The sequence below is a fragment of the Podarcis liolepis genome, assembly GCF_965112155.1.
Source record: "Podarcis liolepis genome assembly, chromosome: 6".
NCBI classification, from domain to species: Eukaryota; Metazoa; Chordata; class Lepidosauria; order Squamata; family Lacertidae; genus Podarcis; species Podarcis liolepis.
In genome coordinates, this window is record NC_139559.1 from 34,126,783 (window position 1) to 34,701,263 (window position 574,481).

General features: G+C 42.5%; 13 protein-coding genes and 4 long non-coding RNA genes across 71 annotated transcripts; 12 read left to right on the forward strand and 5 right to left on the reverse strand.

Annotated features, from left to right (window-relative positions):
* The first annotated feature begins 87,204 nt into the window (after positions 1 to 87,204).
* Positions 87,205 to 154,471, forward strand: TSPAN2 (tetraspanin 2). Its single transcript, XM_083508623.1, has 8 exons — positions 87,205 to 87,564; positions 113,999 to 114,101; positions 142,136 to 142,233; positions 142,777 to 142,851; positions 143,709 to 143,807; positions 144,999 to 145,073; positions 146,710 to 146,793; positions 148,221 to 154,471. Exons 1-8 carry the CDS (start codon positions 87,496 to 87,498, stop codon positions 148,284 to 148,286), a joined length of 669 nt encoding a protein of 222 aa, XP_083364749.1. The 5' UTR covers positions 87,205 to 87,495; the 3' UTR covers positions 148,287 to 154,471.
* Positions 152,968 to 164,843, reverse strand: LOC310709253. Of its 4 annotated transcripts, none has more exons than XR_014527421.1 (3): positions 164,071 to 164,843; positions 156,604 to 156,658; positions 152,968 to 156,477 (listed from the first exon to the last, which is right to left on the reverse strand). It is a non-coding gene; the product is annotated as an uncharacterized lncRNA (long non-coding RNA). The 4 variants fall into 4 exon arrangements; XR_014527422.1 differs by lacking the exon at positions 164,071 to 164,843 and adding an exon at positions 159,030 to 159,118; XR_014527423.1 differs by lacking the exon at positions 164,071 to 164,843 and adding an exon at positions 158,807 to 158,963.
* Positions 159,085 to 171,457, forward strand: LOC310709238 (mitochondrial glutamate carrier 1-like). Of its 6 annotated transcripts, none has more exons than XM_083508604.1 (10): positions 159,085 to 159,172; positions 163,516 to 163,647; positions 164,851 to 164,976; positions 165,407 to 165,462; positions 165,955 to 166,045; positions 166,880 to 166,998; positions 168,893 to 169,094; positions 169,184 to 169,338; positions 169,633 to 169,708; positions 170,365 to 171,457. In XM_083508604.1, the coding sequence occupies exons 2-10, from the start codon at positions 163,628 to 163,630 to the stop codon at positions 170,522 to 170,524; spliced, it is 1,005 nt and encodes a 334-aa protein (XP_083364730.1). In that variant the 5' UTR covers positions 159,085 to 159,172; positions 163,516 to 163,627; the 3' UTR covers positions 170,525 to 171,457. The 6 variants fall into 6 exon arrangements, with proteins under 6 accessions (XP_083364730.1, XP_083364727.1, XP_083364725.1 ...); XM_083508601.1 differs by having other exon boundaries at positions 159,088 to 159,172; positions 163,477 to 163,647; XM_083508599.1 differs by lacking the exon at positions 159,085 to 159,172 and adding an exon at positions 159,199 to 159,357 and having other exon boundaries at positions 163,477 to 163,647.
* Positions 171,458 to 172,438: 981 nt separating this feature from the next.
* On the reverse strand, positions 172,439 to 183,827 carry TSHB (thyroid stimulating hormone subunit beta). Of its 4 annotated transcripts, XM_083508637.1 has the most exons (5): positions 182,961 to 183,827; positions 182,370 to 182,515; positions 178,952 to 179,099; positions 174,038 to 174,206; positions 172,439 to 172,783 (listed from the first exon to the last, which is right to left on the reverse strand). In XM_083508637.1, exons 3-5 carry the CDS (start codon positions 178,984 to 178,986, stop codon positions 172,541 to 172,543), a joined length of 447 nt encoding a protein of 148 aa, XP_083364763.1. In that variant the 5' UTR covers positions 178,987 to 179,099; positions 182,370 to 182,515; positions 182,961 to 183,827; the 3' UTR covers positions 172,439 to 172,540. The 4 variants fall into 4 exon arrangements, with proteins under 4 accessions (XP_083364763.1, XP_083364764.1, XP_083364762.1 ...); XM_083508638.1 differs by lacking the exon at positions 182,370 to 182,515; XM_083508636.1 differs by having other exon boundaries at positions 182,370 to 183,827.
* LOC310709242 (uncharacterized protein) lies at positions 180,552 to 186,754 on the forward strand. Of its 2 annotated transcripts, none has more exons than XM_083508613.1 (5): positions 180,552 to 180,661; positions 181,564 to 181,697; positions 183,834 to 184,332; positions 185,434 to 185,598; positions 186,401 to 186,754. In XM_083508613.1, exons 3-5 carry the CDS (start codon positions 183,876 to 183,878, stop codon positions 186,640 to 186,642), a joined length of 864 nt encoding a protein of 287 aa, XP_083364739.1. In that variant the 5' UTR covers positions 180,552 to 180,661; positions 181,564 to 181,697; positions 183,834 to 183,875; the 3' UTR covers positions 186,643 to 186,754. The 2 variants fall into 2 exon arrangements, with proteins under 2 accessions (XP_083364739.1, XP_083364738.1); XM_083508612.1 differs by having other exon boundaries at positions 180,553 to 180,875.
* On the reverse strand, positions 186,722 to 231,906 carry SYCP1 (synaptonemal complex protein 1). Of its 10 annotated transcripts, none has more exons than XM_083508551.1 (32): positions 231,777 to 231,906; positions 229,349 to 229,463; positions 228,535 to 228,613; positions 228,106 to 228,140; positions 227,010 to 227,174; positions 225,260 to 225,327; positions 223,371 to 223,444; positions 222,865 to 222,923; positions 221,474 to 221,543; positions 219,163 to 219,236; positions 217,457 to 217,565; positions 215,822 to 215,916; positions 215,538 to 215,722; positions 213,165 to 213,232; positions 211,138 to 211,199; positions 210,695 to 210,811; positions 209,780 to 209,883; positions 208,426 to 208,543; positions 204,935 to 205,005; positions 202,871 to 202,952; positions 202,359 to 202,421; positions 201,685 to 201,747; positions 201,235 to 201,297; positions 199,682 to 199,798; positions 198,740 to 198,850; positions 196,972 to 197,064; positions 196,362 to 196,436; positions 193,077 to 193,136; positions 192,739 to 192,888; positions 189,056 to 189,196; positions 187,609 to 187,695; positions 186,722 to 187,525 (listed from the first exon to the last, which is right to left on the reverse strand). In XM_083508551.1, exons 2-32 carry the CDS (start codon positions 229,454 to 229,456, stop codon positions 187,382 to 187,384), a joined length of 2,910 nt encoding a protein of 969 aa, XP_083364677.1. In that variant the 5' UTR covers positions 229,457 to 229,463; positions 231,777 to 231,906; the 3' UTR covers positions 186,722 to 187,381. The 10 variants fall into 10 exon arrangements, with proteins under 10 accessions (XP_083364677.1, XP_083364673.1, XP_083364678.1 ...); XM_083508547.1 differs by having other exon boundaries at positions 229,349 to 229,459; positions 231,777 to 231,889; XM_083508552.1 differs by having other exon boundaries at positions 231,750 to 231,844.
* Positions 231,907 to 232,022: 116 nt separating this feature from the next.
* Positions 232,023 to 236,656, forward strand: LOC310709254. The gene is made up of 2 exons (XR_014527425.1): positions 232,023 to 232,130; positions 232,699 to 236,656. It is a non-coding gene; the product is annotated as an uncharacterized lncRNA (long non-coding RNA).
* On the reverse strand, positions 235,077 to 254,028 carry LOC310709229 (bile acid receptor-like). The gene is made up of 11 exons (XM_083508570.1): positions 253,722 to 254,028; positions 245,846 to 246,023; positions 243,698 to 244,060; positions 242,728 to 242,868; positions 241,367 to 241,494; positions 241,179 to 241,283; positions 240,029 to 240,128; positions 238,507 to 238,635; positions 238,141 to 238,242; positions 237,588 to 237,701; positions 235,077 to 237,028 (listed from the first exon to the last, which is right to left on the reverse strand). Exons 2-11 carry the CDS (start codon positions 245,934 to 245,936, stop codon positions 236,790 to 236,792), a joined length of 1,512 nt encoding a protein of 503 aa, XP_083364696.1. The 5' UTR covers positions 245,937 to 246,023; positions 253,722 to 254,028; the 3' UTR covers positions 235,077 to 236,789.
* A 15,469-nt stretch (positions 254,029 to 269,497) lies between these two features.
* SIKE1 (suppressor of IKBKE 1) lies at positions 269,498 to 282,792 on the forward strand. Of its 2 annotated transcripts, none has more exons than XM_083510736.1 (6): positions 269,498 to 272,173; positions 274,501 to 274,669; positions 274,783 to 274,888; positions 276,146 to 276,288; positions 277,111 to 277,224; positions 280,641 to 282,792. In XM_083510736.1, the coding sequence occupies exons 2-6, from the start codon at positions 274,511 to 274,513 to the stop codon at positions 280,758 to 280,760; spliced, it is 642 nt and encodes a 213-aa protein (XP_083366862.1). In that variant the 5' UTR covers positions 269,498 to 272,173; positions 274,501 to 274,510; the 3' UTR covers positions 280,761 to 282,792. The 2 variants fall into 2 exon arrangements, with proteins under 2 accessions (XP_083366862.1, XP_083366861.1); XM_083510735.1 differs by lacking the exon at positions 269,498 to 272,173 and adding an exon at positions 272,481 to 272,575.
* A 4,202-nt stretch (positions 282,793 to 286,994) lies between these two features.
* On the forward strand, positions 286,995 to 315,670 carry CSDE1 (cold shock domain containing E1). Of its 20 annotated transcripts, none has more exons than XM_083508706.1 (22): positions 286,995 to 287,193; positions 291,352 to 291,743; positions 292,389 to 292,548; positions 294,603 to 294,752; positions 296,390 to 296,588; positions 298,360 to 298,469; positions 298,821 to 298,913; positions 299,331 to 299,428; positions 300,264 to 300,345; positions 300,706 to 300,834; positions 300,993 to 301,118; positions 301,363 to 301,575; positions 303,292 to 303,432; positions 303,685 to 303,843; positions 304,661 to 304,768; positions 305,745 to 305,920; positions 307,928 to 308,040; positions 309,311 to 309,430; positions 309,621 to 309,799; positions 310,349 to 310,512; positions 312,990 to 313,122; positions 314,358 to 315,670. In XM_083508706.1, the coding sequence occupies exons 3-22, from the start codon at positions 292,423 to 292,425 to the stop codon at positions 314,403 to 314,405; spliced, it is 2,667 nt and encodes an 888-aa protein (XP_083364832.1). In that variant the 5' UTR covers positions 286,995 to 287,193; positions 291,352 to 291,743; positions 292,389 to 292,422; the 3' UTR covers positions 314,406 to 315,670. The 20 variants fall into 20 exon arrangements, with proteins under 20 accessions (XP_083364832.1, XP_083364834.1, XP_083364847.1 ...); XM_083508709.1 differs by having other exon boundaries at positions 287,076 to 287,193; positions 294,661 to 294,752; XM_083508719.1 differs by having other exon boundaries at positions 287,076 to 287,193; positions 294,726 to 294,752.
* LOC310709329 lies at positions 311,295 to 311,643 on the forward strand. Its single transcript, XR_014527467.1, has 2 exons — positions 311,295 to 311,433; positions 311,468 to 311,643. It is a non-coding gene; the product is annotated as an uncharacterized lncRNA (long non-coding RNA).
* A 3,767-nt stretch (positions 315,671 to 319,437) lies between the features above and the next one.
* On the forward strand, positions 319,438 to 329,177 carry NRAS (NRAS proto-oncogene, GTPase). The gene is made up of 6 exons (XM_083508743.1): positions 319,438 to 319,550; positions 321,638 to 321,764; positions 322,601 to 322,779; positions 323,701 to 323,860; positions 325,201 to 325,324; positions 325,935 to 329,177. Exons 2-5 carry the CDS (start codon positions 321,654 to 321,656, stop codon positions 325,318 to 325,320), a joined length of 570 nt encoding a protein of 189 aa, XP_083364869.1. The 5' UTR covers positions 319,438 to 319,550; positions 321,638 to 321,653; the 3' UTR covers positions 325,321 to 325,324; positions 325,935 to 329,177.
* Positions 329,178 to 333,194: 4,017 nt separating this feature from the next.
* On the forward strand, positions 333,195 to 351,477 carry AMPD1 (adenosine monophosphate deaminase 1). Of its 10 annotated transcripts, XM_083508735.1 has the most exons (16): positions 333,261 to 333,348; positions 335,567 to 335,578; positions 338,899 to 339,076; positions 340,725 to 340,890; positions 342,925 to 343,090; positions 344,850 to 345,069; positions 345,515 to 345,644; positions 346,456 to 346,650; positions 346,838 to 346,969; positions 347,079 to 347,242; positions 347,903 to 348,029; positions 348,434 to 348,597; positions 349,822 to 349,942; positions 350,035 to 350,208; positions 350,321 to 350,431; positions 351,192 to 351,477. In XM_083508735.1, the coding sequence occupies exons 1-16, from the start codon at positions 333,327 to 333,329 to the stop codon at positions 351,348 to 351,350; spliced, it is 2,241 nt and encodes a 746-aa protein (XP_083364861.1). In that variant the 5' UTR covers positions 333,261 to 333,326; the 3' UTR covers positions 351,351 to 351,477. The 10 variants fall into 10 exon arrangements, with proteins under 10 accessions (XP_083364864.1, XP_083364862.1, XP_083364860.1 ...); XM_083508738.1 differs by lacking the exon at positions 335,567 to 335,578 and having other exon boundaries at positions 333,195 to 333,352; XM_083508736.1 differs by lacking the exon at positions 335,567 to 335,578 and having other exon boundaries at positions 333,195 to 333,348.
* Positions 351,478 to 358,733: 7,256 nt separating this feature from the next.
* On the forward strand, positions 358,734 to 416,655 carry DENND2C (DENN domain containing 2C). Its single transcript, XM_083508731.1, has 19 exons — positions 358,734 to 358,841; positions 388,158 to 389,110; positions 390,155 to 390,303; positions 391,360 to 391,466; positions 392,687 to 392,857; positions 395,869 to 395,965; positions 396,560 to 396,604; positions 398,624 to 398,811; positions 400,778 to 400,887; positions 402,165 to 402,234; positions 402,553 to 402,630; positions 404,957 to 405,097; positions 405,819 to 405,967; positions 406,864 to 407,041; positions 407,823 to 407,864; positions 410,882 to 410,987; positions 412,025 to 412,264; positions 413,269 to 413,355; positions 414,026 to 416,655. The coding sequence occupies exons 2-19, from the start codon at positions 388,317 to 388,319 to the stop codon at positions 414,055 to 414,057; spliced, it is 2,784 nt and encodes a 927-aa protein (XP_083364857.1). The 5' UTR covers positions 358,734 to 358,841; positions 388,158 to 388,316; the 3' UTR covers positions 414,058 to 416,655.
* A 2,295-nt stretch (positions 416,656 to 418,950) lies between these two features.
* BCAS2 (BCAS2 pre-mRNA processing factor) lies at positions 418,951 to 425,988 on the forward strand. The gene is made up of 7 exons (XM_083508742.1): positions 418,951 to 419,134; positions 419,236 to 419,328; positions 421,659 to 421,729; positions 422,242 to 422,403; positions 423,881 to 423,931; positions 425,345 to 425,425; positions 425,623 to 425,988. The coding sequence occupies exons 1-7, from the start codon at positions 419,042 to 419,044 to the stop codon at positions 425,747 to 425,749; spliced, it is 678 nt and encodes a 225-aa protein (XP_083364868.1). The 5' UTR covers positions 418,951 to 419,041; the 3' UTR covers positions 425,750 to 425,988.
* On the reverse strand, positions 422,410 to 434,564 carry LOC310709335. Its single transcript, XR_014527468.1, has 4 exons — positions 434,063 to 434,564; positions 428,905 to 429,024; positions 423,120 to 423,249; positions 422,410 to 422,598 (listed from the first exon to the last, which is right to left on the reverse strand). It is a non-coding gene; the product is annotated as an uncharacterized lncRNA (long non-coding RNA).
* Positions 434,565 to 434,727: 163 nt separating this feature from the next.
* On the forward strand, positions 434,728 to 490,761 carry TRIM33 (tripartite motif containing 33). 5 transcript variants are annotated; one of them, XM_083508726.1, is made up of 21 exons: positions 434,728 to 435,340; positions 454,117 to 454,235; positions 454,372 to 454,519; positions 456,133 to 456,265; positions 459,190 to 459,306; positions 460,210 to 460,324; positions 463,477 to 463,623; positions 466,329 to 466,446; positions 467,988 to 468,167; positions 470,663 to 470,910; positions 471,115 to 471,282; positions 471,863 to 472,063; positions 473,493 to 473,625; positions 475,021 to 475,084; positions 477,122 to 477,281; positions 478,729 to 479,075; positions 479,863 to 479,986; positions 482,229 to 482,303; positions 482,664 to 482,816; positions 485,522 to 485,572; positions 485,655 to 490,761. In XM_083508726.1, exons 1-21 carry the CDS (start codon positions 434,818 to 434,820, stop codon positions 485,865 to 485,867), a joined length of 3,537 nt encoding a protein of 1,178 aa, XP_083364852.1. In that variant the 5' UTR covers positions 434,728 to 434,817; the 3' UTR covers positions 485,868 to 490,761. The 5 variants fall into 5 exon arrangements, with proteins under 5 accessions (XP_083364852.1, XP_083364853.1, XP_083364854.1 ...); XM_083508727.1 differs by having other exon boundaries at positions 434,734 to 435,340; positions 471,115 to 471,273; XM_083508728.1 differs by lacking the exon at positions 467,988 to 468,167 and having other exon boundaries at positions 434,745 to 435,340.
* The last annotated feature ends 83,720 nt before the right edge of the window (positions 490,762 to 574,481 follow it).

Here is a 574,481-nt window from a genome sequence, read left to right on the forward strand (position 1 = left end):
GTGGAACGTTGGAGAAGGGGGTCAAAGCTGCTTACATGTTTTGCCATGTCTAGGCTCCTGTGTGGGGGAGAGTTTAGCTTTGCTTTTTAAACTTGGTTCACATGAACACTCCCATTAGTTGTTACCCCCCCCAAAAAAAGACAATTTCATTACCCAGTAGTATCCATGTTGTGTAGATGCTGCATTTACCACATGGCAGGAGCAGTAGAATGAAAGACTCATGTGTGAATTGGAAAGACTGGCTTTCTTTAAAAAATAAAAAATTTTTAAAACCCAGAACTAAATGGTGGTGTTATTATTGCTTTAAACACAAACAGCTTTTTTGCTTCCCAAATGTTACATTTGACAGCCTGTTTAAATTTCCAAAACATCTGTGCCGTTAACTCTTGGAAAACACTCCCTTCCAGATCCTGGCTAATTCTGTTGGCCTGCTCAACACTGGCAGCAGCAACAGAAAGGGGAAAAAATGTTTGTAATGAGTGTTCCATTTCCACAGCATTGTACACATTGAGAGCTTGATTATCCTGTTACAGTTGTTCTCATCATCTGACCGTGCCTCGGATGCATCTATTGTGAGAACCCAACATGTTTGCTTCCCTCAAACCGATGGCTGTTGCTTATTTTGAAGCTATCCAGAGGCCTTCGTACTTTGGAGCTTCCAACACTCATTGCCTTTTACCATCAATAAACTGGCTTTCAGAAGATACAATTGAGGAGTCTGCTACCTAAAAGGCAGCAACTGAGAAACAAATCAAGCTGACATAATCTAAACTATTTCTGACCCCAGGTCCCCCAAATCCACATTTTGCACTTTGCAGGAGGCCTGGGACAAACAACAACACACCCAGGAGTAAATAATATGTGTTTTCTGACACATTTGTTGCAGGGGGTGTTTTAGGAATGATAAAAATGTCAAAAATAAAATAAAATGGAAGTACTGTATTCTGCAGCTGAAGCATCCACCTACTAAAATGGCTGGAGCTGGGCTTTTAAAAAATAAACATTTTAAAGGTTTTACTTCTGAGACTGTCAAAAGCCTTGAATTATGTGTTGTCTTCCAGGGAAATCTTTTTTTTAAAAATTGTCAACAATACACAGGGCAATATTCAACTAAATAATTTCACAAGTGGAACAACAACTGCTTGTTCCACAATATAAAGTGATGGAGAAAGTGTGGCTTGGATTTGATGGATATACCTGGTATCTTCAAGTTAGCCTTTAATTCCAGCGTACAGGTAACAGTCATATATATCCATGAAGAGGTTAAAAGAACTGCTCATTTTCACTCACTCCCTATTCGAATCTTGAATCACTGCAAGTAGCCCATTGCAACAAACTCTCTTTTCTACCTGTTGACTCCTCAAGTCTTTTTCTTTTCAGGAAAAGACATTCTGCAGAGAAGGATAATCTCTGGCTGTTTTGCCTGCCAAAGGGAAATCCTCTGAAAATAAGTCCATAGCCAAATCCTGGTGGCATTTTCTGTGACAAAAGAGCAGAACGAATTTGGTGTGTGGCAGGGGGAACCTTTCCAGGCTTCTGGGCTCTGAGAACACCAGCTCTTTGGTTATTACATTGTGGGCCACATTCAGCCATCTCCTGCTGTACTAATTACACAAACTTTGGGCCAAGTGGAGATCAAGGCGCCCTGCAGAGAGCTAGAAGCTGATACTTGTTAAAATTCCTCTCTCCATCCTACACGCCTCTCTGTTCTATGCTGCTCATAAAAGACAATTAGGTGACCAGGAGGTGACTTCAATAGGTTTACAGATCTCCCAGGAGGCAACTTCAATGGTTTTACAGATCTCCCAAGAGTCCCTTTTCACTCTGCACAGACAATCACCACTTGTTCTCATCTGGGAATCCTTGCTCACACTAAGCTCTTAGCTACTGATCCTCATGCTCATTCACCAGTGGCTTAAGCTTCCCTTTGCTGTGCAAATAAAAAAAATATATATCTAAGGACAACCTTGGCTGTTTTCCACCCTTGCAAGCATGTTAAGTTTTAAGAATAAAGCAGAAATTCACATTGGGCATTTAATAGTTCCCTCCCTCTCGTCTCCTTGCCTGCTACATAGATTGTAGCCCTGTCCAGGCCTGCCTAGAGCTGGGAACAATTTGCTTGTAATTTCACATATCAAAGGGGCTCCACATGCAGTTAGTCATTGCAGTGCCTTTTTGCAATATATATATTTCATTCATGAATTACTTCCTAATGATTCATCCCAAAGCAATTTCACAAAACAATAAAGACATAGATAAAACTATTGCATATATAAAAACTATATATATTTATGAGTTAGTTCTCAAAACGATGTACCATCTATCATCTCTGCCCTTGAAGCAACCCTGTCATATAAGCAACCATAAGTCCCATTTATAGATGGCACACTGAGGCCAGGAGGTTCAAGAGTTAACCATTATAGGGTCCTTTCCTTTGGAAGCAGAAAACAGTATAGATTCATGAGAGGTTGTTTTTTAATTCACATCTACATAAGTTGAGCAGAGGGGCCATCAGTTATTTAGCCATACAGTGCTGCTCTTTAAAGCAGCACCAGTTTCTGACACACAAAATCAGTGGTATTCCCCCAACTCCAAAACCTGCTTGCAAAACTCAGGTATCCGCCTCTGTTGGTTGCATTCAAACTGCCAGACAATTTCCTCTCAGTCCCCATGCAATCATATGGGGTTTGTGGTGTCACTGGCAGTTTTACCTGCCATCACTGCTTAGTTAAGTGAGCATTTGACAACCAACAGTGTCCTCTGCAGCAATGTTGTTAACTTTATCGGACGCAATAAATATAGCATCCCCACAGCACTGGACTAATAAGGCACTAGAGGCACCAAGGTAAGTTTAGCAAGTTTTCAGCAATCCACACACTTTATGAACTCTTCATATAGCTGGTGTTTGCTCCTGGCCACATGCATGAAGATGAGGGTTTTCCTTCCCTTGTTGACGCAAGATTTCACATAGCCAGGACAAACAACTGGAATGTTTCAAAGTCTATGGAGATGATTTAAACAGCTGAAGAAAGGAAAGAATGCATCCAGTCCCTCAAACCCAAAGCCCTTGTAAGGGAAGACCCACTAGCCAATAAATATAAGGATGTTCATTATTGGCTCTGATTGTGACAGGAGAAGTATTAAATAGGAATTTAACTATGCACTAACCCAAATTTAGAGGACCTCAAAGGAAAGCAATTATTCACCACCACATTCTAATCACAATGTTTAACTCAGACAATCTTGAAAGGGACCCCCAATTTAGAATCCAGAAAAGGGGCAGCACAATTCAAGAATAGCCAGGCATGTGCTTGAGAGGGTACCCCCCCCATCCCAACCACGGCTGGAGCTACATAGTGAACTGAGATGCCCATTTGCTAAGGGTTTGCTTATTCAGCAACACTGTGGTGTACCTGCAGCAACACAACCAGACACCATCATCTCCAACAAGTCTCGCCCTCATTGGTCTCTACAGCCACAGCAGGCACTGTAACTCCCCAACACCTCCAGAGGTTCACTCCTCCATTGTCTCCTGAGTCAGACAGATACTAACAACCAACTCAGGGTGCACTTAACCATGCGGTGAACCACTTGTTTTCTTGGATTTCTCATCTGGTGCCATAGGTGCCAACTCCTAGGAGTGGAGGTCCTTTTGGGGGCTCCTAAAATATTTGAGGGAGCCCCCAAGTTCATATGACCAATAGCCAGAGATTATAGTTCAGCAACATCTGGAGGGTTACAGGCTCCTCAGCCCTACATTATATTTTTGTGGTAAACCATTCAGACTAGTACACCACCCCAGGAATATCACATGGAAGTTTCTCTACCCTTAGTAGGCAACGATCGAACCAAAGATATGCTTTGTGGTTATGCTCTGCTACGTGTGATGTCCAGTTCAAAGTGAGATGCCCCCCAAAGGAAGCTGCCTTGTGTCAAATCAGGCCATTGTTTCATCTAGCTCTGTATTGACTTCACTTACATGAAGCAACTCTTCAGGGACTGAACCTGGGACCTTCTGCAAGGAAATCATGGAGCTTTGGCCCTTCTCCTGGTTTTCATATAGATCTGAGCTGGACTAGGCAATTGAGGTACACAATGCAAAATGTTCTTGTGTCAGAGGAGCAGTGGGACTGAATAAATGTATTCACCTTACTACTTTCAATTTTCAGAAAAGCGAAAGATGTTAAAGTACCAGTGAATCAGCCCAGCTGCAATTATTATGCTGTGCGTTCAACTCATTTCCTATTCTTTCTTTTTTTTTAAGAATAATCTTTATTAGTTTCCCACATAAATATATATACATAGATAACAAGTCATACAAAGCAAAAACAAACAAAGGAAGGAAGAGAAGAGAAGAAAAAAAGGAAAGGAAAATACAGTATATTACAATTAAATAAAAAATTATGAATGTAAAACTTCCAACCATTCTCGTTATACTGCTTATATTGTCTATGTTTTCTTGCACAGGTTTATATTATTTCATATTATTTTTATATAATCCGATAAAATATCTAACACACTTTTTGCTTACAAGTATCAATCTAGTTCTGCAAGTATATTGTTGTTTGTACAATACAATTTTAGATATTCTTTAAATATTTTCCATTCTCCATATACTTTCTGGTTTGAAACTCCTCTGACTTTTCCCGTCAGTTTTGCTAGTTGCAGGTACTCTATCATAAGGGTCTGCCACTCTGTTATTGTTGGTAGTGTTTCATTTCTCCAGTTTCTAGCTGCCATGATTGCATACATAAACAATGACCTTATACCTTTTTGAAATTCTTTGATAGTATACCTAATAGGAAGATCTCTGCTCTTTTTTTAAATGTAAATTTAAATAATTTTTGGAGTTCACTGTAGATGTTGTTCCAAAATTCAGGGATAACTACACAGTTCCACCACATATGAAAGTATGACCCTATGTCCTTTTTGCATCTCCAGCATGTTGGCGACTTGCCTTTATACATTTTAGCAAGTTTTAAAGGTGTATGATGCCATCTGTATAACATCTTCATAGTGTTTTCCCTGAGGTTGTAATCATGCCATGAATTTAATATCATTTCCTATTCTATAAGGTTTGGGCATGCCTCCTCAGGTAAGAACTTAGATAGAATTCCTGAGGACCTGAGATTATAAGGAAATGTAAAGGAAACGTCTGCTTGTAATTCATTGCTCATTGAGTGGCTTCCTTTAGTGTCTTCCCTGCCATAGCAAAGGGCTCAGGCAACACTAATGAAAACTCCGGCACCCCTTGCCCTCATCCGCAGCTATGTCTGAAAATAAAAAACACAACTAATTGCTGAACAGTCTGTCTCAAACAACCACTGAGTGTGTTAAAAACACCATGGTTTCCTTTCCAGCTAGAATATACCGTATAGAGTCAGTTTGCCAGAATGTTTCTGCAACTCTTTCAGCTGGGGCAACTAGCCAGGAAATATTTTAGCTAATTAGACATGAATGATCTATTAAACAAAGTGGATCTTCATTAGAATCATTTTTTCAGTAAGTGGCAAGGTGTGTGATGGTTGGGGATTCTAATCAAAGAAAGAAAATTGAAGGAAAGAAACCAAGATTCTCCAGACAGAAAGAAGAGAAGGTACCATCAACTTTAAATCAAACATTGTTGACTGGTGTTGTTGAACCATCAGTATGTGGGGAAGCCAGCAGAGTCCATGGAAAAACTTTCTTCTGGAGTGTGATGTTTATTGACTTTATGGCAACAAGCTTTCATTCTTTGAGCTGATGAAGACTGAAGTTTACCCCAGTTCACTCAAAGCAAAAAGTCTGGAGCCAAATACAACAAACCCCAGAGGGATTACTCTGTTTCTTTAAAGGTAGCAATCAAACAGCCAACTGTTCTTTGATAACTGATTGCACCAGTTCACAGAAATAGAAATCTAGAAGGAATCAAGAGCAGATTCACTTCCACTTTTGTAAATAAAACTCGCCACACGCCCAGAAACGGATAAGTAGGTGCCAATAACCTTGGAAGAAACCTTGTATCAGTTGAAATACTGATGAGCTAAACACACAGCCAAGCTCAATTCAATTGGCTCAAATCCAAAGTCCTGTCTGAATTTGTAATCACTGCAAGTATATTTATCATGAGCTGAACAAAATGTCTGCATATTACTATCACAGGTCAGTTCCATTACCATTTTGAGCTTACAAACGGCTTTTCCAGTTTGCTTCTGAGTTGCAACCAAACTAGCAGATTTCATGTGTTTGTTTCCATTTTACAGATGAACTTAGCCTGGGAGAAAGTGACTGGCCGAAGCCACCCCAGATACATTGAAGACTACATTGACATTTGGTATTTGTGACACCCTGATTCAGGATTAACCATTTATATTTTGCATCACAGCATCGTGAATCCAGGTGAAATGGCTAAACCTTACCAAATGAAATATTAACATTTGAGAGAAAGCCCCATGGAGTCCTGCTGGATCAGACCAGTGGCTCATATGGTCCAGTATCCTGTTCTCACACTACTAATCCCATGTCTGTTCCTCAGCAACTGGTGTTCAGAACTATACACATAACCGTGATACTGGTATGATTGTTTGTCTTGGGGCATGTTGTCCACTGAAACAGCTTCTGGACCTACAGTTAGTTGACCAACTGTAATCAAACAGAAGTTATTGGATGTTTCTGTAGTGAGAGGATAATTAACATTTCTGCTTTTACCTGCTTTCTATATTTCTTGATATGATCATCCTTTTCTTTTGGCTGCTTAGAATTGCATATCACATCAAGCTTTTTTTTAATGCAGATGTTGTCTAAATGTTTTAAATATCAGTCGGTGAATCAAAACTGGGGAAGAACTTAATGAATCACAGAGACGTGCAATCCAAGCAACACATTATATCGTAGGATTGCACACTACTCTGTGCAATCTTAGTGAAGGCAGCAATTGCACAAAACTGGACGAAAGGTTAGATGATTCAGAGAATGGAGCAGTCAGCTTATTGGAGAGGAAAGGGAAAGGGAAAGAAGTCATTTTGCTTATTCAGATTCTCCAGGATGGCTGCATGAATGCAACGGATGAGCTGTGAGTCATTTCAACACACACACACACACACACACGCCTTAGGAGTTGTACATACAGAGTGCACATGTCATCATTTTGCAAATATGGATGCTTATTGTCCTCAGTGTCCAGATGAAGAATGCATAAGAAGCAGAGCACACACTTTGTGGTTTCCAAACATCAGTTCAGTCACAGACCTGGGAACAAAACCCAAGGTTTCCAGATTCCACTCCAGCCGAAAAAACCACAAAGTTGTCTGTTTCAAAATGTCCTTTATTTTAAAAATAAAACCCATTTTGTCTTCAAAGTTCATTGAGGCTCAGCCTCTGGCTTTTAGCCTGTCCTTGTTTTCCCCGAGGCATTCAGCTCGCCTGCATCCAAGCTGTATGTCTGGAAGAAAGTGCTTCCATGCCCAGGTCACAGAGTATGTTGTCTCAGCAACCATCTGATTTTATTTATTATCAGTTCTGTCTGTGAGTTCCAGGGCCAAGCTAGACAATGTGTATGTGTGTGCGGTTGCATTTAATGTGTCTGTTTTTTTCCTTTATTCTAAATAGCAACCACCAGCAGGAGGAGGACAGGACATGGGGTATGAGGGGGGTTAATTATTTCCTTTCCCCCACCTCCACCAGGGTGCTGTCAAAAATTGCCCCCTTCTCTTGAAGCTGCTCATCATGGGGGCAGGGCAACTGCCTTTGATCACTTTGCCATTTGTTAGTCCATACTGAGGGAGAGGAGTAAGCCCTTTTCCATTTGCAGTGGTCCTCATGCTCCCCCCGGCATATGGCTGATATTTAAAAGAAAATAATTGGACATGTTAAAGGCAATCTAGTATTTAATGTCTTCTCTTGCTTATTTCCTAATTAAAGAGAAGAAACTTTCACAAAAGCTGGTCTGTAGAAGGCCAGGATTTCCCTTTTCCTCCATCTTTCCACATGTTTAGTGAACCTAATATAGCTGAAGGCAGGAAGAGATGTAGAACTCTTCATACAGAATGAGTGGATGGTGCGTCCCATTCACTGCTTAGTCAACTAAAGCTACATATGTGACCCATGATGAATAAATGCATATGCTGCTAAAAACAACAACAGGAGACAGCCTTGCATTGGGTCAAACCCAGGACCAATCCTATCACCTTATCAAATGACATTGCAGCACAACTGACCATTGATCAAAGGTGTTGGGTGCTTGAAGCAAAGTAGCACCCCGGCAGAAACGTTTAAAGTAAGCAGTGCATTATGTTGGCAGAGAAGGAAAAGCTTCATTGGTTCTTCCACACCTCAGAAGATTTAAATAAAAACCAACAATTCTTGGGAGTTATGGTGAATAAAAGAGTGCTGAGCATGAATTATGGGTGGCTGCAAATAACTCATTGTGAGGAATTCTTTTGCTTTATAAGACTCCCACAGTAAGAGAGACGTTGAATTGACTCTCACTCCAATTCTACTTGAAACTATCTCTTAATGGGAGACTTTTTGCCCAGCCAGGCATCAGAGCTTAGTCCTAATAAAAAGCTCATCTAATGCTAATCCGGACCAAAAAACATGCAGTGTTTCTCCTACATTATTTTTCTGAAAGGCTGAATTGGTCACAGTTCTAACAATTCCAGAACACAGTTCTTCTGTTTGCTACTCCATGTACTAAAAGTTATGGTGTGAAAAATGAGAGTGTCTTGTGTTCTTCTATAGACATCAGTAATTAGAAGCTCACATTAAGCATTGCCTGAAATAATCAGGAAATTGCAAATCTGACAACAAATATTCCTGCTCTCAATTTTCTTTTAGCAAACTGTATGAGAAACCAAGAGTCTCAATTTGGGGGGTTTCTAGGTAGTGATTTTTCCAGCAGCTTTCTAGTGGCATTCGAAGCAGGGTTTCCTCAGCAAGCATATTAGTTTTGTGGTCTGCATCACTGCATATGGAATACAGAATCTCTATCACTCTGATTTTGTATTTTTCACTCTGATTTTGTATCCTGAAACTGACTAAAGGAAGCAATAACCCAACATTGCCAGATTAGCTTTGTTTGCATGCAACCAACCAATAGAGGAAGACACAGATTTCCCTGGAGTCTTCTGCTTGGTTCTCATGACAGAGCCAATCACAAATTGGATCTGCTCCAGTATCATAGCGGGAAGTTTTTAGACAATGACTTGTAGAAATGAGTACTTTTGGTTCCAGGACAAAGTTTTATTTGAGTAATGAAAGGATATACAGCCAAAGCACAGCATATATTTGTGAAAGACAGATGAGGCAATGCAGTAAAGAGACATATCCAACACTCATCACGAACAGGTGATGTTGGGACACTATGTAGGATCCATGTAAGACCAAAGGACAAATGGAGGATATGAATTCACTGAGCATTAAGTAGAAGAAGCAGTACTAGATAGACAGACAGACAGACATGATAGTGAAATATACTCGGAGTCAAGAGTGGATTTCATAGATAGATAGATAGATAGATAGATATAGATAGATGATAGATCAGAATAATACACATGTAAAAACAGGCTCCCAAATGGCTTATACATGAAGATGTTGGAGAAGAATCTTCTTCTCATCTTCTGTAGGAGGAGATTGAGCATACAGTTTGTGAAATAACCCCCATGGTGTGTTGGGCATCCATAGCAAGCCCAGTTACATCTTATGCCCTTCCCTCAAAGCCAAGTCAAACTCTCAGTTTTGCAGGCACAACAGATGAACACAGGAAGTGATATTGCCAAGGCATAACTTGCTGACTTCTGATCATTAAATCCTTTCAGGCTATTATGTTCCCCATTCTATCTGTGCATTTGCTGATTTGGAAAAGGCCTGGGGGCAATAAGGAAAAGTGCAGCTTGATCCTCTGTAGCATTTTTGCAAGTCTTACATCACCCATCCATTTCCATCATTGGCTTTCCATACACAGACTGATCAAAAGGATATGTAATAAATAGGATTCTGAGCTGCCGGCTTATTTTTGTTTTTCTTTTAAACCAACATGTCGGCGTCACTGAATGAGTGCACATATGTTGTGAACATGTAGAAGCGCTCCAAAACGTTTAAATCCTCACATGGAAGGGATTGACTGTTCATTTCTATTGATACGTGTAATTGTACATGATGTATTTATTGCCCTTTGTTTGTATGTTCGAAGCCAGTCCTTGTATTGTTATTTAAAGGCACAGCAACGCTGAATAGTTCTTCGCTGATGTGCTTTGCTGTTTATGTGGCCACATCACAAGCTTTTATAACATTCCATGCTTTCTTTTATGAGTTTGCAGATGTTTCTACATAGAAAGCTTTTTTAGAAAAGTTTTTAAGGGGACATAACAGCAGCTACAGCACACACACAAAAGGTATTACTAGAACATTCACAAATAATTTTTATTTCTAAAAAATAGAATTTGAAAATTTTATAAACAAAGAAATTGTTAGGTTAAAATTTGAGGTTTATAATAATCCAATATATACAGTATTTTGTGTATGGTGCAGTGGTTATTGTTATGAGACAGAGACTGGGAAGAATCTTCAGTCAGCCATGAAGCCAACCTCTCTTGGGCTAAACTACCTCACAGGGGTGTTGTGGGAATAGAACACAGAGGGAGGCCATCTATGTTTTTTTGAATTATTGGAGGGAAAGTCAGAAATAAATAAACAAAGCTATTATCCTCTACAACATTATCTATCTACCTTCCTGGTACAGGAGGGGATACAGAAGTTGTATACACACATTTTATCCCATAATCAATGGCTACAGAGTAGTTGTTTCTTCTGTGTACTCCACACACAGTCTTGATCAATTGCATATTTCTTGCCCGTGAAAAGTGCTATTGAGAAATTAGTTTCGTTCCAAAAATAAAAGATCACTGCAGATTCATTCAGTATTGCCTCACAATGTGTCCCTTTGGAAACAGAGGAAGGCGGTCTCAGCAATAGAGGGTGTGGATACACTTGCCCAATGATGCTGTGGGTGAGCATCTACCAAGACTGCAATCACCCCTTTTTTCTTCATTCGCCTGGGGCATGTACAGGGAGGAAAAGGCATGGATAATATAATCAAGGGGAGAGCTTTCAAAAGTGTACCAAGTAACCACACTTACCCCTTGTGGACAGCAGGATCAGCATGTTGGGGATGAGCATGAACAATCCTAGTTTAAGGGAAAATACAAGTGGGTTAGTGTATACACAGCCTCTGGCATCAACTGTTTAGACAGAAACAATATGTAATTTCCAAACTGGAGTCTTTTTCATGGAACATTTGCTTTTCTCCTGTTTGGAACAAGCCTCTTTGGTTTGTTCTTTTTCACCCACACTTAAATCCTATTTCTGTCTCCTCACTCATTAAGCACGAATGCCCTTAAAATATTATTTACCAAACAATTGGTTTTTTTAAAAAAGCGTATTTCTTTAAGAATGTTTATTTATCATCATCATCATCATCATCATCATCATCATCATGGCTTTCTCCCTGCATGAAACCAGCTGTGGAAGACTTTTACTGGCCTTCTCTCATCTGCTTAATATGCCAGCCACTCATGTGTCCATTCCAGGGGTCAGCAAAAATTTTCAGTAGGGGGCTGGTCCACTGTCCCTCAGACTTTGTGGGGGGCCGGACTATTTTTTTGGGGGGGGGGAATGAACGAATTCCTATGCCCCACAAATAACCCGGAGATGCAATTCAAATAAAAGCACACATTCTACACATGTAAAAACGCACTGATTCACAGACCATCCGCGGGCCGGATTGAGAAGGCTATTGGGCCGGATCTGGCCCCCGGACCTTAGTTTGCCTACCCATGGTCCAGTCAATGCGTCAAAATCGGCTTCTCAGCAGTGAGAACTGGCTTTATTTGTAAGACTGCCATTGCACATGTACTTATTTGTAACTAAATTTACGTGGCAAACGAGTGTAAATCACTAGTTTGCTTTGAGTGCCAATTTTTACAAAGTGTGAATATCTATATGAAACACAGATGGTGAAAACACAGGGATGAGTGTACATTTTGCCGCACACCGACCTTACAGTTTTACAGTACCTGTATTAAAAAGGTAATTTGTACGTAGTCCACAGAAAGCTCAAGTTACCATAATGCCTGTTATTTATTGCACTTTAAAAGTTCAAGTACAGTCGTACCTTCCAAGGTGCGGCTTCCGATTCGCTGTAGGAAACTCCTGCAGCCAATCCGAAGCTGCGCCAGACGTTCAGCTTCCAAAGAGCATTTGCAAACCAGAACACTCACTTCCGAGTTTGCGGAATTCAGGAGCCAAAACGTACGAGTGCCAAGGCGCTTGGCTTCCAAGGTACGACTGTATCATATAAGGGGTTATCCAATTTTATTCTGACTCTGTGAGGTTAGGCTGAGAATGACTCCCCCCCAGTAATCATCCAACACTCTACAGTGGTACCTCAGGTTACATATGCTTCAGGTTACAGACTCTGCTAACCCAGAAATAGTACCTTGGGTTAAGAACTTTGCTTCAGGATGAGAACAGAAATCATGCTCCGGCGGCACAGCGGCAGCAGGAGGCCCCATTACCTAAAGTGTTGCTTCAGGTTAAGAACAGTTTCAGGTTAAGTACGGACCTCCGGAACAAATTAATTACTTATCCCGAGGTACCACTGTACTCACTATAACATACTGCCTCTACTTTATCACTGTTTCGTGGCCAAACATTCAAATGGAAAGCAAACCAGACAGTTTCATCATATAGTAGTTCACACATTAAATGACTGATTTTCGATGTGTTATCTCTTTGTAATATATTCATCCCTTCACACCTTTCCACTCCCTACAATATAATTTGATAGGGTTTTGATGAACAGCTGCACTGCATTTATAGCGCCACACACTTCAACACGTTTTCTTCTCTATGTCTACTTTTGTTCCTCTTGGCCTGAAATAGGCTGTGTATTTCTACTCTGTAATACGATTGCAAATGGCATTATTAAAACTGGTGTGGTGTTCCTTAGACCTTTAGAACATGGTGACTCCCTCTATGCCAGCACTTAGAATATTTATCTGCCTTGCTCCTCTTACAAGTATACATATGTATGCACTCCTCCTGATTTTCTGCTGGGCTGATGCTATAATTCGAAAATTCATTTAAGTGATAAAATCTTCAGATCCAGTAGCACCAAGAAAAAAACGTGTTTTCAAGAAATTTGATTCTTAAAAGCTAAATCCCACGCTGAAGTATTTCAAGTTGTTTGATATTTCATATTTGTTCAGTTAGAATTTTAATTACATGTTAGTTTACCAAAATGGTTTAAGATAACAATTTTGTAGCATGGGATAGTCTTCAACCCTGTGATGCACAGCTTAAGAGAAAACATGTTAAAATTGCCTTTTAAAAACTGCCCTTCCCTTGCAAATGTATATTTGTGCAAATTTTAGATCAGGGCTATGCTAAAAGGAAAAAATACTTTTGCAATGAAATTGCAGGGGTGCCATGGGGAGATCAAAACTCTGTTGGGCAGAGCCATCCTGTATAATTGCTCTAATACTAAAATTATTTCTATTCATATCTTTGCTATGAAAAAGAATAAGGGGCCCCTCATAAGCTACAGAGCCCAATCAATAGCAAAATGCATAAATAGACAGAGGTGTCAGGGAGGATCATGGCTGCCTAAATGGCTGTGGCCTCCTCATTGTTTATTCTCCAGTGTTTAAATTCACTTCATTTCTGAGTCAAAGGTCAATCTGAAACTCCTTGTATTTATTTTCCCAGTGAATTGGAGTAATCTAAATGCCCTGGTATTTCAAAGTGATGAATTATGTTAATGCACATTTGCAAACAATGTTTTAGACCTTATCAGAGGTGAACTTTGAAGGAATATCCATGTAAAGGTGAGAATATTCTTCCTATAAGGATTAGGATACAGTGGCTGCCATTGAATATTCAGAATCTGAACCATGAAAAAGGGGGAAAGTCGTATGCAAATCCTTCCTAGTTGACCCAGGGATAGGACCAGCTAATGCCATTTTGACACCCTAGGTGCAGTTTATATATATTTAAAAATATCTGCTTCCCTCCTTAGCATTGTCATATCTGGGCACATAGCATGTGCTGTCACAGCCTCCCACATATCATAATCCAGTCCAAGCCACAAGTGTAGTTTGTAATCAGAGAATGGGAAATAACCTCCAAGCACAGCAATCAGCTCTAGAGAGTGAGCCAAGCCACAGATCACTGGAGAAGTCACAGATAATGCAATTCCCATCACTACTGGCCATTGTACATTCTGACTGGATATTGACTCAAGCAACATCTGGAGGGCACCAGGTTGGGGACAGCTGCTTTAAAAAGACTGGCCAAAAGCTTTTTTGAAGCCTGCCTCTAAAAGGATGTTGTCACATAGTAGCTTCTCCTTATTGTGTGTGGTGCTGTCATCTAAACTATTCAAAATCTGATCCTGCCAACGACGCAGGGAAGCTGGGCTATCGGTTTCAGCAAATCCCATCACTCCACCAAGCTCTTTCTCTTCTTGTTTTGCATTTCCTTGGCATTGAAGCTGATTTTATTATTATTATTATTATTATTATTATTATTATTATTATTAAAATTTATATATCACTCTACACCCAGAGGTCTGCTGGGGCATCAGTGCAAAGGCTACTTCCCCACCCCTCCAGTCCAGACATCTTTGTAGCCAAATAATGTGTGCTTTAAATTAAATACGTTTGCGTTGCACCCATCTGTAGAAATGTTGATCCAGACAGAGCTTTGGGTTTTAGCCTCCCATATGAGCTGGGGGGGGCGGGCAGGGGGCTGTGTAGACTAGGGCCTCCACGTTATATAAATAGGAAGTGCCACGGAACAAGTTTATGCCAATCATTTGGAGAGGATTCATAAATATAGAGCCCTTTTTCTGTGATAAATATAAGCACTCTCAGTTAAACAATTACCCAAGTGTCAGGCAAAAATGAGTAAATTGTCGATCAGTCTTCTTAGAAGCCCTCATCCCTCTGGGCACAAAGGCGGGGGGGGAGCCAAAATTGTCTGCGAGGGGCTCCCAGCTAAATATGCCACATTCCACTAACTTTTATGTTCTACAAATAACGTGTCAAAAACAGCTCAGGGACCAAACGAGAGCAGGAGACAGCAGAGGAAGGAGACCACAAATGTTAGAACTTGGTGACAGCCCAAAACTGAAGCCAAGTATAGGTCTGTTAACTGCTGCAGCCCTCTCAAACACAGGGCCCTGGGGGTGTATTACAAGGCGCGGGTCTCCCTTTATGTGGCTGGAGCGACAGTTAGGTTTCTGGCACTGACTTCAAGTCAAAGAGCATCAGCCTGTTATTACATGAGCAGTAAGGTAAGCTATGACTCAAGTGTCTGGACCAACAGGTATTAATCATCTGCATTACACATGGTGAGTAACTGACTCAGCGACACAACCTGGCCGGGGTGGGGGTGGGGAATAAAGCTGCAGGAAACCTCACTGGGTCTGGATTCCCAAAGTGGAAACATCTTTTTATGTCTCCTGAAGAAGTTGTTAAATATTGTGCCTGAAGGAAAATTTGCAAAAGAAAGAAAGATCAACTGGATGTGTTCTATATGATAATGGGGGTGAATGCAAAGGTGACCCCGTGGTTTAACTGTTCGCAGTGGACACGCCGCTGTGTCAGGAGCTGGTTGTTGGAAGTTCCTGCAGAGAATTTTGTCACACATCTGAGCAGAATCTAGAGAAGCAGAGGATTGCTCTCCCACCCTTGTCTACACTGCCTGGTTCTCCAGGGTTGAAGCACCAACCCATTTTTCCCAGCCCTGCTTGGAGATGGTGGGGATTGAACATTGCATCTTCAGCAGATGCTCTACCACTGAGCTACAGTTCTGTTGTAAGCACTGTTCCTGGGACAATCTGTCTCAATGTGGTTCCCTACAGATGTTACTGGACTACAGCTCCCTTCATCCCTGACCATTGGATGTGTTTGCTGAGGCAGATAGGACTGGTAGCTCTACACTGGCTATCTCTGATCTACGTGAAGCAAGCACTGAACACCCAGAATGTGCCATGCCAATTCAAATAATTTCCCCCTCTTCCACAGTGTAGTGATAGAGTAACATGGGAGTAAGGTTAGTAACATATTGAAATGGTCCAGGTGCCCAAGTTCTGTTCAAAGGCACGACTTCTCTGGCACAATGCTCAGAGCTCACCTTACCACTTTCATCATGGATGTGATGATTCATATCTGATTCATCCAGGGTGGGGCACAACTAATTAACATTTGTAAAATACCTTGTGGAAAAGGTGCTATAGATGAGCACACTGTTATTATTTCATTAGTCAGAGCTTTGTCATTTGGCTCCTCCTAGGCAGCCCTGAGACAATTTCATTCCCCACATATCTTCTTCATTTGTATCCGGAGACACCTCTTTGGCCTCTGAGGTTTCTCAGTGAGCCTCTAACTCTACTGCTTCTGCTTGCAGTCTTGCCTTGTGGTGCAGCAGCAGCAGCAGCAGCAGCAACAGCAAGGGATATTAATAGAATCCTGAAGATTCTTAGTGGTAGAACGGCCAACATTCGCTTTGGCATCATTACAAGTCTCACTTATTTTTCTTAAATAATCAGACCATGGCTTTTCCATGGCTTCATTTTTCTACTTGCATATTCCCCAAAGAAGGAAAGAGGAGGATTCCAGAGCTCTGAATAAGGATGCATCATTAGGACAGGAAAATATTTAACCGTTTATGAATTTTCTGCTCCCCTCTATGGATGTTGAGCTATGCACACCGTGTGGTACAGCTGGATATTGAGCTATGCACACCATGTGGTATACATACAGTAGTTCAACAAAACAGAAATGTACTGTTGGCTCGCAAGTGGTCATTCTTCAATCACATTTTGTCTAAATGCCGGAACGAAGGGCTGCTGGTGGCATCTTCCTTTGCTTAGCCCTTGATCCTGGTTTGGTTTGGGTGACTAGTTTATGCTGCAAACCTTGCAGTACATAGGAGGGCCTCTGTCCCAAGTGTCAGTGAGATTATGTGCACAAGGTGTGTAGTGTGGTGGTGGTGGGGGGTTATTTCCAGTGTGCAAGAGTCAGTTCCAAGAGTCATAGGAACATAGGAGTCTGTCTTATACTGAGTCAAATCACTGATTCATCTAGTTCAATATTATCTACACTGACTGGTAGCTGCTCTCCAGAGTTTCAGCCAGGAACCTGCGCCAGCTCTGCCTGTAGCTTCCAGCAGCTGAACTTGAGACCTTCTGCAGGCACAGCAGATACCCTACCGCCGAACTATTCGTCAGCTGAGACACTCATCTTGAAGGGATATAATTAACCCAGAAGGTTCAGCCATTATTGCCTTTATTGTCAACTGAAGTGATTAATACCAGAAGATAGTGGATATGCCAGAGTGCTGGTGGATAGTAGCAGAGGTTCCAAGTCATTTCAACGATACCATGAACCTGACCCCGATGTCCTATGTCATACTTCATTTTCAGAAAGCAATAATAGCATTCCTTGGAAATGTGTCAAGTACTTTTTTACTGGCCAAGTGATCCAGCTAGCTGACTGTCATGGTTGCCAACAAACCAACAAACAAATTTACTTCTACAGATATATTTTTTTTTGGGGGGGGGGTGTCCGGGACACTACTTGCTAGACAGGAGAAATGAAAGCTAGTTCCCTGACCTCTGCCCAGTTTTCCTGCCCCCAAATATATATTTATTTTTGCACATGCTCACTAACTTGGCCTGTGTAGCCTGTGGCTTGGTTTGGCTCACATTCTTGAATGATCTTCAGATGGCCTTTGGGATTGGGTTCAGTGTCAGCTTTCTCCATCTGTAAAACATAGGCAAAATTTTGGGCCATGTCTTCTTTGAATTTAATCTTCATAAAGAAGAACATAATGGATGAGTTTGTCCCCTTGTGAGGAAACACCCTGAAAGGACATGGGAATGGTACCTAGAATATTCTTGTCTGATACAAACAAGTTAATAACAGACTTACTGGCCATATTCCTCTTCTCTGTTTTGCAAGATGGCACTCCCATTTTAATGCTAATTTATATTTTAAGTTTCGTCATCTTTTGCAGCATATGGTATTTTTACCTTGTATGTTTCTGTATTATATTAAAAGCCCTAAACAGCTTCGGCCCTGTATACTTGAAGGAGCGTCTCCACCCCCATCGTTCAGCCTGGACACTGAGGTCCAGAGCTGAGGGCCTTCTCGGTAGTGGCGCCTGCCCCGTGGAACGCCCTCCCATCAGATGTCAAGGAAATAAATAACTATCTGACTTTTAGAAGACGTCTGAAGGCAGCCCTGTTTAGGGTAGTTTTTAATGTTTGAAATCTTATTCTGCTTTTTGGTCCTCCGTTGGGAGCCACCCAGAGTAGTAGTAGTAGTAGTATTATTATTATTATTATTATTATTATTATTATTATTATTATTATTATTTGTTTCAATGCACATGCTTTTATTCTTCATATGCTTTGCTTTGGTGGGTCTGTGAACATATAATAAATGGTGATGATGAACAGGCCAATGTCTTCTAAATGTTTCATCTTTTAGTAAAACGCTGCAAAATGTGTGCAATTTGTGGGTGTGATTTAATGTGCCTGGACTAATCCACTTGAGTTATCTGCTCTTTACATACTCCTACCCCTTGCTTTGTGCTTAGAATGATTGCAGGCTGGGTTGCATAGAATTCTTTTGGCCTGGTACCATGTCTGGATGGTATTGCTTAGTGTCTGGGAGCTTGTAAACACATGCAGTCAATGTGCGTCTTAAGATGACTAGAACATTTTCTGTGGGCTCTGCCCTTCATTGCTGGGCCCTACCCTGGACCTGACCCATTTACTTATAGGTCACCTCCCTTTGCTCTACTGGTTTCCACCCCCTTGCCCTACCAGCCTATTGGCTATTGTTAACCTTACACATGGCCATCAGGTAGCTCTTTTATTTAAAACAACGAGATATCAAAATGCCCTCATTTGCATTCATCATACATATTTGCTGTTTGAATTCTGAGCCTTTCAGAGGTCTGTTGCTGGGTTTGTCAAAGTCCACACATGCACAGATGCTTGTGACATCCAGAAATAACCTTTAAAAAATAGACGTGGGCCATCTCTAGTTCCTAAATGAAGAACTCATGAACACGTGGATCAGACCACAGACTCTCCAAGTGTCCCTATTTTCCAGGGATGTCCCTGATTTAGAGAAGCAGTCCCGGTTTCTCATTTGATCCCGGAACGTCCTACTTAGGATGTTCCTATTTATATTGTAGAAATGTTGGGGGGTGGGGTGAAGTTATTCGAACCCTGAGCCATCTGAAGGAAATCCTGTATAGGGTGGTTTTTTATATTTAATGTTTTATTATTAGGTTTTATATATGTTGGAAGCTGCCCAGAGTGGCTGGGGCAACCCATTAAGATGCATGGGGTATAAATAGTAAAATTATTGTTATGGAATGGGACGTCCCTATTTTCATCGGAGAAATGTTGGAGGGTATGAGACCAAAGGCCCATCTCAACCAGGATTCCTTTTGCACAGTGGCTAGGAGGATACAAATGCAATAAAGGTACCCCTGCCCTACGGGCCAGTCGTGTCTGACTCTAGGGTTGTGCGCTCATCTCACTCCGGGAGCCAGCGCTGTCCGGAGACACTTCCGGGTCATGTGGCCAGCGTGACGAAGCTGCTCTAGCAAGCCAACACCAGCGCAGCACACGGAAACGCTGTTTACCTTCCCGCTGTAAAGCAGTACCTATTTATCTACTTGCACTTAAGGGTGCTTTCGAACTGCTAGGTGGGCAGGAGCTGGGACCGAAAGACAGGAGCTCACCCCACCGCGGGGATTTGAACCGCCGACCATGCGATCGGCAAGTCCTAGGCGCTGAGGTTTTACCCACAGCACCACCCGTGTCCCTACAAATGCAATAGCATCCACCAAATACACACTAAAGTACCCTTCTCTTACTACATTCAGCTGAGCAGCAGAATGTCATCCTTACTTGGGCCTAGTGAAAGATATATAGAGATTTCCCATCCAAACATTGCCTTTTCTGCTGCATAGGACTAGGAAATGTCCCAGGGACATACGCCTATGCCATGCCCAGGGGGTTCCAAGTAATTTACCAGAAGAAGAAGAAGAAGAAGAAGAAGGAGGAGGAGGAGGAGGAGGAGGAGGAGGAGGAGGAGGAGGAGGAGGAGGAGGAAATCTGTTGCCTATGACCCTTTTGCAAATTAGGTCCCTTTCTGGCCTAATTTAATCTCTCACTTTAAGATGAGAAAAGGGAAGATTAACACTGTGACCCTACTACTGTGATAGTGCTGTCCCACCCAGCAGAGCTTAATTCATTGTCACCTGTGTGAGACACACACACACACACACACACACACAGAGAGAGAGAGAGAGAGAGAGAGAGAGAGAGAGAGAAGTGGGGGCTCATACTGGCTCTTGGTTTTACATAAATCTGCCGCTAGAAGGATGCTGTGCTCAATTGAAAACATTTTCATTTTTTTCCTTTCATTTGATCTTTCTGCAACATACTTTTCATATTAATCTTGGCATTTCTCTCCCATCTGGTTTCAACTTTTGATTAGAAACTTGAAGTTCAACTTTAGCACTTTGAGACAGAGAAATGGGGATCCTAAAACAATTAACCCCTTCAGCAGTTTATTCAACAGTGTTCCCAAAATATTTGACAGGAATATGTGACCATCACATGTGTATGTGTGTGCAAAGCCAACTGAAAGGAATAAATAAAAAATTCCTTCCAGTAGCACCTTAAAGACCAACTAAGTTATTTCTTGGTATGAGCTTTCGTGTGCATGCATACCAAGCTCATATCAAGAAATAACTTAGTTGGTCTTTAAGGTGCTACTGGAAGGAATTTTTAATTTTGACTATGGCAGACCAACACGGCTACCTATCTGTAACTGAAAAGAATAATTTATTGAACACAGGGAAGGCGGGGGTGATGGTATTACAAACTGATTGACCCCATTGCTGAGGACAGGAACAAAAATAATTGGACAATAATAATTGTGCAACACTATTGCCAGGAAAGAATGTACAGAAAAGTGGCAAAAGCAAGTGACATGCCTAGCGTGGCTGCCAGATTTTGACAAAAGTGGCATTTGGGGGTCACTTCCAGATTGGCTGTTTATAAAGCACAAAATGTGGGTGTTATTCTGCACTTTCCAGTGCTATTATCCTGCCACTTTTCTAACCGCAAGAAGTCTGATAAGAAAAGCGATGGAAAATTACCCTGAAAATATGTGATAACAATCACTCGCTGGCAATGTCAAACACATCAGATTGAATGCTCAGTAAACAGGCAACATTGTATAACTTCCATGCACATGTTCTGTGAGTGTATCAGCACAAATGCTCACAGCCAATCTTGGAAGTAACTTGAGGTGAGTTTGAGGGTCTTGATGAGCAAATCAGCTTAAGAATTTTAAACAAAGATAAAGGAATTGACTAAGTTTAGAGGTCAGGAATAGGCCAAGATGTTTTCTGGCCTGAAGTGGAGTATCAAATGCTTCTCACCAACACCCACTCCAAGATCAAGGCTGGCCCAATTATTTTGACACCTGATGCAGAAAATCCCTACAAGTAAAAGTACAATTTTTAGAAAAACAGTTAAAGGTTTAGCAATTTGCTGCCTTTCACAACACACAGAATCAGCTGCTTGAGGCACCAACCTCACTCTGCCTAACAGTAGGGGCAGCCCTGTTAATGATATTGTGGAAGAGGTGGGTCACATAGATCCAGAGTTTGCTGCTGAATTTCACCTACAGTGAAATTTTACATTTCGGGGATACCCGAAGGAACTTTCAATAGGAATTAAAGGATTTTCAGTGCAAGTAGTGAAATTTCTTAATGGGCTTTTGAACATCTCTGGCATAACACACAAGATGCCATGCTGAAACAAGATGTGCTCTAATAGAAGAGGAGCAGGGAAGAGATATGAGCGCACAAGTCACGTTTGATTACCAGGGTACCATTAATGCTGCTTAACAATGACAGAGGGCCTTCTCGGTAGTGGCGCCCACCCTATGTAACGCCCTTCCATCAGATGTCAAGGAAATAAACAACTATCTGACTTACAGAAGACATCTGAAGGCTTTCAGGGAGGTTTTCAATGTCTGATGTTGTATTGCTTTTTTTATTAGTATTATAATTAATTCTGTTGGGAGTCACCCAGAGTGACTGGGGAAACCCAGCTAGTTGGGCGGGGTATAAATAATAAATTATTGTATCATCAGCATTTTAGGAGTTGGGGATGCTAGAAACGAAAGCCTACAGCTCTGTGCTCTGGCTGATGGAAAGTTCTCAAAGGAAACCTACAGAATGGGTGGTGGCAGTAGCATATGTCCAGACTGCCATCTGTAGAGGCCCACCATGGTTTCCCAGAACCACCCTAAGAATAATGCTATGTGGGGCTATCGTGGCAAAATGGATGAGCAATGTTGATGCCCTGTATAGCTACCCTCCCCGTAGGGATAGGCCTTCAGTGTTAGAGCACCCACATCATCCCTAGGAAGGGCTAGGACAGGAGAAAGCAAACTAAGGGCCGTGGGCAGGATGTGGCCCAATCGCCTTCTCAATCCAGCCCACGGACGGTCTGGAAATCAGCGTGCTTTTACATGAGTAGAATGTGTCCTTTTATTTAAAATGCATCTCTGGGTTATTTGTGGGGCATAGGAATTCATTCATAATTTTTTTCCAAAATATAGTCCGTTCCACCACATGGTCTGAGGGACAGTGGACCAGCCCACGGCTGAAAAAGGTTGCTGACCCCTGGGCTAGGAAAACACAGCTGGAAACCCTGGTAGCCACTGTCCTTCCCTATAGACAATGCTGAGGTAGATGGGCCAACAGCCTCAGCAATAGGCAGCTTCTTTTTATGCCCTTCACATCTGAAAAGCCACCCAAATGCCTCTCCTTATTTGGCTTTGCCCTACCGTTAACAGTGACCGCATGTGGTGAGCCGCCAAAATGGCATTTGGGGGTAGCAAACAGCACTACATAGCTCCACACATCCAGGCTTGTCATAAGTTCATCTAGCAGGAAGTTCCATCTATTTGGGGTTTCATGTTCAGGTTGGGACTTTGCCTGGGCAACAATTGTATTCCTGGCTCTGGTACTTTCTGGCTCCCTCCAGCCTTGGTTGTTACTTCTAGCTTGACCCCAGTGCAATTCCTGGCTCCCAGCACCTGGCTCCAACATTGACAGCTGCTTACAGCTCTCCCCTGGCAGCCTTTTCAATCAACATAAATATGAACCGGGGTTCTAGAAACTAAACTGTTGCTCCAGATGACTCCCAAACTACAGGAGCCAGAAATCCATTGATTGTTTAGGTTTGAGATCAAGTGGGCAGATTCCCCAGGGGCCAAATCCAAGCCTTCCAACAGCAGAAGGTGTCCCAAGGTGAAACATATCAAGCATAACGATGCTGCAAGCAGAAGGCTGCAAGCAAACGAAAAGTATGCTTGAATACTTCCATGTGCACAGACGCAAGCCCCAGCACAAAATGTGTGCCCAATTAGCTTCCCTATGCAAAAGAGATTTTGTGGATGTAGCTTGATTTGTGAGGGGGCAGGAGCTCTGCTTATATGGAAGAGACTCTCCATATATGGCTCAAATAATCAGGTGCCCTGAAGGAAAGATTGTTGACAAGAGAAAAAGGCTATAAGCATTAGTTAAGCAAACAAGAAAACAAACACAATAAGCCAAAAAGAGACATCCAGGGTGCTTCCAGACTGTCACTATTTTCAGACGGAATTAAATCACATTCCAGCAAATTCAGGTTGCATAATTTGTGCTGATATGGGGGTCTTGTGCAACAAACCTACTTCCTCCCTGAAACCAGACTTCTTTCCATAAGGAAAGTGACTGGAAAGTGTGGGATAACACTTGTTTGGTGTAATTATGCCCTCATCTGCACCATACATTTAAAGTACAGTGGTACCCAGAGCTTTTTTTCTTTAAAAAAATGTTTAGGGGTACTCGCATTTTTGAAATACTGCCCATCAATGAGGCCAAACTTAGATTCATAAAATGTTTAGGGGTATGCGTCCCCCCAGAAAAAAAGCACTGGTGGTACCTTGGTTTTCCAATGTAATCCATTCTGGAAGACTGTTCAAGTTCTGAAACATTCGAAAACCGAAAACTCAACAGCCGACAGCTGTTCTTGCCTCAGGATCTTGCACTCAGCAGAAACCACGTGGCATGTTCAACTTCTGAGGTGTGTTCCAAAACGGAAGCATTTACTTCCAGGTTTATGGTGCTTGAAAACCAAAATGTTTGTTAATGGAGATGTTCAAAAATCGAGGTACTACAGTACTGCTATACTACTTTTACTGTCATGGGTTCTCCCAAATAATTATGGGAACTGTAGTTTGTTAAGAGGGCAAAGAATTGTTAGGAGACCCATGTTCCTCTCACAAAGCTACAATTTCCCGAGTGGTTTAACAATCAATCCCTCTTCCCAGAGGATTCTGGGAATTGTAGTCCTGTGAGGTGAACAGCGGTGTCCTAACAACTCTCAACACCCTTAAACTATAGTTCCCAGGATTCTCCAAGAGAAGCCATGGCAGTAATAGTGGTATAATAGTGCTTTACATGTATGGTGCAGATGTGGCCATCGTTTGACCTCCCTGCAGACAAATCAGAAAGGATGCTCAATATACAGCCAACATCATCTAACCATCATCTGCAAACTTGTAAAACAAATCGGGATAACTGCTCAATACGCAGGTTATGTGGAAGAGGGACCCAGTTTCCACATTATGGTAGGGTACAGTACAGTACTGAAAGAGGGAACCACCCTGATACAACCATTAGCACAAATAAACACAAACGCACAATTTAAAAGGATGTCTGTAGTGACACTTAATCCCACTGAATCTGGTTGGATTTTCTTCTGAATGAACTTTCATTGGACCGAACTGGACGTCTCACTGATTTCTGTAGGATTTTGTTGGAATCTGGTTTTGTTTTGTTTTTGCATCGACATGGGGACTTGTCCCTTCGTAGGTCCAAGTGACCCTTTGCTTTCCCCCTCTGTATACATTCTTGTCTGGGTCAGCTGAGTGACGCTTTCTTCAATACGGCTCTTTGAAACTTGTGTTTACTTGCGGCGCTCGCAACATAAAGAACGGAGACACATGTAGGACACATGCGGGAAGTATGCGGCAATAATCTCATGTTTATAATCTTGAGTGAAGGATGGCAAAGCTGAAAGCTGGTTTGATCCAGTTCCAAATCCATTTCCTGCACTCACATTTAAACTAAAGGCAAGGAGGAAAAGGCTTTGGCAGTCTGGGTACTTCCAGAAAAAGCAGGAAATTCTCAATTGTGTGTGTGTTTATAGTAAAATAAATTTAAAAAGTAGAGTTTTTATCCATGCAACATCTCTGGAGGAAGTTTTTTTTTTATCATTGAGCACATTCAGTTATGATCTCCCCACCTTTAACCCTTTATTTTTAGCTCCCACTTCCACAGCATAAGCATCATGCTCAGGATATCTCTGATAATAAATGTCACCAACAGGTCCCCCTTTGCCTTCCCATGAAGTTTTGCAAAAATAAAATCTATTTTAAAACTTTTCTATGGGGTGGCAGTTCAGTTAAAACTTTTCTATGGGGTGACAGTAACAAGCAAGAGAGCACTAACATTCCCCTTAAAACAGCTGGGGGAAGGATGACAGACAAAAACCTTCCCCTTCTCCTATTTCATGGACCTTAATTCACTTGCTTTCTTTGGCTTGATTCAGTCTTTCAATGTTCCCTTATCATGACTAGTGGGGTGCTCTTCAGATATTTTTGGACTACCATTCCCACCATCCCTGACCACCAGCTGTGCTGGCTGGGGCTGATGAGAATTATAGTCCAAAACCTCTGGGAAGGCATCAGTTTCAAGAAGATTGTTCTAAAGGTAGCCAAAAATCACCACTACCTAGGAGCTGCTGTTTGGTCAGGGGGACACAAGGGAATAATGTCATGTTGATTTGGTAGTAAATTGTAGGCAGAAGCTTAGGTATTGCAAGTGTGAAATAGCTGTATACCGGCATGTGTGTAGGTGCACTGCAATTTCAGTCTAAACCAATTCAGACTCGATTTTCAAAGAGGTTAAAATTGTTCAAGGTGTTAAAATCCTTTTTGTCAAGTCTGGCACTAATGCACAGCTTCCTGTCTCAGCTGAATACCATCTGCTTGTCGGAGGCCTCTGGTGACAATGAATACAAAATGCTGGGCTTGCCCACATTATGAGTTTGCCATGGGTCAGTGCTGAGCCGAGGCCGATTTAACTAGCAGCTGACCTGTGCCATCAATATTGAAAACATCTGGGAATCAGTGGAGTAGTCCTGGAAGGTTGTGGGTCAGTCTGTATCCTTTGAATAGGAATCAAATGTTCCTACTATAAACTTCATAGAAGTTTGTGGAGTCCTGCACATGAATTAGCCCCATGTCTGGATGGTTGCACTGTAAAGGTATACAGGTCTTTCCTCTGAGGCCTTTCAGGATCCTGCCTCCTGCTATTTGTAAAGCTTATAACACCCTAGTGTTTTCTACACAACTTCGATCTAGGTTCTGATATTGGAGTTCTTCATATTCATGGGTTTCCCCTCCCCCTTGCATTTCCTCCCTGCCTCAATATGTCTCCCTTTAAATGGCACTTGCCATGGTCTGATTGGAATCAACCGTGCTCTCCCCTTCACCTCCTGAATACTAAGCTGCTTCCCTCCAAGGTCAGCCTCAGCAGTTAGGAGGCCTCCATCTGACTTGCAAACACTGCTTTCTCTGGGTTTCATTTTCCTCCCAAGACTTGCAGATTGACTCAGAAGTCAATCCCACTATTTCAATGGAGCTTATGGTGCAGACCATTCTAACTTTAGCATCAACATGCTCTAACTTTAGCATCAACATGCTCTAACTTTAGCATCAACATGCTCCTGGGGGTAATCGCAATGGCCTCCCCTGACTTTTCCCAGAGCTTATCCAACATGGCAGCTTTGTATGTCTCCTGCTCTCCTTCCCTTGACCCCAATTTATGGCTTCTCTGGTTACAATTTTTTTGAGAAGGTTCTAAGGTGGCCATGTGGCCTCATTTTCAGAGGGCTGTCCTCTATTTGAAGGGTTGTAATGCTGCACAGAGCTAAATTTCACACCAGTGAAATGTAAGCAGCCCAACTTGTGCAATGGGACTTCCAGATTCTCTTCTTCCCCTTCCAGCTCCTCCGTGCGAGGAGGAGCTGCCGTGGGAGACAAAGCCTTATGCAAGAAAAGACACACACACCCCGCCCCCCTTCATGCTATAATGCACCTCCTCCATAATCTTACAACCCTTGTTGGAAACAAATCCTTCACATGATACCCACCGCCTGTGGAAGAGAGTGCCCAATCCCGTAGACATAGTATTGAGTGTTTAAAGAAAATGTAGTAAGTGAGTGTATTGCTCAAAGGTGTTATTTTCAGAGCAAAAGAGTTTGGTCAAGAAGTGGGTCTTTCCACACAGCTTCAGATTTACGGCCCGATCCTATGTTGGTTGGTAACTCGGTGCTCATCCAGACTTGTCCTTGCCCCACCACTTCCCCCCAGGGAAACCCAATCATTACCCCTGAATCAGAGAAAACATTATTCGAGTTTTCTCCAGATTGACATTTGATCCAATTTATTGCTAACAGCAGGTTTTCCTGGGAGGAGTGGAGAGCAAAACTGCTCAGACCTGTGCCTAGAAATAGCAGGACAAGTGGGAAGCCCCTCAGACCCAGGCTTTCCAGGCACAGGACAAACAGAAGGGTGTAAGCTTCCCAGAGTTCAATAAGAGTTGTTCCAAGGTTAGTTTGCAGAGCATCACAGCAAAGATCTTTGTAAAGGGAGCCTGCAACACACAAATATTATTCAGTGGGACACCTCTTGGAGGGAATTCTTATGGTATTGCTTCTGCCTGAAGCAAAGAGGCTTATGGTTCCTCTGACCTTTCCAACTGGATGCAACAGAATCCAGAAGAAAGCATCAGCAATGTGTCCGTAAAAATGAGAGAGAGCCTCTCAAACGCAGCAGAAGAGGCTTCTTACTCTAAGGGTCTGCTAATATATGAGAAGCCATGTAGCAGAATTATTTAATCACATCGACAGAGGAAATGCATATAGAAAAGCATAGCCTGCGGCTCTCTGTCAACGGTTAAAAGTCAGAAGCTGTTAGAGCAAAATCAAACAGTAAATCCTCAGTTAGTTTAGAATAATTATTTTTACCCTGTGCAATGGAATGCTGAGGATTAAGTTAATTGCTTTGACTGCTAATGACAAGAAGCCAAAGGGAGGCCTGCAAAGGCTCTCTACTTGGGAACTGGCATCTAGGGATAGAATTCTCTGAAAAATTTCAATGTTGAGCTCATCTGCATGGATTTTTCCCCTAATTCCCATCTCAGTGGTAAGTGAGAGCCCCCACCCCAACCAGTTCCACTAAAAATAAACTTTTTATATATATTCTATGCATTATTGTGCCTATTAGATGCACATACACTCCCAATTTCTGAAAGTATCCAGTACATAAACACCCAACAATACAACAAAGGATATGTGTATAAAAACATGCATGTATTGATGTACTTATATATAGTTATGCTTCAGGAACAGAGCACAGAATGGCACTTGAATCATTTAAGCATATTATACATATAGTTTTTTCAAAGAACCCTCCATATAATGAGTTGGGTGTTTGTTTTTTAAAAAAAGGAAAAACAGATAATGCACATGTGTTGTTTACAAAAGCAGGTGCTCAGTACAAGAGACGACTGACGGGGAGCACAGCTCAGTTGGGTCAGAACTGCCAAATCTGTGTATAAATCCATTTAAAATGGTTTCCTCCTCCATCCCTGCTTGGCACAGCAAGAGTATATTCACAATCATTTATCCACAGACTTTGTCTATCTTATCGTTTCTCTTTCTTTGCCCCTCACTAAGAAGGCAGCCCCTTCTGGACCTTTTCACATGATATTCACCCATCTTGCAACTTTTTGTCTGGAGCTGGGGGCTGGGGAAGCCCACAGTTCTTGCCTAGACAGTCCAGTTCCAGGGATCTACTTGAGCATTTTGAATCCATGATGCATGGACAACTTCATTATTTCTTTATTTATTATTAAATGCATATTACATCTTAGTTGCCATACAATTTCAGCACTATACATAACATATATTATATTATATATACGGATTCCCCACATCTAACCCTATACCCAACTCACCATTTACCCACTTCCTTCACCTACACGCATAATATCCTTCTCGTTACCTTAAAACTCTAACATTGTGTTCATAATTGTTCATCACATTGATCAATCCTCTGTTTTAAAATCATTGCATCTTAGCTTAATGAACTCAATCAGTACTTATCCAGAAATTTCTATTGAAGTAATTTTGTACAATATATTCTTCAACAGACTTCCATTCCTTTCTTAATTTTTGTTTTCATTGCGTTCTAATTGATGCTGTCACCTTGGCTAATTCAATATATTCACAAAATTTAATTTGCCCCTCTGACATTGAGAGAGTCTCCTCACTCTTCCAATTTTTGGCCACCAGTACTCTAGCTGCCACAGATGCATGGACAACTTCACTTGCCCTCAGCTGATAGGGAGAAGAACAGAAGCTGTACAGGATTTGCCTTTCCCTTGGGCATTTCCCACATGCCTAGCTATGTGCTGCTGCAATGCTGGATGGTGAAGCTGAAAGTATATTTGTATGAAAGAGCTCTGCAACTCAAACCAAGCCTCTGGTGCAGGCAGGCAATCGTTCATTTGGCCAGAATGTGACCTCAGTACTTCTGGCTTCCCTTAACCTCCCCATCTGCCAGAACAGGCCTGGAAAGCCAATGTCCTGCAGAACTGTTAATGTAAAGTGCCACTTCCATTAGCAGGAATCACAGGTTTATTCAACATGACTGCTACAACAAGTGCAGGATCAGCCTCCTCCAAATCTGCTTCAACATAACCAAAGGGTCCCTACAACACACAACACCTGTTTATCTGCCCAGTGCACTTGTAGCATTTCCAGTTGTTGCTTTTCCAGGAATAGTTTGACAATTTTTTTCCTTTTCAAAGCTCCTCTTGACTCAGATGGGCTGCTTTATGTCATGAGGAGACAGATTCTCCCTCTCATTTGCATGAAGAGGCCTAGCAATTGAACCTCCTACGCTCTTCTTTCTCCTCTGTCTTCTCTGTTACTCCTAGGGCTAGATTAGCAAGTATGTGAGTTAAGTTCCAGAGCAGGATTTCAGCCAAATGGGGCCCATTCAGTGATCTAGCAGTTTCCTAGCATGGGCCTATCTTGCTCTTTGTTCAAAGCTCCTTTAAAGACTGGGAACATAGTGGACACCTCATCATAGCACAGGGGACCTGCTGCAACAACAAAACTTTGAACACTGGTTCCTTGCCTAACGCATCAAGCCAGAAGATTAAAAAGGCAGGAAATGATTTGGCAGTGGGTATGCATAGCTGCATTAGTATGGGAATATGTCAAAAGACAAAAACTGTGGGTTTTGTGGTTCAGAAACTTGCGAGGGGCCCTGGAATATGGTTTCATTTAGCCCCTTGTCCCATGACCTGTCTTCTGGCCCTGGTTATATTCAAAACAGGTCACACATTTCCTTTGCCTGGCCAAAGGGGGTCATCATCTGCTCTCAGTTTAGCACGTTGCTGCATTGTGTATCATTAGTCAGATTGTGTTTTTTCCCAGGTCTCTGACACTTACGAAACTGCACGATATTTTCTGGCTTACTCTCATAAAGTCCAGCAGTTTGGACTTCCCCTGGAAAATAGCCAAAGGCAATGGAAATCCTGCGAAGTGCAATCTTAGAAATGCAGAAGGGCTGAAGGAACAGCAAGATCGCAGAAGACCAGAGCTGCTACTCACTCATCAAAGATCCCACTTTCCACAGCAACCTTTCCCAACCTGGTGCCCACCACCAATGTTTTAGACTAGAACTCCCATCAGACCCATTCAGCTTGTGAATGAAAACATGTCCAGGGCACCTGGTTGAGGAAGCCTAGACCACACTCCTTTCAGTGTCACGAGACTTTCTGCTGTTTCCTTATAAAAATTGCATACACTAATATACAGGCAAATTTAGAAATAACGGCTGTAATTGAACTTAAAATGCAATGAATCTCACTATATTTGAAAGGCTGAGACCAGGTGCTCTGTGCTTCTGCTTAGTTTGCTGTGACATTTACAATAGAAAGGGGCTGGTGGGTGAGTGGCAGACTCTTGCAGTGGGAAAGTCTGCTACAGCTTGCACCCCAAGGTTTTGTTGGAATAAGCAACCATCTTTTATTAAGACTTGCTGAGCTGAAAGAGAAGACAAAGCTGTTAAAGCATTAACATATATAGGAACAGAAAGCTAAGTGGTCTTCCTTAGTTGTGAGTCCTTGCTTCAACTGCCATGAGCAATGGTTGGTATTTCTAGGGCCACACTCACACCATATATTTAAAGCACTATGATACCACTCTAAACAGTCTTCACTTCTTCCAAAGTGTTGTTAAGGGCATAATGAGCTGTTAAAAGAACCCCTATGCCACTCCCAAAGCTACAAATACCTGAATGGTTTAGCAATCAATCCCTTTTCACAGGGAACCCTGGAAACTGTAGCTCTGAGAGAGGGACAAGTGTCTCCTAACAACTATCAGGACCCTTAAAAAGCTCCAACTCCCATAATTCTTTGGGGGATTCATGACCGCTTTAAGTTGTATCATAGTGCTTTAAATATATGGTGAGATTGTGGCCTAAGTAAAGGTCCAGTTCAATCTTTGCATCTGTGTCTGTCTTCCTCGAGATGAAACAAAGAACCTACTCAGCAACAGGTTTCTCATTCTAAACAAAAGGCACCGCCATTCATAGTGAATGGACTCCATCTGTGAGCAGGACTCTCCTATAAATGGGACAGAAACCTAGGAGCTGAGCTTGTTTGTTTTATAGAGAGCACATAAGAATGAATGTTTCCCCACACCTGGGTTCCAGCATTGTCCCAAGGTGGACAGATTCAGAAAACTCACAGGTCTCTCCACTGGGGTGGAGGGAGCCCTCAGCACCCCCTTCTCCACATCCCAGCCTGAGGACATGGCTCTCTTGCCATCATCAGGCTCTAGCATTGATTCTCCAGCAGCTTATCCTCCGCCACAACACAGAAGAGCATGTGAGCATTACAAGCTTGTGGGGCCTTTAAAGAATGCAGACAGTTTACCAGAGAGGTGCTGCCAATGGAAGGGATGGCCCTGCCAGCCTTAAGCCTTCTGATCCTTTGCTGAGATAGCATCTTCCATAGTGGGGCTTTGGCCTGACTCAACCTGACTGAAGCAGCTCCACTTATTGCTTCCGCTTCCTCTACAGGCCCCAGCAGAGGTTCTGACATTCCCATCTCATTGGCAGTTGCCAGAAGTGTTTAACTAGAAGGACACGAAGCCTAAGCCTGCTCTTGGTTTCATGTGATGTATGTTACTTTGAACTGTTTTGAAGAAGTGGTGTAGAAGAATTGTAAAACAAGTAGAGTCCACAGCCTTTGTCCACTAGTAGGTGGATGTGGGTGGCGCTGTGGGTTAAACCACAGAGCCTAGGACTTGCCGATCAGAAGGTTGGCAGTTCGAATCCCCGTGACGGGGTGAGCTCCCGCTGTTCAGTCCCTGCTCCTGCCAACCTAGCAGTTCGAAAGCACGTCAAAGTGCAAGTGCAAACAGGGGACACAGAAAGGGCTGAACTCCTCAATGCCTTCTTTGCCTCAGTCTTCTCCAATAAAGAAAATGCCCGACCTGAAGAATTTGGAGCAAATGATTCAGCAAAGGAAACACAGCCCAGAATAACTAAGGAGATAGTACAAGAATACTTGGCTAGTTTAGATGTATTCAAGTCTCCAGGGCCAGATGAACTGCATCCAAGAGTACTAAAAGAACTGGCAGATGTGATCTCAGAACCACTGGCAGTCATCTTTGAGAATTCCTGGAGAACAGGCGAAGTCCCGGCAGACTGGAGGAGGGCAAATGTTGTCCCTATTTTCAAAAAGGGGAAAAGAGAGGACCCAAATAATTACCACCCAGTCAGTCTGACATCAATACCAGGGAAGATTCTGGAGCAGATCATTAAGAAAACAGTCTGTGAGCACCTAGAAAGGAATGCTGTGATCACCAATAGTCAGCATGGATTTCTGAAAAATAAGTCATGTCAGACTAACCTGATCTCATTTTTTGACAGAATTACAAGCCTGGTAGATGAAGGGAACGCAGTGGATGTAGCCTACCTTGATTTCAGCAAGGCATTTGACAAGGTGCCCCATGATATTCTTGTAAGGAAGCTGGTAAAATGCGGTCTTGACTATGCTACCACTCAGTGGATTTGTAACTGGCTGACTGACCGAACCCAAAGGGTGCTCATCAATGGTTCCTCTTCATCCTGGAGAAGAGTGACTAGTGGGGTGCCACAGGGTTCTGTCTTGGGCCCGGTCTTATTCAACATCTTTATCAGCGACTTGGATGATGGACTCAAGGGCATCCTGATCAAATTTGCAGATGACACCAAACTGGGAGGGGTGGCTAACACCCCAGAGGACAGGATCACACTTCAAAACGATCTTGACAGATTAGAGAACTGGGCCAAAACAAACAAGATGAATTTTAACAGGGAGAAATGTAAAGTATTGCACTTGGGCAAAAAAAATGAGAGGCACAAATACAAGATGGGTGACACCTGGCTTGAGAGCAGTACATGTGAAAAGGATCTAGGAGTCTTGGTTGACCACAAACTTGACATGAGCCAACAGTGTGACACGGCAGCTAAAAAAGCCAATGCAATTCTGGGCTGCATCAATAGGAGTATAGCATCTAGATCAAGGGAAGTAATAGTGCCACAGTATTCTGCTCTGGTCAGACCTCACCTGGAGTACTGTGTCCAGTTCTGGGCACCACAGTTCAAGAAGGACACTGACAAACTGGAACGTGTCCAGAGGAGGGCAACCAAAATGGTCAAAGGCCTGGAAACGATGCCTTATGAGGAACGGCTAAGGGAGCTGGGCATGTTTAGCCTGGAGAAGAGGAGGTTAAGGGGTGATATGATAGCCATGTTCAAATATATAAAAGGATGTCACATAGAGGAGGGAGAAAGGTTGTTTTCTGCTGCTCCAGAGAAGCGGACACGGAGCAATGGATCCAAACTACAAGAAAGAAGATTCCACCTAAACATTAGGAAGAACTTCCTGACAGTAAGAGCTGTTCGACAGTGGAATTTGCTGCCAAGGAGTGTGGTGGAGTCTCCTTCTTTGGAGGTCTTTAAGCAGAGGCTTGACCACCATATGTCAGGAGTGCTCTGATGGTGTTTCCAGCTTGGCAGGGGGTTGGACTCGATGGCCCTTGTGGTCTCTTCCAGCTCTATGATTCTATGATTCTAATAGGAGTATAGCATGTAGATCAAGGGAAGTAATAGTGCCACTGTATTCTGCTCTGGTCAGACCTCACCTGGAGTACTGTGTCCAGTTCTGGGCACCACAGTTCAAGAAGGACACTGACAAACTGGAACGTGTCCAGAGGAGGGCAACCAAAATGGTCAAAGGTCTGGAAACGATGCCTTATGAGGAACGGCTAAGGGAGCTGGGCATGTTTAGCCTGGAGAAGAGGAGGTTAAGGGGTGATATGATAGCCATGTTCAAATATATAAAAGGATGTCATATAGAGGAGGGGGATGGACTCGATGGCCCTTGTGGTCTCTTCCAACTCTATGATTCTATGATTCTAAGTAGATAAATAGGTACCGCTTCGGCGGGAAGGTAAATGGCATTTCCATGCACTGCTCTGGTTCGCCAGAAGTGGCTTAGTCATGCTGGCCACATGACCCGGAAGCTGTATGCCAGTTCTCTCGGCCAATAAAGCGAGATGAGTGCCGCAGCCCCAGAGTTGGTCACAACTGGACCTAATGGTCAGGGGTCCTTTTACCTTTAGGTGGCATCCTACAAATGGCTATGACTCACTAGGTTGCTTTTGTCTTGATTTAGCTGAATGGTGGGGTTTTAAGAATACATCGCTTGATGTCCTGGTAGGAATACCTGCTCATAGGCGCCAACTTTTCTGCCGCAGCAGCTTGCCAGGCGCCTCCCTGAAGCTTCTTGTACTTTCACCTCGGTGGTGTAGAGAGTCTGCCACAATGAGCTCCCACTTGTCATTTCCTCTCTGTGGTCAGTGCCAGCTCAGTGCTCTGCCTGAGTCTTCCCTGCTGCACAGCCTGGCTGTGGCTTCTGGGGGTGATTGCTAGCATTCAATTTTACATTCCATCGGCACAATAATGGATTTCACTGCAAGAACTCGCATGACCTGATGAGTTCATCAACCTCTGTGGCCTACAGGGCTTTCCCCTGCTGTTTCCAGATTTACACATCGTGAAAACATAATACTCTTTGCTGCCTTCTCAGGAGAGGATCCTGCAACTGGAAGCATGAATCATTTTTATTTTATTGTATTGCAACATTATCATTCCTCAGACTTTACCTTTTTTCCCCCCTAATGAAAGGGAAATTTGGCCAAGTCGGATAATAATTCCAATGGGCTGCATAAATTGTCCCTGATCATGCCAATTCTGTTTTCTTTATTTCGTGTATCATATTATCTGCCCCCTTAAGATGTTCTATTGATGTCCTAAGTATTTTAAGCAGCGACATACTGTGTTTTATTGGTGAACAGAATTTCTCAGCATTGCAAGGAATTGGGATTTACTAACAATTGCTTGAAATCTAAAAACATCTGATCTGACATTAATGGAACACTGACCTCAAGTTGGTGCAGCTGCTCTGCGGTGCCCTGTCCCAACACCTTAATAAGATTTTTATTAGAGCAGTAAATTTTAAGCAGCTGCACCAAATTCCACAATCCTCACTTGTAGGAGTGCCATTTTCTGATGAGATAGGAATCTGAAGCCCACAAGGCTAATGGTTCACGAGTCCAAAGTACAGCCTGTATCTTTTCTTTTCTTAAATGTGGGTAGTTTGTTGCCTAAAGACTTCTGTATTTTGGACAGCTTCAGAAGTGGCTCCAGTCCTTCCTGGAACTTGCACAAAGAAAGCGACCTCAAATGAGCATGTTCTGAGTTTGATCTCTAAGGGCAAGGCCCTGAGCAGGGTAGAGAGTTCACCTGCTGCTGTTGCTGCATTCCTCAAACTAGAACTCATCATGCAAGGAAATGCCCAAGTTGCTGGCTGTTCTTGCCTTTCTGCAGAACAGAATCCAAGACTGCAAGTCATAACTGGTGAAATATCAGAGGAAGATGGGCTCTGCCAAGGAGCAAACTACTCTGGCCCTTCTTCCAGTTGCCTGTGTTTATCCAGCCCCTCCTAACAGCATGGTGTTTCATGAATCTGTATGAGTGTCTCCTGTCCTTTCCTTGCCCTAAAGTTCTAAAGTGGCCAGTTTACTTCCCAAAACATGTACAAGCAGGAAAATAGACACCAATACATTCTTCACATATGACAGTTGTACATAGTTTGTACGCCATTTCCAATACAAAAAAAACAACCCTGCATGAAGCTATCCTCTAAAGAACCTGCCCACTCCCTGTGAGAGATGGACCTGAGTGCACTGGCAGAGCAAATGTTGTGTTCAGAATCTCCCAGATTTGATCCTTGGCATCTCCAGTCAATAGGGTCAAACAGCAGGTGAGGGGAAAGTCCTCTGTCTAGGACCCTGGAGAGCTACTGCCAGGAAGTTGGGCTTCCACTCTCATCACCCCTGGCCATTGACCGTGCTGGATGGGGCTGATGGGATTTGTAGTTCAAAACATCTGGAGGGACCAAGTTGGGGACGCTAGAGTAGATTATGCTGAGCTAGACGGACAAGTATTCTGAGCTAGTATAAGGCAGCTTCCTATATCTGAGTCCTAGGAGGCACCTATGGCAGTAGCCGGAAAGGCTGAACCAAGGAGTGTTTTCCTAGAGCACGGGTCCTGGAAACCTAAAATGCTAACGTGAAAGCCTTATGTCTCATTGTCCAACTGGCAAGCAAAACGGGCAATGAATTAGAAACAGTTGCAGAACACAGGTTTATGTCTGCCATCACGGGAAGGAACATATTATTGGAAAAGAAGCCAGTCCCATGATGCTGTCTGGCTGTAATTTGGGTCCATTCTTCTCTGAAGCTTGCTTTAGTGATGTATTAATATCATCTGTTTGAAATGAATCTTGAATTGTGCTGCATGGTTCCATTTGGCTTCAGCCACTCCTTAACATCATTCTGCAACAACAAAAAAGCCGGGCGCAGGAATGCCAAACAGACACTTCACCGCTGAAGTCCACTCCAAGATTCCAGTGCCTGGGGATAAGGCCCCAGTGCCAACTTTATTCTGAACCCTAAAGGTGCACCAGGCTCAGCCTTCAACTGCAGAAAGATGAGGTCCAGGCCACCAGAAGTTCCATTCAGTCTACCAGATAGCATCTCAAGCTCTGCAAAACCTGTTCCTGCCTTCAGCAGATGAGGGATAATGGCCTATGGGCTCTTTCAAAGAAAAACAGCTACCTAAACAAGAAGAATATAATCACAGAGCTAGATGGGACCACAAAGTGCATCCAATCCAACCCCCTGCCAATGCAGCAAATTTACTGCTTACACAGCATCCCTGTTAGATGTTTTTAAGCAGAGGACAGATGGCCACCTAACAAAGAAGAGCCCACCACTTTCGGGGACAGTTTATTCTAACACAGCTTGTACCACCAGAGAATTTTTGGTCATCTTTCTTGTCATTTGAACCCACTGGTTGCCCTCAGGAGCAACTGAGAACAAATCTTTTCCAATATGGTAGCCCTCTAGATATTTGGAGGTGAGCGACATATTTCCTCTTAATTGTCTTTTCTCCAAACTGAAGATCCAACTCCTTCAGCCTTTCCAGTCAGTATTTTGCAGGAGAGATTCAAGCGCTTTGTGCCCCAGTACAACACTTTAAAAAAAAAGAGCTTTCACCAGTTAGGAAGGTGACAGGGAAATACGCTGAAAAGTGCGGAATGAATGATCAATGGGAAGATATATAAATACCCTGCAAGCAAATCAGAATGAATGCCAACTAAATGCTTCTTGCCCTGCAAACAAATCAGAATGAATGCTCAATATTCACAAAAAGTGGTTTTGTTTTATAATATATGTGGCTAACAAAGATCATGATTGAAATACCTCCCCTACCCAATCTATGTTCTCTATGGGAGGATATGTTATGATAATTTGTAATCATTTTATTGTACTGGAAGCCCAAACTATATTTTACAACCTGGTTACTATTTTAAATTGTGTGATGCAACACTTAGAGATGTATAAATCTCATTATCTTCTGATCAGGGCAATGTACCTTTTTTGGAAATACCTGTATTACTTTACTAGTCAATCACTAATGTTTGTACATTCTTTTCATTTAAATTTATATATTGTATACAATTTAATGTATGTTATTTCTTCTTATATATTACAAAAAATAATAATAAAATTTTTAAGTAAAAGAATGAATACTCAACATATATTACCTAGCATCCGTGTAAGTTTTGTACAAGCAAATAAGGATAAATGCTCAAACAGTTCCTCAGGAGTTCTTAATACCACATATCATGTCTCTGAGCAAGATGAAAAGTTCCTTTAGGTAGTACTCATGACATCATTAAAGGTCATTGGATGTTTGCAGAAATGTTTAAACAAACAAATCCATGCCCAAACAGAAACCTTATGTATAAGCAGTGAGAATGAAATACCCGCAAAGCATAGAAGCCAATACTACCCACTTATTTTAATTTTTCGGGGGGAAACTGAAGTGGGACGTTTCTCAGCTTTCATTCTCTCCAACTTTAGCTTAGTCAGTCAAGACAGAATGGTTTGTCCTCCCAATCATTGGGTTAGCAACAACATTTGGATGGTGAACATTTGAGAGAATTGCCAGTTTCTTGATTTGATGGGTGTCTCTAAAACTGCAATCCTATACAACTTTACCAGGGAGAAAGTTTGATTCAATGGGACTTACGCTCAGTAGACATGTATAGGATTGCACCATGAGGGAATTTTGCCAAACTGGGAGGAGGATCCTAATTTGGATGCTGAACTCACAATAGGTACTGAATGAAATGTAAATAGCTATTCTTTAAAAAGATAGAATAGAGAGATCCACAGCTAGGGCACAGTATTAGACATGGAATGTAGCACAGCCTCTAAACTTGCTCAGGGTTTTAGTTACAGTTGCTGCAGATTTTCACCTAAAGGGAAACATCACAACCAAGTGAGGAGTCTAATGAGAAAAGCTAAAAGTATTTGCAAATGTTTGCAAATATGACTGAATGTCAAATATCTGCTGAATATTCTGCATGTATATGAATGTCCACAGAACATCTGGTGAATATTTGACATCTAGTTTCACAGGGTAGGTTTGTAAAGAGCCAGCCTTCAAGAGTCTCCTCCAATGCCTCTTATCTGAACACAGCTCAAGTGCCCTCTAGTGGGATTTATCTAAGCATCATTTGCTCATCTTTTTAGAGAGGCAATTGAAATGAGTTTGTGCATTTCTGGAAAATGAGCTAGGCAAATAAAATTAATGTGCCCCAAACCCTCCACAAGAGGATTTCAGAGGAGAGAAAGCACTTGGCAAACCGATCAAACTGTTTATTCTCTGTCCAAGGACCTTACAGCTTAAACATACCTATATTATATAGTTTAGGACAAGGGTGTGCAGAAGGTAGTTTGGAATCTACTGGCGAATCGCTAGGTGATCTGCCATAGATTGGCAAGGGCTTCTGTCTCCCAGTTATTTAAGAACAGCAACAACAAAATAACCCACCCCATCTAACTCAGCTGCTGAAATGAAGAATGCTTACACACGCACAGTTACTTTGCTTCATACAGATTCAAGCTATGCAGGATAAAATTAAAGTGTCCAACTGCCATGTGAATCAATTCAAAGATCAAAAGATAGCAAGCTTCTGTCTATCTAAACACTGGCATACATTAAATAGCTATTGAGTAGCATCTCCCATTCTCCCCTCCCTGGAAGACAGATACCTGTACATTTTGACATGCAGATTAAAGCATCTCAGACTTAAAATGAAAATTTGGCCACTTCATCCCCTTTTATGGCATCTCTCACCGCTTGCCTCTTCCTTCAACCTTGTGATAAATTAGTTTCTCTCTCCCCTCCCTCCGCGTCTCATACAGTCATGCAGAACGTGCTGGTAGCTTTGTACAGCCAGTTTTTGTACCTGGAGCTCAACGGCAGACGATCGGCCAGGAAAAATTGAAATTGACCTAGGAATAAAAACTATACATGTCTGCTGACTCTTTAAGAACAAAGGCAAAACTATGTGGCTTTAAAAATAATCAATATATTTCATGTTTAGATGAATATGACCCCTCATATTACAAGGACTCCAAATGGTGTGCCCTCTATTACTGATGGCAGAGGGGAAGATCCTTGCCCCCTCCTGTATCTCTATTGCCTATGCTTTGGGGGGGTGTCAGGGGTGGGGGGTGGTCTTCCTTCAATTCCAGCCTAAGAGCTTTCACAGGCAGTTCCCTTTCCCAACATTCTGAGTATTGTTCATGCAGTACAAATCTTGGATTTTGAGCTGGAAGGCCTCTATTCAAATTCTGATGGAAACGTAAATTTGTTTCCATCAAATCGTTCCATCTCACCCCATTTCTTCCTCTGCAAGTAGCGATGACCTACTGCACTGGGCTGTTATGAAGACGAATGCACCAGTGTGGTTTTTTCCTGTGGTTACAAATGTTCCAGAATCAATCAATTAAACTGAAAATTATTTTTATGCTAGTAACAGTGTTACGTGATACAACTGGGACCTTCCAAAAAATGTTATGGTGTGGAGAGCTCCTGTTCAGGATGCCAGCCAGCCATGCCCCTTTCCAAAATACTCCATCCCTTTCCTACCTCCCAGTTTTCTGATCTCCACCCCTGGCAGTCAGTCCATATTCAGTGCCCAGTGAGTTAGCTCACTCATCACCAAGCTGTTACCTCACCCGCTTTTAGGGTTCCCCCCACCCAATAGTTTTTCCAAACCTTCACATTTCTCCAAGTCTGCTGATATCTCCTTCTTGAGCATGGATGGGGCACTTTTAAGCTTCTTAAGGAGCCACACTTGTAAAATATGTGTCCTATTTGTACATCACCACCACCAATTATTTATATGCTGCCCATCTGACTGGGTTCCCCAAGCAACTTTGGGTGCCTTCCAACAAATTAAAACACAATATGACAACATAAAAAACTTCCCTGAAGAGGGCTGCCTTTAGATGTCTTCTATAAGTCAGATAATTGCATATTTCCTTGACATCTGATGGGAGGGTGCTCCACAGGGTGGGCGCCACTACTGACAAGGCCCTCTGCCTGGTTCCCTGTAACCTCACACCTTTCAGTGAAGGAACTGCCAGAAGGCCCTCAGAGCTAGATCTCAGTGTCCGGGCTGAATAATGGGGGTAGAGATGCTCCTTCATGTATACAGGGCCAAATAGGATTTGTTTTGTGTTTCTGTTGCTAAAGTTTATCTTATTCAATAAATAATAATATTAATGTGAGGAAGGGAGAGTTGTTGGTTTGTTTTTGCCTTACGTATTTTGTACTGTCATTTTGTATTATTCTGTTATGTACCACACTGGGATCTTTGGGTGAAGGGCAGTATCCAAATTTAGAAGATGATGAAGAAGAAGAAGAAGAAGAAGAAGAAGAAGAAGAAGAAGAAGAAGAAGAAGAAGAAGAAACCACCCTTCTGCCTTGAAGTCTTCTTTGGGATGCCTTATAAATGCCTTCTTTTGAAAGCCACAATGTTCAGCTTAATGGCTGATACATTAGAATACTCTTTGCCAATCTGTTGCCTTCCGGAGGTTTTAGGCTACAACTCCTATAAGCTCCAGCTAGGCATGAGGGAGAAATTGAAATTAGTTCACATTTAATCTTACCTAATTCAAACTTTCCAACACAATATGTGAAATAACCCACCATTTGTCAAAACTGGTCTGTAGAAAGGACTCATGTATTGAAAACAGAGACACTGTATGTACTTTTGCTACCCAAGAAAATCTTTTAATAACATTTTTTAAAAAAAATCTGCACTTCTTACTTCTGCAGTGCAGTTCTCCAGCCAAATGATGTGTAGAAAAATGCATATATTGGGATTGTGAAAATAGCATACAAAAAGCAAAAATCCCAGACCAAAATGTACATACAGTATTAGGAGAAATTCACGCTAAAATGCCAATGAGTTTTCTTGAGGACTTTCTTTGAAAAAGTAATCGTTTCAAAGTGAAAGGGAGAACTGAAGAGTGGGAAAATAAGAAGCCAAGTCAAAAACTGTCCAAAACTGACAGATGCAACTATCCCTAGCCCCAGGCAGTGCAGCTGTATGTGCTCATGGAAACTGTAGTCCAAAACATTTTGAGGGCCCCAGGATGTCTAAAGTTGCACTAGAAGTCTTTTAATTTTCCGTTGATGCAGTCCTAGATGATACCTTAGGTGCCTCACCTCTTTGGTCTCTTGCTGAAAATGAGACTATTGTGGAATGGCAACAATAATCTTCTGCTCCCACCCCAACTGCATTGCTGTCCCTGCCATCTATGGACTTCCCTTACAATGTGAAGCAGCTCCAAAACATCTCAAAGAACACAGGCTGAGTGCAGCACATGTGTTTCTCTTCTAAAACATTTGCATCCAAAAACCCACTTCCCTGAAAACAGTTTTAGTGCAAGTTATTTTTGTGAGGCAAAAGAGTACCTTAAGTATTTCAAGAATTACTTCAAAAGATGCTCGGGCTGGGGTGGGTGAGATTCCAGAACTTTACTATCTTAGATACTCTCTTGCGCCTGAATTTAAATTTCTTTCTTTGCATTAAAAAATGTACACCCCAGCTTTCTTGGGCTCACGAACCACCCCAGGTGACTGACAACAATTTAAAGTGCAGGCTACAAAAAATGCCCATAAAACAAAACTAAATACAATAAAAAATACATAAGACACAGAACATTAAGAAAGCAATAGAGATAAAAATGACATTCACAGCTGAAACATAGCAGACAAAAGTCTTTGCCAGCAGCATGTTGTTGTTTAGTTGTTTAGTTGTGTCCGACTCTTCGTGACCCCATGGACCAGAGCATGCCAGGCACTTCTGTCTTCCACTCCCTCCCGTAGTTTGGTCAAACTCATGTTTGTAGCTTCAAGAACACTGTCCAACCATCTCGTCCTCTGTTGTCCCCTTCTCCTTGTGCCCTCCATCTTTCCCAACATCAGGGTCTTTTCTAGGGAGTCTTCTCTTCTCATGAGGTGGCCAAAGTATTGGTGCCTCGGCTTCAGGATCTGTCCTTCCAGTGAGCACTCAGGCCTGATTTCCTTCAGAATGGAGAGGTTTGATCTTCTTGCAGTCCATGGGACTCTCAAGAGTCTCCTCCAGCACCATAATAATCAAATACAAAGCAGGATTGGCCTGTGCAACATGGTCTGTCTTCAGTTGCATATACATGTACAGAGATATGCAGCAACCTTCCCCAAAGTCAGGGCCGGCCCATCAAAGGTAGCCTCACATAGAGCACATTCCTGTAATCCAAGTGGGCGATAACCAGAGGATAAAGTGGCACCTAAAGTAGTTTGTTTCACCCTGTTGCAAGACAGGACTGATTTTGCATTTCCCATGGGAATGAATGCTCAATATTTACAGGGGCAGTGAGGCTCATGCTCGGAACATTGATGGCCCCTGTGAGAACAGGAAGCTCTACTAGATGGGCTACCCTTCTTATGGCCGTGAAGACCAGGAAACAAAACCAGCCAGGAAAGGTATTTATTGCAGCTACAGCTTTGCCCCAAAGTTTTCAGGAAGTTTGCCAACTAGGTCTCATTGGCAAAGGATTTCCTTATTTTCAAACCCCATGCCCTCTTCCAGAACATTACTCTATAAAACCATTTTTTTTCCTCCCCAGAACCTGCACAACACTTATTTCCAAAACTAATCTACCATCCACCAAGAGGAAGCTTCTTTACCAGCCCCACATATATATATATATATATATATATATATATATATATATATATATATATATTTGCTTTCGTAGATTTTCACGGGTACAGGAATGCAGGTTTTGGTGTCTTCGGGTGTCTTCCCGTGTAAGAGTTGGGGTGTCTAGGCGACGTTTCGACGAGGTCTCACTCGTCATCTTCAGGCTGGTGCTTTCGGCTTCTTGTTACTGTTCCAGTAACAAGAAGCCGAAAGCACCAGCCTGAAGATGACGAGTGAGACCTCGTCGAAACGTCGCCTAGACACCCCAACTCTTACACGGGAAGACACCCGAAGACACCAAAACCTGCATATATATATATTGTATATATATTGTCCAGTCCAGACTATCAAACAAGCTTATAGAAACAGGAACTTGGTACACTATATCCCTGACCAAATTTAACTTACATGTCCCTCCTTTGGCAATCTCTACAATACTTTAGTTTATGGTTGCCATCAATTTTGATTTTAATTAATTCTTATGATGTTTTTATAATGTTGCACTATTTTAGTGCTGTTAGCCGCCCTGAGCCCAGCTTCGGCTGGGGAGGGCGGGATATAAATAAAATTTATTATTATTATTATTATTATTATTATTGTAAGCAAGGCAAATGCATGCCATTACAGAGAGTTCCCATGCAAAAGGAAGTCGGTCTCTAAATCACCGACATTAGACTTTCATCTGAAGTCACATTAAGAGTGCAATTGCTTTACACGTTGCCAAAAATACTTGGTTTTGTTGTAGAGTGAGGTCCTTCCAGGGGAAACAGAACAGACATCTTGAACTTCTACAATAACCCACCAAAAGCTGGAGACCATATGCATGTGGGATGAGGAGCGTTTGGGCTGCATCTGGGTTTTTTATGTGCATTTCTCTTTCTTGCCAGTGCCTCTACTTAACAAGGCATATGCCATGGATGACACCATTCCTTTGGAGGGAGGTAGTGTGGTATAGTGGTTAGAGCATTGGACTAGGACCTGGGAGACCAGAGGTCAGAACCCCACTGGGTGACCTTGGGTCAGTCACTGCCTCTCAGCCTAACCTACCTCACAGGGTTGTTGTGGGGGTTAAATGAGGAAGGGAGAAAGCCATGTAGGCTCATTGGAGGAAAAAGTATGATGTAAATGCAATAAATAAATAATAGTTGCTATTTAAAAAGTTCTGCCTCCAGTTAATATTCCGCCTCCACTGACATCATGCATCTGAATACCAGTTGCTGGGAATCACAGTAAGCAGAGCAAGTCGAGTGTTGTTGTGCTCATGTCCTGCTTGCGGCTTTCAGACACCACCACCTGGTTGGCCAATGCTAGACTAAGTGGGCCATTGGCCTAATCCCAGCAGGCTTCTGACTGAGAAATCACCAAAGATCTTTGGACACTGTTATGTACTGAGTTGAACAGGATCCAAAATGCAGCAGTCTTATTGGTCCTAGAACAACAGGATTCAGAATGCAGGTGGAAGTAAATCCACAACCTGATTGGCCTACAGGAGAATCCTAGAATTAGCCAGTCATGTGTGGTCCATTGTGTAAATAATGTATATAAAGCAGATATTTTGGGGGAACGTTCATTCCTCCTCACCACTATGAGCTGAATAAGAGCATGAAATCCACTCTCGACTCCAAGTATATTTCAGACACCAAGCTGAAGGTTAAGAAATATCCTTCTTAAACCTGAGAAATAGCTCAGTCAATAGAGCATGAGACTTAATTTCAGAGCCGGGGGTTTGAGCCCCATGTTGGGTGAAAGATTCCTGCATTGCAGGGGGATAGACGAGACAATCCTCATGGTCCCTTCCAACTCTAAGATTCTATATATTGTTAGGTGTGTATAAGAATCTATTTTGGCTCACATGTATCTCTTTGATTTGATCAAAGTCAACTAGATGCATATCAGCAAAAATGTGGGAGTTGACCTAGTTTTTTGGAGAGTGAAGGATTCCATAGGCATCCTCCTCCTGTCATTAATTCCTGTAAAGCTTGTATTCATGCGTTTTATAAATTCATATATCACTCTCCAGTAACTGATTATCTGGGTAGTTCATAAAATAAAAATAATATAACAAAGCCATCAGTAAAACAGCAAGAGAAAATAGTAGCCATAAAAAATAATAAAACTCCTCAGATGTTAAAAAGCCAGGCAGAATAAAATGGTCCCACTGAGGCAGCTTTCCCCATCTTGGTGTCCTCCAGATGTTTTGAACTATAGTTCATATCATAACTGACCACTGGTCACACTGGCTGCAGCTTCACTCCAGCTACATCTGGAGGGCATCAGGTTCAGGAAAGCTGCAAGAGACATTGGCATAGGTGCCAAGTGAGTCTCTCTATTTACTATCAGAGTTACAATGCATCAGTATGGCAGGGGGGTGGGGGAGAGAGAGAAATGGAATCTGTTTGGTCTGAAACAGAGGAAATCTGGAAAGGGATTCAAACATTAGGTTCTGGTCTACCCATGCCTTGTCTATAGTTTCCAGATCTCCCTGCATGCAGCCTTCCAGGCAATTCCTTCTGCAGCCTTCGTCTAGGGATCGGCCTTAGTAATGAAAGTGCTCAGTGGCACTGAGTCAGACTCTCCACAGTGGAGCAGTTTGTGATGATCCAGGATGACAACACTTGACTTACCAGAACAAGAAGTTTCCCAGAAAATGGGGAAAAATGAGGAATTTACTGTAAGCTCATGAAACTAGGCTATTTGAAAAAATAATATTGGCTTTCACTTTCTCATACACACCTCACTGCTCAGTCTCTCTTTTTTTTATTAACCCACGTGTTTGTGATTTGGCAGGTATATTTACCTGTCAAATCAGGTTAGCCATATATTTGATGAAATGGATTGTAGTCCACTAAAGCTTATGCCATTGTAAATTTCTTAGCTGCCTCAAGACTCCCTGTAAGAGAACCTTGACCAACCATTCCCAAATAGAACCCCTCTCACATTCTTCCCCAAAGCACACAGATTCATAAGAGAATGGAAACAGATGAAGAGAACAATGGTGCTAGAATGGAATCAAATTGTGTCAGGATGGTGGAGGCAAGGGCCTGCCTTTGTCTGGAACCCCAAAACGGCCTGTTCTATCATGATTAATGGATGTGGATTTTCAGCTCAAATATCTCTTTCTTCTCACAAATGCAGTCTTTATTTTCTTTTCTTTTTTGCCAATAATTTTTATTAATTTTCCAATACAAATTTATAGTCTTTATTTTCTAAGGGTGCAACAGTTGTCCTTGGGATGCCCTTGCCATGTACCCTTAATCATTTTAGCAAGGGCTCATCAATTGACCTTTAAAGAGACCAGTCTTACTGAAGCACAGGGAGTTGACACAGAGGAAATACAGAAGACATCTAGGAAGGACGAATGACTATGGATCAAGGGATAGACTAAAGGGAGATACAGTGGTGCCCCGCAAGACGAATGCCTCGCAAGACGAAAAACTCGCTAGACAAAAGGGTTTTCCATTTTTGCATTGCTTCGCTAGACGAATTTCCCTATGGGCTTGCTTCGCAAGACGAAAATGTCTTGCGCTTTTTTTTTAAAGCCGCTTGAAGAGGCACATTTGCGACGGACCGTGCTTCACAAGACAAAAAACATCGCAAGACGAAAAGACTCGCGGAACGAATTATTTTCGTCTTGCGAGGCACCACTGTAGTTCAAATTTGAAGTTGTCAAACAATAGTCAAGGCTACAACCTCACTTTAGGTGTTCCACCATACTTTTAAATACAGAAGCAGAATGAACACTGAACTTGATCAAGGCTAAAGTTGACAAACATTACACGTTGGTCACAAAACAGACACACCCGTCGCATTATTAAAATCTGAGTTACGTATGTTGACCAGCCCTCACAATTTTCAAGTCTACAGGGGGGAAAGTTTGAGAATGGCTGATGGGCTTCTGTGTTTTTTCCTTTTTTGCCATTGGGCACCATGAAGCACGGAACATTTCCTTGACACTATTAAACAAAAGAATGTTTCAGCTAGTTCATACTAGCAGTAGCCTCTGTTGGAAAGGAAGCTGATGATGAATACAAGAAACATGTAACTACAGAAGATGATGGTCATGAACAAGATGCAAAGATATACTGTATTTTTCCATGTATAAGACTAGGGTTGTTTCTTTACCAAAAAAATAGGCTTAAAATTGTGGCTCGTTTTATACATGGGTAGTGCTGAAGGGTGTTTTCATTTGGAGTCCCCAAAAATAGGGGGCATCTTATACATAGGGGCATCTTATACACGGAAAAATACATAAAAATTTCAGCTCAAATTTCAGCCCTATTTTTACTGAGTTTTAAGGTAGGTTAGACCCAAAGCAGAGCCCTCAAGAACTGTAATCCCTGCATGCAGGCCTATGCAGAGCTTGTCTGAAGCCCAGGGTGGGAGTCTTGTTAAAATGAGTTATAAACTGAAACCAAAAAAGAAGCTGGTCCCTGGAGGGGGTGGTCAGCTTAGCCCTCTGAGGCCCAGGGCAAGGGTACCAGGCTGTCCCCCACCCTGCACAGGCCTGCATGTATGAGTTACCTTAGGACCTAAACCAAGGGATGGGAAACCGGTTGCCCTTCAGATGTTGATGGATCTAAACTCCCATTGGTCCCAGGTGGCATGAGCAATGGTCAGGGATGATGAGGTTTGTAGTTCAGCAACATCTGGAGGGCCACAGGTTACTCAGACTGCATATGTTTAATACTACCAACACTACTGCAACTAATCCAGGCACCATGTTCCTTGGCCAAAATGGTCAGCAGTGGATGGTACAAAGACTGTCTCTTTGATAAGGGGTTGTTGTTGTTTAGTTGTTTAGTCGTGTCTGACTCTTCGTGACCCCATGGACCAGAGCACGCCAGGCACTCCTGTCTTCCACTGCCTCCCACAGTTTGATCAAATTCATGCTGGTAGCTTCGAGAACACTGTCCAACCATCTCATCCTTTGTCGTCCCCTTCTCCTTGTGCCCTCCATCTTTCCCAGCATCAGGGCCTTTTCCAGGGAGTTTTCTCTTCTCATGAGTTGATAAGGGGTAGCCAAGCCAATAGCTAGACTCTGCTGGACCATTAACCTGTAACTTTCCTTCATACCACTTCTCAGCCTCTCTCCTGCCTTCTTTTTCAACCCTCCTAAAACTTCTCTCTGCATTTGTAAACCTCCCTGTCTTGGACAAACTCCCTGAAACTCAACCCTGTCCTGAACCCTATAAATAAATAACACTGCTGAGTTGTACAGACTGACACCACCTCTCTAATCAAAGCCATTTCTTGAAGCAATCAACCCCCATGACATTAAAAACCATTTCTGAACACACCTGCACTAAGCACCACACACACACACTTCTGATGAAGTAAACAAGAAATGGTTACTAGTAGCAATGCTCCCCCTCCTTGATCAGGAAATTAAAGACATTCCTTGTACACCTGGCATACCCAGCTGTCCTTCAACCAGGGCCAGCCTGAGGTAGGACTTTGTAGCAAACACACACTGCCCAGCCCAAAATGTAGCAAGTAGGAAAGTCCTCCTAACCCAAACAATGGCTTGATAGGCACACTTTTGTGCCTCAGAAGCAGGAAACAGTGGAGGAAGAACATCCAGTTTGATGCTTTGGAAGGGCAAGGAATGGCCAAACAAGCAAGGAGGATCAGTGGCAGAAGAAAGTGGCAAAGAGATGCCCAAGGACATTCAGGGATGGGTTTATGGCATGGTTAACTGAGCACAGAGCTAGACTAGATGACTCTAGGAGTCATTTCCAACTCTCTGATTCTATGTTTCTAAGGAGGTGTCACTGAGTTACCAGGGCTAGTTGCTCAGCAAGGCCACACCTCCGAGCAATCAGGGTTCAGGGTTGTTGGTCCAAGAGGACAAAGCAGGCAATGTGCTCCTTGCACAGTGGCAGGGCCTCACTGAATTCCAGCTGAGAAGTGACAACAGCAGGAGAGGGCAATCCACATCTCATTTGCAGCTTTTCTTGAAGCACCTGATAGGTGTATGTGTGAGCACAATAGACGTTTGCTTAGATCAAACAGAACTGCCTTTAACTTCTATTACAGCAAGCAATTAGGCAACGGGACTACAATATTGTGTGCATTGGACTGGACCAATCCAATCCAGTGTGTTTGTTCTCCCTCACAGGAAGGCTTCAAGCAGCAGTTGGACAGTCATCTCTTTCCTGTTTTGAGCAGGGGAGTTGGACTAGATGGCACCCTCCAACTCTTAAGTATTGCAAGGGATTCTGGGAAGGAGGTCTTAGCAAGCCACAACACAGCCAAGGAAATGGATGGGTGGAAGAGCAATGAGATGCAACAGCCCCAGAATCCATTGAATTGATGGGCGGATTGGCAATGACCAACGCCAAGATCCAGTGAATGGGCACAACTTAACAATTTTGGTAACGTTGGCGAAAAAAATTCAGAGTGTTGGAGGACAAGCCATCTCTCTGTTCAATTGTTTTGCAAAAGATGTGCACCCAATAAAACCTGAGGCCCAAGCTTTGAGCCCATGGTTGGGTGTCACAATCTGTAGTTTTTGCCCAAGAGAGCAGATCTCCAGTGGAATTACTCCTCACCACATCACACGTCACCACAGTCTGTTATGTAAATAAAGTGAAAGAAGGGAAAGTATGCCATCCCTTTCCCTGCTGGGTTCTCCCATTACACATTCCAACCTCAGAGCATTTTTTAAGGACCACAGAAATGCATACTTTAAAACCTGTCTAGTAAACTTCCTTGACACTGAGGCATACACTTTGGATTTAGTCACTTTCTCCCTCACACTGCCCCTTGGAAGAATTTCTACTCTGGAGAGTACCTCTAGCCTAGACAACGGGTGATTCAAGGTCTTCTGGGGTTGCTATGCTGACAGGATGAAACGAACCCGAACTGGTCACAGGAATAACCTGTTTGGACTTAAGGAAATGCCTTGGGAGGTATCCAGCAGCAGATGGTTCTGCTGTTGAGTAATAAGACTATAATTCTCAACAGATTTGTAGTAAAGGTGCAAATGTGTCCATGACACTAGCTAGTAACCATTAGTGTCTGCTTTTCCACTCATAAATCTCTTAATTGCTGTGTGGAAGTCATAGCTGTTCACTGGCTTCCAAAAAGGGAAGGACAGATTCTGAATAGTGATTGTTACAAGGCTAGACATAAAGTAGTCAAAGAGCAATCACAGAACACGCAGAGAACCTGGTGTCCTCCAGATGTTGTTGGACTCTAACTCCCATCAGCCTCAGCCAGCATGGCCAATGTTCAGGAGTGATGGCAGTTGTAGTCCAAAGCATCCAAAGACATGGGATTGGGAACGCCAATTTATAGCTTAGAGTGAGGATGGGCACAATATAGATTGGGATCTACTGGTGGATTTCTGGACAATCAGCAGTAGATCTGCAAGGGTTTGTGGCTCCTAATGGTTTAAACCAGTGGTTCTCAAAGGGTGTGGTGTGCCACACCAGTGTGGCAGGAAAGGATGGCAAGCATGGAGGGACATTTCAGTGTAGCGTAGCATAGCATATGCCTATACATATACACATACAGAGAGAGAGAGAGAACCAGAAGCAGAATCCACACCTCTCTTCAAGAGCATTGGCTATTCTTCTACAGCTCTCCATAACATTGTTGTGAATTGGGATTTTCAACTCACACAAATATGTAAGATCAGAAAAGAGAAAGGATTATTTGTGCTGGTGAGGAGATGGGAGTTTGTCTCAAATTAGACCTAATAGGTATGAATTATCCAGCAAAAGCAAGCTCACGCATCTCATTGAGTTTGTATACGTACTTAAGGTACATATGTAAGAGGCTCATTTACAATTCCATTTAGGGAATTATTCATGTTTTTATGTAGCTGCATTGCTACATAAATGACTATATTATAAAGTAGTGGTTTCTATGTTATAAATCAAGCACTGCTAGGAGTTGTTTCTTTTTGTGTTCCAGTGTATTTCTTATCAATTAAAAATTCAGTGTTACACGAACAAATTTTTATTCTCCCAGAGAACAGAAGTTTGAGAACCACAGCTTTAAACAGCAGCAACTCATTTTCTTTCTAAATAAGGCCTCTCAAAAATTTAATTAAGGAAGCTTGGAGGTGAAAACCTGGAGTGCGTTTTTGTAAGAAAACTGACTTTTTGTACTAAAAATAATTCCTGTACTGGACATGTGCTCAGAGGTATTCTGTTCTGTAATTATCTGTGTTCCAAATCTACTATTTGACACCCACTGGCCTAGCTATTATTTTTTCATTTCTATACTACTTTATATTTATGGACAAAATCTTGAGTGGCTTACAGCACACTGAAACATCAAATAAAACAATCCAGAATGAAACATTACTAAACAAAGCCAAATATAAAGTATACATTCTAAGCAACACCATTAACAGGAAATTAAAATATTATCTTGAGCATTTCAAAACAAAACATTACTAAAGGAAGTCAAATATAAAATGCCCATTTCAAACAGCACAATTGTCAGGAGAATAAAATATCTGCTGCTGCTTCTGCCAACCCTGCTCATGGTGGACAATGGTTGTGGAAGCTGAGACTCAATGACCTGGGTCTGCACTTTTGCATGACCTTTTTTAATTGGCAGGTTCTTCTACCAGGGCTGCTGGATTTTATGGTTCAAGTAACAGAAAAAATAGATCCTGGAAGCCTGAAGTCTGCCCTCCGCTGGCCTAGAGGTAATTCCATCCTTTCAATATTGTCATTGCTTTCAAGATGCAACAGGCTCCTTACAGAGGTCTTGTTTGCCTTGTGACGCAGCAGTGGTGAATCAGCTCATAACAGTCGAGAAGATGACAAACATGTTGTCCTCGTTGTTCCATTGCCCTTTAATGATGGCTAAAATATGATGTTGGCTTGCCACTAAGGACAGTCCAGGCTATTCATGAGTTCCCACAAAGGGAAAAGCTTGCCATTTCTAGCTTCTGTGTGATCTTGATGGCTAACACTTTGACTAATCACAGTCTGAGTTAATTTTCTTGGCTGAAAATAAAATATGTGGTAAAAAACCTGTACAATCATACATTTCGCCAGAGAAGCCTTCCCCAACCGGGTGACCTCTAGATGCTTTGGACTATATGGTGCTGTGCTGGCTGGGGCTGATAGAAATTATAATCCAAAACATCTGGAGGTTGGGGAAGACTGCTCTAGTGAAAACACATTAGAGAAAAGGGCAAAGGTTCTTGGGCATGTTCTAGCATGTGTTATCTGGACCTGATGGCAGTATCTACTGTATCTTTTGGGAAATCGATTGTGCTTCTGTGTGTTTGTTCTCTATGTGTTCAGATGCCTATTGAGATACCATCACCAAACTCAGCAGAAGGGTTCCCAAGGTGAGGACAGTGGTATTCATAGATGTTTGGATGCTGGATGCCATTTTGAATCGAGATGAAGGACTGAAAAATCACTTTGGCATGACTTCGCCCATTTTCTGACAGGTTCGGCTTGTTTTTTGAAATATCATTGCTAAATTGGGCACGAGGGTTCCTGAGGTGGTGGTCTAGGTCAACATTTGGGTTATAGGTTCCATGATGTACATTAGCTATAGTAACTAGGTGGAACTTCTGGGGGAGGGAATTCAACGTTGCACTATCATGATCATTCCATGAGTACAAACATTTCTGCCTGCCAGATGAAATAATCTCCCAATGAAGGCGAGCCTCTTGCAGAAGTCTGTTCCACTGCTGGAAAGCTCTTGCTATCAAGAAGCTTCTAGTGTTTCTCCACCAAAAGCTGCTTCTTTACAATTCCCACCCATTGGTGCTGGTACTTTACTGTGGAGAAACAGAAAACTTCAGCTCTAAGTTCAGAATTTTAGCAAAAGAGTAGCCCTTCACTATAAGCTGAACTTGGTTATCCAAGGTCCTGAGTTTGTTGTAACATCACTGAGAAAAGCTATCTTGTTCCCTCTTGCTGCTGAGAATTGGCTCAGGAATAAATATTTCTAAACAATGGCTTTGATAACTGCTTTTTTGAGCATTTGCCAGATTCTGCATCTTTGAGGCTCAAATAATCCCATACAAATAAATAAATGAAACAAATAAACAATTCCATGAGGACTTCTGTTTTGTGACCTATTTGGAGCCTTGTACCCTGGTGTTGCATGACAATGCTAAGAGAGAGAAAAAAATCAGTGCAATTTTGAAATCAGTGGTTACAATCAGTGCAGTTTCCAATGGTTCAGTCCACCATCTTGATTCAAAAGCACATACAATTTTATCCAAACAGACAGAAACCTGCTCCTTGATCTCAGGAACCAACATGCAAATTCTGGTCACGATACCTTAACAGACATCTAAATACATAACAACCAAGCAAGCTATTAAAATATATAGCAAATAGTTCTGCTGGCCTGAGAAACCAGAATGCATTGGCTCCTGAAGTGATTCATCTTCAAGACTAGTCTGGCCCCTGCTACCTTGCTAGCCAATGGTACTTTGTGCCCATTGTTAGAGAAGGCTAATGCCCCTCCTGGCATCTTCACTGAGGCTATTCCAAGTCTGTCATTTCTATCCTATAGGAAACCCCATCAACCTGGTGCCCTTCATGTGTTTTGGATTACATCTCCCAGCAGTCCTGGGCAGTGCTTAATGAGAGTTGTAGTCCAAAGCACCCAGAGAGCACCAGGTTGAGAAAGGCTGCTGTATACTAATAGTGAACTCACTCTCTGGGTGCAGATTCTTATATAGCCCAAACTGCACCACCCACACAGGAAAAGGAAAAGCTCAAGGAATCGCCAATATTTGCAGATATAACAACAAAGCTTTAAGGGAGAAATGAGGACTATGTATCCCCAGTGGGTCCATAATAGTGATTCTTGGATGGCTGGATTGATAGAGATGGAATGGACTATCCTACAAGTGGGACTGGAAGCCTCAACAAGAGGTAAAGGTAAGGTAAAGGACCCCTGGACGGTTAAGTCCAGTCAAAGGTGACTATGGGGTTGCAGCACTCATCTCGCTTTCAGGCCGAGGGAACCAGTGTTTGTCCACAGACAGTTTTCCGGGTCATGTGGCCAGCATAACTAAACCGCTACTGGCGCACAGAGGACCGTGACAAGTGCCAGAGCTCACGGAAACACCGTTAACCTTCCCGCCACAGCAGTACCTATTTATCTACTTGCACTGGCATGCTTTCAAACTGCTAGGTTGGCAGAAGCTGGGACAGAGCAACGGGATCTCACCCCGTTGCAGGGATTCAAGCCGCCAACCTTCTGATCAGTAAGCCTGAGAGGCTCAGAGGTTTAGACCACAGCACCACCCGCCACAACAGGAATACTTTGCACAGCAGCACTTTGCTCCAGTTTCAGCTTGTTTTACAATCCAAAATCATTTTAAGTTGGCCTGTGGGGGGCCCTGCTGGTTGAGCCAGCCTCCTGCTAGTCATCAACAGAGTAACACAAGCTGGCGGTGGTGCTGCAAATGGTAGGAGGTCCGCAGGTGGCAACGCTACCAATGGAGCCCAGCAGAAAGCCTCTAAATGGTGCACTCTGAGGATGCGGAGGCAGCAGCCAGTCTCACAGCAATTGGCGGCCAGCATTAGGCTCAATCTGGACCCAATCAGCCTGATTTCCCTGCCATCCCATGCCGTCACCAAGAACAGCTGGGCTGCAGATGCAGCAATGGCTCCACCACTCTGCAGAGCCATGGTGGCAGTGGGAAGTTTGGAGTGCACCCTTGATCTCCAAAAACTGTTGAGAAAATGTCACTCAGTGGTGTAACACATTCTTTGCATGCAAATGATGCAAGCTTCAACCCTCAGCATTGCCAGAAAGGTCTTGGAAAGACTGGGCTTCATGGGCCAGTGGTCTGACTCAGTATAACAATTCCCCATGTTCCTAAGAAATACAAGGAAGTGTGGAATAACAGAAGGAAAATGGCCCATCTTGCTGGCTCCCTTCAGAACTCAACCAGAGCTCCATATCTCTCAAATCCATCAGTTAACAGAGAAGGTCGAGATAATGGGATTCAGGGTTGACTCATTTGAACATAATCAAGCAGCTTCCAACTGAGTCAGACCAATTTTTTCCATTTAGCCCACCATTCATTTTCTATTCTTCTGCATGCAAGGCATGTGGCACCTCCTCAGGCCCGTTGATTGATTGGGGAAGGGTGTGACTCTGAACCAAAATAGGAAAAGGGAGCTGAACTTTCTTCTGCCCTTAGTGTTCTTCCTCTGCAGTCTGTTCCCGCAGCCAAATTCTAATACCAGAAACGGGCTCCGAAAGACTTAGCATGCTTGCCGGCAGAGGCATCGCTAGGGGTTGATCCAGGGGGCCTCAGCCCCAGGTCTCCTGCCCCTTCCCTTTCAAAAAGGTTTGTTAACATGGTGGCTTGGTGCATTGCCATCTGAAGTCCTGAAGAGCTCCTGCCAGTCTGAGCAGACAATATGGAGATAGATCAGGCATCCCCAAAGTTGGCCCTCCAGCTGTTTTGGGACTACAATTCCCATCATCCCTGACCACTGGTCCTGTTAGCTAGGGATGATGGGAGTTGTAGTCCCAAAACAGCTCGAGGGCCAAGTTTGGGGGTGCCTGAGATAGATGAACCAATGTTCTAATAAGGCAGCTTCCTATGTTCCTAATTTGTCCAGAGGCACTTTACCCACTTGTACAACTTGGTGCTCCTGTTCACATGGAGAGGCACTATGGGAAGGTAACAGGTAGGTTTGGCTTCTCTCACCAACATGCCCTTTTGCTCTAAAAATTCCTTTGCTTCTCCCCTTTTATATATACATTGGGGCAGAGCCCAGTTTAAACAAATGAAGGGTCCATAGATAGCTCAGGGGGGAGACTCCATGCCTGGTATCAATTGCTGGTATCAGTCCTTTGCCAGATTTCCAAAGAGCAGGGATTGGAAATACCTCTGCTGGAAACCAAGGAGAGCTGCTGCCAGTACTGGGTTAGATCAGGTGTGGGTCACCTATTCCAGCTCCAGGTCAACCTTCCAAGGACCACATACCCTTGGGGCAATAGGCAAAAGTTGATGGAGCAAAAAACCATTGTACAATAGACTAGTTTCTACGGTACACACACACCATCCTCCATCAAGGCAATTCAAAGACACATTCAAGCCAGGCAAAAACACTTGGGATACAAAGTAGGGGCCATTAGGTGTATTGCCGGGGGTGAGTTCTAAGGACCAGTAAGAGAGGCACCCTATGCTTGAGATTCCCCAACCCAAAGCCTACAGGGCATCTTTGGAGGGTATTTGAGGGCTGGTGCAATAGGCTAATACTGAGTACTCTGCCGCCGCCTCTTCCACTGCTGCTACCTGGCTTAGCCACTCCCTCCAAGTGTGTAAGCACAGGAACAGAATAAAGGAGCAGAAGGAACAGCCTCCACTTGCCTTGAGGTTTTTTCCTGGACAGTGGCTTTGATTAGGCCCAGAGGGAAAGGGCATGGAAATGGGCAGTGGCAAAGAGAGGGTCCCAAATCTAAAGCCAAAACTGTGCAATATTCAACAGGGAAGTGGTAAAAGGGAATGGGGTAAACTCTCCTCCGATCCAGATTCTCACCTCCTTTACTCTTGCTGATATGAGAGAGAGAGAGAGAGAGAGAGAGAGAGAGAGAGAGAGAGAATCCAAACACAAGATTAAAATAAATGTGAGACTACACCACTAAGATTTTGCCAACTTCCAAGGGCAGCCAACGTGGTGCCCTCTAGATGTTAGACTACAGCCCCCACCACTATGGTCAACGGTCAAGGATGAGGAGAATTTTGGTCCAACAACATTTGGCCAGCACCAGACAGGGAATGCTGATTTAAAGAGAAGAAAGATGATCGGGAACCTGGATTCTGGGTGCCAGTTCTATACAGTGGTACCTGGGGTTACGAACATCTTGGGTTACAAACACTTCAGCTTACAAACTCTGCTAACCCAGAAGTAGTACCTCAGGTTAAGAACTTTGCCCCAGGATGAGAACAGAAATCACGCAGCGGCGCAGGGGCAGGAGGCCCCATTAGCTGAAGTGGTACCTCAGGTTAAGAATGATTTCAGGTTAAGAATGGACCTCCGGAATGAATTAACTTCATAACCAGAGGTACCGCTATGTGCATTTGTGTAATGTCATCATGGCATTGTGAAATCCACAGAGCCCTGGATACAGTGGCAATACACTCTTATATAAGATGATCACCCTACGTGATATAGCAAAGAATCATTCATAACCCATATGATTCCCCCCCCCCCAGCAGCTACTGAACAAACATCATGGTCATATAAAAGACATATCTGTCTAAACCAGCCAACAACACAAATCAGAGCAACATAGCAAAACTCTGCTACTACCTATGGAATCTTTTGATGGAAACCTTATATAATGGACAAACACAAAGCACAATGAGCTATATCATCTATGTTTTGACTATGGACACAAAGACATCGTTCTGGTGGCATACCTGCCATCTACAGATGCTGTCAGCATTGTCTGGAACCACCTTTGGAAAGTATGAAAGGCAAGCTCTGGAAAAAAAACATTGTGGGCCAGTATCAGAATTCTCAGATACCCTGTTGTTGTTAAATGCTCTCTTGGCCAGAAAAGGCCCACCCAGTGGAACGAAACTGCCATGCTAACTTCCTGGCAGCAGAGTCTCTTCTGTTTACCAAAGAGAAGGGGAAGATGTTGGGGAGGGAGGTGCAACAATGGAGTCAATCTGGTGTTCCCACCCGCACCAACTTCCGCATCACCTCATCCCTTCCACTCCTAGTAAGCAATAGCACCACACCTTCACACCAGACATGGGTGTTTGCAGAAATAATTCTACCAGGGGAAGGCAAGGTCTATAACTTGTAGCTAAGGGCTCTTGACTTACAACTGAACCCCACACACTGTTACATGATGCTGAAGAGAAACAAAGAAATTATGGCAATTTACTGTATTGCATGGGATTATAGATTTCAGAGCTAACTTCTAACAAATTGCTTTATTTGTCCATTTAACAGCAACAGAGTAAAGCACTAGAAAAACAGACAACTTATTTGTCCACTGAACAACAATACTGTCAGACTCTTAAGCCAAATTAAAAAACCCCAAAGCTGAATTTCACACTTTTTTTACGCAACATCAGCCTTGGCAAAGTCTGAAACCAGACTTTTGTTAATGCTTGTCTGTCCATAATATAAGGGGAAAATATAATACAAAGCAGACTTCTTTTTAAGCAAAAACTGGATTCTTCCATGGTCTTGGCCATAACTTCTTCTATAAACTTCTCCATGAGATAGGTCTTCAGCATTTCTCTATGGACACAACACACACAAGCCAGAAGGGGACCTAAATGCAGAAATATCTGGTGGCAAACAGGGAAAACTTTGGAAACAAAAACCTCTAAAATTGGTTTCAGCAGCCACAAGAGAAAATATGCTGAAAATCATTTTTAGATGCCGTTTCACACAAATCACACTGAGCGATATGAAGAAATCTCTGAGCAAAACATGGAATCGGTTTACACCTTTGGTGGCATTGTCCTACTATCCAAAAAACCTAGATCAGTCTTTGTCCTGAACCCATGGCCTACCTGGCAGCAAGTCAGTATGTCAAGTCCCCAGTCCAGGGTCAATCCATGTGTCCAAAGTCCAAAGCAAGCATAGTCCCACAAGGATCCTGAAGCATCTAGCCTGAGTTGCATCGACATAGGCACTTGAGCAGACCCAGCACCTCAGCTCTGCTTTCCTTTTGTACTTTGCATGCTGATTGCAGCATCTGGGCTTGATGAGGCAGGTGACCTTCACCTGTACTAAGCCTATTCACACCTCCTCACAGAGCTAGCAGGCCTCACCTGGTCAGCTGAGAGTTGGGCTGTGGGCCTTGCCTGTCTCAGCCTCCTAAAGCACCCCTCCTGCTTCTCCCTATGCCTCAGATCCTACCAGTGGCGTAGCGTGGGGGGTGCAGGGGGGGCCGGCCGCACCGGGCGCAACATCTGGGGGTTAGGGTTAGGGGGCGCAAATCCACGGGTTAGGGGGCGCAAATCCACGGGTTAGGGGGCGCAAATTACTTGCCTTGCCCCGGGTGCTGACAACCCACGCTACGCCACTAGATCCTACTGTGTTCATGGAGACTCCTCTGGCTCTGGGTCCTACTGCTCTGGTTCCTGTGTTCTGACCCCCCCCCCAATCACCTTATCATCCTCCATCACCCTGTGAGTACTTCCTTCCCCACCCCCTGCTCGCCCCGGTGTGTCCCACTCCTGGCTACGCCCCTCGCCGGGATCCTCTTTCTTCTCTCTGTTGCCCTGCCAGTTCATGACGTCTTGCCCACACAGACTAGCAGGAGCTATCCAATGTTTCAGGCAGGGATCTCCCCCAGATCTACCTGGATATGTCCTGGATTGACCCTGGAACCTTCTGCACGCTAAGCAAATGCTCTCCCAATGAGTCACAGCCCTTCCCCATATCCCCTGACCACTGGTCATCCTGACTGGGCTTCTTAGACTCAAGGAACATCCGGATTGCCCCAGGTTTCTTACTCCTGGGCTAAGGTAGAAGCAGCCTGTGTACGGGAGCAGAACATCCCACCACGAGATGCAGCAACCCAAAATGGAAGAGAAAACTGGGGATTTTCTAACCAGAAATTACAAGGCAGTTGTCAGCTTATGTTTCATTAAAAAAAGCATTTGGGGGAACAGGGGCAACCCAACTTCTGAACTTCTAACCTTCCAGGAATTTCCCTGGGAACAGCCTGCTTAAAATCTTGCGGCAGTGTGCAGCATGCCTATGGGGCATTGTTGATGCTCTCCCTATTATGGCACCTGTTAACATGAGGCGAGGGGGGCAAGGAGGGGGGAAGTTGTCGCTCTGGGATTCACTGTGACATGGCAAAGCTTTTGATGGTACCACAATTGCATTTGCTTTGGACAAGCCTGGCTTTGTGCTAATTAGGACCCTCTGGGGGATTTCCGGCCCTGCAGGGTGACAGTTTTGTTGCTGCTACCATAACAGAGATCCCAAACCGCAACACTCTAAGGTACTGAGCACGCCAACATGTTTTACCACCATCCCCTCAAATGGGGGGGGGGGGCTTGAAATAGTGAGATCATGGTAAACTGAGCTCTTGTGGTTGCTTTGAAGTTTTTTTCTTTCCTACGAAAGGCATGTCTTTAAACTGACTTGTCAAAGTCTCTGTCATCTTGCAACTTTAAAAATTACTCTATGGTGGCAATTACAAGAATTTGTATGTGTTACTGGCCAGGTCAGTAGGTGGCGCCAGCATGTGTGTACAAGACGGATCTAGACACATCAAATAAGCATTTTGGTTTAAAGCGTTGTAAATTTAAACAGGGAAAACAGGTAGAGAAAAACAGGACTCCACATCGCCATCTGGTGGCACAATGTTATACAATGGTACCTCAGGTTACAAAGCCACTTCCGAGCTCGAGAGGAGGGGGGGTTGCGGGCCACCCCCTCCCACACACGCGGGGGCTGGTTTTAGCCCCCACGAGAAGAGGGAATCCCCGGGCGTGTCAGCGACCCGGCCGCCAATTGGCAAGCAGGGGAGGCGTGGCCTAGCCCATTTAAGGCCAGGGCGCCCGGGGACCGCCCTCTTTGCCCCGTTCCAGCTGCCCGGTTTTCCCATCCCTCCCACCCTTTAGGCTTAGCTAGCTTTGACCTTGCTATGGACTTCGGTTGGTCGCCGCAAGGGGCCTGGTAGGAATTTTTCCAACTTGGCGCATTTCCAGCCTTTTGGTTTTTTCGCCTACCTCGTAGCAAACGTCACAACTTCTTCGGTATTGGTGGTTAGGCATTGGCAGGGGTAATTGTTATGCAAATGAAGGAGGGAGGAAGCGCCATCACCTTCCCCCAAGGAAAATGGTAGTCCGGTAGAGGACTCCGGGGGGCGTTGCCCTGTCCGAAACATAGGGAGGTGAGGGCCTCCGGCAAGCCCCCTAGCGGTGACACCTGTGGGGTCCTAGTTGGCGTACTTCAACAGGACTCCCACGGCTTGTGGATAACCCTTCCCGGTCTCCATGCCGGGTAGTCGATAGGAGCCAATGCCTAAGGCCAATACCTTTCAATTCCTGTAATCAATAAAGTTGTGGCCTTTTTATGCCCATTAACCTTAATTAATGTGTCCTGTGTCTTCATTTCACTTGGGGGGAGGGGTCTCGCCACACAAACGCTTCAGGTTACAAACACTTCAGGTTACAGACTCTGCTCACCCGGAAGTAGTACCTCAGGTTAAGAACTTTACCTCAGGCTGAGAACAGAAATTGCGAGCCAGCGGCGCAGCAGCAGCAGAAGGCCCCGTTAGCTAAAGTGGTGCTTCAGGTTAAGAACAGTTTCAGGTTAAGAACGGACCTCCGGAACAAATTAAGTACGTAACTAAAGGTAATACTGTATCACATATACAACGCATATAAATCACTTTTTCTTCACCAGTCTAGCTGAGTCCCATGTCTGCAGAAGAAGCTACAAGCTACCTCAGAAAGCTACCTATGGACCTAGCTACACATGTTACAGGCAAATGCCCATAATAAAGCCCCAAGATATTTCCCCTGCCCCCCTTTAGTGAAAAAGGAGAATTAGCAGGATGTGATTTTGACTAAACTGTGAAGAGGGACAGGGGGCTGGGGAAAGTATTACTGCCATCTGGAGGGGCAGGCACCCTTGTGTTACCAGAACAGGGGCAAACAGTATTGAAAGTGGGATTGTGTATAACTGCTCCAATACTATCATGATTACAAATCATCATGAATGCACAATAGAAAGGATAACAATTCTTCCTTTCTGGCCCCAGCATCTCTGATCCTTGTTTCTCACTCTTAGCTCACCCTCTGTCCTCAGTTCACCAGCCAGCCTATTATTGCCTCAAAAATAAATGTCTGGTTTCACGCAAACTGACATCAACCACTTTCTTGATTCTTTGTTGCTTACCGTCTTGTCACGCTGCTATATTATTTTCATATGTCTGGACTTTCCAGCGTTCAATACTTTTGCCTGTACACTTAGTCTATTCTAGAAAGAGATCATAGACCTGCTTTGGTCAGAATCTGCACTGGACCTATTTGTGTAAGGGACTGTGCCAACTCTGCTCATCTTGGACTAAACCCCTGAATTTGGAGTTGCAAAAGCTACTGAACTAGGGGCATTTCTAAGAGGAAAAGGAAAAGATAACCAAGGACCACTGTGAAGGCAGAACACAGGCCAGAGAGTCGGGCTGGAAAAGAGCAACAGCAACACATTCCTCGCCAACATTTCGTTCCCTGAAGGTCTTCCACGTGTACATAGTGCAGACATCAGCATCAGGACAAGACTGCAGACTGACAGATCCAGCCAATGCTTGAGTCATTACCCAACAAAAACAGATGAGTGAGGGCCAGTGAGGTGATTTGAGCAGAGAGTCAAAGCAGGAGCCAAAGGCTTCTGCATGATTGCCTGGAATTTGAGATTAAACTGCAGTTCCCAGAAAATTGCTCACTTGATATGCGAAATGTGACTTTTGAGATTGAAGGCTGAACAAGAAACAATCTGCAGAGGGGAATAATTTTGGGCTTGGCAAAAAGATTCAGGGCGTACAAGGCAGCACCATCAAAACAGGAAACCGGGAGAATTCTTTGAAAATGGTGGGATTCAGGTGCGTGCAAAGTTGTGCTCTATATATATCCATCCATATATATATATATATATATATATATATATATATATATATATATATGCTTTCGTAGATTTTCACGGGTACAGGAATGCAGGTTTTGGTGTCTTCGGGTGTCTTCCCGTGTAAGAGTTGGGGTGTCTAGGCGACGTTTCGACGAGGTCTCACTCGTCATCTTCAGGCTGGTGCTTTCGGCTTCTTGTTACTGGAACAGAGCAGGATCTCAGTGTTTGAGTTCCTATAAATACTGTTGAGGGGGTGTGGTGTATAGCCTCCGACGTTCTGGGCAGAGAGGAAGTTCCCAGGTTAGTGTGACTTTTCTTCTTTTGTTCCTTAATTACTTGAGGGATATCTTGAGTGATTTCTTGAGTGATATTCTGAGTACCACTTAGGAGGGTCATTAAGTGTGGATTAGTTGCTAAAGCTTTCGTGTCTTGACCTCTTGAGCTTGTGAAGAGTTTTTCTGAGAAGATGGCTGTACTGCACTTAGTTGTGCTCTGGCTTGGCTTCGTGTATAGGGGCGAGCTGTGGTTTTGTGCCCTGTGCCAGCCAGATCTGTGTAGGGATTGCAGGGGGGTGCAGCATCCGGAGGTGCCACTATGGTTTGGCTACTGGATGGTGTCTGTAATTTATCTGTGGAGAGGGTCTGGGTTTGGGTCTGGTGTGGTTGATTGGTGATGGCGTTCTGTGTGCCTCTGGTTCTGGTGTCGGTTTTTGTGGGGAGGGCTAATTTCCAGATGTCTGGCAGGCGGGACGTGTCGTCACGCTTGTTCATGTTGTGAGGGTGTTTCTCTATCTCGATGGCTTCCATGATTATTCTCTTGTGGTGATGTTCCATGTTAAAGAGCAATTTGGAATCTGCAAAATTAATTTCGTGTCCTGTTTCTTTCATGTGTTGGAAAAGAGAGGAAGTTTTTTCTTCTTTTTTGACGGCATTCTTGTGTTCTGCGATACGTGCATTTATTCGTCTGTTTGTTTGTCCAATGTACGTGGCTGGGCAGACTTTGCAGGGTATTTCATAGACCCCTTGGTTTTCCAACTGGATTTTATCTTTGGGGTTTCTGAGGATATTGGCTATTTTTGGGTTGGTGCAAAAGGCTGTTTTGATATTGTGTTTATGGAGGATTTTGCTAATTTTATCTGTAGTGCCCTTGATATAAGGAAGGAGGGCCATGCCATTGTTTTCTTCTGTGTCTTGGTTTTTGGGGGGTGTTTCTTTTTGGATTAGCTTCGTAACCCTGTTTTGCTGGTATCCATTGGCGATTAACACATTTGAGAGATTCTGTAACTCAGTTGTCAAGTGGTCTTTGTCAGCCAGGCGTTTGGTTCTGGAGATGAGAGTCTTGGCTACGGAGTTTATTTGTGCAGGGTGGTGGTGTGATTGTGCATGTAAGTAGCGGTTGGTGTGTGTTTTTTTCCGGTAGATAGTGTGTCCTAGGGAGCCATCAGGTTTTTTGTAGATTAGGACGTCAAGGAAGGGAAGTTGGTTGTTGGCTTCTATTTCCATAGTGAATTGTATTTTGGGGTGTAGGCTGTTGAGATGTGTGAGGAAGCTATCTAGTTTTTCTTTCCCGTGTGGCCAAATTACAAAGGTGTCGTCAACATATCTGAGCCAAAGTTTGGGTTTGTGTTCTGACTTGTCTAAAGCATTGGTTTCAAAGTGTTCCATGTACAAATTTGCGATGACCGGTGAGAGGGGTGATCCCATAGGTGCTCCTTCTATCTGTTTGTATCTTTGTCCATTGTGGATGAAGTACGTGTTGGTTAGGCAGTGGTTGGTCAGGTCCAGGATGTATTCGGGGGGATTGTATTTGTTTTGAATGGCTGTCAAGGCTTCATTAATGGGCACTTGTGTGAAGAGAGATACAACATCGAAGCTCACAAGTAGGTCATCGGGATGTAGGTTTTGCTTCTTTATTGTTTCTATGAACTGGAAGGAGTTAGTAACGTGTGAAGCGATGGATTCTGCATAGGGTTGAAGTTGCTTAGCGAGAAGGCTATACACCACACCCCCTCAACAGTATTTATAGGAACTCAAACACTGAGATCCTGCTCTGTTCCAGTAACAAGAAGCCGAAAGCACCAGCCTGAAGATGACGAGTGAGACCTCGTCGAAACGTCGCCTAGACACCCCAACTCTTACACGGGAAGACACCCGAAGACACCAAAACCTGCATTCCTGTACCCGTGAAAATCTACGAAAGCAAATATCTCACCTCTACGGGGAGGAAACCTTCCAGCTGACAAGAACCTACGAGAAACTAGAAATCCGAAGAGCCACCATCTTATGTGATCTCTTGTTCCTACGCAACTGCCGAGACAACAACTTAATTCCCACATGCTTCCAACTTAAATTTCACTCTAAAACCCCAGCTACCGAAAGGATCCTGAAACGAACTGAACTATCCCTAATCAGAAACGAAATACATAAGAAAAGATACCTACTAAACCAAACCAACAAAGATCTGCTCACTCTTCACCTCAAACTCTGTAACAAAATCCACCCTGCACTCTGGGACAAATGCAAACAACTAGCCGTCTGGAGAGCTGAAACTGAGACCTCACATAAGACAGACAGACACACCAACAAACTCCACAAACTAGAGAAACGCCAGAAGCCCAGCCACCCTCCACAACAACCCATGAAACAAACAGTACATAACATATCAGACAGGATCCTCACCTCAACTGAAACCAAAGTACTCTCCAAAGGTTTCAACTTTGCAGTCGCCCCGAGACGCATCCCCACGGAAAACATCATATGCGGAGTCGAAGCTAGCCTAACCAAAATCAACCCAGATGAAGCCAATAAAATCAGACTTGAAGTCACCAACATCCTCTGCTCCAGCAAACCACCCAGAAGCAATTTACACAAAGAAGAACAGAAAGCACTCACCAACCTGAGGAAAGACAACAACATAATCATTCTCCCAGCAGACAAAGGTAATGCCACTGTTGTGATGAACACATCGGACTACCAAGCAAAACTATCAAATCTACTCCAAGACCCTACCTACCAACCTATAAAAACAGATCCCACCACCTATCTGGAAAAAACCACCAAATCCAAAATAAAAGCCTCTCCTATCAGTGAAGAAATCCAGCTAAGAATCATCCCCAGAGAAAAATCATCCAGATGCCCCAAACTCTACGGTCTCCCCAAGATACACAAAGAAGGAACACCACTCAGACCAATAGTCAGCTCCATAGGCTCACCTCTACAAAATCTCGCTAAATTTCTCGCTAAGCAACTTCAGCCCTATGCAGAATCCATCGCTTCACACGTTACTAACTCCTTCCAGTTCATAGAAACAATAAAGAAGCAAAACCTACATCCCGATGACCTACTTGTGAGCTTCGATGTTGTATCTCTCTTCACACAAGTGCCCATTAATGAAGCCTTGACAGCCATTCAAAACAAATACAATCCCCCCGAATACATCCTGGACCTGACCAACCACTGCCTAACCAACACGTACTTCATCCACAATGGACAAAGATACAAACAGATAGAAGGAGCACCTATGGGATCACCCCTCTCACCGGTCATCGCAAATTTGTACATGGAACACTTTGAAACCAATGCTTTAGACAAGTCAGAACACAAACCCAAACTTTGGCTCAGATATGTTGACGACACCTTTGTAATTTGGCCACACGGGAAAGAAAAACTAGATAGCTTCCTCACACATCTCAACAGCCTACACCCCAAAATACAATTCACTATGGAAATAGAAGCCAACAACCAACTTCCCTTCCTTGACGTCCTAATCTACAAAAAACCTGATGGCTCCCTAGGACACACTATCTACCGGAAAAAAACACACACCAACCGCTACTTACATGCACAATCACACCACCACCCTGCACAAATAAACTCCGTAGCCAAGACTCTCATCTCCAGAACCAAACGCCTGGCTGACAAAGACCACTTGACAACTGAGTTACAGAATCTCTCAAATGTGTTAATCGCCAATGGATACCAGCAAAACAGGGTTACGAAGCTAATCCAAAAAGAAACACCCCCCAAAAACCAAGACACAGAAGAAAACAATGGCATGGCCCTCCTTCCTTATATCAAGGGCACTACAGATAAAATTAGCAAAATCCTCCATAAACACAATATCAAAACAGCCTTTTGCACCAACCCAAAAATAGCCAATATCCTCAGAAACCCCAAAGATAAAATCCAGTTGGAAAACCAAGGGGTCTATGAAATACCCTGCAAAGTCTGCCCAGCCACGTACATTGGACAAACAAACAGACGAATAAATGCACGTATCGCAGAACACAAGAATGCCGTCAAAAAAGAAGAAAAAACTTCCTCTCTTTTCCAACACATGAAAGAAACAGGACACGAAATTAATTTTGCAGATTCCAAATTGCTCTTTAACATGGAACATCACCACAAGAGAATAATCATGGAAGCCATCGAGATAGAGAAACACCCTCACAACATGAACAAGCGTGACGACACGTCCCGCCTGCCAGACATCTGGAAATTAGCCCTCCCCACAAAAACCGACACCAGAACCAGAGGCACACAGAACGCCATCACCAATCAACCACACCAGACCCAAACCCAGACCCTCTCCACAGATAAATTACAGACACCATCCAGTAGCCAAACCATAGTGGCACCTCCGGATGCTGCACCCCCCTGCAATCCCTACACAGATCTGGCTGGCACAGGGCACAAAACCACAGCTCGCCCCTATACACGAAGCCAAGCCAGAGCACAACTAAGTGCAGTACAGCCATCTTCTCAGAAAAACTCTTCACAAGCTCAAGAGGTCAAGACACGAAAGCTTTAGCAACTAATCCACACTTAATGACCCTCCTAAGTGGTACTCAGAATATCACTCAAGAAATCACTCAAGATATCCCTCAAGTAATTAAGGAACAAAAGAAGAAAAGTCACACTAACCTGGGAACTTCCTCTCTGCCCAGAACGTCGGAGGCTATACACCACACCCCCTCAACAGTATTTATAGGAACTCAAACACTGAGATCCTGCTCTGTTCCAGTAACAAGAAGCCGAAAGCACCAGCCTGAAGATGACGAGTGAGACCTCGTCGAAACGTCGCCTAGACACCCCAACTCTTACACGGGAAGACACCCGAAGACACCAAAACCTGCATATATATATATATATATATATATATATGGATAGAGCTAACCACAGAAATGAAAACCAGTTACAAACATAGGCGCAGTGTGTGGTGGCAGAAAAAGGCCTCCCATCTTACAGCAGCAGGACTCCATCAGTTCAAGGCTGTGTTGAGTTAAGGGCTGTGTATGCACTGCTGCTTACTCTGAATCTAGTGCACTCTCACCACTGGTTTAGGAAGTGGAACACGCATAACATTGGCCATAATCCATATCCACGCAGTATTAATCCAAGAATCGTAGAATTGTGGAGTTGGTAGGGTCATCTAGTCCAAACCCCTGCTATGCATGTATCAAGACTAAAGCAGTTTGTTGAAGGAGCTGGGTATGTTTAGCCTGGAAAAGAGGAGACTGAGAGGAGATATGATAGCCATCTTAAGGGCTGTCACATTGAAGAGGGAGTGTGCTTCAAGTTATAAGAAAGGAGATTCCAAATAAACATTCGGGGGGAAACTTTCTGACACTAAGAGCTGTTTGGCAGTGGAACAGACTCTCGCGAAAGGTAGTGGACTCTCCTTGGAAGTTTTTAAGCAGAGTTTGGATGGCCATCTCTCATGGATGCTTTAGCTGAGATTCCTGCATTGCAGGGGGTTGGACTAGATGACGCTTGGGTCCCTTCCAACTCTAAGATTCTAGGATCCATGACAGATGGCCATCCAACCTCTGCTTTAAAACCTCCAAGGAAGGAGAGTCCACCACCTCCCAAGGGAGACCATTCCACTATTGAAGAGCTCTTACTGTCAGAAAGTTCTTCCTGATGTTTGGTCAGAATCTCCTTTCTTGTAACTTGAAGCCACTGATTTGGGTCCTACCCTCCAGAGCAGGAGAAAACAAGCTCGCTCCATCTTCCATGTGACAGCCCTTGAGATACTTAAAGATGACTATCATATCTCCTCTCAATCTCCTCTTTTCCAAACTAAACATACCCAGCTCCTTCAACTGTTCCTCATAAGGCTTGGTTTCCAGACCTTTGATCATCTTGGTCACCCTCCTCTTCCTGTTGCCTGTGAAATGTTGTGTTTTGATATGTGTCCCCCCCCCCAACAGTAACAACCCAGCTTTGATCCAAATCAAGAAAAATTACATACCTGCCTTTTAAGCTAGTAATATGTACACAGTCAAGAGCATAGCAGAGAAGAAATGGAAGTTTCTTACAGATACTCCAGATCCAAAACACTAAAAGTCATTGTAGCCTACAGCCCTGCAAGGCATCAGAGAGAAGACCATGCCCCCAACTGTAACATCTGTGCAGTTCCTTCACCCTTCACCCGACTCCTCCACCACCCAAGGAAAAAGAGATGGGCCACTCCCCTGGCAATTATGGGAAACCATGTGCTAACTTTTTATTTTTTAAAAAAATAAAGTCATATCTTTCTTAACAGGTGGAAGCTGTGTCCACACTCACACAGGTAAATGTTCAGAAGTGAGTATTCACTGTGGCCTTGTTGGTGACAGATTCCCCCATGTGCAGGCAAGGTCCCATCAAGCCCAGTGAAAACAAAGAGGTTCAGTGCACTCCACTCTCCTCATTGCCATTTCTGGTCAAACATTCATGGCTTATTCTTCCTTATAAAATCAGAGCTAGGGCACAAGGAACAGAGCAAACAGAAACAGATATAGTTGGACCAAATTCCTCTCCCACCCCATTTTCACCACACACAATCAGAGCAGCTGTTTTGTTTCGCTTTTGAAAGGGGAATTCGCCCCGAGGTTTTCTGGGGATGCTGCTTAGTTGACCTTATAGCAGATGTGGTTGCCAAGGGAGAAACACTTTAAAAAATACCACTGTGGCTGCTCTTCCCAATGACAGTGATGCTCTCCTCAGTCCATTTTTCCCTTTGCCAGAATGCAGTGTAAACAATTCTACGCAGTGTTGCAGTGTCCTCATTTAGGCCTGAAGCAATGCAGTACAAGAGACCCAATGGACAATGTTGGGTTTCCATTGGAAATGGGTTTTGTTCAGTGTTCCACTGTGGACCATTTCCTTACCTGTAACACTTTTCTTTCCCTGGACACTCTCGCTATTGGACCATGTTTACATCCTTCGTGCTAGGCAAACGGTCATTATCACCAGTCCTCTTCCCTTGCCTGATTGCTCCCTCTGCAGGTGAGAAGTTGAAGCACATGCGAGTCCTGCAGAATAACAAGAGTGCTGCTTTCCTCAACTAGCATGGGGATCCAGCCTTAATCAGGTTTAGGGTGTTGCAAACAGTACAGCTGAATCTGGCAACACACACACACACACACACACACACACACACACCTGGCCAAACCTTAATCCTTGGGAATGGGAGAGAGCCAATGCTGCGTAATTACACTTGCTTTCACCATCGTATGTCAGGGAGGTGAGGCCAGATTAGAATCATAGAATTGTAGAGCTGGAAGGGACCCTGAGGATCATCTAGTCCAACCCCCTGCAATGCAGAAATATGCAGCTGTCCCACATGGGGATCGAACCTGCAACCTTGGCATTATCAGTACTATGCTCTAACCGACTGAGCTATCCAAGAATGGATAATAGCATGAGCAGACCACTTCAACCCATAGAAAGATATCTCAGCCCTTAATTTTCTGGAGTGGGGAGAAGTGAAAGCAACTCCAATCAGCATCAGCTGCCACTACTTGAGTAGGTGTGGTCCTTGCCAGACTGATAGATGCACAAGCAGACCCCTCCTTGCAAAGCATCAGGCCACAGCTTCTTCCCAGCTGCTGCCAAGTGGGAAGCATCGTCTAGAATGCTTTTCCCCATCAGCAAATGGACTTTAAGTCCTCTCTCTAACCTGCTTACCCGTGGGTGGAACTGCTGAGAGGATGATGTCCAAAACCCAACGGTGAAAATGACTTGGGAAACGTTGCCTCCAGTCCACTTTTATCCTGTTCTGCTATCACTGTTGGTTTTTTTTAATGAACATTTTACATCATTTTAAGGAAACCGCTCGGATTTTTAGCAGTATATAAATCTCACTAAAAGAAGCGAGATGGAAATATTCCTACCAAAGGGCTGCGCGGATGGAATTGCTTCTTCCCTTTTTATCACCGGCAGATGTATGGAAGGGATTCCTCCCCTTGCACGAAATGCTGAGAGGAGCTCAAGAAATGGTGTTGCTTCCTACAATCTTCATCCACGCTAGCATCACTACCAAGACATCATCCTCCAGTCCACCCTTAAAGATGGCCAATCCTTAAGACCACCTATCTTCTGTGGCCATTCACATCACTAGATAGATATTTCCTTGAGCAATATTCTGCGTATTTTAATGAGGATATAGTGCATGGTAGGAAACTAAATAGTTGTGCTAGAACTATGGGATTTGCTCCTTTCCACTCCTCATGCATGCCCCATAATGTCCCCAGATCTGCTCTGGAGGATGAGGGGAAACCCCAGAACAGATTTAAGGGGCATGAAGAAGATGGAGAGGGGCACAATGCTCCATTGCTCAAGGAGAAATCATTGTACCCCCATATAAGTAAACTGTAATAAAACCTCATTCATATTGCAGTAAGTGGCATGATCAATAGGGTAACCTACAAATGTCAAACTGCTGGCATTTCTCTTTTGACACAAGAAAACATCACAAAGCTATGCTAAATTAGTTGACCTCAATAGGCAGAGAACTGCCAAGCACTAAGTATTTAATATATGTATCAAAAATGTAAGAAAAATACAAATCATTATCATGTTGCATTATTTAATCACATTAAATCATTTAAAATGTCAGGTGATCCAATAGTTGTCCAGAACAGTGGGGTGGGAGGAGCTCAGACATAGGAAACAGCAGTTTGAATTTGTTTTCTGCCTCAAAATCCTTTGCAAGTCGTGTGCCGATTTGAAGAAGAAGAAGAAGAAGAAGAAGAAGAAGAAGAAGAAGAAGAAGAAGAAGCTCCCAACCAAATATTAAAAACATAGTACAGCATTAAACATTTTAAAACTTCCCTAAACAGGGCTGCCTTCGGGTGTCTTTTAAAATAGTTGCTTATTTCCTTGACATCTGATGGGAGGGTGTTCCACAGGGCAGGCACCACTACCGAGAAGGCCCTATGTCTGCTTCCCTGTAACCTCACTTCTCGCAATGAGGGACCCGCCAGAAGGCCCTCGGTGCTGGATCTCAGTGTCCGGGCTGAACGATGTGGGTGGAGACGCTCCTTCAGGTATACTGGGCCAAGAACTGTGTCCCAAATGGTGTAAAACCACACAGAAAGTGAGGGCATTACTGATGCCATCCAGCAGTGTTGATCTTTTCACACTGTCCTCATGGCTCTTGGGAACTGTAGTTTTCCCACAGCCTACCAACTTGCAGGTGAACTAAGATTTCCTCCTGCTACAAGTCCTGGTGGAAATGTACCTCACAAAATGTATCTCTGCTCAAAGGGCTTGTATAAGAATGTTTCATGCTTTCCTCTGGTCTTTTTCTTCCCTTTTTCTTTCACAAAGTTTTCGGAATGCCGTTCAGTCAGAGAGTAAAAACGCTGGCTGTTAAAATTATTTCAGCCCTGGCATTGAAGATTTTAACACCAGGGGGCACCACCAACTCATGAAACAAGAGGCAAAGGCTTTGTGGGAATAGCTCAGATTTTTACATTTGTTTGATTGTCACATTTGCACAAACAAATGAGCAGCACATCCATATAAGCCAATGGGGAACAGAGGATGGGTTGGGTAGCAGAGGATTCTTTTTTTTTTAAAACAACATGTTTTCCGTCACTGACCCTCAATCCCCTCCCCACCCAACCCCCCACCCATCGGGCAGGGAACACGGGGAAAAGCCATGCACCAAACTGTGAACATTTCCTCTCTCTGGTTTGGTTTCATTTCCTGTTTCCGTACAGGTTTTCAGCACTAGCCCAGTGGAATTAGATGATTTACAAAAGCCAGAAAAATGCTTTCGGCTTCTCCCAAGGGCAGGCCATCCTTTTCAATGGCACAGAAACTGATTGCTCCCTAGTACTGAGCAGAGAAGAGGTTTGAAGGCTTTGCCAGCTGGAATGGCCTTCAGCAAACAAGTGGCAACCAGGAAATCCGGCTGTTCTGAATTTGTGTATGTAGAAATTTGTTGATTCATTGCACAAATCAAACACAAGGACACTGAGCCCATCTCTCACGCAAAACAAGGGAGACTTCAAAGCTTGGAACCTGGGAAGAGGCAATTAGGCTATGTACACATTACTGGTTTAAAATGCGTTTAGGTCATTATTATTTTTTCTCAATTCAGATTGAAGCTGGTTTGGGTGGGGGACACATAAAATGCAGTATTTAATTAGAAATCTCAGGGCAAAATCAGTATAGAGACCAATGTGGTGGGAGAGCACTGCACACAGACTTAGTCTTCGTGCTTTAGAGCAGGCTTCCTCAACCTCGGCCCTCCAGATGTTTTTGGCCTACAACTCCCATGATCCCTAGCCAGCAGGACCAGTGGTCAGGGATGATGGGAATTGTAGTCTCAAAACATCTGGAGGGCCGAGGTTAAGCCTGCTTTAGAGCTATGTCCACATGGCAGAAATCCCTCTCTCCTGGCACAACTAGCAATGCTCTTTACAAAATGGCATCTTAAAACACATGCAGATGTCTCTTAAGGATAACCATGTTGAAGTTTATTTAATTAGTAGTGAATACTTTCAGAAAACTTCCAGAAACCAGCTCACCAAAGACGAAAGAATAATGAACCACAAACACACACACACACACACACACACACACATACACATACATACATACATACACACACACACACACTCACTTGCAAATTGTCTTTGATGGAACTCAGTGGCTGTTTTGCTCCCACAAAAGAGCATGTTAGCACTATGGAGGCATTGCTTTCCCTATGGTTTTCCCAGTAGTGATGTATGGAAGTGAGAGCTGGACCATAAAGAAGGCTGATTGCCGAAGAATTGATGCTTTTGAATTATGGTGCTGGAGGAGACTCTTGAGAGTCCCATGGACTGCAAGAAGATCAAACCTATCCATTCTTAAGGAAATCAGCCCTGAGTGCTCACTGGAAGGACAGATCGTGAAGCTGAGGCTCCAATACTTTGGCCACCTCATGAGAAGAGAAGACTCCCTGGAAAAGACCCTGATGTTGGGAAAGATGGAGGGCACAAGGAGAAGGGGACGACAGAGGACGAGATGCTTGAACAGTGTCTTCGAAGCTACCAGCATGAGTTTGACCAAACTGCGGGAGGCAGTGGAAGACAGGAGTGCCTGGCAGGCTCTGGTCCATGGGGTCATGAAGAGTCGGACATGACTAAACGACTAAACAACAACAAAGGGTTAAAACAGATTCCACATAGCACAATATAGTGCAAATCATCCATCACTGTCTTTGGTCCATCTAGCTCAGTATTGTCAGACACCGACTGGCAGTCGCTGTCTGGAATTTCAGGCAGGGGTCTCTCCATGCCCTACCTGGAAATACCAGAAGTTAAAATGGGAGGGGGGGTGGCTTTGGCATGCAAAGGAGATGCTCTACTACACAGCTATGGCTATCGCCATATCTATGCATCTTGAAACTCCCTCTGGAAAATGCTGCCTTCTTTAGATGCTGGGATGATGTCTAAATCAAAGAATATTGCTTCTCCTGGCACAGAGTTTGGATAGGAATATTGGATTATGAGCCTACAGTGGCTACAATCAATTTGGCATATGGCAGCTGCAGGGAAAGCTCAGTCCCTGCTGAGTTCCAGACGCTCTCCGCATGTTTCAAACCAGTGATCTACATGTTCCACTTTGTGTTGGATTCAGTTCTTGGCATACAGATGCACAATTGCATTTAGGGTGGGTTGGAGTGGCACAGGGAACACTGAATTCAGGTTGTGGCGATGGATGAGCAGTATAGACTAGGATGCTCCTTACAGCTACCGCCACATGCTGAATTGATCATAAAATCTACATACTTTTACAAGGGAGTAGGTCTTATTGAACTCAGTGGGCGTGGGGGCATGCTTGGGCTCATGCTGCACATGAGTTATTTCCCAAAAAAACCAAAACCCGCCAGACTTTGGTCCCAGTGAGAATGCAAATAAGCCACAATAGCTTCACAAGACAACACTAGTGTGGTATTGTCTCCGCACGTTAGTGTCCCTTCTGCAAATTAAAAGGCGAAACAGACTACTCCGCGGAGCTGATCTGTAAGAAAATAAGATACAAGACTTTACTGACTTAAAATTCCATTGTTAAAGAAGCAGCATAAGTACCAAAGCTGGTATTTCTCTCTTCTTGCTTGCATCTACCCCACTTCTCACAAAAACCAGGGTTGCTGCTGGTTTTTCTTCTGTGCTTCTTTTCCCTTTTCGCAAGTTAATTAGTTCTGCATGTCATTCTGCTGTTATGAAATTACGGCAAATAAACAGAGTAAATAGGAAACTGAGACTGTCATTGGGCCATCTCTCTCGTTCATATTCATTTTCAATTTCACCGTGCTCTCTTGTAGCAAGCATCCTGCTCAAGAGGCCAAATTAATTCCTAGGCTTAGTAAATTATACTGTTTTCACATGTGACACAAGGCTACAATTGTCTGGACACTCACTAAAGAGAGTAAACCTCACTGAACGCATGCATAGGATTGCTGAGGCTGCAATTTTACAGAAATGTACTCGGGAGTAAGCTCTGTTCAGCTTTATTATGCTCAATAGGATTTAATTATGAGTAAACAGTTTTTGGATTGCACAGTTACTCACACTTTTCAGCCTCCTGTACAGTGGCGTAGCGTGGGGGGTGCAGGGGGGGCCGGCCGCACCGGGCGCAACATCTGGGGGTTAGGGTTAGGGGGCGCAAATCCACGGGTTAGGGGGCGCAAATTACGGTACTTGCCTTGCCCCAGGTGCTGACAACCCACACTACGCCACTGGAGGGCGGGCACCAGGTTGGCAAGGGCTGCCATTGCGAGTTACCGGTCGCGGGCTAACGGTTTCTGAAGGGACCACTCAAGCCAATTACAAACAGTAAAAGAAAGAGCGAGCGGGACCCGGGAGCAGATCTGAGGGGGGAAATAAAAACGAGCCAGTTGAATGAAGCGCAGTGGCGTAGCGTGGGGGGTGCAGGGGGGGGCCGGCCACACCGGGCGCAACATCTAGGGGTTAGGGTTAGGGGGCGCAAATCCATGGGTTAGGGGGTGCAAATTACTTGCCTTGCCCCGGGTGCTGACAACCCACGCTACGCCACTGCTCCTGTATATTATTTGGCTCCAGTATATTTGGCTCCTGTATATTATTTGGCTCCAGAAAGAAGCACAGACGGGGGAGGGGGGGGTAATATTCCCACCTCAATTTACACAAATGTAAAATCTGCGATTATAGTAAAGAACAGAGATTTTTTTTAAATGCTTGGAGGTAATGTGAACTGATTCAAAATTTACCTTACAAATTCACCATTTCCATACGACAACATTTACAGAGAGGTCTGGATTTGTCACAGAAATCCAGGGCTTGGTTAAGCTGCGCTATGGAGCTAGAAAGGGGTTTAGGCATGTGAGATTGCAAGAGTGCCTTTTTGATGTTGAAGTTTCTGGGTTAATCTTTGTCACTATGGGCCGTTCGGTGACTTCCTGCTCTGCAGCTGTAAATAGCCTTTTAAGACAGAGAATTTTGCAGAAATGGCCAAAACACTACTCTTCATGAAATGCTTCTGAAAAGAAATAATTGTCAACGGATTACCATAAATCCACATCAGATTATCTCCAATACACCCTACTAATACTGTGTAAAGAGCCGAACATCAAAGATAATACGCTGCTTTTGACCAAGGCTGTTAACACACCCTTCTGGAAGTGATCGGAATATTAACATAAGACACTTCCTCAGCAGACACAGCTTAGAGAAGCAGCCACAGAGGGCAGGTTATAGATAAGAGCAGTGGATGATGCAGTCATTTTTAAATTTCCACACCCCTTCATTTGGTCCCCTCCTGTCTCTGTCCACTGGTATTGCCTCCCCTTTCTCTCCTGCTCTCCTCAACCTTCACTCTCTGTAACTGCCTCTTCCCTCTTTGTTTCCTTCTCTCTGCCTATATTATCCTTGCCTTGCCTTTCTAAGGCTGGGTATAAACAAATAAACCAAAATCCACCACTCTGGATAAAGAAACCTATGGGCTTTTGTTTCACTGCAAACCTGGTTGTGTGTGTGTGTTTATTCCATGGTAGCTTTCCTTAACAGAGCCAACTTTAGGCTTGAGAAAGCCTCAGCTGCTTTTGAAGTTGAGTTCCCAGTGACCTCACTCTGCTGCAACAGGACTGAACTGGATTCGGATGTGAGCAGGATCCAAATAATTCAGAAATTCAGAACAGCTCAGATTTTGCACAGTTACTGTTCTCATTCAGTAATGTGAGTGCTTTGAAAACCTGAGGTCCTAGTTGAGAATGGATCTTTGGTGACGGCAAAGCCCTGTTATGCTTTCGCAAGCCCTGGCAATTAGCTGACAGGTGGTGTTAGCAGAAGCACAGGGCTTGATCACAGGCTGCTCACCATCTTTGCCACCCTGATTGTTGATATTGCACTTAAACTGCGTTATTAATGCTTAAGAGCAGCAGTGCCAAACCTCCAGCCTCCCCATTTGGCTTAAGAGACTATTTCAGCTAAGCCACACCCACCTATGACATCTGGTGTTTGGTCAGGTGTCTCCTGTGACACCATATAGGTGACATTAGGTGCTGGGCAGCAAAATACACAGCTCCCTGTTGAAAGCAAGGTTTGCTGTGAGCCCTATGCTTTTGTAAGCATCACTGATCACCTGAATGTCAGGCCTGCAAAGGCATCAAGGTCCAAGGAGCATGAGTTACTGCTTAGAAGGAAAACTGTGATTTGGATTTCTGTGAAAAAGAATATAGCCCTGGAATCGTTGGCTGGCAATGTTTAAAATTAGACCAGAAGGTCAAGCTTCAGTAAAATGTAGTCTATAAATATCAGACAGAGGAACTCACCAAAGGAACGTGCTAACTGTAAATAGTCTAGTGAGAGGGGAATCTTTTTCCAACTAGTTTTTGCCTCCCACAATATTGCGCGATTTGGTTCTCTGCTTCCTTGTGTCCTGTGTTTGAGTTGGACTGGACTGGCGTTCTCTCCCTTGGAATATGGGAAAACAGCCCAGGCAAAACCTTGGCAAATAACTGCAGAAGGAAAACAAACACTGAGTTGGTTGTCATCAGAGTCCTTTCCTTCACTGAAAGACAGTCTTTCCTTGCACTGGGGAGAAGGAACAACGCAGCCCCCACCACGAACATGCATACTGTTCATTGCCACTCCAGTTGGCTGGATTGAGGCTAAACTCCAAGCCAGTGGAAATATACCCATCAGCCCAGTAGTTTAATATGACCCAAATGCTCCATCTCACACAAAATACAGCATTCTTACTTAGCACTGAAACAGTGAATAGGTGGGTGAATACTGCCAGGACCATTTCTGTTTGCTTCCTGTACCAGGACAAAAGAACATTCTATTTCTACTAAGCAAATGTTCGTTTTGGTAATCAGGGAGAACCAAATACTAGATCGCTGAATACAGTCGTGTGTGTGTGTGTGTGTGTGTGTGTGTGTTTCCTGCCTTTCTTCGATTCATGGTGACACACACATGCATAGAATCATAGAACTGTAGAGTTAGTTGGAAGGGATGCCAAGGGTCACCTAAAGAAGGAATCTCAACTAAAGCATCCATGACAGATGACCATCCAACCTCTGCTTAAAAACCTCCAAGGAAGGAGAGTCCACAACCTTCAGCTAGGTTTGGGAGAGATCCCTGCCTTAAACCCAGAAGAGCCACTGCCAGTCACGTGTTGGCAATACTAAGCTAGGTTAAACAATAGTGTGTGACTCAGAATAAGGCAGCTTCCTTTGCTCTCATTTATTTAAAAGCATTTCTAAACAGCTCAATGTTTTTAAATCTCCAGGTGGTAGAGATGGTTAGCTATTATTATCACTGTAGTCCCACATTAAATCCAGCTCCCAATATCTGATGGAGACATTCCTCAGCAGCCATCCTTATGACACAGTCTGGCAAGCAATTTGGCTTCTCAGCTCCATCAGCTGTGCAGTTCCTCCAAGGCTGCAAGTCTCACACATCCGCTGAGGGCTCCATGTATGAGCTGGCAGCTGCTCCAGGACCTTCAGACTCAATGCTGATAAAGGTCAACTTGAAAGGTGTTCGTTCATGGAAAGTTTTCGGTGCAACTATGTTCCACTATATAATCTGTCAGGGAAAGGAACTCTCAGTCCCTCCACTGGGCAAAGCACAGGCTGTGGTGATTTAATTCTTCCAGGCAACTCAGATGATCAGCATTTCCTATGAGCTAGATATTACTAAAAGTGTGTGTGTGTGTCTCTTTTCATTTAGGTATCAATTTAGAAGAAGGACCTTTTTTAGCAATATGTGGGAGCTTTTAATTAGTTAAAGGCGTAGCCATCCATTTCAAGACTTTAAATAAAGACATGCGTTCCTTGATTAAAAGATGTACTGAACTCTTCAGGCCATAAGGCAGTTAATCACATCACATGGATTAATTCTGGGCATGTTTACCCTTCCATAGAGCCCTTTGTATACTCAAACTGAGCCTCTTCTTATATGGCTAGTTCTGAATTCGGAGCAAAAGCAGGGCTGGGGCTTGAGCTCTTCAGGGGGAGGGAAATGTTAGGAAACCAGCCTTCCTGCTTCAAAGAGTTGTCCTAAAACTATGCACGTGATTGGCTGGACTTTATATTCAATGGTACCATTTAGGGAAGGCAAATGGTGGCTGTTGCACACAGAGATTTGAGATTTTTGTAAGGGCTAATCTACACTTCCTCTGGTCCCGGGGAAAACCACTCTTTCATGCTCAGTCAGAGCAAATGACCATTCAGGTTTTCCCTGGGTTGTCATTTGTTCAGGTCTATCAGAGCAGGTTCCCTTGGAAAGGAGTGAGGCAAAGGGAAAACTGCTCGGACCCGCGCTTTCTAGGCATGGCACAAGCAGAAGTGTAGACGAGCCCTCAGTTGGCATCTGTCCTGGAACTATTTTAAACTTTCTTAATTAATGGATTTGTTTTTAATATAGAAAGGGCCTTTTCCGTGGATGCTCCGTGTCTGTGGAATGCTGTCTTCAGGGAAGCACACCTGGCCCTGTCTCTGTCTGTTTTTAGGGGCCAGGTGAAAACATACTTATCTACCCATGTTTTTAACTGGGAGAGTTGTTAGATATTCCTGTGGCCTTTGTTGCACTCATCCTTTTAACAGGGGTGGGTAGGACTTGTTCCTTTAAAATATATTGTCAGGTGATCATTTCAGCTATTGTTTATGGTTATTTTTATCTGATTTCAATGCCTTTGTTATTTTATTTTTTTCTGAGTTTTTCCTGTATTTTTTCTTTATTTTATGCTATGAGGCACTTGAGTGCAAAATGTGACTAATAATAATATATGGAGCTGTTTTAAATTGTTTTTATCCTTCGCTTGTGGTTGTAACTATTTATGCGTTTTATAATTGTACATTTTGTTCTTGTAACACATCTTGAAACCTAATCTATACGTATAGTGTGTGTGTGTGTGTGTGTGTGTGTGTGTGTGTGTGTGTGTGTTTCAGGAGAACCTTCATTTCTGACCATCTCACTGGTTCTACGCAACAAGTGACTTTTGTTAAAACTATTCGGGAGGTCCGTATACCAGAAATGGAAACCAAAGTGATGCAGGGGACAGAGCATATATACATTATGCAGGTAGCTCACTTCATGGATCTCATTGTTGCTCCATATGAACTGAATATACACCTTGGAGCTCAACCCAAACCCTTCTACAACCTGTGCATTGTAAACTCTTCTGCTCCTACATATCTTCTCACTAAGGGACACCTGATAAGCTTTGAGGCAATTCCCCAGAAAAGAGTTTGAAAGCCAGAGTATCCCATACCATCCATACTGTAATGTGTCACATGCAGAAGCAGTCAGGGTGACAAGACATGGGGAAGAACATGGCAGAAGAAGCCACAGTTGTGTCCCTGCTAATAGATCAGGGAGGAGGCTATTTGTTCCTTCGTTTTGCAGTCTTGCAATGCTAGCAGCTATTGGTGAAGGTTGCCTTGCCAGTTTTATGCAGATAGTTTGGCAACTTCTGGCTCTGTAGTCGAAAGCATGTTTCAGTTATATAAGCAAGATCTACATACTGCTTTTCAATCATAACAGATTTCAAAGCAGCCCATAACAATAATCAATCACAGTAATCAGTGCTTTTTTTCTGGGGAGATCCAGCGGGGCACATACACGTAAACATTTTGTGAATCTAAGTTTGGCCTCATTGAGAGGCATTATTTCAAAATGAGTAGGAAAATGAGAGGACCCCTAAACATTTTTTTTAGAAAAAAAAGCACTGACAGTAATAATATCAATGAAGTCAATGAAACAATTCACAATTATTACCGAAGCAAAGTGGAACAGCAATTACCAGATAATAACAAATATGGCGGCATAGCATTAACACTCCAAGTTTATCAGATAATATCAAACAGGACAGGCATAATGAAGCAGGTATGTTTTCACGCCCTTCTAAAAGGGAATGTACGAGGCTGATCTTAAGAGGAAAAGAATTCAACAGTTTTCCTTCAAGGCACAAGGATTTTATTACCGTAATTTCCCTCCCCAAACTCTAATTGTGGGAGTAAGAGGTGCTCAACAATCCAACTCCATCCATAGAGATGAGACCCCCATGCATAACTAGGTTTTACAATTTTTGGTGGTTGTTGTCTGAGAGAATTTGTGTGCCTTTTACAATTGCATGCCAGGTGGGTATTCAAACTGGTGAAGTTTTCCCTTCCATCTTCTCTGCATACAGATCCACCTGCTGAATTTGTGGTTTTTTAGACAGCTGTTGGACACAGAAGCCCTAGCACTAAAGATGTTAGTACAACTCCATTTTTTTTTCCTAAGGTTGACATCATCCACTTGCTACTATGCCTTTGGGCTTCTTACAGCACTCCCTTTCATCTCAAATTTGAGCCTACAATTCTCTCCCATACTAACTCCCTTAATCCCCACCTTCCCCCAACCCCACCTACCTCTTAACAGCTTATAGGAAACCTAAGCCTTTGAAGTGGGCTAGGGGACACATGTTCTTGCAGATGTTGTTGGACTCCCAGTGCCATCATCTCTGATCATTGGCTCTGGCTGACTGAGACTGATGGGAATCACTGTACATCGAGAGGACAGCTCAGTACCTTGACACCACCAGGACCCTAATACCAAAAATGCACACTGTGAGTCCATTCCTCATCCCTACAAGCTCTTCCCCACCAAACAGCTACTTACCTCCAGCATCCAAGTAGACTCATGCAAAATACATTCAGATCAACAGAAATAAGTGGTGTATTAGTGTGTTTCACAGACCCAAGCAAAGGGTAAAACAATGCATTTATAAATGAGCCAAGAGCAAATTGTCATTTTTACTACATGTGGGAGTTAGAAAATGCAGTTTTGCTTAAAAACCCTGACTTACAACCCACAGTCAGATGTTTTCTTTTAGTTCTACACAGCAAAATTTGCTTTTGAAATTCTATTGCCCAAAAATATCATGTGAAAAATCTGGTAAGATGACATTTGATTATTTATACTGTCAGGGGACTGCCATTGGAACAGGGAAGGGAGGCAGGCGGGCCATTGGGATACAGAGAGCCTCCAAAACTCCTGAGGAGCAGTGCCTCTTCCAGCTGTGGGAAAAGCCACACATCCAGTGGAGAAGAGAGGGAAGGGGCCAGCCAAGCAAGGAAAGGGCTTGAGGATGCTACTGAGAGCCCCAGCGCCTCACCTCACCGGGCTGGCCAGGAGGGACGCACGCCACTTCTGTCGCCCAGCTTACGCAGAGTGGTGAAACGCAAGGAGGGGAGGAGGAGGCTTGGGGTGCCAAAGTTCTTATGTTGGGGGAGAAGCCGGAAGGAGCCACTCCTGGATTCTGCAAGTGACTAAGACTTGCAAGTGACTAAGACTTTGTGGATCTGCACTGTAAATAGTTTGCACAATAAAACCTGTAAAAGACAGTTTGGAGTCCTGTCTGGTTACTCATGAGCAACCACCATCATCATCTGACATACTATTTATTTTTTTGCATCCCACTTTTCTTCCACCATGAAAGCAGAATACATGGGGTTCCTGAGTAGTCTCCCATCCAGGCCCTGACTAGAGCCAGACCTGCTCAACTTTAGCAAGGTGTCTACATCAAATACACTTAGACCATGCCCTATAATTTAGTCTTAATGCTCACTATAAATCATTGATATTGTTGGGTGACACCATCAGTCATATTCAGAGGGTACCCGCTGGATATAACCCATTATCTTCTGCTTCTTCCCCAGTTCAATACACTCCATCTTCTGCACGAGTGAATATTGAGGGTTTCCTGTTTCAACATGTAAAAGAGCGTTAGCAGGTGGTGCCAGGATAAAATGGAAGTTCTTTCTAACAGCTACCCTGATGCAACGGCATCTTATTAAATGGTAGCTGAAGCCTTTGTGCTGTAAAGCTGCCATTTGGAGCTATATAAGAGAGTGCAGTTTCCACATCATTTTGTCCTGAGAAGATTTCGCAAAGAGAACCTCCCACTCGTGTTCACTGAGGGTTACTCCAAGGTACATATGCATCTTAAATGTAATGGTGTTTTTGGACTAAAACCATCGCTTTGCTTTTTTACTTGCCCTGCTCCGGTGCTTTGAAGTACTGCTTCACAAGAAATGTATCTGCTGGAGTTTCCTCATCCATGCCCCACCTGCTTAACTTTTATTTGGCAGGGAGTCAGCAACCTTGTTTGGGCCAGCTTCTGTTCTTTCCAGAACAATTTTGCTGAGGCTTTACCCTGTGACTCAGAATTATTTGTCTCCCACTCTGGTACACCTTTAATCACCTCCCAAATCTGTCTCCGCAGCAGAGGTGGAGAACCTCAGGCCCAGGAGCAAAAAGTGCAGCCCTCTCTGCCCGACCCTCTAGACACTCCCCCTGCCAGATTCCGCCCCCCCCACCCTCCACAGTTTTGCATCCATCCCTCTTGCTTGCCTGCAGAGAGGATGGAGAAATGGTGTGCAGAAACCTCTGACTTTTAGCAAAGGGAAATGTCCCACCAACCAGTATCTGGCCCTGCCCACCACTGACATATGGCCCCCAGAAGTCCCCCCTCAACAGAATGTGCCCTGAAAAATGTTTCCCACCACTGATTTACAGGCTTCACTTTGCCTTATGGTAAGCCTACTCCTGATTTCAAGTATTATCTGTCTTTAAAGTATAGCAAAAGCAGTTGTTTTTTATCTTTCTTGGTTTAATGCACAGAATATACTTACCCTTCTAGTATCCAATCCCCTTCCTTTGCTGTTGCATGCCATGTGAGTCAAATATCCACCCATCCTTAGCAGGAAAAGAAAATTCTGCAAAATTCTAGAGATCAGATCTCAATAGAGACCCATCTCAAAAGTGCTGACAGCAGCCCCAGCACAAGCTGGGAACTGGTGGAGCCTCGGAGTCAAGTTATTTTTCATGCATTAAATGGAAAATAAACATTTGAAACAAATTCAGTATTTCGCTAGTGTGCTCTTCCAAAGTGTCTGCCTCACCTCCGTTTCCTTCCTAGCAGGGCATCCAAAACTGCTCTAGTGTGCTCCTTGTGAAGGCTGATTGAGAACTGGCAAAGGGAGAAGAACAGAGACGCTCTTTCAGACCAACAGTGAGTTCAGAATGGACAGGGCTGTGCTGGCTTTGGGGTAGCTAGTGGGATATGGTGGAAGGCAGGGAAGCCAATGATAGGTAGAGTGAGGGCTAATGACAAGCAATGGAGCCCTCTGACTGGTTGTAAGAAAGAATGTGAGGGCTTGCTGAGAACACACTTTGGTTGGTAGGACAGTGCCCCACTTACTGTAATGGACCAGCCTCTACTGCTTCTGGGTCTAATTCAAATTGTTGGCCTTCTAAACCCTAAACATTTTGAAACCAAGGTCCACCTGTACCCAGAGCACTGGAATCAGGCTTCTTTCAGCCTGCTTCATCCAATAAGGCATGTTCCCTATTTGCCAAACTAAGGAGAATTGCAACAGAGTTATATTGCTGTGTGAGCCGGATTCTGTAGTCCACTGAGTGCCCTACAAACTGCCTGCATCTTTTAACTTTCCTGCCAGGGAGCCTAAAAAGTAGCTTTCCAAGAGGGCTTCCGTCCCAGATTCTTAGCTCCCCTGACGACTGGAAAAACAAATTGCAACAGAGTTAACACAGCCAGCGGCAACCATCTCGCCTTCACGGGTGCTGACAAGTCAGACTGACAACCAGGAGGTTCCCTACCCACAACACAAGCAGTCATTGAGGATGCCCTGGGCTTTCCCAGGAGGTGTGGCTTAGGGCACCGGGCACTTTATTGGCAGTAAGAGAAGCACCAGGGCAGTTCAAACAGAGTCTGGGGCTGAACTGAGTGATAGTTTATAATTTTGAGACATTCTCTAATCTGGGAAACCAGTCAACCCTTCCTCAGAAATTGGGGATTTGTGGACATGCCCTCAAGTCACACAGGACTGCTGGAGCAGAGGAATGCCTGTTGTATAAATTGTTGGCTGAGTGCAGATTACACAACGTGTTTCGTGCCAGGCCTCATTCTGTGATTTAGACTAATGGCCTCTGAATCTTTACATCTCGCCTGACTCCCAAATACTCCATGATAAGGAGCACAGTTCAGTGGTTGTCTGATTGACAACATACTTGGCATGTAGAAGGTCATTTTAGGCTCACCTGGAAAGGGAAGAGCTAGGAAAGTCTGCAATTCAGAATTCTGGAGAGTGTCTGCCAGGCAGCATAGAGCATCTGTGGCTACCCTGCGGACCTACAAATTTCACTGGACTCCAACTCCTACCAACCCCAGGCAGCATGACCAATGATCAGTGGTGATGGGATTTGCAGTCCAGAAGGCCTCCCAATGTTGCACCCATGGTGCTGAACTATAGCTCCCATCATTCCTCTCCAATGGTGTACTGGCTGCAGCCCATGGGAGTTGGAGTCCAACAACAGCTGGAAGGTCAAAGGTGATTTAAACACCTTTTTTCAACATAGTCAACATGGACAGCTACCGGGGTCATTCTGCACACAAGCAACAGAATGAAACAGTCGGAAGAGGTGGCAGGGACTGCACAGCTTCCGACGGCAGATTGCCTTTTCCAAGGCACATATTCTGACAAGGAAGCAATGCGGAAGAAGAGCTGGGCTCGTTTTCAGCCCAGCGTGCAAGTTTTCTATTTGCAGGGAGTTGTGCGTTTGTGGGTTTCCACGTGGTTGAAATGTGGTGGTGCTTTTAAAGGGGAGGAGAGGCCGTTCTGCTACCTCGCTCTCTTGCACCTGTAGATCTGGCCGCTGTCGGGATGCGTGAAGGCCTGGATTGGTGCCCAAACTTACTCTGGTGGGGATCTGTTTCCACGAGCGGGGCTGAGCGACGAGGACAGGAAACTGTCGTGAATCCTGTGCTCATTTTGGACAAGAGTGCGAGGCTTCTTCTGGGACAGGGGGCCTGGGGCTGGTCTTCTTCTCCGGGCAGCTGAAGTTCAGGGCGCCTCTTTTCCTGTCCGCTGAGCCCGGGCGAGGGACCCCCGAGGCGTCTCCGGGTCCGCTCCGCGCTGCCCGCCCAGCGCGCGCTCCCTCGGCCCCGCCCGGCACCTGCCTCCTCCTCGCAGGCCCCGGCCCCGCCCTCGCAGCCGGGCAGCTACCGCGGGCGAAGGCGTCTGTTAGCAGCGGCGAGCTGTTGGCGAAGGAGCGTGTGGTGCCGCTGCTGCAGCTGCGAGAGAGACGCCGACCATGGGGAGAGTGCAAGGAGGGATGCGCTGCGTCAAGTTCCTGCTCTTCATCTTCAACTTCATCTTCTGGGTCAGTGCGGGGCGATCGCGGCCGGGGAGAACGAGCCGGGGAGCAAAAGGCGATGGGGGACTACGGGGCTGTGGGAAGCAGTGGTCAAAGAAGCGGGGAGAGATTGAATGGGATTCAGAATGCCCGGGAAAGGCGAGCAGTAAAGTCTGGTGATGGGGCAGAGAGAGGCTGTTTCATAGATCGTGGAGCTGGGGCCACGGGGGTCATCTAGTCCAACCCCCTGCGATGCAGGGCTCTTTTGCCCAGCGCGGGGCTCGAACTCACGACCCTGAGATGAAGAGTCTCATTCCCTGCTAACTGAGCTTTCCCGCGCCTCCACTTCATCGGGAAGAGCAACAGAGTAAGCCTTTTGCTGTCAGCTAAGAATCTTGCTCCTTCAGGCTGCAACCGACACGCTTACCTACGTGCTGATAAACTGTAGCACAATCCCAGCCAGCCGGTTTCTCTCTCCCCCCTGACCATCCTTCGTTGCACAACCCCCTACTACATGCCACCCTTCATGATCTCTTGAGCCTGCTAGAGCGAAATTGCAATAACATGGGCTGGTGTGCAACCGCTCTGCCCTGCGCATCCCTCTGCTTCTGATCACGGGGAGGCTAACCTAACAGCTGCTAGATATGTGGGATACTTCACTGGGGAAGGACAGACTTCCTTTCTCCGTCGGATCCTCTCTTTTGTAGATACTCTCTGTTTGCAATGGCTGTTTTGTGCAATCAATTTATACAGCTATCAAAGTGGGGAGCAGGCAGGTACAAACTGATCCAAAGGAAATGAAGCTGGGGTGTTCTAATGCAAAGTGTCGTGTGAAGTTAAGTGTGTTTTGAAGGAAGCAGCGTGTTACGGATCATCTGTCATCCTCATCTAACCCATGATATCTCAGTTACAGTAAAAAAACACATTGAGTGAATGAGTGTCTTTTCTGCATATGATCATCTTTTGTCTTTGGGGCAGATGAGATCATCAGGCCAGGAGAAGTGTCTGTCTCTGCAACCCTCTTGTGGGAAAATGCCTATAACTTGCAAATTGTCTGCACCTACGGGCTGGCCATATGGTCACAGGTTCATGAAGCCTAGTGCCACATAAAAAGCAAGTCAAAAAGGCTGGAATCTACAAAAGCACAAATGCTTTTTGCCCCAATAAGCATGTGATTGTGATGGGGTTTAATGTCTTGCTCCCCTCCCCTGTGGGACATCAACCATGAAACCACTAACAAGTTTCTTAAATAACACTGACATGTGAGCATTGGTTAGAATTCTGTGAGCTTTTCTATTTGTGTCTCCGAGATGTGTAAAGCTTTGTGGCTTCTTGAACCATTTCCCCAGAGATAAAGTGTTACCCCTCGCGTGTGTCGTGGATCCTTCGTACGTTTGGTCAAAAATGTATTTGCAGCATTTGTGAGCATCCACCCTGTGAGCGATGATTAATGCAGGCCTCTCTTATTTGTGGCATGAGTGTGGACGCCACTATGGCTCTGCGTGGAAGACCTCCCTTTGTATCTGTAGAATGCCCAGAATGTTTTAAGCTGGAATTTCCAAGCCAAGTGCAGTTCTCTGTGAATACATTTCAATGTCCATCATATTATGGAGCATGACACGATGTGTGGCTGTAGTTGATTAGTAGGGAATCTAGCCTTTCTTGGTTGTGATCTCCTGAACCTGTATACAATAAAGGCATTAATGGTTTGCCAGTCCGCTGCGGCGTGTTCCTTTTGTTCCAGATGTACTGAGGCAAATCGCTTTTTCAAATATTAAAAGCAGAGGATATCCAGATAAGCAAGCAAGCTGCTTACCGACTCTTGTGCAGAATGGTGTACACAGAGTGCAAGTGAAAGGCAATAATTTTTAATAAATTCTGACAAGCAATATTACAATATGCACTTTCTTCTGGTGGCTGCCACAGTTCATGCAAATGTATAGAATCTGCTCCCTCTTATCTTTTGCTATTGTTGATGCATCACGGAGACAATTGCACTCCAGTGCTGTGGAGGGGAAGGGTGCAATTTCAGAAGAATTCAGAAAAGCAGAAGCAACGGGGTGGGAGTTTTTGACATTGAGGTCACAATCATGGGGGAAGGGAAGCCTTGTTCTTTTCCACCCCCTATTTTGCTTAAATGGCTGCTCAAGTTTCCTTGCTTGAGTGGTACCAGCTGAGAATATTCAACCTCTGAATAATGTCTTTAGCTAGAACCATCATCTGAGCAGGAAAGGTAAATTCCCAGAGACTGTCATCTAAAAAGGCCCTAAAACATAGAATCATAGAGCTGGAAGGGACTCCAAGGAACATCTAGTCCAACCCCCTGCAATACAGGAATCTCAACTAACGCATCCATGACAGATGACCATCCATCTATCATGCCATTGGGAAAGGAAAGGCCTCTATTAAAGATGGCAGGCCCTAAGAGATTTGCTGCCCTCCTCAATCATACTTCTGATGTATCCCCTGTGTAACACCAGCAGCAGCCTGCCCACTTCTTCCCCATCACTGACTGGACAGGCTATACGTGAGAGGTCGCCACTGCTTTAGGCACAGGGACACATTTTTGAGTGTGTGAATAATATAATTGTAGAGTTGGATGAGGCTCCAATGGTCATCTAGTCCAACCGAACCTTGGGCACTGCTCTCTCCTGTCACTTCTTGCTCCCTTCCCCTGGAATGGCTCCTCTTCTCTCCACCTGAAGACCATGCCAAGCTGAAACTTGGATTCAGTTGATTTAACCTGACCCATGAAAAGCACATAGAGCTGAAAGACAACGTTCCTCCTCTTTTCAAGGCAGAAAAAGGTGACCACTCACCAAGAGGGGCAATGAATAGGGATGGGGGACACTCAGAGTCTTCATGGGCACTTGGAAATACCTTCAAGATGCTATTGCACCCAAGATGCCCTTGCATTGGTGACCCCAACCATACATTCTCCCTTGGTGGGCAGGATTGCTGTGGAAGCCTGGCAAGATGAAAGCCAGACAGTGCTTGCAGCTAGCTTTGACCAATACAGCTAGAAATGAGTTGTCTTTTTCACCATAAGGAGAGCCTGTGGACTAATTATGTCTGGTTGGCCAGAAGTTTGTTTAAAATCTGCATTCAAGTTGCTGTTTGGCTGACTGGGCTAATTTATCAATAATTTGCTTTTGAAGATGGCAACAATCTTTAAAAGGTTTGCTTGTTCCGTTGCCTAACATATTATTTGGAGAACTGGGATCTTCTTTCTTAGAAGTAGTTTTCAGTTTCAGCATCTCTGGTCACATGGTGAAAGAAGCTATCACTGAGGGTATTGTAGGCCATGTAATGAATACAAGTTTGCTTTTTATCTTGTTAACCAGAACTTCTCATATTTGTCTATTAAGCATACCAGAATCTTGTGCTCTGCTGCACACTGACAAGAATCTTTCCATTAGCAGAGATGTTTAGCCCTGAATTCCAAAAGAATAACATCACTTTAATTGCTGGTACTCTAGTTTATATCTCATCTAACACATCTCTTAGATCTGAGTACCAACATCAACCCGCCCGTAGAAGAAAATAGCTCTTCACTGAAACCATAGAAACAGCAAAGGAAATAAACAGCCACAATGGGGCACATTTGTTTATCCTTGACATTGTTTTGCTATCAACACTTTCCCAGAGCTGCATGGTTCTCTGTGCCCAGGCAGTGAGGTGGATTGCTAATCTAAAAGGAAGCAAAAAATAAATAACTCTTAAGGAACAGCTTGGGACTCTTCAATTATGGGCACACTTCCATGATGGCTTAAGAATGTCCATTGTGCATATACACTTCTATAACTTTACATAGACTCAGAGTTTATTTCAGTCCTTCTAAGGGCATCATTCCTTCATTTTGAAGTAGGAATTTGTTAGGTCTACTTTTCACAGCAGACTGACCAAACTGACACTCCCAGACTTGCTTGTGAACTGGAATGCAACTCCCAGTTGGATTTTGCACTTATCTGGATTTTGCGAAGCAGTTTTGGTGTGCAAAAAGTGTGCACAAAAATACTTATTTTATGTTCAAAATTCATATTTTCTGGGAAATATGTTCCTATTTTCTGAGAAAGTGCAAAATGTGCACAATTTAAATGTGGACTTTTTTTTTTTTTGCATTCTTTCCAAAAAGCCCGCGCAATATTGTTTTCAACTTTTTCATGTGGCTTTCATTGTATATTTTGGTTTTTTATTGCTGTAAACCACCATGATTTTTTAATTGCATAGTAATAGATAAAAATTTTAATGAATAAATAAAATGCAGTAGAATGGACCTGTGACTGTGCATCACTGAAACAAAAATTAGGATATTCAGTCCATCCCTAGCAATGCAGTACACCAGGCATAGGGAACTGGCACTGACCAGTAGCCTGGATCCATATTTCCAACACCCATGGGTCAAGTTTGATGGTGGGGGCAGCGTTGCCCACCTATCAATCACCTGATGTTACAACGTCAACATATGACTTGCTTTTCACTGCACAGTTTGATTCCAAACTGCATGGGCAAAAAAAATCTGCACAGCACCGGGCAAGCCCTTTGCACATCATTACTGAAGCATTGACAATCAGCTGATAGCAAGCACCACAAAGCCCATTTTATCTACCTCCCACTGGGCAGATGGCTATGGCTTGGCCAGAACAAATTTGCAGGCTAATAGGGAGATGTGGTGGACCTGAGTAGACCTGCAAGCCAGAGGTTCCCCATCCATGCATTAGGCAGATAAGTATAATCCATGTGAAGTTCCAAAGCAGCATATACAACATAGTACAAACATATCAAACATTTGCTTCAAAGAAACCTCAGTTGTGTGACCTGTAAAGCTCTTGCTTTGGCTGTCACCTTACAATATATCTTGCATATTTCCTTTTCTCCCTTCTCACCCTGTCTTTCCCATTCCAAGCCTAGTTTAACGTCATTATAAATCATCAAACGAGTGGAGGGTATGCTTATCAGATTTTCTAGTGACACCAAACCGAGTGGGTTAGCCAATTCCTTAGAATTGGCTTAGAATTCCTCAGGTGGGATTCAGCACAATCTTGATAGGATAGGAAATGGAGTGCTCTGCATTTAGGTAGGAAAAATTAGGTGTACAAATAATGCAGCATGACTAGCACATGGGACAAGTGAAAATGATCTTTAAAAAAAAGAATCCTACCCCCAGTGCCCATGTGAGAGGGCTAAAAATGACTGACACCCACCAGTCACAAAATAACAGTTCAAGAGAAGAGATGGTGACAAATGAATGGGGAGATTAATATAAGCAGCTAGCAGCTGGTGACATTGTTTACTGTTGAGATCTCATCCTTCTTTGAGAATTGCAGAATTCTTTGCCATGGCAATCTCCATTCTGCTTTCCTCAAGCTAAGTATAGCCATTGGATGTAGACATTGCATAACCTCCTCATTTTAGGCAGAATTTGCTTATCCAGAGGTTCTAAGAAAAGCAGAAGCAACTCATCTGTGCCCCCACTGCTGAGAAGCCAACATTGTGGGTCCATTCCACCAAACAAGTTGCTTCTGAAGAACTAAATATGCCTTTCCTATCATTTCTTCCCTTTTCCTTTTGCACTTGACTTTCACCCATGCCCATTCTGACACTGCTAGTTCCCCCCCTCCCAGATCCTTTTACATTAACTTCTTCTCCTATAAAAACTTTTTTCCCTGTTCTGTTATATTATATACACTGCTCTGTTATATATACACTAAGTGGAATTCAACATTGTTCCATGACAAACATTCCATCTGCGCAAGTGTTGCAGTTTGCCAGACTGTACAATCCCCCGTCTCCCCCTTCCCCATGCTCTTCTGGGGGTTCTCCCAAGACCCAGCTAAATTTGGGAAACACAGGGCACACAAGGGGAGGAAAATCCCATTGAACAAGCAGAAGTCCTTGCATAGGGCTTTCCCTGATGGGGTTCAGCCGGTGAATCTCACCCAGTATATTTTCTTTGCCCTTTGAAAATGGGGTGGTTAGGGTTCAAGCCTGCAGTGCAAATTGCATCCTGAACATGAGTTAGTAAAGCTGATTCTGACATCTCATTCCAAAAAAACTTCGAGAGAAATGGAATCCCAACTGTAGTCCTCAGTTTGCTCAGCTAGTTCTGCAAATTAAGGGCATTTGCATAATTGATTCTGCTTCTGTTAAGGGCACTGAATCCCTGCCCCTTTGTTAGGGGAAGTCCTGCATACTCCCCATGGTTTCTGATGCTCCACCAGGACGGTCTGTATTATTTTGATATTATATTTACAGTCATCAGGCCTAGAAACTTGATTTTTGGAAAACAAATTGATAGGCTGAGCATGCCAGCATCGGGGATGGACTAGGGTGTTTTAAATTTCAGCAGCGCTCTGTGTGAGCCCAAAATTTGGCAGCCCCCTCAGCTCTTGCTTTCCGTTCTGCTCAGTTCACTAAGTCATAATTGTGACATCCTGCAGCGCCCCCTGTTTGGTTCCCATTTCAGTGGAACCAGTCGCACTGCCCTAAATCTGCGTCTGCCAGCATTCTAGATTGAGCATTCCAGCTTTTGAGCTTGCATGTATGCTGTGGTAAACTGCAGAATTCTCAGTGGCCCATCCTGTTTCTTCCCCTCAGCAAGGCATGCACACATGGCACTGACATCTGACTTTCCAGAGGCCTGTCTACAGTACTTGCTGGTGGTAACTTTCTGCCTCCTACTCAGTAATTGCTCCATCCAGCCATTTCTGTTTCAGGATGTGGTTGGCCTATCATTTCTCTGGCCTTGTTTGATCAGTCAGTTTCAGGTTTCCAGTCAGCATTTGCAGGGCCAGTGCAAGACATTTTGGGACCTGAGGCAAACCACAAAATGGCACCCCTCCCCTTTCACCAGGGAAGATGGGGTGAGTGAAGCTCTACATCAGGAACAAGGAGGGAATGAAGATCCACACCAGGAATGAGGGGCAAATAAAGATCTACATCAGGAACTGGGAGGGCGGAGACAAGTAGTGCCTCCTATTCACCAAGAGGCCACTGTAGAGGCGGCATTTGGGAGGCTGCCGAAGAGAAAGCAGATCTGGCCTCCAAGGAGCATGCCACAGATTCCGCTGGCACCATAGCAAAAACAGCAGGCAACACACTCCTTGAAGGCCAGATCAGCTGCTCCTGAGAATGCTGCTTTCTGAGGTGGTCACCTCACCTTGCCTCATGGGTGGGCCGGCCCTGAACTTTCAACCTGAGATGCTTTCAAGCCATTGCAGTCTCTCCAGTCTACCAAAGGTTTCTTTAGGGAAGTTAAGGAGCACTGTATATTAAATGGAAATGACTCTCTGTTAAAAGCACTCAATCTACCTGTCCATCATGCAACTATTTCCAGTGGCATTTCTGTCAAATTAAAAAAGAAGCGTGTGGTTGGAGGCTTCTCACCCAGTCAACAGCTCTTGAGTTCAGTATGTAGAAGCTCTTGAGTTCTGTTCTGTTCTCTGCCTGGAAACATAGTTGTACCTCAGGTTAAGTATTTAATTCGTTCCGGAGGTCCGTTCTTAACCTGAAACTGTTCTTAACCTGAAGCACCACTTTCGCTAATGGGGCCTCCTGCTGCCGCTGCACCGCCACCGCACAATTTCTGTTCTCATCCTGAAGCAAAGTTCTTAACCTGAGGTACTATTTCTGGGTTAGCGGAGTCTGTAACCTGAAGCGTATGTTACCTGAAGCGTATGTCACCCGAGGTACCACTGTAAATGACTGAAAGAGAAAAATACAGTGGTACCTCGGGTTACATATGCTTCAGGTTACATACGCTTCAGGTTACAGACTCTGTTAACCCAGAAATAGTGCTTCAGGTTAAGAACTTTGCTTCAGGATGAGAACAGAAATTGTGCTCTGGCGGCACAGCGGCAGCAGGAGGCCCCATTAGCTAAAGTGGTGCTTCAGGTTAAGAACAGTTTCAGGTTAAGTACGGACCTCCGGAACGAATGAAGTACTTAACCTGAGGTACCACTGTACAGAGCCATCCATAGCGCTAATAGGTTCAGTTAAGTTCTAGTTATGGGCAAGAGGAGGGGGAGGGAGGGAGAATAACAAACCAGCACTCAGAAGGTGAGTTGCTCACCTTGACCTTATTACATCATGGTAGTGCAGATAGAGTGGTGCAGGATGAAACCATTGGCTCGGATATTTGTAAACAGAATGTCACACCAGTGCTGCTGTGACACAATGGAGATCAACCTCAGCCAGGGCTTATGAAAACTAAATTATGCATTCAGACATGAATCACAGCACTCTGCATGCACATGGAATGGTGGGACTCTTAACAGCTATTGTTTTCAATCACAGACAACATGCCTGCTCTTTACCAGCACGACTTGAGGGGGGTGTCAGTGTATAAACATTTATTTTTAGATACATGGCAGTTAAGAGTTGGCCACTTCATAACCGAACATGATGAAACATCCCTCACACACTCTTCCTTTGTGTTTCTATAGCATCCCTACAAGGCTGAAATGGCATTATTAACTTGTTTATTAGGACTGCCGATCAGAAGGTCGGCGGTTCGAATCCCCACAACAGGGTGAGCTCCCATTGCTTGGTCCCTGTTCCTACCAACCTAGTAGTTCAAAAGTATGTCAAAGTGCAAGTAGATAAATAGGTACCGCTCTGGCAGGAAGGTAAACAGCATTTCCGTGTGCAGCTCTGGTTCGCCAGAAGTGGCTTAGTCATGCTGGCCACATGACCCGGAAGCTGTATGCCGGCTCCCTCGGCCAGTAAAGCGAGATGAGTGCCACAACCCCAGAGGCGTCCGCGACTGGACTTAACAGTCAGGGATCCCTTTACCTAAAGTAAAGCATTAACACTGTTTGGCAACAGTTAGGCAAATAGAGTCACAGTACAGTGGTACCTTGGTTCTCAAACGTAATCCGATCCAGAAGTCCGTTCCAAAACCAAAGTGTTCCAAAACCAAGGCACACTTTCCCATAGAAAGTAATGCAAAATGGATTAATCTGTTCCAGACTTTTAAAAACAACCCCTAAAACAGCAATTTAACATGAATTTTACTATATAACAAGACCACTAATCCATAAAATGTAAGCAGTAAACAATGTACAGTGCTGCAGTCACACAATCACTCAATCATTAGCTGAACTGGGTTCCACACCGTCACAAAAACAAAACAAAAAAGAGCCACAAAAACAAAACAGCAAAATACCGTAAATAGCAAAAACAGAATAACACTCAAAACAGAAGTGTGGCACTCAAAACGGAGGTGTGATATTCAAATAGGAAGTGTAACACTCAAAACGGAGCATGTTTGGCTTCTGAAAAAAGTTTGCAAACCAGAACACGTACTTCCAGGTTTGCAGTGTTTGGGTTCCAAGTTGTTTGAGTACCAAGGCATTTGATACCACTGTACACTTAACCATAAAGTGTAGTGCAACAAAGATGACTAGGTGAATTGCAGGTAGCACTAGAGGAGGCTCTTGGTGGAGCAAGGGGTTGGGACAGCCACGGATGTTGCCACAGGGTAGTGCAGACAAGAAGCAAAAAAATCCCCAGATAGCTCGCATTTAATCAAAACGAGCCTTCACCTAAGATATTGTTCACAAGTGCAGTAATATTTATGTTTTCTAAATCACTTTCAATTCAAAGACTGTTCAATAGATAACATCATAGTTGGGCCATGCCCTCAGGCTTGCTTACACTCTCAACAGAAATCACTTGACAACTTGCAGGGTCACAGCTCAACTGTCCCACACAGAGTTTCCATGCCACCTCAAAGACAAAACTTTTAAATGGAAGCCATTCATACATTCCACATCAGCACATCAAAGGGTAAAAGATCAATTGATGAGCATGTGTGAGTTGCCCTATTTTCCTCAATAGTGTAAAGCAAGAGATCATCGGTTGCTTTTATCTCAGTGGTTCCTTTGTTTATTAAGTGTATTTCTTGGATGGATGCCAAACTGCCCCTTTTCCCCATCCTTTCATGTTCCCCTGCCTTAGTGTTGTCATACTAGTGGCAGAGAATGAGGCTGAAAGAGGTGGTAAAATAGTAACACTTCAGCCTGCAAGTGAATGTTTCTCTATGTAAGCAGAAAGCTAGTAAGCAAAGCAAGGGGTAGGCTTGAACTCTGTTCCCCGATCTGTTGGTTTTCTATCAACAGGGAGGTTTTTAGATGAAAGAGCTATACAAAGCAATGATCTCCTACCTGCAATCTGAAGTGGTGCTTCCTCATTCTGCTCTATGTGTAGACTAGGGCTGCTCCTCAAGTGAAGCCATGGTGATGCCTTTCATTGCGCCCATTTTTGTAGACATCCATATACCTGCTTTGGACATTTTAACAGAGTTCTTCATTGAGAAATAATAGGAAGATTGGCATGTACACATTACCTGCAAAATAAATAAAAAACTCTGTCTAGCATAGATATATGCATTTATCTTGGGGCATTAAAGTACGGTTTTCCTTCAGTGGCATCCAGAATTTATACATTATTATGATTATTAATTTCCATATAGGAGGAAGTAACATAGAAGTCTGTCCTGAGAATTTGTGGCTGCTATGAGACCGTTGGAGGAAAGCAATAAAATGAATATGCTATGTGTAGAAACCATCTTAGGTCTGCCCCTTAAATTTCTTAAGAATGTATTGTATCCCTTTATATATTACTGAAGCTTTAGGAATGAAGGCGTAGGTGAAATGCTCTCCCCAGGGAGGTTTGCCTGGCACATTTATTATATACCTTTAGGCACCTCTTCAACCAGGCCTTGGGCTGACTAGCATCCTGTTAAATGTGTTGTGAGTGGGAGCATTGTTTTATTTTGTTTTGTTCTTGTTTTTTATGTATTTTCTGTTTTTATCTTGTATTTTTATGCTGTGAACTACCTTGAGAGATCTATGGATGAAGAGCAACATACACATTTTATAAATAATAATATAGAAAGTACCCACACTGGGTCCCTTGCCCTCTAGGCTTTGCAATGTAAATGGTAGTTATGCATACCTGGGAATCAAAATGGCGGCTCAGCCTTGTCTGTGGATTGGGTGTCTTATTCATTTGCCAACTAATATGAGGAAATGTCCCTTGCCCCTACTTTTTTCTCTTTCTTAATATTACTGAAGTGCAAAACTGCTCTGGAGATTTAAGTGAAGGTTTCTTGGTGTTGCCAGCCAATCAGCATTGTGCAGAGCAAGCTGGAGCTACAGGTATCTTGAGCATTCCCTCTTCCCTAATAGCTGGAAAGGAAAATTGCATTTTAAAAAAGTTATGTCTGTCTTCGCCCTTAGTGTAGATTTTTAAAATTCATTCATCCCAGAACATTAAAGAAAATGTTTTCTACAAGTGTGCAGCTGTAGAAGGAGGAGGTACCACTGTTAATAACACTGTTTGAAACATTTCCCATAGCTGTCGAACTAAGCTTTTGCCTTCTGGGAACTTATTATTCGTGTGATTAAAATCTCATCTCTTAAGAGTTTCCTCTGCATTTAATACCATTTCCTTGCTACCTAGGGCAGGCACTGCTATGCAGTTCCAGTGATGCGAGGAGACTTTCATTACTCGTTTAAACAATGGCACTAAATCCCATAAAAGGTATATTTTCTGGTGCATGCAGCAGTCAGCAATGGGGTCATGGAAGCGGCTGAAAAAATCAATAGAAGTTGCAGGTTAAAGGGCATTTTCCAAGCTACTCATTTCTCCCCTCTTTTTTGCTAGCAGGACTTTGTACACAGCTTTGACAAATATATCGCTCTAGCTAATTCCAGCCTTGCATCGCAAAATTTTGCACTTGCTGCAGCCACCATCATCGCCACAGGTGCTCCCAGTGATGTGTTACACCTTTTCTCCTGCTGCAGCCTCTGCCACTAATTGGCACTTTGGCTTGCTTCTGTTTTCTTGTTTATTGCCTTTGGAGATGTGTTGATCCTCCTCTGATTATTTATTGCACAACTTCTGTGCCTTTAACAGATGCATCATAGGAAATAATCACACAGGAGAAGTTTTCTAAAGCATGGAGCAGGCTAAATGTCAAATACCAAGTGCCATGCATTTACAGTGGTACCTCGGGTTACATACGATTCAGGTTACATACGCTTCAGGTTACAGACTCCACTAACCCAGAAATAGTACCTCGGGTTAAGAACTTTGCTTCAGGATGAGAACGGAAATTGTGCTCTGGTGGCGCGGCAGCAGCAGGAGGCCCCATTAGCTAAAGTAGTGCTTCAGGTTAAGAACAGTTTCAGGTTAGGAACGGACCTTCAGAACGAATTAAATCATTAACCCGAGGTACCACTGTATGTCTCCTGTCAAAGTATGCCAATAACCTGTGCCAAAGTAAATCTAAAGTGCCTGGGTGAAGCAGGTGGGGGGCTTTGTGGTGCCATTGTTGTTGTTTAGTTGCTTAGTCGTTTCCGACTCTTCGTGACCCCATGAACCAGAGCACGCCATGCACTCCTGTCTTCCACTGCCTCCCACAGTTTGGTCAAACTCATGCTGGTAGCTTCAAGGACACTGTCCAACCATCTCGTCCTCTGTCGTCCCCTTCTCCTTGTGCCCTCAGTCTTTCCCAGCATTAGGGTCTTTACCAGGGAGTCTTCTCATCTCATGAGGTGGCCAAAGTACTGGAGCCTCAGCTTCAGGATTTTGGTGCCATAGACTAACACAAAAGCTATTGGGATTTCTGTCCTGTAGAGCAACCTCCCCCAACCTGTTGTAGTCCAGAGGATTTGGAGGGCACCAGGTAGGAGACAGCTAGGCTATTTTGCTCTTGCTCTTCCCACCAGCATTGCACTTGATGGTCAGAGCAATGTGTCTCTTCTAGAGTCTGGTGGGAAACCGCCATCTTAGAAGAGGTTACTAATCATTATGGAAGGATTCCTTAATTGCACTCTCTGATTCCAAGTTCTAATGATTCTGAGATGGCAAATGGGAATGAACTCTTTCTTCCTTCTCTGGAGGCTTAAGGAAAGTGGGACGTGCAGTCTTGTGATAAATCTTTTATTCATATTTGGAAGGATGTCAAAGTGCAATGTCTGCTCATTCAGTAGTTCCATAATTTTGAGTTTTTAAATAAAGACTGAAAGATCTACGCCCTGGTATTATAGATCTAGTGTAGCCAATGTGCGGCCGCAGCCAGCATAGCCAGTGGTCAGAGATTATGGGAGCTGCTGTCCAGCAACATCTAGAGGAAGGGGCAGACCTTGGTAAAATGCCGCCCTTTTGTGAGGCCATTTGACACCCTCCCCCCAGCCCACATGACACCGGCTTAAGCTGGGGCTTGGGAAGAAGGCATGAGGCTCTGGCAGGGTCCTAGAGCCCTCCTACCTCCTTCCCAAGGCCACTTGTCTAGTTTTGGGAATAAGGAGTCTAGGACCCTGTCAGAGCCCTCACACCAGGCTTTGAAGTGCACCTTCCACACTACTCACACTACCCTAAATCTGCTTCTGCTAGAAGGCCCCACATCAGCTGTCCTGTTATAGATTGCATCAGAGGACCTAGAAACTAAGGCAGTGGGGTGACCTTTGGGAGGATATGTCCTTTCTGATACACATGTGCATATGATTGTGACTTGTATGGCTAGGTGAATACAGAGGCATAGCGTGGGAGGGGGCTGTGGGGGCCATGGCCCTGGGTGCAATTTTGAGAAGAGGCCAGAAGGAGCTGCAGAGCAATCAATGAAAATTTGATGGATGTTTGTTCCAATTCAGCAATAATTTGTGGGCTTTCCCAGGGAAAGTAGTGGGACAAAAGAAAAAACCTCTCAGACCCATGCCTAGAAATCATGGGTCAAACAAAACTGTGGGTCATCCCTGTCAGAAATGTAAGTAACACATACCAGGAGGTCAGCACAAAAATAAATGGTTTTGTAGCTGCACCTACAGTTTAGCTGATTCCCCCATTTGTATGGTGGAATGAGGAGACAAGTTGAATTTCTCCCAAAAGATTGCTGTGCCTAGTTTCCATTCTAATGGCCCATCAAGCCCATTGCAAATTCTTCCCAATGGCTTTCCATTTTATTTTGTTGCTTAAATGAAACTTTAATGCAGCCCTGAGTCTGGTTACGAAAGCAACTTGCTTTTGAATACCATTGGATGTTATTCAAAGCAGTGACTCTCTCTGCAGCTGCCCTATTCTGAGTACATGTGCTTTCTTGTTTGGAATTTGAATATACAAAAGCCTATGGGTGGCCTATGAAATCCTAAAGTGCAGGTCAGCTGCTCAAACCAATATGTAGATCTGTCTTAACTTAAGACAGCAATAAATTTGGCAGCATAGAGAGCGCCCCGGAAATGCCCCCCCCCACACACACACACATTGCCATCTCTGCAACAAGCTATTTGCGCAAAACCTTCACGGGATCAGCGCTGATGCCTCCATGTTTTTTGACTATGGACACTGGATGTGTATTATAGTTCAAGATTTTAAATATGTTTTAGCCCAAACATAGGGTAGGGTACAAATCCTCACTTGGACATGAAGCAGCCTCTCAGCCAAACCTGCCTCACAAGGTTGCTGTGGGGATTAAATGAGGAGGGGGTGGGAACCAGCTCCTTGGAGAAAAAGCTGGGATATAAATGCAATAATTAAATAGAAATCTGATGTGCCATTGTAATGGGGATCTGCCAAGGGTGAAATAGACCATCACTCAAACTCTTAAGGGGCAAAGTAGTGTTGTGAAAAAAATATTACAAAGACACTTACAGCTTTGTTCACACTTCTGTGCACCCCATGCCTAAAAGCATTGGGGGTTGAGTGGTTTTCCATTTGCCGCATTGCTTTCCCCAAGAAAACCCACTGTTTACTGCTGAATCACAGAAGAAGAAGAAGACGAAGACGAAGATGAAGAAGAAAACAATTGACATTTGTTCCAATTCAGCAGTGAACAGCCGATTCTCCCAAGAGATAGCAGGCAGGAGAAGTGGAAGTGTGGACAATCCCTAAATCCTTGGGACACACCCACCCACATCCCGGGGAAATGGAAATCCTGTTTGAGGAAGGGCCATAGCTCAGTAGTAGAGCATCTGCCTTGGTACACTTATGAACATTTAACATATAACTAAGACCTCAAAATTCCTATCACACATGCAAGTTATCCCAGGTTCAGTCCCCAGCATCTCCAGGTGGGACTGGAAGAGAACCCTGCCTGAAACCCTGGAGAAATCACTGCCAGTCAATGGAGACAATATGGAGCTAAGTGGACCATTGGCTTGTCTCGGGACTCATCCACACTTCACTAGGCCTGCACCTAGTGAGCACAGGTCTGAGAGGTTTCCCACTTGTCCCCTGCTTTCTAGGCATGAGCCTGAGCAGTTTTCTCTTTGCCCTACCACTCTGTATCATGGAATCAGAGCAAACATCAATCCACAGAAAAGTCGATTGACGTTTGCTCCAATTCAGCAGTAAAGAGTAGGTTTTCCTGGGGGACAGGACAAGTGGGTGTGTGGATGAGCCCTCGGTATAAGGCAGCTTGCTGTGTTCCTAGCTTGCTGTGTTCTTGTCCTCCTGCCCTTGGGAAAGTGGGGGTTGGGTAAGAATCCCTTTCAGTGCAAGGGAGTGTCCGCATAATGGAATGTAGGTGAGTGGGAGGACAATGAAGCCTCCTCTAGTAGACAGCATGTACCGAGTGTCTCGTAAAGTAAATTGTTTGCACTGAGTTTCCACTGTTTACTCCTGCATTGAGTGCATGCCCAGAAGATCTTTGCCCACCTGCATGAGGGCTTGGAAGAGGCAGCCTGTCTCTGCAGGAAGCCGTGGGTCTGGTCACTTTTTAGGCTCATTACGAGTGGGTGGTGAAAGAGACAAGATGATGTCCTCGCTGTGGCTTGGACTCAGCCTGCTTCACAAACGCTGCAGCCAGCAAGCTGCATTTGTTGCATCACAATAAAGCAGAGCATCACATCCCTTGAACAATGACTCGGTCCATCTCTTCTGTGTGGAGACTGTGTCACCAGGAACTGTGGGGCTCTTACGTGATTGCTCAACTGCAGCTGTGTGTGTGTGTGTGTGTGTGTGTGTGTGTGTGTGTTACTGAGAAGGCTAGAAGACAAGAGGGTTTAGAAATCTCACTGGGGAGAGAGGTTAAAAAGAAAGCACTACAAGTGATGTTAATGGTTTTGGGAGGAACTGCTATTCATTGTTATAGCAGTGTTTCCCAACCTTTTTTGGGCAAAGGCACACTTGTTTCATGAAAAAAATCTCGAGGCACACCACCATTACAGCCCCGTGACGTCAGCGCGCAGCGTCACGCCGGGAGGGACGCACGAAAGTGTAAGTTTCAATTTTCCCCCCTCCCCCTTGCCTTCCTTCTGTGCCAACCGCCAAAAAGCCAAGAAAAAAGCCAAGACTTTAGGGCAGCAGGTCGACACGGAAGAAGCTCCTACCTAAGGACAGGTGCGACGGCCGTGTCCTCTTCTGCCACACTTGGCAGCCCTGCCTCACGGTCGTGACTCCCACCCTGATTTCTCCCCGCAGGTCGAGCGGCACAGGCAGCCCAATGTGTCCAGCCCAGACACAAGCCCCGCTTCCCCACTCTAGATCCTGAATGCGACCAAGTGCTCTGGACTCCCGAGCAGGATGGGAAAGAGGACTCGCATCTGGTAGCCTCCAGGCTCCTCGCCTGCTCGAGGGATGGCATTGCAGGCAAGCTGCCGGCCGTCGCCATCGCTGCCCCCTCATGCGAGTGGACCTGCCCAGAGTGGTGGGCTGGGGGAGGCTCGCTCTCTGTGGGGATGTGGCCCGCACGCGCGGCCCCGCTTCCTCCTGCCCAGGGCTGAGCTCCTTACCCGCGATCTCGGTCTCGCGCACGCGGATCCCACTTATTCCGAAGCTCGCACCACTAGCCGGGGCTCTCACACCGTGCCAGGGCGAGGCGGCGCGGCCCACTGACGTCATCGCGGCTCGCCGCCGCCCTCGACTTCCCTGTTCCCTCCCCTCCCTCGGGTCGCCGTGGTTACCGAGGACTGCAAGCTGCTCGGGCGAGCGTGGGGCATTAAGTGGGAGAAGGAAAATTAAAATTAAAACTCGCCTGAAGGCCGCCTCTCCGGATATGAAGCTATCTTTCGAATTTTTTAATTTTTCCCGCGGCACACCAGGCAACATCTCGCGGCACACTAGTGTGCCGCGGAACAGTGGTTGGGAAAGAACTCCTCTCTCTCTCCCTCCCTCTCTCTCTCTCTCTCACACACACACACACACACACACACACACCTGGGGACCACCCAGTCCAGATCTGACCTCAAATCAATTTGCAGGCAGGGCTAAACCCTACTGAACATCTGGATGGGGAAGGAGATTGTGTGTCTCCTCCCCCACCCCTAAGGAGAGCCAAAGTGTTCAGTCCTGTGGAGGTGCTGCTTCACAGGCTAAGGAACACTCTGCACCCCACAGGATCGAATCCTCCACTCACTAGCTGGTGAGCAGAGGATTCACTCCTTCTGGGGCCTGCTTCCTTTCCTGCCCATGACAGAATAAGATCCACAAGTAGCCACTAAGCCTCTAAAACCCTTTTGTCGTTCCCATCCCTTGTAATATGTGAACTGAAAACCTGATAACAAAAGAACTTTCCTGTGGGAAATGAACTGATTGCCTAAATGCTACAATGCGCCTCACTACTGAGGTTTGTTCCTACCGTCACTGAAAAGGTTGTGTAAAACCGACTTTACCTTTGGACTTGTACATGCGGGCGAAGGCGGTTTTACACATACCTATGCAGAGCAACTCTTTGTAGTAGCTGCAGCACTTTTAAGTAACGTACCAGGAAAAAAGCAATTGCTTCTGAGTAGCTTGTTACTTGAAGCAGGTTACAGGAAGTTAGTTAGTCAGACTGTGCACTGAATCTCTTGATGCTAACATCCTGAGTACCGTGATGCAGCATTTTTATGCCTGACAGTATGCTTAAATGCTTACAGGCTTAAATTTACTCTTTTATCATTATGATCAAAGAACTGTACAGCTTTGATTTGTACAATTTAAAAGTTACTATTTTCACATTTGTCATTGGAGCGTTCTGCCCTTTTCTACAGGGTCTCAGAGCTTGCGTGCACATTGTTGTTTCTGTGGAGTTGTGCGTGGTAACCTTAAAAGCCCTCTATGCATCAACAGGAGGGGTCTGAATTGTGCATCTTATGAGGCTCCGCTCCCCCTTTATTCTCTCCCAGGGTGGCCCTGCCCTCTGCCTGCCCCTCAGAGTCAGTGCATGAAAATGAGTCCCTCCTGTTCCTGTCCAGTTTCATTCACTATTCCACCTGCACCCGCTTATTCATTTGAGCAGCAGACAGCAGCAGAGGTGCAACAGGGGTCAAACTCCACAGAGATGGAGGTTTTAAGTAGCTCCAGCTTGCTACATTGATGGCTCTTTGCTCCCTGGCTGCGCAGTAAACAGCAAGAGAGAATGCAGAAGGGTGATCTTTCAGGTTGGAAGCCTGGTGAGATCTGATCTTTACTTTTCCCCCTTTTTTAGAAAGAAAGATGAGTAAAGTAAATGGTGAAGGAAACTGGTTTACTTCAGGTATTGCTTTAATTGAGTAGTTTTTGCCAAACAGGAAACCATGTGGGCATCTAATTTCAAGGGAAGGTATTCTGAATCAGATCTTTGGGTTGTTTTGTCAATAGCAGGTTGCTTGCTTGCTTGCTTGCTTGCTTGCTTGCTTTATTTATTTATTTATTTGTACCTATTGTGTGGCACAGTGGAACACATGTAATGAAGTGTCTGAGGCGCATTGCATCTGAGGATTTGTGGGTGTTTTATCAGTCAGCGGTAGGAGTGATTTAGCCATGTGAAGATGTTGATGTTTTTGTTGGAGGGCTTCTGGGGTTTTTTGTTTGTTTGTTTGTTTCCTGACATGATCACCTTGATCAGTTGAAATGTTTGTTGATCTTCCATGATAATGCTGTAGTTTGGCCAAATCAGAGCCTTAGGTTTCACCACTGACGCTGCTTTAAAAAAATAATAATCCTTTGTGTTGGGTGAGCGGGTGCCGCGGCTTGAGTGAAATGGCCTTGCAGGCCAAATTAGGATTCCCGCAGAGCCAAATTGCACCTGCCAGCTGGAGGCTCTGCATGCCTCCCATATAGACTGGTCTCCCTGCTGGCAACACAAATGTACCAGACACTGGAGAAACCTCCAGTGTGAAGGCTGTACAACAAGTCTGCAGTTGAAGTAACTGCTGTGTGACTAGCCTATGCCTGCCACAAAAACCAATGGAGGGTATCTGATACCTGCTATTTCTTCCTCCTACCATGGCGATAACTGCCATGACCTCTCCACCTGAAGTTCAGTTCAGCCATGAACTCATTCAGTAGCCGTCTCTCTCAGCCTCAGCTGCCCATCGGCAATTATGAGCATAGCAATACTTCTGTGCCAAATTACAGGGCTGTTGTAAAGATTCCTGGTGCGTGTGAAGCGCTCTAAAGCTCTATATAAATGCTAGATGTTATTATCATTACAAAATGCTGTGGGGTTTATATCCACTCACCTTGATCTAAATTATGAATTGACCTAATTTGACTGATTGATCAAATGTGTCTTTTCCTCACACCTGAGACAGTCCTGAAGTGAAATAATCAACAGACTGTTAAACACAAAGTAATATTTTGTAAATATGCCTATCGCTGTGTATGCCCTGGCATATTTTTCTTTCTCTATAATAATAATAATAATTAATAATAATAATTTATTATTTATACCCCGTCCAACTTGCTGGGTTTCCCCAGCCACTCTGGGCTGCTTCCAAAAAACACTAAAATACAATAACCTATTAAACATTAAAAGCTTCCCTAAACAGGGCTGCCTTCAGGTGTCTTCTAAAAGTTTGGTAGTTATTTTTCTCTTTGACATCTGATGGGAGGGCGTTCCACAGGGTGGGCACCACCACCGAGAAGGCCCTGTGCCTGGTCCCCTGTAACTTGGCTTCTCGCAGTAAGGCAGCCGCCAGAAGGCCCTCGGCGCTGGACCTCAGTGTCCGGGCAGAACGATGGAGGTGGAGACACTCCTTCAGGTATACTGGACCGAGGCCGTTTAGGGCTTTAAAGGTCAGCACCAACACTTTGAATTGTGCTCAGAAACGTACTGGGAGTCAGTGTAGGTCTTTCAAGGTGTTATGTGGTCTCAGCAGCCGCTCCCAGTCACCAGTTTAGCTGCCGCATTCTGGATTAGTTGTAGTTTCCGGGTCACCTTCAAAGGTAGCCCCCACATAGAGCGCATTGCAGTAGTCCAAGCGGGAGATAACCAGAGCATGCACCACTCTGGCGAGACAGTCTGCAGGCAGGTAGGGTCTCAGCCTGCGTACCAGATGGAGCTGATAAACAGCTGCCCTGTCCCCCAAAAACAGTACTTCTGTCTTGTCAGGATTCAACCTCAATCTGTTAGCCACCATCCATCCAAACTACTAGTTGTTAGTTTTGGCTAGGATGAGTTTACACCGAGAAAGATTCTATTAGGATAGAGGGGCAGTTTGTTCCTCTGCCTAAAGTGCCCCTGCATTCCTCCATTGTAGCTGAAGGGCATGGGATCAACTTCTCCCTCTATCATCTACTGGAAGCACTAAGAGAGCTCCTCTTTTCCACCATCGTAAGGCACCGCTTCCTTCTTAACAACTTAGTCTTTAGGGCTTGACTGCTCCCAGCTGCCCCCCTCTCATGCCTGCTGCACACACAGGTCTCTGCTTTGCAGAGCTGCAGAACCGCCCAGCAGGGTCCTTGAAATTGCTCTTGGCAGCAGAGCCTGGCTCCCTGCCAACAACCCAGTCTCTCTGGGAGTGCGCTGTTAGGTGAAACTGCCAAGGGGGGTGTTTATTTCCATTTGGGTCTGTGATGATGTAAAGGGATTTCTTTGCCATTGGCAGTTTCTGTCTGCTTTAAGCAAGTCGCTTCCTGGAACCACACTGTTTGTTAGCTTGGGTAGATTATTGTTCAAAAAAAGCCAGGAGGTATTGAGGCAGGCACTACTAAGGCTTATCCTACGCAGAGTGCTGCATCGTATTTTATGGCAACCCCTTACTTCTGCTAATGGTTTTGTATATACCAAATGGGAAATCCACCCATGGCAAAGATGCAATAGTGGGTGTGGCAAATTAGGTTACCGGCAAAGGTAAAAGAAGTACTGCTGCACTGTTAAAAGTAAATGTTCCAGATCTCTCCTGAATATTTATCCCATACGTAGGGAGAGGAGAAAGAAGCAGTACAATGTGATCATTTAGCAAAGGGCCATGGGTCGGTGGTAAGAGGGGTTCGAGAGGTCCAGGGGGTGGCAACATGAGAACGGGCCTGCTCTGCAGTGGCTCCCCATCTGTGGAATGCTCTCCCCAGGAAGGTTTGCCTGGCGCCTTCGTTATACACTTTTAGGTGCCAGGCAAAAACATTCCTTTTTAACCAGCCCTTTAGTTGATCCGATTTACATCCTATGCCCTTTTAAAATGTGCTCTTTTGTGGGGGGCAGTTGTTGTTTTTATTAGGTATTTTGTGGTTTTACGTCTTGATTTAATTCTGTGAATCGCCCTGAGACCCCAGGGTATAGGGCGGTATATAAATTCTAATAATAATAATAATAATAGCAGCATCTGCTTTACATGTGAAAGGTCCTGGGTTCAGTTTACAGCATTTGCCAGTAGGACAGGGGGAAATCCCCTTTCTAAAAGCCTAGGGAGCCACAGCCAGTCAGTGTATACTGTTGCACGCCATCCCAATCTCCGAACGGTGTGAGATTCCAGGGGTTCCAGGTGCTTACCCAAGGTTCAGTTTCCCTGGAATGAGGGACAGTGGAGACTGTGGCATCTTTATGATATACAGTTTATTTACACAGATATACAATAAGATGGAGGGGCTCGCAGCATTAACACCCCAGCAGGTCTTGCTTCTCCAATAGCCACAGCTTTAGATCCCAGCAGAAATCAGGCATGGCTCTGCCTCTCAGCTGTCCAGCCTGCTTTTTGTCGTTCTTTTTGTCTTTTACTTTTTGTCTCTTGCCTTTTGTCTTTCTAATAGACAGTTGAGGCACAGAGCCATTTCTGTTGTTGCCATACTTTTGGACCAATTCTTTTGGAGCCATTATGGCCCTTGCCTGGCTCTCTACTCTCTGCATGTTTATCTGGTGCGTGAAGGGGCTGTACTGAATGCAAGTATTGCAAGAGTGTGTACCTGCTGTGTCAACAGCACCGTGTGGCCTCACATCTCCACCCCCCTTAAAAAAAAAGATATTTCAGTTCACTGTGGTGGGTGTTCAGTATGCTGCCTTGGTATTTCTTATAAATGAAAGGTAGTGCAGACATGCTTTTAATAAATGCAAATAAATAGCTACCTGCCCAACTGCCGGCAACGGAGAGCTGGACTTGTGCTTTGAAAGTGAATAGCAGTTTGATATACTGGCTGTTGGTCTCTCGTAATATGACACGGAGCAATAGTTTTTGATTGTCTGATGTTTCAGCTGTGCCTCTAATTGTGCTCAGCCTCTAATTGTGCTCAGCCTGTATATTTGCAAAGAAATGCAAATTTTACAAAACACCAATAAGCTTCAGTTAGCCTCTTTTCCAGTCCTCTGTTTTACCTTTCTATGTGGTTTCTGGGAAGGAGCAAGAGCTTTCTCCATCTTCCTCAGACTAGGTGGCTGCATTTCCTGTAACTGAAATTTGCTCCGCCCATTCACATACAGTACCTTCCAGTTTTTCACAGATACAGCAGATGCTTATTTGTGCGTATAAGGGTGATTCTCACACCGAGGACCACTGCCTAAAAGGTGGGCGAGGGGAGCACACAAACACAAACACGCCTCCTTTTCTGACTCATTTACTCTGCGATTGCTGCTGCTGCTGAAACAGGATGTGTTCATAAACTGACCACAACTGTTTTCTTTTTTTCTTCTTTTTCCTTTTTTAAACTTCAGAATCATTCCTTCTATTGCTGGTGTTCAGTCTGGAAGTTCCATTGCTCAAAATGGCACCACCCACAGACAAGAGGGGGGTATAGGCAGACCTGGGGGAACTCCACGTTTACCAAGTAGAACAAATATTTAGAGGGGAGATTAAGGGTAGGGGGACCAGACCAATGTGGACTGTGCATGCTCAATGGCTGCAGCACACTGAGTGTGTGGGAGCAGAGAGGAAAATGGGGGCAGGGAGAGTGGAATCGAGTGACTGGAATCCTGGACAGCAGCATTCCACACTATAAAATTTTGCTACAGGTTTCACTTGTGTTTAACCAAATTTTCAGCTTTACTACAGATCAGACTGTTGTGGTATGTGTGTGTTTAATATCTGCAACATGTTCAGCAATATTTACTAACTGTTTAGGTTGTTCAATAGGGAGAGGATTTGAAGGGACGCAGGGCATCCTTAAGAATTTTAGCAAACATGTGGGCAAGCAGTTTAAAAGTGTTCCCAGCATCTCACAAAAAGACAAACTATCATCACAATGAAAATAGCGTTTTTACCAAGGACAGGTCCCAGAAAGTAGTACCTACTGCCCATGGTAACTAGGGACGATTGGAATGTATGAATGCCTGGGAAATGAAGATTCCTTTTCAGCTTTCTAACTATTTTTGGATGGTCTCAGTTTGATTGTATTGACCTGAATCTTTGAGCAAAGAGTCCCCTTCCGCCTGAGTGTTCTTGGAAGGACAGGGCCTTGCTGAAAGCGGGAGAAGGGATCCGTTGTGACTGATGGAGCTGCATCTCAGTGATGGGTTTTGACAGCCAGCCCCACTTAAAGGGACTGCTTGTGTTTGCCTTGCTAGGCTCCTGTGTGGGCCTTTTTTGTTGGAGTAGTTAAGTGAAAGGCAGCTCACACTCTGAATAAGCCGCTCATTCTCCCTGTGAAGTCTGAGGACCTTTTCAGCAGTTTGGCAAAGGCAGAGCTTGTAAGCAGCATATTGACAAGATCTCGTCTACAGCTTTCCATGGCAAGGGTTCCCTGAACGATAGCATAACTTGCACCTTTGGGATGTCACTGTCTCATTTACACTACAGTAGAGCAGTATCTCAGCAGTGGCGTAGCGTGAGGGGTGCAGGGGGGTCCGGCCGCACCGGGCGCAACATCTGGGGGTTAGGGTTAGGGGCGCAAATCCACGGGTTAGGGGGCGCAAATTACTTGCCTTGCCCCGGGTGCTGACAACCCACGCTACGCCACTGTATCTCAGTGTAGAGTTTGAAAGGACCTTAGTGCAGTGTGACAAACACTGGCACATTGTTAGAAAGAATATTAGTGGAGTGTTACAAATAGTAATGTTTTGAGAGAATTCAGGTTTGCAACCAAGATATTCTGGGTGGCATTCGGAACAGACCAGATGGGTGGTATTCAATGTCACTCTCTTGCAGTTGTTCCATTTTCACAAGCATTGCAGCTTGCCAGATGAAACGATCTTCCCTCTGCCCCTCATTTTCTGTTCCAGGGGTTCTCCTGACCCACCCCATTTTTGTAGGGAATGGGGGGTGCACAGGGAGGGGGTAACTCTGTTGCTCAAGCAGAAGTCCTTGTGCAGGGCTTCCACTGATTGGGCTGTTTAGGTTAATCCCGCCCATCAAAATTAATGAACATGACTTAGGGTGATAAATTTCAGTGGGTCTACTCTAAGTAAAACTTAGTTGAATACCACCCACTGTTCCGATATACGCAAGTGAACTGGGACTTTATTCAGACTGTTTTGGGGAGTTCAGTAATCTGTAGCATCATAGGGGCATAGTAGAAGTCTTGCCTTGAGGCACAGAAAAGATAAGTCCTCAACAGCAGAGCTCTGCCCAGGCAGGCCAGCAAGACTACATATGATTCAGAAGTATGTGGCTCAATCACAACAGTTGTCCTGTTGGGTATTCATTTTTGTAGAGTGGGAGGTCACCTCCATTTTGTGTATCTTTGAGAAGCCTTTGCTGTGGCTCAGAATAGCCTCCAGCCAAAGAGGGTTCCTGTAACTACTACAGAACTACGCTTGTGTTGAAAAAAGAGGCTGCCAGAGGATGACACCCTTCCCTCACACAAATGAGGTTCAACTCTACTACAGTGCAAATGAGTACAGAGTTGTGAGGCGGGTGTCCCTCAGCTGCAGCTGCAAATCGCACAGCAACACAAAGCTCTGTGTTGTGTGGCCTTGCAAAAGCGTTGGCTATTGTCTCTTTCTCTCTTCCATGAAGGAAAACAGGGTTGCTTCCTCAGCCTGCACCCTGGCCTCCTCTCCCTTCAGCTTCATTGGAGGAGGCATACTCTCTCTCTCTCTCTCTCTCTCTCTCTCTCTCTCTCTCTCTCTCTCTTTCTCTCTGTCTCCCTCTCGACTTTGTGATTGTTTGAGGACTTGAACTTCCCTAGCAAAGAGATTGCCTTCCCTCCACACTGTATGTTTCGTTAGACATTTTCTCCCTCTTAAAGGAGTGATTGGCCAACCGACACCAAAACTCTGGATTGAAGGGAAGCCATCGCCTCCATAGTTAGGGAATTATTCTGAATTATTCTGGCCTGAAATAAATTATATTCTAGGGTTAGTATCTGCCTTTTAGAAAATGTGTTTGTGGGTCTGCCATTCTAGTGATAAATAGAGCAGTTAAGTGTTTGGTAACATCACTTAGTTCAAGATGAGGTGACTTAACTTTTGGTTCCTTGCCCAAGGAAAAAGAGCTTTTCTTGAAAGCAACATGAATGGGATATTTATAAAGCAATGGGCTGATTTAAACATTTTGGAAACAGCTTACAAGCATCATGCAGGGAGACAATCATCTCATGTTCCATGGCCAGAGAAAATGCAACTCCTCACTAAATGGATGTCAAAATATGAGTGCATGTAAAGGAACTGTCAGCTTATTTTCTATGTGTAGCCTAGGGGTGTGTACAAACATATATGCAAGCAAATCAGAACTTACCACAATTCTTTCTTTGACATCTCATGCCTGGATTCCTGCTTCTAAGGTGGCACATTTAACAGGTACACTGGCCAACAACACTGATTTATTTGTCTGCCTTGCCCTTCCTGTGCCATGCTTCAGCTAGGTTGTTCAATTTATTTATTTTTAAAGCACTGTGGATACATTTATTGAATTAAATGTACTTTCCCCTGTGTTGTTTTTTTAAAAAAAAAAAACCAAAAACAAATCATAGAATCATTTTTACATGTTTGAATGCTGCTTTAGGAATAAGGAGGGAGTGGGCTAGTGATGTCACCAGTTTTTAGCCAATCGGTATTGTGCACAGCCAGCTTCTGCCATAAACACACACAACTAGTTTCCCCTGAGTTCAGTTAATGAGAAAAGTTTAGATTCTAAATGAAAAAAAGCAAACAAACTAGAGAGCATTTCTGAGGTTATACATCAAAATGTCTGTATTCATCCTTGTTAGCACAGGAATGTTAATAGTTTTGGACAGAGACAAATGTGTGTAAATGCCAATAGCAATCTTTATACTGTAGTGTAGCATGTGAATTTGGACTCATCTGCTCTGGGAGTTTCCAAGGAGAAAGAAGAAGTTGTTTGCAGATTTTCTGTGCTCACCAACCCTTCCTTTAGCTATTAACCTTTTGAATTTCGTTTTGCTTTTCCAGTTGGCAGGCTCAGCTGTCGTCGCATTTGGGCTATGGCTGCGGTTTGGAAACGTATTAAGAGATTTAGCGACTGACAAGACCTCTCCAGAATACATTTACATGGGTAAGTTCTGTGTAAATACTGACTGTGTAAAGATAAGTTTTCTGCAACCTTCAGACCAAGAAACTGGGTACCTGAATGGCATATTCTTCCACAACACACTAGTGGCACCCTCTGACATTTCTCTTTCTCTCTCTCTCTCTCTCTCTCTCTCTCTCTCTCTCTCTCTCTCTCCCCCCCCCCCTCCTCTTAGTGCACACATTTACATCCTGCTCTCGCTGAGCAGCAGTAGGAACAGAAGAGGGAAAGTCTGGGAAGGTTGGCTCTTTAGGGTTAAGAAACAAACATCTGTGCAATGTCAAACACACAGCATAGTAGAAACAACGTTTACGATCACAGGGGTTTTCTATGCTAGCAATCCCTTGCTGGCAGATAAAAAATCCAAATTATATTACTGTAAGTACTACAACTTAGACAGTTTGCAAATGTTTGCTTCAAGCTCCGTGATGTTCATTGTGAAGGGACCCATGGTATTTCTCTTTTTTTTTAAATGTATTTTTATTAAATATTTTCTTGATTTCATCTCGCCACTGCCCCCCTCCCCACCACCACCTGAAGAATAGAGGGTGTAGCCTGAAGTGGAACACCAGTGCATGAGGAGAAGGGCTTCTTAACCCTTTCCCTTCACACAATATTTCAATTGAACCTCCCGCCCTGCCCCCCCCCAGCTGCTTTTACCCCACAAAATAGAAAATATAGGGGCACTCAATGTGTTTTTTTATATGCCTATAGCTTTCTCTTAGGACAGGGTGCAGAACTTTTCTCTGCAAAGGCCACACTTCCTTTCAGCAATTTGTCAGGGGCCACACATCAGCGCTGGGTGGACCTGAAGCCAGTGATAGGAGGAACCAAAGCTAAAAAGTGGGCAGCCACCCACCTTCGCCACTCACTTCCTGCCATCTCCTTTTCTCTCCCATGCCCATCTGCCTGCCTGTCTAGTGGCCTGCTGAGGAACTGAGAGAGATCTCTCCCTTGCTAGAGATCCAGGCTCATTGCTGACAGGGGTTTTTTCACTTCTTCACTTTCCATTGCTCCTTACTTTGTCAGATTTCCCCTCCCATTTTCCCCACATGAAATTAGGCTGTGTAAAATTAGGTCCTCAGTTTCTTACCGCATTTTAGGATTAGCCAAAGGTCAGACTCGGGAGGAAGGAACTGTTATCTTTCTCCTCACCCTATTTGTAGCAGATGGTGACTATGGGCTTATCCCCACCTCTGTTCGACCCTCCATTTCCCCCAGGAAAACCCGTGCTTTAGTGCTGAATCGGAACAATGGGCAATTTGGTTTTCTGCGGATTGCTGTTTGCTCCAGTTTAGCACCAAAGAGCTGGTTTTCTAGGGGGAAGAAGCAGCACAAAGGCAAAACCTCTCGGACCCATGCATAGAAAGCATGGGACAAGCAGAAAACCACTTGGGCCTCTGTTTTCTAGGATAAGCAGAAGTGTGGGGCGATTCCTAAGTTGAGCTCTGTTTGATTGAGCCGAGTCTGAGATAGGGAGGACCTGTTGGAGTTTTTAAAACTTTTAAACAGTTGATTAATTTTTCTATTTAAAACCCCCACAAATAACTTTAAGAAAAAGAATGTTCCTGCTGTGTTCAAGCCAATAAAAGATGGGCAGCTTTTTGAACAGAGCAGGAGGGGAAAGACAAGCTAGTAAACTGCCATTCAGTTTGCTAATTAGCATATCCACCCAATGGGTTGCCAAGGCAAGAGGAATCCATGCAGAGACCCCGTGTCTTACATTGTGGATTTGAATGTGAAGTGATCCACATGAGTAACATCCAGAAAGCACAGTCACAATACGTGGGCTGTGCCAAAAAGGCATTTGAATCCAGTTATTTTAGGGTTTTTTCCATTTGATGTGGATCTTGTGACAAAATTTTATTGTTCACGCTTGTTTCATCCTTATCCAGTCCCACATGTGTAGGAAGGAAGGAAAGCACAAGCTTGCTTGCCTGGCTGGCTGTGTTAACTGTCAGGGCAAGAGAAATACTGGCAAAGCTGAACTTGTGACAAGGCTGAAGTATCACAGAGCCTCTGTTATTCCTCCCGAGGGCTGACATCTCTCCAGAGAGCTTTAAGTGTATCTCACAGAGTGAGGAGCTGGCCCAGAGCCCGGTGTTTCAAGCACAAAGAACCATCAGACCTGAAGAAGTACACAAGCCAGAATGTAGAGTGATTGGCACCCATTTTGTATCCCCTTGGGGATACAATTGTTCAGCAAGGTTTTAGTCAAAGGGGGAAATAAGAACTGGATTCATTAGAAAATCTTTCTTCATGGAACTGTTAATTCATCCAAGAATCAAAATGCCTTCCAACAGTGGCGTAGCGTGGGTTGTCAGCACCCAGGGCAAGGCAAGTAATTTGCGCCCCCTAACCCGTGGATTTACGCCCCCTAACCCCCAGATGTTGCGGCCGGTGCGGCCGGCCCCCCCTGCACCCCCCACGCTACGCCACTGCCTTCCAATCTGGACTGTTAATGCAGTCAACAGGAGAGGCCCTGCTTGTGGTTCCACTGGTGGTGGCGGTGAGGTTTGTTGCACATGACAGGGCATTCTTGGTGTTGGCACCTTACCTGTGAAATCAGGTTGTCCCCACTCTAGTTCAACAACACAATTTGAAAACGAATGACTGGTGTTGTGACAGTATTATCTGCTGCTATTGTTATTGATGAGTATTTATTTGGTGTTTTGATGCATTGTCTTATGTCGTTAGCCACCCTGTGCTCTTGTTTTGGGAGTAAGTATGGGAAATAAAAATGACAATCTGAGAAATGCACAAATTAATGTAGGGCTCCTTTTCACCAGGTAGGGGGGAGGCGGGGCACATTGACGCACGGGGCACATTGATATACCAACAATATTTCAATATTGAGAAATGTTATTTGTGTCGTGACATCACTAAAACGTGTCTATACATGTGTGAGTACAACAGTTGTGACTGTGCCACCCGTTAGCCATTGGCGTTTGACAAGGGTAGGTGTGTTTTTAGCACGGCTAGCTAAAAAATTACGTGAAATGTAAAAGTGTTCCAACACTGTTTTACATCATTTACGTAGTTAAGATTTTAAAATACCAAAGGTAAGTTATTCCACTCAGTAATCAGGATTACACGTGATTTTTAAATAAGTTCTGTGGTTTTATTAATAGTTGTTAGTATTTTTGAAACTGTCTGTTGGGGCATTTTGATACACTAAGACACGGGGCACGTTGATACATATAAAAGTGCCCCGCTAGTGTACAATAGTGGCCCAATATACAAGTTTGCATGAAATCTCTAAACTCATTAAATTTGAAACGGAAAAAAAACTGTTGTTTACTACGCGGCCAAAGTCATTTCTAAATATAATATGACTGAATATCAAGTGTCATATCTCAGGAAAAAACCAGGATCTTGTATGTTTGTCTTCCCCGTTGTAGAAGATAAGGCAAGTGGATGTTGTTTTGCCGTTGCCAAAACCAAATTTCCCAAAGGGCACAACTCGAACATCATCTCTTTATACTTTTTCTATTGACTTAAGTGGATATAATGTGCAATAGAAGCTAAATGTTAAGTAATTATCTTATTTTTATAAGCATTTTGTTTAAATCACTGTTTTTTTACTAACTAACGTGAGTTCTTATACTTTTTAAGTTTTTACAAAGTTTTTTTTTATGGATAGGTGTTTGAGGAAAGATTAATATGTTTTGATGTTTTGTTAAGAAAACCTGTCATAAAGTCTATGATATGTGTGAAACACTGTTAGTTTTGATACGTAATTTAGATTTTAAGTAACAAATTGTAAGGCTGATTATTATCTCTCACAATAAAAATTGGTTTTTCATTAATTTTTTGCAAATAATTACCATTCTCATACAATTTACGCTTTGTATCAAAGTGCCCCGTCCAATGTATCAAAGTGCCCCGTAGGTGGGGCAGAATGATACAAAACCCTTTTTTCTTTTCTTTTTTACTGAAGTCATTACATTCTCACTATCTTCTAACTTTATTGGTTCTTTTGATTGCTATTATAATATTGATTAGTTATGCCATGCATCAAGCCAAATTTTTTATTATTTTATTATTTGACTCATTTTTTGTTACATGAAATATGAGATTAATTTTTTCCGTATCAATCTGCCCCACTTCCCCCTATATAAAATGAGTTTAAGGCTTCAATCACATACCCACCTACCTAGGAGTAGGCCCCACTGAACTCCTTGTTACTTGCTTTTGAGCAGACATCTTTAGGGTTATGCTGTTAGCCTGCATTTCTGTTGATATTTTGGAACCACACCCTTATGTGTCTGTTAGTACATGGGTAGGCAAACTAATCTGGCCCAATCGCCTTCTAAATCCGGCCCGCGGACAGTCCGGGAATCAGCATGTTTTTACTTGAGTTGAATGTGTCCTTTTATTCAAAATGCATCTCTGGGTTATTTGTGGGGCATAGGAATACGTTCATCCCCCCCCAAAAAAAATATAGTCCGGCCCCCCACAAGGTCTGAGGGACAGTAGACCAGCCCCCTGCTGAAAAAGTTTGCTGACCCCTGTGTTAGTATATCCCAAATCTGACCTCAATGTGTAAGCGGGGGGGGGGGTAGAGAGAGAGAGAGCTGTGTTTCAAGTAACATTTGCTATGGGAATTTGAGGCAGACCATGTTCATTTGAACTAACCTTCAGATAATCCTAGAGGTTCTTATATTTGTCCTATGTCCCATGGATCTGTTAATGTAAACAAGTGGATCATTTCCTAGCTTTGCAGCTTGACAATACAGAGAAGCATATTGCAGTTTGAATAAAATTCCCTCCAGTTTCACAGGAGCTTGGCAGTAGCATTCAGTGTGGTACAGTGAATCAGTATTTATGGTATGATCAGATCTGGTTCAGCTCCTGCTGAAATTTTTGCTCAAAAATTATGGTGTATTAGAGGACAAGCAAAACAAGATTCATTTTCAATTATATGTCTCTCTCTCTCTCTCTCTCTCTCTATATATATATATATATATATTATTATAACAATTTTCAAATGCCTCCTGTGAAAAATGCTATTTGGAATTCTTAAAAACTTTTTAACTTTAACTGACAATGACATAAGACCTTGAGAACAATATCCTGATATTTATAAATAAAACATTTTTTTTAATGTTACTAGCCCCCAACACCAATAATATCATTAATATATTTCCAGGGATTGTGAACAACACAACACAAATTCATATTTTGTATATGTGTATGTTTCATCTTCATTTCCATTCAGTATCTTTTCTTTGATACTTCATTGTTGTATGTTATCGAAATATATGCTGTTGCTTAAATAAATGGATATCAAAAGAAAAATAAGTAGGAAAAGATACCCAGGATTGGGGAAGTAAGAAACTTACTATTTTAAGTTTTATCCAATTGGAGGCCTTTAGATCACAATGTTATCAAGTCGAATGCCCATGTTTCTCAGTTACTATTCCTTATTAAACTACTTTTTTTTCATGTCCCTCAGTCAGAGACTCTGGAGGTAGCTGAGGACTTATTAAAACAATAAAGTGATAAAAATTTAAAACCGGATAAAAGCCACCCTAAATAATAAAAGAGATTTTTATTGCAGCAGTGGCAGTGAAAATCAGCAATAAAATCATATTCCATTAAACTTTAGAGAGGTTTTCAGCTGTCTCCCAAAAGCAGTAAGGGCGGGCGCCTGACAAATTGAAATGGGTAGTGCATTCCCCAAGGGAGTGTTGCCAGTTCAATTTTGATAAGATTTCTCAGTAGGAAGAGGGAAAGAAAAAAAATTATACAATCTAAAGAGAAACCAGAGTACAGAAAGAGATATAATCTTTTCAGAATTTCTGTTACTTTTGGTAGAATACCCATTCATGAAGGGTATAGAAGAGTCAGAGAAGTTAGAAAAAAGAAAGACATTTTCCCCTCCAGCAGGGGGGCCAACTTGAATAAAATATTGGGGGGGCAGGTAAGCCCCCACTGATATGCACACCATTTGAATGGCAATGCCCATTAACATGGGGGAGGCCCCCTCAAGTATTGGAGGAACAAAAGGGACCTCCGCCCTTTCGAGTTGGCTCCTCTGCCCCTCCCCTTGACCCATTTTTTGTTAGTCATGTTATATTATTTATATGTGTGCAATTTTGCAACAAGAAAATAAAGATATATTAAAAAACAAAGAATGACGTTTTGATTTATAGAGTGCCCAACTGCCTTTGTAAAGGACTCAGTAGGTAAACAAGCAGTCATGTCTCCCAGATGGGAAATGGTACTTCTCAAATGGGTCTGATATATTTAGTCAGGCACAGAGACAGTAATAGTGTGTCTTATGTGGTAGGGGATCTGCTTCCTGGTCAGAAGCCCACACAGTAGAAGTTGCTCCCAGTAACAGTCACCACACAGAAGCAGGGAAAGGTTGCAGAAGATAAGACTTAGCAAAACAGTTCTTGAAGTAGATCTATACAGCTTGTAGGCTTTTGCAGCTACAGATTTATACAGAAGTATAAAGTATCTCCATCACTCTAAATACAGTGGTACCTTGGTTTGCATATGTTTTGGATTACAAACATGTCAAACCCAGAAGTATGTGTCGCGGTTTGCAACCTTTTCTAGGATTACAACCCATTCTTTTGGATTACGAACAAATTTTTTTAGAGGCCCCATTCGCGAAACTGCGCCTTGGGTTACAGCCTGTTTTGGTTTACAAACAGACCTCCGGAATGGATTATGGTTGTAAACCAAGGTACCACTGTAAGTTCAGCTATTCAATATGTAATGCTGGACAAGTAACAATGACTATCGGTCAGATTAACCAGACTGACAGCATGGAGCTAACATGCATTAACCACAGATATAGTGAGGGCACTAGGCCGTCACCATAGCAACTGGGTTTGCTGAACTTGCACCTCCAATGAGCTCATCCATGGGATGATTTACGCTCATGGAGGAAATTGACCACTTCTCATTTCCAGGGATCTCATTCCAGCACTTTCCAGGTTTGACTCCCATGCTCTCTAGGCAGGACTGGGAAACATTCTTTGAAATGCTGGAGAGTTCCTTCCAGTCAGTGTAGACTCATTGCTTTGACTCAGTATGAGACAGCTTCCTATGAACCTATGTTGTTAGATCCCTATTTAATTGTGCTGTGGAAAATAATAAAAATTGGTTTGTAGGATGCTGTTCAATAGCACACCAACTGGTGGACATTTGGCAAAAAAGCATCATTGCACATGTGAGCAACCTTGGGAACGTTTCTCTGTCAAAAACAATTATGTAAAATTACCCTTACAATTCCACAGGACAACTACAGCATTCGATGATGATGTTCCTAGATGCCCAGATAAGTGTGGCTGGTGCAAGGCCTTAAAGTAGATTAGATTAGTTTACAATTTAGATTAAAACTTTTGTGCTGGTTATTGATCCTGATCGCTGTTTCTAGAGTTGTCATGTTAACAGTGGGGCACCGAGGACACCTCCGTAACCCATGGGTGGATGAAACCCATGGGAAGGCCATCTACACTGGTGTTACCTCTGTGTGGCATTTGCCTCCTAGGATGGGTCATAAGGAAAGGGTTAAAATGGGTGTGATGTGATTGGCCAGTGAGAATACAAGGGGGGAGTAAAAGTTAGAGTGGGAGGTTTTGAAAGTTGGTTGAGGTTTGGGGAGTTGAAGAAAGAAGAGGGAGGTTTAGGTGTGGGTTGGTAGAGTTGTATTGTGAGAGAGTGAGAGGAATTGTTAGGTGGAGTCAGATAGATAGTTGGAATAATCAGTTTGGAGTTGTTAGGAACTAAGAATAAGAAACTGACAAGAGAAAAATTAACTGAAACCATAAGCTTGTTCCTGCATTTTAAAATAAACTTGATTATTTGTTTATGTTAACAACTGACTGGACTCCGTGTGTCCCCGTGAGAAGCGGGGTGGTGGCAGCGGAAAAAGCAATCGCAGTGGCGGCACAGGGTCAATAGACCATCAAACGTCCGGGGGCCCTGTGTGTGATCTCCACACTCTGTAACTTTGAACATGCTGTACTGTCAAGGATGTTCCAGTAGTCTTGGGCACATTATGTAGGAAAGACAAAGGCTGTAAAAGTGGTTCACTGGATAAAAGTGCAAGCGGAGTGAAAAATCAGATGGGGGGCATCACACTTTCCTGGTAAGAGTTTCTTCTCGTGTTCTAACCCTTTGCGTTGTGGCATTCAGAGCCATTCTCCTGGTTTAGGATTCAGCAGTACCTTTCACGAAGGCATGCTCCTCTGGAAGAGCTCTGTGTGGTGTTCTCAGGTCCATTAAAGCTGGCAGCTGCAGTTTTCCAGCATGAGAGGGTTTTGTGGTTTTGTGTTTGTTCTCTTCGCCGGGGCAGCTGCTCAGGAGCCTGGCGGAAGAGAGGGATTCAGATAATCAATGTGACAGGGAGATGTAAATCTGTTCAGTTACATTAAATATCCCTCTTCCTCGCTTGTTTACGTTGGCAACCGTACAGATCTTCTTTGGCTTTGGACAGCTAGGCGCCTCCAATGAGATCGGTCCAAAGGCAGTGCTCCATTCCCTTCTTTGGGCATCCATCATCTATGGGTGGGTGCTGGGCAACAGAAGAGACACTTGTTTCCAAAGTGCAAGTACCTTCTCTTTCTATTAAGAATACAGCAGAATGCTTTTGTGGGAGATTCTCTTTGCAGTGGTGCTGGCTTCCCTGAAACAAACCCGAGAAACTAAGCTCTAATCTGGGACTCAACCTCATGTGAGGTGTAGATTCTGGTTGTGGCCACCTTTTTGGATAAAAAGGAGCTGAAGTTGGAAGCACCTTTGCACAACTTTGCTCTCCACAACGTGACTTTCAGTTCTTCCCCTTTGATCCAGGGATGAGGAACCTGCAGCCATCGCGGATTCCACCTCCCATCAGCCCCAGCCAGGATGGCCAATAGTCAGGGATGATGGGAGTTGTAGTCCAGCAGTGTCTGGAGGGACCATAAGTTTCCCACCCCTGCTTTAATCCAAAAGGGCAGACATTCTTCAGCAAGAAAATGAGTCCTGTGTTTCCATGTTGAACCATGACGTTGCCTGGAATCAATATGCTTAAAATCTAAGCAGAAGTTTGTAAATTACGGTACGTGGTTAGTCAAGTCTCCTCCAGTTTTACCTAGAGAACCAGGGCTTGTAGCAGAGTCTAGAGCAACATTAATTTCAACTGTACAACTATTTTCTCATTGTACACAGGAATTGATGTGTACTGAATTTTCTAACAGCGCCTATTTTATCAGGAACAATACAGCCTGATTTGCTCAGAAACTGGCTCTCACACGCTGACTGAATACTGAATGTTGAGATGTGCTATAAATGTGCATTGCAAAACTTTTGCGGGAAACACACATTTTACAGTCAGTATGGAAAAGGCTTGCCCGCTGTTACTATAGTAAAAAGCCTTCATTCGTTTAATATAAGCAGGTTTAGCTATTTTCCTTGAAGGGCATGTTGGGCAGCCCCTGTAAACTGGAGACTGAAAGGTTGGGTTATCCCAGGGAAGGGGGATGCTGCAAGAATCAGGCACGTGGGGTTTAAAATGTGAAGTTAGTTGCTGATGCCACTCAGATTGGCCTATCCAGTATTCACATGGCCATTTGGAACTCCTGGCTGGATATCTCTCCTTCCAGTCTACAGCTTGTTTATGGAGGGATTTTCCTGGATCTGCAGTATTTTTGACTTTATAATCATTGGTAATTACAGTCCTGTACTTTCCACTGAGCTGGCTTGCGCCTGTCGTGCAGAATCCCGACTCTACCCACAAGCAGGCCTCCCCTGCCCTCTTGGAAGGATCCCTCCCCTGGCCTCCCTCTCAAAGCCAGGTCACTGCTCATCTTTTCCATCCACTGACTCCGTCCCCTCAGCAACAGGCAGGCAGCTGTGCTAACAGCTCCAGCGTGTGCCGTGGCGCAAGGTGCAGGCCCCAGCCAGGTGGGCTGAAATTCCACATTGCTTTTGTGCTAAATATACAGCGCAGGAGTCAGGCTGGCAGGAAATGCATCTAAGCAGCACCATAGAAACCAAACTATTTGATCCCTCTATCCACCTGCCATCTGGGTATGAGACAAGATGTCAGCAAATATAAACAAACAGCCAGTGGTAAGGAGGGCAAGTAGCCAAAGACTGAACTGGTTATATATAGCCATGGCTCTGGTGTTCGCATGCCTGTCTGCAGAAGTGCCAGCGCCTTTCCCATCTTTCATAACTTTCACGGCTGATCTAAACAGGGGCATACATAGAGTTGCTACCCATTCACAATTCTTGTAGGCTGTTCATGCTTCAGTAACAACGGAGACTCTCGTGATACTTTTGAAGACTTACAGAGTTATGCAGCAATCCTGTATACACTTATCTGCAAATAAGTCCCTTTGAACCTGCAGGATAGCTCCGTCAGTAGAGCGCAAGACTCTGAATCTCCTGGTCATGGGTTCAAAACCCGCTTTGGGCAAAAAGCAGGGGGTTGGACTACTTGAGCCACATGGCCCCTTCCAACTGAACAGTTCTATGGTTCTATTCTTCTAAATATGATTGACTTCTGCATGAATGTGCACAGGATTGCAATGTGATCATGGTATAAGATTTTTAATTTTTTTTGTGGCCCACTGCTCAGCTGTATCATTTGGCAGGCCTGCACACACACATGCAGGTACAGACTGGTAGGGAGTGTAGAGAAGTCAAGCTGCCAGAAAATCAAGAAGCAGCCGTAGATCTTTCATGTTCCTATGCACAGCCAAAATGTGTGCAAATGTAACAATAGCCACCCATTCGCTGCCATAGGAGCTTTATTTAACATATTTGGAAAGAAACTCCCAATCCTGATGAAGTCCAGATTTAATAATATCAAACCTGCTGATAAACCCCCATAATTAAACAGTGCCACCTGATGTCATAGCTATGCTGGTGTACATTGAATAGCTGGACTGCTCATAAATTGCAAGGTTAAAAGGTGACAGCTCTAGGTTTACAGTGGAAGCTATTTGAGAAGAACAAGGGGGTTCTTATCCTGCTCATATACGGTAAGTGCTTGAATAGGTTATTTGGGTTATCTTGTTGCAACTCCATGCTTAGAAATGTTCTGCCCTCTAGCATTCAGCAGAAGCCTGTTCTGCATGCCCCTGGTCATCTTCTGTCCCTTATCCTATTATATATAGATGTGCCGTGTTGTTGTTTAGTCATTTAGTCATGTCCGACTCTTCGTGACCCCATGGACCAGAGCACGCCAGGCACCCCTGTCTTCCACTGCCTCCCGCAGTTTGGTCAAACTCATGCTGGTAGCTTTGAGAACACCATCCAACCATCTCATCCTCTGTCGTCCCCTTCTCCTTGTGCCCTTCATCTTTCCCAACATCAGGGTCTTTTCCAGGGAGTCTTCTCTTCTCATGAGGTGGCCAAAGTATTGGAGCCTCGGCTTCAGGATCTGTCCTTCCAGTGAGCACTCAGAGCTGATTTCCCTAAGAATGGATAGGTTTGATCTTCTTGCAGTCCATGGGACTCTCAAGAGTCTCCTCCAGCACCATAATTCAAAAGCATCAATTCTTCAGCGATCAGCCTTCTTTATGGTCCAGCTCTCACTTCCATACATCACTACTAGGAAAACCATGGCTTTAACTATACGGACCTTTGTTGGCAAGGTGATGTCTCTGCTTTTTAAGATGCTGTCTAGGTTTGTCATTGCTTTTCTCCCAAGAAGCAGGCGTCTTTTAATTTCGTGGCTGCTGTCACCATCCGTAGGGTGTGCTTAATTGCCGAAATGAGAGAGGTGCCTGGAAGTCATGCCCATTTCTGTAGATTTTCTGCAGGTTAGAGAGAAGTAGCTGTGATTTGTTTAGTGGTGAAGAAGGGAAGGGAAGATACTCTGCGCATACCCAGAAGCACCTCCTGTCTTATTATTGTTGCGTGTGTTTCAGGGTCAAGCACTGGTATGTGAGTTCAGGTGTCTTCCCGTTACCTCATTGGTGCGTATAACTGATTTCCAATCTGTTCGGGAAATAGAGTAGCCCTGACGGTTACCTTTAACACACAAGAAGCAGGGCATGAAAAAGTGCTTAAAGGCAAAGGACAACTTGTGCAAGAAATAGCTGATATAGATGGGAAATCAGCAGAGAAGGGGCATTAGGTAATACAAAGTTGGGTAATGGGATAAACAGTGTCAAATCAGCTCCTAGCATTAATCAAACAAGGGCTGGATTTGAAGATGCTTTTGTTTCAGTGTGATTTTCAGCATGCACACAACAATTCTCCTTATCCAGGTGGCAGCCTGCACCTCCCCCCTGCTAAATTAGGATTTTCCCAGTCTCTGAATAATCTGAAGAGGAAAGAAAACCCAATATTAAATTGCATATTGGACACATTGTGTGGCCAGATTTTTTCACATATGTTGTAACATTTCGCTGGGTGCCATTTATCATCATGCCCCCTACTTCCATTTTGCATGTTTATGGCATTTATTTATTTATTTATTTATTTATTTATTTTAAAGACTCTTTTATGCAGAACTGCTCTTTTATAAAACAGCTGCATTAAAAATTAAAATAAAATTTGCCCTTGCAGGTACATGAGGTGGGGAAGGAAAATGGGAGGAAAGGAAGCAGCAGCCTTTCATGTGAGTGACTCCAAATCCTTGCCTGGCTTAGAGCAACACACACATACTTTAATTATTATGTTTGACCGCTCTTTTGTGCAAATAATGAAAAACTTGTAATAAAAAAATATAAAAGGTGCCTACACGCAGTAAATTGACGTCAGGTTTCCTGGCTTGGAGTGGCACACACATGTTTAAAAATTACTTTTGATCGCTCTTTTGTGCAAAACTGGCCGATTGAAATCTTGTATTACAAAAATAAAAGAATTTTCTGTGCCTACAATGGAACTCAAGTTTCCAGGACTTATGGTGGGCAAAAAAGCACGAATTGAAGGGAGGGGTACCAAATACATCCCATCAAGCCCTGCTCACTTGTGTAGCCAGGAAACAATGAGATAGATTTTTGGAGGTCCTGTTTAGAGGAAGGCACATATATAGAAATCATGATCTACATACACATTAACACCCTAGTTAATGTGCAGATTTCCAGTGGATGCCAGATTCCACCTCTGGTTCTCTTTCTACCTCTTTTTGCTTAACTTCTCTCTCTCTCTCTCTCTCTCTCTCTCTCTCTCTCTCTCTCAAGTATATCATACAAGACATCTGGCAATATCCTCTCTTTCATAAATATCCTTTCTCAGTACATGAGACTTGTGGTATAATAATAATAATAATAATAATAATAATAATAATAATAATAATAATAAAATGTCTGCTCAGAAGTAAGCCCCAATGGGTTTAGTAGGACATAACCCCAAGTGGTGTGTTTTGTTATAAGGAGGATGTGATAGCTATAACTGAGGCAAAGAGATCCATCAGTGTAGCAGAGGGATGGGGAAAATAGCCCTGGCTGGTAGTTCAATGGATGGGTTTGGTGTTCTCCTTATTTTGGCAATGGTAGGAGTCATTGAAATGAAAGTTCTAGGCCCATGATCCAGTGTTTCTAGTCTACCTAAACATTCAGTGTCACTGGCACCTAGAGTACTTCCATTAAACCTGGATTGCTGGAGGCGTGGAGAGAGAAGGAACGTTTCTGGTCAAGGAGAAGGGGGAAGGCACTATACATAAATCTGAGACCCACTCTAATAAATTCAATACTTTCTGCTGTAACTGAAATATAGGGAGCATAAGTGGTTCATCCTCACAATTTTTCTAGCCTCCCTTCCCTCTTTGTATAGGCCAGGCTTCCTCAACCTGGTCCTCCAGATGTTTTTGGCCTACAACTCCCATGTTCCCTAGCTAGCAGGACCAGTGGTCAGGGATGATGGGAATTGTAGTCTCAAAACATCTGGAGGACCGAGGTTGAGGAAGCCTGGTGTAGGCTACTCATTTAATGTGGCAGGAACACTCCTGCTGAGCTTTTTTCCCTTATCATTTGTGGGTGCTGAATTTGCTGTGGCCAGAACATCTGTGAGTGGCGAGCCTGTTGTTTGTTTCAGAGAAGCCCTAATGAGACAGCTTCTGCTTTTCAAGGTATGAAGTCATGTCTGCCCTGGAAGGATACAAGGAGGTTTCCTCCATAGGGTTAGCACAGCACAGTTGCAGAAAGAGCAGGTTGCATCTTGCTCCCTGGTGTCCAGTTGAAAGCACCTGCTCAAATCCTGTCCTTGCAAACAGCAAGAGCTGAATAAAAACTGATGCCCAAGCCAGAAAGAAAGCCAGAACTGATTATTATATCATGCGCACAATTCACTACAAATAGAAAATGTGGGTCGGGAGAAGGGGGAACGTGCTGCATGATGCGCCACATCAGTTCTAGGATAGAAATAGGCAGGGAGTGAGAAATCATGCCATGCTAAATACTGTTTTAATAAAAAAAGAGGTTGGTGAAGGTAGAACATTGCCAACATGGTTAATAGCCATCGATAATCCTGCCCTCCATGAATTTGTCTTATTCTATTTGAAAGCCATCCAAGTTGGTGGCCATCACTTCTTCCTGTGGCAGTGAGTTCCACTGTTTAACTATTCACTGTGTGAAGAAGTATTTCCTCTTATCTGTCCTGAATCTTCCAACATTCAGCCTCACTGGGTGTCCACACGCCTGATGTTATGAGAGAGGGAGAAAATTTTCTCTTTCTTGACTTTCTTTGTACCCTGCATAATTTTATAAACTTCTATCATGTCGCTTCTTACTTACCTTTGCTCTAAGCTAAAAAGTTCCAAATACTTTTTTTAAAATGACAGATGAGAAAAACATAATCATGGAACATGTACCTTGAGAGAAAAATCCTTCCCTACCCTATAAGACCATTTTGTTTTGGAAAGCTGTCATATGAACACATACACTAAGATTGCCTAATGATAATGATTTGTGAGACTGCTCCTCAGCCTCAGTTTCCCCCCCCCCCTGTCTGTCAGATATGAATAACTCTCAATTCTAAGGTTGTTTGGGGGACTGAAAACCCCACAAAGTGTCAAAATGCTTTTGTATAGCACATTTAATGTACCGCGATCAATATTCAGGCGGATTTTTGAGCAAAGGGTCATTGCTGCAGAAGGTATGAGATTTGTGCCTAGTTTCTTGTGTCAGTAACTTTGCACCTGTGTAATGTGATCTGCAGTGCAGGAGGTGATAATGGATTACATTCAAATCTGCCTCTGTGCCTCAGCTTCAGCTTCCATTACTTGTTTTGCACCTGCTTTCAGGAATTCCCCCGTGGAATTTACAGGCAAGCAGCACTAAAGGGACGAGCCACTCTGTTGTTTTAGCATTAAGAGCCAGCTGCCTTAGATTTCTGTAGGGAATTGCACAGCTCCAGTAACAAGTATTTCACATAAACAGAAGCAGCAGCTGAGAATATGAGAATAGCCTGAAATGGGGAGTGTGGGCCATTGGTCAGGACATGGCTTCAGTTTCATACATTATCTGGGTTTTGATGATGTTGTCCACACTATAGCCAGTACAAAGCTCCGATTTGTCTTATGCAGTGATTATGAAGTCTCCCATAGTCCTTGAAGTTTTATTCTCTTTTTAGTGTTCTGTTGGGAGCCGCTCAGAGTGTCTGGGGAAACCCAGCCAGAAGGGCGGGGTATAAATAATAAAATTATTATTATTATTATTATTATTATTACTCACCAAAGCCTAAGCTAATGCTGTTTTTACATGTACAATGGCTATTCCATACAAAAAGGGGTTTCCAGTTCCAACTGTTCCCTGTGTCTTTGTTGATGATTTCTTCTATTATAGGGTTAGTAATTGGTGTGCTTATTACACCGCAGTTTTTATATCTCTATCAAATTACATTTTAATTTGAGCAAAACAGAACACTAATTATTACCACTGCTAAAGAACAAAAACATGTACGTAAAAGCCAAAAGGCACGTGTGCTTGTGTGTTGGAGGGTTGGGGAGTTGTTTTAGATATTAAAACACTTTGGCAAGAGTTTGTCACTTTCCTAGGCACATAAAACCCATGAAGAAATGTGTGCATGTTATGCCAAAATGATACAAAGTAATGAGTGGTTGTAAAACACATAAATACACACAAACCGGGTGGAAAATAGGTTTGCCCCATCTGCAGTAACTTGGGAAGAACAATACAATTGTGGTGGGAGAGAGAGAATCTTTGGTGGTATAACCAGTGCTTTTTTCTGGGGGGACGCATACCCCAAATATTTTGTGAATCTAAGTTTGGCCTCATTGAGGAGCAGTATTTCAATATGAGTAGGAAACTTAGAGTACCCCTAAACATTTTTTTTAAGCACTGGGTATAACCACTATACAGTGCTACCTCGAGTTACAAATGCCTCAGGTTACAAACTCCGCTAACCTGGAAGAGTTACCTCGAGTTGAGAACTTTGCTGCAGGATGAGAACGGAAATCGTGTGCCGGCAGCACAGCGGCAGCAAGAGGCCCCATTAACGAAAGCACGCCTCTAGTTAAGAACAGTTTCAGGTTAAGAACGGACCTCCAGAATGAATTAAGTTCGTAACTAGAGGTACCACTGTAGTCGGTAAGTTAGCTCCAGGGCTGGCATGATTGTCTCCGATCCTGGGATCTTTCAGAAGAACAGGAGGAATTTGAGTCCGTACCTCTTCTGATATGCCCCTCCCAGCACCCTCTTTTAACCCTCTCCTGTTTCAGAGCCCTAACTAGGGATGGGCAATGGTGGTAGTCCTTTCTGCAGTGTCTAGGAGGTGGCCTCTGGTAGCACACCTCCCTCTTCACCCACTGGGAGGGGATCCATAAAGTCCTAGGCCCCTGGTACACTCCCCCAGGAGCTATAGGATTGTGCCCTGAAAAAGTTTCATAAAATAAATTTATTTTTCAAGAAAAAGAGAACATATGTTAGATAACAAAACCAAGTTGTTTCAGTGCATTTCATTTGCCTGCCTGTGCTAAATCTCCCCCCGTATGATTTTTGTTACTTTCTATTCCAGCATTGTCAATGGTTCCCCCCCCCTCCCCTTAATGACTCAGAAATAGATGCACAAGAGTCCATTTTCCTGTATTTAGTCCAGACAGATTTTGTGGCCGCTAACAGCATTTTCTCTCCATTACATTTAACAGGATTCAAGGCACCAAATTTACTACATGGCAAAACAAAACAAAAAACAAGTAGTCATTTAAAAGATAGACACGCAGTATTGCTGAGCTTTTACACCCACAGTGACTAACTCCAAGCTCATGAGCCTGAACCGGCCCGCAGGCAAATGCTACTGAATCTGACACCATAAGTTTTGGCAGCAGTAGTAGAAAGAGGGATGGAGGCAATAGACACAGAATTGAGTGGAGTCCAATGCTTTGCTGGGAATACAAATGGCCTCTTCCCCAGCCATCGTGTTCATTATTAGCTGAAAGGAGAGGGGATAACCCTCCTTCCTTGACTGAACAGTGTGGATCAGCTGAGGTGAGGGCCTGGCTGTTTCTGTGTGCCCTGAGTGTGAATGTGTGTAAGGGAGAGTGTACGATTCGTGGGAGCACACCCATTTTTGGTCACATCCAACATGGGCTGATGGGACCACTAGCACCGAACACACCCCAGCATTGGCCAAGGTTGAATGTGGCCTTTGGCCAAAACAGGCGAGCTATCCCTGTTTTCCACAGTTCCATCATGGATGAAAGAAATCAGTCCCAGCATCCTGACGTGTTTAATATTAAAAAATGATAGTATGGTGTACCCTCTTAATGTTTTGCTACGGTCAGAGACCATCAAGCAGCACTTAACTCTGAGCTACTCATTTGTATCACTATGTCTCGGGGATACCAGGGCTTGTTCTTTTATCCATTTTCATTTTCTTTTCTTTTTAAATAATATTTATTAAGTTTTCCAATTTAACAATCCAATAAAAGCCACATTAAAAACATTCCAAATTATAAAATAATCAAACCAAATATTATGCCAAATTATAAATCTTTGTTTGGCTTCCTATGCTCTGAGATTCTAATTATCTGATAGATATGAATGCCCTTGTCATTATGTCATCATTTTCATGAGAGTCGGCCCTTGGCTCCAGTTTCCACCTCTGTTCATTTTTTCACAAGGATGCAAAGGTTGTAATCACACATTTGGAAATAAAGGGATTGCAGCTGAAACTACTGGGGATAAAGTGGCTGGTGACCAGCCAGGATTTCTTTAAAAATCCAAAATGGTGAGGGAAATAGATACTTGCAATCAAATATTTGTATGCAAACAGCCTCTTTTGTCCCTACAGAGAAAAGTCACCAAGATTATTTAGATTAAAGGATTTGTGTCAAGTGGCAGATGCCATAATCTTTATACATGACCTGCTTGAAGTTTTTTGCATTTCTGCCTGAGTCGTCTTTCCATCTGGTTTCATTCTGTTAAAAGTCACTAAATGGTTCCGCTGTGAAAGAGAGCAACAGTGGAAAGAGACAACAGATCAGCCATGTGGCTTTAAAAATCTAAATTCGGGGCTTTTTTTCAGCCGGAACTCAGTTCCGACACCTCTCAGGTGGGCGCCATTGCCATTATAGTAGAACAAGGAAGGTGTTCATAGTGAGTTCTGACATCTCTTTTTCTAGAAAAATAGCACTGTCTAAATTCATTCATCAAATTACATAGAGGGTTTATTAACTGGTATATATAATTTCATTGCATTTCTTGAGGTTTTGCCCAAAGGCAGGGACTTTAAACATATCAGACCACTCTTTCCTGGTCCAGGACTTTAGCAGCACCCCTGACCGGGGTCATTACTTTGTGTAATTCTGAGCCAGGAACCCATCTGATTATAAGCCATGCAGAGAACTCGCTTCTGATTTGATGGTGCAAAATAAACTCTGTCTCTGCTCCTCCACATGCAGCTGCTGGGTGACCTTGGGCCAGTCACACTTCTCTGAAGTCTCTCAGCCCCACTCACCTCACAGAGTGTTTGTTGTGAGGGAGGAAGGGAAAGGAGAATGCTGGCCGCTTTGAGACTCCTTCGGGTAGTGATAAAGCGGGATATCAAATCCAAACTCTTCTTCTTCATCATCATCATCATCATCATCATCATAGGAAGTTGCTTATGCTGAGGCCGGCCATTTGTCCATGTAGCTTAGTACTGTCTGCACCAATTGCATACAGAAATCCAGGGTTCAGTCGAGAGTCTTCCCAATTCTACCTGGAGATGTTAGGGACCCTTGGCATGCCCAGCACATGCTCTAGTACTTAGGTGAGACCTGCCCCCAAACTTGCTTGCAATCTGGTTTCTCCACCAACATAACTTCTGCCTTCCTAGATTCAGTTCCAGCCTGGAAAAGTGAATACTCTGCGCATTATGTCTCATGCACACAATGATTAAGCACCATTATAGCTGCCAGTGTCTGTTCTTCTACTTTCCCATAATGGAGAGAAGGGCTTCTTTTCAACTTTCTGCTGCTGTGTGGAGGCCATTCCATGTTGTGTTTATCACCTGGTGACATTTTCATATGAAGCAGCTCACCACAGGGATCATACAGTTTTTTCCACTAAGTTACTTCATGCATCATAAAAGATTTGTGGCAGCAGGGTGAAATCACCTGCTCTGAGTGTCTTGCTATGCAAATCAGGCCATTTTCACTATGTCTTTCTGCACCACATTGAGTAATTTAAATTAAACCAGTCCTCAGTAAGGGCACAAAAGTTCTTCAGAGAACAATAAAGAAACCCCTCAAATCCATTTTAATCCTCTGTTTTCTCTAGTTTAACATACAGTGAAGCATGGTGCCTACTACAGATACTGCGGTCTGTTTTTTTGGAAGCGTTGCATTCCAAATCCTAAATCATTTGTTAGGATAAATGTACAGCAGTAACAGAGTAAGCATTTGCACAATATTTTATTATCATTGTGGATTGTGTTCTGATTCCATAAAAGCTTCCAAATGCTATTGCAGTAAAAATAAGAGAGTGGAAAATTGAATTTCACTGATGAGGAGTTATGAGAAGAGAAAGGAAGGGTGGACAATTGTCTAATTACTGTTTGTAATTATCTTGAACCATTTACTTCCTGAGTTGTAATTCAAATGGGAGGAGACTTAATTTCTTCTTAATATCTGGCTAAGTAGACTTGTCACTGGGAACCTTATTTATGGCTCTGAACATGACCAATATTCTTGATAATTAACCCTGAAAAATTACTCAGTAAAAAGAGGAAGTTTGTTGCTGAGACAAATATTCCAAGATACTGGTCCCAGTTCTCTATTCTACATTACCGGCTCCCTGCAAACCTTAGCTTCACGGCACTGCCATGAAAAAACACCAATATATAAAATCACAATTAAAACAGGCACAGAACAATCAATACGGTTATGCTGAATCTTTATGGCTGTCTTGATTGTTCGTGTCTATTTTCACTGTACTCTATTGTCATTTTTATTGAGTGATATAATGACAGCTTTACTGAAATTTCTTTGGGGTAGAGCAATCCAAACCCTCCTTCTACCAGTGTGTGTGTTGCATTGCACAGAGGTCTCCCTCCACCCAGCTCTCCCTACAAATCTGACCTCCTGCCAGCTCCGTGCGGTCCAAGCTGCCCACCCTCTTGTGGGTGGGGAGGGCATGATACTCAGCCTGCCTGGGATCCTAAGCTTGTCTCACTATGGCAGTGGCATCGGGCCTGATCACTGAGCCAACCAGGAGCTGATACAGCAGTTGGGTCTGGCCTGCCCCTTCCCACATTCCGCTGTGACCACCATGAGTGGCAGGGCTGTGGCTGTGACCCCATGACTCTGCAAAGCCCCATTGGCAAGGAGGTGGGAACTATATTTCTCATGCTTCCAGGTGCCTAATGGGGTTGGGGGGAAAGTCAGAACAGATTTAAGGGGTGCACAGGGGGGAGAGGTAGAGCTCAGTTGCATGAGCAGAATCCTTGAGCTGACAGAATGAAATACAGTAGTACCTCGGTTTAAGAACAGTCCTGTTTATGAACAATTCAGTTTACATACTCCACAAAACCAGAAGTAGTGTCCCAGTTTGCGATCTTTACGTCAGTCTATGAATGGAATCCGAACAGTGGAAGGGCACTGGCAGCGGGAGGCCTCATTAGGGAAAGCACACCTCAGTTTAAGAACGGTTTCGGTTTAAGAATGGACTTCCAGAATGGATTATGTTCGTAAACCGAGGTACCACTGTACTTGGAGCTGCATTGGATACAACTCAAAAGTAGCACACAATTAACAAAATGACCACGAGCACATTTAAACTAATGAAATTTACAAGTGTTTTGTTTTTACTTACTCCCAAGTCTAATTTGTGTTGTGTAGATGGAAACTAAGCTTCATTAAAAGTTTCTGTGGATGTTTCCCTCCAAACTTACATAATGATGATACAGTAGATATTTTCAAAATCAGCCTGAACATAAACCACCATAAGCTCCCTGTCTAGCAAAGAATTGTCTGTTCCCAACTTGGGCTCTTTTACAATGGTAGCAGTCACGGACTGTTCTGGAAAGGACTTACATCATTAGGCAGGGTGTTATTGGTGCTGTGGGGTTTCGAGCGCGTTTCACGCCGGCTGCATAAACAAGTAAACTTCCTCTGAGGTTAATTATGTTGCAGAACACTGGCTGAAGGTTTGCATGTCACCTTAGAGACAGGACCCCGAAGAGGAGAAGGAACAAGCAATGCACAGCTTGTCTGCCTGGAAGAGAGCCAGTTTGTGTCCTCAGCACACACAACACCCCCACCCAAGTTGCAGCTGCAAAGTCCTCTCTGCCCATAAGCAACGCAGAGAGATGGAATTCTGCATTCACCACTTGAGACAAAGACCCTGTTCATTCATGGTCATCGCACACACAAAAAGCCCTCTCCCCCCCCCCCTTGTTACTAGGTATTAAGCCATGTTGTGAGGCTGCTGCTGTCACCTCCACCACCACCGTGCTCAGAGGGAGCTCTCTTACTGCTCAGAGCAAAATGGAGGCGAAAGAGCAGCTGCCGCATAGGAGGCAGAACTAAGCAGGCGGATCCCTGGCTAACTCCTTGAAGTGTCTTTTGCATGGTCTAAACCAGAGGTGGAAAACTGGTGCCCTTGAAGCAATTTCCTTGGACCCTGGAGGATTTACCAAGGATGCTCCTTCCCCAGCCATCGCATCATGAAGGGGTGAGGGCATGTTGACAAGCAGGTGGGACAAAGTGCCAATGCCAGCCATCATCATCATTTTATTTGTTTGCCGCCTTTCCACAGTTTAAACAGTGCTCAAGGCGGCTTACAATAGGAAACAATTTCCATAATTACAAACATAGCAAGGTACAGTGGTACCTCGGGTTAAGTACTTAATTCGTTCCGGAGGTCCGTTCTTAACCTGAAACTGTTCTTAACCTGAAGCACCACTTTAGCTAATGGGGCCTCCTGCTGCCGCCGCCCCACCGATTTCTGTTCTCATCCTGAAGCAAAGTTCTTAACCTGGGGTACTATTTCTAGGTTAGCGGAGTCTGTAATCTGAAGCGTATGTAACCTGAAGCGTATGTAACCTGAAGTACCACTGTAGTCATAAAAATAAATAAAACACACCAAAAACTACATAACCAAACTGAACAATTTCCACATAAAAATAAAGATACAAAAAAATCAGTATCAGTAACAGCAGCAAAAACTCCCAACAAAACTCCCCCCCCCCAAATACCCCAGTCCTCTTGGGCAGCAGCAGCAGCAGTCCTTAAGAGCCTGTCAGGCCCCACCTTAGGCCAGGTGGAGAGAGGCAGAGCAGGGCCCTCAGGCTCTCAGCAGGTCAGCCAGATGGCTACAGGTGTTCAAATCCAATTGAAGGAGGCCGTCAAAATGTTACCAAGCATCTTGGTGCATGCATAGACACCCTATCCCTTGGCACATGGCAGGATGAGCTGGTCATTCAGGACCATGTAGGAATTCCACCCTCCAATCAGCATTGACCTTGGAGTGTTTTTGTTTTGTTTTGTATCTTGTCTATCCTGTACTGTCCAAGGAGTTGGTTCCAAGAGAAAGCAGTCACCCTGAAAATGAAGGAGTGGGGTTTCCTCAGAGCACTCTGCCATGGGTATCAAGCTGTAGAGGGCAGGAACTCTCTTGGGGACACGCCTAGCTCACCCCCCTAGAGCTGGCTACTTCAAGAGCGTGTATGAGTCAGGGAAAGGATCCGTCAATGCGCTATGAGTGGTGTAGGGATGGTGATGCAGAGGCAGTGCCCTGACAGCTTCTGGTTCAGAGCCAGGATAGAGCTTACTTGGAACAGGTTGTCCCTTAATGGAAATCCCCACACTGTAAATTAGCTAGCAAAGTTGTTGCTCCCTGCAGATCCTGTTCAATAGTTCATAAAGTTGTAGGCCTTGCTACCTCCCAAAGGTTGCCTCTTGCTTCTTCATTCACTTCTGTGCCCACAAATGTCTGAGCCTGGAGCTTTTCTACAAAGCCGGCTGCTTTCTTTATCTCAATAAGCTATGACGCCTTGAGGCAGGATGCCAGACCTTGGCCACTCCACAGCGCCCTAATTGCTGGGCAATTTGCCCTCGCTTCAGTGGCTTTTAGTGCTTCACTATGTGTGACTCACTCGGCTGAACTGTCATCTTTAAGCAAAGCTTCCCTTTTAAGGCATGTTAAGGGGAAGCACCTCTAACCTTACTCACTGAATAGACTCCCCTGCGGAAGAGAATGTGTTGCCTGCCCTTTGAAGGGCTTTCCTGGACAAGGGTGAAAAATGAAAAAACTTCTCACATTTCTCTTTAAGAGGGCTTGGCCTTTGCCTTGCAAAGATCTAGCAGAGCCTGGTACATCCCCACCCCATGCTGACCAGCTGGAAAATATGAATGAGAGAGATTTAAAAGACCTCATTGACATACGTATGCACTCAACATTACTCAAGCAAGATAAGGTCATCTTGGTTCACGGCTGGTTTTATAATTCATAGCATGTTACGCCATGGATGGCCAACTCCAGCATTTTCCCTCTAGACAACGTAACAAGGGCTAGACCAGGACTGGGGAATTTTTTTAGCATGGGGGCCATGTTTCCTTCTGGGCAGGCATCTGAGGGCCACATGCCCGTGTTGGGCAGGGGCTAGAAGTGAAAGTGGTCAGAGCATCAATGTCAGTTTTACTTTTGTACAATCAGCATTGACCTTGGCATGGTTTTCTCCCCCTGCCTATTCTGTACTGAGCAGGCAGAGAGTGGTACCTTATGGGATGGTGGCCACCAATGGATTCGTTTTGGTCACTACAAGAAGGGACATTGTGGGCAAAGGAGAGAGCAGGCAAGATGATCAAACAGCCTGGGAATCAAGTATCAAACTTGGGAAGGGAGGGACGGAGCACTCTTGGGTACATGCATTATTCGCCCACCCAGAGATAGCTAACTCACAGGTTGGTGTAAGTAAGGCATGGCATCCCTCAGCAGGGGCTAGTTTCTGCACAACCTCACAACCCCTCTGCCCCCTCCATTCAGCTAAGCAAGAAGCATATCAGAGTTCAAGGATACATTCCAACCAGACAAAAAGATTCAGAGGGTGAAGCATTGGGGTTTGCAGCTTGGGGAGCAAAGGGGTGTCTTGAGGAAAGTCCTGAGGCCCAGACAGAGAGGCTTGGAGGGCCACATTGAACCCCATGCCTGAAGTACTCATGAGTCAACCATATGAATTAGCCTCCCTCTTTTATTATTATTGTTGTTGTTGTTGTTGTTGTTATTATTATTATTATTTTCACTTATTTCACACACTTCACCAGCAGGTTCCAAGGTGGGTTGCTACAATTTAGAATTGAACAAATTACAGTTAAACTTACAGTCACAGAAACAGGGCCCAATTCAAGGACAATGCATGTAATAATTGAGTTTATTGAGTTTGTGGTGGTCACAATGGCTTTGTTGTTGTTGTTTAGTCATTTAGTCGTGTCTGACTCTTCATGACCCAATGGACCAGAGCACACCAGGCACTCCTGTCTTCCACTGCCTCCCGCATTTTGATAAAACTCATGCTCGTAGCTTTGAGAACACTGTCCAACCATGTCGTCCTCTGTCATCCCCTTCTCCTTGTGCCCTCCATCTTTCCCAACATCAGGGTCTTTTCCAGGGAGTCTTCTCTTCTCATGAGGTGGCCAAAGTATTGGAGCCTCAGCTTCAGGATCTGTCCTTCCAGTGAGCAGTCAGGGCTGATTTCCTTCAGAATGGATAAGTCTGATCTTCTTGCAGTCCATGGGACTCTCAAGAGTCTCCTCCAGCACCATAATTCAAAAGCATCAATTCTTCAGCGATCAGCCTTCTTTATGGTCCAGCTCTCACTTCCATACATCACTACTGGGGAAACCATAGCTTTAACTATACGGACCTTTGTCGGCAAGGTGATGTCTCTGCTTTTTAAGGTGCTGTCTAGGTTTGTCATCGCTTTTCTCCCAAGAAGCAGGCGTCTTTTAGGGTGTTATTTTATGAAATCATTGCTCTGGCATTTAGCCTACCGAAGAAGGGAGGACATCCTTCTCCCTGGCATTTACCTGGATGGGGATAGGGCAGGGTAATAGGACAATGAGCCTGGGAGCCAGGCCTGTGTGGGTGCACCAGTGGTGGCAATCCAGTGCTCACACTGGTGTGTCTGCACAATTGTGACCTCACTGCCACCCTGCCCCATCCCCATCCAGGCAACCTGCATTGATGCCAATGACTGCCCCACCACAGATGCACTTCTGAAAATATGTTGCACATTTGCACAGGGCGGCACTACGTCTAATACTGACATAGAAGTGGCATTAGGAGAGAAAAGGCATCTAACATCTGTGGAGAGGGAGAAAAGAGGTGACTAGCCCAAATCATGTTAGTGTGATGATCCTGCCGAAATCACGTTCCTGGAATGGTTTGGAAACCGCAGTGTTCTCAGAAAGGTATCCGTCTTGTTGCTAGAGAATATATCTTGAAGGTTCAGGTTCAAGCAACTTTTTCTCTTGGGGAAACTTTTGTTTAAAATTTCAAAAAGCAGCTGAAATTTCAAAAAACAGGGAACATGGTATATGTCAGGTCCCAGGTATATACTGTACATGCTTCTGGAGAAACAGAAAACATGGTGTGCTTTATTTCTCAAACAACCTTTTTGGGTTTTTAACTAAAGAAACAGAAAACATTTTTGTATCAAAAGCCTAGAAAATAGTGCCTTAATGGGCAGCATCAAGTGGAGCCTAATGGATGCTTCTGCTGCCCTCTGGTGGAGCATCATTTGCTTTGCATCTCAGCACTCAGAAGGTCTTGTCTGAGCAGCCACACACTTCTCAGAGGGTGAATATCAGTTGTGGAGCTACAACCTTTACCTGGCCTGATCCAGGGAAATAGCATGAATCCACCCAATGACTTCATACTGAGCCATATTTTGCAGGGAGGGTGGCAGGGAAGAGCATTATTACACTTCTGGAATTGGCTAGCTGAAAGTGAACAATGCTGGCAAACAATAGGACCGATTCCTAGGCATGCTGAATGGCATTCTGGTGTGTGGCAGAACACACTGTCATCTTCCAAGTTCCTCTCTGTCCTACCTCATTTGTTGGAGATAACAGCTGATGCTTCTCTTGACTATGGGCATAGAGTTCCAGTTGCTCATCCACAGGAAAAGTTCTATCCTAAATAGAGGTTTTCTCAAACCTCCATAGACTTCCCAGAACTTAGATTGCAACTCTCAGCAGTCCCAGCCAATGAAGTGTACTGCTGGGGCTGCTTTGAAGAATGCCGACTTTTAAGGAAATTGGACTGTTTCAAGGCCAGTCTGGATATTGCATTTGCCATATGGAATTCTTTGCAAAAGGACCATAGCAACTCTCCCTATCTGTGACACCTGGAGAAGCTTCATTGGTAACTTGTAGAAGTTTCATTGATACCTTGCATGGAATCCTTAAACTGGCAAACCCAAACTTCCCTGTAGATTCCCTTCTTCCCTGTAAGATGCCCTTTCAGAGTCCACATTCAAGGCAAGATTCTGGAATTCCACAGCAAAGCTCCTCAATTCTTTAATAAGAAGAATAATGCAAATACACTAATGTATATACAGTGGGTTAATTTGCATTACAGTTATGAAGCAGCCACCATATAGAATGAGGCTCAAGTGCACACAGATATGTTATGATTGTGATACAGGAAATGATAGAGGAAGAAAACGCAACAGATGCTAAGAAGAACTTTATTGTTAAGGGCTGTTGCCTTCATGTTCTGTTTGTCTTTCTGTTCTGAACACCTTTATCTTGTACCCCACCCAGATATCTGTATTGACAAAGGGCGAGTTATAAATATTCATAATAAAATTATTAATTGTCCTGATTGTATGTTTCCCATAAGCATTTGGCTGCCACTGTGGGAACAAAATGCTAGACAGGATGGACCTATACACCCAGTTCAAACACAACAATAAATATTCGTTTATTATCACATGCTGCTTCTCTCTTCTCCAGCATAGCTCCAAAGAGGTGATTAAAAGTTTCCAGTTCCACTTTTTATTAACCACAGTTTAGTGTTGCACCCAATTCCTAAACCGTGGCTAATTTTAACTATGTTTTTTTAATAATAAACAACAACAAAAAACACACAAGCCAGCTTCATAAGCTAAGGTTTGGAGTTAGCTTGTTTCAATGACTATAGTTGAGACTAATCACAATGTTTCAGGGTTTCAGACTAGCAGTTAGTCTAAAGCAGAAGTGAAACTTCTGAGCTCATCCTTAGGCCAAGGAGTGGGCCTATCTATTGTATTTTAAGAGAACCTGCCTTTTATCACAGAGCCCCAGAAGAGGTGATAATCATATAAACATGCAGTACTGGAATCCAATTAAACAATTTAAATCAAACTAATAGAGGTCTTACAATTATCAAAGGCTAGGATAAAGAAGTGTGTCTTCAGCAAACAAACAACAGAAACCATATAATGAAGATGCTTGATGCAGCTCTAGTAACCCAGGACATCATTGGCCTACTTGGTGCCAAAAATGGGTTGCATGGAACAGTCCCATTTGGGGAGGGAGGGGAGGCAGACAAGAACCATCCTAGCACACAGGTAGGAAATGACATGGGGGAGATGTTCCTTGTATTCTTTCTCTGATGATTCTGTCTTCCCCGTAGGACTCTATGTGCTAATAGGAGCAGGCGTGCTGATGATGACCGTGGGGTTTTTTGGGTGCTGTGGAGCTGCGCGAGAATCTCAGTGCCTGCTTGGAGCAGTAAGTAATGAAATTACGGCTTTTCAGACATAATATTTTGTTACCCCTTTAACCTTGTGGCAGAACCGAAACACCTAGTAAGCGTGAGGTCCTCTCTTTTCCCCTTCCCTTCACACTCCAGCTTTGACACTTCCATCCTAGATTTCTTAAAACCCCAGTTCCCTGTTACATCTGAAAAGGGAAGATCTATACCAATGTCAGTTTACTAGCTAGAATCTTAAACCAAGATCAAACTATGATTTAAGATCCTCCATAATAAATCAACATTAAACAGGATTTCCTCTGTTTTGGACATACATAGGTTGCTATCTTATACTGAGTCAGACCATTGGTCCATAATGCACAATATTTTCTACTCTTAAGCAGGAGTCCTTCCCGGCCCTCCCTGGAGATGATGGGAACTGAACCTGGGGCCTTCTGCATGCAAAGCACATGTCACAGCCCTTCCCCTTTACCCTGTGGCCTGTGTAATATATTTACTGCAGATCATCAGGAGAAGGTTGTACGACCTAAGCCTGTAATCCTGTCTCCATCCTTTTGCAGTTCTTTACCTGTTTGCTGGTGATTTTTGCTGCTGAAGTCACTGCAGGAGTTTTTGCTTTTCTTGGCAAGAAAGCGGTGAGTTCAATGTTTGCTGTGCTCCACCCTATCCCCAGAGTCTCATGCTAACGAGTAGTTTATAAAGGTATAAAGCAAACAAAAGGTAAATGTGTCTTGGATGATAAACAGAGGAGGTTAGAACCAGATGAACATGGAGCTGTCATGGGTGTAGAAATCCCATTGATTCCAGCGCATTTGAAGGTTTACACCTAAAAACGTTAAAGTGTGAATTAAACAAACACATGCAGACTTTTCAGGGAGCCACTGTGGCAAATTCAAGTTTGCTGCTGGTGGAAACATTTATTTCTTGCATAATGCAGACTAAGTAGTTTATTACCCCAAATATAAAACTACAGTACCCTGGCAGATTTTTCTTGCCCGTCACCCATTGGCTTCACTTAACATGTTTGGTTGTGAGTGTGGTGGTGTTCCATATGAGATATCTCAGTTGGTAGAGCATGAGACTCTTAATCTCAGAGTTGTGGGTTTGAGCCTCACATTGGACAAAAGATTCCTGCATTGCAGGGGGTCGGACAAGATGACCCTTGTGGTCCCTTCCAACTTTACAGTTCTATGATTCTAGGAAATCTGCCAACCCAAAAGGTGGTCAAATTCCTGCTTAGCCTTTTTCCTTTGGTACCTTCTTAGCCAAGTCCAGCCCCCAGGTCATGCTGTGCCCCTGGGTTTACATTTCTTTAAAGCTATGCAGTAAAGTCAGATTTCTTCCCTTCTGCTTGTCTTTTTTTCACTCATCTCTCCTTCCTGCCAAGTAGTAGAGGGACCAAGAGCCTAGAGGGAAGCCAAGAAACTGCAGAATAGCCCCTCCAATTGTCAACATCGTGATCTCATTGAGGTTGTCTGTCTGGTTTCCGCAGGCTGTTGAAGAGGTCCAGCACATCTATGAGGAAGCTTACGAAGACTTTGTGAATAATGTGGGGACAAGCAACAAAACCCTTATCCAGTACCATGAAGCAGTGAGTAACTTCTGAATTCAGATCTTTTGCTTATCAAGGCTGCCTTTATGAAGTTTCAAAAGAAGGCTTTGAGTCAGGCATACTGGAATGGAGGTTAAGGCTTGCTTCATCTTCACTGCTCTGACCTGGTGGGTGCTCTTTACTTAAAGTACCTGAATTTCCCATTCCACAGGAAGTGGGCAAGATTCCCTATGGCATCTGGCTTAAGCACCTTTAACAATAAAGACCTTCGGTCTATTTATTTACATTTATTTATTACGCTGTTATCCTGCCCTTTTTTCCAACTAGTTCAAGATAGGGTGCGTAATTTCCTTTTTAAAAAAATCCTCACAATAACCCTGTGAGTTAGGTAAGGATCTGCCATAATGCTAGATAAAAATGGCCTAATCAAGCAGATATTTCTATTTGCATACAGATTGGAATAGTATGTGAACCCTGACTTCAATAAGTCCTTTAGTTTGCATGGTTGTGCTTGAATTCGCTTAGCTTAATTGACTCTGCTGAAAATTGAGCTTAATGAAATACATTCAAATTGTCAGGTTCAGCAGATTTTCAGCACTTCTTTCCCCCCCCCGCCCCCCCGACAATACTGCTAAAAAAATTTTTTTAACAAGAATATGCTAAACATGTCTGCTTAGAAGTCCAATTAATTTCCTAGTTAAGGAGCCTGTTGGAGACACTACCTTTGGCCTAACCTCTGTTACTGCTGTACCAACTAAGGATGTTGTTAGGAGCTAATATTGCCTGCATTTTCAGTGCTACAGAAGCCAGTGAGGAAACATCACAGGGAGATATGGACACATCAGACCAGTTTCAAATCTCTTTAAACTATCATCATGTCCAGCCTACAGCTGTGCTCAGATGAAGGTTTCCCCACTGTTGGTTGCACTAAACCAAGGGTTCAGGAGGTAGTACTCCATCAAAGAGATGCACAACAAACAGGGGAAAAAACAGTAGTAGAAGGGTAGACTCTGGGCAATATTATTGGTGCAAGTATATTTTGGAGCGTATGAAACTTTAGCCTGGAACAAGAGTTTAATGTGAATTTACAAGTTGATGAGAGAACACTGTTATGGACTGACTCATAAATATAATAAAGAAATTTATTATTTACGAGGGGGATTTCTTTATTTAAAAAATCTGTCTGGCGTTTGGTGGTTGTTTTTTAACATGTTATCTCTGTCTTTCCAGCTTCAGTGCTGTGGGAGAGGAGGAAACGATGCTGCAGTGAAGCCCACCTGTCCAAAAGACATTGAACAGCCCAGAGTAAGTGGCTCTGATGGACATGTTGCAAAAAATAGCCCTGGGATGTGATAAGACATGTAAGTCAGAGAAGCTGGTGGGAAGCCAGATGAAATGCTCTGGACAAGGGCCATTTGGCACTGGTCTTTTTTCTTTCCATTAGTCATTTGAGATGCTACTGAGGAGTATGCCAGCAGGACTGACTTTCCAGCAGCTGTCAACCGTGCTAACTCTGGGCACCTTTATAGATCTGAACAATACCACTGCAAAGCACAAGCAATACTTAATGAAGGGAGAGCAAATTCATTGGCAGCCTGCTTGCTTCCCTTATCCTTGATACTTGCTTGCTGATTCACATGTATTCCTGCTCCATGTCACACCGAGAAACAAGGCCTAATTAGGCAACACATGAAATACATTTATCTGTTTTTATCTGCGCTTCTTCCCAGGGCAAATGGCAGCTTTGTGGGAGAGGGGACTTTCCCTAGGACCACGGCATTGCAGGAAAGGGTAAACCCATGCAGTGCAGTCCTTAAAGGTCTCTTGACAAACAAGAGGCCTAGCAGAATCTGACGGAACCTGGCTGAATTAAATAAAGGTGCCCAAACTTTCATAGCAGGTTCCACCTAGGTAAGCCATGAATCCTCTTGGAGGTCTTAATTCTGTATTGGGTGAAATTAAGCAGCATACCTTATTCGTAGCATTTGCCGTTGTGGTGTAGATTCAGATTATGCAATTTGTGGCACACCGACTCCCTTCCTCTGCACTGTTCCTCTCTCTGCTTCAATTCTTGGCACACAAATGCCACACATCTTTGTGAGAAAACCAAACAGGAAATAACTAGGAGAAGCTGCAATAAGGAAAGGAGAGAAGTAAAGTACCTGGTATGCCCAAGATTGCTTCTTGGATGTTTGTACCTGTCAGAAGGAAGCAGCAGCAGCAAATTGATCCTTGTTTACAGGTTTCACCAAGCAAATTATAAGAGCAACATCAAAATCACAGCAAAACTTTATGGGTGCTATTCAATGCTATTCCTACTCAGAGTTGACCTATTGAAGTTGATGGACATTGCTAACTTAGGCTCATTACTTTCAGTGGATCTACTCTGAGTAGGGCTTGATTGAATATGTGTATGATCTTAAATGAAGAGTACTGTATAGTTTTAATAAAAGTCATCAGGGCCCAGGGCTCGGGCATTCTAGAGTGGTGATGTGAGGTCCAGTTGGGCTTACAATAAACACAAATATCAAACATTTAGGAGATTATGGTGGTTCAAGCCAGTGCTTCTGTAGTGGTGTGCTGGGTTGCCTGAAAAACCAGAATCCCAACCACAGCAAAGACAAGAAAGGCAAGATGGAGCAGAGAGACAAAGCTGGTGAGGGATGGGTGAGAACTGCTGCTGCTGTCACGAAGCTCCTCAAGCCACTCTTCTCAAGGGTAGCTCAGAGGAAGCAAATGTGGGAAGGCAATTCCTACATCAAACAGGACAGTCAGGGGCAGAAGTTGTGAAGAGGAAAGGGGTTTACTAAGGTAGATTTTCCCCATGGTTGCCGCCAAGATTGTGTCAACTGTGTCAACTGGTCCTTAGTAGAAACCGGAAGGGCTCTTCAAGACTGCTTTGATGTATAAAGCATTGTCAACACCTTCATGTCTCTAACAGAGTTGTCTGGCTGAAATCGAGACTCTCATTGACACAAATCTTCGTTTAGTTGGCATTGTTGGGATTGGAATCGCTGGGATCACAGTGAGTAATTATCTGATGACAATGCTGGTACTGCTGCTTCTGTTGTTGCTAGCCGTGTGTTTGCGAATCCCCCAGGTCCTTCCAAGCCAGTGGAAATCAGGTTGCTGAGGAGCTCAGAGTATGAATGTCCTATGTGTGGAACTTAGGGCTCGTCCTCACTTCTGCTTGTCCTGTGCCTTGAAAGTATAGGTCCAAGTGGTCTTCCACTTGGCCTGCTCTTTCTTGGCATGGGTCCAAGCACTTTTGCCTTTGCGCTGCTTCTTTCTTCCAGAAAACACGCTCTTTGGAGTTAAATCGGAGCAAATGGCAGTCCAGGGAAAACATGACAGAGGCAGCCCTGATTATTCACATGTCTGCCTTCATACTCTTCTGCTTCAGACACCTTTCTCCCCGGGTCAGCTCTGATATTGGAAGTAACTCCTATGAAAATTAGATCCCCAAGCCACTTGTACACACCCCATTTTGCACATGAGTGGGGTAGACATATGAACAACAAAATGGATGCCCTGTTCATGTCTAGTTGGGCCTGACTCAATGCATTCTGCTGAGAACATTGTTTTCCCCGCTCTGATGCTGGCTACTTAGCAAGTTGTACCATGTAGCCTCTAGGTGTCAGCATTATATCAATTTGAATTGATTTTATGTCTGTACTGTTGTTTGAACTCTTTCTCTCTCTATGTATGTGCATATTTGAAAATTGTTACAGGATGCCTCATAGAAAGCAATTCATAAATGAAATAAGTGATAATAATTATACACAAGACTGACAGTTGTAGCCGATCCTCAGGGCCGGAATAAATGTGGCCTTAATTGCATAAAAGGAAGCAATGTGCATGATTTTTTTTCATATTTAGAAAGGCAATGCAGGGAGTGCCTGCGTAGGACTGAGACATGGCAGATGGAAAAGTATGGTTTAACCCCTTCCCCTACACCACAATTTATATGAATAGTCCTCTTCCCCAAAGCTGCTGCCATGCCTCAGAGGGAAGCCAACAGAGGTTTCCCTCACAGGACTAATAGCAGCTCAAGGAATGGGATAGTTTCATCAGGATTGTGGTATAAATGACAATATTAAGACCCCATCTACCTAGCATGGTTTAACCCCCACTGCCCAGCAGCTATTTGCATTCTTTAAATGTGCATCTTAAATGCTTTCATGCAACTAGCATTGTATTTTAGTTTGGCTCTAAGTCATCATATGGGCAGAAACACACATCAAATGAACAGAAATTTGGATTTGTAAGGATTGCTCCAAGCGATATCAGCCATGCCCTGCTTCACATTAAGGATTAAGCTCCTCTCTGATGACTCGGCTCTCCACATCTGCCTGAGAGCAATCACTAAAGTTCTCTGAGCTGCCAGGCATAGTGACAAAAATCTCCCTGCGTTTCCTGTGCATCCTTTAAAATATGTTCCTTGTGTTCTAGATCTTTGGCATGGTCTTCAGCATGGTCCTCTGCTGCGCAATCCGGAACACAAGAGACATGCTCTAGAACTCTTGCTTCGTAGCATTATCTTCATCCTAGGGACCAGAGACCGGAGGACTTCTGGATGAATCTGCAAGTGCACTTGTCCGCTCAGCTTAACAACTGTAACCATTTTAATTAGTGGCGTTAACCAACTGACAGAGAGAGAGAGAGAGAGAGAATGAGAGGTAGATGTTTGGTGAGCGTGAGAGTTTTACATTGTTTGCATTTAAATTAAGACGAGGAAATCTGAAGCAAACAAATAGGATGGGCATAACAATGTCTTCTTCAATGCAGTGGCAGCATTAGAAACTAAAATTTATTTGAAACATGACTTTGCACATGTGTGCAGGTGATCAGTGCCTATATCTCCATGTTCAAGTACATGTGTGTTTGTTTGTAGGCACACAGATGCATGTGGTGCAGCTGCACAGATATCTGTATATATGGTACTCCATATGATTGTATGTATGTTTCGTGGGTGTCTGTATTTTTGCATGCACATTCCTGCAGTATATATACACTTGGGTGCATACCCAGGCTAAAGCCCTTTCCAAGTGGCCTCCTCATTGCTGATAAGCCATCTCGTTTATATCCAACAGTGTCCAAAGGTGACTACATTTAACCAATTGGATTGGAAGTAAATGATACACGATTGGCTCTGTTCCTGGACATCTCACCTTGGAGAGTTTTGGTAGCTTTCTTTGTCACATGCAGAATTGTCTTTAATCCCTGAAGGCTCCATGGGAAACACTCTGACCTGCACAAAAGAAAGTAGAGGCTTTTCTTAAAAGATGGCAGCATCCAGTCAAATCAATTAATAAGTGTAAAATGGAATTAACTGGGAACGAGGGAACTTTTTGCGAGACCTGTGCAGCAATGTTTTTGAAAAGGACCTCTCTCTTTTTTCCTTTTCCAAAACTCAGGTTGCTCTTGATGGGAAGCTTAACCTTGTTCTATATACACTGGGCTTCCTGATTGTTGCTGTTTTCTCTAATAAACACCACTTTGTGCCTTTTGATTTAATTATTTTTAGTATCCGCAAAAGGAAAGGTCCTTTCTGCACAATTGAAAAGCTGTGCTCCCAACTACATTGGGTACCTAGCATCATAATCACACAGGTTTCTTTAATGTTTATATCACACCTTCCAACTTTTGGCTGTAAAAACTGTGCCCTTCACAACTGTGCACTAATATTTCCATATTCTGTCACACCCATGCCACACAGTCCTAAACACATTTATTCAGACATTACAGTTGTGTCTCTCTGTTCCATGACTGCAGCCTTCATGAATATGGATCATAGATTTGCTGCACGGTATAATCATGGTGCTGTTCACAACTTTTCGTTTGCTGCATGAGCATTTCTGCACTGGCTTAGCACAGAAATAGTTAAAAAAAAACAGCAGTAGACAAGCACTGAAAGAGCACCTCAGTATTGTAGTTGCACAGCTGATGAGGACACTGAACCATTTTTTAAATTACATTTAAAGAAAATGTTCCCAGTATTTTGCAGACATGGAGTGGAGCAGGTGGGCACTGGGTCACTTGGCATTAATGAGCTTTCAGACAACAATCAGTTGGTTCCATGAAGCAGTTATGCTGAGAAGCTACAAGGAAGTTGTTTGAACTCTGTGCAACAAACTGATAATAACTGTGGCAAAAGGATTCTCGCTTGCGCAATGGAACTTCCCCCTTCCCGCCCCATGTGTGTCCCATGTCCTCCCCAAATCTGCTCCAGTTGGGCAGTTGGGGAACCCCCAGAACAAGCTTAAGGGTGGGAGGGGAAAGGAAGGGGGGGGCCATTGCTCATGTGAGAATCCTTGTGTTGACAGGATATTACTTAGCATTCCAGTGAATCCAAGCCTGGACATTTATTTTGCTAAAAAATTGATTGTTTGGAAAGGACTAGAGACAAAAATGAGAAACTCTGGGTGGTTAAAGCACAGCATACTGTGAGCATCCTTCCATGTCATCTGTAGCACAGTAAGATGTAGCCGCCAAACTAGCCTTTAGAGATTAGTTTTGAAAGTAAATGTCAAATGGTCTATCTTTGCCTTATCCCTGTTTTAGGAATGAAGGTAGTTGACCCAGACTTATTGCTTGAACAGAGGCTGCTCAGTCTCCTGGGACTATGTGTGCATAGGAGCCACTTTATAAAGGTGATGCCAGTGAAAAAGCTAGCTTCTCTGGCTAACATGCACTGACCTTTCTGAAAATCCCGTCCCTGGGGTTCTGGCAAACCGAGGGGGGGGGGGTCAAGATTTTGGAATGAGAGAAGTAGCAATACGACACCCTTTATTTCCACCAATTCTTTCTGAGAATCTGAGGCTGGCTTCCAGCAGGGCACTTCAGTTAGGTCCTTGTCCTACGTGTGACCAAGTCATGCTATTATTGTCCAAGATGCATTGTGGGTGAAAAAGAACACTGTATGATTGAAATACCTCAGGAGTTAGTTTACTGTTTGCCTCTGTGTTTTACATTGTTTCTATTTATTTCTACTAAAAATGTTGCATGGAGAAAAATAATCTGATGGAATTAAACCAGCCAGTCGGTGGGAAATATTTTATGGTGCAGTCTTGATTCATCACAATCACTGGGGCCTTGAGCTGCATCCTTGGAATATTTATATATATGGAGCCCATTTCTGGCAAGCTGCCATTTTAAGAGTCAGAACTCTGTTATTTTGTCCTTTTTAATATTCAGTTCTTTTGTTTTGTTTCATGTGAGAGTAGGCCTTCAAAAAGAACAGGTTAGTGAAAGAGCATGTGTTTTCTAAAATGCTATGTACCTCATGAGCCTTTGTTCCATCAAAATTTCTTCAAAGGTTTGAGAACTTAGGGAAAGTGCTGTGTGCACCCAAGTGTGTATGTGTGCATATGTGTCAGAGAGAGAGAAACACCAAGTTGTGTGTAACCTTTTCTTCCCATTTCCCCAAACATATGTTCATGTGAACCCCATTTCCCCTAGATTTCAGTTAAACCACTTTATCAGTCTCTACTGCTTGGCCCAGTTCAGATATCTGGACACATGGTAATGCCTTTCACATGTTGGGGGCTAGGCACAGTCTCAGGAATCCATGCATCATGTGCACAATTCGCCCGACTCACACAAGAGGCCATTTGCTGCAGGCCGCACATGCTCCTAGCGCCCAAGCCCAGCTCCCAGCTTATGAAAGACACTTCCAAGACCCTGAGAGGCTCAACAAGGTCCCTGTTTTGGCAGTGAAGCAGAATTGTCTGCATCGCACATCATTTTTATCTGAGATTTTCAGGTGGGGGTGGTCAGAAATAGCTGGATATACCGTAGTCTGTGTGTGGAGAGGGTGTGCATCATTGCTCTAAAATTGTCATCTAGATGAAAATATTTTAAAATGAAGACTTCAGGAATTTCTGCCAATTTTCCATGTGAAATATAAGATTTTGGCAGGGAGAGTAAAGCCCACTATAGCTGTGAGTGGTATATGTGTCCTTTTATTTATTTCTAAGCATCTCTACTTTGCTCTTCTCTTTGAATAATTAGTATTTCCCTTAGGAGTCAGGTCATCTTCTCCATTGAAATGCCCACAAATTCTCAAATGAAGCCAAATGCGGAACAGTCACTAGAGAACAAGAACTTCTGGGCCTTTCCATACACTACCCTATCCTTCCATCTGTGAGCTCTGCTTTTGTCCCTGCCTCCTCCATTTTCCTTTCTTTTGTCCCTGACAACTCAGGGACAACTTGTGCATTTGGATCCCATTTCAGGAACTAGGAGTGTTGTCCCAGACCCTGTAATACAACTTTCTACAGTGTTTTCACACTTGTGCTGATCCTTGTCAGCTACCATCCACTCTTTGAAATGCCTTGCCCCCCCCCCAGTTTTATGCTTCAGGGTCAACCCAGGAAGCCCCTTTTAGCTGAGCCCTATTTTCATTTGCATAGCTGCCTTATACTTATGAGACAAGTGAGCCATTAACCTAAATGCAGCTTGAAGGAAGAGTTCTACTCTGCTTCATTCTGACTGTCACATTCCTTACTGGCAGAGAGAACTATACCTACTCCCTCTGCTAAATGGAAACTATGAATACCAGAGCAAAGTCGTGGGATGGCACCAGTTCAGAAAAGACTCCAAGCTGGCAACTTCTCCACTTTTGTCATTTCTGTGGAATGGCTCTGTCCTGTGCAGACCTCACCCTTGTCTGCTGAATAGTGCTGATAACTGAGCCGTGGGTTGCAAGCCAAGGGTGGGGATGTGGTATCCACACAGACAGATTGGGCAGTGCTGTGAAAGTAGAGCAGCAGGGATATACACATGCACACACACACCATTATTTTGAATTAATGGGCACTGCTTGTTCGGCCTCAGAGCAGCAATGACATTCTGGCTTTTGTCTCTTTCATCACCGACTTCATCAGAGTTGCCAAGCTTGGAGAAATCAGTCTTGCTTCCCAAATACCATCTGTTGTTGCTTGGTTGCTTTTTTTTTTACCTCTAAGTGCCTTCTTGGAAACAGGGCTGGGAGCCAGTTCTGCAAGTAGACCTGTCTTTTTCTTTCTTTTTAATCAAAGTCAGACTTTACTCTACTGCTTTCTGGTGAATTTTCACTTCCCTGCATGTCTTTCTATGCATGAAATTGTTACACCAATCCTCAGCTGCTTTCCAGAAATAATAAAATGATTAGTTTGGAATTTTAGATCAGAAGAAATGTAGTGGCACCTGGTGCCTATTTTTCTGGATTTATTTTTTGTGTGTGTCCCAGAAAGCAGTATATATTAAGTCTATTGGTGCCTTTAAAAAGTTCACAGCTGTAGCCTTCCCACCTCACCATGTCAGAAATTATTTACAATTGCATACTGAAGGATATATCGGCAAATACTGGTGAATTATTATTTAGTTCTATCACTTTCTTAACCTTTGTACTTTTCTAAGGTGTTTACTAATGGTATGCAATCAGGGAGCATGCTGTCAGTCTGTTTTTGGAAACACGGGTTCCAAACGATTGCCCAGGCTGCAGGCATTGTTTCAACCAAGTTGGCAGCTTGGCACACTCAGATGACCATACCAGGCCTTGATGAGAGTAGCACAAAGAATCATGAGACAGCTTCTCCCTCACATTTAGTAGACCTACAATAATGTTTACAGTGAACGAGAGCTGTGCCTATTGGTGGTCATTGCTGTGGCAGGCAGGCGCCACCTTGGGTTCCTGTGGGGAATTTCCCCCTTTCAGTGTGCTGCTACTTCTGTGCCTGAAGCATGATAATATTCTCTTTCAATTTCCAAGCTCTGATAAGGAGTGCAGTGTCTTTCCTAGGAGGGATTAATGTGAGAAATGTAGGGATCCAGCAGGAACACCAGACAGCAGATAGAGGACACCTTGGAGCTAGTGTGGTCAGATTCTCCCAAATGTCTTCAGGATATCACTGCTGCTGAGCAAGCAACACTCCCCAAGCTACCAAACACAGCACATGTGGTCTACCTCAGCACTAGGACTCTGCAGACTCACCAAGCGACGCCGTGCTGCTTTAAGCAAGGGAGGGTGAAAGAACAATTTGAGAGCCCTTTAAAATACATTGAATAAGCCCCTACTTGGAGGGGAAGCTTTTCTAACCTTTGTCCCTTGTGGAGCCATGGGTACATTATGCATCTAATAGATGCTCTGTCCTCCTGCCTAATGTAAATATGGGCATTCTCACTAGCCATGGGAATGACTGTTTACACTGAGTTCGGACCTTTGGTAAGTGGTGTGTCGAAGTGTCTATTGAAGAGTAGCACCTGGCCACTCCTGGGAACTTGCAGGGATCAAAGCAAGGCCTAAAGACATAGAGCTGCAAAATAGCCATGCCTCCTGTGCTGATACCCCCACTGGAAACACGTGCCCAGTTTCTAGTGAAATGGATGTGCAAAACTGTTTTTTATTTCCACCTTTTAAAGCCTATGTGTTAAAGTTTATAAGAGACTTCATTAACTCTTCAAATGTTAGTAGAAATATAAACATAGTCCTCCTTCGCAGCGTGGTTGATATCTGACAGCATCAGTGCATCAAGTTCCTATCATGGGAAAGCAAGTATGTTCACCATCTAGCCATTCCCTCTGGCTGTGAATGTTATTAGCCCTTGTTCTGTTAATGAAACGTGTTCTAGTTTGGCCTGCTTTCTGAATGCATTTTTTATCAGCCTTTCTCTACTGAAGTTGATGCAGAAATCTAATAAAAATAATCATCTGATATGAAAGTAGTGGTTGTCTCTTTTTGCTGACCAACATTTTAATGCACATTACATGTACAGTGGTACCTCGGGTTACATACGCTTCAGGTTACACACTCCACTAATCCAGAAATAGTGCTTCAGGTTAAGAACTTTGCTTCAGGGTGAGAACAGAAATCGGGCTCCGGCGGCGCGGGAGCAGTGGGAGGCCCCATTAGCTAAAGTGGTGCTTCAGGTTAAGAACAGTTTCAGGTTAAGAACGGACCTCTGGAACGAATTAAGTACTTAACCCGAGGTACCACTGTATTAGCTTCCTTTCTCAGATATATCTCGGATGGTATGTTGTGAGTGAAACAGACTGGTTTGGGATGTGGAGGGGGAAAGTCTTTGGCTCCAAAGAACATTTGCACTAACAATGCAATGCATGTGTGCTAGGCAGTGCTTTTTTTCCTTTAAAAAATGTTTAGGGGTACTCTCATTTTCCTACTCATATTGAAATACTGCCCCTCAATGAGGCCAAACTTAGATTCGCAAAATGTTTTTCCCCCCCCCTGAAAAAAGCACTGGTGCTAGGATATATACTAGTAGCATGTTGAGCCTAGTGAATGATGGGCATGGCATGTTTTGATCCTGTGCATTACACCTCATTCAAGCTGTAGTTCTGCATAAAGCCCCAATGAACTTAATAGCATATCCAAGTAGACGTGCATAGGATTCTGCTTTTACTCTCATTTGCCATTTCAATATTTGGTTGCTCTCCTGCAAATCCAAAATACATAGACAACTTGTGGCTCTTTCTTGTAATGCAGTATTGGCTGTGGTGGAGGGTTACTGCTTTTATCTTTGTGCTGCAGACTTCACTGACTGTGTAGTTTTGCTTCACTGACTACCCATTTTCTTAGTATCAATTAGGGAAGGTTTTCCCCAAAAAACACATATCATGGAACGAGTTCTTCAGGAAGCCAAGCTAGCTGCCTCTTGTTTCTTACAAAGTCCTTTTTCAGATGACTGGTATGTTGTGGTATATGATATTACAAATATACCATGGAAAGGGCACTTGCAGAGCAAGGAAAATGCAAGGAAAACAGTTTGAGAGAGCTGTGGTACATATTTATATAGGTGTCAAAATGGCTGCTGGTGGTTTTTTGCCTGTTTAATATTGCAGTCTTATATATGCTTACTCGTAAGTTAGTCCCATTGAGTGCAGTGGAACCTACTCTCATGTAAGTGGGTATAGGATTGCAGCCTAAAGTGCTCCATTTTCGTTGGACAGCCATACCAGCCTCCACTGGTGGAGAAGGAGAGGATGGGCTGGATTGGAACGACTAGACAGAAGAGGTAGGTGGAGGATCCCACCTGAATTAAAAATATGTATGTGTGTTCCTTACCTGTGAATTAAGAGGCTTGGCTGTGAGAGATGTAGTTCAAAACTGTATCAAATCAGCTAGTATGAGCCTCAAGAGCACAGATATCAAGAAGAGATGCCTGTTTCCCCGAAAGTAAGGCATCCCCCCCAAAATAAGACCTACTTCCAGTTTTGCCTCTCGCTGTAATATAAGGCATCTCCCGAAAATAAGACCTCTCTGATAATAAGGCCTCCCCCCGAACATGAGGCCCCCCCAGAATATAAGGCCCCCGAAGCTACCATAAGGCATCTGACTCCTCTGGACCGTAGCGGCGGGCGCCGCTGCAGAGCTCACTGATTGGCCGCAGCACAGCCAGAGCTGTTCAGGCAGTGCAAGGTCTCTATAAATCAGAGAGACTGCGCCACGGCCATGACAAGCTGCCACCTGCTGCTCGCTCTACCCTGACGGAGTCTGGCTGACTCACAATTAGACAATAAATGTGTACCGTATTCTTCTTCATGGAAAAATAAGATATCCCCTGAAAATAAGACCTAGCGCATTTTTGGGAGCAAAAATTAATATAAGACAATGTCTTATTTTCGGGGAAACAGGGTATTTCCAAGCTCTTACAGTGTTTAAATCAGGTGTGAGGAACCTCGCTAAACAACTCCCATCAGCTCCAGCAAGCTGCAAAAGAAGAAGGCATAAACAAAGGGTGAGGGATCTCCATTTGGCCCTCTGAACTCTTCCCCTTGTAACCTGCTTCTCAGCAACACCCTCTCTCCCCCCAGCCACACCTTTCACTAACCTTACCTGTCCCGGAATGGCTGGAATGTATTGCTGAACACTGATAATGCCTCTTGCTTGCCTGGATGGAAGATGGAGCAGATATGTGTGTTTAAAACTGAACTACTGTGCAAAGGTAGCATTTATCTTTGTTGCACCACCCACTTTTACCTGGGGCCCTGCCCACCATAGGCGCCGACTCCATGGGGCCTGAGGGGGCCCGAGCCCCCTCAAAAATTCGTTTGGGGGGGCTCCGCCCCCCCAATAATTTAAGAAAATTATTAGGCACCTTGCCAAAAACCGCGCAGGGGACTCCGGCGCGCGCCTCCCAAAGTGACCGGGAGCTCCTGAGAAGGGGTAGGCAGGTCGGTCAGTCAGAGGAAGACCCCCAGCGACGGGACTTTAGAAAGGAATGGAGCCGCGGGGCCGAGGAACGGCGTATTCGTCGCCGGCGAGGGACCGGGGTGAGGGGAGAATGGAGGGGACGGGAGTTCCCGCCGCCGGAGCGGGGCTTTTTTTCTGGGTTCGGCTAAGGTGACGTTGGTAGGAGGGGGTGGCCGCCTCCCGGCGCGAAGCCTGGGGAGGGCAGGCCGGTTCTTGCATGCAAAAGCACCACTGCCATCCTGCCGCCAGTATGGACCCCGGTATGGGCCCCCCCAATATTTTTTATAAGTCGGCGCCCCTGCTGCCCACCACTGGCATGTGGCCCCCAAAAGGTTGCCCAAAAAGAAATGTGGCCTTTGGTCTGAAAAACTTTCCCCACATCTGGTGCAAACTATGGATTTTATCATGCATGCTTTTTCTCTCATTGACCTTAGCAGCATTCAAGGCTTATGCACCAGTGTACCAAACTGCAGCCAGTAAGAGTAACTGAGCAGTAGGAATAAACTTGCACACAACCACAGCAAGTTTTCAAGGGGGTGGGGGGGAGAACACTTTTGACACAATTTTATTGATAGACCATCTGCAGATTTTCCTGGAATAGAGGCATACACAATAATTGAAAACGATGTTCCTTTTTGCACTGCTGCTAAAGGTACAAGAGCCCCAATAGAGGCTGAGGAAAGGGGAGAAAGCCAGGGAAAAATGGAACATTATATGTAAGCCATCCCTTTCTCATTTCTCCCTCAGGCAGTACAGAGTATCAAATAACGCTGAACTGAAGCTGGTCTTGCACTGAGGTATCTGGGCTTGTGCTGAGATGAGCAACTGCCTGCCCCGCAAACCATGTTCCTGAGAAGTTTCACATTACTTCTCCTGGAGAGCCCTATAGCTTTCTCTGCTGCCAAGATACAGCAGGCAGGCATCAGTGGTTTTAAAGCAGGTTTGGGGAACCTTCGACTCTCCAGATGTTGCAAAACCACACCTCTCATCCGTCTCAGCAAGCATGGCCAAGGGCTGAGGGTGACGGGAGGTGTGGTTCAGCAAAATTGGGAAGGCCAAAAGTTCCCCTCACATGTTCTAAACAGAGATGTAACATAACTATTTATCTGAAAAGTGGCCCTTTTCTTTTATCCTAGATGTAGGCTGACAAGGTGAAAAAAAAGCAGAGCTACACCGACCCCCAAAAGACACACACATAAATCTTGCTTTAAGAGCCATCCATGAAACTCTTACTTACTTACTTACTTACTTACTTACTTACTTACTTATTTATTTATTGAATTGAATTGAATTGAATTTATATACTACCCTATACCCAATATCTCCTGCCAACCTAGCAGTTCGAAAGCACGTCAAATGCAAGTAGATAAATAGGTACCGCTCTGGCGGGAAGGTAAACGATGTTTCCATGCGCTGCTCTGGTTCGCCAGAAGCGGCTTAGTCATGCTGGCCACATGACCCAGAAGCTGTACGCTGGCTCCCTCAGCCAATAAAGCGAGATGAGCGCCGCAACCCCAGAGTCAGCCACGACTGGACCTAATGGTCAGGGGTCCCTTTACCTTTATACCCTATATATAAATTCTTGCCTGCATCGGTGCACTGGCTCAAGTGGGGTGCCTTCTCCTCTTACATTTTTACGGTAACCCATCCAATACCTTCAGCAGAAACTATTCCCAAAATATTGGCAGGTAGGTTGCAGCAACATTGGACAAAGGAGTGCACAAGAAAGCAGGAATTCATGTGGACTTGTAGCAGCCCGTTCAAACGGCTCTGTTGGTTCCGAGATCATGGCAGCTAGCCTTGTTGCCAGCCACCTGCAGAATGAAGCTTTTGATTGATTGCTCACCAATCAAAACACACACAAGCTGCCCCTTTAAAATATGCTCCAGGCTGAGGACCTGGAAGAGCGGAGCTGCGAGTGCAGAAGGAAGGAGTGGAGCGCTGAAAGGAAGGAGATTAACGGTGAACAGGCTGCCAATGTGACCCATATAGAGTATTTTGAGCAGCGCGCCTTTCTGACGGCGACTGAGCGGGACGGGGGGAAGCGAGCGAGCCCAGCCTCTTCCTACCATTGGGTGGGTTGCGGCAGCTCTGGCCAATCGCAGCGCGCCTTCTGTAGAGGCGGGAGACGCACAGCCGGCTGAGCAGCGGCGGCGGCTGTTCTTTCCTACCTGTCTGTCAATGGAGCGGCGGCTCTTCTCGCGGCGGCTGGGTGAGTAAATGCGTAGAATTTGAAACCGAGAGACGTTGGCCGTCAGTTGACCCGAGGGGAGGGACAGCTCGTGTTGCCTGGTCACCGCTCCGTTGCCATTTGATTTCAAATACCGACCCCCTCCTTGGCATGGCATATAAGGGCTAAGAATATTCATGGCCAAGGGTGGCTCCTTGAGATAAATGGTACTGAGGGGCAGGGATATGGACAGGGCCGGGTTTAGGTTTGATGAGGCCCTAAGCTCCTGAAGGTAATGGGGCCCTTTATATGTCCAGCTGTCCTTTGTCAACAACAAATTGTCACAGTTTTTTGTGTTGAATATCTGCTAAACAGTACGGTAATTTATGGACCAATTGCTCATAACAAAATATATATTTTATCGAAGTAATTGTTGAACTGAAAAACAATTAAGAAGTATATTAATAGTGAAATAATTATTAAGCTCTAACTTAAAATGATTTTTATTCATAACAAAATGCAAACACATTGGCATTTGGAAATGACAAAAGTTCCTTTAGATACCCAGTTTACAAAGACTCATCTATTTTAGTTGTTTTTTATCTTATATTTTGGAAATGTACATCCAAGTTTTGTTTTTTCTTTAATTTTTTTGGGGGGGTTGGCCAAGAAAGTGCAGCCCTAAGCTATAGCTTGTTTAGCTTATACGTAAATCCGGCACTGGATATGGGTACGTGTATTTGTGTTAAAATGCCCTTTTCTAGAGCTCCTGTGTCTCGCTGAACTACTGGCTGACAGGTGGAAAAAAAGGTGTTCCTCATGCTGCATTGATAAAGCTGCACTAAACACAATTTTTATGTCTGCTGTGCAGCTGTGAAAAGGGGGGGGGGATTATGGCGCCCTTTCTTGAAGCCTGTTATCTGTTTGTCAGCGAGAGGGTGATAGCCACCCACATAATTTCCAAGAGGGTGAGCTGTTCTAAGTCCGTTGGCAGCAAAAATAAGGAAGGGGTGGCTCCTTAAAACCACCTCATTTATTATAGCTTAAGTTTTTGTGGGGTATAGTCCATCAGAGGCATGGTGTTTGTGAAATGGCACTCTTACCTACCCACCGCCAGGGGATGAGAAAAGTGGGGAGAAGCAACATAACCACTAGCCCTGCCCCACCCCATGTACGTTCTGTGCAGACCTCTCCCCACCCAACCTCACCTTCTCTGCTTGGGAAAATAAGAGGAATCAACCACAAAAGGGTAGTGGGGCTGGTACCACTTTTTGTTTTTTGTTTTTGCAAATAATATTAAACTTGACAACACAAACATCCTGCCATTGCTTTCCCCTGCATGCCTGTAGTTGAGCCTTTAGTTATTTGATGTTCCCAGAATGGCTTGCATAAAAGCAGGTGGATAAGTAAAACAATAAAAGCAGAACAGTTGAGCACAATTAAGACCCTACTGTGGGACTTACTCCAAAGTAAGTGAGTATACGACTGCAATTTAAATGCCTCCCCTTTAAATCCAGATTGGAAAAGCCTGGAGGATGTAGAAAGTATCAACTTTTGTCAAAAAGAAAAGGATACAGAAATGTGACAAATGCAGCCTGTCATGACGGTTTAATGATGGAGAGTGCTTTATGTGTATAATTGTTGCCAGGGCATGGAGCTGTTAAAAGGCCCAGGAGACCTGCCAGAAAAAAGCTGTAATCTTAGAACGGCATGCAGAGTATATGGACTAGAATTACCAGGAGCGTTTTGTAGGACGCAGGTTGAGAGAGCCAGTACAGTGGTACCTCGGGTTACATACGCTTCAGGTTACAGACTCCCCTAACCCAGAAATAGTACTGAAATAGTTAAGAACTTTGCTTCAGGATGACAACAGAAATCGTGCTCTGGCGGTGCAGTAGCAGCAGGAGGCCCCATTAGCTAAAGTGGTGCTTCAGGTTAAGAACAGTTTCAGGTTAAGAACGGACCTCTGGAACGAATTAAGTACTTAACCCGAGGTACCACCGTACTTGTATGTAGACCATCGTTGGGTGAATTTGAAGGAAGCAGCCGTGGACAGGGCTGAAATAAGCTATCATTGCTGGGCTCATCACTTGCAACCCTGTACATGGCGTCCTCTGTTGTACTCCCAGCAGAAAGTCTGCTGGCAAAATGCTTCAGAAAAAATAGATTTGACTAGAAAGTTCTAACCAATTCAGAACCAACTACTGTTGTTCTAACTACAGTACTTCCTACTTCTGCCTCCTGCTGCTGGAAGGAGTGAAATTTCATGCCTATAAGTGTTAGTGTGTCTCTCCCCACCCAAATTGGTAATGGCCCAGAACTGAGCCTTGGAACCAGCTCAGAACACCCTGGGCTTGCCTTGCATTCTAGAAGTTGAGCCCCATATCCATTTCTCATTAGTATTCACTTCTGTTCTGATGAAAAGTGGCTTCAGAGCACAACAGCATCTCTTACCACTTTCCTGCTTCTTCTACAGTCAGTAGCTTCTCCACGTTTTGTGTATTGTACCTGCTCTGGGGTGTATGTGTTAGGGGAGGGATAGTACTTCTGGTGGGGGACAGGTCCTACTGCTTCTGGGGTAGTTTGTCCACCTTTGATCTCCACCCTGCACTCAGCTCTCACCTGTGGCTCCTAGAAGCTGTCAGAATGCAACAACGGCCACACCCCAGGAACAGCTTCAACTGGCCAGGTAAACCAGGTGAAGATAGCCGATGGGTCTCAAACCCTCCCTCCATCCAGAGAAGCAAGAGTCTTTATTGGAGTTCAAGGACATATTCCAGCCAGGCAACAGCGCTCCAGGGGAGATGCAGGGCCACTGAGGGGGTGTGGCCAAGGGAGAATTTTAGGGGCTAGGTAAAGAAGCCTGAGGGGTTGCATTCAGCCCCTGTGCTTAAGATTCCCCACCCTGCTCATGTGGTACTGGTTTGTTGTTTCTGCTTTCACCCTCCAGCCACTACTATTTTGCAACTGGCTCCAGTTGGTGGACTTCAGGATTTTATTTTATTTTTTAAAAAAGGTCCTGCAAGCCTGAAGGTTCCCACCCTTGAGCTAAAAGCACACTGCACAGACAGAGTGAATTTCATATCTTACCTCCCTTGGAAGTTGAGAAAGAGTTTCAGGAGCAGTGGAATGTGAATCAGCAGGTTTCAGGATCTCACATACCAAATAATCGCATTTTAAATAATATTTTGCTATGAGTTTTATTTATTTATTTGTGATGCATGTGTTTTTAGTATTGCTTTGCTAAATTGCACCTTTGTGGGAATTTGGTACAAGAATTGACAAAAGAAATATGGGATGAGCAAAACAGAGATCACTTTTTATTGTTTTTCTTAGGCAAGAGCAATTATATAATTACAACTGCCTTGAGCAGTCACGGGAGAGGATAAATCAAAACTGTCGCTCTAGTTCTTTGCTGTTGTACAAAATTAAAGAGCCTTTTTTAAACTGGAGACACTTTAATGCCGCAACTGAAATTTCCCTGTGGGCTTTACAGACTATGCGTATCAGATGATCAGATTGTAGGCTAATAATATCTCACTTTTTGTGCAATGTACTCTTCTCTGATGTTAGTAATGGGAACTCTACCTCCAGGCTGGTCATTGCTTCTTGGTCATTTGCTCTTTATTGCATGACACCCCCGGTGGGCACTGGGAATCCCAATTACTAACTTGGCTGCCCATGTGATAGTGGCATTGCTCTGACACATTTTAGCATGGTCTTCCGTGGAAGCACTGGTGTGTTGTCTCATCATGGGAATGGGGAACCCCAACTACTAACCTGGCTGCCCATGTGATAATGGCATTTCTCTGACACATTTCAGCATGGCCTTCCAGGGGTACTTTCCATAATTGCCCTAGGAAATATTATTAGTATTTTCTTCCTCTTCACAGATATGCCCATTCCTTGAAGTCATGCAATGCAATGCTGTGTATGTTTATACAAAATTTGCTTTACTCCCATTGAGTTTAGTAGCACTTCCTCCCTAGTAAGTGTTTTTGGATTGCAGCCCAAGTTACTATTTTTTCATTTGTGCAAATAGTACATTATGATTTTAAATTGTTTTGTGCATGACTTCTCACCCTCAACCCTATGTCACTAAAGATACCATCTTCCCTATAATGTCACAGTTCCTCAGTCATTCCTACATCAATATAATATATTTCAGTTGCATCTCTTACGGTATAAATTAATCACCTAGGTATTAATAACGGATGATGACACTTGGTGTAACAGTAGTGGTTAGAGGGTATTCTGATTTGTCATACTGAATTTGAGATGCTGTGAGCTGTTTGAAATGCCTGTATGGTGAAACAGCCAATGAGATAACTTTGGATTATTTATAGGACCACTGATGGATTTTAAAGCTTCAATTCACTCTGCAGATATTAGACAGAATTGTCTCCTTGAGGAACCAACTTCTCACCATTGGCAGCTTGTATTACTTACTGACCAAAAAGATCTTGGAGCACTTTTTCCTTTGTAATCCCAAAGAAGATGGCTGAGAAACAGATTAGGTATGTGTCCTTCCCAAGTTTTTAGAAATATAGTGAGCCTCGAAGCAGGCATTGGAGAAACAGTGCAATTGATTTACAGAATGAACATGACAACAAATGCTGCAAAATGAAGTATGTAAAATGTTTGGTTTTTTATTTTATTTAATTTGAGGATGGCCATTTGTCCAGTCTAATTTTAATTTTATTTGAATTAATTTTGGGATGCATTTTAATCGATTATTTGTTTATGTATATTGTGTTTTATATGATTTTAGCTGCTCTGAGCCCAGCTCCAGCAGGGGAGGGCGGGATACAAATAACTTTCTTTCTTTATTTGATCAATAGTTTTATAACAAATTTCAAAGACCTGTTTTAAAAAATATTTGAGATTAAATTGCAACAAAGATGTATTTAAGAGCAGTTATGATGGTTATTCTTACATACCTCATAATAGCTAAAAGTATATATACTCCTGAAGAATAACTTCATGTGATCTGAAATGTAGCAGGGCAGCTCTCTTCATTCCATAAATAGTCTCTCTTGTCTCTCTAGACTAGGTGGAATGAGAGGCCCAAAGGAACCAGTCTGATTTGACATGGAATAGAGTAAGGGAGACAAGAAAAGATTGTTGTGGCAGAGAGTCATAAATGTAATGCAAGGCTGTACATATGATGCAGCCCTAACATGCAAGAGTCTCGGTATGATGTGCTTATACCAAGCACATAAGAAGCTCTTTGAGGGATGTACATACATTAAACACATACTTAGAAACACTGCATGTTATGGACTGTATCCAACACTGCATGAGTGGACTTCTGTTTGTACAACTGGACTTCTCCCTATACAGTCCAAAAAATACATTGTAAAAGGTCCCCAAGGTCTGGAACAGATTTTGAGGGTGAGGGGACTGCAGGGGAAAAGAGAAGAGAAGGAAGTTCCATTGTGTGAGTGGAACAGCAGCCTTGGCTACAATCCTGTGTTTTTTCATGTATGTCACAGATGTGTACCATTGTTGCATATGAAGTGTTCTAAAAGCTTTATTGTAGCAATGCTGAAAGCAACACATAGTCTGTGGCCAATCTCAAGGAAGTCAGAATTTGGTGCATCACAGAGCTGAATTTGATATAAATGAAATAAATATACAGCATAACTCTTCTCCGGCCCCTAGTTCTGGAAATTCTTGATTCAATTGCATACAATGGAATTCTGTTTTCTCTTGTTCAGTTTGCCCGCTAAACTTATTAATGGAGGAGCTGCAGGGATCATTGGCGTTACTTGTATATTTCCAATTGACCTGGTTAAAACCAGGCTACAGAATCAGAGAAGTGGACAGCAAGTCTACAAAAGCATGTAAGTGATCACTGGAAATGTATTGCATCTAGATTGACTTAATATTTGAGCAGCTCTTTCACCATTTGCAAGTACCTACGGATAGATGTAGGTGTTGGGAAAGTAGAAATCCATCAAGTATGGGTCTTTATCTGCATGTATAAAATAAAGAATAATGTACCGGTGAATGAAATAAGGTAAATAGAAAATGAAAAAATTACTGTAGCCTCATTTTGGAACAATAAAGGTTATAAATAATATGTTGTATTTAAGTAGCTATAATGAAGTATTATTTTATTTTTCTTCGTAAAATACATATTATTAAGGCTTGATATGATATATTTTTGTAGTATATATTACATTGGTCACTGCTGCTAAGCTCTAATATCAAATATGACAAGAGTATCTTAGCGACAGGTAATCTCTGACTATAGTGTTGTGTCTTGATCAGGTTGGATTGTCTAATGAAAACCCTGCGTTCAGAAGGCTATTTTGGAATGTACAGAGGTAAGTCTTTTCCTTGTTTTTGTAATTGCTGTAACTAACACAGTTATACTGCTTCATGATAATTGGGGGCTTATTAATTGGGGTCTCATCCATTATGATTAGGGACTCATCTTGAAAGGTCAGAACTGGAGATCTCAATGTATTTACTAGTGAGTTGGCTGCATTGTTTCTGGAGCTTACTTTTAAGTAAACATTCATAGAGCTGTGCTCAGACATTTGAAACAAAGATGCGCAAAATGAGATGCAGTCTGCTCACACAACAGGATTTCCATTTGTTCTCCTTCTGCCACAATCTGCTATTGCTTTTAAGATTAGAGTTTTGTAAATGACTGTATAACTCCAGTAGTAGTTTCTGGGCTATTTCCAATAACTTTGAAAACTGGAATCTGAGTCCCTGCCACAATAAACGATGTGGGATACCTATAATCAAAATATATTTTAAAACAAAGAAAATCTAATTTCAATTAAGCCTAAGTATGTATTTATTTTTAGGTGCAGCAGTGAATCTGACCCTTGTAACACCCGAGAAGGCTATCAAACTGGCTGCTAACGACTATTTTAGGCACCTTCTTGCCAAGGATGGGTATGTTAACTTGAGATACTAGAGCTGTCTCATTTGTACTGTACATAAGTTAAGTCTGTGTTCGTTGCGGACTCCATTACGTGAATGTGAAAAATTGTGCAAAGCTCATTAAATAGTTTTTTGATCACCCTTGAGAGCAGAATGAACAATAATATGTTGATAGCAAGGCATGCAATATTACGAATCTTCTGAATGACCAGAAGACAAGTAATTATTGAAAACAGAAAGCAAAACTTACTGTGCGCTGGATGGACTACTTTGAAGGGCCAATGGGCTGGAAGAACAGGTCATCTTTGTGATGCACATAATCTAGCTCGTTCTCATGACTTCTGCAATGCACAATCATTTGTGCATTTCTATCCCAAGCCACTCCTTCATTTTCTTGATCATTGCTACCTCCCAAGTTCTTTTGCTGAACTTTGTGAAAATCCAGATATTGCAAGGAGGATAATATGTATGTATTAAGTACATCTTTGCAAAACTTCATGATTTCAATAACTTGCTGCAGGATGGGCAGGGAAAGGGAGGGAAGATCTAACACAGCATTGACATTCCAATATGCAACTCTATATGGACTGACAAAATCTTGTGACTTTGATTGTAAACATAAATATTATAATCCTATGTCCTGATGGGATATTGACTGCAAGAAGCTAATGTGTCATTTTCAATGCATTTGATTCTCAAAGCCCCTTGCTAGTCTGAAGATAAACTATGTATTTCCTTTATACAGCCTTTTCTTTTTCTTGGATATTGCATGCTTATATACTTTAGTGTTTAAAATAATATTTTTAGTATAAATAATACATTTAATAAATACTCTTTTTATTACAGGGTAGCCCTTTCTTTATCTAAGGAGATGCTGGCCGGTTGTGGTGCTGGAACCTGCCAAGTTATTATCACCACTCCAATGGAGATGCTGAAAATCCAACTTCAAGATGCAGGGCGACTAGGTAACAGTTCTTGCCTATCATCTCTGAGAACAGGTTCTTGGATGATCACACAAAGCTAAAGTAATGGACCCCTGGATGGTTAAGTCCAGTCAAATTTGACTATGGGGTGCAGTGCTCATCTCCACTTTCAGGCTGAGGAAGCTGGTGTTTGTCATCAGACAGCTTTCTGAGTCATGTGGCCAGCATGACTAAACCGCTTCTGGCACAATGGGACACCATGCCGAGTGCCAGAGTGCTCGGAAATGCCATTTCATACAATAGTCCAGTTCACACATAACACTAAGCCAAACTATCTAACTATCAACATGTGAGTGTGCAAGTACTCATGGTAACAATCATGGTCACTTCACTCTTCCCCAAGTCCTACTACTGCTAGGCTACCTGAGGCTAAGCTATGGTTTGGCTTAGCATTACTTGTGAACCTGGACTTGTAGTCTGTAACAGGAGACAAGGTGCAACTCCATGTTGAGACATAACACTAAGCCAAACTAAGCAAGACTCAGGGAAGGAGTTAAGTAGCTGCACACACCATGATTTGGCTTGGTGTTATGTACAAACTAACATGAACTGTTGAAGAAGAGATGTTCAATTTGGCGTAGGTTTCAATTACCATTAGTTTTGGCTGTCATAAGCTAGGTCAGTAGTAACTTGGTGGCTTGTAAAACAAGAACAGGGATTGGGAATAATATTGTCCCTACGCATGGTGTGTGTGCAGCATGAGTAAGTGTCTGGTATTTTATCTCATCCTGCTATGGATGGCGGCTGCAGAAAGTTATGTACCATAAGGGATCATTTGAATGTATTGCCTAATTGACAAGAAATGGTAATCTAAGGCACAACAGTGCTTTAATCAGTTCCAGAACTCAGTAATGCTTCTAAGTTATTGAGCCAGATAAGTGAAAAAATGAGTATCAGTACTGTGTTATCTGTATAGGAGCAAAGTCTTATGTAGGCAATTTATGACCCAGAAATATGGAACACTGTTAAACAGCAAGGCAAGACGCCAGAAGTCAGCACATAAGCTAGAGCTCCCTGCTGTGCAATCAGGATTTCAGATTGCAGGGGGAACCTATGTGCATATAACAGACTCCCTTCTTCAGTCCTTCCCTCAGCTCATAGATGGCAAGGCCAATAGGCATGGCCTGTTCCATATGGTTGTATCAACACTTATCTTTTGCCCCATGCTTTCCAGGCACAGGTCTGCACTTTAAAGCTCTATGTCCAAGTGCTTCCCCCCACCCCTGAACTTTTCCTCAAAAACCCACTATTTAAAGCTGAAGCTCAATGAATGGCAATTTAGGTTCTCAACAGATTGTCATTAGCTTCTATTCAGCAGTAAAGAGCAGGTTTTCACGGTGAAGGCTCCAGAGCAGAAAAGAAAGTGCACTCAAACCTTGGCTCCCAAACGCCTCCGTTTTGGAACGTTTTGGCTCCTGAAAGCTGAAAACCTGAAAGTAAATGCTCCAGTTTTCCAACATTTTTCGGAAACCGAACATCCGACACTGCTTCCGCTTGATTGCAGGAAGCTCCTGCAACCAATCAGAAGCCGCACCTTGGTTGTTAAACATTTCGGAAGCCGAACGGGCTTCCAGAACGGATTACATTCAAGAACCGAGGTTTGACTGTACTTGGATACAGAGCTTTAAAGCACAGGCCACACCTGGAAAATGTGGAGGAAAGGTAAGAGTGGATAAGCCCTTAGAATGTCCAAATAGTGCTTATGTTTCACTATCACAGAGCTGCTTATAGGAGTTACAGGAGTTGAAGAGATTTCCAGGGATCAGACCTTCAGGTAATCAGATTTAGAATGCATCTCAGACTTGTATATATTTAGGGTGAAATCATAAATTTCAGGAGACCAATGAGCCTGACATATTTTTAATTGCTCTTTCAGCATCTCAGCAGCTTGTGAGCAGAGTTCCTTGTTCATCTCCTGGGTGCAAGCTTCTAGCTGTCAGCCCTGTTCTAGCCAGAGCATACAATGTAGGACCAATTGCCTTTCCAAGGAGGATATCTGCCACACAGATAGCAGTCGAGCTTCTGCATACCCAGGGCATTAAAGGACTCTACAAGGGTCTTGGAGCCACCTTGCTGAGGTAAGGATGGAACATCTTGTCCTTCCCATTCCCAGCCCAGTTTTTACAGTATGTGGCTTTATAAAAATGCAATAACTCTTGTGTTCTAGGGATGTCCCATTCTCAGTCATCTATTTCCCGCTGTTTGCCCATCTGAACAGAGCAGGACACAATTCCCTGGAAGAGAAAGCCCCTTTCTTTCGTTCTTTTCTTGCTGGTTGCATGGCCGGTTCAGTGGCAGCGGTGTCTGTCAATCCCTGTGATGGTAAGAGAAGATTTATATCTCATCTCTTTTGTGTTTCTGTGTTTCATGTATTTCATGCTTCTCCATACAGTAGTTATAGAGAAATACTGGGAAAAGTGGATTTCCTTGTGAATCTCTGGAAGCTACCCTTCCATCTGTTAGGGCTTTATGTGTAGGGAAGCTTTTTGTCTTCAGAATATCACAGTGCTTTAATAAATGTAGAAAAGAATGAATTTTAATATGCTGTAGTCATAATGTTGTCAGGCTTGCCTGCATTAGTCTTCTAACCTGGAAAACAATATTTTTATTTTGCAGTAATAAAAACTCGTCTTCAGTCAATGGGCAAGGGAAGAAACGAAGAGAGTTATAATGGAATTATTGATTGTGCACGGTAAGTAATAAAAGCACTGTGAATAACTGACTGTTCAGCCAGAGTGTAAGCAAATGTTTATAATGTTAAACAGTATGTTAAATGTGGAGGAGGTTTCCTGTTTGAGAAGACATGAAAAGTATTACGTGCATTCACACTAGACCTTTTAAGCTGATCTTCAGACATGTGAAGGCAGTTTCCCCTAATTTGCCACTGTAACCTCTGCAGTCAGAAGGCAGCTGTGAATCTGATAAAAGTAGCAGTAACTGATTGACCCTAAGCACATGGCTATAACATTTGGAAGCTACTTCCAACATGATTTATCCTAGAATATGTGCTGAAGAACCAGCTGTCAAATATCACAACCATTGCTTGAAGTATAACCATACAGAAATGCTTTTCAGTAGCTTCCATATAGAAGCTATACCCTTTGAATTGGCCATAAACTTGTAGGAATCATGCCAATTTCTGGTGTGTTCCTTTCTCTTTTAAGACTTCTTTTTATAGGGTGAGAGATGAATTACAGCCGCAGGAGGGAATCAGGTCTTCAAGCTTTGGGCAGGAGAACACATGGAGATTTTTGAGTGAATGTTCAGATCTGGACACAGGAGTTGTGAAATGATATGTGCAGAATTTAGTAGCCAAGTATATATTTGGTATTGTTTTCTCTCTTTCAGGAAACTTTGGATGAAGGAGGGTCCTTTAGCCTTCCTTAAAGGGGCTGGTTGCCGAGCCCTGGTCATTGCACCTCTTTTTGGTATAGCTCAAGGTATTTACTTTATTGGTGTTGGGGAATTTCTTATTGAGCTATACCAGTATGGAAGACTTTCTCCCTAGACTTCCTCCTTGTTCTTTGGACCTACTGGAATGAATCTACAAGAATCACCAGACAAGACACAAGAAAACAGTGAAATTTCAGATTGAATTATCAGTGTTTCTTCTGTCAAAACTTAGACTCAAAGCCAAGTCCACCTGAGCTCTTAATTGTTATCAGGTTTTGGAGCCAGACTGACTAGGCACATAGTTCTCTAATGGTGATGTGTCTCTTTTTCTTATGAAGTAAAAAGCCAAGAGTTGTGACACAGTAGGACAGTCATCTGAATATGTAGAATGCAGGATGCATTCTGGGAGTTAGAAGAATGAAGCCTCTGGTAATGGAATGGCAATGGCTACTTTTTATTAAGCCTGGCTATGGGAGGATGTATCAGAAAACCTTTTTTAATGAGTGGAACAGGAAAAGAAACTTTAAACAAAATTATTGGGGGAGGGCACTTGCAATCGTTCCAAGCATGTTAGCAAAGATTTAAAAAATGGGAACAAATTTTGTGAATTTTTTATATATCTGTCTTTTATAACTTATAACTTTACATAGAGTAAAAAATTTGGTTCCTGTGGTGACTGCTAAGAACAGAGCGATGTAATACAATACAAGGGTTAACAGGTGAAGGAAGCAACATAGGCTATCAACCTAAAGGTTTTCAGAAATGCTCTCTGGAACCTAGTTATAGGGACTAGCGATCTCTGTAAGCTACATGTTGTGCAAATAAACTGCTAAGCAGTTTTTCTTGGGCTGTTGCAACTATGTTTTTGTGAAGCTATATTGTAGGTTTTACTGTTCATAATTAACTACAAAATTTCTCTATCAAAGGTGTGTGTTTTTTTAATGAATTATAAGATGGTCTCTAGACATACCATGAATAACGTGTTGGCAGCGCAAGAATGATTATTTTTCTTTGCTCTTATCCTGGCACAATAAAATGGTTCAGACCAGTTCTGTGTGTGTTGTCTTTCCTGTGACTTTGCTAAGTACCCTTGGATATTATATGTGTTATTGACAACTTGGGTGAAACTCTATTTTTCTTAAATCGCTTATCCTTCTATCGTCACACATTCTTATGAATACATTTGTGTAAGCCTTGCCAATTTTCTAAATGAATTGAAATGACCCCAGTCTTCTGAAAGACCTGCTTTATCCATATAGCTCACTAGGCAACCACCTGTCACTATGTCTGTTCACAGAAGTAGCTTTTGCTATGCTCTGGGTGATGGTTCAGTTTCTAGTTATACCCTGCCTGCCCCGCCCCACCCACCCACCCCCCACAGTTGTCTACCTTCATTATACACATGATTATTTTATATGGCTAATTAACAATGTTACAGTGAACACAACTGGCACTCTAGTCCAAAGAAAACCAAGAGTCCTGTGGTACCTAATTTATTATGGCATGAAATTTCTCAGAATCATAGAGTTGGAAGGGACCCAAGGGTCATCTAGTTCAACCCCCTGCAATGCAGGAATCCCAGCTAAAGCAGCCATGACAGATGCTGTCTACAATTATTTGTGATATAGTAAGATAGTCTTTGGAGTGCCAGAGCGGTCTTGATCTCCATGGTTATTAATACTTGACACAGCAATGGCAAAGACTGGCAAGCAAATCACAGGAGCTAATGAAATATTGGTGTAGCTGTCAGTGCTGAGAACAGCGTAGCAATTCTGGCCAAAAATACAACTTCCCTCCTCTGTCAAAGCATGAATGGAAGGGGCTGGCTTGTTTTGCTTTTCCTCAGGAAGGAGAATGAATCCAACAAAGAAATGTGGATTCCTTGTGTCTGTATGACCACACGGTCAGAGGCGCCTTTGTAACACTGCTGAAAATTATTTTTGTATCTGTGAGTCCTAGATAAAATGGAAAACAGCAGCTGATTGGTTTTTTTAAAAAAAAATGTCTAAATAATTTTACATAACAAGTGTTGGATATGCTAACCATTCTATTTATTCTTGGATGCCCAAAACCTGCCATGTGACAGGAGGGATAGTGTGTCTTTGTGTGCAAGAGAGAGAAAGAAGGGACCTTATAGGTTATGTAGCTTCTGAGGTATAGTGCAATAATCAGTGCTGCTTGCCTCATGCACACAGTCGCTGTAGTCAGTGTTGCATTTCCCACACTTGCAGCTCACGGCCACAGGATAGGAATAGTAGGAGACGACATGGTGTTGACAGCCAGGGATCATCACAGTCTTGTACACCATGTCCTTGTATGTGCACACTTCCTGGGACAGGGCGCTCTGGGGCAGCAGCTTCTTACCATTGCTGTCCTGTAAGAGAATGCCAGTGGTTATTGCTTTTTGCTTAATCCTACCCGCATAATTTATGTTGTGCTCAGATAGAAATCTCTCCATCTCACACCTCCCCAACGGTCACATTTTTGTAACTGCTGCTGAAGCAAGAAAGGCCATTTCATCCTTGGGATGGGTTTTCAAGCTATGACATAGGCACAGTCCCACCATAATGTTGAATTTGTGGTACGAGCTCAGTTCCTTGTGCAGTTCCTTGGTATGATTATTTGGGGAAGGGTTGCTGAGCAGGATCAAATTCCTAAATATGCACAGATTGGTTGTGACCTCTTGGCCCTCTTCTTTTGGTTTGTCCCATTACTTTAATAGTTAATCTGAAATTCTGTATTTTGGTTTTTTCACTTTCTGAATTGGCCCTCCACTTTTCTAGTGGCCATTTGCTTTCTGAACATGTGCTCATTCTTTCAACATTTACCTTAATTAAACTGGTGGAACTTTGCTAATCCTGCGTTTCAACCTGTTGCTCAGGTACCCTTTTGAGTGCAATCTTTCGCCATGACCTTTGATTTTTCAGATCCAATTTGTTGCCAATACATACTGCTCTTAGTTCCCACCCATCAGTTATTGATGGTCATCATCGTAATTGCAATTCCCCCTCCCCCGGCCACATTCTTCTCACCTACAGCCCTTCATCGCTGTTCTTTTGTTTTGGTTGCTATTTATGAGTGTCATATTGATTCCACCTCTCTCTACCCACACTCCTGGCACTCCATTACTGAAGACCATGAGGAAGAGCTACTACAACACCAACCCTAAGCCAGCATCACGTAATGGGTGAGGGCCTGCTGTGTGCTGGTGGGGTGAAGTCACATTCTCCACTTCCTTTAGTGCCCTATAACCCACACGGCTAACCCAAATTTCATGAGAATTAAAAAAGCAAAAAATAATTCTTGAATGTGCTCAAGGAAAATCATTTCCTCAAAAATTAAGAAAATGTCATAGTAGAAGCAAGATGATAGTTTGCGACAGATAACTGTCCTTGATCACTTCCATGTCTCTGAAAAGTCCATTGATTCAAAGCCTCAACTACTCCAGTGTCTCCCATTTCACCTCCACATTTAGTATAATGTCTCAAACCATTATATCACCTCATTCGTCTTCTCTGTTGTCTAATAATCCTTTCCTATTTACTCCTAAGGCCTAAGCTACTTATTAAAACACTTTTTTTTCCTAACCAACCAAGAAGGGACTCAATGGTGTGTTGTAAGAACGTACCCGTGTCATGCAATATCCTTCACAGATGGTGGTGTTGATGGCCAGGCAGAAGGCACATTCTCTCTTCTCCACGTGGATGATGTACTCAACGGGGACACAAAGGGACATGCTCTGCCCCAAAGTCAGGGCAAAGACTAGGAAGAGAGAGGTGAAAGGGGCAGGATTCATGCTGCATGCAAAAACAAAGCAAGGCAAAGTCACTTTAGACATTGTGATGTCAGGAGTAGCTTATTAACAGAATATAAGGGACTTTCCCAGTCTCCATTGCCAAACTCTCTGATCTTTTTTCTATGCAATCAGGTACATAGGTTATCTGTGTACATAAACATAAAGAATAACTAGTAAGCTAGTTGTGCCCTAGCTAGATTGAGGGAGGGCAGGTCCAAGTGGGAAATTCCTAGTTAAACTATAATATGTACATCTGCAAAGACGAGTATCTTGAAGAAAGACAATTGTCCTGACACAAAGAATCTCTGCATCAAGGCTACCTTGCCCTTCTCTTCCTCCTGTCATTCCCATGCACTTGCATATCTAAGGATCAGCAATGCTTAAAAAGTACCCTTGAGCTTCAGGGTGCATGCACATATAACTTGGACAATAATGATTATGTTCTGCCAATCATACAGTAGCAAGCATTCTTAAATGTTGGAATAAAGAAGCAATGGTAATTTTTTGAGCCTCCCTTTCTTTAGGCAGAGAAACACATAACATTCAGTACATGGTTGCCTCAGTCTAAAACCTCTGTGCAAACTAAGAACAGCCCCAGTAAAACCAAAGTTAATGATACTGTAAAAAGAGGTCAAACATAATGCTCAGGATTTGCAAGCCATAAGCTAGTATTATAGTATCGCTTGGGAAAATAGAGCTCCTTCTGCTAAGAGTGTCAGGTTGAACGAACAAAGCAATGACAGAATGGCAAGCCTCTGGCTGATGCCACAGAATCCTCCCTAGGAAAAGTCCTTTTTCTGAGGGCTCCTCCAGATGACCTGTTCATTGAACATTCATTCTAATTTGCTTGCAGAAAGCTTACATAGAGGTTATACACTGGGCAGTATCCATTTTCCTGTCGCACAAGTAGTTATCCTTGCACTACAGGATTTCCCCCTGTTTTCTCCCTGCGTGCACACTCTGCAGCCTCACCAAATCTGCTTTGGAGAGTTGGGAGAACCGCTAGAACAGATTTAGCGGGGCACAAGGGAGGAGAAAGGTGAATTCTATTGTGCAAGCAGAAATCCTTGCATTGTGCAGACATTTACTTAGTGCTATTATGGATACAAGCCCATGTCTGGTCTTTAATGATCATCCATCCTGATTTGCTTGTGCAGTGTCCATACATCTTCCTGCAACTCATTAATTCATTCCATGCTTTTCAGTACATTTCCTGTGACTTTCCTTACTGCAAGCAGCCTGTCTTTAAAAAGGTAGATTTGTTGTAGTAGGGTGAGCAAGCAATTTAATTGCACACGTCTAAATTTATGATATACACTTAAATCCCTCCTGCAAAATAGTGGCAGTGTGGATTCTGGAGGCACCCTGACAGTAGGGCACAAGTTGCCAACATCTACAAATATGCAGTCATTCCTGAATTCCCCACATACTTACATAGAGGCAAAACCTGGAACACTGGCCAGACACCCACCTATCAGCCGTGAAGTGATGCCAAACTGGAAAGACCGTCAACCGGCTCTTTCCTTCACACAAGAACCAGATGCTTCATTGATTCTGCTTCAGGCGCAATAAACCCAGCACAAACTCTGAGTGCATTTTATACTCCTCTGGTTAATTCCTGGCTGATCTACCTGTTTATGTAATTGCATTAATTGCTACTTCTAATCTCTGTAATATCTACTGAAGATTCATACTTGTCCATTCAGGAAATGTAATTGAGATATGGAGAACTATAACATCTCCGCCTAGCAGCTGGATGGCACAGCTAATTAATTTAATATTCATTCTTCACTTACCACAACATGAAAATACATATATATGGATTTAGGAAAGCCTTTGTTGACATTGGTAATTGCTGGGAAAGAACTGCCATGGAAGAGAAACAAACCCAGTTTGCAGAACAGGGGGTCTTAGGATAGATTTGAATGGTGATGGAAGAACAGAGAGGTCTATATGTGAAATTCTCAGCAACCCTTAACAAACTACAGTGGCCAGAATTATTTGAGAGAAAGAATGTGCTTTGAATGTGCCTTAAAGGAATAGGTATAAGTGGGGACATGGGACATAGGACATGGGTGGCGCTGTGGTGTAAACCACTGAGCCTCTCGGCTTGCCAGTTAGAAGGTCAGCAGTGAGATCCTGTTGCTTTATCCCAGCTCCTGCCAATTGTTTCCATGTGCTCTGTTTTCTGGCACGGTGTTCTTCTGCTGGCCACATGACCCAGAAAGCTGTCTGTGGACAAACACCGGGTCCCTTGGTCTGAAGGCTAGATGAGCGCCGCAACCCCAATAGTCGCCTTTGACTCAACCGTCCAGGGATCCTTTACCTTTTTTTTAAGGTATAGCATGTATGTGGCCTCAGCTGAATGCATCCCTGTAGTTCAGGACTGTGCCTAGAAATGGTAAGTGTGGATCACGCGAAGTCATTTTCATTATTCAGTCCGTGGGACATTATTTTTTCTCCTCTCTTCTCAAGGTCTCTAAAAATAGATCTACATCATGGCAAAAGGGGCTTAAGTGTCTAAAAGCAACACTAATTAATTTGACTTTCTATAATAAATCTCTCAAACATATGTTATGATGAGTCAAGTATTTTATTATGGTCATAGACCGGCATAAGCAAAACATCTAAATAAATAGCATAACAGTATGAATCTAAGCGAATAATTATTAAATAAATAAGAGCAAGAACCAAACATATACATAGAATACTTAATTAAGCATAGATAATGGGTGAGTAAAAAATTATAAGAAAAAATAAAAGATCGGTTAGCACAGCTATATGGGGTAGGGTTCAGAAGTGCAGATCTAACAATATGGGCCTTCAGTTTAGGATTGAATTGTAGCATAGACCATTCTTTGTCGAATATCTATCATGGCAGCGCAAAACCTGGCGACTGAATATGTAACTTCTGGGGTCTCATCCTGTAGTAATAGGGAGATGTTGTGTTGTTCCGAATGCCCAGGAAACTTATATATGATGGGTTGGATAAACCTAGTTCAAATGTCTATATAATATTGGCAATAAAGAAGGGCATGCTCCGTTGTTTCCTGCTGCCCAAAGCCACATGGACATGAGTTTGTTATTATCTCATTGTTAAATAATCTTTCCCAGGTGGCCCTAATTCAGAAATGGGGCCCTCAGCAGATGGGTGGAGCCTGGATTTCTGCAGGAAATAAATTGTGCAAGAGTGAGGAAGTAAGCAGGGGTACATTCAGAGAATGACTGTCAGGTGCTCTGTCTGAGAACCCAGGAGAGTCTTCACATATGATATCTTTGGAACACTGCCACATCTAAATGTAAGTACAGCATCAGTACAATGGTCCTATTAATTTTAGCAAGATAATGGTGCAATGGATTGAGTGCAGCAATCATCACCATGGGTGAACAATGGGTTTACATGAGCGGGTTCTATTTCTTCTTTTGTTCAGCTTTGAAACACTGGTGGGACATTATTTTATTTATTTAAAACATTTTTATTGCACCCTTCAGCAAAATTTATTCCAAGAAAGGAAGAAAGAAGTGACTAGTATGGAACAGAAAAAGAAACAATACTTAGAAGTAGGTAAAATGTACTTTTAAAGCCAGTAGATGAACCTTCTAAAAGTCGTTGGACTCCAACTCCTATCGGCTTCAGTTAGCATGGCCGGTAGTCAAAGATGATGGGAGTTGTAGCACAGCAACATCACCTTTTTCTCCAAGATTTTCTCTCTCTCTGCCCCCCTCAATTCTCACAACAACCTTTGAGGCAAGTTAGACTGAGAGATAGTGGCTGGCCCAATAGACCCACAGTGAACTTCTTGGCCGGGTAGGGATTTGAACCCTGATCTCCCAGACCCTAGTCCAACACTCTAACCACTACACTACATTGGCTCTAGGCATACTCAGTGTCTAGTTTGCCCTACATCAGATCAAGGTCGACTTAACATGCCAGGAATATGCATAGCTCTTTAAGTTGTTCCCATGAAGACAAAATCTCATTTATTTATTTTTAAGAGCCTTTGTTTATATCTTGGGTGGAAAGGGAGTGGATGAGGGAGTCTGACCAATGGGGAGAGGATGTGTAACAGTACAAGGCAGGGCTTGTAAGCAGGCAAACTTCAGAGGTAGATGTTTTGGACCATTATTGCTTTGCCTAGGTAGGGAAGGGGTGTGAACTGGGGTGTGGAATCTCCTCTTGGGCATCTATCAGATGTGTTTAGCTAAAGAGAAAACAGATATCATCATGGGGTGAGGTTGATGCTTGAAATGTGCCTATCCTATGCTTGAGCAAATGCATACTTGGTCTAATGAAATTTGTGAAACGGCTGGCAGGGTTTGTGTAGGCCTTCATGAGAGGTGGGTTGTAAATATTTTAATATAAAAAAATTATTATTATTTATTATTTATGTTAGAATAAATAAAGTATTTACGTGTCTTAAATGCCAGACCAGCTTCACAGCTCCTCAGCTGAAGATTCTGAGGTTTCATCTAGGAGACAAATCCTCACTCCAAGTCCCTTGCACTAGGTTGTAATTATGCCTTTTTCTGAATACAGTCCTTTGTCATGTACCAGATCTTTCCACAATTCCCCTCATTAAGAGACCTCTTCAGAATCTACTATACCGTGGTATTCCAGCTCCATTTCTGTTTTATCTAAGGCACACTTGCTTCCCAGCTGGTTACATGACTTGTCCATGTGCCACTTAAACTCTAGGATCTCCATCCAATGACAGCCAGTTTAAGTATTAATCATTCATCTCTAACCTTTCTCCTAAGCAAAACATCCTTCTCATTGACATCAACGAGTCGCACTTTCATGAAACAGAAGATACCGCTGCCGTGTTGCCGTCAGATGAGTAATCCCAGGAACCCAAATATCGGGGCACTGGATGTGCCTCAATGATAAGCGACGCTACAGAAAATGCAAAAGATGACTATTTAAAAGCAGGCAAGAGCATGATGTCATATTTGTTGTAAAAATGTGCCAGTATTCTGAAAAGATGGTTAAGGGATGCAGACCTAATTATTCTGCTACAGCACACAACGGAGGGACAATGAAACAAATCAAAGCCTGGAAGATTTGTGGGATGAAAAGTTAGGATTTCAGAAGGAAGTCACAATGGGAAATGAAACAGTATGTCTTGCCCTGAAACTTTTGCAGGCACAAACGCTATTGAAATTGGGATTGCATAGAAGCAGCCAGACACCACCTTGAGCACCAATCATCAGGAGTGTACAGTTTTTTTAAAAAAATCTGGATAGTCCCTAAGTTGTCACAAAATTGAATCTAGGGTCCCTTCAAGTGTCCTTAATGTGCATTCATAATGATCCCTCGTCAATAATTGCAATCACCCCCATCCCCAGCATTAGCTGCCACATTATATTGCCCAAGTAGGAACAGATAAATGTTGTCTCCTGTTTTCAAAGTCTAGAAGCTGCAATGGCTTACACCTTCATTTATAAGTTTCAAAGTACAAATTGTGTTCTTCGGTTATTGTGCTTTTTATTATAAAATTATAAACTAAATCTAAATAAGTAGAATAAAATAAATCTAAATAACTATTCCTGCATTTCAGGGGGTTGGACTAGACAGGCATGTCCGACTCCCAAGAGACTGCAATCTACTCCCACTTTAAAAAGCTGGGAGTGATTTCTTTATTTTTTGCTAGGATCACACGATCGACCAGGATCAACCAGGGACGCCCCACAATAGACTGGTTGGACATGCCTGAACTAGATGATCCTCAGGGTTGCTCCCAACTCTACAATTCTAAGATTCTAGGAATGCATCAGAATAAGCATAGCATGGGCTGGGGAGGAAAAATGGGCAGCGAGGAAGTAACAGCAGTTTGTGCTTCTGAAGTGAGCATACAGATTATACACAATATTTTTAATGTCCAATTAGGGAGAATTTGTTCCTGAACTAGAACAGGGATTTGCCAGATGTTGGTAGGTTTTGATTCTAGATTGACACTTCCATATGTGGTATGCTGATGTAGGAGCATTCATTTCCATTATCACCATGGACCAGTATCCACACCTGGAAAAGTACACTCTTGCCATTAGCATCTGAATGCATCCAATGCAGAGCCAAAACTCAAGCATGTCTTAGACTGGATTAGAAAATCAACACATGGTAAGTGAGGTGTCCTAAACTGGACTGCTGTTATCCGTGTTTTGCTTTTGGGTTTGAGACTGAGTTATTGTTTTTCTGTGACCTTTTGTATGAAAAAGATGGATTGATTTAATCCTTGCCAGCACTAGTCACAGGTTAATCATTCACTTGCAGTATGAATCATTAAACTGTTTTCGCAGGCCTAATTGGTTAACAATTTGAGTACATTTACTTCCTGCTTATATGTAAGGTATTGTTCCCAGAATCTTGGAGCAGATGTGGCTGGTTTCTGAAGGATGAGTACTAGAAAATATTAATGGTGCGGCATTGGACTTGTGGCAGTGACTTCAGAACTATAAGTATGGTTGTTACTTTTTTTCATATGTGAAAGATTGGCTTAGTTTCTAGTCTGAGGAAAATAACCAGCAAACACAAGAGCAGCTTGGTTTGTCAAACAAGATTCATTTTTCAAGACTTTGCTTCTGTTTCCTCATGAATTAGTCTTCTGTTTCTGCTGTGGCAAATCTGGGAAGGGACATCTAGAATGTTCTTGTCATATCTCTGCAGCCCAAGGTAAACCAGACTACAGAACATTGTTGGTTAATTACTACATCTTTCCTAAACTATTTCTGTACTCATCAGAAAACAAACTGGTGAGAAATTCTGGAAGGGTGTTTGTGTCCCCTAAAACAGCCTCTGTTAATGGGTGGCTCTCCAGGTGTGGTTGGAGTACAACTCACATCATCTCTCACTACTGGCTGGGACTGAGGGGAATTGCAGTTCAACAGGCTCTGGAGTGCCACCCATTAGCCACCCATGTGCTAGTTATTTGCACTGAATTCTTTTCACCCTCTTGTTTGTAGCCCTCTTTCTATGCAGATCATGTATCCAACTTTGTTCTGATTTGGAATGTCTCTATGATGCAACTATCATGTGACTTGAGTTTCTCTCTCTCTCTCTTGTTTCTGAAAAATAAGTAGGGCTATGATCAAAAGCACAGTGGCTTTAATACTCTTCTTACTCTTGAGAAGGAAACTGTTTGTTAAAGTCTTCCTTTTAAGAATTGGGAAAGAACATTTCATGGGGATAGTTGTAGAAACTGTTTTGTTGATACACCTGTCATTTCATGTTGTGCTGAAACACAATCCTATGGTACATACATATCATTTCTTGTTAAGTTACTCAGCTATATTCAAATGACAGGCCAGGCCAGCCCAGCCAATAATTGTTCTACATGACTAACCTTAGAATTCTTTTATAGTTTTCCGTTACCATAGAGATCTCTATGGGCTTTGCCCAGCCCTGCAGTGAACATATCCCAAGTAATTAAACAAACAGAAACACGCTAAGGCTAAGTATCTGTTACTCGGGCCGTTGCTGCCATCATCATCTTTGGTGAGTTTCAAGAGATTTGGATTGTGTGTGTGTGTGTGTGTGTGTGTGTGTGTGTGTGTTAGGGGAGTGTATTGCTTTGGATGAATCACAGATCTCAAGCTGAAGAAGAGTCCTTTGGAGGGATTCTGGGCCTGTCTGAGAAGCAGGAGTTACATAAGTATGGGTTTGTCTACACTTCTGCTTGTCTCACCACTTTCCCGCAGGAAAACCCACTCCGTACTGCTGAATCAGAGCAAATGTCAATTGGGTTTTCCATGGATTTGTGATTCAGCAGTAGAGAGCAAGTTTTCCTAGAAAAAGCTGTGGGACAAACAGAAAACCACTCAGACCCGTGCCTAGAAAGCACAGGAGAAGTGGAAAACCCCTTGGGCCCGAGCTTTCTAGGCATGGGACAAGAGAAAGTGTAGACAAGCACGTTAATAATGTAAATAAAAAATCTACTTGCTGCAGTTTCTTGTCAGTTTGCCAGGTTGCGAGCTTGGAATTGCCTTCTAAACTTGAATTATGCTGATGAACTGGAGGAGTAGGCAGACATGCCTTCTGTTGTCCCTCCCTATTCCAGCCTTTGACTTGGCTTGTGCCTCAGGTAGCAGGATCCACTGAAGCAGCGGGTCCCAATGTTGATCTCTCCCCCTGCCCCCGCTCCTGTTCCTAATGTATATCTTTCCTCACCTTTTCTTTCCTGGTGGGGAGGAGCCATTTTTGGGTCCACCTCAGGTGCTGAAATGTCTTGGGCTGGAATCTATCTTTAGATTCATAATTCAAGTCCTGTTCTTTCCAGCAAGCAGGAGATGGAGAATAAGATGTTTCCTTGTCTCCTGATTCAGCAGTAGATTCAAAGATAAAGGTCAACTACAACTTAACAACCTGTTAAGCAAATATTATTTGCACATGGAATCCACTATGGCCATGATTTTCAGTTACCATCATATTTCATGAATCTGTCTGTCTCTATTGTTGATTATTCACCAAAGCCAGACTAAATGTATTTCCATCAGAAGTACTAAACGGCAGACTGTCTGGCATACCCTATCAGAATAGGCTCTCCTTATGTTCTCAGGGTTTTGACTCTATGAAGAATATCCTACTACAATGTAAGCAGTTCAAACAAGCCAGAGATCAATTAATTAAACCCTTATTGGTAAACTTAACTGGAAAATCTGAAACCTTCTACCTTTAAGTACCTCCTTGGAGATATGTCAAACAATACTACCCTGACCATGGCTAAATTCCTCTTAGAAGTAATAAGAAATAGAAACTTACATGCTCTGGATAAAACATATTGGCCGCCTTGGAATCCTTTCCCTGTATTTCTGTTTTATTTTGCTTTTGAAAATTCTTCTGTGGGTCTTTGGACCAAAATAAAGAATGTTATCTTATCTTATAACTTACCAGCATAGTTCTTTTGAATATCTGGTTCTGGTAGTGCTATGAAAACTGTTAAGCCCTTCACATTAACACAGGGTATTCATACCCTAGCAGAGTACAGTGTTGATAAGCCCCAACGGAGGCAAAGGTTACAAATTTTCAGTATGCCAAAGGCCAATTATTATTGTTCCACATTCACAGCTCATGATTACAAACTGCATCAATCATCTTGATCCTATTTGCCCTGTGAGGTCTGACACTACCTTTCACGTGTTACTGATAGGAATCTAAGACTCAGTAAATTAATTGCTCAGGGCTGAATCTAGCATATATCAAAGTTAACCCGAGTCCAAGGAAAACATGCTATCACAGTTGTGACATGATAAGGCTCCATTTATGTATTTCTGCTGAGGTACATGCCTTCAATAAGCCACAGAATTGACAATGAAGCATTGAAATACTTGGTTTAGTTGTAAAGGCTTCTGCTGGCTCTACTCAGAGCATCCGTGTTTGTCTCTTACCTCTCAAGGGGCAGAATCAATTGGTAATTACAGGGGATGTGTGTTTCTAATCCTACTTGTCTCTCTCAGTGTCTCTCTCAGACCAGAGAGGTGTATGGCTTATATGAAAGACCTATTAATTGAGAAGATAGAGTTTAATGCCTTCTGCTCTTTTACACCTCTAAGTGCTTTTGCAGAGAACCTAACAGATGCAATTTTAATTTATACTCATAACTCTGTTATTGTTGTTTTAAATATGTTTCCACAGGAGAAAAAGCTAACATAATTGACGAGGAAAAAACAGAAAGCTATGATGGACAAAATAACATATGTTTGCCTTGTAGTCTCCATCATACTGAAGGCAGTTTCACTTCAGACTACAAACTACATCCCAGCAATGAATACTACATCCAGGACTGAAAGGCTGACCGTTTCCAGTACAGAAGCAGGCAACATCACTATATTGCAGAATGGAAGTGCCAGCTTGAGTACATTCACAACAACAGTGAATATTACCAACTTTCCTACGCTTCTACAAAGCACCCATTCTCCTCATACAGAAACATCAGCTATGACTGCTGAAGCCAAAACTGAGATGACATTTCCAACAGAGTCATTCTCTACTAATTCTACACATCAAGCCACAGTTGAAGATTTCAATGTCACAACTTCAGCTACCACATTAAAACCGACAGTCCAGCCTTCTAGTACTGCACCACCTATCACCAGCAAGGGTTACCTTTCAGTTTCAGCAATTCAGTTTCCAGGTAGGTCTGATGGACAAAATATAAAGTTACAGGCAAACACATGTAAACTGAGACCTGATGCTGTGATGTTGTTTTATAGTGAAAAGCTATGTTAAGAGTAGAGAAATGGCAGGCGGAGGAGTGCTTCCTGTTTATCTGCTCCAAATCACCCTTCCCACACCTAGCTTTTCCCCTATTGCTTCCAAATAGCATGTTTGTTCTTAGGAAAAGGTATCCCATCAGACTACAAGGACATATTGGAACAATGTTTACCTTACTTTGTATGCACATTAGAAGAGTCACTCTTAAATTGTTTGATATTGAAAACGACACATGATGAAAGCATCTGTAGCAATAACTAGACTATTTTAGTAGTGACCCCCAAGACCCTAAATATACTTATCTAGAAGTCCCATTATCATTGATTGGACAAATGTCTGAATAAACATCCACACTGATTTGCAGTCAGCAGCACACTAAGCTATTTCAAACTAATAATAATAATAATAATAATAATAATAATAATAATAATAATAACAACAATAATAATTTATTTATATCCCGCCCATCTGGCTGAGTTTCCCCAGCCACTCTGGGCAGCTCCCAATCGAGTATTAAAAACAATACAGTATTAAATATTAAAAACTTCCATAAACAGGGCTGCCTTCAGGTGTCTTTTAAAAATAGGATACTGTAGTTGCTTATTTCCTTGACATCTGACGGTAGGGCGTTCCAGAGGGTGGGCGCCACTACCTAGAAGGCCCTCTGTCTGGTTCCCTGTAACCTCTTCTCACAATGAGGGAACCGCCAGAAGGCCCTCAGTGCTGAATCTCAGTGTCTGAGCTGAATGATGGGGGGTGGAGACGCTCCTTCAGGTATACAGGACCGAGGCCATTTAGGGCTTTAAAGGTCAGAACCAGCACATTTAATTGTGCTCAGAAATGTACTGGGAACCAATACAGATCTCTTCAAAGGTAGCCCCACGAAGAGCACATTGCAGTAGTCCAAGCAGGAGATAACTAGAGCATGCACGACTCTGGCGAGACAGTCCACGGGCAGGTAGGTCTAAGTTTTACTGAGCTTTTTCAAACTAAGTAGGCTTTCTGTATTATTTCATTGCAGCAGAAGGAGCTGGTTTAAGCAATTCAGATACCATCCTAACCATATTTTTTGCCATTGTTCTCGCACTGACAATTCTCGGATTCATTATATATATTTTCAATAAATATCGAAAACGAAGAGACCAATTTTCCCATCATCCACTCTATGACGCCTCTTTTGAAACAGGTTAGTATATTTTAAATCAAATACCAATATCATGTACAAGACTAGTGAGTAATTATGGGAAGGGGCAATACTCAGCTTTTTATTTTCATTCATAGTAGCTGTCTTCCCTTAGTCACTTACCAACCACTACATGCTAAATAATGGAATGGCACAGCAAATGGTAACAATTTAAAACAGCTCCAAGAGGTACTACTGCTGTTTCTCAGTCTAGTGGTAAAATTAGCTGTTTGCTGTGTGGAGTGTATAGTCTGAAATGGAAGTGGAGTTTCAGCAGCAGGAAACATTGGGTTTACCAGACAATGTGACAGTTTCCTGTAGGGAAAGGATACAGCCTAAATGCATGCATGAGAGAAAAGGAGACAGAAATGTATGAGAGAGTTTTTGAGTATCAATGTTTAGCTTTAAAAAATATTTCTGGTGGTTTTTTTTAAAATATGTAAAGGAATAATGTTTATAGCCAAGGGCACAGAGTACTGGGAGCACACATGCAAAAAAACTTATTTATGCTCTTATCAAAGCCCCCTGAGCCTCTTGAGGTGCTACTGCAAAAGGCAAATGACCCTTTTGACCAGTGTAAGGGGCTGCCTCTGAAAGAAGGAACTAGAACATTCACATGTGCTGCTTTGAACCCATGCAAACATATTTCTATCCTCACTGGGTATGTTGTACATCTGAACTGGATACTGGCAATTTTCTATGAATACTACTTAAATTGTATCATTGCACAAGGAAGATTTTAAGTCTTTAGCTTTTTGGATTCATCATTTCCCAGTAATATTTATTTTTTAAAAACTGTTTACAGTGGACAGATATGCTACTCCAGATGACACACTTGTAATATCAGGAGGCTTATATGATGCACCAAGAATTTCTAATTCCAACATGACAGTGTATGACGATGATGAGCTTCAGATTGATGAGATTCAGTTACCATTTAGTGCTCAACCTGGACAATACAGACTGGAGTTTTTGCCTGGTGAAAAAGAAGTGGACTTTTCTTCAACTTATGAGGGAACATTTCAAATACCACCAGGAGGCATATAATTGTTGGAGCACAGGAACTCTTTTAAAGTGGCTTCAATAAATATTTGAACTTCTATCCAGCTCAATAAAAATAAGAAAATAAAATTAATAAAGTATATTTATTTGAAAACAAGGAACACTTCCAGCAGTGGAATACAGTTATCTGCTACTCAGTGACAACGAATGACTTTCAATTTCATTGGTAATATTGTGCTTAAATAAATAACATGAGCCTTTTTTGATTCATTCTTTCACTAACCTTACATTTCTAATCTGTTTATGTTAACCTATACATGCAAATGAGCATGCAGGAGAGGATTGGCAGAGGACTTAGTGGAGCACTATTTCCTTCTTCTGTCCCCTGCTGGTCCTTAGCTGATCACAGAATGCTATGCATTGGTCATTACTTACAACCCTGATCAAGCCTACCATGTATGCATCCAGCTAACCTTTTCTCCTGATGGCCCTGTGCAAAAGTACTCTAGATCCAGCAAGGGAGGGATGGGAAGAAAGAGGAGTCTACTGAGCCCTACATTGATTCTTTTCCACACATGCACCTGTACCTACAGGAGATAGATCAGAACATAAGTTCTTGGGGAAGCTTATAATATTTAAATTATTCCAACACTTCCTGCCCTTTTAACAGACTCAGGACACCCTATTTTCTAAAAAAAAAGTTACTGGAACAAAAATGAAATGAAGGCAGAGTATTCAAATATGATAAACTAAACAATTAGTTCAACATTACAGTAAGTTTCACTTATGCAAAAAGTTTTCCAGCTTCTTTCATTTTTTTCTTTCTATCCACTTTGGAGATTGCAGTCCATCCAGCATCTCGCATCTTTCTTAAAGCTGCAACCTTAACAGAAGATCCAGGAGTTTTCAAAGTTGGTGGCATGTGAACCTGTACACAAAAATGAAAACTTAATTTTATTAACACGGCAATTGTGATATATATTTTGGCTTTTAGTAAAATTGTGAAGATACCTTTTTTGGTGTCATGACACATAGGCAAGAAGTTTGTGGATAATCTTTATACAGCTTTTTAAACATTTCTTCCTCTGAAACGATGCTCTTGAAAAGAAATTGTTTTTTTTAAAATAAATGCATAGTAACATCTAGAGTCTTTCTTTTCCTTTTTCAATATACAACATGGAAAAATTATCTCATTACACACATCCAGTTTAAGAATAAGGAAAAACATCCTATGACTTTTTAAACCTAGAGACCCTAGTTCACAGATCTTTGTGTGCAGCATTATGCTAGGTACATATCAATAGTACTGTGCTAGATGGATTATGGGTCTAACCTGATGTAAGGCAGCTCCTTATGCTTTATGTTATCACTATGTATGTTGGTCCAGAACCAAGAAGGAAACAAAATGTGGTATTCAACTGAGCTTCAGTCAAAGTAGACCTATTGAAATAAGTAGACCTAACTTAGCCATGTTTACTAATTTCATTTGGTCTACTCTGATTAAAACTTAGCTGGACACCACCCAAAGAGAAGAGCACTGAGAGGGCTTAGCTGGGAATAGCTAAGAACTGGAGTGCAGCCACAAGGCTGGGGCTTTATAAGCTGTTTTCTGGGAACTAAAACAGGCTGAGTGGCAATGCTGTTTGCTTTTAGGAGACTGCTTGCTTCTTGTATGTATATAGGGGGAAAACAAAGAAACAATTGTTACAAGAATCTCTAGCTCTTTCATTAAGGAAATGAAACCCTATAGTACTGCTTCTAGACCATCTCACTGTTCAGAGAACTGGGGAACACATAACAATATTATGCAATCTAAAAACAGTGTTATGTTTCATATAAGTATGCAATGGAAACTACAGAAGACTGGATAGACATGACTTTCATTACACACCAAGAAATAATTTGGTTAGTTATATTACTCTATGACATTTCAAATTAGGAAGAATTTTCGATAACAATTAGAAAGATCTTTGGAAAGCTCTAAATCAGGGACATGTAATCCTCCAGATGTTGTTGGACTTCAGCTCTCATAACACCCAGTCAGCATGGCCAACAGTCAGTAATGATAGGAGTCCAGCATCTGTGGGGGGGGGGGTTCAATCCAAGGGGGGGTATCAAAAGAAATTTACCAAACATAATATATGCCTCTATCTAAGGTTTTTTTTGTTCAGACCTATGTGAACCTTGAGGGGAAAATGATCTGGCTAGGTTAGTTGTTACTTCATAGGTTCCAAGGGCATCTGATCAAGGAGTAGTAATAATCTGTTCTGGTGAGAAAAGCAGTTACTTTGGGGGGGGGAGATAATCCATGGAATCATTTATATGGCTAGGAGGGGGGCATATTTTTATGTTGTAAAGCAAAAGAAATGGCATGTGATAACAAAAAGCACTTCAAATGCCTCTTTACACACACACACACACACACACACATATATATTTCTTATTTTCAAACTAATACCAGGAGGTCGTTCTCAGAGGTATCTGACTGAGTATCCAGTTCTAAAAGAACTTTTCTTTTTTTCTTTGTTACTTCTTCTGAAAGTAGGCTGGTGCTTTCTCTTAGTAATTTAGATTTTGGAGGTGTTTTCACAGTGTAAGTCTATATGGAATAAAAGAAATATTTTTTTAAAAATCCATGATGCTAACTTTAACCTTTTTTTAAAAAAAGACTCTTTTAAACCTAGAAGCCCTTGTTCACAGATCCTTTTCTTTAGAATTATGCTATGTACAGATAGTACTGTCAGGCAGCTCCTTATGCCCTGTAATTTCTGGGCATGTGAGACCTGTCCCAATATAAGAAACCATGAATGCAGCCCCAAAATATGGAGATTCAACTACATATGTAACAATTTTTTTGTGCACAGAAGACTTGATTTGTAAGGAAATTTGTAGGTCTTGATTGGTTAAGGTGAAAAACATTTAGATTAATGAGAAAGGAAAATATTAATCCCAAAAAGATATATGTAGATTGTAAAGGAGTGGTCCCTACAAACTTTCTTAGGCTTTCCCAAAATAAAAATTTGTTGTGAAATAAATGCATGTGGTTGAAGTGGATTCCAACTTTTTTTCTCAGCTAGCGCTGCATAAGTATAAGCAACTTGCCTAGTGGATGGAAATGCAAAGCTAGCTTTCAAGCCTGCACTGTATTCCCTCTGAGTAAGTGGCAGTGCTGCTGCTGGCAAGGTAGCATTGCAGCTCTGCACCACTGAGTGAGCCGCTTCTGTGTATGGGTTACAGATGCCTATTGGCTGGTTGCAATGATGAGTGTTCTTTCTCTCTCTGTGTATGTTGCCTTAAGACATATATGTGGAAGGCAATTATGAAGTAACAACAAGAGTGGCAAGTGATCTTCCCCAGTACGTAACTCTGCAACCCAGCTATCTTATCAGTATTAAATGATGGGGGCTATTTTCGCTAGTACTCTACCATCTGGGTGCTTAGTGAAGCTTTGATAGATGACAGACCTACACATTAAACCTACACCCTAAACGAGTTAATGTCAGTGGATGGAGCTTCTGATCTATATTGCTTACTTACAGCATTTAAAAGTGACAAGCTACATTACTGGTTAGCTGAGGATAGAGGAGCCATCAAATCACAATAAAGTGAAGGAATATTGCATCACTCATTAATTACATAAAGTGGTAAATAGACAACACAAAAAATAAAATAATCAGAAATCTGGAAATAAAGGTAACACAAGACAACAAAGACATGGATTTACAAGCAGCCAGTGCAGTGGGGCAATGCCATGCCGCTGCCCTCCTGACAGTGACACTGTTGCCACTTACCAGATGGGGCAGGGCAGCAGTGAAGTTTGGAGGGACTTCCGGGTTAGCGCCAGCGGAACCCGCTCCGTGAAAATTGGGTCTTGCCGCCGCGGCGAAGGCGGTGACCCTTTAAAAATCCCAGGCGGAGGAAGCCTGGGAACGTGGGATTCGGCTGACACCAGGAGCGCCTCCCCTACTCGCAGGGAAACCCCTTTTCGGGGATCCGAAGCGACGTGGGGTGAGCGGCGCGGTGTTTTGAATCGACTGCTACTTTCACGGAGTGAAGCCGCACAGCCGTTGCCGGAGAGCACTGTCTTTTTCCTGTGGACAATTGGACTCTCAACAAGTACCCGTGAGTAAAACGGAAAATTGGATTAAGAAACATTTTAATTTGGCACCGAAGCGGGAAGGTCTAAACAGGAAGCCTGCCTTCCGCTTTTTGTAAATAGACTGAAGCAAAAATTTGCAAGCTAAAGTCTGGAAAGTCGCATATAAAGGACTAAATTTCCTTCAGTTATAACCATCAAAACCCCTTTTGGAAGCAGGAGAAAAGGGGGGAATTTTGACTGACCAAGCCTGCAGGAGAGAGAGTAAAGAAAGATAAATTTCCACCGTCTCAAACCTGGGAACGGGGTGCCAGAGACAGAAATTATTGGGGAAGTTCATTGACTGTGAATGGAACGTTTTTTTTTGACAGATAGTTAAAAAAAGAGAAACAAACTGATTCCAATGTTGCCTTTTGCAATCAAAAGACACAAAATATATGAAAAATGAAAGTAATTTTCTTTTGTTGGACCTGTTTACAAAAGATGGATACAAATAGAAATTGTCTCCTCTGGAGGGAGCTTGTTAAATTGTTGCTGGAGTCGATCTGGGGATTTTACAGCTGCAAGATTAGGATCGTGAGACTAGACTCTGGCCTTGAATAAAAATGTGTTTAGAAGAAGTTTTGGTGCTTGCTTTTTGCAAGACAAGCGCTTTGTTGGAGCAGAAGCATGAGAAGATGGATTTGATGACTGTTGCAGTCAAAAACTTTGGACAAACGGCGAATACCCATATAGAAGCCATCCAGGAACCAACTCAGGAACTTGTTTTGACAGGGCAAGTGCAAGTGCAGAAGATAATGGAGGAGGTCGCTGTTGACCCTCAAGTAACACAAATGGAGAGACCCGAGGCCCTGCAGGAGCATAAACTGCTGTTCTTGAAGATTGAATCTGGAGTGGGCCAGGGGGGTCTGAAGTTGTGGGGGCTTTTAATTTTGGAGGGTCTTTGAAACATGCTTTTAAATACTTTTTGGACTACAGTGCTGAGTGTGGGGAATGGGACTGTGGGGAATGGGCTGATCTGCTGAGGGGATATGGAGATATCTTTGGGTCGGAGTCTCCCCGAGTCCTATTCCTCAATGAGAAAGGAAAGAAACTAAGAAAAAGATCAACAGAAGACAAGGTAAAATGCAGGTATAAACAAGAAGAAGATCTGCAGAAGGGGCATGGAAGAGACTTAAGAGCCTCGGACACAAGAGCACCAGGTTGATGGACTAGATGGAATGGACAGTAAGGACTGACATAACCCGAGACCAGGAAGAAGAGACGTTGGATGAAGATTGGAAGAAAGTTTTTTTTTTAATAAAAAAAAATTATTTTGAGAATTAGTGTAAAACTAATGAGTATTAGGAAAAATGTTAGAATGAAACTATTTGGCTTTAGTAGAAATGATATAAGGAGTTATGTATAAATAAATATTAAGTTTTAAGTTTTAAGGTATTTTATGGTAAGATAAGGTTAAAATAAATTAAGGTAAATTGAAAGACAGAACATAGTGAAAGATAGCAAGGATTTGCTGAGTGAATTAATATGTTAGACCGTTAAGATAAATAACTTAACAAAAATTGAGAAAGATGAAAATAATTTGCTGGAAAAATTAACTAAACTAGAATACAAAAAGGGAGGTGTGAGGAGGTCGAGGAAACAAGCAAATGAAAGATAAAGATATGGAGTATTGGATGTGTGTTTTTTATTGTTGTATTGTTGTATTGTTGTATTGGTTTTTATGTTTTTTATTTTCCTTTTTTATGTATCGAAATGTATGTCTTGTTGAATTTTTTGTTGTTTTCCTTTTTTCTTTTTTCTGTAATTTCTAAACCTCTAATAAATATCTTTTTTAAAAAAAAAGCAGTGAAGTTTGGAGAATAGAAACTTTAAGCTAAATATTACTTTCTAAATAGTAATTTTTTTAAAAGAAAAACAAAATCTACTTTTTCATACAAAATTTAGAAATGAGAATCTTAAATCAAACCCTGAACAAATATAGATAAACAAGTAGATAACAAACAAGTACATAAAACTAAAACGTAATATATTAAGAAACAAACCCTGGCAGGTGTCCAAGAAGACTTTTCTTTGTATTCCAACTTGTTCACATTAGCAGGTGTAAATTTTTGGGACATTTTATTTTTGGAATGAAGAGATGGAGAATCTAGGCTATTGGTTTTAGGTGTTTCCATGAAGGATGTTTGTGTTTTCTACAATTAATTACAGAAAGCATAAAAATATGGAGTAAGTATGAGAAGAACACAACTACCATACCAACAAATTTTACTGGAAAATTTTACTACTTCACAATGCATGTATCAGGTAGCTTATGCAATAAAAGTTGAATGCTATATTGTAGCAAAGCATAATAATTTTGAAAAACAGAAGTAATGGTCACCTGATGCCTTTTTTCTTTTTTAGAAATGTCACCTTTATTTGCTTCTCTTGCTAGCTTTTCCTAGACAGAGGGAAATAGTGCAACTTAAAAAAAACTTTTGAAGTTTTCTATTTAAATATACTTTTTTATTAGCACAAGACGATAAGGGAGCATTTAAGTGAGAAGCTCAGAAAACCATTATCAGCTCTACCACAGTTGTTTTTTAAAAGTTAAAATCAGCTATGAAGGACCCCCTACACCCCAAGTGGATTAGGTTTGTGCACTGTGGAAAGAATGTGCTTACCCCACCACCAAAGCTGATGTACATTCCATGAGGCAAAAACAAAACAAAACACAGGTTCCAAAGTGTAGGATTTCAGATTTCACACATTTGTCTATCTTAATATAGGGAGTCATCTTCCATTTAGTAGGGAATGATCTTAGAAGATCAGAAATCTGATTCACTGCATGTGGAATAGTAGAAAATAGAATGGTGGTTTCAAACTGTTATTGAGGTCTAATACATAGGCGCCGACTCCATGGGGCCTGAGGGGGCCTGAGCCCCCTCAAAAATTCGTTTGGGGGGGCTCTGCCCCCCCCCCAATAATTTAAGAAAATTATTGGGCACCTTGCCAAAAACCGCGCAGGGGACTCCGGCGCGCGCCTCCCAAAGTGACCGGGAGCTCCTGAGAAGGGGCGGGCAGGTCGGTCAGTCAGAGGAAGACCCCCAGCGGCGGGACTTTACAAAGGAATGGAGCCGCGGGGCCGAGGAACGGCGTATTCGTCGCCGGCGAGGGACCGGGGTGAGGGGAGAATGGAGGGGACGGGAGTTCCCGCCGCCGGAGCGGGGCTTTTTTTCTGGGTTCGGCTAAGGTGACGTTGGTAGGAGGGGTGGCCGCCTCCCAGCGCGAAGCCTGGGGAGGGCAGGCCAGTTCTTGCATGCAAAAGCACCACTGCCATCCTGCCGCCAGTATGGACCCCAGTATGGGCCCCCCCAATATTTTTTATAAGTCGGCGCCCCTGGTCTAATACTCCAATTCCTCAAAAGACAGACAAAATGGATTTAAGCTAATGGCCCCTACAATAACCTGTTGCTCTCCTGACAGGAGCAGCCAATGCAAAGGTTGAGTGGGGGGGGGGGAGCAACTGCATGACCTGGCCTCCTGGCAGCAGTGTTGTTGCAGTTTATCAGGAGGGAAAGAGGAATAGGCAAGGTGGTGGGGAGCTTGGCATTCAGCAAACACACCAGCAGGACAGCTGGACTGGCTCCACCAGTACATTTCATAGCACCAAACTCCCTGCCATATTGCCGCTTCCTCCCTCCCTCCCAGTGATTTACCAATACCATGAGGCCAGGTCTGCACCATTGCCCCTTTCTGATGGCTATCCTAGCCTCCAAATGTTGTTGTTCTCCAACTCCCACCAGTCCCAGGCAGCATGGCTAATGGTCAAGGTTCAAGGACATTATAGTCCAAAAATGACTAAAGACATGGGCTAGATACCTCTAGTATAGGGGAATCCTGTGGCCAATTAAAATTATCCTTTATCATTGGTGAAGCATTACCTAGATGAGAACTCCATAGTCAAGCTAGATCAAATAATTTTTAAGGCCCAAAAATATATTTATTTTAATCTTGCCCTGACCTCACTGAGTATATGCTACCTAGCACAAAAGTATCACTGCAAATCTGCGGGAAACTAATGAACTAAGTACTTCGTTTTTGTTTCTGCAATTTCTATGTACTGTAAGGATTTCCAGGGTAATTCTCTTTACTGTGCCAGAAGTGGCTTACTTGGTGGGATAGCTGGAATGCTAGCTTCTTGACAGCCAGGTTGCTACTGTTTGACAGGTAGGGTGCTGGAATGCTGGATTGGCTCGACTGGTGCACCTAAACCATGCCAGTTTCCCCATCACCTCAGCCTCCCCCCACTTTCTCATCATAAGCACCAGTGATTCCAAAGCCAAGACTTACAGCTCTACTGCCCCCCAGGCATCCTCATGAACTTGGTAAAAATTGCTTCTAGTGATTTATTTGATTGGACTATCACTTGGGTGCTTAATACAAATTGACAAGTCTGAATTCCATTTCAATCTGAATGTGATTTGCTCAGCTTGCATCACCACCACTTTTACAGAGCAGGTCTCTACGTAGCACAGATGACCTGTGCATGGCTAATCATGTTATATATATCATAAATGCATTGCTGCACATCACTCCAATCTCTGAGGAGTGCAAGATTCCAGCGGTTCCAGGTGCTTACCCAGAGTTTGTATTTCCATTGGAATGAGGGACAGCGGAGACTGTGGTGTCTTTGTGATACATGGTTTATTTACACATATATATAACCTGGGCCTCTAATGGAGGGGTTCACAGCATTAACAACCCAAGAGGGTCTTGCTTCTCCCGGGAATTTAAACAACCTGCTGCCTCCAGCTTCTATCTCACATAACTCAACTCTCCACTCTGGCCTGTCTTTCTAATTACCAGTGAGTTGAGGGAGGGGGACTGACCCATTTGCTGTCTGGCACAGAGGCACATTCTTTGTTACCTTTATGGCCTATTACCTCACCACGAGGCAGCAGCAGAGCTAGCCGCTCAGGTACTGGGAGTGGCACACATGCTGTGCACCTGGGGGTGAGGCGAGCCACCTATGGGGGCGAGGAGATCCATCCAGGGGGCGGGGCGATCGGCGCAGTGGCACAATCCTCCCAGGGGCCGATCATGGCATGGTGATACAATTCTTCCGGTGGAGGGCCGATTGCAGCACAGCAGCACAATCCACCCGGGGGGATTTTGTCACACACCCCCTGTGATGACACCCAGGGTGCACTGCACCCACCGCACCCCCCTTCCTACGCCCCTGCCACGATGCTGTTCCAGAAATTTGAAAACTTACTTAGAGGTCAACACTTGCTGGATCCAGGAATTGCAGTCTAATAGACCCCCACTCCTCAAAAAAAACTCATAACAGTATGCTTTATGTCAACAGTTTGCACAATTTACTGAACAATACTGTTAATGAAGCTTTTGTGCTTTTATTATTAAAAAACAACTCCTATTTTCCTTCCCTCCCTTTTCCTTCAGGTGTTTAACAAGCATTTGCTTAAAAAGCATTTTTTATAAGTCAGACAATGGTTGTCTTAAAAAGGCAAATTCATCATTATTCCTTAGAAGCATATGCCACTGGGTGTCATTCACTCTTCTTTAGGGCTATTTAAAAGTAAAAAACAGCTCCTAGACATAAAGTAACCCAGATTATTTTCACAGAATTGTGTGCATAAAATTTAAAAACCAGAAGATATACCTTCTCTTCCATTTCTATTTTAAGTTGCTCCTGAAGGGAGGAGAGTTCCTTTTTCTTATTGGAAAGTTCACTTTTCTGAGAATGATAATTAGATAAAAACTTAGTAGCTCAGACTCTATTTAAAAATTCGTTCACATGCTCAACTTTTTCAGAAAAAATACATTAAAATAAATTAAATACAATTTTAAAAAATTTAACTCAACCTTTCTTTGTTAAAGGATTGGAAAATAAAGTGCCTCTCTCTGCATGGCAGATAGTGATCTGACAGCTACAGTAAAAGCCACATTATTGAATTCAATTCACCATTAATATATATATTCATCAGTACTCCTTGTCTCGTTTATTTTCATTTCAGTTTGTCCCTCATGTTTCCTATAGATGTACAGGAGTACTATAAATAGTTATAACATTTGTCTACATTTAAGAAAGCTGTCGGTTTCATTTTGACTCAAAATTGGACAGTGACTTCTAGTTCCCACACAAAAATTCCTCCATTGGATTAAAAAAACTGCAGTGAATCATAATAAAATATAGAAATAGGTACTGATGGGACAGTAAAGGATAACCTGTAGCCACACCATGGCTGAAATAGTTTAGGAGATATTCTTACCAAAGATCCTATTGTTGATGATACCTCTTGTTCTTTTGTCTTATAGCATTCTAATATTGCATCTTTTTCTTCAACTGTCTTATCATATTGATGCTGCATAGAGGAGATGGTCATATGTTAATTCACATATAATATTTAACTGCTTATTCTGCCTGCTTGCAGCAGAGGAAGGTGGTAAGCAGCACCAGTCTATTAGCTCTGCTGAGAGACCAGCTCCAGTTGCTTTCCCTCTCCCTGAATTGTTTTCATTTCAGCTGATAATTAGCAGCATAATATCTGTTTATGCACAAATCCTAATGGAATTCAATCAGGCTTATTCTGAGGTAAGTGAGTATATAATCCTAGCCTAAAAGAATGGGTGCTTCCAGATGGGTGTAGATTTTGTCTGATTTCTCCCCTCCACTTTAGTATACATGTATATTTATTTATATGAATATAAGCACTAATTTCACAATAGGAAAAAGATGTAAAAAACCCAAAACAAAATATGAAGTATACAAGTGAACGCAAGTGGAGGAAATATTTGAATGAATGCAACCAAACACTGGTAAGGACTCATTATCAAGCCTACCCAGTGGCAGTGAAGGCAGCAAAGAAGGCATACTTTGCTGCCTCCATAGCATCTTCATCATGTAGTCCAGCAGAGCTTTTCCGGGTTGTATGAGGCCTTTTACAGGCTGGCTCAAAGGAGGTGATAGAACCAATAGTGGCTCACTGTGACTTGTTTTGCAAAGCATTTTGAGGATAAAATTGCTGGCATCCACCAAGACCTTGACTCTGCTGTTATAGCAGATGAATCTCATGGAGTGTCCAGAGCACAGTCTAGTCCTGTTGTGTTGGATGAGTTTCAGTTGGCCAAGGTCCTCGGATCAGTCAGGGTGACCACTTCCTCTCTAGACCCTTATACTTCTTGGCTGATAAAATCCAGCAGGGAGGGAACAGCTGGCTATGCCAAGGAGGTGATTGATGCCTCTTTACGAGAGGGGGTGGTCCCTGCCTGTTTGAAGAAGGCAGTGGTAAAACCACTCCTTAAAAAAACCTTCCCTGGATTCAGAAAACCTAACAAACTACTGGACAGTTGCTATTCTCCCTTTCTTGGGCAAGGTTCTGGAGCAAGTGATCGCTTGGGGTTTTTTTAATTGAGTTGTTGTTTTTATTTTTATTTTATGCATTTGATATTTTATGTGAACTGCCCTGAGACCTTCAGGTATAGGGTGGTGTATAGAAATGAAATAAATAAATACATGTTGAAAGATTAACGGCACATATATCAAGGTAATTTTAATCTGCTTTAGTATTTTAACTTGGATATGTTTTTAAGTATGGTTGTATTTTTTTATTTTAATGTTTTACCTTTTGATAGGTTGTATTTTACAATCATGCAGTGCACAAATTTTATGAAATAAATAAATCAATATAACACCTACACCCCCATCAGATAATACACACAACCACGATTTCAGACACCCCAGTTTTGGGGTTTTTTTTGAATGAATAAATAAATAAATAACTGACACACCAAAGTAGGCGGGAATTAAATACCTCATGAAAATGCAAATGTTTAAATTGCTACAACTGGAGCTACACTTACTTTTTTGCTGCAGCAGATCTCGCTATTTAAAAGTACCTTTTAATATATATAATATAAATAATAGCTCATGTGTTGGAAAATAAGAACCAATGCAGCAAATATAGCAATCTCCAGCTCCACCCCACATGGCCCTTCTCTTGATTCTAGCTTGTATGTATAAAAATAAGTTGTGTTTACCTTATGCTTTTCCATAAGTGCTACCATTTCAGTTATTTTGTGCTGACATTGAATGTCGATTTCTTTCTGCTTTGCTACTGCTTCATCAGCTACGAATTTCATTCTCTCTGCCTATTAATATCATATGTGAATGAAATAGTTTAATGAAATAATATTGATATTCAATAATTATATGTGGAACTTATGAGTTAAATTCAGTGGCTGCACAAATGGAACAGACCATCTGAACCAATATGGATAAAAATAAATCATTTTTTAAAGTAACAATTAAAGACTAAATTTTAACCAAAAAAACCCTGATCTGTTTCTTTTATTATAAAAAGTTGTAGATTCTAAGAGAGTAATTAATCCAACCACCCTAGTTCTAGTTAGTGGATCAAACAGCAGGCTTTGAATGAACAGTGATGCTACACTGGCAAGTGAAATACCTGAGTCATAACAAAGTTCCTGATCATGGTATAATACTACTGTGCCTTTAATACAGTCTAGGAGGGTAACACTTATTCTATGGAATTAGCCTTAGTATCTTTTATACTTGTGAAAGGAACTCCCAGTACTTTGGGAGGCAGGAGAGATCCCTCATCAATCCAAGTTTCATTTCTCTCATCTCAGAAATCAAACAGCTCAAGATTGTAGGATAAACCTTTCCTTTGGCTGACCAAGGCACAGAGCTTAAAGCTCTTTTTCCATCAGGTTTTCCCAGTGTGAAAGTAGCTTTTAAGCTCTCTACCTGAAAGAAAAACCTGCGTTTGATGCTTCCTGTCCTCATCCCGAACCATAACATGTGGGGTACATTATGAGTAAGACAGATCAGAGTATGATAAACAGAGACTGCTAGGAACTGATAAGCAGATGGATAAATCCCAATTATGTAAATAAAAACGAGTTTAACTTACGCAAATTATGCAAGTTTACAAAATGTAAAAAAACTTGAACTCTTACCTCTTTGAAAAGCTTTTCTTCTGCTTCTCTAGCCTTCTCTATTTCATTTTTATAGTTGTCAGTTGTTTCTTTATGCAATTTCTTTATATTTTCCAACTCTAATTGTAATTTATTCACCTGTAAATAAAAATGTTTGACTCAATCACAAAAGTCAAAAGACTGGCCTATGCAATCTCTAATCTGCTGGATATATTTTAGCACAGGCATCCACAACCTGCGGCCCTCCAGATGTTTTGGCCTACAACTTCCATGATCCCTAGCTAACAAGACCAGTGGTCAGGGATGATAGGAATTGTAGTCCAAAACATCTGGAGAAGCGAAGGTTGGGGATGCCTGTTTTAGCATACTGTGAACACCCCTGTCATTTTGGGGTTTTCCCTTGCAGTGATCCAAAGGAGAAGAAAAGTATTCCCAAATGGACTTTTGAAGTAACTGCAGTTGAAGCAGCAGTAAGGAGACAGCAACCAGTGAAGCCTTCAAAAAGGAAAGTAGCTCTTATTCTGTTATTAGATGAAGTACTGTATGTTGTATTCACAGAGCTCTTTTTCTGTACTGAAAGCATATATCAGCAGAGTTTTAGAGAATTAGTAGCAGTGAACCCATATGCAGAATCAGATCTGCTGCCATTTTCCGATGAAAGTGGTGGAGTGCCAAGGAAGATATGAAGTACAGCTTCAATCCCAAGCATCTCTAGGTTCAGTACCAGGCATCTCTAGGCAAGGGCAGAGGAAGGGGTTTGTGGTAGATGTGGGTCACCCTGGGTGTCACCACTGAGGGGGTGACAAAATGCCGGGAGGCACTCACTGCAGGGCCTGCAGCACACCCGAGCCACGCATCTCTCCTGGGAGAGACACGGTGGCTTGAGTGCATGCAGGCTCCGCACTGCCCAAACGGTCCGTCCACTGCCTCCCCCCCCCCCAGCTGTACGGTGGCTGAGTGGGAGGAGGCAGGCAGACTCCGGAGGCCCCGCAGTGTGCCCCGCCCCTATGGGCAGCTCGCCCCACCCCTGGGCACGCCACCCCAGGGGCCTGAGTGGCTTCCTCCGCTACTGTCTCTAGGTAGGAGTGGGAGATACTCCTGTCTAAAACCCTGGAGAGCCACCTTCAGTTCGTATAGATAATGCAGAACTAGATGGACCAATGGTCTGACTCAGTATAAGGCAGCTTCCTATGTCTCTGGTTGCTCTTTTAAAGATGACAAACTGTATCTCCACTTTTCAGAGACAAGCATGTACTTGTAATTTAACTGCTCCATATCCCAGTTCTACTGGAAGATCATATCAGGGCAATTTACTTACATGTTGAATGATCTTGGTGCTCTAATCAAACAAGTATTGAAGACATTCTAGAAGAACAAAACTAGAACTTGAAATGGACTATAATTATTATTATTATTTATTTATTTATTTATACCCCACCCATCTGGCTGGGATTCCCTAGCCACTGACTAGTTCATTCACAATAATGAACATCTTGTAGGTCTTAATTCTTCAAGTTTTATATTTCTTTTCTCTGCGACTATTATTCAAATGACATAGAAATCAAACATCTTACTTTTTCTTCCGTAATACTTAATTGCTTGCTCTCTGCTGCAACTTTCTTTCGCAAAGCCTTGTTCTGTTAACAAGTAAGGTTTTATATTTACGAAATTAAAGTTATATTGTGATTTTCTGCCACTAAAGCTATGATACATAATAAGCAAATTGAGCCAGTAAAAATATTCAGTTATTTTGTCTTTATTTTCCCCCAACAATGTGGAGCATTCAACAGTATGACCAGTGCGCGTGCACACACACACACATATTGGTGTACTGAATTCTGAGAAAATTCATAAAGACTGTGGGTAGCCAACCACATATGACTGTAAAAGAACAGCAGTTCTACTCTATGCTACCAGAAGTTGTTTGAGGATGAGGATCCTTCCTGGTACCCTGGTATACAATAACATTTTTTAAATGATATAATTCTATATCTATATTTTTATAACTCTAAAACAGTACTTACATCTTGCTGCAATTCTTCAATATTCCTGGATTTTGTTTCAATTTGTTTCTTTAAACTGTTAATCTAAAAATTGATAAAAATATATTTCAAACAATAAGATACCAAATGAGTACTTAATGATCACTTTACTTTTGTTAAAACATCTGACAAACATGTACCCTACTGATGTTCTGTTTGTTTGTTTCTGCCTTGTTCTGATAACTTCAATAAAAATGATTTTTTAAAGAAAACGCAGGTAGATATTACAATATTAATTTTAGTTGGAATTATTTTGTTAGAACAAATCCTTTTGCATAGAATTTACTCGTGAGCTTGCTAAGCTTGCTGTTGTGAACAGTTATCTCTTTATAAATCCACTGAAGTAAACGCGGCATATATAGGCAGGATTGTAACCTAGAGTAGTTGTGCTAAGATTATTTTAATTTGTATTTCAGTATGTGCATAAAATAATTTGCTTACCTGTAACTACTTTCTGAGACATGTACATCTATAAGTTATCTTAATAATCATTAAACTATGAAATCATTAAAAATGAAACGATAAACCAGTAATGATTGCAACAAGCATTTCAGTTATGAATGTGCTTTTTTTTCTATGTAAATATTGTTTCCGAAAAACTGAAACATTGTAGAATAAAGCATTGAACAAACATGAAGTAAATTATATTTTCATACCTTGCTTTCAAATGTTTTAAGTTGCTTTTCCTTTTTAGAAATTTCATTTTCAATGTTTCGAACCTGAAATTATATTGTAAAATCTGACAATTTTTAAAAAAATGATAATATTTTCATAATTTAAAATCCTGCCTTTTACTGTCTTTAAGCGTACCAAAAAACCTCACATCCAGCTTTCAATATAACACTTTATCTATACAGAAAGTAATCACAATTATTGAAAAGGGTATAAACAAGATTCCTGAATTGCATTAATTTATGATCAAGAACAATCACACGTAACACACACATATATGAACTGGGGGTTAACCTTGGGTTAGCCATCTCTGATGTAGATAGTAAGGGGCTTATCCTAACTCTCCTGCTCTTGCCAAGTAACATTAAAAGGAACATTTGTTTCTTACATTGTTTTAATTAATGTTCCAACATTGTAAACTTTATAATAAATAAATAATTTTTTAGCTCATCAGTTTACAATTAAAATATTTACATAAGAAGGACCAATATCATACATTGTCTTCACTTTCATCAAGTTTGCTTTTTGCCTCTTCATTTTTCTTTTTCATCTCTTCTTTTAGGCACTTTAATTCATTGCTACATGTCAAATTAACAGAAAGGGTTATTACAGTTAACAAATAGCTGACTAAATATATAGAACAGAAAAAGTGGCTTTATTTAAGTCCAATGTTATTGAGGTATGATCCTGTGAAAGTTTGAAGAACTTTCTGGCAATAAGAGCCGTTTGACAATAGAACAGACAATAGAAGATGGTGGACTCTTCATTGTTGGTTTTAAAGCAGAGTCATGGACACTTTCATTGAGATTCCTGCATTGCAGGGGATTGGACTACATGACCCTCATCGTTCCTTCCAACTATACAATTCTATTATTCTATTATTCTACTTTCCTTCCTATATGGACATCCTTTTGCATGGCAAGTTCTTTCCACTGCCCCCATCCAACCGATTGGTTTTTTGAACTTAACCCCCCCCCCCAAAGAAACAACTTTGAAGGGTATGTTTGGTGTTGGGAATTTTGGCCCTCCAGATATTGCTGATCTGCAACTCCCATCATCCCTGGCCATTGCCCATGCTTGCTGTGACTGATGGAAGTTTTAGTTCATCAACATCTGCAGAGCCAAAGGTTCCCCAAATGCTCACCTTCAAAGGAGAAGCAAGCATTAGAAACCTCAAAATTCTTGTCTGACTCAGATCAAAATCTGGGCCAGAAGACTTCCTGACTGACTCCTTCTTTGCAGATCTGATCCTGGAGAACATCATGGGGAGGTGGGGTAAATGTCCACAGGGAATCCCTGAAAGGGTGGGTGGAATTTTGCCCAGTAAATTTAGACTGTGTACCTAACATACCTTTAAACCACAAACACATTTTCCCCCTGAAAGAATTATAGGTAGTGTAGTTTACTACTTACAGAATTATAATACAGTACCCAGAAACCCTTAACAAATGCTGAGAATTCTTTGAAGGAAAGAATGTGCTTCAGATGTGTTTAAAGGTATAGTATATACACAGCCCCAGTTTTCGCTAAGCCAACTATTAAAAGCTTCTACCTAGCAAGGCAATTATGTGATCAGAATAGAGCCCAACCTAGTTAACCCCTCGTCAACCTACGGAAATGTCTCTTTTCATTTTGCTACATGCTGCATTGAAGAACTGAGACAAGGGGGTCCCCCAGTGAGGTGGGCTTTTCCCTCTATCAGCAGGGTGTGGTTTTTTTTGTGGAACAGTCTTTGAAAGTAAGACAATGTTTTAGGGAGGTGGTCTTATTTTCAATGTCTCAGGCAATGAACCAATTGTTTTGATAATAATTTGATTCATTTTTGGTGAAGAAATCTAGTGTCCAATGATGGATACAAGGGTTCAACTGGACAAGGCCCATTATTTAATAAGATATTATTAATCTTTACACCTATTTCATTTCCACATTTTAAATGTGAGGGTAAATTAAATTGATTTGAAATTTTAAAAACTTTTAGTAACAGCTAAGAACTGATTCTGAATAATGTACTAATTTCAAACTGATCTATATCAGTTAAGTTTAACAAAATAGACATTAGTATATAAGAATAAAGACAATGGGCTGAGTCCAGATTTAACCTGCACTTTAAAGCTCAGTTGGAGCAAATGGCAATCTGTGGAAAACCCAAATTGATGTTTGCTCTGATTGAGAGGATTTTTGCGGGGAAAGCTCCAGGGCAAAAACAACAACAACATTCATACACAGAGCTTTTAGTCATGGACCTGTGCTTGGAAAGAGTGAGGCAAAAGCTATGTATGGATAAGCCCTTAGTTGCACTTAGTTCCTAAGAAAGTCAATAGGCCTTAAGTCATGACTGACTGGATCCATCAATTTCAATAGGACTTGAACTATCTTACAGAGCAATCCTAACCGAGTCAAGTCAGATGTAAGGCCTGCTGAATTCAAAGGGGTTTACTCCCAGGTTAGTAAGGTTAGGATTGCAGCAAGAACCTAATACTGTGAAATTATAATATAAACTGAAAATATTCTATAGAAAAACATTCTATAATATAGTGAAAAGATTCTCATTTTTTCTTGCCTTAACTGGATGTTTGTTTCTTTTAGGTTTTGTATTTGCTTTTCAGCTTTTTCTCCAATCTTTTTATTGTCCTGGAAAAAAATAAAAGCAATCTGTTACTGAAAATAGGTGTGATATGCATGGAACTTTATATACTAATATAAAAATGGCCACAAATGGAACATTTACCTTGGATAGCCCACTGCCACAAATAAATTTCACAATATAATATGCAAACATAGTAAAAATGTGAATGCAATATATAATATGCAATAGAGAAAGCAACAAGGGTGTGAGCGCCATCTTCTGATATTCTGAAGAGAATGGGTTGCTACTGAGTGAGAGGCAGAAGTCACAATGTGTTTCCAATTCAGATTCTAGATGCCCAGGGGAATGCCATGGGGAGGAACAACTTTGGTAAGAACTTGGATGAGCTGTTCCTGTTTACACACTTGGATAACCTGGGTGGATAGATAATGATGTATGTTGCCACTGAAATGCCAGATTGGTTGCAAATATTGCATTTTGACTGTTGGGAAGTACATAATGAGCACAGTGGGATATGGTGGAGTAAGCATGGTGAGGTGGTGGGTATTGGCATCATGTTTCTGGAAGGGGAAGGTATTATATGGTAAAGTATAGGTATCATAAAAAATAGAGAGGGGGATTGGCTGCAGGCTGCTCTCTCTACCTTACAGCCAAGTAACTTGATTTGGTGATTGGTGGAACTGTTATTCAATGCCAGGTATATAATAAGTCCACCCTCATCTATAATTTAATTATGGATGAGAGAGCTGAATTTGCTCGTATAAGCAAGACCTGGTTGGTAAGGTGGGTGGAGTAGATTTGACAAAGTTATTCCCACCCTGACACACACACCTCTAGGTATTCAGTACAGCACCAACCAAGGTTGAAGGACTAGGGGTCGAGAGTCTCTGTGGTCCATCTCTTCTGCTTAGAAATCCCTGTTTGCCTTGCAGTGCACCCTGTGGAATACTAGGTCAACAGGACTGGGGTTGCAGATGGTGTACCTACTGCCTCCCTGATTGAGCTCATTCAAAACACTACCCAACCCTTTGTCATGTATATGCAAAACTGATAACAATACAAACAACATAACAGACTGTAACTATATAAATTCTTTTTCAAGTGCGATTCAACATATCATATCAAAATATATGGTTCTATAGGCCAACTTATCATATAAACAAAACATATTATGAGAAATTAAAGTCCAGCAGATTGACCAGGAAATACAATCTATTCAGTTCGTATATTAGCAATATCCACGGTGTGGAATTCTTATATCAATCTTGTAGTGTTCCACGTGAAGATGCTTTTAAGAATTCTAGCTTTCCTTGTATGCAGGTATCAGACAAAGAACTTAGAAGAATGGCACATAGAGAAAATAAGACAAGGATTCCAGGATAATTCCTTGTTTCGCCCAACCAGGCTTCATCAGCTGTGCATACTCTGGATTATATAAACGAACATAATGAGATGCCTGTAGAACCATATATTTTGATATGATATGTTGAATCACACTTGAAAAAGAATTTATATAGTTACATACAGCCTGTTACGTTGTTTGTGTTGTTATCCTTGATTGGGCTGGCAGAAGTAGTCTCAACCATGGTGCAGACAGTGGTTCTGGATGACTTTAACATTCACACAAAGGTTGCCTAGCTTGGACCAGCTCAATACTTCAAGGCCTCCATGACATCTATGGAGCTGTTTCAAGTTGTCTTGGGCCAATACACAGTACATGCTTGATATACTATTTACTTCAGGGCAAGTTAATAATAGTTTGGATAGTGGAAGAATAGAGCTGACCCATTTGTTATGACTAGACCTCTGCCCTTTATGTAGAGGTAGGAGATTTATTTGGATGGTTCATCCCTGGAGATTTGTGGAATCTGATAAATATTCCAGTAACAACATTTGATGAACCTGTGAAAATCCTTGCATCATTTTGGTACAGTGAGATGAGGAGGGCTATTGGCATTATAATTTTGGACTACCCCACTCCAACACTGGGTAGCTCATTGTGCTCCTTGGTTTTCCTCTGAGTGATGAGCAATGAAACAGGTTGGATGAGGGCTAGAGAGTAAGTGATGTAAGATTCAGTGTGAAGCCAATAAAACTCTGGTTAGAGCAAATAACCGCCTCTACCATGTAGCAGTTGTCAGCAAAAAAATAACCATTGATGCCTCCATGTCCTCAAGTAGTCACTCAACAGAGCTCTTTTGTGTGGTAAAAAAGTTGGTATCATCTGTCCCTGTTAATAGGACACAGAAACAGTCAAAGCCTTTGCTGTGGTCATTTTGCTAGGCACTTTGAGGACAAAATCTATCATCTTCATGCTGATCTTTATGCCAGTGATAATATAGGCTCTGGTGAGGAACCCAGTATGCTATTTTAGTCAATTCTATATTATCATTTCCAGTTATTGAGGCCTGATGTGGACAATGTACTTTTGCCTTCCATCCCATTTCTTACTGTTTCAGTCCTTGCCCATCCTGGCTTGTTCATGAAAATTTGGTGAGTGAGACAAGGTGGATTCAGTGGGTGGTTAAAGCATTCTTGTGTTGGGCAGTCCTCACCACCTTGAAGGAGGCAATGGTGTGTTCACTCCTGGAAAAAACCTTCCTGGACCCTGAGGTACTTGATAACTACTGCCCAGTTGCTCATACCCGGGGGGGGGATGCTCAAGAGGGTGGTGCCAGTTCAACTACAGACCTTTTTTGGAAGAAATTGATTATATGGACCATTGCAATCTGGGTTTAGGCCTGGTTTGGCAGAGAATTAGCCTTGGTCACCTGGACAAATGGCAATCTCCAGAAGAGGGACAGACACAGTGCAACCATATTGCTTCTGCTGGATCTCTCAGCAACTTTTAGTATCATTGATCATGGTATCCTCCTGAAGAGTTTTTGTGAATTGGTGGTTAGGATTATTGTTCCACGTAGCTCCATTCCTTCTTGCATAGCCAGTCTCTGATGATAGCACAGGGGCTATGTGACTATACCCTGACAACTCAGTAACAGGGTGCCAAAAGGCACTGTTGTATGCCTAATGTTATTTAACAACTATTTGAAGCCATTGGGTGTTGGTGTGTTGTGTCCCTTGCTGGGCACATATCACAGCAGGCCTAAGGGATGTGCTCTGGCTACCTGTTCACCATCCATCTCTGTTCTGGCTAGCTGTCAGCCATCCAAATCTTTCTTTTCTTGATACTTACATATAAACAACTCTGAATCACATTAGTGAAATACCAACATCTCCTACATTGCCAAGTAAAACTGTCAACAAATGGAACTCAGTTAACTGCAATATTATTTAATGGTGCTGTTTTACTATAATTATTTTAATTATGGATGTCTGCATTTTAACATTTGTGGAATCATAAGCAGCTTATAAAATATAAAAAATAAGTCAATTTTGGCATTAAACAATATAAAAATAAATCATAACCATATTTCATTATTACAATGAAAATAAGGGAAACCTGCCTTAAGATCTCCTTGAAGCTTTTTAAAATCAATAACTATATTATTTTTCTCTGTTGCAATGCATTCCTTGTCCAATAAAAGTCTACTCAAATCCAGGCTTAGTTGCTCATTCTTTAATCTAGTGGAATAATAAAGAAATATTAGAAATAATGATTTTATATGTACTTCGCAAGTGTGTGATTATAGACACAATCCATATATTGAGTGGTATCCAACAAAGTGCTTCTAATAGTTCAATGATTTCCACTTGTGCAATGGAACTTCTGCCTCTCCTCTCCCTCCCCCTCCCCCCACTCCTGTGCTAGCAAAAGCGCTTCATCAGATACCACCTACACTTAAATAGTTTCATAGAGAGAGGTTTATACAATGCTACTTTTTGGTGAAATCATTGGCTGGATTGTGTCCCACTGTCTGTTTTTAGCTTGCATCAGATAGAATAATGTGAATGTTTTATTTTTATTTATACATTATTCGTATATAAATAAAAATAGTATTAATGTGAGCTGGAATGGATATAAGAAATTTAATGTGTAGTAAAGTCAATGTAGATTTTGCAACTGCAATATTGTCTGCTTGGGGACACAGCTCCTGGATCTACTACTGTCAATGGAGGCACACTTCAGTGACTTTCTACCACCTTTGCCTGGTGGCCCAGCTAAGTTCCTATCTGGATAGGATACCTGGCTTCAGTAATCTCGACTCAAGTGACCTATAGATTAAATTAGTGCAATGCACTATATGTGGGGCTGCATTTAAAGACAACTTGGAAATCACTGCTGATGCAGAATGCAGCAGTAAGAGAGTTAACAGGCACAATGCAGAATAAGCATATAATACCAGCTCTGGCACATCTTCACTGACTGCAACTTGAACATATTAGGACCCTGTGTTCATCACCTGAGTCCTTCTCCATGTACCGCCTCTGAAAAAAGTTCAGAGGATGGTGACAAGGGAAAGGGCCTTTTTGGATGTGGTCCATGTCTATGGAATGCTTTACCCAACAAGGTCCTCCTGGCACCAACATTAACATCCTTTCAGAGCTATGTTTAAATGTACCTCTTCTCCCAAAATTCTAAGGGGATATGATTATCATGCTTATTGCAGTTTCTGTACATATGCATGAGATGCTATTTTGATTTTACATGGTCAAATGTGATGGTTTTTTAAAAACTGTGCAAGTTGCCAAGAGAACCTTTTTATTATGTGACAAACTGAAATAATAAACAGTAATAATAAAAATAAAACAATTTTTGTTAGGGTATTACATGTCATAGTTCACTAAAACCAAAACATGATATGAAATAGCCTTTCATAAGCAACATTTTGCTAGTTTTTATGTATAATAAGAACATACTTTTCTTTTTCGAGCTCTGCTGTCACTGTTGTAAGCTGCGCTAAGCAATTTTGTTTATTTTCAAATGCTCTAGATAACTCCATTTCCAAGTCATGCATTTTTTTCTGCAGATAAAAAAAGTATGAAAGAATTTGCACTTTACACCTACTGTGTCCAACAACTTCAATGAAACAGGTTGTGTTATATTAGTTGAAGTTTTCCCACAGCAGACAGGGCAGTTTAGAAAAGTGTGAAAACTGAAGGATACCTGCTTAAAATGTGGATGGAATGAAATCCTTGACTAGCACTAGTTCATGCACCCCACATCTCCATTCATTTCTCCCTCTATACATGGTCAAGATACTGGTAGTTTGGAGCTCAAGTAACTTGACAATGAGTTAGATTGAGCACACAGATTTTCCACTCTCTGGGTTGCCCTGGCCACTACCATGTGTGCACATGCTAAGAACAGGAAACAGGGCTCTGCAAAGCCCCATGGTGCTCTGTATGAGTTTTATGCTCAGAGCATGATCCAGCAAAACAGTGCAATCCAAATCCCAAACATACCAGGATGAAAGAGGGTCTGGAACTTTCTTGGTTCAGCCAAGCTATGTCAGCATAAGTCCCTTACCCTGGCTGAGCCAGAGATACACCAGCATAAGTTCTTCACCACAGCTCAGTTGTGGTGTAGTTCCACAAAAAGGGGCATTCCAGGATATGGCAGGGCATGAAGACACTTAACATCTATTCCAAACCCCTTTCAAAGTGGTCACATGATCTAGCAACTTCAGTCATAACTGAGGTTATACGACTCCCCATCAATTGATCATTATCCTACACTTTCTCATGCATTTCCTATCACTTTCCTTTTGTCTGATTTTTTGTTAAGTGGGTTTGCTGCACCAAACAACAACAAAGAAAATTAAACAAGCTAACCTGAATAATAGAGTCATCAGCAGTTCTAGATTCCTTTTCCTTTGTTAATTGATTTTTTTCTGACTGTGCATACTCCAACTGGTTCTTCAAATCTTTTTGAACTTTGATTGAACTTTCCTAAATAATACAGATATTTTAAAACCATATAGTAATAATATATTTTAAATACCAATTATGTTTAACACAAAGAAGACAATGATGATTGTGAACTTGGATAATGGCCTGAGATTATAAAATTGTAGGCAATATATACTTGGATCACAATCAATGGAGAGTTGAACATAGGACAAGTATGCTTTACTATGTGTATGAATGGTTCTTGTGTATTTTGGTAATTAAAATAAATTGGTAGAGGTTTGAAGAATTAATCCACAGTATAATGAAGGAAATGAAACTTTTAATAAGACTAACTGGTGAAGCGGTGTAAATAAGAGGTCCCTTACCAAGGCTATTTCCATTTCTTCAAGTTGTTTTTCTTTATCATTTTTCAGTTTGACCATCGTTTCTGCAACAAATATAAATGCAAATAATACAAAATAATGCATTCTTTGTTGAGAAGTCACATATATTATTTGCTTTTAAGTTCAACTCAGCAAGTTACTGAAGTTATCTCAAATGTGTTGTGGGATCAGTTTGTTAATAGAACAGATGCTGTGGAAAGAATACTGTCAACTATACTCTTGATCATGTGCCTTCTTGACTTGTGCCTGATATTTTTTTACTGTGTGTACATATCTGTATCTATTTTATTATACTGTTTTAATGTTGTATTTTTGTAAACTGTTCACACATTTTAAGTATTAAGTAGTTTGGAAATGCTTTTATATAAATAAAATAGTAAGTATTGAGCAATAGCCAATGATAGGTGGAGCAGACCCTTTAAGAGCACCCTTTGTATTTTTAAAATGTTTTAAATGTACACCCAAAAATAAAAGTACAAGCACCAATGAGTCAGGATCTGCAGGGGCAAAAATGGCTCCAAATCAAGTTTACAGACTGACATTATGCAGTTGGATTTTTTAAAACAAACACAACACCTGATATTTACTTCGATCCATATTGTTAAGTTGTGGGTGAACATATCAGATGACACAGCAATTCTTCAGACAGCTCTTGTTTATTCACAGGCCAGAACAGAACTGAGCTGAAGAGTTCAGCCAACCTTCTTATATACAGTGGTACCTCAGGTTAAGTACTTAATTCGTTCCGGAGGTCCGTACTTAACCTGAAACTGTTCTTAACCTGAAGCACCACTTTAGCTAATGGGGCCTCCTGCTGCCGCTGTGCCGCCGGAGCACGATTTCTGTTCTCATCCTGAAGCAAAGTTCTTAACCTGAAGCACTATTTCTGGTTTAGCGGAATCTGTAACCTGAAACGTATGTAACCTGAGGTACCACTGTAGAGCTCAACTACAACGCAACAGTAACAACTTTCTGTAACTATCCAATCACTGAGAGTCACTTTCAATTCCTTATTTGCATATGTGGACCTGAGTGAAAACTATCTACAGTATCCCCCTGCTGGCCCAGGGTGAGAACTTCAGTACATAACATATATCTGCTAACATGAATCTAAATCTACCTGCAAAATAAAGATGATATCAATCTGCACAAAGAGGGTATAGACACCAATTTTTAGGGCCTCATTCCCCACTCCATCAATTTTGTTTGTGCCTCAGACTATCCAAGCCTGAAGTTCAGCTGTATTAGGCCCCTCTGAGGGCCAGTTTTCATCAGGACCACAATGTGCTGAGATGTTGTTACAGCATGAGACTCTTAATCTCAGGCTCATGGGTTCTAGCCCCACATTGGGTGAAAGATTCCTGCATTGCAGGGGGTTGGACTAAAAGACACTTGTGGTCCCTTCCAACTCTACAAGTCTGTGATTCTGTGCCCTATCTTTCTCCTGCTTCCAGTCCTAGCAGATAAAATTCTCTAACAAAGACTTCCCTCCTAGAGCTAACAGGAAGTGTGTGAGTGGATTTTTCAATGAGGCATGGTGGGGGAGGAAAGAATTAAACCTCCCCTCCCTGCATGCTAAAATCAAGGCAAAAATCAGTTCCCCAGAACCATCTATTTACTCCCCTCCGACCCCAATCAATGTGGTTACCAATGCTGCATTTAGCATCATGTTTGGCCCCAACACAGAGCCACTGATACTCAAAAATGAAAGATAGAATTACTCGATTTCCCTGGAAAGAAATCACTGTGTATTGAAAAGAGAGAATATTAAAACTTCCTACCTAAGAGAAAGAGAAGGATTAGCAGAAAAAAATTTGAGAACCATCATTGTTGATTCTAAACAACTGGCTCCTTCTTTCTTGCCTAACAAAGGAAACAATAACTGCTACACTACTGAATTACCATACCGAACACAGGACTTAGATGAATATTCATATAATAGAACTATCACTGCTAATAATAATAATTAGTTAAAAAAACAACACAGTACCTCTATTTCCTCAACATACCTAATTCAGCTGATTTCTTTTGGAGTTCCAAAACCAATACATCTGAATCATCCCTGAGTTCCTTCTGTCTATTAAATTCATTGAAAACATTCAGCGTATGATTTAATAAGAAATAAAAAATTGATTAAATCAGCAAATCATATAGCGATGAACTTGGGAGAGAAACACATTTGTATAACTGTTAAGAGACATATTTACTGCTTGAAATGCCTATTAATGGTAGAAATTGTCACAGCTAAAAATTGGCTGCTGTTTCTTTAATGCTAGAAGAACTACCGTAAGTAAGCATGAGTCAGTGGCCTACAATGACTTATGCAACCTTTCACCTAATTGTACCTGTATATATAGAGTGGTCAATGTTAGTGTTTGGTGTGGGTTGGTCGGATGGTAGAAAGCTGGTTGCGTTTGGTGTGTGTAAAAGCTGTCGGTCGTGGTTGGAGAAGAAGACTTTTTAAGAATAAAAGCAGAAATACTCTGCAAGAATACTCTTTCTCAAAGACTCTTTTGTGCCAACTAAGGTACGAGGACTAGGCAAAGGAGGAAAAAGGAGGTCAGAACCTTTTCTTTTTCAAACACTGACAGAAATGTCTATAGAAACATGGCTGTAAAGATGCATTAAACCTGAGTGGCAGGTTGAGTAACAGACCTAACTTTTCTTTCCCATCCTCAGCTGACTTTGCCCCATCTTTTGTTTCTCTTGGTCAACAAACAAACAGAAAAGTAAGGATCTTTTAAATAATTTTATAAAAACAAAATATATCATTGGAATTCCTTAAATAGTATTACTATGTGTGAAGTTTTTGGTTTTGGGACTTGGGACTTTGACACAAGAAATGGCTCCAGAAAAGGTGAGGACCCTGGGCAGTTCCCAGTAACCCTGCTGACTGAGCTTTACAACAAAGAGCTGAGATTTTGTGAAGACTTGTGTAGGCAAACAAAGCTTATTCTGCAGTTGGCCTTGACCTCTTGAAGAGCTGGGTGTGCTGATTTAAAGGACCCTTGTCAGAGTCTACAGGCACTTACTTCTACACTTGTACACAGAGAAAATAACATCTTGAAGCAAATTAAACTGGATAAATGGAGTTGCAAAGGTTAACTGGTTCCAGTCACTGTATCACTTCCTTGATCAAATTAGCAGATCCCCCACTCTTACCACATTTAGTTTAAAAAAATTGGAAGTTAGTCATGGATCTCCCAGCACACTGTGCTTTGGCCATAAAGCAGAGTTTCCCAAACTTGGGTGTCCAGATGTTTTTGGACTTCAATAACCATCATCCCTGATCACTGGTCCTGCTAGCTAGGGATGATGGAAGCTGTAGTTAAACAACAGCTGCAGACGCAAGATTGGGAAACCATGTTCTAAAGTAATACGTTAAATCCAGTCAAATATCATATTTTTCCATATCCTCAACTACAATACATACTACATGTATACAAGTTATATACAAATGGATGTTCCATGCACACTTCCTCCCCCGATCCCATTCTGGGTTTGTTTTTAAACAGATGATATAGTGGGAGCTGATCAGGATGAGTACCACAATGCATGGAGAGAGGGGGTTAACCTTTTGCTTCATGAAATTGTCCTAAGAACAATCAGCTGCAAAAAAAATCAAAAACAGCAATCTTTTCAGTTTTGTAAAGTCATGAGTAACAATGAGTGGATATCAACTGCAAATATATTAGGCCAACTTGGCAGTTAATCTTTTTTAACTTTGTTTACTAAACAGAAGTAAAATAAATATGCTAAATTAGATCACTCTCTATGAGTCTAGGGCAGTGGTTCCCAATTAGTACTGTGGACTTAAGCCCCTACTTTTGAAAATTTTGATATTTCTATGGTAGCTTTATGTGAATGTTGCTATGGACCCCCTGAGGTCCACAGACCACCATTTGGGACCCATTGGTCTAGGGTATTAGCAAATTTTCCAGTGCATATTACCCCAAGAAAACTACCCTAATTTTTTTGGAAAACCCGCCTCATTAGTCACACCAAAGCTATTATTCACCCTTATGAGGGAAACTGCTAGGTTTCCCCTCCCATGTTCCATGATCCGGATTGTGATCTCCACCTCCCATGCATGCTTGCTATTTAAAGAAGAAACACAAACCATGGGGATACTGTTTCTACGTAACATGTACTTTAACCCTTAGAGAACAAATAATCATATCTGAAAGCTATTTGGGAATGGGGAGTATTTATTTTGTCCTGACTATATACCTGAACAAATACCCCTTTTCAAAGAGGGTTTCATATGTAAAGACTTGGGCAAAGCTTGTAATTACCGGTAAGTGACAGATTCTCAATGTTCTTGTCATTCTGTGAAACCCTGTTATCATCAATAGTTATCATCAATATGTATGCATTTTTACCTCATTTCTTCTTTTTCTAGCAGTTCCTTCAAACTGGAAATTTTAGCCTGGAGATCATCAATAACTGATGCACTTGTTCCTTTAAATTCTTTAAATTCTTCTATTGTTGCTTCCTTTTGTTCAGTTACTTGAATTAATGTTTTTACTGCAGTTTGCAGCTCAGTTTCTAAACCCTTACAAGTATTCTAAGCAGAATAAAGAATATATATTGAAATTAAGATACAATTCAGAAAATTTTCACTTCTGTTCTGTATTATTGTACAAAAAATATTGCAAGTCCATACCTCTGCCTTTTGCAAAGAACTTTTAGTTTCTTCCAGTTCAGTCAATAAGTCATTTTGTTTAGTCTGTGCTTTTTTTAACGCTTCATCATGTTGTTCTAAATTTAAAAGTAAAAGACAACACATTTTCAGACGTTTCTGAGGATTGGGGCAATCACGGTAGGTAGATCTCAGTTGTGTGAAAAAACCTGCCTGGCAGGAAGAGCAAACTCAGGTTCCTGTTTGGAATTGCTTTGACTCATATTCCATGTGCTCGGATCTTCCCTGGGCAGGATTTCAGGGGTCACACACACACTCCAGTCCCAGATCCTTTGGCATATCTATGTCTATCTATCTGTCAGGGACTCACCCTGACTTTGTGTATTAGATTTGTTTAATAAAAAAATTAAGCTATTAATCCCATGGACTGCAAGAAGATCCAGCCTATTCATTCTGAAGGAAATCAGCCCTGAGTGCTCACTGGAAGGAAAGATCGTGAAGCTGAGGCTCCAATGCTTTGGCCACCTCATGAGAAGAGAAGACTCCCTGGAAAAGACCCTGATGTTGGGAAAGATGGAGGGCACAAGGAGAAGGGGACGACAGAGGACAAGATGGTTGGACAGTGTTCTTGAGGCTACCAGCATGTTTGACGAAACTGCGGGAGGCAGTGGAGGACAGAAGTGCCTGGCGTGCTCTGGTGCATGGTGTCACGAAGAGTCGGACACGACTAAACGACTAAACAACAACAAAATGTGAATATAATCATTGTGTTCATTAAATAATATTAACAATATTGTAAACACTTTACTTAGTGATATGGAAATTTAATTCAGTGTGTGGCCTGTGGGTTCTGTGTCGAAGTCTTTTGCAGCCCACTTGGTCTATGAGGTTGGACTGCTTTGATCTAGACTGTACAGTATAGGCCAGTGTGAGCATATGTAAGGGAGTGTACATTAAAAGTCACCCATAGGTGGCACTGCATGCCAGTGAGGCTTTACCAAATGACATCTCAACAAATTGTTGCCATGCAGGTGGAGGTAAAGGTACCTTCTACCATTTCTGGTGGGAAACCCAAGGATCTGTAAGTTTTATCCATAAAGAAATGTCTAAAATCTATAAAACTGATGTCTCCTGAACTTGCTTTGTTGAATTTATGGGATAGACTTTATAACTTTTTGTATACTACTTTGAGGTTTTCTCCAATCAAGCGGTATATACCGTACATTTCATGAAATTAAATAAATAATAAATAACTGAAGGATTTAGTAACATGGATGCTAGCTGCAGCTACTATTTCAAGGACACAAAAATGGAAAGATTTAAAGAACTTGTAAATCAAACTCTGGTAAGAACATGTGGACAATAGCCATTTCATTTCATTTGCAAATACTACAGGTCCCAATGCACAAATTTGTCTGTCTGCATCAATGAGAGAAATTTGGGCAGCTTATACAATCTCTGTATCAATATCACTGGTAAATCAAAGATGGTAGTTATCTGTATAATCATCAGTTTACAACATTTGCAATTTTTTGTTTGTTATTAGTGTTTATAAATAAAATCTTTAAAAAAAAATATCTGAGGGCAACCAGTTGGTTCAGTATGCTGTACCACTACTTCTAATAATGCTATTTGGAATAAAATTATAAAAATGCTTACTTTTTATTTCTTTTAACTCAGCAATGAACTCTCTTGATTCTTGTAACTGTAGGTTTATGTATTTCATTTTATTATCTTTTTCACCATTTTGCACTGCCAAGTCTGACACCTAATAAAAAGAATAATTTATGCACATAAATAGCCATGCTTGCCATTTCAGTTTCACATTTCTGTTATGCACATGGTTTAATATTTGCCTTTTTAGATATATAAACCATTATCAGTTACAGGAGATATGAGAAAGATCATCCTACAACATAATCTTACATTGCTGCATTCAGACAAAAGACTAAACCATGATTTAAAATTATGAATTTCATATTGGGCTTGCATGCTCCTCCTCCTGCACAGCCATGAAGAGATCAGAAGCTTCCACTTCTGTTTTAGATTAATCACAATTTAGCATTTATTTCAAACTCTAAGCTGTGTTTAATGTTAATCATGATTACTGGTATTTGAAGCAAGCTAGTCTCATAAGTTATCGTCTGAAATCAGTTTGTTGCAACCAACCATAGTTAAAATTAGCTGCAGTTCAGATTCAAGGCATTACACAGCCACCATGACTAACAATCACTGATAGCCTTTTCCTCCATGCATTGGTCTAATCCTGTTATAAAGTCATCCAAGCTGGTGATCATTATTGAATCTTGTGCCAGTGCAGTCCATAGTTTAACTATATACTATGTGAAGAAGTGAATCCTTTTGCTGTTCTGAATCTTGTAACATTCATTGAATGACTCCAGATTCTAGTGTTATGAGAGTTGGAGAAAAATGTCTCTATACATTTTTACCACCATGCAAAATTTTACATGCCTTTATCAATAATTAACCACAGTGTTGTGTCATCTTAACTGGGATCTGTGGTTAGTTTAAACCAGTGATGGCTAACACCCCATTCAGAGGTCTAATCTGGCTCCCAAGACCCAACTGATTGGCAAAAAGAAGAAAATGTAAAGTAGACAGCACTGAGGTGTGCAAAGTCCAGCACCCTGAAGCAGATACAAATTGGCCGTTCCTGGTGCTCGGATTGATCATTTGATGGAGGAGGGCATTAAAACCCCACCATCAGTTGATCTACATGGATCAGCTGAGGAGGTTGAGCTATATGCCTCTGTGTGAGTGAGTGAGTGAGTGAGTGAGTGAGTGAGTGTACATATTCAAGAATGTGGCATGGTCACACCGTTAGAGTAGAAAAACCCCCAAATAGCTCAATGAAGACTGAGGAATGCTGAATAACTGTTGTGGCAGGGGGGTGGGGGGAGAGAGATGTAAAACCAGGTATAAAACTGCACCAGATGTGAAACTGCAAAATTTTGCTGCATGTTCCACTTATTGGTATTATTTTTTACAAAATGTAACTCATGTGACTAACAAACACATTCACTCTTATAAAAAGGCAGAATTAAGACATCCCACCGACTGCCTGAGGCCACAGCTAATTAAAAGTCAACAGCCTGGCAAAAAAGAAATGTTCTGGCCTGGCACCTAAAGGTAGATAATGATGGCACCAGGTGTGCCTCCCCACAAAAACATTCAGTAAGTGGGAAGCCACCACTAAGAAGGCCCTTTCTTGTGCTGACACCCTCCCTCTGAGGAGTCACATGAAAAAGGGCCTTGGATTATGAATACAGAGTCTTGGTTGGTTCATGTGGGGTCTTGTTAATAACTAACATAATGTTATTAATCTCAGTAACAATAAAACAAACCTGTTTTTCCATTGCATCCATCTCTCTTTTGTGGACTTTTTCAAGTTGTCCTATTTTTTCTGCTTCTTCTTTTACTTCCAAAATAAAAATCATGGATATTTTTAGTAACTACATGACAATAAACATACTAAAAGAGGAAGATGATTCACACACACATATATATATATCACTCATATGTTCACACATCCTGCTAAACCAATTATGGAGAACCTGTTTCAGCTTCAAAGCTACATTCACTCATGGCAACTTTTCAGGAATCACATACCAGTGGCTGATGGGCCAGAAGCAAAAGTGGACAGATCAATAAATGTTGTTTGTTTGTTTGTTTGCTTTGTACAGTAGGCTGTTCTACACAGATTCACTCATCCCTCTCTATCTTCCAATCAAGAGGCATTATCAGAGGTCAGCTAGTCTCAAAACACTCAATGAGAGTATAAAGCAGGATGAGTGGGAGAGTGGGTGTGGCTCAGGAGGGATGTGGGTCAACCAAGGGCCAGATAGAGAGCTGTGAACTACTATCATTTGGCTACAATGCCTGAGGTTTCTCACCCCTATGTTAAATTATAGTTTAGCACCACGTGTATGACCCAGAATGAGTTGCAGCATGAATCTAGCTGGTGTGCTCTCCTTGGCTTGCTTTTGTTTTAAACAAACCAAAATTAATGTTAACCACAGTTTGTTGTTTCAGATGATGCAGGGTAGGAGATGGGGGTACATAAGTAGTGTGAGTATGTAAGTGCAAGATTGCTGCAGATAATTCTTGCTTGTGCACATCATGCTCAGCTCCGCCCTGCTGACTCCCCACCCCAGAAACAGCCCACTTTGAGGTCTGCACTTGCAGAGTCAGGTAAAGTTTAGCAGAGGTAGATGGAATAACACTTCCTAATTTCAGGGATTGGGATTGTTCTGGCCATAAAAGAACAAGAAAAAGGGGGGAGAAACCAGTCCAGTTCAGAAATAAAAACATAGAAGAAGGCACATTCAATAAACACAAAAAGTTGAGCAACTTGACAGCTACCCTTTTCTAATTCCTTTGACTGAAGAGTACTTGAACACTGTAGTTGACAAGAACAAGAAAACTTGGGTGTCTGGTGTACCTGCATTCTAAAACAACATGGCAGGAAGGAATAATTCCTGACACAGCACATGGTTTTGGCATGCATAATGCTCCCCACTAGGAATTTCATGTTACAGAAAATTCTATTATCATCAGCAACAAGTATGAAACACAAGCATTTCCACTGAGTTTGCTTCTTGTGCTTTTATAATAATAGAAAGCCAAACAGGGAATCATAATTGGAAGTCTTAAAATGATTCTTAAAAACTTATTTAAAACATTTTTACCTCTCTCATTCAATTATTTAAGGTGGCTTACAAACATGGCAGTTGTATAGAATGAAATGAGAAAATAGGTAAAAAATTCATTTATATCTTTTTCTCAACCCTTTCAAACATAAGATTCCTTCAACACCAGATCAAAGCCCTGTCTAGCCTAGCATCCTGTTCCCCACAGTACACAACCAGGTGCCTATGAGAAGTCCATAAGCAAAATGTATTGTTCCCTAGTAATGGGTGTACACAGACACGCTGCCTCTTAGAGGTCGCATTTAACTAGTAATCATTAGTAACCAATGGTAAATATATCAAATTCCATTTTTAATATATCAAATTCCATTTTAAAGCTAAATCAGTGTCCATCACCACATATTGGCGTAATTCCACAATCCTTAAATAGCCTTTTTCTACTGTATAACAATGGATCTTGATGTAATGTGACATGGCCTGGTTGTGGACCTGTAAAAAGGATCATCTAGGTTCATCTAGTTCAGTTTTCTCTATAGTGCCTGACAGCAGCTCTCCAGACAGAAGTATTTCCCAGCCCTACCAGGAAATGCCAAGGATCGAACTTGGGATCTTCTGTATGCAGAGAAGTTACTGTACCACTGAGCTTCAACCAGCCTGTGAGGAGTTGCATGTGGGGCACCACTGCTCTCCAGGCTTCCCAAAACAGTGGATCACTGGCGTTTACTGAAGGAAGGGGGAGGGGTGAGGTACAGGGAGTTTGGTACAGTGTGTGGCAGTGTTGTTGTGTGCCAAGCTCCCTGTACCTTGCATCTCCTCTCTCTCTCTCAATAAACACCTGCAACCTTCCATGTTGGGAAGCCAGGACAGCAACTGTGAACTACCCGTGCTGCCTTACTAGCTACTACTGATTTCATCTAGGCTCTACCCTTATCCCAGGCTTCTCCCACCTGTAACCACTTCTCTCAAATAATTACACAAATGCCATAAATTTAAAAAAGATTCTCACATTTAAAAACCATTTCCAATCTGGAGTTTTCTGCTTGTACACGAAGTTCCTCAAAGGCATGTATCATTCTCTAACAGATGTAAAGAAACAATTAGTAACAACAAACTTCCTATAATGCCAGTGAATATATGCTGAATTTATTTTTTAAATATTTAAAATTCACACCAATTGAGTAGGAAATGGGGGGGAGGGGGGTTTGGCATTGCATGTGACATCATGATGTCATGTCCAGGTGTTTCACAGCAGTTTGTTTTCCATGGCCAGCAGCACTAGCAGCTCCTCCTGCTGCTGCTGCTGCTGCTGCTGCTGCCATGGCCCAGGGGCTGCTTCCCCTCTGCAGCAGCAGCCGGAGGAGCCACTGCAAACCACTGCGGCTGCACTTCCGCATTGGTTTTGGTGTCCTAGCAGGTCTGTTAGTAGCCCAGCATTCCTTATGGCATTAGTAGTGGCATGGGAGGCATTGCGCTGGCAGCCTGGTGGGCCTTGTGTTAGCAGTGGTAGCCACTGCACATCCAGATGCTACAGAATTTTGAGGGGGCCCAGCCCTCTCTTTGAAAATTGGGGGGGTCAAAGCCCCCCACCCCGATGGAGCCCCTTGACACCAATAGTCATTCACTCAACGGTTAGAACAATCCCTTGATATAAATATTTTTTCTTAAGACATTAAAGAGTACCTACTAATTGAAAGCATTGCTGGATCATCTTTAAAAAGGTAGGTGGATAGTGTGGTTTTCGAGGGGAGAGGCAACAGATGAGTGAGGAGGGAACAACCCACTCCCCATCTGCTTTTCTGCCAAACACAGCAAACACACATCTACCCTAGCTGGAGGAAAATGTAAGGGAGGAAAAGGGAATAACAAGTGACGGGAAGAATAAGGGCTAAGTGCTCTCCCCACCACCACCACCACCACTTGTCACCTCTCACAGATCATGCACTCTAACCACCTTTTAAATGGTTAGTGGAGACCAAGATTCCCAGATCTGTCTACTATCTAATTCATCCCTGAGTTAATGAAATAAACAGTTGCACATCATTACTTTATTGATAATAAGTAATTCCAAACCTATGGAAAATTGCTCTCAGCAACTGCACATAAATATTAAAAAACAGTGTTGATACTTGTAGGATCTCAGGCAATATAACACCTGTAAACCGAAGACCAAATCCTTGAAGGATGCTATCAGCTGAATCCTGGGTTAACCACAGCTCACACCTCTCCTTTTTAAAATGTTTTTTTTTCTATATTTCATTTTTTTAAAGGAAAATGAAACTATGAGAGGCAAGAGTTTGGAGGAAAAAGGAACTGAAAGCAGGTGTGCACCATCACAGAGGACACCAGGGTGCTGTGTGTGTATATATAATGCTACTCTAAAATATGTGTCTTTTTTACCTCCGTGTTATTATTAAGATCCACATACATCTGTCTGGTTTCCTCTTGTTCATGCTCATCTAAAACAAAATTAACAATATAAAAGATTAAGTATTTATTTTAATATGTAAAAAAATCAGAGATAAAGTAATAAGAATAGCAATGACCTGTTATTCTACTAAAACTCCTGAACTCTAGTGAGTCTTTAGAGACAAGTTGTTTTGCAACTAAGGAGTCACAACTCAGAATGCCTTTCTAGTACTCCCATCATATAGAATTGCTCTTCAGTTCATCCCAACAAAATAATGCTCTCCTACTTGTTTTTAAGGATGCGAAGGAACATCTGGAGTTTAAAAATCAGCACCTTGAACTCCTGTTTGTAAGACTATAAGCTGTTGCTTTTCCTGCAGAATTGACTAGCAAAGCAGTTCCCAGTGTAAGGCTAACATGGGAAAGGAGGTTATAAACAGTCTATGAGAATCTTTGCGGGGGGGGGGGGGTGCAAACACTTTTTAAGAGATATTTACATTTGTTAGACTTCTCCATCAATTGCATGCACTTTTCTTTGAGCAAATTGCACAAATGTCTTGTAGCGCTGTTTCTGGGGAGAAAAACAGTTATATCAGCATTATATCCCTAGTATTATTTGTGTCCATTTATGCTTTAATGAAAATTTGAAATCCTGTGAAATCTGTATCACCCAGGCTAATAAGGGGAGGGGGGAAATAGTAAAAAAAAAAAAACCAAGATGTCACCCAGTAGACACACCCAATAGACAAACAGCTACAAAGAAACCACAACATTTCCTTATGCACAAGCTATCATGAGGTACAGATGGGTTGCTTGCCTGGAGAAACCTAGCAACTAGGACAAGGGTTCAAATTGTGCTACAAAACACTGTCTCCATGTAATTTATATAACACTGAGTTCAATACATATGCAGCACTGTCTTTATAAATAAAGCCAGCACTTTGCTTGAACAAGGGAAAGTGGCAAGGAAAAATATAATATATAGAAAGGAGAATTTGATGTGGCATTCATCTTGCTTCAGGCCAAGGGAGCTGGCATTTGTCCAGACAGCTTTCCAGGTCATGTGGCCAGCATGACTGAACCGCATCTGGTGCAACAGAACACTGTGACAGAAACCAGAGCGCACATAAATGCCATTTACCTTCCGCCACAGCAGGACCTATTTATCTACTTGCACTGGTGTGCTTTCAAACTGCTAGGTTAGCAGTAGCTGGGACAGAGCAACAGGAGCTCACCCTGTCGCACAGATTCAAACTGCTGACCTTGTGATCAGCAAGCCCAAGAGGCTCAGTGGTTTACACCATAGTGCCACCCATGTCCCGCTTAGAAAGCACATTAAGACTTATAAAGTGCTAAGAAATATCTCCTAGTAAGGCATTTGTAATTTGATGGAACATGGAATCTGTCAGTTGCAAAGGCTGCCCTTATGGCAAAGGGACAAACTGATCAAAAGGAAACACAGTAATAGATGGGTCTCAAACAGCAAAAGGCAATTAATTTACATGAGATGACTGAAACACATAAAATTCTTCACTTGAAGAACAGAAAGCCACAATAGAAGCTCTTTGTGCTTGCATTTGAGCAGGCCCCTCTTCCTCCAGAACACATACAGTCAGGTGGGAGGGAGACAGCCATTGAGTCTGGCCAGTATGTGGTTGAACAGGCTCCACCATATATCAGGCTGTCCACTGATCAAAAGCAGCTGGTTTTGCCACAGTCCACCCCACAACTGTGCTGAGAAATGGCTGCTTCCATGGTCAAGTTGGATGGGCGAACTGCAGAAGCCATTGTGGAACTATTATTTGTCATATTCAGCAGGACCACTGAAGTCACACCAGCCATGTTGCCTGCCACTCTCCCATCACCCACTGTTATGGACAAAGTACAAGAGGAGTTGTAATACTCCGATGATATCTAGCACTGCAGCACACTGAGCTTCTTAGAAACCTTGCCCAAGGTTTCAAGCCAAAAGTCACTGATTGCCAAGGAGAAAGGCCCTCTCCACCTGAAAACAACCAGGAAGGGAAGAAATAAGGAGGGGAGGAGCACACAGAAATGCAGTTGTGAAAAGCGGTGTTTTTTAAAACACACTAAAGAAGACACAGAAGAATAGTAAAAAAACAAACAAACAAACAAACAAAGTATGGCAAAAACATGCAGGTTTTGATTACTTTTTGTGACTTTATGAGCCAGTGTGGTACCAAGGACAGAAGAACAACCTGAAAAACTCGTGAGTCCTAGATAGGAATAGTTCTCCTTTTATAAAAGATAAAGGTTTATCTCACAGATCTCTCATGACAATGAGTGTAATTAGAAGGGGTTATTAATTGCCTCATACTATAGCATAAACAAATGATTACAAAATTATTATCCTAACATTACTTACTCTTTTAGAAGATCTTTATTTTCATGTATTACATCTTCCAGTTTTAAGCTTAGTTTTTCATTTTCAAACTAAATTTATAAAACAAAGATATAAAAAGCATGCTTTTGCCTGGGTGAACTAATAAGTATCACTTTCAAAGGGGAAAAAACGTCAGTTTCCCAAAATACATATTTATTAGACTTGGGTATTATTGCATATATTACATCACAAACTACATGTGCATTGTAAATGCTTGAAATGAAAGTAAGCTTGAAAGTCACAAAATTCCGGCAAGATCCCATGATTTACATACGTACCGTATTTTTCGCCCCATAAGACGCACTTTTTCCCCTCCAAAAATGAAGGGGAAATCGGGGTGCGTCTTATGGGGCGAATGCCTGCAAGCCTCGCGCGCCCGGCAGGAGGTCCCACCGGGTGCGGGAGGCTTGGGGCGGCAGCCTGTCGCCCGAAGCACGGGGTGCCCTCGGGAGGGCTCCCCCTGCTTCGGGCAAGTGTCTGCAAGCCTCGCGCACCCGGTGGGACCTCCTGCCGGGTGCGCGAGGCTTGGGGCGGCAGCGGACTGCTTGCGTGCACCGAGAAGCTTGGGGCCGGCTGAGCTCAGCCCGCCCCAAGCTTCTAGGTGCGCGCAAGCAGTCCGCTGCCGCCCCAAGCCTCGCGCACCCGGTGGGACCTCCTGCCGGGTGCGCGAGGCTTGGGGCAGCAGCGGACTGCTTGCGCGCACCTAGAAGCTTGGGGCCAGGTGCGCGCAAGCAGTCCGCTGCCGCCCCAAGCCTCGCGCACCCGGCGGGACCTCCTGCCGGGTGCGCGAGGCTTGGGGCGGCAGCGGACTGCTTGCGCGCACCAAGAAGCTTGGGGCCGGCTGAGCTCAGCCCGCCCCAAGCTTCTAGGTGCGCGCAAGCAGTCCGCTGCCGCCCCAAGCCTCGCGCACCCGGTGGGACCTCCTGCCGGGTGCGCGAGGCTTGGGGCGGCAGCGGACTGCTTGCGCGCACCTAGAAGCTTGGGGCACGCTGAGCTCAGCACGCCCCAAGCTCCTGGTATAGCACAGCGATCCGCTAGCCCTGGGAGAGCCCCGTGGCTCTCCCAGGGCTAGCGGACTGCTTGCCGGCACGCAGAAGCTTGGGGCGCGCTGAGCTCCGCACGCCCCAAGCTCCTGGTGTAGCGCAGCGCACCTGGGGGGGAAATAAAAATTTTTTCCTTTATTTCCCCCCCAAAAATCTAGGTGCGTCTTATGGGCCGGTGCGTCTTATGGGGCGAAAAATACGGTAACCTGTCCAGTACATGTTTTAATTTTACTAATCTTTAGTAAAATTACCCAAGCAAGAAGTAATCTGTAAGCAAGTAGGTCATCCTTAATAATATATGCAATATGATACTGTACAAATGGACTCCACTTCTTCTTCCTGCAAAATCATGTACAACACCTTTCCCTCAGCTCATGACAGGCATTGGGGGAGAAGAGAGGAGGGCAGGACAATGTCAGCACACATTAACAATCCTAACCCCCACCCGCAGGGCTTTGCAGAATGGTGGAGCCACAATCACATTTACAGCCTGGCCACTCACAGCAGCCACAGCAGACTAGTGGGCAGGACAATAGGGTCTGATCCCTGAACCAGCTTGAGGCTGGCTATGACAATCCCTCCATGTGCAGGCATTGCACCCATGCTGGGATGGACTGTGCCCTAATTTTTTTTAAAGCATTTTATTCTTATCTTAAAATTATATATTTAAAAATGTTAAAAACACTCGCCTGTAACTCTTGAATAGCTTTACGTAGTGCTTCTATAATCTTTCTGTTTTCTTGTAATTTTCTTTCCTTTTCCTTTAATTCATATTCTGTAGTGACTTTCCATCTCTTGATCTTTTCAGCTTCTTTGTAAAGCCTTGAATAAAGCTCATTCATTGTCTCCATGTTCTATAAAGGCAGGTTTAATAATTTATTATATAATGTTTAATTAAAAGGTTTTTAATGAAATGCCTTTTCATTTAAATTTTGATACCCACATTAGCCATTAAATAAAAACTTTTCCTTGTGTGCACCAAGGACAGTATGAAATATACAATTTAGTAATGTGACAGTGACTGAAATTTTATTTATTTAAAACATTTCTATACTGCCTTTTATGAAAACATCTTAAGTCAGTTTAGAATAAAGTCCCTTAAAAATACAACAATGATAAAAATAAGTCAAGTTAGCACAAAATGAACTAAAAAGTTATGACAATTAGTTGGTATCAAGAACCAGCAACGGCCTCTGTGACATGCTAAACAACATAGTTAGTTAAACAACATAGAGGATAAAATTTAACCCTGAGGTTCCATGGGACTGAAAAGCACTCCCCAAGCATCATCCTTTGGAAATGTACATCTAAGTAGGACCAGAACCACTACAAAGCAGTACCACCCACTCCTTACTTGGACAGCCACTCCAGAAGGATACCACAGTCAATGGTATCAAAAACCATGGAAAGTTCAATGAGAATTAACAAGGACACATTTCCCCTGTCTCTCTCACCCAACAGAAGTCATCATACAGGATAACTAAGGCAGTTTCTGTGCCAGAACAGGACCTAAACCCCGATTGAAATGGATCTATAAAATCAGTTTCTTTCAACAGTGAAAGAACAGAGTGAACAAGAGCCTCTTAGGGTGTTGATGCTGTAAACCCCTCCATCATAGGCTCAGGTTGTATATATGTGTAAATAAACCATATATCCTAAAGAACCACAGTCTCTGCTGTGTCTCATTTCAAAATGGAAACTCTGACCCTGGGTGAGCACCTGGAACCCCTGGAATCTTGCACCACTCAGAGATATGGGTGGCGTGCAACAGTATATTTAACTCACCTCCATTTCTAGCTCAGGCACAGGTTTTACAGGTTCTGGAAATACAACATTTAATGTCTGATTATTTAATAATAAATATGCATAATTATAAGTTACAACCATTATAATAACAATATAACTGAATAACAGTGTTAATTCCTAAATTGCTATGTGTTAGTCTTATTAATAAGTGTATATGAATACAAACATCATAGGCTACAAATGGAATACAGAATATATTGGATTCTGACTTACCAAAAAATAATAGAAAGCAAATGAACGACATATATAACAAAGTACAATTTTAATACAAACAACACAACTTTAAATACTGCAGAAGTTCTCAGAGATGACTCCAGCACAAACTTGGTCTAGTTCTAATGGTTACTTCACTTTTCAAGGTCTACCATTCCATCTTCTTTAATATTTATTTTTATGTTTTAATCTTACCTATGATTTCTATATGTTTTGACATACTTTTCATCCCAAAAGGCAAGTTATAATCATCTTCAGTTCCCTTGCTAAAATCCTGGAAAAATAAAACATTATAGAAATAATAATACCTTTTAATGGACATGCTCATCTCCAATCATTAACAGATTACTTGGAAATGCAATATGCTAAAATCAATAGGACTTACTGCCAAGTTATGAAATCAGGTTAAGCTGTCATTAAAACTAATTCTAATTTAAGGGTATTACGGTCTTAGAAAATATATTCATACTGGGCAATTTCATAACTTCAAGCACTCCACTCCAAAAGGCTAAGAGTAGGTTATGTAGACGTGGGCAAAGATCAACTCAGATATTTTAATGAGGAAGTAGAACATACGGGGAACTAGGAATTAATAATAATAATAACAACAACAACAATAATTTTATTATTTGTACCCCGCCCATCTGACTGGGTTGCCCCAGTCACTCTGGAGCAAACCATAAGTGCAAGTGGAACATACTAGGATATAGGATCATAAACACATAGACACGAATAAACACAGGAAGCCGTATTATAATAGTGTCAGATTATTTGTCCATGTAGCCCAACATTGTCTAGAATGAGTTGAGTGTCTACTTTTGATTTTCATATGAATGGCATTTTCCTTTGGTTTTGTAGTTTCAAATTTCAAAACTTTGGAATGTTGAATTTTGAGTTATCAATGTTTAAGTGTGGATAAACGGAAATACAGGTAATCTTTACTTTTTAAAACACTGGTCAGCTTTTGTAAACTTGCTATATATATTTTAAAGTAACAGTTTTTATTTACCTGAAAACATCGTCCATCTCGTTTGCTTGTCTGTGGTTTGACTGCAGATACTTGGGTATTATTCAGTATTGGTGGTACAAACAATTTAAAAGATTTCTCCTGTTCCATTTTCTGTCTAAAAGACACAAGAATTAAACTCTCAAAATAACACTAGCAATACTAAATTCATGATAAAATGTACTCAATATGTTGCATTATTTTCAATCCCTTTCTATGTTCTGCAGAACAATATAATTTATCATGCTGTTAATCCTTACAGTAGCCCTGTCAAGTAGACTAGTATTGCAATATTGAAAATGGAGAATTATTATTGATTCCCAAGTTAAACAGAAAATAACAGAAAAATAATTCCAATGTTATCATTTGTACATTATTAGGCCAACACCAACCAAAATATCACAAAACGGTGTACATGCTTTCAAACTCTCCTAAAGTCTTTATTCTTTGTTCCTTCTTTCCTGTAGCCCTTGGTGCAACCTGAAAGCTGCATAGTGCTTAAGAAGCCTCCTTTTAATGTTTCCTAACTCCTCCCACATTCCATCTGAAGACTGATGAGATGCAGACTCAATCATTTCCATAGCCAACTTTTTTCTCCCACCCACTCCACTGTATTTATAATTGGTTTATTTATAATTGTAATTTTTTATAAATTTTCTATACCACCATCTGAAGCATAGGAGCCAACTCCTAGGGGCCAATCCAGCTTTGCCCGCCGCCCCCCCAAATTGAGCTCCCCCCCAATTGAACAGCATTGCCATTCAAAAGGTGTGATTGCACGTCATCATGTGACTGATTATGCAACGTGGGGCTTGCCTCCTCCCTCCCCAATAAAATTGGCACCCCTGATCCAAAACTATCACAGGGTAGTTTACAATATAAAAACACAAAAATGCATACTGTAATAACAAACAAAACCAATACAGTTTAAAATGCCATAGATTGTTTAAATGTGTAAATGATTAATAGTTCTGGGGAACTCAAAAGCTTGTAATGCACACTATTTTGTGATATTTTGATTGGGCTAATCAAGGTGTTTTCCTAATATGGATTTTGGAAATTTTCTTGTGGGCCAACATAGCTATATTTACTTTTTGTAAAATTATATACTTTGTGTTTGGAAAACAAGCCTTTTGTAATACTTATAAACTTTTTATTGTGACAAGTTGTATCAATTGATAGTGTTCATCATTCTCTATTAGAATATTGTAGATCTACTGAATTCAACGTACAGCTCTGTGCAACAATCCAGCACTATTACACTGTATATGAGAATTTAAAATGCATTCCTTGTGAATGATTAACAGAAATATGAAAACAGTTGGGCATAATAATATTTTGCCATAGTACCTCTATCTGAACCAAACAGTTGAAAATTTAAAAATATGACTGCTTCCAAAAAACCTATTTGTTGAGCATTCATCCTAATTTTGTGCCACCAGTTCAGAACATTGTCAAATCAAGTGTTATCCCACACTTTTCAGTACATTTTCCAATGATTTTCCTTAGCACAAAAAACAAATATTTGTGGGAAGTAGGTTTACTGTGCAAGACTTCCCAATCAACACTAATTGTGTGATGTGAATTTGCAGGTAGGTGGTTGAATTCTACCAGAAAATAGTGAGTCTGAAACTTTTGAACTTTTATGGTGGAAGTGCTTCAAACCTCTGTGAAAGCCATCTTTTCCATCAATTTCTATTCATCTTTTCCATCAAAACTTTTGCATATAACCTCTTGGTCCCCACATAATGTTGTAGCCTAAATGGCTCTTAAAGAACTCCATACCATATTTCCAGTTTACCAGTCTCCATCACTCCCTTCTTTGGTCTCCCTAACGTTATCTAGTTTGTGAAGCAACATGTACATGGACAGTGATAAACCTTTGAGATACTTCTACAGCAATTATATGTGACTTGTGAATCTTGCTGATGAAATCAGACTCAATTTTAAAGTTTTATATTCCAATTACTGTTGCAAGAAATGCAAAAAAAGAAGAAAAGATTCAAATACAGTAACACAGTTGAGGGTCATATGAAGCAGCGCTTTCCCAAACAAGACACTTTGTTGCATTTCCCATGAGTAAACTACAGTAGCTAATATTAGATACATTTCACAATTCTTCCTACCACCTCATTACCAACATTCACGCTTGTACACAAATAGTGCAGGCGCTCCCCCCCTTTTTTTTTCATTTTGCAAAAACGACAGCAGCGCTGACTGCATCACGTTTTGCTGCCTGAAACTGCGAGTCAGGCGCGCAGATCTAAGAGGTGTTACCCTCTCCCTTCAGACGCACCAACTGACGCGAATGTGGGAGCTAAGACTGAGGGGGAAAGCGAGAGTGCTATAGGCTGAGAAAACGAAGTGGAAGGACAGATTTATATGTATATATATGTGTATGTACCTTCTATGTATATGTGTGTGTATATACCTTAACGCCTCAAACGGCTGTAGGAGTATACAGTACAAAGGAAAAGAAAAGGCGGGAAAAGAGCCCGGTAGCGGCCGTGTGCAAAGGCGCGAGCTGGCGGGTCGGCGGTTTACTTTAACGTGTCCTCTCCCCTCCCTCGAGAGGGCTCCATCAGGATTCCACGGCGTGAGCTGCCCCCTTCAGGGGGCGCGGGGGGGGGAGGAGCGGGATAAATTCGGCCCCTTGGGAAGGGGAACCACGTGCTTGGCCGGAACGTTGCTCCCCTGGGCTGCTGGCTTCGCGAGCCCGCCGCCGCTTTCATTTGACCACATCCAGGGCCGGATTTAGGTTTGATGAGGCCCTAAGCTCCTGAAGGTAATGGGGCCCGCCCTTTATACGTCCAGCTGTCCTTTGTCAACAACAAATTGTCGCCGTTTTTTGTGTTGAATATATGCTATATGGTAATTTATGGACCTAATAGGTATCTAAAGCCATTTGCGCATAACAGAATATGTATTTTATCAAAGCAATTGTCAAACTGAAATACAATTAAGAAGTATACTAATTGTTGTTTTTGTTTAGTCGTGTCCAACTCTTTGTTACCCCATGGACCAGAGCACGCCAGGCACTCCTGTCTTCAAGTATTTTAATAGTGAAATACAATTAAGAAGTATATTAATAGTGAAATAATTATTAAGATCTAACTTAAAATGATTGGGGGCCCATTACTTACATCATAGGAGCCTACACAACACAAAACACTGTTGCTGTATGTAGGTTGTATTTTATTTGTTTTTTATCTTATGTTTTGGAAATGTACATCCAGGGGTTTTTTTCCTTTATTTTTTGGGGGGGGGGCTCCCAAGAGATTGGGGCCCTAAGCTATAGCTTGTTTAGCTTATACACCGAAGCAAATGACTGCACTATTTTTCCCCCCGTTTAGAGCTGCTTCAAGAGGCTCTCAGCGCAATCCTATACAGCTCTGCCCAGAAGTAAGTTCCTACCCTAGTGCATAGAGGACTGCAGCATTCATCACGTCTGGAGGAGTCGGCTTTCAGCTGAGCCCAGCTCAGAGAGGGACTTCTCCAAAGACTCTGTTCAAAGAATGAAACCGATGGCGAATTGAATGGCGGGGGGAAAGTGAGTGTCAGAACGTGGGCTTGGCCGGAGGGTTGCTTGCATCCAGTGTTAGACCTACTGACATTAAGACCCGTTGAAATGAATGGGCATGCCTAACAGACCCATTATTTGCACTGCATTCTCTGAGTAGGAGGACTAACACTGAATATAACCCAGAGTAGCCGTGTGTCTTGCCTTACATTGGACAGCCCTCTGTTTGAAAGGCTGTCCTCACAAAGTCAAGTTTAAAGTAAAAGAACCATAAAGGAAAACAAAGGCCTTGAAATTATCCATGAAGAGTTAAGCACCTGGACAGCAGACTGAGTTATTTTATTTGCTTGTTTGTTACAATTTATATACCGCTTGATTGTAACAAGAAGAAGCAACAAACAACCTCAAAGTGGTTTCATCTGGTAACTATTACCCCTCTTATGGTGAGATGTGTTGTATTTCTATTTAAATTTAATAACTTTTTTTATAAAATATAAATAGGCAGATGAAGATTTTAATGCACATCTGCATCACCTTTCGCACTCTTTCTTGTTACTGCACATGCAACCACCCTAGAGAGCTGCTGTCAGTCAGTTTAGGTCAGGGATGGGGAAACTGTGCCTTCCAAAGCTTGCTGGACTCTCAGTTCACCAGTGATCTCAGACTCTCAGCATGGCCAGTGATCAGTGGTAATGGGAGATGGAGAGCCCAGCAACATCTCTAGAACCACAGATTCCTCATCCCTGGCTGTTGGCAGTGCTGAACTACATGGACCAATAGCTTGACTCACAAAAAGGCAGCATCATATGTTAATAATAATAATAATGTTTTTATTATTTAATACCCCACCCATCTGGCATGTTCCTAATATGCAAGGCTGTCACTTTAAAACACCTTTAAGATTCAGCTCACTATCTCATCCAGAATGTAGTGGACAAAAAGGTGAAAATTAATTATTTCCCTTTACTGTTCTCATTTTTTTAGTGTTCATCATAACCAACTGTAACTATTGATATGTTTACATACCATGCTAGGTGGAATGTCCGCATTGTTAGAATACTGATTTGTCTGCTCTGAACTAATATGTCAATGACAAAGATACCTTATGTCAGCCTTCCCTAAACTGGTGTCCTCCAAATGTTAGGAACCACAACTCTCCTCAGCCACAGCCAGTGGCTAGGGCTGCTGGGGGTTTTAATCCAAAACATTTAGGGGCGGGGGAATCAAGATTTGGGAGGGTTGACATGGCAAGGAATTAATCAATTGTGACATCCAAAAACATGCACATTGCATCTTTTATTAAAACTTCTCCACATCATTTCCCTGTTTTAAATTGGAATACCCATGAAATTCAGAAAACTAGTTTTAACGTTAAAAAAGCCAGGCAATCTAATTACTGCTCTCCTATATCACATATAATTCGATTCTAAAACTGGAGAGTAAATAGGACCACAGTCTCATGTTTTAAGCAAGCCATGCTGCGCAACACAATCATCTGTGTTAAGGGCCAAACTGGATGAAGATTTGTACATTTATGTGTTTCTTACCAGGGTTAGCAACATAGGTGTTTTATTTGCAGAAATTGGCATGGGAATTACTATTGGGCAGGATCTAGACACATCAAAAAAGCATTTCAGTTAAACGCCTTTTAAAGTTTGTATGAGAAATCGGATTGGGGAAAATGGAACTCCACACCGTCATCTGGTGTCACAGGTTTGGAATGCATAAACAACATATATAAAGTGCTTTTTATTTGCCAATGTGGCTGAGTCCTTGTTCTATTGAGTTGTGATCTGCATCAGACTTAACTTGGCTACTGTTTGCAGAAAATTGAAAGAGAGGGCTTGAAGCTGATTTGGCCTTCAGACTAAAATACTGACATTCCTAAAGCTTGCTGCATGTAGACTAACGTATAGGTCCCACTTAAATGGCATCTTTGAATCTGGATGGATGACTGAGAAAATGGGATACTTGGAATAAGATCCAGGCTTAATTAGTCATTTATTTATGGCAAAGGTCTATGGCAAAGGTCATGTGATAAAATTGGGTCGTGGTTGTGGTCTTAATTTTTTTTTCCAGTTTCATTTCTATAATTCTTTGGTATCTTTTTCTTCGTATTTTTAACAAAGCATGATACGACTTTAAAGCAAAGGACCATCATGTTGGATGACTAATGATACATACAAAAAACAACTATCTTGCTGCAGAAGACCAGATTGATAGTGCATTTATTACACTCAAATATATATCTGAAAAATATAGACCTATACAAAATATTTCATGTATTAAAATATTAACTATATATTCAGATAAGTTATTTACATTATATTTTAGGTATGAAAAATAATTTTAAAATGCAAAAATAACATAATATAAAAATGCTGAGATTTTTAAGCCATGTTTTTAAAATATTGTTCTAATATCAGGAATTTATATTTTGAAACTGATAGCTGAAATCTGTTTCAAATGTTTGCTACTACATTTGGAAATTCAGTGAACATTCCATTTCAACTTGTAGCATTAACTCACTTCTAGTATGAAATTAAGTAAATTTCTACTTACACAATAAAGGTTTAGCTACACAGTTCTTTTGATTTTGATCCATAGCAGCAAAGGCACTGTACATCAACAAATTCACAGTTTTAAAGGTTTGTTTATAAGCATTCAGAAAAAAATACTGCAACATTTAAGTTTCAAGAAGACTAAAGCAAAACTGGTTCATTATGGTTTATATTTAGCAAAAGAACTGAAGCTGTGAAGAGATGTCCACAAAAACAGATGATAATGTTGAACCATATATTGTAGCAAATTGTAAACAAAGAATTCAAACATGCATGGGGTTTCACTAATTGAACATCCATCAAACTAAATTACCATTGCTTGATGTAAAGGGGGGAAATACATAAAATAATACCAGATATAGTGAGTTATCTTTCCAGTGCATTCTGTAACTGTTGTTACTGAAAAATTTAATCAAGGACAGACATCTGGACTTAGTACTGGTTATTCTGGCTGTTCCTCAACTAGAACTGGCAAGTAAATAAAAAGATATAACTACCAAATTATTAAAATTTTGGTCTAAACTATAATCAATTAACTATAATCAGTTTGTGGGTTACCAACTATCCTGGGTGATTATAATTTACTACTCTTTTTCAAAATTGTGTGATATACTAATTACATAACCGATCATTTCATTATTTTGTTCTCTAATGGTTATTAGTTAACTTTAATGTTTAATTGCTTACAACTTTGACAAACAAGACGGTGAGTGTTGTGATGTGAATAATGTGGTTTGGAGACATGTACATGTTTACAACAGAAGCACCAGGATCCACTTCAAGTCACTGAGAAAGTTATGTGGTCATAATAGTTGCAGTATCCATCTAAGCCGTAATATATTACTTATGGCCCATCAGAGCATACACATGTGTAGGCTTGACAGGGCAGGGATCCAGTTCCCTGCTCAACTTTCCATGGTCTCCTGTGTACTGCCCTATATAAAGGATTTTTCTGCTGTCAACTGTTCTCCCACTCATTTAAAACCTTCCTGGGCAAAGAAAGATATACTTTCTAGAGGTGTCAAACAGCACATGTAAAGAACCCGATCCATACCATTTTAAGCTTGTCTTCCAGATACCCATGCAATTGTGGCAATAAAGTTATATAGGTTATACATGCTCTGATATCTTTTCAACTGCAACAAATGTGTGTGTGTGTTTATAACACAAATGGTATTTTCAATCCTCTCACCAACTGATCTATCTAGGCTTTGGAGCACAGTATTATTATTTTTTTAAAAAAGAATCTATAGCCATTTAACATAAATGGGATTTTTTTTTAATACAAGCACAACAATTGGGAAAGAGCATATTTTGAGGAAAAAACAGTCCCGTGTAACAACTTAAGTAATTGGCAGATTGTTTAATGCAAGTCCCATATTTCACAAAGTACAGGTATCCGCTTAGGATCCCTTGTTCTCCAGCTTATTAGGACTTCTGAGTGGTTGTGGTTGAGGGTTCTGAGTTCAGTGAGTCGCCCTATGAGACGGGCAAAATGTTGTGGTTCTTCAGGGTGATATATCTTTGAATACTTGTACAGAATTCCTAAAAAGGGTTCCTGGAGTTTCTCCACATGTTGTTTGTTTTTTAGGAGTGGACGATCTAAAAAAAAAAAGGAAAATTAAAATTACATGATCCTATGCAGAACTCAAACATATATTCTCCCAATGTGGTCATGGTGCCATAAAAGTATTGAGTGTTATGTTATTTCCAATCCCCATGAGCTTGCACTTATGTAAAATATTTCTGTAAAAAAATATTTTTAGCACTAAAAATGATCAGGATCTGATAGCACAATCTTCTGTCTAGCTACTCAGAATTGTCCTTTGAAGTTTATTAGTGCTTATTTCTAGGTAATGCTGCAATCCTATACCCCTTTACCAGGGGGTAAACACCATTAATTTTAGTAGGTGGTATCCAAGTCCGTCCAACCACCTGTGAAACAAAATTCTGCTTTCTTCTGCCCCTGCAACCCTCTATGCACCCCCAGAGGATCCTCTTAAGCAGCTCAGTGCAGATTTACTAACATGTAAGTTCAGTTGCAATCAATGGGACTTACAACCAAGATATTAAACCTTGAAAGTATAAATACTTTGATATAATTTTCTTTGACACTATTCAGTTTTAGTATTTGAACACTGTGTGTAGTTGCTCTATATACCTGAAAAAAACACAGTAGTTGCAACAAGCAATGCATATTCTCTCTCTGTCACATTGAGTTCTCCCATGCTCCTGTAGAAATAAAATAGTGCAGTGATAAACTCCTCAGTGATACCTGGAAAAAAACCAGAAGATATCAGATGGTAGCTAGACAAGATATAATTGACTTATTTATAAGATTAGATAGCATATATAAGATACATATAAGATTATAGGTCAAGCCACTCAGAGGAAAGGGAGTGGAGATAAAATATTAATATGCGAGAAAATACCAGGGTGCAGAATTAAGTTTTATCAGGCATTTAAATATATTAGTAGAAGAAGTCACGGATGTCAGGGTGCAGAGAGATGAATCTAGAACATTCAAGAAATGCAGTCTAAAGTGACTAGTCAACAAGATCGATAGTCTATTCAGCAGTCTAATCAACAAAATAGATAGTCAAAGAGGTATTCTGGCTGAAAATCAAAAGTATCTTGCTATTTAAAACTCAGTAATCCAGTAAGCAATGATTTAAAAATTTACTAAAAGTATATTTGTGGGACAGCTCAGTTACCTGTTGTAGTAGTTGATGTTGGGCTTTCTTCAGTATGAGACAGTCCTAAGTAAGTACTTTTATCTTGAGCACATATAGCATTGGCAGAAAATTTTACTTGACCTAGAGCAAGGGAAATGAAAGTCTATAAGAGCAGATTTTCCCTTTTAAAGTTACCTTATGATTATCATATTTTTAAATTTGTGTCACAATGTATCATTTGATAAAGTGAGAAGAAAGCACCATTTATCCCAAGGGAAGGTCATATTTGGGAAAGGCCTTAGGGTAAGCCATATCCTACCTCATCAAATGCATATAGTGAAGTGATCATGGCAAGCACGTATACGCATGAATTTATTAAGTTCATCTAATGCTAACATAACTTACTTTCATGGAATGATGACTGGCATTCAATCCCTTGCTCATTGTATATCTGGGCAGAACGTAAAAACATTGTTTCAATTGTGGAGCCTTTCAGCAATGCAATCTGATCATCACTGGCTAAACTTTCGAACCCTATAGAGAAATGAATAGGTAATCAAATTACATTGATTTTTGATGGTAGGTATATTTCTGAAATTTGACAGCTCTTTACTTATATAAGCTTTTTAATCTTGCAAAGAATACATTTTTTGAGAATCAGATCTAAAGTTTGAAATGTCCAGCTACAGACACTCCCAATTATATCTTTTAATAATGATACATTGATTCAAAATGTTTCTTTTTGTTTTTGTATTTTTTCTTGTATTTTTTCTTATTTGTTAAAACTTAATAAAATATTTAAAAAAAACAAAACAAAAACAAAATGTTTCAAGTTTTAGGAAAGGTGAGGTAGGAACTTCTATTGGATCTGGCCATTTTCCCACTAAAAATCTTATGCTGCTTTTCTCTTCACTGTGGAAAAAAGTCCTTAGACTTCTAATGTCACAGTGCTATCATACTCTTTCAGTTAAGCAGTACTGTAATCTATAAGCTTTTTAGCATTAATTCAAAGATACCTTTTAAAAAAGTAATAATAGGGGTTATAAAATGGTGCCCACTACAAAGGTAAATGTGTGCCAAGCTGTAATAAAGTTTGCTTTCTCAGTACATCACTGGGTATATCAAAACAATGTAGCTTTAAAGAGTCAGAAAAAATCCCCTAAGGCTCCAGACACCAACCCATTTTGGCCAGTGGAAACATTTGGAATGTTCATAAATGCCTTGGGTGACAGTCACAAAATGGCTTCTTTGAAGGCATAGCAAAACACAAAATGGCTGCCATGTCTAAAAGAGCACAAAAAGAGACAGGACCACAAAAGGTTGCAGATATCAGCCTTGCCACATAAATGGGGAAAAGGCACTTATATCAGACATTTCTGCAGTCACAGATAAAAGCTCTTTGCAGCTCTCCTCTGTTCAGAACAGAAATAAGGGTGGGTGTTTAATGTTGATATTCAGTGAAATGTGGGCATGTCTGAAAGGGCATGTTCAATGCAAGAGAGGCTGAACCAATGTAAACAGGAGCAGAATAGGAAAAACAGTCTTGCAATCTGGATTCTGAGGGGATATATAGAGACCTTATGTGGGCACCATAGGAGGTATTGTGGGGGCACCTGTGCCATGACATTTATTCATAAAATTTGTATATCACTTGATTTCTGTTAATTGCATCTCTTGCACTAAGGTATATACATTTGTGGAGATATCACGACCCTTCCATTATTTCAATATCATTTCAATAACAGCAGTGGACTTTCTGAGAAGAAAAAAACTGGAATAAGCACTGGGAAAAGAAGAAGGGTTGCAAATGGATGATGATGATATGTGCTCACACACCCAGCCCAATAAAATGTGAGTGGCATGGCAGTTCCATGCTAAATGCATAGTGTAGAAGCACCCCAAGAAAATTTCCTGTGGAATGCATTACCTGGAAGTCTTTTTGTAAAATCCACTAGTACCTGGACATGAACCATAGCTGTTTCTGAAAGATGTAGGAAGTTCTCTTCAGGATTGGCAGTTTCCTGCAACTAATTAAAAACATGTATTCACAAGATAAACCAATAGAAAGTTAGGGTTTTTTTTAATTCATAAAATTTATACACTGCTTGATTGTGAAAAACTTCAACATGCTTTACAAAAAGATCAAACAATGAAATTGGCAGTAAAAACAGTTTAAATATGTTTAAAACATTTTTTTAATGCAATAAACTAAAAATAGATTAACACACAACATACTACATATCTGGGTCATATAAAAGGACATACAAAAATGTCCTTAAAGGTAAAGGGACCCCTGACCATTAGGTCCAGTTGTAACTGACTCTGGGGTTGCGGCGCTCATCTCGCTTTATTGGCCGAGGGAGCCGGCGTACAGCTTCTGGGTCATGTGGCCAGCATGACTAAGCCGCTTCTGGAGAACCAGAGCAGCGCACGGAAACGCCATTTACCTTCCCACCGGAGCAGTACCTATTTATCTACTTGCACTTTGACATGCTTTTGAACTGCTAGGTTGGCAGGAGCAGGGACCGAGCAACAGGAGCTCAGCCCGTCGCAAGGATTCGAACCGCCGACAGGCACCAAAAAGTGTACAGTGAAGGTTCCTGCCTAATGTTAATAGGCAGGGAGTTCCAAATTGTAGCTGCTGCCACACTTAAAGATTGATTTTTTTACAAATGCAGAACAGGTATTATGTGGCACCTGTAACAGTGCTAGTTCTACAGACAGAAGCAGTCAAGTGTGCATATATGGCATAAGGTGATCTCGCAGGTTAACTGGTCCCAAGTTGTTACGGCCTTTATATAGTAATAGTAACACATTGAACTTGGCCCAGTAGTGAATTGGCAACCAGTGCAGATCTTTGAGCACTGCTAGTGTATGCTGACAAGGCCTCACTCCTGTCAGCAATTGTGCTGCAGCCTTCTGCACTAGCTGCAGCTTCTGGATCAAGTGCAAAGGAGGCCCCACATAGAGCACATTTTAGTAATCCAGTCTGGAAGTAACCAAGGCATGAACTACTGCAGCCAAGCTTTCCCAGGCCAAAATTCACATTTGCTATATTGCTGTTTATGAACACATACAAACTTCTTTGCTTCCTCCAAGGGAATTGTGCATTTTTGATGGGCAGCCAAAATATGGTCAATGAGCTGATGTTCTCCAGGAGTCAGTTCCATTCGCTCCTGCACCTTAGAAAGAAAGATGTGCATGTCTTTAAAGCAAAATACAACAGTTAAAATACAACAATTAAATTATTTTTAAAATACCCTACTTTTAAAGGTTTTGTTGTAGAGGATACATGCTTGTTGTCCACTCCCTCAACTTCCATTTTGATGCTACAAAGGAAGCTACTCTTCTTTCGGAGGCGCTTTGATTTACACTGGACTTCTGTTAGTAGACCTGTAAGAAATGTAAACCAGAGGGGGAAACAAGAAGTTCCAGAAAGGCATTGATTTCAAGCATGTTCCCTTGCAAAACATTTAACAGTATATTCCTAAGCCATGACTACACCAAAGTAAGTCCTACTGAATTCAGTGGAGTTTACTCTCAGGGAAGGGGTTAGGTTTATAGCCTAAAATTGGTTACTTATGAGATTATCAGCTGCAGGCAAACCACTTCAGATGATAGGAAGCTGCCTTATACCAAAACTCCAGGGTTTCAGACAAGTCTTGTTCAGTTTTACTTAGAGATGCCAGGGATTGAACCTGGGACTGCTTGCATGCAAAGCACATGCTCTACCACTGTGTTGTGGCCCTTTGGTGAACAGCAGCTCCATTTTCTAAGAACACATAACTTGCCAAGTTTTTAATTAATTGATTAATTTTTAATATATTCACACACCTTGATTTTTAAGTCATTGTTCAGTAATATGCAGCCTGATTCAGTAATATGCAGAACCATCTTGATGGGTGGGGTGGAGCCTCTATGCGAGCTTCAGACCAAGTGGGCCACTATTGCTTACCCTGAGGGGTAAGGCTGCAGAGAGGTTGGTGAAGTGCAAACACACCACTGGTGCATTTGCTCCATGCCCACTGCCTCATCCCTCTTTCTCTCCTGGTAAGCTCATATAGCACCCCCAACAACCCACTTCTGCCTGATCCTATACAGAACCCCACTTCTGATGACAGCCCTAGTCTTCTTAATCTAATCAGTGCTAGAATAATAGGTCTGGCAGCCACCATTTTTGATTTTCAATAAAGCCCTCTGTGTAGCATGGCTCAGGAGCTATGTGAATAAATACTGTAGAAGCTGCCTGCTGCTGTCTCATATCAAACAGAAAGCTGCCACCAAGTAAGTCTTCTAGAGTTCACCCATATAGGAGGGAGGCTATCAGGGGTAGAGAACACTTTGTGAAGGTCCCACTGTAACCAGCCCTGTGCATACACCCAGAACTGGTTAGCTTCAGCAGAGTTGTTAAATACGTTTATACCATGAGATCAAGTTTAGAGACATGTTTCTAAGTACAGATACCTAGCAGAGGTGGAATTAAATACCAGATGAACTCCCCCCACCCCACATGCACACATACTACTTTGGGAGGAATACCATTAGTTGCCTTTAAACATGGCAGGAAAGCAAAATTCCTCAACTCAGCAGCATGTCAGCATTTGTTGTTGTAATTTGGGCACTCACATTCAGCCAGCATTCCCACAGCTTTACATTTCTTTAGGCGACACTCCTGACACTTCCTCCTCATATACATATCCATTTCACAGTGGCCACCATTCTTGCATCTGTAGATGGCGTTTTTGGTGATGCTACGCCGAAAAAATCCTAGCATACACATTTGGAACAATGAGCATAAAAATGAGAAATGATACAGCTGAGAAGACAGCCTGTTACCCTCGCATGCAGTAGAGGATGCTGTCCTGTCACCATTGTTGAAGTAAGATTTAACTGCCAGTTAAATGGACTACTCTCATCATCCCTGGCCATTGGCCATGCTGGCTGAGGCTGATGGGAGTTGGAGTCCATTAGCATCTAGATTCTACCAAAACATCCTCCTCCTTAACCCTTCATTTGTGAGCCAGAGCCTGGGACTTTTCTGTCCAGGTTATCCCCATGGAAACCCATGCTGCTTGTCCTTAGGAACATAGACAGCTTCCTTATACTGAGTCAGATCAGTAGTCCCTCTGATCCTGTGCTGGGTGGCAGCTATTCTCTAGTATTTCATACAGGATAGAGTTGCCATATTGACACCAGCTTTTGGAGCTGTTTCCACTGATTTTTCCATCACATTGTCATACGTCTAGGTTTTCCCTGACATTTTGCCAATTCGGCAAAATTCCCCCCGACACCATTTTTACACCCCATAACCAGGACATATCAGAAATTTTCCTGATGCATGGCAAGCCTAATACAGGACATTCCTAGGCTGACTTCAAGATGCTGGAGATTGAACTTGGCACCTTCTGCTCGTATCAAAGCTGGGTGTCTATCTTACTACCAGAAATGTAGTCCAACAACATATGGAAGGCCATAGGTTCTCTATCTCTGCCTTATGCACTAGACCTTTCTCCCCAACTTTAACTTTGCACTAGACTTTTCTCCCCAATTTTAACCAGCGGACATTCTCTGATTCACAAAATTATTTCCCCATTACCTTTGCAGCCTTCACAGGTGAGTGCGTTGTAATGATATCCTGAAGCCTTGTCCCCACAAACCACACAGAGCTCTTCCTGTCCCTTTATTCGCAAGGCAGAGTGACTAAGCCTGGGTCTTTTGTGTCCAAGATATCCTCCCCCATCATTCTGAGCACCCATGTAGGTGGGCTTACTGAGTTCACAATTGCTGATGATGTATTGCCCATCACTGTATTGAGAATCCAAGTTGTATGTGCTGTACTGTGTTTGGGGAGATGGAGTCTGTAATGCTGCAGGAAACTGAATGGTTGAATACTGACAATAAGGAGCAGCTTGGAAGTCAAGATCTTGCAGTGGATAACTGATGTGTTCTGGGAAGGCATCTAGATTATTTTGAAAAATCACAAAGAAAACAGTGGATTAGTTTAGGATTTTACATCTCTAAATTATAGAATATAGTATAACAGAATTGTTTGTAGAAGGGCACCCTGTGTATACAGTTCTGCTGACAATATTACCCTTGATTGGAGGGTTTACTGTTAATTTTAAAAAAATGTCAATTATAATAATAATAATAATAATAATAATAATAATAATAATAATAATAATACTTTAATTATTTATACCCTGCCCATCTGACTGGGTTTCTGGGTGGCTCCCAACAGAACGCTAAAAACAAAATAAAACTTCAGATATTAAAAACTTCCCTAAACAGGGCTGCCTTCAGATGTATTCTAAAGCAGTGTTTCCCAACCACTGTTCCGCGGCACACTAGTGTGCCGCGAGATGTTGCCTGGTGTGCCGTGGGAAAAATTGAAAAATTTAAAAATAAAGTATTTTATAATTTTTCACATTTCTGTTTACTTACTATTTCATAATAAAGTAATTATAAAATACTTTCTTTGTGTTTATTTGATTCCTATTCAAGAGAATTACTTTATATATAGTCAATATAGGCACAGAGTTAAATTTTTTAAAATTTTCTAATGGTGGTGTGCCTCGTGATTTTTTTTCATGAAACAAGTGTGCCTTTGCCCAAAAAAGGTTGAAAAACACTGTTCTAAAGGTCAGATAGTTGTTTATTTCCTTGACAACTGATGGGATGTCAAGGTGGGCGCCACTACAGAGAAGGTCCTCTGCCTGGTTCCCTGTAACCTCATTGCTCTCAGTGAGGGATCAACCAGAAGGCCCTCAGTCTAATCATAAAAACACTTACTCAGAAACAACTCTCTAAATTCCATGGGTAGTACATTTGCTTCCAGACTATGTTTTTTGAGCATTCATCCTGATTTGTTTGCGAGCAGGAGGTTTCATGACATTGCACCAAGGAGTTATTATTCCACACTTTCCAGTACATTTTACTATCACTTTCCTTACTGCAAAAGTTTTTTTCCTTTGAAGCACATTTGTTGCCCAAGAGTGCTAAATCTAATTCTGCAATCTGAATTAGCCAGTTTGTGATTAAATCCCACTACAAAATAGCAGCAATCTGAAAGCAGCCTCCTATCTGGTGAGTACGTTTAGCACTGCAGCCTTAGGCTGCAATACTATGAATGCAGTAAGCCCCATTGAATCTGATAGACTTCTAAATAAACATACATAAGATTGAGCTGTAGGTTTTCAAAAGAAACTTTAAAATAATTTCTGCAAAGTGCTGTGGCATTTTGAGACACAACATCAGAGACTAGACTGGTTATGAAACAACATTCTGAAAGGAGGAAAGCTAAAGGGGTGAAGAGACTTGCATAAGAAATATGCATCATGTATTTTATATATATAGTATTGCATATAGAAATAGAACCTTTATAGACAGCATATATATATAGGTTCTATTTCTATATGCAATTTATCAGGTGCAGGTATATATCTTACTTTATTAAATATATAATATAAAGGCCACAACTGGTCTTAAATTGTTTGAATATATCTTCTGAGAATGAAATTAACTGCTTAAGTGAACTTCATTGCATCCACACTGGAGTAGGTTTTTGGATCTTGTACTGTATATCTTTATGTAACCTGAGGGAATTATTTGATCCCCTCAATGCAGAAATGGCACACTGGATGGCTTTGAATGTCCTTCATGTATCAAACATATATTTAACAACTGTAGAAATTCGGTTCATACACAGAGAGACATGTGGATAATTGCCTTTTGCTTAACTCACCATAATACTGGATCGGATCACTAAGGCAGTACCCATCAGGTATGGTCACAAAGGTATTTGCCATAGTCTGCTCTAGCTCCCACTGCTTCATTCAGTTTGGAATGTTACCTGCTTTCAAAAAGCTTCTAGTTACTTTAAATTGAAGAGTCAATATGTTGTCAAAGGATAAGATTATTTCCTGAAACAATTTATTGGAGGAAAAGGAGAAATAGTTAGAAAAACTCTCCAGAGTGCAATAGAATTAGAAGTATTATGTTGTGCTAGTACAAATACAAAGTTACTAAGGATCTGATTCTGTTGAATCTACTGTTCCATTAATCTTACTTGCTTTAAAGGGAATCCACATTTCTATTAATACTTACCCTCAAATATTCTCAGTTCTCACTCCAGCTATTAGCCTGGATCCTGACGGCCTCAGAATGTCATTATTTCTCAGTAGGAATGCAGTTGCTGGGAAATTACTTTTCTGCATTTATTATTTCCTTTGCAATCAATGAAGATCTACAAGGCCTGTATTTTTAGTGTCAGGTAAGTAAGGTGGCCATGTGTCCTACCTAAAAGAGGACAGCACCCTATATGAAGTGCAGCCTAAGGACATCTCTGCGTTTGACGATACCTTCTATTCAGTTTCATAAGGTGGGAGAGCATCTTGCCCAACAACTTAGTTAACTGATCTTAGTTAACCTTTGGATCACCTGGGCACAACCTTCTCCATTACTGTGATATACATTTTAAAAATAAATTATAGTAATCTTGTCTAAATTTGCATCTATGTTTATAAATGGCACATGCACATTTTATGCAAATCTATTCCCTTTTTTGACATCTTCCTAGTATAGGATTATTTAATTTCCACGCAAGGTTTATGATCAGTATTTGTTTACCTTGCTTGAAAGATCAGGTAGAAAGCTTGTTCTACAATGTTACTTCTCTCTCCTAATTGTTCCTTGGCTGATTATACCTCAACCATTTTGTTTCTGTCTGCCATTACTGAGAACACTGTGAGTGCAATAGTTTAAGCTCTCTCTGGCCTGACTGAGGGTGGACCGTGTGGGTGGAGCCATTGATAAGGTTCTGCAAATCTCACTGAAAAGTCTCACAAGAACCTGAAATTTCAGATCTCATGAGATTTGTGCAAAAACATCCACACCTGGGGCTTTTAGCACTGCTGTTCAGATCTACTGCATTAGGAGAGAGGGGGACAGGTAAAATGAAGATAAGTAATGAGATAATTGCAAAAAATATATATAACAACAATATTGTGTAGAAGCCCCTTTAAAAACTAAATAATTATGCAGAAAGATCTGTCTAAAATTATCCCTAGCCTAATGAATCTAGTGGCTTCCACTAGTAAATGGAAAAAGGCTCACCCCTTCAAAGCCCAAGGAGCATCAAGATTTGCGTCCTTTCATAGGTACCCTGAGAACATGCCAGTTACTGCAAGCCCAGAAAGAAGTAGTAAAAATGGCTAATTTATATGCAATACATGTAAAAAACTAAGAAGACAGATAAAGAGTTGTCTAGAATGGGAATGAGCAATGGAAGATCATCCTGCCTGCCAGCACTTCCCTTGGCTCCAACAGTGATCTATATAAAAAAAATAACATGCTACTTCTCAACAATCTCTACCAGAGACCTCTCCTTCTGAGCTGGGTGACTTGTCAGAGAGTTCAAATAGCACATGATGCAAAATAGGGTCTATATCCTGAAAAGATCACAAGTAAAAGTTTGGAGTTTTAGGTATATATTATTAGATTAGTTATGAAAGATAAAAAATAAACATTAAACTTAAGCAAAACAAAATTAGTATCTGAGATGAGATCTTCCCATTTGCTAAGGAGGCAGAATGAAAGATTTCTGTGGATTAATGTGCTTGTTAAAGAACTGAACTGGATAACTTCTGTACATATTTAATACATTTTTGGAAATGGGTTAAATGCCATTTTCATACATTTACAGGGAAGAAAGTTATGCCTTACAGTAATTTGTACAATGAGTGCCTGAAGCAAAATCACAAAGCATATTTCTGGGGAGAAGCACTTTCCAAAGCAAAAAGCCAATGAAAACAGTTTAATAAAACTCCAAGGAAACAGATAAGAACACAGGGCCATCTAGACTAGAGGGCTAGTGCTGATAATATGCTTTTGTTTTTCCTCAGTGAGAGGCTGATCCTACTGATGTGAAATCATGTGGGAAATGTTTTTTTGCAAAAAAACAAAAACAAAACTGTGAACAGGAGACTATCTTTCCAATCCTTTTTGATAGTATTTATAAGGATTTTGAATTCCAGTGTGGGGAGTCACTTGGATTCTTCATAAGTATTCTTCATTGAATAAAAAACATTAGGTCGCAATTGGCCATTTCTAGACCATCTAATCACCATCTATTTTCTCTGTTTATTGCTCTTCTGGCAGTGAAGCCTCTGACACTGATTGACTGAGCTGATGTTTAGGCTCAGAATGTTCTTTTGCTCTGGACACTAAAGAGTTTGCAGTTAAGATCCTGTGAGGGAAGCCAATGTTGTCAGTTTGGAACTACTAAACCTTACAAAAAAGTACAGTAGCCTGAAGAGTTGGGAGAGGTCTGGTGTGTGTGGAAGCTGAGAGATAGCTTAGAGACAGAAGGCTCAGAAGCATGGAGGCTAAAGGGAAGGCAGTTCAGAATGGACTTGGAAAGGAACCTGAAGGTAGCTTTCAAAGGGTTATTAAAGAAAAATAGCAGAGGGGTTGGAACTGAGGAAAAGGGCCCAAAAATGGAAGCAGGAAGAACTACCACCGATAGAAGAGTGGAGAATGAAATTAACAGACTACGCACAATTAGACAAATTTACAGGAAAAGTCTGAAACCGATGAGATCACAAGTTTACTGAGGACTGGAGTAAATTTGTAGATTATATGAAAAGCATATGTGATGAACAAATAACTGTTTGTGGGTTTACAGGAAGTTTTGTGAAGAAATAAATATTAGAAACATTGTAAAAAAGGGAACAGGAGGGAGTAGGTTTATGTAATACAAAAGGCAACGTTAAATTTAGAAATGCGGAAAAAAGATTAGAAAACGGAAGATTCGCGGATGAATTGAAGGAGGTCAAAATTATGCATTTGTGATAATACTGAAAATGTATGTTTAAATTTTGTATTGGAAATCAATAAAAAAATAATTTAATGGAACTGAGGAAAATGGAGAAGTGACAGAGAAACTTGGCAGTGCTAAAATAAGCTACAAAAGGGAAAGGAGGAAAACAGGCAGCTTCCTTCCTTCCTTCCTTCCTTCCTTCCTTCCTTCCTTCCTTCCTTCCCCTCTCTCTCTCTCTCTCTCCCCCCCTCCCCCTCCCTCCCTCCCAAAGGCCACTTCCCCTCTTGGCCAGCCCTCCAGGGGCTGCATGCAGTGAGTATGCCCCCCACCACTCAGGCACACAGCAGATAAACTGAGGAGTGGTGTTATTGCCCCTTCTCCACTTGATCTGTCTAATGACCAGGAATATGCCTCCCCATGAGGGCATCGGGCTTTGCTCTGCCCAGCACTGTATCTCCTTTCCTTTTTATTTTATTTTTATGTTTTGCCAGTGCTAATTAATGGGGTCTTAGTGGGGAAGGAAAAATATTTTGGGGGATAGATCAGGCACCTGAACTGGAGTTTAGCCATCTCTGGGTTAGATCCCGATGAATGTATTCTGCCATTTATGCCCCTGCCTAAGTAGGTTTGGTACATGAAAGCTTATACCAGCCATTACGGTGCTACAAAATTATGTTGCTATTGTGTTCTGGCAATTCTAAGGATGTAGCAAAAGGCAGAAGCAAAAAGAAAATTGGGGGAGGGGGTTGAATTTCTCTGATCAGCCAATACTTTGTCTCCAGACCTCTTGTTTTAATGTAGTTTGTACAGCAAGGATTGCTGGAAGGGCAGAAAAAATGTCTCATGGCAGATTTAGATTTACAGATTTCTAAAAAGACATTTTTCTGACATGTTCCTCAGACATCCCAGCCCCCTTCCACCATAGAGCAGGAAAAGGTGAAACTGTATAGTATGACAAGAATGCTGCAACTTGCTATCTCTGTTTGTAAATGTTTGTTCAAAATAGAAGTGCCTTGATGAATCATGCAACCGTTATCAATGGGATCAGTTGAGCATGTACAAAGTCTACATGTTTTAATCAGCAAATACGCACTTTAAATGGAGCATTGTGTGATTTAAATTACATCATAGTTTTGAATACTGCTTTGAGGGAAATGTTGCTCTTCCTTTAACCAATTCCTGAACAAAATTAAGAGATAGCAAGGAACTAATTCAGTCACAAAAACAAATCCTTCCTCATTCTCCTGCCTAGGATTCCACTGCTGCCTTTGCTGCACACAAACCACAGTGTGTATTCTTCATAACAGGCATGTACTGAATCATGCTGTGTGATTATATATTATGATATACATATTATATTGAATGCTAAATAGCACTATATTTTTGTATGATTAAATGTAACATAAAAATCATTGGTAATTTAAAAAAATGCAATAGTATTTTCTGAACTCGGAAATAAAGTGAGCATTGAACACTTTTACAGGTGTAAACGTCTACTGAAAAATTTCCACTTTAGCTTGTGTCTTAAAAAAAAAAGTCTAATTGTAGGAAGGGAGGCAGCTGAGGCAGCTGGAGGTGTGAAGGAGAGAAAATGGAAAGAGCAAAAATGGAATTGGTTGATGGGGAGTGCATTAGAGAAAGAAATAGAGTGAGGTGAGTCTCTGCCCTCACGTACTTTTGGCTTGGACTCTGCTCAATACTGGATGCAGCCCCTGGAAATTCCCTTCTGTGAAATTCAGCCTTTGGGCTAAAATAGGTTTCCCACCTTTAATTTAGATTGAAAATGTGAGTAAATGAGCTAAACCTGTGTCTAGACTGGCACAGTTAGTTTGTTCTGCATTAGCTAAGTGCCACTTGACAACCCATGCATTCAGTGTCATGGATTAGTTGCATGTTTAATGTCTGCAAATGTACAATGGATATAATTCTTTATATTTTCCCATTTTCAGGGGAGTGTAACATTGCATATATTGCCAAAATGACATTGTCCATTCACAAGAGGGAAGTCTAATCAGATTTGGTACAAGAGTACCAAAGAAAATTAGGGCCCCTTTACCCCCTGTCATAAAACTCCAAAAACAGCCCAGTAAGGACTGGGTATGCTCAACTGCCATGGAATGCTGATTGATTTTTCTGTTTCTGAAACGATTATTCTGGACCCAGGCCGGTAGAACATATATCTGAGTAAATGTAAGTAGGATTTGGTCTGTCACAGTGCAAATTACTACTACTACTACTACTACTACTACTACAGGAATGTGTAAGGAACTTTACAGAGTGCAACAGGACATATCCCTGACCTATCCCTGATTCCAGGGAAATAACAAAGGAACAAATTCACAGCCATAGTGCAAAAAAAAGGTAAAATAAAATCCTATACAAGTGTTAATACTAATATGTGTTCAAAGGTAAAATCTAACCATATGGCCACAAAATCTCAGTGGAATCCCTTTGGAGAAAATACCAGTTCTAACAAAGACACTGCTCAGCTGCTAGCGTATTATTAATGGCAAAAAATATGCAGTGCTTGCTCTATTACAGCATATAGAGCATAGGTCTTGCAGGATACCCTCCAGGGAGTACTTCAGAATGTTTGAACCGACAGTATATTAACATCTATCGTAAATATTTTGACAGTTATGTCAAAAGGGAAATTTCTTCACCAGGAAGAATTTTAGGAATTCAAGCTGAAAGTCTTCTCACATTTCTGAAGTGCACTCATATCCTGGGAAAGAATATGAGGTTGCAGGGCAACCAGACTTAGGCAGTAGATTTTAACCTTGATTTGGATCCTGTCCTAACCTTTTCTTCTGCTCCACATACTGAAACTCTAAATCATGGGTGGGCCAATATTAACTAACTAATGCATGCTTTCAAATACTTAATCGTACAAAGAAATCTTTCATACTTTCAAAAGCCTGGAAACCATAAATCGAAGTGTGCCTGTAGTTTAATAAGCTTCCAGCTAAGGTTGGTTCTTTCTTAACAGAAAATAGCATAACAGAAATATCAAGTGGAACGGTTAAGGGTTTTTGTTTTGTTTTGTTTTGTTTTCACTGCAAACAAGACTCAATTTATGCAAGTAAATACCTCTAGGAAACTGAATAAATCCTGTGCATTGATCATCATGTGTGGCAATCACATACACATTTTTTGTGTACAGTGGTGGGAAACAATGCCAATTGTGGCCTACTAGTGTGTATACAGAGCCATCAAAATACATTTGTGTGTTATCATCACACAACATATGGATAATACTGTACTATTTTGCCATGTTTGAAATGATCCTCATTGGGCCTTACTTCCAAGTTAAATGTGCCTGCGATCAGAGATCCAACTCTTAACAAATCTCTATATTATTGGCATCTACAACCACAATGCGTTCTGAGATGCATTCACAGTAACAGAAGGATTTTGTAAAACCTTGTCCAGTTACCTTTTCAATTCAGTGTAACAACAACTCCCTCATTCCAACAGCACAAGGATTTCTACTTGTACAAAGGAACTTCTTTCTTTGTGGGCCCCTTAAATGTGTCCTGGGGGTTCACCAGCTTTCCAGAGTAGACTTGAGGGAGGTGCAAGGAAAGGAGAGGGTGGCGGAATTTTTAGTTGCACAAGCATAAATCCTTGTGCTGATGGAATGAGAGAGCTGAGTATCTCCCAGTGTCTCCACTAATTCTATCCTGAATACATTGATACACTCATTTTATATGATCTAATTGTACTTTCAGGTTGCTGTTCTTTTTTACTTGTGACAATAATGCTAACTGAGCATGCCTGGCACCCACAATCCACGTGGCAACTATACTTACATCTCTGTTGACTACTTCTAGCCAATGGACTATTAGGTTCATGATGGGTGCAATATTAGGTTCATGATGGGTGCAATATAAAATGTTAGTTTTCCTTAAAATGCACTAGTTTTCCTTCCAGTGTATTTAATAAAAAGGAAATTATTATGGTGTGGTAACTCACTTCTTCAGAAACTAGTGCATGGCAGGTTTTTGCAGAGCAAATGAACCTAGGGGGCAACTTTTCAAATTGCCGCTGTATATTTAGTGATCAGCAGCAATTAGCAGGTAATAACATTTCCCTGCTGACAGGATGATCTTTGGGGGAACTCTTAGCATACGTAATAATTTAGTCCCTGACTATACTCTTTATTAAAGACCAAGCTACTTCCAGTTGGGGCTAGACTGTATGCCTGGCTAAACATTTCTTTTCCAGAATGTTAATTTCATTTCGTTAAAACCCAATAAGCACCTGTCCATTTTAGATAACAAATTTAGCTACCAAATATCTCATTCTTAAAATACTAATACTAAAACTTCATAATTTCAAAATTCATCACACGTTAGCTAAGTTGCAAAATCCAATTCTCATGTAAAATGAAAATTTTATTGAACTATTAAAATGATTCAAATGCACTGTGCAGGTAATATCCTCTAGTAGGTATAAATCTAGTATGTGCCAACAACCTGTGCATGCTAAAACAAAATAGGCTCTGCTCTCATTACAGACAGTTAAACGTTCTACTTGTAGACTAATATATACAGTAAATGACACAGCACTTTAGACCAAGAAAATAAAGCATTATGGTGGTGGGAGGGGGAAAGAACATATCGCAAATAAAGCATTAGAAAGTAAAATTAACTGTTCAGGTGCATATTTCATTATAAATTAGCACTGCATTTAGAAAATCAAACGCCAAACTTGACATAATCATCACATCTCCCAAGTATAGTTGTATGTCAAGACCAGACAATCCTAAGGCATTTATGAAAAACATTAAAATACTTACAGTGCCTAGTTCCAGGGAGCTGTTTTCTTATAGTTCCCCTTTGGGGTGCATCTGGAGCACAGAGAGCCTTTTCTGTATTTATCAGTTTCTTTACATTCACATTGGCTCCAAACACTTTGCAGAGCAGCGCTTCACTCTATCTGAGAGACACAAACTTCCCACACAGCCGTTCTGAGGGTCAAAGCAAGGGCAGCAGCAAGACCACATAAATCAAATAATAACTGAATAATCAGGGACAGAGGCCATTGGGACCCACACGTCACATTTTCCCAGCAACCTCTCTACCCAGTTCTCTAGCAAACTTTTTTTGTTGTCCCAGTTAGAGTCTGGCATTTCCTCATTTTGATTGCTTCACATTTGACAATCTTCACAGTGCAAGGACCACTTAATTGAAAGAAAAACAGCAGTCATTTTATAATGTGAAACATGGTGAAGTGGTTAGTGTATTGAACTCTTGACCAGGGAGGTGGACTTCTTGAGCACATAGTAACTAGCTGAAACCAGATAGCTAAACACTATCGCTTGGCTCCTCAGTGATTTAGATCAGGCTTCCTCAACCTCGGCCCTCCAGATGTTTTGAGACTACAGTTCCCAGCATCCCTGACCACTGGTCCTGCTAGCTAGGGATCATGGGAGTTGTAGGCCAAAAACATCTGGAGGGCCAAGGTTGAGGAAGCCTGATTTAGATGCTGCTGTTGCCATAGTACCAGCCAAGGTGTCCAATGCAATGTTGAGCCCAGTGTTGTGGGATCATTTCCAATTGATAGGGCCTGAGGCAGTGGACACAATACTTGAAGTGATACCCCCAACCACCTGCTCATTAGATCCTTGTCCATCCTGGCTTATTAAAGGTAGCCGGAGTGGGGTGATTGAATGGGTCACAGGTGTGGTAAACACATCCTTGTGTGATGGAATGGTGCTTGCAGGCCTCAAAAAGCCAACCTTAGACCCACAGAGTGTAACAACTATAGTCCGATTGCCAGCACCCAGAGATCTGATACATTTCAGTTCAGGTTCTTAAGTGAAACCAGAGAAGAAGCTGGTGCTCAAAGCTCATTGATAAAGGTAATCCCCCTACCTCCCGAACTTCATTGTGTTTACCTGTACTCCGTGTTCCTGCAATTGTTCATTACTGCGCTTGTATAAGCAAATATTTAACTATGGAGATTTGCATTCATAGATAAATTTAGTAAGAAAAAGAATCAAATATACCGTATTTTTTGCTCTATAAGACGCACCAGACCATAAGACGCACCTAGTTTTTGGAGGAGGAAAATAAGAAAAAAAATATTCTGAATCTCAGAAGCTAGAACAACAAGAGGGATCGCTGCGCAGCGAAAGCAGCAATCCCTCTTGCTGTTCTGGCTTCTGGGATAGCTGCGCAGCCTGCATTCACTCCATAAGATGCACACACATTTCCCCTTACTTTTTAGGAGGGGAAAAGTGAGTCTTATAGAGCAAAAAGTACGGTATATCGTTCAGTTCAATGAGTTATGGGAAGGTGACATTCAGGTCTACAAGTGTAACAGGCAGGTGGATACCTAGCTAGGGGTGAACATTACTTTGGTGATCGTAGAAAAAAAGTTTGGGAAAATTCAATAATTATATTTATTTTATAATACAGGCAAAGACAAAGATCACTGGGCAAGGTCCTACATTCTGAACAGAGAAGAATTCCCATTTCTCCCCTTCATGTGCCCCCTAATCTGTTCCAGAGGGGGCCCCAATCTTCCAGAGCAGATGTTGGCAAAACACAAGAGGCTGTAGAAGGGAGGGGATGAAATGTAAGTCCCTTTTGCACAACTAGAAATCCAATTGTATGTCATCCATTAGTCATATCCTTGAGAACTACTTGAAACCTCCTAATTCTAAAAAAAAGTAAACAAACTTTTTTTCATTAATTCACAATCTGATTTGATTATTCTACTTATCTCTTCAGAGGGACTCTCTCACCACATGACTTCAGACTGTTGTTGTTGACATCTGTCTGTCTTGGGAGACAATGGAGGAGTATGACTTTGGAGTAATGCCAAACCATTGGAGAGTTACAGCACCTGCTGTATCAGAGACTGATAGGGAAAAGAAATGCCATGGTGCATTCTGCAGCAGCACAACTGGGCTTCAGACAATGCAACATTTAAAGGTGCCCATTTTGGGAGGTAACTAACCATTCAACAGTGACTGACTACGATGTAGCCAATGTAGCTGCTACATGATCACTTCTTTTCCAGTCTTTACTTGGTTAACCAGTTGTGTCCTTTCCTGGAGAAGTCAGAACTATCCTCAGTTAACCATGTCTTAGCCACTTCTAGTTTGGATTATTTTAATGCAGTCTCCATAGGTCCACTTTTGAAGACCTATGATAAACTTCAACCAGTTCATCATACTGCCATCAGACTTTGCCTAGGATTGGCAGGATCACCCATATTAGGCCAATTTTGTGTCAACTTCAATGGCTTGCGGTCTGTTTCCAGACTCAATTCAAGTGCTAGCTCTGGCCTTTGAAACCCTAATGGCCTGGCCTTATCTCAGCATCAGGAAACACCACTTGCTGTTTGAATCTGCATGCAGCATTGTATTCTAGAATTAACTGAGACTTGTTCTACGTAGTCCATACGTAATGATAAAATTTATATACAAGATTTGTTGCTAAATTTGTTCTTCAGGTTAAGTGTGAATGATTCCGGATTGAGAAAAACAACGTTTTTGTTCCTCAAAGGTTAGTGTATGAACTGGCAGGAAAACAGGAAAACAAAGGTTAGTGTATGAACTGGCAGGAGGATCCCATAGAGGGGTGTAGCCATGACTGGGACACACAGGGGATGTGGAAGGAGAGGTTGGTGTAGGAAGTACTCACAGGGTGGGGGCCAGTGCACAGGAACCAGAGCAGCAGGACCCATTACCAGAGCCAGAGGAGCCCCTGTTTCCATGAACACAGCGGACTCTGAGGCATAGGAAGCAGGGGGTGGCGGCTCTAGGTGGCTTAGTCAGACAAGTGGGGGCTTACTAGCTCTGGGAAGAGGTGTGTGATTCCTAAGCTGGAGTAGGTTTATAACAGGTGAGGGTTACATGCATCATCAAGTCTAGATGATGCAATCAGTTAAAAGGGAAGCAGAGCTGACGTGCTGTGTCTGTTCAGCTTCCCATAAATGGGAACATGCAGCTTGCATGTTCCAAGGAGCTCTTTGGGACTGTTTGTGTGGGACTGGCCTGCTGGACTGTGTGTTAGCATCCATCGTAGGATTGTGCACTCCAGCAGGACTTGCCACCAGGTACTCCATGGTTCAGGACACTCGGTTTCTATACACCAGGCTTCCTCAACCTTGGCCCTCCAGATGTTTTTGGCCTACAACTCCCATGATCCCTAGCTAGCAGGACCAGTGGTTAGGAATGCTGGGAATTGTAGTCTCAAAAAACATCTGGATGGCCGAGGTTAAGGAAGCCTGCTATAGACCCTCTTTGTCCCTTCACCAATATGGCAGCATGTGAGTTGTGCCTAATGTTTAGACCCTAAACTATGAAATAACCTCCCAATAAAGTTTCCTTAGCCTGCTTTGCCTGCTTTTAAACAAGCTCTTAATACAATTTTATTCCAGCATGCATTTTAGTTAAATATCTGATATATTTTTGTGGTTTTTATAGAGATGGCTTATGGTGCTATTCTAGTGCTTTTTCAAATTTTATTTTTAGAGTGGTTTTTAATTTTTGTGATTTATATTTTTACTTTGTAAATTGCTTTTAGTTTGGTTGTATCTTAGAAAAGCAGGATACAAATGGCCAGGTAAACTAACTATGCTCTTAGTGGTACATGAACATGGAGGGAGAACATGGCAAAGTCAACTTCACTGGATCACCAGTCAGCTCCCCATGTTGATACAGATGCTGTACAATATTATAAGCTACAACATATGGCATGTTGGCTCAAAGCACTTTTGCTAACCCCATTTTAGGCAACAATACTATTTTAACACTTTTACTACTTGTCAGGGGTGTTGAGAAGAATATACTGGCCAAGCCACCTGTTGGAGGCTAGGACAAGAATGGGAAACTGGCAGGCGGTGATCTGCCTTTCAACTCAAAATCATGTTTTAGCAATCACAGACCTGGCTCAAAAGTAAATGGAACAACTGCTGCCTTACACAGGGGCATCCAGATCCCAGACCATTTCCGCTCAACATTTTTTATCTTCATAAATTTTATTTCCTTGCCACTGCCATCATATATGATGCGCAGAGGATGACTGTTTCTCAATTGTTCATATATACATATTATGTATCACATACAGCAGGCCATATTCCTTAAACCCAGTAAATGCACTGGGCTTTTAACAAAATGAGAATTGTCTGTTCAATTCGGTATTCAAATAGTTAAATAAAAAGCTTCATCCAGTCAGTCCAGCTGGATCATCTCCGCATAACTGACCCTGTCTGCCTGATCTGGTAGTGGATTGTTTACACCACTTTGGTAATTAACCACTATCGGCCTCATTAATGAAACATAAACCACCTCTCCAATTCATTTATAAAGCTCTTGTCAAACATTTAAAACCAAGGGCAAAATCTGAGCAAAGCAGCAGCTCTTTCATAGCTACTGGGACTCTGATTACTGGTGGTCGCTTTGTTGTTGTTTTTCATTTTTTAAAAAATTAAATTATGGAGTAATCTATTGGTCTTGGCTAGCCCCCCAAAAATCCATCTGTGATCTGACATTTAGAAGAGTAACGCTTGGGCAATTATGCTGCGCCCTTCCCTCCCACTACCCCCCCCCCCCGTGTAGAAGACTGATGTTTTAACTCCTTAACTATAAATCATTTAACTATAAAAGCAAGAATGTAGCCCAAAGCAGGCACAGTTCCTTAGAAGATCCCCTTCCCCATCCTCCTATAATAGAAGTGGGAACAAAGTTCATGTTGAGGTGCTATATTAGGAATAACCAACATGGTGCCCTCCCATTGTTGGACTACAGTTCCCATCATCCCTTATCATTGACCATGTTGGCTGGGATGATGAGACTATCCTCACTATCCTAGGATATCCTCCCCCATAGACTGGTGTCCAAGCTAGAGGCGATTGGACTCTCCAACTCCACCTGTCTCTGGGTTTTGGATTTTTTGTCAGAACGTTCCCAGAGGGTTAGAGTAGGGTCACACATGTCCACAGCCCTTAGCCTTAACACCGGCTCACCACAGGGTTGTGTGTTGAGTCCCCTGCTCTACACTCTCTATACGTATGACTGTACAGCCATCTATTCCAGCAACAAAATCATCAAGTTTGCTGATGACACTACGGTGGTAGGGCTCATTTCAGGAGGGGATGAGTCCGCCTATCGGGACGAGGTGGAGCGGCTCTGTGTTTGGTGTGGAGAGAACAATCTGGCTCTTAATACGGCTAAGACCAAGGAATTGGTGGTGGATTACAGGAAAAAAAAGGCGGACATTCAGCCCTTGTATATCAACGGGGAACGGGTGGAGAGGGTGGCGGAATTCAGGTTTTTGGGAGTAGCTATCGATCAGGGCATGACTTGGAGCGCAAATACCACTGCTCTGGTGAAGAAGGCCCAGCAGAGAATTTATTTCCTCAGACTTTTAAAGAAGAACAATCTGAGTGAGAGACTGCTGGTGTCCTTCTACCGAGGCTCCATAGAGAGCATTCTTACATACTGTATTTGTGCTTGGTTCTCCAGTTGTACAGCTAGGGAGAGGAAGGTGCTCCAGAAGGTCATAACCACAGCCCAAAGGATTATTGGTCATCCTCTCCCATCTTTGGAAGAACTGTACGGCTCCCGTTGTCTTAGGAAAGCAAATAACATCCTGCAGGATTCATCTCACCCGGGACACGGTCTGTTTGCACTACTGCCTTCTGGCAGGAGATATAGAAACATCAAGTCAAAGACAAATAGACTGAAAAACAGTTTCTATCCAAGAGCTGTGGCCTTTTTGAATGCTGTAACTCGATAGTGTGACCTGGGAGTTTGATGGGTGTGGTGTGGGTGTGGCTGGAATGTGGTTTGTTTGGTTGTTGTTGTTGTTTTGCTTTTGTTGTTTTAAGGGATGGCATCTAATTTCGTTGCACTTTGTGCAATGTTGCACTTGTGTAATGACAATAAAGAATCTATTCTATTCTATTCTATTCTATTCTATTCTATTCTATTCTATTCTATTCTATTCTATTCTATTCTATGAGAGCTGGAGTCTAACAGCCATCACGAGGTAACCACATTGTCTACTCCTGTGCTGTACAGGTAACTCACAATTTATGTGCATTTAATTTGTGTGCATTCAGCTTTATGTGCTTGGCAAAAAAATTAACAGAAGGGGGGGCGGGGTTCTGGGGAAAATGACTTTGGCAATGCTACCCACCATTGAAACCAATATGTTTTGACTATATGTGATTTTGGCTTTACGCTCAGAACAGCATACATATATTTTCCCAATTGTATAACTAGGTTTATAAGTTGCATCTGAGGAGGAATGGTTGCTTATTGAAAGCAATTAATGCTTTATATATAAATTACACATTGGGTTGGATCAAGACTAAGACAGTTGAACTTGGGTCCTGTGTAATTAATAGGACAGGATATTCATTATTTAATTTAAGTCCCATTGGTTTCAATGGGACTTAAGTTCAGCTAAGACTGTAATCCTATACACATTTATCTAGGAATAAATCCAATTAAACACAAGGAGGCTTGGTTTTCAGTAAGCCTGTCTAGGGTTGCACTATTAGATTGGACTCAGCCCATTGTATCTTGCTCACTGGAGAAGTTCCTCCACTGAAATCTACCTCTCATTTCTTGCAGCTACATACCTATGTTGTGGGTTTGCCACTTGAGTTGTGTTTTGGTTTTGATTTATTTGTTTATTTGGTGTAACTGAGTAATTCTGTAAGTACTAGGGTTTAATTATAGCCACTTGCATCACTCCTCCTCCTCTTTACAACAATCCTGAAAAGTAGGTCATTATTATGCCTACGTTGTAGATGGGAAACTGCAGCTAAGTGAATTGTCTAAATCCAGCTGTACCTCAGTTTGACAGTTTAACATTAGGACAGAAATTGTCCTGACCCAGGCCTCTGACTCCTCATCCTCATGTTCAACTGGGAGAAGAATATGTGCTCTGGCCCAGCCTGTGACATACCTGCCTCCTCAAAACTTGCAGTCCTGGTGCCTCTCTAGCCTATAAGATCACATTGCCATCTTTGGGCTCTGGTTAGGAGGCTGCAGTAGAACCACAGCCTCCCTTGCGCTGTCAGAGTCCATGACTCCTAAAACACTTTTTAAGAGTAGAGGCTTCATTCATTGGGTGGGGCTAGCTGCTTAAAGAAACCTGTAGTTTCATTTCTAAATAAAAAAATGGAACTGGGGCTTAAGCTTTCCTTGAAATCTGTTCTGATGGCCTTTCTTTCTGATTCTAGTACTACAGATTTGAGAGAGGGCTGGTTATGCTTATGCAGGAAACAACCACTATGTGTTGACATGCAATTTACTGTTGCCTATCAGGACCAAGCTCTCATGCTGAAACTCCTAAGAATTTAAAGCTTGAATGATTAGCAAGTTCTGAGATTGTGTGGCCATTGTGAATAGGTTGTCTCTTCCATCTTAAGTGTTAACTGCTATGGACACATTTAGTCTCCAGCTTCCTCTACTAATGCTTAATTTAGCAATGCATGGTTTCTGGCCCTTTGGCAGTACAGCCTAATAGGTTCTTGAATGTCATCTCTTGATACCACTTGAATCAGAATGAGAATCACAATCTTTGGATGCTGGAGTCTTGTTGCTGGGCCTCTGCCACAAAAATGTTGTTCAACAGCAGCGTTCAAATAGGGTTTGCAGATTTCAGAAAAACTGTTGATTGTTTATATAGCGCAAGGAGACAGCAATTGGACAGGAGTTCCTGGCTAGCATTAAGGTTTGGCCATTCTTCTTCAGAGAGCTGGTTAGGTAACAACATAAAGAGACTTCTGTTTTATGTCAAGTATTTTAGAGACATTTGTCTAGTAACATCAATAGTGAAATAAGCCAGTGGTGGATATGAATCATATTAGTCTTCCTTGAATGAGCTACTAGAGAGTATCCCTAAATTCTGTAGTGGGAAGGATGAACTTCTAGTTTGGATTCCACCCTTGTGCACAAGAAAGCCAACCTACTCATTCTCTCCAGTGACACGTGTAAATGTAGCATCCCTGAGCATGTCAATCTCAACATCAGGGAAGCAGCTGTACCTGTTTGTAGTAGAGCACGTTCTTTGCTTGCAAAAGTTTCCAGGTTAAACCCCATGGATCTTCAGGCAGGACTGGGAAATATTAATTTCTGAAACACCCAGAGCCACTGTCACATCAGTGAAGATGTTGGACCAATTATCTGATGAGCTTCCTGTGTTCCATTTTATTTCTTCAAGATGGTATGACTTCTGATATTAAACAGTTCTGTTATGGAATTATTGCTGCAGAGCAGCAGTACAGGTAATAAGATAACTCCCCTAACCATTTGTCACTTGTATTTTGGAACTGCAACTGCTGCTGCTGCAATTCTGTAGTGAATACCGAGCCACTTGGTTACTGTTCTCTTCCATTCAGTGGCTTGCGCTAAATTCAGAGAACCAAGCTTGTCCCTGCACTGTTAATTTGCCTGGCTCTTTGTGGACTGATGTCTGGATTTCTTCAAAGCACATGGCAGATAAGAACAAGTGCTGAAGCACAAATAGTTGCAGTGATGCTGATTCTAGAGTCCTCAAACTCTCAGCTTTGTAAATCATCAACAGTGGCTGTACTGCAGAGACCTTGCTCCCATCCTACTTGCTCTCTTTGGTTTATTAGCACACACATAGTACCAAAAGGATATGTTCTCTGTTACAGTAATCCTACAACTTGTGCTTGCTTTGCTTACGTGATTGCACCTTACACGGGCGTGAGGGTGAGCATAAATGAATATATAGAGAGCAGGAAGTCCCACTGCTCTCCACTCCCCATTTATTTTCACCTCACGCTCCACACACACTGGGTTTTCCTCACTTACCAGGCATGACTACTGCTGTTGGGGATATATTTGCTGAACGGTGAACTGCAGAATTTCTTTTAATTTGCCTACACACAAAACCTGTGCTTCTCTTGAACACTCAAATCCTGACTGTTCAGAAAATTGGCACTTTCACTAGGTGAGCAATATATGTACACTAGTGTTGGCTGAAGCTGTTGGAATATTTGGCTATTGTGAAATGTCATTTCCCAGAGATGTAATAGCCTGTTTTTCTGTTTAAACGGTAAGCTGCTTAGAGAAAGGACTTTGTCCTGGTGGACATCCAAAAGGAAACCCAAGCCAGCTGCCCAAATGTTGCCAGCTTAAAAGTATCCTGGTCAAAGGCATCAGAATTAAACCACAGACCCAAATTCTTGGTTTAACTTTATTTCTTTGAGGTACTGTATTGCTGGGTAGTAAAATCCAGGAGTGGTTTGACTGGTAGGGTCCACTATTCAATGGTGTTCATTGCTTGTGGTGTGGCCACTTATTTATTTATTTATTTATTTATTTTATTTGCACATTTAACAAAGAAAAGAGGAAAATTAAAGAAAATAATAATATACAACAGGAGGATGTCAGGAGGAGCTGGAGGTGGAGCTAAATGCAGCAGCCACCCGGTTGCTCCTCCTCCACCTTCTCCTGGTGCTGCCCCCAATGGGAGGCTGCTTCAACTCCCCCTTCCCCTCTGCAGGAGGAGGAGGAGCCAGGCACTGGAGCTGTTCTATGCTTTGCTTCCATGCTTTTTAGACATTGAGGGGGCCCGCTCCCTACCCCAAAAATATTTGGAGGGGGCAAATGTGCTCAGCCCCCAAGAGCTGGTGCCCCTGCCTTGAGACTCAAATTGCCTCGGTGACTAGGAGTATGTGTTCTCCCTTGCTGCTTTTCCACTCAAAAGTCACTTGCTTTCTTTTCTCTTTTCTTTTTTTAAAAAATGGCATCTGTGCTCCATAACATTCATAACATGTCATTGGCTCCTCTGCCATGCTATTTATGGGAACATCTTATCATTGCTAATGAAAAAATGTAGCAGAACAGAAGCATTTGAGACACGAAAGAGCATTCTAGCCTGCAGTGTTTACATTCACGTTACAAACCAAGAACCCCCTTGAAACACCATGTGGAAGTGGGTGGAATACGCTGAGGCGAAAGAACAACCAGCTGACCCTCTACCTTCCTACAGTTAATACAGCTCACTGGCCATTTGGGAAGGAGAGTTATTTAAGACTTACTGGAACCCTGGTTATTAAGTATGTGTTTGCTCTGGAATTATATATTTGCAGCAATCAGTCAACTTTAGTATCCAGGGGCCTGCTATGGCTTGGTTGTTTTGCTGCAGAGAACCAAGCCTTCCAACTCTAATCCAGCAACCACTTTAGCTGGTGTGTTTGTACTTAAGCTGAGCAAGCTGTAGCAAATAAAATTTAATTAGGTTGTGGTGCTTTTTTTACACATTTATCATCTGCAGCCATAAACCACACATTGCACTTGACTCTTGGCAAAGCGGTGGGGGAAAACTCAAAACAACAAATATTTGAGTTCTAGTTCTGTTACCCTTTGTGGGAGGTCTTGATGGTCAGAGGTGGACTCACACTACAGAATAAGTACAGTATGCTGCTTTCCCACCCCACCCCCCAATTAAGAAAGAAAAGATTTCCTGTAAGGATTGTAAAGGGTAGACAATGGACACCAGGAAAATAGGAGAATGAAAGCTATCTTCTGAGGGATGTTAACCAGCTCCTGAGTGTTACTGTGCTGAGACATGCAGCCAAATTCCATTTTTAATTGTATTTAAGAGAGCATATAAAGTTGTGTTTGAACACTGGATATTTCTTTTCACACAAAAAAATCTGGGTTTTATTAAATTCCTTTAGGATCACAGAGAAGATGTAGTAAAAGTAGATGCTGGGGGTGGGGTGCAATTCTGAGTAAAATTTAGTTGCATACCACCCATAGTTATACGCAGAGTAGACCTATTCAAATGATTGAACATGGCTAAGGTCCATTAATTTCAATGGGTCTACTCAGAGTAAAACTTAGCTGGATACCACCCTATTTCATATCTGTCCATAGTCACCTGATAACATTTTTTTAAAGAAAAAACTGAATATCAAACTGAACAATCTCTTGCAAGCATGCTTTTGGTTTTACAATGGAGTAAAATGGCGTATCTAGGTCAGGGATGGGGGACCTGTGGCCCTCAGGACCTGTTGTCGCACTACATCCCCCATAAGCCCCAGACAGCATGGCAATGCACAGGGATGATGGGAGTTGTAGTCCAACTGCAACAATTGCCACAGGTTCCTGACCCCTAATTGAAGTTAACTGTTGTGTGAACAAGCCAGACTGGATTTGTTTCCAAAGATAGGGCTTTCTCCATGAATATTTCTAAGCACCACTGTTTGTCTGCTGAAGTCTAAGGTACAAATTCTCTGGCCAACATCATCAGTAATCCATCCTGGCTTAAATCATGTGGAGACCAAATCTTTGCTAAATATGTTCAGCTCATTACCAGCTCACATATTTTTGCCCAAAATGTAGCAGTTGCCCTTTGGGGGAGAAGCATCAGTTAGTTTGTTCCTATCTGTACTTTTCCTGTTGGGACAGCTCTGTGCTTTATTTGACAAAATGCAGCCATGTGGCTAAAAGAACTATTAAAAGCATTAAAGCATTAACCTCTCATAACCCCATTTTTCACTTTGTACACATCCATAAGTGTTTAATTGAACTGGAGTTAAACACAGAAAACTTGGAGAAGTCAACTTTATACATTCCCTTCAGTTTATACAAAGCCAGCACGATAAGAAGCCAAAAGAACGAGAAAGAAGACAGCACCATGTGAAAAGCACTCATCATTTCATTTGCCTCCTTTACCGCTATGATCAAATTTTAGAAGGACTGCTTGGATTTTAAAGTCATTCTGCATGGACAAATTTAGGGGTTTATGCTGCTTTTTATAACAGATTACAGGGGTTTTTTTCCTGCAAAGGTGCCAGTTAAGTGTAGATGCTTTTACAAAGAACGTGCTCTGGATGAAAGAATTAAGATAAGTCTCTCAATAGATACTAAGCGACAAACTAGATGTCACTAAACTATGCATGCAACTACATATCTTATTTTTTCCTTAAATAATTACAGGGGTGGGGGAGACCAATTATTCAACAAAGGAAGACTTATCTCTTTACTCCCCCACCAAGATCAGAATGGATGGGGATGTTAAATGGGGACATTTTTTTCCTTTTGGCTCCTAGCCACAAGAATGAACAACCCCCACCCCCCACGTGCTGCCTTCCCAATGATAACTAGGCTCTCCTGCCCTTGTAATTTAGTGCATAGCTGCTTGCTATGTGTTTAACTACACTTCAAAATTAACATGATGTGATTCAATAAATGCACATATTGCATCTTTGCAGAAGATCCACCTGTCTTTTCTCAAGTTTCCATTGGGCATTAATTTCAGCAGGACATTTTGGGACATGCAGGGGTTGGAAATTAATCAGTATGACCATCCCAAAACTTATGCAGGCACAAATAGTATTGAAAGCGGGATTGTGAGTGACCACCCTGCCCCGACAGCAGCATGATCACAAATCACCATGAATGCACAATGAAAAGGATGTCTGGACGGGCCTTAAGCATAGGAATGCTGGTGAGCCTTTTAAAAGAAACTGATGAACAGAAGCAATGCAAGCTCCTTTCCCCCAGCAATTCCCTGACACCGATAATTTTTCACCCTCTTAATATCTCTATTGACGCTTTGAAGGCAATGTGCTTCTCCTCTCCAGGACTGGGGCCCTAGGGTATCAACATTTTAATTGATCACTGTAGGTATGTGTTTAACAGTAGCATGATATGGAGACATTAGCAGCTGATAATGTTTATTTCCATGTCAAGGCCAATTTCTGTGCATTAAACTGCTGTTAGAAAAGCAGGCAAGGCTGATTCCTGCCCCCCCCCTCACTTTGTAAACTTTGGAGCAACCACAAATAAAAACCCTATGGGGTGTGTGCTGAGCTACATCAAATCCTCTGCAGCTTGGCAATTCCTTTGTCGGAAAGGCTACTCCTTTATGTGGGGACTGAACATCATGCGCTGCATATTTGCCAAGTGTGAATTTAGCAGTACTGTATCAGGATTGGAGGTAGAGGGCTTGGGTTGTGTGAAAGTTACTTTTGCCACCTTGTTGCTTTTTTTACAAATGTTACCATGCCAAGACAACAAAGACTTTAGTGCTTGATGAATACAACATAACCTACATCCCTGATCTTAAGTGAACACATTTATTTGCAAATCTTGAGATAAAGGTTTCTTGTCTTCCCAGGTGAGCCTTATACAAGCAGGAGATCCAAATATGTGTACTATGTTTGGTGCAGACTCCCACCTTACATTCTGTCTTGTGAAAATGCAAAAGGAAAGATTAGGTTCCAATTATGGAGATGTACTTCAATGTAACTGAGTCTGGGGCCCATCAGACATCATGCAAGAAAGTCAAAAGAAGCACAGAAAATCTACACACTGAACCCAAGCCAGTCGCTACCTCTTAGCCTAACCTACCTCTTGGGGTTGAACCATGTACACCACCTTGAGCTACTTGTCAAAAAGGTGTAATATAAACACAGTAAAGAAATGCAAGGGGAAAGTCTGTAATGCACTGGAAGAGGGTGAGGATGTGTCTTGATTTGAACCAGGGCCTTCAGCAGCTAGTCTTTGTTGCCTTCTGTCACCAGAAGGTTCCTTGACAAACCAGGAAGAAATAGCAGTATGAGTTAAAGCTTCAGTACTGGACTGAACACTATCGTCTGGACCCCCAACCCCATACCCTAAATCCCTGCCATTCAACACCTTGCCATTGGGAAATGCTGCTGAAAAGACTTACTCTGCTTTGTCTTTTTGCTATAGAATTTAACCATTGGCCCATCTACCTCTAGCTCTCTGGATCCTGACCTGCCTGTGCAGCAACCGAGTGTCCATATAATTTTAGCAGAAACTGCAGAAACCAGAAGATTAAACTTTTCATAGCAGGGCACCAGCAGCAGACAACATGGTGGGGTGAACCTCTCAGTAGGTGAGTCACTGCTGTTTGCCAGGGTGAAATGGTGGTGACATTGGTGCATTGCAAAAGCCCCAGTGAGATCAGTCCTGTGCTCCTGATAGTGCTTTTGCACCACACTGCCCTGCCTGCTGCCTCACCCTTCCCAGTAAGCACCAGAGACTTGCTGCTCTATTATATCATGAATATTTTAAAAATACCAACGCAGCAGTGGGAGAAACGAAAGTATGTACTGTGTGTGAGTTATTGCTCTCTCTTTCTCTCTCTCTCTCTCTCTCTCTCTCTCTCTCTCTCTGTGTGTGTGTGTGTGTGTGTGTGTATTACACATCAGGAATTCATAACCTATAATGGATTTTAAAAGTAAGGTGTGAAAAACCATACTTTTAGCATTAGTAGGTGGGATTTAACTGGTACCCTTACACTCACAGAAGGGATCCAGTGGAGGCATCTGCTCACAGAGGAGTAGGGGATTTTTGCCTTTTTATACATTTGTAACTCCTTGCCTTTTAAACATTTGTAACTCTCCGTGACACCACTCATTCTGGAAGGCCCCTTAACTCTCAGGAGCTGATTGTCAGGGGACTGTTAGTGCAGGGGTAGGGAACCTATGGCCCTTGAAACATTGGACTCCCAACTCCCATTAGCTCCAACCAGTATGAGAAGTGGTCAGGGATGATGGGAGTTGGAGCCCAAGAACATCTGCATGGCCTGGAAGGCCACAGGTTCCTCTTATGTTAGCAGATGCCTTTTCTGCACCGTAAGCCATTTCATGAATGCAAGGGCAGCACTTAGACTCAGTTCCCTTAAATCAGAGAAAAACATCACAATACTCAATATAATGAAGGTGTGTTGTACACTTTCTTGGAAAAACAGCCTGAAGATCCTAATTGCAGAAAGTTGGAGCAAGCATTGAATAAAGGTTTTTCAGTAATACTGTTTTTAAAGGCCAATAGGTCTGAGCCATTACAAAAATGTCCCATTGAACAAAGTTAAACGAAGAATCAAGGACACCAGCTATCACTAAGAGTACCTTCTCTTAGCAAATAAGTAACAAAGACTCCAGTTTCCGTAACAGAATGTCTGGTTTTTGGTTTGTTTGTTTTTAGAAAACATGAATAGAGGCTGTTTACTGTGAAAAGGAGCAAACAAGAATATTAGATAAGATGACATATTGACAAATCTCAGCCTGGAATTCATTAAACACTTTTAAAGGCAGTATTTAAATAGATAACCAGGGCCTGTCAGGTCAAGGATAGGAATCCATGTGCCAGGCAAATATACGAGTCCAACTATTTACAGTATAGCAAGAAAATGAGGCACAGTCCTTCGAGAACTAGGGCAGGAATGAATAGGCTCAGGGTTCTTTCAGCAAGCTTGTGTGCGTTGCAATGGTCAACATAACTATGACTAAAGAAAGCAGACCATATACCTATCTAGTTCAATACAGTTGACACTGACTGGCAGCAGCTCTCCAGGGTTTCATGCAGGGGTTCCTCTATATACCTGGGCTTGAACCTGGAACTTTTTGTGTGTAAAGCAAGCATTCTGCCACTGAGCTAAGCTCTTTCCTAGTTGCAATTCCAGGTTGCACAACTGTTCAGCCAGTTCCTGATTTTCGCATCACAACTAACCTTCCTTGAGTTACCTCCCCTTCTTAACACAAAACTGCTCCAAAACAAGTTTTGAAGATAAGAAGCAAACAACCCACAGCCAATAGGATATGTTTTTATTCTAATCCTCAAGGTAACAAACTCTGCAGTGAATTCCTTTAGTGGGCCTGGGGTGGGAAGCTCCTGAAGTTGTTTTCTGAGAAACATCTGATTGTTTAGAAAATACATTTTTTTGACCCTGGAAAGTCATTCAGAAAACACAAAATATTTGTACACAGTCTCTTAACAGTGGACAGATTTCTGGGCCCTCTTCTTGCCATATCAGTCCTTAGATGCAACTGCAAATGACAACACTGCACAGTGGGATTTGTTTATAAAAGCCTTTGTTTACAGAAATCCTTAATTTGCCAAATTCTAGTTTCTTGGCATGGTAGTGGTTTAAACGCAACATTCCTTATATCATTTTTCTCTTTACTTCCATGAGTAGGCCACACTAATATAAATACGGGGGGGGGGACACACACAAACATCCATGTTAGACAGAAGGAACATCAGCAATACTGCCAACGTTTGCTAGAGCAGCCTCATCACCACCCCTGCTCCAGATGTTACAGAAATTAGCATGAGGCTTCAGTTGAATTCTGTATATACTTGTCAGGCCACTGAATTCAATAGGACATTCTGAGTAGACATGGCTAGGATTGCATTGTTGAACAGTTTTTAATTTAACTATTTGCACCATATCAATCCTGTATTTCCTTTCCCTACAATAGATCCCTTTATGAACCTTAGGTAGGAAATGCCAATCTCTTTTCAAGTGACAGCAAGGTGAGGGCATACAACTTCAATTACTGTAGTGAGCAAGCACTCATAACAAAGAGAAATAACAATTAAAAGTTCCACCCAGCCTTCTCTTCCTGTTCTGATTACAATCTTCCATGTGCAGGACAAAGGTAGTGGAAGTAGAATTCAGTTGTAAACATGTAAATAACACATCCTCTTGGCAACATGACCACTGCCTAAAAAAGCTAATTTGCTCTGTCATTGTTTTTTGGGACTGAATTCTGGGTTGTTGTTTTAAAGAAAATATTAGGGCCAGGAAGATAGACCAACAGGAGAAGTTAAAAGCAAAGATTCCATGTGTCAATCCAATTGATTTTTTTTGTAAATACAGGTTTGCTAGAATCAGACTTTGGGAAATTTGGTATTACTGTCTCCTCAAATCAAGTAATAATTATTTAAAGATTTTTTTTACAATGCACTTTAAAAAAGGATCTTGGAACAACCTACAGATAATAAGTAATATAGTCACTGCTCACAGGTTTGCCAAGTTAAAAGACAAGATCAAAATGCAAAAAAACCATATTAGGGTAACACCTTCAGGCAACCAAAATAATGTGCAAACTTTCAAGTTCTTCTATCAGGCTAGGTTAGGGTGGGGAATCTTTTCAGCCAGACAGCTGTAGGCTCCTGGACATTCTCTAGAGAGCCATGCACCAGTGGTAAGCAGCAGAAGTGGGCAGAACATCAAATGTAAATTTTGCCATTGTACCATAGGCTGGTTTCTACACACCCTCCCTCTTGTCCATCCAGACAAGCAAGAGAAATTCCAATCAAGCAAAAAATACTTGGGAGTTTGAAGCAGGACCTGGATGGTAAACAGAGTAATGGGGGAGGGAGTTGGGTGACAGGGACACCATGGAATCAGCATTGGGGCACGCAAGGATAAGGAAATGAGGAGGGTGGAGGAAAACAGAAAGCTTGGGGACTAGCTACAATTCTTATAAGGACTTGCTGGAATGAAAACAGGGCAGTCAATGCAATGACTGTTACTAGATGGCAGTTAAAGGGAGGACCGAAAAAAAGCTAGCCTCTCAGCAGAGTTGATGGGAATAGTCCTGCTTCTTTTCTCTACTTCTGTTCCGCAGTTTGAATGACTCCAGCCGGCAGAATTTAAAGCAACATTTCATGCTGCAGACTTGACAGGCAGAAAAGGGATTGTAAACGGACAGCTAGAAGGAAGGCAGGCAGGCAGATGGGAATAGGTGCGCACATGGCTGGGTAATGGCTTGCTAAAACAAATGGAATTGGAAAGCGCTGCATTTGAACTGATTTTACAGAGCAGCACAAGCCTACACGTGCCTACTCAAAAGTAAATCCACAGACTCCAATGCGGTATCCCCTACCCCCTCGATGAGCAGAGGATTCTCACTTACAGCGCAATCCCTATACATGTCTACTCAGAAGCAAGTCCTACATGGCAAGTAGGTACAGGACTGCGGCTGTGAATAACGAAATCAAACCCACGGACGTGGTCGCGCGCAACCGATGCCTAGACCAGAACTTGACACGGAGCTTTCAAGCTACGTTTCCACGAGGCTGCGCCTGACAACTGATCTTGAGCCTTTGGCTCCTGCTAGCGAAACCGCCGGTGCCCTTACGAGGCTGCAGGCCGGAGAGATGCTGCAGGCGCAGCCTTCCCCGGTCGCTGCTCCGCCAAAGGAACAGGACGGCTCCACCTGTTGGATTTCCGCAACCCAAAGGGGAACCTCGGCGAAGCGCTCGCCGCCTGCAACCGGAAACCGGAAGTTTCTCCAAAGAGCTATGAATTTCCCTTGACTCGGAGAGGAAGGAAACTTCATACCGGAAGCGGCGGCGGCGGCGGCGGCCGGAGCGCGGAGCCTGTGACCTCTGCGCCCCCTAGTGTGCCTCGGAGCCGGGACCCTCTTCGCTGACGGCCGGAGGGAGGGAAGCCGGAGCGGGAGGCGCGGCCGGAGGGGGTAAGTAGGAGGGCGCGGACCGGGCGGGGGTCGCCTCCTGGGAAGGGCGAGGGGCTGCCTCGGGATCGCCCGGGACTGGGAACGGCCGCAATGCTATGTTGCCTCCTTTCTCCCATTCACTCCATGTCGGACGCGGAAGGTGCTGCCTCCCTGGGAGGCCACTAAAACCGGACTCTGCTTGTCTGCCCTTCCTAGGGCACAGACCTCCCTAGAGCACACAGAGTGGAGCTGGGGGCACCCATGTCGTGTGGCCAGTTCTGTGTCCCAGCCTCCTCTAGTGCTTTCGTACGAAGACACCTCCGCCCTCCCAAAAAACACCCCACCGTAATATTTATTTATTACATTTATGTGGTGTACATGGTTCTCCTCTTCTCTGCTTCATCCTCTCCACAACCCTGTAAGGTAGGTTAGGCTAAACGATGGGGAGTGGCCCAAGGTCAACTACAAACCTAACCTTGGTGCTGTCGACGGTGACCCCTTGCTGGCAGAGGAGCTTAACCTCTTCTTTGCTCGCTTCGAGAAGGAGCCACCTGAGACGCCGGTATTACAGCCACCAGCCCATAGGGGCCCCTCATTTACGGTAGAGGAACATGAGGTCAGACAGGTTTTGAGGATGGCGAATCCGAGGAAGGCGGCTGGACCTGATGGCATCACTGGAAAGGTGTTGAAGGGCTGTGCGGATCAGCTGGCGAGGGTCTTTACTAAGATCTTCAATAAGTCCTTACACCAGTCTATTGTCCCACCCTGCCTGAAGTCGTCAACTATTGTCCCTCTGCCTAAAAAATCCACAATCAGTAGTTTGAATGACTATAGACCAGTTGCACTGACTCCAATCATCATGAAGTGTTTTGAGAAACTGGTGCGCCGTCACATTATTTCCTGTCTTCCATCAACTTTTGACAACTACCAGTTTGCATACAGAGCAAATAGATCCACAGAAGACACCATCAATACCACTCTCCATGCTGCTCTGTCCCATCTGGAGCAGCCGGGGAGTTATGTGAGGCTGCTGTTTGTGGATTTTAGCTCTGCTTTTAACACTATCCTCCCCCATAGACTGGTGTCCAAGCTAGAGGCGATTGGACTCTCCAACTCCACCTGTCTCTGGGTTTTGGATTTTTTGTCAGAACGTTCCCAGAGGGTTAGAGTAGGGTCACACATGTCCACAGCCCTTAGCCTTAACACCGGCTCACCACAGGGTTGTGTGTTGAGTCCCCTGCTCTACACTCTCTATACGTATGACTGTACAGCCATCTATTCCAGCAACAAAATCATCAAGTTTGCTGATGACACTACGGTGGTAGGGCTCATTTCAGGAGGGGATGAGTCCGCCTATCGGGACGAGGTGGAGCGGCTCTGTGTTTGGTGTGGAGAGAACAATCTGGCTCTTAATACGGCTAAGACCAAGGAATTGGTGGTGGATTACAGGAAAAAAAAGGCGGACATTCAGCCCTTGTATATCAACGGGGAACGGGTGGAGAGGGTGGCGGTATTCAGGTTTTTGGGAGTAGCTATCGATCAGGGCATGACTTGGAGCGCACATACCACTGCTCTGGTGAAGAAGGCCCAGCAGAGAATTTATTTCCTCAGACTTTTAAAGAAGAACAATCTGAGTGAGAGACTGCTGGTGTCCTTCTACCGAGGCTCCATAGAGAGCATTCTTTTACATACTGTATCTGTGCTTGGTTCTCCAGTTGTACAGCTAGGGAGAGGAAGGTGCTCCAGAAGGTCATAACCACAGCCCAAAGGATTATTGGTCATCCTCTCCCATCTTTGGAAGAACTGTACGGTTCCCGTTGTCTTAGGAAAGCAAATAACATCCTGCAGGATTCATCTCACCCGGGACACTGTCTGTTTGCACTACTGCCTTCTGGCAGGAGATATAGAAACATCAAGTCAAAGACAAATAGACTGAAAAACAGTTTCTATCCAAGAGCTGTGGCCTTTTTGAATGCTGTAACTCGATAGTGTGACCTGGGAGTTTGATGGGTGTGGTGTGGGTGTGGCTGGAATGTGGTTTGTTTGGTTGTTGTTGTTGTTTTGCTTTTGTTGTTTTAAGGGATGGCATCCAATTTCGTTGCACTTTGTGCAATGTTGCACTTGTGTAATGACAATAAAGAATCTATTCTATTCTATTCTATTCTAAACGATGGGGAGTGGCCCAAGGTCATCCAGTGAGCTTCATGGCTGAGGGGGGATTCGAACCCTGATCTCCCAGGTCTTGGTCGAACACTCTTAACCGTTACACCACATATTTCAAAGCCTCACATACTCTGAGCCTGGCTTTGATAGCTCTTGAATCTTAACCCGATCCGTTCTCCTTTCAGTTCTCTGACAATGGCCTGTACTATAGAGAAGATCCTGACCGATGCAAGGACCCTGCTAGAAAGGCTGAAAGACCACGACAACGCAGCTGAGTCTCTCATTGACCAGTCTACCATGTTGCACAAGCGGGTTGTGTCCATGAAGGAGGCCGGCACGCCTCTTTCACACAAGGTGAGTACGGACCCAGCAGTGTCAGCGTGAAAACGTGGGTCGGGGTGAGTGGAATGTTGTATGGATATTATTAGACTGCTCTGGGTTCACATGGACCATCTTTCCTTTACAAGTATCAAGAGGACGGAGCTGAGCTGAAGGACATGTCTAAATACAAACCTCATATTCTGCTATCTCAGGAGAACACTCAGATCAGAGACTTGCAGCAGGAAAACAGAGGTGAGCATTGTGTTAGCGAGGTAACTATGAGCCCTCAAGTGACTTGTTTGGCTGCAAGGGTTAACCAGAACATAATGCAAGCCTGCACCACTGATGGTTGTCTTGAACTGAAGGATGCAAAGAGCATCCATGCCTGTGTGGTCTAGTCACAGCTCTAAACAGGATTAGTCCTTGGATATGGTTGCTCATTTCACAAGCACCCTAATCCTAAACATACATACTTTAAGTTCTATTGATTTCTGTGGGACTAATGTCTTAAGTGTGATTACTGATCTACCGTAATTCCTTCATACTAAGTGGTGTGTGGCACCTGATGCGTGCCACATTTTGTGCTGTAGCACAAAAATATATCTGGATACTGCCCAAATATTCTTCTCAGTACCAGTTCCTTATTCAATTGCATTCTTGGTGAAAGCTGTCTTTAAAGCTTGATAATAAAATTCTATTTCTATGGCATGCACACATTTCACCTACAGTCCTTTTTTAAAAAAACTGGCACCCATTTCCATTCTTTAACCTGATCACTTTCCCCACTGCCTCCAAAATACAGTTTGAACCTGAATAGCATGGCGGTATTGATGTTTATGATCTATTACTGTACCTTAAACTTCATGAATTGATGAGTTTTTCTTTTAAAACTTTGGAAAACTTCAGGGTGCTGGGGCCAGTAAAAGTTTCAATATATTCTAATTGATGGTTTCTGCCAATTGTAACTAATCTAAAAATTTAAGTTGTGCTTGTTTGGGCTGAATTAACACCTAATTCAGTTCAGTACACAAAGACTGCAATTTACAGCCTTTGTGTGCTGGCCATTAATGTATGTCAGATGGATCGTCTCTTGAGAACATGATAGCGACAGTAGGATTTCCCAAGACTGCCATCCTGAACAGACACATCTTGAACAAAATGGGGCTTATATCCAAGTAGATGTGCACAGTATTGGTCTGGAAACAAAACTGAATAAGTGCTGCACATATATCCAGAGTTTGAATCAATAGGTGAAGTACTGTACAGTTAAGGAAGGCCAGACCCATAAGGAATTTCTTGAAATTTCAGAAAATTTAATTCTTATTATAAGAGTAAGAAATCGTGTTCATAAGGCACCAGTGGGCTAAGAAAACATAAGGATTTGAAAATTATTGTATGTATAGAAGATGGAGAGGTAGGATGCACAAGGAAGTTATACAGCCTTAATGTGACCTTACAATATGGAGTTTCTTCCTTGTATTTGCATGGAATTTGTGTTATATTTTTCAGAACTGTGGGTTTCTTTGGAAGAACACCAGGATGCTTTGGAACTTATTATGAGCAAATATAGGAAACACATGTTACAGCTGATGATGAAAAGAAAAGATGTGGATGCTCAGCCAATTTTGAAAGTGCATCAAGCTCAGTCTGCAGTAAGGAATTATTATATTCCTTCCTTTCTATTATCTTCTTTATGGAATAAAAAGAATAAGTTTTCAATAGCAATAAAGATGAGTGGCTTAGTTGTTGTGCTCTGTTCCAATGATGTTTTTTTCTTGCCTTTTTTACATTTTCCTCAAGAGTTTGTTCTCTGAAACATCTTCCTTCCATTAGTGCTCACAGGTCACAAGTGCCTTCTCTTTGTAAAATAAAGTGTTGCAACTCATCCACAAGGTATCTTCCTTAGAATTCTTATAAAGAAAATTACCTGATATCACACACACACAATATAATTGCAGTTCTTTGTGACTTCAGTATTGTAAAATGCCATGAGATACCCTTAATTTGTTTTTGTACTGCTTGCAAAAATACATACCAGTTATAAGATCCAAGAGATTCTCACCACCACCACTACCTTAAAGCAGCCAGTATGTTGTAATTAATTCTGTCAGATTGCAACCTGAAGATCTGATCTTCCCTCTTAAACCTTCTGAGATAGCAGGAGAACATGCAGTTCCAGTACCTCCTGCCACATTTTGTAACAATCACTCTCCTCTATTTGTGACAGCAAATGAGATTTTGGTTTTACCACACCGCCAGTTAAGGGAACCAACATGGGAATATGACAGAAGGCACAGTAGAGCACAGTTCAGGAAGAAGCTCAGATGTACAATATGACAGCACTAGGTCCAGTGAGGGAAGGATGAAGATATGACTCTTTGGTTCTATGTTCATTGACTTTTCTTTGGAAATATCTGATTTAACTTGTTTTTCTTTTTAATAGTTTATAATTTTGCTTTCAAATCTGCTTACAGGAAATTGAGAGTCAAATCGACAGGATCTGTGAGATGGGAGACGTAATAAGAAAAGCTGTTCATGTGGACAATGACCAGTATTATAAAATACAAGAAAAGCTAGCACAGTTAGAGGTAAGATGCTGAACAACTGTAGTTGGGGATAGAAAACAGGGAGGCTTGTGCCTTGTCAAAGGGTTCTTTCAGCCTCCAAGCCTAAACTAGAGTTGATTGCTGCTTTGTTAAAAGCCAATGCCTGCCTTGAAGTCCTCCTGCTGTAGTCCTGGTACAGCTGATGAGATAGGAAAGCTGGCAGCTGAGCATCATGAAAGTAGAATCTGCACTTGCAGAATGCTGCTCCATATCATAGCCCTTAAAACTGCAACTTAAGAGGCCGCAACTCTTTGAGTCAGGCTTGAATTACTGAAAATTCTGTTGCTTCACTCTGATATGGGACACATGAATTTACTGGAGGGAAAGGGGTAACGCTGCATAGTATGAAAATACAGTTTCAAGTTGGCAATTAAGCAGGTTAATTGGGGGATACAGCATTCAGTAGAACCTTACGACTAGGTACAGCAAGGAGCACCATGCAACCACTGAAGCTTTCTCACATGATTAAGAAACAGTAGTTGAGGTGGATAATCAGAATCTTAGCTTATCCCTCCCCTTTGAAAGTCAGGTAGGTAGCCATGTTGGTCTGACGCAGTATAATATATATATATATGCAGGTTTTGGTGTCTTCGGGTGTCTTCCCGTGTAAGAGTTGGGGTGTCTAGGCGACGTTTCGACGAGGTCTCACTCGTCATCTTCAGGCTGGTGCTTTCGGCTTCTTGTTACTGGAACAGAGCCAGTATTACTATTTTATGCACTGCTTTTTACATGAGTCCGAAGGCAGTTACTGGAACAAGAAGCCGAAAGCACCAGCCTGAAGATGACGAGTGAGACCTCGTCGAAACGTCACCTAGACACCCCAACTCTTACACGGGAAGACACCCGAAGACACCAAAACCTGCATTCCTGTACCCGTGAAAATCTACGAAAGTATATATATATATATATATATATATATATATATATATATATATATATATGTCCAGTAGCACCTTAGAGACCAACTAAGTTTCTTCTTGGTATGAGCTTTCATATCTGAAGAAGCTGAAGAAGTGTGCATGCACACGAAAGCTCATACCAAGAACAAACTTAGTTGGTCTCTAAGGTGCTACTGGACAATTTTTATTAGTATTTTTATAAATTTCTGCTTTGAAAGTCAGTTGCAGAGGGAGCCTGTGAAAGTAGAATGGCACTGTCTGTGAACACCGAAAAGCAAATAAAATGAAACTTATGGTTCATTTTATTTTCCTTTCAATTCCCTCCTTAAGGAACTGCCATGACTCCAAGCTCCTCAGGCAAGTGCCAATAGTGGTAATGTTTCAGTACCTCTAAAAATTATTACTATTTTATGCACTGCTTTTTACATGAGTCCGAAGGCAGTTTACAGACATACAATAAAAACAGCTAAAATAGTTTTAAAAGCTGAACAAAAACAACTAAAGATAGGTTTAAAAATAATGCAAAATAAACCTCTAAAACAGAAACCTTTTCATCCAGCTGGAAAAGCTTGTTCAAACAAAACTATCTTCAGTTTCTAGAAAGTACAAATAATGGGTGCCTGTTATACCTCAGTAGGGATGTTATTCCACAAAAAAAGGATTCAAACTTAGTTTATTAACCCTCATCCAGCCCATCACTGCACGCAGACTGTGGTCTGGGGCCTACACAACCACTCCCAATTCAGATGTTACAGAGAAATGGAGCTTGGTATCGCCACAGTACTGATGACACTACAGTTTATTGTGGGAGGAGCGGGGTACTTTTCCATTAGCAAGGAGGAGTGTTGCCAGATGGCCCTAGGGTCACCTAGTGAGGTGGAGAGCTGCCACCAGTGGTTCTTCTGCCTAGATAGTCAACAGAAAGTTCTGAAACAGGATGTTTTTGTTTGGCGGAGGAGGAGTTTGGATTTGATATCCTGCTTTATCACTACCCTAAGGAGTCTCAAAGTGGCTAACATTCTCCTTTCCCTTCCTCCCCCACAACAAACACTCTGTGAGGTAAGTGAGGCTGAGAGACTTCAGAGAAGTGTGACTGGCCCAAGGTCACCCAGCAGCTGCATGTGGAGGAGCGGGGAAGCGAACTCTGTTCACCAGATTACGAGTCCACCGCTCTTAACCACTGCACCACACTGGGGTATCTGTGGCTTTTGATGTGCTGGACCAAAGCCCCATGAATCCCCCAAGGGGTCTAAATTCAACTGCCCCATTCCAGGGCTTCAGATGATCCATAGTGGGTTCACCGCTCCCCTCCACCCTCACAGCACCCCAGATCATTTGGATTTCTCTGCATTTATGTGTAGGAAACTTGAGCAAAGCCTCCGTTTTTTAAAAAGACCAAACCAGGATCAATTGCTGCAGCCACTCCAAATGGTTGCTAGATATATATTTTTCTAGCTGCCTTTAAGGGAATCTTAAATACGAAGGTACAGCATTGTTGTGAAATACTATCTCACCAAACCAGCAATATGAGGATAATAACACTGGATAGCTTTTGTATTGGCACCATTTTAGTGTATTTTTTAAAACTTCATTCTCCAGACAAGTTGGCCTTGGTTTGAAGAAGCATGCTGCTGCTAAATTAGTACAACAATTTAAGTCCTGGGTTTCTCTATGAGCAGTTGTCCCTGTTTGTCACTCTTAATGAGAGATAATCATGACAACCAAACCAGGAAACCAATCTCCAAACAAAGGATCTGTCAGTCTGATATTATAATCTGGCCATATATGTCCTTTTGCTGTAGGAAAACAGCTTCCACAGGAGATGGGGATTAGAGTCCTGCTCTTTAGGAAAACATTCAGGATTGGACAGAATGTGTGTGTGCCCCTTTCCTGGTAAACTGGACCAATCAATATCTTAAGTGGCAAGCTTATAAAAAGCCACTGAGGGAGTCTTACGTTGACAGTTTTGCTTTGGTATAAACACTAAATCATTGAACAATTTGAACAGAACCAGGAATAATAAGGTGGCTACTTGGCAGCAATGGGGTGATCTTGACTCTCTTGAAAAATTCTTGCAGAGCATTTAAAGGACATTCAAGGTTGGTGGTCAATAAATAACTAGGCCAGGAAGCTGTGTGTGTGCTTGCTAGGTTCTTGTTGTCATGGCAACAGAGAAGAAATACATATAAGCCCCAGGCTGTGTCCAGAATAGGAGTTTGAGCAGTTCTTAAAATGGATGTTAGATCACCAAGCTGGCAATTACCAGTCAACTTGGCCAACACAGGTTTAGTACAACACAACTTGTGAAAGTGCTGATAGAAATGGATCTGTAAATGATTAAGGTTTTCTCTTGCTATTTTTGTCTAATAAATGAGACCAATATTTATTTGTTTATTTACATTTGCCAAGGGTCTGGATTTAGTACTATCTTATATTAGCACTTATATAACTGTCACTGCTTTGCTCATAGGTTTGAAACTGTTTTTATTGGTTTTATAGCTTGAAAATAAAGAATTGAGAAAACTCTTAACAATCAGCAGAGAATCTATCGAGGTGAGGCAAGAAGAAATGCCTGATGGTGCTTCTCAATCCACAAAGCAACTGCCTTTGAATAGTTGATCTCTGAAGCTGGTAAACTGCACTGCAGGAAGGAGTGTGCTTATTTTACAAGCTGTTCTTTTAATTCCCTCATGTCTCCGTTTGGGTATCATTCCAGCCTTTTGCTATATAATAGACTGTGCTTTGTGCATAGCTGCTGAAATGACTCCCTCTGCAGGCTAAGCTTTGCCCTGCTTAATCATGCAGAGGAGTACTCGTGCAGCTGTAGTCCTAAGCAAATGCTTTCTCAGGGTTATCCTTGCTTTCAGAAATCTCAGTTGGATAGGACAATTTGATCACTTTTGGCTTTTCCAGTGTAAGTACATTTCTTTAAAAGTCAGACTTTTATAGGAAATGCAGCAAAATAGTCCAAACAGACTTATTTTCTTAGAAGTTTATTTACTTTCAAGCAAATAATGCCTAAGATAAATTGTCATGCAGAATTTAGGCACTCCCGTTCTTAATTTGATTTAATTAATCGTCTAAGCAGTATTTTGGTTCCATTTAACTACTGTGTACCAAAATTACTTCTCTTGAATACATCAACCAATATAGAAAGTAATTCACAATTATCTGTAAAAGTATTCTCTGAAACCCTACATGTGTGAGTGCAGTGGTTGCACACAGAGAGATCTCATAATGTATAGCAGAATCTTGCATTTAGCACCCTGTCTAACGTGCCATACCATTATGGAGGTCCTTGAATGTCTCATGTATTTCCATCCATTCCTCTTTTCCCTCTCCCTCCCCAACTCAAGGAATCTGAGCTCATGTTCCTTCACTGAGCAGAGCTGGCATGTACAGACATCAAATTCCTTGTAATTGCTTGTTGAGGGTCAGGGGGCAAGATATCTGTTAAATCCCTTGGAGACTCCTCTGTGTGCAGGCATTGCTCTTGCATGGGGAATCATGCCCAATCTATTCATGTTTACATAGTACTGAAATGATCTAGAATGATGACTCTTCCAAAAGCAGCATCCTTTGGAACTTCATGCTAAGTATTTCAAAATTTACTCTTTGCAAGGTATTGATAGTAAAATGCTGCTGTTTCTAGATTCCCCCCCTTTTCTTCTACTTGAGACTTCAGATGGGTGCTGCATGGAATCTTTTTTGTGTACTTTATTGAAGATCTTGTCTTCATGCTGAGTAGTTAAGGAAAGCATTCACCAAACAGACTTGAAGTCAAATAAATTATAAAGTGATTGTATAGGAACCTAGCCAAGTCCTGTCTTCATTTATAGTGCTCTGCAGTTTATTGTGTGTTCTTCTTAGCTGCTCGCTTGCAGACTCTCACATCCTCATACCTGATAGATTCTATGACTGTCTCAACATTGTGCTTGTGATTGTGGAGCTAGAACTGGAGACATGTCTAGCCTGTGTGGTCACATCTTTATAAATGTATTTGTCCCATAGCATGCTTCCATCTTGTACAGCATATTGCCTATTGCTAAAGTGTTGTAAACCATAATGAATGGGAAAGAAGATATTTCAGTGTTTCTGCTTTCTACAGGTAAGTTTCAGAGTAGGATCAATTGCTCAGTGTTGACTTGAGCTTGCGACACATGTCCCTTCTCCATGTTTATCATCTTTCCCCATCAGTGTGGTGGAGATGAGAGCCGGGTTTATTCTTCAAATTCATCTTTTGGTGTTTTTAAATCCTTACCAGTCAGTTTTACTTTGAAGACTGAGCTGATAAAAGAGCTGCTGCTTTTGTGCATTATGCAAACATAACCTAATCAGCAGGACAGATTCACCTGTATATCATCACTTTGCAGTGTTATGCCTTAAATATATGCCATCAGTGCCACCTTCAGAATCAAACAGGCTCTTGTTATGAGCAGCAACATGTGCTCAGTCCGTGCATAGATTCTGGATTATTTTGTAAATACCCTTGAGGGATGTTACAATGTACATAAGTGAGTTACAGAGCTGTTGTGCTATTGTTTGCCATCTTATCTGCCTGCTCTGATCAGTGAATTCAATCTTGTCTTTACCTCTCAGGTATTAAATATGTATATTTGCTCATTTTCCTGAAATAAATGTTTTGAGGCAATATTATATGTTGTGGCACTTTTTGTACCGTGGATAATTTATGGACTTGCTTTACCATTGGCCAGTACCATTGTTTGCTGATTAACCACTTGGACCATTGCAAGTTACGTTCTGTATTTATCTGCAAATTAGGCTGAGTAAAGGGAACTGAAATTGGCATATGCTGGCTATAAATAGGTGTCTAGTGCAACCATGTTTATCAAACCAATTAAACCTTTAAGAATTTCATAAATACCTATATTTAACTTTGTAAAACCAAGATTTATTTCAGTCATTGACAAACAAAATGTACACATTCTCCTTTATACATGAGAATGCAAAAGTGAGCCTGTTTTCAAACCTAATTAGTAATTAGCTTTTCTCTAAAATACAGTCTAGGACACACAATATGAAATACAGTAAGTAAAAAGTACAATTCAAGCTGTTACCACTGCAACAGTACAGTCCTATACATGTCTACTCTATTGGACCTCCTCTCCCTCAACTACCACCAGGCAGCAGCCATTCCATCAGGCTGCCACAGTGGGGGAGGTAGGAAGCAGGGCTCATTCCATCAACCAGCCAAAAGACCAGCTCCATCAGGTGCCTCCTGCCTCTGAGCTGTTTCTAGGCCAGCTGGTCATTGTGAAAACTAATCTTTAATAATTGGCACCCGAGTTGCTTTTTGGTCTTTTCTCCCTTGCCCCTTGTGTTTTGAGATGGGAAGCCTGCAGGGAAGGACTATCTTGTTTTCATTGATTATATGTAAGCCCCTCTGTGAACATCTATAGCTGAAGAGTGGAGTACAAATGCTCCAAATAAATGAATTGTTTTTATTTAATTTGGGTCTTTGAGTAAAGCAAGGTTGGGAAACCGTTTTTAGCCAAATGGCATCATATCCTTTTGGGCAACATTTTGGGGCTTGTGTGTGAGTGAACGGGTCTGGAAGGAAAAGTGGATTGATGGATGGAGGTAAATGTTACAAAGGGTCACAGTCAGCTAGTTTCTAAATGCAAATTCGAGCCCAGATAAAGGAGTTTGACCTGAAGTTCTTCCCTGGGCTAAAGCAACATAATCAAAAGTGTAAATGTTGGTCAGTATTCGCAACAGGAGATGAAAATACCTTCACTTGCCAGTAGGTAAGGTGAAGGTAAACAATAGAATATGTGTAGAGAGACTGCCGTCAACCCTCCCTAGTCCACCAAAGTGAGATCCATGACATGGAAAATACATCAGATATTGTATCCTTTGGAGAGTAAAAATATTGTCTGGTTCATACCTGATCATGACCCCTTCACCATCTGTAGTTTAATTGGAGATGTAGCCAATGGAAAACAAGGTAACCTGCACCTTTGCCCTTCAAGAAAATTACTTTGGGCCATAATGAATTGAATGTGGAGATATCTGTCTATCTAATCTATCTATCTATCTATCTATCTATCTATCTATCTATCTATCTATCGAAAGAGAGCAATTTGGTTAGGCATTTAATTCTAACTTGCAAACATAACAGTTTGTGATAATATTTGGCTTCCTCTGGCAGCTTTCTGCTATCCTGCTAGGCACTGGCTGAAATTACAAGGGAGAGAGAACCTGACAAAGTAGAAAGTAGAACAAGTTTCTTTCAGGTGGCCACTGAGTAAAATTATCCTTGCCTCTTATATGTACAAATGTGCTTCCTTTGTTTATCAGCCTTTTCCTATAAGTCATGTTTTGCAAATAATCTGTGGCTTCCTACCTCCCACAAATCAAGAATCAAGTTTGTCTACATTTTTCATAAGTGTGCCTCTAGCTGAAAATTGCTTTGCAGTTAACAGCCACTGCAAGAATAAAATAACACCTTTGTTTTAGAAAATAGGCATTCAGTTACCAGCCCAAGATTGCACCTAATTTTACAGTGATGCTCATAATGGTTTGGACCTAAAAGTAAAATGAGGTTGCTTTGGCTCATAGAAGGGGGCCTTGTTTGCACTCTTCATTGCAGCAACACCATACACCCTTAAAAATTATCTCCTGAAGGTTGGAGAACGATCCAGTGGCTTTGGAGGGTGGGGAGAGACTACATTTGCAGAGGGGGGAATCTGCAACCCTCTCATGAGTGTGCAGAAATACCTTCTGTGTGTGCATGTTGGGACTGGAGTCCAAGCCTCTGATTGGTTCACTAAAAACACTGCCTTTGAGTCAATAAGGACAGGGCATCTCAACCCGCTTCAAGATAATTCACTGACATGATCAGGGTTGTCAACAGCCACTGTTGTTAGATATGGCATGCCAATATCCTGCATAGCTGTCACAAAAAGTAATTTATGTGCGCTCCTAAATCCAGTTAAGGAAGTTGCATACCATATTTTGCTGATACATAGTAATTACTATTATGGAGTTGCAATTATAATCCAATGCAACAGGCTAAACTAGTCTGACTAGCCTTGGTTTATTTACCCTACTTCTAAGCAAAGTGGTGTACCATGCAATGTTGCTGTTGTGTGGGAGATGATAGATGTGTGTGTGTGTGTGTGTGTGTGTGTGTGTGTGAGAGAGAGAGAGAGAGAGAGAGAGAGAGAGACTGAGACTACTATGTGACACCTTGCACAGAGGACCCAATTTGTTTGTGTTTTATAGAAAAGGTAACTGGAGGCTTCTTGGTGGTCAAAGGTGTAGGAAGCTGCAATTCCAATTTGGGGATCAACTGTAGCTCAGATAGAGCATCTGCTCTGCATGCAGAAGGTCCCTGGTTCAATTTCCAGGTAAGGCTGAGAGAGGTCCCTGCCTGAAACCCAGGAGAGCTGATGCCAGTCAAGGTAGACAGCACTGAACTAGACGGGCCAATGGTCTGACTCAGTATAAGGCAGTTTCCCATGTTGCAGGTAGTTCTACAGATACTCTTATTGTAAATGGAGGCAGCCATTCAGTAAGCTAGAACTAAAAAGGTGGAGCCAATAGGCAGCTCCTAAAGTGCAAGGATGTTTCCAGCATGAACCTTGAGATATTTGTGGTGGTGAACAAAGGGGGATTTAAAATGTATTAGAGGAGGAAATGATAGCCCTGTGAAACATTATAAATCCTTCGTTCCCTGTCTTCTTGTCTCCGTTCATTTTTCTTGCAGCCACCCCATTCATGTGCCTTTTGCTTCCTCTGCATAAAGCATTGTTAATTCTCCCTCTGCCATTCCCCTTTTCTAGCCCCAAGTATTTTTGCAGGGGCCTTAGGGCATGCTCAAGCAGCTATTCCTCTGTGTTAATGAGACTCTCTGCTTACATAGGTTATTACACAAGCTGCTTTGACTCTTCACATTAGTCTGCAGCTGAAATAGCTTAGTTTAAACTGCTCAACCTGCCCCATCAATGCTTCTTACTTCCAGGAAAAATAAGAGTAATGGAGGGATGAGAGATGTGGAAAAGCACACTATGCCAAACTAGGAAAGCTGACAATAGTTATGGTTGCCAATGCAAGGTAATTCCCAGTGCCTTAGGCTACAAATCACTACACATCATTCTGAATTGGATACATCTACCCATCTTACGTGAGGGAAAGGAAGTAGATGCAGGGCTGGCTGAGGGAAAGGACAAGATGGTTAACAGGTGAAGCTTATTCCTGCATGGAAATGGGTATAGCTTCCACTGCTGAATCTCCTGTCTGTTGTGCAGCTGCTTAGAAGTACAAGAGGCATGCAAGAAAATAAAAAGTGGTAGTCCTAGACTGCGGCCTGGAAACTGCCTGCATTGTAGGTATGTGAAATTATGCGGTGGGGTGGGGTGGGGTAGGTGGTGCTAGCAGCCATCCATATGCCTGCAGACATTGGGCATCCTGGCACTGGGGCTAATAGCCATAGGCATCTGATTGGCCAATATTGGAACAGGATGCTGGGCTAGATGGGCTGCTGGCCTGATCCAACCGGCTCTTGCGTGAGGGATGGTGGGAATTGGGAGTCCAGTCCAGCAACATCTGGAGGGTCACAGGTTTTCCGTCCCTGCTGCAAAACAACTGGACAGTTCACATCTTTCCGCGGAGGGTTTGCAATGTTATTGTGTCATTGTGCTGGTTTGATTAGGTGCCTTCCGTTTGCCGGGCTCATGGTTCTCATGACCTTTGTTACACATACACCCAACTTTTTCATATTTTGTAATAAAGATGCAATTCGTGCATCTCAATACTGCACGGCGTCCCTTTAAGCAGCGGCTGCCCTGAAAGGCGGCCAATAAGTAAACAGAGAGCAAAGGCGCGCATGCGCTTTTGCGCGGCTACTTATCCCGAAGCCTCCCTTAGAGTCCGAGCTCCCGCTTCCACCCCCCGCTCGGCCTTGCTGCGCACGCGCGGAACCGCCCTCCTCTCTGCCCGCGAGTCTCGCGAGAAGCCGGGATTTATTCCTACGTGCTGTGCCGTGCTGCTCATGGCGGCGCTGGAGCGGGGGCGCTGAGCTGTTGGGGTAAGTGGGGTTGTCCCTGCCGGGAGGCCGGCAGCCTCCTCTGCCCGCCCGGCGCGACCTTGACGGTGGCGGGCAGGGAGAGCCGAGGGGGCTTGGAATGTCGCCTGTCACTCTGTCCCAGGGACCAACGGTCTAGCGCGGGGGGAACCCCTCCCCCACCCGCCGTGTGCCCTGCTCGTTTGACAGACGGGCGCAAAGAGGCGGGGGGGGCGGGAAGGGAAGGAGAAGCGAGAGAAAGGGAACCTTGCTGGGCCGAGCGGGCTCCCTCGCTCTCTTCTCTCCCCAGCTTCCGTTTGTCTCCAGGCAGGGGCCTAAAGAGAGGGAGGGAAAGGGAGCGGACTGGTGGGCCCGAACCCCGACATCACTACGGCTCCCAATGTGCACCGCGCGACTTGCCTTCCCTCGCAGGGGCCGCTGGGGCTTGGAGTTCAGGGGCGCGGTGCTCTAGGCGGCCGCGGCGATGGAAAGCACTCCAACTCCCGGCGCGGCGGCTGTAAGCTGCGCGGCCACTGGGCCTTCTGGGGGGTGGAGTCCTGGCACCTCGTCTTCGGCGGAGCGGAGTGGGAGACGGGAACTACCTCTCCCGGCATGCAGCGTGCGGGTGCGGGGAGGGGAAGAGGAGGTCAATCTTCCTTTGTGTGAGGGGGAGCGGTCGCCATTTTCCTTCTCTCCCTCGCTCTACCCCCACCGCGCCTCAGCCTCGAGAGAGGGGCAGATAGTGGACACGCCCCAGGCGCCTGAGGGGAAGAACGTGCCCGTCGGTGTAACCGGCCGGAGGGGCGCCCAGGGCTATATTCCGGCCTTGGCTCGCCCCCAGGCGCAGCAGGGCTGGGGCTTTGGGTTTCCGCATCCTTTCCTTTTCGGATGCGGACCCCCGCCCCGCAAGCGTTAGATCACCCCTCAGTAGTAGGAGCCACCATCTTGCTGCCTCAGTGCCATGTGCTGTGGCTTTCTTTAATGTGATGCTGCGGCACAGGGTGGAATGGCCACCCGTAGCTCCTTTCGGTCATGTGGACAGCGGTAACGAAGCTGAGGAAACAGACGATTGTCTGGCACCGCTCTGCGGTCGTCAGAAATCCGTTTTGAGTGCTAACCGTACAACTAGGCAATTCCATTCATTTGCTGCAATATAAAACTATAAAGGCATTGTAATCGTGCATTCAGATCTCAGAGCAATATTTTGAGGCTTTCTTCAATTATTATTACATACTGCCTAACCAACATATTTGCCCTTTAGGTTATAAGCATTAAATATGGGTGTAGTCTGATCCGTAAGCCCCCTTTAAGAATAAAGCCTTCTTAATTCTATTGATGCCTTTGATTTGCTGGTGACTTTGTCTCCAAACGATGACTATATTTGCTGATTTACTCAGTGGGAAAGGGGTATATAACAATACTGAATTCATAAAAGCGATATTGAGTTGCAGTGCACTCCCCTGTGTGTTCATATATATATATACACACTTGGGAGTAAACCCGCTAAATTTGGTGGTCCTTTATCCTAAGTATATATGCATGGTTACAGCTCAAACCCATACACGTCTGTTCATTAGGATTTGCACTCAAAAATTATGTTTAGGATTGCATTCAGCCTCCTGTATAATTTCCTTTAATTACTGCTATCTCTTAATTGCATGTGGATTCTTCTGATCTTGATTACCAATATTCTTTTTAGCTGATACCAAACAATGTTTTCAAAGACAAAACTCTTTGGTAGATGTCTCTGGAAACATGTAGCAATGCCTTGTTAGTGTTGCAATCTAAATATGGCTGCCACAGCTTACATCTGTTGTGTAGACAATGTACAGAAAACTTGACTCATGTCAACAAAGTACAAAAAAAACCACAAAGATCACTTAAGTCATAAGGGGGGAATACAATTGAACTTGCTTTTTACTGTGCCTAACTTGAGCTAATCCTTTGTGGATTTATGTGTTATCCCAGAGTCTGCTGCATTGGAGGCTTGGCAGCTGCACTGGGTGTTTGCCATTGGGAGGAGTATTTATAGCAGCTGAGCTGAAAAGTAAAGAATTTAAAGCACAGACATACACACTACTGATTTCACTGAACTACAGTCCAATGCTTCACAACATGGGAGGATCAACATATTTTGCCACCAAGTACAGGGAATAGTTAGGTTTAAACTGATTTAGAAGCAAGCCCCTCTGAGCTTGGGAGTTCTGTGTAAAATATGCATAGGAATTAAGACTACATTCAGTGGAATAGGCACTCTTAAGCATGCTTATGTTGAAGTAACAACTTTGTTTTAGTCTAATTTCAAGGATGTGCTTAGTAGTACAGCATAACAGCATTCTAGATTACACCAGCTAAGCTAACCTGGTTCTGTTCTTACAAAAATGTTCAATTTTCTTATCCTGCATGCTGACCTTCCTACTTTGATTGGCTAGGAGAGATTTGGGATGTTCCTTTTTTGCCTTACTAAGTTTCTTGGACTGTTTTTAACTGTGCTAACTGTACATCAGCAATAATATATGGAAACACTTACTATTCAAGAGATGTTGTCTTTCCTCCATAATATGTTGTCTTTCCCCAAAACATTGTGGGTTAGGAAAGACTACAGAAGTATAAAAACAAAGATGTGGGGTTTTTTGTTTTTTTTAAAAACTATTTACTCATGTTCTCTAGCTCTTTCTGCTCATTCCCCTCTCAAGATCACAATCCTTTTTCACTCTCCTTCCCTTTATGTTAACTGGCTCAGCTGTTGCACAGCATCATTCTGCATTCCATGTCCAGTGAAGTTTGGATGCTGAAAAAAATTATCACTAGGGTCAGATTTATCTATCCGTTACTGCATCATCCTGACTCTGTCATATAGGAAAAGAAATATGTAGCCCCTTCATTAATGAGAAAATACGTTACATAGGTCTGTTGATTATTTATTAATTATTAGTGTATTATAAAGACAAAGTAATAAAAGCTAGTTAAAAACCATAATTAAAATACACCAAAACATATGTCTAGAGACAATGAAGACAATGAAACAAACACTAATAGTTGTACTGCTGGATAAGTGTTTAATGGTTATTGTATTTGTTTAAAAACCAATTAAAAATTGTGTGGTTTGGTTTAGTTTTTTAAAAAAACTCATTAAAACCAGCAGTAAAATACAGTTTGCCATGGCAGTGGCCCAGTGGTCAGTATTGTCTACACCTTAGTTTTCAAAGTCCTGTTTAAATAGGAAGGTCCTGGCCTGCCAGTGGAAGAGGAAGCCAGTCTAACTTCTCTTGGGTGGGAATCCCATAATATGGGAGCAGGCTCAGAAAAGGCTCTCTTGTGTCTCCACCAACCATGTTGATGGAACTGAGAGAAGGTGTTCACCTGAGATTCTTAGCACCCAGGCAAGTTTGTGTGTGGAATGTACTGTTTCTTCCTAGTGCATTGGGTTTGGAAACAAATTAAAATACACAACTTAAAATGTAACTTTTGCATTTGTCTTCTTCTATAACTGGCAGGCTCAGGATGAAAAACAAATGAAAACAAAAATATACTTCCATGTTTCAACTCTTAAATCTTTTAGCAGTGTTCTTTGGTATTGGCCCAGATAAACTGCAGGGACTGGTTTGGACAAGCAGCTTACAGCTAATTTTTGTGCTACCTGCATAGTTATGCTGCTTGTTGATATTATATAATAGCTTTAAATATTACAAATTATTGTACTGTTACGTTAGAGCATGATAATATCAACATTTTTAGATTACCATACTGCTTTCCTAGAAAGCAAGTAAAAGTTCGTTTTCGAAAGAAATAGACATTTCACATATGCTTTTGCATATCTGTGGTGATTCGTGTTTGTCTCTGATCTCTATTCCTGAAGCAACAGGAGTTTATATTCTAGTTGTGAAAATGTTCATGACTCAAATACATGCTTATAAACGTATTGAAACTGGTTAAAAATGCCTGATCAGTATATAAGCATTAGAATTTACTGGTAATTTCTGAGATTCTAACCACATGTTATGTTCAGTGCAATTTAGGATTTGAGCTTAGTAAAAAGGTAGAAGCTTTTTTCAAGCATTAGTAAAACCTTGGAGTTGTGAGAAAGATCTGCGCAGAAGGATGGGATCACATCTGTTAAGTGTCCAAAATGTCTAAAAGTTGTGGCATAATAGACTTCTTATTTGTTTGTTTTCTCTCCAGTATGAAGTGTAACAGAACAGAATTTACCACCTGAAACTGCTGCTTCAAGTTCAGATCAGGAAAGGAACACATCACATCGTAACAACAAAACAAGACCAAAGAAGAGTAAAATTTACACTGAAGACACAACACTTGATCTGAAACAAGAAGTTTGTGCCTACTCAACAGCTTCAAAAGAGCACGTCCCAACGCTGCTAGTAGTCTTTGTTTTCTTCAGTGCTGTGCTGAAACTGCCCAGTGCAGCACCAGTTATTCCTTATTAGCTTGATAGATCACTTGTCTCTTGCTATCTCTTTTTTTTAACAATAGCAATCTTCAAACTTTGAAACGTGTGCTGAAACGAAGAATTCGCGAATACTACTGAAAGTGCAATATTAGAATATCACTGCGAGGTTGGTGCATGTACTCGTTAAAACAGTAATAGATACTGGAATTAAAACTACTGTTTGACATGAGTTTAAATAATGCTTTTATTTAAATCCTGACTGCCTTCATTTGGTCAGAATATCAAAAGCAGAGCTAACATCTGGCTGTGGTGCTTATGTTTTTAAATGATTCGAGTTCATCAGTATTGCCATTTGGTTATATTTGCTGAGCTAACTGTGGAATGCAATCTTATCATTGTAGCTATTTCATTAAGCTTTCTGCTACTATTTTCCAGTTTCTCCCTTTTGAAATCAGTTTACTCTAATGCTATAAGTCTGGATCTCAAACTTTCTCCATATCCTTCTCCCAATTACTAGTATCGGTCAGTGAGTCTCCATTTCATAAGCTGATAGGTTTAAATGTTAATTGTCTGCTATAAGGACAGCTGAATTAATAGTAACCATGAGTTCAGTTAGCATCCAGCTTCTGCTCTCCATTTCAGAACCCCTCTTGAGGTAAAATAAAGCTATTAAATGCTTCCTTAACTAGCACATCAATCCCTTCTTGTCTTAATATGTTAGGAGGCTGCCAGAATGGCAGCTTTTTATGACACTGGATAAGTGGCAGATATACATTGACAAGGTTGTCTTGTTTGATTTTGTTATATGCAGCATTATAAAATTAAGTTGAAACAGGCGTAAAAATATGGCAAGCACCTGGAAAGAATTTGTTGAATTTTCCATGCCGTCTTCTCCCCCTACTGCATACGTTAGTGCCAACCTGGGCAATGCATCTCCAGTCGGACTGAATTTATCACCTTATGGCCAATCAGTAAGTTCTTTTGCCATACTAGCAATATTCTTAAGGGTAAAGCCAAGCTAGCTCAGATGGTGTGATGCAACAACCTCCTTTGAGCAAAAAAAATAATGTGGCCAGTTTGCAGATTACTAGCAGAAATGTCTGCTCATTTTGGAACCTCTTATTAAACAAAGCATCCTATAACCATGCCAAAGTGCAGTGAGCAGGCTAAAACACTCTTAATTTGACAGTTTCAGTTTGAAAATCATTTCACACTCACTCCTCATTCCCAACCATTCTTTTCATTGGTCATTGTACCAGGCCTAGTTCCTGTTTCAGGGCAATTGGTTACCTCTCCAGCTGTTTAAAAATCAAAACTACCCTAATACTTAGATCATTTTGGGTTTCTTTTGTTATTTCTCTGGAAAACCCTAAACAGAGAGATCCAAAGCTTCCTTCAAATGGCCAAAGGCAGCCGATTCAAATTTTGAGCCTTTTTGAAAATGAGCAGAGTATACGTCTGCCAAATTTTCTTGTCTGTGACAACTCAATGTCTAGCTGGAATACGGTTGATAGCTAGTTAGTTGAAACATGTCCATCCTTAGCCTTTACTAGCATGGAAATTGTTCAGGGGTTCTCCCCAAAAGCCTGTAAGATTGGCAGCGAACTACTAAGTTTAAAAGTTTATGTCCTTGAGACAATGTGTTTGTTCTCATGTCTAGCATAGTTAAATGCTGGGGAAGGGGCTCTCTTCAATCCTCTCTTCAATCCTCCTAAAGACTTGTTTATTGCTCAATAATGAAATGAAAAAGTAGTTGTGATGCCATAAAACATAATTAGGCAAAATTCTCAAGCCTCAATAATTATTTCAAAATAATTGAGGGCTGCTGAAATGGAATTATAAGTGCAGCCCAGAAAAGGGTCATAGCACAGTGGAAGAGCACATACTTTCCCATATACAAGGTCCCAGGCTCAATCCCTGGCAGCTTCAGTTAAAAAGCCCTTTCAACAGGGCTGAGTAAGACCTTTGTTTTAAATAACATTCAGCAGCTGCTGATCAGTAGCACTGAGCTAGATGGACTAATATTCTGATACTTTATAATGCAAATAATATTCTTAAAATAAGGAAAAAAATCCAGGGGGGAAAGCTTCTAAAATCTCTTGTTCATTGCCCTAAAAACCCTGAAAATGACTGCTACTGTACATCAGTGTAGGAATTTCTTTCCTGTATTATGGATTTGACATAGTAAACAGTAAACCAGCAACTGTTCATGAATACAATACTAGTGCAACATGCTCTGTAGAATAGAGGCCGTAAATTGTTGCTGGAGCAATTTCACTTCAGTTCATCTCTGTGCAATACAGTTGATGTTTGCTTAAATTTATTAAATAAAGGTTGAGGAGAACTGAGACCAGCTGTTATCTTGCTGCCAATGTTCCTGGTGTCCTAAATTTAGTTAATGACCAGTTTTGAAGTGCTCATTACTTGAAATTCAGGTACTAGTCTCTCTTCTCCAAATCATGAGAAGGAAAGAAAGACTTCGCCTGAACCCTTAGGGTTAATGAACACGGATAACATAGCGGTATCTGTGTAAAATTCCAGTTTTTGAATTGTTTATGTGTGAATGTACTCTCTAGAACCTATGTAATAAGCAGTTTTTCTGTGTCTCATTAATAGTGCCAGTACTTCTGCTATCCCTTTCAAATGGGAAAATATAAAATGCTATTATAATTCTATCTGGACATACTGTTTGCTGCAGTGCAAGAACATGCAACATGTTCCAACTCTTAGCTCAATCTATTACTCAGTTATTTCAAATGACACTTCTCCCTTGTGAGTACTTTTGTGTAAGAGCTGGTCAGAGTTCTGGTAGTATGAGCAAATCAGAACATTGTTGGAGAGGAATTGACCTAGAAATAGTGCTTGCTAATACTATTTATACTGTAATCCTATTTTTAAAAAAGAAATTTGGATTGATTGCTTTCGACTTCCAGCTCTCTTGAGAAATGGAATTTGATAATTACTTGGATGTGTTTAAAGATGTGCTAACTATTGACTAGTTATACTGTGTACTATGTTATCACAGCTGTATGAGATGGAGAACCATTATACTGTGTCATCAGATCCTCTCCCCCCTCCTGCAGCTCCCCCTCCTTCTCATCCTTTACCTTTCTCTTCATCTTCTACTTCATCCGGGTCTAAAAAACAGAAGAGGACCCCTCTTTATCAGAGATCTGTAAGTCAGGGCAACTTGACAGACATGGAATCTTAGCATGGGGATCCTTTGCAGTTAACTCATCTCTCTATATGTTCTCACTTCTAACTTCACTGATATTAAATCTCCTCAACAGGTTAAAGGATAAAATTCCACTTGAACCAGCTGGAAATCTTGCTGGGTTCTTAAAAGGTGCTTTCCTGTATCTGTTTTAGAAACTTAATGAAAGCTTGGTCATGTGTGTGTATGTGTTGCAACTTCATTTTATTCATTCTGATAAGTTGATGGAATGTATCTTGCCCACTTAGATTTGTTTTCCTAAATCTTCAAAAGAATGATGGCATAGATAATATAAATTCTACTTGATACACTTGTAATAGGAAACAGTTTATAGCAAGCACCTTCTCCAGATGCATTAATTTCTAAGTAGGGAGTTGTTGCATCTTATGTTGCCAAAAATGAGTTGCAGTATATCTTCGTGCTTTTTGGTTGGCATGTGTACAAGGGATTTCTGTTCTTGTTTCTTTGCAAGAAGAGAAATGACCACTATTCTGTATTTCATAATGTTATCTTAGTGCCTGTACTAGTTGACAAAAAACCAAAGCCTCTTTCAGCCCAATCCTATACTCAGAAATCCCACTGAGTTCAGTGGACCTTGCTCCTAAGTAATTGTCCATAGGAGGATTGCCCACATGCATCTCCAAAAGCTATATGTGGGCTTAGAATCTGGCATTGTCCTTGGTGGGTAGGTCAACTCTGATTAATAATGATGACAGCAAAGGGCATTATTTCCAGCATAATGAGTAAGGATCTGTTTGGTTATAACTGTGCAGTTAGACTATTGTGTTTAGAGCTTCTTACACTTGGAACTTTTGTACACTTAATGGCTCCTTGGAGTTGCAGGAATTTTAGGTTTGCTTTCTTAAACAGATACACAGGAAACTGCAACATATCTGTAAAATATATGGTCTCAAAATGCATGATTTTGGCAATTTCTTGCCTTGAGCCCTTTGACTTGCATGATATGTTCACTGATTCTTCTAACAGGAAAGTTAAATGATACCCTAATGCTAACTTATCTCTGGATTTGATTTAACTTAAGATAGCAAAATTGTTTTTAAAGCATATTTATATCTATGTGTTTCTAGAAGATTAATGAGAATTCAGTGGGGCAGTTTTCTCTGTTTTCTGGCATTAACCAATGCATTTATGGATAAAGAAGGAGCATTTAAGCTGAATGACTACAGCAAACAATTATGAAAGTTCATAAGATATTAGGCCTCCAGTTCAACAAGGGTAGAGTAGGTGCTAATGGAAATTGCCTTGAGATTAGCAAGCTTTTGTTTTTGCTTTCTTGGTAGCCTTCTTTGGCAAAGGCAAGTTTATACTAATGACTAATTTTGAATAAAGTATTAACTTTATTCTGTATATAATGCTATATTAACCGCATATAGATAAATCCTACAAGGTAAATGTCGTTTAGTTACTGATGAATCTCAGCTAGACAAATAGTGTACACAAGCTGTGCCTTACCTGCCAGAAACTTGCTTGCTTATCTGATGCTCTTTAATGCACACTATGTGTTCTGTGTTCCCTTAAGTATGAAAGGTGATGGGAATTGCTTTTGGAGGATTTCACAAGTTATCTTTTGCTTTCAGATGAGCTTTGATCCAAACCTTCTCCATAACAATGGACACAACGGGTACCCCAATGGTACTTCTGCAGGACTACGTGAAACTGGGGTTATTGAAAAACTGCTGACCTCCTATGGATTCATTCAGTGTTCAGAACGGCAAGCTAGACTGTTCTTCCACTGTTCACAGTATAATGGCAACCTACAGGAGCTTAAAGTGGGAGGTAATTCATCTGGTGGAATTCTCTGGGTTCATAACTGAGGCTCTTTACATGTGTGACGAGGATTAGCACCTCTTAACACACTAGAGATGTGTCTGCCTAGTCAATAGTAGTTAAACCAACCATTAGTTGAGAGAGCCAAAGTGAGGCCTTGTGTTTCAATTTATGATAATTTTTTGTTTTAGTTTCCCATTTTCTGTGGATTGTTTTTATGTACACTGCTTAGAAATGCAAATAAGTAATATAGAAATGTCATAAATAAATGAATGATAAATAGATAGGCTTAACTATATGGATGTTTCTATGATGAAGATATATTGAGGAGAGTATCGTAGAAACTGGTTTCCCATACTGTGTTTTGGGAAGCTCTTCCTTGTTCTTCAGTAGAATGGCTGATAAGTTTGCTCACCACTACAGACTGCTATCAGGGTGGGATGTAGGGCTCATGTTAATCCCCTTATTTACTAACTACATGGCCAGACTATTTGTTTCCTGTGTACAGTTAAGTGCTGTTTTTAACTTCTAAAGCCTTAAATGGTTTGGAGCCAGGCTATAATAAAGGCCACTATCTCCTGTATAATCCTGCCCAAGAACTGAGGTCTTTCACAGAGATCCTTCTCACTGACCCTTCAACAATTTCAAAAAGTGATAGTCCTTGAGGGCCATTTCTGGGATGGCCACCACCTCTAAAATTCTGTCTCTCAGGCAATACTTAACTGCCTGTCTTTAGGAGGATAGTTTAAATAGAAAAGTTTTATCAGACATTTGTGCTCTTGCTTGTGCTGCTGTGAGTTTTACTGTTTTCTATTGGTTTTTAGTGCACACTGCTATGATTTCAGAAAGGATGAGGGTGATACAAATTATGTAAAATAAATAAATTTTCCATTGCACTGTGCAGCTACAGGAGGCAGTTGTGTGTGTTCTAGAATGCACTCAGTTTCTCTCTGGCAGGGTTGGAACACCTGTGGCTCTCAAGGTCTGACTGAGCTATAATTCGCATAACCCATTACCATTGGCCAAGCTGGCTGGGGCTGATGGGAGTTGATATCCAACATATAGAGGTACAGAGATTCAGTATCCTTGAGGTAGAGCAACAGTGAGGCCCAATCTGTGTGGCCTCACACAAGGTAATTATGGCCCTAAAAATACAAGAACCCTGCTGGATCAGACCAAAGGCATATTTAATCAATTATTCTTCTCTCACAGTGGCCACCTAGATGCCTTTGGGGACCCTAGAATTTGCTTTAGCTTTTTATAACACTTAGAGTTGTTTTGGTAGATGAAGAAATGTGGTGTAAAATACCTCCGGTGTCATAAAGTTGTGAAACCAGTGGACTAGAAGAATGGGCTGTGAATGCTGTACAGAAAGAGCCTCTCATTTTGCCTACTCTGAGTACATGAACCAGATTCACTGACCGAGGAGAATGCAGTCATGTTTTAAATTGTTATTTTGATCTTAGCATGCATGTGCAAGATAAATGCCACTGACTGAGATCCAGGGGAACCATTTACATGCAAGCAACTCATTGAGCTTTTTTGTAGTTTTCGAGAGTTCTATCCTCAGGCAATCCTCCCTGTCTCCAATACTACACAGCCTCAAAAGCCGTCTTAAATTTGCATGCTTAATGCAAATTTAAGACTACTTTTGAGGCTGTGTAGTCTTGGAGACAGGGAGGATTGCCTGAGGAAAGCTAAAGCTGTGCTTGCGAATTTTTCCTGTTAAGTGTTACTAGACCGGTCCTGTGTCATTGATAAAACTTCAATTGCTTTACAGATGATGTTGAATTTGAAGTATCTTCTGACCGGCGAACTGGAAAACCGATTGCTATTAAACTGGTGAAGATTAAAACAGAAACCTTACCTGAAGAGCGAATAAATGGACAAGTTAGTGGCTATGATAAGCTTTTTCCATGCATGCGATTTGCATCTGCTGTGGTCAGACAAACAAGGGCAGAGTTGAGTGTAGCATGCCTCTCCTTGGTTGCATAGAAATATTTTTCTCAAATTTAATTTTTTCCACTTGTTTTGGCAAGCGCGTAAAAATTGGGGTTTTACCTAACCAAGAACAATTCTTACAGTTAACAAAAGTACTGTAAGATATAAGCTTTGCAGCATGGCATACTGTTGTGGGTTACCTGTAAAGTGCATCCCCAAGTGTATTATAGAAAACTAACAGTCTGATGCATAATGCTGCCTCTGGAAATAATTAGCAATGGATTTTTTTTTGACTGGTAGGTTGTGTGTGCTGTTCCTCACAACTTAGAGAGTAAGTCTCCAGCTGCCCCGGGTCAGAGTCCAACAGGGAGTGTATGCTACGAACGTAATGGGGTAAAACTTATGTATTTACTTAAACTTTTTGACTGATCCTCCAATATGATTTAAACTAAAATACTTGCCAGAGTAGACAGTGAAAAAACTGTACTTGCTTTAAAAAGTTAAAATTTAAATTGCTAAAAACTTATTTATTGAAATAGAAAACATCTGACTTCATGTTTTGACTGTAATTCTGAAATATTTTCACAACTTCAGTCTAGAATTATATGGCTAGTTAAAATGAAGCAGAAGAGTTAACTGTTTACTAATGTCTTCACTGTGACTATTTTTTAGTTTCATAAAATGCTAATAAAACGTCAAATATTCTGCACACTTCCCAAGTTCTGAAACGCAGAAGTTTAAACTAACCAGGACTTTATAAATTTCTCTACTCATAGCAAAATATTAATGATATCAAATTTTAATTCACAGGAAGTGTTCTACTTAACTTATACCCCAGAAGATGTTGAAGGAAATGTACAGCTGGAAACCGGAGATAAAATTAACTTCATTATTGATACAAATAAACAGTAAGTAGATACCTTGTAATGACTGAATTCATGTTGGTTCTAAGGTAGTAAAGTTCTCCAGAAACTAGTGTTACTACTTGAGTTGATGTATACTTAGCAAACTTTGCAAAGGCCATTCAGATCAAGTTTCTGAAGATGCGTTATTTTTGAGTGGTTATTAAAATTGCTAGTCAGTTTGGCTATTTCTTTCACAGACAAATGGATAATCTGAAGTACAGCTATCTAATAGGAAACTTGCTTTTTTTTTTAAGACCTAAATGTGAATGTGTACTTCAAGTAAAGAGATTGTAGCAGTGTGATGTTTTCATCTTAAAATATCCTGGTCATAACGAAAAGAGATTTACATCTTTCCAGTTTGTAGAATAGAATTTAGCACATTAAACCTATAAGGTGACCCAGTATTGCACCAACTCATGTAACTCATCCCTCCTAGTCCCCCTCCCCCCAACCGCCCCAATCTGCTCTGGTGGGATAAAGTAGGGTTTCCATATGTCTGGGAATTCCTGGACATGTCCTTTTGGGGGGGAAATTTACATTTCAAAGCAGATGTCCTGGATTTGGGGTTTAATTTTGTGTGTGTGTGTGTGTGTGCGTGTGTGTGCATGCGCGTGCTCAGGCAACCTGGGCTTGGCAGTGGCAGTGGAGCTATCAAGCGATAGCCCTAAAAACAACAATTTTGGGTGTCTGAATTTTTACTTCTTGAAATATGGCAACCCTAGATAAACACAACTAGAGTCACTCATAGAATTTAAGAATCATTCTGTAGTTGGCTGTATTGTGATAAGTCATTGAATTATATTTTCCTTGTGTGACCTTCATCTACTTTTTCCCATAGTACTGGTGCTGTAAGTGCTCGTAACATTATGCTTTTGAAAAAGAAACAGGCTCGGTGTCAAGGAGTAGTTTGTGCCATGAAGGTAAATTAACACTTAACTACTTTCTGAAATTTACTTGTACAGTTATGGAACCATGTAGGTGTGGAGGAGAAGGTGTATAGACTTATTCTAGTACTTTTGAGACAGGACTTTCATGTAAGGTTGCTTGGGAGTAAATCTCATTGAACGTTAGATCTAGCATCTGAGAGAGCAGGCATTAGATTGGGCTTTATATAATTCACTCATTCCTCCTTTAAAAAGTTTTTTTATATGCACATTTTAAGCTGTTGATCTTTCTAATGACTATTAGTCACCAAAAAAAATGTTTTATTCCAGCTAGGCGGATATAGATCAAGATAGCATCTCTTTGCTCTTTACTTAACGATCCTATTTTCTTCTTAGGAAGCCTTTGGATTCATTGAAAGAGGTGATGTTGTAAAGGAGATATTCTTTCACTATAGCGAATTTAAAGGTGACCTAGAAGCCTTACAGCCTGGTGATGATGTGGAGTTCACAATCAAAGACAGAAATGTAAGACCAAATTTCTTAACTCCAACTTAAATTGTAAATGCATGACATTGCAGGAACTTCCTTAAATGTCTCCATTAGTTTCGTATGTTGTTTGACCTATTGTTGGTCCTTGTAACTACTTAACCAGCTGACTATTTGGCTTAATTTTCTGCTTATAGGGTAAAGAAGTTGCAACTGATGTAAGACTTTTGCCTCAAGGAACTGTTATTTTTGAAGATATCAGCATTGAACACTTTGAGGGAACAGTAACCAAAGTAATTCCAAAAGTACCCAACAAAAATCAGGTAGCAAATATCTTACATTACTGTGTACAGAAATTTATTTGTAAACGTTTATTTTAAAGTACTTTGATAGTCTGTGACACTGAGCAAATTCAGTAAAGGGAAACAAATTGGGGAAATCATTAATGAAAGAGGCATCCTTGGGTGCTACAATGGAAGATGGAACTTGTTCAGCTCTCAGTTGATGTTTTAAAACTGTACAATCCAGGAAAGCTCTAATGTGGCCTTTCTTTTGTACTCTGATCAGAATGACCCATTACCAGGGCGTATAAAAGTAGACTTTGTGATTCCTAAAGAACTTCCATTTGGAGACAAAGATACAAAATCAAAGGTGACGCTGTTGGAAGGAGACCACGTTAGATTCAACATTTCAACAGATCGGCGTGACAAATTGGAACGAGCCACTAATATTGAAGTTCTTCCCAATACTTTCCAACTCACTAATGAGGCTAGAGAAATGGTAAGTAATTAAAACTGCATGCCATGTCTACTTTCATAGTATGTTCCATCGAACTCAGTGAGAATTCTATAGAGATCTACTCAGATGTAAGTGTTCTACACAGAGAAATAGGATATAATTACTGTTGCCTCATTTATCATTGTTGGTACTGTAGAATGATGCTAGATTTATGTAGCAATGAACACTGAAATAGTCATGAGAAGTTGCCTGAATCTTCAGCATGTTGTATTTCTCCTGGCTACGTGAGGAATTATTTTTCAAGGAAGCCTTTGATAGAAGATGCGGCGAGCTGCAGTTTTACAGAATTCTAACTTTAGTTCTATATGTCTATATACATATTATAAATACATTTCCATGGGCACAACAGAACATCCTCATCCTCTCCTGTCCCCTCCAGGCCTTGTGCACCCTCAGATTCCCAACCTCTGGGTGGTTGGGAAACCCTCTGGAGCAGATTTGGGGGGTGGGGTCCTGGTAGTGGAGAGGAAATGGAACTCATTTATTTTTTAGATAAGTGACCAAGAAATATAATAATAAGCATGATGATGGGAGGGCATTCCAGTGCTGAATTGCTCCCATGGAGAAGGGAGTACATGAAACTTGCATTTGTAAAAGAGAATTTTTTTCTGCTTTACATATCCCGTTTTAAAGGAAATGTGTAGCAGGAATTGCATTGAAATCCTTCTGTTGCCTCTTTCCACTTACCTTTATCTCAGTTTTCAGAAGGAGTTTTGCATCTTAAAAACTGATGTTAAAATTCAGAGAGCAATTTGAGCTTAACTCAAAGGCTTGCAAGTTCAGAGCCATGTTGGGACTTGTACAGCTAGTTGCACAATGTTTTGAATCCTCCATCTGAGAATACAGTTATTTTCAATGAATAATGCCTCACAGTTTTTTCTGAGGAATTAGAGTGAGAAAAGGAAGAAAAAGCTTTGTGGGAAGGAAACAGTTCACTGAGATATTGTCTGCTTGCTCTGGATTTGTCTTAGAGTTTTCCTAAAAACTACCATTTATCTGAGTCAATGAGGTTTTTATGCTCTTCCATTGTAGGGTTTTTCTGGCTGGGGGGGGGGGAGTGCTGGGCACAAATTACTGCCATAGATGTGTCATTATTTTATAACATTTATTTTCCACTTGGTTCACATGTGGCTTGAGTTCTCTCATTGACTTATTAGGCTGATAACTGTTTTTTAAGGCAAGGAGAGAATGCCTAGAACAGGGGTAGGCAACCTAAGGCCCAGGGGCTGGATGCAGCTCAATCGCCTTCTCAATCTGGCCTGCGGACGGTCCAGGAATCAGCGTGTTTTTACATGGGTAGAATGTGTCCTTTTATTTAAAATGCATCTCTGGGTTATTTGTGGGGCATATGAATTCGTTCATTCCCCCCCCCAAAAAAAATAGTCCAGCCCCCCACATGGTCTGAAGGACAGTGGACCAGCCCACGGCTGAAAAAGGTTGCTGACCCCTGGCCTAGAGCATTGTGGACTAGATGATATTCTGTTGTACCTGACAGATATCCTCTAAGGCAGGGTTTCCCAAACTTGGGTCTCCAGCTGTGTTTGGACTACAGTTCCTATCATCCCTGACCACTGGTCCTGCTAGCTAGGGATGATGGGAGTTGTAGTCTGAAAAACAGCTGGAGACCCAAGTTTGGGAGTCCCTGCTCTAAGGATTCTTCATCAGCTATAGTTACTGACCTATGTGTTGCATCCACAGGGTGTGATTGCCGCAATGAGGGATGGCTTTGGTTTCATTAAATGTGTTGACAGAGATGCCCGCATGTTCTTTCACTTCAGTGAAATTCTAGATGGCAACCAGCTCCACATTTCAGATGAAGTAGAATTTACTGTGGTTCCTGTAAGTACAATTTTGTGCAATTTAAGTTTACCAACTTCATGTTGCTTCAGGTCATTTATTTATATTTGCTGACTTACTATGCTTCATTGTTATCTTTCATCTAATAAGATCTAAAGATTCCTTACTGTACTAATTAAAGCAGAGATAAAACTAATAATGAAAACAGCCAAATAAAATAAAACAATACAGTATCAGCTGCAGAATTCAGTCACTTGTTATCAATTTATCAATTTCATGACCTTCCTCTTCCAGGATATGCTGTCTGCTCAAAGAAATCATGCTATAAGGATTAAGAAACTTCCAAAAGGCACTGTTTCATTCCACACCCAGACAGATAATCGTTTTGTGGGCACTATAGAAAAGGAAGCCACTTCTGCCAAATCCACTAGTCCAAATAAAGGCAAAGAGAAGGTAATACTGCCTGGGGTTTTTCTTCTGTTTCTCTGTAAAATGATAACTGAAAACTTCTATAAAGATTAGACAAGGAGTATATTTATAAACATTCTCTGGCTGAAGATAACAGTTTCCGTACTTTTATTTTTAATGTGTCCTTTGAGATGGATAAACACACATATTCCAACAAGATAATGGAAGTACAAAAGCTGGTCTTGCAAGTGTGTCTAAACCTGATTTACTTAGTGTGGTTGCAAGGTTTGGGTTTTCTATAAGCATAATGTAGATCCTTTTTGGTTGTAGAAATAAACATAGGTGCTGAATCTTAAGAGCATCTCTCTGCTATGAACTTATTCTTATACCAAGTATCTAGTTGAAACATACCTGTTGCATTAATCTTCCTCATTGCTAAAATAGTTTAGGGCTTGTAATTAAATCCTGATTACACTAATGCTAGCAATATCTCTGTTCAGTGGAAACTAGGTAATATATATTTCAGAAACTGGTCATGAGTTACCTAATTGATACTACTTCCCTTACTACTACTTTATACTAAGTATAAAAAGATAGGATAGGCTTTCTTGAAGTTCCAATAGTGATTGTTTATACATCATTTTTCAAAATGAGGCATTTCCCTATATAAATACATCTGTGTCAAAACTAGTGAATTTCATGATTACAAAACTTAGTATATTTTCTGCCACTGAATACCTATGTTCACACTACCAGTTCACATTTGTATTGACTGTCAGGCTGTGGTCTATTGGAAAAAGTTAAATTCCTTCAGTTTTGATCCTTTTATATTTTATTTCCTCTCCCCCTGCCCCACTTTTAGGAAGCTGAAGAGGGAATAATTGCTTATGATGATTGTGGAGAGAAGCTGACCATTCCCTATCAGGCTAAGGATGTGGAAGGATCTACTTCTCCTCAGATAGGAGATAAGGTAATATGCATACTGTTTTTAAAAATGTAAGAATGCCCATGATTGGGTAAAATACTTCTAGAGATCCTTCTTGGTTTTTCAGTTTTCACTGTCTGTGTTGATTTGTAATTATTACCTCATTAAAAAGGTAAAGGTACCCCTGCCCGTAAGGGCCAGTCATGTCCGACTCTAGGGTTGCGTGCTCATCTCGCTCTAGAGGCCGTGAGCCGCCGCCGTCCGAAGACACTTCCGGGTCACGTGGCCAGCGTGACGAAGCTGCAGCTGGCGAGCCAGCACCAGCGCAGCACACGGAAACGCCGTTTACCTTCCCGCTGTAAAGCGGTACCTATTTATCTACTTGCACTTAAGGGTGCTTTCGAACTGCTAGGTGGGCAGGAGCTGGGACCAAACGACGGGAGCTCACCCCGCCGCAGGGATTCGAACCGCCGACCATACGATCGGCAAGTCCTAGGCACTGAGGTTTTACCCACAGCGCCACCCGCGTCCCTATTACCTCATTACCTCCTTAATATTATTAGAGTATACTGAGAACTGGTGCATAGTTGTGGCCTCTCTTCAGAAGTTGAGAACCATTCAGGCTATGAACCTTACACCAACATCTTGTGTCCCTGGATTAAGATTTGTTTAAGGCTGCTTTTGTGTAATACATTTTTAAAAAAATAAGATCTCAACAAAAAACAATGGTGTCACTATGAAAGACTGTTGTGAATTAGTATGTGAATTCCTTCTCTTGTTTGGCTACAAATGAGACTGCTGATGTTCAACTTTAAATGGCATAATAAGAGAGTACTGATTTCAGCCCTTGATAATTGAATAGCCTCAGTGAGGGAATTTTCAAAAGAGAGCTAATACTACCATAAGTTGTTTTCACTTTTGAGAAAAAGCAAAATGTCCCATTAGATTACTTCCAGAAGTGCATGCGATCTTCCCAATCCTAGAAGGCATTTTATTTTGTCTGATATCTTTTCCCAAATAGGTTGAATTTACAGTCTGTGAAGTGAAGAGAACTGGGTTGCAAACAGCTACATCTGTAAGAATGCTTGGTAGAAACTACAGTTCAAAAAGGCTTTTAGGATATGTGGCAACTCTAAAGGATAACTTTGGATTTATTGAAACAGCCAATCACGATAAGGAGATTTTCTTCCATTACAGGCAAGTTGATTAGTATAAGAGTTTGTTGCATATTAAATCAGGTATGGTACAGGCCAGATGAAGCAGCTTCTACATGGTCCATACAGCAGCACACAGGAGTCTCCACATCACCACTGACTGTTCCTTGAGACTACTAACAGTAATGTGGAGGTGCTCTGTATATTGGAAGGGGATCCATGTGGTCAGCTCTTGCATCATGATGTCATGTGCTGCATTCCCCATATGGAAACCGTTACCATCTCATTTAAGTGTGGTTCTGAAAAGTGGGAACCTCCTTTGGTGTACATAGAACATCTGGAAGGAGGATGAAAATTTCCAGTGAGGGCACAGAATTCTGAGACAGGTGGAGTCTTCCTTCACTAGCCATAACAGTTGGGTTGAGTTGAATGCCTGCTAGCAGAAGATACTCATTGACTCATAATTGGATTTGTGACTGTAACTACTGCTCCCCAAGCAGATTTAGGATGCTGTGGCAGAAGCATTGTTCCACTTGTATAATGCCAGTGCTGGATTAGTGTCTGGATCCCCAGATCTTTGCACACAGTAGCAAGCAAGAGTCCCTGTGCGTCCTGCTGTGGAACAGATGGTTAATACTGAGTTGGTTGGTTGGTTTGCAGGGTAGAATAGCATGCTTTGTCTGCTCCCCGCAGACTGCATGTTAACCTTAATGTGAAAAAATCTTCCTATAATCCCAAAAAAGTGGAACATGAGTGCTCTATGCAGCAGGGATGGATAATCTCAGACCTGCGTGCCCTGCAAGCCTCTGTCTGGCTCATGCTATACAGCAGGGACGTCCAACTCCCAAGAAACAGCGATCTACTCCTAGAGAGAAAAAACTGGCAGTGATCTACCCTTGGGCAGGGAGTTCAGAGTTGTTGAGTGTGGATAATTAAAATGAATCGCTCACCAACAACACAGCCGCTAACAGAAGAACACACACTAAACACGACACAGGGAAAGACCAAGCAGGGAGTGGGACAGAGACATGATTCTAAACGCCAGCGATAAGGATCCCATGATCTACCATGATCATCCGGGGATCGACCTGTCGATCACGATCCACCGGTTGGACATCCCTGCTATACAGCAACAGACACACCCATTGGTATTCTGCTGCGCCAGAAGCGGTTTAGTCATGCTGGCTGCATGATGCAAGATGAGCGTCACACCCCATAGTCGCCTTTGACTGGACTTAACTGTCCAGAGGTCCCTTACCCTTTACCTTTACAAAGCTTATCAAAAATATTATTCCAGTGTATGTGTGTAACAAGTTAAAGACCTTTCAGTCACTGGCAATAGCAAAATAGATATACAGTGGTGCCTCGAGTTACAAACTCTTCTAACCTAGAAGAGTTACCTCGAGTTGAGAACTTTGTCCCAGGATGAGAATGGAAATCATGTGCCGGCGGCGCAGCAGCAGCAAGAGGCCCCATTAGTGAAAGCACGCCTCTAGTTAAGAATAGTTTCAGGTTAAGAACGGACCTCCAGAACAAATTAAGTTTGTAACTAGAGGTACCACTGTAGCTTTGATATATTGCTCTCTAAACTGGACTACATCTCCCATTGTCTCTGACTAGTAGTTGTGCTTAGTTAGGTTAGTGAGTTGTACAGCATATGCTGAGGGCATAGGTTTTTTGCTCCTATACTAGTGACATAAGCACCCCCACTTTATATATGCTGCATATTCACACTTTATAAGTTTATTCTGATTTACACAAATAACGGCTGATGTAAAAAATACTCATGGAAGATCCATTTGTAATGTTATTGATAGTGGCATGCTATGGGTGTTGCATAGGGCTCTTAAATAAAGTAAACATTTGACCTCTGATTAATAAATGAGGTCTTCTACATGATATGCAGCCTGCTGCACTGTGAATGCTTGAAAATAAATTAGATTCTCAAGATCATCCCATTTGTATTGGTTTGCTAAAAATGTAAATTTGTTGGGATGGCATTCTTGGTTACATTTATGCATACTCAAGATTTCTTTATAATTGTTTGTAGTGAATTCTGTGGTGATATCGATAGCCTGGAACTTGGCGATATGGTTGAATACAGCTTATCAAAAGGCAAAGGAAACAAAGTCAGTGCAGAGAAAGTGAACAAGACACATGCAGGTAAAGCTGTTTTTAAATTTCTTTTAAAGCCAAATATTGGTACTCAAATGGTATGTACTTGGTGCTGACAATTTTGTGGATGCCTGCTTGTTGTATTTATCCCAGGTTTGAAAAACAGGAACTTAATTCCAGCCTCGGACTGTTCCACTGTAATGGTTTATTACCCAAAACTAGAAGTGAGAATTAGATCTGTCTTGGTTGCCTGAGGGCAATTCTTGCTTAGAAACAAGGCTAATTACAAACCTGTTCTATTAGTGTTTTGGATTAGATAAAACTAACACATATTTGACATGAAAAGCAGGACAAAGGGGGTAAATAAGTTGACAGCAGCTGCTGCAACTACCACTGCTGCTGTGAAAACAGTAAAAAGATTGCATTTTAAAACATAACCTTCTCGCTTGGGAACCCCACAAAAGATTTTGTCAAGTGTGGAGTACAAATCAATCAATCAATCAATCATGATATCATAATGATGTATGATTGGCAGATGGCTGGCTCCATGCACCTGTCATATTTGGTCTGTGAGGCTGATCCTGATCTAGCCCATGGAACCCAAAAGGTTCCTTACCCTTGCTATAAAGTGTTGTTTGCTATATATGGTATTTTGACTGAAGTGTGGGAACCTTACTGTCTTCATATGGGTTTCAGATTCTGATATAAAATATTTCGGAACGCTGTATTGGAAACTGAATAGCAAGGATATAGAACTAAAAGACTTTACCCTATAATTGCCACAAATTGGAGAATTGCACTACTCAATATTGGGAAACACTGCAGTAGAAAAATTGACAGTGTAGCTACCCAGTGAGCATATTTAAACTTCTGTGCTAGATATGTAGTGTTACATCTTAGAATGTATTTGGGGAGTTGCACATTGGAATGTGATCCCATCAGGTTCCATATATAAGGAAAACGTGAAGTGCATAGTTAGGTGTACTTTGTGCCCTTCCCAAACATATGAAGAAAAGCCAGTACTGACAGTATGTGGATGAATTTCTGTTTTCAGAACTGTCAGAGACTTTCCCATGACATCTAGTGATGTACTACTGTGTTTCCAGATAGCAAATATTAGGGGAAAAGTATTAAGGGCTAACTTTCTACCTAGATTCCATTCCCACCCCCTTGCATTTTGCAAACCTGCCACTTTTAGATTTCCATAACTTTAGCCATGGTAGGACAGGTTTTACTTGATACAGGGTGACTCTGCTAAGCTCCATAAAGTTATTTGGGAAAGATTGCCATTTGTAATGCGGATGACCTTGTTTTATAGTGAATGGCATCACAGATGAGGCTGATCCAGCTGTTTACACGGGTAAAGTAATTCGTCCTCTCAGGAGTGTAGATCCCACCCAGACTGAATACCAGGGAATGATTGAAGTCATGGAAGATGGTGAGTAGTGTGCCTTTCCAGTAGTATGCTGATCTAATTCCATAGTTGGTTTGGTACCCTAATGAATCTTTCTAGAAAAGTTGGTTTAAGTGAGACTTGCATGTTACAATGTGATGTCTAAATGACATGGAAGCTGCTACTTCAGAATTCTTCACCATGACACGTCTTTGTGTTATGCTTGTTTCCCCAGGAGAAATGAAAGGTGAAGTCTATCCTTTTGGAATTGTTGGTATGGCAAACAAGGGGGACTGTCTGCAAAAAGGAGAAACCGTAAAGTTCCAGCTCTGTGTCCTTGGTCAAAATGGACAAACAATGGCTTGTAACATTACACCTTTCCGCAGAGCCACCGTGGAATGTGTGAAAGATCAGGTGAGAGGACTTCTTGAGATGCAAGCCATGTCTTTGCTGTTTGTGTGATTTTTCTGCATTAGGGCCTCCTCTGTTTAAATCCTGGAAGGAAATTATTGGAATATAGCATTCTTGTTCTTTTGCACCCAGCTAGATTTTGAAGGCCCCAAGTTTGACCTTCAAGCAGTTGAATTAGCTGAATTTATAACTTTCATTTGGGTGTAAAAGACAAGATTACAGTTCTTGAATCTTGATAGAAGCCAGGAAGTATGAAAATAATATTGATCATGGAGAGACCTGTTACAAATGTTTTCTCTTTTAGTATCTTATTGGGCAGGGTTAAAATGTTTTTCCAAAAATGAGGTCTGCATCCCCTTTTGTCAGGAAACGTTTAAGATGATAGTAGAATCCATTTATTTCAGTGGGTCTACTTTGAGTATGACTATCATTGGATACCACCCTAAATAGTCTAAATTATGTGCTGTCTCTAAATAAATTTCAGTCCTACTTGTAAACAATTTGATTGCTCATGTTGTGCAATTGATAAGACAATTTCCATTCCTTTTTCAGTTTGGTTTCATAAACTATGAAGTGGGTGACAGCAAAAAGCTCTTTTTTCACGTGAAAGAAGTTCAGGATGGTGTGGAACTGCAGGCTGGTGACGAAGTAGAGTTTTCAGTCATCCTCAATCAACGCACAGGGAAATGCAGTGCCTGTAATGTGTGGCGTGTTAGGTAAGCAAAAGATACTAATTTACCTTACTCTCTTGCGGGGGGGGGGGGGAACCAAGCAATCCTGATCTGATTTCTTCATAGGAAATTGGCAGACATCCTTGAGCTGCCTCAAGTTGGAATCTTGAAAGTAGCTGCTGATGAACAAATTGTTGAAAATCTATTAAGCTTTGTGTATAGGGGCCTTTCAGTGGCCCTTCTTTCCCTTCTTTGTACCACATGGGATGAGTTAATGTTGAGGGTGTTGGTTTAAAAGGAAAAATTGGGAAAGAAGAGGAGGAAATTGTCCTACCTTGACCAAACAGGTTATACATACTCGGTTTATTGATTCTCTTCATTTATAGCAGCCTTCCCCAACTCAGTGCACTCCAGATGTTTTGGACTAGATAGCTGTCATCAGCCTCTGCCGGCACAGCCATGTTGGCAAGAGCTGATAGTTATAGCCCAGTAGTGCCACATCAAAGATGTCTTTCATGAGCTGATTTATTTAGCATTCAACATACATCTGTTTGGGTTTTCCCCTCTGTTCGTTAATAAACTTTTAATGTTCTATTTCTTCATCTGTTCCTTTCAGGAACTCATTTTACACATTTGTAAAGCTTGAAATACTACTGTGCCACTCATTTCCAAAACCTTTAAAAAAATCATCAGTACTCCAGATACTGTGCAAGGAGCATTTCCTAAATGTATTAATTCCTTGTGTAGTTACTCTTTATGTATTTTGTTCTATCAGCTCTTTAACATCCTATTCTCCCATGTTTTTTGGATCTGCGAAACATAATGGGTTGCAATCCTAATGTTTTGTGAACACATGATCACTCATACAACATGACTTACCTGTCCTCTTTTTTGTATTTCAACTTCCTTCATCCCCCCCCCCCCAAAAAAGGTGCAGGGGATTGGGACTCTGAGGAGAGGTCTGGGGTGCAGCATATAGGGGCAGCAATGGGAAAACCAGAAATTGGGTGTGGCCATCTTGTGACAGCAAAGCTCCCTATATGCTGTAGTCATGGGGAGGGTTGGGAAAGCCAGGTTTTGTGAACAGTCTTCTACAGGCAACTCCCAGTTTACATGGGGGTTACGTTCCAAGGCACTGTGTGTTTTAAGTTAATTCATGTGCATTTGAAACCTTTTTTTAAAATTCAAACACCCCATTCCACCCCTTTTTGTGACTTTTGGGGTCACTTCTGGCTTCAGCGCAATGTGTGCGTGCACAGTCAGTCATATGTCGGGCACGCCTTAAGTGGTCCCTGCCTGTACTTGCATTTGGACACAAACCATTGTGTGCACAAAAATCACTATAGTTTCATTACTGTTTTCCTTCTCGGTTCTTTCTTACCCCATAATTCAGTTATCATTGGTGGTTTGTTTGTTTTTTAACATTAAGGCTGAAGCGCAGTTATACTTGCCCTAAAGGTTGTAGTATTAGTATCAGTGGAACCACTTCAAAACATTTTGATCTTATTCTACCATTCCAATTGTCATTCTTAGCACAAAATTGTATTTCATTTATTACCTGCAGTATTTCTTTCATTGTGCTTTTCTTGGCACTTTCATGTCTCCAACTTATGCTGTGGATTTCTTGCACTTTTTTGTTGTACTTCATGTTTTTGTAATCCTGTTTTTCTCACATTTTCTTGCTTCCTGCATTCCCATTACTGTTAGCTTTGCTTTGCATGTGTGCAGAAACAGAAGATAGGCATTTCAAATTCTAACATATTTCCACTTTGTAATCATAGTTGATGAAAGGCTTTCACATGGTTTATGACTTCTGGGGGTTGGCTCAGTAGAAAGCTCACTTGCATTCCAAACAGCTTATCTTCTCTTTCACTTTGTGTGTATGCTCATTCCCCTCCTTTGCCTCTTGGAATCCTCAGACTGCACATACAGTCTGAGATTTTATCTAGATTTGAGAGAGATGTGGGTCTTTGGGTGGGAGAAACATTCTCAGGGATTCCCTTTACCTAATTTGGAGCCCCCTGCATTGGTCCACAACTTACTTAGTGAGGGGACTGTTCAGTACTAGTGTCTAATGAGAAATGTGCAAATACAGATGAATAATAGTTGAGCATTGTCTACATGCCAGAGTGCTAAAGAAACTGGCAGTCCAGAAGCACACTTATATCTATTAAAGCTGCAGTCTTAACTCAGTGAAACTTTCATGCATGCCATGATTACTACCATGAGCATAATATTACTGCAGGAATGCATCTACCTGTTAGGATGCATTTTGATAATGGAATTTTATCCAACATCAAAACTACATTTATCATTGTAGGATGTCCATATATCTTGAACTGAATTCCCCTTCAAAATTAAACAGTTATCCCAGGGCAGTGTGGAAAAAGATACTAATAACCAGCATGAATGCTGTTATAGTAGAAAGTTGGCTTTTTCTCTCTTTAAAAAAAACCACAACAAAACATTAAAATACACATCTACATGTTTCCCCATATGATTTAGTTTGTTTCTATCAACAGTGAAGGTGCTAAGGCCATAGCTGCTCCACGTCCTGATAGACTTGTTAATCGCTTAAAGAGCATTACTTTGGATGATGCCAGCGCTCCTCGTCTAACTGTTCTTCGTCAGCCAAGGGGACCGGATAATTCAAAGGTATGTTCTAGGATATTTGCCTGATGTGTGGTCATAACACTGGGATTTCCGCTTCTGTGACATACTGGATAAGAAGCCAAGCAACTTCCTTTTAATTAGTAGGAATTCTAGTAAATGTTAATCATCAGCAAAAGATGGAAGGACATAAAAATACTTTAGGAACTCAATTTTTCCCAAAGGCAGTTGAGACAGGATGCTGGATTTCTTAGGTTGCTGAGATTGTGAGTTGAACATGGAAGTACAAAGGACTTAAATGATAAACTGGAACACAGTGCAAGATTTTAGAGCACCTCTTCTCTAGTGAGTGTAATTCCAAAATAAACGAAAGAGGGGGATAGAAAATGGTAGGAGTACATGAATGTGTGAGAAGATTTACTTACATACGAGAATGTAGGTAATGGGTCAGCCAAAAACCCTTTGAAAAAAGAGGGATTTGATGGGAGAGAAGAGATACTAAATGTTTAAGTTATCTTAGAAGACCGAGAGACTGTCAGATTGCAGAGCATTCTATAAGAAAGTGCTGTCATTAGCAGGGATGTAACTGGCAGACCAAGGGCTAAAAAGACTTGGTAAAACTGGAGAGTTTTAACGGTAAAGATGTGGAGCCTCTGCTGATTTATTTATTTTTTTAAAGGATGCCAGTAAAGAGATTTGGGGAATATTGTGTAGAGTAGTCTTCAGGGTTGGTGAGGGGACTAAGTGTTGTGTAAATTGTGGAAAAACTCCTCTGTGCTAAAGGGATCTAGTTCAAGAGGACAAGGGCACTTCACACATCTTTAGGTTTTTTAGCAAAATATGATGTGTTATTTCTAGCAAAAGCAGTCAGTGGAGTCAAGAATAGAACTGGAAGGAAGGAAGGCAAGATTGCACGAATAAACAATGCCCATGAGTTTGGAGCAAAGGGGGGAAGGAGCAAGCAGCTGGCAATTAGAAGTTGAGGTTAAGTCAGTGGAGGTTTCTATTTTTAGAAAATAGGATGTTTAAACATGGTAGAGACAGGTTAATAAGGAGTGATAGCACAAGAGATGGAATAGCATCAAGGGGGCATGTGGCGTGATTGGGTGTGGACAGATGGCAGTGGAGGAGAGCATGTTATGAAAATGAATAAAGGATTTCCTTCTAATATGCTCAGTAGCAATATTGATTATATGCGACTGCTTGCAGCTCTCTTTACTTTCCTTATTCATGATTTCAAGTTCCAATTTAAACTCATTCAGTTACTTCACTATTTACAGGGATTTGGTGCAGAAAGAAAGATTCGTCAAGCTGGTGTTATCGACTAACTGGTCTCAAAGCAAATAACTATGTTGGAGCAAGTGGTGGGGTCTGGTGAAGGGTACTGAATATCCCCATATTCATCCCTTCCAAATTCTAAAGAGCTATTACACCAGTTTTAACACCTTCCTCATGTTATGTTTAAAAATAAATTTATGAAACAGTTTTAAAATATGCACAGTTGCATCCTGGAGAACCTAAGGTGGCGCCTTATAGTATCACGTGTTAGAAGCTTTTTGAATGGTGCATTTAACGCAACTGGTAACTGCAAATCTACTTTGCCTCTTTAAGTAAACATTATAGACAGTTCTACTCTGGTAGACCTTATGAAATTCTGCACTGAAAGGATATACATATATCTTTATCTATATATATATTTCCTTAATTCACATCTTGCCAAGGTGTTACAATGCCTTAGCTTTCAGTTGCTTTACTCTCTCTTAAGACAGGAGAGGTTAAGTTCCTGTTCATTCTGCTCTAGTTTTGAGGACCATATGAGGATGAATATACCAACTGTTTATATAGAATCCTGTATGAGCACTCAAACCAGTTCCTTAAGTTGATGGCCAAATGTTAAAATGTTTTGTATGTCTCATTTAAACTAAAGTCCATATAGCAAGCAACGTTATCTCCTAGATCACATTGAAAGTATCTTCCAGAGTAGACTTGATAGTTTTTGTAATTATCTTCAATTAGCATGCACAGTGCAGAATTTCATAAGGATGAGGTGTGCCATCAGTGTGATAACTTAAAGATATTTAAAACAATGCACAAATTTGCTGCTGCTTAGAACACTGCAGCTTCTAAACCCAGTTTATTTTACTGAATAAAAAATTTAAAAAGTTGTGCCTGAAGTGAATACATTTTTTTTTTTTTTTTTGCAGCCAGCACCCAGTGTACTGTAAAAGAATACTTAGGCTTTCCATAGCTGTATTGAGACTTTCATCAAGGTGAAATAGTTGATGTCTGTGTGCTTTTTTTTTTCTCCCTCCAGGCCCCTTCTCTCCCCTCCCTCCCCTTCCTCAGCCACACTTTATCAAGCGAGCAAACTAAATGATTGGTCTAAGTATTACTTTAACCAAAAAGATCAGGAGTTATTTTCTTTGAATAGAGGGCAGTACTGTGTTTTTTTCCCATGTTACCTCTATTCTCAATTTAGGGTTTTTCTTCTCTGGGAGATGCATTATCTTTGTAAAACAAACATTGCTTTCTCCAATTTTTCTGTTAATGGCGAAGAATGGAAATAGAATAAAGTTTTACTGATTTTGAAAAACTGCCTCAATCTTGTAACTCCTTCATTAAGACTATTCCTAGTCGCAAAATATACCCCATGTGGTATAGATCAGAGTTGACTAACTTCTGTATTCTCAGGCCATTCTAGACACTTTGTCCAGCCCCTGTAAGGATATCTGGCTCAATGAAGTGTTGTATCCTACTGGAAAGGGTTTCACTGGTACAGAGCACATGTCCTTGGATGGTATGAGGTCACATGCTGAGCACAGGTTGGCAAGGAACAGTGTTTTTTTTCCCCAGGCAGGGGGGTCTCTTCTACACATCCCACAGTGAAATGGATGTCATACCAGTCACACTGGTAACTGGAATTGAAATTGCCGTGCCTAAGTAGAATTAGAATAATTTCAAGGAAAGCATTGGGTTTTTAAAAGATAACACTTAAAACCACACTGATTGCACTTAAAAAAAAAAAAAGTATCAAAGATTTCAGTTCAAACATTTTGGACTATGAGACAGAATCTTGAGATTTATGCAACATGTAAAATTAAAGATGTTCTTCATGCATACATACAAACGCACTCACTCACTCTATTCAAATATCTCAGATTTGTTGTCATTAATTTAGGGCACGTATTCAGATTAAAATTTGCCAGGAAACCTTTCTCACTGGTATGCTGAAATCAAACTTTCACACAACACTGTGTTTGCATTCCCCACCTCAATAATTTGCATTGCTAAACAGGCAAGCTGATCTTAAGCTTGTCATGCAATTGCATTAGAAACTTTACACACCACCTCAATGCAGTCATTTCTTGTGCATGTGTCCTAGGGCTGTGTGTACTCCTGGTCTGCTGCTAGGCCCCAACTAGATCTAGCCTGCAAATGGATTTGGGGACCAGCCCTCATGTACAATCAGGATTTTAACTATTAAATGTGCCCAGGAGTGGGAAGACAAGGAAACACAGCATTTCCTTTCCCCTGCTCTGCTGACCACACTGTAGAGAGCAGGACTGAACCTTCCACTCAGCAGCAGGTGAGCAGAGAGTTAATTACTGCAGTGTGCTTCACCAACACCACCTCTGCAGGGAATGCAAATGCCTGCAGCCAGTAGGATTGCACTTTGTTCCTTAGTTGGTAAGGTTATACTGGAAACTGGCAGGTTCAATTCAAAGTGCAATGTGGCAACAAGTTGAAAGCCCTTTTGCAAATTGTCACGCGGCTCTTTAATCTTGCAGAGGCTGCTTGCCTTCCCCTTTCCTCTTCCACTACCCACCTGACCACTCCACTTTCTGAGATCGCCCCAATTCACTATGGGTGGGCAGACTAGACCCATGGCAGTCTCAACCAAATAGTCAAAGCCCAGATCTGCCCAATTCAGTTTGTGATCTGGGCTTCAGTCAGATCCTGGTGCACAACATTAAGATGTACATATCGTTGTCGTGCTGTAAAGCAGGGGTGGGCAGATTAGGTTTGTATGCTTAGAACATACAGGGGATGAGTCTACAGTACCTCTCCACAATGGTGCTTTAAAACATTTCTTCCCTGCAGTATATTAGGGTTGAGAGAGTTCAGTTCTTGTCAGCCAAAATTTGGGAGTAGCTTGAGAAGTCTGTTGCTGGGGAATAAATCCAACTTCAGATTTCTCTGTATTTGAACAAAAACACATTCTTTTCAAATGAAAGTAGTCTACTTCCAATTCCATTCACGTTTTCTTTCATTTAAGCAATAAATGGTGCCTCTTTAAATGACTTGGTATCAGTTACATTTGCTAAACAAAAGCAGGTACCAATATTCCACTGGGAACAATGCAATATGATGTCTATTAGATTAGATAAACCAAAATGTCACAAAGATACTAGCATGCCATCAACTTCAGAACTATCTCTAAATAAACCAAAGGCATTGTCTGAAAGCTTACTTTATTTGGGGGGTGGGGGGTGGTAGGCAGGAATACTGCTAGCAAAAGCATGATATATCTTCAAATAATGGTACCAAGTGATTAGTTACTTCCATAGCTGATACATCCTCATCATGGGTAGTATTTAACTAAATTTTACACTGAGCAGATGTGCTGAAATTAATGTACCTAACTTAATCTCATGTTTGTTAATTTCAATGGGTCTACTCTTGATTAAAACTGAATTTTCTACTACCCATAAATCCTTTCTACAGTGAAATTATCAGACTGATAAATGAGTCCATAGACAGATTCTGACAATAGTTATTCTCAGTGTGTAGTATATATGCAGCTATTTGTTTATACAAAGTATAAGTGCTTTGGTAAAAACTGATCACTCTCTAAAGTTGGTCAACATGTCTAGGATGTTGCCAACTAGATGTTTCCAGAAGGCACAAGAACAAGAAATCAATTAACAGATTCCTGCTGTTGTGCATGTGTTGTGTACACAAATCAGCTGCTATTACTTTCTCTGAACAGTTTTGAATTGATGTTTTATTTATTTATTAAAATTTATACACTGCTTGATTGTAAAAAAACAACCCTCAAAGTAGTTTACATAGGATCTTGTTAATTATATTGTAAGAAAGTAACTTTATTTTGGCTTTGCTGAATCTAATGAATTTCAGCTTCATTATGTAACTGATTTCAAGTGTTTGTGGATAAGGTTCCCCTTTATTCACTATCTCTATACATGATTTTGTAAAACACTTGCTTATGTTAGGCATATATACTATTTTTGCTATAATGGTGATCACTGGGTGCCCACTGTGATTTTACAAGTGTCATGAAGTACCTATTGGCCATTATAGGGTGGGTGTTGGGTGTAAAATGTGTTTTCAGTATATTATCTCCCCCTCTCCTATCTTAAGAGGCTTGACTAGAAGCCAAGTCTAGCTGGATTCAGAGGTGACGGGTAAAGAACTGTGGCGCTGGTCTGTTCACACAGTGAGAAAAGGGAAGAAGAGCGAGGGTGGGACACCATGCCAAGAGCACATTTTCACAAAAGCACACCATCTTCTAGTGAGAAGGGATTTTGAAAAGTTCAATTCGTTTCATTTACACTCCAGTGGGACCCGTGCTCTGTAAGTGATAACATGTGCAAGGTCCTGCATTCAATCCCCTGCCATGACCACTTTAAAAGGGCAGCATGAGATCATTGTGAGAACATGCAGCAGTGGCTACAATGGACACACAAGTGTGCCTGATGGGCAGGGATGATGATGTTGGCCTCCATCTGCCTCAAGAATGGAGTGTGACTCAGGGGTGAAGTCCAACCGCTGCAAAGTGACCTCCCCAGGGCGAAAGCTTGGGCATTGTGTATGGAGGTTTTGGGCTGCCCAGACGGCAAGGCCTCCCTCCCAGTTTTGCTGATGTAGCCCAAAGGATGGTGATGATGATACCCCGCCCATCTGGCTGGGTTTCCCTAGGAAAGCAGAGCAACACGTTTGGCACCAGCTTGGCTGTAGGACTGCAGCTAAGCTGGTGCAGGAGGAGGCGGCGGCGTACAAGGCGCCATCCAACCATCTTAGGAACCCCACTCCCGATCCGTGTAGACCAACAACAGACGAAGAGCTACAGTTCAGGGCCACCTGGCTCCATAAGCCACTGCTGTGGTCCTGAAGAAAGCCACTTCCATCAACTCCCGGGGCTGGAGCATTGCGTTTGGCTTCGGAGTCCTGCCGGAACGAATCCGGCGCTGTCCTTCCTTCCTACTTGCCGCAACTGGGGTGGGAAGCGCCGTCCCGCGAGCCCTCCTCCCACCCTGCTCTCGTCAGGCAGAAGGACAACAACACCCAGCCGCCCAGCGCTCCCCACGGAGCCCTTGCTTTCAGTTAGCCCCGCCCAAGCGAGCGACGTCTCCGAATGCTTCCGGCGCCGGGGGATGACGTCAACCGTACGGCGGGTCGGAAGGACCGATCTTGGGAAGGGCGTTCTGGCGGCTGCGGAGCCTGGAAGTGAGGTGAGAGGCGAGTCGTAACGAGGAAAGGGGGAGGCAGGGCAGCCCCGTCGCCCCTTCGGGCTGAGGGGCTGGTCGGGAAGGTGCGGCGCTGCCTTTCTCCGCCTGGTGCCGGGAGACGCTGCCTTGGGCGGCTCTTCGTTCGCTGCCAGGGTTGGGTGTGCCCGTCCCTTCCGCTGAAGCCGCTTCTCCCCTGGACCTCCATGCGGACTGCTGGGGGCTCTATCTCAGCGGCTCTATGCGTTTGGGGTCCGGCAGCCTGAGGGCTTGGTGGGCGACCCCCTTTCGCTGTCCTGCTCGTATGGGGAAGGGTCCTCCGGGGGCTGCCCGGCTGCCCTTGGTGGTCCCAAGGCGTGCAGAGAGATGGGGTGTGGGGCTGCCAAGCGGGGCTCGCCTTTGTCCCCCTCTGGACATCAGATGTTGGCAGTCGCAGGCTAGACGCGATTGAAGGAAAGAAGAGCCCTGATGATGGATCAGGCCAGTGGTCCCTCTAGTAGTCTAACATCCTGTACCCACAGTGGTGGGACAGGTGCCGGTGGGAAGCCCGAAAGCAGGACACGGGCGCAACAGCACTCTGCCCACCTGCGATTCCCAGCCACTGGTATTTGGAGGTGCACCGAATGCTGTCAGTGGAGGTGGAAGATAGCCATTGTGGCTTGGTAGCTTTCTCTGCCACAAGTTTGTGTCCTGAAATGTTTACATTTTGACACGAGACACCGCCTGAATCTATTCACTGTATGCTCTGTATTAAAACAACATTTCTATTTATAAAATCATTTGTATGCTAGCCTTCTGTGCAAAGCCATCCAGTGCAGATTGCAGCACCATAAAACCGTACATATACAAAATATAACAGCAGCAGCATTTACAGTCATTAAAAAACCTAAGCTAGTTTGAAAACAGTTTAAAAACATCAGTATACATTGCTAATACAGAACTCTCTGCACCAAAATTACCAATTCTAAAAGAGCAACCTTTAAGAGAAATTGGACCAAAAGAGAAGTTTTTAAGGATGACATAATGTTGAGGCCATACAAATCTGCTAATAACAGATGTCAGCTGCACTTCAAACTACAAATTTTGATATCACCCTTCAGGAAATGCAATGCAATCTGAGGCCAGTTGTACCTCTCTATCCAGATCAGCCAGATCCTCATTCAGAGCAGCTCTATCTTTTCAGAATTGAGTTTCAGCTGGGTTATCTTCATCCATCTCAAAATTGTCTCAGTTTCCTATTCAGAAATCATTTACATATTTTTCATCTTATTCTCACATCAGTTTAGGTTGAGCAGTAGCTTGCCCAGCACCACCCAGTAACTTTCTTTCCACTGTAGAAGTTCCTTAGTGGCCTTGTGCAAGCTGCCGTTCAACCTAAACTGCTTCACTGTATTGTGAGAGTAAGGGGACCCTCAGGCCCAGGGGCCAGGCCTCTCTACCTGGCCCACAAGACTCTTCCTAGGCCACACACACTCCCGAGCCACACCCCTCCTTAAATATTTTTGCCTGTCTGGAATGCACATTTGACTTCTGATAACATTTCTTGTTTGCCTGGCTGGAGTTAAGAGAGGGATGTGTAACTTACAGTACAAACATATATCTACAGTTGCTCCCCCCACTAATGTTCTGGCCATGCTCACTACTGGCATGTGGCCCCAGACAGGTTGCCGTGCAGGGAATGTGGCCAGGGGCTGACCAAGCTTCTCCACTCCTGTGGTAGAGAATGGATTTGAGCCATGGACAATCCTGTCCATGCCTACTCAAAAGTAAACTCCACAGAACTTTCTCTCAGGTAAATGTGTACAATATTGCAGCCCAGGTCTAGGATCTTATTATTTTACACTGCTGAGCCTGTATTGGGGGCGATTTGGGTCCAGATCAATCATCCATGAATTCTCAGACTGGGTTTGGCCTTGTTTTGTTTAATTTATCATCTGCCTTTCAGCCTGTGGTAAAGCCCTCTAGCTGATTACTACAGTACCAAACACGTTGGGTGTTCAGAATTTTTATTCTGTCTCTGCATTTGCTATGTGTTTCTGAAAGACGCTTTCTTTGAGATCTTGGCTCTGCTAATGTATCTGTCCTACCAACAGGTCCCTGAGGAGGGCGATGACTGAATACAAGCTGGTGGTGGTAGGAGCTGGTGGTGTTGGGAAAAGTGCCCTAACCATCCAGCTCATCCAGAATCACTTTGTAGATGAATATGATCCCACTATAGAGGTGAGCTCCTGCAGGCATTTTCAGCCTTGGGACCTTATTGACTGTGCGTGCATGATATGAACCTATGTTTCTTGTGTTTGCTGTGCTGCTACAAGAGGTGCAGCATACTGTCGTCAGTGCTAAGTGTTAGAAACCCAGAGTCTCACACTCATTAAACTTATCCCGTCTTTAGAGAAGTGGACAGAAAATATGGATTCATTTATCCTTATAATATCAGAAAGCTCAGAACTTTTTTGCAAAAGTATTGATAATTTTTCAGATCTGCTTAACTGTTAATCAGTGGTATCTTTTTAAATAATTGAAATCAGTGGGATTAAATTAGTTATGCTAACATAAATCCATTGGTTCCGATGGATCTACTCTGAGTATGATTTAGCCAGACACCACCCAGTATGTGTAACCAAATTAAAATATTTGAGTTTTGGGAATTATTTGGCAAAGAATTGGGAGAGATTGGGGGCAGAGATAGCTGTAGGAATAAAAGGTTGAGGGACAGAGCTCTCCCAGAACTGGGACACAGATTCCTCCCTTGTTCTAAGTTTGGTTTCTGGAACTTTACCAGAAACTCCCATGTTTTCAAAATCTCAACTGATATCTTTTCTTGTTTGAAAAGAGATCGCGAGGTTCTTCAGTTGATTGAACAAATAGGCATGTGTGGAATCCCGAACAGCTCATGCTTCTGGAAGCACGTCATCCTTTAATCACCAAATACAGTAAAGATTGGAGAAGGGCTGATTTTGAAACTGTGGATCATCACAGTGTGTTGAAGTGTGTGGCAAACAGGATTTGGTGGATCAGATCGTGCTTAGTCCTGAAACTATACTTCTTTCCCACAGGACTCTTACCGTAAACAGGTAGTTATTGATGGAGAGACCTGTTTGTTAGATATCCTGGACACAGCAGGGCAAGAAGAGTATAGCGCCATGAGAGATCAGTACATGAGAACTGGGGAAGGCTTTCTATGTGTGTTCGCCATCAACAACAGCAAATCATTTGCAGATATCAATCTTTACAGGTAAGCTGTGCTTGCAGGAAGGAGGTAGGAAAGGCACAGCTGCGTGCTAGTGCTGAGCCAAAATCCACCGTAGCCCTTGAATAGACTGTATTTCTAAAGCAGTTGGTAGTCATGTCTAGAACAGAGGTAGTAACTTGATCCTGCCAGCAGGTCAGATCCTGACCTCCCCCAACCCCCATAGACTGTTTTGACAATTAGGTGAGGGCTGCCCACCTGTCAGTCAGCTGCTATCTGATAAAGCATTTTCATTTGCCTGTGTGGTTTGAAATCAAACTGCGCATTCAAAAGCTCAGGAGTATATGTACAGCTGAATATGCTGTTCAACAGGTTTTTGCTCATAAATCAATCAAATACCGTTACCTGATCAAAATATTCGACAGTGGAATTTGCTGCCAAGGAGTGTGGTGGAGTCTCCTTCTTTGGAGGTCTTTAAGCAGAGGCTTGACAACCATATGTCAGGAGTGCTCTGATGGTGTTTCCTGCTTGGCAGGGGGTTGGACTCGATGGCCCTTGTGGTCTCTTCCAACTCTATGATTCTATTCAAATATTTCTGGAGAAATAGGGGACCATTATGATAGCTGCCCTGGCATAGGAAGGGATGGAGAGGATCATACTCAGGTGAATAAAAGGATGGTTGGAGCACCTTTCTGTTCTCATTACCTGGTTCATATAGTTAATGGTATGCTGATTTGATTTCTATCCCACTTTCAGTTCAGAAGGACAGCTTATATGAAATTATGCAATCATGTGATATCATAAACCCACCTTATGGCATTGCTCTGAACTGCAGGATTTTTCATTATCTGAAGTCAGAAGAGAAGCAGCCAGGTGCAGCTGCCGTGTTTTGGGAGCAATGACAATTTTAACAGCATGTAAAATTGAAACATAGAGGCTGTGATCTCTTCCCACCCATTTCTCCAGAGAGCAGATTAAAAGAGTGAAAGATTCTGAAGACGTACCAATGGTGTTAGTGGGAAACAAATGCGACTTGCCAACACGGACAGTAGATACCAAACAAGCTCATGAAGTAGCCAAGAGCTATGGGATTCCCTTCATTGAGACATCTGCCAAAACAAGACAGGTAATGGATTCTTGTGCTTCTGCTTTGCTCTCTTGAGAACTGCCAGCACTGTTCTGGTACACTGATTGAGAAGCCAGCACTAGGCAGGCAGAGGGTTGGAGCTTGTTGGTAGGAGTACTATCCTATAGGCTGCATAAACTTGGAACCTTAAAAAACACACACAAAAAACAAGCACACATCCTGATTGTGAGGAGTAAGATTCCACTGATGAAAGTGGAAGCTTTTTTTAAACCCTATTTGTCATGTAGGGATGCGGGTGGCGCTGTGGGTTAAACCACAGAGCCTAGGACTTGCTGATCAGAAGGTCAGCGGTTTGAATCCCCGCGACGGGGTGAGCTCCCGTTACTCAGTCCCTGCTCCTGCCCACCTAGCAGTTCGAAAGCACGTCAAAGTGCAAGTAGATAAATAGGTACCGCTCCGGCGGGAAGGTAAACAGCATTTCCGTGCGCTGCTCTGGTTCGCCAGAAGCGGCTTAGTCATGGTGGCCACATGACCTGGAAGCTGTACGCCGGCTCCCTTGGCCCATAGAGCGAGATGAGCGCTGCAACCCCAGAGTTGGCCACGACTGGACCTAATGTTCAGGGGTCCCTTTACCTTTACCTTGTCATGTAGGAATGACTCTTTCTGGGGGGAATCACAGCTGGGGTTAACCCTTTTCTCCCCTCTCCACTGCCCCAAATGCCATGCATGCAGCAATCAGGCCTGAAACATTCTAATTAATGTTAATAGGAGGCTTTTTTCCAAGCCTACCTGATTGATGTCTTGTGGGCACGTTTGTGGCTTGGGAGGAAAGGGTTAGACTTCCATGGCACGTGTGGCACACACACACCCCTTTCAGGTGTGGCAGTTAGGTTTCAAAAACAACAACATCACCCTCATGTTGGCTCAAAATATGAAGCTCTTTTTAAGCCTATTTGCCACACAGGTAGGGGAGGGCAATCTTCATGGTAATTACAGTTAGGGAGGGAAGGATTAACCCTCCCCCCATGTGCTGTAATACCCACAAAAATCACCTTCTGAACCTCAGCTTCAGTGTTTTATTTTCAAGTCCAATGGCTGCTGTTGTTCATGAGTGAATGTGAATGAATGAACGAATAGTGGGGATTAAGGTTTATGTATGTTTTTATGCGTGAATGGGGGTGGGTGTATATAAGGGAGAATGTGGGGGGAGGGTTCCCCTATTTCTTGCATTGATTCTGCCGACTACTGTAATGCAGTCCGCCGCTCGGTAAATTTGACATGAAACCTTTCAAGAGGGATGTGTGGAGAAGGGGCAACAAAGAAAACATCTCCTAGGCCCAGAAGCACTTGTTTCTGACCAGAATATCTTTCCCGTTCAGGGTGTTGAAGATGCCTTTTACACACTGGTGAGGGAGATCCGCCAGTATCGGATGAAAAGACTCAACAGCAGTGAAGATGGGAATCAAGGCTGCATGGGACTCTCGTGCCTTGTGATGTGATCAGGTGGGTGGCAGTTTCTGCTAAACAAGTGATTGAGAAATATGAGGGCACAGTGTTTTTGAAGAAATCTCTTATTTTGAAGGACAGTGATAAAGACAAGTTTTGCAAAGTAGGCGTAGGAGACGGCAAGAGTCAGAAAGCTGAGTGGCAAACGAGAAAATGCAGATGAATGCCTCATAAGAAGGACTTGTCAGCTTGCATCTTTAAAGCAGGCTCCTACAAAGCTCAAATGGACAAAAAGGGCTTGGCAAAAATCTTTGGAAACCTCTGACATAGGGGCTGTAGCTTCCTAATGCTAAAGTTCATGTAATAGGTGTCAGGTCTCTATAGCATCTTTTAAAAATAGATGTTTAAATAACATAAAAATCTACCAGTTGGACTACAGTCTTTCTGATAGGGATAAAATGCCTACAGCCTGTTCCCTCTGCTCTAGCGTCACTATCCTGGGCAAATTCTACAACTTTCTTGGTTTTTGTGGGTTTGATTCACTGGAAATTAATGCTGCATGTGGAGTTCTCCTGGGACTCTGTTTTGGCAGTCTTAAACTTCGCCCTGTTTCTGTTATAGAGCATGTAGTGGAGCAAAACTAACACGATGTATCTCTTTGTTTCAGCTGTCAAAAACATCTGGCCAAAGTGCAGCTAGAGGGTGAATCTTAAGTCCACTGTTGCATTTCACCAGTACCCTAGTGCCAGTTCTAATTCTTTTCTGTCGGCACCTGAAGAAAATGTCTCTGAACATCTACCTCTTTGCTCAGCTGAGCAAGCAAAGAAAGTCTCCTCTGTTGGTGGTGGGATTTCCCCGCCCCCACCCTCTCTTTCTCGGAAAGGTTCAAACAGAGGAACTGGTATGTGAAACTGTAGAGGCCGAATACTTTGAAAGGACCATATACCTGTTTCTGGAAGGAAAGCTGGAGAAAATTGTGATCACACTGTACTGAAAAGCCTGACACTCTCCACCATTTTTGGACAGGGAAATGCTAGCAGCATGCCCCTGCACTGTATATCTAAAATATTTCTATAGCACACCAACTTATTGCACTTATTTTGACCTCTAGCCCTTGGCTTTCTTTCTAGTAAGAGATCTTGAATAACCAAGTGCCTATTTGCAAAGGCAGGACAGGCCTTAAACTTACCCTGCAAAGCTCCTAGCTGTCCCATCTTGAGCACATGAACCTGCCTCAGACCATTGGTCTGCCTGCTCTTGACCTGCAGTGGGTTTCCAGTGTCCTCCTTCCCCGCTCTGTTCACTGATCCTTCTTAATAGGACTTTCAGGGGATTGAATGTGGAACCTTCTACATGCAGAGCATGTGTTCTGCCATTGAGCTATATCACCTCCCCAGTAATGCACAAGGACGTCTCTGCACCGTTGACCGAAATACACATTGATCTTTAAGACCTGTGGGGAACTCCAGCAGTCATTCGCCATCCTCCAGTGTTAAATACATTTCATTTAACTCTCCTTGACAATGCTGGAAGCCATTGGTGCCTCTCACCAGGCCCAGTTAACAGCCGTGGATATTAAAACTAACATTTACTCCAATGCCGGTCATAAATCATGGCTCTGTGAGGGCTATGTAGAGAAGATTGAACTGCCCCAGCTTTCTATGCACTTCTCTCTCTCTTTTTAATTTGTTCAACACCTTTGTCAGGCACAGACTCTTTATTTTTGATCTGTGAAAAATGAACCAGGGGGAAACACACTTCATCAAGATTATATACTTTGAAAGCTCTTTTCGGGTGACTGCTGTGCAGTTAAGCTACAGGTAAAGAGCTAGGGGAACAAAAGGGGAACACAAGGGGATTTAGCCGCACAGTTTGATGCTGCTTGGATAAAGAAGTAAATTGCTGTTGTGCATTCAGCCTTACGAACTTTGGAACTGGATTTTTCATGAGCCTATGTGCCCCATAATTCTCTGTTCAAATGAATATTTGCTGGGAAAGACCTGATTGACTAGATAACCACTATTTATTTGAAAGCCATAATATTTGATCCTGGTTCTCATGTCCTGTTCCTGTTTTGCAACTGAATGTGTGAACTGCCTTGATTCCAAAGTGTTCTTGCTTGATATGATGGAAATTTGTACAAAAGCGCTGTCTGTGGTAGTTGTTTGATACATACATGTCGTTGCTAGATGTTGTGGTTATTGCATTTATAAAATCTTCCTAAGCAGGGGCCAGACTTCAGTAGAAATGGAGTACAGGATCATAAGTCCTTTATTGGTGGTTTTATTACGTTGCCATTTTACTGTACAAGCTCCAAGTTGGAGAAATCACTGTGCAATCTCAAATAGCGAGATGGTGGACACCTGTTTCCTAAAATAGCTTTGCTCTTGCCTAATATGAAGATGATGGTGTTTCATTTCAGAGATGTGCAGTATTCTGAGAGGGTGTTAATATTTCTTGCATCTAGGTAAACTCTTAATCAGGTCTAGGCCTTAAGACATCACAGAACTCCCTTTGTTAAGGGGCTGGTATCACTTAAGCAATAAAGTGGTACATTGTTTAAGTCCATTTCCTTTGTTTTTATGGCCAGAGTTCCTATGCCCCTTTCTATTTGCATGGCATGTATAACTGTAACAGGTACATTGATGGAGGGAGCAGTATTTGTTGATTTTCTGCTCATCTTGTAGCTGTTCAGGATGTTGAACATAGGAGTACTGCCAGATAAAAGTGGCAGTCCTTGTACCACTTTAGGAATTCTCCCTCCACTTGCATTTACCATGTAAAGCTTGTGTCTGCAGAAGCCTGAAGATTAAGTGTCATGTCTGGCTGAGCTTTCTGCATATTAGCCAGCGAAAAAGCAGCAGTGAAGAAGATATTGGCCAGTTTCACACCCATTGTTAATCTGAGTCCAGTTGCTGCAGATGATATTCCTTCACTAGACTAACTTTGCATTCTCTAGAGATAAAGCATTCTTCCACCTTCAGAATAATTATTATTGTTATTATTATTATTTGCCTTGATGAACACCTAATTGATTAACTGAAACTAGTGGTCAGTATTTTTTAAAGTATTTGCGGTATTGTTTTTAAAAATACTATTTGAATTCTTCTGGCTCGGGGGCAGGGGTGGTACCCTGCAGATGTTACATCTTCCCATCTTCCCTGACTAGTGGGCTGACAATTGGGATCCAGCAGCATCTGGAGGCACCATATTGCCTGCCTCTGCTCTGTGCCTTTGTAAGTGGCCAGTTTTGCCGCATGTGACTGAATTAATGGTTAGAGAAAGCACAGATATGGAGTTGAAAAGGGAAGAAAGTGCCTATTTGCTGCCTGATGAATTTGAGTTCTGGGGTGTTATAATTTTAAAATGCTCACAATGGTGCTTGCCTCTTCAGATTCTCCAGCATAATATAGGATGGTCATAAGCTACGAGAAATAATAGTAATATACATGAGCAAATGGCAAAGTGTGCATTAATAAGATCTATACTGATTTTACAGCTAATTGAAGAAAAGCTCCCTTGTATGTTCTTGAGTTATGGGAGTGACACTCTGCCAATTTCCTACCATTTGGATAGTAGAAAAGGTGTCTTGTCTTAATTGGTCTCTAACATACCGGTAACTGATTCTGCCACTGTTTTGCTCTTGCTGACAGGCAATCTCATTTCCTACAGCAGAATACCACAATTAATATGGGGCAGTAGATTCTGTGTGGATAGGAAGCAAGGCATGCTTCAGCTGTGATTGCACAACACTGGATGGGCTCTCTTTTTAAACATGCATTTAAACATGGCATGTCACCAAAGGACTAATGTCAACTCTATTACTATGTAATCCATTTCTCACTCATTTTGTGTTTTAATCAAATAATGTTTGTAAAAAAATTCTAAAATATATCGATATTATTCCTTGTTGTGTGTGTAATTCTTATTATCCATTTCATTTCTATATTGCTTTATATTTTTAAGGGGAAAACAAATCTCAAAGCGGCTTGCAACCTTGGGATACTAGTAGTAACTTCTAAGTGGCAAAGAAGTATGAGCCTTCTTAAAAGTCAGTGTAAATCTATAAGTAATGACGGAGTGATCTGAACTGGTCTGAACCCTATATTACTCAATCAAGCCACAGCAAGCCTGCTGCTGTGTCATAGACTCTGTCTGACAGTAAGGAAATTGATTTACACTTATCTGTCTTTATCTTCACCTCCTACTTGCTTTAGATAAGTCTCTCATGGGAGAAGTCTCTAGGTTTCCTGTTCTCTCTTCAGCTTAGAGGGTTTTCCCCTTCCTAAATCATACTTTGTAGCTGGACTAGAGATTCTCCATTAGTTATACATAGGTGATGGTGGAAAGTTCCTGAGTAAAGGCTGTTATGAAAGCTAGCATGGTGTAGTGGTCAGAATGTCAGACTGGAGGAGATCTGGGTTCAAATCCCCAGTCAGCCATTATGCTTACTTGGCCCAATTACTCAGCATAGTCTTCACAGGCTTGTGAGGCTAAGCCAGAGGTCCTTGAGGAGAGCAACTTGGGGAAAGGCTGGGATGTAATAAATGAATGATTTCTCTTTTACCTTAAGGGGCATCGCTTTTCCTAAGGGAGCACAAAGCTACAATTTCTCCTATGTCCACAGACTACAGTCTGATTGGTGGGATAAGCCCATCTGGGCAAACAAGACTTCTATTGTTGGGAATTTAGAGCCTATAATCCTACCTCTGCCAAGCACTTGCACTTTCTGCTTTTGAAAGGGCTGCAGTGGATCCAGTTTATCTTCAATATGAATTCAAAACTTTTTTGGGGTTAGTTGTCATGGATAACAAACCCTAGCCTGCTTCTACCCTAAAGTCACATTTTTGCATATGGGTCAGCGGTCACTCAGAAATGTGGATTATCTGTTTCTAGGTGAGTAATACCTACATGTTGCTTAGTCTTCAGATTTTAGTGATCTTTGCCACCCCTTTTCTAGGTGCCCAGGACCCTTAATTCCTAGACTCGCTTGCCATGTTGACACATTTTCTGGGATTTGCAAGCTTCTCTCACAGGAGCTCAAGAGGAAAGCATAAATGCACTTTGATGGGTACTGCAAAATGATAAGCAACAAAGCCAGAAAGGTTTTCATGAGAACATTGTTGTTTTACCTCTTTGTTGCAGAAGTTTGGTTCTGTAGAAGCAGTGTGAAGAAGCTCATTTGAAGGAGAAACACTAACCAGGAAAATGTTATGCAGGACGTGTCCTACCAGCTTTCTTTGAATCATAGTGGCTGGGTAGAACAATTACAGTACTGTACTGTTGAATTGGTACACTAAATGGGCAGAGGATTTTTTGTGCTTTTTTTTTTTTTTTTTTTTGGTAACTATAAGAGCCCATCCCTTTCCTCTAAAGTAGGAATGGGAAACCTGTGGCACTCCAGGTATTATTGAACTTGCCTCAGCCAGCATGGCCAATGCTTAGGGATGACAAAGTCAAAAACAACCTATCACAAGCAGTTCTCATTCCTCCTCTAAAGCTTCTGCAGGTGTGTTACCCTGGTATAAATTATCAGAAAGGAGCAAGCAGAATCTACGTATGTTTACTTCTCCCTTAATACTGGAGCTGGCTGGTGGCTTGCCACGCAGAGGAAATCCAATCCCTTAGTTATCTGATATGACCACATGCAAGTGTGACTTGGACAAGGGCTGTTGCTTCAAGAAAGAGTAGTAAGAACTAGTCTGTGATGTGTGGACTATTTGTGCGAGTGTACAAACAGAAACAGCATTTCCCATACTTCTGCTAAAGGTCACAATTTGTTTTTATGAATTAAAATCAGGCAGAGCACTCATGGCAATATCTGAATTAAAATGAAGCTTTGCTGCTAAGAGTGAGACCTTACATTTGAACCCTGATTGTAGAGTTGGAAGTGACTGTGAGCATCATCTAGTCCACCCCCTGCAACGCAGGAATTACTATTGCACTGGGGAAATGTCTGTGCAGCGCACTTCTCCCATTCGTTTGCTTCCCGTTTTCTTTTTCCTAGTGTAAAGTATGAAGCCTTTCCCTAGATGTACCTGAGCTGACGTCCTCAGCTGCCACTTTGTTTCAGCACAGGACCCGGGTGGTGCTGTGGTCTAAAACCACTGAGCTTCTTGGGCTTGCCGATTAGAAAGTCGGCGGTTTGAATCCCCACAACAGGGTGAGCTCCCATTGCTCTGTCCTAGTTCCTGCCAACCTAGCAGTTCGAAACCACACTAGTGCAAGTAGATAAATAGGTACCATTGTGGCGGGGAAGGTAAACAGTGTTTCCATGCGCTCTGGTTTCCACCATGGTGTCCCGTTGTGTCAGACGTGGTTTAGTCATACTGGCCACATGACTCAGAAAGCTGTCTGCAGACAAACGCCGGCTCCGTTGGCCTGAAGCAAGATGAGTTCCGCAACCCCTTAGTCGCCTTTGACTGGACTTAACCGTCCAGGGGTCCTTTACCTTTTACCTTACCTTGTTTCAGCATGGAATATACACATTGGTCTCAGCAGCACCCTAGTTCTGTGCATCAACAGCCACTTCAGCCTGAATGTTTAATGTCAAAAAGCCTGCCACATCTTGGTGTCATACATGAAAAGAACAGAAGCCCAAACTGCTTAGGTTAAGAATCTTGGTCTTGAAACTATTGGATTTTTGCATACACGTGTATGCCAGGAGAAGTTAGGCAATGAAACTTCCCAGCCAAGGAGGAAAATGTACTTTTAATAAAGCCCTGCCAATGGGACACAGTCATCATGGAGCACAAGGGTCTATCTGCTCTGCTCATATCCTCACATTCTCTGTTCACCCTTTTCCTTCTGACCCCAAGGAAGCTTAGCTAGTTAATTTGATATTCTGGATAAAAGAAGGCTCAAGAACTCAAAAGAGAATTAACAAGACTGTAGAGCCTGAAGGTCATTCTTGGTTTCAGATGCAAATTTAATGCCGTTGACATTCAGTGCAGAAAGATTAGAAGCAAATGCACTCTTTATAGATAGCCATAGAGGGCAGATAGTTTGCGCATTCAAAAGAGTGAGCCATTGGGCTTGGCTGTAAGGTTTGGTTATATTGATGGGGGATAAGGAATTTGGAGCGCCTGGTCAGAAGACATTGGTGACTGGAAATAGTTGTCATGGTTGTACATCAGAAGCAAAGCAGTGTTTTAGGAAGGCCACTCAAATACTTGGCCCTGTTGCAGTAGTCGTAATATTCATTTCTTGTGCTATCCTTGCTTTAAAATTTGATTTTATATCCCACCATTCTAGCCCTTAGGATGACTATTGCCAATTGAAGTTAGTTATAAAATACAATAACATTAAATAATGTAACATCATAAAACGGGTAGGTTCAGCAGGGGGTAGATAAAACAAATAAAACAAAACCCTGGCTACCACAGAAACTTGAGCATCCATTCTCAGGAAGGATTGGAGTCATATAAAGCCATACAATAACATTTCAAAAAGCACTAAACTTATTTGGTATGTATTGATGAATTCAATATTTCTTAGTTTTGCCATGCAATCTTGCTCTAAGGGAGCAGAGTACCCACCGCTAGCCTGGATCGATACAGATTTTGAAGAGGCAAAAAGCTGCTTGAAAGGATGCTGCAGATAAGTTCCAGTGCTGAACATATCCCAAAGGATTGTGGTGCAAAGTCAGTACTTTTTTATTCAGTGCAAATAGTTGTGCTAATCTGGTCTCCATTCATGAGTCAGTGATAGGGGCCACCTGTGACCAACTCAAAAACACCCAGTCCTGGCCATGATCCTGGCAACATTCTCTCATTTGTGGTGGGTGGAGCAGAGCTCCCAAATTTACTGCCCATACATCTCGGGACAAACAGAGTTAACCCCCAAGCCTGTAGCTTCACCTGTTAACAACTGAGACTTTGCCTGGCTGCAGCTTTAAATAGTCTGCTGCGTATTCCTTCACTCCTTTTAGACGAGGAGAGTTGGGTTACAAGAGCAGAGATAAATAGTAAAATGAGTGTTGGGTGGTTGTGCAGTTTCGTTCTTCCACTCGTCCACGCCACACTTGGTTTCTCAGGACTCTCCTGAGGTAGTAGGGAAAATGCCGAAGGTGAAAGTTCCAGGTAGGTCTAAATTCCCAAGTAGCCTTTGGCAAGTTGGGAGGAAGCCTTCTTTTATGATGAGGTCGGTGCCAATAGCCAGACTCTCAAGAATGGATTCACAAAGCAGCTCTGATTGCCTATTTAAGTTATGCAAGGCACAGGAGGTGGAAGGAGAGAGAGCTTGAGCCATTAGCTTTCCCAATATGAGTACAGTAGTTTGGATAGACAGTCAGGCAAGTGGCTTTTAGGCCACAGAAGTGAAATTGGATGAGACCAGTTGATTCAGCAGAACCCAGTTTTGCTGTGTTAAAAATTTATCAGAGGTTGGATAAACTTCCACAGGAGCACCCCTAGACATTGGTGTTTGCCAGATAAAAGAGAAATTAGAGGGTTTTCAGTAACCTTTAATGGCTTATCATTAGCAGCAAGGTAATTAAGACATGCACCAGGCTAGTAGTCAAAAGGGGGCTGGATTTAGCTTCTCTTTGTCAGCTCGTAAAAGACCTGAATAAACCCTCCTGGGAACATGTTGCCTTCCAACTCTGTGGTTCTGTGCTGTTACTAGCAGAATAGCAACATGGTCCAAGGAATATAGAACAAAACTGATTAGATTTATTGCATTTTTTGAAGCAGCAGCAGCAACTATCCACATATTAAATCTAAGCCTTTGATAAGCTTAAAAATTACATAAATAATCCTTTCAACTTGCTCTTATTTTGTTATGCTCCTAAAGGAACATTTCTTACAGCAAACAAAATGGGTTTAAAAAGTGTTTTGTCGCTTTTCTCTTTGTCCAATATTTCAAGTTGTTATCAAAGAGTTCAGTTCTCTCCCCCCCCCCATATTAGCATACAAAGATGCTTCCCTTTTAAATAAAAATACTGTAATAAATATCCACAGCTCATAATCAAATATTCCTACAATGTCCATGCCACATGAACAGGTAGCCTCAGGTCTGTTGATTTCGTTTGACAGAACGCGAATGGTGCAATAGTTTCCCTTTGAGTATGACAGTTATATTTAACAAACAGACCTTGGTTCCAGTTTGTACTTTTGCATGTTTTTTTTTTAAAGGTGAAGTATAGGAAGTTTTGCTGCTGTATCCTTTCACTTCCTTTGAGCAAGCGAGCTGAGAAGATGAATCCTACTGGTAGACATGCTAATAAATTGTCAGGGGAGGATTGAGCATTGATGGACCTGTGCTTTTAATGGTAGAAATGCTGAATAATGCCCATAGGTGCCTACTAAGAAGACCTGGACCACATTTTTGTGTTGCACTTTCAACTGATATCTCACACTAACTTTTTTAAAAAACTGTCAGTCTGCACCCCCTTCGGATACAGTGGTATCTTCCATGCTTGGAAACACTCCAGCTAAGGGCTCGTACACACTTCTGCTTGACCTGTGATTTGTAGGCATGGATCTGAGCGGTTTTCCTCTTGCCTCGCTCCAGCCCCAGGGAAAACACACTCTCTAGTGCTAAATTGGAGCAAATGTCAATCTGGAGAAAACCTGAATTGCTGTTTGCCCTGATTGAGCGCAAATGAGTGGAGGAAAGCAGTGGAACAAAAGGAAGTGGAGTTAGGCCCTCAAACTAGTCTACGCTGATTTTCTCCTTACCAAACAACTGTTCTACATACTAGGTTTTAGAATATTTGTGTGTGGACTAAAGGATTATCTTTTCATATTATTACTTTGGCATATATGAAAGGTGGTAATCAGAGTCATGCCCCAGACTACCATATGTTCACAGTTAAGAGTTACCATTTGCAAAGAGAGTATTACATTTGTAGGCAAATGTTCCAAATCATGCATACAAGAAGCTATATACCTTCAGATGTACAAGCACAGAGTCTGTGAAAACAGTATTTTTTGAATACATGGAGTCATTGAGTTCAGGCCCTCACAAGCCCCTTCCATATGCTCACTTGTATCCAAATAAATGCATGGAAAGGGATATTGGTGGTGCCAATCCCTGGTTCTGAGGTAGAATTTAAAAGACTGCATCCGTCATATCAGGATGTCTGGGCAAGTTATCCCAAATTGCTTTCTTAACTGTTCTTTCTTCCCATTGTAGAGCTGTTCAACTACTATGGTATGTAGAGTATATATTTCTGCAAACATTTGCTCATTAAAACTGTTCGTTTCTGTATATAAATGTGGACAACGGGTTAAAAAAAAACTTTAGGTGCTACATTCTGTGATCTGATTACATTTATTTTATTTCACTCTCAAACAGCAGAGGAGAAACGTGAGTATAACTCGGCCTTCCTTGTGCCGCCTGCTGCTTTGTTAAGCAGTTGATCATATCCAAAAGACAAATGATCACAGCAACTCAGCGACTGTCTGTTTCTCAGCAGTCATTGCCAGGAGCTATTGATGCATCTGGGGTGAGGAAGAAAGCTTGTATGGGGCTTGGAGGAAGGCAGGGTGTCATAACAGGACTTGCATGGGGTGTGCTGTCCTCATGAGTCTGGATGATTCAGCCCTTCATCAAACCTGCCTTTTCAAGGAGCTCAGATACCTTCCTTTGAGTTGCAATACTAGGAAGGAATGCTGGAGCCCAGTTCTCTCCACCAAGTCTTTTACCTGGGCACCAACTAAAGGCAGGGATGCGGGTGGCACTGTGGGTTAAACCACAGAGCCTAGGACTTGCTGATCAGAAGGTCAGTGGTTTGAATCCCTGCGACGGGGTGAGCTCCCGTTGCTCGGTCCCTGCTCCTGGCAACCTAGCAGTTCGAAAGCACGTCAAAGTGCAAGTAGATAAATAGGTACCACTCTGGCGGGAAGGTAAACGGCGTTTTCTTGCTTCTCTGGTTCACCAGAAGCGGCTTATTCATGCTGGCCACATGACCCGGAAGCTGTACACCCTTGGCCAATAAAGCGAGATGAGCGCCGCAACCCCAGAGTCAGCCACAACTGGACCTAATGGTCAGGGGTCCCTTTACCTTTACAACTAAGCTGGACCCTCAAAAGCACCTGCTTGCAGGGAAAAGAGGAACACGAGTGGATGGTTGAAGTTACTTGGTAGTGGGCCCACTTTGACTCTTGGGTTGTATAGTTGGACTCTAAGGTTCTCTCCTCATTAAGCTCCTGGTATATGACTGCATTTCAACCTAAAAACTGGGCATTGGCACAGATTGCCCTGCTGAGAAATGGCTGTCTTTCTGGGCTGGCTGGCTACCGCTGGGTGCACAGGTGAGCATGAGCCACATTGCCCAGCAACCCCTGTGCGCAAGGGCATTTGCTGGGAACAGTGTTGCTTCCCTGTTCTTGTGGAATTGAGATGTGGATCACTGGCTGCTTTGACAACACAAGAGGTCTCTAGGCAGGACTTAGGAGCTCGGAATAGGACGACAACCCCTTATGTCCAAACTTCTAGTCTGGTGTGAGTGTGGACTTCATTCCCCGCTCAATCCCCATGCACATTGTCTGTTTGGAAAGTGGCATTGCATGAACTTGCCATTTGCATGGCCTCTGGCATTCCCATCTCATTGTCATGATGCCCTATGCCCTTCCTGCTTATTCCACTTGCATATCTCCTGCTGAACCAGATTACTTCCCTGCTTCCTCAATGTCCACCATCAAAGCAGTGCTTGCACAAACATGCCCTTCTGATAGCCTACGTGTGTGGATGGATTACAGTGATCGAGATATTAAATTCTTATAGAAAAGCATTTTCTCGGCAGCAAAATAGTCACCGATCACCAAAACATTTTACTATATGAATTTAATGTATCCAATAAACTAATCCCATTAGTGCAAGGATTTCCATTTGGGCAATGGAACCTTCCCTCCTCCTCTTCCCCACCCCCATTTCTTCCCCAAATCTGCTCCAAAGAGTTGGAGAAAACTTCAGAACGGATTTAGGGGACGCTCAAAGAAAGCAAGAGAGGAGAGGTTCTGTTGCACAGTCCAAAGTCCTTGCACTAAGAGAACCACTTTGCTGGGTACCACCCAATATATCTGTTTTGTTAGTCACTGTAATAAATATATGCTTTTAATAATTAATTTCATCCTTCCTAGATCCAGAGCAACACACACACACACACCCCTGCAGCCTTTTGTATGATACAGTCGTACCTTGGTTGTTGAACTTAATCTGTTCCGGGAGTCCGTTCGACTCCCGAAATGGTTCAAAAACCAAAGCGTAGCTTCCGATTGGCTGCAGGAGCTTCCTGCACTCAATTGGAAGCTGCGTCACATGTTCAGCTTCCGAAAAACATTCACAAACCGGAACACTCACTTTCGGGTTTGCAGCATTCAGGAGCAAAAACGTCTGAGTACCAAGGCGTTTGAGAACCAAGCTATGACTGTACTAAGGCTGCAGTTCTGGGCACACTTACTCGGGTGATGGTGACTTTTACTTGTGAGTAAACATGCATAGAATTGGACAGTAAAATTGTAAGACATAGCCAATGCTTGATTCTCAGCAGACGTGACTATCCTGCGAAACACCATAACCTGAAAGGTCTCACACCATCCATACTCAGAAGGACCTGTACAGATCTGTATAACATATCCTTTCATGGGACTGTACCTGCATACACTACCATTGCTGGCTACAACAAGAAACATCATGCAGTAGTCTCAGGCTGTTTGAAAGATCGGAGCCTGCCTTTTGGAGCTCTGACCCCACAGTTATTTGTGAGCACTCCTTATTGTGCACCTTGAGATCTCTAAGCAGAAACATCTATGACTGTTGCCCTTTCCTGTACACGTTGCTCAGTGGCAGAAGGGTGCTATCCAGGCTCTGATTTCCACAAAAACGGGCTAAGACTACAATGAGGAAGCCCAAAACAGGTAAGACACTTCTTTTCTAAGTCACCTGGTTTCACATTAGCTTGGAATTTAGTTTAGATCCAGTTCACAGTCCAAAGCAGGTTGCACCCACTATGGTGATGCCATCTACACTTACTGGCTGAGAAAGCCAAACCTATCAGCCCAAATTCAGCTTCATTCTTATTCTCATTGCCATGACAGCATACTCAGTGTAGAGAGGCACAAACATTTCCAGACTATGGAGAAGCGCAGACTCTAACCACCCAGAATCTAGAGCCATGAGTGGATACCAAGAGAAGCTTGTCAGTCTTCACCTCCATGAAGCATTTATGCACCCCAACACGTCCATGGTTCGTCACTGGTGTTTCACCTTTCCTCACTGAAGCCCTGGAATCTCGCTGTAAAAGGTTATCAGTAGAAGTACTAAGAATACTATCTGCTTAAAACCCTGCAGCGACATTGAGTCAAAGTAGACTATGTTGAGGCTGATGGATCAATTGTGTGACACATGATAAGTAAGCTTTGTAAATACTCTGCAGCCCTGTAGTTGCATTCTTCCCTAGAACTACCAAGCTGCATCCAGGAATGTGGTGCAGGTAAGTCTTCAGTTTCAGAGCACATGTGACATACTGTTTTAGCCTGTCAGTTCCCTGTCATGCGTACAAAGAGAATGCAGGCATGAGGTGGCCTCTGAGTGCACACAGGGCTGGTGTGCTGAGTGACGCAATTGATCCATCCTCCCGCAATGACCAAGAGCTGGCCTAGTGACCTTCTGCTTTCTCCTGACAGAAACGGATGATGCCATGCGCTCCTTCGCAGAGAAGGTCTTTGCCTCAGAGGTGAAGGATGAAGGGGGCCGGCACGAAATCTCTCCCTTTGATGTGGAGGATGTCTGCCCCATATCACATCATGAAATGCAACAGCATATGATCAACGAGGAGGAGAGTTCAAGTGACACTGGGAAAAAGTGAGAGTTCTGTATGTGTGCATGCACTGCTGGGATAATGGGAAATTGGGGCTGAGGAAGGAGGAGCCATGAAAGATTGGATGGGTAACCTAGTAAGGTGTGGCTCAGATAGATCCTGTGCCAGATGTGTGCTGATCACAGTACCTCATAATGCAGGCGCCAGATACACTTGCACTCACACTAAGGAAAGGTGGCAACGGATGTGAAAAGAGCTGGTTCCTGAACCTTGGAAGACTTGCGTTTATGGGAAACTACAGAGTGGCTGTGGGATGCGGGTGGCGCTGTGGATAAAACCTCAGTGCCTAGGAGTTGCCGATCGCATGGTCGGCGGTTCGAATCCCCGCGGCGGGGTGAGCTCCCGTCATTTGGTCCCAGCTCCTTCCCACCTAGCAGTTCGAAAGCACCCTTAAGTGCAAGTAGATAAATAGGTACCGCTTTATAGCGGGAAGGTAAACGGCGTTTCCGTGTGCTGCACTGGTGCTGGCTCGCCAGAGCAGCTTCGTCACACTGGCCACGTGACCCGGAAGTGTCTCCGGACAGCGCTGGCTCCCAGCCTCTAGAGTGAGATGAGCGCACAACCCTAGAGTCGGACACGACTGGCCCGTACGGGCAGGGGTACCTTTACCTTTACAGAGTGGCTAATTCCAGTTGGAGCAGCCACCAGCACAGAGTGCACCATCTGTACTAGCAACCCTTAATCATCAGAGCAGACCAAGTGATTAAGTATTTTGAAGATTAGCTTAAAGCGAAACCATTTGCTCACATAGATTTTCAAAACTGATGTGGATATAAAACATTCCTCAAGCCACTTGGCTGGAATTGTTGGAAGAGTAGCCTTTGCCCTATGTTTCTAGGCACTGAACAGTTTTGAGCAGATATATTCTCAACCACATTGCCTTTCTACGGAAGAATGGAGTATTTCCATGTGATAATGACGGCAGATAGGTAGCTTTTCACTACAAGCAAGTGTGAAAGCCATGGTCTTATTTGTCCTTTTGATTTCCATAAGTGTGCCTCTTGTCAATACTACCTGAGCAGTGGCACTTTGCTCCTATTCCTCAGTGGCTTACTCTGACCCCATAATTTGTATGCCCTGCTTCCTCGTGGAAATGTCTTTAGATGCAGATTACAAATTTGCTGAAGAAGCTAGTCAATTCAGAGAAGGTCCAAAACCACACCAGAAAGATGCTAGTTCTGAATCTATTTATAGAATGTATAGTTCAGCTTCATCACAAGTGATCCTTGGGCAGATCACAACAACAACAACAAAAGACAAAATGTAATTAAAACATACCACTATCACTTCCTCTCTCCTTTTTCAAAAACCAATTCAAAGGCTTTTTGAATTGGAGGAAGAGATAGATCTTTAGTTGGTGCCACAAAATAGGCATGGTAGGTGCCAGCCAGTCTTCAGGGTGCCATTACTGACAAGGCCTTCCACAATACAGTATATAAAGACATTTGTATATTCCTTTGCTACCTCCCTCCAGGATCATGAAATATCAGCCAAACTTTCAATGTAGCCAGAGCTATGGGAAGTGTATGGTGAACTGACCATGCAATACAGATGATTGCTGCCAAAGCATAGACAAAACTATATGAAATGAGTTTCCATTAGTGTTGCTTTCCTTTTCTTCATCCCTTCTAGGAAGAAGAGGCTCTTGCGGCTGAAGACCATTGCACTGCTTGTTCCTACTGCGGGAAAGTCTTCGACCAAACTGTCCACCTTAGATGAGGTCATCTCCAGCAGTGCTTCGTATCAAGCCGTTCCCAAATTCCAGCGTGTTCAGATCACGGGCGACTATGCTGCAGGGGTCAGTAGCTGGAGGTGCCAAACCATCTCCTGTCATGGATGAGCCTATTCTGCTGCCTCTTCTTCCATTTTGTTAGATGTGGTACTCCCAATACTGCGGTACTCATAATACTGCAACTTGGAATGGGGGGGGGGAAGGTAACCCTCCTGTTTTTCAGGGCTTCCCTGAATAATAATAATAATAATATATTTAAAAGTCTGTTCAGGGTTGGTACACACCATATATTTAAAGCAGACCTTACCTGTAGTATGTGCTGGGTTTTGTAGCTCACTGGTAAACTACAGTTCCCAGGTTTCTTTGGGGGTGCTTTAAATGTATAGTGTGTGTGCTAACTGCAAGTGGGATCGACAAGGGAAGTAAAATAAAGTGTGTTCAGAGAATTTAAAAAAATAGCCCTCTAAAACTAAAATGTAATGAAGTGGATATAATCAAGCATTGTGCTTACAGAGCACTTGGAAAATGTGGTACACTCCCCTCCTCCAGCACTGCCTTGAGAGAGAATATCTGCCGGCTTTATAGATGGGCAACAAAGGCGCATTTATTGGGCACAAACCCCGATAACGCAGAAAAGGCTTGCTGTTCTTTCCAGATCTTCATCCCCCATACCCCCCCTCCCATTTCAAGTTGCAAGAGACACAGCCCCGAAATGGAATGGGAGGAGGTGGAGTTCAGTGGGACTCCTGCAACTAACCTTAGCTGTGTCCTTAGGCTAGCTGCGTCTGTGTTTTGAGTGGCCTAACTTGAACCTGTTGAGAAATAAATCAAATATGGGGGGATTTGCTGGGTCAAGGGATATTGATGAAATTGAAGTGGGAACATCCTGGCGCTCAAAATAGCTTCAACAGTTGGATCCTGCCATGTCCCTGATCACCTTTCATTGCCAGCCTTGGTGGGTTATTGGAAGACATGGCTGCTGCTGGAATATACGCTGTACGCTCTCCTTCACTCGAGCAACCATACTGGGCTCTATCCCACAGGCAGCTCCAGGTTTAAGCAAAGTTCTTGCTGTGGCCTCCCTCCTGGGTGGGCTTCCTTTGCAGCATTGCAAAACAGTGGCCCTTCCTTCCTTCCTTCCTTCCTTCCTTCCTTCCTTCCTAATTGTAAGGAGCAGAAAGGTTCCTGTGAGTGACAATCTCCCAATGTCGGCCATTTTGTTTTCCTTACCATAGCCCAGGAATTGTGATGGCCCAGAGCATTGTAGGGAAAATAAAATGGCAGGCACCAGCTAAATGGCAGCCACCAGAGCTCAACGAGGACAGGCAACTGTAAGTGCAATCGGCCCTGCCAAGGACATGGGAGCCGCAATAGCTGCCATGTGCTGACGCTGGGCCTGCTTCATTCTCATTGCTATTGTTATCCCCACCACCACCTCCAACCAGGCATGCTGGGAGACGACTCTTTATCTCACAGTGCAAGAGTAGGAAACTTTAGGCCCATGGGCTAAATGTGTCCCCCATGCCTCTCCATCTGGTCCTTGGGATTCTCCATAGGCCGTTCCCTCCCCCTACCAGACACATTATCTGTCCTCAGGCTACAACCTCTGCCAGTTTTGCCTAACACCTTCCATGAGCGTTTTGGTTTTTGCATGATTTGAACTCTGAGAATCCCCTTTCCTTGCCTGCTGTATTATTTGTATCATTTATTATTCCTATGACAGACCCTCCAAGTGTCCCTATTTTCCAGGGACAGTCCCAGATTTACAGAAGCCATCCTGGTTTCTGATTTGATCCTACAATGTCCCACTTTTCCTACAATGCCCCTATTTTCATTGGAGAAATGTCAGAGGGTTTGGAATAGGGCATCCCTATTTTCCTCAGAGAAATGTCAGAGGGTATGGAATAGGGTATCTCCATTTTCATTGGAGAAATGTTGAAGGGGAAGTCTCTATTTTCATCAGAGAAATGTTGGAAGGTATGGAATAGGGCTAAAGTGCCCTTTTGTGGTTTTCAGCACACCTGGGTTTCCCCCCCTTTTGTTTTGTAATTTCTGTCTTTTTTTTATCAGTGCCAGAAGTTTTAACAAATATTTCCACAGGTGACAGTGGAGGATTTTGAAGTGGTCTGCAGAGGCCTGTATCGTGCCCTGTGTATCCGGGAGAAGTACATGCACAAATCTTTCCAGCGTTTTCCCAAGACTCCCTCCCAGTTCTTGCGCACTATTGAAAATGAGGTGTGGAAGCCAAATGACGACCTGCTTCCAGGTAAGTACCCAGGCAGGCTGTGCAGGCTGTACTGGGTGACTGGGCTTGTGGGTGTGTCCCAGAGCAAGACAGCAGGTGTCGGGGTGGTGGGGTGGTGGGATGGAGGGCACTGTGGAGAATTGCATTAGCTGCTTTAATCTTTTTTTAAAAAAACACCACCACCACACTCCTGTCTGTGCAGAGCTGGTGTGCTGAGCATGCAGAACGCTTACGAACATAGGAAGCTGCCTTAGACTGTTGGTCCATCTGGTTCAGTATTGTTTACACTGACTGGCAGCAGCAATCCAGGGTTTCAGACAGGAGTCTCCTCCAGCCCTGCCTGGAGATGGCCAGGGGTTGAACCTGGGATCCACTGCCTTCCATTCGGATGCTCCACCACTGAGCTATGGGCCTTCCTTACTTAGAAGTAAGAGCACAGTGAGAGCAGCTTTCTGCCGGGGCCAGTGAGAGCCAGGCCTTTGCAAAGACTTGAGGAGAGGAGCTTCCCAGATGGAGTTGTAGAGGTTTGGCACCTCCCCTCCACCTTGGCTCTCATTCTTATCTGAGCAAGTATCTTTTTGAATTTACTATGAATACTGTCAGGTAGTCAGAGAATCTGAATGACATGTAGCCTTGGCCTTAGGGCTATATTTCTTGTGCTGGACCTCTTTCCAGTGTGCAATATCATGCCATATTTTGGCTAAGCTTTGGTGACTCACCCAGTCTACCATTTTCAACCTCACCCCCCTGTTTTCCCATGTTACAAAGAACAGCCTGGCCTAAGTGGAGTTCTCATGCTTCTGTCACACATGCTTGTTCATAACAGGTAGGAATATAGGAAATTCCCTTTTGCCACATCATCTAGCCTGCTGTTGTCTACTGTGACTGGCAGAGGCTTTCCAAAAGACATCTTAGCTAGGGTTCCTTCATACCTTCCTCCATCTGATCCTTTTTTTAACTGGAGAGGGCTAGAATTGAGCAAGAAACCTACTGCATGAAAAACATGTGCAAAGGGGTATTCTTCTTAGTCTGTACCTGAATCAGACTTTAATTCTCTGGTCTAGACTTCCATTATATCAGATCTATCTACATACAAGAGGAAAAGGGGCCTGTGAATCAAACGAGGATATGATGTAAAGCAGGGATAGCCGACAGGTACCCTTGGGAAGCTGTTGGACTTCAACTCCCATCAGCCCTAGCTAGCATGGCCAGTGGTCAGGGGTGGTGGGAGCTGTAGTCCAGCAATAAATGAAAGGTGCTGTGTTGGCTAGCCCTGGTGTGAGGTATGAAAAGCCTAGGCACCCGTTATCTTAGGGCTAGAGCACTGACCGTGCTGCTTCTCCTTCTGCCTTTGAGGCGGAGGCAGGACTTTCACATTTCTGGGAATGCTTTTCACTACACACTCAAAACAAAAGATATGTGCAATTACTAAAACACACCTAAGCTTGTTATTAGTCACGCAGAATAAATTGGATTTTAGGATTGTGCTACAAGAGGCGCCATCTTGTTAAAGGATACTCATGCAGTCGGGAGCCAAAATTAGCTAAAACAAAGACAGAAATTGTAGCAAAAGCATCTGCATGCAGGGGATGGGTAGTGGTGGCGTTCTCTCATGGGGATTTCAGCCAGTCTCAGTCCTGGCAGTCATGTGGTTTCCTTAGCGGTGTAGAATTTAATTCTTGTAGGTTGACAGCTGTAAGAGAAGCATGCTAAAAAACCCCAAGCCTTTTCCTTTGTCCTTCCCTTGTTCAACGTTAGTGCACTTTCCTCTTGATTTTAGTGTTCTCTCCCCCTGTGAAGAAAGACGAAGATCCCTTCCAGTCTGGCAACTTGCCTGAGAATCTGGGCTACCATGTGGAAATGAAAGAAGGTGTGGTATACATCTATGCTGACAAAGCTGCTGCTGCCAGGGGTGAGCCCAAGGACCTGCCCTACCCTAACCTGGATGTCTTCATTGATGACATGAACTTCCTGCTGGCCCTTATAGCTCAGGGACCTGTGTAAGTGTCTTGGAGGTATGGCCCCTTTGCGCATAAGCAGGGCCAGCCCAAGAGATTATTGAAGCCTCAGGCAGAAAATCCAAAGGGCGCCCAGCCTGCAATGAAAAATGTAACAGTGAGCTAACAACCAATGTGCTTCCTTTTATTGATGCCCAGGGTTTGCTGCCTAAGGTGGCTGCTGCTGACCTGGGTTTGCCCTGAATAGGAAAAGGGCAAAAGTCTAGCCACCCCAAGGCAGCACACATATATCCCTGTTGCAATGACTTCTGCTGTCTCGGGTCACTTGCTCTGGAATGTGACCTTTATCAAGCTGTCGTGTGACAGCAGCAGGGTTACTGCCGGCTGGCAAATGTTGGTTGCGTTGGCAAGCTGGTGAACCTGGGCTCGGTCTCTTATTCTGCGAGTGGCTTATTTGAGACGATGCTCTTTCCTTTGACTGTTGCAGCAAAACCTACACACACCGACGCCTTCGGTTCCTCTCCTCCAAGTTCAGTGTGCATGAGATGCTGAATGAGATGGAAGAGCTGAAGGAGCTGAAGAACAATCCCCATCGGGACTTCTATAATTGCCGTAAGGTGAGGGATCTGTCCAAGGTGTTGCCTCCTCAAGCAGGAGTGGCTGATCTTTGTCACCCTCTGGGGCTGCAGATCAAAGTGGGTGTGGCCAAAGTGTAGGTGTGGGTGTGGCCAATATTTTTTAAAGGGCAAATTTTGCTGGATCATAAAAATTACAGCAAAGGATATTTATTTTATTATGTGAACTGCCCTGAGACCTCCGGGTATAGGGCAGTATATAAATTCATATAATAATAATAATAATAATAATAATAATAATAATAAGCAAAAATGGTCTGTATCTTTTTTAATTTAATTTTTTAAAAAATGTTTATTCATAATGGATGGATTTGGGAGTTTGGGGGATCAACAAAACCTTTCGGACCCAGTGCTACCAGAGGAGAAGTAGTCAGTAAACATATTTTTAAATATTATTATTTTAATTTACAAGATTTGGAGGGGCCTTGGATGGCCACAAAAAACCGCCACACATGTGGCACCGTAATATTACCATAATATCACATTCTGGCCTCCCCCTGCAAAACTAGTGGGAGTGCTTTAAGAGCTACAAAAAAGTCTGGTGTCACAGTGGAAGGCCAATAGGGGCAGTAAATAAAATAAAATAAAATACAGCATTTAACTATTATTTTTTAAAGGCAAATGGAAGAAGGTTGTGGGGGATGAATGAGACCTGCAAGTTGTGGGTTAGGTACCCTGGCCTTAAGGTACAATGATGTACCTCATCAGTGCCTACCCCAATATTATTGCTGGGGTGGGTTCTGTGGGAAGGAGGCATCTGCCTCCTAGGCTGACCTTCCTCTTCTCTTAACAGATCGACACACACATCCATGCTGCCGCTTGCATGAACCAGAAGCACTTGCTGCGATTCATTAAGAAGTCTTACCGGGAAAATTCTGAAAGGGTTGTGTACAAATCCAAGGACAAGACCTTGACGCTCAAGCAGCTTTTTGAGCAGCTCAACCTTCACCCTTATGACCTGACTGTGGACTCCCTTGATGTCCACGCAGTGAGTCCTGCTTTTCCTTTCCAATACAGGAGATCTCCCACCCTTCCGCATGGTCTCTGTCATATGACTGGCTGTGGCTAATTACTCCCCTCCCCCAGCTGTTGCTGCCCCGCCATCTCTACCTCCTACAAGTATTCTTTGCTCAGTGCATCTAGCCAATGACTTCTCCTCCTCCTCCATGTCACAGGGCCGGCAGACCTTCCAGCGCTTTGACAAGTTCAACGCCAAGTATAACCCGGTGGGTGCCAGTGAGCTGCGTGATCTCTACCTCAAGTCTGAAAATGCCATCAATGGCGAATACTTTGCCACCATCATCAAGGTTAGAGACTATGGTATGCAAGGGTTTGTGTCTGTGCGGCTGGTAGACTGAGGATAAGGCCAGTTCCTGGAAGCAGATCAGGTAATCCCTTTCCCTTTTTATTTCGCAGGAGGTTGGCTCTGACCTGGAGGATGCCAAGTACCAGTACGCAGAGCCACGGCTCTCCATCTATGGCCGTTCACCAGAAGAGTGGCCAAAATTAGCCAGCTGGTTCAACGCACACCGTGTTTATTCACCTAATATGAAGTGGATGATCCAAGTGCCCAGAATCTAGTAAGTACTGGTGGGGGCAAAGTTTGATCAGGTCAGAAGTGCCAAATTCCATGTATAGATCTGATTAATCCAGATTCCTCCTCTTTCACTAATTATGGGCCCCTCCATGCACCCTACCCCTTCAGTACTTCCCCTCTCTCCCCTATCTCCTGGCCTGAAAGTGAAGGTTTCTCTTCCTTTCCATGCCTGTTTCCTAGTGTGTTGCCTATGGTCTTGGGCAGGTGCAGTGGAGTGGGAGAATATTGGATCCTTCAAGGGGACTGGACTCAGGGGAAGCCATCTACAAGGATTCTGGCTCAAGTCTGTAGACTTATGACCACTAGTCTCAGGTTCAGTAGCAGGATCCTGGCTCAGTTCCTCACCTGGTAGTATCATAGCCCTGAGTTTGGCTGGCTCTTCTTCCTCTGACTCTGATTGAGCTCAAGGCCAGGGCCATGACACTATCTGGATTTCCTTTTGTTTCCTTTGGGTTCTATGGGACAAAGCAAAATGAGCAGGAAGCTGGGACAGAGCTGGGACAAAGTATGTGCTTCAGCACTGAGTTCACTTGCTTCATTTCAGTTGCTTCTGCCATTTGCATCCCGCTTACATTTTCCTTTCTCTCAAACGTCCCACGTAAGTGGTATGGAAATGAGCAGAAGTGTTTCTGTCTCCTCTCAGTGATGTGTTCAGATCAAAGAACTTTTTGCCACACTTTGGGAAGATGCTGGAGAACATTTTTGTGCCAATATTTCAGGCGACAATCAACCCACAGGACAACAAGGAGCTGAGTGTGTTTCTGCGCCACGTGAGTACTGTTGCCCAGAGGCACCTTGGGCCTAATCCTAGGTAGTGACAGGCTTTGCTCTTTGAAAGTAGGTGACAGAGAGAGTGGCCAATACAGCACCAGAAACCCGAGGGTGTATCTAAGTCAGCATATTGTCAACCAGATCTGGCCAAGGGTCCACCTCACTGAAGGTGATGCCTGGTAGATACTACATAAGAAATGACAACACCTAACCACTACTGGATTCCAGTCTTCCAGCTTCAACAAGGTAGCACCTTGGACAGAGGTGGCCACTCTGTCCCCCTGCAGCAGAGGGTGACTGTTGGGTGATAGGAATTAGAGGTTATCGGCTTCATGTTATTTGGTGAAGGTGGACTTGCTTTTGGAGTTGGTCCCTTCCTCAGAACCAATTGTACGATTTGCAGATTACTGGTTTTGACAGTGTGGATGATGAGTCCAAGCACAGTGGACACATGTTCAGCACCAAGAGCCCCAAGCCGGAGGAGTGGTCCCATGAGAAGAACCCCTCCTATACATACTATGTGTACTACATGTATGCCAACATCATGGTCCTCAATCATCTCCGACGGTGAGTCCCAGCCTGGGCAGAAGGATTATTGCCAGGTGAAAGGCTTCGATTACAAATAACCTGCACCAACATTTAGTACAGTGTTTCTCAAACTTGGGTCCCCAGCTGTTGCTGGATTACAGCTCCCTTCATCCTTAACTACTGGTCCTGCTAGTCAGGGATGATGTACAACAACAAGTTTGAGGAAACACTGCTTTAGCAGGAGTAACACTCCTAGTTCTGCTGGTTCTGATAAGACCACCCACTAACCCTGACTAAAGCATATTGCATTTCAAGAGCTTGACGGCATCAATCCATCGCCTTCATTGATCCAAAGCCCTAAGAGGCACAGTTCCAGGTTCTGCTAGACTTAAATGCTTGGATTCTAACCTGCCTTCTGTAAATGAAACAGAATTCACATCTGCATAAAAGAGGTTTGCTGCCTCTTCTCTCCCTCTGCAGCCTCCTGCATGTCCCCAAAATCTGCTCTTGGGGATTGGGGGGCCCTTAGGAATGGTGCAGTAGGGAGGTCAAGATGAAAGGGGGAGCTGGTGAAAGCCACTCCTCCTTTATGTGAACTGAGGACTAAGTAAGGATCCAATATAGTGTTGGCAAAAGTAATGACTTCATATAATAAGACCAGGACTGCTGAAATAATCTCTTTCAGATATTTATATATATTTTTCCTTTGCTAGTTTGAGAATGGGTTTTATACACCATAATAATATTGTCTAAGCCTTCTATTAAAAGAGCTAATGAGACTCTGGGACCTAACTAAATATTATCTGCAGACAACTGCGATGAAACAAGACAGGTGCTTTTATAAAGAAGAGAAAAATGCTTTAAGAAAGATCTATTTAATACAGAGAAGCAGTGAAGGATCACTTAATCCTTTCTGTTCTTGCTGCTTCTCTCAACCAAACTGCACCCACAATTTATCCCCCCACCCTGCATGAGTTTCAAACATGTATTAACTTTGTGGGCAGAAAAGCAACTGGATTTGTGTGGCTGTGGAGCAGAGAAGTTACAGTACACTCATCTGCATGTTAACATGGATTTTTATCATTCACCAGTGCAAAGCACAAAAGTGAAGTCCCTGCTGCTTGCTAATCCCAGCATTACACCAGCATGTTTGGTCCCTTCAAGTCGGAAGCTGTCTGGGGCCATCTGATGGTTGCTTCCTAAATAATGCTAGAAGTGTCCACTGATCTGGGTTTTGCATAAAGGCTGCCTTGCCACCCTCAGGGAACGCGGAATGAACACTTTTCTGTTTCGACCTCACTGTGGAGAAGCTGGTGCTATCACCCACCTGCTGGCTGCCTTCATGACTGCAGATAATATCTCCCATGGTCTGAACCTCAAGAAGGTGAGTTGCAAGATGTGCTGGGCTGTGGAGAGAAGATCCCCAGGTGTCCTTTCATGCTCATGTTGATCTATCCTTGCCATGTCTCTTTGCAGAGTCCTGTGCTGCAGTATCTGTACTACCTGGCTCAGATCCCCATTGCCATGTCCCCACTCAGCAACAACAGCCTCTTCCTAGAATATGCCAAGAACCCACTTCTTGATTTCCACCAGAAGGGCTTAATGGTGTCTCTATCCACTGATGACCCTATGCAGTTCCACTACACCAAGGTAGGCAGCTGGATCCTTTCCTAGGACTGCTGTTTGCTCTCAGGGGATTATTGCAGCTTCTGCGATAACCTTTGCAATGGCTACACTTTGTATTTCACTTTTTATTCCCCAGGAGCCTCTCATGGAAGAATATGCCATTGCTGCCCAGGTCTTCAAGCTCAGCACCTGTGACATGTGTGAGATTGCGCGCTACAGTGTTCTGCAATCTGGCTTGTCTCATGAGGTATGGTGTTCAATGGAAATCTCAAAGAGGTATAGAGTGCTCCTGGATATGGGTGATTTAGCAGCACCAAATCACTGCTGTTCTGCTTTGAGCTCCAAGTGGAATAACAATTCTGGTTCTAGACTTCTAAAAATCTGTAGCCAAATGATCAGTACCCCTTTCCTCAGCTGCCGTTTTGGGACGGGAGGTTCATTTGGAAATTTTGGGGGGTGGGGTGGGAATAGTGCTAAATACTGCCTACTCACTGCATCTAGTATGGTTCCTCACTGCAATGGTCTCCCCACTGCAATCTAGGGGTGGGGGAAAGGGGGGGGGAGAGAAAGACCATGCTCTTTGGAAAAGGAAGCGTTGAAGTAATATAGCCAATTCCTAAAGATGGAAATGGCTAGTTCAAATTCTGTAAAATATCTAGGCCATCTACACCAGGGAAGACTGTGGAGATTTTTCACTGAATTTTCTGACTCTGGGGAGAGGAAAAAAGTGAAACAGTGGAACATGACAGATTGATGTTTTATCTTACAGATGCTTTGTCAAAACTGAGTGAACTAAGTGTGGCTATTCCACAGTATGTACCCTGTGGCTGTGTGGAAGTAGTTCACTGCCTCAGGGCTTAGTGACTGGGAATATAAGAAGGGTTGAGCAAACAAAAGAGGGTACATGAAAGCAATGGAAGCAATAGGGTTTTCTTTTTATGGAAAAGGTGATGGGAATGGGAGTCTGAGTGAGGGGGTGGCTCTCATTTACTGTATCATTTCCATAGGAAAAGCTCCATATTCTGGGAAAGAATTACCAAGAAGAGGGGCCTCAGGGCAATGACATCCACAAGACCAACGTGGCTCAGATCCGCATGGCCTACCGCTATGAGACATGGTGCTATGAGCTCGATCTTATAGCCGAAGGGCTGAAAAGTACTGAATAGAACCATATAGCAGGCTTGAGTAATGAAATCAGCAGTGCCATTCAACGCCAGGCAACTGTAGAGATGGAGAGTGAGGGATTATTGGCCCCAACACTGTTGTTTCAAATTACATACAGTCTAAAAGAAATTACGTGCAGTGTGTTTACTAAACTCTTTGCGCTCCTTCATTCTGTGAGCAAGGTGCAGTTTGCCCTGCATCCATGAATACCACAAAGATATTTATGTGAAAAGGAATCCAGGAGCCCCTGTTTCCTGGTGTGAACTGTTGTCTTTTATTTCAGTGCTTTCTAAAAAAAAAAAGTAGGAACATAGGATTAAAGTGATCCACACAGCCCCTTGACAACGATGCCGGCAGGCAACACTGCAGGCACATTAAACAAGTCATTGTCTCACTGCCACAAGCCATTTAAAGGGCAAAAGGAGGCCATGTCCACAAAGAAAATGACTGGATTTTGTAGTGCAGCAGGCACACTCTGGTCTGTATGAGGGACCCCCAGAGGCTTGATAAGGGCCTTAGCTTTGATGCCTCTGATGAAGTAAAAATCCACTGGTGTTGACCCATGCAATAGCACAGACTCTCTCATACTCCAACTGGACTACAGAGCACCCCGTACTTTGTATAGTACAGCAGATACGCTTACATGTTCCACCAACCTCTGTCTCCCTTCCTGGGGCAGAATGCTTATTAAATGATTTCAGGATGATCAGCTGGGTGGATGGGGGTTATCGGTTCTCAGCAGATAGGTGATTGAGTAGAGATTTGCATCCCTGTTGCGTTACTGGGCTGGGAAGAGAGGTTTACAGTTCTTAGCCTGGCCCAGCACCCTGATGAGGATGCAAATCTTTTCCTCCCTGCTCATCAGATTAGTTATCTGGTGTGTGATTTGTAGCTCAGCTCCGCCATGGAGAGGCACACTGCATTTTTTCTACTCTTGTAGCAGAGGCTTAAGCAGGTCAGTTTCTGTTTCACTCTACCCCACCAGATTTTCCCTTTCCCCTCCCGGCTGACACTCAATATTATGTGGCTTCTGGACAGAGGCAGCCCACCCACAAGGCAGGGTGAAGCATCTGCCTCAGGCAGTGGAAATGTAAGAGGTGGTGTTCTGCCTGCCACACTGCTTCCACTGCTATGAGGGGGGCATTACAAATGTGCCATCGGGGAGAAGCTGAGGGCCAAGGCTTGAGGAGTGCCCCGACTCCCGCCAGGTTCGATGGGAGCCATGGCATGGTGGTAGCAGACATCAGGGTGGGGACACAGTGGGAGGAAGAACAATTCCTGTTTCACCTCATGTGCCGAAATGTGGTGGGCCGCCCCAGTCTCTGAGCAGCCTTTGTCCTCACCAAGCTATCTTGTTTTGTTTTTTAAAATGTTTTGCACTTTTCATTATCCTCATCTGTTTATTTATTTGTATGCCACTTCCCCATAAGACTACGCTCAGAGTGCCTCACAACATCAAATGTACAATATAACAATTCAAGATATTAGAAACAATTATATTGATAAGTACAGAAAAGCAATCCATACGTCGTGTAAAACAATACAAATAATCTATAACCTAATTCAACAGTTTAAACTAAGCAGCGTTGCATAGAACAGGACAAATTCACTGAACTGAAACTAAACAGAAGAGAAAATGACAACAGTACAAAAATAGCATGGCATAGTGGTTAGAGTGTCCGACTAGGATCTGGGAGAGCAGGGTTCAAATCCCAACTCAGGCATGAAGCTTGCTGAGTGACCTTGGGCCAGTCACTGCCTCTGAGCCTAATCTACCTCATAGGGCTGTTGTGAGGCTTGAATGAGGATGGGAAGAACCATGTACGCTACCTTGAGCTTCATAGAGGAAAAGGTGAGAGATAAATGCAAATAATAATAACATATTTCTGTTTTGTACTTCTGCACACCCGAGCATGCTGTTTCACAGGGCCTCCATTTTGGCTGCTGTCCTCTTGGCACTCAACCACCTGAGCTCAGTATTAGTAGGGAACATACGAAGTACTGTACAGTGGTACCTCGGGTTACATACGCTTCAGGTTACATACTCTGCTAACCCAGAAATATTACCTCAGGTTAAGAACTTTGCTTCGGAATGAGAACAGAAATCGTGCTTCAGCGGCGTGGCGGCAGCAGGAGGCCCCATTAGCTAAAGTGGTGCTTCAGGTTAAGAACAGTTTCAGGTTAAGAACAGACCTCTGGAACGAATTAAGTACTTAACCTGAGGTACCACTGTATTACATTTTCCCAGGTACCAAGCAGTTTGTAACCTTGAGTGGAAATGTGTAACAAAGTGCTTTTTTGAACTGGTAAAACTAATTGTGAATGTGCAGAAAAGCCCATGGTATGTTTCAGCTGTGATCAGATTGTAAAATCATTTCTGACAGCTGCTCTCGTCTCTCTGAACTGTCATCACCACACAAAGTACCTGTTGCTCCAGATTCCTTTGTCTATATTCAGAGTTCTCATAATAGAAAGTTGCTCTCATAATATAAAAGTTGAAGGAAAATGGGAGGGCAGCTTGAAACATCAGTTATATAATTTATAGTCATCTTAGGTTTCTGAATTGACATGGGAAATAAGTGAGGACCAGTGTGGTGGTATGATTCAGGTGTCTGCCTGGAATCTGGGAGACCAGGGTTCAAATCCCTGCTCAGCAACAAAGCTCCCTGAGTGACCTTGAGCCAGTCACTGCCTTTCAGCCTAGCCTACCTCACAGGCCAACTGAGTTAGTTCTAGGTATGAGCTTTCGTGTGCATGCACACTTCTTCAGATAGGAAGAAGAAGTGTGCATGCACACGTATCTGAAGAAGTGTGCATGCACACGAAAGCTCATACCTAGAACTAACTCAGTTGGTCTTTAAGGTGCTACTGGAAGGAATTTTTTTATTTTGACTATGGCAGACCAACACGGCTACCTATCTGTAACTACCTCACAGGGTTATTGTGCGGATAAAATGGGGAGGGGAAAATTCAGAAAACACAAACAGGATGTGAGGCCAAATGGCAGTGAAATCCTTGGAGTGCACATAGAGTTAGCACAGATTCTGCCTCTTTCATTTCATGGCTATGTTGCTTTGCAGTTTCGAATTTTCTCTATACCTGGGTGTGGATACATTTGTGTCTGCACACACATATATTCATCATGCCACTGATCTAATCCATGAAAGATTTTGTTGCTGTTGCAGCTGTCAGCTACCTTACAGGCTGATATTTCACATTGCCACCTGCTGGCTGCTGCTGCAGTAACTCACACAGAAGACTTGAATTCACTTCTTTGCTCAGAAGGTTGGATGGTACTGAGGGCTCAAAAGGGGCCAAAATTAACACCAATGTCTCAAGAAATGAAACTGATCTGTAGAAAATGTAACTTGAAAAAAGAGACATTGCACATACTTTTGTAAACCAGGAAGTCTTTAATAAAAATACATCTTTTAAAAAGAGGGGCCAAAATTCAAGACTATTCCACATACTGTGGGTGATTAGTGCTAATGAGTGGCAAAACAGGAAGACCTCAGAAGTTTGAAAGCTTGAAAAGATAAGTGTCCTACCTTCTGGCCAGCAACGTTTAGCTTTTGTTTTTGAAGCATGGTCATAATAAGCCTCCCTGTATAATTAAACAAAATCCTGTTTGGGCCTCCCAAACCAAAGCCCAAACAATTCTACTACTAAGGAGATCAAAGGCAGAGGCTTCAAAATTGTCCCCTGGTGGCCCTACAAGTTCCTGAAGACAGCAGAGGTCCACAACTCGGGACCCACCAAATGCAGCTCCCCAGGTATGCAATATGACATACAGTACTAAGGACTTGACTCCCCCTTCATTTTTGTACAAACAGCACTGCTTTACGTTCTATTGGGAGTTGGAACCCTGGGACCCAGAGTGGCACCAAAAGTACGAGGCACTAGTCAAGTCAACTGTAATTTGTTTTAATTGATTTTAGTGTTGTATTTTGAAATGGTGGTGACTCACCCTGGGTCCTTATGGCGAAGGGCAGGTGAGAAATCAAACAAATCACCACCACCACAACCACTTCAAGTCTCAGTCACACATCCATTTCACACTTCACTGTTTGGATAGTGACAAATTAGCAGGCCACCTCCCAGCTTAATGAAAAGAAACCAAAACTGCTCTAGAAATCACAATGCTGGCAGAACATCTGCACTTAGGCTGTAGAAGCAAGAAGTCCGAAACCACAGAGTATCTCATAGTTTATTTTGGGTTGGTCCCCCTCCCCCGTAGGTGAAAACCTAATTTGTCTGATAAAAGAGGAGTCTGACGACATGGGCTGTTGCCTAAGAAAACTCATGCCACACAAATAAACAACACCCCCAAATAGTTTCTAAAGTGTAACCCACTTTTCTTCCTCAAATTTAGTCAGGTCAGGAAGGGTAATAGACCTCTCCTGGTGCTGGAGTGGCCTCAACAGGCCAGCCTTTGTGAGTCATGCTTTTGCAAAACAATGTTTGAGACTAGCCCATGGCTCCAGAGAACCCTGCTAGCTAGTCATGTGTTTTGCATTACACTGTGACATCTCACACCATTGCTCTAAACCAATGGTTCCCAATTAGCTAATTACTGAGGACACCCTATTTTTCAAAAGCCAAGCCATGGACTCCCTACTTTTGAAAATTTAGATAACTCTATGGTAAGTTACCTGGGCAAAGCAATTTTTTGAAGAAAATGTGACGTAGCCCCTAATAAGCAAAGGATTTTAGTATACTCTAAAAAACAGACCATAAAATTTGTGATATTACCACAAATTGCCTATCCCCAGACAGCAGGAAAAACTTGTCTCCATTGCTCCACTACAACTGAATAAAAGAAAAGCAATTGTATCCCTAATTTGCAAGTGTTCTGTATGCAGAAGGCTTTCTATATGAGAGTATAATAATAACAATAATTTATTAATTATACCCCGCCCATTTGGCTGGGTTTCCCCAGCCACTCTGGGGATTTCAATAGTATTCAAACATGCTATTCCTAACTTGTAATCTGAGATGCAAAACTTTGCAGCATATGATTCTGCTAACTAAGGGATCTTGCACCTTGAAGACATAGGTGAAGGCTCGGCCAGGGCTTGATAAAGTATTGGTGAAGACTGAGTAGAAAACAACTGGAATTTTGTAGTGTTGGTAATAGTAGTAGTAGTAGAAGTAATAATAATAATAATAATAATAATAATAATAATAATAATAATAATATTGTTATTTGTTTATTTAGTCCTCCTGTGCCCAAGTTTCATCCCTGGCTTAAAGAGATTAATTAGTTAAATACAGTACTGTACATATTTGGAGTGAGGTTTTTATTCTTGCTGATTACCCAATAGGAACAACCAACTTTTTAATTTATTAGGATTCTGCCGTACATCTGTTTCCTTCCACCCCCAAATGTAGCCACATATCTTCCCACAAAAAACAAGAAAACTGATATTTAGCTGCTGATATATCACGGTGTTGAAAAGAAAGTATTGCCCATCCCTAGCACTAAACTATATCATCAGATGGTGAGCTGTTGTGCTAATCATAGTGGCAATTTGCTAAGCTAATTCCTGTGTTGGACTTCCAAGATGAGTCATGAATCCCAAATTCATAAGGCAAGATTCACTGAAAACCCTACCTACAAGCAGTGGGAGGGTCCTCAAAGCTCGATAGCTGTTGAAAGAAATTGGAAGTTACAGTGGTACCTCGGGTTAAGTACTTAATTCGTTCTGGAGGTCCATTCTTAACCTGAAACTCTTCTTAACCTGAAGTACCACTTTAGCTAATGGGGCCTCCTGCTGCCGCTGCGCCGCCAGAGCACAATTTCTGTTCTCATCCTGAAGCAAAGTTCTTAACCTGAAGCACTATTTCTGGGTTAGCGGAGTCTGTAACCTGAAGCGTATGTAACCTGAAGCGTGTGTAACCCGGGGTAAAAAGTTAAAAAGTAGAGAGCAAGGGGAAGGAACCCCTTACATTTTTAAAAATAAGCATGTGAGCTGTTTGCACTCTTTCCCCCCTCTCCCTTCCAGTCACAAGAGCCTTAAGAAACTGTGTCAGAGGGTTGTGCCCAATCTCAGTTCACTTGCCATCCAGCAATTCTTTCACTAAGTTTTTCCCCTGCCAGCAAGTAGTCGCTGGTCATCAGCTGGATGATCTGTGGAAAGCTTTCATGGTGCAGTTAACAAGATAAGTGAGTCCCTATCAGGAACCACTACTTTAAACAATAACCGTGTGTTATTACAACGGCTTGCTGCCATTTGCTTCTAATTGGTTTTCCCATTTGCTGACTTGAGCACTGGGTGAAATGGGCGCCTCTGCCTTGCTTGAGCCCTCTATCCTGCCTGGTGGATTCTCCCATGGGAACAAGAGGGAGCATGGAAAGGTATTTGCTAAGCCTAGCAGAGCCTACCTATCTCACAGCTACACATCCCAGGGTGGGTCACGTGAGCCTAACTGGCTGGTGCCTGTCGGTGGGCATAGTGCCACTACAGCACCTGAGAATGAGTGTGCAGCGGGTGAGTCTGCAGGGCGTTTTGCTTGTGGGTGTGTGGAACAAGATTCCAGGTGGTGTCAGTGGAAGCGCTGCTCAGATAATTTCAGCTTTGGCAACAAATGAAAAGTTTCTTCCTGGAAGTGCAGACATTGCTTGAGTGAATCCCGAGCGAGATGTTCTAGGGAGCCATCATAAGGTACATATTTTAATTGTTTTATATCCGTAATATTTATTGTGCTTAACTTTAACCTATATAGATTTGCATGTTCTCCGTTGCTTTTTATGTCCATATTTCTGGTCTGTGAGCGTAATGAATCCATTCATTCATTCATCATAATTATCTGTAGGGTTCTCCCCCCCCCATGAGTTATCATGACAGTGGTTGAAAAGCCCAGTTGTTGTTTTTTAAAACAAGACTGGAATATAGCCTGAGGGTTTAAAAAAAATGCTTTATTTGCCACCTCGTGGATGAAAAAGGTTCATCATAACCTTGAGCCTTCGAGTGTTTTTCTGAAGACTCTTGTAGCACCAGTACTCCCATTCCATGATGCAGAGAAACTGCACTGTGCACGTGTTGAATGTGGACTGTGTGAAGGAAGCCCGAGCGCGCGGCTGCGTGACGATCGGGCTCAGACATCCCGCTGCTCGCCTTTCTGTTCCCTGAGACTCATCCTTATTCACCATCCCCGGGGTAGACGAGGGTTGGCGCGGCGCGGCAACAAGGAGCGCAGGGCGCCAGAAAGATCCGAGTCTCCAGCTCCACAGGGCCAGCGGCGCCCACGTGTACCGCGGGGTGGGAGGGGGGAGAGAGAAGCAGAGTAAACGGGAGTCCATATAAGGCGAGGCGAGGGCGGGGCTTGAGGCCGGAGCGACGCAGGCGCTAGCCAATGGGGGCTTGGCCAAATGTGCCCGCTCCGGAGAGCGCGTCTGGTCGCTCCTTGCAAAGTTGCGAGCGAGCCGAGGAGCCCGGAGTGCAGTTGGCCGGTGGGGAGCGCGGGTGCCTCCGCTGCCGCCATGGGAGCTGGTGAGTGGGTGACGTGGGGGGCTGTCTGCCTGGGGGCCCCTTGGAGGTATCGCCTGCCTCGGCTCGGAGCTGGTTGGCGAGGCGCCCTCCGGGTTATTGCCCCCTTGGAGAGCCGCTTTGGGCGCTGCTGCCTGCCTCCCTATCTCCCCTCTGGGACACCGAGGCCTCGGGAGGATGAGAGGACCTGACCTGCCTGAGGAAAGATTGGGGCTGGCACCCCTCCCGGTCCCAAGGGATCTCTCCCCCCCCCCACCCCGTGGGGAGAGGCCGTGAGGACTAGACACTCAGGAAACAGAATAGGCTTGTTCTTCTCTGTGTGGGTCTGGTTTGTTTGGCAGGGCTTAAGCTGAACCCTTCCTCACAACCGGAATCTCTCGTGAGTGTTAAGGAGCCATGGGAAGGAATAAATGGAGGGCGCCTGAGCGTGTGCAGAGTGCCTTCCCTGCAAGCCCGGATTTCAGAGAGAGAAAGAGAGTGATAGCGATTTTCAGGGTTAGTAAACATGCCAGATAAAATGCTGGTGGCTGCTTGGCAGATACTTGGGATGCCTTTGTAAGCTGGTTTGCCTTGCTGCTCTTAAATAATCTGTGCAGTAGGGTGCGTAACTGGTGTTTTATACATAATAACAGTACTTGTTAATGATAGTGCCGAAAGGAAGTTCTAATTTGCACAGCGTATAAACGATGGAATTTACTGTCACAAGATGTGGTGAAGGCTACCAGCCCGGATGCTTTCTGAGGGGATTCGACAAATAAATGGAAGATAAGAGTAGCAATGGCCACTTGTCATTATGGCTGTTTAATATTTCCAGGACTGGAAACCCTGTGACTTTGAATATAACTTGCTGGAGAATAATGGCCAGAAAAGGCTACTGCCCTAGTGTTGTGTGAGCTTCACATAGGTATCTTTTCGGGCACTGTGAGAAACAGGATGCTGGACTGATCCTTCTTCATAAGTTATTATATTAGCTTAATTGTAATTGCTCAGTTTTGAAGTATTACCAGTTCAGGCAGCCAAATAGGGTGTTATAAAGGAAAATGTTTTGCTATGAGTCTTTTGACTATCCTAAATAATCAGGGCAGACATATGCCTTGCTAATTTGGGAATTTGTATGTGCTTGTGGTGTTTGAGCCCTGACAGTGCACGTGTGTACCATGCTGGTCTTACACCCATGCACACCTCTCCCAAAGATAGTAGTAGTGAGCTCTGCTGTCGGTGCAAGTTGGTGGTGGAAAAAGTTGACTGATTTCGCCAGGAATGCCTTCCATCCTTCCAGTATATTTGGGAACTTGGAATTTTGCTTGTGCATCTAGCCCCAAATTAATAAGAAGTCACTGACCACCACAGTGTTGTTGTCAAAGGAATATTTTGCTAATTCTTCTTACTGGGGTTGCCAAAATGGAAAATGTATCCCAAGTCAACCCTGATATTGAACCCCAGTACTATAGCATTTTAGGGTGCCATATATGCACTATTATTCTTGTGGTTCAAAATTGCCATATGGTCTACTGAACAAATGTTTAAAGTGGGGATTTTCAGATTCTCCAGAATCCTTTTTGAAATACAAATGCCGGTGTCCTCTGAGGAAGATTTATCACTCTGGATTAAATGGAGGCAGGTGATAGCTTTCTGAGTGAAGGTGAAGCCAACACTCTTTGCTCTAACATCTGTGCAAACTCAAAAGGTTTGGGTTGGAGGAGAGTCAAAGTGTCTAAACAGTGGATTCCCCCCCTTCCCGCACTGTTTTGAAGCAGTTTCACAGCAAAACCAGGAAATGGAGTAATGGTGTCCTGTGACCTTTTATTATATTTAGGAGAGAATGACAATGGTTCTTTTCCTAATAGAGAAACAAAGGGAAAATGTTGGATCAGGAGTTTTGAATAATGCCGCAACAGCCTGGTTGAGGGGTCAAAAGGGACAGGACTTTTATTGAGTTGTCAGATTCTGCAGCCTGAGCCTGGATACTAGGTTGCAGTTATGAATGTGAAGAGCAGACAAATGCAAGCAACTGCAACTTTCAATACTGTGGTGGTAGGAAAGATATATTGTTTAGCTGTGTGGAGCTTTCAAATAACAGAGGAAGTACTGAGGTTTTTCCTGGCTTTGGGAGCTTTTTACAGGAAAAGATGTGAAAGTTTTCTGTCCTTTCAAAAAATGCAGAATTTTTCTTTTCTTTTCATATGTACACCTGTCAGTTAAAAGAAATATGGGGGAGATGGAGGAAACTCCCTGTTTTGTTGGCACTGGATTGGTTTGGAAAGTCAGATTTTCTCTCTATATATATTTCTGACCCATTACAAGGTTTGAGGTGATGTGGTGGTAGATCTTCTTGAAGATTACCAATGTCAGAAGCAGGAAAGGTTATTTGCTATCTAAATTGCAGACCTGTACGCATTTACTTGGGAATAAGCCAGCATTTATTCCAATTTCAGCTTCCCATTCTTTAAGATCTCCTGATTACTTTTTCCATGTTCCTTTTCCATCAGAGGTGCAAATACTATGTATAATGGAGAGGGCTTTCTTGGCAGTGACAACGTAGTTATGGAATGCACTTTTCAAAGAGGATCACCTGGCACCAACACTGCTATCATTTTGGCAGCCAGACTTGTAAATAAACCCACAAAAGTTGCTAGTCTGCAAAACCTTTTTTTAAAAAATTGCCACCGTGCTGCAGACTGGCAAAGGGGATGGGAGATAGTGCTGTCCCTCCTGCAGTAACCCACCACACTTTTGTGCTAGGTACACAGGAGGGAGAGACAAAGCACTTTGTGCCTGCTCACCCATCTGCAAGCAATTCCATACATATTCCTGCATCCAGTTCCTTCTTACCTCACCTCTGAGGCACTCCCTAAATAAAATGAAAAGCACTCCCTAAATAAAAATAAATAAATACTCAGATGTTTTAATAGATTTTATTGACTTAATTGTGCAAGTTGTAGCCTCTTTTAAATTTTATCTGCTGTTTAATTGTGTTTTTTATGCTGCAAATACTGTCTAGAATTTTGGTATGATGGGAGGGTGGTATTGAATCATTTGAATTCAATGAATAAAGTCCCATTTGATTACTGGGACTTACTTCTGTAAAGGTACAATGGATCAAAATATAATTAGAAACGTAGTTTATCATTTTTAACAATTATCTCCTTGCTGAGAGGTAGAGCAGAATTATTGGTACTTTTGCATTTTGGAACTGAGACTGAAGAGAGGGTCTATGAGTTCATAGTACAGTGAAGATTCAAAGCTAGTTTTCCTGGGTCAGGTCTGGCTGGCTTTGTGTGCCCTTTTGAAATAGCCTGTGAAACATCCTTCATAATCACAATTTGTAGCTTTAGCAATATTGTGTTTCTGTTGTGGGTGATGCCTGCATTGCTGCTTTATCTCTTTCATTGGAAAACTGGTTTGTTCATCTGCGGAGAACACTTAAAATGGCAAGGCTGCTTATTCTGCAAAATGTATATGCACAGCCACTTGATCTCACCTTCCATTCACGAGCAATTTTCCAGTTGAGTGGCTGTAGTTGAGGTTTGCAGCACCTGTGCTGGGATGACTGGTTTAAAGAACACGCCATTTTTATGGATCGTGGAGGTTCTTCTTCCATCATTAGCCTGAGGTATCAGACTCACAAAACTGTTACATTTCGAATTCCCTAAGGATTTGGCAGTCCAGAGACAGATTGCTCTGATCTGCCACATCATGGATTGGCAAGATTAACCCCTGCTTAGACATACAGATGTGTTTTACTGGGAATTAGATGCTGTGATGGCTTTAAGTGACTCATGATGGTGTTATGATAGCATTTGACTTTGATATCTTGTTTTTTAAAAGGTTTGATATTCCAGTGTGATATGAGAAATCAGCATTCAGAATCAGTGACCTTTTATGTGTGCTTGTGAAAGGAGACCTGCAAGGAGTGGCTGTCTCTAATTTTTGTGTTTGCAAAGTGTTGAGTGTTAAGATTGTTGGAAGATCAGCCCAGGTAGCTGCTGTACATGGAACTGGGGTTTGTATGTGCGTTATCTTGCCGTTCACCTTCAGCAGCAAAATGTCCTGGGCTTCTATACACATTCTTCTATCTTCACCACATTTGCAAGATTAGGATGATAAGGTTGTTGGATCTGGCCACAGGGCTGGCCCAGGACATTTGACAGCCCTAAACAAAACCGAAAATGCTGCATGCCGATGCATGTACACTGCTGCACACATACACCCACTGTCTGCGGTGAGCAAGGGACTAAAAAGAGGTGTGTGGCAGGCAGGCATTTGTGTGGGTGTGCAGGCAGATCCACCGTCCTAGGCAACCGCCTCACCCCACCTCTTGAATACCAGTTTTAGGATACTATTTCCCTTCTCCCATCTTTTGCCCCCACGTCCATCTTCTTGCCTATAGAGTTAAGCACTCCACCACATCTGTTTAGGGGGATTGATGACCAAAGTCTGACAAAATCACTTTTGCTCTGTGACCTTCCTTGCTGGTGCAGTGCAGCTGTCGTCTTGTGCTGAACTGTGAGAAACAGTCACTTCAGTATGAGTTCACATTTGCCATAATTTCCTTAGAGGGAATTATAAGTATAATTAGCATAATTTCCTTAGAGGGAAAAGCAGAAAGATCTCCTTAGACTCCATAAACCAGGGCCGGGGAACCTGAGGCCCTCCAGATGAAGTTCTGTTGCATGGACAGTGTTCTGCCCATTAACTACCAACACTTTCTAGTGAAAGTGCTGTGCACTTTTTATCTCTTGATCCTGTAACTACAATTCAGAAATAAGCGGGTCTTACTCTCATATAAGTGTGCAGAACATTGCAGACAGGTAGTCTTCAAGCGCATGATCTAGCTTTGTGTCCTTGCATATGTGTACAAAGAGCTAAACAAAAATCTACTCATCTAACTGTAGCTCCTGTCTCTCCTAGCAGGAGTAGTTTTGTAGTGATGGCTATGGGATGAAAGGTTTTGGATTTTGTTCTTAGTATAAAGTCCGTGTTTATTTGAACATTGAGATGTTTTAATTGATATAGTAGCAACCAAACAGTGTGCATATTTGTATGGAGGGAGAGTACATGGATTACAGAATAGGAAATGTGATTTAAATCAGTTTGATCTTTTCTGGAAAGTTCCTTGCAGCTTGTCTTGGGAGGAGCCAGTAACCCTAGAATGTGAGGGCAAGGATGATGCTCAGAAGAAGCTGTGCAGGATGACTTGTGTAACATGCTTCCACAGTACCATAAGACCCTATTGTGTTGTGTGTTCCCCTGGGAGAGCCCAGCCCTGCAAACTTGTATCGATATAGATTCCAAGAGGTTGTGTTGTCTCAATGAAGTGCTTCCTTTCTGCTGTTTTGTGTCAACTGTAAATCTCTAGGCTCTTTGCCAAAGTATTAGCCTGAATCTGCCCTGGCCTACTGACAGGAGGGAAAGGGTGTTAGCTAGCTAGCTGGATTGCTTTATATTCCTGTTCATATCACAGCTTGGAGCAGCAGAGAGCCAGCTTTCTCTCGGTGTGGTTGGGTTTTCCCTCTTCCAAGAGGCTCATAGTGGAGTGAACTGGGAAATGATACCACTGTTAGTTAGATCCTTTGCTGCTGTTAGAAATAACATATTTTCTCTTTGCATTTTGTTTTCTGTTTTATTTTAAATAGTCAAACTTTACACTTCTGGGGAGCAGGATAAGAGAAATTTAGTAGAATTTTCCTTCTCTGGAACACATTTTTAAACTGGTTCCACAATTAGCTTTTTTCTGTATCCTAGAATTGACATTTCTGTCTTGGGGCCAAACTACACATGGCATTAATCACTTGGTTTTACACTGAGTGCAGGATTTTTCTTGTAGAAATGTCTAGTGTGGTATTCTGATGGGGACCCTGCAGTGGGCTGTGGGTGGGGCAGAGTTTTAGCTTTCTCTCTAATGGGATATTTTTCTCTGTGCAAATTGCACTTGTGGGGCTCCAGATGTGATCTGTGACTCCAGGGTGTGGCAGAGGGTGAAGAGCCCACTCCCAAGTCCTGCTCAGAATTAGGTTTCCCATACTGGCTGTTTCTGCAGGAAACACCCCCCCACACACACACACTGAAAAGGCAAATAATTTGACTGGCATCACATATCTGTTTAAAACTGTTTTTTTAAATAAAAAAATTGTATTTTGCATTACTGTGACCTGCCCTGTATCTTTTTTGTGAAGGGCAGGTGAAAGTAGCAGTAATAATAGTTGTTATCATTTAGATTATTATTCTGGTTGTTGTTGTTATATTTATACCCCACCTTTCTCCCTGGTGGGACTCAAGGAGGCTTACATATAAAAATGAGAACTGCTAAAAACATAGAAAAAACAATTAAACATTGTCAGAAGTAAAACTATATACAGTACGTATATAAAATCTATTTAAAACCATACAAATAATCACAATAAAACCAATAAAAGTTTAGTCCTTATTGTGCTACTTCCTGCCTGCTATGGGATCGAAGTGGGAATTAAGCACTTTTTTTCTTTTCTTTGGGTAGTGCCTGAATAACTTAGGTTCATGGGAACATAGGAAACCACCTTAGTCAGACCACTTGACCATCTGAGTCTACAATGACTGGCCATAATTCTCCAGGGTTTCAAGCACTGAGTCTCCCTCTGCTTTATGTGGAAATGCTTGGGATCGAATAGGGGATCTTCTGCATGCAAAACAGATACTCTACCATTGAGCTTTGGCCTTTCTCCAGTACCCATGGCTTGGCTCGATTCTTTTCACCGCTTGTCACTCTTGTGAAACTGCCTCACAGTTGGGGCTCCTTGGTTACCTGTGAGACACATGGCCTTTCGACAAAGAGAACTAGAGCTTTGTCCTCAAGCTGAGGAAGTGCTGGAATTCCATGTGCAAGCCAAGGCTGAGGACGCACCGGTTTCTTTCCCTCTGCAAGCAGGTGCCCCTCCAACCCCAAGCCTAGCTAGGCAAAGGTCAGGCTTGCTGTTCCTGCCTCTGAGCCAGTGACCTACTTTGTAGATGGGAGAGCTGTATATGCTTGTGTTCCGCTCCCTCTGGAGTGAGAGGAAAGCCAGACATGGAGGACCCACCCCTCATTATTAATGTCTGCAATCCAAGCTGTTGGTTTTTCACAGTTTTCTGCTTAAGACTAAGAACTCTTTTGCAAGAGTCTTCACCAAGACTTCCTCTACTAGGGAACAGAAGCTGTCCTCTGATAAGCACAGAAATTTCTGCACAGACTAGGATAGCCAGGTGCCACGGAGGAAAGGGCTCAGTTAAACTTAGATAATTGTGTAGGAGGGAGCTTTGAAAAAAGCAGCATTCCTCATTTTTGAAGTACTGTGACCTTGTAAGAAGCATCTGCTAAAATCCAGAGAGAAAGAGAAAGCAGTTTCTCAGTACAAAGAGGCAGGGACTAGTGGTTACTAGTAGGAAACAGAAAACATTGCATAATAAAGCGCTCTTGCTTTTGGGACACTGAAAATTATTCTCTGGTTACATGGAGGCCAATTGTTTTTAGCATTGTATCATCTATGGTTGCCAACTTGTCCCCCCCCCCTTTAATCTGACAAGTTTCTTGCCAACCAGAAGGAGCTCAACAGGTGTCACTTTCCTGGATCTCAAAATATATGTGCAGCAAAAAGCCCCCACCCCTTTGGTGGTGGTAGTCACAGAATGTTTTGTCAGTGACAGCAGAGAGAGACATCCATCCTATTTGCAATTTCATTGAAAGGTGATCCAGTTGTGGAGTCACATTTTCCACTTTTAGGACACGTGCAAACTTTCAAATTGAATCAGACTTAGGAGCAATAAGTTCTTCCTATTTATTTCTAGAGAAACCAGCTGTATGGCAGAGCACTGATTAGGTGGCTCTTGTGACAATCAATCACTTCCCTTCCATTTCCTTATCATGCTGTGCAGTTTACTAATTAGCTGGCCCTTGTACGATGCTTCTAAACTGTCATTATGTTAGGTGGGATTCAACCACATACCAGTAAATTTGGATTAAAGCTGACTTGGAACAACAAGCCTACTTCCCCCAAAAGATCAGAGTGTTTGTGATAAGGAAAGTAACAGTAAAGTCCACTGGAAAGTGTGAGATAACTCTTCCTTTGACACAATGTCATTTTTCCTCCCCAGAAATAAGTCAGAATGAATGCTCATTACACAGCCAAGGTTGTCTATTCTCCTTGTAAACAGATCAGGGTGAATACTCAATAAACAGGTCATTCGAAAACACATATAGAACCACAGAGTTGAAAGAGGTCTTGTAGTCCCTCTAAGGTTAACACAGGAAATCCAGAGATGGAGCATGCTTAACAGATGTTCATCTTTGGCTTGAAGACCTCCAGTAAAGAACAGTTCACCATCCCTCTAGGTCAGTGTTTCCCAACCGGTGTTCCGAGGCACACTAGTGTGCCGCCGGACGTTGCCTAGTGTGCCGTGGGAGGGAGGCGGGCGAGTCGGGCTAATCCTCCGACGAGCTCCACCTCCAGACCCATTGCTCAAATCCTTTAACCCAGGAGGGCGGGGAGGGGGGGGGGAGAAAGAGAAAAAAGAAAGGGTGGAAAAAAAGAAGGGGAAGAGAAAATATTTTTTTAAAAAAAGGAAAGAGAGGGGAAAAAGCGAGGGATGGAGGAAGGGGAATAAACAGAAGGGGAGGACAATGAAGAGGGGCGGGGCTTGGCAGGCAGCAGATAACTGGGGAGGGGGGCGCGGCTGGCGGCGGCTCAAGGCAGGAAGGGAGGAGCTGCCTCGCGGAGAGTCTTGGGCTGCAGAGATTTCCCATTCAGGAGCGCGGGAGGCCACGCCGTGGATGGGAATCTCCTCCTCCTCTTCCTCCTCCTCCAGGAGAGAGGGTGGTCCGCCCCACCGAGTCGGGACTGCTCAAGCGTGGGAGCCTATAGTTAGAGCTCAGCTCCTTTTCTTGCCTTCCCCGCCCCCCCACGGAGCACATTTTCCTCGCCCCCCCAACCCCCGCATGTAGAATAGAAGCCCTCCAGCCTCCACGGTGCACAAACTCTCCCCTCTGCAACGAAGCGCTTTGTTGCATATCTTTGGTGAGGTTTTTAGGCAGTCTTGGTGCACCTTAAATCAGCGCTAATTGCGCCTGGACGCAGTATTTACTTCCGAGTAGGCCCCCTTCTCCCCCCCCCCCCCGGGTAGCACCTGACGTTGCTATTCGTATCATCAGGTTTGTTTGTTGATAATTTAATTGTTTTAAAAGCATCATGCTAAAGAGCTCTCTCCCACCCCCAGACCCTTGGGCAAAACAGAAACACACACATACACAAACACAGAGATTGAGCCCTGCAGGTTTTATGAAATGAATGGATTCTGAATGCCTGTTTCAGTGGCTTGTCCGCCTTAGGCTGCTGGGCCGGACACCTGTTACATGGTGCAGTCCGTAAGCTGTGAGCGCTGCTACCTGCCGCCGAGACCACGTAACGACAGTCTTGAAAGACCTACATTGGCTCCCAGTACCTTTCCGAGCACAATTCAAAGTGTTGGTGCTGACCTTTAAAGCCCTAAGCGGTTTCGGTCCAGTATACCTGAAGTAGCGTCTCCGCCACCATCGTTCAGCCCAGACACTGAGATCCAGTGCCAAGGGCCTTCTGGCAATTCCCTCACTGTGAAAAGTGAGGTTACAGGGAACCAGGCAGAGGGCCTTCTCGGTAGTGGCGCCCGCCCTGTGGAATGCCCTCCCATCAGACATCAAAGAGATAACCATTACCTTCTATGCTGTTACTATTTTTTTTTTTTTTTTTTTTACATAAGTAAAAAGTGACCTTTCCCCATCTGGCATGGTGGTGTGCCTCGAGATTTTTTTCATGAAACAAGTGTGCCTTTGCCCAAAAAAGGTTGGGAAACACTGCTCTAGGTAACCGTCAAGATCCTGTAACTTTCAATAAGTTTCTTCTGATGTCAAACCAAAATCTGCTTGTAACTTAAGGTGATTGGAACAAATCCTGTTCTCTGGGCAGCAGAGTACAAGTCTTTGCCCTGTTTTGTGTGTCAGTTCTTCAAGTGTTTGAAGAGTACTATTATGAGTCTCCCTCCCCTCATGTCTTCTCTCCTCCAGGCTAAAGGTACCCAGTCCCTTCATAGGATTTCTTTTCCATACCACTGGCCACCTTTATTGCTGTCCTCTGGTCCTGTTCCCATTTGTTTATACTATTCTTAAAGTGCAGCACCCAAGACTAGACACGGTGTTCCAGATGGAGTCTGACTAGTGCAGAATAAAATGGACCTGTCACTTCCTGTGACTTGTAATCTGTGGTACAAGGGCACTCCTCTCTGTTACCCAGAACATGCTTCCATCAAAAAATAAAATAGGTTTTTATTAAGGCATCAAATAAATATTTAAATACAGGTGCTTTAATAATAATAATAATAATAATTGTTTGACTAAAACCTTCAGGGAGATGTGAATAGCCACACTGGAGCTATAACCTGTGTCAGTAGAGGAGCAAAGGCAGGGAGAAGCACAAAGCAGGAAAACCCACAGTGACTGTTGGATGGAGGGTTTGTCTTAGTCCTTAATGGTTGTTGCAGGAAATGGAGAGAGTTTCACCCCCTTGGTCTGGTGGTCTCTCCTTCCCCTGCCCAGCATTCCATGCCCACTGAGCATGCTCAATTCTCATTGACCTATCTTTCCTCCTTGCCCCTCTTTTTTTCTTTCTTTCTTTCTTTCCTCTATTTGGGTTTTGGTGGGGTGGGGTGGGTGCCCCTGTACCCAATCCCAACTACATGAAAAGTTTAAATTTCTCACTGGATGTCTCTGGGCAATGCTCCCTTCGTTGGCTGTCAACATTTAAAAATAGCTTTTCATTGTGAACCTGGGAGTGACGTTTCCAGACAGTGGGATGGTTCCTATATTCTCTTGTTCCAGCCACTTTTCTCTATTATTATTTTTTTAAATCCTGCTTTTCAGTCATTCTCTTTTCCCCTCCATTTGCCATTTTTCTGTGTAAGTGTAAATAAGTATAAAGCAAACTGTTACAGCTTAAACCCAGTCACATACTGCATAGTGTCCTGTATTTACTGTATCTAGGCCAGTGTTTCCCAACCGGTGTTCCGTGGCACACGAGTGTGCCGTGAGACATCGGCTGGTGTGCCGCGAGATGCCTGGAGGGAGGCGGGCGAGTCGGGTGGCGAGAGGCGGGGCGGCGGCGGCGAGGAGAGGCCGCGCCTCCTGCTGCTGCCTGGCGCTCCTCCTCGCAGCCGGCAGCGCTGCCTGGGCGCCTCCGCGCGACTCTGCCTCACTGGGTTTGGTCTCCCAGCAGAGACGGGTCACACGCGCACCTCCCTCCCTCCCTCAGCCTGCGCGGAGGGAGAGCCAGAGAGAGGCATCGCTCCTGCGCGGCGGGAGAGGGAGCAGCCGGAGCGATGCCCCAAACGAGCTGAATTCCGAGCGAGGGACTGAGGGGGGAGGGAAAAAACTTTCACTTTCGTGCGTCCCTCCCGGCGTGACGCTGCGCGCTGACGTCACGGGGCGGGGCTTTAATGGTGGTGTGCCGCGAGATTTTTTTTCAGTAGACAGGTGTGCCGTTGCCCAAAAAAGTTTGGGAAACACTGATCTAGGCACAGTGATTTAACAATCCCCTGCCTCCTTAAGAACAATCCAGGGTCCCAAGTCAGCCTCCCTTCTTTTCCTTGACCTAGGAGAAACCCTGCTGCAGGCCTGCATTAGGAGCCTTGCCAGGGAGTTGCATCAAACCCTGCTAAAAGTTGCTGACACCTGTGAGGAGCCTGCATTTAGTTAACAAGGATTCAACAGACAGCGCATTGTGGAATTTTGGAATACTTTCCAAAGAGCAGTGAGCTGATGGACAATGTGGAGGAAGCAAGAGCCCAGAGGGAGAGAACTGGGGCCTTGCGGTAAAAACGTTGGATGCTGCCCAGAAACTTTAAAATCTGCCTTTTGAAATCAGTGAAAACTGAAGAGCACAGTTAAGTGCTCACGCTTCACTGATTTCCACAGGACAAGTTCAGCAGGAAAAAGTCAAGCTGTAGATTTGCTTTCTCTTTCCTGCATGGGAAGTTCTGTGGCATTTTCTGCTGTCATGATGTGATGGGGGAGGTTCTGTGGCTGTTGAATCTACTGCGGTCTCTGGCTGTGGGTCTAAGGGCAGAGAGTGTCAGGTGTGTGACGGAACGGGGAGAGGGAATTGATGGGTGATGAATTCTGGGGGAGGAACGTTGGGATTAGAGCCGAAACCAGTTCTCTCCCTACTTAGTGCCCCAGATGAGTCACTCTTCCTGTGCCCACACCTTTGCTGGGGATGAGTGAAACAGGGTGTTTCTTATGGGCTGTCTATTTACAAACAGTGAACGATATTTTTAGATAAAGTTAAACTTTTATTCCCTCTGGTGGATCACCCACGAGGATGAGGCGTCATTGAGCTCTCCTGACGCCGTTTGTTGGTTTGGCTTATGGTGAAGGCCTGGAGTGCTATTGAAATGGCTCCTGTTTTCTTTGAGACTATTAGTTAATATAGATTAATTAACCCTTAACATGCTTAGCTTGTTCCCCATGCACCAAGAGGTGAAAGCGTAATTAAAGTTTAGGTACAGCTTCCCTTTTATAGTACAATGCCTCTCCCCCCCGCCACTGCTCCTGTGAGTGAATTACCCTGGTACAGTGTCAAGATTCTTTTCGCCTTTTGTGTATTTATCAAGTCTTTTCAACTCTTATGTATTTTGTGTGAATGAGGAAAAGAGAAAGTACTGCATGTTAACCAGGCGCTATTCCTAAGTGACATTTTGAATTCCCTTAAACAAGTTGCACCAAGAAAATTATTAGTCTCTTGAAGAAGGTGTGGGTCTAACTTGTGTTTAGAGCTGTGTGTGGGTAAAAGTGCTAGTGGTGGGAAAATGAGCTGGCAGGGAAAGGATTAAGCATCCTTGTGTTGCTGCCCCCTGCCAAAGTTGGTTTTCCTTTCCTGATCATTCTTCACCAAGCTGTTTTTTAAAAAATCAAAAATAATATTGGGGTGTAATATATATCCACATGCAATATCTTTGTTGGCTCTAAAGTTCTTCTAACTTTGGTCTTGGTGACTGGGGTCATCTGATCCCCAGTAATGGAAGGAAGCCCTTGCAAAATTAGGACTCCTGGGTTTCCTGGTATTCCACTGCCCAGAGCATTCAGGTTGGGGTCCTTCAGGAAGGGCAGCTCCTAGAGATGTTTATAAGTTAACAATGGTGTTTTGCATTGCCCACCATCCTTTGTGTTGTCCTAGAAGAGGAAACAACTCAACATAGCCCAGTAGGAGAAATATTCCTGAAAGAATTGGGAGGGGAGGAAGACAATATGTTACTGCATGCAGTGCATCCCACCCCAGATCATTGGAAATAGATGGTTGATGGAGAAAGAAAGTGTTGCACTCTTTCACTGAGAATCTGCAGTTGTTATACACTCTATACTTCCCCTGTCCCACCGCTGTCATTTTTCCTGTTAGTGACAGTTAATGAATGCCAGTGTGTTCTCCATAACAGGACAGATGGTAGCCTTGGTTGGGGTTTGGTTTACATTTAGAAAATGTAATGTGGGTGAAAAGGCTAACCTCCTCCTGCAGTGTCCAGATCCTCACCCCCACTCTGGCTATCTTTAAAAGATATGTAAAGACATAGGAGATTTGTGATCAGATCTCCAACATTTCATCTAGTTTAACCCTACTGTATGTTTCTTTTGGCCGAAAGTATTGTACCTATCTATAGGAGCTTCCAGACTGTTACTGTTTTGGGTGGGATTGAATTGCATACTGGCAAATTTAGGTCGTGCAATTATAGTTGATTGGGAGCTCTTGCACAATAAACCTGCTTCCCCAAAAGATTGGACTTTTTTCAAGAAGGATTGTGTGAGAAAGTTTTAAGACAATAGTAGTGTGGCTGGACTTTGGTATGTAGTGCTGCAGAATACGTTTGACTGCTTCCTCTTCTCTCTTATCTTGGCTAATTCACCTAATTCCTTGTTCTGGAAAAATGTTAGGTTCCTATATAAATAGTGTGAATCCATATGAGTCTTTGTTTCACAGGTCTTAGTTCCCAAGCCTATCGAATATTTATTTTGGGTGGACAGTCTTCTCCACTTTGAACATGGATACATTGTGTGTGTATTTATGTATGGATCTGTTTAATCAGGCTTCAAGTGGGGAACTGACACATTTGTGAGGTTTTGAAGTCTGGGAGTGGTATTCAACTAAATTTTATTCAGCATGGACCCACTGAAATTAATGAACCAGACTAAGTTAGGTCCATTAATTTTAGTAAATCTTAGTTGAATACCACCCTGCATTTTCCAAACGATGAACCTTGGTTGAAATTTGACACGGCAGTTCCATGCAGTTCTATAACATTACCTCCTTGCATTTCTGAGAGGAACCTGCTGCAAAAGAACTTGGCCTTTACCCAGATAACTCTGTTCCTGTGACTGCCTCAGCCCACATCCCACTGATTGATGGGATGGAAGAGCTGTCTCAAGTCGGCACTCATGTAGTAATTGGTGCATCCCTGGCCACGTTGGTGCACTTTCATCAGGCATGAGTGATCGGTACTGTCATTTCACTATGGCTGTGATGCAAGCCTCTTGTTTACAGTATTTAGCAATTCTTGCTACTTGCAACTTGAAGACGCATCACAGGAAGTGCTGTTCAGCTCTTGTCCTTGCCTGGGCTGGCAGAGGTGAATTACGTGCTTCAGAGCCAGCATTTCTCTTCCTTGATTCATCCATAACCAGTCATCTTTGGTATTTGATTTCACTCTTTCCGTAGCCACATGGGGCAACAAATGTTCCACTGAGAGGGTGTCTTGGATTGATACCAGCTTAGCTAAGGCCTTTTTCTTTTTTCTTTTTTGTTGGATTCGATGATCACCAAAAGAAACTGGGACCTTTGTTCCTTGAAAAGGCAAGTTGAGATGACTCTGATATTAGCAATGGTAGGAAGTCAGTGTTGGCTTTTAAAGTGCTGAGGGTTCTTCTGATGCCGTACTTATGCAAGGTCAACGTAAAGCATTACAAGATCCATGCTACATGCCCTGATTAGTTAATGTTGTGGGCACATTCATTGCTATACAATTGCTAAAGTTGTGAACCACGTCTCAGTGCCTGGATGGGCGATCATTAACAACTTCAGGTAAAACAAGGGCAGCCAACATTTTTGGACCAAGGGCTGCCCTTCCGGGGGCCGCATGCCAATGATGGGTGGGGCCACTTTCACTTGCACATAGCTTGGGGCAGATGAGCAGGAGCAATATTATTACTCCATCTCCACTGATCAAATGATCAGTCTTAATGACGAGGGAGGAGTGATTTGCATCTGTGTCAGGATGCTGGGTTTCACCCATCCCAGTGCTGTGTCGTCTCTATTTTTTCCCCACCTTATTGCTGCCACTGCCAAACTCAGTGGGGTCTTGAGAGGATCAGAAAAATGTGCTTGTGGGGAGGGGTTCAGATTAGGTTCCTGAATTATGAATTCGCCACTCCTGACATAAACCATTCATTGTTGAAGTTAAGTGGGTATGGATCAGTGAGTGCACTGAGAGCCTTGTATAAACTGCTCAGAGTTTTCTAAAGGAAGAGTGGGTTATAAGAATAATAAATAGAGGAAATGCATTCTGCTTTGTGTAGAACAGGGGCAGGGTAAAAAAATCTGTAGGTGTCCAGCTGTTGTTGAACTCTAACTCCCATTGCCCCCTCCAGCACTGCTAATGTTCAGGGATCATGGAACTTGTAGTCTAGCAACATCTGGAAGGCTGTGGGTTCCCCATCTCTGATGAAAAAGCTAATCCTGGAGCTATAATTTTGAATGGTGACTCAGCAATTTTTCTCACTGTATTTCACTCAAGCAGGGTTGAGAGATCTTTGATTAGCGAAAGAACCTGACCAATCCTTGCGTATATGAAATACTCTGTTGCATTTTGCAGTGGGCAAGGGCAGTGTTTGCAGCCAGGAAGAAAGCACCAGGATCTTAAACTGCTGGTTAGGATGAGTGTTGTGCAGTCAGATAAAAGCTTAGCTGACCTCTTACTCCCATGGGAGACAATGTCTTCACAGAAGGCCACTGTGCACAACTGCGCCTGTGGGGCTTGTGTAGGCTGCTCAGCATGCCTGTGGTTTGGCCAGAGAACATTGGCCTTGCAGCTGGCAGGCTGATTTCATTTGTTTTATTCTCACTGAGACAGAATCTCTTATATCAGGCTATGGACCAGTGTGCAGGTATCCCAGGATACGAAGCAGCAGCTGCTGCTTTAAGCTTCCCCAGCCTCTCATGGCAATACAAGTAGCTTAGCGCAGAGATGGTGTGGGTGCACCCAACCGGACACAGTTATCTAAATGTGGATTTATGGTCAGGGCCAGCCCAAGATATTTTGCCACCTCAAGTATAGGACAGGATACATACAGAATCTAACTGGACTTGCAGTTGAATTTTACTTCAGCAGTGTAAATTGGATAGCATCATCCACTGTGTCTGAGAACAGCGCTCTTTACCTTAGGGGGCACAGAGTGGGCTAAGTGGCACACCCAGTGCTGCCTATCATCTTCACCATTCCTTGTGTCCCAGCACCTGCTTTCTGAGGCAACAACTTCCCTCTTCTCAATGTTAGGGTCAGTCCTGCTTCTGGTATTGCACAAAACAGATTCCACATTTGTATCGTGCTCATACACAGCCCACTCACCAACACCTGCCTTGGTGTAAACACTGCTGTAGGCAGCCGGTCACATAGGTTGCCCAAGTTACAAGCCCTGGTAGGATTGGTGGGATAGGAGACAGTTGATTTCTGGGGCAGATTCCTAGACCGGCGTGTCCAGAAGAATAGTGCCAGCCAGGAGCTGGTGGAATAAAGATGCAGGAAAGCAGAAACAAGGAAGGAACTCCTTGATAAAGACTAGGGAGCAACACAAACAAGGCCAGAGTTTGGCTGTGTCCCAGGCAATGAAGGAGCCAATGGCTTCCTGAGGAGGAAGGAGTTCTGGAACTTGCATTCTAATAGTTCATTGCATGCAGAGCAGGAAGATTCCCGGAATTCTGTTGATCTCTCATAATATGGAGGTAAGTACTCTGGCACTGAGAGAATTGCTGGTAAATGCCTCATTAGCTAGAGAATGTGTGGGGAATCTGTGGCCCTCTGGATTTTGCTGGACCCCAGCTTCCATCAGTTGCTGCAAACATAGTCAAGGAGTGATGGGAACTGTAGTCCAGCACTGTCTGGAAGATCACATGTTCGTTTCTCCTCAGCTAGAAAAAACCTTCTTCTTTGACGATCACTCATAGCCGAGTAAGATAGTCTTCCATAAACACGGTTTTAACAGTGAGTCCGTAAGTGATTGTGGAGGCCAGTTCTGGATCCCCACGTCCTTCCACAGTGGGGACATAGGTTTCCAGGCGGGAGTTGATTATGGTGAGGGTTTGCCAAATGTTCCTTCCTCTTACCACGTTTCTCCCTTTCGTCCTGTGGTCTTCTCTGAGCAGTGATGAAACACAAAGAGACTAGCTTGAGGTTGGTGGTGATAAGAAATGAAAGGGGAAGATTAAAAGTTCAGTTTCCACTCTGGTTGCCCTCAAATAAATGGAATCACGGGTTCAACTCACATGATACTTTTCTCCTGCACACAAGCAAACTCTTTTGTCCCTGGGATCATACTCATTTGGTGGGATTTTGTGTGTGCCAATCCTAAGCAATCTACATGCATGGTTGTATAGATTAACCTCAACATAAACTGAGCAGTATATAAATAAGCATCTCCAGCCGTTTTCTTAGTTGCTGTGGTTGAATAGGGCCTACCACTATTGTACAAATTATCGCCAGTTGTCCCTATCCATTCCTGCTTAATGACAGCTGCGGATTGTTCACATGTAGGAGCAACATCCTGCAAGCAGGGAGATAAAGGGAGTAACAGGACAATTGTTTCTCTGCTGGGATAAGTCTCTTGTGAATATGCGTTTCCTGACCACTGGTCTCAAATGAAGCTGAGCTTTGATCTTAATGCTTCTCTTTCCTCTGCCACTTTGCTGAGTGATCCTGCAGACAGCATCCCCTGGGGCTAATGGCCTGGCTTTGAAGGATGGGTTGGTTGTGTTTCACACCTTGCCTCTGAACTTCCATGTTGGAGGAGTGGCAATCCAGCTCCTTTGTGGATATAACTAAGCACAACTAAAGAAAAATTGATTTGAGCTGTGTTATTACCTCTAACCCCCATTCCTCTCCTCCTTCCCCTCTTCCCCTTTCTGTTCTGTCATCTTAGTGCAAGTGTTGGGAATTAGAAGACTGCTAAATATGTTGTTGTTGTTAATTACATTTGTATACTGCCCTGTACCTGTAGATCTCAGGGCAGTTCACAAGTCGAAATAGTTCACTGCAGAGGTAGGGAACCTGTGCTGCTGGATTACAGCTCCCATCATCCCTGAGCATTGGCGATGCTGGCTGGGGCTGATGAGTCCAGCAACATCTGGCAGGCCACAAATCCCCTACCCATAGTATAGTGTCATGTGTTCAGCTGGAGGCAAAAATGGCAGAGAGCAGCATGTCTGAGAAGGGGTTCATGTTTACTCAATCTGATTTGTTTTATGTATAAATGTTTCGCTTTCAGTACATGGCCTACCTGTGCTCAGGAAAAAAATACAAGGTTTTGCTGCAAGCCTATTCCAATTGATATGATTAGTCCCCTGGAATAGGATTCCTCAAAGTGGAGCTTTGGATGCCATATTAGTGATGGTGGGAAGCACAGTGGATGAGAACAGGTTGTGTTGGATAGGCTTTAGTCACTGCACAGCAGGGTAGGGTGGAGGAATTTGGGAACATTTAGCTGCTTTTGTTCGTTCTTCTACAGTTAGACACATTTCTCAGAGGCAGGCAATCTTTCCTTCTCTCAAACAGTTAAGCACCACAACCAAATCTGAAAAGGGAATCTCAAAAAGTGACTTGGAAAGCTAACGTGGTCACAAGGAATCAATTTGTGCACATTCTGCTGGCTTTTGCAATTGCAGCCTGGTAATATGAGACGGTGTGTACGTGTGTTAATGCTTTGTTCTGTCATTCTGCTGTGATAGCAGGATTGCTGCAAGGGAGGGTCATGCAGACGCAGAAGTGCCTTCATTGGGTGGGCTTGACCTCAACAATGAGGAAAGCAGCGATAGCCAATGATGCTGGCAGCAGTCTCATTTTGGAACTCATGGCTTCAGGAAATTGAATCCTTTTGGGAATTTTCTCATGGAAAACATTTGAAGTGTGTTCTGGCTTTCAGCGCTGGAAAGATATTAGAACTGCCTGTCATGTGGCAAGACCACTTCTCAGCTGCCTTCTTTCGGGCAAAGATGTCAGGAAGGGCACTCTGTTTTTGAGACCCCGCACAGCTGCAGGTGGGTTGGTTGTTGTTGTTTTAATGCATTGCTGATTCATCTCCAGATTTGTGTCATCATTGTTGATGGAAGGCATCACCCATTACTCATTACTGCTGCTCAAAAACCAGCAATGTGAGGCGAACCTCAAAAAGTGTTGGGAAGCTTGTTTGTTGAAGCATTTGAGAATGAATTTGTTGTGCTGAACCTGATACATTTTGAGTATGATATAACTCAGAATTGAAGACTATGGACATTTAAACTCTCCTGCACGTGATATGTCATTAATTTGAGAGAGACTTGTCTTCCCTTCCTCATGAAGACTCCGCAGGACTGCATTCCAATTAAAGAAATTTCAGTTGATTTAATTATATGAGTTAATTCGTTGATTGATCTATAGACCAAGGATGGAGAACCAGATAGTGTTGGGTTACAGCTCCTTTCATCTGTCACTATTGGCCATGCTGAATCGGATTGATGGGCCTTGGAGTTGAAGGGCCACTGGTTCCCCATTCCCCATCCCCATTTATAGATTAAATTTGGATATGGTTAAAAATAGTATGTTTGAAATTAGAAGCATAACTTCCATTGGGCTATATCCAATGAAGTTGTACCATTAGCTTAAGAATTTCCACCTGTTCAATGGTATTTTGTATCCCCACCCCAGTTTGCTCCAAAGGGTGAGGTATCTGTTCTAGAGGCGGGGAGGTGAGGAGAGGAGATTTGCCTGCACAAAGGAGAAGTCATTATGCTAATGGAATAACTTTGTTGGCTATATCCCCCCTTTTAAAGTAGTGCATAGATGTGACTTGGAGAGGCATTCTCTCTCATGTGAGGGATAAGGGGGGTGCCTCATTTAAGGTGTAACATTTGTGATGGATATATTAGTATTTAAACATCTGTAGATGGTTTAAGCTGGGGGGGTCCCTTTTTAGCCAAATAAATGCTTCATAAGTGATTAATTAGATGAACTGATTGGCTCTACTGCTGCTGCAAGGAACACCCAACTACTGCAGCAAAGGAAGGTGACAAAACCAGCCCTCATTTGGCATCATTTTTTTCCTGCCTTTAGGACAGGAAGGCCTAACTTTTCATACCAAGTGAGCTGCAAAAGTGTTTGGACATTGAACCCACAGGCCACACACTGCCTTGCCACATGGGGCAGGGGGTTGAGGCCAAACATTCACGCCTCCCCCTACCCTCACACTGCCATGCTAGGTAAGTGAGGCCCTGGACTTTGGGAAGGATGCTCTGGCAGTGTCCTAGAGCCTTCTCACCTCCTTCCCAAAGCTGAGAAAGCACTGAGGAGGCTTTGGGAAGGAGAAGGGAGGACTCTGACCCTGTCAGAGCCCTCACAGCTCCTCCCCCAAAGCCAGCACCTCACTTACCTGGCTATCGGAAGGAAGTGTGAAGGTTTGGAGGAGGCATCAAGTGTTGCTGAGGGCCACCCAAAAAGGCCTCAAGGGCCGCATGTGGCTCTTGGGCCATGTGTTGGACCACCCTGCTTTAGGAGAACATCAGTTGCCAGCCATGGGGGACAGGGACAAAACCAGCTGTCCAGTTTTCCAACATCAATAATTTCCCATATGTTGATTTTAAATGTTTGTTATTTTTTGTTATTATTTTATTTACTTCATTTATGAATTGCTTCCAATGAGGCATTCTGAAGCAATTTACACTTCAATAAAAACATTAACAGAACAACTGCATATACAGAAATAGCTAAAACAATACACACACACACACACACACACACACACACACACACACAGTCATACCTTGGGTTACAGACGCTTCAGGTTGCGCATTTTCGGGTTGCATATCGCGCCAAACCTGGAAGTACTGGAACGGGTTACTTCCGGGTTTCGGTGCTCGCTCATGCACAGAAGCGCTAAATCACGCTTTGCGCATGCGCAGAAGTGCTGAATCGTGACCCGTGCATGGACAGACACAGTGCTGCGGGTTGCAAACATGCCTCCCTTATGGATCACATTTGCAACTCGAGCGTCCACTGTATATATGTAGATAGATAGATAGATCAGAAAGCAAAGTCCCCACCAGAACACCTATATCCAAAGCAGTGATGTTCCCTGCAGGTGCTGCGTTATGAAATAAAAGACATAGAATCATGCCAGATAGGGCTGTAATTTTCTTAATTAAGGGAAAATACAGTCATAACCTAGATGACTGGCTGTTGTAACTTCTCCATGGTATTTCAGGAAGCCTAAGTATTTAAGAGCACAACTTCAGAAAAACCTATCTATGCCACAAAACATTGTAAATCAAAAAGCTCAATATTGTGGAATCAAAGCTGAACAGGAAGCACTAGGTTCTGTCTGTCTGAACAGAACCTGAACATTGTAGTCCTCTCTCTCTCTCTCTCTCTCTCTCTCTCTCTCTCTCCCCCCCCCCCCCTTCTCGGGCAACAGCATTTCTTGGTATGTATCAGATTAATCTGGATTAGTTTGTCTCCAGGAAGAAACCTGTTCTGAACCAGCAAAACTTGCCACAAGTTTCTCATCTGCAGCCTTCAGTGAGAAGGTCTGAATCTGATGCTCTCCTTGGTGCACTTACACTGGTCTTCAAGCTGGATGAGCCATTGAGAAACATAAGCAGCCAATCAGTCAGTTGGTCATATAGTCTGTCTGGCAATGGTGCTTCAGAAAGGAATCTTTCACAACCCTATCTGGATGTGTCTGGGATTGAACCTGGCCCCGTAAACTTTTGCGTGCTAAGATTGTGCCCTACCTCTGTGCTACACCCCTTTTAAAATTGCAACGCCATTATAATAGAAGGAACTTTATTATTACAGCTGGGGTTTCCCCACATGGAAACTAACATAGGAAATATATGACGGGGTGGGGGGAATCCCCGCATTATTTAGTAAAGAGACAGAACACTGATATAGCTGTATCAGCTCTTGTTCTTGGATTCTGATGTATCTGTTATATATCTGGTTCAGCCTCACCTCAATCTGGGAGGGTCTTGCCAGTTGTTAGAATAAAAAGTTGTGGGTCAAATATATGGGGTGGGGAACCTGTGACCTTCCATATGTTGCTGGACTCCAGCATCTATCAGCCCCAGCCTGCATGGTGAATGGTCAGGAATGAGGGGAGCTGTAGGCCAGCAATATCTGTAGTCCAGCCTTCAGACTCGGAAGGTTGCAAAGTTTATAAAAACATTTGTAAGGTTGCTGCTGCTTAGGGTGTCCTATTGAAGGAAATATCTGAGCTGCATCGCTCAGAAAACATTTGGGAGAGACTGCATTGAATTCTTTTGGAGCGGTTGTCTGCCAGTTTGTCTGACTGCATGTTATAACAGCAACGCTCCTTTAAAATCAAAGACTGGGTCAGCTGCTCTCTGCTAGGCACATTACCAGAAAAGAAAAGTAGACAAAAGTCACTTGCCTTGATGGCAACCACAACTACTTAGTCTGCAAGCCTGTGCAAGTCCAGATATTAGAGTTCTATTCTTCGCATTGGGTGTGGTTTAATAGACGCCCATGCAGGGCTGTGCCTCAAGCAAGAAGAATAGCCAGCTATTTTAGTTAGTTAATTCTCAGAGATAGATGGGAATGTGAGGGGAATGTGAAGTATTTGGGAACCTTATAGGTTTCCAAGAGTAAATCACTAAATACGAGTTGAGAAGCCTGCTTTGAGAAAGAAGTTTTTCCTAAAGTTGTGAACAGCCAGGCAGTCAAGGACATGTCATAGTCTGGAAAATGTCCTTGAACAGAGGACAGCTGAAGAATAGAGGCAAGGAGGTGCCAGGGGTTCCTCATGCCTCCTGTAGATTTTGGGTGCAACAAAAAGCCTGTTCTTTTTTCTTTTTTTAAGCTGTTAGAGTCGGGGCGATGGGGTTGAACATGTACCGTGTGCCCAGGTTTCCAACAGCAATTCCTGTAGGCTAGTTCCATCTTGGAAATGATTGGTGCCTGCTGTTTTAAGTGAGCTGCTTTGGGAATGCATATGCCAGGAGGAATCCTGGAAGTTCTCCCCCACCACTGCCAGAGAAAAAGGGTGGAAGACTTATGTGCAAGAAGGAGTTGGGTAGAGAAGGGGAGCACCAGTTGGGGGCCAGTGGTGGCTTTTGCCTTGAGTAGCTGAGACTGGCTCTATATCTAGGGCTTCATTTGTGCCAGGGTTTAGCCCAGTGCCAGAGCTGGGTTTTGGAAAGAGTGTGAAGTAATGCTAAGTAGTGGCTGTGAGCAGTTTCCCTTCACTAGTGAGTAAGCACAGCCCACCCACCCCACTCTCCACCCACCTACATGTGCACCAATCTTCATGTATCTTTCCTTTCAAAAGACGATTCAAGGACGCTGGCTGCCTGCAGTTGGAGGAATGGGAAGAACTTGCTTATTAAACCTAAACTCCCCCTCATTCTGCACATTTGCTGCCAAGGAGCTGGGCTTCCACCACAGATGGTTGGGTCTTCAGCCAGTACAAAGCTCTGGCAGCTCTCTTTTTAGAAGTTGGGCACACTGTCAACATAAACCGTGAGCATCTTGGTAGAGCAGCCTTCAACAATCTAGTACCTTCCAGATACTATTGGATTACAACACCCAGCAGCCCCAGCAAGCATGGTCAGTGGTCAGGGATGATGAGCAACAGGTTACTCATCCCCACTGCACTGATTCCTTACTGAATTGATTCCTTGCTGGTATTCTCTAGGCAGCTATGCAAGAGGAGGAAGAGGGAGTACTGGGTGAGTAAATGATAGAGGGAGGCGAGAGACAAGATGGAGAACTAGCATTTGATTTGCTGGTGTGCTGATCTGACAGTTCAGCTGTGATGATGGGCTTGCTGTGCTGTGCATCTTCTTTTTGAATTAGCATCTTCTTTTGTCATATTGGAGAACTCTTTGAGGACTCTCATAAAAACAACAGATCCCAGGATGTATTAAGAAATTATAGTGTCGTTAAACCGATATAGTTAATTGGGATGGGGAAAAACAATCGTAGCTGGCTTGTGTGTATTCTCAGTGGAATTACTGTATGTGTATAAATGTTGCTGCTGCTTTGCCTTTGACAACATTATTGAACAAGGAAGACCCTCAGTTTTCTCGGTGAAACTGAAGTAACATATTTTGGTGGCAAGTAGAAGAGGATCAAGGTCTAAATATATTTCGGTGAGAAGAAAGGCTCCCCTTTCTTGCAGAGTTCTTTGAGAGTGTGGTGCAGGCCACTTGCACTGGATCAAGCCCCATGCAAAGCTAAGCTTTGAAACTGTAAGGCTCATATGAGACACAGATGTGGCAGCTCTTGTTTTTGCACAAGATCTATGAGGCTATATCATGTTATTTTTTAAAAAAATGGTGTCCTGTGTTGTTACCTGTGTGATGTGCTGCAACCTGTAGGAGCTGAACCTGCTTTACATGGTATTACTACTTGACTCAGCTTCTCACGCTCAGCTCCAATCAGAAGATAAGTTAACAAAGATCCACGTTGGTGTTTAAGCCATAGTAATTACCACCACTCTACTGCATTTATATCACTGTAGGTACGCAGGGAGAGCTAATTATTGCATATTAAGAGCACTGTCCCTGTAATGTAGCATATGTTTTCCTTTGTTTCACATGGCTTTTCAACCTTTGATGATGATACTGATAAAAATACTTAATATTTACTTTAGGACAAGGGTGGGGAACGTGTGGCTCTCCAGATATTGTTGGACTCCCAACTGCTTTAGCCAGCATGGCTGATGGTCAAGGATGATGTGAGCGGTAGTCCAACAACACCTGGAAGAGCACAGCCCCCCCCAGCCTCCCCTGCTTTCAAGTGCTTGAGCTGTTTCATGTACATTAGCTTAGTAATCCTTACCAGAGCATTGTAAAGTAGGCCAGTGTAATTATTCCCATTTTGCAGATGTGGGTGGATGGAGCTGAGACTCGGACTACATATTATCTTGACAAATACATATTTCCAAGGTCATGTTTGCTGAGGTAATGTGGGGGTAGAGATAGCATTTGCATGGGGTGTTTCGGTAGGAGAGAGTGCTGCTTCCCTGATTAAGTCTTACAGGATTCCCCGCCCCCTCAATCAGGCTTGTTTCTGGTTTTGGACCCTGGGCAACTGCCTAATAGGGACTGATGAATTATTATCAGGGAGTATCTATAGTGGGAGGTCTGACTAACAGCAGGTTCAAATGTTTACAGAACCTTCTTTGACTCTGCTGAAGATGTCAGCATGGCAGAATCACCTCCATGATAGTAATAGTTGGAAATTGCTGTAGGATGCCTTTGCTGAATAAGGTGTGCTTGCTTCCGTCTTTTAGATGAGGCTGCTTCCCTTCAGAGGAGGACAGTTGGGAGGGGAGGCAACAGAATGGGATGGGGTGAGAGAGCAGAACTTACATGTTCAGCAAAACAACAGCAACATATCATAAAATTCTTTCTCTACTGTAAGCACTTCAAGCTCAAGCAGCATGCCTGAATGCTCCCACATATAAAAACAAAAACCTCTTCTACACAGAAAGATATATCATCACATTTCCTGATGCCAAACTGCATGCAGCACCCCTCTTTTTAAAAGTGGAGGAGTATTTTTTACATCAATAACACATATTGATAGGACATCCCTTCCCACAATATGAAATGGTACAGTCTCTGAAGGTTACCTGGTTTTGCTGAGTGTATAGATTAGCCAGTCTTCATTTTGTGCCACTTTTCTAGGCACAGGTATGGGCTTTTTTAAGCTTTGTGTCTGAGTGTTTGGTGGTTTTTTGTTTGCAGGCGCTTTCCCTAGGGAACCCATGTCTTACCGCTGAATCAGAACAAATGGCAATCTTGTTTTCTGCAGATTGTCTTTTGCTATGATTCAGCAGTAAACTGAGGGTTTTCCCAGGGAAAGCACCAGGACGGGTAGAAAAAGCCACTTGGACACGCAGCTTTAAAGTGCAGGTGTGTGTTTGGAAAGTGTGGCACAAAATGAAGTCTGGATGAGCCCTATGTCTGGCTCTGAATGGAAAGAACAGGATGGAGAGGATTTGTGCCATATTACCGGGGAAGGAAATGGCTGGGCAATGTCTTCAGGCAGACAGGCAACATGATGAACATTTTGGGGTATTTTGCAAGAAGTTGGAGGCTGTTCTCACTATTTGGGTTCCTTTATTTGTAGTCTCTCCCCCACCGCCACCCCAGCTAGCCAGACCCCTTTGCTTCTCTTGGGCTCCGTGATCTCTAGAGATGTCAGCAGCTGTTCCTTGGGGAGGGGGGAGAGGGAATTATCACTCAGTGCCAGCCTGTTACTTTGGGGAGTGGCCACATTGCTGCTGCTGCTAATCAAGGCCACACGAGGGTGTGTGGAAGAGGCCGACTCCCAGATGCTCAGGATGCTTTGAGGCAGGCCTATTTATAGTAATTTTCTGTGTAGGACTGGAAAGGAACCTCCTGAAACCCTGGAAGGAAGGGAGCCCCAGCTGCTTTGCAAAACAGCACAGCCTGATGGAGGAGGGGAAGGGCTTTCTTTGCCTGTCAGGGTGGGTCTTGCAAAATGGTGGGCATTTCCATCTGGGTCAAAGCACCGGGCAGCAATGTGGGCAGCCATATGGGTAGGTGTGGGGTGCCTGTCAAAAAGTAAAGCTAAAATTCAATGCAAGGAGTTCTCCACAGACTGGATAGCTCCCACTGTCTCTAATGCCCTTGTCCTAATCAGGACTAAATTAGCCATGGCTCATCCTAAGGAAAATGCTGAGGGTCTTTGTCATTTTAGAACCCCCATCACCAGCACTCATCTATACAAGTTTCTAGAGCTCCCAGTTAAAGAGGGAAGCTTGGAAACGTGATCTGTGACTCCTGAAGTCTCTGAAAGTAGGAACCTTTCTGCACCTGAGGCTTTGCTCAGTTCCCCCTCCAGGTCTCTCTTGAGTGTTGGTAACAACCTGGTAGCTCTGTGAGCAGAGAAAGGGCTGCTGGCTTGAAGACCTCTGCTGCTGGTTTATGCCACTTCTGGTGGGTGGTGCAGTTGTTGTTGGTTGTTTATTTGCTGGTGTCAGAGAACACTTGCACTGGTCTTGTCCTATGGAGATGGGAAAATATTATGGGTGTTTTGTTCCTGCAGTGTTGTGCAACTGCCCTGGAGAGTGCAACCACAAAGATATATATTAGTACCGGTAAGTACGCTGTAGCAAACCCCAGAACACCTGGTGCTCTTTCTTCAGTTTCTTTACCTTAAGGGCTTACAAGAGCATCTTGGGCAGCCTTCAGAGGATCTTTACTGGGATCTGAAGCAATACTGGGCCTGGGAGGATTCTTTCACCCACCTGTGCAAATGATGGGAAAACACAGCAATCGTCCTGTCATCACTATGCAGGGTGTGGGGCAGACAGAAGCCTGTGAACCAGCTCTGTTGGGTCCAAGACTCGCCTCTGCCACCTCCGCCTGCAGTGGCGGTGGGTGGTTTCCATCACTGTCTCGCCCTGTTTTCCTGTTTGTGAAATGCAGACAGCATCAGCCTCCAGCTGTGCCTTGGGACTCAGGAGGCCTTGTTAATCTTTTCAGTAAGTGTGCCGAGTGTTGCTGAGCAAAAGAAGACTGTGGTTGTGGTGGGATTTCACACTGAGGAAAACCCTGGTCTCCGCTTGGCCTCCAGTCCAAGCAAGTACTTGCACAAACTCTAGGGCTGCAGCTCGTTCTGTTGTAACTTAGTCGCCTTTCAACCATGGTAGTTCAGATCCCCAAAATCTGATGGTGGCAGAGGTGCTGCTTTCCCACTGCTTTCCTCCCCCCCCCCTCCTGTTGAGGATCAGTGGTAGACAGAGCTGGAGTGAGCATGGGTGGGGCAGAGCCAAAAAGGAATGAGTGGGGCCACCCCTTCTCTCTCTTTCTGACACCCCCTTCTCTCTGTGTGTCTCTTTCCTTCTATCTCCTGCCTTCCCCGCAGGCTGCCAAGAGAGGAACAGATCACTCTTGCCAGTGGTATGAATTGATTCCTTGCAGAGAATTCCGCCCCCCCCATCTCCTTTCAGCTTCTCCCTTCCATATCCCACTTCTTGACTACCCTCCCTCTGGGCTCCCCCCTATTGCCCCCCCAATTAGACTATGGGCTGCAGTCCTGTCCCCCCCATGCAATTCCCTGGCTATATTCTGCCTCCATTGTTGGAGGCTGTGTGCCCTTGAATGCTAGTTGCTGAGAATTACAAGTGGGAAAGTGGTGTTGCACTCAGGTGCTGCTTACAGACTTCCCATAGGCATCTGCTCAGCCAATGTGAGAACAGGATACTGGACTAGACAGGCCACTGGTCTTTTCCAGCAGGCTCTCTTTATGTTGCCCTCAGTTGTGCAGCCACCCAATAATATGCAGTGAACTAGCCAGAAGTTTCATTTTTTTTTCTTTGCCCTCTCCCTTTTCACATTCTATTCTCTTTACTTCCTGGATTGAAAGAAGAAAGGCTTTTGCATAAATACCTTCACAGTAAGAGCACCCGATAGGTTGTAACAGCAAAAGGAACATAGAAGCGTTCTGTAAAATGAGAATAATAATGACGTTTCAAAATGCCAAGTGTTGTATTCATTAAAAGGGTTGAATATGTAGTTAGTAGTTACGAAAGGTGGCTGGGTGCAGAGTTTCACCTGGCTGCTTAATTTCTAGATCTGAGGGAAGCTGAAATGGGTGAGGTATTCAAAGCCAATCCCTGACACAGCTTGGGAATGTTAGACTTCCGTTTATTGCTCACGCTCAGGAAGTTATCACCTTATGTGCAGAGGCGCACATTTGCTTTGGTTATTTAGGTATATGCTTAAGCTTTTAAGGTATACCTAAAAATATAAAATGTGTGAACAAGGCAAACATGTGGATTGTACACTTGTCAGAGAGCTGGGACAGGCTGGAATTCCAGGTCAGGTGTACATTCAGTTGGAAATCTGGGTTTCCTGCAATGTACAGAAAGACCCTTGGAGTAATTTAAACAAACCAAGAGTGTCTTGTGACACCTGATGGATGGACTGGTTGATTGTGTCCAAAGCATACGTTTTGCACCCCTTCTGATGGATGTCCCGTTTCTCTCTTTTTCTTCAGGGAGCCGTCAGAATATGTTTCCCCTTTCAGCACAGTTGTTGGATTACTTTCCGAACTGGATTTGACTGGAAACCCTCAGCACCTTGACTCTGGAATTACAAATCTCACTTACTGCAACTGGGAGGCAACGTGCTGTGATGTGAACTTACGTTGCCTGCCATGCACCCCACGGGCAGCACAGATCCTGGCTTTTCCCGCACTGCTGTGCAAACCCTGTCTCGTAGCCACTGCCGGAACATAAAACAAAAGATTTCTCAGTGGGAGGGTCGGACTCAAGGGGGTTGCCAGGAGGAAAGACAGAAGCCCCAGGACTTTGGGGTCAAGTATGGTCAAGAGAGCAGGAGACAGACGGTGGGACTTGGGCACAGCAGGCATTCAGAAGGACTAGCAAACATTCAGAGCCTTGGCTTAGATTTCCGGGAAAACTCTCGCCTCTGCTGTGTGACTGAGGAGGAAGAGGAGAGGCTCCAAGAGGCTCCAGAGAGCCCCTTGGTTGAGCAGCTCCCCAATGGTGTTATATCTGAAGGAGAGGATGAGGCGGACTGGCAGGGGGAGAGGCTCCCTCCAGGGAACTTCTACACCTCACGGGAGTTGTGGAAACAGATAGAAGCCCTTCCTCCCGACCAAGTCCTCGCTATGGCTTTGGACCTGAAAAGAAAGCGGGAAAGCTGTGGCTCAACAGAGAAGGAGCTGAACCTGGCTCCAACAAAGAGCTTGGAGAACATCTACTGTGACGTTGAAGGTCAGGAGGGGCGACCAGCCATCAATCCGGTACCCAAACCACGAAGGACTTTCCGATACCTGTCTGAGAAGGACCACACAGATTGCCCTAATGGAGGCTATGCCGAGAGGAAGGTACCAGAACGTCAGTCTAATGGTGGCTGTCCTGCCTCAACATCCCATGACACTGGGCAGAAAGTGGTCAGCAGAGGAATCCGAAGCAGATCCAAGAGGTGGGTGCCAGGTTGATTTCTCTGGTCCTCTTATGCAAGTAGGTAAAAGTAAAGGACCCCTGGATGGTTAAGTCCAGTCAAAGGCGACTATGGGGTTGCAGTGCTCATCTCACTTTCAGGCTTAGGGAGCTGGCTTTTGTCCACAGACAGCCTTCTGGGTCATGTGGCCAGCATGACTAAACCGCTTCTGGTGCAACGTAACACCGTGACGCAAGCCAGAGCACACGGAAATGCAGTTTACCTTCCCGCCAGAGTGGTACCTATTTATCTACTTGCACTGGTGTGCTTTTGAACTGATAGGTTGCTGGAAGCTGGGACAGAGCTCACCCTGTTGCGCGGATTCAAACCGTCAACCTTCCAATTAGCAAGCCCTTGAAGCCCAGTCTAAGCATACTCTTCTCTCAGTTCCCCCCATTCATTCTTCCATCATCAGGAAATTGGAAAGGTTCTCCCATCTTTTAATATTTCTATTCGCAATTGTAACAGAAAAAATGGGGGGGGGGGAATAGATTAAAAAAACAAAAATAAATTTCCAGCTGACTTTTCACAGTAAGAGTATTTCATCATTCCTGTTTTAGTATACATTAATATAATCAGTCTAAATAGTTGTCCAAATGAAATTGACTATTACAACCCATATGTTCAAATGTAGATGTATATTGCACTACAACTCCCATCATGCCTGCCCACTGGCTATGCTGGTTGGGGCTGATGGGAGTCCAGCAACTCCTGGGGCAGGAACAGGTTTCCCCATCATTGCCTTAAGGCATGAAAAACAATTTCTGAGAGAAATTATGTTAAAAATGATCTCACCCCTTTCTATTGTCTTTATACGTTCTGAACGGAGAAAAACTGAAGACAGAGCTGCATAATATTACTTTTTCTAAAAGAGCAGTTTTATGCTGAAAATTCTCCAAAAGGAAAACAAACATTTCAGTCAGCTCTAGACAGGGGCAGCAGCCCTTTAACAAAACATAGGAGATGGGCATGTTATTGCTTGTGAGGCTTGTGTGATGATAAGGCAACCATATGCTTTGTTTGCAGAAAGTCCTTTGAATTTGAGGACATCCAAGGTTACCGAAACCGGCTAGCAGCCATTGAGTACCAAAAGCTCCATGAAGAATTGAATGGCACCACAAGTGTCCGCCTCTATTGCACGCAATCGGAGGACAACCTCTATGAGGACATTATTGGTATGTTGCAAAGTTCACTTGGAGGAAATGAATTGTACTAGTTTGGAGCCGACCTGTTGAACATGTTTATAGATGCCTGTTTGTAGAATAATATCAAACACCACTTCTCTGCTGCAAAACAGCAAATTGAAGAGAAGCGGGTGTGGGGATTTGCAGAGCATGCTGCTGCTTTGTGCTTTGTTCCTCCCCATTTCCTTTCTGTTAGTTCACAAGTAGGCACTCTATGGGCCCTAATGCCATTTTATGCAGCCCCCAAACCTGCTCAAGCTGCCCCATTCTTCCATCGTATCAGAGTTCCTTCAGTCCTGTTCATTTCCTCCTTATTTTTCCTGTTTTCTTTTTAAGTGTCTCTTATCCTCCACCCCATTTCTGTGTAGTTTCAGAACAATTTGAAGGGCCACATTTTATCTGATAGAAATAATTGATGTATTCTCAGGAGCCTTTTCCTGGTTGTACAAGCTTTGAGAAAAGAATGTTTTCATCTCAGCTCTCTGAGAACAAATTGATAGATTTCTGATGTTGTGTGTGTGTGTGTGTGTGTGTGTGTGTGTGTGTGTGTGTGTCTATAGCATACCAAAGCCAGAGAGTAATCATTTTCAAAACAGTAGCTGTATTGGTCTGTTGTACCAAGAAAATCCTGTGCATGACCTTTGACATCTTAATGACAGGTGGGTTGTCCCTCCCACCTGCCAAGTTTTGCCTGTGTGGTTGGGCTTCAGCTCCACAGCAGGACTGAACCCGCCCCCCATCAACCAGTAGGTGGTGAGCTGAAACCTGCTATCTGCAGCCACTGGCGCTGTGCATGAGTTCCTTGCTACTTGCTTGCGTCGCAGAACAAGGTAGAATTCACCCCCTGCCCATCAGCTGATTGACAGGTGGCTGTGGTTTTGGGAAATGGCCCTTGTGGGCTGAATTGGAACCCCTGGTGGGCCAGGATTGGCTTTTGGGCCAGAGGTTCTGCTCCTCTGCTATAGACATGGTCTCAGTTTGTGACTTTTGTTGTTGCAAGCATGTTGGTATTCTGCCTCTCTCCTTCACGATACTCCCTTTTCCTAGATCCTGCTAAGGAGAACCTGTATGAAGACATCAAAGTGAAGCCTCTCTGGAGGATCCCCTCTGCTTGGAAGCTGCCTCCTGCCCGGAGCACCATCAAGCCTCCCAAGGTGAAGGTCCATTTCTCAATGTCTGTTCTCTGCATCCCCACCTAAGGCTGGATTTTGTCCCTGCACTTCACAGGAATTCAGTTGACTAAGATGGAATAAGTTCAGACATGCACAGACTCAGTGGCGTTGAGCTAAGCGTTTGAACTGCTTCCATTGAAAAGTTTTGTGTGTTTGGGGTGATTGCAAACCTGTGACACTGTGGCTTTGACCACTGTTGGCTGTTATTGACTGAAGATTGCACGTCTGTGAATTCACCATTAGAGAGTAAAATGCTGCTTCGCTATGCTGTGTTAGCATTAGCTTGATCTCTCCTTGTCCGAAAACAATACTCTGCACTCCCCATGCAGGGAACAAAAGAGGAAGGGGGAAATTTGTGCATGCATGCTGAAGCGCATTCACGATCTGTGGGTTAGGAGCATACCTCCACACACATGTGCTAGGGTACTCTTTTGGGGAGGGGAGCTTGTGCTGCCTGGGGATTAAGCCATATGCCCAGTATCTACAGCACCACAGGGGTCTTTGTAGCAGTGCAGGGGAGGCACTTTGTTGCCTAAACATGTGCATCTGTGTATGCTTCCCTTTTCAGACCTCCTACTCACTGTGCTATTACCACCTATAAAATAGGGAAGTGCATTTGTTCAAGACTGAAAGCTGACGCTTCCTCTCCATCCCTCCCACTTGTGAAGGAATGAGCCTTCCTGGCTGGGGCTGATTGGAGTCCCAACAACTTTTGAGGAGCCAAGAAAAGGTTGGCAGGCACTTAAAGCCTGTGTCCTTGGTTCCCATTATAACTGACTTGAAATGACACCCACCCCCTGCTTCTCCAGTGACAAATCAGGGAGATTGTGTTAGCTGCTATTTTGCCCCAAAATGATTTTAGGGGAAGAGGACAGTCACTAAGCTAAACAACTGCTAAATGCACAGGTGTGTAATTCAGGAGAATTGGGCAGGTGGTGGGAGAGGAGGCAGGCCTAATTAGATTTTCCCACTGCTCAACTACTGGGACTTTTCGGCCTGTGCTCTTCTCCAAACCAGGGATTGTTCCCATGCCTGTTAGACACTTCTACTTCATTGTCACTACCATAAAAAGCAGGCAGCCTATTTGCAGAATTCTTGTTCATCATTGGTGCCTGCCCACATTCAGCTTAGTGGGAATCACTTTCCTAGTGAAACCTTTTCACTCTCAGCCATGTTTTTATTTTATTTTGGGTTTTGTGCAGCTACCCCCGAAGCCACACTTCCTTCACCGCAAAACCTTGGAGCTAAAGACCACAAGGATCTGCCTGCGTGGGAGGCTGCCAAAGGACACAACTCTACCTGTTACGCTGACGGAGTGGAAGTTCTTCAAAGCAGGCGAGGCTGGAAGCAGGAAGAGGAAGAATCTACCTCGGGTGAGGAAGCACGATACAAAACTTTGAGGGTCCCACTCCGGGGGGGGGGGCAGCAAGAGGAGCAAGAGTCTTTTCTTTCTTTTCCTGCTCATGCACCACCCCACTCAGCTCTGGGAATGGTCCTGAGCATGAGGAGATCTTCACCCTTCCTCTGCAGCAATGCTGAGCAGTGATTTGAACCTAGTTCAAACCTAGGTGCAAGATTCAGCTAGCTAGTCCTCCTTGTGGAAGCCCATGCCTGAATTAATTTCATTCCTTTGTTTATTTGGATGTTGCTGTCCTGCTGTGCATAGACAGCTATTCAGGCTGATTAGCAAGTGGGCACAGGCAGTATGTGGCAACGTGCAGTTAATATGCAGCTAACCCCCATTCACTTTGGAAGTTTAATTCTGATTTTAAACAAGTGATCAGTGCTGCTTGTAAAGGCTCAATATGACCCTGAGTTCATTTTATTCTGCCTAGGCTCATGTAGCTTATTCCTCTGGAGTGGCTTACTCCAGAGGAATAAGCTACATGAGCTACTCCAGATTTAACATTTTAACCTCCAAAGTGTTTTGTGGCTTAAAACTGCTGAGCAGTTTATTAGGAATGAGACAGTTCCATAAAACTTGAATATCATTTTCCTGATGTGTTTCCTGCCGCTCCCTCCCGTGGGTGAGTGAGTAACAGAGATGCATGACTGGTGTAGTCGGCAAACTAAGATTCGCTTCTGATGCTGCCTACGCACTGGAGAAATTGGACTCCTGTCCAGCTAGGGGTCTTTTTATATCACCTCGCATACATCTGTATTTTTAAAAAATCAGTGCACAACACACACCAGTTCTCTTGGTAACCCTACAGTAAGAAAGCATTGCAAAAAAAAAGATGTGATTCAGATATTGTTGTCTAGCTAGGGACCTGAGCAATAAAAGCTCCCAATTCTGGCATCTACTTTAGGCTAAAGGACTGAGCTGGCCCACGCAGCCTAGTAAAAATCTCTTTCTTCTGTGGCAGAGGGAATTGGGGGTAGGAGGAGGGAAGGCTAGCATATTCCACAGGCCAGACTTGTTGCCTTTTCCAAGTGTTACACATCAGCATTTCTTGGAGTGTGCAAAGATGATTATAAACGTTGTGCCAAGAGGAATGATGAAATGTCCCACAGGAGTGCCCTTTGTCAGACAGAGACCCCTAAACAGCCTCCAAAAGTAAAGGAGTAATTTACTGACAGGGAAAATGCATGTTGTTCTCTCACTCTGAACTCACAAGATTGCTGGAGTGATGCCCAAACACACTGTGGCAAAGAATCTTGGTCAACCCCACCAGAGAAGCATGTGCTACGTTCCAGCATCCTGACACCATATCTGCAGCTCTCAACCACTTTTCCTGGGTTCTTGAAGCTGCTGGCAAATGTGACAGCCCTGTGACTGCCAGAGTTTGTGGCAGCTGGCTTAGAAAGTGTGGGGCAGGGAAACATGTTTCCAAACCACAGTGCTTCCGTGGCAAAAAGCTGTGGAAAGTCTCAGCTACCTGGCATGCACACACACCCCTTCTCCCCTTTGGCATTTTGCATGTTTGGTCTCAACAAACACCAGTGTAACCGGGCTACCATTTCAAAGTGCGAAGTAGCTCTCAGATTAAGATCAAGGCTGGGAAAACTCTGCAGGAGCGGAAGAGAGGCAGGAGGAAATGGATGGAGGAAGTGCAGCGCTTCCTGCAAAAGGGCAGCCGTGCCCTCGGGTTGTGCTGCACGCCATTGTGCACCGCCCTGGCCCAGGAGCAGCCAAGCAGATTGCTGCTGCGGTTCCTTCTTCCTCTGCCCGCCTGACCCTGCTTGGGTTGCCGAGGTCAGGGAAAGGGTTGGGACTGTGAGCAGATTTACCTGGTGCTTGCCTCTTGCACTTGTGCCTTGCTGGTGGTGATGGGAACGACTGGTCCCCACCCTGTGGCCTGTGCTTGGAATGTCGAATGCATTCTTAAAGTCGGGCAAGAGGGAACTTGGCCTGCGTGCCGCGCCTTTCAGGCGGCAAAGCAGTTCCACAGGAGATGAGAGCGCCAGCAGGTTATGGCTTGACATGCTGAGCCGAAGAGCTTTCTGTCTGCCTGTGGCTTGAGACGCCTGATACTACATATGGAACTGGGTGGGCTTGGCTGCTGCTGCCACCACCACTCATCTCTTAGTGCGTGGGTTTTTTTAGAGCAACATAAAGTAGGTAACTCAAAAAAGGGGCACCCAGTAGCTAGGTGCCTGCCTGCCTGCCTGCCTGCCTGCCTGCCTGCCTGCCTGCCTGCCTCCAGATATGGAACTATGTTCCCCTCTCTTTTATTCGAAGGGTCAGCCCTTCCCTTCATTTCCAGGACCAAACTGTTCCTCAGTCCCGGCAAGGGAGGTCCCTTGCTTCCATTTCCTTGAGAATCTGTGGCCCTCCAGACATTGTTGGATCGTGGCCAGCAGTGATGCATGAGGGGGCCAGAGCATCAGTGGTTCCCCCTCAGCAGTAGCACATGAGCAATCAGATTCTAGAATGGTGAACATAGTTGTAATGGAGCATGAACATAGATTTTCATGTTCCTGATCCTCTAAATAGGCACACCTTTGGAAAGCCAAGCCAACCTATGTTATGAATCTTGGGTCTGTGTGCATGGAGTTGAATGTGCCTTTGCGCAAGACTGTAGATGTAACAAACACTTCATGCTACAGAGTACTGTGGGAAGTTCTCTAGAGGCCCACAGGTTTCACTTCTCCCTGTAACCTGGTCCCAAGATCAGGCCCATGTCAGGACTCCTAGTGGCACGTATATCCAGTGTCCATATACATCCCTTGTTATCCTTTTCAATTATACGTTTGTATGTTTCTTTCAGAGGCCAGATGATTCAGTTTGCCATCTAGATGGAACCTTGACATGGGTTTGGTAGCTGCCCATCTCAAAATTTTCCAACATGGCTCTGTGAATGGCCAGCTTTTACAATCCTTGTCTGGATACTTGGGAGACATGTGGCCCCTCTTGATTTCCACTTTGTTTTTTGGGTTTCAGCTTGTGTTGAAGATTCAGGAAATCTTTGACTCCAAACGAGGGAAGAAGAGGGTGAAGTTGGTGGCCCAGACAGGAAAAGAAGTTTCTCCAGCCAGAGGTATAGATTTTGAGTTATGTAAAGTTCTACTAGTCAGATATCCAAACATTGGTGGGGATAAGCATGTATTTGCCAACTCTTGAGTATTGATTATCTTTAATATTTGCTTACTCCTTTTTTACCCTGCCCTTCCTCTAATGACCTTAGGATAATGTAGAAGGCTCTGTACTAAAATTGCAGAAGAATAAAGTAGTCCCTGGTTTTTTAAAAACTGTGCTACTACGTTTTTCTATGTGGCTTTTCTTCCCGGCATGTGCTGAACTGCCTAGTAAAGAGCCATGTGTTCTTTGTGTGACCTGCATTTTGCAAATCAGCATTGTCAAGTTGCCTAGCAGTGCTAAACAATTCATGGTGATGCTTCCTTACATTGCACAACATGGAAGATGCCTCCTCAAAACCATATGATGAGTTTTATTTGCTTTGTTTAACACTTGGAGTGTGTGTGCCAGCAGATGCTTTTGCCAGATGTTGCACCTGTGCCCAGCTTTTGGTGCCCTTAGGCCCATGATGGGTCATTAGTGTGTCAATTGCCTTCCAGCATTTCCTATTCCCACCCAGCTGGGAAATTCTGATGGAAATTCTCTATCGTTTCAGGTGAAACCAATGGGTATGACAGTGAACCGGAGAATCTGCCAAAAAGTGAGTGAGTCACAAGGGCTGAGCCAGCTCATGGGGCATAATTATAGCTGCTGGATCACCTGCTGGTATATTTACTAGAAATGGCCAGGCTGCATATAGCTTCTGTGAACCATTTGAGTATTTGGAATATTGACGATTTGTGGCAAAATGGGCTCACTATGAATGCTTAGAGCAGGGATGGGAAGCTGTGGCCCTCTGAATGTTGTTGGTCTCCAACTCATGTTACCTCCAGCCAGCTTGGCCATCAGAGATGGTGGCAGCTGTAGACCATTAACAACTGGAGGGCCACCGGTTCCCCATTTCTGGCTGCTTGTGGAGCTCAGGGGATGCATATTTCTTTCAGTACTTGGGAGAGCATAGCTTGCTTGGGAGCTATGTCTACTAAAACTTTGGCATGAGGACTTCATGCCTAGGATCCCAGTGAAGAGAATAAAGGATTAGGGTGACCGACAGGAAAAAAATATCTGAAGGAAGCGGGCATGTTTAGAGCTCAGGTGGTGGCTTTCAAACTGTGTCCTCATGAACTCTGGAGTTCCAGTTGCTTGATGGGTAAATCAGCAACTATGGAAGGCTTTCTTGAAAGACAGCCTGTCTGTCATTATTACTATTTTCTTGCGAAGGGTAGCCTCTCCCTAGTGACTGTTTGACAGGTTCTAGGGCACATTTGATTTTTACAGGGCAACAGCAAAGCCCAACAAGCTTAGCTGTTGCTCTGCATAAACCTTGAAAGTGGACCAGAATCCTCTGAGAAACCTGGTAATCCCATGGCAGGCATGAATGGGTGTTGCTGCACATGAGCCAGTGTGGAATGAGTTCCCTCAAAGGAGGGAGGTTTCCCCTCAAAAAACCCAACTCTTTTAGGGAATAGATTCCATCCAAAGCAGTTGTGTCCTTTTCCAAAGGTGAAGAGAAGACATTCGAAAAGGAACAGGTTAGAGTTAGGGCATCTAGATGCTGCAGAGGCTGCTTCTCTCCAGTTCCATGGTGCTATGAAGTAGTCACTGAGCTTCTTGTGGTAAAATATATTAAGAGGCTGGTCACACGCCCCTCCCAAAGGCATCTCCAGTGTCGCCTCTTTAGCCCATTCATTTCTGTACTCTGTATGGTCCTGCAAGATTGTGAAACGCCCTTTGCTGGGAAAAAAGGAGTAACTGGAGTGAGATTATACATAATGAGTTTGGCCCTTTATCCCAGGCTTGCATATAAGCACTGGAGGAAGAACAACTAGAGCAACAGGCTCCAAACTGGATCTGTGTCATGACTCATCTGCTCAAGCTGGCACCAGTGGCTCTGGACACACCAGCATTTCCTGCTCTCCATGCCTGCAAAGCTTTGCCTGTAGCCTAGCACGGACACACTTCAGTAGTGCCCACCCTCAGTAGTGCCCGACACTCAGATAAGCACCCTCTCTTAGGTGCTAGAGGTGGGAAGGGAAGACATTGCAGTCAGGTTTGGAATAAAGGAAGTGTGACTTTTTACATGTAGGCCGCATGAAGCCTAAGTCACTGCAGTTGGTGCAGTTTTGAATACTGCTCCAATCCCATTCAGAATGGGATGCTTTGTGATAGCTCACTATGGTGGAGAGGAGGAAACCAGTTCTGTCCTCGTGTTGTAGCTTTCAGATGTTAGTATGTTTTACCTCAGATTGGGCAGCATAGCTAATTTGGTACCAAGCTGTCTCTTGCTCCTCCCAACCTTTACTGGTATGCAGGAGAACAGAGCTTGCCTTGTTCCCAACTTTATCATTGGCCGTCTGCATGACCTTGATTAAATCCCCTAATCCAGGCCAGGTCAATGTATTGCCCTCCAAATGTGTGCCCAACTACAGCTCCCATAATCCTTGAGCTTTGGCCATGCTGGGTAGGACTGATGGGAGATGGAGTTCGACAAGAACTGGAGGGCACCATGTTGGCTAATCTGCCCCTAACCCTTCAACCTTCTTACTCTCTGTTGCTGCTTCCCCTTCCTTCACTCAGGATAAAAGGCTTTAGCAGTTAAGAGGTCATTTGTCTCCCTTAGGTCGCCATAAGCGCCTGCTGCAGGTACAGGCTCAGTCCAAGAGAAATCCACACTACCAGACTCTGGAGAGGGACCTCATCGAGTTCCAGGAGCAGCAGCTCTTTGAGCTCTTTGTGGTGGTGTCACTACAGAAGAAGCCATCAGATGCAACATACACCCCACAGATTATACAGCAGTTTCCTAGCAAGGTGAGTGGCATAGCGATGCGGACGTCTGTTTCCAGTGTCCAGAGCTTAATGTTATTTTGAATATGTATTGTGGGCCCCTTTGCTCTTGTTGTAGCAGTATAATACACACTGAGATGAACAGAAGCACAAGTACACTAGCTGGTCTGTGAGTCCTTGGTTGACATATTTGTATCTCTTAAAATAATTCCACTGTGTAGTCTCAGTGACTTGTAAGGGAATGAGACCTATGAAAGGCCCATAGCGCAGTGGGTGGCTGAAATTGATTCTGTGGCAGTCATTGGGATTTGTCCTAGGCCCCTCAGGAACTGGAGCATCCTTGGAGCTTAATTGCATGTCAGATGCAAAATATGTGCAAAAAGAGCCTGACAGCTGCTTTTCCTTAAAAAATGCAGCTTCAGGAGGGAGATTTCCCTATAAACCTCTATAAATCTCCAGTCTATCTATCTGTAAGTGATGTTTTAACCCCACCTTTCTGTTTTATTTCTAAAACAGTCAAAGACGGCCTACATCGCCTGAAATAAATTGCACCTCCAAAATACATATCCTGTGGGGTTTAAAATGCATGCTTGCTTCCTCAAAAGTACATCTGGAATCTGACGGAGGTGTTGTGATGCCAGCAGCTTGGATGGAGAATTGATTTGGGGGCAGAGAAAGGGTTAAATGCTCCCTCTCCAGTTCCATCCCCCCTCCCAGTCCAAAACTCCTGCCTAAGAAAAGCAACCATCGGGCTTTACATGTTTACATGCATTGGGGAGCAACATGTATTTCCGTCCTCAGGCTGAAATGTTGCCTGCTGGACTGTGGTCTAGTGGAAATGCCCAAGTGCTGACCTAGCTGGCTGTGCCCAAGTCCCTGTGCAAAATCTGGGCTTGAAGGATCGCTCAGCTCTTTGCCAGAGAGCCAGAAAAGAAGCTCAGCTTTGTTTGGGCAAAACATGCACCAGTTTCTAGTGCTGCGCTGCTGGGGGCTGCCCGCAGACAGAGAGAGGAAGTGCAACTGAGTTTTAATGGTAATCCCAGAGCAGCGCTGACTTCATCCTGGTTGCTGTTGATAACAAAAACAGGGAGGGGGATGTGTTGGCCTACATTGCTCAGGAGGCACAGTGAGCAACATCCCACCGCCTCCCATGACCTCTCTCTCTCTCTCTCTCTGTGTTTTCTCTTTGTGCCACTGCTGACAAAGTGGATGGCGCCCTGCCAGTCTGCTAGCCTTCCCTCTGCCTGGGAGATATTTGGTAGGATGTTAACAAGATTTGCACGGGAGGGTCTTTGAGGCTGGGATCCAGCAGGAAACATTGCCCTAGTAATTACGAGGCAATGATTATAACATGAGCACAGTGATTACAGGCTCTTGCCAGCTCTGAAAATAGTGCTGTTTCCAAACAATGTGCCAGTCACTCCCTTGCATGGGAGTCTGCAGTGAAGCAAAGCTCCTGGAAAGCCTTTACTAGTCTCAACAGTAAAGCAAGCTAGACTGGAGTGGGCAGGGGTGTGTTTTTTTTACAACGAAGGCCATGCTGTAAATTAATCAGGAAATAGCAAGGCATGTATATATATTCATATGATTATTATTATTATTATTATTATTATTATTATTATACACTCTGTTTTCTGATATTTTAATTGAGCACTACTTTGGAAACATTTGTTGGAAATTGGTTAATGAATTCTGAAGGAAATCAGTAACCTACATACTCTTACTGCAGAATTGATCTGATCATACCTGGAAACTCTTCCTCTGCCTTTGAAAAATTGTAACTTATTTTTATTTGGGGGAGTGGGGTACCCTTTTCAAGGTATTCAAGTCAAAAGCAGCTCTTGGAGGAGAGGAGAGGATGAAAAATTGATGTGGGAGCAGGGCTGGTGTTTGGTGTGCTTGGAGGATATTTCCCCATGTCTGCACCCAGAGAGAAAACTCTTTGCTTGCCTGGCTGTGTTCAGTGACGTGGCGTGTGTTCCCTCTGCAGCCTGACCACCCCTTTCGGCAGTCTAAGGACACTGAAGAGAGGCTAAAGGTCATCCCCAAATTCTGTTTTCCTGACCCCAAAGACTGGTGCCCGACATCAGAGTCGAAGAGGTGAGAGACTGTATAATGGATTGTTTTTATTTAGTGAGGATCTAGGCTAAGAGCTAGATTACTTGGGAGCAGCGGTGGGGAACTGGACCTAGCCAGTGAGCCTGGGTCTGACCTCCTCCAAACCCTGTGTGGCATTTTGACAGATCGGTATGGCTACCAAACTGTCAATTACCCAATGTCACTATGACATCAGGAATAACATTTTCATTTCCAGTGTGGCCAAAGCTCAGCAGGCTGATTGTTTACGTCTTCACACCCCACTTCCTTTGCCCAGGAGATTTGAAATCAGTTTGAAAAGGCACAGGGGTTTAGAGGCGCCTCTGATCAGTAGGTCAGCGGCACCTTTTGGCAGGAAACCGCCCCACAGCTGATGTCACTTTCTCTTGAACTTCCAGTGCTTAATGAAGCCTTTTTTCTTTCATTTCCAGCAGGCTTCTAAACTGAATTCTGATATTACAAATTTAACACATTTTTAGTCTTATTGCATTGGGTCTTCTATACACCGACCACTTGGAGATGACTAATTTAGTGGTATACAAATTGTTCAAATACATAAACAAATGATGACAGCAGGTGTTGGGCATGACTTATGGGAAATGGTCTTGCAGGCCCGAGGTCCCTTGCTGCTGCTTGGGAGGTTTTCCATCTCTTAGGGTATCTCTTGTTGACGGCTGAATAGTGACCCTGGGAGTAGAAGCTATTATCATTGAAGGGTAGGGTTGGTTGCCTTTGGTAAGGGCGACATGTCTCCCCTTTCACGTGGTTTTGGAGCTCTCAGACTGAGATGCGTTAGGAAGCGTGTCCTTTTGGCTAGTTGAAGAAATTGATTTGATTTTAAATTTTATTTTAAAAGATACCCTACCTTGAAAATAGTGTTTAAAAGCACAAACAAAATTACAACCCTGTAGCAATCTTTTTATTTGCTTGTTACTTTCTGCCCACCCTTCCTCCAATTCACTGCAGTGTCGCAGTGACCTAGATATTGCTGACCATGAACTGCTTACCTACCCCAGTGGGACCCTTGCAAACAAGGGTGGGGTAAGGAGGTAATCTCTTGGCGGCCAGTTCTGGTCATTTCTGGGTGGGTGGAGATCTTGGAAGGCAGCACACTGATGAAATATCTGCTGTAAACAGATTTAGGAACTGGACAAGCGCTGTGTCATTTATGCCCAGCAGTGAAATTAACGTTGTGACGATGGGGCCCTCTGCAGGGTAGGCTAACTCCTGCTGTGCTCGCTCAGTCAACATGGCAATCTACTTTTTTCTCTCTTTCCCAGTGAAACGTTTTCCTTTGTGCTGACTGGTGAGGATGGCAGCCGCTGGTTCGGATATTGCAAGAAGCTCCTGGTAAGTAGCTCCCTGTCTTGGATGCTAGCATGAAAGCTCTGCAGCTGCAGGTGAAAGATGAATGCGTGTCCACAGTCCTGTGGATGGATTGGCTTTGAGTGCCACTGCAGTGGCTAGCAGGCTATATGCCTGAGCAGTTTCAAATAATTCTTAAGCCTGGCATATTGAAGGAAAAGGAGGGTGGAGGGAAGATGCACTATTTAGAAGCTGAAACCAGGGATGCTCAGGTGACAGTAGCGTGAGAGATCCTTAGCAGTCTAGCCTTCTTGCACGTTCCACTGCTTTGCACCTAAAGGTCTGCTCTTGTCGCCTTTTTAGCCAGAAGGGAAAGGCAAACGACTGCCTGAGGTATACTGCATGGTGAGTCGCCTCGGCTGCTTCAACCTTTTCTCTAAGGTGAGTGGGTTGCCCTGGACCTCATAGAGAAAGTGGTAAAATGCCTTTCTAGGGTTGCTGTTGGTTGTTGGGATAGCACATCTGTTCACAGCACCTGCCGACCAGGGTGGGGAGCCCGTGGCTCTACAGCAGTTAGTTGCACTCCATCTGCTCTAGCCAGCAGGGCCAGGCCAGGGATGATGGGAGTTGTAGTTCAGCAGCATCTGCAGGGCTACAGGCTCCTCAACCCTGTAGTGAAGGAAATGAGGGGAAGGGTTGGATCTTAATGCACCTTTAGTGGGGTGGAAGCAAAATCAGCACCAGTAAAGGTTAAACCAAAGCCAACCCCGCTTTCTCCAGCCCCCAGAGTTGTGGCTGGAAAAGATGTGGTTTCTTGATTTAAAGAAGCTGTTAAGAAACAAGCTTTCAGTTCCCTTCTTACTGGAAGAGAAGTGTAATGCTTTGAGGAAGACTGCAGAGAAAACTGCCTTGCTGGCTGCAGACTGGCAAAATGACAATATTTGTTCAATGTGGTTTGTAACGTATTCTGAAAAGACTTCATCATATAACAGCTGTCCACTCCCTAGAATGCTTGTTATTAAATTTGTATACTGCCCTTCATCTGACGATCACAACATAAAAGTACGACATGAGAACACAAAATACATAACATAGCAAAACAAATTTTAAAGGACACATTTTAAAGGACATAGAATGTTATGGGCCTGGTTATAGGGAAACGGTTTTTTTCTGGTGCCTAAAGATACGTAATGAAGGCACCTGGCGAACCCCCCAGGAAAGAGCATTCCACAAATGGGGAGCCACTGCAGAAAAGGCCTCTTCTTGTGCTGCCACCCTCTGGACCTCTTGTGGAGGAAGCGCACAAAGAAGGGTCTCAGATGGTGATCTCAGGGTCTGGGGTCGGTTCATAAGGGGACAGACAGTCCTCGAGGCACTGCAGCCCTGAGCCGTTTAAGACTTTATAGGTCAAAACCAGAACTCTGATTCACGTCCTTCATTATACGTAGTCGCTGTGGCATTGCCAAACTGATCTGTGAGATTTGCACAAAGCATCCTGATTGTTTGCCAGCAGCTCCTTTTGGACTTCCCATAGGCAACTAACCATGATGGCTATGTTCTGCCTCCAGTGTCAGAGGCAGTATATCTCTGAATGCCGGTTCCTGGGAATCAAAGGTGGGGAAAGTGCTGTTGTGCTCATGTTTCATTTGTGGGCTTCTCACAGGCATCTGGTTGACCCCCATGAGAGAAAGATGGGCCATTGGTCTCATCCAGCAAGGCAGTTCTTAGGTTTGTCTTCGAAAAACTGTTAACTGCTCTCTGCAATATTATCAGTGATATAAAGGAAAGTATAATCGAACATTAACATTTAATAGCATTTCAATTTTAGGCATCTTTTGGCTTTCTCTTTGAACCATTTACAACCTCCATGCACCATATTGATGGATTTTAGGTGTGAATTCATGAGCAAAGGAGGAAATGTGCGCTCATTATTTTTCGTAGGATTAGGGGGTTGAACTGGATTGCCTTCTGCTTTGGCCCCAGGGTAAAACTGCCGCTGCCTCATTTGCCTTGAGATGCACAGTGTAACATACAGTAAGATCTCAGATCTCATTACACGATCAGTATTACTCCAGGCACACTAGTGGCCACTTAGAAAAGTGAAAGAGACAGCCGTGGAAAACAAATGGGATGTGTATGCATTTAAATACGCAATTACGTGACTTAATAAAGTGTTGTGAAGGAAGCGTAGGCGGCAGGAGTCTGGAAGAATGCTGACAACAAACTTTGAAAGTGGCTCACAATGAGCTAGGGGAGGTGAAGGAGTGAGGAATTGAATGTGAGGAAGGTGGAATTGGGGGGGGATGCACCTAGGGGTGTGTCCTGGGTGGGTGGGGACCGCCCACACTTGGTGACACGGTGACTTACTCACTCACTTACTTTTCTGGTGAATTAACTTGGAAAACTGGTTTCTCTGGATGGTTGTGCCATTACAATGAAGGACACATCTGTGCTGGGGGAGGGAAATGAATGTGCCTTTATATCATGTGCCAGTAACACAGCACATCTTACGAGAGGACATCAGCTGAAGTCCTGAAGTGTCAATCCTCTCTGCTTTCATAGAATCATAGAGTTGGAAGGGATCCTGAGAATAATCTAGTCCAACCCCCTGCGATGCAGGAATATGGAACTGTCCCTTGTGGGGATCAAAACTGCAGTCTTGGTGCTATAAGCACTATGCTATAACCAGCTGAGCTATCCAGCTGTTTCTCACTTGTGCCGCGGCCTGGAAGAACCAGTCTTGTAACAGTAAATTCTTCTCATGCAGATATTGGATGAAGTGGAGAAGAGGCGTGAGATGTCCCCAGCTCTGGTTCACCCATTCATGCGCAGCGTCATGGAGGCACCGTTCCCTGCTCCTGGGCGCACCATCACTGTGAAGAGTTTCCTGCCGGGAGCAGGAAATGAGGTAATGGCAAAAGGCATTGTTGCCTAGCAAAACCGTGAGGAATGATCACCATGATTGCAGTAGGAACCCGGGGGAAGGCTTGCTTCACTGCCCAGAATGTGCAAGCCATAAAGCAATTTCCAGAGGGTTGCTGGCATCCTTTATCTGTCCTTTTGGGACACAATTCAGAGCTTGCCAAGTCTATGAGCACACACCTAAATAAATGCATGAGCGGAACGACTTCCATTTGCACAGTGGGACTTCCCTTCCCCTTTGTGCACCCCTTTAAATCTGTTCTGGGGGTTCCCCCAACCCTTGTATCAGATTTGGGGATGGCATAGTGCATGTGTGGAGGGAGAAGAGGAAGCCATTCTGCTCCTATAATTATTTAATTGAATACAGTCGTACCTTGGTTGTCAAACGCGTTGGTACTCGAATGTTTTGGCTCCCGAACACCACAAACCCAGAAGTGAGTGTTCCAGTTTGTGAACGTTTTTGGGAAGCTGCACATCTGACGTGGCTTCCGCGGCTTCCGATTGAGTGCCAGAAGCTCCTGCAGCCAACCAGAAGCTGCACCTTGGTTTTCGAACCATTCCAGGAGTGGAATGGACTCCCAGAACGGATTAAGTTTGACAACCAAGGTACCACTGTACCACCTCAACATTTTGGGTTTCAGGAGAGAAGACAACAACAAACTAGCTCAGTTCTTGTCCATAACTCATTTACAATTGTCTGCTCTCAGGTAATTGAGCTTTGCCGTCCTCTGGACTCGCGTCTGGAACATGTTGACTTTGAATGCCTGTTTAAGTGCCTCAGCGTCTCTCACTTGATCCAAGTCTGCGCTTCTCTCCTGCTGGAAAGGAGGGTGATCTTTGTTGCTGACAATTTGAGGTGAGACTGAAATGACAAGTCCCCTGCCTGGCTTGGCAAGACCTTCGTGTGCGTGTGTTTCCCCCCGCCCTTTCTGAACCTTTCATGCCACAAAATAATTGCAACTTTTCTTGTTAATGCATATATAGACTATCATCATCATCATCCAAATTCAGCCACCATAAAATGCAAACTCTGGAAACGTGAAGCAGATATTCATGAATTACTGGGGGAAAAGACTATTGGTCTACCTTTACATAAGTTTGCACATAAGGTGTAGCTTGCATGGAACCTGACACCAAAATCTGGAATTGCAGGACCACCTGGGGAAGTGCTGTAGATCAGCGGTAGAGCATCTGCTTTGCATGCAGAAGGTCCCAGGTTCAATCCCTGGCATTTCCAATCTTGTCTGAAATGCTGGAGAGCCACTGCCAGTCAGTGCAGGCAATGCTTAGCTAGATGGACCAATCGTCTGACTTGGTATAAGGCAGCTTCCTATATTCCTGTGCTCCTTCGTCCTCAGGAAAAGTGCATTGCAAAGTCATCTTGGAACTGTACAACTTCATAATTGTGGTGGGAGATAGCATGTGTGAATTTTCCTCCGTAAAAAACAAATTGCACTTAGAAGACTTTCATGCCATGGAAAACCCTGTATTCTTTCACGCTAAGATTCTGGCTTTCTGGAACCAGGGAGTATTTATTATGGGACAGCATTCATTCTTGCAGTTAACTGCCTCTGTTTTGCAGTGGTACCGTTCCAAAAGTAGCACATATTTTCTCTTGCATGGGACCATTATATACATCACATTTTAGCCTTTACCTGTACTAAATCAATTTCTCTAAATTAGGGGTGCTTTTCATCAGTCAGGGACTTCATATACTGACTAATGCTTTTGTGTTTTATTTTCCTCACTTAGCACCTTGTCCAAATGTGGTCATGCTGTGGTTGCAGCACTCTACCCGTTCACCTGGCAACACACTTATATCCCTGTCCTGCCAGATTCTATGATAGACATTGTCTGCTCACCTACCCCTTTCCTTATTGGCATCCTCTCCTGCTCCTTAACTCAGCTCCAGGACCTGCCCATTGAAGAGGTGAGATCTGAGAAAACCTCAGGAGGAAATGTAAGGGGTGGTGGTGCACCAGTTATTACACCATATTAGTGAGGAGAGGGTGAAAGTTTTAGTGGTGTGTTCTGGGGTGACCTATTCATTTAAGACAATAAGCTTAATTCTTACGCTTGCATGAACCTTGAGTCCATCAGTGATACACTGTATCCAGTGTAGTGCTACATGAATGTTCATCAGCCCATGGATTTCTGCTTGTGCAGTAGAATGTTCTGTCCCCCTCCTCCCACCCCACACCCCCTAAATCTGATCTAGGCATCCCCCCCAACCCTCCAGAGCAATTCTTGTCCTGGTGGAACATGTTAGTTGAATGCTCTCTATTGGTATCAGCATAACTGTTTGCTCAATAGCCCATTTACACAGAATAACTTTTTAAAGACTCTGATGGGGCTGGGGATCTGAATTTTTATTTGTAGAGTCCGCTCCCCCTTCCTTCTCTTCTCAGTTGGAATGTGCTGCCATTGTAGATGTGACTCCCTCCATGTGCAATAGCTTCCACCAAAGTGCTTGAACTGAAGTCAGAGCTATGAAGCGATAACTTTGTCCTATCCCGGATTGCCAACGATTGATGGACACCACGGTCACCCGATAAGAAGGGTTGTGCTTATGTTATCTGATCTGTGTTATCTGTTCCGTGCAGCCAGACAATAGCCTGTTGTCACAGTGTCATATGAATCAGGATAGGACGACTGTGGGTTGCACAAGGGTTTGTGGATTATATGCAGTAACCATCTATATCTTTCCTTAGGTACTGATTGTTGATCTGTGCGCAGATACATTTTTACAACAGGTGAGTCAAATTACTTAGCTACTGCCTGCTTCACAAGCAAGCAGAATAATCCCCCCCCCCGAATGGGGCCTTACAGGCAGTGGAGTGGGGATAAATACACAAAAGAAGCTAAGGACCAAACTGCACACTGGAGATCCATGTTCAGATATGCTGACTCTTTGTTTAAGCTTAAAATGAACAGGGATCAAATTGGATTGAGACTGCAGAGCTGGGGGAAGTCGGGGTTTAATCTGTTCCCATTTGCCATTTACCTGATTTCCTCTGCCCAAAACTGTCTACACTGACGAGGAAAAAGGACATCAAGGATGGTTAGTCTTGTCATTTTGTGGGTCTGAGGACTGGGAAGAGGGATTGCAGAATGCTGGGCTTCTGGGGAGATAAGATTGCCCAAGGGAGTTTTTCTTTTGTCTGTGCATTTGAGTGGCTTAGGTATCAGCAAGTGTTCTCTGTGGGGAAGTGGTATTTCCTAAGACAGCTGAAACTTAGTAGGGGGTTGTGGCCAAAATTTCCAGTTGGCCCACTTCTCACATAATGAGATAGCATTTTTTCAAACTATGTGCAGGAGCAGGAAGGAGTCACCATGAACCACAGACTTTAGTCAGTTTCTAAACAAACTTAACTTCAAACAATAGATTACAAAGCTGGCTTGCTTAATTAACCAGAGTGTGTTTTTAAACCACAATATTTGGTTTGCACCTAACAACAAGCTTGTGGAAAGTGAAACTAAACACTTTCCTAGACATGCTTGGGAAGAAGGAGGATGAGCATATGTGTCTTAAGTTCAATGGGGACCCCTACTGCTTGAGCCCATGGTCATCGTGGTTTGGCATGATAGGAATGAGCCTAGCTCCCCTTGGACTTCTGTGCTCTCCATCGCTCCCCCACCCCCAGCATGGCTGCAATGAGACTGGAAGCTTCTGCTTTAAATTAACCTCGGTTTACTGTGTTGTCCAATCCGTAAACTATGGTTATTGTTGGAAAATAGGAAGCTGCTTTATATCAAGTCAGATGATTGCCTGTCTAGATCAGGTTTAAGGCAAAGGTCTTTCCCAGCCCTATCTGGAAATGCTGGGAATTGCAGGAGTGGAGATTTTTTAAACCTTTTCTTCCCATGGCATAGTTCTGCTGAAAATCCGCCCCCCTTGAGTCACTATTTGCATCAGAGAGAAGCTTCTGCTGGGACCAATGGCAGCTTTGCTTCTCACACAAATAGCTTTTAGGGGATGGGTGCTAAAGGTTTAAGTCCCTTCCCCCACTTTCTTCAGTCCTGGTCCTGATCATTGCTGCCTGCCCCATGATTGCTGTTCTGAAATAAAAATGCACAAGGACAAACTACAGTGGTACCTTGGTTTACAACCATAATCCGTTCTGGAGGTCTGGTTGTAAACGAAAACAGGTTGTAACCCAAGGCGCGCTTTTGCCAATGGGGTCTTCCCCCCCCCCCAATTGGTTGTAATCCAAAAAATAAATAAATGGGTTGTAATCCAAAAAAAGGGACATGCACTTCCGGGTTTGATGTGGTTGTAATTCAAAATGGTTGTAGTCCAAAGCAGTTGCAAACCAAGGTACCACTGTATACTTGTAATGTGACTTGTATTTTGGTCTTTAGAAAGCTATTGTCTCTCTAGCATCTTGCTGTTTCTATTTTCTGTGTTTCCTCTCCACAAGAGTTCTTCTCCTCATTGTCTAGAGTCTAGACAGTCAAGAGTTTCCTGTAGTCAGCTGTTCTTAAAATAATATCTAGTGTTGTCATTCTCTGCTGGCTTCCCTTTTCCCCTGTTGCCCGAAGGTGCTCCCCCAGGCAAAGCAGGGGAGACTGACAAACTGTTCAGTGCAAACTGTCCACCAAGCAAAATGAAATGTCATTAGGCTTTATAGTTCTAATGCACAACTCCTGGTTAAGGAGTACTCAGGAGTAATTGGGTCATTGCATTTGCCCAATATCTAGTACTTCAGTATATTAGAATGTTTGAAAGGCATTGCTAATCTCAGGCCGTTGTTGTTTGTGTAATGGTATCTCTGTCCATGGCAAAAGACAGGTCTCTGCCCAGAGGAATTTACAGTTTTAAACTTCAGCAGTGGCCAAGGTGGGTGGCGAGGAGGCAGGCAGAGAGGGAAGGAAGGGTGGCTTGCATGAGAGCAGAAGCATGGAGCTGTATCTAGATTTTGATCCAACTGAGGACAAGAATTAAGGAGTTCAGGCCAAGGGTTAAATAGGCCAAAGGGTTAAATAGAAGCAATTAGCTAAGATTTGTTTCGGTTTCAATTATAGAAAGCTATAAATGTCCTCAGGAGTACATCAGTTTCTCTTATCGTCTGTCTGTTTATCTGATCCTCTGTTCATGGTAGTGGCCATTGCCACATCTTATGGTAGCAAATTGCAGGCTGTAGTTCATGTGATGTGTGAAGAAGCATGCCCTTTTTCCTTTTCTTGAATCTTCCACCTCAGTTTCTAATATAACAATAGAGGAAGAATAACTTCTTCACACCAAGCAGTCCTCCTTTTTTCGCTCCACTGGTCTGTTCTGCATTGGAGCCGGTGCATGGGAGTTGGTTATTCAAAGCATCTGTCTTAAGATGTGACCTTATAATATTTATTGGATTTTTGTTTAGTTTTTGAATTCTTCTTCTAGGGGCTAGAAATCTGTAGTGGTTGTATCAAAATCTGCAATGCTTTTTAAAAATATTTTTAATAATGAGTGGTGTACAATTAAGAGTAGATCCCCTGAAATAAATGGATTTCACTTACTTAAGTCCATTGATTTCAGTGGGTCTGCTCGCTCTGTGTGTGATGAACATTGGAAACCACCCCATCTGCTTTAAACATAAATTTTAATTGGTTCCATACTTTAATTGTGTATAGTCATGAGGTGTGCCCTCTTAAACTGCATGTTGAAATAATTTCATGTGGTAGGTGACATAATTACTTCATGAAACATTTTAGTGACATCACATGGTCCTGTTTTGGAATACATGTTAACTACCACCATTCTGCTTCCTCCCCTTTTATTTTAAAGGTTTCAGATGAAGATGAAATCCTACCTCACAAGCTCCAGGCTGCACTTGTACAGATCTTAGAAGAGAGAAATGAAATCTTGTCTCGGGAGCGGAATTACACACAAGGTGACTTGGATCAGAAAGATGGTGTACAATGAGTTAAAGAAAATCTTCAAATTTACTTACTCCAATAAAACAGAAGCATTTCTTCTAGGTGTAATTGGGAATGAGTTACCAAAGAAAGCCCACAACCTATTTTTATATGCAACAATAGCAGCAAGGATAGTAGATGCAAGATACTGGAAACAAAGAGAGACCCCAGGGAAAGAACAATGGCTATACAAACTAATTGAATGTTCAGAGCTTACCAGTGTGACATTTAAAATAAGAAAGGAGTGAGTGGGAGTATCTAGGGGGATATTTACAAAAAACTGACCTCAGATATAGATTGATAATATGAAAAATATGAGAGTGTGGAAAATAAGGTGAAGGAATTAATGTATATGCAGCTAAGCAAGATGTAAAAAGAACTGTCATAGAATGCTGGGTGGGAAGTCAAGCAGAGTTATTGTGTAAGAATAGGAAAAAGGTGTAATTGTAAAACTGGAAAACTTAAAAAATAAAATAATCATAATAATGAAAAAGCAGAAACCCATGAAAATATAGTGGTGTGGAAATCTCCAGACATCTCCACTGCAAAGTGGCAAAGTGGGAAAAGTGGTTGGCAGAGGAAAAAGTGTCAGGAAGGGGCTTTAACTCCCCAGGGACAATGGGGAGGAGAGGAGGTTGCAGTGGGGAAATGGTGACTGGGAAAAGCACATGCACAGTGCTTCCCACTTCCAGCAAACTGCACACGCATCCTACTGCTTGGCAACAGAGAAGTGGTTGTTTGGATTCCCAGACCCACCCTTACTGCTGCACATCCATGTTGATGGTTACCTAGCTCCCCATTAAAAGTGCAGTTATTGTACCCACTGAAGCTGTTGACATCCTGAGCTATGTGCCAAGTTTCGTTATCTCTGTTTAAATAGAGATATATAGGTAGAGATTTAGGCTCTGACCCACCCAATAGGATGCGTGGTCCCTTCATAGCCTTTGGGAACGAAGTCGAGGTTGATCTCTCCAAAGGTTGAGATGTGACTGCTTTCTGTGCCTTCTGGTAGGTGATGTGACTCTGGACTTGTTGGTATCAGAGGCTTTTGTGCGCTTCTTCGTGGAGATTGTGGGGCACTACTCCCTGCACATGCATGTCACTGAGAAAGGAGAGCGGGTGTTTCAGCGCGATCCCTTCCGGAAGTCCCACACCTCCCGCAATGTGCGCCATTTCCTAGACATCTTCATGGAGACGCAAATGTTCGCTGGCTTCATACAGGATCGAGAGCTACGGAAGAGCGGGGTTAAAGGTGATGCTTGCCAAATCCAGTCCTTATTCTTGTTTTGTGTAGAACAATTGTGGTACTTGCACAAGAATTTAAAACAGCCAAAGGGGAATCCAAGTTGGATTGTTTTTCAATATCTGGTACCTTCTAAAATGTTTTGCTACTGCAGGTAACCAGGACCATTGACCACCTGCTTTCTCTTCATTTTGGAGGGACACGTTTGTTTTGGATGGCCATTTATTTTCTTGGCCCTACCTATTGCGTATGGTGATTTTTAAAAAACGACCCTGTGTTTTGGAAATTTTCATTGAAAATTGATTAAAATAAACCAAGTGAAAATGGTAGAAATGCAGAGCTACTTTGTGCCTGCAGAATGTCCTGTGCTCTTCTTCTGGGATTGGGAAGGTGCTGCTGCCTTCAGTTGTGAGCCCCTCCAGGTTCTGAGCTTGGAAACAGTGACATTCCTTTGCTGCCTTCCCCAAAAGCATTCTTTATTTAGTTCTAGGGAAGTGGGGTTAAGGCTTCTCCACACTTCCAAGGAGTTGTAGATAAACTGTTTAACTTTTAAACAAGATTGTAATGAAATTCAAATGCCTTCAAACAATAAGGCTGGCTTGGCTTTACTTTATTAAAGAATTAGACAGGTAGCTGTCAGCATGATGGACAGGAGAAGAGGCCCCTTCCCTTCACTTAAGTTAATACCAGAATTGGAGGTGATGGAAAACCTTCAGACTCTCTTCCAGCTCTTGTACCAACTGCCTGGGTAGTGCACCGGGAAATAATTAAGAAGCTGAACTTTTCCTTTGCCATGGAGGAGGTAAAGGCTGGAGAAGGTGAGAGCATCTCCAACCCAGAATAGGAGGCTATGAACAGGATGTCTGGCTGCATCCATGCACTCATCCCTTTTAGGCAATGTACGGGTATTTCCTTTCTTGGGGGCACATGTGGGCTTTCCTATGTGTAATCTGGTTTGAAACTTCATCCCAAAAGAGAGACGCATATCTAAGTGATGCTTTCCTTTTTTCTAGGCTTGTTTGAAGTCCGTGCCTTGGAGTATTTGGAGACCATTCCAGAGTCTGAGCCAAGTGGGATGAACAAAATCCTCCGTAGTCTGGGTAAATAATGCTCAATCTTGTTCTTGACTGCCTTGGTCACTTGTAATTTGTGTAACTATGAACTACCACGGAAACCTTTCAGCCTTGATAATGAGCCTCCTTCTCTGCCTCCATTGCACCCGCAGTGGAGCTTTTCCAAACGGTGAATGGGCTGGTGAGATGTAGCCCTGGGCAGGATGCAACCAACTGCTTGGAAGCTTGCTGTGAGAATTTTACAAAATACTTTCGGGTCAAAATCACCCGTATCCACACCAAACTTAACACCACAGCTGATGTAGGCCCTGAAGAAGTGTTTAGAGCACCCTCTGGTTAAAGTTTGTGCAGATACCATCTCATCCTGAGGTTCTTTCTGTACAATGTAGAAATCTGGCTTTTGGTGCGATGGAATCTCCCCTTTGGAACTTCCTCCAGACAAGTGTAATTAATGTTATCTCTTTGGCACTAGCTGAAGGCCTTCATTTCCCAACAAGCTTTTAAAGTGAAGATTCTTATCTCAGCCTGTTTATGTATTGGATTTAAATTGTTTCTATGTACGTTTCGTTGCTGACGTTTTTATGGCTGACTGCTTCGGTGTGTTTCATGGGAAGCGATTAATGAATGCAGTGAAATAGGCATGCCCATGCATGTCTCAACCTTACCATTTTTCTTTATTTTATGCTTTTCCTTTTAGGTAGCAAAATGAAATTTCTGCAAAAGAAGTGAGAAGAAGCTGAGTGCAAAATTGCTGCTAAGAGTGTTTTCAAGTTCTCGCCTGGCTGTCAGAAGGGGGCGCCACATTGCCTGTTGCTGCAGCATCAGAAGGGATGACTCGAATTCAAGCTCAGATACCCTTCAAATAATTGGAAGAAAGGGTATCAGATCTGGGTGGAATTCTCAAATCTTTGCTGTGTCCAGTTCAACGGGACTATTACTGGGAGAAACTAGGCTTCTGTGTCTTTGTAGAATTGGTCTACAAAGGAGAATCCAGTTAGCTGTGTGAACTATCCCTGTTTATGCTGCTTGGCCTGAAGAGACTTCCTACACCCTCCTGTTTTTATAAATGACTCCTGCTCAAAGTAGCCCTGAGGGCTAAGCTGATACCTTTTAATAAGAGGAATGAACCAGAAATAAAATTTAAAAAAACAAAAACGAATTCAGGAACTGACCTATGGCAATACTGCACTGCAGAGATTCTCTGCAACTGGAAACTTCCTCTAAAACTGGAAAGGCAAACCTGTACTCTAGGGCCTGTTCATCCGTCTTCCTGTTACGTCCTCTGTTACTGGCCCAGGTTTAGCCACATTCTCTTATTAACTGTTGGCTTTACTTACGTCTTTCAAAGCTTTCTGTTTTTCAAATACTGAAAGCAAGACAAGAACACCCACTTTCTTTGTTCTGTTGGTTTTTATACTGCAAACTTCAATCTGCTGCAAATATACAACTTCTGTGCCTTTTTGCAGACCTGCTTTTGCTACATCAGGGGATATACCTCAGTCAAGACTGGTGTTTACTGGTCAAGAAAATGCCGTTTAAACCCAATTTGGGGATATGAAGACTTTTGAAAAAACAAAAACAAAATCAAAAAGTGGAATTCAAAATGAGTTTGTTTTGGTTTGATACAGAACTATTGTAAAAGAAAAGTGAGTTTCTTACCATTGCATTTTGTTGTGAAATGGGTGGGATAGAAATGGGTTCTTCCCTGTAAAGCATTGCTCTAATTTACCACAGCTGAACATTCATCAAAAACATTTTCTTCCTCATCTACACCAAGGTCTGTTGTTATCTGCTTTTAGGGAACCCGTATTCCTCCTGGTAGCTTGCACACTATTTCCAATAGCTGTTTAGAGTGTAAAGCCAAATACCTGTGTCACTTCCCTAATCAACTATGGCACAGCATGTCATTTTCTTATTGGACCAGCCTTGTATTTAAGGACTTTGTAGGCAGGCTGGCAAGGCAGGAACTGAGCACCCTGTCCCTCTTTTGAGCCCAGCATAGAAACCAAGCAGGTTGCTAGAGGAGGGAAAGTCCCTTCCTCCATGCCCAGCATAGAAATGCAGCTCCCCATCCTTTTGCCACCTCCCAATAGACTATTATGGTAATTTTTGGGGGGGCTGGCAAGCTTATTTACAAGGCAGTATTAGACTACTCCAGTTACTCTTGCCTCTGTGGACCTGTTGGATGTAGCCAAAGACTACACTCCAGTGGCGCTTTACCATATGTTTACATGTAGGAAATAGACTCAGGATGAATGCATGGGACTGTTGTACAGCCTTGGAATCATAACAAATGATCACACGAAGAATTCCTTTGACGTACAGAGTGCTGATGTACCAAATTGCTTTTTCTCTGCCTTACATTCTGATTGACCTCCGGATTTGAGTGAAACATGAATTTCAGGTCTTCGTGGTTTGTTTTTTTTATATTATTGCTGTATCTGAAAGGTGCTCCTTTCACTGGGGAGAGTTCCTGAACATATATATCTTTTGCTGTGCCAAAAAACATGAAGACAAAATGTCAAATGTATATATGAGGATAACATCAGAGAACTTTTTACATTTAATCCTGAGTTGGTCGTACAAGGCCAACAGCCCATCCCATATATGTTTACTCAGAAGTAAGTCTCTTGACATTCAGTGGGATTTGCTCCTTAGAAAGCATTTGGGATTTCAGCCTAAGGCTAAAATCCATGTGCACCAATTTGGGAGCAAGTAAATCTCAGGGGTGTGTGTACTTCTGAGTAATCATGCACAGGATCACGTTGTAACAAGTGGGTCCCAAACACAAAGGAAGTGATTTTGTTCAGTTTCTGTTTTCACGTGTTTAGAACCATTGCTGCGATTCTGTTTCGAATCTCTCATGCTTCCACCCTTACAGAACTAGATTCTTGATGAGAAGAAGCGGATCTAGTCACTGATTTTGTGGGAGCTTTTCAGCACTTAAGACTATTGCACTTGATCAGAAGACCAGGAAGAAGAGTTCACCTGTGATTCTGTTATTCATATCCGCATTTGGGTTACTTTAGCCCTCAGGGTATGAAACCCACTTTAATAATTCCTGTTGCGTACTCCTGAATGGGAAACATGCATCTTTCCCTCATCTTCATAAAACCACTTTCCTTCAGACCTTGCATACTTCTTCTCAGTGGTTGTCTCTCTCCTGTGTAGCACATTTGTGTTTTTGCAGCCAGTTTGCTCATTCTGGATAAAGCCATATTTTGTGGTGTTTAGATGAAACCAAAACTATATGTACAGTTACAGATCTGTAATAAACCAAGTTCTTTAAGGAACTGGTTCAAATAAAATATGCTGTGTTTTTGTGTATCGGATCATCTCTTTTTCCTGTCTGTCAATGATAACAACACCATCTGTGCTCTATGCATGTCTAGTTTTTCCAGAAAGACTGAGCTTTTCCAGAAGGATTCCAGAGGGATGTGTTGTGCCCTTGCCAGAAGTAGAACTTTAACATTGTAAACGGAAGGGCCTGGATGTAGGTCTGGAAGGTGCAGCTTGTACAGAATATTGTGGTGTGTTTATCTGCTAAGAAGTACTGGTTACCAGAAGTGCACCACCCCAATATGACATCACTGAACCTGCTGCCTTGTATAGCTTTATAGACAACAATTCTAGGAGTGGAGAAAGACTGCCACTCAGTGGAACGTAAGAAGCTATCTTATACAGAGTCAGATCACTGCTCTGTCTAGCTCAGTATTGTCTATACTGACAAGCACTGGCTCTCAACAGTTTTAGACCGTGGACATTTCCAGTCCTATTGTGAGATACTGGGGATGAACCTGGCCTTTCTGTAAGACAGATACTCTATCACTGAGCTACAATGGTAAACAACATGCTTTGCAATCATTTGCTTCTCCAGATAGGGCTGGGAAAGACCCTCTCTGAAATCCTGGGGAGCTTTCGTTAGGACTGTTGAGCTTGATGGGTCAGTGGCAGTGGCATAGCATGGGTTTCCAGGGCCCACACAACGGAATGGGAGGAGGGGAAACAGATGGATTACACATGCACATTCAACTGCCTAACAGAGATAAGAAGAGTCATTCCACTGTCTGGAGTGGTCACTTCCTGGTTTATATGGAGCTGTTTTCAACAGAGCCCAGCAACAAATAAGCTGTTTTCCATACTCGTCTGTAAGCAGAGATCATGTAGCACAGAACCCTTTGCAGACCAGTTTTCAGAACCACTTATGGCTCTAGCGGTGCTGGGTGCCCACTAGTTTCCTCACAGCAACAGCTTCTTGTTCTGTTACGGTAAAATTTGGGTGCGGGGCTACTCTGCCACCCAGCTTGTCGGACTAGGTCCGCGGGTCCCTGCGGAAGAAAATGAGCTCAGCCGGAGACAGGAGCAAACTGCAGAAGATCCAAGTTTATTGCGCAACAGGTTCAAGGCGAGATTGAACAGCGAGAAAGGGGTGACATGAACTTTTGAAATTTCCCTCCATGTCCCAGAATACAGTGCAAAATACATCCCAGTTACATCATGAATACATTAAGAAGAGGTTGGGCTACACAGATTACATCATGAATATATTAAGAAGAGGTTGGGTCACACAGGATTAACATATGGAGGAGGGAGGGGGGAATATGCAGAGCTGGAGATATGCGCAGATAAGCACATCCTGAGTACCTGATGAGAAGTCAATGGTCCATGTATGCATGGTCTGCCACCTGGCCTTGCCCGGAGGAAAGGCTTGGCAGAGTGATTTGACAGGATTAGGGTCTTGACACTTTGCTTGAGGGATTATGGAGGACAGGGGAGGTGTCATGGAGTCCTAGAGAAATTGAGCAAATTGGCACGTTGATTTTCTATGAATTTTATAGATTTTAGTCCCTTTTGACATTGACAATTGGAAATAAATGGATATATTGTAGCGAAGAAGGAAGTGAAGAAGACATGCCCCCCCTCCGTATCAGTTCCTATCATTTCTTAACTCCAGGCTATGACTGCTTGGCTCCTTCCCTCATGGGTTGTAACGGAATAAGGAAATGGACCCTGTGACCCTGGTCAGTGGAGAATTGGTATTGAACAGTGTGAAGTAGAAAAAACACTGTTAACATGTACAGTAATACATTTTGCTTAAAAGGGACACCATTTTTGGGAAAAGTTACAGGTTTGTGCAGTGAAAAATATGTCTGTTGTTAAAACAATAATACCATATAGAGAGCTTGCGCAAAGTCCACTGCACTATGGCAACAGATTAAACCGGATTGGTGTGTGTGTTGGGGAAGTGGGTCTGAAAGGAGGGAAAAATAAAAATCCCAGCGGCTGGGGACACCATTTATGCTGTGGGTACGTGTAAGAGGGTAAATAACCCATTAACCAGAGGCCTTGGAAAGGAGAACGTGTGTATGTATGGTATGTAGTGTTACTCTCCAGCACTGAAAAAGATACACCGCTTGAATCACTGTTGTTATTTGCATTAATCTATCTCGTACAACTATTTGTTATTTCGGTGCTGCTGCTGCTCCTGCTGTTCCTTACGCCGCCCTGCAGGGGGAGCAGCAGCATGACTTGCCGGGCCGTGTAGTCGAACACACGCAGGCGCCGGGAGCCGCGAGGGGATTCCTTTCGCGCCGGAGAGCTAAATTTGCGCAGCCGCAGTGTCACAAGTGGATGTCGGGGAGACGGCGGCCGCGCAATCTTAACGCGACGGAAGTTTGAGGCGCGCGGGCGGGCGGGCGCTGGGAGCTGCGGCATGTCGGGTCCGGGCTTGGTGGCGGGCGAAGTCGCCGTGGACGCCCTGCCCTATTTCGACCAAGGCTACGAGGCTCCGGGCGTGCGGGAGGCGGTGAGTGGGGCAGGGGACAGGGGGTGTGGCGGCGAGGACCCTGGGGCTTCCCTGCGTGCCTCTGACTGCGTGTCTCGCTTCGCTCGTTTGTCTCTCCTCAGGCCGCGGCGCTGGTGGAGGAGGAGACGCGGCGCTACCGGCCCACCAAGAACTACCTGAGCTACCTGACGGCGCCCGACTACAGCGCTTTCGAGGTGAGGAAGGCGCCCGCCGGGCTCAAGCGTCCTCGGCAGGGCCGGATTTACCTATAAGCTAAACAAGCTATAGCTTAGGGCCCCTCTCTTCGGGACCCCCCAAAAATTTAAAGGAAAAACACAACTGGATGTACATTTCCCAAATTTAAGGCAAAAACCCCCCACAAATGAAATAAAACCTACATACAGCAACAGTAACAGATAGGTAGCCGTGTTGGTCTGCCATAGTCAAAATAAAAAAGTTCCTTCCAGTAGCACCTTAAAGACCAACTAAGTTAGTTCTTGGTATGAGCTTTAATGTGCATGCACACTTCTTCAGATACACAGTATTTTGTGTTGTGTAGGCTCCTATGACGTAAGTAATTGTATTTCAGTTCAACAATTACTTTGATAAAATATCTTATGTGCAAATGGCTTTCGGTCCAAAAATTACCATATATCATATATTCGACACAAAAAACTGCAACAATTTGTTGTTGACAAAGGACAGCTGGACAAATAAAGGGCCCCATTACCTTCAGTAGCTTGGGGCCTCATCAAACCTAAATCCAACCCTGGTCCTTGGGTTCAGAGCTAGGACTTGCCGGTACTTGGACTGCAGCTCCCAGCATCCATGGCCGCTGGCTGGGGCTGACAGGAATGGTAGTTGTAACTATCTCTGGCGGGCGATAATTTTCCTATCCTTGTCACGGAACTACGAGAAGTGGCCGTGCAAGTTTTTTGCAGATGCCCGCAAAGACAGTGAAATAGACTTTCGGCTGGTCATGATGGAATCATCAAACTGTAGAGTAGGCAGTGACCCTCAAGGGTCATCTAGTCCAACCCCCTGCAATGTAGGAATCTCAGCTGAAGCATCCTTGACAGGTGGCCATCTAACCTCTGCTTCACAACCTCCAAGGAAGGTCTAAAGGGCTTAATGTGGCACAAGCCTTGGTGGACCAAGATAGCAGACTCAATGCTTCCTGCATATGGTAGTCCATGAGAAGTTATCTTGTAGGGGTGTGCTTGTCTTTGCAGTGTGGCAAGATTCGCCGAAATCCACCGCCTGGCATACAGAACCCCCCCCCCCCAATTTAACTTAAGGTCAGGGTTGAGTCTTGAAGACGCACTTCTTGGTTTTTGGAATTGTCTCAAGTAGGCAATAGTTTGAAGTGCTTGTGGTTTTTGTTTTACATGTGTAGCCAGTTTATAAAATATCCAAGGTTGTTTACAATAATTAAAAATACACAATAAAAAAGCAGTTTAAGGATGTTAATCTAGAAAAGTTATTTAAAATATTTAAGAAATTTCTAGGCTGCCTTTTAGGGTCAAGACATTGCAAAATTCTTTTTACTTTTTTGAAAGTATACACACACACACACACACACACCTTAATAAAGCAGTTAACTGTAGTCTGGCAGCAATAAAGGTACGAATAAAAATAAGCCAATGTTCAACTTCAAAAGTAGTTAGCAGTATTTCCAACAAATGTAAAACAGTTTTTCCTGCCTGTCTCCAAGTGAGCAATGAATATTTTAATAGAAATCAAGCCGCTAGAGGGCACTGCCATAAGTATTTTGTATTGTAGGGTCCCAGCATAGCAAAAACTTCTAAAGTAACAGCTTCACCTGAGTTACTAGTTTTAAGTATAAACATGAAACCACCTCTGGTTTCTGTTAACTTGTTTAATAAATTTTAAGGTAGCAGTACTTTATTGGATACTTAAAATAAAAGTAGAACTCTAATTGTGAGGCCTGATTTTGATTACTGTGATATAGTTCCATCCTAAAAAATGTGCAGGGATAAGTATGTTTTGCTTGAAGAGAAATTGGAGTATAAGTGTTGTTTTTCTCAAAACATATAAGGAAAGATGCAAAAATAGAAAAAGATTCTCTGTGTTTAGGGGGAAGTGAATTGAGAACATCTCATATTTATATTACATAGATTTTTGCAATGTTCAAGATACATTACCTTGGGAATCTTTATATTTTCAGCTGTTCTGTAAGGCATGATAGTATATTATCTCTTTATTGTAAATGGCAGAGACTGAGAGACTGTGACTTTCTGGACTAGGTAAAACTTGAACTGAGAGCTCCCTGATTTTTAAGTCCTAGCAGTGCTTTGAAAAATACTATTTGTTGCCAAGGCCTGGGCTGAGCCCTAGAATACATGAAGTACCCTGAATGTGTTCAGGAGTTCCAGGGACACAGGGGGCCTCTCTTAGGACAAGGTGATTTCTTTGGTGTCTGGTTGAGGTCTAGACCTTTGTTTCTTACATGTGATTATATTTAGAATTTTCAGGTTATCATCTTCCGGACTGCAAGTAATTCTTCTTGACTTGTGTTTCATAGACTGAAATAATGCGGAATGAATTTGAACGCCTAGCAGCCCGACAGCCCATAGAACTGTTGAGCATGAAAAGGTAACTTAGGGACCTTCTGTGGGGTGTACCATCTATGCAAAGTCAAAATCTAGAAAGAAATAAGGTTCGGATGCCTGATTCTGAAAAGTATTAAAATGTGATGTTCTAGTTCTTGCCTCAGGGTGGCAGGCATACTCTGTTGGAACAATAGCTAGTGGTCTGTTATGTCTTCAAGGAACTTGTAGGTCTGTTTGTGGAATTATAATTCAGTATTTTAGCCAAAAAAGATTAAGTTTCTTCATGCTGATAGCATCGGAGAAAGCAGACATTGGGTCATACTTCTGCAAATAGGACTACATGTGCCTGAAACTAGACAAATGAACCAAAATCGTTGTGCTCCCCAGGTATTTTAAATAGCCTTTAGTGTTTATTGAGCTATTGAACGCTTTTGATACACACCTATTTCACTGATAAAAATTAGTCATGGACATGATCAGTGCAATGACTTTCTTAAACTTCAAACCATCTAAACTGTTGTTCCTGAACTATAATTTCTCTTGTTTTCTTCACAGATATGAGCTGCCTGCACCATCCTCTGGGCAGAAGAATGACATCACAGCATGGCAAGAATGTGTTAATAACTCAATGGCTCAGCTGGAGCACCAGGCAGTCCGAATTGAGAATTTGGAGTTGATGTCTCAGTATGGCTGCAATGCCTGGAAAGTGTATAATGAGTAAGATATTTGTGTCTCCTTCAAGTCATTTCTTAAAAAGGGCTAGCTGGAAGGCTTTATAATTTTTGTTGTTGTGAAATGCTTCCAAAGTGATAACTGAAAACCTTTTAAAAAATCAGTCTGGAAGTCAATGGAGTGCTGTCTTTCCTGCTACTGAGAACCGAACCTACCCCTCCTTCCTTAGCACTTTCACACCTGCAAGTAAAAAATAAGAGCCATATACTATTGGATACTTCTTCATTGAAAAGGGTCAAGAATTGGTTTTATTGCTTCTTTCAGTGGATCTTCATTCACCACATGAATGTTTTTCAAAATGAAAAGATTAGAGAAGATGCTGCAAGTCAGAATGTAAACTTTGCAGTAGGGCAGTGGTGTCGAAACTTTTTTCAAAAAGAGGGCCAGATTTGATGAAGTGAAGAGCCATGAGGGCCAACCAAAATTTTTGACCTTTTTTAGGGTTGAAATTGTTGAGCTTTTTATGATTTTACCCCAATTATTTGAGCTTTTTCGGGGATTGAACTTGTTCTTTTCTTAGGATTTTACCCCAGGAAATAAACTGGCACGGGGGCCAGATTAAACTGACCGGTGGGCTGGATTAGGCCCCCAAAATGGACTTTGGACATGCCTGCAGTAGGGAAAAAGTTCTAAGTGCTGGATTGAGAGTTAAGAGTGTGTAATGGGGCTGGTGGGTGCTGAGTTCCCTGCCCCCTCCTTACCATGTCTCCCCCACACTGGTCCCTGAAAAATTTCACTGATTATTAGAAGCTGGCATAGTAGAAGTTGCCTCCACTCAATCTCAGGGATCCCATTCTCTCACTCCTTATTTTCAGGGAGCTGGAGGGGCTGCTGCAAAAAGGAGGGGACAAAAAAGTTGTTTTATTTAAGGATTTCTGTGCTCCTTTTTACAAAATGTATCAAAGTGGTATACAACAATGGAAAGCAAGAAGAAATTTCATAAAACTACACGAGACATACACATCATAGAGTAGACCAGGAATGCCACACACCAGCCCCATTAAGCATGCTTTACTGTGAATCCTACATTTGTTTCTCTCAGTAAAATACTGAATTTTCTTGACTTAATAGTATCTAATCTAGAAAAAAGTTTCATGTCTGCTTGGTTTACTAGTAATTAATTAGACAAGAATGGACACCAAGTTCCATATTAGCATTACTGGGAATATGGGATGGGCTAATTAATGTGGTTTGGGTAAATTGATTTCCTTTAAACTACTGTGGGTATTAAGTTGGTATCTGAAGTTCAAACATAGAACTGTGTCCTGTGTACCAAATTTTATTCTTATGTTTCAGGGATCAATAAGAGTTACAGCACTGTAAAGAGACATAGAAACAGAGTTAATCTAAAGCCCCCAGTTAGCTTAAGTTATGCTTAAGATAAAATATAGATCAGTACATTGCATTACTTGAACTCTCTATTGGAATCATTTTTTGAACTAGTATTTTTCTTTGCTGATAGGCATTTAGTTCATATGATTGAACAGGCACAAAAAGAGCTGCAGAGTTTGAGGTGAGTCCTGTTTTTCAGTTGCCTTTTGGAAGAAAAATGGAATTATAGTTTATGGGGCTCTAATAATATTTAAGTCTTTAGTCTTTGTTGCAGATTGCAAAATATGCATTCTAGTACAGTGTGTATTTTGAATTCTTCATGTATACATGGGATTGTGCAAGAAATAAATGTTTAAATGTGTTTTTCTTTCATTTTGGAATTTGGGGTTACTGCTGCTGTTTTTAGACATTCTCTTGGTTATTATGAAGGTCTCACTAGTCCATCGTTTCCAAATATTAGATACAAAATGGTTAGATGGCTCTGTTTCCCTTAGATAATTTTCTGGAGACAACTCCTTGAGAAGCAGCATACCAAGTAACAGCTCAAGAATGATACTCATTTCTGGGAGTGAAGCTGTTTGTTGTAGATTGCTTTTTATTGAATGACATGAAGTTAGGTCTGTCAGTAGTTTGAATCAGAGGGCCAGATTCAACTTATGGGTCCCTCTAGCCAGTGCTATTTTTCTAGAAAAAGACATGCTGGAAGTCCTCATGAACACCTCCCTTGTTCTCTTAAAATGGCAATGGCGCCCACCTGAGAGGTGCTGGAACTGAGCTCTGGTGAGTTCTGTTTTAAAAAAGCCTTGCTTCTAGCAGAACCCCATCCAAGGACTTCTGCTTCCACACCTCCCTCAAATTGGCTCTGGAGGAACTGGGAGAACCCCTAAACAGTTTGTGGGGGAGGAGAAAGGGAGATCACTGACAATCTCCTTTGTGCTGCATTGAACTCTTTCCTGGATCTCTCTTAATGCAGGCAGTGTGCACATGATTAATTTACTTTGAAAAAAATGTAGTGATTTTTTTCCCTACCTTCAGCGGCATAAAATATTGTAGAGATCCAAATTGCAGGGATGAGCTCATGTTTCCTGTTCCTGAATCCTTGTCTGTTAAGTTGCATGGCTAGCTAGGGCCACCATTAAAACTAAAAGGCCATTCATAATTACTGATAAAATGCTTTTTGAGAAGAAATTCAGAAGAAAAGAATTAGGAGCGCCATACAAGGACTAATTCAAGAAGCATATTTACATTTTTAGAGATCTGAATGGTGATGGAGTCCACAAGTGGTGCTACTTCTGGATAATGGATCTAGATCAGATGTGGCTAACAGGTCTTTTTAGCCTAAGGATCACATTCCTTGTCGGCCAACTCTGAAGGCTGCATGTCAGTGATAGGTGTGGCCAAAGCATTAAAGTGTTGAATCCAGAGCCTTTCAGAACTCTTAACATTGCTTCCAAGATAGTCCAAAATAGTTGTCCAAGCTTCTGTTTTTAGGGCTGAATATGTGATTGTACAGTCTGTTCCACTTGTCTGTGGACTTAGGAGGGCAGTAGAATAAATGACTACAAGTGATTCGGTATGTCACCCTTTTCTTCAGGAAACACATTCAAGACCTTAACTGGCAGCGGAAGAACATGCAGCTCACAGCTGGTGCTAAACTTCGAGAGATGGAATCTATGTAAGTTTCTTGAACTTTGCTCCCTGCCTCTTCTCTGTCTTTCAGGGAGGAACACAACCTTATACAAAACCAGTTGGAAGTCTCAATTGAGATTGGCTGCCCTCAACCACAGCACTTCCAACTTGTTCCCTTAACTGGTAACCTAGCATTAAGGAAGCCTATAGTAATTTAATTTTTGTTCTCTTTTCCCCCCTCAGGTGGGTGTCCCTGGTCAGTAAAAACTATGAGATTGAACGAACTATTGTGCAACTGGAAAATGAAATTTCTCAAATCAAGCAGCAACATGGAGAGGCAAACAAAGAAAACATCCAACAGGACTTCTGAGACTTGCGTTGGCCTTTAGCTGCAAAACACAAAAACTGAAGTCTATGCATGGTTGTAAATTCTAATTTCTTAGTGGGGGGGGGGGGAGCTGTCATTTGTGCAACTGATTGCAAGGAACAGAAGTGTTTCTAAAAGGATTTACTGAGTTTCCCAATTTCTGGCATGAATGTTGCAGATTTTTTGTTTGTGTATGTTTCCAATTTTTTATAATAACTAAAAATAAACATTTTTCAACTTAATTTGTGTTCTAGTAAAAACAAAGCAATGAAAAGTTACTACTGGTAAGTTATATTAGAGGTGCCAATGCTGCCAGCTATAGCTGTTAGGAAGGAATACAAATTTTCAGGTGTTAAAGGGTCTTTGTCAAATCCGATTTCTTCAGAGTTTCAATTATTTGCACTACTGTAGCTCTTGACCAAGACAAACTTAATAAAATATGTATCTTGCATATTTTTCAGAAATACGCAAGGTGAGACCAAATATATGTATCCTTCAGGAGTTTGTACATCAAGCTGTTGGTTAAAATTGTATAACTGGTGGGATTCTTCATGTGTCCTTACTTAAGAAGTGAAAGGTATACCTTTGCTTCTAAAAAATGGGTTCCAAAAGTGAGAGCCTGTTTCATGACCCTCCTGCCATAGCTGACCACTTTGATGGCAGGCTACTAGTATTTTGAACAGAGTTGGTTGTGAAGTTTGGCAATAGCCTCAAAATCTTTACTATGCCACTGTAATACTATGCATTCATAGTGACGTACTGAAGAGCATTCTTAGCACATGTTGCTGTGGGAAAGTATGTTCAGTTAACATTAAGACAAGGACCAGGGGACATCAATGGACCTGTGAACAGAAGTATTCAACAGCAGGTAATGAATGGGTTATGCTTGCGTATCACACTAATGTCTAATATTAGAAAGTGCATCTCTTGGTAAGCCAGGCCCTGTCTCACTGACTTCACTAATCCTACACCTCAAAAAAGTTTCCAAGTATGATTCGCGGTCTGTAGAAGCATTGACAAAAAGTGGACAACTTTGTTGTCAGCTGTCCCTAAGCCTATTTCTTCTAGTAAAGGTAAAGGCAAAGGATCCCTGACAGTTAAGTCCAGTCGTAGACAACTGTGGGGTTGTGGCATCATCATCATCAACCTTTTATTCGACAGTCAGTCAGAAAAAGTACATTTGGTGGGGTTGTGGCACTCATCTCGCTTTACAGGCCGAGGGAGCTGGCGTTCGTTTGTTGTTGCTCCTCTACCCCACCGATGGATTGAGGGCAGGGGTTTGTGAAAGGACAAAATTGGGGCAGGACTCAAGCACTCAGATTTTGATCTGCATGGAGGAATTAATGGAGTGGTGGCTGGAAGACTTCCCATTTTGAGATAGGTTTTTCAAATGTCCAGTTAGTATCTGTGTCATCTGTAATCACGGCAGTGTACTAGGCACAGAAAAAGGGAACTGGTTGATAAGTGTAGTGTCTAATGGTAGTCCTTACCTGGGCAGCTTTGGGAAAGGTTATGCTACTGAAGAAATTAAGAAGGTACTAAAATATGAAAAAGGAAGTGTGCCAAATAATTGGAAATTACAAGTGCTGGACAGTATTGTAGAAGATATGACATCAAGAAGTAGGAGAAGGTGGACTTCCTTCTGAGGAACAGGGAAAGTGAGTGGGGGATATAAAGGGAGATGAGCTGAAATGTTCACTGGGGTTGGCTTGGGTGTCCTTGTTGCTAGGCTCTAGAAGGTGGTGACCTATCTATTTCATCCATTACAATCCACTTAGCTATATTAGCAGCTTATCACCTAATCAGTTACAAGCCACCTTTTCACAGTTCCTTATCCAGAGGTTTCTTAAGGGCTTGAGGAATTTTAATTCTTCATCTGCACTGCCTGCGTCAACAGGAGATCTGGATTTAGCCCTCTTAAGGCTAATGCTTCCGCTGTCCAAGTCTCCAACCACACTTTCTTTAAGAAGGAAAGTAGGTTGCACTGTCTGTGTACATACCACAAGAGCAAAATCAGAAGTTTTTCCTCCGAGTCTGAGGATTGTTCATCAGTAAGTCCAGTTTCCAAAAGCATGTTACCAACCTGATAATTGGGAACCAACTGATAGGAGGAAGGTGACATTGTTTTCTTGGTGGATAGACATTGCTGGATTCCACCAATAATACTTGGCAAAAGAAAGTCATCTGTATTTTTAATTTAAAAAATCTGTCTTTAATAAAAACTTGAGTCTTGGAACTGTTACCTTAACTGTTACTCCTCTCAGTTTGATGTCATCTGCAAATCTGATGAGCACCCCCTCAATACCTTCACCCAAGTCCACTGTGTAGTTGCTATACCAAGTGGACTTGGTGTAAGTTTCTTTGAACTCAACTGATGTGTTGCTTTTAGTCATTTATCTCATTTCTTTTCCCGACTAGTGGCCTTCCTACCCACCCTTTTGTGCTTTGCTGTCAGTGTTGCCCAATTAACATTTCTTCATGACTTCCAACTTGTAAACCATCTCTGGTCTCTTTTTCATGGTTCTGGCTTTTTGAGAAAAAATGGCTTGTTTCTTACAATGACCTGTGTAACACTTGAACTGGTGATGGATGATTACTGAAATTTCTAGGAGAAATCTGGGCAGGATCAAAGAACATACCAGGCAGTTATAGTACCTGCACCCACTCGAGGGTGTGTAAGTGAAGCTGGCGTGGATGTTCTGCAAGAAAATTCATCCTCCTCACATAACAACTTTCTGGCTTCAACAGTGCATCGCTGAGCTTGGAGACTTGGCCAAGAAAGAAAAACTCGTCCTTAATTGTTGTTCAGAAGCACTCATTGTTGTTGGTTTTCTTGGCAGAGGTCACACTGCCGCCAGCAATTGTTCCACAACATTCTGCACTAGCTGCTGGTTCCATATCAAGCCCAGGGAAAGCCCCACTTAAAAGATTGGATTACTGCAATGTACTCTTAAGTAACCAATTCATGAACTACTCTGGCCAAACTTTCCCAGTCCAGAAATGGTAATAGCTATTGTACCAGTTGCAGCATCAAAGGGTGCTTTTAGTTGTTGAGATTACCTGGGCCTCCAGTGACACAACTTGATCCAGAAGCACCCCTAGAATGTGAACTTGCTCCTTTAGGGAGAGTGCAACCCCACCCAGGGTAGGCAACTGACCTGTTTCTCAGGTATGAGAATCTCTCTACCCGTAGTGCCTATGTTTTGCTGGGATTCAGCTCTATTTGTTTTTCCTCATCCATCTCACCACTCCATCCAAGCACTGGTCCATGAACTCTCCTGATTCAGATGCTAAGGAGAAATTATAATGATTAAGGTCATTCCATATATGATTTCCCTACACAGATATTATAATAATAATAATAATTATTATTATTATTATTATTATTATTATTATTATTATTATTTATATGCCACTCATCTGACAAGGTTGCCCCTGCCACTCTGGGCAGCTTCTAACAAATTAAAATATCTAACAGTAAAACATCAAACATTACAGCTGTTCCATGGCAGGTACAGATTGAGCTGAGGAGTGCAGGGGCATTAGTCCAGAACCCTTTAAAAAATAATTGCTTTAGCGCACTCCAGGTTCTCTCTCCTAGGACTGCAGGAGTAAGTGGGACGGTGGTGGCAGCAATTCCTGGAGAGTTAGACCCATTGGCAGCAGAGCTGTTGTGATGCAGTTGGGCAACAAAGGGTGTGTGAGAAGCGCTCTGGGGCGGAGGTAGTCAATGCCAGTGATCGGGGGTGGGGGTGGGTGCATCTTTCAAAATGTGACGGAACCTTTTAATATATGTTCAAATAAAATTGGAAAAGGTCCAAGAGATTATACATCTTCTCATCACTGAGATTAGAATTTTTTGTCATATTGATGCAAAACTTGAAGCTTCTACTAGGATATATGAATCCTTTCACAATATGCTGCAGACTGGAATCCAATGGGGTAGCTTACTATGCAGCTATTTGCCTAAATTTTATATTACAAAACCCACAATAAAGTTTCTTTTCTTTTGTAAACCTTGAATCTTTTGAAGGAGATGGCAGTGTCTAAAGAATGATCACGGGCAGTGATGTGGGTTTTCCAGAAAATTTGAACTGGCTCACTTAGAAAATCAGAAATGCCTTATAGTGATCTAATTTAGCTTGTAAAGGGGGGGGGGGGAATGAAATTGCCAGCTTGTCTAACACTTACTTGTAATTGACATTCACAGTTACTAATTAATCTATGAAGCAGAACATTTTCCACAGAAAAAATGAAGCACTGGAAGATTTTCTGTCCCACATTACTGATCCCAGGTGATGCTGCAGACTATAGTGGTTGTATTAGTCCCCGCCCCCCATGACCAATAAATCCTCCTTATTCTCAGGAGCTTTCTGAATGCATATGTAACACCCTTATGAGGATTTCCCCCATCTCATGAGTCATTATATATATTAAGCAGATTCCTCTGTGAAATCTAAAAATAGACCAGATGTTAGATGTTTTGTTTATTAATAGGATATAAGTAATGGATTTCCTAGCCAAAATACATCTCCAAAGCAGTTTAAATGAAACTCATTAAATATGATAGAATATATAAAATACAATAAAATAGAACAATGAAACAAAGAACAAATGGAATAAAACACTGAGATGTGATGTCAGCTCAAAGTCAGTTGATAGTAAAAGTGTTTTTTTTTTTTTAAAAGAAAGGGCTAGATCAGCCTCCTTAGCACTGAGAGAACACAAAGCTGGAGAAAAAAGGGCTTTGGCTCTTCTAAGGTGGTCTTTCTGACGGGACAGATTTACTGCCTATCTCAGTTGCCTTCAACCACATGGACTTGAACCTTGTGCTCCACTGCCTGTTTATGCATGCCTTTGCCACCATGTTTTCTGTCTTTATCAGGACAGGTCTCCTCTGGGGGTGTGGAGCAGAATGAGGTAATGCCAATTTAATTGCCCTGAATTTCAATGTTCTTGAATGCCTCAAATCACACTCGCTGTGAGCACATCTCACACATACCCCCCATTTCCCAGCCCCCTAGGGCAGGTTGTCCACTCACTATGCCACAGTGTTGACACCTTAGCTAGTAGGCTGAGGCTAGCTATAACCTGGTATTTCTAGTCAAGGGGGAAGGTCTGGAATAGCCAGCTGAATAGCCTAGTTTCAGGCAGAAAATACTTTTCCCTAACAACTTGGCTTGCTGTAGAAGTCACATTTTAGCCTTGGCATGTACCAGAATAATCATGGAAAACTGGTGTTCAGGGGATAGGCTGATTCTGCCCACCTCAGTGTTGAGCCTACTCCCAGGTGAATCAACATTTGGGAGGGGATCAGGCCGTTCTATGTCATGTTCATCAAGATACAGCGTATCAGTATGTCGTCCAGAAAGGCAAACCAATATACGGTACCCTGGGGCCTGAGGAGGCCAATGTGGGTCCCCAGGGGTTTGGTGGGGGAAACCACCATAGGGCTGAGGTCAGCCTGAATGGGAGGGTTTGGAACTGGAACTGCTATTCTCCATAACTGGCATTAGTGTGTAGCAAAAATGTATGGGGAATTTCAATTTAGTTTCTTTCCTACCCCACCCCGATGCAGTTCAAAACCATTTAAAACATGAATGGATTAATTAACAAGCCCCTGACCTAAGGCCCATGATATAATTATTATGAGCTGTCTCTATCTCTTTTTTTTACTATGATTTAAAGGGGCCTTTCTTAGCAGCCTAGTCTAGGAATATGGTTTCATAACACAGTGCTGAATTTCAATAGACCAGTGCTGAAGAAATAGTTATTTTTTTACTCATATTTAATTCAGAAGTGAAATCTATTATACATTGCAGAACAAAAAAATGTGTAAATGATCCATTGAGAACCCTAGCAAGCTTCAAGTAGTCCACAAAAATGTTTGAAAATGGGTGTGAATTCAGAAATAAGAATGCAAAACTGTTCCAGATCAGGCAAAATTAGTTGTCTCAGAAGTACTTCACAACTGTAGCCAAAACAACATCACTTATACCCTCAAAGGCAAAGAAGTCTTGAAATTAGCTTGGCGAGATAATTCCAGTTAATCCAATTAAAGTTGAAGCAAAGGCTGGACTCATGTTGGATTCACACCTTTCTATTATAGCATTGGTGAAGTGTTATTTTCCACCCTTCTCTATTTCCTAGAGCAACATTTCACTGCCCAGCTGTTTACAATTAGTTATACATAATCTAACCTAAATTTGGTTAAAACTTCAACTCATTTTTCATCCTTCTTAAATGAATCCATTAAATATATATAAATTAATTCCACATCCTCTTCCCCAAGCTACTTTTCTCTAAGTGAAAATGTCTAGTGCCTTCTGAATGTTATTCTCAACTCTGAGTTTGTCTTCAGAATCTTCTCGTTTGTTTGTATAATTAAAATGAGAACACATAATGCAGCACTTCAGAGACCTATAATAAGCGTCACAGCAAGAAGTGTCATTACCTCTTATGTCTTGCATGCTTCTCTTAATAAATTCAAAACAGGATTTGCTTCTTCCTCTTTTTTGCAACATCACCATTTTGCTGACTTGCATTGGGCCTCCAGTCACAGTAACCTGTACATCCTTCCTAGCAGACCTAGAGCCCAACTAACTCTATCTGTAACAGCTACCCAACCCAATGTGCAATAATTTGGGGAACCCTCCAACCAAATATGTCCCATTGTTTCCATGGGAGAGCTTAAATCACGGTCACTGTAGACCTCTGTATTTTATTTTAGGCAAAATATGGATTTGATTCCCTTACTTCTGCTTAAATTGACTAAGGTACACTTTCGTTATAGGGCACCACATTTTTTAGTTAGCTGCGATATTAATATATCTGAAAAAGCAGGGTATATTTCAAAGGCAATGAACTGTATTTACAAACATGGTGTGACTTGGGTTTCACAATAGTGCAACCTGATAGACATCTATTCAGACCAGAAGCTTAATGAGACTTAGTCCCATGTGAGTGTGTATATATGATTGTAATCTGACTTTCAAAATACTTATTGGGAACATTCTGTGATGTAATTTCTGACCAAGAGTAGATAACTCTAACAGCTCCTACTCAAAATCAGTCCATTGGCAGATTACCTTGTATGAGTCCCCCTCCCCCAATTATGTTACTTCAAGATTGTCCATTTTCTACTCCCCAACTCAATTTTTAAAAGAAATGGCGAACATTAGCAAAATTTCTTTCCCTACCCCATTACACATACAGCTATTCTCTGTGTTTGGTTTTATTTTGTATCTTTAAGGAAAGACAGAACACCAATACATTTGAAATGACTGTGAAAATGGTTTCTTTATAACCATGTTCACGACCTGACATGCAGCAGTCATTACCACTTCTCATGCCACTCAATGGCTGGCCATTGGTGCTTACTCCAAAAACATTTTACTCACCGTATGCTATCCAAATAATGGGATCTCATTTATTTTTCTCTTAATTTTCACCTAGGTGATATCAAACGGCTACTTTTCCCTTTCTGAGACCAAAGAGCCAGGGTGTAACCTTATGGTCCCTGTGAAAGCATCTGAGAGGTTATACTGGATAGCTTCCTTCTCAGAAGCCATAATCCAACTAATTAGAACTCCAACAAGGGTTGGGGCCAAAAGGTGACAATCTAGAAAGCAGCAGAGACCCAAGAGAGCCTAAGCTTTTAAAGTCCCATGACTCGCCTTCAAACCAGGAGATAATTTAAATATGCTTTTGATTGTGTCCAAACTTTGAAGACAATTGCAGGAGAGAAACTTAAAAAATAAAATAAAATCCTGAGGCCAGAAATGGGCAGAGGTCTCAGTTCTGCCTTGCTGGTGACAATGCAACAAGGTTTTCTGTTCCCTGACTTAGCACTGTGATTTATTCCTTACTTCATTCAAAGGAGGGATGCGGGTGGCGCTGTGGGTTAAACCACAGAGCCTAGGACTTGCCAATCAGAAGGTCAGCGGTTCGAATCCCCACGACGGAGTGAGCTCCCGTTGCTCGGTCCCAGCTCCTGCTAACCTAGCAGTTCGAAAGCACGTCAAAGTGCAAGTAGATAAATAGGGGGAAGGTAAACAGCGTTTCCGTGCGCTGCTCTGGTTCAGCAGAAGTGGCTTAGTCATGCTGGCCACATGACCCGGAAGCTGTACGCCGGCTCCCTCGGCCAGTAAAGTGAGATGAGCGCCGCAACTCGAGTCGGCCACGACTGGACCTAATGGTCAGGGGTCCCTTTACCTCATTCAAATACGTTTAGGTCAACGCAACTCACATGGCACAATAAAATACATCTAATTAAAATAGCCACACACAAATGGGTGTAACGGTAGCCCTACTTACCTAGGAGTAAGCCCCACTGAACTCAACTGGGCCTACTTCTGAGTAGGCAAGGTTTGGACTACACTGTAAATCATTTCGAAACGCGGCAAGCCAAGCACAGAATCAAACCAACCCAGTGCAAACTGAGGAGATTCAAATATTGCCCTCTTTGTGAGGCGCACATAATGGACTAGAAGAACCGCCCCGCGTTATGTGTCCTATCTTCCCACTCAGGAGCCCCAATTCTTCAGCGAGAGACACCGCGGATGAGAAGCCGGCAAGTGTGAGAGGCCGCTCTCCGCCCTGCCTCGACTCCTCTCCCGCCGCACCGTTTCTCGGCCCCCGGCACGAGCCGCGTTTCCCTCCACACACCAACCGCCAACCGCTCTCGAGACACCCACGCTTAGAACGTGAATCTCTGTCTGCGCGTGCGCCGCTTCTATTACAGACCTGAGCGTGCGCGCTCGCGCTCTCCTTTACGTCCGTGCTATTTCCTTTAAACACCATACAGTGAGGGAGGAAAAAAAAAACTGACCCCCTTTCGCCGGCCTCTCAACCTCGGGCCTCTCCCACCGCCTTCCTCGTCCGCTACTACCGTCCAAGCGCGCGCACGCACACGCCCAGCACCGCCCCCTCCCCACTGGACGCGGCGTCCCTCCGCGGACCTCGCGCCAGATGTGTGTCGGGCGTGCGCGCGCAGGCCGCTAGCGTGCTTGCGGGCGCATGCGCGGTCCTGTGCGTGAGCAAAGCGGGGAGTCGGGTTCAAAGGAGGAAATATGGCGGAAAACAAAGGAGGAGGAGGCGGCGGTGGCGGGGAGGGGGCTGGGGAGGCCGGGCAGGCCGGGGGTGGTACCGAGTCTGTCACCTCCGCCGCGGCGGCCGTTGTCACCTCAGCCGCGGCGGCCGTTGCGTCCCCGTCCCCTCCAGCCCCCGCCGCGCCCGAGGAGAGGGAGAGTCCCGGCGCGGTGGTCCTGGCTGTGGCGGCGGTGGCGGCAGACAAGGGCCCCGGGGAGGCGGAGGCCGCGGCGCCCGTGTTGGTGAGCGTAGGCCCGGCGCCGGGCCCCGTGCCGCTGGCTTCGCTGGGCCCCAGCCCCGCGCCCCCCGCCCTCTCCAGCGCCGCGCCGGGCCCGCTGTCGCTGCTGGACACCTGCGCAGTGTGCGCGCAGAGCCTGCAGAGCCGGGAGGCCGAGCCGAAGCTGCTGCCCTGCCTGCACTCCTTCTGCCGGCGCTGCCTGCCGGAGCCCGAGCGCCTGCTGAACGTGCCCGTGCCCGGCGGCGCCAACGGGGACATCCAGCAGGGTGAGTGGGGAAGCTCCGGGTATGGGCGGAGGTCCAGCTGGGGAGGATACCCCGCTGCCTGGGGTGGACCCGGCCGGAGGGGTCGGGCCAGGTTGCTAGGCGCCCCGTTACTACGCTGCGACAGCTCTGGCTCGAGTCGCGAGTGTGAGGTGTGGAGGGTGAAGACCAGAAGCCCGGTTCTCATGAGAGGCTGCGGGGAAGGGGGGCAGAAAGCAAGCAAGGGCAAGGTGGATAGAGCTGTAGGAAGAAGGTTGCGGTCCAGGGAAATAGAGATTAGGGAGTGATGTGTTGCTGGTGATGTTGAGTAGCGAGGACCGATATGCTGGAGTTACCCTAGACGGTCTTTTTCCGTGCAGATGTTGTGGTGCACTTGTTGGTTTACAGCAGGGAGAAGGCGGGTTCGCAGCATCAGGGCCGTGAACTGAAGAATGTTATGTGTACAGTATCTTAAATTCTAGACAGTCAGCTGTAGAGAGAGCACATGTTGAATCAGTTGTACAGAAAAGAAATTAGGATCTCCAGCCAATCTTTTAAAAGCAGTTAAGTAAGAATATTAATAACTGAAGATAGTACTCGTGCTACTCTATGCAATACATTTATGACATGTGATGAAAGGTTTGTCAAACTTGGCTGGATTTATCATTTGAATTAATGCATTCTCCTTCTAGGAAATTTCCCTCCTGTTACTCTAGGTTTTGCAGCAGTTCTCGGTTTCACTCTCTAGCTGTGATGTAGGTTTTCTGGAAAAGAATTGAAATTAGGGGAATTTGCATATGGCAACATAAATCAGAACTTTTAAATGCCGGAGATCTAATGTAGAATGTTTGTTTTACTTAGTAAACAAAGCTAAAAGCATTGAATGCTAAGTTTGCCTAATAGTGTATTTGGTATCCATTTGTTATTACTAATCAACTTTTGAAACACTAAATGTTCTGCAGAAAAATAAAGAGTTGGAAACTTTTCTGTTTTGGAGAATTTTCTGCTTCATAACACTTCTCTTTAGTAATGCTAGGTGCCTCTTCTTCTGAACCTGTTTTCAATATATCATTGTCTGCTACCCCAATCTCTGAGCAGTGCAAGATTCCAGGGGTTGCAGGTGCTCACCCAATGTTTGTTTTTCCTTTTGGAAATGAGGCACAGTGGAGACTGCGGTGTCTTTGTGACATGGTTTATTTACACATATATACAACCTGAGCCTACAGTGGACAGGTTCACAGTATCGAACACCCCAAAAGGGTCTTGTTTCTCTATAACCACAGTATTAGATTCAAGCAGGCATTAAACATTGCTCTCTGACTCTCTCCCCCATCATATCACTGATTTCCTCACCTCTCTACTCTAAACTCTGGCTTTATATTTTGCTGGTGGGTGCCCCCACCCATTTGCCATCTCCAAGGAGCCCCTTGATCCTTTGTTTTCTTAATAACCCATCCAGGAGATCTCCTCAGCACAAGAAAAAAATTCTAACACTTTCTGGATCCATGGATTATAGGGGTCTGGCACCCATAAACTCATAATAACACCCACCATTATTTTCAATATTCACACGCTGGGGCAAGCCACACTGGGGACTGTGAGAATGAAAATAGGGCCATTGCTCATCAGCTCAAGATAAAAAGTATGGGGGAAACTAAAATTGGAGGGGTGTGTGTGGACTGAATCACTGTCTTTCTGAATCCAGAGTCTCTGAACTATGTAATACAAATATGTAATATATGGGCATGGTGCAGTAGTTACGTTTGGCTTTACAGCTTTTGGAGACGCAAGTTAAGTGGATGTTAAAGGTGACTTGCCCAGTATATATTTCCATAAAGTGGGTGGGTATGAAGCAGCAGGTATTTTATTGTCTTTTGTGGCTTTTGTTTCATTGGGACCTATTTGATTGGGGGTCTCTAAGTGTTGATGCCTTTCTTACATTGAAACATACTCAATAAGAAAATGTTTGTAACTGTTATATAGGTCACAGGTGGCAATTGTGTATGCTTCTTTTTTGGCAGCCTATATGTGCTTAGAAACTGTTGTTGCTTTCTAACACATGAATATCACATATGACGGTATACATTTAGCTTTCATGCACTCTTTTTCACAAGAAAATGCTTAGTAGTGTTTAGTTGTCATATCTACCGTATTTACTCGAATCTAATGCTTACCTTTTTTTGCCAAATTACATTGCGAAAATTAAGTTGTGCATTAGATTCAATGACACATTTACATTTGCCTGCAAATACCTTTTTTGGTTTCAAGGTTCTGAAAATTGAGGTGCACATTAGATTCAATGATGCATTAGACTCGAGTGAATATGGTAAATCTGTCTTTACCAGCAGTGTCTATGAACTGCATATACTTTAAATAGGCCTGGTCACAATCCCATTGTGTTTTCCAACTTCAATTTTGTTAGTTATTTCAGAGAAGTAACTAATCATTATTGTCAGCTTATAAAATGATTTACTTGTTCAGTAATCTGCTTTCTTGACTTGATCTAAGATTTTCGTAGTTATCCAGAATAATGAGCCAAAATGGACTATGGTATAACTTTTAATAAATAAATATAGCATATATTAGATATGGAAATTGTTCTAATACTCATTATTTATATAGCACTTTTAATGTTTTTGTAGCACTTTGAACACTCTTGATATCCTTCCAACAACACCCTTGTAAGTTAATCAGTATTGTAGCCATACTGCAGAAGGGATCTGAGGTTACAAGACAGTAGCTTGCTGAAGGACATTAGTGAATTCATGGCAGAGAGGACATTTAAACTGGGGACTCAACTGCCATACTGCACCAGCTAATAGGATGATCTTATATGTATTTTAACTTTTTAAAAATCTAGCACGTTCACTTTCTGTGACCATATAGGCTTGAAATTTCAAAAAAATGAAAGCTGATATTTCTGTGGTTAGTTTTCAGATCTCAATCAATGTGGTCAGTATTACAAGACTATCAAGCCTGGATTTAACTTTTATGATGGGCAGTGTACAAATAACCTAAGTGAATAAATAGCATACTTTAATGTGCTAGTCTTGGATCCTGAGAAAATTGCAGTTAGATAAAAGGTTAAACCAAAGTTTAGTGTTATGTTCATGAGTTGTTCTTCTCTCTCTTTGTCTTCTGTTATGCCTTTGAGTAAATGGAAATTTACCTTTAACTGTGTTTTGTCTGTGCAGCCCAGGGTCATAAACCATAGTTTGAAGTTGGCTTTTTTTTGGGGGGGGGGAATGCTTAAAATGCTTAATCTGTTTGTTCCAGTTAGTTGAAAACTAAGGCGAATGCTTCTGATCTCCAAGTAGCTGCCCTAGATGGGAAGGGAGAAGGACGTGGGCACAGCCCTGCTTGCTTAAGTAGTAGTATATGATGAGTTAGTGTTATGTTTCAATACAGGCACTGTTCCAGTTTATGTATATATGGGGGGGAGCATTTGTCCCTGCAAATAAGTACATAGACCAGGCATAGGCAAACTCGGCCCTCCAGATGTTTTGGGACTACAACTCCCATCATCCCTAGCTAACAGGACCAGTGGTCAGGGATGATGGGAGTTGTAGTCCCAAAACATCTGGAGGGCTGAGTTTGCCTATGCTTGACATAGACAAATGTAGAGGAGGGCTGCCTTTAGTGAGTCATTAAAGTGAAAGCAGTAGTGTGTTTACTAAAAAATAGATCCTTCTATAGACGGTTGCCTTTTTTCTTTTCCAAACAAGAATATTTGTATCATCAACTGATATAATAGGCATAAATTCAAGTCATCATTTGTTCTGGCACGGAGACAGGGAAAGCCACAGTTTTTGAGTTTTTATTCTATTAATGGGACAGAGCCTCTATCAGGAAAAAGGTGGTAGCGCTAACATACCTGCAAGTGTAGCTGTTTGTTCATAACTCTTGCAACTGGCCTGCCATGAAGTGAAAGTCTTGGAAAGTGTGTGTGTATGTGTGTGTGAGAGAGAGAGAGGCTGCCTCTTCAACTATGATGCTGTTGAAGAAGTGTGCATGCACATTCAAGCTCATACCAATAACAAACTTAGTTGGTCTCTAAGGTGCTACTGGAAGGCATTTTTTTATTTTGTTTTGACTATGGCAGACCAACATGGCTCCTACCTGTAACTAGAACTATGATGATGTCTGTTTGTGTGAACCATTATGTGAGAACATTAATTAATTAATTAATTAGTCACCTAAAAATAAAAATCTCTAAGGCATTTGGCATTTTCACAAGGAGAACATTAGAAGCATCCACTACACCACAGTTTTTTTGTCATGTCTGAAACAAGGCTAACAGTGATTGGTTTTAACTATACTCTGAGTAATCTCAGGATCATAAGCCACAATTTGAAGTTGGCTTTTTTTGCACAAACCATACTTAAAACAAATCACAGTTTGTCCTGGGATAGACAAGTAGCATATGAAAAGTGATGAAACTCAATTAAACCTTATCAATACAGTGGTGCCTCGCAAGACAAAATTAATCCGTTCCGCGAGTCTCTTCGTCTTGCGGTTTTTTTGTCTTGCGAAGCACGGCTACTAGCGGCTTAGTGGCTATTAGCGGCTTAGCGGCTATTAATGGCTTAGCGGCTTTAAGAAAAAGGAAACAAACTCGCAAGAACTTGCAAGACGTTTCGTCTTGCGAAGCAAGCCCATAGGGAAATTTGTCTTGCGGAACGACTCAGAAAACGGAAAACTCTTTCGTCTAGCGAGTTTTTCGTCTTGCGAGGCATTTGTCTTGCGGGGCACCACTGTATTAAAATTGTAAAATAGACAAAGAAAAAGAAGAATCAGTAAAAGAGTCTTTCCCAGTCCTACGTGGAGATGCCATACATTGAATTTGGAACATTATATGTGCAAAAGAGTGTGCAGTATCACTGGGTAGAGTTATTCCCTTCCTTGTAAAAGTTAGTCTAGTAGATTACAGGTCTCTTCAGTAAAGGCTTAGGTTTTGTACCTTTAGCCCAGGGGTCTGCAACCTTTAAGACAAAAAGAGCCACTTGGACCTGTTTCCGAAGAAAAAAAAACTGGGAGCCGCAAAACCATTGCAACATTTAAAACAAATATAACACTGCATATATTGTTTCTTACCTTAATGTCCGATCTGACAGCGGGCGGGAAGGTGACGTTGGGACAGTGTGTGACTAACACACGCACCGCCCCCATGCGACATCACAGCCAGTACAGCGCCCGCCACAGTGGGGAGTGTCGGGGCGCACAATGCGCCTCCTCCCCTTGCTAGTATCTGCCCCGGAGCCGCGGCAAAGGTGTAAAAGAGCCACATGCGGCTCCGGAGCCGCGGGTTGCAGACCCCTGCTTTAGCCTACAACATGTGACTTTAGGAGGAGAATGCCTATCAATTGGCACACAAGTTTTGGATTGACGGAAGGCAAGTAACATTTAAGCTATCCTACTGCATCTATCTGGGGAGTAATGGGTTTGTGCTTCTGGTTCTCCATTACACAGGTCCAGGAGATTTTTCCTGTGTATTCTTTGCAGATTTGAAATAACAAAAGCAAAGCACTGTAAGTAAGTAAAACCATCTTTTCTGTGCACTTGGATGTTATTGTTTCTAAGGTGCAAATTTTGGTGTAACTCGGGATCTGCTGTGATGAAAATAATTTGATACATGGATAGATCCATTCCAGACAATTGAGTTAAAGATTTAGGGTAGCAGGAGGCTTGGTGCAAGGTGTAGTGAATTTTATGAATAGTTTGTCAAGGTGGTCTTGTCCAATTCAGTTGGGTTCGGAGCAAATTTATTTTTGGAAAGCTGTTGGTTAAGTTTGCCGCATAAACACACCGTGTGTTCTTCTGTTCATAAGAGTATTCAAATGAGCCATACATCTGTAGACTTTTCAGGAGAAGTTTAGTATAAGCTAGTCATTAAAGCTGTAGTAATCCTTCAAAATGAATTGGCTTATCTAATTCTTGGTTCTGTCTGTGGTTCAGTGCTCTCATTGGATAAATTTGAGGCTGATTTAGCAGCATTTAACAACAGATTTGTAGAATTTTAAAGATTTGAGCAAGGGCTTAAAGGGCTTAAAAATTCTTGATAGAAGTGATAAACAATAAGGCTAAAATGACTGAAATATTGTGTGTGTGTGTGTGTGTGTGTGTGTGTGTGTGTGTGTGTAATTGGACTGGGGTGCTGCTTGCAAGATGCCATGTTCTGCTTTATAATGGGGTTCTCTCCAGAAGCAGACAGTTCTGTAGTTGTGACTGCTCACTCCCAGGTGCAACAAGCTTTAGTGTGAATGGTGAAATAGTTAGGCCATAAAGGCATAGCATGGCAATGTCTCTTGTAGAGCCCTTTGCTTTTCACAATGTGGCATGTATTACTTGGTAAGGGTGTCTAGTAAGTTAAGGCAGTTTAATGAAATATTCTGGAAGTAGTGCACAGAATATGATCTGCGCTATATAATTAGCTTTTCATTGCGGTACTTAAAGCAACATGTTTATGCTGTCCTTCTCAGCATAGTTATGTAGAAATAATAAAATGCATTCAGTGTTTATGCATGGGCCCTATTGTGCATATTATATGTTTCACAACTGGAGTTTGTCTCTTTGGATGAGGTAACTACTTTTGGTGTTGTCAAAAGTAATAAACTAGCAAAACTAGCTGCCATAATTTTTGGTGTTACATAGTTTTCAGAAATGTTCTTATTGTATTTTACACATATATTAAAAAGTTCTGCTGCCACTTCACTTGCAAACAAGTATTTGAGTACAGTTGTCCACCATGGCTCAGGTCTCCTGGCTTTCCCTCCCTTGCATATGTTTTCAGCTATGTGTTTTAATATATTGTTGGAAATCGCCCAGAGTGGCTGGGGCAACCCAGTCAGATGGGCGGCATATATCGTATTTTTCCGTGTATAAGACTAGGTTTCCCCCTAAAAATAATGTCAAAAATTAGGGGGCGTCTTATACATGGAAACATCTCTCCCCATTTTTTAAAATCTGAGTCCCCCAAAATAGGGTACGTCTTATACATGGGACTGTCTTATAGACAGAAAAATGCAGTAAATAAAATTACTACTACTAGTACTACCACGCTGTCTCATTTCACCTCTCCACCTGTCCTCCTCCCCAGGAGAAAAAGGGGTGAAGGCAGCAAAGTAAAAGCCCCCTTGTCTCTGCTTGGCAAAGGGAAATACAGCAAGGGGGATTTGGCTGTTATATTCCTCACTGTGTTTTCTTCTCACCCTTGCCTGCTGGGGCAGGATTACAGCCAACAGTTAGAGGGACTTGCTGTGTGTTCTCAGTTACAGAAAGCACAATGCCGTGATGGCTGCTGAGAGTGGCACAAGTAGATAGGGAACAGCAGCAGGAGTAGTAGTGGTCAGTCTTGTGCCTTTTCTTCTTTGGCGAAGGGCATGAAAATCAAGTGAGAACTGGAGAAGTAATCACTTACTCACTTTTTTACATCTCCTTTTTTTTCTAAAGTTCTCTCTTAGTGCCTTCTGTGTTTGTGTTCTGGATTGATTTTATTTATTCAATTTACCCGCTCTTCTTCCTGAAGAAGCCCAGGATGGCAAAAATCACAGCAAAACAACTTTTATCAGTTAAAAAGTTATGAAAATCAAAACATTCAAACAATGATCTCAGGGGTGCCAGGAACAGATATTTTCAGCCACCAAATATCTGGGGAAACAGGAATGTTTTAAACTTCCTCCTGAAAGTCAGTAATAATGAAGGCAAATGCACCTCAGTCGCCATGGGGGGCTAGAACAGAAAAGGCCTTATCACAGGTCAGTGCCAACCAGACAGGAACAAGTAGTAGCACAAGGCCTCACCTTCCAAATCATAGTATCTTACATGGCTGATACAGGGGAACATGCTTTTTTAGATACTTGGCTTCTAACCTTCTTAGGCCTTGATACAACATAAGCACTAACTCTGTTACTTGGACCCAGCAGCTCACTGGCAGCTGGTGACACTTTCAGGACTGGTGACACTTGGTCCCATTGGACTACTGCTTTTTACAGCCTAGCAGCCACATTCTGTGCTAACTGCACCTTTTATAAATCTTCAAGGGCAACCCCATATACAGTACATTATAATAGTCCAGATGGGAGGTCACCAGAGCATGGAAACTGAGACCAAGCTACAGTGGTGCCTCGCAAGACAAAATTAATCCGTTCCGCGAGTCTCTTCATCTAGCGGTTTTTCCGTCTTGCGAAGCAACCCTATTAGCGGATTAGCGCTATTAGCGGTTTAGCGGCTATTAAAGGCTTAGCGGCTATTAAAGGATTAGCGGATTAGCGGCTAAAAGGCTATTAGCGGCTTAGAAAAAGGGGGTAAGCGGAAAAAAATCGGAACACTTGCAAGACGTTTTCGTCTTGCAAAGCAAGCCCATAGGGAAAATCGTCTTGCGAAGCAGCTCAAAAATGGAAAACCCTTTCATCTAGCGGGTTTTCCGTCTTGCGAGGCATTCGTCTTGCGGGCCACCACTGTATCCTGGTTTAGAAACAGCTGTAGTTAACAAATCACAACAAAGCTGGGCATGAGCATTCATAACCACAGAAGCCAAACAAGACTCTAGTGACAAGTTAGAATCCAGGTGTACTCCCAGACTACAAACTTGTTTCTTCAACAGGAGTGCATCCATCCAGTCCACAACTGTCTCCAGACACCTGTATAACACATTCACGGTGTCTCCTGATTCCAGTAGAATTGAGAAATGGAGCTGTGTGTCATCACCATACTAAAGATACCGTGCTCAGAATCTGCAGACGACAGCTCTCAGCAGTTTAATTTAGATGTTAAATAGCATAGGAGGCAGAATGGTTCCTTGCAAGTCCTCACAGTTCAAAAGCTACGGGGCTGGGCAACAATATCCGAATGCTACTCTCTGGTAGTGACCCTGCAGGCAAGAGTGGGACCAGCGTAATTCCTCAAACATAATTCCTCAAACTTCTACCTCAAGTTTCTCCAGCAGGACACCATGGCCAATGGTGTCAAAAGCCACTGAGAAGTAAAGGACTACCAACAGATTTTCACTCCCTCTCTCTCTCCTGATAAAGGTCATCACGGTGACCAAGGCTGTTTCAGTGCCAAAACTGACCAGAAACCAGACTGTTAGGGCTTTTTTCAGAGGGAACTCCCAGGAACTCAGTTCCGGCATCTCTCAGGTGAGCACCATTGCCATTCTAAGAGAACAAGGGAGTTCCGGCACCTCTTTTTCACACACATTGAGAGTTCTGGCACCTCTTTTTCTAGAAAAATAGCACTTCTGTTAGGGACCTAGATGATCCATTGATTCAAGCTTTGCCTATAATGACTGAATGCAATAAAGTGAAGTTTTTTCTTCAGTTTTAACATTGAAGGTTTGGGGAAATGATTTCTAACCCACATGTAGCTATCACATTTTGAAACTAATAGAAAGAATAATACAATTGTTCTTCCTTTTGTTCATTGCATACAAAAAATTATCTTCCTATGGTTTCATTATGAGATGTTAAGCCACCTTTTTGCAGTTGCTGGTTACCAGGATAATTATGTGATAAAATATCTCATGTGCTTAATCCTGCCTTGCAAATAAGTCTCCTCAAATTGCCAGATCACACAAAGTTATACTACCTCACATTCCTACACATACTATGAATTAAAGCAACCCTGTTATATTTCTTTAGGATCAAGTCCTGTACAAATTTACCTGGGAATACATTCCGTTGACTGCTGAGCAGATGTGTACAAGATTCTACTGTTAATCTCATCCTTACTAGTAATGAGTATAAAAATAGTTCTTCTGCGGTTAGATGGTTAAAGAAGGAATAACTAAATGGATGAGGTTTGTTTAGTTTTTAGGGTTTTTTACTTTTTTTAAAAAAAAGATTCCATCCTTTCCTATCCTACAATACTGCAGCATTTGTTTGTTTATTGCTCTGACTTGCAAACCAAACAAACAATCAAATGTGTGTTCTCAATGTGGGTATAGGATTGCAGCTAATTCAAAATTGCTCCCCTCTACCTGGGAGTTGCCCCCATTGAGCTCAGTAAGGCTTACTTCCAGGTAAAACTGGATTAAGGTGATTAAAAGGTCCAAAACCTGGCTGTCATGTTGACTATTCTTTTGCTTCCTACGCTTTAGAAGCACTCAAAAACTATAGGCACTTGTGTACCACCCCAATATATTTTGATGAAGGGCATTATATAAATCCAATCCAATCAATCAATCAATCAATAGAACTGTGGTGTCAAAGACATGAGCCTGGAATTTATTGGAGAAACTGAATCAATTTCTTATGAGATGGATAGGGCCAGTGATAAACTCTAATAATTTTATTTACTGTACATACCCGACTTTTCAGTCATGCTTGGCTCCCAAAAATGCCTAATACTCATGTCCAATGTTGCAATAATACTAAATTCCACCAACTACTTTCCTATTTAACATTTGTCTATTTTTTAATTTTAATTTTTGTCGCTCTCCAAGGAGCTTGAGGGGCATGGTGTACTGGGGACAGTATAAGAAACTGAGATTTATAAGCTAGGCACCAAATGGCTCCTTAAACCAAGATTACAATCAAAACAAAATGTCTAGTTGACATTTGGGGGCAAGACTATAAAGTCTTATTTTTTTGAATGATGGACTGACTGTGATTGATTCTCAGTTAAACATCTGGCTAGTTGTATGACAACCTTGAGCAAGGTTAAAAACTTTGAGTCATTTTATCCAGGGACAGTCCACATATATATTTGTCTACTCCAGCTCTTTTTCTTAATGGTGACACAGACCATTCATAACCTAAGAATATTTATTCTTCACCACTGTGAGCAGGACAGTGGGTAAGTGAAGACAAGTGACAACAGTTAACTATAATGTTGTTCGCTGCTCCTGCTCAGGCTGCACAGAAAAAGCATTTTGGTTCCTGAAATTCATTCTGATTGTGCAGATAAAATATAACTGATAGAATTCTACAGGATGTGGTATTAGTGTGTGAAAACAGTCAAGATCCAATGATCCACAGGCATACACCTCCTGATGTGGAGATGTCAGACACCATCCTGGCACCTGGCATCTTTACCTGGTCCCAAGTATATAGTCAGGCTAATTTCAAACACTGGTTGGGCGCTGTTCTATTGTATCTTCACCACAACCTGTGACAAATGCTTGAATGAGAAATAGTGACTTGCCGAAGATCACTCAGTGAACTTTATAGTTGACTAAGACAATAGTTGCAGCTTCATAGCACAGTTGCTGTTATGTAAGAAATGTAAGTAGTAACTAATTGGCAGCCTTGCTAAGAACTAAATGTTATAAACATAATTACAATTTCTCTAGGGATTAATTTGAACTCTTGCTATTGTTATGCTATCATTAAAACCTATAACACTCAGTGCTTCATAGGTGCATCAATTATTAATATTATTATTTTTTAAAAAAACCATGCTGTACACAAATGATCTGCTTTAAAGAAGTGGCTGCATAGCATCTATGGAGGCATACCTCCACTTTAGGATATATCAGGATTGTCTCTGTTCAAAAGTGCTTCAGGAGAGCATTCCTTTCATCTACCAGAATGTTTGGACTCAGTGAAAATTACCAAAGTGGAAATGACTAGGGAAAGAGGAATTAAATGAAGGGGAGTGGGGATGAGAACACAAATATTTCCTCAGAAAGAAGTTTTGGGACTCAAGGAATATGTTCATCAGAGCAGAAACTCTCATACCAGATCTGTGCACAATGTTCCCTAATAATGAGGTCACATACTCAGAGATAGTCATCTCCCAATTACATCTAAGGCTAAACATTAAGCCCAAGGCTACATCTAGTGAAATAATCCTTTTAGTATAACAAGTTCAAGGGTGGGAGGTTGTCCCCTGGCCTATTTTATCATTGCAGCAACCTTTTGAGGAGGACTAACTCCTAAGGAGGCACCTCCTTCCACATGAACCTGCATGAGGTCTCTCCTTTGTTTCTGAAGCCTCCACACTGTCTCTTCACTAATAGACATGTGGCTGGCACAATTTTGTTGTACAGCTTGGGCATCTTCTTCATTATTAGATTACTTGCCCCAGTTTTGCTGCCCATCGTGTCTGCACATGGCACACACACCACTGGTCTGGGAAATGATGGTAGAAAGAGCCACAAAAGAACTGTCAAAGATAGTTAGGAAAAGCTGCTTGGCTTCAGAGTTTTGAGAATTATCATGCAGGGATTCACCTAACAATCCCTATCATCAGAAGCCCTGCACAATGGGGATTTCTCCCCTCTGCTCCCCCTGTGCACCCCCCCAGCTGTGGGCAGGTCAGGGAAACCCGCAGAATAGCACACGGAGGGGAGGGAAGGAGAGAGGGGATTGCTCCATCTGGCAAACAGATGGGCTTGTGCAGATGTAACATTTGTAACAGTGTGATGTTGAATTCTTCCGTTTGCTTTTGTCCTCCTAACAATAGTTTTTATTTATTTCTTATTTAAGGGCCCACTCTCTGCCCACTGTAATATGGTTGCGTGCCAACCCAATCTCCAAGTGTTGTGAGATTCCAGGAGTTCCAGACACTTACCCAGGGTTTGTGTTTCCTTTTGGGCACAGTGGAGATTGTTGTGTCTTTATGCTATATGGTTTATTTACACACACATATAACCTGAGACTGTGATGGAGTCCCCAAAGGGTTATTGTTTCTCCCATAGCCACAGCCTTGGACTCAAGCAGAGGTCTGGAATGGCACATGCTCTCTCCAGGGCACATTTCCCCTCCTCAACTGTAAACTCTGACTTTTCTCCTTCTCACTTTTTTTCCTTGCACCTAATAAGCCCAGTGTGGGAGACATGTAACTTGAGAGAGAATTTTCATAATTTGGGGTGGGAGAGGGTCAGGTTATGTCTGAGAATGCTCTGTAGATTTACTCCTTTTATTTATATGGGAAAGGGGGGCATGAATTAGTGGCCACATAGTGGGGTGAGAGAGCTGAAAATAACGTCAATATTTCACATCTGGCAACCAATGCCAGATTTCAGATAGTACATGGGTAGATGAGTGTGCTCCCGATTCTTTCCTTCTTCCTTTGCAGGTGCAGCTTGAACCACATCTTGAATTCAAGTATGGGATGCAAAGGAAGAATGTGAGCGCACTTATTGCACTCCTAATACTTCCTTGTTTTAGCTGTCGCTTCATGCACCTGAGGTTATATATGACATCAGGCCCTAGAAAGGGGGTGTGGTTTGTCCCCAAACATCCAGATGTGCCAATCTCCAAGGCAGGCAAGCCTAAATAGGCCTGTGGGCTGGAGGTTTCTTTCCACTGGACTAGAAGATAAGCAGATCTTTGATTTTGGGCCAGATCTCATTAGTGACAACAATGTTTCTCTTTTCCATGTGTGCTTTATGTTCCTCGTTTGTCTTTCTCAATGCTATAAAAAAGAGAAATGTGCTTTTCAAACATTCTCTTAACTTCATAAAACATATATATGAGTTGGCATGGAAATTGAAACAATTTAAAACATTTTATTGGCTTGCTGATGTCATTGGATATGATCTAAAGTTTTATTTGATCATCTAGTCATTGAATCAGCAGTAAGTGAATAGTGCAGTTATCCATCCAAAGCGATAGAAATATATTGCTAATTCTCATCCGCGTAAATTGCCAGTGCCAGAATGTTTATCACTCCCACAAACACTGTTAATAATGTCATTGTAACAGTTTTTAATTTCTGCATTTTACAGTCTCCATTCCCCCCCACCCCCCGGCAAGCTATGCATATTTATACCAGCAACTCAAGAAAATCCTTCAGGCATCTGACTATGTGGACTCTAGTCCATAAAAGCTGTATGTCACAATAAATTTATATCATATTTCTTTTGCCATTCATAAATAAAATATAAAACAAATGCAGGTAGCAATAACAGTTTTAGTCTTTAAGGTACCACAAGATATTTGGGTTTTTAAAGAGTTAATTACTTTTAGAAACTATTTGCTAGAGTTAGTTTACTTGGTCCGACCTAGGTCCATTGTGATTAAAAATACCAGTAGTTTATTTAAAGTGTTGAAGTGGTGGCGGGGGGAGTAGTTTTGATTAAGGCAAATTCATTTTTTCCATGTAACAGTGCAAACCATTTTCTGCAATGAACTTTAGGTGATAACTTAAGCTGCAATCTTAACCCCATTTACCTAGCAGTAAGTCCCATTGCATTCAGTAGGACTGACTTCTGTGTAGACATGGCTAGGATTGCACAGTTATGCATGCTTTAGCATATTCTCTATTCCCAGTCTTCAAAGAACCGTTTCAGAAAGTTTCACTGATAAACACCAGTCCTTCTAGCAGCAGCAGCAGCAATACACAAGAGGATTTGAGGGTGGGGTGGATCTTATCTGTCACTTCTTGCAGCCCTACAAAAATTGAAAGATGTTTATGCCCCTTTAGTGCTTTTCCTTTCCCCACTGTTGGTTGCACAGAGACTTGACTTCCACTTCACATTATGCACTGGGGAAATAGCAAGGAGGACTCCTGTCAGTTCTTTCAGTCTTCAAGACAGGGCACAAAGTGGTGGAAAATATTTTTCCCAACAGTCTGCTGCCCAATGATGATGGGGAAGTGGGTGGATCTTATCTCACTTTGGGCAGGAATTTTGCTGAAATTAAAACAGAAGCAGTGCAAGCTGCAGTCACTGTTTCTGTCAAAACCTCAGCATGATGTGAGGGATTTCTCTTGCAATATACCTCTATAGTTTATAGAGAAGTGGGAATGGGTGCTGGCAACTGGATTTGTGGAGCCCAGCCAGTTTTGCAACCAAGAAGACTAGAAACTATTTTCTCATGAGTTGGTAGGTTCCTGAGAAGCCCAACAAAGCTGTGAGTTGTGTGTAAGAACTTTAAGATTCACTTGTGCTGGCTTTTCGTAGCTCAAGCAATATATTTCTAAAAGGCATCATAGGATGAAGTGCAGATTAGAGAAAACAAGATAGGGTTGCCGTATATCAGGACACAAAAATTAAGTTGTTGAGCTTTGCAAAATTTATTTATTTATTTTTTTAAAAAAGAATAAGTTTTTAAACTATTCTTCAGGAAATTTGCGAAAAAAATAAAAACTTCCGATATGGACTGCCATATGCCTGGGTTTCCCCGAACATTTTAACTGCTTTTCAAAAACTCCGTCAGACATCATTTTTGACAGATGGATCCCGGCTTTGTTCAAGAAATTCCAGACATATGGCAGCCCTAAAACAATACTAACTTTACTTCTTTCGCCATGCTCTGAAGGGTATGTTGCTTGTCTTGCTTTTGATATACCAAACCAGTTCTCTTTGTCTCCATTGTAGTAGCCTTGAACTGAAGGGTGGTATATAAATAGATTAAATAAAATAATGACTTATTTTGAAAACACATGCCCCTATGCTTTTGTCCCTCACTCCTAGCAGTGCAACCATAGCATACTTTTTTATGTTGATAGATGCTTATAAAATTATTCATCTTGTGAGAGAAGTGGCTAGACACAATAGTTTCTCCCTCTTAATACTGGAGCTTCGGGCAATTCAGTAATGAGAGAGGACAGCTTTCAGTTGTTGTTTTTTTACAAGCAAGCGGTGTATAAATTTTACAAAATAAATTAACACTGCATAATTTCTGGAATTTGTATCTATAATATGTGGTAATGGCTCATAGACGACTTTTTAAAGGGATTTGACCGATACATGGAGCATAGGCCTAGTGGGTCTAAGGAACCTCCATGTTCAATTATGAAATACCACTGAACAGTTGCTGGGGAGCAAAGGTGTGGGAGGTATATTTTGTTTATGTCCTGCTTGTGAGCTTTGTGAAGCTATCAGTTTGGTTGCTGTAGGAAGCATCATATTGGTATAATAGATAGGGCTTCTTTCATGTTATTCAGCTGGGAAAAATCTAGCAGTGTGCTGTGGCTGCTCCCCATTTCTTACATCACTTCCTGGTTTTCCCTACCTAAGTACACTCAGATAAGATTGTACAAAAATAAGCAAATATTCAGACTGGTACTAAATCTGTTCTATTTATTTGACCGATACATGGAGCGTAGGCTTTCCATTTTTATTTTTATTTTGGCCTGGTGAGTTTTTTTAAAAATGTAACTTGAAAGCTTGCCTGTTTCTGTGTCAGCAAAAAGTTTGTCCAATTAAAAAAAGGTTGCTTTACCAGTTTTATAGTATTGGCTGGTACCACATAATTATTTGTATTTAATTGTTCCATTTATAGCTTAGCTTTTATCCAACAATGCTCTTGATATTTCTTCAATTTTATGTGTTTGCTGTAGGTTTTTTAACAATTGGAAGATTAATTACACAAAATGTTTTTGAGTTGTCACTTGGCTCCTCTCACCTCCTTGTGATCTTCCACAGGGGTTAATTATGGAAATAGTTTTGTTTTTTAGATGCACAATTAATGTATCAACCTAACTTCAACCTTTAATACTTTGATGATAAAGAAACCAGCTCAACTCCTTAAAAACAGCTCTAATTTTGAAATTGGAGAAGACTGTATCCTCAAGATAGGCAGCAACATTTGGCTAGGAGAGGACTATTGGAAAACTTACTATATTCCATGCTAAATGCACCACAATTCTTCTACCTCCCTTTGGCCACTAAGATCCTTTGGCTGTCAAGAAAGTAGCACAGGAAATCATAGAATGATAGAATGTCAAGATGGAAGGACCCACGAGGGTCATCTGGTCTAACCCTGCAATGCAGCCTGGCATTCAGAGATTTTCACATGGCTGCAGTTGAACCCGCACTTGTCACAAAACACGATTTGTGCCTGGGGAATTTTGAACACTGATGAGAAAACCTCTTCAGATTTAAGCTCTGCCCAGAATGTGTTTGCATAAGGCAGAACAGTATCTGTTGGCACAAATCCATTTTGAAAATGTAGAGTCCTTGTTGAGGGACTGTTTTACTTGTATTCTCAAACATTATTGAAAATGGAGCAGAAGAAAGCTCAAACTAATAGCATATTAGTAATAATACAAACATTCATTAAATGTCAGACTTCTGTTGTTTCATATTTAAATCCTACTAATGAGTGCTGTGAACCATTACGGTCTTTCATCAAAAGGCACACCAGCATATATTTGATTGTGACTGCTATTTTAGTAATGTGACATAGATCTGGTTCTTGTATCATGGTAAGCCAGATAATGATTTACTGTGACAATGTGAACCTGCTAGCTCCTAGAAAGATGCATTTTGATCCTCCTCAAAGGCAGCCTTTTGCGGCCCAGAAAGGTGCTGGACATATTGAGACAAGTATTTCCTCAGAGGTGATGAGCTGTTCTTGTACATAGAACTTTGCACTTAATGGCTTAGCTGTTGGCTTCTGGGGAGATTGCAGCCACTTTGTTGCTCCCTGTCTCAGCGCAGCATGGCACCTAAGCCTAGGTTTGGCTTTGCATGGCATCCAAACTTGAGATTATGGTTAAGATCTCTCCTGCTTACTCATAAGTAGCCAAGGTTTTTCCTATGGTTACAGGTCATAGTTCGCAAGGAGATACCTTAACTATGATTATGGGTTCATGTGGCACTGCTGCGCAGAGCTAAAATGCCCAGGGAGGAGCAAAGTGCCTGCGATATTGTCCTCAGGAGCTATCATGTTCATACATTCATGCCAAGCCATGGTTCGACTTCACAGTACATGTGAATGAGACTATAGACTTTGACTCAGTTCTCATGTCATATTAAACTAAACTTAAACACACACTTGGATTTAACATGACTGTGCATGATGTTCAGTGTGCTGAAAAGTTCTTATTCCATTCCTTGTTGGTCTTGCTGCATCATGAGTGAAACAAGCCAGATTTGGGCTTAAAGTGGTGCCTTGCAAAACGAAAAGAATCCGTTCCGCAAGTCTCTTCGTCTTGCGGTTTTTTTGTCTTGCGAAGCAAGCCCATTAGCGGCTTAGCGGATTAGCGCTATTAGCGGCTTAGCGGATCAGCTGATAAGCGGCTTAGCGGATCAGCTGTTAAGCGGCTTAGCGGATCAGCTGTTAAGCGGCTTAGGATCAGCTGATAAGCGGCTTGGGAAAAGGGGGGGGGGAGGAAAAAAACCCCGCAGGAACTCGCAAGACATAGGAAATTCATTTTGCGAAGCACCTCCAAAACAGAAAACCCTTTCGTCTAGCGGGTTTTCCGTCTTGTGAGGCATTCGTCTTGCGGGGCACCACTGTATCCTGTTGTCTGAACCTGGGCTCATAGTTTGCTTCCCACCAAGCAAGCTGCAAACATCAACCAGTATTTGTTCATGCCTTACTGTTTTGTTTTGTTTTGTTTTGAGGAAACAATGGGATAGATCCATATTAAGTTAGTTGTACTTGGCTTCCACTGATTTAAGTGTAACTTAAATTAGGGCCTACTGAAATCAAAGTTACTACGTAATTTAAATTTCATTTAACTTGGTCTGGATCCAACCCTCTAAGTGGAAAGGATCAAAAACAGCTTGGAAGAGTTGTTCATAAAATGCCACCAACCTGTATTTGTTGTGCTGCTAATTATTTAGTTTCATAAATTGCAATATCCCTGAGAACTGATGAAGTATGGCGTAATAAAAACCAACTGTTCTGAAACTTTATGGAGCACTGTTAGTGTGTTAGCTCCCAGGTTATTGATATAGTTAAAAATAAATAAATGTTGTGCCTTATAGGAATTTGAAATATTTTGTGAAACACATTATCTTATTTGGAGCTGAAAGTGCTCTTATGCATTGTCCTTGGACATATTATGCTTAATAGGTTTGGAAGAAGATTCTGTATTTTAATTACAAATATTATGATGATTTTTAAAATCAAGTTATGGCAATCCAGTAAAGTGTAAGAAGTACCCTTTTTTTGTTGCAGTTGGTGTGATCAGGTGTCCAGTCTGTCGCCAGGAATGCAGGCAAATAGATTTGGTAGATAACTACTTTGTCAAAGACACATCTGAAGCACCCAGCAGCTCTGATGAGAAATCAGAACAGGTATGACACTTCTACTCTTTTCTCCTTGCAATGTGATTTGAGTTTTGTCTTGTGTAAGATAAAATATTTTGGTAATTTTTGGATTGACGTGTCAAAGCTTCAGCATTTGAAAATATTCCCCTCCCCCGGCTTTTAGGTGTGCACCAGCTGTGAAGATAATTCTAGTGCTGTTGGTTTCTGTGTGGAATGTGGAGAATGGCTGTGCAAAACCTGCATAGAAGCTCATCAACGAGTTAAATTTACTAAGGATCATATGATTAGAAAGAAAGAAGATGTCTCTTCAGGTGAAATTTACTTTTCTAACTTAATACATGACTGTCAAGAATAGCTCTGACTCTATAGCTATCTTAGGATACTGAAAATCCATGTCATTTTTGTGTTTTGGAACAGAGAGAGGCTGTTGAATTGTGACTTCATTGGAAAGCAAATAACACAAAATACTTAATTTCATACACAGCTAAGTCCTTTTCAATTGGGCAGCTCAGTTGCTGTTGTTATGTAGCCCATGGTACAATTCTGACACCCTTGCTGCTAAGTTCAATACCTGGCTACCTACTGCTGTCCATTTTCTGATGCTAGGGCCATGGTTTCCCATTGGAAAACTAAACAATTCTTGGATATTTCTGAAGTACAATAACGGTCCAGTCATTAATAAAAAAACATTTAAACATTGGCAGTAAACTTTCACAAAAAGTCTGTCCACACATGTCTGTTTCCTTAATGTAATTTGGCAGTATCAGTAAAATATACGAAGACAAGTAATTTCTGGCAGTTTATTAGTCAGAAGACAGATTGTTGTAGGTGGGTTAGTGGATACACCCTATTAGTTTTGTCCCTGCTATTGCAATCCTAGACCTACTCACAACGTGCAATGCTTGTGTTTAACCATTTATAAGTGATGAAGACTTACCTGGGTCGTTTATGCTTGCTTGCATCTTATTCCTCTTCCATTACCGAAGCTAAGCTGAAGTATATGTAACTGAACGGAATCCATACTCTTCCAATTTACACTTGCCTCCTTCTCCTCTCTTCTCCCTCTTCTAACATTTCCTCCAGCAGAGACAGTGTGTCAAATATTTGATTGCATGTTCCACATGGCAGAGGCCTACTTTTTATGCCGCTTTATAGTGGCATATAAATTAATAAATATAAGAGTGTTTTAAGATAAAAGTAAGAAAAGTAACATTATTATGTTTATGGAAATGGGTGGTTTTGACTAAGACAGTTTCAATGAACTGTAGGAAGTGGAAGGCAGTTTGTTGAAGGGTTGAGAAAAGTGTTGGTTGGCGTAGCTGGAGACACAAGGTAGTTGGAGCAAGTGAGATTATCTCAGAGGTTAGAGATAAATAATTGTAGGAAAATAGGGCAGTAGTTAGTGAGGCAGGATAGTTTTAATTAGCGGGATAACGGAGATGTGGTTCCACCATCTTAATACCTTTCTCCGGTTGAGATCTAGGCCACAAACATTCACCAAAAGCAACACCCCCTTTAATGTCTTGCAAGGCAACTGCCAAAGGTGGATGTTAATGCTGCTGGATTCTTCCCTGAATGCAGGACCTAAATGAAACTGGGAAGGGATTTTGTGCTGAAGGCAGAAGTTCAACAAAAGTAACACAGTGTTTGGTTCTTTTTTGGAGGGGAGGGGTATTTGCTGAGAAAGGAGTGAATAGCCAAAATAGATGGGAAGTGGAACATAGCACTTTCCCAATCCAAAGAAACTGAAAGACAGAAATGGTGGGCCCTGATACTGTTCCTAGTCAGCAGTCTGTGCCTCCGCATGGGGATCTCTTCCATGGCATTAACTCTCCTTGAGCTCTGGACGCTCTTCTGCCAGTTTCAATCTGTAGACTGACTTAATCTTTACATTAAAATACAAAAAGTCTCTTTTTTAACACAGAGGCTGTTGGAGCATCTGGTCAGCGTCCTGTTTTCTGTCCTGTGCACAAACAAGAACAGCTAAAACTTTTCTGTGAAACTTGTGACAGACTGACATGCAGAGACTGCCAGTTACTGGAACACAAAGAACATAGGTATGGCTCTTCTTCTATTCCTATGCTGTTTCTTCACACAGCAGATGCATTTAAAGTAGTGTACAGTCCTCAAGTATTACTGCTATATAATGTGTGAACTTTGTGTCTGTAGCAGATAGATTTGGGCTGGTGGTGCTTTGGGCTCTTAATTCCAGTACTGATTCTAAGTGGCAATAGAGCAGTCGTCAGATTAAAGAAATCTTAATCACATGAATTTTAGTTGATAATTTAAATTACACATTTGTACATGAATAAAGCAATATTTTTGTGGGGAAACATATCTTGATTTTACATGATGTGTGCAGCAAGTACCATCTTAGAAGAGGCATTTCCTCCAGTGTGAGGTAGAGAAGGGAAAGTGTGTTCAAAAGGAGGGCATCAGCACCTGCCATTTTTGTAAGTACATCTGTTAAAAATAATTGACATTTTTGATGTATTGCCCAGTTAATCAGCAACTGCTTTTTAATTGATCAATTTTAGAAATAGATTATTTTATACAAAAATTTCTCTCCCACTTTTTCCTTATAAAAGGAAATGCTCAGAGCGACTGACGAAAGCCTGATTCACATGTCATATTAAATCATAGTTAAACAAAATGGTATTTTAGTCTGAATAAGTAGTGTGCTGGTGCATGTGGTCCAAGGTCCCCACTTGTGCTGCTGCCTTGCTGGGGACAAAACAAGTTTCTTGTTGTAGCTCAAGCTTTGTTTCTCTCCAAACAAACCATGAGCAAAGGTTTGTTTTTGGCTTACTTCTCATATTTGGTTTGGAGAGGAACAATGAAAGGCCAGGCTATGGCTTGTTTCCTCTCTGGTGTGGCAGCATCACAGTGGGGAGGAGTGAATTGGGAACTAGAATTTTTTGAGTAGCGTGGACCACATTAAACTATGCTGCTCCTTCACTTAAACCATAGTTCATTTAACTGTGATTTAATGTGATGTGTAAACAAGGCCAGAGTATGAAAAGGAAAAAAAAATTAACGGTTCGTGAACTGATGTATGCAATTAGATGCTAATATTTTAATAGAATTGGCACTGATGATGCTGACACTTTAACAAGGGTTAGGCTATTATTGCATGAGTTCATTCCGTAGATTGATGCAACACTGAATGTTAATTCTTTCAAAATCACTGAGTTTATGAAAGAAATATGATGCAGCAAATGGCTACCTCTGGTCAAATATACATGTAGGCATCATTTAAGCAGAAATACCTGTCTTAGCTTCCATGATTAGTACTTTGAAGAATGCATCTGCAACATTTCCGCTTCTATAGCATTACTGCAGCTTACTGAAAACACATATCGTTTTCCAGCTGAATACATTGATTTGGTTTGTAAGATCGCCCTGCTGAACTTTAAACTGGTGACTTCTTAGGGGTATAGGAAGCTGTGCATAAGGGAAAAAAATCAGTGTAGTAGTGCCTGCCTCTGTATGCTAGGATATTTGTGTTCAGTCTGTTATCTTTGCACCTTCTAGGGCATACTTCTAAAGTAATTTCCTTATTTAAATATTTTAGTTCTTCAGGGAAATTCTCATTATGTTATTTCTGGAGCATGAAATTCTTGAGGTTTAGATTGGTCACAGATTTTTAGAATAACATGCAATTTCAGAAACTTTGACAATATTAATTTGACATTAATTATTAGCAGTATATGGATAGTCGATTGGGCTTTTTTTTTGCTAACCAGTTGGCTGGGTCTGGTTTACTAAAATAAAGATGGCAAGCTCACAGTATTATTCTTGCCTTATAGATGGACCACTACAATTGCTTAGATTCATATGTAATACAGATTGCAATCTGGGCAAGTACAGTACAAATTTCTGAAACATGAACCCTGGTAATAAAATGAGACAGCAGATATAATTATCCCCCAATTCACAGACTTGTGTTCATGAATAATATTTTCTGGCATCTGCAGGAGAGAAGGATAGCAAAATTTGACGTGCAAACTTCGGCAAAAGTTTGACCATTTCATTGTGATTCCATATATTTGATTATTATTTAATACTATGATGCTGCTTTTCCAGGGTTGAGCTCAGAGCTTTTTATTCTAATAAAGTATTGGAATAACCTATACATAAGTGGTTCATAATATTTAAAAAAACAGTAAACTATCAGTGAAGCAAAAACAAACCATTCAATGAATGGACAATTCAGCATGAACACATAACTCAACCTTCCTGATAAAATATTTGTGCAGAATGCAAATGATTTTTCACAAAATCACCACATATATTCTTAGATTTCTAGAAACACTGGATTTTGTTTTGAGAATTGAAACAGACTAATAGCTGTTGCTTGGGACGCGGGTGGCGCTGTGGGTAAAACCTCAGCGCCTAGGGCTTGCCGATCGCATGGTCGGCGGTTCGAATCCCCGCGGGGTGAGCTCCCATCTTTTGGTCCCAGCTCCTGCCCACCTAGCAGTTTGAAAGCACCCCTAAGTGCAAGTAGATAAATAGGTACCGCTTTATAGTGGGAAGGTAAACGGCATTTCCATGTGCTGCGCTGGTGTGGCTCACCAGAGCAGCTTCGTCACACTGGCCACGTGACCCGGAAGTGTCTCCGGACAGCGCTGGCCCCCGGCTTCTTAAGTGAGATGGGCGCACAACCCTAGAGTCGGACACGACTGGCCCGTACGGGCAGGGGTACCTTTACCTTTGCCTTTAAGAGGTGTTGCTAATGGCAATTGAGATTATTCTGTTTGCAGGGGGTTGTACTATATGACCCTTCCAACTCTACAATTCTATGATTCTTTGTACAACGGAAATCCCCATTTGCAAACCTGTCTTTTAAGCATTCCTTACCAATGGTATTAATGCAGCTGCCACTTTTCACGTTAGCAAGCTTATATTTCAATCCAGTGTTTCCTCTTACTGCAGTGCTCCTGTTAGATAATTGCATGTTGTCTTTTGCTTCGGAAAGGTACCAGTTTTTGGAAGAAGCGTTTCAGAATCAAAAGGGTGCTATTGAGAACCTATTAGCCAAACTCCTTGAAAAGAAGAATTATGTTAACTTTGCAGCTACTCAGGTGCAAAATAGGTAGGTGATTATTATTATTTCTATAATAATGCTTATACGGTATTGTTTTTCCTTCAGATGGGCTAGTTTATACGATTACTAAAATTCTAGCCTCTGAAGATGGAAGTAGAACAGCTATTCAGCCTGATCCAGCAAACAGAATCCACATGTACAAATAGATTTCTGCAAATGTTATCTGTTCGCAAGTGCTTGTTCAATGAAGAACAGTGTGCCCATGCACTTTGCAGCTTTGGCAGGGAGAGCCTTCCTCACTAACAAGCTAGAACATCCAGGCAACCTCCCTGGCTTTTTGCGGCTAAAGATGGAGAGTATGTGCATACCAGCTGTGCAGTTACTGCAGCACTGCAGTGTGTTTCATTACTCTGGGATCTCAATTGATGAAGAGTAGGTTAGAAATAGGAGTTGTTAATGCCCCAGGGAGCACAACACATCAATATGACACCAGTGGCACGATAGGCCGGTGCTTATAGGAGGCCAAATAACTACCTGCTTCAGACAGAGAGGTGAACATTAAATTGAAATAACAGGTTGCCCCTTTTATTAATTAGGTGTTGTTGTTTTTTAAAAAAACCCTAAGTTTCTCTGTGCTAAGTTAGTCCCCCAAAAAGCAAAGAAAGCAGTGGAATAAACATTTCATAACACATGAAACATAAATATCTAACAAACATAGAAGGATATTTTAATGTTGATGGAAGTTGTTGTCCCATATTGTAAAACAAAATTACTTTTAAGATTTTCCTCTTAAGAATGAATGGAAAATATGGTTGGACTGTTGTACTGAAGTTGAACATACTTCATATAAATCTGTATCTATTTATATAATATGTTGAATTTTTGCTTGAGGGGAAAAAAGGTTAAAGATGTTGCAATGCTACTGCCTGACAGCACATTTCTCTCTTTCAGGATAAAAGAAGTAAATGAAACTAACAAACGAGTAGAACAGGAAATCAAAGTGGCTATTTTTACCCTCATTAATGAAATCAATAAAAAAGGAAAAGCTCTCCTACAACAGCTTGAGGTACAACTAAATGCATAATAAATAAATAAAAATATTTAGCATGAATCCTGCTGTGATCTTTGCACGTATATGGCTTCTTCTGTCTTGAATAACCCTGTGGTTGGTTTTGTCCATTATGAAATTCTTGGCACATTTCACACACAATGCTAGCAAGCATGATTACATTCAAACTTTGAATATCTCTGGTTAAATTACGCAGCAAGCAAGCCAAGAGTCAAACTGTGGCTTATGATCCTGGCTTGTTAACAGACTGTAGTTTAACCTAACCAGATTTCCCCTCCGTTTGCACACAATGGGGAAATCTAGATCTAGTTAATTGCGTTCATGGCTATGCTGGAGGAAAGTGGGGAGCATGTGTGCCTGAGGCTTGCTGATGCTTGTTCATGTAGTCCTAAACTACGGCTTAGCTAAGTGCAGAAAGGGCCATTGAGTTCCTTTCTCAATATGCCTGCCTAAAACCAACATGGATTGTAAATATTCATGACAGTTCAGTAAGGCACAAATTGCAGAGCCACTCGGTTACATGACTTTAAGTGTGCTGCTTTCCGTGTGATGTCTTATAAAAATCTTCTTACCCTTTGTTGAATGCATCATTTTAAAATTTGAAATCTCTCATTGATACTTGTCCTACCCTTCAGATTTGTATGATCGCATCCATACCATACATTTAAAGCATTCTTAAGCCACTCAAACAATCATGGCTTCCTTCAAAGAATTCTTGGAACTTTAGTTAAGAGTGCTTGTAGCTATGTGAGGGGTCTCCTAATGGCTCACAGCATCCTTGGGATTCTTTTAGTGGCACTAATTGAATCTGTAGTTAACAGTTAAAATTCTTCTGACTTGGATGCAGATTATTATTTTTTCAGTGGATGACAAATTAGTAGTCATCTACATTGCAGCTTTGTGTCTCATTACAATATTGGGTTGTTCATTGCCAAGTCCCCTGTCATAGGTTGAAAGGGTGTTGGTGATGTGGGTTGCTCAGAACATTTTGAATCGGACAATTTTCTGATGACTTTAATCAATCTGGATGAGATTTTACGTGTTTGGCTTTTATATTTCATAAAGAAAATGTTTTTAAAATGCTGATCTTATATGTGGTACCAATATCTCAAAATGGTTTCCATAGCCAGATGTAGTTCAGTGGAAATATTGAATAGGAAAATAATTCACAAAATGCACAATGTGGTATAATTTTTATGGTCAAATTATTGTTATGGGAATACTTGTAATTTTTAAAAAATGCAATAGCCTAATAGAATACCCTTCTCCTTGTTAAATTTTAAGGAGAAAGACTAAGACACTGAAAGGCACTATTAACAGTGCAGTCCTATACATGTCTTTTCAGAAGTAGCTTCCATTGAGTTCAGTGGGGCTTACTCCCAGATAAGTGGGCATAGGATTGCAGTTTAATTTTAGTACACCCAAAGGTACTGTGCTCCTAAAAAAAAGTTAATTGCAATTTAGAAATGGCACAGTTTGAATGGTATTCTATCCAGTCATTATGCTACTAATTAATTCTTATGAACAAATGAAATTTTAGAACTAGATGATTCTTTACAGGAAAATAAAAATAGTAATTTTTTTTTGAAAAAATGTGACCTATAACTGTGATGTTGCTTTTGTAGAGTTCTTTGAGACTTCACAGGACTTTTAGTGTTTCAAAATTATGATAAATCATATTCATATTCCATGTTGTCTTCCTTTGTGATGCCCAGAGGTATAGATTGCCCCACTTTTTGCTTTAATTTTGATAAAATTACTGCAATGCCTGAAAGCAAGGCTATTAAATCCCTAAGCTCTGTGGTAACAAGCACCAAATGGGATGGGATGGGGGATGTTTATTGCTGGTGCTATATTTATTTGATAGGTTAAGTAGGTGATGACTGCTTGAACCAAACTCTGTCAAAATGTAGATATAAAGCTAGCTTTAACTACTTGCATCAAATTAGCACTTTTTGAAGAAATAAATCATAATGCAAAATTATGGAGCAGTTACAATCCTCTTGTATGTTTTTCCCTTTTTTGTGAACTGCCTTGAGCATCTTTTAGGTGGATAATGTATAAAATAATAAAATTGTATATATGGAATGTAGCCAACATTGTGTGAGTAGAAGGCAGGCTCACATAGTGGATCTTTTCTTTCTGCCCTCTGTATCATCCCATCTGCCTCATCCCACCACCACCCCAAAACAAACAACTGCTCTGGAGGGTTGGGGATCACTACCAAACATCACATGGCTCTGTTGTCCAGTGCTACAGTGGTAGGAAGAATTGCCCATAATCGGGCAGAACAGGATTTCCCCCTCTTCTCCTCTGAGGCCCCATCAATCCACCAAACCAAAGGGTCCCCCAACCTCTGGAGCAGATTTTGGAAGCATGCAAAGGGCAATGGGGAGCAGAGATAAAGGGAAAGGGCGAGGTAATAATAATAATAATGATAATGATAATAATAATCGTAATTATTTATTTGTGCAACTGGAATCTCAATCTGCTCATGCACAAACATCACTGGATACAACCCAGCATTTATATTTTAAAATAATCTAAAATAAACTACACTTTTCAGCATTATAGGAAGGAAATACATCTGAAATAGTTGCACGCAGTTTAACTAACACTAATGATTACAATCATGGTTACTGGGAAACTGAGGAAGTCATGTCTAAAATAAATCCATCTGTGAGACTGAAGTGTGCAGTCAGAATTTAACTGAATAAAAATTGATGGTATTGCCAATGACTATAAATATTATTTATTACAATTATATCCAATTTTCTTCTTTTTGAGTTCTGACAAAGTCTCTCACCCAACAACTTACTTAGCTTCAGCAAGTTTTCAGCAGTGTACATTTTCAGATCATGTCCGTGCCAACATGATCATTGTAATTTAAAAAAACAATTAACAGAATCCAATGAATTGTTTTTGTTCTGCCCAGTGATCTGTCAGCACTCAGTGCCAGTATGGCACAAAGTTATTCTACAAATAAAAGTCCACTCTCAAAATGTTGGATTTTTACCCACTATTTGTTATAGCCACACTTCTGATTTATGTCTGTACTAAGTATCCACACATTGCATAGATAGATGTTTTAATTATTGCATTAGGTATTATTTTTTAAAAATGGATATGTGTGTACTGTTTCTATTCAGACTGTAACAAAGGAGAGACAGATGAAGCTAATACAGCAGCAGAACGATATCAGTGGTCTGTCACGGCAGGTGAAACATGTGATGAACTTTACTAATTGGGCCATTGCAAGTGGCAGCAGCACTGCATTACTCTATAGCAAGCGACTGGTAAGGAAAGCTTTGAATTCCAGTATAGCATAGATTATACTCTTATTCTTGCATTGAAACAAAGAATATTGCATCACGGGGACCCATTTTTTTCTTACGCTCAAAGCTTTCAGGTAAGTACAGCTAATGCTACTTTGCTAATATTTGTACAAGTGTTTCCAGTCCACATTTTATTCCAAACTTGATATTTAAATTACTGTAAAATTTGGAAGTTTGTTCGTTTGGCAAGCCAGCTAGCCCTGACACATGCTGCATTTTGATTAGGTAAATGTAACACTGCAATACATAGCATTGACAATTATGTAGGTCTTTCTAGCAGGTGCTCAATGGTTTTTTACCTGTTCCTGTATCTATACAGGAGTTGATGTCAGGCCAGATAGTTCCTGGTGGTTACCTAGGCTTCATGATGGTCAGCTGAGGGGCAATTTGTTGGCTTCTTTGCAAAGTTCATGGAGTTAGATGTTGTTTGAAACAAACAGTTTCACTTGTATAGACAGTCACTGAACCTTTAGTGCCTTGTAGCCATATGTAATTTACTCAGTACCAGTGAAGTGAGTCTGAAAAGGACTCCACCATAACCATTGATGGTGTGTTGGTAAGGCAGCTATAGCAACAACTTGCCTCCCCAAAAGCCTATGGGAGAATGCAATGCTAACAACCAATACCAAGAGGAAGGTCTGCTGGGCTCGTGTGTTGAGCACACTGCATTATGGAAGTGAGTCGTAAGCAACTTACACCTGCCAGGAGCGACACCTCAATGCCTTATGTAAGCCCTGTGTCAGGAAGATTTTGGGCATCACATTGTAGGACAGAGTCTCAAACAAATATGTGCTCTTCCAAGCCCACATGTCCACACTTCTGTCTCAGCGACGTCTACTGTGGTTTGGTCACGTCCACACAATTGAAGATGGCCAGATCCCCAAAGATGTACTTTATGGGGAGCGGTTTTAGGCATCAGGCCTCTTGGCAGACCAACTCTGTGTTACAAAGATGTCTGCAAATGTGGCATGAAGGCTGGCAACATTAACCGTGCCATGTGATGACCGCATTGCCTGAAGACAGTCAGGCCATGTATCCATAGTAGTGACCAGAGGAGAAATAACCGCTGGGAGAAGCACAGAGAGAATAAATGCCATGGTGCTTCTGTAACAGTGAAACCAGACACCTTTATCTGTTCTACCTGCAGTAAAACATGTTTCTCCCATATTAGTCTCTACAGCCACAAGAGGCACTTTAACTCTCCAATGGTTTGACTTTACCCACCCGATGACTCACTCGTTCATTGTCTCTTCAGACAGACAGATGCCAACAGTTTTAACAGTTATATACCATCCAGTGAACAACTTCATTTGGGTAGTTAAGTTAAAAACCATAACAGCAATCACCAAGAATTCTAAAAGAGTAAAACTTTTCCCAAGGAAATTTTTCCATTTCCCCTCTCTAGTTCTAGTTACTTGTAAAAGCAAAACAAAACACCAGGATAAAGTAAAACCAAAAAACAGAAATTTCAGTTGATGAAGTTGTTACTTGATTTGCTTCAAGTCAAAACCAGTTGTTTTAATGATGGACTGCAAATCAGAACTAAAACCCTGATTGCATAAAACTATATCTGAATGTGTTTTATTTGATTAAGTTTTACCTTCCATATTGGACTACATTTGGCAGCTGGCTTAAATGTTTAGCACATTTATATAGCATGGAAAATTAATACAGTATTTATAAAAGTTGTGTTTACATGATAATTCAGATGCCAGTTGAAGTGGGCCATCAAAATTTTACTTGCATCACTGCTTACCACCTTGGATCAATATCAGCAGCTGCTGTGAACTGATCCTGCTCAATTCTCAATAATTCCTGTGTCTGTTTTAGTGAAAGGCAGGAAGCACATTTTTCCATTAGAATTTTGGTACTGGAATTTGGCATTTAGCTTGCCGGAAGTGCTGCTAGAAGATAAGGGGAACAAATTAGGGGGGATTTACTATCATTTTTGAGTGTTGGTATGGCTCTCTCAGTTTGTAATTCCAAAGTGATAAAAGTCTAGCGCCTTGCTCAGGGTGTATGTCTTTCACATTGAATGACTTGAGCTTTGGATGACGCCTTAATCATTGAAGCAAATTAGAATTTAAAACCAATTCCGGGGTTTTGACTTAGAATAGAACTTTTCCCATGTCAAATATACATTGTTTGCTTTCTACTCACATGGAAAAATTAAAGTCTTGTTCTATATTTTGTGTATGTTTTCTGTGTTATCATTTGAACATTGGTACAACTAAAGTCAGGCATGTATAAAAATACAAGTTATCACTTACGAACTCTGGCTGGTATCAGACTAAGCTATTCCTAAAGTAGATCCATTGAAATCAGTGGGTTTCAGTGAGTAAGTACTTTCATTCCACTGGGTATACTCTGAATGTGGCTTAGTCCTGTGCCACCATCTATTTGCTTAAAATCTACCTTCTTGTATTTTAGAAGTAATGCACTCCAGTAGTAATTCTCTTGTGACCTTATGTTTGTATCCTGCAATTCTTCTAAGCGACTGAAAATAAGGGTTAGCTTATTTATATGAGATAGGTTAGGATAAGAGATGGCAGCTTGCTCAAAGCCACACACAGTTGTTGACAATTTGCATTTTGTTTTGTCGACTTCTTTTTGTTGACTCTCCGCACCATGTCATCACTAATCTGAGAGTGTTTGTCTTCTCACAGATCACGTTCCAGCTGCGACATATTTTAAAAGCACGATGTGATCCTGTCCCAGCTGCTAATGGAGCAATACGCTTCCATTGTGATCCCACATTCTGGGCAAAGAATGTAGTCAACTTAGGTGAGAGGGTGTTCCATTTTTCTGAAAGCTGAATTCAATGTGCAAAAATTCTTAATATGATGAGTAGCATGAACTAGATAGAATTTTCTGTAGACTACCACTAAAATTGGTGGCAGTGTCTTGGATCCATTCATACCAGGAAGCTTTTTTTTCACTGTATGATTGTATAAAATTATCTGACTTTAAGCAGACATTAAGCCAAACTCCCCTTGTTTGGCAAGTCCTCTCCTCTCCTGTGCACATGATGAACTGTCATCTGTTTGCTTGTATGGGGTTGGATCCGAGCCAAGGCTTTTATAACATATGCAGCCACTACCCAGATGCTTCTCTCAAACTATGCTTCTGCTTTGCATGCAACTCCCTGTCACTAGAATAGTTCTCTCTACAGTCTGGATGCATCGTTATTCACTTGGAAATTGATATGCCTTAATAGGTAGTGCTCCACTGCTGTTAATCATTGAATACGGTGGTGTTAGGCTACTTCAGATGCTTCTCCAGATTTTAGCTTTAATAGTCTTCTAAGAAAGCACTGTGACACGAGAGGTGGAGTGATGAGCAGGCACCACAGAAGGGAGGGTCGGGTCATGACAGTGGTGATGACGGAGGAGTGGAGAGTGTCTCCTGAACTACATGCAAGATTGCTCTGTATAGATCAGTAGTGATTCCATGTACTATGTTGGTCATTCCCTTCTATTCCTCTCTGGTAATAAAGGACATTGGAAAGTGTCAGTCTACAATCAGTGTGCTTCCTTGAAGGGGAAAGCAATTGAGGGTCAGATCTGGTAGCCCACATTCCGGTGTTGAAAGAAGACTTGTTTGTTCCAAACTTCTTAATATGTTAGGCTGCAACTCAGTTGCCATATTTCTGTAAACAAAGAAGTAGAAAACAATAGGAAGACATGGAAAACTCAGTCTAGTATTTGTCCTGTAGACTTAGTAATATGAATAATATTTATACCAGCTAAACAGGACTGAAAAATTTCCAGAACTTTTAGCAGCACATTTTAGATATTCTAAGAGAAAATTGGGCACCAGATTCCAACTGGTCCCAAAATACTTTTGCATGGTATCGGCAGGACATTTTGGCTTTAAAGACTTATTAACCATCCTTATAGCGACAGATTAGAATGAGTGAAAACAAGATTCTTTCAGTGACGCAATGACTGAGCAAGGTGCATGCGTTCTTTGGCATGGCAAAGCTCTAGTATCAAGTGAGAGACAGCTTCACAGGAGGGAAATCTATACCTTCATGCATGGCTCTCCATCTTTTGGCATATATAGAAGGAGAAGGGGCGATAGCAGGCAAAATCCCATTTAGATCCACGTTTGTGTATTAAAATCCCTTCCTTCATGTGTTAGACTTATATACCTCCCCATAGTAACTACAAGTAATATAAAAGAACAGAGAACGTTGATGAGAGAATTTGTTGGTTGGATAATTAAGAGTCAGTATAGTATACTGAGCAAAATAGATTAGAGCCTCTTAGGTGTGTACAAAGGCTTACATGTCCATACCAGGTTTTTCCCATGTTCTTCTCCAGCAGCAACTCCTCTTACTCTGTTGGAGGACACTTTCGAGGTTCCTCAAGCTTCAGGGCAGCTTGTTGGGCACTGTGAGGGGATGCTTCTGGAAAGGGAGAGGTATCGGAACCCCCCACTACATGTGCAGAGCTCATCATGCGGCCCTTTGGATTGGGGCTATACATTGGGAACTGAAAAAGGTATTGGAAATGAAGTCTTGGAAACTACATTTAAAAAAATATTTTCAGAGGAATCCTAGAGGGAGCAGAAAGTAAAAATAAATCAATAAATCTTGTCTTTAATTTACTGAAGAATGAACAGTGATGAGGACGGCCTTTGACAAATGCATATGACTAGAACAAATCTCTAGAATCAATGCAAGGATAATTCTGAAACCGGGGAAAACCATGGGTGTCATTGTCAAGTTCCTAAATAAACTGTTAAGAGAGGGGTCTCCCATTGTGGTTAATGGTACTGGAGTGCAAGCACTGATTTGGCTCCAGTAACACCGAAGAAAAGATTTCTAAGTTATAATTAATTTTAGACCTCCATTCAATGAATAGTGGGTGTGTGGTCTTGCATAAAACAGATTGTCACCCTTCCGGGAAGTTGTATTTGTTTTAGAATTACTAAAGTTGAGTCGAAGTTGTGATGCAAGAAAATCTAAAAGTATTTTGATTAAGAATTATGGTTCATGTAAGAAATAACCAGGTACACAAATCATTGCAACTTACAGTAGAATAGCTTCAAGGAAGTTACTAGTTTTATAATTCAGATGATCAAGAAAAGGACAGACTGGCAGAACTGGGCAAAAGAAAACAGATCTTGCTTGTTTAAAAATGCAGAGGGGTAGTTACACATTTATCAGACAATTCACATTAATTTGCAGAAAGTTTCTTGAGCAACTAACAAATGCAAAACTTTTAGCTAAAATGGAGAATTGAGATGCTTGTCTTCTGCTTTGGTGACACAAATGCAGTTCATTATAAGTATTTTAAGATGCATTAATCTGGATTTCTGTAAAACCAGCTTAGAGACTGTCCAAGAGACAAGTGTCTGTTGGGCGTGTGCAAGCGACTCTATATGCACGCTAGGACGTCCTATAACTCTTGCTGCTTCAGCTGTGTCAGAGGTCTGTGGTTTGAAAAATTGTACTGTAAAAGGCATTAGTACGTGCTCAGAAGCTTCCCATATAGTCTTTTGAACCTGGGGCACAGTACTTAAAATGTAAAAATGGGGATGGGGAACCTATAGCCTTCTAGGTGGTCTACAACTCCTATCATTCCTGAACTTGACCATGCTGGCTGAGGCTGGTGAGAGGGAGTCCCAACAACATCTGAAGGATCACAGTCTCCCCATACTTGTGTTAAAGTTGTGAATCACTCAAATTCCTGTTTGAAGGATGAAACAGAAAAATCATATTGCTAAACAGCGTGGTCTTATTTACAAATAACTTTCAAGCGTCTTTGCAAGCATCTCTCACTGCTCAACTTAATCTTTGATAGCAAGGACATAGCTGGCTGTTGTGTAGTTCTGAATTAAGGGACACTGCAGTATTTCAGCTCAGTATCACTGCACAAGACAAGGGGTGGAATTAAACCTTGCACTCTTCTGATTGTTCCGTCTTCTGAAGCATTTCAGCAATCTCCTCCTTCCCCTCCGCACAATGTTCTGGGGGTTCTCCCAGTTCTTCAGAGTGGAATTGGAGGAGGTGGCAGGGAGGTGAGGGGAAAGCCCTGTTGCAGTACTGAGAGCCCTTGTGCTGACTTCTGCTAGCGTGCCGGCTTAGTTGAATCAGAAAGATAATTTGTTTAATGTGATTATAATTGAAAGACTCTTACGTGTAAAGAAACACAAGGCCCCTATTATCCTATAATGGTTATAAATGTTCTGAGGTTTTGTTTTATACTTAACAGCATTAACAGAAAACCGTAAATTATTTTACTTTTTTTATAAAAAAAACCCCACATAAAATACAGCATGGCTATAAAATAAAATAAAAAGTTTAAATGATCCAAATAAAGCCAGCAAAAACCAGAACAATGTTCTAATGGTCCCAAGGCACCTAAACATGTTTCTAAAAATGAAAAGACTGAGGGAAGGATTTTTACCTGGCATCAAAAAAACTACAGCCTGGGAGCTGTCTATGGGGAGGATATTCCATAACACCACTTGCAAAAGGCCTCTGGTATAAAAATTACAGAGCTATATTTGTATGATTTTCTGTCTTCATCTTTTAGTCTCTTAAGTATTAAATGTGTTTCCTTTAAAAATCTCTAGAATGCTTAAAGTTACAATATATAATTTGCATATTATGCACAAGCAATAATTACTCTGTATTTAGGTCTTTTTCCTTCTAATGCTTTGGAAATGAGTTCATAAAATATTGAATGCTTATTGATGACACAAAATTACTTTGTTGCAAAAATGTGTTGCATGACGTTGATTGTGATGTATCTTTATGCATAAAACTAAGGTAAGATATGGGTACATCAGAACCAATATCTTATTTAAAGCCAATAAGGAAGTGCAAATAATTACCAGTCTCTGAATATATTGATTAAAAGTACATTTATTTTTAACTTTTTAGCTGCTGTGAAGCTAGGGTGTACATAGTGCAAAACTTGTAGACTGTTAACATTTAGCTTAAAATTAATAACTTTGTGATTGACGAATTCTCTCTCCTGTTGTTTAGGTAATCTTGTTATTGAAAACAAACCAACCCAAGGTTATACTCCTAATGTAGTAGTGGGACAAGTTCCTCCGGGAACAAACCACATCAGCAAACCTCCACCGCAAATTAATCTTGCACAGCTTCGGCTCCAGCATATGCAACAGCAGGTGTACGCACAACAAAAACACCAGCAGTTACAACAGATGAGGATGGGGCAGCCTGCAGGGCAGATTCCTCGCCAGCCAGGCCCACAGATGCTGCAGCAACAGGCAAGTTTCAGATGATCTAAATTAAGACACTCATTGTAGACACTAAAGTGCACCTTTGGCTCTTTGAGTTCTACCTTATTCCACAAAGTTTAAGGTAGGATTTACAGCGCTGTCTTGTAAAGCACAAAGATGCATCTTCATTTACTTCACTTGGCAAAGAGGACTGCTTTTATCTCATCTTTTAAAATACATAATGTTTTGTAGCCTCCGAGATTGATAAGTATGCAGACCATGCAGAGGGGAATGAATTGCGGTGCTTTCCAAGCCCACCAGATGAGAATGGCTCAGAACACTGCTCGTCTCCCAGGGATACCGCGCCACAACGGGCCCCAGTACATGATGCAGCCACACTTACAAAGACAAGTATATGCTGTGTGCACATTTTGTTTCCCATCTTTGATTCTGGACTTTTGATTCAGCTCACCTTCTATGTATATATATCAGCTGTGAAACCTCTTTGAAAGGGACATCTACTTCCATGTTGCTGGCTGTTTAAAGAGCCGCATAATAGGAATCTTGTAAAAATTTGGATATTACTAGCCACATGCAGAGTATTTAAGCTAATGGAGCATCTAATGAAATGCACTTGCAGCCACATTTTACCTTTCACAACTTTATTGCCTTTTGGCTGGATAACCAGCATGTTAATATGGGAATAATTTGTTACGTTCTCCGATTGAGGGGGAGTAGAAAGCTTGCAAAAAGGTTTTATAAAGAGGAGAAAAAGTTTATGCTTAAAATTTCTATGGAACCTTCTGACCTATAAAAAAGTGAATAAAATGCAAAATGTTTTAGAAGGTTTAAAACAATTATCAGCAATGGGAAACTCATGGAGAGAATTGCAGGAAAGCAACAAGCTTTGAAAATTTCCAGTTTTGCAGAGGAAAGAGTTTGCTCCTTATCATAACAATATTTTCTCTCTCTTCCTTCCCCCTCTCCTTTGTCTTGGCAGCATTCAAACCCAGGACATGCAGGTCCCTTCCCAGTTGTTTCAGTGCACAATAATACTATCAACCCAACAAGCCCTACAACAGCCACCATGGCCAATGCGAACCGTGGTCCAACAAGCCCATCTGTAGCAGCAATAGAGCTTATTCCATCAGTAACCAACCCAGAAAATTTGCCTTCCTTGCCAGATATTCCTCCTATACAGGTTAGCAAGCTATATGAAATCAGTTGAAAGCTAATAATATGACATCAGAATTTCTAGATACTAATTGTGTGTTTGATGTCAACACTTAAAAAACTGTATTGAAAAGGTACATTTGACTTGGGTCATCGTCTCATAAACTGACCAGAACCGTCTTGTTTTTCTAATCAGCTGTGAAACTCACTGGACAAATCACTGTGTCTCCTCCTAATCTGCTTCACTCTTTCATTTCATTTTACACCATTTAGTATCAGTATTCTTATTTAGAATCTTTTTTTGCTGGGGGGCAGCATTTATGATTTTTGGAACCTGTGTCTGAATTTATTCTTCACTGAAACTAAAATGCAGGAAATGTTTTCAGTTCAGCTGTGTGTCTTCTAAGGTAGGGATTCCTAACTCATGGGCCACATGGCTCCCTCAAGATGTTTTTGTGTCCTCCCTTGTCATTTAATGAATCAACACCCCCCATATGCTTCTGTGGGTCCTCCGCAATGATGCCACAAGGTTTTTTGTTCCCAGCCCACAAGCAGATACACAAGGTTTTCCAAATGTGTCCATTAAAAGTGTGTTTTTAACTTCTAAAACACTTGTACTATCATGTCAAAATGTGTGTTTTATTTGGGGGTTTCACTTAATTGCTTTTGTAACTCCCTCACAACCTCCCTAAACTGTGTCCTTAAAAAAAGGCCACACAATCTTTTTCATTTGGGCCCTGCCCACTTTTACATGACATTCCCGTAGTGTTTATTATTGATGGGTCAGTGCTACCCTTGGACCTTACTTGAAGGAAAAGCCCTACTACAAAATAAATGTATTCTTGTTTAAAACTAGATCAGGTATCCTAAACTATTTTTGCCATCCATCCTGATCAGCTTAAAAAAAATATGATATATTTTCCATTTTTCTAGTGGCCACCCTCTTAGTAATATTGAAAGCATATGGTTTCTCCCTGTCTATGTTTATTGTCCTATATTTGAATAAGATAGTTAAAACATACAAATCAGGGCAACTTTGTGAGTAAAATATAAGGTGCAATGAATGAGTTCCCTAAGCAGAGAGTGGAAGTTGTTCTGAATGTAGACCTCTCTCTGACACAAACCTATGCAGCAGTATTGACAACTGAGTTTGAAATAAGCTTGCTTCTTAAAACTCATTTAATTCTAAGATTTTGCTACAATATTCTATGCTAAAGTTTATTAATAATTTGTAGGCGTGTCATTTCCTAGACTCCTTGATTATACATGCAGGAATATAGCAAATACAAATATGGCAAAACTGAATATTCATCTGTTTGTTTCCCCTTATTATGTGAGTAAGTGCTAGTGCTTTAAACTCCTTCAGTGAAAATACAGATGATCCTCAAGCTGTCATTTCTAGCATGCTGCATTTAGACTTGGCAGAATCACTGTGTGGCTGTCCTCCTTTATTTCAGCTGGAAGATGCTGGTTCCAGTAACTTAGATAATTTACTAAGTAGGTATATCGCAGGCAGCCATCTACCCCCTCAGCCTATAAGCAGTATGAATCCCTCCCCTGGACCCTCAGCCCTGTCTCCAGGCTCATCAGGTAAGCTGGGAAGAGGCAGTGGGCATCTGTACATATCTGATTAAATTGAGACCTGCTTAAAGCAACCAGCAACTTTAATAATGACTGCTCCAAATACTTTAAAGAAATTTGATGTTTCCAGTACATTTTCTCAGGTCTTAACATCCCTGTTTTTAATTTCATCCAGTTATTTCTAGTAACCTCTGCAATAATGCTGATGAGCACTTCTTTCTCTCTTCCAGTGTCTGTACCTTTTATGTAGCTGTGATTTAGCCCAGTTTTTAATGCATGAAATAATTTCCCCTTCATGAAATAACCTGTAAATGAGAGGGCTATAAAAAGGAGTACAGCATTGTAGCCACCAGCTCACTAGAAAGAGTAACCCAGTCTGTGCAGCAAAAAGATTCCTGCTCAACAAGTCGCAAGTAGAAATAGATTTAAAACAGTATTATTGTGGCTCATGAGCCCAATAGTTTTAAAGTACATACCAGCAACTATTGCATTGTGACTACAGGCTTTAATCCTGTGAGCGTTAAAATTAAGTTTTCTCTACCACCCATCGTCATTGTTTCCAAGGCAGTTTCCAGAAAACCAAAGCAATAAAATCACAATATCATAATATACAACAATAGTTCATAAAATGAGTGCAATTGTCATGGCTTGTATGGAGCTGAACAGCAATCTCTTTTCATATCTGTTCCATGCTCTGGTGCTTCTGTACTATTTATATAGTCTTGCAGCTGTGTAATATTCTGTGCCAGAGTGCAATTGAAGTCCTGTTCTTGAAATTCATCTGCCACTGTGAAAATTCAGTCTAGCATAACTTGCCTATTTGTGCCACTGCTGTGGAATGTTGGAAGTAAGCGCAAAATACAGAGAGGAGGAGAAACTGGGTTTATAGACCTTTCTCTACACAACTGGACAAATGGCAGCACTAAAATTGCTCTGAATTATACTTCATACTTCACAGTGTGTAAGGTCTCTTTAAAAATGTATTGCTAGTAAATCAGCATTCAGTCCCGTTTTACTCTGCACTCGAACCTATTCAGTTGTCCTGATTATTCCCAGGGTTGTCGGCTTATATTAGTGTAGGTTCTATTTAAATGTATCATATGTTTGTGGTTAATATGCAGTCAGTAATCGTCTTTTAGAATAGTTGCATCAGAATAAAGTAATTGGGATTAGAAATCATATAGGGCTTGACTTAAGACGTAAGGAATCAGAGCAACTATTTCATTTAAGGGGGGGAAATTGTGAGATTAATTAACGTGAAATGACATTGAATGTAGAAGTTTTGAATTATTTTATTACCAGTGGTAATGTCTGTGCTGATACATAGGGTATCGCTTGCATCACGTTAGATGTGCAGTTATACAGCTCATGCTGCTGGTGTAAACAATGATTCATCCTTCTTAGGTTTATCCAATTCACACACCCCTGTGAGGCCACCTAGTACTTCCAGCACGGGCAGTAGAGGCAGGTGAGTTGAATGGCTTCAAAACCAGCTACTAAGTTATTGACGTGTATAGAGAACTAAATGCATATTACAGGATTTTTAAAAATCCCGTTTAAGAGACACATTGAGGCTTTTAAAAATCATGTGCCAAAAAATATGGAAATTGTAAAGCTCCCATTTTGACCACTGCACCACATAAAGAGGAAAGGCATTATATATTCTCTCATGTTTTGATCACTTGCATTTAGGTTCTATGCACACACACTTTCTTTTGGTCTTTCAGCCCCCACTTCTATCCTCTACTGCAGGGGAACAGAGTAGTTGATGACAGGGAGTGGCAGGGAGCCAAAGCACAAATTAAATAGGGCCAAAGGATTCACATTATGTGTGTGCTTTGTGTGTATGTGTTTATATCTCTACATACACAAACACATACCTTGCTTTGCTTTCTGAGCTGTTCACTGAGACAGCTCCTTTATCAGCATGGAAACCGAGCAAGCTGTTCATGGAGGAAGATTGCTCTTTTCTTCCCTGGGCAGCTGGGCAGGGGGACTCAGCCATGTCCCTTCTGCCCTATTGCTCCTCTGTTTTTACCTAATAAATGGGGGGATCTCAGGAAGGGAAGGTTTAAATCTCCCCACTTCACAGTTTTCACTCCCACCAATGCTGCTTAGCTGATCAGAAGGTAGTAGGTCAACTATGTGTAAACAGTGGCCTAGGAGGATGTAAAACCTGTGGAGAGAGTGGTAGATTCGAGGTTTCCAATCACTGCTGTACAGGTTAGGAGAACAGCCACTTGGGGTAAGTTCTAAATCAATGTTTAATAATATATATGCTTGTAAATTATATATAAAAAGGTTGATAATGAACCTCATGCTTTAGAGCCCTGTCTGCGTATGTTGAAGCAAAAGTAAGACCACCAAAGTTATTATTTATGCCTTACATAGCCTGTTGTTCCTGAAGGTGAACTAGTCTGTTCATATATGGAATGTAGGGGGCCAATGTGCAGCAAGGGGGTCACTGCCACTGTGGTGATTTTTAACTTCATCGTTGCTCCTAATCTAGAGGGTTGAAACATAAAGGGGAAATGCATGAAACGTTTGCTGAAAATTAGCACAATATGTGAAAGTACAATAAGAGGAATGCAGTATTGCGCTCTTCTGATAGTTCCATCAGTGAAAGTGTTTCAGCTTGCCAGATGGCATTATCCTCCCTTCTCCTCCTGCTGTTCTGGGGGTTCTGCTGACCATCACCACCCAGCAGGCAGAGGGGAGAGTGCTGAGGAAGGAGAGGGAAGATGCATTATTGCAGGCTTCCTCAACCTCGGCCCTCCAGATGTTTTGAGACTACAATTCCCATCATCCCTGACCACTGGTCCTGTTAGCTAGGGGTCATGGGAGTTGTAGGCCAAAAACATCTGGAGGGTCAAGGTTGAGGAAGCCTGCCTTATTGTGTAAACTGAAGCCCCTGCATTGGGGTTCTTGTAAGAGCTGTGGTTATTGAACATCTAAAAAAGCAAGCGTTGATGAGGAAAAATCAGCTCTGCATTCTTGAAAGGGAATTTCCACCTTACCAAACTTATAGAAGTCTTGAATTTCTCACTTTAAAAACAGTGCATGAAGTCAGTGAAAGGGACCCTTCAGTGGTATACTTGGATTTTTGAAAGGTATGCTTTTTATCAGCAAAAAAAGATCAGGAAACAAGACCCTAACTCCTCTAGCTAGAATGTTTAAATTTCAGTGAGCAATTTTCTGAAATTTGAACAGCTTGTATATCTCTCTCAAAAGATTCTCCATACCAGACTCTAATGACAGAGGCAGATTTGATATTTAGGAAATACTGATTTTATGTTTGGTAAAGTGCTAAAAATCCATTCCCTCTCTAATTTCGAACCACTTCTACAGCTGTAAAAACCAACTTGGTTATGATGCCTCCTAACCAAGTGCTTTATCCACTTACGGGCACAATTGCTTTCACTAATTATATGGAATTTTTAATTATTTTAGTTCTAGCATTTTGAAGTGCAATTTAAAATGTGTGCTTAATCTCTTTGCTTTCCAGCTGTGGCTCATCAGGCCGAACTGTGGAAAAGAACAATATTAGTTTCAAGACTGAACATGTGAAAGTTAAACAGGAACCAGGCACAGAAGAAGAGGTATGCAGTTACTCGGGACCAGTGAAGCAAGAAAAAACAGAGGATGGCAGGAGGAGCGCTTGCATGGTAAAAATCTATTTGTATGTTGTACAATTTATCATACAAACTATCAGCAAAGAGAACTGAGCGCATTTTAGAAAAGTTGTGTTACTTCCCAAGCCCGCCCCCTTAGGGCTTGCCCAATTCTCTCTCTCCCTACATTGCAGTATTGGCCAGTGAGGTGATACAGATGGGGCTCAGTTGCTCTCCTGGCTTCCCAACACCATGAGGGTCACTGCTTCCCTCCTCCTCAGCTGTTATTGTGCAGCAGGTTACAATGCCACTTTCTGTGGCCAAGAGTGATGATACTATTAGATTTTTTATAATACGTTATAGAAAAAGTAGGCATGTAGTCATTCCAATGCTCATTTTCTAACTCAGGAGTTATTTGGAGAGTTTCACGTGGGACTAGTTTGAAACAGATTTGCCACGTCAGAGATGACCCTTCAAAATTAGTAATTTCTGGCACAGAGGAAGCAAGCAATACACTACCTAGTTTCCATAGGAATTGTGTAGAGCCAGTATTGCTGGGTTCCCATCCCCTTGCACAATTCAAAACAGGCCTCCTATTTCAAAATATTTTAAGCTTGTTAAAATATTTACCATATATAGTGCACTGAAAACTGTACAACTTGTCTGAGAATTGTCTGCACATGCATGTGCATGTTGACATTTCCCTTTTGTTGAAATTCTTTGTTTACAGTCTACCCCAGCTTCATCTTTTAAAAAAAATGTTTTATCAATTTTTGAGAATGCAACTGTAAAAGGTCAGTAAGATGTACAAATCATTCAAAGAAAAAAAATGTAACTGTGACTTGTGATTCGAGGACCCGATCCCCACTTGGGGAATAAAAACACGTGGACACGGTATATTAGGTTAATGGGCAAGAAAAGGCCACAACTTTATTGATTACAGCATGTGAGAAGGTATTGGCTTAGGCATTGGACCATGGAAAATTGGACTCCACCCACTCGGAGAGGGGTGAGTCTGAAGAGGGGTTAACCACCAGTCGGAGGAGCCTGTTGATGCTAATACAACTATAAGCTCTCCCCTGATGTCACCGAGGGTCGTGCCATGGCCCCCCGCCACACAGGCATCGGACAGGATCCATGACCGCCGGATTCCTTTAACGGAATACCCAAAATTGAAGGGGTAGGCGATGGCCACACCTTACCCTCCCAAACAGCAACAACACATTCCAATGCCTAACCGCCAAATACCACCAAAGTTGTGACGGTTGCTACGAGATAGGCGAAAAAAACCAAGAGGCCGGTGCCAATTTGCCAATTGGAAAAAACTCCTACCAGTACAGGTTTGAGAGACATGGAGGACAGACTAGATTGCCTATGTTATAATAAAGAAAGTAGGCAGGGGCTGAAGGGGGTGGGGAGCAGAGAAAGGAATGTGGAAAAGGCAGCAGTCTCCTACCCAAGGCAATTTCTCATAGATTTTAATCTTTTGCTTTTATTTCAGCTTAGCAGTCCTGAGAGCAGCTTGACTCCACCACTTTCCACAAACTTGCATTTGGAGAGTGAATTGGAAGCACTGGGAAGTATAGAAAATCATGTTAAAACTGAACCAGCGGACTTGAGTGAAAGCTGCAAACAGTCCGGACACAGTCTTGTAAATGGCAAGTCCCCAGTGCGTAGCCTCATGCATCGATCAGCTAGATCTGGAGGAGAAGGCAACAACAAAGATGAAGATCCCAATGAAGACTGGTGTGCTGTGTGCCAAAATGGAGGAGACCTGTTATGTTGCGAAAAGTGCCCAAAAGTTTTCCACCTCACATGTCATGTACCCACTCTCCTCAGCTTCCCAAGGTGAAAACATACAGGAACATTGAGTTAGTCACAGTGAGATAGCAGCATCAGCTATCTTCTGTCAGCCAACAGCAGGGATGGGAAGCCTTTTTCAGCCCTAGGGCTGTATTCCTTCATGGACAACCATCCAGTAACTGCCTATCGGGGTGGCAAATTTGAGGAGGCTGCATTTGCCTCAGTGTTTGCTATGCACCACATGTTTGTGGCATCTGGGCTGGGCCAAGCAGGCATGATTCTGGGTCTAGTAAGGAGGATAAGTATGAAGAGATCTGTTTCTAGGTTTCAACGGGGGGCAGCGGTGGGATCCACCTGGATTGGGTTTGGAACCTGCCGGTAAAAGAGCAAGTCACTGTCTTTCCCTACCTATCAGCTCCTACCAGTTGGAGGTGCTTTGTAGGGCAACTGATGGGCTGTGTAATTTCTGGGGACAGAGGAAGGATTGGCAGTGCTTTTGTCCTCTGCACATGGATCAAGGCGAGGTTAAATGTCAGTGTTAGACAAGAATAGGAACCTGTTCAGTCTAGAGCCTTTGGGCTCCATGAAACTTTCCTGTTGGCTTCAATCCCTGAACATGCCAGGTCTTCCCAGTGCCTCTTTCCCATTTCTTGAATTAATAGGAAGAATGTAATTCCTGCCTGGAAAATGTGCAAACAGGACAACCATATAGGACCTGTGCATAATATAATTTATTCTAGTTACCAAAAAATGGATTTTCTACCTGTAGATTTTTCAGCACACTAGTACAAAAAATGCCTGAATTTCTGAACTATATTTTCCCCATTTTTAGTGGAGACTGGATATGTACATTTTGCCGTGATCTTAGCAAACCCGAAGTGGAATATGACTGTGACAACTTACAACATAGTAAGAAGGGGAAAACTGCACAAGGTTTGAGTCCTGTGGACCAAAGGGTAGGTTACGGATAATACATTTATCTTGTTTTGGAACTGTTCTTAACTAAATGCTCTTGGCTTTTCTTCTGCTGTGGTCTCTTGACTTAGTTTATACTTTCATTTACATGGGTAACTTTACTATATTTCTATATTTTAATTAGTAAGTGGGTGCATGTTGCTATAGCAGGGTTAGAAATGAAATTATTATTGGAGATAGTCCAGTTTTTAAATGGCAGTTGGTTTTAATATTTATGGCTATGTTGGGGGTCTACTCTAATTGTTTGAGCTTTCGCATCATGAACAAGAGATCAGAAATCATCTAGACTACTAGACTCCAAATAATCCAGATGACTAGAATGGATTGAAAATGTGACATTTTCACTTGGAGAAAAGGGTTTTTCCTAGAATTGACTTTTGTTTCCATTCTGATTGATTGATTGATTGATTGATTGATTGAACATACTGGCTTCCTTCAGGGCACAGCTTTCCTATGATGGCTTACAAAAGATCATTACTTTCACGTGCATAGGATAATTTAGCTTCAGTGCTCTTCCAAATGATTTATAGTACAATCCTCTTGCAATGCTTCTAGTCTGTGCCCCTCATGATCTTCCTTTTTTACTCTTTCACCTGTGATCCAAAGAGCTGTCCTTTTCGACCAGTATAGTTCCCACCTTGGCTTCAGCTCCCTCCTTAGATGGCCCCCTTGTCTCAGTCTGTGAAACATGTGCTCTAATGATGAAAAGATTTGGGAATTTTGAACACTTCCTTTTAGGTATGATTAGACTGTTTTTACTTTCTGTTTTCCAAAGCTGTTCACATCTCTATGATAGGCAGTAATTCAGCATGTAATGGAACCATAGAATTGTAGAGTTGGAAGGGACCCCAATGGAGCTAGAAGCACAATGAAGCTGTTGCTTCTGTCTCTCTCTGTAGGTTTCAGTAATGGCAGTTGGTGGCTGCAGAGAGAGATGCTCACAGCTGGTGCTGTATCCTCTGGCTTTGGCAATTTGTAGCAGTTAGAATGCTTATGGTTTGATTTTCATTGATGCTATATTTCATTGATAGCTGTTTCATGCTTTTTGTACCTTTTTTGGGGGGAGGGGTAGAAAGCAGGTATAGAAATTGTAAAATAAGTAAAATAATCACTCCATAAACAATAAATAGTCTTGCCACCTGTGACAATGGCTTTTTTACTAAAAGTTTTTGACATCAATGGTCTTGAACAACTGGTTTAGTTTCCTCCATAGAATTAACTGAAATGGGATTAGCAAAGTACATTCTGAGAAGAGGATGCAACAGAAGGTTGTGACACCTTCTCACAAGTGAAGGTGCAGTCTGTGAACCAGTTTCCCATAAAAAAACAAAACCCCAGAGGCAAAACTATCAAGAGGACTTTCTCTTAAGAAAGGCTTAAATAGTTGATTTTTTTAACTTAAAGTTGGTTGGATGCATGATGAAGGTTTCTAAAATTATGACTAGAGGGAGAGGAAAAAAATAGAGAAATGATTCACTCAAACTCAGAACTTGATGTCATTGAATGTCATTGATAAATTTAATGCACTTAATAACATAAAACAATGTGTGGCAGGTTCAGGATGGGCAGAATATTTCAGGCAGTGCCTTAGATGTTGCACTGGGTGTTGTGAATAGCATATGCAACTTTTAGAAAGAATTACATTTTTTGGATGATAGATCTGTCAGTGGCTCTTAGCTAGGAAGAATGCTTCTACATTGTGTGCTTCCCTGAAGTATCAGGCTAGTCAGGAGCTCAAGAGCTTGTTCTAATGTAGTGGGCTCTTTTTGTTGCTTAGAATATATTCTTCATGCTGTATCAAACTGCTGTCAAAACTTCCCGCAGCGCCAAAGGTTTTGGCATGTAGTACTGCTGGTTCGGGAAATAAATCCAAAAACCCCTTTGGCACATGGAATTAGTAGCCTGGTTCTTTGAATCTTAACCACAGGCTACACTTGTTCCAGGTAGTCTTGTTGAAGTTAGTGAGGCTACTGCAGAGTAGGAGGTTTATTTGTTTCAGTTGTTGGGCTTAGAGAATCCTTTATATAGACTATTCCCCTGTAACTTATACATTATCTGAAATGCTGCCTTTTGGAATTACTTCTTTTGGAAGATCTCTTGTAAACAGTTCAATAGGTTTTATTGCAATCAATTTTGCAATCAATTTATATCAATTTTGTTACATAAGCAAATGAATGAATGAATGAATGAATGATTATTTACTGGTTTTTTTCTCTCTGCAAGAAATGTGAGCGCCTCCTGCTTTACTTGTATTGCCACGAGCTGAGCATTGAATTCCAAGAGCCAGTCCCAGCCTCGGTGAGTGACTTCATGCATTTTACCATGGAAATGATAGAATGTGAAATAACCAGCAATTGACAGACAAAATTGTCGTAATGAAACTTGGACTAAAATCAGTGTGATTATTATTTTGTTGGCCAGTCTTTTGAGTAGTTTTATCTGTTCACAAAGTCATTTGGATGAAGATAGTTGACTGAACCAGAGAGCTCATGATGGCCACTAATTTTTTTTTATCACATGTTTTCTCAGAAGAAAGAGAGAATGAATCTATCTCTCTCTCTCTCTCGGAATATTTCACTGTTGCATAAATGAAATACCACCACATTGGATATACACTTTACTTTGACTTTTGTGACTCCCTCCATCTTTTCTCAACAGATACCAAATTACTATAAAATAATAAAGAAACCAATGGATTTATCTACAGTGAAGAAGAAACTGCAGAAGAAACATTCCCAGCACTACCAGACACCTGAAGATTTTGTGGCAGATGTTCGGCTGATCTTCAAGAACTGTGAAAGGTTTAATGAAGTATGTTAACTTCCAACCTGCAGAATCATTCTGGTTAATATGCGAAGCTCATTCCACATTGCACCTTTTCCACGTAGACTTTAGTTACAACTGCTGTAGGAGTTCTAGACTTGTGGTTCATTTATGTAGGGCTCCCACTCTATAGGTTGTATGTTTACATGGTTGGGCACAGAACTGAGTCTTGAGCTCTTCCCCAATTGTGCATAGAATATTTACTGTGAATGGGTTCAAAGCATATAAATACCTATTCATGTGATCTGTCAACCTACCTTATAGTAGACAGATTACAGAGTGGTGCTTATTTGCATATTAATGTATGCATATAGAAGAGGAAGAAGAGTTTGGATTTGATATCCCGCCTTTCACTCCCCTTCAGGAGTCTCAAAGCGGCTAACAATCTCCTTTCCCTTCCTCCCCCACAACAAACACTCTGTGAGGTGAGTGGGGCTGAGAGACTTCAAAGAAGTGTGACTGGCCCAGGGTCACCCAGCAGCTGCATGTGGAGGAGCGGAGACGCGAACCCCGTTCCCCAGATTACGTGACTACCGCTCTTAACCACTACACCACACTGGCTTTTTTCATTGTTTTAAGTTTTGGATAGCCCACTCACATACAGTCTACTCTGTGATCTGTAGACAATTCCTTGGCTTCTCATATTTTCAGATTTCATGTTAGTGAAATTGGTATTTGGATGGCTCAAATCATGTCTGGAAGAGACTAATATCTGTGTATTGTCTAAATATATTGCAAGTTTTGATTGAAGATTGCTTGTGTTTTCTGTAGAGCAAACCTTCCTATGCTGGCACATTATTGCCTGAACTGAGCAGACCAAAATGATAAAACTATTCCAGACAAGTTCCTTGAGGGAATCACTTAACGGGATAACTGCAAAGCTGTAAAAGCAGTGGAAAACAAAACAAGCCATTACAACTAGAAGTAATCTTACTTATAAATTAAATCAATTATATCCACTTATATATTATATCCATATAAATTATTTGTTTCATTAAAACATAAACTATTGTAAGTGAACTGTAAACAGTTTGGGGAAGTGGTGGTGCAGAGTAAATAAACCTTAAATAAAAGTGTGAAAGGTTTAGACATTCATGGTTAGCCATTGATCAGCCAACATAGCTGGATGGAGCTTCCATGTTTAGGAACAGTATATTTTTAAATACTAAAGTCTGAGGATATGCAGCCGAGGAGTGCTGATGCCTCCATGCCTTATTTACTTGCACCTTAAAACATCTGACTAGCTATTCTTAGGACCAGATAAGAACTAGATGGATCATTTGTCTGATCCTGCAGTGCTGTTCTAAACCTCCCTCAGATATTTTTACACACAAAACCAAATTAATAACACGACTTGAGTGCCCATTTTACTGTTGCATGTCAGTTCAAAAAATCCATTAATATAATATAAATAATACAAAACATCTATGATTGTGCATGTCTGGGATGTGGCATTTCATAGATGGTACTTTCTAAAGTACAGTACTCTCAGACTGAAGCATAAAGTTGTTACACACGCATCCTACAAAAATGTGACTTATAAACTACATAATGGGGTAATTCATAAAATAATATAAAAATAATAAAACAATGGATAGGGAAATACTTAATATGGACATGGGAGGTCATTTTGGCATAGGAAGACATTTAAAGATGCCTACCTGCTCGTGCAATAGAAATTCACTTGTGCAAGAAGACTTCTGTTTTCTCTTATGCCCAACCTTCCAGAGCAGGAAAGCAGAGGCTGTAAGCAGTGAGGAAAGGAAGGAGAAGCCCAGTTGTGTGAGCAGATATCTCTACTCATGCTAAGTTGGATGTCACCCATAGTTTCCACACTTAAAACTAATCCTTAAAAAACTAAATTTAGAAACTTCTGTGATGTGTGACCATACACTGTTTGTGGACATTCAGGGAATGAGACAGATCTTGATGGTGTTCTACAGTTTATAATTTCACTTGTTTCATGGTGCATTCAAGTAGCCTGTGCTTTCTATTTCAAGACATAAGAACAATAAAAGTGTAAAGCCAAAAAGGGTATGAGTCACTACACATGGTAGACTTCTTGAAACCAGTTGGGAATTGACCTTTTTAACTGAGCTAAACAAGTGAGGTGGAAGAGCTGTGTGTTTCAGAGCATACTGATGTTAAGGAATAGTTGAATCATTTGCTATGGAAGGAAAATGCTTCAGCTCTTAAGGGTGAATAGTTACAGCTACAGTAGGAAACTACAGCAATGAGGATGTCTGCCTCTTTTATTGCGGCAGTATGATCTCAAATGTTCAGGACTACTTTCTATGTGTGGTTACATTTTGTTCATCAAAGTGGACAAAGACCCAACAGAAAAATATCACATCACTTAGGCCATTTTTTAGGAGACATTTTCAGGCACTTGGATGAAAGAGATGACTGCCGAACTTCCACGTCACAGCTCTCACATCAGTTTGCTGAATAAATTTTCTGTGAGTCAAACAATACTGGTCTTCTGTGCTTGGTATCAGTTTCTGCAGTAACATAACTTGCTTAGGATTCGTGTACTGCAAATGCAGTAACACCTCATGAAGAGAGTCACCTCTACATCACTGAATTTTAAAAATAAAATGGTATGGTTGACTTTAGTCATCCAATCCTGTGCGGTCTCATGACTTTAGAAGGGATTATAATTTCCTTTTTTTTGACTCTGGTATCCTTTTTAGATGATGAAAGTTGTTCAAGTTTATGCAGAAACACAAGAAATTAATTTTAAGGTAAGCGTTTCAGACCATGCTCACTTGCTGAAGGGATGTGCATTACCAATGGGTGATGTGTTACTATCTTTTTACTTTTCAGGGTGATTCAGAAGTAGCACAGGCAGGGAAGGCAGTTGCGTTATACTTTGAAGATAAACTTACAGAGATCTACCCAGACAGGACCTTCCAGCCTTTACCTGAATTTGAGCAAGAAGAGGACGATGCTGAAATAACAGATGACTCCGATGAAGATTTTATACAGCCGCGTAGAAAACGTCTAAAATCGGATGAGAGACCGGTGCATATAAAGTAACCTGATTAAAACGGACCTAAACTATTGTAAAAAGAGAAACATATTTAAGTGTTCCTGGAATATTATCTTGCCTTCAGTGGCCATCTTATTGAAGCTGATAGTGTTCAGACAGTATTAGAATACAAAAAGCATTTGTACAGAAACATACTTGTCAAAAAGGGGGGGGGGAGCTTTCAACTTCTGTTCCGGTTTTTTTGTTTTTAGTGTTTGAATTTTCATTTTTCACTTGAGAATACTCCCTCATTTCTCAGATTTGTGTGTGGGATGAATGTTGATAAAGAAACGAGTTTTATATCACAACATTTGTATGAACAGTGAACTCTTGTCACTACTTAGTAACCATTTTTGAAAGACTGGACCAAGGCAGTCATGTTTGCTTCCATGCTAGGCAGCAGTTTAAACTGCAAGAAACCTTCCTCAAGATCCTCTTCATGCAACCCTAGGTGTGAATTGGATTGTTTTTATTCATCGTCTCATCTAAGTGGTATTGCGAGTATCATATTCTGCGTCAGGTCAAATAGCTGGGTTCTGCTTTCTTTTACTGACTATAGAAGTATCGTGACTTGATCATTAAAACATTTTGAATTGGAGAATGCAGGAGTGCAAGTTCTTCATATGTGCTTCATTAAGTATGGTTGCAGTTAATGCTTTTCGTGGTCTTGAGTGGAAGTCCTATGCACAGAATACTTAAGTGAGTATCCTCTTGGAATTTATTAATCCTATTTTTCTTCCCTTGAAAGGCAGGATGTTGGCTGCAATACTGGTTATATAGATCCTAATATCAGAATTAGACCATGAAGTTAATAGTTGGTGACTGTCCAGTCTTCCCTAATATCAGTTTCTGATAGACCACTATCAGCAAACAGTAACTTTGTCAACTACCAAATGTGTAAAATTTTCTGTATTCACTCTGTCTTATTTGTAAATAGTGGTATTGTAAATCCTTTCAGACAGCAACATTTGCTAGTCTGTTTTTAAGCTAATATGTATTCTTACTAATGTTCCTAATCAAGAACAGATTTGTAATATGTTGTTTATTTCTAAAACTGAGTTCATAGTTTGACGTTCTTTTATTATTCCGTTAGAGCTACTCAGAGTGTTCTTCAGAAGCAGCTTAAATGACAAGAAAAGAGTCTATTGAGACAGAGTTAGTTGTTCACCCTTAAAACAGAAAATTTGCATGGACCAGTGTATCAGACAAGCGCAGGCTCCCCCACTAGACTGCCCAGCTGCCAGGAGGGGCAAGGGGCAGCCGAGAGCAGCCGCTGCCCAGCACACCCTCTTCCCTGCCGTACCTGGGCTTCGGGCAGGGAGTGCTGGCTGGACAGGGTGCCTGGCGGAGGGTCTCAGCAGCCAATTTTACACACCCCTCTCGTCTGCGCCCCTGGCGGGGGCCCACCTCACCATCCCCTAGCTATGGCCCTGCTCCTGTACAGCATATTTTTACGACAGTTTCAGAAATGCAGACCATACAATGGTGACCAAAATGTAAGTTTCTGTAACACTGAGTAAATTCATCATGGGAAATGGTTCACAGCATATAAAGGAATTGATGAATAGATTCTATTGCACAATGTGTTGTTTCATTGATGCAGAGAATTTTAATAAAAATGTGTATTTTCATTTTCTGTGTGCAGACAGGATGTAACTGGATCTATAACTGGGGAAAGTAGTTAAAAGATACTTTATGGCTTTGATTGACTTTTTTGTATCATTAACATTGCATTTAGAGTAGGAGCATCCAACAGAATTTTTGGATTTACAAGGTGTTTTCCAAAGGTTTTTGCCTAACTAATTCTAAATTGTCTGTATCTGAATATAATTATCATTGCCCTCTTTAATAACTTGGTCAAGCATTCCTTTTCCTGATGGAAGGTCATCTGTAAGAGTAGAAGCGAGTCCTAGGATGAAGTCTTTTCCATGCATCAAGGGTAACATTGAAACTGGGCTGTCATGTTTTTCAGTACATTGGGTCACCTACCACAGACACACGCAGCACAAAAAATTAAAAGAAAATATGGGAACAGAATCATGGAGCAAGGAAGTTCTTATGTGGAAAAAACCGGCACAGATGGGCTTGAATGTTACCATCTATGCTCAGTTGAAGTGATAATATGTAAAAAGTGAGAGCTTGTTCCATCTGTTAATGTGTTGACTTTCTCACAAGCTCCCACAAGTTTAGTAGATGTGCTTTTAACTGACATTTTGGTAAAACAGCTGCATGTCAGTAAGGCAGTATAGAGCAAAGTGCTTAATAACATACACTGTATTTTCTAGCGTTCCAATTTGCAATGGAATATGCACCATGAATCTTAAAATTTATGTATTTTGTAGTTTCCTTGGCATCTATATTTTTCCTGTACTTTGAAGAACATTTTGACAACCTGGCTTTCCATATTACCTGAAAGCTGCAATTTTGTCAGCATACTTCCTTGTCAGATCTCTTAGGCTAATCACCCACATTTCCATGCTACATGTAAAAGTAGAAGACCCGTTCTTTTGAGGAATGTAGCTAAACTATATACAGGAACCTGCTTTGCTGGTGCTGGTGGCATATGGCAATCGTTTGACTTTTTTTGCAGTCTTGCAACTTTGCAAAGTTCAGTGCAGGTAGAGAATGGTAGTGTTTTGCAGTTCTAAGGATTTATTATTTACAAAAGAATGAATAAATAGCTTTTTTCATACACGTTGGTTTTTGGGTTGCTCTTTCCCTTTGATTATCTGCTTGGAATGTAGTAGATCAGAAAGTTCTACACAAATTTTACAAATCACTAGGATGTATTCCTGAAGGTAGGAAATAGACAAATACGTTTCGTGCCCCATTTTTAGATTGTGTACTTTTCTTAGTGTTCGCAAGATTTGTTCAGCCGAGTAAATTTCCTGCCACCTTGTATGTTTAATGTGCATTCAAGATCAACCTGCATTTGGCAGTCCATGGATGTTTGTGCAATAACTGAGCTATACTGGGATTGAGAGCACACTTTTGTATCTGGTTTGAAATGGATAGTGGAGCTTCCCTTGCATGCGATATGGATTTACCTGTGCTGCATAATTACAATATAACTTAAGTTTATTATGGTTCCAAATGGTCCCAAGATACTCTTGTCACTTAATTTGACTCTTGAGCTCTGATTTTAAATGTTCCTGTAAAATAATAATAATAATTCAAATCTCTCCTGTTGGTTGTATATGTTCTGAAAGTTTAAGTTAATCCAAAGAAGAAAAAAGGCAGTTTGCTTTGAAACAGGAAGGACGACAAGTATGCAGCGTGCTGACTGTGGACTTCTCAATTACCTCAGCAGGTCCCCTGCCATGTAATTACTAGTAATTAGTGTTAGTTTAACCAGCTAAGTATGTTCAGGTCTTACTTAACTGTGCCCTGGAATTAAGTGTCCTACCATTTACTATTAAGGCTGAATTACTATCCAAAAAAGGGTGTTTCCCCGCGCTAGCTTTTAAAAGTAGAAATGCTGTTAAATGTAGATAGCCTTTTTTTTTCATGTGAAAAGATTCCCATTAATACTACTTGATGTGGCATTGACTGTCGGCATACTGAGCACTGGATAGATGAGTGGAATGTTTTATAAACATTTCTGCAAGCCACTGCAACAACCAATATTTTTTAACAAATCACCCCAATTTGCCGTTCTGTTGTATAACTTAGTTTCCTTCGCCAGTCCTATTGAAGTGTAGGTAATGGCAACAGTATGTTGAAGTTGAGTATGTAATGTACTGGTTGTAGGCTTCTTCTTTTTCCGTTTTTTCCTCCTTTTTCTAGGAAAAAGCAATAAGACTGCTTTGTCTGTTGCCTCTTTAGCATGGCAGGAATCCTTTTCCTTTGGGTAGTGGTTTTATAGGAGAGTTTGTATGTGTATCACCCAAGTCTAGCTTTTAAAAAAATAATAAAGTGTGCAGTTAATAGTGTGGCATTTTATTTTAAAAATTGGGGAAAAGTTAACATATTTTTTTAAAAAGTAGGTGTTTGAGTAAATAACGGAGGTACTTTTTTAAAAACTTTATATGCCACAATTTAAATAGACATATTTCAGACTAATGCATAAGACTTGTGATGTCAGATATGGCCATCACTTTTCCTTTCCAAAGTTGCACGTGCAGTAACTCCATCCATTGTAGCTTTTGTGGTTTTTGCCTATTTGTCCCTCTCTCTTCTTTTAAAACGTGTCTGAATCAAAATAGCTTTGATAAATCGCTGTTTTGGTTCTTAACTTAGTAACTGATTTACAATTTAAAAATGCAGTTTGCCCCTTTCTATTTGAGTACCTTTAAAGCTGAGGAGCTGCTGCTTTCTTTTGACATGATTTGTGACTTTGTACAAAGAAATGCAAACATAGACCTCTCATTCCCCTTAGTGTGAACATAAATTTCAAAATGGAAGGTGATGCATGTTTGTAAAAGGCCTGCAGATGTGGGCATTTCTTCAGTTCAAAATACCATTAAAGATGTATATAACAGGTCTATAAAGATTTGTGCAATTGAAAGCCTGTTTTAATTTTATATGTAAACCTACAAATCAAAGGGTTCCATTCCCAATATTATTTCTGGTAATTAAAACTGGTACTTTTTGCACATAGTTAACTTTACTGATTCTTCAAAAAAGTGCTGTTTCTGTGGTAATGTATTCTCTGAATAATATTTAATTTTTTTAAAACAAGTTAACGTTTCTAATTGTTCAGTTCCTGTGTTTTTTGGCTGGTGTGTAATAAAGGCATTTTTTCCCTTTACATGATTATTTAATACATTTAGCAGCCTGTAAATATTTCTTGTTAAATGCTCTGGAATGTGGTGTAGCAGTTGTACTTAGAACAGTTTTAAAAAGAATTGTTTTGAAAACTACTTTGTTTTGGTTATTTCTATTAAATTAGAAAAGGAAGAATCTTTCAAATGGAGTATTCTTTTGTAAACTGAAAAGCCTTCCTGAAAATATGGACTATTGTTTTAGAGGGTCAGTTGCAACGTAATATTGGTATGGAACAGTAAACAAAAATGGGAGTATCTTCAACATTCCTTCAGAAATAATGTTTCCAGTTAAACTATATTCAGAAGACATCTGAGCCTTTCCAGTATCTCAGTATCGATGGATGTAAAATGAAGTATCTTGAAAGTGCTGTATAAAAGTAAAATCTTTAAAGTAGACAATTCCCCTTTGTGCTTTGATTGCAAATGGGACTGAAGAGAGCTCTTCTATTATGAACACATGTTGTGTTCCACTGCACAAGTGCCCTCCGCCTACACTTCACTCGCTGTTTTGCAACTGAGTATAAATATGTGGGCCTTGTGTTACAACACAGACTAAAAGTGTGTCATGCACAATTCAGATGATGTACAGTCATTGGCAAAGTCTTGAGAGTATAAGAATGGAAAGCAGTTAGAGAAACTAATCAATGTTGTCTCATAATTAAATGCCAAGAACTTGGTATGAAAGGTGGTCTGGTTTCTTCCCATAATGCCTCACGGCATCAATACTTCTATTTCCTGCTGTGGAGGAGGGGACCATCAGATGGCTTGTCTCTCTCGCTCCAGAAGGCACAATCATGCAATTTGGTGACATTCTAAATTGAAGTTCACCCTTAATTTCTTCCTGCCTAATTCCCAGAGCAGATCTTGGGTGTCTTTCTCTCATTCAGAGCCACCCTGGCCCTTTGTATTTCCTTCCTCTACCCTCTGAGGCAATGTGGGGAGAGATGACTGCCACTGTTGCTTTTGCTTCTGTTGTGATGGTAGAATGAGCAGTCAGCAATGCCCGATTTACAGGAATTGAAGTCAGCGTTCTATTTTTGCCACTTGTGAAAGAGTGAGCAGTCTCATTCTGCCAATTGAGACTTCCATGGAGGCAAGGGGAGCCCAGACTGCCTCAGGGTTCGGGGTTTCTGCTTGGTGCAGGCAGACCTGTTGAAAGTGGTGGATGAGCTGCTGAGGGTCAGTAAGGCCCATCAGGTTCCAGACCACCCAGAGGGATCTGCTGGAAATCCAAGATGCAGGGAATAAAGTGCACCCACAGCAGTATGACTTCCTTCCCAGAGCCTAGTAAATATGAAGGGTCCTCTCTGTCAGATCATCCTCCCTACACCCTGAAACAGATGAGATGTGAGGAACTAAAAGAGTCTGAGGGCTACTACTGTGGAGAAGTTACATGCCCTCTTCAGCAACTGACAAGAGCAGTGAGCTCTTAGGGTAGAGACAAATGAGTTTTAAAACTTTTTAAAAAATTAAACTTCCTTCTAGATGGTAGCCATATAGCCATATGAGCTTGTCCTTTCTCAAGTCTCATGAGCCTTAGCCATAACCATCAAAACATTATGATTGCCCCTGTTTTTTAAATCAAGGTTTCATTCAGTTCATTGACCTAATAAACACCTGGAACCTGCATTCCAGTTCTCTATAATTTCTATGTTGGCTAAGGCTTTTCCATGACGGAAAGACAATAGTGGAGACACTCCGGCATGGCAAATTCCAAGATTCTATGGATTTCATGGAAGCGTATGGTCATTGTTTCCTGACTCCAGGAGCTTCACAGAGAACTCAGATGGGCTTCTAAAGGCAATCACCATTAACACAAGCTTTTCAGTTCTAGTGTTCATCTGTCATGAGAGTTTCTGCCAAAGTGGGTTGCTTATCTTGTTGATTCACCTGCATTTGCGGGTGATTTTTCAATCACCATTGCAACAGTTTTGCTTTCAACACTGGCTCAAAAGTATCCAGGGGTCCCTGTAATGTAGTGTCTGTGGGTTTTTTGATGACATGTGATGGATTTATTGCTCAGATAAATCAGATAAATTCTTGGCGTCCAGCCCGCTTCGGCTGCTCTCGTGGCCAGGCCCCAGACTTCAAAGGCCACATTCCGAGGTTCTGAGCAAAAACGCAGAGATCAGCAGCGGCAAGAGAAAGCTTCAAAAACTCCAGTGCTTGCTTCAGTGTGCTCAAATAAAGTCCACTCAGGATCTTAGCAGCTAAAAGCAGTTTTATTTACAGCAAACTATCCATTGTCGAACAGCATCGTGAAAACACGTCCACTCTCCTCAAAAGCGAAAGTAGAGAGTCAGAACAAAGACTTGAGAGACTCGGAACTGACGTGGAGTCTCCCCCCTCCCAACAGTAGGCAGGGCGTACACTCTGAGCTGTTTAACCCTGTAAGCTCAGGTTCCCTTCACACCCCCTCTCGTCCTGCGCTACTGTGGGGAAAGTATGTACAGAACTTACCCCCAACTCCAAACCACCACAAAACTCCCCATGACGCTGGAAGCTTAAAGGTTTGGTAAAGCCATCGGCCAAGTTATTGTGACTGGCACAATACTTCAACCGGATCAAACCTGACTGAACACTCTGACACACATTTTGGAAACGTATGTCCAGATGCTTGGTTCTGGCCTTAAATTGCGCAGATTCAGCCAATTTCAAACAAGGTTGATTGTCTTCCCAAACCGTGATGGGCAAGCTACAATCTCCATAGATCTCTTGCACCAAGCATCTATAGAACTCTAGTTCCCGGCACAAATCTGACAGTGCACTGAATTCAGCCTCAGTAGAAGACAGCGCAATGAGACTTTGCTTCCGGGACTTCCACCCAATTAGTGACTTCCCAAACTTTACCACCAACCCAGACACAGACTTGCGGTCCTGCAAATTCGCCCAGTCACTGTCCGCATAGCATGTGAGCTTCGCCTCACCTTCAGCTGGCAGCTTAAGACAGAAGTCTTTGGTATGCTGCAGGTAGCGCAGTACCCGCTTGATACCGTGCCAAGCACTCACACTGGGCTTTGACGCTTCCCTACTTAGCAGGTTGGTAGCAAAGGCAATGTCCGGTCTGCTCCATTGGGATAGATACAACAGACTACCTAGAGCTGACTGAAAGAGCTCAGCATTCTCGAACTCTGCACTTTCTGCTTGCTGGCTCTCTTTCACGAAGTTCGTCTCCATGGGTGTCCGAACTCCTGCACAATCGGACATTCTGAACTTCTCAAGCAACTGCTCAATCTTGCCTTTCTGACTGAGCAAGAAGCTACCATCCTCAGTTCTCGCTATCTGGACACCTAGGTAGATCTTTACTGCACCCAGGTTCTTAAACTGAAACTGTTTCCCTAGCTCTTTGGCAAACTTCTGTACCTGTTTGTCTGCCTTTCCAATATGGATGATGTCATCAACATAAAATAAAACCAGTTCCTGTGAGTCTCCTGATCCTCTAAGGAACAGGCAACTGTCAGCAAGACTCTTCCTGAAACCTAGCTTCTCCAAAGCTTCATTCAGGCACAAGTTCCAATTCCTGGCCGACTGCTTCAGGCCGTAAATTGACTTGTGAAGTTTCCACACAGTACCTTGCTCAATGCCCTCAAACCCTGGAGGAGGAAGCATGTACAGATCCTCCTGGAGGTCTGAGTTCAAGTAAGCAACATCCACATCAAAGTGATGCACCAGCAACCCTCTTTGTGCAGCGATGGCCAAGAGCAAACGTAGAGATTCACTCCTACAGGTGGGAGCATAAACTTCCGTATAATGCAACCCCCTGCGCTGCGTGAATCCTCTCGCCACTAATCTGGCCTTATACTGCGGTTCTCCTGTCGCTGTGGGCTTAAGACGGTAAACCCAGCGGCTACCCACTGCCTTTTTGCCCACCGGCAACTTCGTGAGGGAGAACACACCTAAAGACTCCATTGAGTTCATCTCCTTCTGCATCGCCTCATGCCATTTTCTGGCTTCTTCCTGAGGCAGTTTCTGAACATCCTCAAAACTCTCGGGTTCACACTGTGCCATTCCAACCCACACACTAGTGACGGCAAACCTATCAGGAGGTTTCCCCTTGGTCGTCCGAGTTGATCGACGCAGCACTACTTCAGGAACCCCCTCTGACCCACTAGGGCCAGCCAGAACGTCCTTGGCATCAGAGAGCTCCCCCTCTGACTTACTGCGCCTTCTGGACTTCTCAGCCGAACCTGTGGGGGAAGATGGAGCACTGCGTTGCTCAATCTTCACAGCCTTGGGAGAAGTTCTCCCCTCTGCCTGCACTGGCTCTGGACTCTGAGCCACAGTAGCAGGTTCAACCTCTTCCTCTTCTTCATCAGCAGAGTCAAGCAGACTCTCTGACAGGATGTCAGGGTTCCCATGTATCCTTGCCCAGCCATTCTGCTCACAGAATTCAGCACTGTTGCTGAGCAGAATCCTGGACTGATTCCCTGACGGATACGCAAACCTCCAACCCTTGGTCCCTGGCTCATACCCACAAAAAATCATCTTTTGGGACTTGGGTTCACCTTTCTTGCGTTTGGCTTTTGGTATCAAAACCCACGCTTCACAACCGAATACACGAAAATAGTGTATTTTCGGTTTCTTTCCATGCAGCAAAAAGTACGGGGTGTCACCTACCACTGAATTGAACGACCTGTTCAGAATAAAGTTGGCCGTTCGCCAAGCCTCTCCCCAAAAACGCTGTGGGAGCCCGGCATCAAACAAAAGAGCTGCGGACATCTCCCCTAGAGTCCTGTTCCGTCTTTCCGCAATCCCATTCTGTTGGGGACTGTGCGGAGAAGTCAACCTGTGTTGAATCCCCTTTTTGCGGAAGAAACTTTGCAGTGCAGACCCGGTGAACTCCCCACCCCGATCGCTCTGAAAGTTTTGCACCCGTGTGGAAAACTGCAGTTCCACAGCCGCAATCCAGTCTTTGATTAGCGGTGCAGCTTCACTTTTGTGTCCGATCGTGAAGGTCCAGGAGTTGCGCGTATGGTCATCAATCAGAACCAGCGCATATTTGGCTCCTCCCATACTGGTCACAGCCATCGGCCCAGACAAATCTGCATGAATTAACTGAAAAGCCCTAGTGGTCACCCTCTCAGACCTAGGGTATGTGCACGTTTTCACCTTTGCGGACTTGCAAGCTCTGCAATCTAGAAACTTAGCACATGATTTCATTTTGCACCCTTGCGTATACTCTGGGATCTTTTTCACTGACCCCCAGGACACGTGTGCCATGCGTCTGTGCCAGAGGTGAGCACACGCATCATGAACTGGAACGTTGGCACACTGTGCTTGCGCCTCCTCCGCGTCACCTGGACCTGCAAAAGAAGCATTCAATACAAACAACCTGTCTTTACATTCAACACTGACTAGGTGCTGTCCATTCTTAGAAATAGAGCACTTATTGTCTTCAAAACACACTCTGTAGTTCTCAGCAAGAAGTGCGCTGACAGACAGCAACGCGCAAGACAGTCCTGGAACAACATAAGCCTGGATTGAATCCTGTAAGAAAGAACAAAACAGTGAGCCAGTCTGTGTGAGCGGGTGTCTAGTCCCATCTGCTAAACAGACAGTCTTCCCAGAAGTTACAGAGGTGCAGTTCTCTAGGACTCCTGCAGATGGCACTAGATGATGGGAAGCTCCACTGTCTATGACAAAAGTCAGCACAGCATCCTGTTGACAACTCTTGACTGTAGCCATAGACGCTGCCAAATGTTTATGTTCAGTGTCTCTGCCAGCTGCCTTCGGCTTGCCTTTCCCACGCTTTGAAGAAGAGCCCTTTATCTGGTTGCTACGGGAGACGGCCTTCGGCTGTTCCTGTGCCTCCACTGGACATTCTCTCACCAGATGGGAGGGGGAGCCACAGCGATAACAGCGGCGCGTAGCAAAAGCTCTCACTGTCTCTCCTCCGGCCCTTCCTGCATTCCCTGCACCCCCACTCCTGGGAGCACAGCCTGGGCCTGGAGCTTTCCCCCCAGCTCTCTGTCTGCGTGATTCTTCATCGCAGAGACGGCCCGCGACGTAATCCAGATTTAGTTGGTCAGCCGGCATCGCTTCCAAGGTCAGACACAACGTCTCATAGCTCCTGTCCAATGAGCTCAAAAGAATGTACACTTTGAGCTCCTCAGAGAGAGGGACCTGTAACTGCCGGAGCCTGTTGAACGCTGCCAGCATTTGGGTTATATGCTCCTGCATTGACCCCCCCGGCTGAAGCTTCAACTCAAAAAGGCTCCTAGTAGTATGGATTTTGGCCCCAGCCGTCGTTCTCTGGTGGACACGCTCCAAAGCGTCCCAGACGGCTTTTGCAGTGGTCAAACCATCAACATGAGGGAGCTGGGATGAGTCCAGGGCAAGGATTAAAAGCCCATAAGTCCTCTGGTCCCTTCTCTGTGCTGTAGCTGCCTGTACTCTGGCTGCCTCATCAGCACCAGCAGCTGCTGGGGTAGGTTCACGTTGAACACAGCTCCACAGGCCTTTCCCTGTGAGCCACGCCCGTGCTCTTCTTGACCAGTCCTCCCAATTTTGCTGATTTAATCTTTCAAAGGGGACGTTGAAACTCTCCTGGAGTTCTGCCATCTCCTCCCCCGGTCCCCCCTTGGGGCTTTGGAGTACTCACATGTACCAACCGGCTCCGAGGATAGGCTTGCGGCGTCCCTTTGCAGCACACAGCTTGCAGTCAGCCTCCCTGCGTTCTCCCAGGCAGAGCCTCAACGCAGGACTTTTGCCTCCGGCAGCAAAAACAGCAGCTTCTCAGCACACAGCACTTCAAAGCTTTCTCTAATTGCAGTAACTGACATCCATAACCTGATGACATGTGATGGATTTATTGCTCAGATAAATCAGATAAATTCTTGGCGTCCAGCCCGCTTCGGCTGCTCTCGTGGCCAGGCCCCAGACTTCAAAGGCCACATTCCGAGGTTCTGAGCAAAAACGCAGAGATCAGCAGCGGCAAGAGAAAGCTTCAAAAACTCCAGTGCTTGCTTCAGTGTGCTCAAATAAAGTCCACTCAGGATCTTAGCAGCTAAAAGCAGTTTTATTTACAGCAAACTATCCATTGTCGAACAGCATCGTGAAAACACGTCCACTCTCCTCAAAAGCGAAAGTAGAGAGTCAGAACAAAGATTTGAGAGACTCGGAACTGACGTGGAGTCTCCCCCCTCCCAACAGTAGGCAGGGCGTACACTCTGAGCTGTTTAACCCTGTAAGCTCAGGTTCCCTTCACATTTTTAAGTAGTAAAATAATTTTCAGGTTCACGTTGATTGTGGGAGAGTAGATCTTGTACAATTGGTACAATCACAATCACCATGTGCAGCTAAGGGAGTGGTTTGACTTCACCTCCAGAGGCACACTCCATTGTCTCTTGAGACATACAGCTGCCAGGAACAACAGGGACCGTGGGACTGTTTTTACTCCCCCCTCCCCACTATGCTTTTGTTCTTATTTCTACTCTAGTCTATTTTGATGGGTGCCTTGCTGTTCTTGAGTAGTATTCTGTTAGCTGCGGCACTTGTGAACTGAGGGTTGGCTACTATCTCAACTCAGGGTGCCACCCCATCCATCCCTTTGCATAATCTTCCCTAGTGGAGTGAGTGGCAGGGACAACCCATCTAAGGCTTCATCCCTTACAGAAAATGACTTCCTGTGGTCAGTCAAGCATTCACTTTGTGTGTGCGTGCTTTGATTATTAAGCTAGTTTATTCAAAATAAAAGGACGCACATTTTATCTGCTGTAAAAGCAACACAACGTTGGCCATTGAATACAGTTTGCGGTTGCCTGTTACCCTACAGAGTTATACAAACTCGCCTCTTGCAGCTGACCGCCATGCTGAACTGCTTGCTGCTGAAGGTGGCTCTGGGCCAGCTGGGCAGTGCCGTGAGTTGCTCAAGCAGCAAGCACAAAGCATTCTTCTCTTTGCAATTGAAGGGCAAGGCTTAGTCTTGCCAGTCCATCTGCTCCTGCTGCTTCCAGCCCATCTGCTCCATCACATAATGCCCTGTTCAGCCTGGCTACCTTTGTGGCCAGGCTTGTGAGCTTTCACCATTCTGTTGTGCTGTCTCAATTTGGTCCCCTGGGAAAGGCCAGGCACCTCTTGTCTTGCTGCTTTACTAGGTACTTTTGGTAGGAAAAATTCTGAATTTTCAGCTTTTGAGTTTACATGTACAGATCTTTCCCTTCCTTTTATTACACATACATGTACAGATCTCTCCCTCCCTTTTGGCTGCTAGTGTAGTGTAAAATATTACAGGCAATGACAGAACTGGACACACCAATATGCAAGAGACTTCTCCAGGCAGGTGCTAGCTTTATCAGGGCTGTGTATATTCTCTGCCTCTTGCCATGGCGGGAAGAGGGCCTAGATGAACTTTTCTGACTCTTTTTCACCTTTACCCATTCCCATCCAGGTGTAGATATGATGGATGATAAATCTCCGTGTAGAGAGGCTGTAATGCCTCCTAATAATGCCAGTTGATTGGGGTTGAGCTGGTCCTATTATGTCCTATTAGGCTACCACCAAAGAGGTCTGGTTGCCCATGGCACACTGGTTGCAGCAATAGACTGGAATAGCCATTCCATGAATACCTGACTAAACAGGAAGGTTTAAACCTGGCACTGAAATGTCAGTTGACTTCTGAGCGCATTCCATCACTGAGGTACCAACCCTGAGAGTTTGAGAGCTGTCTTCTCAAACTTTCAGCTACATAGTGGAGGATTTCTGGAAGAAGCACCACTAGAACATAGAAGGGAAGTTTTGAAATCTTGTATTGCTTCTTGTTGGATTTTTGTTCTTAAAGTAATCTTCCTTTAGATTTGACAAAAATGAAGTCTTGTGACACCTTAAAGACCAGTTGAATGTGGCATGAGCTAGAGTCAGTTTCATCAGATGCATGAGGTAAAATATTAGTATATTTGGGTTGCACCACAGTGGTAGCATCTATTTTTGTGGACTTGTAGTTTAAAAGACACTGCTTGTTTTGCAGGGCTGTGGCTCTCCTGAAACAACTGCTTCTTGGCAGCCTTGCGAATTTTGTATAGTTTTTTTTTCATTCTCATTTTTATTGTGTGCACTTTGTTAATTAGTTTTTCAACTCTGAAGTGGAAGCTTGGCTCAGAATATTTAGAAACTATTTCCAATAGAATCTGGGAACTAAATTCTCAGATTAAGTTCTCAGATTAAGACTGGGAGGTGTGTGTGTGTGCACATGGATGTTTGTGTGATGGTTGGAGTACAGCATATGTAGACAGCTAAGATTAACTGTTTTTGAGCAAAACCAACAAAGCCTTGTGGCACCTTTAAATCTAGTATGTTTATTATGGCATAAGTTTTCATGGAGATACCCTTTAGGATGAAATATCATACAGAGATGCATTTTCTTCCTGGTGCCAGCAGAGAGCACTCCAGGCATTCTGGACTTTGTTAAATCCAGAACTTCCTGCGAAAGAAAATTCCTCTCTGAAAGCAGAGACTCATTATTCCTGGATCAATTGTTTCTACTGGAGCATGAATTTCTATACAGGGTTTGTTGGTTTTTAAATAAAATATTTGATAGCCCACCTGTCAGTTTTGAAACTCCTGTTTTGTTTTAAAAACAAGTTCACAAAGCAATAAAAATATATTAATAAAAGTGGCAGGCAGATAAAAGAAGCAAATAGCATGAACTAAAAGAGCTCACAACCATGGCTAATCATATAAATCTCTACCATGTATCCCCTTAGCTGCCTTTTTTCCTAAACCAAAAAGGCCCAAATGTTATAATATTTCCTCATAGGGGAGATGCTCCAACCCCTTTGAATTGCTACTTAACAAACGATCATAACTCTTTTGGGGATTACAACAATAAATTCATGTGCAGGAAGAGATGTGATGATAATGACTCTGCCTGCCAGAGGATTGTGAACCTCTTATCCACCCCAACCCCCTACAGGCCCACTCCATGCTTGTGAGAACCACTTGCCTGAACACACTACAGCACTTAACTGCTTCTTCAGTCCTCGGAAAGAGTCCTCTGAGAAGAGTCATATTAATCATCGTCTTCATCTCTACTGGGCCTTAGTTGTGTGGCTCACTCTGCTTATTTCTCCCTTCTCTTCAAACCTATAAAAGAGCAAAATGCTAGAACCTCTTTGCAGTGGAAGGTTATGGCGTTGCACAAATGTGTATACACCCATGGGTAAAGGTAAAGGACCCCTGGACGGTTAAGTCCAGCCAAAGCTGACTGTGGGGTTGAGGCTCTCATCTCACTTTCAGACTGAGGGAGCTGGCATTTGTCTGCAGACAGCTTTCCGGGTCATGTGGCCGGCATGACTGAACCGCTCCTGGCGCAACGGGACACCGCGACGGAAACCAGAGCGCATTGAAACACTGTTTACCTTCCCGCTGCAGCAGTACCTATTTATCTACTTGCACTGGCGTGCTTTTGAACTGCTAGGTTGGCAGGAACTGGGAAGGAGTAATGGGACCTCACCCCATTGTGGGGATTCGAACTGCTGAGCTTCTGATCGGCAAGCCCAAGAGTCAGTGGTTTAGATCACAGCGCCACCCATGTGTGTACACCCAATGCTTGCGGATTTGGTGGGGAGAAGAAAATCTCAGTAATCAAGAAAGCGGAACAAAATCCCCCCCTTCCAAAAATAGAAATGACACACGTAATTATTGCAATGTGTCTTCAATCTACTGTCAAGATTATAAAGATGGTGGTATGGGAGGATGTTTGTAACATAGGTGGACTGCTTTTGGAAGTAATTCCTGCCGAGCATGCTGGCAAACTATCAAAGCAGATCTGTGAAAGATCTGCGAAAAGAAGCCACTGGGAATCAAATACCTTGCTCATTTGCATGTTCCTAAAAATTCCACAATGATGATCCCTCCTGACATGATGAGAGAGATGCTTAAAGCTGAATATTGCATTTGACCCAGCACTTTCCCCAGCAGCATTCCAAAGCTTTATACCCTTTGAGAAAAGTGAATGTTGGGTCCTTGACATTTTAATGACAAGTCTCGTGATTTCTGGCTTCTCCAGGGGCTTTTATGTACCATCAGGGAAATTTGAGTCACTACTCTCATTTTAACTTGAGTGCAATACACTGCAAGTCTCTTTAAAAGATACAACAGTGCTAAATCTCGTCTCTATGGAATTGGATAGAAGGGGAGAGGAACAGGCTTGCATATGAGCTGTGGCTTTCACAGAATCACAGACTTGTAGAGTTGCAAGGGGCCACAAGGGTATAATAATAATAATAATAATAATAATAATAATAATAATATTTTATTTATACCCCACCCTTCCCGGTTCAAAAACTGGGCTCAGGGCGGCTAACAACAAATTTAAAACAATTTAAAACACTTAATTATAAAAGCCGCATAAAATACAGTATAAAAACATGAATAACAATAAAAATCAATTAGATAATCCCCAGGGCTAGCTGGCTGAATTGGTCCTAATTGGGCCAGTGAGGAAGCCAGGGGAGAATTAGCTGTGGGGTCTCAGAGCGGGTGATCTTCATAAAGGGGAGGGGGAGGGAAGAGAATGGAAATAAAAGATCAGGCTGAATTCAAATCTAGTCCATCCCCCTGCAATGCAAAAATCTTTAATTCAACATGAGGCTCAAACTTATAACCCTGAGATTAAGAGTCTCATGCTCTACTGACGTGAGCTGTCACTTGTTTCTTAATAGTGTAGATACTGAAAAGAACGAGTGACCTGCAAAGAAGTGAACCTGAAATAATAAGCAATGGCTACAAAACCTCAATGCATTGCGTTCTCTGGTAGCCTGTTTTCCCACTCCCCAGTATTGTTCCAGTTGGGTGACACTGATTGGAGGTGCCCAGTTCTTTTTTTACTCGATAGGCAAGGTGACCACGTGTCTTACATTACAGAGGACAGGGTTGTTTTTGAAGGCATGCCAGATCCAAGTCTGATTTAAAGGTAGAAGTAGGAAGAGCAGGATTCTTGAAGTTAGCACCTGGACAGCAGGATGAGCAGGCACCCAGGCACCCGGCCAAGGTCTTCCTCACAAGGACAGGGTCCCATCAGGGGAAATGGTGGGGTATATATCAATAATAATAGTAATAGTTGCAAGATGCATTTTTATTTAAATTGTAATAATTTAGAAAATTGCATCTATACTTATCAACCAGCTTATCCAAATTAGTATCCACTCCTATCGTCTTTTTCAGTGACGTGTAAATGCCCATCCCTAGACTATGACTGTGGTAGGTTGTGAGTGCTGTGTGGAACTAAAACAAACAGACTATGACAGGGGTGGGGAACCTGTGGTCCTCTAGATGTTGCTGGTCTGCAGCTAGCTGGGGATGATGAAAGCAGGGGGGGTCCAATGACATTGGCTGCCCCTTCACTACATACCTTTGCAGGCAACATGTGGAAACTGGGGCTGGGTACACACAATACACTTGAAGCACACTCCCCACCCCTGATGATAGGAGCTGTAGTTTGTTAATAGTGCTGGGAATTGTAGTTATGTGAAGGGTAAACTACAGTTCACATGATTCTTGGGTCGGGAGTGGGGTGCGTGCTTTAAATTAGGGTTGCCATATTTCAAAAACCCCAACCCCACAATTTCTTGTCCAAGATCCAGGACAAAGTGCCACCTTTTGGAAATTCCTCCTGGACATCAATTCCACCTTTGAAATACTGGGAATGTTTGGGAAAATCCAGTTGTATGGCAGCCCTGTTTAAATGTGGGCTTTGTCCATAGCCATGGGGTCAAGTACATCCCTACAAAGGAGTCCTGCAGGACAACCTGGACTTGGTTAGAAGTTCCCACTGTTTTGGTTCTCATGACTACTCCCTTGCAATTGCCCCCCTACTGCTTTGCAGTGAGGAAGCAGACAGCTGAGATTTCATTTCACATGTTCGCATGCAATGCATAATTAACTCCAAACTGTTAAACTGCAAGACTTCAACTGTGAGAGTTTGTAGTATACTGAAGACACGCTGCATACTAATATCTTCACTTAATGATCTCTCTTTAGCAGCTCTCTGCCTCTAATTTGACAAGCTGCTTGTGTGGCAGGGCAAGCAACATAGCTTGGTTTCTTTTCGGCCTGAGGGTGCGTTCCATCATGGATATCCTACTGAGGGACCAGAGACAAAAGTGCAGGGGGCAATAGAGGTGGTTTTGGTACAGTACACTACATTCCAGGCACACAAAAGCCAAGGGCTCCTTTGCCCCCACTTCCACTTCTTCATTTGGGCAAGCAAGAGGCATTATCACAGGTCAAAGCTTTCGGCCAAGCAAAAAACACCTGAGGGGGCAGAGCAGGTCCAGGGAGGGATGAGACTTGAGAGGGAAAGTCCTGAGGGCCAGATAAAGAAGACTGAAGGGCTGCAGAGTTGGCCCCCAGTATTGAAGTAGAGTCTCTCATGGTCACCTCAGTCACGCAATGACGTACCCCACATTCCTCAGATGAAAATAGGGGCGTATCAGTCTCCTTACGCCCCTGCTGCCACTGCTGTGCCACCTCCTCAGAGGCTGGGACCCAGGGACCCAGATGCAGTGGCGCAACAAAGCAAGCTGGAGCCAAATGAGGCCTCTCTTCAGCGCCCATAACCCCTCAGCGCTTTGAAGCCATGGCATTGGCGGCGTGGACAGGCCACTCCCCCTTTGCTCTCCCACTCCACTTTCTTTTTGGAAGACAGACTGACCAAGGAGTGGGGAAACAGTGGAAAACTTTTTTAGGGGCATTCAAGTGACCTGGAGCTTGTATATGTAAAACAGGAAGTGACGCCATATTGAGTGGGGGAAGGGAGCAAGAGGCATAGGTCTAAGAAATGTGTTAAAGGGACACATACTGAATTTCCAGTAACATGTTGAAACGCTGTACTGAACAGCAACAACAATTTATATCCCGCCCATCTGGCTGGGTTTCCCCAGCCACTCTGGGTGACTTACAGCATATATAAAAACACAACAAACATTAAAAAACAAAATATCCCATACAAGCAACAAACAAACCAATAAATCAGTAGAAAGCAATAATAGCAACAAACAGGAAGAGAAGGCCCCTTGGCAATTCAGGACACTGTTTGAAAAAGTGAGAAGCTGTGATGGCTTAAGGGTTTTCATGACGATTCCAGCATTTGCAGGGTAGTTGGAGCATATACAACAAAGCCCCTAAAGTGCACACAAAAAACCCGGCCTGCAAATTAGCCTCTCTAAATCAGAACATCTAGTAACCCAGTTTCTGCCCTGCAACACAGTCTGAGTCCTCCCTAGAGTCTTCCTCTGGGAGAGGAAGGCAACTTCCTAAAATCTACAACAAAAGGGAAAAAACCCTTTCTTAATCTGGAGTGTTATTTCCTCTAAGCGCTAGAGAGAGATTTGGGCCTGGATCAATGCAGGCCTGAGAGGTTTGTCAACGCTACATTGATTCTCCTTTCACAGTGAGTTGCTCAGCTCAAAGGTTTTTTTTGTGGAGGCTTTTTTCCTTGCCAGTCCTGCTTTATTATCCATGAAATGGTTTTCTTTTCATACATTATTGAAAAGTTTCAGTATAACAAAGCACTGGGTTTTAAAGGATCAGAAATGTGTGTGTTTGCCTGTTTTTGATACACTCAGAGAAGGATGATCTCCTTTAACTGAGTTGGAATGGCTGACCCTTGGGAAACAGGCAGAGGCTATAACAGGCGGTTTAAGAGTTCGGGTGATCAAAGTATTTCACTCTGGTTCAATGAAGCACTGAAGAAAATTATGTGCATTCTCTGAGAATTGATTGCCATTCACTTATTTATTTTATTTTACTAGATTTCCCCCCTGCCCTTCAATATGCACATATCAGGGAAGCTCACTAAAGTTAAATATAGAATGGAAATCCAATAAAAAACCATTTGGTCACTGTTCATAGCTGCTAAAATCACAAAACATGCTTAGGAGATGGAGGAACTTCACTATAATTTTTCTGTCTTCTGCTGTAACTTTTGGATACTATTTTCTGATTCCCAGTCATTCTACCTTCCCTTTTCTCAATTCAATTTCTACCATGCCATCTGCCACCCTAGCCCTTGTAAATAAAAAATCAAGAAAAATTACAAATCTAAATGATTTAATCACTTTAAATTCTTAAAATGATTCACGTTACCCTCTTTTACATGGAGTGCATATGATCAAGCCTCCCTCTGCCTGTAGTGGCTCCTTATTCAGCCACTAAAGATAGTGATGGTTGGATCTCCCTGTCCTGCTTGTCCCTGTCTGTTGAGTGCACCATTGTCACTCATCAGAGAAAAGCTTTGCCATCGGAGAGAGCAAGAGAGCATGCAAAAGGCGAAGAAGGGAAAAGTGTCTGCTGTAAGGGAGATCTCTAGCAACTAATGTCTATACTACCTACTAGGGACAGCAGGCTTCCATGTTTACCTATGTAAGTACCAGTACAGAAATGAGGAGAACTTGACTTACATCATGGATGGGGACACTGTGCCTGTCATCCCTGATCATTGGCCATGCTGCCTGGGGCTGCTGGAAGAGCACCTGGAGAACCACAGGCCCTCCTCCCCCACAGGCCTTAAGTCTCAAGATGGTGAGTCTCAAGAAATTCGTAAAACCATGTTAAAACTTAAAAATCAGAATAAAAAATAAAATGCAGCTGATAAACCAAGTAGGGTTCAAAATTAACATAATTTACTGGAATTAAGCACCAATACAAGCCTCGGCGCATAAGTGCACTTTTAATAAGCATGAAAATGTCATCAGTGTTGGTGCCTGCCAAAGCTCAGTGGTGAGGTGGTTCCATAATAAGGATGCCACAACAGAAAATGTTCTCCTCCTGGTTGCCATTTTACATAAAGCAATGTTATATTTATAGAGTACAGAATGCTGAAGCAGAGATGAGTGTTTCCCTAAAATTCCCAGCTCTAGACGGGCTATTTTATGACAGCAGTAGTCTTCCAGGTACAACTTTCCACAGGGTTGGCTTAGCAGCTGGCGAAGGCTTGGATACAAGGAGGAGGAGGAGGAGAAACTCCTCCAAGGGAATCTGGGACCAAATGCCATTTGTAGACAATGTGGAAGAAAAGCTCTCTGAAAGTGGGATTGCCCAAGCAAAAGGAAGATGCATCAGGAAAACTAGAAACTTCTGAAGCAGAAGAACCTACCCATAAGAAGGGACCACGTGAAAAGCTCTCCAGTTGTCTGCTATTATATGAATGAAAACACTGGTGACTGGGAGACCTCAGTGTCATTTGACTTGGCTTCTGAAACAAGCCTCACCTACTTTGAGCATCTAGCTTTGAAGGGAAAGACAATGACTGTAGCTAGGGTTAAATGGGAGACCAGCAACTGGAGCAACTGAGCTCTTGGTGAATTCTAGAAGCAGCTGCTGCACATTGTGTTGGTCCCAGATTTGTTAAAAGCAACAGACACCCTCTCTGGGGCAGCAGCTGGCAGCCCTCTTTCCCCATCTGTAATATCTCCACTTTCACGAGTGTCTATTAGGTAATTACAGCAGACGGCAAATAAGCAACCAGTGACAACCTATGAGATAATTACAGCTACAGGAAGGCAATTGAATGACTGCTATGGAATGTCAATTTGCAGCTGAATAACTTCACAATACAAGGAAAGCAGTTAGGGAGTCCTTGCATTTACTAATGTTGGAGTGCCTGGTGCTTGTTGGAAAGAATGTGGTTGGATGTGTTTCCATAGAATCAAGTGGGATAAAAAGCCATTCAAGCTAATTTGCCCCTGATTTTAAGAGCACTTGAATTGCAAGTGTTTCACATGTATCAGCCAACAATCCCAGAAACTAGAAGACCAGCTTTTAGACCATGGTATTCTGCAACATACAGAAATGACCACACTGGTGTACGGTGAGCTTGGGATAGTTTGGTTATCCCAAGCAGAAAGATTACAAACCCTGAACAGATGAGTTAACATACACCAGGGGGAAGAATGAAGGAAAAACTGAGGCTGCAATCCTATATCCATTCACGAAGTAGTTAGTAGACCCACTGAAAATAGGACCGAGTTCTGAGCAGACAGACACGTGTGTTGTCAGTTGGTCTTTAATTCTGGAAATTGGCTGCCACCACTAGCCCTATTCATGTGTTACCCTAAGGGTAGAGCAGGGATGCAAGAATCATTAACACAGTTCAAAGGGACATTCTAGCCAGGCAAAAGCACAGTATGAATCCTAGGGCCAGATAGAGAGGCTTGGAGGGCCACTGGTTTCCCATTCTTGGTGAGCAGTGTGGAGAGGGGAGGCATAAAAGTGGTTTGTGAAGCCTATCTCAGTTAACATCATTTTGCTAGCGTTTTATCTTGCTGGAGCACCTGGGTTCATCCAGTCCTAGCATCCATTTCGCTTCAGCAGGCTAGACAAATAAAATGAATCAAGTGGTACTCAGGCCTAATTAAAGATGCTTCTTTGCAAAATAAACTGCTGGAGGCATCACTCCCATAAACACAGGATTTTCACTTGTGGCCATGTTGGTAATTAGCAGCTTGACATACACAGAGTGCCAACATTATTTTAAAAGAGTGCTTTCCACTTCACAAAAAAAGGATCTAATTTCTCAGCTTTATTGCCTTATTCAAAAGAAACATAATAATTCCAGGGTAGCTGATACTAATGGATGCTAGAATCTGGTGATTTTCCCTGATGGAGGGCTTAATGTCTAGAGTCTGTAACACTTGACAAGGAGCACCCATCCCTGTATTTGTGTTTTATTGTCTTCTTTGTGCCAAATTTAAACCCGGCGGCCATTAAAAATCCATTTTAATATGTTGACTGAGCTGTAGTTTCTTCCAATATTCTCTCTTGAACAACTGTTTATTATCCCACTGCTGCACTGAGGGGCTTTCAAATGCTTGTTGGAAAAAGACAAACGGGCCTTAAGTCAGAAGTTGGCACGCTTTCCTAAAAAGTGAGTTTGAATGGATTCAGCAGGAACATATCGGCATTCCTTGAACTGTCCAAACTCAAAGTAGCAATGGGTCAGTAAGCAATGTCCAGAAAGAACCGACATGAACTGCAGACCAGTTTGCATATTTATATGGTTTTAAATAGGCTCTGGGTTTAAATGTGGTACAAAGAAGCCAGATTCCTGCAAGGGCTTATCCACACTTACATTTTGCCCCACTCTTTCCAGGCAGAGGTCCATGCTCTAAAGCTCTGTGTCCAAGCATCCTCCTCCTCCTGGCTCTGGAGCTTTCCCTATGAAAACCTGCTTTTTAAAGCTGCATTGGAGCAAATGGCAATTCAGGTTTTCTGCAGATTGCTGTTTTCTCCAATTCAGTTTTAAGGAGCAGGTTTTCACAAGGAAAGCTCTGAAGCAAAAGAAAACGGGGTGGGGGTGGGGGTGTGCTCAGACACAGAGTTTTAAAGTGCGGACTGCACCTGGAAAGCACGGAGGAAAGATAAGTGTGGATAATCCCTCTATTACAGGAATATGCACTCTTTTTTGAGCATTAGAGAAACTAGACTTTTCAGCACTCTCTTTTGAAAAATGCCTGAATCTAACATTGCTTTGCGCTTGCTACTTAGGGATGTTTGTGAATGAGGCCTGACAAATACAGCTATCTACACTATGAAAATACCCTATTTTGGAGGATCACCTGTGATGGCACAAAATGCTTCCCATGTGATAAGCCTCATCTTAAGAGAACATCTGCTTCAAAAGCTGCCTCACCTACACAGGCATATGCTTACACATATGCCCAGCAGAATGTGTTAGGACTGTTAAACCCAACAGCTGTGGTGCACCACAGCAAAAACTTTATCTCTCTGGGCTAGTATTATTTAAATATTAGAGTCAGTTGTAGTGCAGATAGACAAGTTGACTTCATTGCCCCTCCAAAGTGGCATACTATAAACCTTTGTTGCTTTGTCCACAAGGTCAGGCTTTGGAGTTTCAGCCGCAATTCTCTTGTGGTTTTGACTCATCTAGAGAAGAGCTGCAAGAAAATGATGAAAAACAGCAAAGAGAAGGTACTATATTCAACTATATTAAATCTGAGTTTGCATACCAATCAGGTTCATTATCAATGTAAATATTTCAATAGTCCTGACATGTCCTGAACATATCCGATACATTTGAATAAGGCTTCAGTCAGGAACAACCACACTTTCATAATGGCTCAACAAGCAAACGCTTCTATTAAATTGGTTTTAGTTTAACTTACTTAGGAATTTGGGTTTGAAGGCAGGATTTTAAAGTCTTCTGAGGTCCATCAGGGAGGTTTCCTCATAGGTGATGAGCTGTTCATACACACATACTCATTGGCTGACTTAGCACATAATGCTTAGCCAGCGGCCTGCAACCCAGCACCCATGAAGGCTTCTAGTGGTGCCCCATGGCATGTTCTCCAGACACTGAGCTTATTATCAAGTAAGTCTCTAGTCCTCCTAGAAAGGAAGCGATGACACAAAATGTGCAGGTACCTTCTAAGCAGCTTCTGTGAAATGAGAGTGGTGTGTCTAGTATATTTTCCTGCTTCTGAGGAATGTTCCCTGTTATTAGACAGCAGCAGCAACAATGTCAGTGTTGTGTGATCTCCATAACCATGACATACAGGACATAGCTGACTTCTCATGATAAATTTAAGGTTGTAAAGGATGGTTGCTTCTCTCATTTTGTGTTACGTCATGCCTAGAAAGCAAAGAACAAACGGATAAAGACATAGGACAAGGGATGAGCCTATTGACAGTTACGGCATATTTTTAGGTCTACACCTCATTACCATTTGTCCATGTGATCGATTGCATTCATACCTTGTGTTCTGATCAGCTACTATAGGTTCCACATACTATGGTTTGTGCTGGGAGCACTGTGCCTGCTGCTCTGGCCAGGTAGGACAAGCCCATTTTGCCCAACGCAGGGAGTTTGTGATGCTGAGCAACATCTGCTACAATCAGCTTATCGGTGCTATTTCTTTACATCACCCCACATCCTTGCACTTTTTTCCCTTTGGTTGTTACACCGTTCCCTGCTGAGTGCAAGTTAGTTGCTTTGAGATTTCAGAAGCTGTGGGTTGCTATGGCTCATGGTTGCTCATTCCGGTTTCAAAGCCAATGCAAGACATATTGTTTTTCAACCCAAATGAAATGCAGTTTGAGAGATCAATACTCTGCTCGGTTTGGCAGATGCACTCCTTCTGTCACATTCTGCATTGTTTCCAAACATTCAGTAATTAAATCAGTCACCCTGTGGCTCTTCTGGCACCTACACAGCCAGCAGCCCTGGGCGTGCATTCCACCCTATCCATATTTTCTGCCATGACCACCATCCCAGTATCCTCAAGCCTGATTATCTCCTCCCCAGAGAGAAGGGGAATGCAGTGAGACAAGAGACAGATGGTGGATATATAAAGAAAGGTGGTACCAAATGAAATACACAGAGCTGAGACAAAACAGCAACTTTTTTTTTTTGTTTCACTGTTTTGTTTTTAGTTGAAAGCTCACTGATTCCCCCGCTCAACTTCCCAGTAATCTTTCAACTCCCCCGCTCAACATTTTGTCTATCTGCTTTGTCTTAGTGTGTGTCAAACCTGTGCCAAAGATCCGCTGCCCCCACGGATGGTTTTTAAGGCTCTAGGAATAGATATGTTGTTCAAAAAAATGGTCCTCTCCCTTATCAAACATGCATGTTTTGACATAGAAATCAAAACTCAAGAAAATTTGGCTAGAAAGAAGCAGCAGTCCTCACACTTTCTTCAAGATAGCCTTTCCAGATTTAAGGGGGGGGGGATCTGTTTCAATGTCTCAAGAAAGGTATTAAATGCTGGGATTTCATAGTATTGCATACTCATGCCAAAACCTCCAACATTTCTCCAATGAAAGAAAGGGACATTCCATTCCATACCCCACACATCTTACAGGGTTGCCTCAGCCACCCTGGACAGCTTCCAACATATATGAAAACAAACGGCCTCGGTCCAGTATACCTGAAGGAGCATCTCCACCACCATCGTTCTGCCCGGACACTGAGGTCCAGCGCTGAGGCCCTTCTGGCGGTTCCCTCACTGCGAGAAGCCAAGTTACAGGGAACCAGGCAGAGGGCCTTCTCGGTAGTGATAATAATAATAATAATAATAATAATAATAATAATAATAATAATAATAATTTATTATTTGCACCCTACCCATCTAGCTGGGTTTTCCCAGCCACTCTGGGCGGCTTCCACAGAAACAAAAAATACACTAAAATCACACATTAAAAACTTCCCTAAACAGGGCTGCCTTAAGATGTCTTCTGAATGTCAGGTAGTTGTTGATTGCTATGACATCTTATGGGAGGGCGTTCCACAGGGCGGGCGCCACTACCGAGAAGGCCCTCTGCCTGGTTCCCTGTAGCTTTGCTTCTCGCAATGAGGGAACCGCCAGAAGGCCCTCGGCGCTGGACCTCAGTGTACGGGCGGAATGATGGGGGTGGAGACGCTCCTTCATGTATACAGGGCCGAGGCCATTTAGGGCTTTAAAGGCTTTAAAGGTCAGCAGCAATACTTGTGCTCGGAAACGTACTGGGAGCCAATGTAGGCCAACCCTGTGGAATGCCATCCCACCAGATGTCAAAGAGAAGAACAACTACCAGACTTTTAGAAGACACCAGAAGGCAGCCCTCTTTAGGGAAGCTTTTAATGTTTAACAGACTGCTGTATTTTAATACTTTGTTGGAAGCCGCCCAGAGTGGCTGGGGAGACCCAGCAAGATGGGTGGGATATAAATAATAATAAATAAATTATTATTATTATTATTATTATTATTATTATTATTATTATTTAAACATAATAAAACCTTCTCAATATAGGATTGCCTTCTGATGGCTTGGGGCTCCGAAAACTCCATACCCTCCAACATTTCTCCAGTGAAAATAGGGACATCCTAAGGAAAAGTGGGGCCTTCCAGGATGAAATCAGAAACCAGGACGACTTCTCCAAATCAGGGATGTCTCTGGAAAATAAGGACCCATGGAGGGTCTATCATGCCAGATGTGGAGCAAATAAAAGCAAAACAAAAGGGAGTAGGGGGAGAAGAGGAAAATAAAGGGAAAGCTGATAAAAAGCAAATGTAGCCCAGTTAGTGCATGAGGAAGAACTCCTTGGCTTATGTGCTGAAAAAATGTTCCCCACTGTTCAATCCCTCCAAGGCAACTTGCAACAATTTTTAAAAGATGATACAGAATTCTTGGTGCCACTGCTAAAAAGGCCTTGTCATAGCCAGCTGAGCATCTGAAGGAAGGAAGAGGTAAGTAAGCCTAGGCCAGGGAGATCATGTCATCGGCTTTTGCTGTACTGTTTTGATGATTTGCAAATGCATGGGAATCACAAAGGTATTTCCAGCAGAAAGCTAATGCATTGCCTGATTCATAACTTAAGCTATAGTCCTAAATATTTTACCTCAAAACACTGGCGCAGTATGTCTTAAAGTAATTTTGGGAAGCTGTTAAGCCTGAAGCTGAATGATGACCTTTTTACAGACATCAAGGCAAAAAGAGAAATATTGAACTGTACCAGAAGAATCAGTTTCCGTCTTGGGGTCTTTTTGAGTCTTACCTTTTTGTTCTTCAGTGAAACAGATGGCTTGTCCTGTGATACTTTGGTCTATGGTACGCTGATAACAGCTGCTGAGTTATGTTTCTTCTTCAAAGATTTCTTCCCCCCTGCAGCTATATTTTATTTATTGGAAAACCAACCAAAGTGTTTATGAGTTGGGAGGAATGAAGACATTGCTTCAAGATGACTGATCTCCACTCTCCTGCACAATGCTCTGGAGGTAATTCGAAGGGGAGGCATGCACAGGAGGCAATGTGAAGAAAAGAACAGGCAGTGGGCGAGAAAATGTGCAGCAAGCCATAATGGGTGCTTTTTCAAGCAGTCGCTATTTCGGGGTGGGATTCATTCACATACCAGGAAATTTAGGTTTGCACAATTAAAGTTGATTTGCAGCTTTTGTACAAACCTGTCCGCCCCGCCCCCCAATAAACAGAAAAGAGACAGGGAAATGCTTTGGAAAGTGTATCATCTAACATCCTCACCAACAAATCAGAATGAATACTTGATAAATAGCTGATGTTGTCTGATCTCCTCACAGACAAAGAGGTTGTCCAGAAGCAACCAGTTTCCTGATGAGAAAAGGGGGAAAGGCAGGTTAAAAACAGTGTTGCTGGGCTGCTTTTTCTTTGGCACCTCCTCATTGCCTTCCTATCCTGAGCACAGTTTGCAGTGCATCCCCAACAAGTCCAGTGATTTTTGCAGTTATGAAGAAGATTAAGAGTCAGTTACTTTAGCATAACAGCAAACAAACGCACAATCTTCCCTTCTTTCCAAGGCAAACATCACATATTGATTGATATCATTTGGCTTTTTAAAAGTCTGTCTGTTATTTTCTTTTGACGAGAAGTGTTTTCATTTGCGGGGAAACTGTGTTGTAACCTGGTCTGAGCACACAGGGCTGACTAGAATATATATAGAGAGCTATATAGATATATACAGTGGTACCTCGGGTTAATTACAGTGGTGCCTCGCAAGACGAAATTAATTCGTTCCGCAAGTTTTTTCTACTTGCGAGTTTTTCGTCTTGCGAAGCACGGTTTCCCATAGGAATGCATTGAAAATCAATCAATGCGTTCCTATGGAGACCGTCCGGGGACAGAGGGGACCTGTTTTAAAGCAAGAGAAGGGGCAGCGGGGAGAATCGCTTCTCCCCGTTGCCGCCCCTTGGTTCAAAAGGGGTCTGGGGAGAGAGGGGAAGGCGCGGGCGCCTTCCCCTCTGTCCCCTCTTTTGAAGCAAGGGGCAGAGGGGAGAAGATCGCTTCTCCCCGTTGCCGCCCCTTGGTTCAAAAGGGGTCCGGGGACAGAGGGGAAGGCGCGCACGCGCCTTCCCCTCTGTCCCCGGAGATTGCGGGGCTGGCAACGGGGAGAAGCGATCTTCTCCCCGCCGCCCCTTTCTTCAAAAGAAGTCCGGGGTGTGGGGGCAAGCTTCGTTTTGCGAAGCAAGCCCATAGGGAAATTCGTCTTGAGAAGCAACTCGAAAACAAAAAAACCTTTCGTCTTGCGAGTTTTTCGTCTCGCGAGGCGTTCGTCTTGCGGGGCACCACTGTACTTAATTCGTTCTGGAGGCCTGTTCTTAACCTGAAACTGTTCTTAACCTGAAGCACCATTTTAACTAATGGGTCCTCCCACTGCCGCCGCGCCGCTGGAGCCCGATTTCTGTTCTTATCCTGAAGCAAAGTTCTTAACCTGAAGCACTATTTCTGGGTTAGCGGAGTATGTAACCTGAGGTACCACTGTATATATCTATATCTATATCTATATCTATATCTATATCTATATCTATATCTATATCTATATCTATATCTATATCTATATCTATATCTATATCTATATCTATATCTATATCTATATCTATATATAGATATAGTGTGTGTGTGTCTCTGTGTGTAAATAACATACCAGTGAGATGATGGGCTCAAATGTCCCCATGTTTTTGACAAGGTTTGTCTTACTTGTTGAAGCCACAGACTGAAAAGGAAAAACACAATGATCTCAATGATCTTGTGCAGGATGGGAGTGGTCATTGATGAATCCAAAGAGTCTTCAGTTCTAATACTATTTATTAGAATGCAACAAAATGTACTACATAAATGCTATATTTACACAAAATTGTGCTCTACTCCAATTGGATGGCAATGAAATGACTATGTTAATAACAGTGTTCTGGTCTATTCGTAGCAGCCTCTGTGAGGCAGGCAGGCAGAATCCCAATCCTCAGACTGAGCAGAAGTGCCCTACTTATGTTCTGTCCCTTGTAACCTTGGGTGTTTATTGACATGCTAGAGAAGTCCAGGCATCAATAAACCTCTATTCTCTGCTTTCTTTTATGGGAAGGATCAATCGTCCTTTTCATTCATTTGAAACTTCTCCAGACCCGTCTGCATAAAAAAAACAGAATTCTGAATCTATTGAAATTTGGGTGCGAGTTTTTATATGCGTTGCTCATGCTGTAAGACTACATTAAAACAAAACTTATGTCCACATGGACAGTAGTCCAGATATTATATTGCTGCCTACTCTTTAGCAAGCGGAGCTATAAAGGGCTGGTGTGCATTGAAACCACCAGCTTTCCCATTCTGCCTCGCTGTCACATCTATTAATAGTACTGGGCTAAATGGTCAATTAGATGGATTTGTTCTTGCCATCCCTTAGGTTTCTTTGTCCTTATTTGCTCCCTTTTCTGCACTTGATTGTCTTTAAACTGGTGGAAGAAGCAGGTTTTTGCAACTTATTGAATCTGTACAGTTTTGGAAACTTTGCTTTCCAATGTCCATAGGATCTGCCTGATGAAATTAGCTCAGCAACTGTACAGGAAGCTGCTGGATCAAAATAAAGGAAGAATTTAAACAAAACGAGACATATATGGAAAATAAGCTAGGAGATATGCAAGATCTGATTGACAAAAAAATAGAGGAAGCAGTGGGAGAGCTCTCATCCAAGATTCAAGACCTGTCAGTAAAATCTAAGATGATTGAGGAATCTAATAAGAAACTCCAGAAAGAATTGAGAGAACAGAAAAGAGAAACAGGGAGGATGAGAGAGGAGTTGGGTGAATTAAATAAAGCACAGGATAAGATTTGGGATAACCTTGCCATGGCGGACATGCGACAAAAGCAGCTCCACTTAAAATTCAGAGGTGTGGCAGAAGAAAGAAATGAGGATGTTAGAAAGAAAATGATTAAGGAGCTCTCTAAATGGCTGGGTTTAGAAGAGGAAGAGATAGCTTTAACGATTGACAATGCATTCAGAATGTCTAGACCACAGCATTTAAAAACTAGCAAATTTTTGGGAGACTGTTTGGTGATATTTAATTCTTTAGAAATGAGAAATCTAATTCTAAGGACGAGCTACCGTAATAAACTCAGAATTGAAGGTAGGCCCATTATTATTTATAAAGAGATTCCAATTAGGTTGTTAAGAAAAAGAGAGGGCTATAGACAAGTGGTGGCAGCCTTAAAGAGAAACGGAATACAATTTCGATGGGAGTTCCCCGAGGGGATTACCTTCTTCTACAAAGATAAGAAATTTAAATTAGTGGATATACAAGAAACAGAGAAGTTTTTGAGAAGATACGAAAAAGAGTTAGGAAGGGTAGAATATAGAGTAAGAAGCAAAGAGGAAGTGAAAGGGAATGGGCGAGAAGGGGAGAAAGAGAAAGAGGGGAGTGTGATAGATCAAGGAGAGAGGGGGTTAAACTCAGGAGATGAAGATGAAGAAGCCGCAGTGGGAGAGGGGGCGGTTGAAGAGGAGGGGCTCCTAGGAAACAAAGGCGCCGGTTTTTAACTTGAGTTTTTTTTTGATTAGAGGTAAAGTAGTTGGAGAACTAAGACAACTCTGGATACTTTAAAATTCCTTTCATGGAACGTGAATGGGTTGAATGAGAAAATTAAAAGGAATAAAATTCAAAAAGCCATAAGAAATAAGAAATATGATGTAATTTGTTTCCAAGAAACCCATATTGCAAAGAGACACAGACATATTTTGGTGAATAAAAAATTAGGAGTAGAATTTGTAAATTCAGACGTAAGCAAAAAAAAAGGAGTGGTAATATATGCTAAAGAAAGGTGGGAACCAAAACAAATTTGTAAAGATGAGGAAGGCAGAATATTAGGCATCCAATTAACTTTTCAAGGGGAAAGAATTAATGTAGTGTCGGTATATGCACCAAATACAAAAAGAACTGAGTTTTTTGGAAAATTAGAAAGCATGCTGCTGGAATTGGAACCCTATAAGTTAATCTTATTGGGAGATTGGAACGGGGTTCCAACACCGAGTATAGATAGAAGTGAGAACCAAAGGAATGCAAGTAGGGGGAAGCTCCCCAATTCATTTAATGATTTAGTGGAAAATCTGGACCTAATTGACATCTGGAGGCACCGAAATCCCACCACAAAACAGTTCACTCATTATTCAGAGCCCCACCAGAGCTGGGGTAGGATAGACCAGATATGGGTGACTAGGACTATGGCATGGAGAGTCAAGAGATGTGAGATACTACCCAGGACCCTGTCAGATCACTGCCCCTTGACCTTGGAAATTAAAAAAGAATTGAAAGGGCAATTCAGGTGGAAGATGAATGAATATTTATTTGAAAACGAGGAAGTATTGGATATGGCAAAAAAAACTTTGAGAGAGTATTTGGAGATGAATCTGAATAGAGACACCCCAATAGAGATGGTATGGGATGCTGGCAAGGCTGTCCTAAGAGGTTTTCTAATACAACAAAATAGCTATAGAAAGAAGTTAAGGGAGAAAAAGAAGGAAGACATCTTGGCCCTATTGAGGGACTATGAAAGGAAACTTGCCTTAGATCCGACAGATGAAAGGACTAATCAAACGGTGAGGGTGTTGCAGTCCCAATACTCAGCCATCCTGAATCAAGAGGTAGAACAGAAAATTAAATTTACTAGACAGAAATATTTTGAGTCGGCCAACAAAATGGGGAAGTTACTGGCATGGCAGCTTAGGAAAAGAAAGAAACAAAATGTGATTAATAAACTTATTATAGATGAAAGGGTGATAGAAGACCCAGAAGAAATTGGAAATAGGTTTGTTACTTTCTTTGAAAAGCTGTACGAAAAAGGAGAAGAGAGCAGTACAGAAATAGAGAATTATTTAGATCAAGAAGAAAAGAAATTTTTTTCGGAAGAGGACTGCTCACAATTGAACAATGTGGTGTCTGCAAAAGAGGTCCGGGATGCTATTAATAAGATGAAAAACGGGAAGTCCCCTGGCCCGGACGGCCTGCCTGCCAAATACTATAAAAAATTGATAGATTTGTTAGCTCCGGTTTTAACGGAAGTAATAAATAACACGCTTCAGGAAGGGAGGATACCTAACTCCTGGAAGGAGGCGTATATTACGTTAGTCCCCAAGACTGAAAATGAAAGTGAAAAGACAGATATAAAAAACTACAGGCCAATTTCACTCTTAAATTGTGACTATAAGATCTTTGGAGAGATTATGGCAAGTAGACTCAAAAAATTATTAAATAGATACATACATAGAGACCAAATGGGATTTTTACCGGGCAGACAACTGAGAGACAATGTCCGGCATGTATTAGATATTATGGAATATTTGGAGGCTAGACCAGATGTACCAGCGGCCCTTATTTTTGTCGATGCAGAAAAAGCCTTCGATCGCGTATCTTGGGAATTTTTGTTACAAAAACTTGACAAGGTGGGTATAAGGGGTCCTTACCTGAAGGGTATCAGGGCAATTTATACAGAGCAGCAGGCTAGGTTGATTATTAATAATAATTTGTCCAAATACTTCCCGATTATGAAAGGCACAAGACAGGGTTGCCCCCTGTCACCCTTATTGTTTATTTTAGTGTTAGAAACAGCCGCAAATAAAATAAGAGCGACCCCGAGTATCAAAGGAGTAAGAATTGGAGAGAAAGAATACAAATTAAAAGCCTACGCAGATGATCTGGTCTTCTTTTTTGAGAATCCACTTGAAACTACCAGTAAAGCGATAGAACTCTTAGAAGATTTTGGTAAATTATCTGGATTTAAGTTAAATAGGGGGAAAACTAAAATATTAACGAAAAACCTGACAACACAAGAAAGATCGCAGTTAGAACAACAGGTGGATATTAAAGTAGTAAATAAGGTGAAATATCTGGGAATTTGGTTGTCCCCAAAGAATATTAATTTGGTAGAGGATAACTACAATAAATTGTGGAAGGAAATTAAGAAAGACATGAACACCTGGCGTAGACTGAATCTATCCTGGACCGGGAGGATGGAATCGATTAAGATGTGCATCCTGCCGAGACTGCTATTCCTGTTTCAGAACCTACCAGTTATAAAAGGTACCACCTGTTTTAAAAATTGGCAAAGGGCCCTGACTAAATACATTTGGCAAGAGAAGAAACCCAGGGTGAAATTTAAATACTTGACGGATCTCAGGGAAAGAGGGGGCTTTGGTGTACCAAACTTAAGGCTTTATTATGAGGCGGCATGTCTACTTTGGATAAAGGAATGGGCTACCTTGAATGATACTGAACTGCTAGATCTAGAAGGATTTGATTTAAGATATGGGTGGCACGCCTACCTTTGGCAGGGAAAAGACAAAGTCCATAGAGGATTTCATAATCACATAGTTAGAGGATCACTCATAGAAGTTTGGAATAGGAAGAAAAATGTGATGGAACAAAATACCCCCTGGTGGCTCTCACCCGTGGATATAATTAAAATAAAGAAACTAAATATGACAGGTAAAAGGTGGACGTATGAAGATCTATTAATTAAATCAGAAGAAGGGTGGAAACTAAGACCACAGGATGAACTGAAAGAGAAAATTAAGGACTGGTTTCACCTATACCAAGTTAGTGCAATATGGAAGGAACATAAGAGAACAGGCATGGGAGAGAATAAATCTAGATTTCAAGTGGAGATTTTGGAGAGTAATAACAAATTACTGTCTAAAATGTATAGGCAATTGCTGGAAAGTGAAAATAAGGAAACGTTGATTAAAGAGGTGATGATTAAATGGAATAAAGATTTAGGATATGAGATAGGATACGATAAATGGCAAACATTATGGAGGAAAGGGATGAAATTTACTGTATGTGCTGATCTACGTGAGAACATGTACAAGATGATGTACCGCTGGTACCTGACTCCGGCAAGATTAGGGAGAATGTATAGAACAGCAGATAACACTTGCTGGAGGTGTAAAGATAAGGTGGGGACTTTCCTTCATGTTTGGTGGACCTGTGAGGAAGTAAAGGGTTTCTGGGGACAAATTTATGAGGAGTTAAAGAAAATCTTGAAATATAATTTTCCCAAGAAGCCCGAAGCGTTCCTCCTAGGGATGATTGGGGAAGAAATAAAAAAGACAGATCAGACTTTCTTCCAGTACGCCGCCACTGCTGCAAGAATACTAATAGCAAAGAATTGGAAATCTCCAATAATACCAACAATGAGAGAGTGGCAGGTGAAAGTGTATCAATACCTGGAACTGGCGAGGCTTACACAATATGTTAGGCGGGATAGTTCTACTAAAAAGACAGATGATTGGTCTAAATTCATAAGCTATCTTGAGATTAATTTGAGAATTAACAACTTAACAGTAGACGAAGGTTAACTCCTACGACATGTAAAGGAAAACGAAAGTAACTGCAGAAGAATAAGGTAGAATACTTAATCCAAAGCTGAGGTTAATGGAAGTCTAATGTGTGTAAGGGTATGATTGGAATCTGTTTTTTCTTTTTGTAGAATTTTTCTTTTTTTCTAGAACTTTTAGATACATGTGTTTTTAAAGTGTTGTTGTACTGTATCGCTTTATGGTACAATCTTTTTTTCTTTGTATGTGTAAATGTATGTGATCATAATAAACTTAATAAATAAAAATTAAAAAAAAAAAAAAAAAAAGGAAGCTGCTGGGATTTAGAGAAGCAATACAGAATATATATATATATATATATATATATATATATATATATATATATATATATATATTCAATAATGAAAGTTATGGAAGGTAAAGCCCAAGCAGAGCACAGTAATGAGTTTCCACCACCAGGGATTTTCTCCTGATAAATATGTGCACAAAGTAAAGGGGGGAAATCTCATTTTTTCCTTTAGTGAAAGTGACACACACAAAAAAAATGGCTTGAGAGAGGAGGGTAGTGTCTGTACTTACCTAGGCAGTTGTTTTGGGTCACTTTATGTGAAAAAGCAACTAATAAATGCAACAATAGTTCCAATACATGCTTCCCATTGCCCATTTAGGCTTTTGTGTGGTGTCTGCATGCACTCCATGGGGAATAATAAAAAGGTAAAGGAAAAGGTACCCCTGACTGTTAGGTCTAGTCGTGACTGACTGGGGTTGCGGCGCTCATCTCGCTTTATTGGCCGAGGGAGCCGGCGTACAGCTTCCGGGTCATGTGGCCAGCATGACTAAGCTGCTTCTGGCGAACCAGAGCAGCGCATGAAAACGCCGTTTACCTTCCCGCCGGAGCGGTACCTATTTATCTACTTGCACTTGATGTGCTTTTGAACTGCTAGGTTGGCAGGAGCAGGGACCGAGCAATGAGAGCTCACCCCGTTGCGGGGATTCGAACCGCCAACCTTCTGATCGGCAAGCCCTAGGCTCTGTGGTTTAACCCACAGCACCACCTGTGTCCCATGGGGAATAATAGAATTATACAATTGGAAGGTATCATAAGGGTCATCTACTCCAACCCCCTGCAATGCAGGAGTCTTTTGCCCAATGTGAGGCTTGAACCCATAACCCTGAGGTAATAAATAATAATAATAATAATAATAATAATAATAATAATAATAATAATAATAATAATAATAATTTATTATTTATACCCTGCCCATCTGGCTGGGCTTCCCCAGCCACTCTGGGCGCCTTCCAAAAGACTATTAAAATACTATAATACATCAAACATTAAACAGGGCTGCCTTCAGATGTCTTCTAAAAGCCTGGTAGTTGTTGTTCTCTTTGACATCTGGTGGGAGGGTGTTCCACAGGGAAGGCGCCACTACTGAGAAGGCCCTCTGCCTGGTTCCCTGTAACTTGGCCTCTCACAGTGAGGGAACCGCCAGAAGGCCCTCGGTGCTGGACCTCAGTGTCCGGGTAGAACGATGGGGGTGGAGACGCTCCTTCAGATATACTGGACCAAGGCCGTTTAGGGCTTTAAAGGTCAGCACCAACACTTTGAATTGTGCTCGGAAACGTCCTGGGAGCCAATGTAGGTCTTTCAAGACCGGTGTTATGTGGTCTCTGCGGCTGCTCCCAGTCACCAGTCTAGCTGCCGCGTTCTGGATTAGTTGTAGTTTCTGGGTCACCTTCAAAGGTAGCCCCACGTAGAGCGCATTGCAGTAATCCAAGCGGGAGATAACCAGAGCATGCACCACTCTGGTGAGGCAGTCCGCGAGCAGATAGGGTCTCAGCCTGCATACCAGATGGAGCTGGTAAACAGCTGCCCTGGACACAGATTTGACCTGTGCCTCCATGGACAGCTGTGAGTCCAAAATGACTCCCAGGCTGCGCACCTGGTCCTTCAGGGGCACAGTTACCCCATTCAGGACCAGGGAATCCTCCACACCTGCCCGCCTCCTGTCCCCCAAAAACAGTACTTCTGTCTTGTCAGGATTCAACCTCAATCTGTTAGCTGCCATTCAACCTCCAACCGCCTCCAGGCACTCACACAGGACCTTCACTGCCTTCACTGGTTCTGATTTGAAAGAGAGGTAGAGCTGGGTATCATCCGCATACTGATGAACACCCAGCCCAAATCCCCTGATGATCTCTCCCCGTTTAAGTGTCTCATGCTCTACCGACTGAGCTATCCCAGGTCAGGAAGAGAAGCAAGGCAGGGCTCCATTGTGTTATATATGACAACCCATTCAACTTGCTGGATGATGACATTTTTCATTTTATAGCAGCCATGTAGATTCTGAAAGAAGAAAAATTGATAGCATTGCATGCAGTGTATCAATGTATGTAGAACTATGCAAGAGAGTTCTTCTTGTTGCAAGTCAGAATGGAAGGATCTGTCAATTCTCACTTTTCCAGCCTTAAACTCAATTCTCCCCATTCTGCAGCAATTTGATTTTTTTTTACAAAATCATATGAAAATTCTCCAGCATTTCTCCTAATAAACACATGTTTTGTGTGCAGTTGTGGCTGGGGAAGCAGGGGGCAGAGATTCCATACCTGTGTTTGGAGCCATTTCCTTTAAGACCTATCGATGCTAATTTCCTGCAATGACTGATAGACAACACCGCATCAGCAGAAGAGGCCTTAAACCCTCAAGAATGACAACTTTGGCAAACCACACTAACAAAATGTTAACTGCAAAAGGGAAACTGGTTTAACAGTGACCAGGGGATTAGACTCACTGAAGTTTAGGATGAAGGTTTTCTTGAGTTGCCAGGTATGTTCTGAAGGTGCAGATCAGTGAAGCTGGTGCAGGAGTTGGCTGAACTGCTCATTAGGTGGAGTAGGTGGGGCTGAGAACAACGCTCATGGCCAATTTGGAAGGTCATTTCCATCCTCTAGGAATGAAAGTTTCTTTCTTTCTTTCTTTCTTTCTTTCTTTCTTTCTTTCTTTCTTTCTTTCTTTCTTTCTTTCTTTCTTTCTTTCTTCTTGTTTCCATACTCTCCGCAATGTGGTGGGGAATGCAGAGAAACTCCTATGAGTCCCCTTCTACTTTTTATTGTGATCACTCTAATTTGTGCCACACAAGGCTGCAACAGAGCCAAATGCTTACCTGCAGTTGCTTGATGTCCCGAGGAGCTGAGCACTGATTAGTGTTGGAAATAATATCCGGCAGTTTGGTTTTTGCTGATCATTGAAGCATTTGCTTGTTGCAAATATTAATTGCACAGCCATCATTTCCTGTGTCTCAGCAATTCTTTGCAAGAGTTAGACACCCGGAGGCCTCTCAGCAGCAGGATGCGATTTCAATTTGAACAGGCTGAATAATTGTGGCGAGTATTTCAGAATAAGTGAATTAAACGCTGGCAAGAAAAGTGGCAAATGGGTTTTGCTTTGTTCAGACAGATGGTGGATGTGGATGACCATTTACCAAGTGGTCTATCTTGATAAAGGCTGCTTATAATTGCTGGGTAAGGCAGTCAACAGCATTATCACGGCAGGTGGTCTGGAGAACTTCACTGCTCCGCACCTGGTCAGAAATTTGGGGAAGCCTAAGTGTGGTGCAAAACTCCATTTCCCCCCGGTTTTTAATAAACTAATAAATAGATCTTTTTTTTCAAAAACTTGGCATGTGGAAGCCTGGAAGCCTATGCTACCTTGGGAGACCCCAGGAAGGTAAGTGGAAACCTGGTAAACAACAAATTTCTTACTTAGTGATTGTGAGTACCTCAAATGGGGGAAGGGAAGGTACAAGAGAGGGGTGCATGCTGTTGTGGTCAGGCCTCTCCCCCCCCCTCTCTCTGAGTGTGTAAAATCTGGAAGCTCTTGTTAATGTAGTCACGATTCATTATACCGAGATAACAGCCCTGCGGCATTTTGTGGCCATTTTACATTTCTACTCCCCAAAGAACTACTGATAAGACCTGTGAGATCAAGAATCTGAGGAACTTGACTGGGTAAACATGTTTCAAGAGCTTGCTGGCCACAACTGTTGCTGTAGCTTTGGGAAGATAGTGTGGTCCTTCCTCCTTGTTCAGAGAGCCAAGTACATCTTTTGGCAAATGGCTGCTGCTGTAGGGTGAATTATGCCCCCAGATAAATCTCTGTTCCTATGTAGGTTAGTGATGGATGAGACCAAATTGCCTTGGTCTGATATTATTTTCCCTCTGCCTGTCACCGTTTGATGGATGGCACTGCAACTCTCTTTTCCTTAACAGTATCTATGCCTTGCAAAGCAATTGACTCCAGGAGAGTTCGTGTTTGGGGGATGTCACACGGGGATCACAGATATTAATGTGACTCTTGCTAGCTTCTGTTCCATTCAGCCCTTTATGAAACTTTGGCTAGATGGTACATCTCTTGGTCCTGACAAATGATCTGATTAAGGGAACTTCCACTGGTTTTATTTAAAAGAGAAGCATTTCAGCCAACAATTGGCTCCAGGTACTGCCAGACCCCTCTTCATTTAGTTCAGAAAGTTGGTGTCCTCCTACAGAAGGGGCCCCAAAGCCACATTCCCTTCTGGGCGATCTTTCAGGGCCACATGACAGTGGTGGGCGGGGCCAGAGGCAAAACTGGATGAATCAAGAAATACAATTTTTACCTTTCCACACTTTCCGTACTTTCCACACACCCACACTCTATCCTCCATCCAGACATGGAAGAATCCTTATGGGACACATTCCAGCCTTGCAAAAACACTCATGGAGGGTGCGAAGGCCAGTGAGGCGTGTGGTCTGGGGAAAGAGGGTGTGACTAGGAGGCGGTATTGCCCAGGAAGAATCCCAAGGCCCAGAGAGAGAGGGCTAGAGGGTCACAACTGGCCTCTGGGCCTGAGGTTCTCCACCCTGTTTTAAGACAAACCACTATGAGTAAAGCTATGACTGAAGCTTGTTTACTTGGAAGAAAGTGCCTTCTTCTTCACACGCTCCAACATTCCCCAAGAAAAATAGGGACATTCCATTCTAAAACATATAGAATGTCCCTATTTTCATCCAGTAGTGTTTCAGTACAGCATACAGTCCAATCGTATGCAATGCATATGGACTTACTCAGTAGTAAGTCTGAACGCCTTACCTCTGAGTAACTACATATTGCATCCTTATCTCAGCAAGTATTCTTGAGATTGCAGCCCCAGCCTTCCTCTAAAGCCACATATCACACATTTAGGGGTTATCCACAGTTTCCTTTCCCCTCATGCTTTCCAGGCATGATCCATGCTTTCAAGCAAATGGCAATTTGTGGAAAACCCAAATTGCCATTTGTTGTACTTCAGCTTTAAAGAGTGGGATTTTACGGGGAAAGCTCCAGGGGGCAGGGGAGTAAGTGTGGACAAGCCCTTAAACAAGTTAATGGTCATTTTATCTCTCTTTGTTAGCAATATCAAGCTTCCTGTGCAAAACTACGATACCCAGAATACCCTGGAAAGAGAATTTAGTTATTTAATGATATGATTTTGTATGGATGTGCCCTGTTTGGCTACTGAATTAGAAAGATACTGAAGATGCATATCCATACATGAGCATGGTATGGACAAGCTAAGATACAAAAGTAATAATAATTTTAAAATTACATGGAGCCGGCTTTTGAGTTGTTAATTCTTTGAGACTTGGGGGCTCTGGAGTGACTATCTGGTTGATAGAATAGAATACAGACTGTATTGGTGACAACACACACCAGATGGTGCTATTTGCTTCAGTTTGCAATCTGTGTGGGCATGTATATATAATATATACATATTTAATGTGGTGACAATTACTAGAATTTCAGACTGATTTAGTCCCTGGAACCACCATGGGCAGCATGAAACCCCTCTGTGCTGCTGGCCTTGTAAAATACCTTGACCTAGACGATCAAGAGACCATACAGCCAGCAAGTTCAGGAGGCAGAGCCCAAAGAAAATGCTCTGTTCATTGAAGCTGAGTATAGCCGTTGCTTACAAGTCACCTCCCACCCCTGAAACCAACAACATACCTAGGCTATAAATGATTTCAAGCCAGTACAGATCAACCTCACACACCAGGGATGGGGAACCAGTGACCATGTGGGTGTCATTGGAATAGAACAGCTCTCACCATCCCTGACTATTGGCCATGCTGACGGGCACTGATGGGAACTGGAGGACCACACAGGTTCCTCATTGTTGTAATACACAATCCACACCAGTATGTCACAAACACAAAGCAAGAACTAAAAGTGCATAACTCACTTTTCTCATTGCGTTGTCTCTAATTGATACCTACTTTCCAGGGACAAAGGAAATTGCCTAGTTCTGATGTAAGTCATCATGGTGCCCTTCAGACATTGTTGGACAACAACTCCCATCAGCCACCAGCTAAAGAATGAAAGGCGTTTTAGTTCAACATTGTTCCAAGCATTTAGAAAGAGTAGTATTTCTAGAGGAACTGAGGGCAAAGCATTGAGGAGAGATAAAAGCAGCTGAAGGGGTGCAATCTTTAGCAGGGAAATGGTGCCAGGGGAAAGGGTTAAGCGTCTATCTTCCTGCGTCAAATTCCTTCTTCAAACTGAGTGTATTAAGAATGAAAGACTGAACAGCAAGTCACAGAACTACACAGAGTTCTGCCACAAGCGTGGCCCGAACCAGGTACTCTGGGAAATTTCTTCCCAGACGAGGTAGAAACTGAGGCAGATTCTAAGCATTCTGACTAGATGACCCAACTCTACAATTCTAGGATCGTGGAATGATGATTTTTCCAGTGATTATTTCTGCAAAGGGAAACAGGAAATAGCTCTAGCTATTTGGGATTGCCTTTGCAGGTTTCATACAATGGTTGCTGTCCCCAGTTCATCCCCTATACACATCTGCTGGTATATCTGGGAATAAGAAAAGCTGAAATCAAGATTGTAAGTGTCTGACATGTCAGCATGCTAGTCACCCACAAAAACACTTCAGAAAACCAATGTCTGAAGGCAACATCCCTAGTCCTCTGGTTCTAAAACTCAGAATGCAATATTCTTAACATTGTGTCTGTGTTTCATTCCCAATCCACCCTGTTGTATACCTCATTCATGACTTCTTACTGTTGAACTATTGGATCATGGAGGTGGCCTGCCCATCTGGTTTGCAGCTTCCTACATCTTTCCATTCCTGCACAGCAACTAGGCTTCTTATTGAGGTATTTTGAGGGGGCAGGTGGATCCTAACTCACTACATCTGCTATTGAGGATTTAAGAATGATATCTGCAATAAACAGATGCAATGATTTAGGGCATATGGCTAGGTGTGAGTGCAATTGCCTTTTCCGTTTAATCCTGTCAGTCTCATTAAAGACTCTCAGTATAGTAGCAGGAAAGAGCTCTTGCAAAGTGTTTCTTGGGCATTGCTGAAATCCTGGATTAAGGATAGTACATGAATAATGGATTTGGATGATATGTGTGCCTGCTCATTGCTAGCACATTAGCAGATGCTTGGCATTTACTTGTGTATTGCTTTGCTCACCCCTTCTGAAATGAATATTTTACAAAAACTTTTGATCATTTGTTAAATGTGCTGGTTGCAGCTTTGCTTATACAGATTTCTAGCTGGATTCCAGTGGCAGAAGCTGCTTCATTCCTTGGCTGTTCTAACCTAATAGCCAGCTACAAGTCGTCACCTCTTCTGCCCTGCTCAGCCACCTTTCAGTAAATGCACTGGCCTTGTATACAAAGTATGATTGGTTAGTTGTTCCAGGAATGACAGTGGACATGACTGCATGGGGATTTTGCAGGTAGAATTGTCAGCGTTTTCCTAACAGAGGTGCTTTGCATTTAACAGGTACATGAACGGCAGAAACTCAATAGGTGTGGTTTTTCCTGCTAGAAAGATTGATTTTCTGCCTGCTGTACAAGTGTTAAAGGCAGTGCACACCTGCTACTTTTACTTCCTATCTCCCCCACCTCTCTAAAAAAAAAATCACTGCTGGCAAACCTAGTAAGGGAGTACCATATTTTTTGCTCTATAAGACTCACTTTTTCTCTCCTAAAAAGTAAGGGGAAATGTGTGTGCGTCTTATGGAGTGAATGCAGGCTGCACAGCTATCGCAGAAGCCAGAAGAGCAAGAGGGATTGCTGCTTTCACTGTGCAGCGATCCCTCTTGCTGTTCTGGCTTCTGAGATTCAGAATATTTTTTTTCTTGTTTTCCTCCTCCAAAAACTAGGTGCGTCTTGTGGTCTGGTGCGTCTTATAGAGCGAAAAATGCGGTAATTAGAATTGGTGGCTATGCCCATTTCCCCCTGAATTTTCTGTGTTAGTTTTTACCACGAAGGGTAGCTAGGGCTTCATTTGAGAAACTGCACACAAAGTAAAACTAAGGAAACTGCACAAAATAAATCAGCTCATGTTTTAAAGCAAACTTCATGTTGGAAGTTGGCATAAGCAGTTGTGACAAAGCGGCTGCCAAGTGGCAAGCTAGAAAAGTTTCTGAGCATGTTTCCCAGTACGTTTCCAAGCACAATTCAAAGTGTTGGTGCTGACCTTTAAAGCCCTAAACAGCCTCGGCCCAGCATATCTGAAGGAGCGACTCCACCCCCATCATTCAGCCCAGACACTGAGGTCCAGTGCCGAGGGCCTTCTGGCGGTTCCCTCACTGTGAGAAGTAAAGTTACAGGAAACCAGGCTGAGCGCCTTCTCAGTAGTAGCACCCACCCTGTGGAATGCTGTCCCATCAGATGCCAAGGAAATAAACAACTATCTGACTTTTAGAGGACATCTGAAGGCAGCCCTGTATAGGGAAGCTTTTCAATGTTTAATGTTATGTTTTTATATATGTTGAAAGCTGCCCAAAGTGGCTGGGGCAAGCCAGTCAGATGGGCGGGATACGAATTAATACTACTACTACTAACAACAACAACAACAACAGCAGCAGCAGCAACAACAACAACAACAACAACAACAACAACAACAACAACAATAGAAAAGGGGTCTGTACCTTTAAGCACTACAATCAATGATCATTTCTGGTTGATGTATCCCATCAACACCTTTGTCATGCTTAACAACTTCCATCCCTATGATATCCTGAAATGCAAGCCTTGTCTGCATTTTTACACCACTAAACTGTCTCTCACCCAGGGGAATACTCCAAGCAATTAATAACATTTAGCATTCAGTAATTTCTAACATTCACTAACTTCTTAGAATTATATATGCTTTTGCACCCCCAAACTCTGGTACCCCAAATCTTTAACAATAGTGCTAGGAACGCTTGTGATTGTTTGTGAGTGTCTCAGCTCATTTAAATGGTGAATAATATTCTTGCTCATCATTTTGATGCAGTGTTACCACTGAGCAGTACGGAAGTGATCAAATTATGTGTGTTTATTATTTTATCTTCTTTAGTTATGAGTTTAATAAAGGTTTCTGTTGTTACTGAAGCAGATCATACCCTTCTCCTGAATCATGGGCCCATATTCTAGCTAAATTGAAGCATGTATCAACAACAAGGCAAGGGGGGAAGTGTTTGAGGAGGACTGAGCTGAACCTACGAGAACAGCAGGACCAGGTCCTTGTCAAGAATTATCAGTAGGCAAGGCAGCCTTGTGGACTTCAAGCCAAAAGGGCAGCACCAGAACTGCATGTATCTGCTTTTAAGTGGGACCAGGCTGTGATGGATGACCTTGCCATGTGCAGAGCCTGGCGAGTGCATAGTGGCTTCATTTTTTAAGACCTCATCTTTCCTCTAACATTTATACTTAAGAATTTTAGGACACTTTTCAAAACATAAAAATTATAGGTTTCATTCTTTGTGCTACATTCACAGTAGTACTTGTAGTATGGCAGCGTGGTGCTGCATCGAATGTAGTGGATTAAAGGCATCTTGCTACAGGACATTTTTCTTCTTCTGCTTGTTCTAAGAAGAAATCAAGGTTGATGTGAAATAGAGAGGGGTATATTGGAAGGGGCAGTACGTGGCTTCAAATAAAAATCAATAAATGATGGAGTGTCGCTTCAGTGGGAGGTGTTGCTTTTGTGCTCTTTAATAAAAGGCCTAACTGTGCAAACCTATGCTTGTCTTCTCAGAAGTAAGTCCCATTGAGTTTTGGGTGGCTTACTCGTAGGTAGGTGGATTACAGCCTAGATAAGCACTCAAACACTGAAGTGGTACGGTGGAGGAGAGCATAAACAGACCTGAATTAGTGTAAATATTAAAAAAAACCAAACTAAAAGTAGAAAACGAAACCTTAACAAAATCTGCAATAGTGAGCATGTGCACATTGGGGGAGGGGAGAGAGAGAGATAGGAATTCTAGTAACATCACAGACACCATCCAATGAAGAAGAAGAAGAGTTTGGATTTGATATCCGGCTTTATCACTACCCGAAGGAGTCTCAAAGCGGCTAGCATTCTCCTTTCCCTTCCTCCCCCACAACAAACACACTGTGAGGTGAGTAGGGCTGAGAGACTTCAAAGAAGTGTGACTGGCCCAAGGTCACCCAGCAGCTGTATGTGGAGGAGCGGAGACGTGAACCCGGTTCCCCATATTACGAGTCTATCGCTCTTAACCACGACACCACACTGGCTCTCCGCCCTATGACACTTGCACCAACCTATTTCACTCAGCACTTGCTATAACAAAAGGCATCTTCATGGAAAAATAGAAACATTTTTATCCTGCACTGGAAAATAGTGTGTGTGCAGCATCACTGCAGCAAAAGCATTTCTTTGAGGGAAGTGCCACCACTTCGCATTTGCTGCAGAAAAAGCCATAATGGCGGTGGTTTCTGGAAACCGTATGGTTCATTGGAGGACTTGCAGTTTTCTTATTGAGAAGATCAATAAAGGGGAACCAACTTTCCTGACACACAGCTTGCCCACTGCCACTGAAGTGCTGCAAGCAGGCTCTCTCTTCACATCAGCGATGTCCAACAGGCCCTGGCCAAGCCTCTGCTTGAGGACAGCGTGTGCCCCAGAATCCTCTACAACATGCAGTAATTCCATGGCAGAAAAAGCCTTGCTCCCAGATCGCCTTCCTTGCCTCTGAGCCCCACCACTCTTGGCAGGTCTTGGCTTCTTTCATCACACTCTTGGGGTTGCACTTGGTGAAATTCAGTATCAAAAAAGTACACACTCCTTTCTTTGCTCAATTTTTGTCCCTTGGTTCAAACCAAACACTTCAAATAATCCCAGTTAGCAAGCAGCCCATGTCCATTAGTCTCTGAGAGGTGTATTTAAAGGGTGGCTGGCTAATGTGGTGAAATTCATTCTGTTAAAATATGAAACAGTGGCTATGAGTGAGAATTGTTTTTTTCTAATCTCTTCCGCTTTGTTTGAACAGCCGAGGCAGCAGCTCCTGGAAATTTAGCTCTTTGAGCTGCTGGAACTTTGATTAATGGAAAGCAATTTTCGGATATCTTTGCTAAACAGCCTAAACACCATACATGTAGGATATTCATGGAGGGCTTGAATGCAAAAGAACCTGCCACCTGGCCCCTCTTGGTCCAATATCTGTGACATCCCCTTAGTTATGGGTTTCAGTGTTTAATTGTAGCTCCCCTTCTCCCAAGGTTTTCTATTTTGTGAAGCAGTGTAGTTGCTCAGCCAGGCTAAGGTCAAGTCTTTTATGTGGGTGTGAAAAACCAGGTAAATCTTATGTGTTGAATGAGTTGTACATTATGCAGGCAACTGGATGTGAAGGCTGGGATGGAGCAGTATTAATACTAATATTACTTCAAGCAGGAGAGGGCTTGAAGTTGGGGTAGCATCTCGTTAGAGGTCCCATTCCCTATACAGTCATATCTTGGTTCTCAAATGCCTTGGTATTTGTATGTTTTGGTTGCCGAAGGCTGAAAACCTGGAAGTCAGTTTTCCAGTTTTCAAATGTTTTTTTGAAGCTGAATGTCTGACGCGGCTTCTGATTGAATGCAGGAAGTTTTCTGCAGCCAATCGGAAGCCGCACCTTGATTTTCAAACAGTTCTGGGAGGCAACCGAACTCCCAGAGTGGATTAAGTTCGACAACCAAGGTACAACTGTACCATGTTTACAGTCATGGCTTCCCCCAAAGAATCCTGGGAACCGCAGTATTTTAAGGGTGCTGGGACCTAGCTCTGTGAGGGGTCTCCTACCAACTCCTAGTATATACCGTATTTTTCACTCTCTAAGATGCACCAGACCACAAGACGCACCTAGTTTTTGGAGGAGGAAAACAAGAAAAAATATATTCTGAATCTCAGAAGCCAGAACAGCAAGAGGGATCGCTGTGCAGTGCAATCCCTCTTGCTGTTCTGGCTTCTGGGATAGCTGAGCAGCCTGCACTCGCTCCATAAGACACACACACATTTCCCCTTACTTTTTAGGAGGGAAAACGTGAGTCTTATAGAGCAAAAAATACTATGTATGGTTTGAATTTGCTAACAAATCCACTATAGTAAGATGTATTGTTGTTCTACTTAAATTATAGCAATCATGTCTAAATTTGCATCTATTCAAATTAGCATATGCAATTCTTATGCAGATCAGCATCGTATTTCTCTCTCTCTCTTAAGAAAACACTTGTGAAGCAAAGTGTTCATTTCTTAGACCTAGTTTGTCACAACTAGGTTGCCAGGTCCAGTTGCCTGGTCAGTTCCTCCCACATCCCCAAAGAGAAATCCATGCTTCATTCCATGAGGAAAATAGAACTGTCAGGCTACAAACTGTACCTCTTCTGAAGACCCGGTGAGCCCTGGAGCACTAATTGAAATCAGAAAGGTTGAGCATCTATCATTCATGAGATATCCCTCCAGATAATTCCAGGACTGCTGAGGACTTGATGCTTAGAGGAAGCAGATTGCATATACCTGTGGTGTGCAAGAGATTTCTTCTCCAGAGCGCCTTTGTGTTTTTTACTAGGACTAACACTAAATGTCACTCCAGGCCCCGTACTCACTTCAGTTAAGCAGCTTGGGAGGGAAGCAAGGCAAATGGCTGTTCCACGTGGGGCCCCCGTGATCAGGATGGATTAACATCTAAGTGGATAAGAAACCTGGCTTCATGGAACAAGACACATATCTATAATTTCCATATTTCTAGCTATAACTTTTAATGGTTTCATCTAAGGAGGACACAAAGCTCTCTCACCTGCTGTGGTGGGCAGGTCTCCAAGTGACCTGCCATAATAGCAACTCAATCCCAGTCCCACCATTAGGCAGGCTGAGACAGCTTACCTCAGGCAGGCATAGGTAGTTCTGTCTTGGCAATCCACGGGTGGAGAACCTACGGCCCTCCAGAAGTTGTTGGACTATAATTCGTAGCATCACAGTTTATTTGCCATCAATAGGAGTTGGAATCCAACATCATCTAGAGAGCCTCTATTTCTCTAGCCTTGCTAAAAAGTAAGCCGTAAGTCTTTACTGAACCTTGAATATCATGGCTCAAAAAGCTCAGATTATTGCAACATATTGTGAGAAACAGCTATAGTTAATAGATGGGTTCAACTTCCAGAATAAACCATGGGAATTGTGGGATATGTTTGGGATTCATATTATGATAACTGCTGGGGCAACTCTTTCACTCCGGCTAAGCCATTTGCTTCTTTGCTTGAAATCTAGCTGCTCCGAAAAGTCTCTTTCCTGCAGCAGCCAACTCTCTCTTGTTTCAGGAAACAATGGATAAAATTTTGCTGCAGAAGGACTCGTGTTCATGAAATAGTGCTTCAGTTTATGCTAAAAGGTTATTTACTCATAGTACACAACTCAAGCAACTTTGCTAGAGGGCTGCTTGTGATTTAAATGTCATGACTAAAGCAATACCCTGACTCACAGATACTATGAGCGGGAAGCAACGTTTGCTAGATGTGTTCTTTTTGAAGTGTTTATTAAAAGTAACTGAGAGAACTCAGGAAAGGGAGTCTACTCCTCTCCTGTTGTTGCGATGGGATTATGGTTGCCAGGTTGCAACCCAGAGAGCTGCACTGTAAAATTCCCTGATGAGGCAAAAGTCAAGGCATCTATAGCTGCTCCCACCCTTCATTCCCCATGTCCGTCTGCTGTCTGCCATCTCCCAACTGATGTCCAGCACATCTAGAGTTCTGCTCATTACAGTAGACAGGAGAGGGCAGGCAACAAGTACCTGGGGAGGTGGGAAAAGCCATGAATGTCTCATCTTCTGCCACACTGAAAAATTTAAATAATGTGTTACTCTGGGTTGTAACTAGGGAAGTCTTGCCCAGTTTGGAAGGCTGGATCACAGTGAGACCCTTGTATGCCCCATTCAGATAGTTAGCAACAGATATTTTGAAATTTGGTGAATATTCAAGTGTCACAATTCAGTTGTTGTTGTTGTTGTTGTTTTAATGAAAATGTTCCAGGCAAAATTGAATGGGAAGATTTTATTCTCAAAATTCAAGTGCTTTAGAATTATTCGTGACTTTTAGATCTGAGAAGGTCTCAACTGTGCATCTCATTAATCTCATAAGAATGATAATGTGTCCTTGACAGGTTGACCAGGGGAGGAGCTGTAGCTCAGAGACAGAGTGTCTGCTTTGGTTGCTTGGTGGCGGGTCTAACTTCCCTGGTTCAAGTCCCGACACCTCCAATTGAAAATGAGATAGCAGATGATGTGACAGACCTCTGAACGAGAAGCCTGATAGGACCGACCCTATTATTAGGCAAAGTGAGGTGTCTGCCTCAGATAGCTGGTTGGGAGGGTCATGAACAGGCAGCCAACTGTTAGTCCCATCATTTATTGTTGTATTTTTGTTGCTGGGCATGGGAGAAGTGCTTGTGGGATTTTATATTATTTATTTTCATTTCAGTTTTTATAAATGGGTCTACTGTCAAAGAATTATGTGAGTGTTGTGTACAAAAACAGGATATAAAACATAATCACAAAAATGTTAAGAACATGTGTCAACAAGAATTACTGTAAAAGCTGTGGAAATAAAATGGACTAATTTGGCAAGGCTTTGGGAAAACCAGAAGTTTTCAGCGAAGGCCAAAGACGTAACAATATTGGGACTTGCTTCACTTCTAGGGGAAGAAATTCCAGAGAACTAGGGTCATGATGATAAAACTACATGCTTGGATTCTCCAGGTGCTAAAACATGACTGGCGTCGGGTCGGTTCTATGCACTTTTACTGGCAGCAATGCAGCATTTGCAGGTCTGCCTCAGACAGCAAAAGGAGACAATACCAGACTGGGTGGAGGAATAGTCTTATCTGGTGTAAGGCAACTTTATATGTTGCATTGCATGTTTTCTTTCAAATGCAGCCAGAAATGAAATACATTGCATATTATCAATCAAATGCAATTGGATAAAACATCTCTACATTTCAGCTATCAAATGTTAACTAATACTATCTTATGTTAACTAAAGTGCTTATCAAATGCAATATACAAAGTGGCTTCAAAATGATTCTTCCGGTAGTCCTTTGTTCTTTGGAAGTTTATCGTTCTTCAGCAAAAACAATAACTAAGAAACCATTTGCATATTGCCATTGGTTTTTCTCTGCAATGCACAGCCAACCTCAGGTTGCAGTGGTGAGGTTTAACATTACCTAACAGGGAGTGATGTGCATTCTGGAACCCGCCCCAGAATCCTCTGCAATGTGCAGAGGGCAAGTGGCAGCAGCTCAGTGGTAGAGCGCATGCTTTGCATACAAAATTTCCCATGTTCAATCCTTGGTTTTGTTGTTGTTTAGTCGTTTAGTCATGCCCGACTCTTTGTGACCCCATGGACCAGAGCATGCCAGGCACTCCGGTCTTCCACTGCTTGACGCAGTTTGGACAAACTCATGCTGGTAGCTTCAAGAACACTGTCCAACCATCTCATCCTCTGACGTCCCTTCTCCTTGTGCCCTCAATCTTTCCCAGCATCAGGGTCTTTTCCAGGGAGTCTTCTCTTCTCATGAGGTGGCCAAAGTATTGGAGCCTCAGCTTCACGATCTGCCCTTCTAGTGAGCACTCAGGGCTGATTTCCTTCAGAATGGACGTGTTTGCAGTCCATGGGACTCTCAAGAGTCTCCTCCAGCATCATAATTAAAAGCATCAATTCTTCGGCGATCAGCCTTCTTTATGGTCCAGCTACTGGGAAAACCATGGCTTTAACTGTACGGACCTTTGTTGGTAAGGTGATGTCACTGCTTTTTAAGATGCTGTCTAGGTTTGCCATCACCTTTCTCCCATGGAGCAGGCGTCTTTTAATTTCGTGACTGCTGTCACCATCTGCAGTGATCATGGAGCCCAAGAAAGTAAAATCTCTCATTGCCTCCATTTCTTCCCCTTCTATTTGCCAGGAGGTGATGGGACCAGTGGCCATGATCTTCGTGTTTTTTTGATGTTGAGCTTCAGACCATATTTTGCGCTCTCCTCTTTCACCCTCATTAAAAGGTTCTTTAATTCCTCCCCACTTTCTGCCATCAAGGTTGTGTCATCTGCATATCTGAGGTTGTTGATATTTCTTCCGGCAATCTTAATTCCGGCTTGGGATTCATCCAGCCCAGCCTTTCGCATGATGAATTCTGCATATAAGTTAAATAAGCAGGGAGACAATATACAGCCTTGCCGTACTCCTTTCCCAATTTTGAATCTCCAGTTAGATCAGAGAAAGACCAGTGTGAGCAGTACTGAACTAGATGGACCAATGCTTAGATGGTCTAGAGCAGCTTCCTATCTGCAGGGGGTCTGTGTGGCAGACATACAAGTTATTTGTCAGCCATTGGTGTGGAAAGTGTTCCTTGAAGGTAGAGAGTTTGAAAGGCCCTGTTTATAGGCAATAGTATATCAGCAATCCCTTCTGTCAAGTACTAAACACTATTGCTTGTCAGCTAACAAATGCTGCAATATATCTAGATCATTAGGGCCAGCACCGTTTGCAACTAGTTGCACCGAGTACATATCTGAAATTTCACACACAACTTTTGTTTTAGGCCCATTATGTAATCTTCTCAACCCACCCTTGAGTGTTGTCTTGTCTCTAGTTCCATTATAAATGCAGAGGTGGTAGAATTAAATAAAGGAGAGGTGATGGCAATCAAAAGGAGTAGGAACATGGAGGATTTTATAGCCATTAAATAATATTTTATTACTATGTTCTCCTAAGAAGATAGCCTTCTGAGAACACTGAATAAAAATGAGAATGCTGAAAACAGAATAATTGAATGAGCGGATGCAAAATATCAAAGACAAATGCTTATGAGAAAAAGCCTTGATTAACAAATCGGTTGCACAGCATACCTCTCTGGGAAGTATAAATTTTCCTCTTGGCTGTAAAGGTTTGATTGTATGCTAGGGAGGACATGAAGACAGAATGTGTTTTTGCAATAAAAGTCTGAGCATTGAAAATTGTCTGAAGAAGAACTCCCATCCAGGACTTGTAAATACAAAAAAGCACTGGCTGTGTACACATTAACCTGTTTATAGCACAAAAATGTAGTTTTTCCTCAATCCAGATTTGTTCATGTTCAGCCTCAACATGCTACTTTTAATCTAGATTAATTCTAGATCCTGCCATCAGAAGGGTAGATGTGGTTTGCTGATACACGTTTGAAAGTCCAGCCCATGATTAGGCTATTCATGTCATTTGGCCCTATTGAAATTCTTCTTCTTCTTTTAGTTTTGGCCCAGTCCTCCATTCTTTCAAGGTCACCTTGAATCCCGATTCTGTCTTCTGCGGCATTGGCTACCCCTTCCAGGTTGGTGTCCTTGGCAAATTGGATGAGACCGCCTTCATTCAAGTCACTTATAAAGATGTTGTACAATGGGCCCAGGACAGAACCCATGACAGCACCCCACTTGTCATTTCCCCCCAAGGTGACAAGGAACCATTAGTGAGCACTCTTTGGGTTTGAAAGAGCCTCAACTAGGTGGTTGGTTGGCTGTTATAATTTATATAATGTTGTTAGCCTGATTTTTCTTTATACCATTTCCCTCTAAGTCACACATTTCTCCACCTGTGAGGTCTGCAGCTACGCACACTTTCACAACATTGCAGCAGAAAATGTATAATAGACTAAAATGTCATTTATATGAGGTCTAGAGTATTCATTCAAAGTCATCAATACCATATCCAAAATGGACTCCTCTAGAAAGAAACTTGGACAATCTGCTCTCTCGGGAAAACAGGAAGAAAGAAACCAAATGCACACACAGATATTTTGTATCCTTATTGACTTTCAAAAGTACTTAAAAGTATCTGCTGAGCTTGCCCTCCCACTATCAATACTCAAAGAAATGTGTGAAGTCCTTATTTCTTCCTAGTTTAATGAATCCTCAATACTGGTGGGAGGGAGCTCTTATAATGCCACAGTTCTTTTTAGCACTATCCCAGCACTCCTGATAAAAATATATTGCTTCTTTTTACTACTTAAGCCTTAGGATTAGTTTGCAAAGAATGTTTGAAGAGTGGGAGAGAAAGAGGTAATTGTGTAGTTTTTGCATAGTAAAGATTGTGTATTACTTTAACTCTGGACTGCAAAGGTGAGCCTGGAGAAGGAAGATCTGTATTTAAGGCAGCGATATGGGCCACTTGCACTAATGGAATAAGCTCCCTTGAGCTGTCAACTCATTTGCTCTGTTTTCCCCCTACCCTCTTCTGATATAGCTACAAGGAGGAGATTGGAACCATCTGCTTCCTAGTTCAAGCTAACCACAGTTTGCTGTTATGTCTGAGCCAGGCCACACTGGTTAGTTTCAACCAGGAATCATCAAATATTTTGGACCTTTGACTGCATTTTCAAACAAGAGAAACTATAAAGAGCACCATGCATAGGCGGCAACAACACACTTGCATGGCCCCACACACTCTCCCTCACTATAAACTAGGCTTGAAAGAAGTGCTTTAACATTTTTTCAAACCTGATATTGAGGGGGCAGGGTAATCTTCCTGGATAGTGTGGAGGCAAGAATTAACCTTCTAATTTAGTCAACAGAAGGCTCTTCAAAGCTATCTTCAGTAGATGGAAGGAACCCTGCAGGCACCTATCATCAAGTTGGTGACCATGGTTTAAACAAGCCATTATCATCCTGTGGTTTCCAATCCTTCTTTCAAGAAATCACAATGTTGCAACTAACCACAGTTCTCGGTTTGGCTATAAAGACAAACTGTAGTTAGCTTAAACCAGGAAGTGGATATTTTCCATCTCTTTCCGTTTGACCACACTAGAGGAAAAGGAGAGATGAACCCAAGACTCAAGGAAATTTGTTCCCAGAAAGCTAAACTATTGCTTATTATTCTGTCTGAACAAGGCTACAGAGTTGTGCTTTGAATTTTTGTTTGGGCTAGAGAACGGAAACTGCAGTTTGGTGGACTGTAAGTAGAAGCAAGGAGAAGTTAAATCTGATTTGTGCTTTGCTTGAAGGGAGCTGCTGCTGCTGACAGAACTGGATAATTTTTGCTATCACTTTGTCCTATCCTGTTTTTATTCTCCTTGCTTTGTGTAATGATCTCTTGCTTCAAAAGAAGCTGGAAATAATTTGGAGAAGATGAATATTTAATGATCCAAGCTAACTTTGTGGGGAGCTATTGCCAGCTTTGTATTATATGATCATTTATTGATTTTCTAGTGCTAGCAATGTACATGGCGCGTCAGTGCAAGGGGCCAGGACCCTGCCGGAGGTCCTTACAACTCATATGGGTAAATCGGGGTAAACATTCCCAGCTTTGTATTGCCTTGTCATTTCTTCTCCCCGCCTCCACCCCCTGATTTCTTTTAACTTTCCAGCGCTCATTAAAAGTCATAGCTCTTTACTTTGGAATATATTTCCCCCATGTCAATGCAGCTTTCTCTTCACTTGTGCTACTCAAGCATGTTGCGATGCCACATATATCAAGGAGCAGCAAACACCTTTGTTATTTATGGTTGGCTTTAATTTTCATTTGCTTTTTCCTCTTATACTTTGGCATAATTATGTATCATTTTTATGAGGCAGTATAAAATGTATAAGCCTCTCCGGACAGTTTTATTGCCCAGTCTCTTAAATCAAAGTGCTTGGCTATGATCCCTTATGGGAACTATGTAAGTAAGAAATTAAGCCAAAGTGACCCAGAAGGGCATTGTAAATTATAATGCCTAATGTAAGGCCACTTTAACATGTCACAGAGCTGTCCCAAATTCATCTTACCTAGTTAGGTTCTGAGCAGCTCTGGGCTAATGATGTCGCCCTGTCCTCCAGGTGCCCCATTTCCAGTCAGGACTGCCACATGTACATCTCAGATTAGTGCTCTCCAACTAATGATGACTCCTAATCAATCCTTTCTAATGCTGCTTCGAGTCCTAATTTAGACTTCTGCCATCTTGTTGCTAGCATGTGGCACACAAGTGTCAGGATGAGAACACTGTGGCCCTGAAAACTCATCCAGGCAGTAATCTAAGAAAATTTGGCAGCTCACATATCCTCCAAACGCTGAATGGGGCCCCCTCCATGTCTTTGATATCTGCCTCTAAATGAAGGAATAAGAGCCTCTTAAATGAAGACAAACTGTCTCCCAATTGAAGATCTAATTAGTTCACTGGAACAGGAAGAGTGTGTATAATTTAGTAAGCTACAGCATCTGTCATCTGGTTCTTGCAGAATCCTCTCCTTGGGCCATATTGCCCTTAATAACTCACTGTAGGAGTCCAAGTACTTGCTGCTTGAGCACCACTTTTTTTGGGAAGCAACCTTGCCACTGTTTACACAGGTTACCAGCGCAGGAACGCCAAAGCACATAATAGCACTCCTTGGGAAAACCTGATTCCATCATAAATGGTACAGTCAGCTGATGAGTCCATCATTAAGCCAATGCCTGTAGCCCCATGGTCCATGCATGGTCCCTCAGGGTCTGATGTCCACCTGGAGCCAAGACAACCTTAGCTAGAAAGTGGATTCTTGTTTTGAACATTGATATTTTTTCTCCCAAGTTTCATGAGAAATATCAAACACTTTCTGGATCATGGTTTCAGAAGTTTTTAAGCTTCATTAGTAATCTCCAATAAGTAATAGCTTGCATATAACTTGGCTTCAATATATTGATATGAACAACTTCTTATAATATATTATGCTACAATTTTTTGTACACAGCCTTGTGTTGTGATTCGAGGACCCGATCCCCGCTTGGGGAATAAAGACACGTGGACACAGAATGTAAGGTTAATGGGTAAGGTAAAGGCCACAACTTTATTGATTACAGCATGTGAGAAGGTATTGGCTTAGCCATTGGACCACGGAACATTAGACTCCACCCACTCGTAGAGGGGTGAGTCTGAGGAGGGGTTAACCACCAGTAGGGGAAGCCTGTTGATGCTAATCCAACTATAGGCTCTCTTCCTGATGTCACCGAGGGTCGTGCCATGGCCCCCCACCACACGGGCATCAGACAGGATCCACGACCGCCGGATTCCTTCAGCGGAATACCCAAAATTGTCAGGGAAGGCGATGGCCACACATTGCCCCCCGAAACACCAACAACACATTCCAATGCCTAACCGCCAAATACCACGAAAGTTGTGACGGTTGCTACGAGGTAGGCGAAAAAAACCAAGAGGCCGGGCCAATTTAGCCAATTGGAAAAAACTCCTACCAGGCCCCCTGGTTAAACAGGGCGACCAACCAGAGGTCCATAGCAAAGTCTCAGGAACAGCTAATCTAAAGGGAGTGGAGGGTGGGTGACTCGAAGAAAATGTGTGTGCAATGGTGGGGATGGCTGGCGCGGCTGCGTTTGAGCAGCAAGCCACGCCCCCGCCGAGCTTCCCTATTAGGTGCCCAACCAGGGAGGGGCGTGGTGCCAGCCCTGGAGTTGAAGCAGGGGGCGGAGTGCACGACGCGAGAGTCGTCTCCCGCTCACAACCCCTTCCCTTCCTGGGAGGAGGAAAGGCTTTTTCAATTTGCAAGTGAGTAAGAACGGCTGCGTCAAGCCAGTGGCCAAACAGATGCCTATGGGAAGGCTGCAAGGAGGACATGAGCACAACAGGACTCTCCCCACTTGTGATTTCCAGCAATAACAGAGGTAGAATTTAGCCATCATGGCTAGTATTTATTGGTAGCCTCCATGAATTTATCTAATGCCCTTTTAAAACTGTTTGAAAACCAAGGTGGTGGCCATCATTACATCCTGAGGAAGTAAATGCCGTACTTTAATGATGCACTGTGTGAGGAAGCTTTTTCTTTTGTCTGTGTGGAATTGTCCATTCATTGATGGTTCCCCCGTTGCCTTTTTTCTAAACTGAAAGCCCCCTAATGCTAAAATCCCACAAAACAAATAACTAACTAGATGTGTGCGTCTGTGTGTCATTTCATTTTCCCTTCTTTTTCCTTTCCTATTGTGGAATTGTTCTTATACTGAATTTTACCTGGGTCCCAGGAGGAGAGCAGTGGCTGAGGAATGAACACCAGACAGATGAGAAGAGGTTTTGACATTGTGAGTGGTCTACAATGAAATGCTAATGCAATTGTTCCATTACCATAAGCATTTCTGCTTACTGAATGGAACCATCTCCCTTGTCTTCCCCCTGAGCTGTACTGGGGGTTCTCCTGACCCTCCAGAGTGGATCTGGGGGAAGGCATGGGGGGTGAAGAGAGGAAGAATCTCTATTGTGCCAGTGGGATTCCTTGTGCTGTCTTCTGCTAGTGCACTGGGTTATGCAATTTCCAGCCTCATGCAATTCTCCCCCTTGCCTCCCACATTTCTCTTAGCTGTTCCACCACAATAGTTTTATATTAAACTAGTGTTTCTGTAGTGGTTAGAGTGTTGGATGAGGACCTGCGACTTCAAATCCCCACTCCAGCATGAAGCTCACTGGGTGACGTTGGGCCAGTCACTCAATCTTGGCCTAACCAACCTCACAGGGTTGTTGTGAGGATAAAATGGGGAGGGGGGAGGAGAACTATGTATGCCACCTTGAGCTCCTTGAAGGAAAGATGGGATATAAAGGTAATAAATATTAAAAAATCAAATAAAACTACTGTAAGCCACTGGACAAGGAATCCTCTAGACCAGGCACCCCCAAACTCGGCCCTCCAGATGTTTTGGGACTACAATTCCCATCATCCCTGACTACTGGTCCTGTTAGCTAGGGATGATGGGAGTTGTAGCCCAAAACATCTGGAGGGCTGAGTTTGGGGGTGCCTGGTCTAGTCTAAAAAGTCAGTTATAAATAAAAATAAGAACAAAGTTATATAATTTTAAACAAATAAATGGGAGTAGTTGTTATAATCAATCATTTGTTGGGTTTCTATACTAGATAAGGCCTTACAAAACCATTCAGACTTTTAAAACAAACCCATCAATACAATCACCCTTTACTCCTACAGAGCTGGCAAACCCTCTGCTAGCTTCACAAGGTTAGATCCTTATGGTGCTCACTTAATGGAAATTCTGTGTGTGCCTGTGAAATAGTCATTTGTGCCAAGCCTGTCTGACCACTAGATGCTGCTTGTGTTCTCCTTGCAATCTATTGCCTTTTTTTTTGTTACCTAGTACGCACTGCCTACAATTCAATATCTGGCTTTGTTAAAATAAAAATTGCCATTGTGATCTTTACTTGAGGCTGTCCACCACAAAAAACCTGTGCGTTTAGCTTAAGGCTACAGACAAATCTAGAGAAATGCTGGATTTTATTTTTTCAAAAATGGGGAACTGGCCATAGTGTTTTTCTTCGTCTCAGCATCCTTAGATGCAGTCTGAAATCTGCATAGAACCAAGAAGAGCCTAACTCATAGATGAATCTGTTTCCTCTTCCTGCACTCCATTTTAGGATTGAGACCAATGCAGTCTTACTATTTTATAACACCAAGCCAATTTACTTTTCCTCACTTAACATCCCGCCTGATGAAGAGCTCTGCAAAACTCAAAAACCTGCTCACTATGTCGGTGACATTTTTGTTAGTGTAATAAAAATAAATGATTTCCAAGTTTTTGCAGTTATATTGCATATTGATATTATTTTTTATTTTTTATTATACATATTGCTTGCTGCAAAAAGGAAGCTCATGTTAACTGTACAAAGGAGGTGAAGATCCCTGTGAAGGAACTTGCTTTCATTAAAGGTCAGAGAGAGAAGGACCACATCAGACTGGCTTGCCAGATGTGCCTGAGCATAACAGACAAGTCAAAAAGCCAAAGTGGCAAGAAGACAAGAGAAGACTTGCTGAATATAAGTAGAGAAGTAAGCAGGATGCTTCAACGCCATCAAACGAAATAATTTTCTCTGCTGATGAAAATGAAGAACCAATAGCTGGTGCCCAAGATGGAAACGATGGAAGTTATGAATTGACATTAGGAAAACCAAGCACACTTTCCACTTCTAATAAAAAGACAGAGTACAACACATTAGAAATACATAATAATTGCCCTGCATGCCATCACTGCCATCACCACTGCTGCCTTTATGGATGGTGGCTGGATCACTGAAGAACACAAGAGACTTGTAGTTGATCATAATAAAGTCAAGACAGCCCAGGAAAGTTATGAAATCCCTGGATCAGGAATTTGATTATCTTTGTCAGAAGGGTGAGATTGACTGCATCTTCTTTGATGGCCATGAAGATACGACTAAAGCTATGCTGAAAGCAGACAATTCGAATCAGCAGTTCCCCAGCATCATCACAGAACAGCATTATTCTGTGTGCAGGGAGCCAGGTGGAATATATCTCTACCACTTCACTCCAGAGAAAGGCTGAAAGAGAGAAAAACCAGTTGAAGTTATTACTAATAATCCTGTAGATTTCATGAAGAAGAGGACATTGAAAATATCCTGCAAGTCACTGGAAGCGAATCTACAAATGTTAACACTGGCTGGGAGGGTGGTGCCATGCATTGGGGTAGAGGTCAAGCTTGGTCGCAAGCTGGTCTGCTTGGTTTGTGCCCTCCACATCAATGAATTACCCCTGTAACACTTGATCGCAGCACTCAATGGCAAGACACAAGTGGACAGGTAACATTGGCAAGATGCTAGACACTGCTACAGAACTTGAAACTGATCCTTCATTCACCAGACTCTGTTGGAGAGCCTCTTACTTCACTGAGTGACAATGCCATAAATGATCCTCCTAATGATCAAGCTCAGGGGTCAGCAACCTTTTTCAGCTGTGGGCCGGTCCACTGTCCCTCAGACCATGTGGTGGGCCGGACTATATATTTTTTTCGGGGGGGGGGGGGGAAGAGAACGAATTCCTGTGCCCCACAAATAACCCAGAGGTGCATTTTAAATAAAAGGACACATTCTACTCATGTAAAAACACACTGATTCCCGGACTGTCCACTGGCCGGATTGAGAAGGCGATTGGGCAGCATCCGGCCCATGGGCCTTAGGTTGCCTACCCTTGATCAAGGTTATAGGTATCAGATCACACAGGCCACAAGGTCAGGAAAACTCCCCAGACTTCTGGCCCTTCTTGAAATTGGTTCAAGGTGGTGAACAACAGCAAGCAGGTCTTGTTGCATATGGGTTTCAAAACATGACCTTAAATATAAATCCCTCAGCAGCTTAATACTGATAGTGGAATACATTTTTGTGTGTACTATACCTGAAGAAGCATCTCCACCTCCATCATTCAGCCTGGACACTGAGGGACAGCTCCGAGGGCCTTCTGGAGGTTCCCGCACTGTAAGAAGTGAGGTTACAGGGAACCAGGCAGAAGGCCTTCTTGGTAGAACGCCCTCCCATCAGATGTCAAGGAAATAAAGAACTATCTGACTTTTAGAAGGCATCTGAAGGCAGCCCTGTTTAGGGAAGTTTTTAATGTTTGATGTTTTATCGTGTTTTTAATATTCTGTTGTGAGCCACCCAGAGTGGCTGGGGAAACCCAGCCAGATGGGCGGGGTATAAATAATAAATTATTATTATTATTATTATTATTATTATTATTATTATTATTATTATTATTATTATATTACTACTCCTGCTGGTTCGACATCAAAGTACAGTGGTACCTCTGTTTAAGAACTTAATTCATTCTGGAGGTCCGTTCTTAACCTGAGGTACCACTTTAGCTAATGGGGCCACCGTGCCGCCACCACGCGATTTCTGTTCTCATCCTGAAGTAAAGTTCTTAACCTGAGGTACTACTTCCAGGTTAGTGGAGTCTGTAACCTGAAGCATTTGTAACCTGAGGAACCACTGTAAAACACTTTTGGGTGGAAGGCCCATGCCGCATCTTGTTCCTGCTGCAGTGAGTTAGGCTGTAAAAGAAGGCAGTAGTGGATGCTGTTTTACCAAATCGGCATAGTAAACATTCAGCAAAATGATAACCCAGACACTCTTGTGCTCAGATGATGGTGAGGAGGAGAGAGCTGGTGTCCAAAAGACCATTGACTTGAGGGGTGGAGATTATGGCACACTGGGATATCTTTCTATATGTCCGAGGAAGACACCTCCCACCAGCCCCAGTGCCTTGTCCCTGTTGAAGCTACTAGACTGATCTGATGGGGTGTATAAGCCTCCTTTGAGGCTTATTACTACATACTTACTACAGCAGAAGTAAAGAAATTCACATGAGAAATGGCTACATAAGAGGCCAAGAAGCAAGTTGGCAGCTGATGTCAAAGCAAGATTTGATGGAACTTGTTGTTTAAATATCTTGTCAACTGAAGCCATTACTTTCTAATATTGTTTTACGATTACAGTACAATTTTGTATGCTTAGCATACGTTTTATGCAGAGAAACTATTTTTTAAAGATAAATTCTGAAATCCCAATTCTCTGAAATCACCCTGAAATATCAATTCTAATGATGGAAAGTATATGGACATTTTAAGTAAAATGGGTATACAAATATTTAAATGCATTTACATGCTGATATTTGTGATTTTTATTTGTATTTGCCAATTAAATTAAAATGATACAAACAGGCTGATGAGTGATCCTATGCCAAAGCGACTGAAAACAGACTGATTCGTCTTTCCCTTCATGCCAAATAACAAAACCAAAATTTCCAGAGGTCCTAATTGTGACTCTCCCTACATTATGTTTGGTTTACCCTCAAAAGTGATGTGTTTAAAACTTGCCAAGCTTGTGCAAACCTGAAATATTCCTGTGCTTCCTTACGAGATTTCTCTGTCTTTAAGTGTGTAGGATGAAGCTGCTCATACAACGTGCTATTGCTGCACTTCTGGACATAACTGTTGTAGATGCATAGATGCGCTGGGATTTCTACGCCTGACATTCACACTTTGCAGTGCCCCCCAGTTGCTGAGTGAGCTGCTGTTGCAATGTGTGGCCTTCTATCACTCTGACACACAGGCCGCTGGAGGTAGCCTTCTACATTAATCGGGCATCCTTCCTGCCGCGCTGGGCAGCTGCTTTGCCTTCGAGTGTTTTGCAGTTCCACTGAAATCAGCAATTAAGACTTCAGAGCCCAGATGGGGCCTTTCCAGCTTCGCCATTGTAATTAATGTTGGCACTTTAGCCACTTACCTCTTCATTGGGGAAACGGCAAAAAGCCTCAGCAGCCAGGCAGCCAAAGCTCTTTGAGCGTCCTCAGAAAGAAGAGCCATCGCCTCAGCTGTAGACAAAGGCAATATGCGATGATGATAAACCTGGGTGTCAGGAACCCTTTGGGTTGCAACAGTGCCTTCGACATCCACATTCCCCGTGGCTCTTAGTGAGAACAAAGGCCAAATATAGATGGTAAGTTAACCTGTTGCATCCAAGTCCAGGAAGCACATATAAGGGATAATAATTTTATAGAGAGATGATCCACATTTATAATATTTTGCGATAACACATTTCACGACAGTATCAGTCTCTATGTCAGGAATAGCTGACTTGTGGCCCTCTAGATGTTATTGGATGACATCTTCCATTCTCCTTGACTGTTGGCCATGGAAGTTGGGAGGGCTACAGGCTAGTTATCCTTGCCCCATGCTTTAGTTATGTCAACCCAGACTGAAAGAAGTACATCGGGGGTGCTTATTGCTTTCCCTTATGACCCACTATTTACAGACAGGCTGCACAGATAGGTTAGAACACAAATAATAACAGCATCGCAACCATATTAAAGTACATTATATAAAAAACAAAACAACTGCAAAAGAAGAAGCACTGAGGTTAAATGGTAAAACGAATACATAAAACCTCAGTGTGTGTGTGCACGCACATCATTAAAAGCTGGCAGTGGAGGGGAAGTCTGGGCCTGATGCCTAGAACTCTTCAGGCAAGGCAGTGGATGGGCATCCTTCGAAAGAGTTTTACATAAGAACATTAGAAGAGCTGTGCTGGATCAGACCAAAAGCTTTGTCTAGCACAGCATCTTGTTTCCCACACTGGAAGCCACAAGCAGGACATGAGGGCAAAAGCTCTCTCCCGCTGTTGTTCCCTAGCAACTGGTATTGAGAGTTTGGGCTGTGCCAATTCAGTTCAGACCATGGCTTGGAAAACAGTCCAGTTTGGTCCTGGACTTTGAAGTGCTTTGAAGGTTGTTTGACTTACTTCAGGTCCAAAATCCGTTTCAGAAACCAAGGCTTCATGCCTACTTCATTCAGTGTTATTTATTTATTTAGAGTATTGCTCGTGTGCTCAAGACATCAATTCCATAGATCATATTTTGTTACATTGTGCGAAGTATGAGCAGGCCAGGGCTGAACTGATACTATCCTTGCTGGTGCCTTTCCCGGGAAAGTCAGAGGCTCACTATGTCAGGTTCCTACTGGAAGACCGGACAAAAGCTAGAACGTTGGCAGTGGCAAAGTTTTTATCGGTGGCTGCAAGAACAAACGAGCCCTATATTCTAAACAAAGTGCTTGATTAACCTGGAGGTAGGCTGTATGAACTCTGTATTGATTTGTAATGTTTTGTTGGGTCTCTGGACCGTAATAAAGATTGTTGTTGTTATTTAGAGTATTTATATACCTCTTTTCAGGCAGACCTCACAAAGTAGTTTACTTTAAAATAATAAAATAAAATAAAAAGCTACTACTCTTTGCCTCCCTCTTTTGACAGAATTCAGTGAAATTTGCAATTATTCCTGAGTGGAAGAAGTCTAACAAAGGACAGACAAACAGACCCATTAAACAAGAAAGAAAATGGTCATTTACTGCTTCTTAATTTGTGGGGAGGAATAGGATCGAATTTCCTAAGAGAGTGAGCTGTGAAGCAGGAAGACTCTTACCTCAGTTCCGATCTTGCAAGGTCGGCTTAGACAATCCTTCAGGTCCTCCATATGCAATATTGAAATGATAATACTGGTCTGCCTTGCGGGATTACTGAAATAATGTATGTAAATTGGTTTGAGGCATCAAAGAGCTGATAAATATTTAGGAAGGAGCATGGAGTTTGAGTCAGTATATTCCAACAGTATTTTCTAGGGTGAGCCTTAGAATCCTTTTTACCTGGATTTCATTTTTCTTGCCTCATCTGGTGCCCTAGGCATCAGAGATACTTTCCTACTGGGCCCTAGGACCTACTGCCACCCGCTTTCTGCATCAAATCAGACTCTCTTCATCATGCTGCCTCCTGATCATGTTCCTGTCAAATCAACTTAATCTTCTCCGGCCCAATTATAATCAATCTAACTCTCCTACGGATACCCACTGAGTTGGCATCCTTTCAGGCCCAGCCAGTGCGGTGAATGTGTAATAGCACCAGCTTTTTCATGGTCAGTCAGGGAGGGGGTGGGAAGATGAAGTCTACAGATATGACAACTCAATTCCACAGTAGCTGGCTGTCACAGAGCTGTTCCTGGGACTCTAATCCAAGGGGAAAGTGGCTTCCAAGCGACATTCTGTGCTCTGAGAGCTAGTGGTTACTTTTAAAAAGAAATGTAAATGTTGCTCCAAAGAACTGGACACGTGTTTATTTATTTCACAAGATTTATATGTCTCTTGATTGTAATAAAAGCTCAAAGTGGGTTTGCAAAAAAAAAATAAAGAAAAGAAAAGTATCAGGGGAAACCTGTTAAAAACAACTATTTAAAACATTCAGAAATAATAAAAATCAGTAATTGCAACCCCCCCCCCCGAAATACATGTCAAAATTCTGCATGCCGGTCAATAGGTAGGGAGTTCCAAAGTTTGGGTGAGACAGACTGATGTCTTACAAGTATGGATTGTGTGTTATATGGCACCTGTAACAGTGCCAGTTCTGCAGACTGAAGCAGTCAAGTGGGCGGATATGGGACTAAGGGGATCTCACAACTTAGAATCTTAGAATTGTAGAGTTGGAAGTGACCCTGAGGGTCATCTAGTCCAACCCCTGCAGTGCAGGAATATGCATGTGTCCCATATGTGGATCAAGTCTGCAACCTTGGCATTATCAGCACCATACTCAAACCAACTGAGCTATCCTGTCACTGATGTGGTTCCAAAACTGTTAAGGGCTTTATATACAAATAGTAACACCTTAAAATTGGCCCTGTAGTAAATTTGCTACTAGTGCAGGCCTCTAAGGAGGAGTTATATGCTGACAGGGTCTCACTTCTATTGCATAAGGAATTTTGAATGAAATAAAGAAATTGAAACTTGCAGTAAAAGCCTACACACACACACACACACACACACACACACACACACACAGAAGTATACCACACTGAGCTCAATGGGGCAATATAGAATTGCAGCCTCCGTTTCCAGCTCTGGCATATATATGGCTCCAGTAAATTATATTTTGAATGATCACATAAGCCCTGAGAGCAATCTCCTTTCTATTCGTAGCCTCCGCCTCTTCCTTTTGTGCACAGAAGACAGGTGAGGTTCAGAATGTTAAAAAATGAACATTTCACAATAAATAGCTTCATACACAGAGAGCTGCTCTATTACTTTTTTATTGATGATTTCATTTAAGTCTGGCTCATGTTAGTACCGATATAAAAATAAATATTTAAATCGTGAATTTTTAGAAAATGCAGTCGTGCTGTTAAGCGTTTCTATTGCTCGGTTTCTGATTTACAATTATAACGGAATGAGAACTCTGAGCTGGGCAAGATCTTTCCCCCCAACCTGCTAGCCTCACATGGCCCTGCTGGGCTGCAGCCAGGTCACTGAAAGCCCTGAGAAAGCAAACATGCCAATTGCCCAGGTCTGATTAAATTAATCCATCATTGTACAGAATCATTGAATGCTATAGACTGCATTCAAGACATCAGACCTTTAACAGCTGAGCTTGCAGCTGAAATTTAGCAGCAAGCATTTTAGCTGGCTTCTTGCCAGGCAACACAGTGATGGACTATTGGGGAACGCTATAGATAGATGATGATAGATAGATAGATAGATAGATAGATAGATAGATAGATAGATGATAAACAGGCACCCTTTCAAGTTGTAATCAATCCTATGCTACATCCATTTCTATGGAAACTGGAATCTGAAGCCAGCAAAAAGCACATCCAGCTCATGTTGTAGGCAGTACTTGGGCCAAGAAGCTAGTGTAATATTTCTTGCAAGCTACAGGATTTCAGTCTGGGATATGGATGACATGCACAGCTTAACTATGGTGTGTATGTGTGTTTTCTCCTAGTGGCTTGCATACAAAGTTATGAACTTTATGATGGCTTGGAAAGGCAGTTCGGCCAATGTATAGAATACAGGTGTATCAATGGCTTTATCATTATACACAAATTGGGCCCAGAGGGTAAGGCAAACAAATGGGCATCAGTTACACTGGCAGCAGTGGCAACAAAGGGCTGGTCCATTCAGGGAAGGAGGCCCACATAGAATGCATTTGACCTAAAGTCCCCACTTCAGACTTGGAACTAGCACTGAACCAGCATAACCCCCTGAATTCTGAACTTTCTGTATTTGCTCAAGGGCCTCTATTTTTACTCAAGAGGGTGAGGTTTTATTCCAGTGTGGGGGAGCCTTGTATAGCCCAAGGGCCACATTCTTTTCTGGCAACCTTCCAGGGCCACATGCCAGTGTTCAGCAGTGAAAAAAATATTAATATCCCCTTTATACATACACACATTGCCTCCTCCATCCACACTAGCAAAAAGCAGTATTTGTCCTGAAACTCTGGAGAGCCACTTCAGTAAGTGTAGCCCAGTGATGGATAACATATGTCCTTCCAGATGTTCCTGGACTCTGATTCTCAGCAGCCCCAGGCATCATAGCCAATGGTCAAGGATGATGGGATTTGTAATCCCAAAAAAGTTTCTGTCTTCTTTGGGACTCTGTTGGTGGTGCATGACAGCCAATTACCTTTAAAAGATGTGCTGCTTACCATGCTTTTCATCTATGTTTTGATTGCTTTGGACCCTCCGTTTTGAGAAAAGAACCTTTTCCCCTTGTGTATTAATGCTCAGAAGCCAAGACAGCTTTCTTTTTTATCTTCCTGCCCTGCTCCCATTCAGTAAGCTATGTGCTGGTCTCCATAGTCTTCTTTTTACCAGCAAAGCAGGAATAATCTAATTGTGGTGTGGAATGTTGCTTGATTGCTGGCTGAGTGAATACAGCTGGGGTGTGGTCTGGTCCAGGGCCTGCTTTAATATAACCACAGTCCCTGCCTCACTTTCTCCCCTTAAGAGCAGACCTACAGAGACACAGGGAGGCTTTGGCTATGCACCTTCCTGGCGCTGGTCCAACTATTATTACTACCACTACCACCTCTGCTACTGAAAGCCTTTTATTCTGCTACTTCTGGTAGGCATAAATGTTCTTATTTTAAGAATGTTCTATCTTGCAATTAATCTGAAAAGAGCTGCCTAGCCTTAGAACATAGGCGCTGCTGCTGAAATGTAGAATTTGTGGTGTGACAAGAAAGAAGGTGGACATGCTCATGGGAAAAGTGCTGTGGCTGGGAATTTAGAGGAAGCTTGGGTGGGCCCAGCCTACCTGGTTATTTGAGTAGGCCCAGCTGCCTATTACTTGAGGGCTCTCTTCCCCCAAGAAGTCAGTCTAGGTTAAACTGGGTTGGCAGTCAAGCCCTTTAATTTCTGTATTGTGTATGGTTATCTGCTGCCCAGGTTCGGAGTATCATTTAAAAATAAATAAATAAATTCCAGCACATTGGTTTGGGGTTTGGATTTGAAATAGATTTTTTATATAAGGCAGTGTGTGTGTGTGTGTGTGTGTGTGTGTGTGTGTGTGTGTTTGTAATTGTGATAATGCTTCTAGAAGTTTCATGGGAAGTAATTTTTATTTATTCCAGATTTTCTTGGTTTACAAAAGTATGTGCATTGTCTCTTTTTTCAGGTTGTGTTTTCTACAGATCAGTTACATTTGTTGTGAGACATTAGTGTTGTATGTAGTATAAAGTTGGGAAGAAAAGAGCTGGGAAAGGTGGTGGGTTGGGTAGTAAAGCTTATATTCTTCCACTTAGTGTATATGTGGGGTTTTGTGCCAGCGTCCCTTGGGTAGGTTCTCTTTCCATTCACTTGTTATATTTCCTTGGTAGTGTGAGAGGCTGGGAGTGGCCTACGGCATGGTTCGTCTTCCTTGGTTGGCTGCAGTGAGATTTGTTTGTGGGGGGTGGTATTGTTGAGTCAAGTTAGCCATATTGATTCATATGCTGCAGTTGATTCTTTTTGTTGTCTTGTTGGCCCGTATATGTGATAAAGGGGAGCCATACCAGGGTGAAGGCGTCATCTTCTATTTGTCCTCATGTCAGTTTCAGTTTATTGGTTACTATTTCTAGTAAGGCTGTTTCCCATACAATTTGATACCATCGGTCAATGTTTCCTCCTGACAGGTCTCTCCAGTGTCTGGCTATGAGGTTTCTGGCTGCTGAGAGCAGGTGGGTTATAAACTCTTTATAACGTGAGTAGTCATTATGATCTTGGAAAATGTTTAGTAGGGCCAGTTCTGGAGTGAGTTCTAATACCTGTTTAGTTATTTTGCATGTCTCTTGTAGGACTATTGTCCAGAAAGGTTGAATAGGGGGGAGGGGCATTCCCACCATATGTGGAGGTAAGTGCCTGTGGAGGCGCAAATTTTCCAGCATTTGGGAGAGGTTCCTGGGCATATCAGCACCAGTTTCCATGGTGTTAGGTAACACCTGTAGGTGAGTTTTAGAATGAGTTCCCTTCTTTTGGCTGAGATGGATTTAAAGGGAGATTTATACCACATTCTAGTCCATTGGGTGGGGTTAATTTCATAGCTTATGTCATGCTCCCATTGTTCTTTGATTCCATCAAAGGGGTTTGTGGGATTTTGGAGCAGCATTTTGTATACTGCGGATACCATCCCTTTGCAGTGTCCCGCTGCTGTTAGGAGAAGGTTTTCGAAGGTGGTCAAGGGCCTAGTGGCTGCTGATGTTACTGCTGGATTGTTTAAGAAGGCGTGTAGTTGATGGTGCTATTTGGGTGTCCTCTAGTTTGTCTTGTATTTCTTGTGTCAATATGGCTTTGATATTTTTGTAGAGGTGGTGTGGCCTTTGGCCTGCCAGGTTTTTATCTGGAGGTTTTGTGCTGCGTGATGGAATAGTGGGTAGTGAGCCAGGGGGATTAGTGGGGCTGTGGACAGTTTACCTACTTTTCCATGCTTTAAACATGGATGCAAAGTAATTTATAACTGAAATAAATAATAAACTGGTCATAGACAGAATTCAAATAGATCCATTAAACCTTTTAGTCAGGAGAAATTCCTAGCATCATCAAAACAGGAGTCTGATCAGTTAGTGAAATACTACTCACTACGCTGCTGCTCTGCTGCTGTTGGTTCTGAGCTGAAGTCCCAAAGGACAACTAAGAGCTTTTGGTGAGTGCCTTTATGAAGGATGCTCTTTACTGGAATACCGACACTGATAACTTACTGAAAAACTGATAGAAAAGCAAGTGGACTGCAAGACATATTTTACATTCTTAAGAACCAGAATAAAATTGGTAGGTGCTGAGACAACCAACACTTCTGATTATTATTTTTATTTTTAAAAAATAATTTTCATTTTACAGCAAACACAAAACACATAAATTTGAATTATTCCACATCATATTTCGACTCTCCTGCCTGCCCCCGCTTTCCTCTGTTTCATACACTTATACTGGTCCCCCCCCCCTGCATTTGCAAATTGTCCCTAACTATTATTTATCCTAATCAATCTATGTTATCTGTCACTGCCCATTTTTACTTTAATTCTGTTAATGTCTTAATTTGTTTTCAATAGTTTTGTAAATATTCAATAAGCGGTTTCCATTCTGCATTAAAGAGCTTATCATCTCGTTTTCTTATTCTTCCAGTATTTTTCACCATTTCTGAGTACTCTAATAACTTCTGTTGCCATCCTTCTTTCGTTGGGACATTTTCTTCTTTCCAACTTTGGGCAAAACTCACTCGGGCAGCAGTGGTTGTGTACATAAATATTTTTTTATATTGTCTAGGTAACTCTAATCCCATAATTCCCAAAAGAAAGGACTCTGGTTTCTTAATAAAGGTTATCCTAAACATTTCCCCTCAATTTATTATATATCATCTCCCAGTAGGCTTTTACCTTCTTACAAGTCCACCACATATGGAAAAAGGTACCTTCCTTATCTTTACATTTCTAACATATGTTTGATTCCAATTTATGCATTTTTGCCAGTCTATTGGGTGTCAAATACTACCTATACATCATTTTCATATAGTTTCCCTCAAGCCATAACTTGCTGTAAACTTTCTTTTTCACCACTATGTTTTCTAATGGTGAAAGCCAGTGGAGTCTTCTTTTCCAATGAATTCTTATATTTATCCCACACTCTATCTATATATTTTTCTAATTATATGACTCATAAACCCCCTATGTACTTTTGATTTTTTATACCACAGATGTGCATGCCAACCAAATTTGTTATCATGTTCTTCTGAATCCAAAATATTTGAATTCCTTAATGTCAACCAATCCTTTAACCAACACAGATAGGTTGCCTCAAAATATATTCTCAAATCTGGTAGGGTAAACCTGCCTCTCTCTTATATATTTTATATTTAATTCTTGGTTTTTTCCCTTGCCAAATATATCCAGAAATATATTTTTGCCATTTAAGGAAGACTCTGTCTTGCTGTCTCAGCACCTACCAGGTATTGATTGAAAGAGGAATAACATCCTTGGTAATACATTCATTTTAATGGTCGACACTCTGCCTAACAATGAAAGTTTCATTCTATTCCATATCTGCAAATTCCTTTTAATATCTTCCCACATTTTAAGATAATTATACAAATTGATATTCTTTGAGACATTATCAAATGTTTTCTTAGCATCCAGAAACATTAATGCCGCCTGTTTGTCATTTCTCACTTCTAAATACTCTCTTATGTCAATTATTTTTCTCATATTATCTTTCATTTGCCTTCTTGGTAGGAACCCAGATTGATCTTAATGGATTACCTCTTTTATCACGCTTTTCAGTCTATTTGCTAATATTGCAGCATAAAGCTTATAGTCATTATTCAACAGATACTGGTCTATAATTTTAACCAGAGTTGGATCACTGTCTTGTTTCAGTATCAAAGTTATATATGCATTCTTCCATGAATCTTGTACATCCCCTCTATTTAAAACCTTATTCATAACATCTTTTAGTGGTTGAATTAGGTAATCTTGTGACTTTTTATAATATATCTCTGAGAAGCCATCTGGTCCTGGTGCTTTCCCTAATTTTGCCTGTGAGATTACTTGGAATCAAGCAAGCAACACTTCTGATTTTCTCATATTAGTGAGGCATGCTTATCCTTTTCAAATACTTTCTTCTTGTTGTTTCATCCCAGTGTTCTGTTAATATGTTTCAACATTTCTGTTCTAGGCTTTTATGGATAACACATAACCTGCAGGCACCAGTAGACCAGCACCATGATTTTGACCAGTCCTCACAAAGGGGACTTGCAGTACAGCTTGCAGTACAGAAAAAGCTGACAACGTGAGAGCAGAGGTATCTTTATTTTATCTCACCCTTCCTCCTCCAGGTAGTTTGAGGCAAAGGAGAGAGATTTGCTATAAGGCAAATCTGTTAAGTGTTCATATCATCTAAGTGGGTTCACCTTCTTCTTGTGTTATAATTCCACCGCTATAATACACTACAAAGAAAACTTGATTTCTTTTTCTGCTCAGGTATCTTCACAGATTCACTCTTCTTATAAGATTCATTATTTGTTTTGAAGCACTGACTCCTTCTTTGGCAATGAGAATAAGGTGGAGGACATCTTTTCTACTGATGACAATGACACCTTTAAGAGGGTCTGTCATCTGGGATTAGCTCTCTTGCATAAGGAAAGAGATGATTAATGATGACTAATCATGTTATTATCAATATCATGTAAATTGTCTCACTAGGTAAGATTACTATGGAAAGCCAGAGCAATGGTAAACACATTCTCCATTTTGGTAAGGATTAGCAATCTGCCTCTCAGAGGCCCAAGCTCTGCCTTTACTAGCAACAGTGGAAGAAAATGATGCACAAAGGCAACACATAATTTCATCAGTATTATGTGGTAGAAAACGATTTGCCCCTTGCTGAGGACACTGATGAAATACATTCCATTCGTCTTCTGCTTGACTGAAACGGATGATAATTTGAAGTCCAAACTAGTCGCACAGGGATGTAGCATCTTCATCTTCTAACCTTTTCTGCCTGGTGCTGTTTCCTGTAAGGATGTATTAAACATGCCAGGCACAGATGGAGAAGCTTTGCCTGGCTGCCCCATCTACAAGGAGACATCTGGCATCTTTAAAAATGGCCAGGTTTCTGGCATGGCAAGTCCCAGGTTGGACAAATCCTTTTTAAGAAGGATTCAGCACCATGGACAGAGCACATGGCAGGAAGAATAGGAACTAGTAGTCACAACCTGAGAAAGATGGATTCCTTTTTCTTGCTATTCAAAAGCACCAGAGAAGAGGAGCCAATGGAATGTATTTCTATTGCGGTGTCTATATGTATGTTTGTATGTGTGAAGGCTTATGGTACAGTACATTTGTTAACCTTTATGGTGCCACAGAGAGCCAGTGTGGTGTAGTGGTTAAGAGCGGTAGTCACGTAATCTGGGAAACCGGGTTCGCGTCTCCGCTCCTCCACTTGCAGCTGCTGGGTGACCTTGGGCCAGTCACACTTCTGTGAAGTCTCTCAGCCCCACTCACCTCACAGAGTGTTTGTTGTGGGGGAGGAAGGGAAAGGAGAATGTTAGCCGCTTTGAGACTCCTGAAGGGGAGTGAAAGGCGGGATATCAAATCCAAACTCTTCTTCTTCTTCTTCTTCTTTTGTTCCCCTCCTGTACAACAAATCAATTAGGATACCCTTCTGGAATGTTTTAATAAATGTGTAAGAGAGAGCATGTGGTCAGTAGTTCAACTTAAAATTGGCAATGAGCTCCTAGACTGAAAAACACCCTCTTCATTTTTGTTTTAGTGACCTCCCATTTTTTTCAAAGATGATGAGGAATGGCAAAAGTGGTTTACACCATAATTCTTGGTACACTTTCTCTGAATTCACCTATGCAGAGAACACAGAGCTAGATGGTCTGTTGATAATAACTTTCTGTTATATGCATGTAGTTATCTTATCCTATTCTTTTATGACATAACCAGTGAAGATCTTGTTTATTTGTCCACTGCAGAGCTTTCATTGACAAGAGCTTTGCATGAGATAGCTTACCGTTCTGAAGATTGAACAAAGCACACGCATATGAGTGTACCCCAGAAAGAAGGAAGGAAGTCAAGTCAATAGTGTGAAACTTAAGGATTGAGCTTTTTGATGGATTTCTGGAAGTACAGGAGGATCTCTGCATTGGTATTTGACATGGCATGGAGAAAGTGGATAGAGAAAAGTTTTTCTCCCCCTCTCATAACACTAGAACTCATGGCCATCCAATAAAGGTGAGTGTTGGAAGATTCATGACAGATTTGAAAAATGACTTCTTCACATGGCACATAGTTGAACTGCGGATCTCTCTCCCACAGGCTCTTCTTATGGTCTTATGAATGTGCTATGCTTTTTCCTTGCTGGGCAATACTGAATAAGGAAAGCTTAAAAGCAGTTTTTACCAGTAAACATTTAAAAATTCTACTCTGTAAGAAAACCCACAATCCATCTTCCATGCTCTGACACCAGCATTTGTCAGCTTTAGGGAAAATGTTACCTTGTTTAAACAAATGATGCCATAATGCTAGAACATTGTGTGGTGTATGCAGGATGGAGAATTGGAGTGAGCTTGTAAAGTTGTGTTTATTTGTTTATTTAGGAAGGGATCCATTTACATCTTGGGGTGTGTGTGTGTGTGTGTGCTAAACTTTGCTCAAGGTAACCATCAACCTGCAGCCACATTTCAAACTTTTTTATCATAAAAAAGCATGCTGTTGACAAGCAAGGAATGACAGCAATTAATTTCATTAATTCAGTTCACGATACAAAATAGCTCTTAGCTAACAGTAATTTCAGCATGATTTTCACAATGATAAATGATGAAGTGGGAAGAAGAACAGTTTAATTTTCTCATACCTCCTTGTATTCACTGACCCTAGCTGGTATATGTTAGATCTAGTGAAATTATAATACTTGATAGGATTATTTCCAAATAATCTGCCTTTGTTACATGCCTTGCATGCGTCAGATGCTATATTCAAATCAATGGTGGCCAACCCCCAGCCCAGGGGCTGCTGGATCTCCCATGCGAATTCTGATCATCTTAGGAAAGGGGCTGTGTGTGAGTATGTGAGAATGTGCCCACTGTGTACCCACCCCCCTGCATACAGCTTCCGGAGGGTTGGCGAAGGATGAATATGGTCTTTGAGCCAAAAAGGCTAGCCAACCTGAACTAAATCACACAAAGACCAAACTAAGAGCACTCAGTCAGGCTGAGTCCACAACATGTGATTCAGGAAGCAAATGGAATGCAACCCACCTAAGAGCAGTGACCCACCAGGATCTCAGTTAACCTCCTGCTTTTGCTACCTTCCTGGGATTGCAGAAAACCAGTATGGGCTGCCAAGACATCAAAAAAAATGTATTTGTCTTAGCTGGTCAAAAGCTAGTCAGGCACCCAGCAGACACTCACTTCTGTCCCAGGTACCAGAAGCAGGTATGTTGGTGTAAAAGTCAGTGAATATACAGCAGCATGATTTATGGTTCCCAACAGATGGGACCCATTGCAGCAAAACAGTATGATGCTTCTACCAAAACAAACAAGCAATCAAACCAACCAACCAACCAACCACTGAATGGAGCTTAGAAGAAGTTCCTACAGGAAAGCCATACCGCTCTCAGCAGTTGTGTGTACTTCTAAACAGAGGTCTGTCTCATATAGTGAACATTAGAAGTGTAGGAGGATATCCTTTATTGTCCCATTAAAGGAGTCTGGCAGCTAAAGCAGGTCACTGAGCAATTCTTGGAAAGGGAGGTAGCAAATGATTTGTGCCAGTGTGCATGACAAAGAGAATGAGACTCGAACAGCTTCCTGAAACAAGATGCAACATTTTCTCAGGGTTCTCAAGGCAGACAGCCAGCAAACTTCCTTTTGCCTCACCATGTTCCTTTCTACTACATTCTTCCGTTAGTGACAAGTAAATAAAATGTACACACATCTATGTGGATTATGATGCCATTTCAACTGTAAGATCCTGCATTCTTGTTTCCTAGGCTAAGCAGGTACCAACAAACTAATGATGGGATCCAACAAACTCAAGCTTAATCCAGACAAGATGGAGGTCCTGTTGGCAAGTGGTTCATCTACCTGGGTGAGTGGAACCCACCCTGTTTGGGATGTGATTCCACTCACCCAGGTAGATGAAGCACATCTACATTGCACAAACGACGTCCCGATCTTGTGCGCGTGATGTCAGGATGTCGGAGGAGCCAGGGGCAGAGCCAAACATGGCAGCATGTTGGCAGTGTGGCTTCAATAACCGCAGCTGCTCCTCCTCCTGCTGCTGCTGCCAGCGGCAGTGGCCAGGGACTGCTTAACCTCCTCCTTCTCATCTGCAGCAGCAGGAGGAGAAGGAGCCAGCCACTGAAACTGCACCATGCTCGGCTCTGCACTTGCCTCCTCCACTGCTTTTGAACATTGGGGGCCCCCAGCCCTCTCCCAAAAAATATATGGGGGGGGGAGGCAAAAGGGCTCGGCTCCTAGGAGATGGTGCCCCTGCTGTACATAGTTTTATAGACTTCTTTATGCAATGGGGACATGCTCCTGGCCCTGGAAAATTTTGATTGCCTTTTCTATACTTTTTCCAGCTCTATGAAATATTTAAGGTGCTGGCATACAATCTTCCAAGTGTGAATGCACAATTGATGTGTATAAAGGCAATATAATATTGTCCATTTTATTTTCTGTCATCAACACTGCTGAGAAACAGTTCTGTGGAAATATGATTGCACGTATATTAATGGTTGTCATCTTCAGTTGTCATAATCATACTTCTGTGAGGTCATGGCTGATAATCTTTTAGAAATCCTGTTAACGATAGGCTTGTCACAATTATTGGTTCATTGACTCCAGATGAAGACGGTAATGAAGTTGAACTTGCACAAGCTGCCAGGCTTGGGACATAGTTTTGCAAAAACTGTGGCTCGCACCTGATTCCAGTACAGATGGGTAAGGGTCAGGTGGGTCATGAATGGGCTGGAGGTCAGGTCCCAGATTGGCAGGTAAGATTATGTAGAGCTGGACCAGAGAAACTGAGTTTCTACTTAGTCACTCAGCCTGAGGCATTGACTTGGAAAAAGAGGCTCTATAGGACTGGTGTCTCCATTGGCTTTTGAGGTCAGCTAACCATCTCCAGGCAGCACTGTAGCTTAGTGGGTAACCCTAGATTCATATAGCCTATCTGGCTGGTGGAGGGACCTGAGTGCTTTGGGATGTAGGAGATAAGATGTTGGTGGAGGTTTCCTACTAAGTACCCTGGTTGAACATTGCATAGTTTAACTATGGAATGTACAAGGTGTGACCGGAAAGTTCAATGAATGGTCACAGAAATCAGATAGCAAGAAATATTCGAACATACAATCAGCATCAGAAACCCACGAAATAGTCACAATTGTGCACAGAGATGAAGCTGTAACTTGAAAGTGTATGAGTAGTTTAAGCATTTCTGTGAAGGGGCTGCAAACCATCAAAGATGACCCTTGGTCTGGTAGATGAGCAGAACGGCGGTAAATATTGACAGAGTTTGTGAGTTATTGATGCGGGATTGATGTTTGTCCATCTGAATGATGGAGAAAGAATGGCATATTCAGAGCTTGCAGGGCAGCAGCTGAAGGAGGAGCAAAAGGGTTTTCTTGTGTGTGTTTATTTGTGGCTGATTAGCTGCTCTCCCTGTGCAAAGGTCAGAGGGGGCAGGGTTTCTGTTGAATTAGGTGATTAGCTGTGGGAGGAGCTTATCAGAGCTTGCAGGGCAGCAGCTGAAGGAGGAGCAAAAGGGTTTTCTTGTGTGTGTGTTTCTTTGTGGCTGATTAGCTGCCCTCCCTGTGCAAAGGTCAGAGGGGGCAGGGTTTCTGTTGAGTCAGGTGATTAGCTGTTGGAGGAGCTTATCAGAGCTTGCAGGGCAGCGGCGCGCGCCTGGCGGTGCGCACAGTTTGATCCATCTTTTAGATTTAGCGGAGCTAGTCTCAAACGTTTGTTGGGGGAGACCTAGGGTTTTTTTGGGGGGGGGTTATTTGTCCTGTCTTCACGCTTTTTAAGATGGAGGACCACTGTAGCCACCCCCAACGACACGTTTTCAAGATGGAGGGTGAGGGAACAGCTGCAGTCGCCTGCGGTTCCTGCGCAATGTTTGCCATCTTGCCAAAGGTTGTAGGCAGCTTTACCTGCAGCAATTGTATGTTGATTGCCCTCTTAGAAGACAAAGTCCAGCAACTGGAGGAACGTGTAGCTACGCTCCAAAGAATTAGAGAGCTGGATCTCTTCTTGGAAGCAACAGAGAACACCGTCTCCACCAAGGAGGAGACAGGGGACACCCCTGAGAAGGAGGCTAGTTCACCAACACAGGTGCCAGATATATGGAGAAATGTGACTCAAAGAAGTAGGAGGCCCAGGGTTCGCTCTGATTGTTTAGAAATACACAATCGCTTTGAAGTCCTCTCCCCTAGCATGGAAGATGAAGAACAGTCTCCATTTGAGGATCTCTCCCTCATTACAGTCGATCAGGTATATGAAGACGAGCAGCAAAGTCAGTCCTCAGGGAATGTGCAGGCGACCTTGGAATGGACAGCTCACGGAAGAACCCCGACCAAACCTAAGAGGAGGCGTGTAGTGGTGATAGGGGATTCCCTACTGAGGGGAACAGAAGCAGTGATCTGTGGGCCTGACAAGATGTCTCGGGAGGGTGCTGTCTTCCCGGGGCTAAGATCCAAGATGTAACTGAACGACTGCAAGGAATCATAAAACCCACTGACAAATACCCCTACTTCTTGGTTCATGTGGGAACCAATGACACTGCAAGCAATAGCTTCCAGAAGATCAAAAGAGACTACGAGGCTCTGGGCAGGAAATTGAAGCAATTAAATGCACAAATTGTCATCTCATCTGTCCTCCCAGTTGAATGACGCGGCCCAGGGAGAGAGGGAAAAATAGTGGAAGTGAACAACTGGCTTCGCAAATGGTGTAAACAGGAACGGTTTGGATTCTTAGATCACGGACTGCAGTTTCTTGAAGATGGACTTCTGGCAAGCGATGGGCTGCACCTCACAACGGTTGGGAGGAATGTTTTTGCCAAAAATCTCAGAAACCTCATCAGGAGGGCTTTAAACTAACTAATGTGGGGGAGGGAGACAGTGCTCCTGAAGGTAGGAGTCTATCAATTGATGAAGATGATCATCCAAATGTCATAGACCAAATGGAGCAAACAGCACGCAGACCTAGTGGTGGGAGGAAAAAAATCCTTAAATAAGAGACACGGGGGAATGATTAATGGACTTCAATGTCTGTACACTAATGCGCAAAGCATGGGAAATAAACAAGATGAGCTTGAGCTCTTGGTATAGCAAACTAAATATGACATAATAGGCATCACTGAAACCTGGTGGGATAAGTCCCACGATTGGAATGTAATAATGGAGGGATACAATCTATTTCAGAGAAATAGTCCAGACAAGAAAGGAGGAGGAGTGGCGTTATATGTCAGGGATGTGTATACCTGTGAAGTGATCCAAGATTTAGAACCTCAAAGCCAACGTGAGAGCATTTGGGTCAAAATTAAGGGAGAGAAGAATAACAGAGACCTCATTGTGGGAGTTTACTATAGATCCCCAAGCCAAACGGAGGACATAGATGATGCCTTCCTGGAACAGATGGCCAAGCATGCAAAAGGAAGGCAGATAGTAGTAATGGGGGACTTCAATTACCCGGATATTTGTTGGATGTCAAACTCAGCCAAGAGCATAAGGTCAAACAGATTCCTCACTGGCCTTGCAGACAACTTCATTGTCCAGAAAGTGGGAGAAGCAACAAGAGGAACAGCCATTTTAGATCTGGTCCTAACCAATGTTGATGACCTGGTTAGTGGGGTAGAAGTGGAAGAATCATTAGGCACGAGTGATCATGCTCTTCTGAAGTTTACTATACAGCGGAAAGGAGCAGCTAAGCATACTAGGACTCAATTTCTTGACTTTAAGAAAGACGACTTCATAAAACTTAGGGAAGTGCTGGGTGAGATCCCATGGACAGTAATACTAAAAGAAAAGGGAGTTCATGATGGCTGGGAGTTTGTTAAGAGGGAGATACTAAAAGCACAACTTCAGGCAATACCAATGAGACGGAAACATGGAAGGTGCCTAAAGAAGCCAGGGTGGCTATCTAAAGAACTTTTAACTGAGTTAAGATTAAAAAAGGATGTGTACAAAAAAATGGAAAAGGGGGGAAACCACCAAAGAGGAATTCAAACAAATAGCCAGCACGTGTAGACACAAAGTCAGAAAAGCTAAAGCACAAAATGAACACAGGCTTGCTAGAGAGGTTAAAAGCAACAAAAAAGGCTTTTATGGGTATGTCCGTAGCAAAAGGAAGAACAAAGAAACAGTGGGGTCACTCAGAGGAGAAGATGGTGAAATGCAAACAGGGGACACAGAAAGGGCTGAACTCCTCAATGCCTTCTTTGCCTCAGTCTTCTCCGATAAAGAAAACAATGCCCGACCTGAAGAATTTGGAGCAAATGATTCAGCAGAGGAAACACAGCCCAGAATAACTAAGGAGATAGTACAAGAATACTTGGCTAGTTTAGATGTATTCAAGTCTCCAGGGCCAGATGAACTGCATCCAAGAGTATTAAAAGAACTGGCAGATGTGATCTCAGAACCACTGGCAGTCATCTTTGAGAATTCCTGGAGAACAGGTGAAGTCCCGGCAGACTGGAGGAGGGCAAATGTTGTCCCTATTTTCAAAAAGGGGGAAAGAGAGGACCCAAATAATTATCGCCCAGTCAGTCTGACATCAATACCAGGGAAGATTCTGGAGCAGATCATTAAGCAAACAGTCTGTGAGCACCTAGAAAGGAATGCTGTGATCACCAATAGTCAGCATGGATTTCTGAAAAATAAGTCATGTCAGACTAACCTGATCTCGTTTTTTGACAGAATTACAAGCCTGGTAGATGAAGGGAACGCAGTGGATGTAGCCTACCTTGACTTCAGCAAGGCATTCGACAAGGTGCCCCATGATATTCTTGTAAAGAAGCTGGTAAAATGCGGACTTGACTATGCTACCACTCAGTGGATTTGTAACTGGCTGACTGACAGAACCCAAAGGGTGCTCATCAATGGTTCCTCTTCATCCTGGAGAAGAATGACTAGTGGGGTTCCAAAAAGGTTCTGTCTTGGGACTTCCGGTCGGTGCCAGCGCTTAATGGCGGTCCTAGCTCCGAGCTCCGGAGAAGGACTGCTTCGCAAGTTCGGGTCTTACCCGCTACGGCAAGCGGGGGACCCCTAAAATCCCAGGCGCTGAAGCCTGAGAACAAGGAGACTCGGTGGGCACCTTTGCGCCCCCCGGTACCGTGAAAGAGCCTTTTTAAAGGCTACGGATCGACATCGGGAGTGAGCGCGGTGCTGAGAGTCGCTACCCAGCCTGCGAAGTGAAGCCGCGTCGCCATAAGCGGAGAGCGCCGATTCCTTCCTGAAAAGAAAATTTGGACTGATTCCCCGTGAGTAAGAGCTGAAAAATAACCGGGACTCTTTGAATTTTAAAAATTGGGCTAAAAACAGGGGAGATTTAAACAAAGGAAGTCTGCCTCCCCCCGACTGCATGAAAGCGAAAGCAACGGAGCTCTAAACCTGCATCCGTTTAAACCCGCTCTTTGATCAGCTAAACCGGACATTTAAACCTTTGATCTCCCCTCTAGCAAGCAGGGCAGAGGGGAGGTGAATCTGACCAATAACTGCATGATTTATTTGGGGGAAAAAACCTCTGCTGTCTCATCTATTTGAAAGTACGAAACGGTCTGCCTTTTCAGTACACTGAACTGACTTTTTCCTGTGAAGCGATACTTTGATACAAAGTTTCCACAGTGCCTGACTACTGTATATTATAAGAAGAAACAGTATAAATTGGGCAACTGTGGCAATTTGAAGTTATAAGCATTTAGCAACATTGACTTTGACTGTGTTAATTTCCTTTTTTCTTACTTCTTGGACTGTCTCCTTTGTTTTTGTATTTGGAAATTTTGCTCTATGGCCATTTTGATTTGCTCCCTCTAGAGGATAAAGTAAAGCTCGGCACGGCTTAAGACAGTGGAATTTTCCAAGGGAGAATAAATCCCGTGGGAATTGACCTTGACATGAGTGGCCCACAAGAAGAGATAGTCACAAGAGCCAAGATCAAGCAACAACAACAACAACAACAGTTGCAGCTGCAACAGGCAAAGAAAAGAGGCTCAATCTCAGGCGCAACAGCCGGATCAGCAGGAACAACAGGTCAAGACAAAGGAGCAGCCGTTTCTATGGAAGCTGTGACAGAGGCCCTGCTCAAGATAAACCAAACTCTGGAGTCTTTGACAAAACAGACTTCAGAGAACACACAAAAACTAACAGAAATATCAGCAAGATTAAACCAGAATACAGAATCTATAAATAAATTGGTAGAGGAAAACGCCACCACGCGCCAAATTGCCGAAGAGGCCAAAGCCACTGCTGGAGAGACACAGGAGAAACTAGAGCCGTTTGCCAAGAAGGTCTATGAGCATGATGCAACTTTGGCCTTGTGGGAGTTACAGGGGAAAGAGAGAAACTTAAAATTAAGACTGATTCCGGAGAATGAAAGAGACAGCCTTGTGGAATATTTGACACGGGAGTTTGCGGATTGCTGGGACCTTGAGGAAGACGAATTCAAAATTACGACTGCCTTTAGACTGGGGAAAAAGCAAGACAGAAAGACACCGAGAGATTGTCTGATTACACTCAGATCCAAGGAGGAAAGAGACAAAATACTAGGATTACACTTTGAAAAGGCCTTGCAAATTGGAAATTCAGCTGTACAGATCTTTAAAGACATCCCAAAATACATTTTGGATTTAAGAAACTTCTACAAGGACTTGGTTCTCTTGCTAAAGAAGAATTCTATTCGTTTCAGGTGGGAGTTCCCACAAGGACTGTCATTCGACTACAAGGCAAAGAAAGTGAAAATAAAGACAATTCAAGATAAAGACAAATTTTTGGCAAGATACCAGGAGGACTTACAGAAGGGGACTGTGGACGCACTTGCAGAACAGAGGAGAGCACTGGATATCCTGAATCTCTCGTTTGGACAAAAACCACCACCATCAGAAGAAGAGCAACAACTTGGAGCTGTTGGAGGAGCCTTAGGAAAATAACAAGATGGCTCTGCAATTCCTTAGTTGGAATTGTAATGGGCTCAATGGGCCTTTGAAGAGAAGACAAGTATTTCATATATTGAATAGAGAACAATTGGACTTGATATGCTTACAAGAAACTCACATAACCAGAGCCCACAGGAGATTACTTTCTAACAAAAGGCTAGGACAAGAATTTATTTCATCAGACAAAGTTAAGAAGAGAGGAGTTGTAATATATGTGAAGGAGAAATGGGCTCCAAAAATGATATTTAAAGATGAACAAGGGAGATATCTGGCTGTGGAGATACAAGTACAAGGAGAAAAATTCTTAGTTGTTGGAATTTATGCACCAAATGAAGGCAAATCCGACTTCTTTAAGAGACTTCATGAAACTTTGATGGACTATCTGGATTACAATATGATAATTATGGGAGACATGAATGGCGTGGTCTCCACCAATATGGATAAGGCACAAAGACTTACAGTCACCAAAGAAGGGAGACTCCCTAAGACTTTTTTTGAAATGACTGAAAACATGGACTTGATAGATATTTGGAGAACAAGGAATCCTCTGGAGAGAGAGGGAACCTTTTTCTCCCAAGCAATGATGACCTGGACCAGAATCAATCAAATCTGGGTTACTAGTGGAATGGCTCCAAAGATTAAGAAAGTGGAAATCTGCCCAAAAACTTGTTCCGACCATAACGCCGTGAAGATGGAGATGAAACTCACAACAACTGGTCAATTTAGATGGAGAATGAATGACACCCTCTTTCGAGATAAGGAGATTCTCACGAAGGCCCAAAAGACTCTAAAAGACTATTTTGAAATAAATTTGAGGACCGACGTGGAGAAAAGAGTGATCTGGGACGCAAGTAAAGCGGTGATGAGAGGATTTTTGATTCAACAAAACTCAATAAAGAGGAAAAAACAAAATGAGAAAAAAGAGAAGATTCTGGAAATGATAAAGGAAGGAGAGAGGAAATTAAGAACAAAACCAAAGTCTCAGGACATTTTAAGAGAGATTAAATTATATCAAACACAATATATGGAATTGATGAACCAAGAGATTGAATGGAAGATAAGGCAAATGAAGCAAAAGACTTTCGAATCAGCAAATAAATGTGGCAAACTTTTGGCATGGCAACTGAAGAAAAGGCAGAAACTAAATACAGTTACAAGCCTAGAGGTGGATGGAAAGAACATATCCAAACCCAATGAAATCAGAAATTGCTTTTTAAGTTATTTTAAAAAACTCTACACCCAAGGCCCGCAAAATGAAGAAGATATAGACAAATTCCTCGGAAAATATGGACTACAAAACATCTCTCATCAAAGTAAGATGGATTTGAACCAGAGAATCTCAGAACAAGAGGTAGAGGCTGCCATTCAGAATATGCAACTGGGCAAATCTCCGGGACCAGATGGACTGACTTCCAGATACTACAAATCGCTGAAGGAATGGTTGACTCAACCACTAAGAGAAGTTTGTAATGAGATCCTTGAGGGAAAAAAGGCACCTGAATCGTGGAAAGAGGCATATATTTCACTCATACCAAAGTCAGAGACTGAAAAGACCCAACTTAAGAACTACCGCCCAATATCTCTGCTTAATGTGGATTACAAAATTTTTGCAGACATTTTGGCAAAAAGATTCAAAAGAGTCTTGATGGAGAAGATTCATAAAGACCAAGCAGGCTTTCTCCCTAAAAGACATCTAGCAGACAATGTAAGGAACGTAATAGATATTTTGGAAAAGCTAGAGGTGAATATAAACACTAAAGCAGTATTGATCTTTGTGGATGCGGAGAAAGCCTTTGACAATATTTCTTGGAGTTTTATGAGGAAGAATCTTCATGGGATGGGGGTAGGTCAGGGTTTTGAGAATGGTATGGCTGCAATATATTCTGAACAAAAAGCCAAACTGATTGTAAACAATGTTGTGACTGAGGAACTTAAGATAGAAAAAGGAACACGACAGGGGTGCCCGATTTCCCCATTACTTTTTATTTCAGTTCTGGAGGTGTTGCTGAATATGATAAGAAATGACCAGCAGGTCAAAGGTGTGCAGGTCGGAGCTAAACATTATAAGTTAAGAGCGTTCGCAGATGACCTAGTATTGACTTTGCAAGAGCCAAACACTAGTACGAAAAAGGTTTTAGAAATAATACAACAGTTTGGCCAGGTAGCTGGATTTAAGTTGAACAAGCAAAAAACCAAAGTTTTAGGGAAAAACCTAACAGATATGGAAAAGGAGAAATTTCAAGAGGAAACAGGTTTGACTGTGGTCAAGAAGGTCAAATACCTAGGGGTTTACTTAACATCTAAGAATCAGAATTTGTATAAGGACAACTATGAAAAATGTTGGTCAGAAATTAAAAAAGATTTAGAAATATGGTCAAATTTGAAACTGTCAATGTTAGGCCGAATTGCAGTAATTAAAATGAATGTATTGCCTAGAATGTTATTTTTGTTTCAGACCTTGCAGATTATTGATAAGATGGAATGTTTTAAGAGGTGGCACAAAGATATCTCGAAATTTGTCTGGCAGGGCAAAAAGCCCCGAATTAAATTTAAAATATTGACAGATGTTAAAGAAAGAGGGGGTTTTGCCCTGCCGGACCTAAAATTGTACTATGAGGCAGCAGCTTTTTGCTGGCTCAAAGAATGGATGCTCCTCGAGAACACGGACATCTTGGATCTGGAAGGTTTCAATAACGCTTTTGGTTGGCATGCATATCTTTGGTATGATAAAGTCAACAGTGCCTTTAAAAATCACATTGTCAGAAAAGCATTGTTTAATGTTTGGATAAGATATAAAGATCTATTGGAAAACAAAACCCCTAGATGGGTGTCACCAGTGGAGGCTAAAGCAGTGAAGAAACTCAATATGGAGGTCGGATGGCCGAAGTATTGGGAAATTTTAGAACGGGATGGAGATAAGTTCAAACTACAAAGTCAGGAGAAATTGAAGCATAAAGTAGAAAATTGGTTCCAATATCGCCAAATAATGGAATTTTTTAAACAGGATAGGAAAGTCGGTTTCCAGGTGGAAAAATCAAAATTAGAAACCGAACTGTTAGAACCCAATACTAAGAATTTATCTAGAATGTATAACTTGTTGTTGAAATGGAACACACAGGATGAAACAGTTAAATCGGCTATGATTAAGTGGGCTCAGGATGTTGGACATAACATTATGTCAGCTGACTGGGAATGGTTATGGAACACCGGTATAAAATTTACGGCATGTAATGCCTTAAAGGAAAACATTATGAAAATGGTATACAGGTGGTACATGACCCCAGTCAAGCTGGCAAAAATCTATCATTTGCCCGATAACAAGTGTTGGAAATGTAAAGAGACTGAAGGTACCTTTTATCACCTTTGGTGGACATGCCCGAAGATTAAGGCCTTCTGGGAAATGATCTATAATGAAATGAAAAAGGTACTTAAATGTACCTTTCCTAAAAAACCAGAGGCCTTTCTCTTGGGCATTGTCGGCCAATTGGTGACAAAGAAAGATAGAGCTTTTTTCATGTATGCCACAACCGCAGCAAGAATACTCATCGCAAAGTATTGGAAGACACAAGATTTACCCACTTTGGAAGAATGGCAGATGAAAGTGATGGACTATATGACACTGGCCGAGATGACAGGCAGAATCCGTGACCAACGAAAAGAGACGGTGGAAGAAGAATGGAGAAAATTTAAAAGCTATCTTAAGGACTACTATAAACTTAATGAATGCTAAAATGCCGTGGTTTCCAGAAACAAAGGGGTACAGGGATATAAGGTCAGATTATAAAAGGGGACTAAGATGATAGAGATTGGAAAGTAACAATTGGGAGTTGCTAGTTGAACTATGGACATTGGGATGCAGAGAGGGGGGGTATGGGGAAGTCCAAGAAAAGAGGTTTATGAAAATATGTTTGAAACTATACGTGTATGTTTGTCATTTTTAGTGTTTGTCTGTTTTTCTTAAAAATGTTGTAAAACCAATAAAAATTTTATAAAAAAAAAAAACCAAAAAGGTTCTGTCTTGGGCCCAGTCTTATTCAACATCTTTATCAACGACTTGGATGATGGACTCAAGGGCATCCTGATCAAATTTGCAGATGACACCAAACTGATAGGGGTGGCTAACACCCCAGAGGATAGGATCACACTTCAAAATGACCTTGACAGATTAGAGAACTGGGCCAAAACAAACAAGATGAACTTTAACAGGGAGAAATGTAAAGTATTGCACTTGGGCAAAAAAAATGAGAGGCACAAATACAAGATGGGGGGTACCTGGCTTGAGAGCAGTACATGTGAAAAGGATCTAGGAGTCTTGGTTGACCACAAACTTGACATGAGCCAACAGTGTGACGTGGCAGCTAAAAAAGCCAGTGCAATTCTGGGCTGCATCAATAGGAGTATAGCATCTAGATCAAGGGAAGTAATAGTGCCACTGTATTCTGCTCTGGTCAGACCTCACCTGGAGTACTGTGTCCAGTTCTGGGCACCACAGTTCAAGAAGGACACTGACAAACTGGAACGTGTCCAGAGGAGGGCAACCAAAATGGTCAAAGGCCTGGAAACAATGCCTTATGAGGAACGGCTAAGGGAGCTGGGCATGTTTAGCCTGGAGAAGAGGAGGTTAAGGGGTGATATGATAGCCATGTTCAAATATATAAAAGGATGTCACATAGAGGAGGGAGAAAGGTTGTTTTCTGCTGCTCCAGAGAAGCGGACACGGAGCAATGGATCCAAACTACAAGAAAGAAGATTCCACCTAAACATTAGGAAGAACTTCCTGACAGTAAGAGCTGTTCGACAGTGGAATTTGCTGCCAAGGAGTGTGGTGGAGTCTCCTACTTTGGAGGTCTTTAAGCAGAGGCTTGACAACCATATGTCAGGAATGCTCTGATGGTGTTTCCTGCTTGGCAGTGAAATCCTTACTAAGGTTTCTGAGTTGTCCCACTCTCCATATTCTCCTGATCTAGCCCCATTGGATTTCTTTCTTTTTCCAAAACTGAAATCTGCACTGAAAGGGCACAGATTTTCCAACATTTCACATGTCCAAGCTGCTGTGACGAGGGAACTGAAAGCAGTACAAAAAGAGGACTTATCCAGTTCTACGAACATTGTCAACAATGCATTGTATCAGAGGGGGCCTACTTTGAAGGCCTGTAAGGTACCGGTATGTATGTTCGAATATTTTTTGCTGTCTGATTTTTGTCACCATTCACCAAATTTTCCGGTCACATCTTGTAGTTTCCACAGGAGCCAGTGATGGCCACCAACCTGGATGGCTTTAAAAGAGAATGGATAAATTCATGGAGGATAAGGCTATCCATGCCACTAGTCATGATGGCTTTCTCCTTTCTCCACAGTCAGAGGCAGGATGCTTCTGAATGACAGCTGCTGGAAACCACAAGAAAGGGAGGGTGCTTTTGTCCTTGGGTCCTGCTTCTGCGTTTCCCCCAGGCATTTGGATGGCTTCAGTGAGGACATGTTGCTGGACTAGATGGGCCATTGGCCTCATCCAGCAGGCTCTTCTTATGCTCCCATCTTCTTAACACACCTCTGGCACACCATGCCACCACTTATTTGGAGGCAGGGAGAAGAGCACCAAGGCCTCCTGATTTTGCATTGCTCCAGCAGAAGCAGACCTTGCCCATGCTGTCTGAGGATGCGTGGGTGCCAATTTTGCTCTTACAGATAGGGGTGAGCATTATAATATCCAGGACCAACCCTTTAGTCTATGAAAGCTCTTGCCCGTGCCAGAAAGCTTATAATCTCCCTGAGACACTGCAGTTGGATGGAACAATCCAATAAGGCAGGATGGCAGTGCAGGAAAATGAGCACTTTAGGCACAGCAAGCAGTCATCTTGGCTCACATCCTAACTTGTCTGCCACAACCGCAGGGTCTGTGCAATGTACTGTAGCGAAGGGTGAGAAAAATCACAATCAAATTTGTTTGTTTTCCTTGCTTGATGCTAGATGTATTTAAAGAGGCAGTGAAACTCAAGCTTACCTTGGATCCCTCTTTCCTGATCATGCGTGCATGAGGGCATACCTCTTGTGATAAAACCATATTCTGCAGGTGCTCAGAGTTACTCTCATCTTACTATTTCATTGAGTTCTGGCACCTGGAACAAGTTCATGGGTTGAGTCCTGCATAAGGATTATGTGATCTAAGTAAAACAATGGCAAATGACCACTGGCAAGTGTGGGAAGATGTGGAGG

Excerpts from the sequence above, each read along its gene's own strand:
- TSPAN2 (XM_083508623.1), top strand. The coding sequence starts at position 87,496 with ATGGGGAGAGTGCAAGGAGGGATGCGCTGCGTCAAGTTCCTGCTCTTC. Across the intron at positions 114,102-142,135 it reads TCCAGAATACATTTACATGG|GACTCTATGTGCTAATAGGA; the intron begins GTAAGTTCTGTG and ends TCTTCCCCGTAG. Across the intron at positions 142,852-143,708 it reads CTTTTCTTGGCAAGAAAGCG|GCTGTTGAAGAGGTCCAGCA; the intron begins GTGAGTTCAATG and ends TGGTTTCCGCAG.
- LOC310709238 (XM_083508604.1), top strand. The coding sequence starts at position 163,628 with ATGGCTGAGAAACAGATTAG. Across the intron at positions 164,977-165,406 it reads CAGCAAGTCTACAAAAGCAT|GTTGGATTGTCTAATGAAAA; the intron begins GTAAGTGATCAC and ends TGTCTTGATCAG. Across the intron at positions 165,463-165,954 it reads CTATTTTGGAATGTACAGAG|GTGCAGCAGTGAATCTGACC; the intron begins GTAAGTCTTTTC and ends ATTTATTTTTAG.
- TSHB (XM_083508638.1), bottom strand. The coding sequence starts at position 178,986 with ATGTCAATGAGAAGGATGTTTTGCTTAGGAGAAAG. Across the intron at positions 174,207-178,951 it reads ATGTTTTGCTTAGGAGAAAG|CATGAATCCTGCCCCTTTCA; the intron begins GTTAGAGATGAA and ends TTTTGCATGCAG. Across the intron at positions 172,784-174,037 it reads AAGGATATTGCATGACACGG|GACAGCAATGGTAAGAAGCT; the intron begins GTACGTTCTTAC and ends ATTCTCTTACAG.
- LOC310709242 (XM_083508613.1), top strand. The coding sequence starts at position 183,876 with ATGATGGACAAAATAACATATGTTTGCCTTGTAGTCTCCATCATACTG. Across the intron at positions 184,333-185,433 it reads TTCAGCAATTCAGTTTCCAG|CAGAAGGAGCTGGTTTAAGC; the intron begins GTAGGTCTGATG and ends ATTTCATTGCAG. Across the intron at positions 185,599-186,400 it reads TGACGCCTCTTTTGAAACAG|TGGACAGATATGCTACTCCA; the intron begins GTTAGTATATTT and ends AACTGTTTACAG.
- SYCP1 (XM_083508546.1), bottom strand. The coding sequence starts at position 231,537 with ATGAAAAAAAAAGGGGGGGAGCGCCTGCACTATTTGTGTACAAGCGTG. Across the intron at positions 223,445-225,259 it reads AATAAAGATCTTCTAAAAGA|AAACAGCGCTACAAGACATT; the intron begins GTAAGTAATGTT and ends TTTTCTCCCCAG. Across the intron at positions 199,799-201,234 it reads TAAGTATTACGGAAGAAAAA|GTGAATAAATTACAATTAGA; the intron begins GTAAGATGTTTG and ends TTTTATTTACAG.
- LOC310709229 (XM_083508570.1), bottom strand. The coding sequence starts at position 245,936 with ATGAAGCAGTGGGAGCTAGAGCAGACTATGGCAAATACCTTTGTGACC. Across the intron at positions 244,061-245,845 it reads TGATCCGATCCAGTATTATG|ATGCCTTCCCAGAACACATC; the intron begins GTGAGTTAAGCA and ends AAAATAATCTAG. Across the intron at positions 238,636-240,028 it reads TTTTACAAAAAGACTTCCAG|GGTTCGAAAGTTTAGCCAGT; the intron begins GTAATGCATTCC and ends ATTTCTCTATAG.
- SIKE1 (XM_083510735.1), top strand. The coding sequence starts at position 272,520 with ATGTGGTGTACATGGTTCTCCTCTTCTCTGCTTCATCCTCTCCACAAC. Across the intron at positions 272,576-274,500 it reads CCTCTCCACAACCCTGTAAG|TTCTCTGACAATGGCCTGTA; the intron begins GTAGGTTAGGCT and ends TTCTCCTTTCAG. Across the intron at positions 277,225-280,640 it reads AAAAGCTAGCACAGTTAGAG|CTTGAAAATAAAGAATTGAG; the intron begins GTAAGATGCTGA and ends TTGGTTTTATAG.
- CSDE1 (XM_083508706.1), top strand. The coding sequence starts at position 292,423 with ATGGCAAGCACCTGGAAAGAATTTGTTGAATTTTCCATGCCGTCTTCT. Across the intron at positions 296,589-298,359 it reads ACAGGAGCTTAAAGTGGGAG|ATGATGTTGAATTTGAAGTA; the intron begins GTAATTCATCTG and ends ATTGCTTTACAG. Across the intron at positions 300,835-300,992 it reads TCACAATCAAAGACAGAAAT|GGTAAAGAAGTTGCAACTGA; the intron begins GTAAGACCAAAT and ends TTCTGCTTATAG.
- NRAS (XM_083508743.1), top strand. The coding sequence starts at position 321,654 with ATGACTGAATACAAGCTGGTGGTGGTAGGAGCTGGTGGTGTTGGGAAA. Across the intron at positions 321,765-322,600 it reads AATATGATCCCACTATAGAG|GACTCTTACCGTAAACAGGT; the intron begins GTGAGCTCCTGC and ends TCTTTCCCACAG. Across the intron at positions 323,861-325,200 it reads CATCTGCCAAAACAAGACAG|GGTGTTGAAGATGCCTTTTA; the intron begins GTAATGGATTCT and ends TTTCCCGTTCAG.
- AMPD1 (XM_083508732.1), top strand. The coding sequence starts at position 333,327 with ATGCCGAAGGTGAAAGTTCCAG. Across the intron at positions 345,645-346,455 it reads ACTTCTATAATTGCCGTAAG|ATCGACACACACATCCATGC; the intron begins GTGAGGGATCTG and ends TTCTCTTAACAG. Across the intron at positions 349,943-350,034 it reads ATGGTCTGAACCTCAAGAAG|AGTCCTGTGCTGCAGTATCT; the intron begins GTGAGTTGCAAG and ends GTCTCTTTGCAG.
- DENND2C (XM_083508731.1), top strand. The coding sequence starts at position 388,317 with ATGCACCCCACGGGCAGCACAGATCCTGGCTTTTCCCGCACTGCTGTG. Across the intron at positions 389,111-390,154 it reads ATCCGAAGCAGATCCAAGAG|AAAGTCCTTTGAATTTGAGG; the intron begins GTGGGTGCCAGG and ends CTTTGTTTGCAG. Across the intron at positions 390,304-391,359 it reads CCTCTATGAGGACATTATTG|ATCCTGCTAAGGAGAACCTG; the intron begins GTATGTTGCAAA and ends CCCTTTTCCTAG.
- BCAS2 (XM_083508742.1), top strand. The coding sequence starts at position 419,042 with ATGTCGGGTCCGGGCTTGGTGGCGGGCGAAGTCGCCGTGGACGCCCTG. Across the intron at positions 419,329-421,658 it reads CCGACTACAGCGCTTTCGAG|ACTGAAATAATGCGGAATGA; the intron begins GTGAGGAAGGCG and ends TGTGTTTCATAG. Across the intron at positions 422,404-423,880 it reads GCCTGGAAAGTGTATAATGA|GCATTTAGTTCATATGATTG; the intron begins GTAAGATATTTG and ends CTTTGCTGATAG.
- TRIM33 (XM_083508726.1), top strand. The coding sequence starts at position 434,818 with ATGGCGGAAAACAAAGGAGGAGGAGGCGGCGGTGGCGGGGAGGGGGCT. Across the intron at positions 459,307-460,209 it reads GCTACTCAGGTGCAAAATAG|GATAAAAGAAGTAAATGAAA; the intron begins GTAGGTGATTAT and ends TCTCTCTTTCAG. Across the intron at positions 466,447-467,987 it reads AAAGAATGTAGTCAACTTAG|CAGCAACTCCTCTTACTCTG; the intron begins GTGAGAGGGTGT and ends GTTCTTCTCCAG.